The 576,716-nt window shown below is 39.6% G+C and overlaps 3 protein-coding genes across 11 annotated transcripts in view; 2 read left to right on the top strand and 1 right to left on the bottom strand.

Moving 5' to 3' along the window:
- The window catches only part of TAX1BP1 (Tax1 binding protein 1), a 55,528-nt gene extending 6,892 nt beyond the window's left edge, over window positions 1-48,636 (top strand). For 4 of the 6 annotated variants that reach the window (XM_063409845.1, XM_063409837.1, XM_063409856.1 and 1 more), the window contains exons 3-18: window positions 9,604-9,706; window positions 13,307-13,494; window positions 15,088-15,246; window positions 26,046-26,194; window positions 26,332-26,422; window positions 27,601-27,786; window positions 31,024-31,251; window positions 32,571-32,717; window positions 33,926-34,019; window positions 35,319-35,437; window positions 36,576-36,701; window positions 38,517-38,588; window positions 40,827-41,001; window positions 41,339-41,487; window positions 46,780-46,865; window positions 47,490-48,636. In XM_063409845.1, the coding sequence (XP_063265915.1) occupies window positions 9,604-9,706; window positions 13,307-13,494; window positions 15,088-15,246; window positions 26,046-26,194; window positions 26,332-26,422; window positions 27,601-27,786; window positions 31,024-31,251; window positions 32,571-32,717; window positions 33,926-34,019; window positions 35,319-35,437; window positions 36,576-36,701; window positions 38,517-38,588; window positions 40,827-41,001; window positions 41,339-41,487; window positions 46,780-46,865; window positions 47,490-47,691 (2,274 nt within the window). In that variant the 3' untranslated portion in view covers window positions 47,692-48,636. The remainder of the gene's footprint in view (window positions 1-9,603; window positions 9,707-13,306; window positions 13,495-15,087; window positions 15,247-26,045; window positions 26,195-26,331; window positions 26,423-27,600; window positions 27,787-31,023; window positions 31,252-32,570; window positions 32,718-33,925; window positions 34,020-35,318; window positions 35,438-36,575; window positions 36,702-38,516; window positions 38,589-40,826; window positions 41,002-41,338; window positions 41,488-46,779; window positions 46,866-47,489) is intronic. The other 2 variants (XM_063409872.1, XM_063409882.1) reach the window with 2 other exon arrangements.
- On the bottom strand, window positions 47,995-237,379 carry JAZF1 (JAZF zinc finger 1). Its single transcript, XM_063409896.1, has 5 exons — window positions 237,144-237,379; window positions 134,735-134,807; window positions 78,968-79,164; window positions 57,865-58,034; window positions 47,995-51,473 (listed from the first exon to the last, which is right to left on the bottom strand). The coding sequence occupies exons 1-5, from the start codon at window positions 237,256-237,258 to the stop codon at window positions 51,297-51,299; spliced, it is 732 nt and encodes a 243-aa protein (XP_063265966.1). The 5' UTR covers window positions 237,259-237,379; the 3' UTR covers window positions 47,995-51,296.
- Window positions 237,380-307,904: 70,525 nt separating this feature from the next.
- CREB5 (cAMP responsive element binding protein 5) lies at window positions 307,905-564,051 on the top strand. Of its 4 annotated transcripts, none has more exons than XR_010081997.1 (12): window positions 307,906-307,954; window positions 308,885-308,971; window positions 350,821-350,892; window positions 354,025-354,118; window positions 362,590-362,711; window positions 390,928-391,100; window positions 491,841-491,967; window positions 493,997-494,107; window positions 551,784-552,107; window positions 557,224-557,451; window positions 558,401-558,960; window positions 559,640-559,759. XR_010081997.1 is itself a non-coding variant. In XM_063409803.1 (12 exons), the coding sequence occupies exons 2-12, from the start codon at window positions 308,969-308,971 to the stop codon at window positions 559,801-559,803; spliced, it is 1,527 nt and encodes a 508-aa protein (XP_063265873.1). In that variant the 5' UTR covers window positions 307,906-307,954; window positions 308,885-308,968; the 3' UTR covers window positions 559,804-564,051. The 4 variants fall into 4 exon arrangements, 3 of the variants coding, with proteins under 3 accessions (XP_063265883.1, XP_063265873.1, XP_063265894.1); XM_063409803.1 differs by having other exon boundaries at window positions 558,401-558,509; window positions 559,640-564,051; XM_063409813.1 differs by lacking the exon at window positions 308,885-308,971 and having other exon boundaries at window positions 307,905-307,954; window positions 558,401-558,509; window positions 559,640-564,051.
- The last annotated feature ends 12,665 nt before the right edge of the window (window positions 564,052-576,716 follow it).

The following is a 576,716-nucleotide window of genomic DNA, read 5'->3' as shown; positions in this document are numbered from 1 at the left end:
GGAATCAAAGGTGAGAAGACTTAACATCCTTGATTGATTTCACAGGAGGTCTGTATTCCTAGAGTGATCCAAGACCTCTTTATTTGTTTCTGCTCATCTCTGGTTAATCAGAATCTGGAGAGGCCTTTAATGTAACCCAAAGCTAAACCTTTGAAATGAGGAAAAGTAAAGAATGTGTGCACTACATCTGGTTGCAAAACTGGCCTGCCTGTAGGTAGTCCTAATTTCCGGCTAGGGAAGTCTACATCTTATGACTGTGAAATAAAATAATCATATGGCTGAGTGATATTTTTTGCATTATTAATGCATAATGTCCAGATTTGCAGAAGTGTTTGAAAAACCTTCTTGGTTTCTAGGAAGCTGGGCCTACTTCTTTGTCTAGAGCATATGTGTGCAAATACGGATGTCAAATGTTCAGTATGCAAGAGAGGCAGGTTTACTTCACATCTCAAAGGCACAAGGAAGGGCTCTTATGGGTGTTATAAAGATAACGCATCCAGAGAGTAGTGTTAAAGGCGTGGGTGTTTGTGGGGTATATCATAACACTTTGTGTATTTCTGAAGATATAATTTAGCTGAGACAGGCATGCTGGAATGACCTGCAATATCAGCATATAATCAGTCTTACATATGTTAAGCTAGTGACTTTGGTCTTGCTCTGTCATTAATTAACTCTTCCGTCACAACTTTTCTGTTCCTCAGTTCTGGTTGATACATTTTTTCTAAGTAATCTACATTACCATTCTTCTAGGATAATGACAAGTTGTAGATATGCTTTGATACTGACTGTCTCAGGGTACCCTAGAGAAGAAAAGGAAATATTTTCGTTTTTAATTTCCAGGTTTTTAATATCAACACCTTAAAAATGGTGAGCTGATGTTCTGGTAACCTAACATATGGAACAACTGAGTAATCAGAATTGGGAAGATCTTAGTAACTTACATGAACACGAAAAGTGCCTCTTGCTCAGAGAGGGTACTCGGTGTTTACAAGGCCATATCTGAGCTGCTGTTTGTGCATCAGTGCAGTGCGTGTGTTTATGTGCAACTTAATTTCTGTCTTTTAAATGTCCTTATTTATAGAAAATCTCAGAAAATTATCTGTGGTCTTTGTAACACAGTCTAACTCTGTATTTGATAGAGACTTCAGAAGCAACTTCTTTGTGTTTTATCAAGGCAGTATAGCTATAACTTTGTATAGTACTCTGGGTTATTTAGTCTCCTTTGGACTGCAAATAATAGTACAGCTTGTGTGAGTCATTTCAATATCCTGGTTTTGCTGTAGATTGATAACTTAAGCAACAATTACTTCCACATATATGGATTACATTCTGAAGTACAGCAAACATCTGGATGTATTATTTGCCACATGCATATAGAAATACCATTTTTCTGGCATGGTATCACTGCACAGCTGGCCATAATAGATACAGGAATGTGCAGTTCACAGTATGTCCTGTTGTTAAAATAGCTGAGAAAAGAGCTATTGGAATTCAGAATGTTTTTGAGAATTGCTGTATCTGTGAATTAGAGAGATTCTGTTGGTTTCTGGTTTACTTTCTTTGGAAAGACAAGTAAATAGTGCTTGGCTTAAAAAAGAAAGTCCTTGGCAACCTTACTTACTCTTTCTATATGAGACCAAGAGATGGATACTCTGGGTTTATGTGATGTTACCTTTGACAAGAAATTTTAACATTTTTTTCCAAGTGTCATTAATTTTCTAAAACTATTTGGTGCAGTGGGTTGTAGAATTGGCATAACAAAGTAGTCAGTAGCTGGTAACAATTTTGAAATAAGAGATGGTGCTAATTGATAGTTCTCATGAGATATGGTAGTAAGGGAATAGTTCATTTAAACCCCACCTGCTCTTTTTAAATACATTTTCATGCTTATTTTCTAATGTAAACAGTGGCTTTGTTATTCTTTGATCTGTCATACATTTCTTCGGACAGTAATTTATATATGTAACAGGTTTACTTTTAGAGACTTCATAGTTTCCGTATTTATTTTGATTTATACTTAATAGCGGAAGTTGATCCTATGGTCTAGCACACTGTCAGTGTCATTTTGACACGTTTCTCTGAACTACGAGGTAGAAATATAACCAACAAGAGATGATCATAACTTGGGATCCTGATAGTGCCTTGATACTGCAACAAATACCATATGTTCGCAATAGTCCAAATTAATGTATGTGTTTGTAACATTCAGCAGAGATGGACTTCTTCAGGTCTGGGACTGAGAGAACATTTTGAGATTACAGCCTTCCATAAAGAATCTAGAGTACTTTGCAGCCATCTTTTACTCAAGAATGTCTCAACCTTGGGTCTTCTGTTGTATAACTGATTTTAATCCAGTGTGAGCAGCAAGGTCGTGTCTGAAGTGAAGGCTTAAGCATCTTGGCTATGTCAAAGTTGCATGTGCTATAAGGTGATCACAGACAATCTCAAACCCCCAAGGTTTGACTTTGCTTACTTATTTTGAAATGTTTATGCCTGCGTATTACTACAGTGTACTTAAGTAAGAACTTCTCCTTATGTCCATGTTCTGATTTTTTTTGTACAGTTTGATTCTTTCAGAACTGCTGTGTAGATACTATTATTGGCTGATGATGCCTGTGGAGTACATTGCATCAATGGCATATCAGTGTTAACAGTCAGTGTTAAATCTGTGATTTTGGCTGGTATGAACTTCACTGCACCCAGATGTTTTCATTTTTCTATCTGCTAGCTGTTTTAGAAGAACTTGCTGTTTGTAGCTGCCTGTTGTGGAGTGTGTGCTACAGTAGAACTGGCATTGCTGTGACTTTCGAGTTTTGCTACTTTACTCAGAGTTATGGCCCAAACCAATCCTGCTTGGAAAAATCTCTTCGTATGATACTGGTCCAAATAGTGTTTTGCTTAGACACCTGTTTTGTCTGTGATTTGGGGCAAAGTAAGTGTCTCTTACCGTGTGAAACATGGAAATGCTGCTGATTTACTATTGTTAGTGATAATTAAACTGTATAAAATACATCTAGAACCTTATCTACTGTCTGTAATTTTGCTCCTTTCAGGGATAGCACATTGTCTTCTTGCAGTGCTTAGGGTGCTTTGCCAAATTTCTTTCTCAGCTATTTAATTTAGCTTTTCAATCATAAAAGGGTGTAATTTTTACTCTGATAAATTTTGTGGTCAGGTTTTTTTGTGTGTGGGTTTTTTTTAAATTGGATTGTAATTAGGTATCTACAGTAAAGAAGCGCTGATTGTGCCCAAGTTGGTTCAGCTAAGCAAGTGTTTTCCTGGGTTTCTTTCTTTGGCTTGTTGATGTTGTGTAGATGGGTCAGGCACTGTTAATGTAGCAGAATGAACACTGCTGTTCTTTCAGCTGTGTAACAGCTTTCTGAGGCCAGGGAGCAAAATGCCAAGTGAGCCTCCCATGCTGATGGTCTTTCTTTAAGGCACTCTGTCTCCAGATTGAACTGACTGGCTTTACCAAGCAATTATAAAAGGAAAGAAATTCACTAAATTGGAAAATCAGAAAAAAATTATTTTCCATGTTCATCTGAAACTCAAGAAATAAAACAAAGTTGGAAATAACTTTTACACTGAAAACACTGTGGTGTTGTAAGGTAGAGCTTTTGCCTTAGAAAAGCTTAGGTTCTGTGTAAGATAAAACAGATGAGAGTTGAAGGAGATACAGTGAAATAGAGTGGCTATTATTTTCCCTCAGGTAGATATTGGATAACTCATTATTGCTGTATGGACAGGCACTCCCTATGTCTGCTCCCTCCCTCCTCCCCCCATTTATTTTTCTACTTGGCAAATTTTCTTCAAGCTATTCTCTTGAAACATACAGGGTGAAATGTAAATATGGGAAAGCTGATCTCATTGTGTGATGTGACATTGCAGTAAGAAAGGAGCTTGTATCTGTGGGGTAGCACAGAAGAAGAAAAAACTTCTGTGATGACTACATGTCTGTTAGTAGAAGGAAAACCTGTCTAGTGTGAATATTATGGGACAGCTGGGTTGTTGCTACTTGCCCAGCCAAATTGCAAAGTACTTGGTGCTGGACTCTTAACCTTTACCAGACTGCAGCATTTCCACTGTGGCTACTGAGTTGGTTTATATGAATGAAAAGTGTTTATGATGTCCTAAATTGAAATAAGTCTTTTTGCTCAAAAGTAGGAGATAGGAATATCATGAGTGGATTACTCTGTAATGGCCTATTAAAGCTTTCCATTTTAAGAAGGGAAAATGAAATAAAGTGAGTTTTCAGTTATACATTGTACATAATAACCTAATCTGGATATGACATTTTTTTGTGGGATAAATGATGTCATGGCTGAGAAGATGAAAATAGGATTTGGTTTCTGGATTGTTAATTTTTTGGTTAACTTCTGGAAAGGAAAGCAAGAATGTTTGCATTTATGCACAGCTATCTAATTAAAAAATGTATTTCAGAATGGAATTTGAAAGAATTAAATGTAGAGAGTGTAGCAGAATGTGTTGACTGGCAAATGCTTTTATGTCTACCTCAGTTGTAAACTGGACTTTCTGTTGCTTTGGGGAAGTTTTATCATCTAAGCCTTACGTGCTCTTTTGACTGAGAAATAAGAATGTTTCTCATTTTTGAGTTTTGAACTTCGAGCAAAATGTTTGCAGAGTTTTCAGTGAATTCCTTAAAAAGTAATGGTATCAGCACAGTCAGTCAATGGAGATGCCTGCTGTACTCATCAGATGATGAACCTGAGTTCAGGCTTCACAATGAGTGAAGTCTAGTGAGTGTAGTTTGACAGCTCATTATTCATTTTTCTCCTCTGAATTTCACAAGGTTTTGAGTTCTATAATTTGCAGTGTTTGTGTGGTTGAATGTGGATGTTGTAATGGTTGCCATGGCCTGTTCCAGGTTTTTAAGTTGGACAAATAAACTGTGCCTGTTTTGCTCTGCCTGGCTGAGAGAAAGTTTTCTGTGGGTCCTATAGGAATTTCTTATTTATTTAAGATTTCTGATAGTAGGAAAGTACTACTGTGCATCAACTTTAGCACTTTGACTGGAACTTGGTTTCACGTCTTTAGTTGATTTTTTGTTGGTTGTGATTTTTTGGTTTGGTTTGGGTTTGGGTTTTTTTTTAATGGTTGTTTTTTTTTTTTTTTCAACTGATATGTGAAGTTAATTTTAAACTTCGGTTTCACATTTTGGTACATAAGAATGTGTTCTTCATACCAAAATAGAACTGTTAACTTCACATGAGTCTTCAACAGGAATTAAGTGTAGGTTTTCACATCTTTCCCCTAGTTACCATCTTTTAACAGCTGTTAAGTTCTAATTATTAATGTAAATAAATATGCTTGCAGCTTCATAATTTTTCATAATTTTCATAAATTTTTAGAACTTGTTTAGTAAATGAAGGAAATGAAGAAATATTATTGAAGGCATTCTTTTAAATGTATTTTTATAGTGTACGTAATTTCTCTCAGTGGCTTTTTTTCATTGTGTTGAATTTAAAATGCAGAAATCAAAATTTCAAATCTTTCTTACAAGCATTTGTTTGTTTTCTATAATGTTTTCACGAAAAGAGGTGCTCAGTGTTAGTCACATCAGCTGTTTTGGCAGTTTAAATGGCCAGACTCTTGTTCTTATAGGCCTGATGATTTAAATACCTATATTCCTCCTGTCAGTGTGGTACAGGTGAAGTGTTCACATTGAATGGGTTCCTGTGGGGAATCTGGACCTCTCTCCCCTTTCAGAGACTAACCTGGAAGATAGTCTGTGTTATTTGTAATAGATTTTGTTGGTATGATCAGCAGTAAGACAAATAGCCTAGCTTTTCTGATTCCTGTCAATTATAATGAAACTATTTTTTCAAGCTAATATGCCTGATGTTACTAAGGATGCTGTTTGTTTTGCTTCCAAAGCTACAGGGTTTTATTTATTATATAAACTCACTGTAGGGCTGCTGACAAATATTCCCATCTTCTCTTGAAATTTTTCATTTTTTGTTGATTTCCTTTGTAGCTTTTGCCACTAGTTTTAGTTTCTCAATTTTTACTTACTTTCTTTTCATCAGTGTTAAATTTTATTCATATAGTTTTAACGCTGTCTTTAGACAACTATTTGATTTCTCTCTGAGCTGAAAGAAATATCTGTGTGAAAGATCACATTTACATCATCACTGAGCCATCTAGTGTGTGTATAGTCCTATATCTGTGATCGTATAATCTGTTGCCATAGAGAAGCTTATGACTATGTGTATGGTAGTTTGGAACCTACTCCATACTAGGCATATTAAAGAGAATATTGACAAAATATACAAAGTACTAAAGTAAAAGTTTATTAAAACCTCTTGATAAACAGAATTCTTTTTTTTTTTACAGATTTAAATCCTACACCTAAAACATGGATTACTTAAATTTGTTCTTATTTTATTCTCAGCATGTCATTATGTGGCTTTGCTCCTTCTTTGTGCCATCTAAGAAATAACCCTGTGGAATGTATTGATATTTATTGTTATGTAGGAAGAATGTTGAAAAATATTACTAAGTTAACTTGCTTTGCTGCAGAATACTCACCTTCCTCTTTAAAATGCATTAAGTTGTGAGGAAGAAGACATTTGTACATACTTCCTTCTCTGCCTTGTCACATTTTGACATGTGCAATGTGTAGCAGGGAAAACCCTCATTTTCTGAATTTCTGTGCAGTGACAAAGGCTGTTGGGCAATTCACATGTGCTGATGACTTGTGTGTGCCTGTTAAGAAAGAATGGAATTGTCATGATCACAAGAGTGTAAGGCAGGGAGCCTTGCCAGGGGAAAGAGATGATATGACAGGAAATGTGGGGAATTGTTACAGAAAATACTTGTGGGGTAAACTTCCCAGGGCATTGTCTTTTAGCTCTTGATAAGTCACAGTTCTCTTTTACCAGCAGTCCACAGATCACAGTTATACTTACAAAATATGGTACCTGATGAGAAACAGACCAGGAGATGTATTTGTTTTCTACGTAATTATTCTTTTTGTTTGTATTGGTATGGCTAAAGTTTAAATGACCTCAAAAAAAATCCTTTAATTGATTACTGTTAGAGGTAGAGTATTGATAAAAATGACTTTTGGATTCAGGCTAGATCACTAAATTTACAAATCAGTATGTGATATCTAGGGAAAATATAAAAAGATAGAATTCCAGGAATAAACTGCATCAGAATTTGTTTTGATCTCCTATAGGGACCATTTTCATGTTTATGTTCACTGGATTTTGTTTCTTCTCTATGTTTTCCAGTGTTAATAATCAGAAGGAACAATGATGTTTTAGTAAGGAAGATAGCATCAGAAGCAGTGTGTGCATATTTCAGTTTTTAACAGAAATGAGAACTAGAGTAAGATGAAAAGATTAAGTTCTATACTATATTTGTTCTAGTCATGATAATTTAGTTTCTTTTCTGAAATGAAAAAGATGATGTTGCCTATCCACTCACCAGAAACTACATTTGGAAAGCTGTGTGCTTTAGTTTAGGACACCGAATAATGGTATATGCTTCTCTTTTTGGAAGTAAAAAAGTCAGAAAAAAAAAAAAAGGGGTAGTAACATCTGATTTGGATTTGAAGACAATAACTAATGTGAATATTTGCAAAATGTTTTTCTTGTGAACTTTTACCAAGAAAAAATTGATTTTACCAGCTTAAGTTACTGGAAGAGTTTTCCTTGTTATTTATGAGATTTTTAACAGTGTGGGAATAACAACCCAGGAAGTCTCATCTTGACATCTTTAAAAGCTGCATGATAGGACATATAGCAGAAATCTTCTTTGCTAAGAATAGGCCTCAGATATAGTAGGTGATTCCATTCTAGTGGACATGGTTGAGCATCTACACTGCTTCTCTTTAATGAGTTTTGTCTTGCAGAAGTGACTGAAAATTAGAATTTCATCTGGTTTCACTGTTGTTAATCTGTGTTTTTTGAGAATATAAAAATGTCTCCATCATCTTCAACATTAGTTTTTCCATACTTCTTAATATAAAGTGAAGAAGTAAATGGATATCTATGGAATAATCTATTCAGATTTTTTTTATTAATGCAATGCATTAATTTGCATACATGAAATGTATGCCTAAATACATATATAATTGCTGCTTTGCTATTGAATTAGTTTCACCTTTGATATTCTCTTTGCCTTTGCCTATCTAAACGTGTTCTCCCTTTTTTTTTCTTTTTATTGAAAATTCCTTTAAAACCCCAGCTATTAATGCTTTTAAAATACACTACTGCAATGTATTCTTTATAAAGGAAGACTTCTAAATTTGGAGTTTGGAAATGTTGCCTATTGAAGCAATGAAAATCACGATTGATTAACTTAATCTTTTTGTGGTTGTTGTGTGATTTTTGTGTGTGGGTATTTGTTTTTTTGTTCTTCCTCTTGAAACACTGTTTTACTTGATAAAAAAATGGGAAACAATTTATTCCCTTTCCCTGTCTTACTTCTTCCATGATATTATACCCAGTTACGGATAAACTGTATGACACCTACCATTTGACGTTTTGGTTGTTTTTTTTTTTTTCATCGGTGGAATAAATCAAATATATTTATTATTTTCCTTTACCATTATTCTATTACTAATATCCATTCCTTTACAGTGGTTGCTTTGGTTTCTGGTTTAGTTGTATTTCAAGTGTGTATTTCAAGCCTGTTGGGATATATGTCTTCAGAGGGTAGAATCGTAGGCTCATTGAATGGCCTGGGTTGGAAGGGATGTTAAAGAAGATGTAGTTTCAACCCTCCTGCCAACCACTAGACCTGGTTGCTCAGAGCTCCATCCAGCCTGACCTTGAACAGTTCCAGAGATGGGGCATCCACAGCTTCTCTGAGCAGCCTGTGCCAGTGGCTCACCACTGCAGAGAATCACACTCCTAGGGAAACTCTGAGAGCAGAGGTTTATTGAAGTTAGCAGGAAGATTACATTGACTTAGCTGAGTTCCATTTTCATGCAGATCTGTTATTTCTCTCTGCAGACATAGCATGTATGTATGAGAGAATTAGCATTCCAGTCAAATGCTGGTCTTTTGCATTGCAGAAGTTGTCAAAAAAATCCAAGTGTCAATTGTGATCTTTTCAGTACCATAGAAAGCTCTTTTTTCCCCCTCTTTTTTGTTTTCTGATGAACCATTTGGACTGTGGACACCAGAGTCAACATTGGCAGAATGTACACTAAGAAAATTTCACTATAAAATCAAGTATTAATCTTTCTGTATTTTTAATATAGAAATTTGTATCTTTATAGAAAAAAATTAATGTATAAATAGTAGTTTAACCTATAGTGAAAACTGTCTGGTGTTTTACTTTATATAGACCCTTTTATTGCCTTAGACCCATTTACTGCCTTAGGTAACAAGCTTAATAAAATTAATGCTAAATCTTTGACATGCTTGTTAAAATATTCCTGATTTGTGAAAATTGTTAAGTATCTTTTGATTGCATTTTGAAGCAGAAATATGCATATTTACAGTATGTTGTAAAGGCCAGACAATAATATTTTAACTATGTATATCAAATTCTTCTGTTTAATGTTTTCTCTTTCTGGTTTTTAATTTTTTTTTAAATTCTTTTTTGTTGTGATTTATTTAATTTTAGGTTGGTTGGAGTACTGCAAGAGATTATTACACATTTCTTTGGTCACCTATGCCAGAAAATTATGTGGAAGGATCAACTGTTAACTGTGTGCTGACTTTTCAAGGTGAGCATAAGGCAGTATCTATCTGTACTTTCCAGCCTACTCAGCTTTTTAAATACTTTTCTGTTAGTTTAATTCTGAGCATTGTATAACAGTCCTGGAGTTTAAAAAAAGATAAATTGGAGGAGAATTTTCAACATTTCATCGTGGGAAGTTTAGTCTTATTTTAGATGTCAAGGAAAATTATAAGGAAAAGTATGTGACTTAGCATATTTTTACATGGTAATGGCAGATATTCATGACTGATAGAGAAGCTCTGCTAGGAAACTATTAAAATACAATAAGTGGCTTTGTTTAATCATCAGCAGGCTTTTTAAATCTTGGCCTCTCTTAGTGTGTTGTGTCTTTACATAGTCTTTAGTCTCTGGACTTTAAACATTATCAATGCGAAGTGATTCTTCTCAAAGAATAAATAGTAGGGATGATGGTTTCATAAAGGTTTGGAGTAGTCATAGAGTTGCATGGGAGCTTTTGTTGCAAGGAATTGATGGAAATGTCTGATGCTTTTAAGACAAGAATAAGGAACAACTAGAATATGTTACACCGCTGTACAAGTTTGTAGCATAACTACATTTTCAACACTGCGTGCAGGTCATGTCCTCTCCCTCCCCTTTGCAGTCTCGAAACAGGTCTAGTAAAGTGCAACAATGAGATCAAAATTAAGAAATAGTGGGGTTACAAAGATGAGAGCCACGCCTGTTAAATAGAAAAAGGGACAATGGCTTAATAGAAAGGGACAGTGTTAAATAGAAAAAGGGACAAAGTGGGTTATGACGTGGGAGGTTTATGTCTGACATTAGGAATAGCATTTTTACCACATGGGAGAAATGCGGCACTTGAACAGGTATTATCCTGGTTTGGAAGGATAAGAATTCCATACAGCTGTTTAGACACAGCCACAGTAATCTCAGGTGCTGACAACAGTCTCTTTGTCAGGAAAACCTGACAAAGTGACCTCCCAGACTTCATTCTGCCAGGTTTTTCAGGCTGGGAAAGGGAAATAGTGAGAAGTGTCTGATGTCTCTAAAATCAGCTACCCGTGGCATGGGTGGATTAACCATTCTATATATCCAAATAAATTGGAACCATTGGTGTAAGCTACCAAGTGGCAAGCTCAAAATGGAGGTGGAGATGAGACTTTTACAGCACAGTCAACATGCAGAGCTTGTTGCCACAGGACACAACAAATGTAAAAAATCTACATACATTGAAAATCTAACATGAAAAGAGTACCTCCACTAAATTAATGCTTTTCTGCTTACAAACAGAATTTTATGTACAATCTTACCTTTTTTTTTTTTCTTCTTTTTTTTTCTTCTTTTTTTTTTTCTTCTTTTTTTTTTTTCTTTTTTCTTCTTTTTTTTTTTTTTCTTCTTTTTTTTTTTCTTCTTTCTTTCTGGACTTGGCCTTGTTCAGGTGTGTGTTTATTGCTTAAAATGTAATAAAAAGTTTAAATAATTAAAGTCCTGCAATGATGACTGTATTAGCTTGTTGTCTTATTAAAGCTGCAAATAGTGCTAGCTTTGAGTTCAATTCTTTCTCTTGCCCAGGTCTTTTATTATTCTGGTACTTTCAATGATGATCATATCCACATGGTCTGATAACCTGATAACCATTTTATAACCTTGAAGTTGATTAAAAAGTGTGTGTGCTCTGTAGAAACTGGAAGGAAATCATTAGTTTCTTTTACAGTTAGCAAAGTTCACTGAATGAAAGAAATTGGGCTGGACTGAAACAAAAAGTAATCTAGAAGAGTAGAACTCTTCATGCCATTATCAGTCCTTTGTATGTAGAAATTTTACCACACATGAAGAGACCAAGTATCTCTGTCCCATCTGTTACATTCCATCCTGACAGACCTCCAGTTTTGTAGAGCTGCCAGACTGAATCTCTATTCAGTTTCCCAGTTGTGTTTGGCAAGATATTTTAATGCTGCTGAGATGAGATCAGTAGAGCTTACAGGGGCTTAATTATCTGAGCTAAATAGTAAATGTTGTTCAGCATGTTAAATGTGGTTGGGGTTTTTTTAAGATCAAGTAGGTGTGCTGGAAGAAAATAATCAGAAATCTGTTTTTTCCAGTACATGTTAGACACAAGAAAAAAGACTTTCATTTGTTTTTAAATCATGTTGTCTGAACCAATATTAAAACATGCTGAAGCAGCAATGTGGATTGTTCTACATTTATTTCTGCGTAGTTTCATCTTACTTAAGCACTGAATCAGGTAAACTGAACTATAGTGCTATATAGGAAAGTGTAGCCAGGTCCAGAAGCATGAATCCTGATGTTCTGAGGTTCAGATACTATTCCCCGAGTGACTTTTAATAAAGTATAAGACTAATGGAAATGTGAAGTTCTTGATACAAGTGCTGTCTATACAGCAAATATAATGTTTTACTATTTCTAGGAAAGATAGCTAAGACTTGCAGGAATCTGGAATAAAAGTTGATGAAAAGTTTGATAAAGTTAGAAAGGGAGGAGATTGAAATGTGGTGAAATAACTGAAATGGGTGACATCACCTGCTGGACCAAACACTGGGTAAGGGTTTATTATGTTAGTATCACCCTCAGGCTGGCTACAGTATCTGAAAAGAAGTATTCTGAATAAAACTGACTGATTTAATGTTCTTGCCATTAAATTGAATAAGGCATAGGTCTTGAATATACTAATAAAGGTAAAAATGTCAGTAGTTCTCGAAATGATTGTTTAATGTTCATAAATCTTACTGAGAATAATGAATCTGGGTCATTCAAGAGGCTTGAAGCTTTAGTGGGCAACAGTTCTGTGGACAGTGACACAGGAATTCTCAAATAATTTGCTTGCACCATGTACCATTACAAAGCTTCAAGAAAGAGGGCTTATTCTTACCTTGTAAAGTCTAGAAAAGTTTGTTTCAATTTTAAAAAGTAAGCTCTTTGTTAAACTCCAGGCTCTTCCCTTTCAGCTGGTGTCATCCGTTCAGAGCATTTCTGTGCTTTGGCATTGAAAAATAGCAAAAAAAAAAAAAAAAAGATGTTTGTCCCAGAAACCCTTCCCCCCTAAAACAACAACAACAAAACCCTATGTACAAATGGTACCCAGTGAAGTTGCAGATTGCATATTATATGTAATAATTATATATATTATATGCATATAATAATACAATTATATAATTAATACCTGCATATTATTTTACCTTTTCTGTTGTATTTGGTTGTGTAGATATTTCAAGGCCAAAAAGTGACTTACTCTCTGTTCTGTGACTGTACAGCAGTCACACAATAATATGGTCATGATGCAACTTCATGGCATCTGATTGCTAATGATTCTGTTTCATAAATGTATAAACAGCAGCTATTAATGTATGTCAGGTGATGTGTACATATAGCACCTATTGGCTAAGACTGTTTAATCTTTGTCTTAAATGCTGGTAGAAGTTGCTGGGGGATGAAGGTTACTAAATAGGATGACTTTTTCTTTCTGCTGTGTTGATTATATATTTATGCCTTACTGAGGCAATGAGCATGGAATCTGTAAGTGAAATAAGATGTGGTAATCTGTCTGCAGATGGATAATTGTAAGATTATATAGAATATTTCTTCTAATATGAATTTATTTTGATAGGATATTATCTACCAAATGATGATGGAGAATTTTATCAGTTCTGTTACGTGACTTACAAAGGAGAGATCCGTGGAGCAAGCACACCTTTCCAGTTTCGTACCTCTTCTCCTGTTGAAGAATTGCTGACTATGGAAGATGAAGGAAACTCTGATATGTTAGTGGTGACCACAAAAGCTGGACTTCTTGAGGTTTGATACAAAAATTCTTAAAATGCTATTTTTTTAATACTATATACAGACAATCACAGATACTGAATAAAAAAACTAGCAGGAAAAGACCTGCATGTATCTGTGTAATGTATCTATTTCTGGCTCATTCTGTAGTATTTGGTTGAGGTTAGAACACTTGCAGATGAAACAAATCAAGATTTAAAAACGTACAGCACTAAGCATGGATTGGGAAACTTAAGAGTGGATATTACCTGTCTGTCACATCTGTAGTCACCAGCTAACTGGAGGGGGGGAAGATACTCCTTATATGAAATGGTACGACTTGTAAGGAAAAAGAGTTATGGAACCACTGTACTTTTATTTTTGCCCAAGTTAAGAGCCCTGGAGTGTGAGCTGAATAATTGCAGATGCCTAAGAATATTAGAGTAGCTCTTGTTTTATTTTAAGCAGTTTTCTGTGTCGTGTTCTTTGCTAGAGATATGTGTTTAGACTTGTGTGCTTATATCCAGAGTCAAGGTGTTTTATATTTGCTTGTTGTTGTCTGTAGTCTGAACACTATTTAACCAAACAAACAAAAAAGAAACTTAAACTAGCTTTTGTGTTAGTTTCTTCTTGGAAAATTGCTCAGTGCAATTCCCTTACCTTGCCATCAAACATTTTACAAAGTTGTCAGTTGCATCTAGGCACATAGGTGCACGTATTTGATTTATAGTTTTCAAAATTTAGGGATAAGAGTTAGTACAGAGATCCATCTGGGGTATTTTTGCTTTTCAGATACGTACTTGCAGTACTAAAATTAAAGAAGTTCTCAAGTATTTTTTCTGATCTTTGTTTATAGAACTGTAGAATGGTGTGGGTTGGAAGGAACCATATAATGTCATCTGCTCCAACCCCCTGCAGTGAATAGGGACATCTTCAACTAGAGCTGGTTGCTCACAGCCCCGTCCAGCCTGACCTTCAACTTTTTCAAGGATGTTGCATCTACCACCTCTCTGGGCAATCCCTTTTTAGTGTTCCACCACCCTCATCATAAAAGTTTCTTCCTTATATCTAATCTGAGTCTCCTTTAGTTTAAAACCTTCACCCCTTCTTCTGTTACTACAGGCCCTACTTTTTCATAAGTTCCCTTTAAGTTCCCTTAAAGGGCTCAGTTCATGTTCCAGGGCTTACTTTTCAGGTGTCAGTGGGGTGTGGGGTGTGTGTGTGTGTGTTAATTTTTCTCAAGAAATTCCTCAAGTACTCCTTTAGAGAGAATGTGTGTCTCTACAGTCAGCTGTCTGTTTTTTTACCAAGCTGCCATCATGAGAATTAGCTCTTGGCTTCACTTGGGAACAGTAAAGATACTTCATTTAAGGAAGCAAAACTTGAGGATAGATCAGGACAGTGCAAGTATGCTATCTAATGGTAGTCTGGTACTATGCAGTAACAGCAATTAAACTTCAGAAATTTGAGAGTAAGGGGAAAACTGTAATAACCTAAGTAGGGAACACACAATTTGTGCTTCTGCTCAAACACTGGAGTAATTAGTTATCCACTTGTTAGATTAGAATGAAGGGGAGAAAAATTACCACATCCCATTATTTTATTTTTCTTTTTTTTTTTTTTTTACAGTTTAAAATTGAAAAAATAATAAAAGAAAAAGAAGAACTATTAAAGGTAACTTCTGTTCTGGAAAAGGAAACAACACAACTCCGAGATCAAGTTGAACAACTGGAAAAAGAACTTAACCATGAAAAGCAGAGATGTGAACAACTTCAAGCAGAGCAAAAGGTTAGTTGTTTAACTGATTAAAGCTGACTCATAATGTCTGTATTACTGCTTTTTCAAGAACCAGTCAAACTGTGTGAAAATCAGCTATCAAAACCCCTCAGCAGTTAGATAGACTTTTACACTAGAATAGGTCAGTTCCTATTAACCTCCTGCCACTATTCCTTTTATGTCGTAAAATGGCTAAAATATGTAAGCCTTTTGGTACCAGGCTTGGTAAGATAATCAATGACAACTGTTACCAGATGTTTGATATTTAACTGTGGATTTCATAGTGGAAAGTAGTTGATAATTTAAAGTTTGCTTACATTAATTGACAATGGAGGAAAGCTTTTCAAAACAAACTCTCCTTAGGGAGTAACTGCATAGAACACAGTCTGTTGAAAATGGTAAAAGTTTTGATATGAAAAACAAAGATCAAAAGAGAATGCTTCTGCCAAGGTATGTAGAGGGAAAAGTAACTAGTAACTGACTTCTCTTAAAAGGTTTCACAATTCAAAGGGAAAAGAAGCATAAACCTAAAAATCTGTTTAAAGTGTTAATTAGTAGTGAAAATGTAAATGTAGCCTAAACCAAAGCCAGCTTAATTTGGAATTCTGTATGTGGTAAGGAGGAAATCTAATTCTATAAAAAGGACACCAAAAAGTTGAACCTAATCTATTTTTAAGCTGCTGCTTTTTAAAAAAACTCTACTTTTAGGAGAAGATTAAAAACATGTGGGAGGGAGGTGGTGACATGGACAAATTTGAAGTAATGAAACCTATATAATTTAGCTGTGGACAGCAGTTAATAGACTATTTCTAGGTACTAGTGTGTACATGTCAACAGTCCTGTGTCATACACCTTTAATAGGAATTTGTTGAGAGAACTTGAAAATGTTAGTGCTTTTTAATATACTTTTGAAGAGTGAATGAAATGGACGAGTGTGTTGGCTAAGGAAAAGAGAAAGGATAAGATGTTGTTCAGAAAAAGTTTATTTCCATTAAGGTAAGTTTTAATTTAATGTGCATGGGAGAACTAGCTTAAATCAATGAGAGAAGAATAGAAATGCACATTTCATGGATTTGCAGATTATAAGTTTGGTGGATAAATCTGAATGAGCTACATACACTGTTCATTGTCAGTTGAGGCTCTTATTTAAAAAAATATTTGGAAGCAAACTGTCAGTTCCAAAGTTAGCTTTACCATTCCATTTTAGAACAATTTGTGAAACAGGATTTTGGCTGCTGTCGAGCAAGGGTATAGTTAGACTGTATAGGAAGAAAATGTCTCAGTGCTTTCTCACATTTTACAGTGAACGTCTCTAATCCAAATTAGTTTTGCTTCTGAAATACCAGAATTTAGCAAATAGAATTTAGTTTCAGAAATGCTTAGATTTGTGAGTTTTTTCTGTCTTTTTTTTTTCTTTGCTGTTGTTGTTCGGCTTTGGCTTTGTGTTTTCATGAAGAGAGAATGCAGTGTGACAAACTTCTCGCTTGTATTTAGGTACAAATAGATGTCTGATCTGAAGCTCATTGAGCTCTTCACCTGGCTAAAATACCATGGAAATTTTCTAACATAGGCTACATTTTTGTCTCTAATACTTTGATGCTGTCTTATTTTACATCTTCTATGTCCTGTTCTCTTACTCACTTTTTTAAAAAAGAAACATATATACCGAATTGAAAAAGTATTTATTTGTTTATGTATATAAGTAGAATATAAATTGGGTGTTATTCCTGAAAATTAAGCAAGCATGTACTACATCTACTAAATCAGATGCAGTAAGTTAACTTCTTAATCCTCAGAAATTTTAATAAACAATGCTTTATATATGGCTGTCCAGTCTTGAAGATGACTTGCTCTCCTTTCCTCCTCACCCCAGTAAATGAAATAACAGCAGTGGATCACAGGATTATATAATTTATGTTTGCTGGGAATACATACAGTATGTTAATAAATTGATTTAAAGATTCCTGAGCAGCAGTGACACAGCACTCAGTTGGATTTCAGTAGCTGTATTTTATTTTTCTTGTGGCTTGTTTAAAAAATAAAGCATCAACCAAACTCAAAAATCCAAACAAAACCCCACAAAACACCCCCTTCCCCAGCTGACCGCTAACACAGATCTTGCAGATCCTGAACACAGCCCTGAGATAATCCAGTGCACTTTGTGTGATGTCAGTAGTTGTTATTGGCAATAAACCTAAGCAATGCATTAACTTGGATGTTTTTATATGAGCTTACAGAGTATAATCTTTGAAGTGATCAGTAATCAGAATGTATTTCTATTTTTTGTAACAGCAAAATCTTCACAGGTGTATAGTGTGAGCCAGGTTGTTTTGGCTTGGCTTATGGGTTTTTTACCTTTTGAGTGGTTGTTTTAACCACGATTTACGGGGGCTTTTTATTTTCTTGTCTTATTTCTAGTTCTCTTTTTTCTTATGCCTGTGAATTTTCAGTTATGCTCTACAAACTTTTAATACATAAACAGGTAAAAAGTAGAAGTGATTAATTTAAAATTTTTATTTTTAAAAATCTTTAACTTAGGTAAAAGTTTGACTATTTGGAATTCCACTTAAAACATCTTCCAGTATACTTTCATATTAATCTAATGATCAACAATTAATAAAACAAAATAACCCATAGAAGAAAATATAATGTTTGTATATATGAGATGTCATTGCCTTTGTAGTTTAAGGCAGCTACAATTGATAGAAATTTATTTCTGTTAAAAATAAAGCATAAGTTAAGTTGAACTTATGTGCCATCTCTTAAGAACATGCTATTTTTTGTTTGGTTTTGCAAGTACTTCTGTCAGGAAGTGCTCAGTATATTTCTGCTTGTGCAAAAAGCTCTCAAGAAACCCACAGTAGTACAAAGCACTGTGTTTAAAAAGCCATAATTGTATGTGCCAAGGAAGTGGATGTGTCTGTACTGACACAGGTATTTGATTCTAATTGAGTCCAGAGCTCTTTGTGCTGCTAATGTATTGGCGACTACTATTTACTTACTACATTTGTATTGTGATAAGGGAGCCCTGGAGTTATGAACCCCTGGATGTATAATACTTGTCAATTTGCCTAATTTCTAAAAATCTTACTTAGTTTCTTCAGAGAAAATAATATGGTTATCTTAACTCATGTGTTTTGTCTTTTGATCAAATCCATTGTTAAGCTATGTTACATTTTTGTAATGGCATTGAACAGAATGTGGATGATGCAGTTAGAGTTGTAATATGTAAGTTACTTTACTGTGGTGCAGCATAACAGATGGAAGATGGGAAAGCTCCAAGTTCCCAACATGAAAATGTTTCCTTAAAAACCAGTTCTCTTAAAATCCCCTTTTAATTAATACTTATTCATATGCCTCTAGGCTACTTTCTTTTTGGTGTTGATTTCTATCAGTACTTTACTTTCAGAAATAGCTCAGAAGTAGTTTGGATCATTGAGAAATGCTTCTGTAGAAGCATTGCTTTCTTAAAATAGACAGGATGGTTGTAGACATGACAATGCCACAGCTAATCCCAATTAGTGCTTCCCTCCTGCTCCTGATTAAATCACCTCTCTTCATACCTAGTTACTCTTAGAAAATTTTGAGCACTGGAACTGGTATCTTCTCTGTCTACTTTTTGCTGAGTTGGGGCATTTTGTAATTGTGTTTGGGGAAAATATTGAGAAGAGGTAAGCTAAAAGTAGATCAACCTTTTAAGAACATGGTGTACTAAACAATCTATTCAGTGCTCCATGAAGCTTGACTATTGGGCTCTATGCATGTTTTCAGGTACTGAAAAGATTCCCATTTTTTGAGTTTTACTAATAGGAGAGTTCCTGTGTTCGTGGCACTTGAAATTAATGGCTATAGCAGACTACAGACTTTGGTTTGCTTAGGTGCCCTTGCTGTTCAGGAGATAAACAGTTTTGTGTTGCCCTCTTACAAGGTAGCCATGTCATTTCCTACTACAGGTGGAGGGATAAATGCATTTGAGACATAAAGTGGTAATGTGCTGTTAGTGTTCTTGAAACATATCTTCTTGTAACACGTTATTGCACTCTTACTACTTGTCCCTAAAGGCTTTTGGTTTTGTAGGTTTGGTTAATTTTTAAAGTGCTTTATCACATTAATTAAAAAAGACTTGTGATTCTGCAGACCAGATCTTTTTCTTGTTGTAATTGCCACCATCACAGAAAAAAAAATATTTGCAAGGCACACAGCTGGGCATTAGTCAGTGTTTGCACTCTCAGGGAACATGCTCTCCAGCCCCACTTTTGTAGTGTGTACTTATGGTTTATTACCACTAAGTTGTGTTAATAACTCCACCCTGCCAAAGCTTGAGATATTGTGAGGTGAGGGACAAATTTCTTTTAGGTTGATCTTTTTCCTCTTATCCAAAGCCTACTTAGTGCAGTATGTAGTTGTACTGACAAAATCAGTTTAGAGATGGTGTAAGTGGCCTTTCCTTTTCCTGCCCCCAGCATGAAAATTTCCTGCCCCCCTCTTTTAGCCTTTTGAAAAGGGCTTGCCATATTTTCAGTTACAGGAAAACATAGTATTCCTGTGTAGCAGTTTTAATGTCAGTTAAACCATTCCTACTTTTTTTTTCCCCCAGATGACATTAAAATAGTTCTTACTGAGTGTGAAGATTTAACTTAATCTGTTACTACCCTGTGTGGGAATTCAGAGTAAATGTGAAGTTATTGGAAATGTTTCAGAAATGTCACATCTTTTTCTTACAACCTTCTGTTAATGTTTCAGAGTTAATCTGTTTTTACTAGGCTGATGTTCCCTGGTAGCATACTTCTATTTAGGATCATGCTATATATACACCTTGCAACTCTAGCAGTGTAAGACTGTTAAACTAATGATGTGGCTGTGTACTATGATTATTTTGCTTAAGAGGATGGCACATTATGCATAGTTACCACAACTGTCTCAGGTTGCTTTTAATATTTCAGTTTTTCCTATGGTTTACTTTTGTAAACTGATATATAATTAGTGTGTTGAATAACACTATTATGCTGCTTTTAGCTGAATACATTTTGATTTTTTAAAAGTTGAAGGAAACAAACTTAAAAAATGTAACAAAAGCATAATATGTTTTTATTTAGAAAAAATCATACAAATATTTCTAATCTCTCTTAGAAATTATGATTTTAAAATGTATATAGCTTTGTACATAATAAGAATGCTTGCTTTTTGGTCTTTGTGTTCCCAGTTTTGTGTATGCTTAAACTGTGTGTAAGGTCTGGCAGCAGTGCACTTGCCTACTGTTTTAAGATTCAGTTTTACTGTGCTGAAGAAGAGAAGCATGTAGTAGTCATTGTGTGTTTTTCATTGGTCATTTCTTTGATACTCTGCACCCATTCAATTTTATGAATGATGGTTTTGTGCTTTTGTAGAGAGCAGAGCTTGCAAAAGATGCTTTTACAGTCATTGGTCTCCCTCTAGTGGGAAGAGGGCACTTCTGAACAGATTTCTTTAACGTGACAGTGGTGACAAGTCTTACTCCTCTGGCAGTAGTTCCTATGTTTAGCTTCAGTCAAAAGCAGTGGAGTTGGAGACTACCTGTTCTTCCTTTGATCTCGTGAGCATCTGAATAGTGTTTCTGTTACGATGCTGGCATAAATTGAGGCAAAGTTAAATTACTGACTTGATAAATTTGTTCTTTCACGCTTTTTGTAAATTTAGTTCACCATTTTTAAAGGTGGACTTATTCATCTATCTGATGGGGAATTTTAATAAGGCATCCATGTAAATTCACATTCTGCTGACAGGTTCTACCTGCACAGTAGCTTTAGTTATTGGAGAACTTGATTCAAGTATCAGGGATTCATTTAAGCTGGCTCTTGATGCCATTTTATAATGAGTTTTTCTCTGCTTAGATAGTGAAAAAACACTGTTGTGCAGTGTGATATGTCAGCAATATGAGTAAGCAGTACTAGTGCCCAGTTCAGCCTGTGTGCATAGAAGTAACGTAAATCAGTTGTTTTTCCAGTGTCTCTTTAGACTAGGCTCTGTTCATACTGTTCATGTGTACTGCATGTGTGAAAATCTGATGGTCAGGAAAATGCATTGTTTGAGAAAAAAAACCCACCAAAATTAAGCAACAAGAAACTGTGCAGAAGGCAAAAACCCAAACAACAACCAAAAAACTGCCCCCCAGCCCAAAAAGCAAACCTCCCCCCTAGTTTCATTTAATTTTAGACACAAATTAAACACTCTGAATTTGCTCAGGTTAGTACTAGCAATTACAGCACCCTTGGGTACTATAAACATCATATGAAGAGAAAACCCCGCTTCATGGTTTTTTTGACTGTTCTGTGTATGAATGTTTCTTAAACTGGACAGCTGAAAATTATTTCACTGGAAAATTAAATAGTAACTTGAGATACTCTACAATCCAACTTATGTATTCATGAAAATGACTTTGCAAAATCAATTGCTTATAGTGAAATTATAGCATGTTTTAAGAAATTAACATTGTGACATGTAAATACATGCTGCAAAATTACAGTGTATGTAAATGCTTCAGCTGCCTCCTGCAAAAACTTGCATGTATGTAATCTTCATGACAATAATTGAGTGACTGATGTAACTTTGATGAACTCTTACAGACTTACACCTTAGTTTTGTAGTTTTGATCACTTTTACGATGTTAAAGTACTACCACTGTGACATCTTAGATTTTCGAAATTGACTGACTGCAGTGCTTTTAAGGAGAGCATTTCTGTTACAGTTTGTAGTCAGGAGGATAAAAGCTTAATGTCATTGAAGTTATTTGGACTTCCTTTGCCGTTTTACTTTACTGAATGCTTAAATTTGCAACTTGAGGTTTCCTTTCAGAACTTTCATGTTGTGTGTTATGGGCAGACTCAGATTTTGCACTGGCTGCAGCAGTGCTATGTTGTGTCCATCATTTATACTCAGAGGGCCTTTAAACAGAGTATGATGTCAGCCAAGTGTTTCTCATGATTCTGTTGGAGCTGCTGTGATGTCAGTGGGGTAAAGAAAAGGCTTCTGCAGATAATTGATCTAAACTCCCTAAATTCTCTGTAGGATATCAAGTGCAATAGTTCCTCTGACATTAAATTACACCCAGATAAATCAATTCAGCAGAAAGGTGGTGCTGCTTTTTTTATGTTTGTTCGTTTGCTTTTTGGTTTTTTTTCATTTTTGTTTTTAAATAGATTGCCTTGTATTTAGTAATTTGACCTCTTCACTGTGAGCTGCATAGCTCATTTTTAACTTTTCACCCTTCTTCATTACAGTGTATGCATTCTCTAAAAAGTTGTAAAAGGCTGCAGATACTAGCCATTAATTGAAAGTGAATGCTTTAGGTGTGGGATGACTTTGAAAAGCTTGGTAGGGAGTTGTACATGTTGTGGAAAGGGAAGATGAGGCATAAAAAGCCATGTTGACCATTGCCATACTGCAAGGTGTCATGTCTGGAAATAGTCTTAGATTGTATTTTTCAAGTATTTTCTTCTCTCTGTTGCACCTCTACCTCAGTATGTTTGAAAAATGTATGTTGTATGGTCATAGGAAGGGATATCTGTACCATTCCATTAACCAGACTGTGCTCACCAATGTTTTACTTCTGTTGTAAAAATCCATTAGAAGAAAGAAATAAGTAGGAAAAGCATGCTGTTCTTCATTGTTGAATGTGTGGAGTTTTGCCTTGATTTTCTCTTATAAAAATGAGAATTTAGAAACATTATGGCTATTCCATTCTCAAATGAAAGATTGTTAGTCCTCTTGCAGCAGGAATTTATTAATTAAATGGATTTTAAATGTGTTTCAAGGATGATCCCAGGCGTGATCTTTGCATATCCTTTAGGTAGAGCTTATAATAGCTTTATGAGGACAGTGTTGCATGGAATTACAATAAAATTACTTTTAAAATAAGCAGTCTTAAATCTTCTGCCATTTTAGAATAATGGTAAAGATTTTAGAACCCCCATATTTCTTCTTGTTCCCTATCTGAAAGTACATCAAGGTTTTCAAAGTGGAATTTTGGTTCTAGGGGAATTCACTTGACAACTCATTGAATTTTTGTTGTTGTTTCATTTCATTAATGAGACTCCTAGTAGTTACAGGAATTCTTATTTTGATAACTTTTGCAGCAGTAAAGCTGATTTAAGTAATTTCTGGTTGCTTACTCTTGACACTTGTAGTGCAGTTTAATTCCCACTTTCACCCTTATGGCTATTGCAACTCTAGGGAAGGAGATGGGGGAGCTGCATTTGTAACTGGTTTAAAAATAACCTTAAAATTGTTGAGTATTTTTAAACCAGTTCATTAAAGTGATTCATGTTCTTGCTGTGCTTTTTTTACTCCTCTGTTAAGAAGGTGGAAGAAAACAGATAACATTGGTAGTTGTATCGGATAAGATAAATGAATTAAAGCAATGATTACAGAAATTATCTTTTTTGTAAGAGCAGTTGTACATTTAGTTGATGTGTTTATTATATTCTTATTATATTCTTTCCCTTTAGACTTCTTCCAAACACAATTGACTTTACCTGTAAAATAGTCTAAGAGTACTCATTTTAAATTTTACAGGCTCTGAAACCACTGTAGCCAGCGTATGGGACTAGGGATAGCTGCATCTAAATTGAATTACAAAGAATTCTGTAAAATAACAAGTCGTCTCTAAAAATTAAACCTTTTTTTTTTCTTTAAAAACTGTAGACTTTAGTTGTATCTAAACAACTTTATTAGGTGAGAATCTGTTAAGTATGGAACTTTTACATTTTAGTACCATGTCCCTTTAGAATAACTAGCAAAGCAGCATCAATTGTAATGCTGTTTGTGGAGAGAATTTTTTTCAGGCTATTAATTCCTTTTAATATATGTTACCTCTGGCAGCCTGTTTGAACTGTTTGTACAGTTTGTGTATATAATGTATCAGATTAAATTCTTTTGAAGGCACTTGGGTTACAACAGTTACAGTTATACCAAAGTGGTGTTTAGAGAAAACACAGATATGCATTGAAATAGACGTTTTACTATACTGGGCTTTCAAAAACAGGGGCAAGTAATTAGTCTCCACTGCACTAGGGGAGGACAAGCAGTTATAGAGTGTGGTTGCTGCTGGTTATATAGCAAGTTTTACTTGGAATACTGACTTTAATGAAATATCCTGCCCTTGTTATACCAAGTACATACATTTTTGGTTGCAAGAAACTGATAGCTCTTCAAAAATAAGGACGTTTATGAAAGTTGTGGGTTATCTTCTCCAAAGCTGTTTTTTTAAAAAAGATGGCACATTCATGATCCCTTGAAATTCTTTTTTATATTAAGACATAAGAAAGCCATTTAGAGTTTAAATAGTTGTAATATATTAGTCCTTTTCTTTTATATAGCAAAAATAAAAATCTATATGCAGGTTTAGTGTGTAGCAAGTGAGTGAGTCATCAGATACATTTGCCACTCCTCAATTCAATACTGCCTACCCTTCAACAACCCCCTCTGCCAAAAAAAAAAAAATCATAATGCTCAAACTTCTGTTTAGTTGCTTGTAAAAGTGGAGCTTAATTATACTTGCAAACAGTGTATCTTGACAATTAATGACTGAAACCAGTCCTCATTATATTTTATTGTACTTAAAACATTGTTTGTTAGGTTGGAATTTGGCCAGTAGGGGTTCTTCATAAAGTCTGTCTGATGTGTTTCTCTTGATGTAGCACTGCAGTCCTGTTATTTCAGGGCATTGGGCTTTGTTTAAAAATGAATAGATGAAGTAGTGCTTTAATCTTCCAAATCTAGAGCAGAAAGACAACTTGTACCTTAGTATCTACATAAGCACTCCTAAGTCATGCTGTAGTTAGGCATGTTGGTCAGTCTGTCTTGACCTTGTTTTACACTTTGATTCGTATCACTGTTATGGTTGATAATAAGTTGAGATTTATCATACTTGGATATCAGAAAAATGTGGCATATTATGTCATTATATGTGATCTACTTTAGTGTTACTTCTTGTTTTTTTTTCTCAAGAAAATAGTTATGTTGATAAAAAACATTTTCAGGCTTATTTAAGTTAGCATGACTTGAAGTAGCTGTTTTGCTGTGGTGGAGATGGCATTCAGCTGTCCACTTCCTTAGAACAGTATGGACATTACTGTAATTAGATAACCAATGCATACTTAAAGTGATTTCTCATCTTGTATTTGTTAGTTTTCTGAGAAAGGAATTCTTTTGAGTATTGTCATCATCCTCTATCTCAACTTCCAATATCCAAGACATAAATCTCATGGTGGTTGCATGAGCCTGCTTTGAGCTTTGTGTGACCTTTTGTATGTTCTAGCTAGGAGAATGTCATGTAGTAACCAGCTCTAAATCAGAATTTGGTTTTGTTTGTTTCTCCTTTTGCCTGCAGTTGTCTTTACCGTGGCTTGCTTCTGTAGTGTAACTGTCTGGAAGCATGCAAACTCTTCTTCTTTCTTAGTAAAATCAGGTACAAAGAGAAATAAAAGTGCTTTGTTTTCTAAGCTAGACAGTCAGTGGTTTGTTTGTGAAAAAGATATACGCAGAAGATAGGAAATAATGTGTTTATCCTGTACTCTAAAGTCTTTGGTAGGCTCTGAGTAACTGAATGCTTGCACCCAAACAAACTCCTTATTGATCTCTTATTAATACATGAACTGTGCATAGCCAATATTCACTATATATTTATTTATGTATACTTGAAATGGGGTTGCTAAACATTTTAAGGAAGAGAAGAAATAAATCAAATGGCCATATTTTGATATTAATTCAAATAGCATGTCTTAATTCTGAAGCATCACATTCTTAAATGACATCTATTTGGAATTTTTTTAAAGGATAATGTTCAAACATCAGAAGCTATTAAAAGGGAAAATAGTGATTTGAAGAAGAAGCATGATGAGGCTGCTTCAAAAGTTCTTCAGCTTGAAGAAGATATCATGACTGTTACTCAGAAAGCCATTGCAAAAGAAACTGAGTTAGACAGGTACTTATTCTTTAGTTCTTTACCTTCCTTATTTTACTTTTTTCCCCCAAAGGTGTTTTCTTAGACTAACATTTTTTATTATATGCATGGATTTTCTGTATTAATAGTTCTGTACTATTAATTTTTCAATGTTTTAGTCTGAAGGACAAACTGAAGAAAGTAATGCTTGAGAAGGAGCAACTTGAATGTGTGTTAAAGACAGAAAAGGATGAAAAAGAACTTTATAAGGTAATTTTATTACTTCTACCTGTATACACTGGAATTAAGGAGTTTGAAATAAAGGTAATAATGTTTTATGGAGAAATCTAATAAATTGTATTTGTTAAGGAAAAACTGAAATGGGTAACTTCTGTGAACATATCTTTAAGACAGTTATAGATGTTCTCATATAAAAATGAATGAGGAAAACAGCATCTGAATTCAACCATGGTATATAAAAAGGTCTCTCAGAAGGAGAATGAATCACCAATTTGTTAAAGCTCAGACACAGTAACAAAAAATAATGGATTCTAGTGAGAAAATTCTTTAGTTACACAGTGCATCACCCAGTAACTGATCATCTTTAACCCACTTTTTCATAACTGAAATACTTCTTAGTCACTTAAATTCTCTCTCCAGACTTTGTTTTCTAAATCCCTCTTCTTGAGCCTTGTGTGTAACACTGAGAAGCTTTAGTAGGTTCTCAATTGGATTGGTTTTTACTAGCATGGCTGATTTCTTTAGCTGGTATTGAGAGACACCCATATATAGGATAAAATGCACTGCCACCCTCCTTCCCCCAACAGAAAAAACTTTATATGCTAAAATAATTAAATCCATAGGTTGCGTGAAATAAATCAAGTGTATTTAAAAGATTATTTCTGCTCCTAGATTATAAAATCTCAAAGAATCTTTTACAAGCATGGAATCCCTTTGTAAATAACAGGAGCTATTTTGCATTATTGTAGGCAGAGTTGTTAAAAGTAGTTTGCTGTCATTGAAGATGAATTTTCCTGATATAGACCTGTTTGCTTAGATGACTGGGCAGTTACTACTAGAAGTTTAATTTCTCTTTAGTTTTCTTCAAGTCATTTCTCTTTTGGTTGTCCTTAGTTGTCCAGCATTTGTGAAGAGAGGAGTGAGTCCTGAATAACTTATTTTGATGTGGAGAGAAATTAGGGCTTTAACTTTTAGCTGTAGAGTGGAGCTGTTGTTAGGTGACCATACTGAAAGAATTCCAGCCAGAAAGTTTGGGCTAGAGGGCAGTGATAATATCAAATGTTTAACTTTTCTCTTTACCATTTCTATCTAATCTGCCTCAAGTTAGAATAAATTAGAATTCAGTGAGCACATAAATAATAAATAGACAGGTGAACAGTAGTTCTCCTAATGTGGAAGAAGTTTGACATGTTCTAGCATCATTGCAGATACACTTGAAGAATACAGAAATAGAAAACACCAAACTAGTAAAAGAAATCCAGACGATTAAGAATTTGGATGCAAACAAAGAGAACATGATATCGTTTTATAAAGAGGAGGTTGGCAGATTACAGCTATTAATAGCTGAAAAAGAAAATGTGAAGAAAGCTTTTTTGCACTCCTCATCAAACAAGGTAAGCAGTACTGATATAATTGGCCTGATGTGAATAAACATTATCTAATGTTACATGTGCTTGACAAGAGAAAAGAAGAAGTTGAAGAAATCATCAGGGTATAGGCTAAGAGGCATGAGGATTATGATGTTCTCTGTAGATGCAGAAAATGGCGAAAGACTGAGATCTGTTCTAGTTTTGCACCTTTTGAGCTTGTCGAGGTCTCACATGATGAACTGAGAGTAACTGTGTGTGAAAAAGTAATCTTTGAGTTCAGTAAAAGTGGTGTGCTCCTGGATTGCTTTTAGCTTCATGAAAAAGGAAGGGGGTTGAGGAAAAGGTTTGTAATGTAGCTGTGTTGAGACTGTAGAGGGTGATGGAGAGAAGAAGGGACATGGAATGATTGCTGAAGGACTTGTTAGGTGAATGTACTATCAAGCTACAATGCTGGCTGAGAACTCTGTAGTGACAGTAAGGTTTCAAAGGAAGAGGTGCCTTTCCCCTGTGGTAGCACTGTGGTTAGCAAGCAGCGTGGTGTAACAGGAGAGTGAAATTGCTGAAGAACTCATTTTATGCTGTCTGTGGTCCATGTGGGGTTACTTCAGACTTGGTTCTATTTGGGTGCTATGGATACCTGTGTTGGGCTTGTATAGGTTTTGATAGTGGAGTGGCTTCTGTGAGAAGCTGCCAGAAGCTTTCCTAAGAGCCAGTACCAGCCAATGCCTGCCAGAGCCAGTGCCAGCAGGCTCCAAGGGGGACCCACCACTGGCCACGGCTGAGCCTGTGGGGGACAATGGTGGAGCCTCTGGGATAACACATGAAAGAAGGGTATGGGAGAGGGGGAAACTGTGAGAGGAATTGCAGCTGAAGAGAAGAGTGAGAACATGAGGAAAAGAACTCTGCAGACATGAGGGTCAGTGAAGGAGACTGATGCACAAGGTTCCAGGTGCTGGAGCGGGGATTTCTGTGCAGCCCTTGGTGAAGGGCCTCATGTTTGAGAAGGTGAATGTGCCAGAGGGATGCTGTGACTCTGTGGGAGGCCTGCACTGGAGCAGTGTCCCACAGGGGACCTGCACTGGAGCTGTCTGTTCCTGAAGGACTGCTGCACCCCATGGATGGGATCCTACACTGGAGTTCATGCAGCCTGTGGGAAGGATACATGTTGGAGACCTCTGTAGAGGAGTGTCTTCCATGGGAGGGACCCCACACTGGAGCAGAGGAAGAGAGTGAGGAGGCCTCCCCCTGAGGAGGAAGGAGCAGCGAAGACCATGTGTGATGAGCTGACTGCAGCCTCCATTCCCCATCCTGGCTGTGCTACTGGAGGAGAGGAGATAGAGAATTTTGGAGTGAAATTGAACCTCAAAAGAGGGGTTGTGGTCTGGATGTGTTAAGATTTGATTTTATTTCTCATTGTCCTATTCTGATTTGACTGGTAATAAATTAGATTAATTTTCCCCCCAAGTTGAGTCTGTTTTTGCCAATGACAGTAATTGCTAAGTGATCTCTCCCTGTCCTCATCACAACCCACAAGCCTTTGTTATATTCTCCCCCTTGTCCAGTTGAGGAGGGGAATGGTGGAGTAGCTTTGATGGGCACCTGGCACCCAGCCAGAGTAAACCCACAATAGAATAACCATTAGGTGTTTTTCTTGGTGTACATAATCCAATTCCATTTCATCCAAAAGGAATGCAGTGTCTGTGCCCTGAGATTGTTTTCCTATCTACAGTGTGATAGGCAATAATGAAATTCACTGGGAGTTTTGCTTCACAAATGTGCTCTTGATCCAAATTAGAGAGTCAGTTTAGACATAGCCTTTGAGGCCACCACGGAAAAGTCAGATTATGCAGGCATCTTTCCTGTGTATCTTGCCAGTCTTCTCACTGAAAAGCAACTTGGATCTCAAAAGACTAGAAATTATTTTAAAGTAATATGAATTATGACTATAATACTGAAGTGGAGAAGTAGTGCTGTTGAGAATGGACATAGAGTTTTAAAAAGGGCATATTGTCTTCCTTTAAGTTACGTCTTTAGATGTAACTACATATTTAGTCTCTCCTCTGCTGTTTTGTTTCTGAATGTGTTAAATTACTGATGTGTATTATTTTGAAGAGAGGGGGTATGTGTCAGTACTGAAGCAACCAAATGTTTATGTCATTTATTAATCTTAAAATGGTTTTGATGTTTCTGGTGGGATCATTAATAGTTTTATCTCACACTGTGAAACTGCAGGTATTTATTGAATTATGTTACCCAATGTATCTATCATGTACTGTAAAAATAGCTAGGAGACAAGACTTGAGGGCATTTACTTGTCTATCCATCTTCTAAAATGGTTACAAAATGAATTGGTATTTCTTTGGACTTAAGTGATATTAAAAAAATAAACGAATAATGGACTAGAGATAGCTGAATTTATGTCTGGAGTGAAGAATAAGAGATGATCATGCCATCAGGGAGCCCAGAGGTGGTGACTGCTTTATATAGTAGCTTCTTTAAAAAAAAATTAAATTATTATTTGTAGTCCTGACCTTCTCTGAGGAGTGAGACTCTGGTAGTTCAGCTTGGTCAGTTGGCTCTTGGGTTGCCCTGTGTGCTTAGTGCTACATGCTGCAGCTTGCTCTTTTACTCTTTGTTCTCTCTTCCCTCTGGAAAGCTTCTAGAAGATCTTGGGACATAAAGCTGTGAGAAGACCATCCCAAAGCTGCTTTACTGTGTTTTATATCAACAAGTTGTAGGCACTGTAATACCTCTTGCTCTGTTGTTACCTTCAGTGTGTTTCTGTGGGAAGAACTTTGCTTTTGATGCTGGAGTTCTACAGGGATAAGAACAGAGATGTGGAAAACAGACTTTTCTTTTGGTCATATATTTAAAACTGAAGCTGAAATTTCAACAAAAATCCAGAATTGAGACTTCAATTTCATAGTGAAACTATTTGACTGTGAAATAAGGTTTGCCTTTATATAGGCAAATAAAGGTAAACTTTATTTCAAAGTAAAACTATTTGAATATGAAATAAAGTTTGCCTTTATATAGGCAAATAAAGGCAAACTTTTTCATAGTGAAATAAATTTGCACATCATTGCTGGCAGAGCAGTGAGGAAAATAGTACTTGTGTACTGACTTGTAGATTTAGTAGTTTTGCTAAAGCCACCAGGAAAACTTGGTTTTTCTTTCAGATGTTTCTGTTCCCTGTACCAACCTTTGTTTAAACTTTGAATTAAAAAATCATGAATTCTCTCCATCTCTTCTCTTTCGTAGGACGAGGCAAGTATTTTGAAAGAGCAGCTTCGGAAAGCTGAAGATCAGATTCAGGCTAGCAAACAGGAAGCTGTTCTAATGTCAAAAGAGCTGAGTGATGCAGTAAATGTGCGGGATAAGACAATGGCAGATCTTCACAGTGCACGCTTGGAAAATGAGAAATTCAAAAAGCAGCTTGCTGAAGCTTTAGCTGAACTCATAAAAATCACAGCTTTGAAAAATGAACAGGTAAATTGTCAGTATTTAGTATTGAAGTTTATCTGTATTTATAAAATCTTTACTGAAGTTTTACTGAAGATGGGGAATAAAACAGGTTTCTGGATGATTAGTGCAGATAGTTATCAAATTCTCTTTCAGCATTTTATATACTACCTTAAATCAAGTGCATGTTAGCTGATCTGAAAGTTTGTTCAGAAAGGAGGCTTCTGCTGTTACTCACATCTACTTCTCCCCACATTATTTTCACAGAATAATGCAGTATTTATCTATTTTATTTTGAATCTTCTCCCTGTCTTAATTCTGTTAAGTGAGCCATAATAGCATTAAAGAATCATTCAAATAAGAAAATGTGTTGGTAAAAACTTGGGTTATTTTATAATGTTCTTTTCTCATTGATAGATTCTCTCTGAATTCTTTTAAGTCCTTCCAATATTTGTGATGAAAGTTAATTTGCTTTGAGTGCTTATAATTATAAAAATATTAATGTAATGACAACTGTTTTGACCTTAGTCTTGGATAAAAATATAATGAGCTAATACATGTTTCATTATTTTGATTAAAGTGATAAAGTGAGCTTTATCAAGGATCTTCAGGCTGCAACCATATTGCATTTATTTGCTACTAGGATTACTGTAATGGTGTAACTGTTCAAAGAAGATATATTGAGCTGAACACAGTTAAAATAGTAATTGAATATTACAATGCTCAAAAGATCTATTACATTTAAAATGTCAAAGAATTGCATGTTTTTTTCCCTAAGAGTTTCAGTTGTATAGAACGTGTTTTGAAATGTGTCTTGAAAGAAGTAGCAAGTCATTGGAATGCCTCGAGTTACCAGAAAGTATCCAAGCATGGCCTGTGTCCACTTGCCTGATGTGGTTTGTGTAGCTTGTGTATCAGTGTTGTGGCTCAATGGAACCACTCCCAGGGGAAATCTAGGGAGTGTGAGGGAATACTTGTGGACAGCACTTTTTGCTATGTTGCTGTACTTGTCTGTAGGATAGCTGGAGCACCTTGGAAGGTGTTCAGACTTTTCCTATACATTCAGACTTGAAATACACATTAATGAGCCCATAAAATAAGATACTCCTTTACCTGCCTCTGGTATTATACCAATGTTTATGGCCTGCAGTGTGTCCTGCTTGGAATGGACTTCAGCACATATTCTTCCTCTCTCTGTGCTCTACTGCTTGTGCTTTCTTTCCCACAAAGAAAACAGGAGCTTCAGTACTTACATGGAGAATTATGCTATTTTAGTTGAAAAAAGACTTTTTGGGAAATAGTGATATTTGAACAAAAGGGAGAACAATTTCTATTTTTTTTTTAAGGAAGCTTCAAACGCAGCAGAGCAGGAGCTGCGCAGAGAGGTTGAAGATCTGAAGCTTCGTCTACAAATGGCTGCTGACCATTACAAAGAAAAATTCAAAGAATGTCAAAAACTTCAAAAACAAGTAAACAAGTTTACAGAACAGGCAGTAAGTAGAATGGGATAAATTGCACTTGCTTTTTTGGTAACCTTTTAACAACAATTTAATTTATTTCTGTGAAAAGTAATGCTTTTAAAAAGGATTAAAATGTCTAGTAAGCAATGACTCTTTATCATTTTCTTTCCCAAACCTGTTTGTGAAATTACTTCTATGATTCTTTTTACGTAGTTGTCCAAACCAAGCATAGAATTTATAGTAGCTGGTGTATAAGCCTAGTAGAGTTTGGATGAACCTATAAAAGCATTACATTGTTCAAGGAAGAATTTTGAAACTGAAGCTAGGAAAATCGATAATTACTGCTTCTATCCAGTACCACCACAAAAAGCCCAACAAAAAACTCCAAGCCCAAAAGTGGGGGAAATAGAGAACTTGAAGTAGGATTTAAAAGCCAAGTGGGGGAGAAATCTCCACAACACAGTATGGAGTTGTATTCCATACGTATTTTGTAATCTTATCACTCTTCCACGATCTGTTTCATAAATAAGTGAATTTTTTCCAACATGACACACGTCTTAGGCCACCCACTAATTGAACCTATCAGCCAGTTTCTAACAGATTTGAGAGCAGAGTTCTTCGGAATTTTGTAAAAATTAGAGAGGAGCTCAAACAGGGAAAAAGCCTATGCACAGTGGCAAGATGTGCAAATACGAATTCTTAAGAAAACCAGACTTAAGTATTTCTCTTATCCACAGAACATTGCATAAAAAAGTCTCATCCAGAAGGTCAATGGTGAATGAAGTATCATATCAAAACATCTGTGGCTTTTCCTTAAAAATCTTCGTTATCTCTGGCAATGTTGTAAATCTTACAGCAAACACCAGATTTTATTGCTTTCGCTCCAGAAGTCCAGCAGACATTGCTGATACAGACTCTATTTTTCTAATGAAGTATTAGATTTAAATTAATGAATGTAAATGTAACTGATTTCTCTAGAAAATGATTTTTTTCTAATAATTTGCTTAGAAATTACTCTTTCTAGGGAAAAAGACTTTAATCAAGTAACAGGATAAAAATCATAGTCTGAAGCAATTTCAGTCTTAGCAGAATTAAATGTTTTTGTATATTTATTATTACCTACTGTTTAAATGAGTGGTTCTGTCTAATTTTGGAGCAAATGATACATTTTGCAAGATACATTACTTTGTGCTTTGGTTTTCATTTAATGAAGTACCCAAACAAAATTTCTTTTCACAAAGAAAACTGCAGGGCATCAACAGAAACTGACAGATGCATCTAACACTGAAACAGCTACTGCCGTCCTTACAGGCAAAAAGTTGTCTGCATCTCCAGGTATCAACATCTTAAATTTTGTCTGTCTTTATAACCCTGAAAGTGTTGTCTATGTTAAATAGTCACTAATAGTATTTGTAGTATAAAGTAGGTGGACTGGTTCTGTTTAATTAAAGCATTAATTAGAGATGTGAAAATTCAACTAAATACTTTGTCTCTTACCAAGTGGTAACATTCATAAATAAGTTCATGTACTGGTTTAGTTGCTATTTCAGTGGAACTGAACTCATGAATTTCTGCATCATGGTTAACAGAGATGGTTTTGCCAAGCTAAGAAACAGTTTATTAAAAAAAAAAATTACTCAAATTTTCAATTTGGGTATAATAGCACCATAATTTTGCAGTCATGTTATTTTGACTGTCCATTATAACATTCTACTGTAAAATCAATCTGCTGAAAAGAGTGATTCTTCTGATTATGTGATGGCAAAGTCAAGTCTACTGACTATTTTCATGAATTATAGGAGTAGTGGTTTATTAGAACATGTTTATTATGAACTATTAAGTTATTGCAAAAATAATGCTCTGAAACTTCAGTATGTAATAGGTTAAAGCTAAAGAAAAAATCCTTGACTATGAGGCTGGTGAGGCATTGGAACAGGCTTCCCAAAGGAGTTAGGAATGCCCCATCCCCTGGGGTGTTTAAGGTCAGGTTGGATGGGGTTCTGAGAAGCCTTGTGTAGTGGAAGGTGTCCCTGCCCATGGCAGGGGGATTGGAGCTAGAGGTCCCTGGAGCTTTAAGGTCTCTTCCAGGCCAAACCATTCTGTGATTTTATCATTCAGTTTACATTGATAAATGCCCAAAAATGCTGATTAGCTTTTTCTGTCTTATAACTGACAGATTCTTGCTGTCTGTAAAGACCAAAGGTTGTAATTTCTATCAGTTTCCTCCTGTCTAAGGTAAATTCAAGTGTTTCTGTAAACACACAGTCCCAGCAAGCTCAGTGATAGTGTGTGATGAAGTAGTTTGCTGAGGTACATCCATTTTGTTATGTAAGAATAGAGTATTTAGAATGATAGCATACATATTCTGGTGTTTATTTTGTTTTCTCTCTTGGGAGAATACTACCTATGTGTGTATTTATGTTGATCTTCTCTCAGTGTGAGAGAACTGAACATGGACGTGCCAGTACGGTTGATGATCTTACATAGCACATAATGCTGATTGTCTCTGGTTTGGATAATGTATACCACTCTAGTTTTGATGCACTCTCAAATCTGGGCTGTCATCTCTCTTATAAAAACCTTATGGAACAAAAAAAATCAGTGTTCTTGTTTTTTTTTCTTCAATGTTCACAGTTAGCCCCATTTCATCTGACATAGTTTCGGAATCCGTGGTAAAGGAGCAAGTGCGTGAAATGAATAAAGAGATTGCTGAGAAAACAGAGAAATATAAGAAATGCAAGCAAATGTTGGCAGTAAGTAAACAGCAGTAAGAAAGCTGAACAAAGAGTAGCTGGAGGCGCTAAGTCTTAAAAACCACAAGGCCTACCCAGCTGAGTTGCCTTCCTTGTTTGTGTGATACACCATGATTATGGTAAAAATCCTAACATTGAAAACACATTTTGTTCAGTCAGCTCTTGACTATGTATGGTTTTAGAGGGTCCAGACAAGGAAAACCAAGAAACAGTAAAACAAATGTCCACATGCTTAAGGTTTTAAATCCTTTCTGTTCTTACATTAAGTTTAATTGCTTTTATAAATTAAATACAGCAGGTTGCTGTAAGCCCGCTTATGTTTTAACAAGTATGGCAGTGTTGATCTGATATACTGTCCAAAAGTAACAAAAGCAAAGTAACTTTTCCCTATCTGCCTGTCATGGCTTTTACAGTGTTTTCACCCCCAAGTGGGTTCTGGCTTGGGCTCAGTCATACATAAAAGCATTTATGTGGTTGTTTTGACCAAAGTTGACACTTGATTTTCATTTAACCAGTTTGGATGTGTGTATGATGATGGAGTATTGCATCAATGGCACTGGTGAAAATTTGAGAACTGTTTAAGAAATTCTGAGTGTTGTCTACATTTTGTTTCTTTTATTTATCACAATAATATTATTCTATTTTAGTAAAGTTTTCCAGGATGTAATAACTGTCCTGTAATTCTGCTTATGACCCTGTCTGTGGAGAGCCTGAATTGGCTTCTGCTGGCTGTTCATTCCATAGTAATTTTTGAAGAAAGCTTGTCTTTGACCTTCTGGATGAAAGATACTTAGGTTGTAAAAATCACTTGGTAAAGGTTTTGTATTGAAGTGAAGTGAAGCACTTTAAAGAATAATCATGGTTAGTAGTATTAGGGTACAAAGAAACTTGAAACGGTGAAAATAAAGAGGAATATTATCTTGTTGAAAACTCACAGAAAGAAATCCCTATTGAACATCGTTTTTATGCAGTGTTCTGTGGTCCTGACCATTTCAGAGTCTTGAGTCAGGCTTGTAGAAGCCATTTGTAAATGGTCTTGTTTTAAAAGCATGGAGTTAACACAGTGACATTTTTGGGGGTGGGAGGGAAAATCTCTTTAGACTGTAAATATTTCATGCCATGGTATAAACTACTTTAGGATGAGAAGATGAAATGCAGTGTTTATGCTGATGAATTAGCTAAACTGGAGCTGAAGTGGAAAGAACAAGTGAAAATCAACGAGAGTATAAAGTTACAGCTGGCAGCAATGGAGGATCAGTATAAAGTAAGTTACAGGTTTTGTTTATGACAATGAATGGTTACCTTTTCTTAACATGATTACTTATTTCTGATAGTTCAAGTAAAGAAGAGCTTTAATAAGGGAAGCATACTAAATGCATTTTTGCTGTAAGTACAAATCCCGCTGTGAAAGAAACAATTCAGTCCTGTAATGCTTCTTTTAAAGTAAGAGAGGTCTGCTAACATCTACTACCAGCTGGCCATCAGTCTTTTAATACTGTGAATGTGGACAAACCCCTAAATGATGTAGTCTTGTATTATGGGAAAAAAAGGGCAATTTCTAATGTCCTGCTGCTTACTGTAATACTAACAGGAAGATTCATTGGAGTATTTGTCTAAAATCTTCATATTCTGTATTGGGTAACCAGTGCAGAAATGTCTAATGCATTTTATCTGAAGTCAGTAGACAGAGAGGATTGATCCATTGTCTTTAAAATCATGCAAGAATTTAATTTGGAGAACCTCAGCTACAGTCTTGGTAGAGTGATGTAACACATTCACCAGAAAGTCAGGCATAATGGGCAGCTTTAGCTTACAAGGGGCCTTAGTCCTTGAGGTTATGTGATAGTAATGCTTATGCTGAATTAGCTTCTTAGGTCAATAGGGATGAGACAGGAGCAACAAATGTTCCTGAGACCAGCTTTTCTGCTGGTTCTCAGTCTAAATGGTGATAATGCAGTTGACTCTGCTGCCTGTTTTTGCCCATTGTGATGAAAAATGATTGAAATGAACTGTGACTGTATTAGTTCTGCTAGGAACTCCTTTTTATTAGTAATTACAGCACTTTTTCTTTATAAAATGACAAATTACAGTTTATTTCAGTGCTCCATAGGCCATCTTTTTCTGACACTTTCCAAAGCTCTAATTTCAATTTTATAAAATGCATGACTCTTTCCCAGTTTATTTTACTAATTAGCAGTGATTGGTTGCCATGCATGATTTAATGTGAAATAAGTTTAACTTCTCAATAGCAGGTGTAATAAATAATTGGTTCCACATTTGAAAGCATTTTGACTGCAATTAAAAAATTGTTATAATTCAGGAGGGTGCAGGTGGTAGAGAAAAAGTGAGCTTTTCTTCCCAGTCAGGAGATTTTGCTCCCTTGACCTAAACTAGGAGAAGGAATTTCAGAATTGAAAAAAATTGATAAGCAGTTCTGCCAAACATTGAGCTTAGGTATTGGAAAAACAGGGAAAGAAGCAGTCTCTAAAGGAACCAGAATACAAATGAAAGTGTCCTTTGTAGTGAGATATTATTTAAATCATCATTTTGAAGCCAGGAAGAATTGTGTAATGTGTCCTTTGTACCTCCTCCCAGAGCACCCAATAGAGACACAAGGTAGATGTTTGTGAAGCAAATTAAGTGTCTTTGAGGCAGGAGAAGCTTTTGGTTCTCTCAAGTTCTGTGGTGATACATATGAAATGCCAAGAGATTTCTTCAGAAATAGTGAGATGAGGCTTGCAAACCTCCAGCTGTGTCTGGGTAGTGGTGCCTCTCCTGCCATTGATGGCACTGATACTGCTCCTTGTGTTTAACGTAGAATTTTGTCATTCCACAACTGCTCAGTGAAAATTGGCAAGAAGAGGCTGCTAATGAACTGCTGTCATCCAGCACATAAGACTTTGTGAGAATTGTTGGGTTGGATTTACAGTAACACTAAGTGTTGCATGTAAATCTAGTAGACAAAACTGTTTTCATCTGAAAGATTAACTTCATCTGGGAACTTTGTTTTCACGATGTAACATGCAGGGAAATAGTTTCCATCCACTAATACAAGAATCTTAAACTTCTGTTCATGTAGATTCAGCTGGCAGAAAAAGAGAGACGAATAAAGGAACTGGCATCACAGATGGAACTCTTTACCAGTGAGAAGGTATTGTCATACATTCTGAAATATTAATGCTAATGTTGAAGTACTTCTGAGGTGTTATATGGCAATTAATCAAAGACAAATTTTACTGAAAAGTGAAATTAAAATATGCCTTTATGACATTCAGATAGTATTTCATGGTGTTGTGCAAAGTTGGGATTTCTCTTTGAAACTTCATTTGATTACTTCACAATTCCAGTATGAAGAGATACTTAGTAAAAACAGGCATTTTAAGTATAAACTGAAGCAAAACTAAACTTTCAGATTAGGCTAGTTAATTTTTTTGTAAAATTCTAGTTTGTCAAATAGTGGGTATTTATTTTTTCTTCTTTTTAAGCCAAGAATATAATTTTTAATATATCTCTCATATTTTTCTAGTTCAAAAGAAATCAAGTTTGGGTTTTGGTGAGGCAAGTTTAGGTGGAGGGAGTAATTTTAAATACAACACGTAAGAACATCAACTGTTATAATACTAATAATATATGAAGCTTATAAAAGCTTGGAATTTTGTCTACAAGATTTATAGATATTTACATTACAAAGAAGAATCAAAGTGCCTTGCTAGACTGGACCCATGGTTTAAAAGGTTAAGCATGGGGTAGTAGTAAACAGCATTTCAATTTATACTCATTATCAGTGTTTGTTTATAAGTGTCACCAAGCATAGCTTTCTAAAAATATTCATTTGCTGTCTCTTCAAACCTATGAAATTACTTTGTTTCTGTTTATTTACATACTTAGATAGCCTTTGATGATTTTTTTTTTTTAAAGCAGTCTCTTCCCTAGGTATCCAACTTCTGGCTAATACTTTTTTGCACCACTTTTTTACAGTCATGTTGATCTACGTTCTGTTTTAATTGTATGTAATGCTAAAATTAAAGTACTAATGCTACTGCCTCTCATTTTAAACCGCTTCTGTATTGCAGAAGAAACTGGTTTTAAAAAGGAAAATCTTGATTTCATTGCTAATTAATTGTTCCTGCTTTGTCTTGAGTAAAGATGAATTACTTAGATTTTACACACACACTAAAACATGCAGTCCTAGCTTTTTAATCTTACCTGTTTTAATCACATGTTCCTTTTAGCATATAAATCTAAAGAAACATTGGCATAGCTTTATGTGGTATCTAGAGGAGGGATGCCATTCATTACGTGAAGTCTCTGCATTTCAGTAGTGTTTTGTTTTCAGAGGAGTTATTTGTACTTGATTTTTGCATTTTTCTGTTCAAGAGGTTGGTCTGAAGTTCACCTGTTTGCAAGAAAAAAAATTAAATTGTTCATTTTTGAAGCAGATGTTTAATTCCTTTGGAGTTGAACTGGTAATTGAAGCTTTGGTTTTAAGTTTAAATTTAAAGTCTTTTGGGGAAAAAACACACTTCAGTCTTTTGAGAATTTTATTAGCATCACATCAGCAAATATCAAACATGAACCCAGAGAAGTCAGAAGAAAATATTAATCAGAAAGAACATTACTGGAAAGTATGTCTCCCTTAACAGTCCCTATTTTTAAATTATTGTTTTCATATGTATATCTCAGAATTTTTTGCTTGGTTCTGAATTAAAATGGGATATTCCTTTTGATATCCAAGGCATATTGCACTCTACCCACTTCGTTGAATGGAAGGTTGAGAAAGATTTTTATTGGGATAAATTACAGCTGATGCATTGACCACACTGAAGTAATTAATTAGTGTCTGTTAAGTTCTATACTGGCTTAGAGTTTTAATGGTTTCTAAGTTACAAAACCCCTTTATAGTTTGTAAAGTTGACAAGATTCCATGTGGAATTTTGTCAAGTGTGTACAAAGATGTGCTCCACATACAAAAATGCTACATTTTTGAATGTTATGGTATGGTATGACATGAAAAAAAAGTTTTCTTTTTAATTGTAACTTTTAAAAACTTTTCTCACTGCACATTATTTTTAGTTGTTATTGTTAATCTACCCATTTTTACTGATTTAGCTGATTTTTCTTCATTATAAAAAGGGTGCAAACACTTGAAAAACGTGGCAGTTCTGTTTATGTAATTAGAACTAACTGACAACAAACCAAGAAAAAATAGTATCCCTTTGAAATCTCTTCTTTGTATTTTCTTTTCTTCACTGATTGTTCTTGGTATTTATGGTATACTTGGCATAAACCAAAATGAAAACACAGTAGGAAGGTTAGCAGATTTTCATAAACACTTCAAATTTTGCAAAGATTCCATAGGTTAACTACATTTTGAACTTGCATTATTTAGGAGCTTGGCAGGACACCAGGAGATCAAGCTGGAAGGATGATGGAAGGACAGACTTCACAGCAGACATTACATTTTCGCAACCCATATTCAGAGGAAAACGGACCAGTTCCTTCAGTGCCAAGTAGACTACCAGTATTGCAATATGGAAACCCTTATGCAATTCAGGAAAGAAGAGGTAAATAAATTTCACAGCTCCCAATATAATTTCTCCCTCACTGTTTCAAAAGCAGTGCCTCATTTAATGCAGGTTAAGTACCAATATTCTTCAGACTGGTTTACAGAGCCTTTTCTGACTGATGAACATCAGTAAAGGGCCTTTATTTTCTGATGGGAATCAGTACAAAGTTTTAAAGTTTTAAACACCTTTGGAAGAAGCTGATTCTCTCCTGTTGTTTTATATTATCTAAACCAAAAATGTGTCTTAACTCTTGATTTTTAAAGGTAAGGTAGCACGGCCGTCATCCCAAAATACAGTCTACTGAGCAAAAATGTCCTAATTAATTTTTCTTCAGATGGAGCAGATGGCGCATTTAATCCTGATGAGATCCAAAGACCACCTGTTAGAAGTTCCTTTTGGGAGCTAGAAGATGATGTAGTGTGTAGCCAGCCCTCACGCAATCTCAGTCGGCCTGATGGTTTGGAAGATCCTGAGGATAGCAATGCAAGTTACCTTTTTTGTTATTTATTTTCTTTGATATGTTTTCTGATGAATTATCAAGAGTTTCACATAGGTTTTCTGTATCTGATACGCCCAATTTATTGTTATATAAATTTGGAATTAGTTTTTCTTTTCCCTGAAAAATATTTTTGCTTCCTGTGAAGGGGAAAACTATTGATGATAATAGACTTGTTCCCATAATCTCTTGAGTTACTGACAGCTTGTTCTGATATTAGGACAGAAGCTGCTTAATCTTTCTAAGTACTAAAGTAAAAAAAAAGTCAAGTAATCTCAACGCATGATTTTTCTCTCCTGTATGGTAGAATGAGAGCTCAAAATGTAGCCAGATGGCACTCATTTTTTAATAGGAATATGGGAACTAAAGTGGAACAGAACAAATAAAACATAAAGGATTCAGATACCAGTATTTTCAGTTAAGTGTTGACTATAAATTGGTATCCTACTAGATACACAATTCTAATCTGGTAATATTTCGTTCTGTCTTCTGCAAATCTGCATTTATTAATTTCCATTTTGAATTTTTGCCATTGGATATGTGCTTGAAAGAGCTTAATGGACTGTTGCCTCAAACTGAAAGAGATGCATTTGCACGGATTTTCTTTTTTATGGCTTTGTATGCTTCAAGTTTCTGGTTAGCTTTTCTTTTAAGTACAGTTAACATGCACATTCTGGTATAAAAAATGGCTTCTGTAATAAATTGGACTGTATGTCTTCATTTGAACAGGAACAGGCCTTACTCTTATTCCAAGTACTCTTGCAAATACCTTTCTGCAAAGTATTGTGCTCTTTGCAAGTACAGTGGTATCATGACCTGTTTCTCATTTAGTCTAGTTTGCCACATTTAATTGCTATTAACCTTTGCAGAAACTGATCAGTGTTCAGACAGGCATGATTTTAGCCCTGGTGCTCAGCACCTATAATGGAGAAAAATGTATTTCTCCCTCCTACCTTTTGCTCCCAATGTCCATTACTGTGAATAATTAGAGAAACTGTCAGAGCTTTTGCAGCCTGTTCAAGATCTTGAATGTGAGCTTAATGCTGTCCCCACCTTTACTTCACATTTTGCATATTTAATCCGATCATTCTTGACGTAGCTATTACATCTGACAAGCTCTTCTCTTCTTTAGTCATCTGCTGCAGTTTAATTAGCAGGGTGTTCTCTCTGATCTATGTGCTTTGCCCTCTTGCAAACCCAAGAGAAACAGTGCTAGAGCCTTGTGCTCGTTTGCAGACACAGCTTGGATTTTTGTAATGAGGTGGAATATAACAGGCTTAAATAAAGTTCAGCTTGAGAAAAGGTGCCTTTATATCAAATAACTTACATCTTTATTTTTTATTTGCAATTGAGAATCAGTTGCTTGTTCTTCACCCAAACAGACTGTATGTATAGTGTAGAAATTTATATGGAAATGCGAACCTGCAGGAATCATTCTAGAGAGACCTAGTAATATGCCAAAGATAAAACAGTTCTGAGGTAGGATGTAGATAAATAACCAGGAAAAGCTTCCACATATGTAGGTGATCCATTATAAAGAAGAGTCTGTAGTTTGTGTAGAAGAAACAGCAAATATAAAATGATAAATATGAAGGTGTTACCATTTCTTGGACTGTTCTTTAAAATAAGATATTTAAGATGTAGTTCTCTGCATTTTTTCAACCAGCAGGATGTAGAGCCTTTTGCTAGAGGAGGATTCCTTCACAGAAGAAAAGGACTGGTAGACTTGCTGCTTTGTTTAAAATACTACCATTGTGCTGTCCTCCTGTCCACATTCTTATTATTACTCATTATATTAGTTTAAGAAATTAAGGGTGTTGCAGTCACTTCCACCTTGTCATGGCTAAAAGTTCTGTTGTCTTAGATAAATAAAGTAGACATGTTCATCATCACAGGTGAACCACTACCAAAACAGCTATGAAGAGGTGGAAGTGACTACAACACCTTTAATTTCTTAAACTAATATAACACAAGATATTCAAATGCCTCTGAATTTTTGTGCTGTTGTGTTCCAATTTGGTTTCTCCCAAAACTTGGTTCCTTACAAACGGTCAATTCCATGTCTTTGGCTGTCATAAAAACCCTTCAGTTTTGTATGATTGGGAAGACTTTACATGATTCTTTGTAGCTCTGACTTTTGGAACTCGCAGGCCAATTAAACTGTGTTTTCTGAGAGGGATAAACTGATCTGTGTTAATAGTGCCAGCTGAACATGTGCACAGTGGTGATTTTGTGAGGAGTGGCTGACTTGCCCCCAAGTTCCTGCTGTCATCTGCTCAACACTTAACTTTCCATTTGCTCATATTCCTGTAATTGACCAAAATGGAATTGTTGGGAGCAAAGAATTCTTAGTGGTAGAAAGAGAGATCCATAAACAAAGCATGCATATATATATATATATATAAAAAATATACTAAAGTATGAGTTTTAGAAATGTAGTCCTGATTACAGTTGGCAGCAAGCCCAGAATAACTATCCTGAGACTATTAAACAATGTTTTAGTAACAGTAAATTTGTGGGGGATGGAGATTGTAACTCTTGGCAACTGAGCACCAGGTCAGGATATTTTTTTCAGGTACCTCCAAAATGGGCTTTCTTCTACCACAACCCCCCACAACGCATTATTAGCCTGATCTGACCCTGGCAGGCAATTACTCTCTTTTGCATAGGGAGGACATGAAAGGAGCAGTTGGTATCCAGGTGTCTCTTGGGAGAGCAGACTGCTTGCAGGGAGCTTGAGAGGCCTAGAGGAGTGAGTTTGATTTCACTCCCTCAGCAGAGCTGAATCACAGAAATAAAATGTATGTGCCCTTCTTCCCAGTGTACCTGCACTGCATGTCAGCTCTATGTCTGTTCATATGTTGTTTAAGGCCTAGGATGGGCATTGATTGGTTCCTTACTTTTGCATGTCAAAACGATCTGTAGTGCTTGGGGATGGGGTTTTGTACTGTGTCACACAGCTTTCTAATTTCTGTTTAACAATCCTCTAATTTCTGTTTTACTGCTTACAGTTGTAATTATGAAAACATACCATACTTGAGACAGAATTGGTTGGTTATGGTAAAACCAATGGAGTTGCACTTACTTCTGACAGTGTCAGTGGCTTTCCCTTCTTCCCCTAGTGGCAAATCCCACTTTTTTACCATGCTTTAGTGTGTAATACTGTATTTGTCTTCATGATTCACTTAATCTTTGGAACTCGTGGCAGTTTTTTAAAGAGCCAGAGGTGCAGTCCAGTGATAATAGTTAAGTCATGGTATTAAAGACTTCTTTTGTAATTAATTCAGACTTCTGAGTTTAGGGGTCTGGCAGTTGTTCTGCTACAGGACCATGGTGCCAGCCTGTGAGTGAATATCAGTCTCCTTTCCTAAGGACCTGAGTCCGTGCACCCGCTGTGTTACATCACTGCAGGGCACTGTAGAGTTCTCTGACTAAAATGTGCAGCCATGTCCCTGGTCATCAGTCTGGACTGCAAAAAGGGTGGCTTTGGATCTATATAAAGAGCAGATTAAACTGTTTCTTTCTCAAAATATGGAGTGTGGGCTTCCATCAAAACAACTTTGATGACCCAACTGCCTGGTTTTGAAGTAAGCTGATGCCTTTGCTTAACAGAGCATAGGCAGGAACCATTGAGGCCTGCTGTCCCAGCAATGGTCATACTCTCTGTAAAGCAGCTTCAAAAACCACCTCATTTTGTCTCTTGAGCTGTCAGGGATGGTTCTTTTTCCCAGGGGAGAGTGATGGGTGTTTAAATGCAAGGTTGAAAAACATGTGTAACCTTGTTTATAAGAATAAAGAATGGATTGCTGGATGATACTGGGCACTAAGTGGCTGTGAACTAAGATGAGAACCATGTGAACCACGATGATCCGTCCTCCCCCCATAAGGTGCTCCGTTTTACATGGAACACTTAGGAGTTTTGTCCATCAGAAATGACAGAAATAGACATCTGTTGGAGCCCAGTGCACCGGAACCTGGTCTGCTTTCCAGAGGTTCTGAGTTACCCTAGGGCATTGCGTGAGAATTTTTAGGTCTTGGTGACTGTGTAGTGTTTACTGTAACGTGTAATGGCTGGAAGACCTCTCAGACTGAGATAAAGTTCTCATGGTTCCTGTTTGACCATGTGGTTACACAGTAATCTCTGTAACATCTCTGTGAGGTCAGCTCAACACTGACATTTGCATTCTTCTTGTGTGGGTTAGGCATCCCAAAAGGTTAAGACCTGATCCCTGTGACTTGGCTAAGAGCAAAAGTACACTGAAGAGACAGACATTCCCTATCATAAGAGGGTAATATCAGTACAGACTTAGTATTGACATTCTGTACAGGCCCTGGGTCAGAAGCTGCTGGAAGGAACACACAGTATGAATTTCACAATTAAGGGAACTGGGCCACGAGAAAGCTGTAGCCTTAGGACACTCCAAAGGGTCTTACATGTGCTTGCCTTTTGGTGAAGAGAGTTCTTGCAGAGCAGCCGTGTAGGACAGTGCAGGCGTGCCTGTGCAGAGGAAAGCATTGTCCTCTTCTTCAGATGTTTCTCAAAAAGGAACAAGGAGGAATGTTACATTTGTATGTGGTAGGCTACTACACTTGCCAGAAGCTGAGAGAGAGGGCAAAAGCTGTAAACAATTTTATCTTACCAAGTGATCAGCAGTGAGCCAAATGGCTTTAAAGAGAAAGGGGAGGAGGGGGAAAGGGGTTATACTGAAGAAATTAACTCAGACTTAAGTGTTAATTTGGCCAGTGTTTGTAGTGAAACTGTTTTACTTACGGAAGATGCATGTGAATTTTCTTGTTGAAGTCCTGGTGTGCTTCAGTCTGGTATTCAGCAAATTTGTTGTGTTTTTGTACAAGCTACTGTAGCATTGTAGCATGAGAGTACTTTCAACAAAACAGTTTTTCGTTCTTAATGCATCCAACCTGTCTCCTTCATGACAAAAGGAACAACTGAAGTTTTAAAACTCGTATGCCCTTTTCACTGCAGGTGCAAAGCAAACACTGCAAGGTTGGTTGTTGCCAGCATCTTGTCCTAGCAGGCCCCACTGCCTGCTTAATGGAAATGTTAAATGGTTGAAACTAAACAGGTGTTACCAGAAGAATATTGAGGACATTTTCCCATCCTTCCCTCTTTCCATTAACCCTTCATAAGGGAAAAGTACGTTAGCCTAAGACTGAAATATGTTTGCATGTGAGTGACCTGTATGAAACACAGCATGCTGAGGAGGAAAAAAATGCTGTTTGTAGGGGTTATTCTTTAAAATACTTTCTCTTTTCAATAGGATGATGACAACACTGTACCTTCTGCTCCTGATCCTCCAAGTCTTCTCTTGCGTGAGCGGGGCACAGGCTTCTGCTTTGATTCCAGGTAGATGTTATCTTTTATTGGTCTTTAAGGGCATGGAGAGGTTTCTGTAGAACTACTCAAGAGTGGGGGTGGAGGTGAAAAGCTACCGAGCATTTTCAATGAATGTTTGGTGTACAATTAACTGGTGAGACTATGCCGTGAGACTGGGCAGGCTGTTCATGCTATACCTTTGATGGAATTTGGACAATTTTTTTAGTAAATGAATGAATAACTTTTGTTTTTTCCCCTCTCTTGCCAACCTAATTGTGAATCTAAGTTTAGAGCTTTTATAAAGTGTTATGTTTGCTAAGAGCAAGCATTTATGAGCAGAGAGAGTGGTTTCCCATGAAACTGTTTGGCCATTAAGCCATTCAATAGATTAGTATTCAGAGGTAGCTGGAGTAGGGTCAAAATTATGTAGCTTTTAAAATGCCAGGTTATTTTGGAATTTGCGTGTAAAACTACTCTGACTGCATTGAGTGCTTTCGGCAAAAACATTTAAGTGAACTGGATTATATTTGGATACAAAGTCCACTCAAATTTAAGTTGGTAGTAAAGGTGTTGGCAGCAGCAGGATCCTGCTTTTAGTTTGCATTAACAGAATAAATAAACTGTTCCCTTTTTTCTTTCTGCCTCCTCGTGAAGTTTTGATGTGCACAAGAAATGCCCTCTCTGCGATGTGATGTTTCCCCCAAACTACGACCAGAGCAAGTTTGAGGAGCACGTTGAGAGCCACTGGAAGGTTTGTCCCATGTGCAGCGAGCAGTTCCCGCCCGACTACGACCAGCAAGGCTTCGAGAGGCACGTCCAGACGCATTTCGATCAGAATGTATTAAATTTTGATTAAATACTTTGTTTTGCAGTGTAGCTTAAAACCCCACCACTTTGAGTAGTCCACCTCCAAAACAAAAGTAGTGCAGCTTTCTGTAATAGTGCAAACTTCTGATTAAAAGCTCATGTACTCTAACGGGAGCCATGGCTGTAAGCTGCTATGGGGTTATGTTCTCTCTCTGCCTAACACTTTACTAAGGAGACCTACAATCCCCCACCTTGTTGTGTATGTAGCTATTTATTCCCCTACTTAGTGGAATTTCTTTCCCTACTTAGTGGAATGCCTAAGGACCCAGGAATGACTGAGCCTCAGAAAAAATGAGACCAGCTTCATGGTGTTCTTCAGCTACATTTAAATAAGGTCACCAAAACATCTGTGGTTTCTCTTAACCTTGACAACTGGGGCACAATTAAAAATGTAATAAGCAGGTGTTTCTCCTAGCAAATCCACATAGTTTTTCTCTGAGTAACACTTAAATTGGAAAGCTACATTACTTACTCTATGAAAATATAGTTTTCTAGTACATTTCTGAGATGTAGATGCATGTACTGTGAGATTCCAGGCTTGCAACAAGAGGAATGGCAAATACTTTAATTTCACATGTAGAATGTTTGCCTTAAGAGATAATGTTAAATGAGCTACGTTATACTTTAAGGCAGTGGTTTTGAGTTGAAAGAGACAGCTGTGCTTCAATGCCTAAAAGTAATTGTTTAAAAAATCATTGCCATTATGTTGCAGTTTTATTCAGTAGAAAATATTGTTCTGTTTTCACAACAGTGGATTGTGTTCCTTCTGGCTTTTAAAACCTTTTGTGTTTTAACTTTATGTATTTCTTTCCAATAAGTAAAAACACGTGTGTATATCTTAACATTTTATATTTACTTTAACTGTATTAAGTAAATTTGCTTCCCACTTGTTGTACAGTAGTCTTGTTACATTAAAAGCAGAATTATTCATGGAGTCGGTGGTCTATTTTTCTGGTCATTTTGAAATTAAACAGTGTAGATTTTATTAGGAGTAAATGATGACTCAGCATTATATGACAAAGGGTTGCTCCTCACATCTGTTTGTTCTTTCTTTGAGAGGGAGACTCTGGAATTAAGGCTTGGAGTAGCTTCTGTTGACTGCAGTTCCCTCCTGAACATATGCAATATCCAGTTAATGCAGAACTCAACTAACAACTGCATGATGTACATGAATTGCAGTGTCCTGGGCAGCAGCAACTCATCAGTGCTCGTGTGCCATTTGCAGTCTAAAGATTTTTCTAACTGGGAGCTTCATATCAAGAGCTGGCCTGAGGTAAAGCATGGATTTTTTTTCTTACTGTAACTCAACAGCAGATGAAAACAGTTAGAACAGACTCCAAGAGTTTGATGATACCAAAGTAAAATAAACAAATAAAAGACTATGCACAGCCCAAGAACTTAACTCTAGGTTAGGAATGAGAAAAGAACAGTCTTTTTAGGTCAGAGGCAGTTTATTTTAAATGTGATTTGATTTACATTTATAAGCAGCTTTCCTGACAGGAATTCTTTAAGTTGCCTTCAGTTCTAAAACAAACCTCTGTCACTTTCAAACTTAAAGTACTTTGTCCCCAACAAAACATATGAAAATATAATTTAAAGCACACTTTTCACAGACACAGTACAATACATTCACTATACACAGTATAACAAAATAGTCCCATCTTTACCTGTTTAATAATACTGTCACAATGAATAGGTAAATAGAAACTGGAATTTCAGTTTTATAGTTGAAAGGAATTTACATGCAACAATGACGTTTTACAACTGTTTAGCTGTTGAACAAACTCGCCCAGCCTGTAGTTCTTGCACTAGGAGCAGAGCCAAATGTGTTTGTTGGCCAGATCTGTTGCCAAAGCTGCAGAAGGTGGGAAGTGGCCACTTGGGGCCTTGTGTGTACCAGTAACTCTCATGTCTGGATCATCCTTTAAACCCGGCTGTCACGGTCACCTCTCTGGGATCTGAGAGGGGGATGTTTCGCTTCACTTTGGCTGTTCTAAACACTCATTAGGATGATTCTTATGTGTTTTAATGAGACTTTTACTCTGCTGGAGAAAAGGTAATTGTCATCCTGACAAAGTTTTCCTTTAAAGCTTTGGAAAAAAAAATAGGGAAAGCTCATTCCTCCTTTATGGGAGCTTTCTTTTGCACTTAAAAGAACAGGAACCAAGCCAAGGCGATGACTGTGTTAACACTGGGAGTTCCTCCTGCACCCTTGCCAGGCAAAGGAGTGTTCAGGCCAGGGCTGGTGGAGGGTGCCCACCTCTGCTCCCAGCCAGCTGAACTCCAGGAATAGCACTTGTGAGAAGAATGCTCAAGGCAGGATGGCAAGCAACAAATGTTCAGGTATGGTCCAGACACGAAGCGCTCTCATGTTGGCTTTTAAGTCAGTCTCTGACCACCTGCTGCAAGAAGCACTTAATCTTCAGTAAGGCTCAAATGTCATATTCCAGCAAAATTAATTGTAAAGCTAAACAGACACTTCCAAATGGAATGCAGTGACCTACAATGAGAAGCAAAAAAATGCACAAAGAAAATCTCAAAACAATGAATGTGAGGGAGCGGCATCAGAACTCCCTTAGCACAACTATCGGACCTCCTTAAACCATGCGCTGAATTTCTCATTTTTATTTGCAACCGCAGCACATGCTCGTACAGTAGTTGCAAGAATTGGCAACACATAAAACATTAAATCTGTTGGCAATAGAGAACTACAAAGTGCTTCAAAACTTCATCTGAGATGAAGATAATTGTTTCTCACACACACATAAATTTGCACTTAAGTATTTCCAAGTGTCTTTCTAACAGATAGTTCAGGGGTAAATATTTAGTTGGACTGGGTTATTGGTCCTCAAAAGTTTGATGGGCATGAACATAACATGACATCTTGTACAGAGAAAAAAATGTAATTGCTAACACTAAAGTGATTGTTTACTAGTGCGAATGGCAAGGTTTTCAGCATTTCAAGAGGGAGGAAAAAAGAAAGATTTGCAAGATAATATAAAATACAGCAAGCACACCTTTTTATGTATGTTATTTAAGTATGAAAATATTTTTAGCATATTATGTTAAACATTCTTTCTTATTTATATTTCCATTACCTAAAAGACTTGCTACTCCACTGATAACTCCGTTATGTAAGGCATGTTAACTATAGTTTGACGAGGGCGGTACTGTTTTGGTTTTGCACACACATTGACAGATGCATCGAAAGTCTTCATCACGTTACAATCTTGAAAGGATGTCAGTGCCAAGCTCTCCTCCTCGCGCTCCTGTCCCACACATCAGTACAACTAAATACGCAACATCCCCCTAGTTCTTTTTGTTTGTTTGTTTTTTGGAGAAAAATGTTCTGAAGAACCTATAGCTTTTATAGCACCTTATCTCAAAGTAATGAAAATGGGTATGATGATAACATGTGCAAATGTACAAAATCATTAACTCTACAAAGATACATCATTCCAAAATTACAGAAAATTTTAAAGCATGCATTTAATTTTTTTAAAGGGTTGCTGAGTGCTTCCCCTGAAAAAGGTGGCTGTTCTCAAAATCAGCAACTGCTGGTGAGGATTTCTTGGCACATTTGTGACCAGCATGTTATTGCTGCATCTTCCTGATGATCTCAGCAGACACGGGGGGATGGAAATTGATTGTGTGGTGCCGCAGGCCCTGAGCTGTCTTGTAACTCTTTCCACAGCGACATTTGAATGGTTTGCGTACGCGGATTTGTGTTCTGTGGCCGTTCTTGGCGTGGTACTTGATACCGTTCACATTCTGTGAGGGAGAAGGGAAAATGTCAGTGCTCAGGTGGGCTGCCACGGGCTCTGCTTCCAGATAAAACCTGAAAATGGATGAATGTTACGAGCAAAATCCTCTAAACTGCCAGGAGCTCCCGTTGGGTATCACACATGGGCTGCGCTCCCAAGGTACCAGGTGGGACAAGGACAATAATTCGTGTGGTTCCCAAAACTCACCTACTTGGCTAATCCTGATTTTTATCTCCCAATATACGTCACTTCCCAGAGAATACCATTTAATGGACTCACACATGGTTGCTCTTTGCTTCCTGACATCTTTTTCATATAGCAATGACAAATCTTATTCAGAGGTTCATTTACAAGCAAACAAAGAATTGGCATGAAGTCTTGGGTCACACCTCTTTAAAGAGCTGAGACTCCCCCATGGTGGGTCTGTTCTGTTTTGTGTCATTGTTTCTAGATACGTCTTTAAACTCCAGCAAATACTGATCGTTTACACATTGCCTCCAAAGAAATAACTGCAGGGAATGCTTAACTCAAGAAAGTTACACAGGACACTTTAAAAAAAAATCCAGAGAAGCTGTCTTCAAAATACCTATTGTTTGGGAATACTCCACAGCTAAAACTGGAGTGCTGATCCCCACTAGTACAAAACACAGCAACACACACACACCCTGTTACATTGGCAAGGGCAGGAAACAGGGCAAACTTCTGTCACCCAAAAACCTTACCAAACATAAAGTATTTACACATTTAAACATAAATCAAAGACCCTCTATTCCTTTTCACATATTTCTGGCAAAAATGGAAGAAGCTGTTGCAATCTCAGCAGCTGTTGTGATACTGTTCTGTGGAGTATACTGGAGTCTCTCATCTGCTCCCACTAAAAGAACTTGGATTTTGGATGAATAAGCAAAAGCATACCGTCTCTCATTTGAGCTTTTCCAAGGATGAAACCAAAGAAGATAGCATTTGTGACAAAAAGAGACAGTTCCAAGGCTCTCCTGTTTTCTCTCTAAAGATTCCAGATATGTATCACAGTATTTTTTTAAAGATTAAAAAAAAAGAAAAAAAGAAAAAGCTAAAATCAGCTAACAGCCTGGTTATTAACCCACTAAATTACATCTTGGGGATTTTGTCTTTGTTGAACCGCTGCCTGGTTTTACACATACAGCCCCCATCGCTCTTCAAACAACACATTTTATCAAAGTGCACCTTACAGTAAGTGGAAGCTCCAGCTTAGAACTCACAGCAAAACAGTCTCAAATATTCACCCTGGAAAAGAGGTGCAAGACTGCAAGCAACTGCTCTGCCCACAGATTCATGCTCCTCCAGAGCATCTAGGCAGTGAATCCTCATCTGAAGTTGCAAATCCATCCTCTGAATTCTCCTTTACACCATTAAAAATGCTGGAAAACCCCTGCACAGCTGTCTCCTGAGATGTGGGAGCTGAGAATCCCCCATCTCCAACACCTCCCAGGCACAGGAACACGAGCCATCAGGACAGGGTTTGTGTGGGTGCAGAGCACGCAGAGGAGGCAGAAAGCTGTAGCAGCACAACTCCAAGAGCACATCAAAGCTACACATGAGCCTCAAGAGCAGTCAAATGAATTCCCTGCAACTAATCTGAGATCCTGAGGCAGATTTTGGATCATCTCACACATAGGTTCGACCTCTAGCACCCACAGAGCCATTAGGGTGAGGGGGCCCGGATTGTCACTGGGTGGCAGTGACATCTGTCATCATCTGTGTACCTTTAAGGACCTGTTGCCTTCAAAAGAGAAGATCTGGGGATGACTTGCTAAACTTTTGCTGCTGCAGTGAAATTTTTAAAACAAGCTCTATTATCTACAATTATAATATTTTCCTAACAAAAACCTGTTCCTGTTTAAACTTTTAATTTTTTGAAGAAATCCCTTCTAGATACTTTTGAGCTACTATCAATTGCTACAGATACCATAAATCTACAATCACAAATACCCTCACTATTCCATGCCAATGGTACTCTTCTCCTGATCCAGATTTTTTAACGATCCATCAGCCCCAGTACACCCCATTCTTTGGTGAAGGGGGAGAAGGTATTTTCAGGCAGAAAGGTTTAAGGAGATGCTAAAGCAGAAACCTAAAGGAATGAATTGGGGGCTGTGGAAGGTTTGACACAGTAACAATGCAGAGCATGAGGAGCTTGGGTAAAGTGAAATTTGACCTGTACTTCTGTCTAAAAGGAAACTGTTGTTAGAATTACAGTGACTCTTCGGCGCTTTTTCCACTGCAGCAATGTAAACACTTTGTTGTACGTCTGGGCTGAGTTTGCTGAGGTACAGCAAAAGCCACAGCCAAACTCGTACATCACTTTTATTGCTCTGGTTACTTAGGCTGCTCACTATTTACTCTCACAAATGATTGAGGAAGAAGATGGCCATAGAGAAGGGCACTCTAAAAATCTTGAACAGGAGGAAACAATTATTAACCTGGCACCAGATCAGGAGGCGATAGAGAAGTTTAGACTGGCACTACCTGGTTTGCAAGGACACAAAGGCTCTTGTTGGGCAGGGCCCCTTTTGCACAGCAGGACTCACAAAGGTACTACACTGCAGAGAACATGCCAGCGCCACTTCAAGTAAGAAAAAAACATCTCAAAAGGATGATTTGAGAGATTTCTTGTTTCAGCATTGGACATTCATGCATGTTTTTGGCTCTTGGCTCTTCATTCCAAAGTTTTCTTTGTGGGTCCAGTTCCTCTGTTCAACTTGCAAGCTCTGGCTTGCTCCTGTCTTTCAAGTAAATTCCCTTGTTTCCCTCTCACTTCAGTATTCTCCTTCCCTAAGCTCAGCTGAGTTTCACCCCTCGTAGCCTCGTAGGTCAGCCTCCCTGGGGGTTTGTGCCACCTGACAGGACCCTTATCCTTTCACCTGCCACACAGACAGGCCCAATGACTCAGCAGCCTTGGAAGGTACCACTTCTCCTCTTGCCCAAGGCCAAAGAAGAGTCATGAATATAAGCTACATTCTGTATGCACTGAAATCTATTATTCTTTTTATTACTAATTTTGCACAAACAAAATTTAGGACAAATACTCTAGGGTTTTCTCTATACTAGCATATAAGCATTATTTGTGGCGTTTGTTGTTATCTACTATGCCTCAAACTTCATTTGCTCTTCAGATATTGCCTGAGTAAGTTTATCTACACCTTAAACACATTTTCAAAGTCCTTCTCCGGAGCTAGAGACCACTCAGGGGTATTGAATACAAGGAAGATTAATCAACACCTTCATAAATCCCCATTTTAGCTCCTACAAGGTGGTATTTTGAAAAGCACATTAACTATTCAGTATCGATCCACTTCTGGACAGGACATCTAAATTTGGATGTGGATCTAAAGTCTGGTGAGGGTGAACTCCACAGAAACAAGGATTATACTTGGGTTCCTTGGAAACAGATGATCTTCTAAAAATCAAATTTCAGGCATCAAAGGTGAATCACAGGATGAAGAAAATATCCATAAATGGAAAACCATATAAAGTAATTATAACTTCTTCTCTACCTCAATAAGTGTAATTAGAGAAGAAAGCAAGCTTCAGAAATTAGTTCAAAGACGTATGTTTAACATCAAGAAGTCAGTGTACTTCAGGTTTATTTAGATGTTTCTGACTATCCTACATGCAATTTAAAGAAAAATATTTCTCCCAGGATCTGTGTCTTCTCAAGAAAATCTCTGCCATACTATATAGAGTACCAACACATGTGACAAGCAAACAATTTTTAAAAATAAAGTTCCTGAAGAACAAGGAAATGTTTATGACTATTTGCACTGCCTATGGGAAAGCGCCAGGAGACAGCAGCTGGGCAGGAGGCCAGCAGGGGCTTCTGATACACATCTGGGCTGGTGTATAAACATGTTCTCCTTACAGTTTCCATTGTTCGCCCCAGCCCGTTCCTCTGGAGTATTTGTTGTACTCATTCTTGTCTTATTTACCTTTCCATAATGACTTTTCAGTGCAGAGGCCATCTCTTATCCTTGAACATTGTTTGCAAAAAGGTGCCCCATTCCTACTGGGTCCTTTAAGCCGTACTGTAATACAAATAAAATCTCTAAAAATACCATTCTACTTCTCAAACTTACGTCACCTAAGGCCAGACAAAAGAAAACTGTATATCTTCCTTTCCTCCTTGCTCCCTAAAGGAATGCATCCTTTCTCAGCCGTAAAGTGAGCCTGGCAATTACTGTATGTGCATGTCTGTGTTCCTGTTTGGAGCACTATAATTGTTTTACAGTCCTGACTGTGATTATCCAGTACCCACCAGAAAATCCCAGTGCTTTGATCACAGGACTCCCTACCCAGACTCCACAAATAATTTGTCAGACAAGCGGGTTAAGCAGAAGGAAGATAAAGGGGAAACAAGAAACACAGCTGACACAAAGCTAAAAGGAAGGAAACAAAGATAAAAATGCAAAAAGAAAAAATAGGCTGAAAATAAACCAGGGAGGAAACAGAAAAGAGAAATGAGGTGAGGCAGAGTTTAAGGAAACGTGCTTTTCTATCTGGACTAAACAGAGGTGAGTCTCTCAGGAGAATAAGGTACTTTTATTTGCTGCTGTTCCCTGTCAGCCCCTCTAAGGGTCATTAATTTGTTCCCCCGCCCGGCTGCTCTACCATTAATGGTGTACAAGATATCCCTTATAGACAGTCCTCATGCATTTGAGATGAAGTTAGTGAGATAGCAGAAGCAGGCACAAACAGCTTGCTCATTTGGGCAATAAAAAGAGGGCTGGCAGTCAAACAGAGAACAGACAGGATATAGCAAATTACAGGGTTCTCCCTCCAGACTTTGCCATTAAGTGAATGTTTTCTGCAATGCATAGATGCCCTCTGGGCACACGACTTCTAACAATCACCATGGCTTGTTTGCTTCCTGAGCTAAGGATTTAGCTTTTTATACCATACCCTCTGTCTGGCACAGCTCCTATCACACGCAAAGAAAGCACTGATCTTCAATAATGTGAGTTTATCTGCAAAGTAGTACTTACAAGTAGTCCAAAACCATCTTTCCCTTTGCCCTGGCCCTAGAGACGGTGTTCAGTTTTTTCCTGTAACTGGAGAATAAACACTACATAGTTCAGGATAATCTCAGCAAAAAGACTTGGATGCTCTTAAAAAACAAGCACACTGCTTTCTTGTCCATGTTTTATGAAATAGTGTTGTTAGGGTTAAGTGGTCTGTACAGGAACCTGAGTCCTGTGATTTGCTGCTGTGGGAGCTGCTGCAGCATCACTGAAACAAGTTTTCATCCACTACATGGTTTCATGCACAGGTTCTCCATTCTTGCCACAACTGTTTTATCTCAACTGCTATTGACCTTCCTCTATTTCTATTTCATATTTCTGCTTTCTTCTAAGTTCCTACTTATCAGTTATTTAAAGGACAAGCCATAAAATACAACCAACCCAGGCACCATGGGTTTTTTAGGGTGTAGGGTCAGTGGTTGGATTTTCCAGTAGTTCATGCAGAAACTTTAGAAAATGACTTAGAGGAAGTGTTGCCAACAGGCTACTTCTGTTCCCAAATGTCAGTGGTTAGCAAATGCCATACTGAAGTGCAAGATGTTCAACACAATTCATCTGTCTCTGCACTGATGCATGTTACACTCCTGTAACATCCTGGCATCTTCCACATTGGCCAGCTCGAGGGTCCAGTTTAAAAATGCTTCACTCACATAAAAGACAAAACATTTTTCACGATGGAGAGCAATTAAAGAATGCGGTGGGGTGGGGAGTGTCAGGGAATTGTTTCTCAGGGTGTCACACAAAGGGATGCAAGCCCTGCATGTGGGGTCACTGACAGCTGTGCAGATGTGTCATGGGAACTCAGACCCAGGACAGAATGATGCCAGAATTCCTGCAAGACTGTGCTTTCCCAAGGTGAATTCTGACTTGCACAATGTTAACCACTACATTCCACACATCATCTTTAACAGAAAATGCACCCTGGGCGCTGTCTCACTGAAGAGGAGGCAGTATGTCTAGTAGTTAAGCAGAAGGAAATGTTTCTGGCACAAATGGACAGAAGCTTTTTATTTCATGTTTCTGAAAGGGACCCAAGAGATTATTTTGTTTGTAATACCTCCTGCATTCTGCAGTTAATTTGTCTAAATAACAGAAAGGTCGTTAAAATGTGTAAAGCAAGAGAGTTGCTATATGTAATCTCTCTTGACAGACAGACATCCCTTGTAAAACTGATAAACTTGGCTGTGCTTGAGAGAAAACTAGTGAATAAAATATTCTGCTAAAATATCACAAAAATAATGGTGAAAAGTCTATTAAATGAGAAAAATGCAAACTGATTTTAGAGGCTTCCCCCACCACCTACACCAGCAGGAAATGAGGTAGATCTGCACTACTACTTACCTTATATCTTTTTTTACATCCAGGAACAGGACAGGCAAAAGGTTTCTCATCCCCTCCATTCATGCACATTGAACTAAGGATAGCTTCAGAGCTGATAGCACTTTCTGTAGTCCAGGACTCATCACTGTCTGATTCTTCATAGTCTACTTCCTCTTCATCATATTCACTACCTAGAAAAGCAGGGTAGTCAGATAAAACAAGAATAAATAAGAGCACAGTAAGATAACCCATTCTGCCTTTATTACATCAGCTACTATGACTTGTAATTTCCCCACTTTTGTCTTTTCTGGAAGACAGTTTTTAAAAATTTTATAACCCTATCTTTCTGTAGTTATTTATTCCTTCATAAAGACACCAGTGGTTCTTTTTCTAATAACCAGGACAGACATTATTAATACATCTTCATAAACTGTTAACTGCGTGGCACAGAAAGTTCAAAGGACTGATTTTAAAGTGCAGTTTCATTGCTTCTCAAACACCAGGATCCTTCCGTCTTTCCCAGTGCCCTAACAGAAAATGTGCTCCCTCCCCTCCTCCAATTAAAGCTAATTTTAAGGCATTTCTTTATGCAATACAATACTGAAGAGTGTAATTCTACAGATCATAAACAGTGTAAAATAATATGTTGACAAGTCCTAATGCATTTACTAGCCCTTTGGAATTAATAGGAATTATAGCACAACATTAATAAGAATTATATTGTAGCAATTATAGTTGTGAAATTCATTCCCTCAGGTGTGGGTATAAATTGCATTGTGTGGCTGCCCTGAACAGACCGCATTATGTTCCAGATATGCTAAGACAGCCATCTGAGCAGCTGGTGCTGAGTTTATTTATTATTTTTAATTGCAATAACTATTAACGAAATCCTCTGAAGAAGTTAAATGTGAAACAAGAGAAATTAGAAAAGCAGAATTCCAACTGTAAAAATACAGTTGAAAAAAGAAAAGCAGGGGAGGGAAGAGCCGCAGCTGATTAAAAAGAAAATATATGCACTGAGGGAGAGAGAGGGAAAGCTGAGGGAAACTTGTGTGTTGTCAGCAGGAGGTGGTGCTGTGTTTCCCCTCCCCTTTCTTTTTTCCCTTTCCCAGCTCTGCTAAATTTTATCCTTTCTGCTGAAAGACAGTTTGGCTCCAAGTGCTGGAATAGCTCCTGCTGTTAAAGACAGTTATGTGACACTTGCACGGCTCTTCCCTCGTGTGCCCTCTCAGTGCACGGCTCTGAGCAGCTCTACCCGCCGATGAGAAAATGCAGACAGATGCTTCATGGCCCTTTAAAACATTTGGCATTCACAGTGAAAACCCATACTGTAAAGTACAGTGGGGTTTTAGGGGCGTTTCTGCTTCTGCTGAAACTCCACACTTACCGCCTCTTTGGACTCCCCCTTCCCCAGAATTTCCAGGCAGACTCAGCACTGAGTAACAACACGTGGCAACTAGTAGCTGCCAGCAGCCAGGGCTCCTGAGCTTTGGTCAGGACAGATGTCAGGCTGTCCACGTTCCTTCCCCGTGGCTCCCATCTGTCCAGGATGGAGCGCAGATGAGGAAAGAGGGATGGTTTCCCACCAGCCACAACCGTCGGCATGAGCGCACGCACAGGCCCTGCAGCACATCTGGAAAACTCTGCCCTGCTGACTGCAGCTCCTCATCCCACTCCCAATGAGCGAGAGCCAAAGAAAGCATTATTGACCTCTTAAAATATTTCTGAACTCTAGGAACAGTTAACCTAAAATGAAGTTAAGAGTTGTTATAGTTTAATTAACTAATAAAAAAATGGAGGCAAAACCACAACTCTGCTTCTACGATTTCCTGCCCTTGATTGTATCTTGATGGAAAAAATTCCTCAAGCTGTTCCTTTCAAACCTTTTAGCTCAGTGGGGTTTTTTTAAAGCAAATGAAACAGAAAACCCTATTGTAAATACACATATGCACTCCTAGGATGACAAAACATACAATTCTAAACACGGATACCAACAATTTCTGCCTTTATAATCACCCCCTTTGTGAGCCCCCTTAAGAGCGGGTGATTTCCACCCAAATGGGATTTTGTCCTCCTGAAGAAAACATCATTTGAAACTGTACAACATCTCTTACTGTACAACACTCGTTTTAGTCATGATAAGGAATATGCTTTCATAAAGCAACAATCAGTGCTCTTTAAAACTCAGTATGCAATACGATGCATAAAATAAGAGATGCACAGAACAGTGGGGAGAAGCTGCAGTCAGCAGTATTAAGCATTTCCTTAGGTTTTCCTAAAGGCATTAAGGGGCGCTCTTTTAATTTTTCTAGTAATTTTGTATGGTAAGATCCAATTCTGTAAGAATGTTTGCCTGTATTTCAGTCAAAGGTAGACTCAGTGACAGAGAGACAGAAGAGACCAAACTCTGTGTGCAAGCATCCATGAGACAACACCATCCTTATGGTTTTCTTTTCATTGGTTTACCCCCAAAAAAATGCAAGATTTGGTCTAGTACACTCAAACCAGCTCTTTAACCAGTATAAGCAGATGCTCCTTTATCTTAATTTTTAAAATTAAGATGTCACTACAGATTTTACAAACACAATGAGCTTTTTCATATGAATGACCAGATAAATATGTATTTCTTCTTGCACAAAACAGTAATACTAATGGTGCTGTATAACTTCATATGAAGCTAGAACTGCAGTTTATCGCTGCTTTTATCTAACAGTGTCCTACTGAACTCAACTGCTTCTACTCTCTTAAAAAAAATAAAAATTAGAAATCCCAAAATGTATTTAAAAGGATCTTGGTAGAGGGAAAATGCAAAAAAAATTTACTGCCTTGAAAAAAAATCATTAGCAATAAAAATTCAACCTTAAAATAATTATGTTGTTTCAGTTGTTATAGAAAAACAACACTGATTTAGTCATGCTTTTAACCGATTCTGCCTCAGAATTTAATTTCCTCAGCTGTCAGTGTCTAAGAGCAGCAACCCATGTGGTGCCTCGCCGACTGCGTGCAACACATCAGAGGGGGGAAATAAAACAAGAGGAAAAACAAGGAGCACAACGCGCAGGTTGGCGCTGCCATTACAAACAGCCCCTGGACGAGGTGTTTTAATGAAGTGGGGCAGTGAGCGCGGTGGCTCTGCGAGGCCGTTCCCGGGCGGAGCGGAGGCGCTGGGCTCCGGAGGCGCTGGGCTCCGGAGGCGCTGGGCTCCGGAGGCGCTGGGCTCCGGAGGCGCTGGGCTCCGGAGGCGCTGGGCTCCGGAGGCGCTGGGCTCCGGAGGCGCTGGGCTCCGGAGGCGCTGGGCTCCGGAGGCGCTGGGCTCCGGAGGCGCTGGGCTCCGGAGGCGCTGGGCTCCGGAGGCGCTGGGCTCCGGAGGCGCTGGGCTCCGGAGGCGCTGGGCTCCGGAGGCGCTGGGCTCCGGAGGCGCTGGGCTCCGTGTCAGGTGTACAAACTGCAACCCGAGCCGGCGCTCCCGGGGCGGCAGCGCGCCGAGGGGAAGCGCGCAGCAGCGCGCTCTGATCAAGACAAAGTTCGTTAATTGCTCGCTTTTTTTTCTTTTTTTGTAAACTTGGTTGGTGTTTCACAACTATATCTGTAAATATTTACTTTTTTTTAAAGGGAATTAAAAAAAAAAAAGAAATTAAGCGCCTTTGCATCTAACCTGTGGCCTGCTCCAGGGTGTAACAACTGTGTGACTCGGGCACTGTTTGCAGTAATTCTTCAGAGGTCCCAGAGCTCGCTGAGCTCTGCTTGGACACCACCATGCTCATGGAAAACAGGATGCTCTGCTGGGGAGCGTTGCTCTCTGGGCACTGAGCTGAGCCATTCCTCTAGCACGTGTACCGATGGCTTTACCTTCCTCCTCACGCTTGGAAAGCAGAATGAATGTTTTCCCCACAGAAAAAAATCCAGAACTAGGTTTCAGAAGTCTGAAGAGCAAACCCCCCCCCCCCCCCCAACTCCCACCCCCCCCCAGTTCTCCAAGACAAAGCATCTAAGTATCTGGCTGATTGAGAAGCACATGCTTTCAACAAGGCGCTGTACAAATATACAATATTATTACCATAACTAAATACTAGTTCTACCATAGCAAAAAAAGCTGCTCTCTTCTTCTCTCCTCTGGCAATGCTTTTTCTGAGGCTTCTTGCTAGCTCATTGCTCTTTAACGTAATATCCAATTTCATCATCTGGCTTTCATTCAGAGACCCTACACAGTTCTACCTTGGCCTAACCTAAACCACTGCTTTATTATCCAAATAACTCAGTAACATCTTCTTAATACTGCCCCCGCCCTCGCATGCAATATTCCCTCAGTCCTGGCCCACAGAGCCACTTCCCCACTCCCCACTCCAGTGGTCTTGCCAAAAGACTCACTTCATCTGTGCTGCCCCCAGCAGATCAAAAAATGAAACCAAACAAAGGCAAGGAAAGAATGCTAGTTCAGCTTTTTTTTTTTTTTTTTTCCCTGCAATTTTCCATGCTGAGACAATGCCACTACTCCTCAAAGGGGAGGTGGATTCCACTAGGCACAACTCACACAGAATGCCATATTGCAGCCCGATACCACATAAAATTACCTGTTATGAGAAGTCACAAAACATACTGAGTCACAAAGACTTCCAGCAAGTTATTTCTCTTGTAGTTTTCACACTGCATTTAAACAACCCATCACAAAAATAAGGAAGCTGTCTATGTCACAGCCAAAAGCAAAGACATTCAGGAAAAGGGATTATGATTACTGCCTGCAGGTTAAGAAACCTTTGTAGTTTGATAAAAAGAAAAGCTGGCCATAAAGACTTGGTCTGCACCTCTGCTGCCAGTCAGTTTTCCTATCAAAATCAGTGAGAATGTCACTTACTACAGCAAAGATGTCACCTCCTCAATGCCCATCTACTATTTTTTCATTTTCCAGTAGATGAAGTCAGTAATTAAAAGAGATCAGAAATGGTTTGCAGGGAGCTAATTCATCTGACATTCTGGAACAGACAACATCCCAGCTACACTGCTGAAAATCTGGGGCCTTCTCTTTTATATTTCTGGGGTTTATTCTGTATTCACACCACTGTAGCCAAGATAAATTCTGCCTTTTGCATGACTGAATTCATTCTATGGTAAGATTTACAGAGGATTTTCCCCTGAACTTTAAATGAATCTTGGTTCTAGCAGGTGCACAGCATTTGTTGTTACATTGCTTTTCAAATCTAAAGATTTCTCTGCTGTGCCTTTAAGTATAAAAAAGACAAAGCTGATTAAAACCAGCACAAGCTCTGTGTGCCATTTTAATGAGCAGGATCTATCTTGACCTCTGATCAAGAACATTATGAGTTCTTCCTTTCTCCTCCCATGAAGAAAAACAAACCCAAAACATCCTTGCCAATTATTTTTGTGACCAGAAAGCATACATTTAAGTATACAATGAATAACTATGAGCAAATAGCTTACTGCAGTGGGAACCAACATTGCTAGTGTCACTGAAAGTTCATGGTAATTGCAAGGATTTCTCATAAAAATTCAGCTTCACACTTTGTCCCGTGCGGGACTTGCAGTTTGTATTTCATAGAAACAGTTTTATGAGAACACTTCTTATGTTAAGAACTTTGCATTCCCATATACTGCAACAGTTTCCTTGATAAAAAAAAAAGTGAATTATTAATATTATGTGAATTTTGGGTTAACACTAAAGCACATTCATGAATTTGTCAGACTTCTTCCCTCTGTGCCCAAGGATGCATGCAGCTGATACTCACTGCTGATCTAAAGACATATCAAATCATTCAAAATGTAATATTCTTCCTTCATATAAAGAACAGGAAATAAATGATTGGGGCAATGAAATACAAAACAGTCAAATAACAGCAGCCATGCAAGTCCTTAGTCTAGAAGTAGACTAGTAGCAGGACTCTCTCAGCTGAGAGCTGGTACGGGTGGCACAGTGCAGTGGGTCTGCAAATTCCAGCAACAAATGTCAGATACTGGATCATCCAGACACTCTAAGCCAGGGTCTTTGCTTTCTTGCTTGTTTTGGTGGGTAGAGAGAGTGGACTCAGATGACAGAAAGTGGTTTTCAGCCTTCGTAAAAAGTCCATTCAGAGTAATTTCTTATATTTTCAAAAATACTTTTACCATTCATGTCCACAAATATGATGTAGACACAACTGAAGGAAACCCGGAGAGGTTTAACAGAGCACTGTGCAGTGCTACAGACACTGGCATTTGAGACAGCAATTGCCACTCCAGGGTTTGGATTAAGCACCTAAATACCACAAGCACCAGGTTCACCTCAGTGAAGGCTGGAGCCTTTCTCCAGCACATGGGTGTAAGCACGTGCAGTTGAGTTTTTGCTCTTCTCCCAGTCAATATCCCTGATCCTCATTTCTGGGTGAGGAGGGGCAATTCTGTTCTCAAAGCCAACTGCATGCTTGGAACTTTGCTGTCACTGGTGGGAGCTGATTGAGACAGTTATGGTTTGTCAAAAAGGCACTTGCCAGGGCTGGCAGAGGCCTCCACGCCCCCTCATGATCACAACAGAGCCATCAAAATGGCAATTATAAAGGACTGCTGCCTTGGCCCTGCGCCAGGCGAGGCGGGGGCTCGGGGCTGTCCCGCTGGCCGCTGCCAGCGCATCCCGCGGGCTCTGCGGGCTGTGCCTGCTGCTGCCAGCATCCTCCTCTTTCCCAAGACACCAGTCAGAGCAGGATTTGGCCAGAACAATGTCTTCTGGAGAAACCACCCTTCCTTTTCTCTTTTCCAGTCCTCTCCTAGCTCAGATCAAGTACCAAGCGTGAAATAATGAGCTGTTAGGATGTATTACTGCCCAGAAGAACTAATTTTCTATTGTCTCTGGCTGAAGCAAGGCTCAGCTAATGAACAAGCACCAAGAGAATTTCAAAAATGTACCTCATGTAATGATGTGAACATGGATTCAAATACAAAGAACAGTATGTTTTTTATCATTATTTTTATGGACAAAGCACTTGAAAGCACTAGAGAAAATAAGTTAGGCAAAAAAAACCAAAACTCACAAAAAACTTTTTCTGTTTGCATCATCTGAAGAGTGGCTTTCAGACAACACTTTCAGGCCTCCACAGCTATACCAAAGGAGGGAACATTTAAGCATCTAAGGTTATGGGTAGGTGTTTCTGTACATCCCCTCCTCTCTCTCCCAGTCAAATGGCAACTGTAACTTGCAGAGTCACAGAGACAGTCTGAAAAGATCCTTCCCGTAGCTATTTTGGAGGGTGGTACTTCAAACAGGATGAACCCACACACAGTTAAACATCCAGCACCCTGGTGTTTTAAATGACATGGAAGATAGGTCAATTCCAACATTTCACCGCAGCTTTAATTTCATTGCTCTCAGTGTAAGTTCATGCTGAATTTTAAGTGACTGAAAATGTATCCAGTTACAAGGTTTGGATTCACTTTGGAAAGTGTGCAAACACTCCTACAAGTAAAACATAAATCTGAATACATTGTATTTTGGTGTAGAATGATTTTGGCTGAGCTAACCTGTATGGAAATCACCCTAAAATGTTGGAGGTGAAGCTAAAATGATAAAGGCACAAAATAAACATTAAGTTTTATATTTAAAGTGCTATTAGTATGACATTAGTGCTATATATTCTTTTTCACTTTTCAGTTCAGATCTCATGTGTAAACAGTTCTTTTCAGCAAAATGGAGAACTGTTTATACATGAGGTCTGCTCTCCATTTTGGGCTACTAGAGAAACAGAACTAAAACACTCAGGTTAAAAAAAAAATAGTCCTCCAGAGCCAATACTGGGGTTGGTGGAGCAGCTGGATTCTATCTGGCCTTAGGAGCAACTGTGTGCCATTTTCTTTCTTGATATATCTGTATCTTGATACTGGTATAGCAAAGAACAGTCTTTAAAACTAAAGCACTGTAAATCCTAATCCAAAGTTCATAAATCCGCTTGCACACCTATATAAGCAGATATGTTACAACTTACTGAATGTATAAATGCAAATAAAACATGCATGTAATAAGATAAATAAAAAAAAATCCCTCACTTCCAATTACTTGTGGAACAGCAACTAATCACAAAAACATGCATGTAAAGAACTGATTCTGGAAAAAAACAGTCAACTGATACCACGGCATGTGTTTTGTAGAGCAGGGCTTTCTGAGAACGCTGCAGAGGTGCTAAAGCAAATTGTTATAATGTCACTGCACAATGTGCTGTTGAGGTTTTATGGTCACACTGCGCCAATAGTCTCGGGAAGTTACTTTGCATTCTTATATAAACTTTTCCCCCCAATCCTGTTTTCCACAAAAAAGGGCTTTCAATAATGTACAATCCCGTGTTTATACATACTACAGGAAAAACACGATAAACCCAAGAACACAATCTCTACTTTAAACATATTTTAAAACTAGATTTCTGCAACTTCATGTAAACATGAATAAGCTGTTAAACACTCACCAAAAAAGAACATAACCTTCCTGTAATTAAATGGCAGTGTTTTACATGGCACTTTTTAAAAATCATGAAAATAAAAAAAAGTAAATAAATAAATCAGCCCAGCAGACCCCTCCCAATTTGAGGCTTAACCTACAAAGTAATGTAACAGTAATAAAACCTATGCCAGCTGGACTCCTTTCTTTTTCTGGCTTTGGCATGAGAAGCAAGAGCAGGTATACGTTTGAAGAAAAACAAAGTAGGACATTTTCCACCTTTAGTCACAGGATGTTAATTGAACTCTGGCAAATGTTTAAAGATATTCTCAAAATGTTCAAAAATAATTAAAACCAGTTGGGGCTGAGAAAAAGAAACAATCCATCCTTCCTCCCCTCCCTTTTCTCCCCTCAAACATCTGTTCCAAACTTATACTCAAAAAACCACAGCGAAGAACAGTCATAATTAATGTTATTTTGGCTTTTTAGTTGCTAGGCCTGCATTCCAAGGTTAGAAATACAAAAATACAAGTTCAGGGCACTATTACTGTACTTAAGGACTCTCCTGATGCATATAACAAAAGGGCAGTTTTTCTTTTCTCTTCTTTACCCCATTTTATAAAAAAAGAGAAGAAAAAATAGAAACAGTACCAGGAAACAGTTCCATGTTGAAGATAAAGGATTACAATAAAAAGTACCTACATAAATGAAGTACACTTTATGAAGCTATGAAAATACATCTGAGACATGTTTTATACATGCTTTACAGCTGTACAAAAGCGATCCAGCCACTTACAATGCAGGTCATAAAACTGCTAATGCACACAGGTCCCTCCCCACCCCGACCGCCGCGCCTTTGCCTTCAGCAGCGTGCAAATCCTGCACGGCTGCACTCAGCTCCCCCAGGCACTGCTGTCCCTGGGCAGCTACAGCCTGCACTACACAAGCCGAGCTGCTGATTTCAGCAGGATCTGCCTAGCCAGGGATTTCCAAGATGCTCCTGGGCCTCCTCCTGTGTGAATGGGCTGCAGGACGCGCGTCAGCCTCGGCTCAGTGCATGGAGGGCAGGGGCTGTAGAGGTGCAAGACAACTCAGCAGCTTTGGGCTGAGGAGATGTCATGTTCATGAGGCCCAAGAGGGCTGGCTACAAGCCCTGCCCAGCAACAAGGCAGATTCTCCACCTCAATGCACTGAAGGGCACTGAGAATTTAATCTGCATGAATATACACTGACCACTTCTCTCTGCCTGCTTTTGAAGCTCTGACCATCTAGATTTAAGAAACACCATCAGCATGATTTGAGAGCTAGTCCAAAGATTCAGAATTACCTGTAATGGCTATCATGGCTATCAACTACTGAGCAAGAATAGAGGCTTTTGTCATTTTAACTACACAAAAAATCTACAGGAAAGATCTGTTATGTTTTTTATTAATCCTATTTTATGTTTCTAAGAAAGAATTTCACCCAAGCATAAGAACACTTTTAGTGGCGAGTCATGTCTCCTCTCTCATTTTTAAAGACAAAGAGTCTGATAAAATAAAATATGCACTGTGCCTGTTATGCTGTCACAAACCTTCCTTTGAGGCTATCATTGTTTCAATCAGGTCTAAAAAATGTATGGTAGCAGGTGTGAGTTGTTTCAGGTGACATATCACTGGGCTGAAATCAAAGTACTTTTCAAATTGCTAGTTTCCATTGCTCCTTGGCTTCTTGTGTCCCACATTAGAGGCAGAAGTGCTCAGAAGTTGTTGTGAATGGCACTATCTGACTATATATGGAAAAACCTTTCAAGAGGGAGACTATGCTAGCAAGGACAAAGCACCAGCCTTCATCTTCAGCAAGATGTTGTCTTCCTCCTGTCAGGCCACAAGCCCTAAAAAGGCAAGAGGATCTTGTGGTTTTAGGGGTCAGGAAATGTTTCATGGTTTCTCATTGACTTGGAAATACACAAAGGCTAGAAAAACCTGTTTTTCCTAAAATGTTACATAATTTTGAGACTCTTGTACTGGCTAACATCACCTCATGATACACCATTTCCCCTGTGAAATAAACCTCTCTGGGTCATAAGTGTGTGTGAAGTGGCATGTCAGTCCTTGCTCTTTACTACTTCTGATTTGCTTTGGCCATAATGCAAGGAAAACTCAAACATTTGCTTCAGTTTCATCATCTTCAGCACACTGAAGTGCTGCCTAAATAAATCTGTTTCTTTTTTTTTTTTTTTTTCTTTCTTTTTTTTTTTTTTTTTTTTTTTTTTCTGCTAAACTATAACATTGCTGTCAGTGTGCAGACACACAGCACTGCTGGACATGGAGTAATTTTTTCAGTCCTGGAGGTGGTACAGTGGTACAGATAAATCCCATTTAATGTTGCAGTGTAATATAGATGTATCTATAAGTGTATATGTGCATATATATACACACACAATTTAAATAAACACCTAAAAGCTCCATGTGGCCACTACTGTTTCTGACTTGGAGAAAAACACTTGTGCTTTCAGGTAGGAATTTTCAAGATAATTAGCAGATTACTTACAAAGCTAAATAGTAAATAAATAAATAAATAAATAAAAATCCTTCCATCAATTGGCCCTTGCAGTATAAACACACAAACATGAATGCCATCATTGTTACCCAGAACTGCTGAAGTAACTTTTTGAGTGTCACACTATCCCTATGTTAAACCAGTTATGCCACAAGCTGTGAAAGGCAGACACAATGTGCTTTCTGCAAAATGTGTATTTTTTTCACAACTGGAGGAAGATAGGTCTAGGTGTGATGGGTAGGCTTGTACACAAAAATCCCTACCCTATCACAAATTAACACAGAGATAATCTTTACTTTTAAGCCTATTGTACATTTTTTGTTCTTGACCCTGTTAAAAATGGTTTGCCAGGGTAGACTACTACGATGGGGATTATAAAACAGTTCCTGTGCTTGGAAGTACTTTAAATCTACAAGCCATGTTTCTATTGCTGCTTTGTAGCTCAAACCCCAAAACTAGTGATGATTTTATGAGTTGCTGTAGTCTAGACAACTCGGTTATTTTTCAATTAAATTGTTCCTTGGGGAGACTACTGTGAAAATTCCCATACAATTAATTACAGGTATGTGCAATTAAAATACAATTCTACAGCACAGTAGCTTTACAATTGCTGTTGCAATTTATGTCTGTATCAAACAAGAATGCTCTGAAGGGGCTGGGAAGACAAAGTACAACACACAGGAGATTACATGTAAAGCTACCTGTAGTGAATGAGATTAAATAAAAGGTAGTGTTGAATTTTTGTGTACCTTTTCCTCTGGTAAGATTCAGAATTCTACTAGAAAGAACAAAATCTGACAACTGAGCTCATCTTCCAAGAACATATTTTGATAGCAAACTGGACTGAACACATTTTTACTGCCAAGTTAAAGAGCAAATCAGAAATTTAACAGAATTATATGAAAATGCACCCATAAAGCAGGAAAATGAAGAGAAACAGAAAATACGGCAAAAAGCTGAGAACTAATGATTTTAAAAAATCCCCTGACAGCAAAGCCCCATTTTCCCCCATCAGTTATTTTCATATTAGTCTTACTTTCCTCTATATACCCCTAAAAATGTCCTTTCTACTTTAAAAGCAATTTAAATGGTTAGAAGCACCACTTTCAAATAATATCATTTTGTGAATATAGTATAGGCCTTCCTGTACTTAAGTTATAATTAGTTTAGTATGGAGTTAAACAAAGGACTAAGTAGGGGAGGTTATTGTAGCACATATGCAAACCATAGAAAAGATTAGTTCCAGGAGAATCTCCATAATTTTGCTATATCTTCACAAGTTTACACGCCTGGATCAGTGGAAATACCAAACCTCTGAAAAATTAAGACACTCATGGGTCGTGTCAGCTTGTGTCTTGCACAACCTTGCAGACATCCTCCAGGATCTGCACCCCAAAGCTACAGGAACATGAAAGAACTGTTGTCATGGACTTGCAGCCCTAACCAATGCTCCTCATTCAGCTGGTCCAGTGCACTGAAAGAGGTAGATTTTGAGGGGTCCCAAACACTGTAAACCAAACCAGATCACTTCTGTAAGGCAAACAGGGCTGGGGTTTGTGAGTCCTTACGACTCTGGTTTTGCCTAGGAGATAAAAAAAAAGACACCAGGGCCTTCCTTGTAAGAGACACGGCCATCAAAGTGGGCCAACTCCCATCCTCCCTCCTTTTGGGTTCAGCCAAAATGCAGAGCAGGTACCCAGGTAATCGCACAGCTAGAGGCCAAAAAACGTGCTACAAGTTAGTCCAGGAGGTGACAGCACTGTTGCTGTGCCTACAGTATGGAATTACCTCTGCTCTGCAGATCCTCCAAGACTAAGTCTCAGTATGTTCTGGGAATGTAATTCTTTTGGTTTGGTTTAGTCACTGAGTAACCAGGTAAACACACAGTCTTGTCTCTCTAAGGAAGCCAGACAGTCACCTGACAGCTGATGACTGCTAGGAAAGAAAAAACATCCATTTCTGAAGCACTTAGCCAAGCACAGTGATGAACACTTGAACATTTTTCACTTTGGATTACTGAAAAAAGAGCAAAATATGGACGAGTTTACAGCCTGGCTCCCTAAAATTGGAATGTGACATCTAGCTCTGAAAAAACATCTTTTAGCTGTGGGAACAAATCCCACCTGTTCTAAGAAAACCCCTACAGGAAATAATTGGACTTTTACTTACGATTTTGCATTGTTGTTAGAAAACCTTTTATTATAGCTTTATTCCTTAAGGTAGAAACTGGAAACTACTACAGATTTCTCTTATTATTCCTGCTTAGTCATGACCTCAGCCAAAAGCTCATGTTAAAATCCTGTACTATACCTACACACACACATATACTACAGTTAAGTCATACATTGATCAACTGTTTTGCACAATGTCAGTCATTATTTTTTACAAGAACACCCATAAGGCTCTGTTAGAAGAGGTGCCTCAGACTGCTAAATGCTGGGCAATTATACATACAACATTAGTTAGTGTGCAGGATTAATATATGGCCCCAAACCTCCAATTAGATGGAACCATTTTGGCTCCAATAAAGGAAGTTCTCTTCCATTATCTACACAGAAATCTGAAAACCTGGCAACAGTGAAGCACCTTAGAAGGAAATTTTGTCAGGGACCTCAATTCAGTTTCCACAAGATATTTTAACATAGATTTTCTCATACCTTGCAGGTCTGAAATATCAAATGTATTCAAACATTCATTATGCTGGAGAACTGAATTTGGTCTTCATTTTGTGAAGTATGGCTTATTTATTTGCCCATAGTGTTTATCCAAGAGTAAGTCCATATATCTAATTTTTAATAAAAACATAGCATAAAAGTTCTTCAGACTCTGAACAGGCAATTAAACAAGTAGAAAGTTCTGAACAAGTAATGAGATGGTTCCTCAGACATCTGAAAGTCTGTTTTTCCAAGCTGCAACAGAGCTTGGTTGATTCGTGCTGGACACCCCGTAAGTCAAGCACATAAAAATGTAACACTCTCAGCCCACTTCTCAGCAACAATTTAATACAACAGCCCTGGGATTTGATTTAATATTTCTACTTTTCATTATTTTTTTCAATTACATCTGCATGATACTAGGCTACTTTAACATAAAGTGTAATCATTAAATTTAAGCATTTATAGTATGCTAACACAGGTGAAGAATTTTTGAAGTGAATGGCTAAAGCTGGGTTTTTGTGACTACATAAATTTTTGAGCTTGCAACTCTGCAAGTGATGAATACTCCATTCCAGTCTGACAAAGCACTTGTTATGTGCTCCAAGTCAGGCAGCATTACTTCCTTAGTATTAGGTGCTAAACATTAATCATGTGCTTGAAGCTCACCTGACCTGAACTTGCAGCATGATTTTCAAAATGCCATCTATGTGTATTTGTTTCCACTCATTTGTCCTCCCAAGTATAATTTCAAGCTCCTTTAAGATCTAATCTAGGAATATTTTGCAGTGCACTTCGCTTAAAAAAATGAGCCCAGCACAAAAGGGCAGTATCTCTCTAGCTGTAGCAACATTGAGTAAATCTTCATCACCCAGTGAGAAAGCTGTTGCAAATTATCAACTGAATAGCAGATTTAATGGTTCATAGTCTACTCTGATTCAACCTAACATGGAGTTCAGAAATGCCACCTGCTGACAGCAGCCAAACAGATTCTGCTATAAATAGCAGTTCTGCAACTAATTCAGCTTAATTCAGCTACATATTAATAGCATATCCATCAGCATAAAAAGTTTTGAGCATCTAACTCCTCTTCCTGTAAGTCTTCAATTAATTTGTGGGGGTAACACCCCAGTTATTTTACATTTCTGCTGTTCACTCCAAACTCACAAAGTAGTTCAGCTGAGCAGATCTCTTTTTCTTGCTGGATTCTGTTTAATGTGCTGTTCCAGCACTCTGTGCAACAGCTGTCTGTGCCATATGATTACTTCATTGTTGAAAGCCTGACATATGGAAACTCTACTGAAATGTTAGCTGCTTTGATACCTATGAAGAGGAATGAGCTTTTACATTACAACAACGCATTTTTTAAACAACTTGAAGTAAAAAAAATTAAACACACATTTAGAATCTAAACCATATTAGTTTCCAGCATATGCCTGTTACTCTATTTCAATGCCCAATTCCAAGGCTGGTTACTATTGTGGTTTTGGTTGCTATTACTAGCAAACAATGGGTGGTTTTCTTTGAGCTTTTGCATTCTTGGAAGAGAAAAGGGAACAGATTCAAGAGGAGGCCTGTGGGATTCCTTCATGAGTTATCCTTGAAGGCAAATGCTATACAGTAGAAACACAGGAATGATATCTCGTGTCATTGAGATAACAGGACACGAGATGACCAGGCTTATTGGGAAAAGTCACTAACTGCCACATGGTGTTTTGCTTCTCAAAATCAAAGCTTCCACAACAGACAGCTCTCTAATGGATCCGAAGAAAGGCGGATCCTTATGGATGAATTTCTGAGTCCCAACTACCTTTGGTAGACAAAGAAAGGAGCTCCTTTGATGTAATATGCAGACTTTCCTCCCCTGTAAATTAGTCACCTAAAGAGGGAACAATGCTGCTCTGAATTATTTCATCAGCAGCATGAACACTTGTTAACATAGAAGGAAGCTGTAATTTTTTGGTCACTGTTTTGTCAGTAGTAGCATTTGAATCCTGAACAAAATCCATCTGAATCAGAGAAGATACTAATAGTCTGAGTTTTAAGGATCTATTAATTTTACTGAGTAAAAATTTTTATGTACCTTTCAGAAAATACTCAGCCTTAGAAGATATTCCCTGATGATGTAAATGAGACATGATTCTCTTTAATTTAGTAACCTAAACCTGAATCAATCACAAATATATTTACAGTTATTGCAAACATTTAAGAATGCAATCACTCTAGGTATAAAAAGTACTCTTAAATACACTAGGCTCTGAAAATAAGACACTAGGGGAAGACTGATTTTTTTTGTATTCTTTTGATTGAAAATTAATTGAATTTCATTTTTTGTAACAAAATGAAATATTATATTTAGTCATGTTTCACCACTAGTATGATTTATTAGACAAAAATTGGCCAATTTCACATAGTGTGTTCTGACTGAAGTAGTGCAGCTTTAGGACTACTGACAAAGCTACAGAGCAATTTTGATTTCAGTTTTAGAATATGCTCCATATATCTACAAAACTACTCGTTTATTATAAGTCTACTAAAGCATCATTCAGATAGTATCCTCAGATGGTAAACATAGGAATTTCTACATCAACAGTAATAACTTGACAGCCTCAGTAATATTTTTTCAAGTCTCATAACATTACTTTGCAGATTTTTAGGCAAATTCGATTAAAATATCACTGTTTAAATCTTAGATTTCTTAAAGGCTAAGGCAAATCCTACAAAGTTGGTTTTTTTTAATCCTGGTTAAAATGATTTATTACTTTCAAGTTTTACAAGAAAGGGAAAAAAAAAAGAAAAAATCAAAAAGTTAGGTATTTTCTGTGGATAGAAAATGGGGTCACATTCATAAATACTGAGACTGGACTGGTGGAAATTTCAAGGAAGTCTGATATATTTATGAAAGGTAAAAACTTTCAAATGCAATCCATCAAAAATGACTGAACAAATATGACTCCCCAGAAAGGCATTTATCCTAATTAATAAGACAAACCAATAGTTAGTCACCTACTCAAATGACAGCTGTAAATCAAAATGGGATTTGCCAGTTCTCCCATGGGGTCAGCCTATGACCACCCATGAAAACTGCACTCTTTCATCTCCTTCCCAAGTGCAAGGGCTGAGAAATGGCCACAGCTGTTCCAGGCAACCACAGCATCCTCAGCATTTTGTGCCAGGACTGGCTGCCATCCACTGCCCCAAATGATCAGGCAGTAAATAAGTCTATAAACCTATTAAAACTGCATAAATGTTATAATTTGTAATCTATTAAAATAAAAAATAAACAGGAAAGGATGTCAGAGAGCCAGCTTCTTCACAGCAAAATGAAATGCTAAGTTAGAGGTTTTCAAGCACTCCTTTTTTTTCCTGTTTTTTATGGTAGGGGGGAAGGTGGGAGGGCACATGACTTAGGGTTGAACTATTAAAAAGCTGGTTGGTGGTATTAAACTCTTGCTTTGGGATTTATAGGAAGCCCAAAAATTCACTCCAGGCTGAAATTTACTATCCCAGGCCTGGAATAGTTAAACAAAAAAACTCCCACCAAACCCAACAAAACCATAAATATAAAGGAAAATAAGAAATACAAACCAGTGGTTTCAGATGATTTTTGGCATTTCTTCAATGCAGAAGTGGCTTTATTTTTTTATTATTTTTAGTCTGAGATTCATCACTACGAATTACTTTTCTAACTGAAATTTGGAACAGGTTATTTTAATAATTAATTCCCAATAAGTTACTATCACTGGATCTCTTTTAAAGCCTTTCAGTATTAAGAGATATCATAGCTTTCAAAGGTGTATCACTGCTCTGACTTACACTGAAAAGCCAGGAGGTTAGGGGTAGAAATTTCTTCTGTGAGCCACACAGATGTATGAAAACAGTCAAAAAATTAACAACGTATGTTAAGGATTCAATGCCAGCCCCATTTTTATCCATAACTAGACTTCATTAGTTTTGTGGGTTTAAAATTGACATTTAAAAATAAAAGCAACATAAGTTTTTGAGACTTAATCGAGTGCTCCTTAAATAAAGAGATATTTCACTATTTGCAGACTGCTAACGTCTTTCCAAAATAAGCTGTGTGCTGGTGCTACTTTGCTCTATTTCCCTATCACCCTAAGGAGCCTTTATTCCTGATGGAAGCCATTTCTTTTGCTAAATCCTGCCTGTGAACTCTAACAAGACCATTTAAGCCCTACTAAACAAAATCTCCTGGGAGGCACTATTGTTAAAATAAAAACTGGAGCAAATTTTTAAAGTGAACTTTCTGCAACCATTAGAGGATGCAGGTCTTAAGAAGAGAAAACTTGTTATAGGAGAGGGAACAAAAAGCCAAATGTAAGCAGAGAGCATATGCCAGCCACCCCGAGGGAACAGAGGGGAGGTATAGAAACTTAACTACTGCATTTCTGCTTCCCACCAAAACCACAAACGGGCCATTTCAGGGGACTAACACATCCAGAATCTGAATATAAATACATGTCTCCCTCATTACCTGATAAGAGCCTTAAAGAGCACACTTCTTTGCTGAATATTTCTCTGCTCTATGAACAATCTGTACCAAGAAGCAGGAGGTGCCTGCATGTGCACATGCAACACTCGCAGCACGGATGTGTGTCAGTCTGGGGGCTGCTCAGCTCTGTCTGAGAACGACGCCCCAGAGTCTTTTGGCACAGATTTTTACTGTAGAACTTAACAAACACTCTCTGCAGCCAAAACGCCTTGAACCACTCCTTATCAGGTTTCACAAGCTAGGTGGGTTTGAGTCTGGTCAATGCATGGATGAGAGATCATTATATGAAATTGCACTCAATGAAAACTTACATCAGTAGCTTAAAACCATTGGGAAGTGGCGAGACATTGCCATGAGGACATGCACAAACACGTGACTGGGATCCAGGCAGCTCCTGGCTCCACCCAAGTCAAGACTAACACCCCTGGGAAAGCCAAGATGAGCAGCATACCCAAAAGGGAGGACAGTTCATGGAAAGGGGGACTCAAAAGATTAGTGTGGTTTTTGCTTTCTACGTTGAACAAAAATGCCAAGGAGCCATATGTGACAGGAATACACACTCTCTGCAGAGGAACATGTGTATCTGTATGCCACCTCACCAGCCTGTGGGGCATGATTCCTCTCTGGTACCTCAAGTGGCAGCACCATGTGCAGTGACAGTAACGCCAGACACTCTGCTGAGCCCTCATGAACTATCCAGCAACTGAGATAGGAGAAAATAAAAGGGAAACAGCCATTCTCAGAATTTCATGAACAAACTGGGTTCAAGAAATCCCATTTTATTTTTGACAAAGAATAGGTCTAAAGGAGGATGAGGACAAGGATTATATTTGGATTATAACAAATACAGGACATACGGCAACCTAAGGGAAAACAGCCTCTTGGTTTTCTCAACAACATACACGTTTACCTGCATTCAAAGATGAATTAACAAGAGTTTTCTTGGAGTACAAATCAAACAGGACTGCATGGAAGGAGGAATACAGCAATACTCTTCATTCTCACTGGATGCAGTGCAGGGTATGCCTGTAGGGCTTGAAAGCTGTGTAGGCACTGTGAGGCTGAAATGTAGGACAATTTACACACTCCAAATTGTTTCCCTGAAACAGATCTTGCCTAACTACCCTTGGTTACCTCACCTTGCCAGTCAACTGCTATATATACTTGCACTTGAGGGAAAAGATTTGCCTTGGCCAATAAAAGACACGTAAGCTGCATATCTAAAGTTAGTCTGCAACCCCTACTGGGCTGCCTCTCCAGGCACTGCACCACAGAAACTCAGCCATGCACGACTCTGAGCACCTCATCTATCTAAGTCAGAAAAAATCCTACACCGAGTAAACACTGGGAAAAAATCCTGTACTTTATCAGAAAAGGCTCAATGCTTATTTTAGGTCCAGAAAAACTTCTAGGATGAGAAAAATAGAAATTCTGGGCTGAGGCTGTTGAAACGCAATGCAGTTAATAGTAAATTTTTAAAAAAAAATCTTAAAGAAAGAATATATGTTCTTTGCTACTAGGATGTTACAAACCCTAGCTTTGGAACAGGGGTCCAAAAGGCAACTTGGAACAGAGGGTGCAGAAAGTGGAAGCTGGTATTATTTATAACCTGGCAGGCAGAACTGCAGTCATAACAAACTGATTCTCTTAACTGCAGGTAAAACAACATTCTGACTAACATAAAAGTTTGGAAAATATAGAAATAGTAAAAGTATTTTGGTAGACAGATGCTGACTTTTTTTTTTTTAGTATTTGATGGAACATGTTTCAAAGAGTACATCACCAGCCAATATTGCTGACGGATGTGCAATGTTATACTACCTGACCACATTGTGAATTAGCCTTCTCAGGAGGAGCTGTACAAAAAGTAAACAAAAGAAAGAAGAAACTCCTTGTCATCTGTAGGCTGTCAAGGAAATGAATCAGTTTGTTTCAAACAGGAGATAATTAAGAAAATCTAAAATTTTCTGAATTACATTAGGACTTTATCGTTTAGCTTTTCTCAGTGTGCTTGCCTTTTTCATAACCAGGGAAGTACTGAACAACCACTTCATTTAACAACTTGCAGACAGAACATCTTAAGGACTGCTACAACTTTTCCATTTAATCATTAATACTAAGACATGAAATACCCTATATAAAAACATGTGGCGTAACAGTTTTTCAGGGCAGTGATGTTCATGTGATTTCCTGCTAAGGAGAATATATTGAACCTATTTATGAGAGAATAGAATAGCCTTATTATATGCATTTAGCTTTTTAGAAGAAAATACTGGTATTTAGTCTGATGTGTACCAGAATTATTTGACAAGGACTCTACTTAAAGTATATCAGACTGACTTAGGCCAAGAGATCTGGTTCAGGATAGCAAGCGATTTTCAGTTACTCCAATCAGTGAAAAAAAATCCCAGGACTTTTATACCCTGGAAAACCACTGGAATATTAGCTTTTGAAGGAAATATAGATCCCGTTTCTAATTTATTTCTTTTCACGAACATAGTTTCCTAATGAAAGTCATTTCTACACAATGACAGCAGCATAACATTCCTCCCTGACCACTTACTATGAATTCCACTTTCCTCCAACCAAAAAAAAAAAAAAAAAGGGGCGGGGGGGTGTTGGGTGAGGTGGAGAGGAAATGGGGTAGGAGGAAGATACTGACTACTTTTTAAAAATCTTTAACAGACACTGTGCCATAGGCAGAGCTCTCCTACTGATACATAAGAAGTCTTCTGCACATTTAGCATTTCCGGTAAGGTTAGTTTCTTCACATGATAATTTCAGCTGCAACATTTAAAGTCAGTGCCCTTTTCTGCATTAGCAAAGAATTTGGAAACAAATGCCCAAACACATGTTAGGGACTGCAGACCAAATGTAAAATACCACAAAGCTTTTCTGTTCTATTTTTCAGGGCACTTCTTACCAATGCCTCAGTATGTCTCCTCCAAAAGCCACATGGCAAAACTGCTCCCTTTATTTGGGATGAGTTAAAGAGTAGGTGCTTACCTGTAGGAGTACTACTGCGAAACGAAGAGGAGGGAGTGATTGGAGGGGTGACTGGAGGAGTAAGGCTTCCACTGCTGTGGCGAGGTGGAGTAGATACATTCCCACGGGACACTGTGCTTGACAAAGTCAAAGAGAGTTTGGGCTGAATCTTTTTCTTCAAAGACTCCTGCTCACGTCGAGCTGCATCAGTCATAAATCTAGAACAAGGAAATCATGAGGATGAGAGCTTTGAATCATGGTCCACCAGCAAGCCTTAGGTGAAGATAAAGTATTTTTTGCCCTCTGTGACCCAATGGAGTTTCAAACTCAGCCTCTGAAACACACAAATTTACAGAATACAAACTTCTCTATCAACAGCTTTTTGTGTTCAACATCTGGGCCATTTCCTTCTAATTTCAATGAAACTTACATTAGATACTTGCCTCATGTGCAAACACACACGTTTTTTAAACTCCAGCCAGAGCTCAGCATTATAAACAATAATATAATGATTGTATTCAGTCCTTTACAGTAACTACATTCAGTCATTCTGAAAAAGTAGCTGAAAAAAATGTTAGCAGCAAATGACCTTCAGTCGGAAGGTCAAAGGGACAGAATTAATTACTTTGTGTAGATACATAATTTTCAGTAGGATAATCACATCCTTTTACTAAGGGTTTTAGACAACATTGCCTGGAATAAAAGATGTCTAATTAAATTGCAATTCCTCAAACTGGCATTCCCAGTTCTTGAAAACCAAACGAGGTCTCTCTGTAGAGCTCTGACCAGGCTGCTGAAGGGCCTGATGCCACTCAAGGTTCATCTCTGTGGGGTGCTGAGAGGGAGTCCCACCAGCACCATGCAATCTGTGCACCAGTAGTGCTGTCATTCCAGCAGTGCAACGTTTTGCATGGGATATCTCATCTGGAATAAAAAGTGCTTTTTTCACTTTTATTCTGATTCCTTTCAAAGGGGAACACTTGAACTGAAAAAGACCACTTTTATTCCAAGTATACACAGTTACAGCAGAGGAGCTGATACTGCTTCATGTTGCCATTCAAAGCATCGCTGTTGGAACCTGTATTGACTCTCACTTGAAAAGAGTTCCCCCACAAGAGGATCTCTGCAAGTCAGACTTCATGACTTAGCATTCGAGAGACATTCGAATCCTTTGTCCTTCCCCTCCACTACATATGGATATACATTAATAATTATGGATATGTTGAAGGATTCCTAAGACAGGCTAAAGTAAATCACCCTGTCAGAACAGCCCTCTGTCCTTGAGGCTGCAGTACAAACTACACCTGCCAGTGAATAAAAACAACATGCACTAACACATGATACAGAATAAAAAGTTATGTTACACCCAGGCATTTGTTTGACCATAGTCTCAAAACACTGTGGCATAAAATTTTAGATACCATTAGAGCAACAAAGATGCATCCTGTCTGTCCATACAATGAGGCCATTAATAAGTGGATCTTTGCCATGATAAGTAACATACAGGCATTAATAAACAGGTATGTGACATGACAGCTTATCTTCTTTGAACTGAGACAACAATACATCATGTCAAGCCCAGATGTGGCATTTTTATGAAGTTAATATTTTAAATGCAGATATCCATAGTAACAGTTGAGTGTTAAATTTCTCTTCTTCAACTAAGGGTGCAGATGATATTGGCAAAATAGTCCTCAAATGGAAGTCTAAATTTCATTCAAGCAAATATAAGTAAAAGGATCTTAATAAAGTGGTCATTCAGTACACATTTGCTTTCCTCTAACTAGGAAATGTCTACTTCACTATTTTTGCAATTTGTACTATGATGTATGCTTGCTTCTGGATGGGAAGCCTTATTCCTTAAGAAAATGTTATGGTAACATTATAAATCCTTGAAAAATTGGAAGATAGCTTCAACTGTGAAATATTAAAAGCAGCAGCACGGAAGTTGCTCTTTAGTAAGCTCAGCCACAAATAACAATGTTAAAATAATATTGAGTTATAACCACTCTGGTTGAAGTCCATAAAAATCAGGAAAATGTGAAGTTATAACTGAAACTTCTCGCTATCCTCTTAACTCGTTCCCATTTTGGCTAAGCATGCAAAGTATATTCCAAAATGTCATTTGTTGTCTATATTGTGAACCTGGGAGAAACAGAAGGCAGAGCCTGTTGAGAAGTTCAGTTTCCAACATCTCACGTATGGAATTAACATTTTCAGATCCAAATAGTCCCATACATGCTGAAGCACTGGCAGTGCTGTGGGTTTGAAAATGAAACTTGTCTAAATGGATTAAAAGAAAACATTTTTCAGTATTTTAACTGAAATGCAGTACTATACATGTGTCTGACTATGGCAGTATTCTTCAGAGCTTAAAATATCAGCATTGCCATGATGGCTATAGAATGACATTTCCAACTAAGTCTTTAATTTTCATGCTGGAAGTATATTATGGTTGCAATATCAAGTGTTCATGAATGAAAATGCTGGAATTAGGGTTGAATACTGGTCTCTAAATTACATGCCTGCATACAACTTTCTCTGCCTCATTTAAATGCACAAGATGTCTTGGGAAACAGGAAATTAACTGCTGCATTAATCAAAAGGCTGCTGTAAGACCTCTTAGGTTAAATCCCATCTTCTTAATAGTCTGTCTCACCATCTTCAGATCCATCTCTTTGCTGAGCAAAGCTACCTCTGCTATTTTCAAATTATTATTTACATAACCCTGCCCCTCTAGTTCCACCACTGGGCACATTTCAGTCACCTTTTCTGTTGCATACGATTTTGTTTACACCTCATAATCCTCTCTCCCACAAACCAATACATCACAGGGGTGCAGTGAAACAAGGAGGATCATTCAGCTCCCAGCCATTCATTGACCCTGTTTTGAAAAGCATGGGGTTTGTGTGCTTTTTTGCCAACAGTTCGTAATATCAGGCATGAGCAAACTCTTTCTGAAGAAATCTCTTCTACACCCATTTTTTCCTTCCTCACAGCCTTCCTAATTATTCAACTCCCTGCTCCAAAAAACATAGGTGCAGTCATTTCTGAATCAAGTTCTTGCAGCAACTTTAATAAACATGAGCAAAATATAGTTTTCCCCCTCTTCTCATTCCCTGGAATGGTTCAAGTATTTTTATTGAAACTTTCCCAAGAAATTCAGCCTGAAGGAGACACCCAGCATGGAAAATTTCAGCCCAAACAGATGAATGTTGGCAACATAAGCAACTGAAACAGTCTTATAATGGAAAGTGTTGCACAACCCTTCATATAGGTGGCAATATAATACAAACAGTGTTAGCTCTGGTTACCAACACAAAAAGTCACAAAAATGAGAGGTTATGCTCAAATTTAAAAAAAAGCATTTTCAAATAAAACTTTTTCCAGTATTTCTAAGACTTGTCACCCCCAAAAGTTTTGGAGTCAAGAATGAACAGAACATAGTCTTAGAGATTTCCTTGTGCTGTTAGCATGCCCTGCTGCACGATCATGCCCCAGTGTGACTCACAGGGTGCTGTCAGAGTTAGTTTATCATAAAACCTATGCTACATACAATGCTAAGAGTTTAAGAGCTCTGGACTCATACACCCAGACTGAGGGTAAGGCAGGTGTTATAAAAATGAGCTGCAGAACCTAGGTTACTCTTCAGAATGTATATTCCTAATATTCTGATCAGAGCATGAAGTACCCTTTCCTCCTCTTCCTCACCGCTAAATCTTGCTGATGCAGGAACTCAGATGCTTGGGCCAGCTCTGTTTCCATGTCCACAGACATTCACACTGACAGTGAAGAAGGTGCATCACACCTGCCTGGTTGGATTTGAATAATAATTTGCTATATTTAGTTTCTTCATGATCTAGTCTCTAAAACATATACCAACAGAAGATGTGTCACAATCACAAGTCTACTGCTCTCTGGTTACTGCGTGCACAGGCAGGAGAACGGAGGGGGATGATTCTGAGCTTGCATAACAAGCAGATTACACCACAGAGACTCAAGCCCAGGACTGCTCTGCAACACTGTCCAACTGCTCACAAGCTTAAAAAAATGTACAGCACTACCTGACAGTAACAAATACACCCTGTCCTGTGCCACACCACTGCCAAATAGTACTGATGCCTTCAGTTATAGCTTTCATATTTCCCAGATTCTGTACTGCATTAGTATATAAATCTGAACTTCATATAAAGTGTTAGCAAGTTCTCCTCAAGTTTAGTTAGACAAAACAATCCTTTTGCAGCCTGAGAACCAAGGACACCATTGCAGCTTCAGGCCCAAGAAGTACAAACAACAGCAAATTGACAAGAGCAGTCTGGGAGGATGTGATTTCATAACCCGAAGCTGTAATTGGACAATTAACCCCAATGTGTAAATGGACCAAAACTTATACAAGTGTGAAAATGTGTGATCCATCGTCCATCTTGGGTGTAGCCTTGGCCAGGCTCTTGTACTGCCCAAGGTGTATCCATTGAAGGCCTTTTTAATAAATACCTACTTTATTCCTTTAACACTGCCTTGCCTCTGTTCTAGGTAGCCTCTCTAGGCATCAGTAGTAGCCCTCAGTGGGGAAAGATAGGAGAACTATCAGAATTAGTTCTGACCTTTTCTCATTACCAGATAACTATGGAGAAACATTTATAGTAGCACTCAGGTCATGTTCATGTTTGCCTAATTTGGCTAACCTGCCCTGGGAAAGCCTGTCACCTTTACCAGAACATGAGAATTTCCAGCACTTGGATTTCAGCAGATTGCTCCTTAGCCTGACACTTGCTCAACTTCAAGATTGACTGGAAAGAGGAGAAAAAAAATCCATAGTGCTCTAGCTCCAGAACAGATTTGTGCTTCCTTGTGGTAGTATTATATTTAGATAAAAAGTGGTCAGATTTACTTGACAAATGGGGCTCACACTAGCTTGCTACCTACTAAATTACATACATACATACATACATACATGAAAGGCACACATTCATTCTCTTGCTATTCTCTACAGCCCCAAGACCAAGGTCCTTGCTGTATCTGTCTTCTCCCCTCAATCTTCTCCCACTTTTGTCTCAAGATGTTTATGTTATTCCTTGTTTGTGTCATACCAAAAGAAATAATGAGGTGGGGGTGGTAATTTTAGCTTTCAGACTTCCTCATCACATTAGCAGTCTTTAGGAAAAAAAAAGGCTAAGATGGAAAGTACTTCTAGTTGTACAGTATTTTAAAACTTCAGGAGATCTCTACTTTGAAGAGGGATTATGAGAATCCACTCCTTAAGGGATGACCCCATTTCAGTAGGACAGGACTCTGTGGACTCCTCAAGTCAGGAGCTGTCCTCCATACACTTTATCTTTTCTTGTATAGACAGCAAAGCAGTTTAATTTAACCTATGCCAAAAAGAAGAGCCAATTTACAAGTTCAGCTTCTATTGGGTTAATGAAAAATCTGGTGAAATCTAAATGGTGGGAGTTCAGCAGTACTTGTTCACAGACTTAGGCTGCCTTGTGATCTGGAAAGGACGAAAGGCTTTTCTCAGTTGAACCTGAACAACACCAGGCCAAAACAAAGACAATCAGTAATGTCTTGCCACACCATTTACGTGATCATGAAGAAAGAAATATATGAGCAAGTTTTAGAACATCCATTAACTCAAATAATTTGATGCACACCCTTGAGCACTTTCACATATCATTCTTTGTAGTGTGGGGAAAACAGAAGTATTCTGCAGCTTTTATAGACCTTCTGCTTCACAGAAGCTAGCAACAAATTTTTTCCTTTAGAGATCTTTCATTATGGTTTTAGAAAAACCCTAAAAAGAAACATCAGTGTGAAAAAACCCCATTAAAACCATGCATAATCCCCCAGATGTCTTCACGCTGTTTAGATTACAGACTATTTGCATAGTGCTAAACTATATGATTCATACAAAATTCCCTTTGGATGGTCTTGCTTTTTTCCTAATTTCACAAAAAAATGTAACAAGTGGGGAAGAAAATAATAATCCCTTCCCAATTATTCTCTCAAACCTGTATTGGATTTCACAACAGGCACTAACCAGATCAAACAGATCATTAAAGGGCATTTCTAAGTTTCTGGGAAGAACCCTTCCAGCCCAGTATTTATGGCAGAGACACCTCACAACTGCGTAGGACTTCAGCGTGCTCATTCACTGAGATCAGGTCTGAAAAAGGAATTCAGCGCTCATTCTCAGTGCCAGTTGTATTCAGACTCATCTGTTGAAAACTTTTCCTATGTCCTAAATATGGAATATTTATGACAAACTGATGAGTATCTTAGACAGATAGGACAGAATCAGATTTCTTTTTATTATTAGCCTTAGGGATAATTCATTGGCAGTACAATTCTTTCATTCCATTATTCAACCAGTTCTCTCAAGATGTAAAACTGCTACTGCCACAAAGACAAGCTACAGAGTAATACATATTTTTCTGAATATTTGCATCTTAAGCCACTGTAGTAGAGATTATTAGGCTGCACATGCACCTTAAACAATTTAAATTGCATTTCTACCTCTCTACTGAAAGACTCAAACACAACATTTAATCACACTCACTGCTGTCAGTAGATTCAAGGCTGCAACCTTAAAAAATCTGCTAAATATAAGCAAGAGTTCAGTGGGTTTACTTTAGTTGTCTGCTCTTCACACATTCTTAAAAGATAGAATAAGACACAATAAAATATTCACCAAGAAAATATTTTGTGATTCTAGCATGGAAAATTGATTCAGAAGATTGAGTAATTTCATATCTAAATGTGTAAGTGGAGCTAATGGACAGTGATATGCCAAATAATCTATTACCACTCAAACAGAAGGAAAATAAACCATCCCAAATAATACAATTGCCTGCAGTAAAGCATGTGTTTACTCACTGTTAATCAATACAAGGAAGTGTTAAAAGGAATGGAAAGAAATTTAGTATCTCTCTTGATTTTGGGAATACACAAAAATATCAGCGTGAATTACACTTCATACTTCGGTTAAGAGAAATGCCAAACACTGAACATAAGCCCTAGCTTTCCATTTTATAATTTTTTACTCTATTATATGTAATATATTAAATGTTTATGATATTAAATATATGGATTTTAATATTTTCTCTTTGGAAAGGAGTTCTTTTTCCTCTTATTTTTTTTCTTTATTCTGTTTTCTTTTTCTTCTCTTATTCTGCTTACACTTATTTTCCTATATCTTCTTTTTAAGAAGCATCAAAAAATATTTAATTTTAAATTAAAACCAAACAAAAATGAATCAGTGTTGTATGTTCAGCCCACCACAAAAAGATATGTTTACTTAAAATTCAAATGTTGGAATTACTCTTTTGGGTTTTATTTTTTAGATTACGTAGTACTTTAGCCTTTTCTTTCTTGAGTTCAAGTAATACAGCAAATATAAAAATTGAGGGCTGCATTGTATTTTATATTATTTTTAAATTGTCAGAAAAAATACACACTGGATAGATAACATTTGAACAGTAACATAATCAGGGCAGATGCAGTCTTATTTTAGACATTTCATTCATAACAAAAATTCATTACTTAGTCCCTCAACTGATGATGGGGACTCAAGGAGAAGCCCACGCTGTCTTTCTGCTGTTCTTAAAATAAAAAAAATGACATTTCAGTGTTTAAAGGGAACAAAATTAGAGCTCACAAAAATTCAAGAGAACAACAGTAATTTCCAAAACATTAGAGACATACTGCTAGTTCTCTTCTTTTCCCCTCCCACACCTTCCCCAGAGTTTTCCACCCTATCTTGAAGTAAATGAGCGAGTTTCACAAAGGAGCTATAACTCAGCTCCATCTTCAAAATTCTGTAATTTCCATGGAGTGAGAGGCAATAGTTGAGAAAAAGAGATACTTGAAGGAGGTAATTAGCAGGAAGGCAGCAAGCACTTCATACAGTTTGGCATGATATTTTCACCTCCTCTACAAATGCAGAGTTGAAAAAGTCATGATAGCCCTGACATCTGATGGAAATGCTCATTATGCTGTGTTCTGCCTCGACATCAACTTATTTCTTATCAAACCCATCCCAGAGGTTTGCCACTGGTGAAAGGAGCATTCGGATGGTGTAAAACATTTGCAGAGTTTCTTGCAGTTGGGACAGATTTTTGAGATGCCACAGGAACCCCCTGCCTTTAGCGTAACGTAGCGGTTCTCATTTCAGACATCTCCTCCCTGCGCTCACTGAGTGGCTTATTGGGACATACATCAGCCTTGGCTGTGCTTGCAGCCACTAACGAACACACCAGCCCTCGCCTGCTGCTAACAACAGATACTTTATGCATTATTGCCTAATTAATCGTTGACTAGAACGCCGTGAATCCTTAAATCCAGTTCATACCCTTCTTAATATACAGGAATAATGTAACGTCACACAGCCATAAAATGTTACAGAGACCAAAATGAGAATCCCAGCAGACATAAATAATGTGATATGAAAAGCAACTTCTTCATTTAAAGTACTTTTTAAACCCATAATTTAAAAAATGCACCATGACAGTTTTTAAATTTGCATCGTAGAAACAAAATCCCTGAATTATTTTTCTCAGGATGACTAAAGAAAATCTCATATGAATGAATACTGATAGCATTTTTTCAGTAATACTCTAACTTAACCTATCAGTTATTAAATATTTAAATTTAATTTAAATATCATTTATTATTTTAATACAACTTATAAATTAAAATTAATATTATTAAATTTTAATATATAAATTCATTTAATTTTAATATTATTTATTATTATTCATTAATATAAATATTATTTATTTAAATACTGTTATTTCACATTTTATGACTTACTAGACTACTCTAAGCTTTCACATGAAGGAAATGCAAAAATCCTGAAAGCAGAGTAAAAATTTAACTTTTACTTTAGTGAAAGTACAGGGGTAATATACTGTTTGTGCCTTCTTATTTGTAGAAATTATAAACTTTAATAGATTACTAATGTCTTTGGAGAAAATGGAATTAAGCTGCCCGTTGAATAAAAAATAAAGGGTCTGTATGCTCTAAATTTGACTTGATCTCAATATAGTTCTTATGTGGGACTAAGCAGTGTACAAGCCCTGCTCTGGCTCTCTGCACAGGCTCCAGTACTGTCAGATTGCCTAGTTCCAGTAGCATGTTTTATGTTCAGATGTGCTTAACCTAGAATACTGTATTTTTTTCCATTACTGGTCCACCCTCTTTCCTTCTTGAAGAGCTTCTTGTAACTATTTATGTAAAAACAATTTCTTTCAGTCAGCCCTACAGAGAAGTAGATCTGTGTACGCATGACACACACTTTTACTGCTGGACTCGGTTTCATTTTATTGATGCCTCAAGGACTTTTAGTTTTAAGAAGCAGGGAGCTGAAATGTCAGATATTTTATTCTTGTAATGTTCCATTTATGTTGGCTATTCTTGTGTCATTCTGTGCTGAGTTCTCCTGAGAATTCAAGTCAACACCCAAAGACAGATTCATCACGTAAGAATTTAAAAATAGATATTATCACAGAGCATTGCTTATTAACTCTAAGGATGTCTAATATCAATCTGCATAAATAAAACAATCTTCAGTATTTTACACAGTATTAATCAAACATATTAACCAACAAATTTTTCAGTCTTTCAGAAATCCATCACACATACAATGTCTGCATTGGCTCCTCCAGGCAGTAAGCAATCCAGAATACCCATTCAACAAAAATATGGCAAAAAGAAACTGATAAGATGCATAATAAATTAATTCCCATATTAAAAGTAAACTGAAAACAGATGCTGTTTTTTCTTTCAAAAACAGAGACACCGAAGTCACTCACAATGCACTTACAGTTTGATTTTTAAAGAAACTAAATCCATTTGTGAAAACACTGTTACAGAACATGATTCTCCAGTTCAGAAAGGGCATTCAGCTCAAAGATGTTCTCCCAAGCTTAAAACATATGTACAGATTTAGATGGAGAAACATTTTTTGAAACTGATTTATAAATCTGTATTTAGAGGACTGGGTGGGGTAAAGCTTATAATGGAAAATTGCAGCAATCTTAACAGTAGGAATGTGAAATGTCTGGTCTTAATAAAACAAGTTTTCAGGCATCGTGAGTTGTTTGAAAGGATGATAGCAACTTACAAACAATTCAGCCCCACTAAAATGGCAAATTGAACATTTCTAATTCTTCAGGCTCTGCTGCAATGAGTCACATCTATAGCCAACATTAAAGATTGCTCCTTGAAGGTAACAAAGTTTGGGTGAAAACAGACAAGGAAAAGTTGAGAAGGAAGAAGGTAACCATCACATGTGTGCTTGCTCTCTCATACAAACGAAATAAAGAACGCGCATTTCGGTAATTATGTGCCATTTTTAAAAAATGTACTTTAAGCTGCTTTGACTGACAAAGTTAACAGTTTACTACGTAATCATCACTGTTTTAGCAGTTCGGGGAGGGGGAAGTACCTAAGAACTAAGAATAGCTCCTGAGGTCCCATTATTCAGCTGTGAGGTATAAAAGCAGAACACTGATTTGCATTCTGAAATTTTGTCCCCGTTAGTCTCGCAGTGTGCTATTGCACCAGAGCTATGTGCTATTGCACGTATGGCAGTGCAGCAAATCCCCCAGTTTAGCTCAGTCTGACAGGAAACCATTCCCTCGCATCCCTCACCGGCACTTCCACCTCCAGTGATCTGATGAAACCAGCTAAACCCTGCTAGGATGCAGAAGGAAAGGACTGACATCTGAGTAACCAACAATGCACTGCTTCTCAGGCAGACAGCAGGGAAGTTCCTTCAGCCCTGTTTGATCTGCTTCGCTGGCATTAGTGCAGAAAGCTGGTTTTTCATTTGGTAAGAAAAAAAAACAACCCCAAAGTTGTGATGCAGCCCAAGTGAGGTTACAAATGTACCCTAACACAATGAATGAAGAGAAAATAGATGGTGTAATACAGAAAGACCCAAGACTTGCAAGTGGAAAAATGTATAAATTACTATTTTAATTAATTTCCTAATGTAAAACACAGCTGTAGCAATGTTGGCAAATATCACCTGCCTCTTTTAAGTTTGTTAAATTAAATCATGCTCTTTAATTGGGTCTTAACGTACAAAAGTATGTTTTATTTACTTTTTATTACAATATCAGTATTTTAACTTTCCGTTTGCTTGTGCAAAAGCTTTATAAATTACTTGAATCACTTAAATCTGAATACCATAATCTGCAGTTACAATGTACCAGTTTGAGTTTCAACAATTAAATGCCTTTTTTGTGGACTCCCGCTGCTATGTGAACTAGCTGTAGGCTATTAAAATAATGAGTCCGGACTGAGTCATCTGATCTCAGCCTTGGTGCAAAGCCTGAGGAAAAGGACTTAGCCCACAATTCCTAGTCTGTTTACCAGACTAAGACCAGACTGTTAGAAGCATTACCCCAGCACTCCCTTCCTCCCCCCGCGCCTGGCCAGGGGAAACGCGGTGTCACAGAGCCCTCTGCAGGCAGCGGCCGCCGCCCGCACCACCTCGCGTCCCTCCTCCCGTCCCGCTGCCCAGCGTCACTGTCCATCCCATCACTGTCCATCCCATCACTGTCCATCCCATCACTGTCCATCCCATCACTGTCCATCCCCACCACCCCACATCCCTCCTCCCATCCCACTGCCCTATCCCATCACTGTCCATCCCATCACTGTCCATCCCTGTCACTGTCCATCCCATCACTGTCCATCCCCACCACCCCACATCCCTCCTCCCATCCCACTGCCCTATCCCATCACTGTCCATCCCATCACTGTCCATCCCTGTCACTGTCCATCCCTGTTACTGTCCATCCCCACCACCCCACATCCCTCCTCCCATCCCACTGCCCTATCCCATCACTGTCCATCCCATCACTGTCCATCCCTGTCACTGTCCATCCCTGTTACTGTCCATCCCCACCACCCCACATCCCTCCTCCCATCCCACTGCCCTATCCCATCACTGTCCATCCCGTCACAGCTACCCGTCCCACCCCACCACCCCAAAACAAGTTGCCTACATACTCACCTCTTTATGAAGCGTGGCCTCTTCCAGAAAGGCTCAGAAGAGAAGGCCAAGGTAAGGTGGGAAAGTACTCATCACAGGATGGCGGAAAACTCACACCAACAGTATCTGTGAATTTGGGGTGCTGTGAAGAGCTCACTTTTTCAAAGTGTGGGTTTATGTCAGATGAGATAAGGGAAGACTACTCAGTGGACTAGATAGGTCTCCTCAGATTGCATGCCACAAAATTCCGTAAATGTGAAACTCTCTGCCAGCAACAGTAATGAGGAACAAAACCTAAAGTCTTCCCCTACTTCAAAGAACCAGAATCATAGAATGGATGAGGCTGGAAGGGATCATCTGGTCCAATCTCCCTGCTTAAGCAGGGTCATCCTACAGCACACAATAGTGTCCAGACAGTTCTTGGATATCTCCAGTGAAGGAGACCCTGCAACATGGCAACCTCCCTGGCCAATCTGTTCCAGTGCTCAGCCACTCCCACAGTAAAGAAGTTCTTCCTCATATTCAGGTGGCTTTTCCTGTACAACAGTTTCTGCCCATTGCCTCTTGTCCTAAACCCTCCCTCCACCTTCAGAGAAACACCACCAGCAGCACCCAGCACAAAGGGAACAAGAAAACCATTTCTCCCTCTCACACCCACCAGAGGAATCCAAAAGCACCATCAACAACATGAAATGCATCTTCCTGCAATGTCAGTGTATAAAATACAGCAACACACGGCACGTGCACATGATGATGTCTAAAAGCAATACCTATCTCAGGTTAAACTCCAGCTAGTATCCAGGGACTGCTGTAACCTGCACTAGTTTTAAGTTTGTTTATGTGCCAAACTATATAATTTATCTACCTCCTTGATATTTCTGCAGTTTTGATCCTGTGTGAACAGGTAAAGGGAAAATAATTAAATGGAGAATTTTCTCTAACGAATTGTCACAATTTTTTAGTAATTTACCATCATCACTTGCACTTATCACTCTGGAAAAGATCTGACCTCTACCTTTTACACTTTTGTTCTTTACACTCCAATCACATTCACATCTATTACCATAGCAGCATTTCTGCCTTGTTCTCCAACAGCTTTGTTACACCCAAGTGACACACATATTCTCTGCATTACCAGTGTCATTCCACCACTCCTTTTGACTGTGGGTCTTCCTGATCTCAGCCCTCTCTGTTCCATACCTCTCCAGCTTAGGTCTTCTGCCCAGAGTAGGAGTCCATGTCCTGAATTTAAGTAGCACTCTATTACTGCTTGTACATGTGTTCACCTATATCTGTATATATACACACAGAGAGATTTGTGGATACACATATATCTATTACATGCATACGTATGAATTAAATACATGTTTGTATATTAAACATATATGTGTATACTTTTTCATTTTAACAGCCAACTGAAAGCAGTTCTTCTGACAACCAAATTAATTAAATAATGAAGTTTTAAAAAATGTGGGGCCAAGATAATATGACTTTTGGGGAGCTGTTACTCAGGCAGCACATACCTACAGCACATACCTAACAGGATTCAGCACACACGACAGAATTAGCAATTTGTGCAATTCCTGATGGTTCTCTAAGGCAAGCCCTGATGAAAGAATCTGTTTTGAGAAGAGGGCCACAGCACTTATATAAAGACAGAAAATGTTCTAACCTGTTCTGTAATTTTCAATTTTTGAAACATTGTTTAAACTCTAGACAAGTTTGCAAATACACCTTGAGAACATCTTAAAAGCTCAAAACCCAAAGAAAAGATAAATGTACCTATTACCTAAGATTTGAAATAACCATAATCAAGTGTGGTAGTGTCTGACTTTTGAATTTTGAATTTCTGAGGTTGTCAATAACAAGGCACAGTGCCATGCATGCAAAACATTGACCTGCATCCCTTTCTGCTTCTGAATGTTGCCAAACAGAGGGAATCCGGCAGATAAATTTCAGCAACAGACTGAAAACACCATTACCACTTTTCTGTTCTTCAGTCAGTGCTTAAGCCGCAGTACTTGCAACACATTTTCAAATTTCAGTTTTATTTCAACAACCTGCAAAAACCTAGTCTAAGAAAATGCTTTAAATGCAAATTTCTGCTCATCCTATGTAGATCCTAAACCACACCAACAACCTCAGTGCAAATATTAGCCACATTTAATAGTTGGCCTGATCAACTACAGGGACTTGAAACCCCCATCCCTCCCAGCACAGTGGTTCCCACGAGTGTATGCTTAGGTGTTCCTTGATGGTCGACAACATTATATTAAACAGCAGTTCATTAGAAGCCAGAGGGTAAAATGTGGTGCATTACAGCCTAGGAAAATACTAAGTGTTGACTCTGGTCTGCAAAACTGCCATGCTAGAGAACCACTGTCTGGGCTGAAAGGCACATGGCCAAGGCTTGTTCCCACTTCTGCCCCGAGCATCAGACATGAACCTGTATGAGGGCATTTCTCAGCTGTTCGTCTCACCCAAAACCCTGACCTGGGCCAAGTGGCAGTTCTCTCACACCAGCAACATCATGTAGAAAGAGAGAAGTAAAAAGCAGATGTTAAAATAACTTTCTGTGGCTTGCTGGTCACAAAAACTTCACAAACCTTCTTTTACGTATTAACACAGTATTCTCTTTGGAGATGAGGACTTAAAAAAAATCTTTAGCACGTTGATTTCCAGATTTAAGTTTACTCACAAGGGCTAAAAATCTATTAAAACCTTCCCATTCTCCTTTCTGCCCTGTGGACCTTCCAAGTCTGCTTTGGCATATTCCTTCCACATAAACCACCCACCAAATATGAGACTAAAGAGATTCATGTCCTTCTCTATTTTCCCTGAAACCTGTGTCAAGCACCAGAGGACTCATTTTAAAATCCACAGACATGGAAAACAACTTATGGACTGCTGTTAAACTAAGTTAATAGTGGCTACCCTTAACTAGTTAATAGTGGTTACCCTTAAAGTGGCTAACACTTTTCATCCATCAGTCAACATCTGTGGTAAAAAGCTTTAACATTTTCAGTATAATGCACTGACACAAAAAATTTTGCTTCTTGCAAATCTTTAAACAAGAATTTTTAATCTTCAAATAATTACTCCTCAAAAATGTTTCAAAAGCTGTTTCTAAGGCCAGCACCTTAAAATCTATTTTTTCTCTTAATTTCTCTATTTATCAATCAAACAAATTCTAAAGGCTATTTCATTAATAGGATCAAGGAAGACCTTAGATCATGGTTCAGCATGGATTTCCAAAACCTATTTTACATAGAAATTATGAAATACAATGAAAATAAATATTACACAATTTCTTCTGGAGCTGACTTCCTAGAAATGCTGAAAGACAGTTCTAATTAGTCTTTCATGGCAGAGGGGGACAAAGAAACTTTTCAGAAGAAGTTTTCAGAAGAAGGAAGAAGAATTTTTTTTTTAACAGCTGCAAATGCAAAAGTTGTGTAACGATCTGCCTCCCCTTAATCATTATCTTTTTCCTTCAATACAAGTGTCCTTTTCCTATCCAAACTCATTTTATAAAATATTTTTTCATTCACAGAAGCCAACTTTTACTTGAACTGTCAATTCTTTATAATAAACTCTCAGCAGGACTAAGCAATATAGGAACAGTGCTTTGCAACAAATTTTACTCAGTAACTTTTAAGGCCACTACGATTTTTTGGATGCTCAGGTAAGCTTGCCCCTTGCTGCAGGCTGCTTTCTCTGAAGAGAAGAATTCTGAAATAGCCCTTGTATAGCATTTTCCTATGTGAATTGCATGTAAACTCTCACATATACTCAACTGAAATACCTAAAACTCCTCTCCATCCCCCGAGTAACTCATGTCTATTGTGCTGCATTAATTGAGAAGAAAGAACAAGAAAATCCTATATGCAGGGTCCATACCTTTCTTAAAATAGGAGGCTCATAAAGGCCTGAAATTTAAAACACAAAATTTGAATTTTAGAAGAATTTAAATTGAATTTAAATTGAAAATTTTGATTGAATTTAAAATTTTGAATTTGACTAATTTGAGAATTGCTAATTTTAATCACAAATATGAAAATGAGAGTAATGAAGATTCATTTAATGAAAAAAAAATAGTGATTTCGGTATTTGTTCAAAAGTTCTATTTGTCCCCTAAAAACAAATAGATCCAGTCACTTCTCAAAAGCTATCAAGTAATTACTGCAAAGTTGTCAAACAATTGACTCTGGTAAACCTAAATAAGACTTTCAGATTTATCAGAAATTAGGATGGCTATTGATGAATATACTCCTGAGCCAGAGCATTCTTTATCCTAGTGGTGTCAAAAGACTAAACAGATGCAATAATTTTATTTGCTTTTGCTGCAAATTATTGTAAAGCCCTGAAAAGTAAAAACCCACAAAAATGAAAACAACAAACCACCACTTAGAAATAGGTATTTGCAATAAAAACCCTATGACATTTAGCACCAAAAGTTATCTCTCCCTCATCAACAGACAAGGAGCGTAAGTTAAAACCCAGCTACGACAAGGGAAGCTCTCAGTGTTAAGAAATAAATAGATCAAATGACATTCTGATTCCAGAGAGAATTCCCATTATGCCTGTCCCTCAATTAATCAGGATTAGTAAGGCATTGGCCAAATTTCTCCTTAAATCTACAGCAGGTCTGTGTGCACCCATGAGCTCAGTGAGAAAACTTCCTAGATGATGATCCCTTGACTCTCCCAGCACCTTCCCAGCTGGAGGGGAGTATCTCTGACCTGATACTGCCCTGCTGAAGGAACATTCTGGTACACCGTGTGCCTCAGTGTACCACACTGCCAAGGGAATGGCAGCTGCCTAAGAGCTGGCACAGCACGTGGGGCTGCACTCCCAGCACATCCACAGGCTGCTCCCCCAGACTCCCCACAGGCTTACTGCTGCAAATTCTTATGCACCAGAGTGTAATTTCAACAACACCAATGCCTTCCTCATTTAGAGCATGGGAGAGGACAGGTGATAAGGATTAAGCGAAAATAAAGTTTGAGTATTTTCAGCACAGCAAGGAAAGCCACATCACAGTCTCATGATTAATTGCAGGAACATGATCATGAAAAGCATAAAATTTAAAGCAAACTCTATGAGAAAAGAACCAAACCCCCTGAACACTAACCCTCCTGTCCCCCAACCCACACAACTGATGTAAGAGTGGAGGAGGGAAGCTACTCACAGTAATATTGGCAGTGATGAGCAGGCAAGAGCTAATGGAAGAAACAGAACATTTCAATCAGCCATGACATCAGGCTATCAAAAACAATCTGGCTGTTATCACATTAAAAATCCATTCAAGTAAACAAATCAAAAATAAAGATCAGAACAGAAAGCTCAAGACTCAGTTTACCAATGGATTAACGACTATCATTAGCTGGGAACACTCTAAAAAAACAATCTATGCAAGCTAAAACATTATTATCCATAATAATTGGCTCACTACTGAGAACGCTGCCTCTCTGCCAAAATCTAGTGCTAAACCAGATAGACATGTTCTGTTCATTTTCTTTCCAAGAGTTAATGCAGTGGTTGACTTGTCTTCTTAAGCCTTTGGCTATCACAGCAAATTAGAAATTGGAAAATAACTCTTCATAATTTTTACCCATTAAAAAAAGGAGTCTTCTCCAGGGCACACAAACACCACAACAGCCACAAAAGCTCTTAACTTTTCAAAGAGGAAATTAATGATCATTCACTGTGGACTACAAAGATACATAAAGGCCCTTATATTGAAATAAACAGAGGGATAACATTATCTAATGGATGGAAATTGGAAACATACTGGCTTCAAATTAAAAAACCCAACACCTAGTTGACAATAAGGAAGATTTACCAAATGAAATTAAGTCCTTCACTTGGCTACAAACCAATATTGGATGTTTTTCTAGAATAAACTCATTGCACCAAATCACAAGTTACAGAGTTCTGACTTGTGAGAGTTCTCACTCTATAGTTACTTCTATTGCAAAAGAATACAATTCCTTTGCAAATGTGGTGAGGGTCTATGCCTATGTTATGTCTAGGTAACCATAACAATCCATTCTGTACTGCCAAGAACTTTATAAACCTTGATACAGATATAATTGATCAGGGGCCTGTTCACAGCTTTAATTGTGATTATCTCTCATCAACCATTTGAGAGAGCTGATACTCTACGAGATGAGCAGGAAAGAACCACTGCAAGTTTGGGAAGAACTGCCTTCCATTAGCTACTGAGAGTAAGTTAATCTTTCCAAGTACCCACCAAGTCACCTCCTCATCCACCTCTCCAGCCCACTGTACTTTACTCACCTAATCTTGCTGGTTTGCTCCACTGATATTATTGCCCTTGATGTAGAGAGAAGGGATTAAGAAGGGACATTTGGCTAGTCTGAGCTATCTCCTGGAGAAGCACCTCTCTCCTCAGCTGATTAAAGAGGGAGGCACTTCAGTCTCCCCTTGTCAGCCTAATCCCTATTTTCTGCGAATACCTTCTCAATATCAACTACCAGATACTTAACAACAAGATACCACCAACCAGACTAGCAATCCTTCATGTCATGGTTAATTTTACTCTCTACCTTAGCAGTCCCCTCCACATCCCCTCCAATTCTTATTACAAAATTTTGAGCCAGTTTGCCAGGGAAATTACACAGCAGAGATAAGGTAGGATGGGGAAACCTGAAATTCACAAATGAATTTTCAGGTAAAGTATACAGATGACAAGCAGCACGTGTAACCACTCCTAAGAATCTACAGAGTTGGCCTCTGAAGGTACGTATTGCTGGAACACAGCTTCTCCCACAAGACCACAAGTAAAAACTATCTTCCTGCTATCAGATACTTAGGGGAAAAGCATTTACATAATTGTACAATATGTATACATGTCTATGCTTCAGGCAAATTTCAGAGAGCTTCCATTAGCACGGAAGACATACAGTAAGAATTTTTGTTCCAATTTGCAAAATTGAAGACCATAAAAGGTGTATAATATCAATACTACAGTTGTCCTCATATGGTGGTTCTTTGTTGTCATCAGAAGACTGCTGTCATTGTAAAAAACTAAAATTAATAAAGCAATGGAGAAGTTTCTAGGTACAAAACCTAGCCTTTAAGAAATATGAAGAATAGTTGCGTCTGTGGTGGTTTTGTTCCACTCTTTCAATTGAAAACTTGGGGATAATCAAGGCAAACAGCTCAAAGTACCACGAAGTTTTAGCTCTCTATATGTCCTATTTATTACCACTTTGAAATAAAGTGCTTTCAAATATTCTGCCTATTTCACCACGTTGTTCTCAGTTTTGCAATTCTTAGTCAAGGAAATGAACATCACTTAGAAACTAGTAACTACATGTGGGAATAAACAGCTGAATCAGAACATACTTTTCCCACTCCTCTGTCATCGTCATCCAGGAACTGATGAAACAGCCCACAATTGGTTTCTCTGTTGGGATAATCATCACTTCTGGGTCTGTAAGATACGATCTCACTGTATTCTTTAAAAAAATAATTTAAAAAAATTAAAACCAGGACATGCAGAACTCTGATGAGTGCAGGGGAGAGGACTAATTTGAAAGTTGGTATAAAGGTCAGGCTGAATCTGGGAAACTCTGAGTTTCTTCTCACATACACCAGTGAAACAGGAGCACACCTCTTAGAGTGTGAGAGATGTCAGTGAGAAAGAAGTAACTAACTTCATGTTCACTGGAGGAAACCTCTGCTGATATCTCAAACAAAACTAGTTTCTATTTTATTTACCTGCAGGTGAGACTGCATTACAAGAATGTATCTAAATCTCTACTCATTGAACTCAAGTAGGGAATGCTCTCTAACTGTGCTGTAGAAACACGGCAGGGGAAGGCAACACCAAATTAAAATAAGTAATCCCAACCAAACTCAGGGATAACTTGCCCACTGTTGTGTTATTTTTTTTTCAGAAAAAACTCATTCAGCTGAGTTTGTTTGTGTACCTGCTAGGCTGACATATATGCCTCTGCCTATTTGTATTGTGTTCATAAAACCTGATGTGTTTTCCCCATTTACTTATACAGATCTAGGTTTCCTCTGGCTCTTGAGTAAAGCAGTTCTTATGTAGAAACCCACTGCCTGAAAAAGCAAAGACAAAGTCTACACCAAAAAACTCACTACCTTCAATGACAACAAACTTACTGCCCAAATAACAAGTTTTGGGAAATTCCCTGGCCTTCAAGTCACGACTTGCATTGTACTAACAATGTTTCTGCAATGCTTACTATCACGTATTTTATTGCAAAGTCATAACAGAATCTAAAAGAATAACTTGATTTAGCTTTCCAATATTAATGGGATTATTTATATATGTAACAGTTAAATAGATTTTCTTAAGGTATTTTCTAAGTTTAAAGCTCTCTTGTTTTCACTTAAGGAACAGTCACCTGCCAATATTTTTTTGGTACATTTGCAACTGCTGAACAACGATGTAAAAATACAACAGCTAACGTGCCTTAAGACTAGAATAAAGACACGATTAATAACATTTTATTTATGTATAGTCATACTTTTCTTAACCTTTACAGAAATCTTGAATCATGGCATATTAATGAATTTTATTAGATTTCACAAGTTGCAGAAGACGTATCAAACTAAACTCCAAATTTATGGCTGACAAGCCTTTGCAATTTGTGCTCTGATGAGAAATAAAGCAATCCTAATGCAGGCTGCTCTAAGTACATTTTAGCCTAATCCACCACAACAGATTTTATTTGGCTCTCAAGTTTTAAGCCTTTACACTTTCAGGACTTGATTATTCTCATATGTTCTAAATTGCATCTGGCACTATGCAGCGGTATATCCATTTCTGGATCTCAAGTTCCTTCTCTGCTTGTTCACATGGTCCTCTGCTTAGCCAAAAATATTGCAGGGTCCTCGCCATTGCCTAAGTAATTGGGCTGGCTAAAGCAAAACCTATTTGAAAAACCCCAAAACCATTCATCCTTAAGGATTCCCCCAAGTGCTTTTAAGAAAAATAAGAAACAGCTTTACATGGGGAATGCATAACTTGTCTTGTAAACTCTCTCATCCAGTGAACATAAGAAAACAACGCAGAAAATGTAAGAACACAGTCTCAGGCTGTCTTTGACCTCCTCATTTTCATCTCTCAAGAGCATCCTAAAACCATGTAACAACACCTCAACTCTCAAATAAACAGCCTCTGTGCAATTTCAGGTGTAAATCTGAAAGAACAATAACAAATCAAGCTCCTTTTATGTACTAGATTAGTTTTACTGTTTTTATATCCTTCAGCATCTTTATTATCAGCCCCAGCCTTGTGATAACTGGCATTGCAAATTAGACAAGGTGAATGCTAGCAAGAAGTCACTGAAAGAGCTGGAAACAAGCTACAGGTTTCTGAAGCCATTGTAACATTTTTTTCACTTTGCCAGTCCAAAAGAAAACTGCAAAATTTCATGCTCCTATAAACTATTCTTGCACTGTAATTCTGTCTTTCCATAAGGTTGAAGTGTGGCAATTTAAAATTTTAGTCATGCCTCCCACTGCATGGACCTGTTGTTTTTTCATAATGAAGCAGCCAACAGGAATGACGTTTTTTAATGTCAGGTCCCAAACTCAGTCCCTGACAATGCAGAGTCACTACCATGGGGCCGTTCTTTTGAAAGGCATCAGGCTACAAGCTTTCCCCAGGTGTGGGGAGGATCCAGAATGCAGTGATTGTCCTATCAGTACCTTGTGGGTTAGCAGGAGTGGAAGACCTCATACCATGAGCAGGCACCTCATATGGATGTGGAAATACAGAATAAGTAACACTAACCAAAGTGGGTGTATCTGCTAGCATAGCTTTGCTGAAATTCAGTGGTAATATTTACGTGAGTGATATTGAAAAACACAGAAAATTTCTCCATGATCTGTTTGGGATTTCAAATACGATGAAGCTAAGTGTGCTTGCCTGCATTTCAAAGCTAATGCTGAATTTTAATATGTTTATGGTTTCCAAAAAAAATCAGGCTCATCATCAAGTATGCCTTGGATCCAGCTCAGAGATAATACTTGAAGTTAATACTTTTTCCGGACATCACCTTTTTCAAACTAGCTCCATCTCAGTACAAATTAATAGAAGCCTCTGTTCTGCTGGTAGGCCTGTATGGATAATCCAAGTGCCTCTTATCCAGACTCTACTCACCCCTCAGCATTGTGGTTGACACAAGGCGCTCACCTGCGCAGGCAGGAAAATGTCTTTTAATAAAGGCTTGTACCCCCAAGTGCAGTGGTCATGTATCTTGAAAGAGTGCAGTACAGGGATCCAGTAAAAGAAAAAAGAGGCAAGAAAAAAGAGAGAGAGGGAGAAAGAGAGGAAAAAATTCTGGCAGCATTATGTTATCAATAAGAAGTGTCAGAAGTTAACAACACTATTATTGAATAATTATTGATATATAAATACTTTCAGTGTCCCAACATGTATTTTAATGGTTCTACATCCTTAAAAACATTAATGCTGATTATCCCTCTTCAGCAGTTCTCTCTGGATGCAGTCTCTGACTCTCCCTGCCATCCCTGTGGAGGTGATGGTTTTGCAATCCCCTTGCCTGGCCCAATTCCTTGCAAATTGTTCCACCTTTCATTCCACACCAACCTGTCTGTTCTCACCACTGTCTCTTCCCAGGAGAAGTGTTTGTGTGCTTGTGGGCAAGCTGGAACATGGACGTGGTCCAAGTGAAAGCTAACCCAACCAAAACCACGTCAGAACCACAAAGTCAGCACACAAACGAAACAGGCAGCCTGAACAGGGAGAGGCAATCATCCCTTTCTCCAGCAGCACCGAGTTATGCCAAATGAAAGTGATGACAACTTTAGACTGACTTGCCTCATCACAGACACTTTCCACATATTCCTCAAATTAATTTTTTTGCATGACAAGTCTTTCCATTGCCTGTTCCCATTTACTAGTTCAGGCATTGGGCTGGACGTACACCATGGGACCAATTTCTGAGATACATTTGAGAAAAGGAAAGGACTTCAACTGTGCAAAAACCGAAAAGCTATTTGTCATTTCCCAGTTGTGAGTCCACTACCCATCTAGCTTAAATTAAAAAGCTCTGTAAAGAACAGAACTAATGAAGCTGGATTTCCTAAGGACATACAAACCACTTCCTTCAAAACTCCTACTGCAATAAACACCAGCTCCTCCTGTGTCTTCTGTAATTCCATCCTCTCGTCTTCATTTTCCTGTGACCCACTCCTCTCCACATTTAGACCCAGATCTTCTTTCATAGTGTTTATAGTTGTTTCAACCACAACTGTAACCTCAGACAAATGTCTGAATATTCACTGTAGCACGCTGACTTTCAATAGCTACAAAGCTCTCTGAAAATGAGGCCCATGCAAAGGCATATACAGTGGGGTCCTGCAAATCTCTAGTCACTTGGGAATCCTTATATGAACTCACTCATGGTTGGTATTGAACCCAGGATCCCACCCACCTCACCCAGTACCCTTGGGAAAACCTTCTGGGCATAGGCTGGGCTTTCCTCTCCAGCCAGACCTTGGCTGCATGTCTGGAAAAGTTTAAACCTGGGTAGCTTTCAGGTGTGGAACTGGAGTGTGACCACACCTAGGAGAAATTGTCAAGGCATACCATGCCTGAATCCTCCACCAACTGTGGAGGAAGAAATCAAAAGTTTGAGCAGGACAAAAAAGTCCAGCTGGATTTTTTTTTTTGAAGAAGCTGACCCTGTGTGCCTTGCTGCCAAGCAGACAGGTAGGATGGCAGAGCACACACTGTCCCTCTAGCGGGTCACACGTGTCACTCTCAAAACCATGCAGTTTACAGCTGGTGGAATCTGGGACACAGAGAAGACTGTGGCTTAGCCACACTACAACACACACATCTACACATCCTGACAGAGAGCACTGTCCTTTTCTCTGCCTTTCAGGTGCTTCTAAAGTGATATGAAATAACCTAATCCAATAAACAAGTTTAATGGGATATCATTATTCACATGTAGGTGTAGAATTCTTACACTGTGAGATAAAGTAGTAACACCCTCCCCCAAATTTTCTACCAAACTGTTATTTAAAAAGACATTTCCAAGGTTAAAAAAAGAATTAATATACTACTGTTACACTAATACTTATTATCTAACATGCAATTTCAAGGGCAAATTTTTTAACAGAGCATTTAAGATGCTTTCTTAGGAAGTCTGGGTCTTTGATGTTAAATTTATGATCAGTCCTTGCTTGACAATTGTAACTAATATGCTAGGTGATTTTCTGACTTGCTGTTCTAAGAGACATTATTATTTGTAGTCTGTCAGTGTAACACATAAATTATGAGCTATGTTCACCTGTAATAGACTGAAATGAAACTTCAAAAATGACATTTATGAAGAAAAATGAAAAAGTCCTTTCCACCATGAGAATGGATATATCACACAGTCTGAAGTAGACTCAGAACAGAAAAAAGTTTAAGTCATGTATTTTGAAATACCTGCCTGCCAAGAATAATTACATGCTTAAAAATAGATTACTCTTTAGCACGGTCTCATAAACCGGGCAATGTCATGCACGATCAAGGAGGAGTTTTACACACATTGTAATTTTTTTTGCCTGCTGAACACTAGCATACAGTCATTTTTCAAGACAGTGATGCATATTAGTACATCAGGAAAGATCTCCTAAAGGAATGAAAAAAATCACCCTCCTGAAACAAAGCATGAACTATTTGTAAGAAAATCCCCATGCACATAAGAGGTTTCATCTTCTTCTAAAAAATTTTAAAAAATAAACCTAGTCTTGTCTTTTCATTAGAAAACTACACTGAAGTTTTAGATCTTGTATAATATGAACTTTGAAACCAGAATGAATCAAGACAAAACCAGAAGTAATTTACACCAGTCACCTGCCAACCTTGAACCTTGATTATCTAGATAGGAAAAGCATTGTGTGGAAGAACATGCCCAAACCTTTACTAGGTATTAATCTACAAGTCTAAAACAGCCAAACATTCTTCAAAGATGTTGACCATTATGTCAAAAAAAAAAAAAAAAAAAAAAAAAAAAAAGCACTTCAAAATCCTAAATCTTCAAGGGCTATTACTCAATAATGCAAGTAAATGGAGAATAGGCAATGTGTACTTTGCCAGGTAATAAACAAAGAGCCTCCATTAAAACTTTTTTTTAAAAGCCATCAAAACAGAGAACCAAATGAAATGCCTGGAGTAAGTGCCATGAGTCTGTATTACTGGAAATGTCTAGATATGCCAAGTATCCCTACATTCAACTAGCTTCAAGTGAGAATCCAGAGGAAGCAATTGCAGTTTTGAGGTTCCTCTGCAGAGCACTCCTGCTAGTGGAGGGAAATGCTCTGGAGTCTGGGTGTCCCCAGCTCTAACACACACACTGCAAGGGCAGAGGAGAGAAACAGCACCAGCTCTGCTAACCATATACTAGCAGGTCATGAGGAAAGACAGCCTTTAAAGCATAGAGTGAATCCTGGTTTTCACCCCCAGTGTGGGGTCATCCACAGGTGAGCTCTGTGGATCACCAGGAGTTTTGCTCGAGCTGAAGTGTGGATGTACTCAATCACTATGTGTACCTTTAAGTGTAATATAATAGTGTTGTGCTTTAAATTTATGAGAAAAAAATCGTGCATTGGAAAAAACCCACAGTTTTAGGCAGACCTAGGCAATTCAGAACACCTTCAACTTAAACAAGTACTCAAACTGTGACAGCTTAAAAAAGGCCTAAACCACAAACTTAAACTGAAAAGACCAAAGTGAAAACTAAATCAAATTTTGTTCTTCCCGTATTTCAGCCTGAAATAAGTGAAAACACCTAAGTATAGTTAAAGTTTTGTGCCAGTTTTTTTGTTTGCTCCCATGAGCAAATCTAACTTTAGTCCAAGTTTTCAACTAATCAGAACATTTTGATAATTTTAGTTTGGAAAATATGAAGCATACACAGTTCCAGGGAACAATCTTGTAGGGCTTTGTTTGTTTTGTTTACATTATGCAATCAACTTTGCCTCATGCATTTTTATCTGAGTTTGGAGCAAGGCAGTCTATATCTGTCACTGCTATCTCTCCCTGTCTACACATTACTCTTTCCCTTGCTCCTCACATGCAACCCAACAGGGCATAGGTACAAAACAAAAATATCCACCTCGAAAGAAGCTATGGGCAAACTGCAGACAGAATCCACAGCATCTCTCCTGATTCTTGTACTGTTTTTTGCTAGCCCATAATCTTGGGGTTACATTATTTGCCCAGGTTGTGGAGACTAAAATAGGAGCGATAAAACCCCTGAAGTCACAGATGCCAAAAGAATTACTGTAAATACCAGGGCAGTAAAAGTTTAACCAAACAGTCTCAGATTAACAAATACGTCTGCAGCTTTACTACTACTGATAGCATTATTGGTACTGTAACTATATAATTATTTTTTCCTGGTCTTAAAAGGTTTAGACTTTGAATTAGCACAGCCAATGCATTCAGCCTACAAAAACATGTCTGTCCAGATTGGGGATATTTTTTTTGCACACTTGTGGACAAGATGTTGGCTTCATTTTACAACCAACATCTTGTCCACATCAGGGGAGCGTTCTCACACAGACATGCATACCATGTGGGCTACCTGCTGAGTTTTGGCAAGCTTGGCAGGCTGCAGAGCATAAAGGGTAGGCAGTTGTAGTGGAAAAAACCTTCATGGGAATTTTTTTTTTATGTTGTGAAAAAAGAAATAGGAAAAAAAGCAAACTGTTTCCCAATGAACCACACTGTGAGCTGGCATAAGGAAGATAAGGGCAGGAAATTGGATGTAAAACTAGTGCATAGGTCCTTTAACAGAGGAGGCACTCTGCAAGTTGCCAATGTGACATACACATTTCTTTTCTAAAATTCAGCCACTTTTTTTCTTTTTAATTAGCCATATGGAAAGTTGAAAGACTTGTGAACTTACAGCATCAATCCCACATGTTGAACTTAATTTTGGAGAGGTTTTACTCGATCTTGTGTCTTTAATTTAATTTTATACTCACATTTATACACCGTTAGACAAAATAACACACGTAGAGCAAGATATGCCTTATGCTATGAGCATAGTTCGGTATTACTTAGTTCTTATATAAAGGTGCTAAAGTGTTTCAAATTAGGAAATGAAGTGCACCTGACAAGTGGTTATGTTTTAGTGTTCCACCTTGGTAAATTTTACAAATATTGGTGTAGCCAACTATTCTTAGTTTCCTGGTATGATATAGAAAGCAAAGCAGAATAAAAACGATTGAAGCACTAAAAACAGCCACTGCCAAAAGAAAAAATGCAACAGCACCACCTAAGGCTCATCTAAGACAGTGCAAAAAGTCACAGAGGTTTTACAGAACCCTAATTCGTATTTATACAGCTGTAACATGCATTATAAAATTGTAGCATGGCATTTCTGCATGCCTTGAGTGTTGGCTAACCAATTCCTTATACCTATTTATTCACATTTGGATTTCCACAGAGTTCATAGTACTGTGTGAATCAAAGGTTCAACTGTGAAATAGATTTATACTCCTCATTTTTCCACTCTGAAATTAAGCAGTATTGTATTTCAATCATATCATGGGCAGGAAAATTCTTACACCATTTTAAACTATTGTGACAAATCATCTAGCATAGTTGCCAATTGCAGAGTTTTGGTGCACACAAGTGCCCCCTGGTGCAGAATTTTTATTTTCTACAGTGATTGAAGCTTCAGGGTGACTACAGCTTCAAGTAAAGAACTTTCTTCCAGTTTCCAGCCTCAGAAGGTCCATGAACAAATTTACAAACATTTGTTTTGCTAGCTATGTGATTCTTTACTTTGGATAGTTCCCTTCTCTGCCTGTTTACGCTTCATACAACATTTATAAAGCTAAGCTGTTCTCTCTCAGCCTTGGCTGGGCTCAAAGGAGAGCTAACCTTCTCTGAAACAACTTCATTCCCTTCCCTGCCCTACACCCCATCCCAAACGAGTCACAGTGCTCACTGCAACAGCCCAGGACTCACCTCCACTGGAAGCAGCTCTTCCAACACAATCCCATTTGGCCTTTTTTGACTTATCCATTTACATCAGTCTCTATCCTATGGGATGACTGAACAGTGTTCAGTAATATGATTAGTCTGTTCCTAGTAAGGAATACAAGCATGCTCAAGTTGTTTTCTATTTTGCTCTCCTATTATTTTATAAGGAATTAATTCAGCATAACCTATGGTACTATGTAAGTTTAAGACTTCATCAATTAATCAGTGAGATTGCTACAGAAGACAGACAAATGTTCTCTTCATCTGACCTGTTTCTTTCCTTGTGTCTAAATGAACACATTACCAAGCTAAGTGACCTTTCCTACAAGCATGCATGTAAAACCATTTTCAGGGAGTTCTGCTAATGTAAGAGCTGTATTATTAACAGACAATCACGACAAAAAGGGAAGCTGGCACTGCCTTTGTTGCTAGTATTAGTACAGAAAAGATTACATGTGTCACTCAGCTGGTCAGCTGTGGAACCTGATGTGGTCAGAAATGGCACTTCCAGAGGAGATGCCTGTATGCAGAAAGCAAAGTCACTGAGGGCATCCCTCCACACTGCTGAGGTAGGTGCACGTAACACCACCACAGGAGTTACAGGCCACTCATCACAGACCACAGGCCTAGGAGCTGTTACAGGGGGAGAAAGGGTGCCTCAAAAAGATGCCCAGGACACAGGTGCTTAGATCATGCAAGTTTGATTTATTATACTTCATTGCTCAGGCATTCAGCAACCCTCTCTGCCTGCCCTCCTTTATCCTCACCTGACAGATCCGAACCTAGGAAACAGCAGCCCAGAGGTTTTGGAGGGTTCAGAGCTGCCAGGCTTCCAGGGAGAGGCCTCCCTTCTTTTTCCTGTTTTATTCCAGGCACAACTCCAGCTACTGTCCCTTGTAGCTAGACAGTGAAAGGAGCCATTTGAAAGCAAATTCCTAAATAATGCCCTCTGAGCAGATGTGATTCCCAACCTGCCTGCAAACACAGCTCTTTCACTGTGCAGAATTCAGGCTCACACCTCCCCAGGATTTGTTTATGTTATTAACACAAAATTAATAATACATTAACAATGTTAATTGGACAAATCTCCTCCAGACTTAGGCAGGGCAGTCTGCTGGGTCCATAAAAGCTGTATCTTATGTCAGTAGTCCTCAGCACTCGTTGCAGCTGGACAAGAGTAACAAACTATTTACATGCTGCAGTCAAGCCAGTGCTCTGCTCTCCCGGCTGGCCTTCAATTTGATCTTTAATATCCTGTGGCCCCTAAATTACAATTTCTCACACTGTGTTGCTCCCCCCAGCAAGGCTGAATGGTACAGTTATACACACTTCTGACCCCTGCTACTTAAGTGAGGTAGCAGGACAATTCATTACCTAGAAAAAAAAAAGATTATTATGATGATAATAATAATAATGACATTCATACAAGTAACACAAAAAGGTTCCATTTTTCATTGGTTACAATCAGGTATTTCAAAAGATTAAAGACTAAAGCTCTCATTAGGTATACCATAAAAATAGTATCACAGAAATTGCAAGTGCCTGAGAGACCTGATTAATAAAAAGAGTGCTTTGTTCCCCAAAAACAAGATGCTTCATTATCGATGCACCTAACAAAATGAATAATTTTCATTACTTCAACAGGAAACATTTTCTAACTCTGCCTTAGAGCCCATATTGAAGAATTTTGCAATTTCTGAGCATATGATAAAGGCAGAAAATCACTTGAAAAAACACAGTCATGTGTATCGGTTTAGAAAACAATCTATACTCAAAGGTTACTAAAGATCTTTAGTTATTGAAAATTATCTACTTAACTTTCTGGAAATGAAATAATACTTCAAAACATCTTACTTTTTTTTTTTACAGTTACAATTAAAAAAAATATATATATTCCTAAGATTTTGTAACATATTACTTTTTAAGTGTCTTTCATCCACGCTTTATTCTCTCAATTTCAACGGAACAAATTTCACAGTAATTGCTCTCCTCAGACAGATGTACTAGAATCCTATCATTATAAAAAACGACCACAAACTCTATTTCCAGAATCATAATAATGAGTTAACCACAAATGCTGCCAAGAGAAAAGTGGAAACATTACCCACTCTACATGAAATAGTCAACAGCAGAAAGCAAATCAAAAAAAAACAACTCCAAAATGCAAGGTTGCTAATATCTCCAATATCTCATTTTTTCAGCTGAGACTTCACAGTATTCAGATGTAGATATTTCAGTAATAACTAACTACTTATTTAAAGTTCTTACAGGGATAAACAGTAAGTTATGGTCTTGTAGCAGAAAAGGAAAGCAACATAACCAACACACCACCTCAAAATGGCTGCTGAAGGTGCTAAAGAGATATAGAATGCCTTACTAAGAAACTGTACTCTAAAGGTAGCTACTGCAACTCAGCATCTCTTGAAATTTCTTTTCTAATACAACCTACATCTATTAATTATTCATCTTTGCAATAGCTTTTTTTTTTCAAGAAAACATACTATGTGCATAAATGCTAGGTTCTCATTTGATTTTGATTTTGTATCCTTCAAAAACTATAGGTGAATATGGAAGTGCTGGATCCTTAACATACTGTTTTGTAAATGGATTTCAAAAACCGTTTTCCAAGTTTTATTTTAATTTATTTATTAATTTAATTTATTTTATTTTATTTCCAAGCCATATTTTAATAAATAGGCTTCTTTAATTAAATGAAAGTGCCATAAACTGTCCATGTGTGAATCAAAAACAAGAGCTGTGTTAAATTAAAAATGCAGCATCTTACTAATGCTAACAAATTAGGGCTGCCTTCAGAATAGAGTATTTCTTCCTTTAACATGTCAAATTATTACGATGGTGATAGGAATGGAACAGTCATGCTAAATCAGCTTTTCAAAATTAATATTTCTTTGCAATGAATTTGCAATTTAAATTTAAACAGATCCCAAGTACAGACACTCCTGCGCAGCATTACCTCCTTTCATAAAAAAGCTCGTTTTAGAGATATGATCTTTTTGCCAATATTACATGAAATTAGCATGGGAGTATTGGAAGAAAACGTTTCTTAGAGTATAGCTTGGCCTATAATTTTTTTTTTTTTTGGTAAGGCTGCACTTAATCTTTATTCTTCCATAATCAGTATTTATTGTGTGACCCTGACAGCTTGCTACTGCTGTGATAAATTATCTGACTCAAGTCAGATTAAAAATGCAACCCTGAATTCTAATTATCTTGGCAGATCCGCTTAGTAATGGCGTTTCTTGTCAATTCTGGAATCACAGCATGGGTGTCAATTGCAACAAATGCCCCGGCCCCTCTCTGAAGCAGGCTCCCCAGAATGCTTTCGTATCTGCCATATGTAAATCTCAGATGCTCTGTACCCTTGGTGACCTTTTATTAGCAAACTGACAAAATGATAAAGCTAGTCATGGCAAAACTCCCACTACTGCACAATTATCTGCTACAGTTCCAGTCCGTGGGAGATCAACAAGACATTGTTAATTGTGATGCATTTCATTGACTTCCCCTGCTAAGAGACCCCACAGGTCACCCAAACCGATAGGGTTAGGCTTTTATTTCACATCAGAAGGGGATGACAATGTAATTTTGACCCACAGGAGAGTTTCCATCCTTTGTTTTTCCTTTTCAGTAAGGCACCTATCATTTGTTTTTAAAAAGACTCATTATGGGTATTTCTAACACACAGATACACACACGTGCTTATATTATATATATGTATGTATTTTAGAAAAAGCTTTAGAAAAGAATGATCTGCTTCAAGAACTTACAAAACTGAGATACACCCTATAGAGGAGCATCAGTCTGTCTGAAACCACAGAGAATTCCCTCCTATTGCCTCACCATGCTGCAAACCTTCATCAGAACTTAAACCCTTCAGCTAAGGACTGGATTCACACTCCAGGACATCCAGCTTTGGCAACTTACTGAGGCACACAAAAAGAACATAGGTAGATTCCAAACGCATGAAAAACAACCAACCTTTTCATCCACAAAAAATGATCCAATGGAATTAGGTTTCCACAAAATACTTCTGCCTGTATGTGCAGGTGCTTTGTAAATAAAGACAGCTCAATCTCAAGAATCTTTCTGCAAACTTATGACATCTTGCAGTGTCTCCATTAAAATTTTATACACCTATAACGCTAACAAGTAAGGTAGAGAGAGAGAAAGAAGTTGAAAATTATTCAGCATGGTTCAGTCCTTCTGCTTCCTCAGAGCTTTCCAGGGACCCCTATATCAGAATAGCATCCAAGAAGTTTACAACACACCCTCATATGGTGCACTAGAGATTTAAAACTGGAGAAGTCGGCTCTCATTTTGGCAGTAGTTACTCCATTCCAGCTACCTTCTGGCTGGCTCCAGTTGATAAAAGCATCAGGCTCTGCAGGACACAGTATCAGTCAAAACCCTGTCATTTATGGAACTGATGTGTATTTGCTTTGCAGTGCCGTTGATTTCTGAAAGCACAACTTGGCCACTAAAATGACTTAGGATTTTTTCAATTGCACATGAGCTATTTGGAGAGTGCACGCAGAGCTGCAGTCTTGTTACCAAGGATATGGCTGTTTGACCAGTATGAGAAAGAACTGTACTATGATGATGTGGGGCATTTGGGGAAGATAATCTTATGTTACTGACAACTGGTCCTGTGTCATCAGCTCCTGCAAAAGAGGTGCGTTCATCATGGTGAAGAGAAAAACAAGAGGAAAAAATATTCAGTTCAATCAATTCCCATTATGCATTTCCTACTCTAAACTGAATGAAATTCATGTCTTGAAGAAAGGGAAAGACTGATGAATTCTTTAAACTGATTTCTAAGTGAATGATAAAGAGGGAGGCTACGATATCTCTTCTTACCCTTAACAGAAGCAAGTGAGAAAAAAGGCTTACAGGGAAGACAGGAAACCTATAAACCTATTAAACAAATGTGGACAATGAATACTTCAATCAAGATGTGGAATTCAGAAAAGATCCTGACACCAGAAAAGTCCTTTGCTACATGTTTGTCTGCAGCCATATGTGGAGTGGTCACTGTGTCCAAGGTAATTCTCACTTTGCAACCACATTCTCTGCCTGGGTTCTTCTTTCCTTGTTTAATTTTGAGCTCACAAACGGCTTATGGCACCAGCAACTCCAGTATTGAACACCATAATGGACTGACAACCAACACTGACAGCCATGAAGCAAACCTAAAATACCGCCCAGTCTTGCAGATTATTTTATAGTTAAGTTCCTTGGTTAAATGATTCCAAATGCTGTGAAACAAGTCCATCTTACTATATATGAAAGACTTGTGAAGATTGTATCAGTTCATAAATCAAGAAGATGGAACAAATTCAAATGTCTATATCAAGTTGCATAACATTCTTCCAATAACATATTCTCTGAAACAGTCCCACAGCAGAGAGGAATATTTGGTTCAGACACGACAACTCTCTGAAGTGAAGCAAGAAGTTTGCAATTCCAGCTGCAACTGGGATGAAATAACTCCAAAAATATTGGGAAAAAGTACAAAAAGCTTTGAAAGAAGATATTTCAGCATGGCATTATTTCTTCTTTCTTAAGTGGGTTCAGTGTAATGACTTGGTCCCTGTGCCAACAGTTTGTCAAATTAGTACAGCAAATACTGTAATCAAGTTTTTCACAAGTTGCACATGGCCTGATTTTCTTTCAGGCCGCACTTTAACCCTTAGTGATCATCCTTCAAGAGTACTCTTTATTTCCTCACGAAGAAAATGTTCTTGATTGCTCTTTAATGGTTGTCTAATTGCTTCCTTTGCTGAACTGCAAGCTGTTTTCTGTAGCTCTAGAGTCTGAATACCACACCTGGGAGATTCACACCATTTTGCCTTCTGACTTTAACCCAGAATATCTCTTTGTTCTTTGGAAGCTGTTCTAGTTACTGTGGTAATATTACAAAACTTCCATTCGCTCCAGTATAGCTGACCCAAGAGTATTAGATACTAAAAACCATTCAGTATGAAAGAAATACCAAAATCACATAACTAGTCATTGGAATTATATGGATCTGGAAGTTTGGCACCACAGATCTGACTAAACCTACTATCCTTTCCCCATTTCTTTTGTGCTCACACACGTTTCAAAGAAATAATGAAAACGCTTTTGATTCACATCCACATATACTGAAGAGAAAAATTCATGCAGCAAACTAGTTGCATCAATTAAAGTATTTCTACCATCAGGCCACACTCAAATAAGGTTTCAATTTGTATTCCCTTAAATATGAGATTACTGAAACCATGTTTGGCATCCAGAAGTGCAGATCTGTCCAGAAAATACCATGCTGTTCCCATGGCCGCTTGATTTATTTTTCATAAACAATATGCTGTATACATTCAACATGGTTTGTATTCCTCAAAATGCATCTCAGGCAACAAAATCTACAGTGTCGACTCTGAAAGATGAGCTCTTCATTTAAACTTCAACCCCATTAGCACAGCTCCACTGGCTCTCCATTACAGCATCTGTGCTCTTACACCAGAAGCAGAGAAGGGAGTGGGATTCCTCAGCTGCAGAAGTGAAAGCCAAAAGAGCCAGAACTGAAAGAAGGCAGTCCTTTCTGGTTTACTGCTTCCTTTCCCCTCAGTAGCACAGCACATATATAAAAGTTTGCCTTTGACCCAACTCCTCCCATGCTGCTGTAAGACCACACACCCTCGCCTGCAGCTTGTGGATAGAATCCCACTTCTGCCAAGGGATGGGGTGGCTACATACCAAAGTGAAAAAAAAAAGTTTTATAGCAAAATACTGCATTTGTTAAGCTCACATGCCTGGGAGAACATATGGCTCTTAATCCTTCAATGTTTTTTTAAACTATTAGTGATATAGTTATTAAAATACTTAGTGGTCGCATCTGTAATTGAGATGAATTCCACTGAAGGCATAAACTGACCCGGTTACGTGAACTGCTCTTACAGCAAACTCTCAGAGGCACTACCCAAAGAACATTCCTCACACCAACTTGGGTTGATGACCAGCAACTGAATATCTGGTGACTGATACTCCAACTTCTGGTGTTAAACAGTCACACAATGACAGACAACTAGGCATCTAAACCTGTCTGTAGCTCTTTTTTTTCATTTTGTTTTGGGGTTTTTTTATTATTAAGTACAGCACTGCTATTACAGATCACTGCAGTGACCGCAGGCTTAGGAAATGCTATGTGCTAGAAAAGAACTGGTAATGGAAAGAAAGCATTTTAGCCCAGAGCAAGCAACACATCACAGCAGCAACAGGTTAATCACAGAGCCTGTGTTGTGTTTCTAGTTTGATGGCAGGCAGCAGGCTGAGTGAATCCATCAAACCCATCTACACAGCACCCGTGAGGACTGATCGGGAAGAGCGAGTCCACTTCTGCCACCCCAGCAAGGAGGCAAAGCCATAGATGGGCAGCAGGGAAGCACGGCTGAGGCTGCACCATGCAAGACGTGAAGAAGCTGAGCAAGCTGGCTGATTTTGTCTAGCTAGGAGGTTGAACCAGGCTCTCCTCAGAGATGTGTACACATCAAAAGGGCAAGTCAATGGATAAAAGCTTTTTAGCACAGAAAAATCTCATTTTGTATAGACAAAAAAGGTTTCACAAGAGCACCTTGGCACTGGAAAAGGCTGCCTAAAGAGACAAGCTCCTTAATCAACCTCATCTAACTTTGAGGTTAACCCTAGGCCAGGGGCTGAATGACAAAACCTCTTGGGATCCTTTCCAACCTAAATTATGTGGTGTCTACAAGAAGGCAGATATCCATCCTTCCCTAGAGGAAAAAGGGCTTGTCTTTGCATCTCCCTCCCAACAACAACATGTATGTATTCAACACTGGATCTCATCTTAAAACCAACATATTAGAACTCAAGTGCCTGAAATACAGATCAATGAATAGTCCTAGAAAAAAAACATTTTTAAACTTCCACTGCATTCTTCAGCATGTCAAGAGCCCCAGCTTCCTGCTAATGTTTGTGCAATAGGATTATCCAGGCTCTATCAATTACTCTATCAAAACAGAGCTCCTCTTTGATGTTAAGTACTTTAAGATCCCCATATAGAAAGCAAAAGAAGCTCAGCCCACTCTGCTAATGTAAAATGTTACCTAGTGAGAGACCAGTGCACATTATTTTCTTAGCAATGTACTCCTCCTCTGCGGTTTCATTATGTGACATTTTCATTCATTCCAATATAAAGCTAGTTTCAGAGTATTCAGAGTTGTAACACACAGACACATTAATCACCAGCCTAATACATGTCCCATGTAGTAGCTTTATTATCTTTTCGAGGCAGAGCTGTAAAAACAGAAAAACTGTGATCTTTTATGCTATCCTTTAATAAAGTTATTTTAAAATGCTATAAAAATGGTTTCAGAGGGTTTTTTTCCAAGCTACAGCTTAATGCAACTAACTCTTGTACATCCAAAACAGTAAAGTCTGAATAAGTAGTTTTAAAAGTCCCTGCGGACTTGTAATCTAGCAAGAGCGAAGAACTCTAACCACTAGAGACAGAAATGGGAAGGAATCCTGAGTTTCAAGTTACAGAATATGCCTGTTCTTTTGTCATTCTGACCGGGCACCGCCTTGCAAAGTACTCTCACTTCTGTGATAAATTTTAAATGTCAACTCCTGTATGCCAATATTTACACATTTAGAGCAAGGGTGGGCTGCATTTTTTTCCTTTTCTTCTTCAGGCTCAGTATCAGCCTACCTCCTTAAATTAGTGAGTATTTTACACTCACTGAGGTTGTGTCAATGTAACATAACATTACTAGACCTGTGTCCTCTTTCATGCAAGGCATGAAATGGACCAAGCAACTTGTCCTCTGCCAAGACAAATAGGAGGGACTTGAATGGCACAGCACCTTGCCCTTCATGCAGGGAATGTGCTTCCAACAATACAGGCTGACATTATTCCCTTCACTCCCTGCTCGTCCTTCTGTAGATGAATGAGGACACATCCACATGTTTCTGGCTTTCAAAAACACCACTTTTCAAAGACAGACCTGAAACTTCAACTCAGAATGGAATTAAGCCGAAGTGATATAAAAATCTGTGTCTGTAATAAGAACGAATTGATGGCAGGCTTCAACATTGTCTGGTCATTATATGCCACTGTCTCCTCTGTGGTCTCCTCACGTGGTGGCACTGCACACTAAATTGAAGAGAAAATAGTATATTTCAGCTATGTGCAACTTTTACATCTACGCCTCAGGCAAGCCAACGCCTCTGGGCAGAAATCCGCAAGAACCGTGCAATTCCCCTGGTGGGAAACACAGTTGTGATAATTGCATGAACTGAAGTCAGGCTTGAAAAAAAAAGTGTTCCTAAATAAATAAAGATGATTCATTGGCATAAACCCAGCACTATTGCAACAGATTTTTACCAGTCCAGCAGAAAAACCACTTCTCAGCTGTGTGTGAAACAACCACCCACCCACTCCACGTATTGCAGGGTAGGGCTCTGGCCAGCACACTGGTGGGCTTTGTGTGGCTACTAACCCAAAGCAGGAGATGCTTCTGCCATTTTCTGAATGTTCTCAATATTTCTCAGCTTTTAACCCCAGGGAAAATTATAATTAGAATGGTGAATCACAGAATAAAACTTGCACCTCATCAAGTATAATTTTAAATCAATGGGTCTCTCTCTCTCAATATCCCTAGGCTCAAGAAGTTTCCTTAAGAAAATTCAACAGGATACTACAGGTTTTTGTAGTAAGTTTGGGTTTGGGCAAAACCAGGGTCTTCATAAAATCTGATAGAGATAAAAAACATTTATAATCTTTCTCAGGAAGGACAAGGACACACATTACTCTTAAGCAGTACAAGGCTCTTGGCCTGAATTGGCCACTTGGAAGTATTTTAAGACAGATGTGATCAGTACCCTGTGACCAAAGCCATCTCAATGGTGGCCAAGTGGAGATGATGGTTGTTTTCTTATAGTACTGCATTGTAAAAATCAAGTGCTCCTCTGAAATCACCTTGAAGGAGCTGAGGCTGTTAGGCATTCTCTGGAAAGCAGCAGTTTCACGTTATTATCATTCATGAGGCAGATCCCCCAAACCCCTTCGTTCTACTTCCCCCTGGGATTTTTTCTTTTTTTTTTTTTTTTTTTTTTTTTTAAAGATCAGAGCTATACTGAACTTTTGTAAATGAAAACGATTTTTCAAAACAAGGACGGAATTTAACTCATACTTTATGGAACCTTTTAACTGGTGGGAAAAAGATGAATTCGTTCACTTTTATTTTTACATCTGGTAAGAAGTATGGAATTCAGGTATCCTGTGCCAAGTTTTGACGAGAAATGATTTTTTCACATCCAAGTAATAGATGACTAGGGAAATGGAGTGGCTTAAAATGCAAATGTGGGAATATTAATTATTGTTGTTATTGGGACATTGACAAGAATAGTGTGGCACTATTTTAGAACCAGTGATGTCTAATCTTTTAAAGCTACTGTAACAAAAATAGAACTAGAATAAAATCAGGCATTAAAACATGAATTCCCATAATGTTTTAGTTTGTTTTGTCTGAAAATGTATTTGAAGTCTGGAAATGCCTGGTGCACATATTCAATATTTTATAACTTAATTTGTCCAACAAGAACGGCAGTATTTTAACAAGGTGAAACAATTTCACGATTAAAACACTGCCTGCTTCATCAGTAGTAAAGAGCTCATGGAAAAATATCTAATCTTTATAAGGCAGAGATTCATAATTTAACTGCCAAGAACAAATGAAGAGTCTAATTCTTATTTTGCTGCTTTAGTGGTAGCATGTGGTGATAGCAAAGTATTAGCATAAGCCAGAACTTGCTCCCACTTTTCTTTCCAGGCATGTAACAAATATCTGATGGCTATGCAAATTTCACCCAAAGCAAAGTTGTCCCAGCTGGCAAGCCATACATTAAAAGGTAAATTACACAAAGCTGAGGCCATCTGGACTAAAAAATTCTCCTGTCAATAGTATTTTAAGCTCGCCAATTCCACACAATGAAAGACAATATATTACGTATGTATTTGAGGTGTGGGCTTTTTACCAAGCACTATTTTAAAAAACCCAGAAGTTAAAAGATAAGAATGGACTACAAACTCATTTTGGTATTTTCTTGGAATGTAATTTTTAAAGCTTATACAGCTCGATTTTAGTAGGATTATATACATACCATGCATTTAAGTTCATAAATGCCTATTTTCTGACAACTGGCAAGTCCGGGAAGCCAACAGATCCAAACTATTACATAAATGCCAAGCAAAAAGAATTTGAAATTTGAAAGAAGTCTACCAGCCTCTATGCTTTCACAAAGCTGCCAGCATGTTTTCATGCAGATTTTTACTAGAAAGTAGCCTTTGACAGAGCACCTTGATAGTCTGGTTAAACCAGAATTTTAAAGCAGAAGACATGTAAGAAAATGAACAGTTGAGGGCAGAAAAACTAACCAAACCTTTCTAAACCACAGCAGAGTCATCACTTATATTATTTCTGCATTTAATTCACATTAAATTGCCTGTCCTGTCCAGTCTTGAAAAACTAATCTCTATGTTATATATTACGGAATTTAAACTAACATCTGTGTCTTTGAAATTAAATTAACATACTTCTATTTGATTAGCTTATTAACTGTAATTCTCAATATGCTGTAGGAACAGACATCAACTAGAGAGTTGCAGCTGACACCACCACCTGTCTGATATAAAGTACTTTTTATCATAGACATGGAGGGATCTGTCAGCAGTCAGCCAAAGCATCAGACAGATTAGGAAGTGACACAGGGGCAGAGAAATTACTTGCCTCAGATCGCAAAGCAGATAATTGATGGGATGGGGAACAGAACTTGTGCCTTTTGGCTCACAGCTTCATACCTTTGCTAATGGTTTTCCCAAAAATCAAATGATGTAGGGAAAGAGCAATTTGTAACTTGTACTACATTTAACAGAGACGGTATTTGAGGAAAAATACATGTAAGTATTTTACATGCTACTGGGAATATTTATTATTCATTCTCTAATTTCCACAGAAAACATTTGCCATTTCAGCCCCACATAGGATAAGATGATGTGAAAGTATATGTTCATACTTAGTCTCAAGGTTATAATGCATGAACAGAGGTAAAGAATTAATATGGCCTCCTTCTAGACTCCACTCTCACTTTTTTTTCCTACCTGGTGAGATCCTATGCTCCTCTTCATAGCAATGATTCTTTGATACCCTGTCACCAGGATTTTTACCTACATAACACCTCCTGAATCACAAAGCTTCTCACCACATCAAATATAAGTCTTTAGCTCTGTCAGTATTGTTTCAGTACACTGAGAACTCAAAATGCTCTGAATTTACTCAGGGAAAAATAAAACCACCACAGAAGCATTGTCCGAGCTGCATTAATTTCATTTTCACAGGAGACTGGGGGGTGGTGGGAAAGGAAAAAGAGCACAAATGTGCTCAGTCAGGCAGCAGGAGCTACAAGGCATTGGTGGCCAGTTCTTAACTCTGAGCTGCTTTGGCTGAATTGCCCCTCAGGGATTACCTGGTTTTGTTCTCAAAGCTGCATCACAGACATAATAATGAAATGCTACTTTCTGTGAACTGTTGCTCTTATGTAAAAGCCTTGCCAGTATGCTGTCTTTCTCTATGTACAATTTTTAGGAAAGTAAATGCTAATGTAATTATCTAGCCAAGTCTTCAGCATCTGTCACTTGAAAACTGGGGTTATAGTTCAGATACTGTGGACTAATTGTTGAAAGTTAGCAGAAAGCTTTTGGCTACAAAGGAAATTGGCACACAAAGCCAACTTGAAGACCCACTGCTCAATAACAATTAGTCCCTTTAGATCTTGTTCTCTCTCACGGCTCCCATGGACCCCCAGGCCCAATCAGAGCTCCACAGACTTTGCTTGCCTTGCCTGCAACACACAGTATCAGCAGCAAGACAGGTGCCAAGGAGGATTGAATTTGGGAGGTTTCTTAGATATCTGGCTAGTAGTTCTTATTCTAAGTTCCCGCTAAAACGTTTTCTACCTTACACTACTCTTTAAAACTCCCACAGATCCAAAGCCAGTATTACAGCAAGGCACTTAATTTCTCATAGATATTTACTGAATTTCCCAAGGACAAACCCGTAGTTCTGGGAAGTACTGTGAGAAATATTAGAGCACCGCACACAAGGCCATAGTGAATTTTCTATTAGATTATATGGACAGAAAACAAATTGCCTATGAACAGCAAAAGTAATGGAAACCTGCTTCCTCTAAATTCTTATGTGCTAAGGCTACTCCAGAGCTGCACTGCCAGACAGCATGTAGCACCTGAGTCCTTTCCCTCAGTACCCAGAGCATTAATTTGGGTCTTTCTTGCCCAGCCAACAACTTATTAGATGAAGATTAGATTAATTTATCTAACTTTTAAGACCCCTACCCTACTACTAAGCTTAGCAAAAAATGGCCAGGAGGTTCCACAACTCTGACTGGCAGGAAGTATGGTGGAATCCCAGAAACCAGGCTTCCTACATATGTCTTGGGAAATTACTTTTTATTTATCATTAGATTTTTTTTTTTGCCAAATATATTTCCACACTGGAACTTAATCCAAAATTCAGCAACTTCAAGTGCTAGCTAATTTATTTCAGCATTGTTAACAGAGAACTAAAAAGGGATGTTTGTTAGTGGCATTACCTCCAAAGAATGATACCAAATCCTATTCAAACATGCATCCTGAGACAAACTTCAAAGTTCATCAAACTTCTCCTGAGACACGGTGCTGACAAGGGAGAGCTGCAAGCAGCAGTATCAGCAACCATCTTCTGAGGATTAGCACACAAAGCTTTCAAGGGACCCCTAGCAGTGAGATGACTTTATTTACCGGAGACAAGTCAAAGTAGAAAGCTTGCCTTTTACCTCTACTCACCAAGACGCAGAAATAACCCTTCAATAACCCTCCAACTGTTAAAATTAAATACTGGCCCCAACCTACCACACTGAAGAACCCACCCTGGACTCAGTTTGTGTAGTGTATCTTTGAATTCTCCTTTCTTGATGTTTCACTCATCCTATAACTAAGCTGACTCAGGTTTTTACTCCCCTCAAATACTTCTATCCCACAGTTCAATTTTTTCCCTTGTGTTTCCTGACTAAAGACATCCTCCATGAAACTCCCATGTTTGTACCCACAAAGTGAAGTATCCCCACTTTTGCTGATTGGCCCTTCCTTGTCCTGTCTCCCCTGCCAACAAAAGACCCACCCTGCATAGTCTGATCTTTGTCACTTGTACTGTAGCTCAGTCATGACCAGGTGGGAGTTTCTCAAGTGTGATGGGAGATCCTGCCTACAACTGCCTTTCTCCTTTGTGCTTTTGGGAGCACAAACTCTGTTGCTTTCTGTCTCATTCCTACTTACTTGATTGTACTGTCAAACCACTTACTACACTTGATTTTTTACATCACTTGACATGAGCATCAGTTCCTTTTCACTGAAGTCAGAGCAAGCAACCACCAGCTTTTACTGAAGCAGTGTGAAGTGACTGGAGGCTGAAACCATATGAAACCAATATATTTCTTGTGGTTCCTTCAAGGCACAGTAAGTGAGCACAGATTGGCTGCAAAATTCAACCCAGACTTAGAAACCTCAGCAAATGTTCCTGTGAACTTGATCCAGCCTTCAGGTTTGTTTCATCCAGTTTCAGGTTTCATCGTGAACATTTTACTCTGCCCTACACCCTGTCCCAATAAACCATGCCTCAAATGAAATAAGGACATCAGCAAAAATTAAGAACTCGTCAGATAGCCATGTTTTAGTTTTATACCATATGTAAGAACATGCATTGACAAGCAGTATGTATACAATTACTGCTCTTGCAAATCAAGAATTGCTCATGGTAATGGGAGTTCTACTTAAGTACAATTTCTGCCAAGAAAATATTTTCAAGAAATGTGCATGGAATAGTGTCATAGTTCTTCTCTTTCCCCATCACAGTAACATACTAAGAAACTAAGCCTTTTCATCACAACCTGTGCACAAAACCTCCAGCATGCTTTTTAAACATTCAGGATGTGAAATAATGAAGTCCAACTTTACTGAAGCAGTATTTTCTTCCTGCATTTGCCATCACTGAAGCAGCAATAGGAAAAAAAATAATAATGAGGAAACTGAACATCTTTTATGGATCACATGAATGCAAAGCAAAAATACATGTAATTGCCTAGCTCACTGAAAGTACAACATCTTTTCCTATAAAGCTTATACTACTGGCAATGTTTCCTCACTTCTCAATCATATTAAACCAATAATTAAAATTTTAAAAATGCCTAGACTTACAGTACCTTTAGGAGGGCATGCAGATTGTAATTTTATACTTCATTTCATGTAAGCAGAATGTTAAAAAATTCTTAGTCTGAAATAAAAGCAAAATCCATTTTACATTAGGTTTTCGAAATGATTTAATTCCTGCACAAAAATATTGCTAAAGAAAAAAAAGATTCATAATTTTAAATCAGGTAGGAAGATAGTCAGCTCTGATCTCTCACAAGCAACTAAGTCACTCCGCATTTACACACATGTGATTTGTGGAAGTACTCAGTTAGAAACTGTGACAGGGAGTTTCCTATAACAGATTTGGAGCCAATGTAGTCGTCAATGGCTCTTACTGGACTGAACCTAAGCCTAAAGCAAAATCCCTAGTAACTGAAAGGGATGCAGCTTGGTTTCCAGTAGAGCAGTGGTGCTGTCTACAACCCCCAGCCTAGCTGGGCTGAGTTACACTGTTCTAACTGAGCCAGATGGGTGAAATCAAAACTTCCAGCAACATTAAAGTAATATGATGCAAATGAACAATTATGTGCACAGGACCTTAGGTGCCAATAAGAATAAGTGAGATTGCACTTCATGGAGATGAAAGAAATATGAGAAGTTCTTTACCTATTGATTGTATGTTTCTTTTACTAGCACGAGAAGAGGACAATAATTTCATATAATGGCATTACAGGTTTCTACAAACCTTCTTCCAGCTTTCTGCATTAAATGTCACAAAACAACAGCAACAACAAAAGACAACCTCTAAACCATTATGACTAAGTAATGTGCAAGAGAAATCAGTCGAAAAAATTATTTTAAAAAAAAGGGAATGTACTTTACATGAGAAAATTATTTTGAACAGGAAATCTAAGTACTCCCCTGCGTGTTCTTAAAAGCCCCTACAAAATGTCATTTTTCAGTATATTTAGCAGATTATGAGAATTACATTTAGCAAGAGGTATTTTCCTCTTTATTTTAAATGATAACACACTCGGTTTTCTTTTTATTAAAGAGCTGCTATAGAGTGCTGTGTGCCAATTTAGGGAATTTCTACAATCTCAGCATTGGTAATAGATAGAATTTTTGTAGTTGGTCAGATCCCAAAGATCACATTAAAAGCGTAAGCTCCAAGTTTTGAAAATATTAAAACCAGGCTTTTATACCCAGGCTCTGTGGTTAAAAAGTCAGCATCAGTCCTGGTAATCCTCCACATGGAGGACAGGAACTGTTCAGCTACCTCTTGCAAACAGCATTGCCTGACTAATCTGGTTTAAACTGCTTCACTTTTCCTAAACACTAACCTTTTAGAAATGGCAGGTGAGCAAACGAAATAAGAAACAGTAGAGAGGGAAGTCACACATAAATGCCTCAACTCACCTTGAACAGGGATGTTTTGGGCTAGTTTTTTTAACACTTTATTAAGCACATTTCACATTGGAAGCTACTGCAGGGAAGGAAACTGCTTTCAACAAATACTCGAGTTTTGTTGAAATTACTTTACATTGTGTGTAGCAGCAGTGGAACTTTACTACCACCAATTGTTGCCACCACCACAGGAGCTATAGGTGAACTGGATGTTAAGGGGAATGGTCCTGCTATCCACACTATAAAACCAAGTAATAAATCCAGCCTATTCCCAGTTCAGAAGCTCTTGTGAAAGGTTCATTCAAGGCACATGGTTGATCCCCAGCACCGATGGTGGCAGATATGAAATGTTATTTATATGCAACTTTGGAACAAGTCACCTTTTTTGCACCTCCATCCACAACCCACAACTACATCCCTCTTGTTACCAGTCAGACAGGAGACAGACTAGTCTCAAAATGAGTAACAATGATAAATTCTTTTCTTTTCTAGAATTACATTTTTAAAGCACTTAAAACCCCAAACCAACGCAAACCAAACAAAAACCCCCACACAAACAACAAAAACGACCCATCCTGAAAAGAAAACAAAACCAAACCCCTGCTATTTTTAAACAAATGGGGAGAATGAGAGACACATTTGCATTTTCTGTGCTTGCACCAGACCATCTTGCAGATCAGCTCTCAGCTGGACCGTGGTCCCCTAACACCAATTCCTTTAGTTAGGGTAACCAAATTAATGTTATTAATTAATTGTCTTGCTCATACATTACAAAAGATACTCTAATTATAAAATACTAGATATTAAAGTCATGCAAGGCAAACCCACAGCAACTCCTCAGTAATCAAGGACAAATCAGCACTGTCTCACTGTCTACCCCTGCAGCCCACCTACACCTGTAGATGGAATTACTGCTGTAATTATTTCCATCTCTGCCTGTATCCTCATATACCACTTGGGAAAATACTTGTGCCTGATTAAACAAACAAACAAACAAACAAACAAACAAACAAAAAAAAACAAACCACACACACACAAAAAAACCACAAACAAACAAACAAACAACCCAAAAAAAAACAAAACAAAACAAAAAAAACACCAAAAAAACCCCAAAAACAAAAACAAAAACACAAACCCCCCCCCCCCCCCCCCAACAACAACAAAAAAACCCCCACACAACCAAAATTCCACTAACAAACCCCCAACACTAACAATGAAAGAAAATCTTTCTCAGCTCTCTGAAAAATTGGAACAAGAAATCTAGCGCCTGCAAAATTGTACTGCTTCGGGGAAACCAAGACTCAGAAAGTACTAAATCAGCCTGAATAACTGTACTATGACTGAGCCAAATTAATTAAATAAAACCTCCCTTTAATAGCATTTGTTTGCTGAGCCAAGCAAGCCTTTTGAGTGTTTCAGGTCACCATAATCCAATATAAGTTACTTAAACAATGTGTAATATGTAACATACAACTATTGTTAAAATGCATTGAATTAGACTTTAGACTTTCAGGGGTCAAAGACAGGCAACTGTCCACCTCTATTCACAAACACATTCAACAGCTGTACATCAGAAAAATACCCATGTATTTGCACCAGTTTCAGGGGTTTATTTCTACTTCCTCATGCTAATTCTTGATTTTACAGCCCTGTAAATTATCTTCACTGTTTGAGTTGTGGACAAGATGTTTCAGAAAAATCCAAGAGCAAGATCGGAGCAATCTCTTCTCTGTATTTACATTCATAACAAAAATCCAGTAAGCCCTATGATTTTGCCTGTTGTCTCTACACTGTCAAAAATTATTTTCTGATTACATGACACCATACTATCTTGGCAAAATTAGGTAGATTAAACAAAAATCACAGATGATGTGCCAGGGCTTCTGCCTCTCAGCACAACTTTAGGAGAACAGTCCCAAAGGAAAACCAAAAGCCAAAGGAATCTTTTCTTCTTTCCTCTGTTTTCATCATATTAGAAGTTCCTTTACTATATAATAACTGCTCAGAATCAAGGTAGTCAAGCTTCTTGCATTCCTTATAACATATATCCTCACTGCTCTCTTTCCTTCTTATATTTCATATCGACCAGTTGCTTTCCAATGGCTTCAGCTTTGACCTTTATTTGGTTCTAGCATACTGCTATATATTTTTATACTATATATACTATATAATATATTATATATATTTTTATACTAGCAATACTGCTAGTATTTGGTTCTAAATACTGCTATAACCTGTGCTATTCCAGTCATACATCTAGGAGAACCATCTTCCAAAAGCATTTTGCTGGTGGAGTCCAAAATTCCCTTGCCGGCCTGCTAAATGCACCCTTGGCCGCAGTAAGAGAGGAAACCACGCTGTCAAGCTCTCCACCTGGTCTCCATTTCTCAGGACACTGGAGCATTGCGGAGGAAGTGGTGGGATAAGGAATGCATCTTTGCAGGATATAAAATTTTCCCTCTGGCTCAGAATCAAATTGAGAGGTCAACCCAACCGCAAACGTATTTAATGAAAATTAAGGCTGAGACTAACACTTTGGAGCAGGTTTCACGGAGCGGAAGATGACATCAATGTCCTTTCCTCACGAGCCAAGTTCTCCAGCACTAAGAATATTCTCTCATCTGCACTTAATCTCTAGTCTAGGCTACAGGCTGTCCTAAACCATGACTTGGCCAGCCTTGGTATGCAACCTCCAAGCTGCAGTCCTATTTCTGAATGCCTAGGGCAATATACAAACTTTGTGCTGTGACACTATTTGCTACGTGGCCTTTATGTTTATAGGCCCCATCTCTCATTGAATACTAGAAAGACTTTGCAAATGACTTATGCAAAAATGAGAATGAAGGAGAAGAGAGGGAAGCATCGGGCTTCTTTAGACACCTTAGGAATTACGGATATAGTCTGTTGCATTTTAATAAATTAGTGGGATATTCCTTACTGGAATGAATCTAAGAACACACAACTTGCTCACATAATTAAAAGCAAACATAGAGGAAAAAATAATTCAATAAATTGCATTTTGAACTACCAAATTTATTTGAAAATCCAATTTTAAGTATTTCCATAGGTTATTCCTATGTGTGCTTTTCTGCAACAAATCTAAGTAGGCAGCTTTACAATGAAATATTGTTACCTTTTAAAAATCAGTGAAATTAGACAAAGAAGCACAACTACTTTTGTACACAAGGCCAGTGATAAGTAAATTTTAGGCTCATAAAAAAATCAGGCCACAGTCAATGAAAATTACCAGCAGCTGGTCTGGGCTGCCTTGGGATTCTAGGGACGGTGAGTTTGCCAATCTGCAAGTCATCACATGTAGCTAAGATTGTCACCACGAGCTTTTAGCATCACACTGGACAGTATGAACCTTTCCTAAGAAGTTATTTACTCAGTCTCTAATTTTCTCCTGTGCATGTAATATTTTGTTGCTGTTGTTGATGGTGATTTAAAGAAAATAAACTTATGAGGATAGGAGGTAACTAGCTGTATATGTCAGCCATTTTTCTGAACAGCAGAGACAGGAAGAACAGCCACTCCTTTCAGCCATTTTAACTCAGATAGTACTTCAAAAGAAAACTAACCACAACTGTAAAATTTTTGCTCATCCTTCACTCATAAATCAAAGTAATAATAGTTTCTACAAGTTCTTATTTCTGCAGAGGATCTGAAACATTAATATGTTTTCCAAATAGCTCTGCAAATATGTTAAGTAACTGCAATATAAAGCATGAACATATGTTATTACCAGAATCTAGTAAGAATTAGGACCTTATTGTGGTATGACAGAGAAATAGACACTGAGAGCCTTATTAGCCCACATAGCTGACAGCAAAATAGGTGAATATGGTTTTTTTGTGCAGCCAACACACAGTCGTTCTGAGAACATTACTACTGCTTAGGATCCAATTTAAACATCACAGAAATGAAATGCCCTCCTTTTTAAAGCAAGAGACAAAGTATTTCTCCTTCTCCTTCCCTAAATGCAGTGACTTGACCTGTGCAGAAAGCTAGGAATCGAAACAGAACCAGCCAAGACAAAAAACAGTGCCAGGAAGACAAGATGTTTTTTTCATCAATTTTGGCATGCCACGTTGACAAAAGATGAAGAAATACCAATGGAGACAAGAATCCTGAAAGTCTCGAGGACCTATACTGACAACTCTAGTGCTTGGTAATTGAACTACACAGAGGTGTGCACACATTCACTTGCAAGAAATGATGCTAACTTGGCAGTGCTTCTTTCACTTGAGATTCATGGAGTGGAAAAGAAATGGAAAGATTCTGAGTCTTTCACAGAAAAATTGCCATAAGAAAGCTAATTCCCTCTCAATTAAAACAAAAAATCAACCCCACAACTAAGACATGTTCTTCCAAGGTTCTACATTTAAATTTACCACATAATTTTTATTTCAAAGCATGGCATTAAGGCTTTTCCTTAAAGTGCCAATCTGCTTTTTGATCTTTACTGCTGACATGAAATAGAAGAGCTGTACATCATATAAATCTTCAGCTTTGCTTAGCTTGAAACTGGTAAAGAGAGAAAGAGAAAACAAAGCCATCTGCATAAATCCTTCCAAACCAAAAGGCATTCCCCCTACCCTAACTATCATTCATTTCTGCACATCTTGTTTGAATTATCATCTGAAGTTTGTCTTGTTCCATCTCCAGAAAAAGTCAAATAGCAGAGCATAAAGATATGGCTACATGAATAAAACCATATGATCTACTTGGTCACTGTTAACTGAAAAATAGGCTTACACAGAAAAATATTATCTGGCAATTGACATGTTACTTTGATCCCTTTCTTTCTGTATCCTGTCACATGCATTCAATCCAGCAGCTACTGGAAGCATTGGCATGCATCTTCAACGTGATGAGAATCAACAATGCAAGGGAATCACTGCACTTTTACCAAGTTGTGATACTCAATTCAAATGAGACGGTATCCTGTTAGAGGAAGGAAAAGTTAAACTTTAAGACAAAAAGGAAGAATTGTGGTACTAGGCACTATAAAATGTAACAAGACTCAACAGGTGAAAAAGCAATGCTTTAACAGATTCAGAGGCTCATATGTTCCCATGCAGAAAAACTCATCTACAATAGATTTCCCAAAATGGAAAAGTCTCCCTTGTTCCTACCCTTCTCTTTCTAAATCATGGCATGAGATTTAAGATGGTGTATGCTATACCAAAAATACCAAAAAAAGTTGGGATAGCTCTTAGTTATAAATTTTTTTTAAAATTTTTGCTTTCTATTTATTCAAAAAAATCAAATTAACTATTTCAAAATCAAAAACTCTAAAGGAGTTTTATAAATTTATTGGTAGCATGTCTTAATCTGTTACGTACCATCAATGATACAACCTCGAAGGGGAAATATCGTGCCTTAATTAACTAGAAAGACTTGAAGCTTTATTTACTGCTTATCAAGTAAATGATGCAGGGAATAGTTATTTTAGAGAAAGATGTTCACCATTTCAGAATTGTTTCACTTTGCATATGCCTTCTGCAGAAGAATTTATTATGAAGGTGAGCAAGGAGAAACAGTCATACTTCTCTCCAGCCTCATGACTTTTGTTCCAAACTGTGCCCCAGCAGCCATTACAGTGATGGTGCACAGACATCAGAAGGCAAGGAGGAGAAATGCCAGACAGAGAAGCAGTGTCCTACCCCAAACTAATCAACAGTCTTAGGATTAAAGCACTCTTAGATAATCAAAGGGGAGAAAACTGATTTGTCTCCCACAAATTACTCAAACAACTTAATGCTTTGCTCATAGAAAAAAATGGAAGGAACAAGATTTTCACTGCTGCTGAGAAAACATTTGATAGAGGATTTGAAGGCACATCCAGCCATGGGGTCTGACCTCCGAGAGGATAAAGTCCTTCATTGGCTTCTTGTGCAACTACTGCTCATAGCTTACCCCCAGGAAAACCGCTCAGGGCTGAACTACAGGAAAAGTGCAATAGGTTGCAGTAGCACAGTGGTTTGGATGCTCACCTAAGAAACTGATGCCTAATGATTTTCAGTGTTTTCATATATTTGTAGCTTTGTAGATTTTTAATATCTAGTTGTATAGATTTTTAGCACTTTCTCACACTTGAGAACAATAGCTGACTCTTTCTAACACATGCTTGAAATTCCATTCAGTCTTATTCTCAAGAAGAGAATTTCTAACGTGGACATTTTGTTGTACATGAGCACCTGAGAGACAAATAACAATATATAGGGCAAAGAACCCCCTGGAGCAACTCCAAGGGGCAGACCCAAGTATGGGTTGCTGGGGCAACTGGTCCCTTATTGGATGTACCTGCTAGATGTACTAATTAATGAACCTCATAAAAATGATGGAAATCCTCTACCATGTGTGCACATTCCTGTATTTTGTGCACATGAAAGCTTTAATTAAATAACCACTTTTTATATTACCACTTCAATATTGTTTGCAAAAGTTTTTCTTCTGATTCCAGGCAAGAAAACCCCACAGATGTAATCAAAGGACATTGCCTCAAATCCAAAACCATTCTTCTTGTTATTGCATTAGTAACAGTGCATACTAAACATATCATTACCTAAAAATTTGCCACTTTTTGAAATAACTTTCAAATGATAATAAATTCTATGGTGTTGGCTTTTTCTTTTACTCTGGGGAAAAGTAGGTAATAGCAGTAGAACCAGAATTAGAGAGCTGGAAAAGACACAGGGACAGTCTGCAGTGGCCAGAACTTTATAGGCAATTAATTCCTTTCACAAACACATATGCTCACTGAAATGATTGATTTTAGTTCTCGTGGTATAAAGAAAGGAGGCAGAGGAAGGAAATTTTTTTCATGAGAAGTCAATGACAGTTGAAATGGAAGGGAAGTGGGGGGAGATGAGATGGAATTTATAATGGCAACAGTGAGGCAAAATCTTGCTCGTTGAAACTAAAATCTGGAGGGAAAATATTAGATTGGTTCAGAGATGTGCAAGGAGAATCTTGGGCTCTTCATCTAAGAATGCCATCCAATTTTGATCACAGGTTTCATTTGTGCTCCCAGTTGTGCACAAGAATGAACTTCATAGAAATACAACAGCCTCACTCAACAGACTACCCAGAGGCAACACCGAAACCATTCACACCATTGTGCTGTAACTGCTTGCAGGATTGATGCTTAAACTACATTATATAACCCTTCTTCTATGACCGCAATTATGAATAGAAAAAACACTACTAAAAACAACCTGGGGTTAACATAATTAAAAGTATTTTGGTGATTTTAGAAGATTTTAAGATTACAACAGCCTTTATTTTCAAAAATTCCCTAATACAGCCATTATGCAATATGCAGTAGAAACACTATATAATTATGACTGCTTAGTTTCAGTTGTAGGTGCATACTAGTTTCCTTTTTACCCCATCAGGATGAAATTTTTTAAGCAAAGCAATTACTGTATCTAAGAAAAGTGTATTTCATGGAAACTGTGTTAAATACAGAATAATTGTTCTTTTTATGGTATATGCTTCCAATAACACAAGTTACTATGGTACTTCCCATCTTTCATGTTCATGGTGAAAGGAATTGGCTCCAATAACTTATGCTTTTTTTTCTATTTCTGGCACTTACAATCTCAAAGTTGAAATACCCCCATTAAAACATAATTGCAAAAAATTTTTCATTCACTAAGTTGGGAATAAAAGGTTTTTTATTATAAACATTTTAACAGTACCTTTTCAGACAAAGGAATTATTTGTATGCCTCGGTTGTCTTCTCACTTGTTCTAGTAACACTGTATGTTTGTTTTGCTGTTTTTTAAAAAGCCCAAACATTCCCACAACAGCTGCTTTCCTCATTAACAGGTAACCAGCAGTATCCACATTAAACAAACCTTAAAATGTGAGAATACTGACAAGTGTCTCTCCATTAGACTGCACCAGTCTAAAAGCCTTGGCTGCATGCTGCAAGGCCAGGTAACACAGCAACCTCGAGAGCCATCATCTCTGAAGACCCAGACTAACACACCCAGAGGCACAAACAACGCTATGCAGATTCCAATAAACACCAAGCAAAATTCATGGTCATGTTTATTGACTTAAAGCTATAAAACCTACATTTAAGTAGCAGTATTAGCAATATTAATCACTGTGGCTAACTACTGCATTTCAATGCAATACAAAATATAAAGGTGTTTTGACCCATCTACAAAGGAAATACCTCTAGAAAGTACTGGAGGATGTTGGCCCAAGTGCTCATTTGCAACTACTCCTGACAGGTCACAGCCAGTATTCTATTCTTGTAGTAGCACCACTGAACTCCCTGCAGACAAACCTCTCCTGTATTTATAGGACGGAAACAGATTAACTGCATCTGCTTTGCCTGTAGTGTGTCTTTAATTGATTCCAATTCTGACTTCTAAGAAACCAAGAAGCAAGGAATAGCCATCAATACTGGGGACTGCACTAAGGCTACACTAAACTTTGTCTGAGAAAGGGATTTGTGGCAATTCAGTCAGTGTCTGATGGAAGTGTTTGATGTAGCAGTAACAAACCATTATGACCCATAATTTATATTTTGTCCACCAGTTTTAAAAGGAATGTTATCTGTCTACATGAGGATCACACACTATGGAAGCAGCATCTGTGTGTAGTTATTGAAAGCTGTAATGGCAGTAAATCTCCAGCAGAGAAAGAGATGGGGTCTAACAGATTTAGACATCCACAATCTGAGGGCTGTCTCAGAACTTCAGAGCTCAAACAGTATTGCCATAATAATATGCCTGAGAAAATAACCAGGGATAGAAGGGAAGTGGAAACAAGAGTATGTTTCAAGTTGTAAACAGAGACTACAGTACCATTCCCTCTCTGCTATCTGTTTTACTGATACTTTATCCTCCCAGCTATCAAGCCAGACAGCCCAGATTTATGTTTTGTTTTAGCTCATAATAGCCACCATACAACAGGGCAATGGGCAGAGCATAAAAGCACACCCATTTAATCTTTCTACCACAACATATATTTAATGTCCATCTTATCATACAATTTTGGCAGTCCCTGAGAATCAGATGTCCCTATTTTCCCAGGCTCCATGAGACCGTAGGGCCCACACAGAACATATTGAATATACAAAATTGCAGAGGAAGATGGTTTTAAGGTCTGTAACTCACAGCAGGAACTGAGCTAAGTTCAGTTCCACTTGGAAGCCATAAAAGCATGGGTTTAAAAAAAGTGCAGCAGTATCTGGTGTTTGATATCTAACAGTATGCAACATGTTTATGACATGTATTAGGCTACAAAATCTGAGTTCATAGCCTGGGACAACAAAGCAGAACTCAGCTCTGGCATATGTAGTGGGAAATGGAAAGGCATGTCTTGTATTGTAATGGATATTGCTGCTCCCTCAAGAGCTTGAGTTGCACAGAGCAGGCGGTTCAATGAAAGATATAGCACTTTGGAAAAAACTAAAATACAATTAAAAGAGCAACTAAATAGCAGCCAGTTCAAGCACCAGTCAATTCAGATCCAGTTTTACTACACAAATAACTCAGTTCAGTTCTGCAGAATTCTTTTTCAGACATGACAGAGTAAGAAACTTTGGACAAGATATGTAGCAACTAAAACTGTCTCAGTCACACAGAACTCTGTTTAAAGAGTACCAAAACAATGAAATCTAGATGAGGTATCATTCTCAAACTACTTTAAAAGTAGTCTGATTCCAAACTGACAATCAAGTCCCACTGTCTTAAAACAAGTCACCAAGTCCCATGGTCAAGTATGTGTTTTAAAACAGATTTTCCCTAATTTAAAAAAAAACCAACAAAACCTTTCCCTCCCCTCTCTCACATTAAGTAAAATAACCACAGAAGCAAAAATAGAAAACACCCAAGTATATGACGGGAAGAGGGAAACATACCAACATGCACAACAGCATACCAAGCCTACATATTGGAAAGAAAAAGTTTTATACATTAAATGAGATCAGCAGGACTAAGTGTTAAAAAGGGTCATGGCTAATTTCAAAATATGCTTTAAGAATCAGACTGTCTCCAGGAAGAACAAGAGTTACTTGCCAAGTAGGAAATCATGTCAATACTGGCTATACTTAATCATCAAAGTCTCATGTACTGGAGCAAATGTAGTCATTTCACCAAGTGAACACCACTTCTTACTTCCACACCTCAAAGTACTCTTTCCCCACATACCCGCTGACATTTTTTTGCTAGAGCAAACATTACAGAAAGTCAAAACAGTGGATTCTGCATTTTTTAAAGTTTGTTGTTTTTTGCTTTTGTTTTGCTTTTTCCCATTTTTAAAATGGGAAATTCTTACATTTAAAGAATTAAATAAATATAATAGAAGAAAAATTAAAAATAAAAATTATGTGTGACCCATGAGAATTTGAATCAACTCAGTCTATGTCAAACTACATCTTGGGTAATCTTCCAGGCTTACAAGGTTATGAGTCTGTATCTCATCCTCTAGATGGCAAAAATAAAAAAGTAAACTGGTCTTCTATATATAAAAAGCAATAATCCATGCTGGAGTACCCTGGAGATTTCAGTACCACCATCAGTCAATAACTGAAAAGCTGAGGCTCTGTTACTTAGAAAAGTACTTTTAAAATTGTTTGATTTCTTAACTGCTTTCAAGTTTTAGGTTATACAGGGTTGGTAAGCAAGATTTTTAAAGATATATATTGTGGCGAAAAATATTTTGAAGTTCTGTAAAAATCTGCTTATATATTGAACTATTCAATACCTATCAGATAGAACTTTTTTCAATCAAAAGTGAAATCTTTCTCTACTCACCTGTGTGAAGTGCAATAAAACAGAAAACCAAACCAAGAAAAATTATCTTGTTTGGCATGAGATTTAGCTAAAACATAAAAAGTTACAACCTCATTCCTAAGTATTTGAGCAATGCAGGGGAAGGTCTGCTTGTGCCCTATGCAAAAGTGATTAAAATTTTAGTTAAATTTTAATTCAACTGTTTTTCCAAAAAAAGTGTTATGATAGTGTCATATCCCATGATGCAAAACAGAGTGCATCCATAAGCATGACGTTTTGGTAGAATTGTGCAAACCAAGATCAGTTACACCTGAAAAATAACCACACTTACCTGTTAATGTAACTTAGAGCAACATAGGTTGGCTGCTGAAGTTCTTGTTTCTCTAATACACGTGGGTCTGTATCTGGAATAAAAAAAAAAATACATACACAGAATTAAGCTTGCTTTATTTACACTGAAATTAGGGGATTGAATGCTGCAAAGTAACCTAAGTGGACACAAGAGATACAAAATAGCTCAACGGAGTTTATCCATAGGGTACACTCAGCACAGCTCCATCACAGGCTCATTCATTCATAAACACAGTATTGCATTACTTTATGCAAGAATTTCAAACATCAGTAGTGATGTAATTTCCAACTGTCACACAAGCTTTCACAATCCCCCTCATAAAATATTATTTTCTTCGCGTTCCATGATTTATAGTGTTAAATGGCTCAAGCTTGCTGCTTTTTTAATGTAGCTATTTTAACATTCTAAGATGTTCCAAGAGTGATTAGATCTCTTCTGCTGAGCCTTGAGACTTTTCTTCTGAATCTCTGAGTTTTGTTCTCTCCCTTCTCTACAGCTTATTTTCCGAAGCTCTGAATAAGAAAAGTCAGAGAAAAATGCTATTGAAGCAGAATGCTTGCCAAGCAGAGCAGTGCCCACCAAAAGACCTGAAGCAAACACATCCAAATTCCCTCGAGTGCTAACTTTCTCACTCAAATGAAAAAATATGTTTTCCATCACTGTTTCCATTGTCCTTTGGACTTAAGTTGTGCTTTTATCTAACAAAGGAGCTTTGGTTTGAATTTCTGAAACAAAAGCCAAGGGAGTACATCCATAGTTTAGACAGTCTTCTTATACCAAACCCCAGGGTTATACTGAAGTTTCAAATACAAGTTTGCCCTGCATAGTTGATAGGCACCTTGAGGAGCTGGGCAAAAACAGTCTTCAAAAGTTCCCAATGGAAAGTGTGCATCCTGCCTGTGCAGATTATTAGCTATTAACATGTTTTATGCATTACTTGAAAAGCAATTCCGTGAGTAACTTCTGCATTTTAACTATCAGGAATAAAAACTGCCTTTACCAAATGGCTCCCCATAGCACTGCTGCTATCCATCTTTTATTTCTGAGAACCATCTACTTTGTGTTTGGTAAGGGGGGGATGGCGTGGGGCACCCCAAGCAAATCTCATATTTTGGATTGTTCTTGCTTCCTCCTCCTACAGCTTTTAAGCATTGTTAATGTCTAAAACCTCATTATCTTGATAAGCACATTAGTTGGAGTTGATCACTCGCTTTTGGTGGATTTTGTGGGGTTTAAAACATGATACATTTGTTTTGAAATCTGTCTCTGCTGCCGTGCCTTATAGAAGATTTTTAACTGAACTGAATGGGGATGGCGCTTGAGGGCTGGTGCATTTGTCACGACACTGCTGAAGGAGATAATGTCTTTATTTAAGGAGAAGGGAATCCTCTGTCTGCCTCTCAAAGCTCAGAGTGATCCTAATCTTTCTCCTTACACTTGCTCCTGCACAGCTTAGGCTGCAGGATTTGCTAACATGCCTTTATCAATATATCCCTGAAGAGATAAATAACTCTAAGAAAGTTCAGTGAAGAGGGATTGGTGACAAGTGCCAATCCAGTCAGCAAACCCAAGCCTGCTGTTCTTAAGAGGAACAGATCAAGCTGGTGCCTGGGGAAATTCTGCAGTAATTGCCAGCACACCACACTCCTTATGAAGCTAACCAAAGCCAGCAAAGCATCAGTGATCTCCCACGCTGTCTGATCCACTTCTCTGAGCAAGTCAGGTTCACACAACATACAAAGATCTTTTACTTGCCTTTGTTTCTATAAAACCCACCATCATTTAGCAGGCCAAGCATACAACTACTGTCATGGTGAGCTCTCTTAGATTTACACCTCAGTGGTGCATGGCTTGCCATGAAACTGTCTCGATGTAGAATGTCTGCAGGGCATTAAACCCAGCCAGGACTATCTGAGAACTGCTGCAACCCAAGTTCAGGCATCTGTGGTTAAATGACTATGTCTTTGCTAATCCAGTTCTTAAATGGGATTAACCTTCACCTATAAACAACAGTTTCTGTGACTGAAGGAGACAAAATTGGGGCTGGTTTATATCAAAGTGCTGCACATTATCTGTGGGAGAGGACAAGGAAAGACTCTAATGGAGAGTCCACCACTCTTCCCACAGCTTGCCAGCAGCTCCCCATAACACCAGCTGAAGATGAAAATACAAAGACAAAAACCAAACGCCCCATAACTTTTGCAGGAGTGTGTTATCAAAGCAGAGAGCAATTTGCCTGCTGGCACCCGAAGAAAGCAGACTCCTGTCTCTCAGTAGGTGCTGGCTGACACATGAGGAACACAATGCAGATTCTATCTATCCCTTCCCCCTCCACGTATCAGACTTCACATGTTTTTAAAGTATACAATTCCACAAAATAGTCCAAGCCATGGTAAATAAAATCTTGTATGAATTTAGCACTTAGAATGTTTGACACATTTTTATTCCTCTTGCAACCAGGTGCTGGGTTGCCAGTCGTGAGAATGCTGCATTCACTTCTGCATTGCAGCAGGAACTACACATAACATTGCTGGGTATTATTTCTCTTTCTCAGCTATAATGTAAAAAAAAGAACACACAGAAACTTGTTCTGGGGCCACAGCAAGGCCCTCAGAGAAGAGCACAAAAGAAGAGAAACCAGACCAGCTGTGCCACAGGTAGCAGCAGCCATGGGGCCCTGGCACAGTCAGTTCAGGGGCATGAAGACCACACTGGCAGCCCCTCTGCATCCACCTAAAACCTGCATAGCTGTGCTTTCCAGGCACATGCACATTTGGCTCAGCACTACCAGCTTTTTTCTCACTGTCTAAAAATGTCAGCAATTCCTTCCTGCTTCCAATCCCTCTTCCTCTGCCCAGCTTCAGAAAGTACCCTTCCTCTCTCCTGCCCCTTCCTAACTCCAATTCTTCCTATATATGCTGCCCTCCATCACTCTTTACTACTTTCACAGTTATACTCCCCTCTCAAAATGTCACAACATAAGAACAAGCTAAAACTTTCATGGACATAAGTCTATAACCACTTGTTCACTCTTGTACCACAGGACTGCACATAGATGCAATTCATTCCCTGGACTGCCCTCTTCCCTTCTGCCCCTGCCTGATCCCTCCACCTCTTTACTTCCAATTTAGGCAAACTTCCAATTTACATTTCTGATGTTAGCATTCTTTTGAGCAGAGTGAATATATGTTGTTAACAACTACAAAAAGATCACAACCATCTCAGACTCAATACCAAAAAACCCAGTAATTAGCACTTATTTTCTTTGTTTTTTAAGGAATAGCACGTACAGCTACAGTGAGATTAAGCAGCAGTATTCCCTGACGCTGAACCTTCAAGCCTGGACTTCCAGCACTCTGCTTTTCTTATGCCTAAGCACATTCATGCAGACACTAGCAATGTTTTCTAATACCACCCATGCTGCCCAAAGCAAGTCTTTGAACACGTGCTGCCCCACTGACCAGGATGTAATGCATCAGCCAACGCTCTTCACTCAATCCGACTGGGGAACGAGGAGCAAGGGAGACAAAAATCTCACAAAAATGACCCTGTATATAATGTTACATGTCCAGTCAATGTTTCTTCAAACTCACATAGACTGGTCAAAGTCAGCCAAAAGTAGCCTAAATAGTTTCCAAACAGAAACCTATAACACAAGGATTAAACACTCAGAGATGATAAATTCCTTCTTGAAAATATTTAAGCAATATTTAAGCAATATAACTTGGGACTGATCTGAGCTCCCTTTCGTATAAGAAAAATATCTAGCACACACAAAAAAGTTACTCCAGAGCTTGAGGGGACTGGTTGATTAACATTACTTCAACTAGTTCCCCATACTTCTTGAATTAACAAGGGCTATCCAAAACTCACTACTTCATTGGTTTTGCAGTAACACTTTAAATCCAGTAGAACAAATTGCCACCCACTGTACATTTGCTGCCTTCGTTATGTGTCTTTTCTTATAAACATTATGTGCCACTGATTTCATTCCACAGTGGGAAGAATTACTTTCTGTAATGCTGTGTGTGTTTTTGTAGCTATGTCCTCCTCATTTACTATGGTGATAGATTTTATCTCTTTTTTAAAAAATGAAATGTTATTAAAATAAATTTTTTATCTTATATGAACTACTCCAGAATTTTGTGCATCCCAGCACCTCACTCTTTAAAAGACTGAAGTGTGGATGCTAACATCCATAAGAGAGACAGAATCTCTCAGTCATCTGCAGGATGAGACCCTCTGACTTCACACATCCACAACCTGTTTCATACTGGACAACCAGACAAGTAGTATGAGTGTATAATTAAGGCTGAGAGACCATAAATTTCACTGAGCCATCTTTGAACTGTTCACATAAAGCCAGGCATTTTCTGTGGAGTGTGCTCTAACAAAATAAATCACTGACTACTGAAGCATGCTACGATTACTAAATCACCTCAGTATACAGAAAGACCTTACAGCCTGAAAGCACTGAAAAATCCTAACCTGGCAAAGTATTTTAAAGAGAGCAAATAATAAACAAAGGCTTTCACGTCCTGTATGAATACAGTCTTCAATTCTATAACTTGGTTCAACATGAATATTTCTGCACAAAAATATACACCACATCTTCATTGTATATAATGCAGCAGTAAGTTTTCACCCTGCAAGACACAAAAAAGTTATCAGAAGCAACTTCACTTTCATGAGTCCCGGTTTTAAATCACTGTGAAAGATCACTTTTCACCTTATAAAATGATAACAAATTCCCGTGGCATTATTTTATAACCCCAAGCTTTCTTCTTACGAGGACCAGGAAAGGCCACTACCACTGGCAAAGTGGTAAAGACAGACTCAGAAGAAAAATAATGACCTAAAGGAGGTAAAAATTACACTGCTCTTCAACATCCTGAATATCAACTGGGCAGTCCTGGTTTTACCCCACCCTGCCACCATTTAAGAAAAGCAGAGGTTGAGGTCAACACTGACAGAAGTCCAGATGCCTAAAGAAGGAGACATGAATCCCTGCTCACTTACAAATGCAGTGAGTGGATTGTCAAACATTTCTGGGAGATGCAATCCTACAACAGATTTCACAGACCAACAACCTGAGAAGCTTCTTTATGGCTGATAACTATCCTTTTATTCCTCTTTGTCATAGCCGGTACTGCGCTAATTGAGTGTGGGGATGATCATTAGGGAACAAATTTCAGCCTAACAAATAAAGTCTCTCAGTGAGCTCCAGTGAGCCTCTGGTAAGGAGAGAAGTACAAGACAATTCACTGATGTTGCAGATATTACTTTTTGGAAGGAAGGGTTTAGAGCTGTCTATATCTTAATAAGACTTAGGTTTGAAAAATATGTCTTCTGTAAGTCGTATCAATTTTATACCAAATGGTTACAACAAAAGCAGAAAGGCAAAACTCCCTTTGCCAACCCAAGGGTTTTATTTCCATTTCAGTTTAATCTCTAGAAGAGTAACAAAATGCCTTTAATGTAATGAAAATAACAGCCCTGCAAAAAGATTTTAAAAGGATTTATAAAAGCACGTATTTGCAAGCACCACGGACTTACAAGCCTCTCCCAAGTCACTTGGAGATGTTAATGATAATCTCATCTTTTTGTGCAAGATCACACTGGGATAAATTGCCAACACAGAGGTTCCCCAGACTCAAACCTGACTTTGCCAGAACATCCATGCACACATTCCGCTCGCCCACCGGCAGGTTCGCAGAGTGCCTGTCTTGTATTTCACTTGGCCTTGAAACTGGCTGATAGAAGTCAGCTCAGCTAGTTAATTAAAACCTACACTTCCCTTGAAACTAGCTCGCTTCACTAATGATGCCAAGGCAAATATTTCTGTTGGCTTCATCAAAAGTCTGCAATTGTTCCTATGTGGATGTAACTTAAAAAGCCAGAAATAGATAAATTCAATGTTACTGGAAATTGCTCCCCATCTAAAACCTCCATTACAAGGAAACCATTATGTATCACAGTATCAATTCCAAATGCAGTGTTATTCGTGTTTTCTTATAAATAAAAAGAAAAAAAAAAAAATCACAGACAAATTAACACTGTCCCCTAATTACAACTTTAATAGAAAAAAAAAATGTCCTCCTCTTCAAAAAGGAGATTATACTCTTCACTTCAAAGACAGAACACTGGAGGATAAATATGATTCTGCAAGAGTTTTAAATCTAGAATTCAAGAACACCTTTACTAGGATAGCAAACTTTCACATTTCCACAATAATCTTTTATGGATGACTTAGCTCTCTAAAAAGGTGACCAGGAAAGCTACATTCAGGCAATCACAAACAAGAAAACAATTATGCCAACTTTCACAGTTTTGGTGAACACTAGAGGCTCCAGAATATGTTTCAGGACAAAATTCTGCCTATTTGGTCTATCCCAGAGTTGCAAAAATGTCTCAGCTGCAAACAGTTTATTTCCCCCATCAAACTGTACTTAAGTGCATGAAGTCATGAAAAAAAGAAAGCCTTAAAGACACAGGTTACATAGGTATTACAAGAAGGTCATGAAACTGCAGGACTTTTGGTCTATTGGGCTGGCACTCTGCTGCTGCCCTCCAAGCAGGTCTGTGGACTGCCCACACAGCAACAAAGCCATTGCAATTGCTGCATTACAGCAGGAGGATAATGCAGTCCAAAGACAGGGTAAAGCATCAGAAGTCACAGCTCAAAAGCTGAACTACTGTGGACTTCTCCTAAAGCCTTCAAGCACAAAAAGGTTATCATTAATCTTAATAACTGCAAATTACATATTACGCATGTGGACATGCGTAGCATGTGGTTAGCAAAAGGAAATGTCAAACAGAAGGTTTATTTAAATGGAGGCTGCCTCGGTAAAAAAAACCCTACAAGTATAAATTGGGAATGCACACACAGGCAGCTGGAAGGCAAAGCAGCAGCTGCTGACTTAACACCCTGGATTAACTCACACTGGCCCCTTCATGTTGGTGCACCTCCCAAGGAAGTGAGGCAGTCCTCGTGGAGTTCCCAAGGAAAATGGTCATTTGCAAACACTGCCTCTTCATTGGAAAGACACCATGATCCCAGGGACAGCACCCCCAGCATTTCAGCTCCACTGAGCCTTAATGGATGCAGAACCTCTACGATGCAATCAGAGCACATCACTGCAAGAGGGAGCATAAAAAAGGGTCAGGGAAGTTCAAAACCAGAAAATCCTTGAAAACTAAAGCACAAAAACCTCTGAGAACACCACAACCGACAACATCCATTCACTAACTCAGACTAACACAAAAGAAATCCCATTTTGCAACACAACCCCTTCAAGACACAAGAACACGAGGTTTTGTCATATGAGAAAATGGTATCTTGGTGGGTGATAAAATATTACATGGTATTTCAGATGACCCACACAGAAACAAGTCTGTGCTTTGATCTCACACCAGAACAGAACTTTTTATATAACAGTACTTTGGAGCTGTTTTTATCCTTGCAAGCTGCCACTATGTAATCCAGACTGTGAACTTTTAAAAATCATGGCCACCCCTTATCCTGTCGAGACAAACAGGGTTTTGATTACTGCTTCACATGTATTAACTTAATGCACAGTTACTAGAAGTATTTTAGCAACACAACTGAGATGATCACTTGACATTTTCCATTTTTAATTTAAAAACCAAATATCCAAGTAAACAAACAGAAGGACTTGCAAACCTGAAAAACATCTTTCATAAAAAAAAAATTGTGATATAACCATATGCATGAAAAGGTAATTTCAATTATGGACAACAGAAAAGAGAAAGAATGCACAGAGTCCAGTCAAGGATCCTGAATCTTTTAAAAATGTTCTAATTTCTGCAATTAAGTTAATTATTGCACAATAGTAATTGACCACAGTGCTCCACAGTTGCTGAAAGCAACCTTTGGATCTGTCATGCTGCCTTCAAACAGGCAATTAAAGTGAAAAATGAGAGTGTGCATAACTTTCCAGTACCATATATTATGTACAAATAACACATAAATAAGAACTGAAGTTCTCGAATCAAACACTTGATCAACACAGTCATGCTTTTATCTCTATATTTGAACATGTATTACCTTTGCTATTCTTGAAATCCTTATTACAGATAATCTACTACCGTAAGAAGAGTTTTCCCTTACCAGAAATTAAGAGAACTTTCCAATTCTCTGTCCCCAGAATAATTTGCATTAACTGAGGCTGAGTAGTACAAAACATTCCAGCTGTGGCCTTTCCTGGTCCCTTTTGGAGCGTTGCTGACTGGAGACACAGCCCAGCCCGCGAGGCCCTCTCAGACCTCTGGCACACCTGCACAGGCTGGCACCCACAGTCTGCACTGCCTCTGCCAGAAGGAATGGCACCCAATCAACCCACACTGAAGTCATCTCCTGCTATGAACACCCAACAAATCTCCAAGACAGAGAGCTGTGTAGGAAGGTATACCTCTTTCATAACTCTAACTCTTTCAGAAAATATTGTTGTGCACTGTGATTGAAGACGCCCTCAATCTCAGTAGCTCCTGCCTCAGCATAAAAAGAGTAATGCTGAAAATCAGCTACTTAATTTCTGTTCAAACAGAACATAATTGCTGGTAACTGGCTGAAAAGCAACAAATGCCAAAAAGACGTCTTTGTGATTTTTCAGATGTAATGAACTGCAAGCACACTTCATGTGCCATGATGCTTTTCCACTTACTATGCTAATTAGTTTTTATTTGAAACACACAATTATTGCTGCAACCAAATGCAATCATTAATGCATTTATTTCATAGACAAAATATTAATGAATCAAATCAACAAGAAATAAGGAGAGTTGGAAAGGTCCCTAAGAGAAGGAGAAAACCTCCAAGACTGCTGCTATTTAATTTTACTTTTTAAATATTCAATTTTAAGCATTTGAAATGTTAACATCTTGCTTGCAATTTCTAAGTGCAAATACACTTAATGAAGCTTGACATAGAGAAAAATTAGAATGCCATTTTCACAGAACTTAACAACATTTAATTCAAGTCAAATAACCTCACGATATGCCACTGGAGAGTAAATAAAATGTCCATTTGCACTTAACAGTCAAGCACACAGGACATAACATATATCATTAGTAATCTCTAAAATTATCCCATTACAGTAATTAAATGAGAGTTTTTATTCCTCACCACACTATGATGTCTCTTTTGGCTGAGAGATTTAAAAACTCGTGTACTGTGGAACGGCATTCACCCAGATCAGGGAAGGTCCCCAAAATCAATTAAAAGAGAGCTTAACTCACGACCTAAGGATACTATTCTACACTGAAACAATGACCAAACCACTTTCACGACCTGCAGCACTGCCCCAGAAGCCCACACCAGCACAGTGGTCTCTTGGATCACTAAGTTGTTGGCCCTGGCCACACCTGGTGGCTACCGAGGAAGAGTGCCCCAGCCAGGAGCCAGCAGGAGCACAGGGAAAGGAGGAGTCTGATCAGCCTCCCCAGATGAGTCCTGATGCCAGCAAACCCCCTCTGCCTGCATGGCTGTGACTGCCTGCAGGGGACCTGGTGCTGGGCTGCCTGTGGAGGGAAAAGAGTTTGTCATTCCCAAGCTGCCAGACTGGAGAGAGTGGAGGAAAAGGAGAGGACCCAGCCCTGCCTGCAGAATTCCCAGGTACTCAGTCAAACCGCTCCATTTCCAGCGTTCACACATTTCTCCCCTCTCTAAGGTCATACACATCATGACATCTGGAAGTACAAATAAATCACTCAGTACATCTGGAAGTGACAAATAAAAAAGGAGAATGAGGAGCATTCATCCCGTTCCTAGCATTTTGCCAAAATTATATGGAAATAAATTTTTAGAGTTGATAATTGATTGATTGAGGGTTGAATTCTGTGTGGGTTTCTGTGAGAACCCAGGCCTCATTTGGGCAAATCCACTGGGAAGCCTTTTTTGGGCAAAACTTGGTAACTAGTAGTAGAATAGTAATCTTTACATAAACCACAAGGCACTGTTTTTTCAATGTGAGGTGAGTACATGCTTAAGACCATATTTTAGAATAAACAGTTTAGCATAAAGGAAGCAGTTATTTCAAAACAGCTAATTTTCCTACTAAGAAAATTTCAAATTTATAGGTTTGTGTTTGGCCTTCATATTAATATTACTCAAATACTCAAACCCTTGTTCTCATCTAGTTTTAATAATGAAAACCTGGGAAAACACTCAAAAATAAATAAAACCTAGTATTACTTTATATAAAACTTCAAATTATATATCTTGACAGTTCTGGTGCTTGAGAATTTTATTTCCCAAAGTAGCAATGATCTCCAGGAGTTAAAATAATATGATTATATCCCAACTCCATGACCAGCTAAACCACAACTGAACTGCAGAGGCACATATTTCATTTGCAATGTCAGAGGATCTCCATTTCAGACTATCAACACCGTACTAAATTTCCAAGTGTCACTGGAAACAGGCCACCTCCAATTTTGGTTGGAAACACTAATATGAACACCTATAAGCAGCACAGCCAGTATTTTACCGGTTCAACCTCTTCATCTTCACCAGGAATGAGAAAGAACAACTTTTTACTCTCAGTTTTATACTGTGTCTTTGCTCCTCTGCAAACAGTGGTTGAAGGATTTTTTGGTTTATTTTAAGGGAGGATTTTATGAGAAGAAAACAAAACATATTTTTCCTGGGAGTCACTAAAATTACTACAAGTAGCTTATCTTCTGTGCTACCACCCTGCAGCCTTGTAAGAGACAAGATTCCTAATCTTCACCTCCTGCTGATAGGAAGAGGGAGTGCACTAAACTAAGCTATTTCTTTGTAAGGAAGAAGAAAAGAGCATAATTGAGTGTTACTCAAATGAAGCTCCAGAAGACAGCAACCATGCAAGGTGGAGCACGGACAGGAACCAGATGCATTAGAACACCAGATGCTCAGCTAACCTTCCTTTCCTGAAATGTCTTCTTCCAAAATTAGTTGGTACATACCGTGCCTCACACAGTTTTATTATTTTATTTCACTGGGAATAATTTCACCACCACCATGTCTCATCCAAGGCCATGAACAACTCCAGATTTGTCACTAGAGCTACACACAAAACATCCAGCAACAAGCCTACTCTGCAGGGAACAAGAAACGCACAAAAACATGTATCACATTCCCCAAATGGAGTGAGGGTGTGGTGGTCTCCCTCTCTTTACAAGGAAGATATCATCACTGAAAATAGTGCACAAATGTGAACCTAATACCCTGAGATGAAAAATCTATTTTTCTTCAAACAAACTGTCAATAAACTTAAATAAAATAGTTATCCCCAAACAGTACCTTTTGGAAGTCTAAGATTTAATTATTGTGATAACAGGAACTGGCATATGAGAAAATTTTTAACCATCAACCTTGAGCAACAAGAGTATTTTGTTTGCCCTTAAACGTTAAAACTGAAAACTTGGAAGTTTTTTTGCCAATAAAACTTGCACAGCATTCCCCATGACAGAAAGTATCTTCTCTGCAGTATTGTACCTTTGATAGCTGCTTTTGAAAGAGAACTTCAAATTATCTTGAGAACTAAGAAGGTGAAATAGATTATTTCATACACTGCAGTTAGTGAATTGGTTCCAGTATCCCCAGCCACTGGGAAGCCAAGTGTAGCAGGGGGTTTGGTGCCCTCCACTGAATGACATCTGGCCATCTCAGTCCAGCTCTTAGAAAGGACAGGATTTTGCAGAGCAGGGAATAGGTGATGCCCCTCAGCTCCACTGGAACTGGATCCTGCCAGGTGCTCTCTCACTTCAATGGCCTGAACCCATACAGCCCAAAAATAAAGATGAGGTTTTGCTTTCGCACAACCACTCATAAACTGAGGCTTGCAGAAGGAGAATAAAACCAAAAGGTGAATGGTCAGTTTAAAATGGAAAATAAATTTATATAAGCTTAAAAATATTGACATTAAGCAGAGATTTAAGGAAACAGATAAGCTGAATAATCAAAGCTGTTCTAAGACCATGGTATGGTCTTATACATTCTAGTTTTACTTTGTTATCCCATGCAGCAGCCAACAAAACAAACAAACAAACAAACAAACCCCACAATCCCCCCTAAACAAGCAAACCAAAACCAACCAACCCAACCCATCCCCCCATGCCCTTTCGCCTAAAAAATCCCCACCTAAACCAAACCAAAAAAAAATTGCCTGGTATGAACACATAGGAAATACAGGAAGTTACCAATTCTTTAAAAATACTCATACTATCTTTGCCCTCACATAGAATTTGAATATAGAATGAATCAAATAGTGACACCAGTGAATACAAAATTAGCTGACCATAAAAAAAAAAAGTCTTTACAATTATGACAGCAGACTATTCACTATAAAAGCTCACAAAAAATTACACGCCATTCTTTGGCTTCCAGTTTTGCCTGACATTCATGTAAGTGTCTGTACTTCCTTAGTGATTGCTTTAATAGAAAGCAACAGAAGGGCCCTGCACTTTTTGCAGGTGAAAGTGGTACTCCAGGTTCACACAAGTCAAGCTCAGGTAGGCTTCTCACCAGATAAAGCTCATTTTCTGCTCAGGAACGTCTTAGGGGATCAAGGAATCTAATAAATGTACTGCTATGTCAGAAATCAGTTTTAATTAAGTAAAGGTAAGAAAAAAAGATATGAAAGAGAAAATATCCTACAAGCAGTAAAATTTCTCCCTGCATTCAATTATGTACAAAAGAAAAATCCGTTCACTTATTTTTGCATGTGAGTTTAAAATGTTGTTTATATCTGATGCAATAGTGTAGACAAGCAATGCCTCACTCCTAGCTCAGGGTAACTTTGAAAGGTACTACAGCCCTGTTCAAAACAGTGTTAAGTTTATTATATTTAGTCATTTGAAAAATAGATTATTCAGAATTTCCAAAAGACTAGTTATTTTGCTATTCTTATGTGTTATATGTAATTAGAATCAGGAAGAACTTAGAAACAGGTAGGGAGGAAAGGAGGACATTCAGGCAAGGCCTTCTCAGATCATGATACTAAAATATCTACCATATATATGCACACCTTTCAGATTAACTCAAATGAGGATTCCTCTAAACACTCCAGCTGCTAATTTTACAGTTAGTAGCTGACAAAGAAAATTACTTCTGAAAGTGATGGTATAGTACCTTCTAAATTCTATTACTGTTACTACTAAACAGCAATTAATTAACAATTAGGAGTTGATAGCATTACCAATTATTACAGCAATAAATCTTAACATTATTTTTATTCTGTACTGTTCCTCCTCTGATCAACACCCAACTATGAAACAAGAAGTACAAAAAACATTTACCGAGATTATTTAAGGGATAAGATAAGAGGAAGACAGGAATAAAGCTTCTGATGCTAAATTTAGGATCAATTTAAACTCTGATTTATTTGTCCCAATATTTATTCAGCTATGCTGTTACCTACTCTGTTGGAGTTATTTGTAAACACGATTTTGTAATATTCTCTAAAGAATATTAAATAATTTGGCCTCAAAAGACTATCAGTCTATAGAAAAAGACACTTTCAATTTAAAAAACCCCCATATATCAATAATGACCTTACAAATGAAATTGCACATAACATCAGAAAAACAACATCACTTTTCCAAGTATGTTACTACCTGCAACAGCAGGTGCTTCCTATTTTTAGTCTGTTTCACTCTTCTCAAAAAATAGTTTTAGAAGTTTAATAAAATCCTTTAAAACATTTCTATCAAAGGCTTATTTTAAAATGAATGGTCTGTTAAAGGGTATTTGTTCAGAGGAAAAACTTCTTTGGTTTGCTGTTTCTAAAGAAACTAATAGAAGAACCCAAGTGGCAACTACATACTTCTCCAGGTTCAACAGACACCTGCAGACTAGCATCAGGACAATGTAACTGCAGTTCTGCCAGGATTAATTCACAGTATTTAACTAAAATTGCTTTGAACTCTTTTTATATTCAGGACATGGTGTGCAAGTATGGTGGTTGGATTACAAGATATATTAAGACCACCAGCAATAATGGTCCCCCTCCTCCAAAGCACTTTCCCTGTCCCTCCAATAAGCCTTTTCTGTTCCCTCCTCCTGTCTCTAAACCCATCTAGTAAGGCTATGTGAATTATTATCTCCCTCTCCATTCAGTTTGGATTTTAGCAGGTTCTAATATTCATTCCTTAATGCAGTGTCAGCGTGCTCACCCCTTGCTCTACAGAGTGGTGTTGATTTGCAGAGAGAAGCAGAGAAATGCCTTGCAACTCTCCTCTGTAATTTATTCCAGCTCTAAAGTTTTCCACTGCAGTCAGTACACTACCTAATAGCCTAGTCAAAATGAAGACAAACATCTTCTATGACAGAAAACCGTGGGGAAGGTGGCATGAATTAAAGAGCTTGAAAATAAACACCTTAAACAAACCACCTCAGCAGGAGACCAAGATTGTCTGGCAGTGAGCTGCAGACAAGATGCTTAGAAAAGCCCCATAACAAAGAAAAAGCTGCACATTGTTCGAGGGTTCCCATGTCAGCACCACCCCTGACGCCAGAAACATTAGTAACTTCTCTTTTGTCTTTATTCTTTCTGGGGAGGAGAAGGGAGTTGAAATCAAAACAAACAAATGAAAGTATATAAAGATGATTTCTTTTCTTGCTAGCTGAAATTTCCCCGTGCCAAGTACTAATGTATGATCCTGGGGTTGAAGGTTCTTGTTTTTATTTTGAAAGGGGCAACGGAGTCCCACAATTTGGCTGAATCATAAAAAGCTTAAGACACTCCTTACCAGAGGCTGTCCATTGCATAAACTCAGCAGTGAAGCTTATCAGTTTGATGAGGTAATTGCTTACATGTTTTCCTAACTAGATTTCTCCTTCTTCCTTACACACTTGGAAAAAACTTTAATAAATTGATTATCAGTGAAATGCACCAGACTGACAGCTGTCAAAAATGCTCTCTGCATTGCGTTGAAAAGCAGAAATTTACTATGAGCAGTCAGAATGTAAGTTTTTCAGCTGCAATATCACTGGGGTAAAGACCAACTTCCCAATGTGAAAGTACAGGTGTATCATTCCAGCAGAGGATGAGATCCAAGTACTCTGACAACCCTTTGCCATCTGACTTCCATGGAAAGAAATCCGGTGGACTGTGGAAGGAAGGCACAACATGCTCTAACATCCCTCATACAGTATAAATCATCAGGGACTGGGACAGGGACGGATGACAGGAGGCAGACTGTGCTACAGTCATGTTGCAGCCTGAGGAGCCTGAGGTAGTGTCTGCTGGGAATACAATAGGTCATTCTCCATGTCCATGCAATAAACGGCCCTCTCTCTGCAGCTACCAGTTAAGATTATAAATCAGTATGTTTTGCAATATTAAAAGCCACTTCAGCTGCAAAGGAACCAAGACCATAAATTCTCTCCAATGCACTTTTGAACAGCTTCACACAGCAGTGAGGCTTTCCTGGGAACACTAGACAGCAGCTGTAAAATAGCTGCTTCAAATTTAGGTTCTATTAGAGGAGATGGAAAAGATCTGTATGAACTATTTAATTAACAGATCAAGCCACCAAGACCCACAAGGAAAAAATTCAGCTCTTAACAAAAGGTTTTAACTGCTCCTTGAACCCCTATGTGATGTTTTTGAATTAAGTCAAAAATCTGAGTTGAAGGACACCTCCAGACCTCACCTGCCCGTTGCTATTAATGCATGTCAAGTTAACAGTAGGGGTAGAGTTTGAGGTGTTTCTCAGAAGGATGAGCCTGCTAACTAGAGGTCTGAGGAACCCACACACCAGCTCTTCCTCAAACAGGCATGAAAAAGGTCTTTGCTAATCAATTTCTTTTCTCATACAAAATCAATGACTCTTAATCTCCAGTTGATCACTTAATTTACCATAAAGGAAATTAGACTATTTTTTCTATAACTCAACAGCAGCTATAGCTGCCCATGCAAATTACCTCTCTGCTGTTCATCAGACCCGGTTATTTAAGAGCAGGTTTGGAGTGGAATGGGAAAGGAACATTGTAGTATCTGCCATGATCAGTAAAGGAATGTAGTATTGATCATCTGGCAGATGATCAATAGCTGCAATTATTGCTCAGTGGTTTCACTGAGACTTGCTTGGGCTCTGCATGTGAGAGGAATGCCATCAGCAAAAACCTACTGTTCTTTAAATGTTCAATTATGTTCAACATGAACAAAGAAGGGAGCCTACCAGCTGGCACATTGTCTGGAATGGTGGACATGGAGAGAGTAACAAGCTATGTTGTGTTTCTGCAAGAAAGGACCCTTGAGAAGTCAAGCAGAGCTAGGAATTGGACTGGATGATCCTGATGGGTTCCTTCCAACCCAGCATATTCCATGGTTCTATCCTTTTCTGCTTCTCACAGTAAGTCTAGACATGGTCCTAAGTCTCCAGCATAAGCAACGTGTCTCAGGTCTTGTTTTCTGTCCAAGTATAAAAGAACCAGCTTCTTTCCTTCAGGTTTAAAGTCCAATATGAAAAAGAACTGTCACAAAGCACCTTTAAAAAACATTGCATAGAAAGCACTTTTAGCCCACTATCAATAATGACAAAGCTTATCCTAAAGAAATTTGGAGTACCGAAATTACTTTTGGTCCCAGTTTTAAATATGAGAGTGAATATTCTGAGCTGCCTAGGACCAAAGGCCTCAAGGTCAATTTCCAGCTCAGTTACAGACTGCATAACAATCCTGACACTCCTTCCTTTGCTCAATTCCCATTTATTTTTACTTTTTTTGCACTTCAAACCTTCTTCTGCTTGCTGTGCATAAAAGAAGATTCCTGAGGCTACATTGTATTTGACAGTGCAATTAAGTATCTACAGACAATGAGATACAAGTGCAACTGTACTTCAAAACCTTCCCATAAACACATTTTCTTATTCACTGTTCCAACAGAAACCAAGTGCCTTCTCCCTTCATTATTATCATTAGTGGCAGGCTGCAGTGAGGCCTCCCTGGAGCATTCTCCTCTCCAGGCTGAGAGAATGGCTGTGCCATTCAGCTTCATGCCATCTGCAAACTCGCTGAGGGTGTGCTTGATCACACTCTCTGCCACGGACATACTAAAGAGCACCAGTTCCAGGACACAGCCCTGAGGGACATCATCCATCAGCAGCCTCAGCCTGGACACACAGCCATTGGCCACAGCTCTCTGCCTGCATCAGGGTACCAAATAAACAAAGAGCTCAGGCTGTAAGGTGTACAACACTGAGGAGAAAGCAAGAGAATGTGTATAACCCTAGTCACTGTATGCATCCAGATATTCAATCATCTGCAAGTGCTTGGAGCCACTAAAACAGAGTGATCGGGGTGGGTAGGGAGGATGACACCCAATACCACCACTACCACACTGAAAATAAAAGAGAGGCACTCGGTTTGAGATCACTGTCATATTCCTGGCAAAATATCTGCTGAAGCACTGCAGAGAATTTTACAGGCCTGGAGGAGACACTGAAGAAATACAAACATATCAATGAATACCAGCAGTGAGAGATAAACAGTTTCAAATGCTTCGTACAACTAGAATCACTTTGCAGCCAGATTCATTGCCAAGATGAAGACTTGGAAGGCTTCTGTCAGGCTATTTCCAATTTCAGTGTTTTATGAAAACACAGGGCATACAGTATGCCTTGATGAGAAAAGCCAGTGTATATATAGGCTCATCATCCTCAAGCAGAAAGCACTGAGGTAAGTACTAGTTGTTATGGATACGTCTGCATAAGTAATGGGTGTTATTGCATCTAACCTTCTAGTTTCATTTATTTTATATTGGAGGGTGTGGGTGTGTGGAGAGAGATTTATGGCTTATGTTATAAACTTTCATCCGCCACAAAATCCTGGAGTGTTCTTACACTGACTGAAAAAATACCTTCAAGCAATGAGTTTAATGTAAATTCAGAGGAATCAAATATCTTCAGACTACTTTAAAAAATGCAGTGCTGGTTTTTCTTTGAATCAGTTTGTGTATTGCTCAGAAATTCTTTGATAAGCAATGTTTCTCACTGAGGACGCACAATTAAATGTGAACAGAGACCATGACACCACAGGTACACAACTCATTTGTGTGTTCCTTGTGTCAACAGACCTCTCAGTGTAGGAGCTGTTTTTCTGATGACTGATGCCATATTGTGGGACAAAACCCCACTCAACCATCTTTGATGACCTCACAGTTACTACATAAGGCACACACAGGCTAGAAATATCATCATATTCTATACGTTTTTCTTTGTATGCATACAAGACAGGAGGAAGGGTTCTAAGGACCAGAAAATCAACTATCAGGCAAAATTCTAAATCAGTTTTTGTACTGAGACCTAGTGATACAAAGTGAACATCTGAAACCAGGTGTGTGGGTTTAGTGTTTTTTTGGTTGAGTTTTTAAAAAATTTTAATTTCAGGTAGAAAACAGAGTGTTACTAATTAGAGAAAGTCTGTGTTCTAAGCCCTTCTGCTGGGTAAACCTGACAGCTCCAGAAAAAGTTAATGTGTTTTGTATTTTTAAATGAAAAATACAACTTGCTTTGTCCTTATTAAGTAATAATAATAAAAATAAATAATTGCATAATATAAGTAAGTATTGTATGCACTTAGCAAATAAGTGCATACAAATACATGTATACACACACACACACACACACACACACACACACACATATATACTTACATGGCCCAGTTAGACAGATCTGGAAATGAGTTAAATGAAAAATTAGTACTAAATTTTTAAGCCAACTTCAGAAGTTGGATCTATTGAGACTGTGTAGAGTTTGGAAGCTCTGGGCCTACAGTTCTCATAGACCATGACTTAAAAAGCAGTAAACTGAAGTCAAACCTTGGCCTGTTTCCTTGAAACTGTGTTCTTTAAACCCAATCTTGAAAAGCTTTGCCTGCTCTCCTTCTCTCCTCACCTGTCAGCAATCCCTACTGGCAGTTTGTGTTCACTCTCATTTTTTGGTCAGAGAATCAAGAGAGAAAGCTTTCAGGTCTCCCTTCCCAGAGACTCCAGCAGCCTATCAAAAGAGTTGCAAGGAAGTAATCTTTCAAACTCTCCAACAAACAGCCTCTGGCTAACTTAAAGAATTCTTAGAAACTTTTGCTTCTTTACAGTCTCATTACAAACATCTACTATGCTAAACCATATGAACCATTTCCAGAGATTGTAACCTTGCCAAATTTGAACAGTTTTCACTAAAAAGAATCCATTTTCCCCTCTCTTAAGCTCAAAAACTTGCTCCAAGACAGAGATATGGATTATCTGAATGAAATAGGTATAATATCTTTAACACTAGGGAAACACAGTTTTTCTTAATTTTCTTTAAAAACCACATGAAACTTTTTATTAAAACTCACAAACAAAGAATGTGTCCAAAAGCCGACACTGAGCACCAAAAACGCCACCCAAATGGTTTGATGTGGAAAGGATATGATTAAAAATGCTTTTGAAATAGAAAATGGAAGTTCATTGAGAGGTCTTACCTCAATTTCTTGACAGATCTTGGTAGCTTGCTGTTTTAAGTTATCTGCTGAACAGGTATAGAAGGAAAGAACTATCATAAACAAAAAGCCTTACTGACAAAACAAGAGAATCTTGACAACATAAACAGAAATTGATACTATCTAGCACAACCTTTCTTCTGCTCTTCTAAGCATTATTTTAACCCCTTTACTTTGAAACAAGAGTAGATAGGTACAGCCTGCCAGGTAACTTTGCATCTTATCTATTTAATCAATGCCAATCTCTGAAAGGGAAAACTAAATCCTTCCCAGTTCAGAATTTCCCAGCTTAGTGGATGCAATCTGGCACCATCAGCATTTTATTTCCTGTTCCATTTTTCCAAATTTACTTCAACTTCTTGATTGGTCTTTGAGTTTGTTTTTTGTAAGACCCACAAAAAAATGCCAGCTACCTCTATACACACCATTGGACACATTATTTGAAGCACTGAGTTGACAAATAGCATCAGTACAGATCAAAAGGACAGCCAGTTCTTAGAGGCACATATTTTCTGATCTCATCTCGTGATGACTTTTTCATCACAATCAGCTGCACTATTATTTCTGCAATATCAGGATCAGCTGAACTCCTTTTAATATAAGTCCTGCTGTTTTTAAAGCTTTAATGATGTTACCAAGTAATTTGCCACAGAACAGAATTTACCACAATCCACCTATATATGGAAAGGATGACTGAAATAAAATAATGAAAGAAAACACAGGGAAGAAATTAAAATCAACATAATATGGAAGTTATTTGAATGGGATTTTTAGCTGAATAATGAGATTTATATCTGTAATTCCAAAATTATGGAATTATTCAGAAAAGAACTCAGCTTCAATATATCACTTAAGTCAGCCAGTCAAATCTGTAGAAAAAAAGATTTTTGTTTTCCAAAAACCATTGCTTCAGTTAATAAAGAAGGCTTTAAACAGCTAGTTTAGTTGTATCTTTTAACAACTTATATATTTTTAAATTTTGACCTCACACACACAAAACCTGTAAAATCATGTTTTAAATGCATGCAGCTCCTAAAACTAGCTCAAGAGCGTGAAGAAATTCTAAGTTAGAGATGCCAGCCTACTGAAACAAACAGAACTCCTGGAAACACCAGTCTCAAAAGACTTGCATTTTCCAGGTGCAGTAAATTCTTCAACTCTTCTCATGGTGAATAACATGGAGGTTTCCCACATTCTCAGCAATATCAAGCCACACCATAAAGAACCTTTTACTTAATTGGCAAAGCAGCAGCATTTCTTCCCCCTTCCCCCAGCCACATTTCACAACTGCATCTGGGAGAAATCCCAGTTTCAGGAATTGGTACATTCAGCATGACTGCTGCACTCTCACTATGCCTCAGCTTCATGGACCCCGTGAGCTACCAGCATTTGGCTCCAAGTTCAACCAGAAAATACTGCTGTATGTGAGAAGGGCTATAACTCTTATTTATTTCACCCACTCTGGCATGTTCTCTGTCTGTCTCATTCACCCAGCTCCAACCTGCTCGTAACAGCTATGCAGCAATTTAACTTCAGAGGAAATCTGAAGATCACAAAAAAATTTATCTCCAATAACAAAATTCAAGTTGGTATTTGACCTGCCAAACAAACAGGTTCTTTCACCAAAAGACAAACCAGACACTTGAACTCTCAAGCACTGCCAGGAGAGAGAGCAGCTTGCCTGTTCAGATGAGCAGCCAGGCTTTTGAGACCTTAGAGATAAACCAGACAAAATGCTGCACAGGAACAAAACGTACACTAACAGTATACAAAGAACACAAACAGGAGGGAAATAATTTTGCAAAGCCAAATTTAACTCATAAAACTAAATTTGAAGCCTAAGATTTTATCCTGCCTTCTTTGTCACTTCTGGGAATCTCAGAGTACACCATACCAACTCAAGACTACATAAGAAATTATGGAAAAAACTGTTTATACTTTGATACTTTCCCCATCACCTGTTTGGAATGGATTTATTATGCAGACTTCATTTCTAGCATGCTACACATAGGAGTAAATTTCTGCTTGTTAAACTGTCTCCATCTTTGCTGCTGTTTCCTGCCTAGTAAGTGAGAGTAAGCAATACTGCCAAAACCAAAATTAACTCAGAAAATAAGAGATAGAAGAAAGGCACAGGTATTTACACAAAAGCATTTCCAGGTAATTTAGACAGTTATTAAGATTGATTTGTTTTATATGCTGTGGCCTCTGGCATAAGCTTAGAAGAACAAATGGCTTGATCTTGCAACCTTTCTTCACACAGCTTAATCTTATTGCCTTTGAGGAGTAACCTACATAATAAGAGGGCAAACAATGGAGAAACTGAGATCAAACAATTTAGATTAACAGATACCAAAGTGAAAACAGTGTTAGAAGAACTAAGTCTGGTTAAGAACTAGGTGCAAAAAGGACTCACAACATTTATATTTAAAATTCTTGTAATAAATTGCACTCATCTTTTGGGCTGTTGGGCCATGATGATGGCACTGGCAGCAGAACACAGAAGATGAAGTTACAGAACACTCCTATCAGATGCCTCTCTGAAATAATCACAGACATAGGCTGCCCTGGGGAATCAAGCACTGCCTTGCACTACCTGCAAGCCCGCAGCACCGCAGCACACTGCCAACAGTGTAGTAAAAGTTCAACTCTTGGAATAGCTGCCACAGTGGAAAATAGGTGGACTGCAATGGGCCACAGTCATAGAAACAGAGCAGAGATTTTACTTTTCAAAATACTACTGCTGTCATGCAAAATGACTCTGGGGTCAGAACTCTCCAGCAAAGCAGTCAAAAATGAAAGCAATTAATTTGTCATTACTCAGTTTATCAGCCAGAATAAAACGAAGTGTGCAAGAACTGTACCTTATGAAGCCTCAGATAAATGGTAATTTGCTCTGTGAAAAGTTCATGAGGCAAAAACAAGACCTTTGATACACAATAAAGCGTGGCTAAGAGAGGACAAGGGTGGAGGTGCCTCTGAGAACAAGCTTCCTTCTGTGTCAGAATTCAAAGTTTCAGCTAAGATGAAAGTTAAATTTTTAATGTCTGCTTATGTTTGTGCTATGTGAAAGGTGATGCAGATGAAAACTTGCAAGAAAATGGCAGCATGACATTATTAAAGAACAGGAAACTAGCAGCCAAAAAATAACATCAAGAAAATGATCATGAGAGAGAACAGTGGGCTAATGCAAGCCCTGGGAGATCTGAGTATGCCCATATGTCTTGTGAACTTTTCAGCTATCACGACCTTGATTTTTGCACAAGATATTTTGTCTCACTTCCATACTTTCCAGTAATTTTCCACTTCCTATGTATTCAGCAGAACTACTTCTTTGGAAGAGAGTCCATATATTCAAACCCCTCCACGTGGTTCAGGATAGAATGCCACAGCTGCCTAAACTCCTGGCATGGCCTTACACCTTTCATTACAGGATTATGACATCTTTCAGCAAAGCATTCTTGAGTTTAAATGGTTTGTCTCAAGGCTCTCAGTAGGAACTGCAGGGTTTTATGAATCATTGCAAAGATGGAAATACCTGCTGTCAACAAACAATCAGATCGCAACTGTTTCACATAAAACCAGAGGACAGATGTATCCGGAATGGTCCCACTCTGCACTGCTTTACCAGTGGCTCAGAAAGCAAACAGCTGTGGAAGTCACAAGACCACACACCCTTGCATGAATAAAGTGTTTTCACTATGATTGCTTATAGGTTCTTTTCATAAATTTCAATTCCATTTTCACTATTAGGGCCATTGATTTGACTTCCACTAGAAATCTTGCTATCTATGTCCTGCTCCATATCCACATAACACAGGCTTAACTTCCACATAGTCACAATATGCCAAATAAACCATAGCTCACTCCAGCTTGTTTCTTTTCATGATGATGATAGCTGCAAGTGGCACCAGTCTCTGTTTGCATGGGACATTGGCTGAGAGACTGGAGAGCACCAAAGCGGAGGAATTCTGGAAACACCACGAGCAAGGATGTCCCCATGGTGACAGCATGTTTTAGATGTGTTAAACATGATTACTGCATATTATGTTAAAAAAGGATGAAAACAAAGACATAATCGAGACAGAGAGACAGCAATGAGGTATTTCAATAATTTTTAATACCTTTAAAAGTACATACTAATTGGACTGTACTAAGAATCAACAGAAATGCAACTGAAGGAGCACCAGAAAAAAAGGCACTTCCAGTTTTCATGGGAAACTGGTGATGATGTTTTGACAAGATAAGCACTTGGGTGCTTTGTTAATCAGCTTTTGAAACATGAATTTTAACACTTTGGAGTAAAAAAAAAGTTTTAATGAATGCAGCAATGAGAGATGACAACTGTTCACATGATTACCCATTTTTCTTTGTTACAGTTCAGAAAGCATACAGGCCTAGCAATGGCTAGAGTATATCCCAGAGGTAACTTCTTTATGAAAACATCTTTAAGGGAACAAGTGACAACATTTTGTGTTGTATTAGCAGAGAATGGCAAATACTACTCTATGCAGCTGGTGATTTTTTTCCTGGATTTTGTTTCACATTCTTCCTCCTCCTTTCCCCTTTATATTCCTAGATTTATTTTCTTTTATGGTTCATGTGCTAAGGTCCTATGTAAGTCTCAAAACTGTAGCCAAAACTCTGAATTCCAGAGTAATGCAAAAGACTATTGAGAAAAAAAATTCTCTGTAGTTCTTCCACAACTTTGTATATATATATGTTTAGTAAATATTTTTTAAATATGAAAGAACTTCATTAACCCTATTCCAAAGTCCAGCAGAGGTAATATTACATGAAATAGTTTTCCTCCTTTATATGGGGTTTCTTTTAAGATTAATACCTCAAATACCTGAAATGGAGACTTTAGCAAAGAACAAACACAACAAGTTCTACAAAGACCATCTGTTCTCCTTAGGAATGAGAAAACCTTTTAGGGTGCTCAACAGACTTAATTTTCAAGAATCTTGATGAAGAGATAACCCACTGTCTGCACAGAGTATTCTTAGGAGGAGATGAAATCTCTGTTCTACACAGATTACAGAGAAATGCACACTATAAACCACACAGTTGCAATTTAATGGCACTTGAAGCCACATCACAGACACAACATGATGCTTCTCACTATGTGTATAAAGGAACTGGTTTAATCTCTAGGAAATTTCTAGGTACATTATAGGGTACCCAAGATTAAAACAACCTCCATTTCTAAAGTAGGACATTCTCAAACAAAGAGTTGCAACTTTCTTGCCAGCATTTCTTTCAAAAACATTGCTCTACATCAGCACTCAAGGCTCCATATTGAATCAGGGCAGACAGTTGTTCAAAGGACAAAAGGTAAGACAACCAGACATTTGCTGTACAAGCCACAGAAAAAAGCAACAACAAAAACTACTGTCTTTTACTCATAGATCCCTTTGTTCACTTCCCTATCCTCATCCACTAGCATTATAACCTCACATTTTCAGGCTGAGTTGTAATGCACCCAAGACAACTATTATAGTATTAAAGTAAATTTATAGCTTTTATTCTGTGGTATTACATGACACAGGACAAAATAATACAAACTTTTATTTCCTGGAGACGATATTACAGAAGTGAAGCTATGGTAACAGATGAGTAAGGTATTTCTTCCAGTTTAAGTAATCCCATACCTACTACTTCAACACAAAAGAATTTAAGCAAACCTATCACCTAAAAATGAACTCTGCCAGTAGTCTGGTTTGAAACGCAGAAGTCAGCAAATGCTTTTTTATCCACCTGGGATCCTGCCTCAGGAGACTTATATAGCTATTAAGTCTCTCTTCAGGTGCCCAAGGAAGTTAGAAATTTAAATGGTTTTTCAAGAAGAACAAACACATACTCCAAACCTATTAAAACAATTTGGTGAGCACTAAATACAGTAATTCCCTGTTGCAATTATATTAATGATGGTGCAAGGGAACTTCACATCAAGAAGTCTCAGAAAAATCTAATAGTAGTTAATATGGTGGTAGGCTACTAAAGGCAATCTGCATTTATTTTATTTAAACCAGCTGCATAAAGGTTCTGAAGGAATAAGATACAGTTATTACCATTAGTAATACTAGAAGTTGCTCAGATTCAATTTGTAGCCATTTTAAACTGAAACATTTGCACTCAAGAGCCTAAAAGAAGGTGTAATTATCACAGTTTAGTTTTATTTATTTATTTAAAGTAATCCAGATTTCTGGTAAAAGTTAACATTTTTAAAGAGACTATTTTCAAGTAAAACATGAACGCATTTTTCCCTCAGGAGTAGAACAATCAGCACAGCAGGTTTTAATCAAGTAGTTTACATTCCCCTACCCAGACCTCTCCAACTACAAGCATCACAAACAATATCTCTTTTCAGATATCAACAGGCTAAGAAATGCCAGTTGTAATTACAAACTCTATGAAGTTGACAAACACACTCATAGTAACAACCACTCCTTACCCCCATGAACTCTCATAAACCCAGGCTAAACCTAATGGATTCAGCTTTTCTGTAACCATACTCTAGCAGTTGTCAAGAGGCCGTTCTGCAAATTCTTTTTTACAAAACTAATTAAACAGCAGCAATCTAGCAAGTAATTGTAATCTACAGATTCTACAATAACTTGAATGAGGGAAATGTAAATCGAAAAATGAGAGCCCTATTATCAAATTAAGAAATACTTAACAACCAGTAATCTCACTTTGCAGACCTCCAGCAATTATATAGGAAGAGCCATGATTTGTTTTCAAGTTCTGTGTCAAATGTGGGCAGCATAGTTATATCCCTCAACAGCAGAATTTCATAGCCCTTGAAATTCACTAAACACCAAATTTCACATTCATTCATCATCACTTCTCAAAAAAACCTCCTCAGCTACTTAAAGAGTGGTCTTTCCAGAATAAAATTTCTCTGGCCTGAACCCACAGCTTGATCTTCTAAGCTGAGTTTTGGGTTAGACTGTTTTATGTGCACAATGAAAAGCCAAACCAATTTCCATTAAATTTGCTGTATGTCACTTATACCTTCTGTCTCCAGTGTTTCACAGTACTCCCTCTGCTGTCCTCAGACTCCTCCCTGCCAGTGTCAATGCATGTATTGTAAATGCCATGTAAACTACCCTTGGTTTTCACACATATCCCAGGACATCCCATTGCTTTAAATATGCAATTCTATGCTTGTTACTGGCCAGGCCTTGTTTGAGCTCCATCCACATCAACCAACTGCCAACTAAAGGGAAACTCCACAGTTCTCCCTCTCACTTACTCTGCAGAGGCAATAATCCCCTCAAACCCAAAAGCTGCATAAAGTTTCTAGAAACCTATTATCATTGAGATTTTAACTCCGCAGTGGAATTGTTGCATGTATCTGCCAACACATTCAAAAGCTGTTAGAAGGAGATATAGTGGTATTTAAAATTTTGTTCTGAGCAAACCTAAGAAAATAACCAACTTCTGTCATCTTCCAGGAAGAGCTGGGGAAGAGTTATTTTAATCACTTCTGTGCCTATATTAAAAAAACCAAAAAAACAATCATTAAGCATGTTACCACCTCCATGGTGTATTAATTCTTCTCGCCATAAGCTTTGTAGAGAATAAAGAAGCAATGGTGATTTGACCTGATGTGGCTTCTCCTCTTCTACTCCCCCATGACCTATTGCAGCATAATCGTAAAGACAAAAGGAGCAACATTCAAAACTTTAAAGCCAGCAGCAGCCTGCTCTGGCAGCCTCTACCTTCCTAAGCATGTTTGCAGCGGCATGACTGCCATCCTGGGAAGGGTTTTCCATATGTCTGCTGAACTGTGGAAGCCTCCCTACCTGGCAGGGCATACATAGTAGCATTCTATTTATCAGCATGGTACAGATGCAGACCGCTCTTCTGGTTTAAAGCAAACAGGACAGAATGTTCAGACACACTAAAATTGAGAAATTGTTCCAGCTATTATCTGTTTTCAGTAACTTTCACTGTCATCATGTACCTGGCTCACTTCCTGTAACTACAGAACAAATATCTAATGACAAAAATGCTACTTGGTTGCAAATCACTTGTAATAGTTCAGCCTCTTGGTGCTGGGATGAGAAACTGCTGATGGGGGACAAACACTGGACACACATGCCAAAATTACAAAGCTGCATGTGATTCCAACAGCCCTGGCACGCTTCCAGCTGTGTTGGGTTACATAATGACATGGGAAGCCACCAAATCGTTACTGAGACAGAGCAATTTCAAAACAGAACTAGGGAAAGGGTGGAAGCTGAACATCTACACTGTTGAGGGTTATAGGGTATTTATGCTACAAGCCATAGCTGGTTTTTTTCCATTTTCTCTCTCTTGCTTCAGCTATAGAAGCAATACAGTATGAAAAAAATACCAAGCTCTTTTTTATAACCTTAAATAAGTGATGAAAGCTGTGAAACAAGAGGGATTATAACTTAAGTTTTAAAATTCAGGTCTTGTCTATTCTATCAGACCAAAGCGATGAAGAACTAGTGAAACAACAAAATTGCAATATAAAGAAGCAGCAGAGTGAATTACAATTAAACTGATTCACTGCTTTCTTCTTCTTTCTGAATCTAATCCCTAATCAACATTTTGGGTAAGTCATTTGAGTTAACAGTTCAAAAATTAGATCCTAAGGTGAAGAACAAGATCTTGCAGTCAAAATCTGAGTCCCATAACAGGCTCTCCATTAGGATTCTATCTCGTATCATCCTACCAACACTACATGAGGTAGCAAAAGCAATTACATTTAAAATAAGATACCTGGAAGACTAATTATTCCACCTAACACTCAAGGCAAACTCCCTTATGTTCTCAATTAAGAACTTGAGGCAGAGGACACTTAAAACTGTGTTTAATCGTTTCTTTAACATTCAGTGCTTCAAGATCTATGACATGTACTACAGTTTTAAAACTGAAATTGAACCGAATAGTTCATAAAATGAAACATTCAGAACAAAGCAGAGTTTCTTTTATCTTCTGGTGGTTTGCTACATACTGATTCTGGCAATTCAATAGCAAAGTGCTTATAAAAAGGCTGTTACAGAGAATCACTCTACCCTGCAATACACAAGAATGAACCCTCTATTGTCTTCATTTGAAAGCTGATTAAAACACTTAATTTTGATGATTTCTTACATTCCTTCATAGGATTTTTCTGGCCAGAACTACTGATGAGCAGTTGTTTGCCAGTACTGAAGCTTTAAGTTAGTTCAACAGAGATGCTTCAGATCCTTCTAACAAACTAATTTTTATAGTGTAAACCTTTATTGTTTCAGCTACTGTCAAACAAAATTCAGCCTTCTGGTCTTGGGTAAGTTTGTTTAGAACACAGACCAATGGCTATTTTCATGTCTGGTCAATGAAATTGTTCTCCTGAGTCTGCAACAATACCTAGAGAGTTACGTCTCTTAACTGAGGTTTAATGGTCTTTTATAATCTATATGATGGAATCCTCAACATTAACTTCTCAGCAGACTGCAGAACAAAGATGTCAACAAGAAAGAAAGCACAAGGAAGTTAAGAACAAGATCATCCAGTGAGACATGACTCCTGGAAGTTAGAAAACCATGGTACAATCCTAATCTGCCCATTCTGAACTTTTTGCATTTGCCCTGCTTCAAAAAGGTCCCGAATCACTCAAAACACTCTGATTTTATGAGAGGACGGATGGAGAGTATGTGATACAAGAAGCTGCTGTCAGGAGACAAATATGTTGGGTCCACTTTGCTCAACTCTTGCCACTACTGCTATAGCTTCAGAGCATAGTTTTTTCACATATAACATGTTCGCACTTTTCCTCAAAGAGAGGAAGAACAGCGGGACACAGAATAGACGAGATACTGAATAGACAAAATGGGGGGAGTTGAGAGATCAAATGGAATTTCCTCTAACCTGCTCTGTGGCTTGCTTTTTTTCCTTTTGAACACAGATAAATCTGGAGATATTCAACAGGAAATGCAACAATGGTTTGAGCATCAGCAGCACCCAAACCCCAAACTTCCCCTTTAGCACTAAAGGATATCTTTTGATTAAGGTTAAAATACAACAGACAGAGAAGGACAAAGCTCTGTTTATCAATGCAATAAAAATATGCTAACTGTGCATGTCATACTGCAGTAATGGGCACTGAAACAGTGTTTAGCTACTAAAAAAAGAAAAAGGATTCTCTTTTAGCACTACTGACACAAGTACCCCAAGAGAAAACACTGCAGCCTTGTCACCACTTTGCTCACACACCATCAAAGACATCTTTATCAATTTGGATACATTCTTCCAGACAACTGTCAGAAGTTACTCTGTTTAGTACATGAGGAGCAGTGGGATATAATCACTTATAATGTACAGCCTACATAGTCTATTTCTGCTTTTTTTCTGTACTGGACTTCTACTACCAATGGTGCTTACACTGGAAGCCCAGCATCAAAATCACAATATTTACAATCTGATTTATTCTCAGGCAGTGCAGAGAACCTCCTCAAAGAGAGGCTGGCAAGGATTTCATTTGGAGCAGCCACCTAAAAGACTCATTCTAGAGTTCTAACAGCAGCCATGAGGAATATATAAACATAAAGCTCAAGGTTTTTTGTGACTATTTTAAATTATACAATCCTTCTTATTTATATTAATTTAAAATTTAAATTGCAACATAAGAGAACAATATAACTCGGATATTTCTGCTCTGAATTTGGGTTAGTTGAAACCAGCCAATGTATTTACAACTTGGAAGAGGAAGGAGAAAAAGAAAAGGAGAGAGAAAACATGTGATGTGCCTTCCTTCCTAAAAGACAGGAAACAAGAAAAATGAGAGAACATTAAGAGAGAGTTAATGTCATTCTGGCCAAAACAGGGAGAGAAGGTTGGAACAGGCTTTTCAGAAGTACAGAAAAGAATAACTAAGATGAGAAAATTCTGTTCTTGTACAGCCATAAATTAGCTAAACCCAAATTAGTTCATGTTTTTCTAACTTCAGACTCTTGAGCTGCATCTTTCCAAGAGGTGAAGAGGATCATCTTGTTCCCAGAGATGACTTGCTGATGTTATCAACCCTCAGCAAGGAAGGAAAATTTGCACTAGTTACAACACCCTAGACCTAGTGCTGGAGCTTTCACGTGATCCGCCTCAAATGCCCCAAACTCTGGGATTCAAAAACTGCATGAATCGGACAGGGCCAAAAATCCCGATGGGCTGTCACGCTTACCAATCTCACAGCCTTTCAAAAAGGCTAGATCAACTTTACAACAGTGGTCTTTTTGAACCTGCTAGTGGAAATAATTAGAACAAAGCACTGGTTCTGGACTTTCAAATCTATTTTACCCTTAGAGTCAGCACATCAAGGTGGTCATGAAGTACCCTGTGGGTTAAATCTATTTACTTTGTTCTCCATTTCTGCCCCCTGCCATGCTGATTTGGACAGGCTGCTGTACAAGCTGAGCACAACTAAAGCTACCTGAACTTCATTGCACACTACATCCCTGCACTGCAGCAAACTCCATTCCCCTTCCTCCACCACCACTTCCCAGCCCTGATGCCTTTTTAGTTTCAGCAATAGCTTCACTGCAGGGACAGGACGTCTGGGGCTAAAACTTCTTTATCTTCACAGGATGACACACTAACGGGGGACATGAGGTTTCTTTGCACCTCAGTTTGTACACGACACAAACTCTCTGACTAAAAACAGCAATATGAAGGTGCAAAGGGTAGAAATACTGTAACTGACATTACGTGAAGTATTAGTCTGGGACAAAATCCACAGTTGGTTGCTTTTGTCCAGGAGAAAACCACAAAATTTCATTCACTAGGGACTTTACATTTGCCAATCTGCTTGCACAGTTTCAGTGTAGGTTTGCAAAACATTTTGAAATGTTTCTATCTATAGTGTAACCAGATTTTTATAACATTGCTTTAATCAGAAGACCATACTTCTGCGTACTAATTTTTATTGCTAGTTTCACTTACATACATAAAACAAAAATGCCACCAAAGTCCAATGAAAACATGTATGAAATTTCCCTATGAAGGTCACTGTGCAATGAAAAAGGGTTATAAATGACACAGTCCATCAACATTTAAAGCCTGCAAATAAGAACAATTAAGATCAACTACAAAAGGGAAGTTAAACAAAAATAACAAGGAAAGGAATCACACCTTCATTTGATTTAAGAGGGCAGTAGAAACCCTGGCATGTGATTTACTGGCAGAAACTAAACACTCTAGTGTGGGCTAGTTGTAAAGAAAAAATACTGTCATTTTTTTTCCAGTTTGAAGTCTAGTGCACTGAATCTTAAGAAAGTACAGGTTCACCCGAAGTGCAGGCTTCTTTTGATGTTAAAGGGAAAAAAATTAGCCTCCTCCATATCTTCTATATTAAAAGTTCATTAAAGAAAGGCTAAACATTTCATTCACTGGGATGGTTCTGTTTTTTGTCATTTTTGTATAGTTAACAAGATCATAATTCTCATAGGTCACACATTGTAAATATCCTCACTATATTGTTTTCCTTTCCTCTATAATTAGACCACCTTTTGTTACCAAGAATCCTATAAACTGTTTAACTGTGAATGGTTGTAAACTGCTCGTATTAAAAATTAGGCATCTCCTCCTCCCAACTTTGTGCAATGAGAATTGCATCCACCCGCCCCCCCGCCCAACTATGGCATATAAAATCAACATTACATCTCTGACACTTCTTTCTGCAGGGGTTTGACCCACATTACATCATCTGCACACTTTATACAGCTTCTGTCTTTTTCTCCATCCACACAAATTACTCTTGCCTAGGCATCTACCAACAAGGGGAGACATCAGCAGCTATTCCAGTGACTTCTTGGAAGCAAATCCAAAAGGTGCCCAAGTCCTGCCTGCTAAACCAGCACACAGCAGCAGCCAGGGAGTCCAAGAGAAAAGGTTTCCCAAGAGCCAAATGTTGCTCAGTGTTGCTCTTCCTTCTGCTATTTTTTTTTTAATTAAGGTGTTTTCTCTAATTAGAAACAAAGGCAGTCCTTCAGGGAATTATGGCCCCTTTCTGAATGACCTGAGCCACTGCTGCCCCCCACAGGTATTTCCAAGGCTTTATTCAGTGTGTTTGCTTCCTACTTCTGGTCATCCTTGAAATCAAGCAGCAGCAGCACCCACAACAGTCTATATTCTTTTGTATTAGAATTTACAGTGCATATTTACTGGAGTAAGTAGAGTCACAAGATCTAGGCAGAATTATTTGAGCTTATGGGTATTAAAACCCCATAAACTGACAAGGTTCACTGAAGCCATTAGTAGGATTAATAGAGCCTACTAGTGAATTTTCAAGGAGGCTCCTTATGAAGGGTTCTCTGAAGCACACAGATTTTATGCAAAGGATAGTTTGAACTGCTTAAAGCTGTCATAATCTGAATTGTTTTCTACAGTGTCAGTCGTGATCAATGGGCAACAGGCTTGCAAAAATCCTCAGAAAGCTGCTGTGCTGATTCTCAGCCCAAATGGGCAAGAATAGGGAATGTAAGTATACCATTTTAGGAAACACAGCACCTCCAGGTTGTTTTTTTTTCCCTACCTCATCTGAAAAGAGAAAGGGAAAAGAAGAAAAAATTGTGGAAGAAATCTGTGTGGATGACACCATCATTCACCCACCTACTGGAGATTAAATTATTTTCCTGAAGTTAAACATGGGTTTGGTGACATTTTGAAACAGCTGCTGTTTGACATACTCTGCATGAATTCTGATGCTGTGAGTAAATGTTTTCCAACAGCAAACTCTCATCCACTATTTTGCAGCAGTCTTAGAAACCCCATGTTTCTGCCCAAAAGGGTGGATTTTGAATTGACAAAGCATAGTCATTATATTCCAAAAAAAGGTACTTGAAGAAGCAACTTCAGCTCTCTTAGATTTCAGGTCATTTGGTCAGAGAGAGATTATGAATTTCCACAGTTCACCAGGAAGAGCTGCAGGGTTGCAGTCTGCTTTTCTTTTTCCTGGTGGCACTGTTAATGCTCCAACTGAGACAGCTATAAAGGAAAGTGAAGACAGACAAGATTGTGCAATGGAAGATGGATCTGAAGGCCCATAATTAGGCAGGGGGAAACCCAACCAAAACCACCCAAACCTCAAGAATCTTTTTCAGATGAAACAGTAATATTACTCAAAAGTAGAATGTAATAGAACAGAAAACAGTATTAATAGATCAAAAAAGATGTTAAATTCTTGAGGGGATTATAGTCTCAATTAAGCAGTATAGAAACAGCATAAATTTTCAGTAAGTACATCTATGCTCTCTTAATTTGCTCAGGACTTTGCCATAACAGAACACACAGAGGGAAAAGCCAGGGAGATTTGCGTTGCATTTAACTGGCTGCTTCCCAGCACATTTCACTGAAGGAGTCAAACAGCTCCCACCACCACAGTGGGTGCAGACACCAGACAACACATCCCCAGTGCTAACAAAGGTATTTAAAAAGGGTGCCAAGCTGCTGCCCTTCCTGGTGTCACAAAACAACTGTGAAGCTCACTCCAACATTCATTTGTAAACTTCAAAGAATACTTTTAAAGCATTTCATGATCCAACTATCAAAAATTCTGAGATGTTTTCCCACTCCCTCTTTTCTGCCATATTTCAGAGCTGAAGAAAAAAACAAAGGAAAAAAAATCCTATAAAAATAAAACAGTATTTGCTGCACTACCATCATTATAATAACTAAAAGAAAACAATCTCTACTGCAAACTACTTTCCACTTGTAATAAAAACCTTGGTTTTCTCCTTTTAACCCCCATTAAAAGATCAGAGGGAATGCTGACACACAAGATTTGGCAGGCACTCAAGAAAGAGTGGGTATCCCATCAGGCATCTCTTGTTCTTAAACACTAGACATCAAGAAAAAATGAATCTTGGCCTGATATCAGACCTTAATAGTAATCTATGGTAATTTAGCTCTTCATAAATGAAAATGTTCAACCTTTTTACATTTTACCTTCAGCAGAAGTAAAGAGAAAGGGAAGAGGAATTTAATATTGAAAAACAGCTTGCTAAACGGGTAATCTCATTATTAGACTCCTTTAATCTTGCCCTGAGCACCAATATGCTTTATGGATAAGAAACCTGTATTTGGATATAGTGATTTACATCAATGTCTAAATTAACATTATTTCCCTTGAGTCTTGGTTCATATCTCATTTCCAGTTATACTCTTTTGCCAGGTTCTTTTTTTCCTGGTACTCCTCTTTCTTAGTATTTTCTAGTGATAAATATGATTCAGCCTAGTCTGTCACAGAGTATGAAATATTTTTTGTATAATCAGAAGAAACATTCCAACTAGAAGCTGGTAAATCACTTTCCTTTGGTATAGTACAAAGCTTAATACCAATATTGTAAATCATGTCAGCACTGAGAGAAGGCCAGCTTGCTAATGTGATTAATAATGCTCACGTATTACAAGCCTTGGAAATTTCAATTGTCCCAAATTCCCATTCAAGTTAGTTCACTGAAGTTCCTCATGCTATGCTCTTCATTCCTTCTGATATTAAAAAAACCCCAACCCCCCTCAAGCAAACCAGGAACCACGGAGTTAAATAAAAGCACCCACAATCACTTCAGCCCTTGACAACAGTCCTGTGGATGATTCTGCTGGTAGAATACCAACAGTGCATTTCCTAAATGGTTTGGAAATCTAAGGTTTTAATTGATTCAAGAAGAGAATCTGTGACCATTCCTATGGAAGTAGAAAATACAGCCTTGCGCTCTTCCAATCCATGACCATCACATCAGCTGTGAACTTAAAGAATCAAGGTATCTCACATCATATCACCTGCTCCTCACACATGGAGGTAGCTGTGAAGGAAATCAGATCTGACAAAAAAAAAAAAAATCTTTATTTTTTCCCCAGAAGTAACTCTAAAGACAAAACCAAGATGTTATAGTTTGGTTAGACTTAATACTGAACAAACATAGCAGTTGTATTCCTCCCACAGAGAAGTCCCTAACTTATTAAAAATGTATGCAAATACAGACACCTTGAATTTATTATAAATCTGCAATAATAACCTTAAAAACTTTATTTGGCAGGTAATCCCAGAAAAACTTGTTTGTTATCTTGTCTTCAGAAAAATAATACTTTAATATAATGTGGACTTCCCTCTTTCAGTACTGTAAAGACCATTTGCCAATCATTCCAATACTAGTATTAACAAAGGCAAAATAATAATCTCGAATAAGGTCACTAAATTTAACAAGAAATTATTACATTGCTATTCTTGTACATGGGATTACCACACTGGATATAAGTGCCACAATACATTCCTTTGCAAAGCATGTACAAAATGGGAGTGTTTATTATGGACATTTTCAAGAACACAACAGTAATTACATTCCAAAGACTCAATAAAATCAACAGGAATTGACATTTAGCTACCATGTGTATCTCAAAAAATAGTCATTCATCACAATGTAAACTTGGGAAGCTAGTAATTTCCAAGTATTACCACCAATTTAATACAGCATTAATTAGCTACCAATGTTACTTGTCCTAACTCAAATTTTCATTTCATGATGAAAGACAATTTTTTATATTTTGCCCAGCTTTCATAAGAGATTGCTACTACTGCAAATTGTAATGTGCTAGAGATACTTCAGAAGTAGTGGAAACTTAATTTTGAAAGACTGCAAGAACAACTCTTAATTGGGAGTCTCTCAGCAATGCAGTCAATAACCAAATAGTCATGATGCAGTTACTGAAACAACTAAAAAAACCCTGGCAATAATTAGGTTTTCCACACTCTGCCCAAATTTAGGTCACACAGAGGGAATCAGTAAGTGTTACTAAGTTCTACTATGAACAGCAAGAAATTATGTTTTGTTTGCTAAACACATAGAAGCACAACAGTGAAACATACATTATGAAATATTAAGAGATATTTTATCAGATTCCAAGTCTAATTTCCCTTCAAAGCATTCACAGGAGAGATTCCAACCAGCCAGCCCACAGGGTTCAGTTGAAAATAGCATCATACAACTAAAAGAGGTGTTCAACAAAGCGAGAATATGCTGCCTCTTGTGAGCATCAGAACTATTCCAAGACATGCACGCCTTGTTTAGTTTGGGCAAAACTTGCCCTAAATCACAAGTGTAGACATGTTTAATGCTTCCCCTTCTTCCTGCTGTACTACTGCATGCTCAAAAGCTACAAAGGGTACCTAAGAAACTTCTAATTAGGTACTACAGTAACATGTGGTTCCACACCCTGCCCTGCTGCACATGTATTACTATCCACAGACCTAAATTAACTACAGTTGTAAGGTAGATGTTCTCAGGATTCATGTAAGCCCCATTCAGAGAGCCCCCCTTAATCTACCTCTCACAACACAGATCAGCTCTCAAAGAAGGGTGTTAGATATCTTGAAAGAACATCACAGCTCCCACCACTGCAGCCCGTAACAGGGGATGGATTTGCTTGGTATTTCAAATATTGCAGTTATCCATGTACTGACAGCATCCAGGGCAGGAAGGGAGGGAATTTCCTTCTAGGACTAAGTGCAGAAAGCTAGGAGCAGTTGCAAGATATTCACAGACACTGTCAAACTGATGAGAAATTTGAACTATTTGGCAGTCACTGCTTGAGAGAGCCAAACCGAGACAATAAAAGTAGTATCTTGCAGGGCTCAGGTGCAGTTGCAGCACAAAAGAAGAAACCTGCAAGAATTCATTTTGTACTTGCATCGTTAAATGTAAAAGTAATGTTTTAAGTAAATATGTTATAGAGAAATATTAGGAGTACTTAAGATTACAACAAACTACAAGCTTGGACATTACATATCTAATATAGAAAGAAATTATAATTTGTTCAGACATATTACACAAGAAGTTGCTGTAGTATTTTACAAATGTGAGAAATAGCAATAAAAAAATCAGCCTACAAATCGCAGAGAACTTAATAATCATTGCAGCTGTAAATAGTATTAAAATAATGTGATGTATTTACTAAGGTCCCCAAACATGACTCCCTGACCATCACCTCTGGTAATGGGAATGAGAAAAAAATGGAGGTTAATTTAGTAAAAGTCATGTATAAAACGCTGCAAATGCCGCTAAATTTTTGACTTTGAAGCAAACAGAATAAGAAAATCCCTCCTCTAAAAATAGCACAAGTGGAATTACACTACAAGTGGAAAGAGAGTCATACTTTAAATAGTAATAGGATTAAGTTTGGGTGGTGTACAAAATAGCACAAAAGGCACAGAACAAGCATATGCAGAGAATTAAAAATATAAAAAATATCTTCACCAATTACTGCCATGAAAAACTCAAACAATTAATTTTGTGTGGTGTAGATACTTAAAGTACATTTATTTCTGGCTGGAAGGCTAGCTATATAAATAAAAGTATGCCTTTTGCTCATCTATCAGCTAGCAGGAAAACAAAGAACCTCCCTCCCCAGTACAATTCATAACTATTATTTTACACTATCTATCTAAAAATAATAACCAAATTTTAAATAAAGGAAAATACATCTAGAATTTTAGCTATGCAAGCCGTTTCTGAATATTCAGAGAAAAATCAGAGCAACAGATTACTGCTATTATTTGTGCGTGAACAGCCAAAACCAAATTTTACAGCTGCCTAAGTTAGCTCCCTACAAATTCTGATCACAATTTTCTCTCAGTGGCATTTGTTAAATCTGGATTTGATTTATTTTCAGTAAACGAGCACCTTCTTCTACTTGGCTGTTACATCACCCCAGCATTCACATCATCAAGCATTGTTGAGATAAATAACACCAAACATTAAGTAAGAAATACATGTAACACAAGCATGGCCTTGAAATGCTATTTGCATGTTTTTGAAAACATTACTGTTCTCTATGACATAAATAAGTCCACTATCGCTATCAACTAATGCACTCAGTGACCAAAATTCAGTCTTTAATATGGTGACTTTGTCAGGAAAAGAGAAAAAAAAAATCATTAACAGACTTATTTCTCAGTAGTAATTAAAAGTATTATAAAGTAAAATGGAACATAGAAAAATACCAAGATCTCCCATTCATCTTCTACCTTCTTTATGGTTTTTAAGATCTTTTTGAGGCTCTTATGCAGGAAAAAACTCCTCTGCCCCTTCTCTTTAGGAGTAAACTAGACTGTCAAGCATAGCTACCTTGACCTTCTCTTCCTTAATGAAATTGATTTTGGCAGGGGTTTTTGGTTTTTATTTTTGTTTGATTTGGTTTGTGGCTTTTTGTTGGTTTTGTTGTGTTTGTTTTTTTTTAAAAAAAGCAATTATTTTCTTCTGCACAAAATAACTACCACATGGATCCTTTTCTGAATAATTGTGAATCCATATTTTGATTAAATAAAGCTCAATAGGGACTAATAATCATGGTGTGCATTTTGTCAGAGCTGAGTTAAGCCACACGTTACCGACTTTCTCCATGTACAACTTGACCAAAAAGATTTTAAAAAATGTAGCACTGTATATTTATTTATGCCACTAGTCATCTTTCTCCAGTGGGTTCAAATGAACCCCCATTAGGTTTTTCCTTTGTAGGCAGTATACAGTTTAGAGTAAAGCATTAACATTTTTTGCTAACTACTTGTTCATGTGTGTACGTGAAGTTTATGCTCACCTGCATGTGAATATAATCAAACAACACCAGACTCAAAACATAGCAAAGCCTTAATTTTACCTTTATTGAGAAGTCTGTGTAAGTCAAGTTGCATTTTGATTAAAGTGATTCTTCTAGGGAATTCTAGGGAATTTCTAGGGGAATTCAATGGGAACTGCAGGTGCGAATAAGCACACGGGAATAAATAAATTGAAATTAAAAAAAAAAAAACCCAAAACACTCCAAACGTATTCTCAAAATTCCCTCACAAGATCAAGCTAACCTTACCTTTCCAATCCCAAATCCACCACAATAGCATAGATGTTTCTAATTGTTTGGGGGGTGTTGTGCACATGTATCTTGTAGAACTTTGCATATTATTGAGATAAATCCAGCAATTTAAAGCTGCAGAATAGGCTTTCCCTTCAAAGGACGGATTTCTGTTAAGTCCTTATCTGCATATAGATGTTTATTTATGATCCTATTACCCACAAAATTGTGACTAGCACTTTTCAAATATTCCTTAGGGTTTCAATTGTGAGACTTAACAGGCAAGAACAAAAGCAGCATTTTAAACAGCCTGTGTTGAAATTTTATGCCTACTATGAATTGCTCTCTAAGAAGTGCCCCAAAAGTAATCAGGAGAAGAATCCTCATTTGAGGTGCAAAACTGCGTCTAGAGAAAAAGCAGCCCCCCGACCCCGAGTCCTGCATCCCACAGTCCCTGTCAAACAGCATGGCAGCTCACCCTGATAATATATGAACAGGAAACTTCAAAGCAGTGTCACAGCTTTGAAATTGTAGTTTAAGGGTAAAAGGACAAGATTGCTTAAAAGGACAAGAAGTTTTCAGCCGTACCACCAAGCAGAACAATAGAGTTAGGTTGCCACTTAATGGTTTGAGTGCTAACCAGCCATGAAATCCTAAAACCAATTAACATCACACATCCAAAACCAGTTTAACACCAAATTCTAAGCAGTCTTACAATTTCAGCTGAATAAATACACCTTCTTTAAAGAAGAAGAAACCTCCTGTCCACATCCACTGTTCTTTCTTACTAAAGAGGTCAAAGGGAATGGATGAAACCACTCAAGAATCTAGTTATTCCAAAGCAATATACAGCTGGTATACATGTTATTACTTAAATATCAAAACAACAACAACAAAAGGCTACCACAGCTTACTTTCACTTTAAAGAGGCATGAAATAACAATTAAGCAGTTCAGCGGGAGGTTTTGTTTGAGCAGGATGCTGTATTCACTGGATAGAAGAAAACCCAAGCACTTATCAACATATTTATCCTCCCAGAAGTATTTTTCAAATTAATATGTAAATAAATGTTTTTAAAATACAGACGTTGTGACACCAAGGATCCATCTTTTTAGTGAAGGCTTCACCATTAAAAATCACCACAGAACTTTCTCCCCAAGTAACAGCTACCACTAAATACTGCACAAGTTTTGACAGTGTTTTTCCTCTTTAAATTTCTTTTTCTGCTACTATGTTTACCAGAAGTTCTCACAAAGGGTAAATCATATTTCACACCAATATGGAGTATTCACCCATAGCAATGCTCTCCCATGAAAGCACACGTTTACACAGGTTTGTGACAGACTTTATACATATTTATCTCCATACAATCTATTTTTGGAGTTACACCAATGTGCATGCTTTTTATTGCCTTGAAGGTTATCTTTCCTTCTTGAATTTCTTTCAAGTGTCTTTATCTCTTCAATGCATCTTGGCAAGCCTACTATTTCCTGGTATTTTGAAATACCTTTGGAGCTTGAAGACTCAAAAGTTGAGAGATTTTTATAACATCTAACAAAGAAGCATATCTTTAATTAATGTCTATCTATCTTCTGGTGACTGGAGTAAACTTTGTTATGAATAATGTACTTCTCTGCACTCTGGTTTTCAAACTGATTTCACAACAGTTTTCACAAAATGAGTGTACTAAACTTTTTGAGTGACATCTTTCAACACCACAGATCTCCTTAACATAAACACTGCCAATATCTCAGTATCACTTTTTTGAACATTGCCTACCACATACATTTTTCTGGTACTTTCTACTTATCCTAGCTTGAAGTTTACCTTGAAACATTCTGGTCTTTTAAACAGGGTACTGCTAGGCTGACTGATAATGTTTAGGTACCTTCCTGCAGAAACACTATTATTTGACATCATCACCCAATCTCCTCTTGAAACGCTAGAAAGAGACACCAAGAGAAATAAACATTTTCTGGGAAGTCTTTGACCCATCTCAGCTATCAAACATTTTAGAGGCATCCTCTAAACTACCACTTATTACAATTCCATCTGATTCTGCTCTGTTTACTGATAGTAGCGTTAATTCTCCTCTAGCATGGAACATGACAAGAAAGCAAATAAAAACCATCTCTTGTTCTTGCTAACAACTTCCTTACCAATTGGTGAGGCTGGGTAAAAAGGAAAACGTTATACACCCAGGCTTATCCAACTTCAGTCTTCATTATTTTAATTGGTTCATTAACTGGTCCTGCTCAGTGTTACCTTGGTTTGAATCCCTGGCATTTTACACACAAAATAACCAATATGTCTTTAACTTGAATATGGGACTTTGCTTATAGGTATCAGGGTGTCTTTCCCATTTGGATCTCTACTACTATCACCTTCCCTGCTTCTTCTCTCCTGCAACTCTCAAGCTTTGTTGCCTACCCCCTAGTCAGGTTGCTTCTCTTTCAGTTCAAAGAAGAATTTTCAACCAAAAAAGTTCAGCTCTCATCTACTAGAGCCGAGTTCCAAATGCTCATGCAAGACACATGGTAAAGGTACAATACAAAAGCCTTCCCCTGCTCTTTTCAGGGAAGGAAGAAAAGAAGACTGAAACTCTCCAAACGGAAGAGCCTGAGGGACCTTAATGAGCCACACTGAACCACCTATACATTATGCAATAGAAATGTTTCCAACCATAAAATTAGTATTTGCAGTCAGCTACATGCACAAAACATAGACACCCCCCGGTGTTTTGAAGTCCACATTGGTCTTCCAGGATCAATATGACTGGTGGACTGTGTCTTCATAAATACACGTGCATATACCACCCCTGGGCTGGTGATCACAGAAATACTGCATGCAAGAATGCACCATCAATCCTGAATTTGAAAGAGTTCTTTAATATCTTTCCAAAAGTCAAAACTAAAGACACTCACCATAGAGTAGGCCCTGTAAAAGAAAAAAACCCACAAACTTTCAACCTGTAGATTATGAAGCTTAATGACCATATATCCTGATTTTCATAAGATTAACACTAAAGCAGTACTTTCTCATGGGATTGCATTTTCCTATTTTAAATTTTTCTCCACAACTTTCTGGTTTAAGTCTGCTAAAAGTTACTGCTGCTGGATTTAGTTTTATTCCTTAGACTTGTACTAATCTTATTTTTATTATCTATTTATTGTTATTCACCAAATTTAATTTTCTTATTGGATTACCATTGGTAAGAATACATGCCGGATCTTCTGATTTTTACAATTTTATTTTGATAGCTGATAAATTATTTATACAGTTTTATTTTCCTAACTGATAAATTACTTTTGTGGTATTCAGATAGAGTTCACAAAGGCTTATAGTGTGATCTCACATGATCATAATCTTATATCTTAGCCTGCCTGGATTCTGTGTCTCAGTACCCCACATGTACAGGTACATATAAAACACAGAATTTCATACTATCTCTTGAGTAGGTAAAAAATTCTCTGTGGGTGGATATAGATATATATATATATGCACATACACTACATTTGTGTGTATATATATATATACACACATGTACAGACAAGATATGTAGATGCAGACATCTATCTGCACATGCAGGAGCATTCTTTCATAGGCAAATGATGCTTGTAAGCCTGATGTTTTCAGGACAACCTAAGATAATAACAGGATTGCAGAGAGAATTTTAGGCATGGGGACACAGCATTTCTGTGGCACAGGGAGCTCAACAAAGTACATAATGAAAATCTGGAACCTTGGAAAATACAGATAGAGGATTTTGTCTTTAGTGTTTCAATAACTTCCAGCTTTTGTAGCGGTATCCCAAAACTAAACTTACAGTTCAAACATTGCGTAGGCATGCATGTGGAGAAGGCCAATATGTTAGATAACACAGTTTCAGAGATACAGCTCACAGGAGTGCTAAGGAGAAGGGTTTTGCCCTGCAAATGCTAAATCATTCATGCTTGTAACTTCTGCAGATGCTCAAGTCAAGCTCCACAACAGCAGGAGCACAGAATTACTGAGCACTGTTGTGCACAAAGCGTGAGGCACAGTCAGATTTCCTGCTACTGTAGAAAAGGCAATGTTAAACGTAACGTAAAGCTATTCCCCACAGCCTCCATAAAACCTAGCTCCTGCTTAGTCTGTATTAACTGCTGTCAAGCTGAGCACAGGGATTAGAGAGGACAGTCAACCATTTCACATGGGGGCATGCATGTCAGACAGGAGCCATCCCTCGCATGAGAGTAAAGCCCTGTACCAGCATTCATCATCTCCTGACTGATAGCAGGCAAACAGCTACCCTAAGCCACATACCACATTCAGCAAGGAAGAGACTTTGCTTTCCTATCCCGACTTGCTAAAAGGCACAGAGGGCTGTCTCCTCTGACACCCTCCTCACCCTCCTACTTTCTGTCACTCAGGAAATCATACCATCTCTACATCAGACCAGCAGCAGTTTGGCAGCCACCTCTCTGCTGCACAATTCCTGCTGAGAAAGGGTTATGACAGCAAAATCTGAATATATTTCTCTGTAGAGTTCCAATAGTGTATTTGCTTTTTGGTGTGGAAGAACTGATAACTTGGCATGTCAAAGCCATTTTACTACTCTGTAGCTTCCAAATATTTTCCCCCGCAATTCTTTTCCATATTTTTGTGCCCTCCTGCACTGCAAATATTCTAATCTACAGTGACAGGACAGTGATTAGAACAAGTGTTTGCAAGCGATGACAAAAATTTGCTCAAATGGCACACAGGTTGTAAGGAGAGATCTGCAACAGAGAAGGAAAATAATTTATGAGCATAACCAGCATTACCTTCACCATCCTCAATCCATCAGGAAAGCAAATAATTGTAATTTCAGATGGGACATAGCTCTCACATATTTAAAATACTCAGTAATTAATCAAGTGAAGGAAGTCAAATCAAATGCAGTAATTTTTTTTCCTTCCACAGAAATGAAACAGATTTAACATAATCCTTGTCTAAAATTCATCCAAGTCTTTACTATTTGTTTAAATTATATTAGGCTTAAAAGAAAAATCTGACTCCTACACTTCAAAAAAATAGCTGCTTTAGACATATTTAATATACTTTTACTAGGTACTTCTTTTTTACCTTTCTATTTTAATGTGAGATTGATAGCACCTTTTCAGTCTCGGCACTGTGCCTGTGGGCAGCGTGCTGGCTTCAACAATTCACCAGCTACTACAGCCCTCTTCTAGGCACTGTGCCAGACAAAATCTTATCCAGAAGAATTAAAAATGAGCTATTGACTGCACTTTTATTCTTGCCCAAGTATTGGTTTCAAGACAATCCTGTGGTCCTGCCTGACACATAGTTCTTGTAAAGGACAGGCTCTCTGCATGAAAAGCAAACAAGCCATGCTTCACGAGCTCTGGTGAGGCCCAAAAGCTGCCCACAAACTCATGTGTGTTGGCAGAAGAAATTTTGAGATGAAAATATGAATGAACACTAGAGGATCTGTATGGAGAGGAACATTGCTTGAGGAGAAAATTCTTTGATATTTAATACTCCATCACATCTCATCAGATGACAGATCAGATCAGATAAAATAAGGCTACTGCAAGTCACTGTATAACCCTTCCATCATCTGAATCTCTCCAGAAAATTTAATAGGAACATTACCTCTCTGAAAGACCCATCCCTATGGCAAACTTGGTTACAACCGGCCAGAGAGGAGACAAGACCTCAGGTGAATAAAGAGTCCACTCACTGCCAAAAGGATCAGCTTTATCATTGCTCATAGTTGCTTGAATAACCTCCAGGAACAGAGATACTCTCTGTTTTCATCCCACCCAAATACTTCTTACTGCAAGTTCAGCTGGCCACTCTGTCCAAATATGCATTTGGAGGGAACAAAAGGACACAGATTCCTCCCTGATTCTACAAAGCATTACGTCTGACCCACTGGCTGCTCTTTTGGAAGCTGGGACTAAGCTCAGCCGGCCCACTTCTTTTGTAGATTCAAAACTGGACTTAACTATTTGAGGTAATGCCTTCCCAGGACCACTAACTGCAGTGAAACACAGACTCTCCTTTCTACTTCATACTGAAGGGGGAAGAGGCCCGACATCACTGGAAAAATTCAGGAATTAGTCACCAGCAGAAGAAAAAATGGCAGAAGGAACTAATGGTGGAGAGGAGCTTATTGATTTGCCCTTTTACTAACTCACACCTCCTGCCCCATTGAAAACAAAAGCACAAAATGAACGTTTGATCCAGAACCAAGCTCTCCATACCCAGTCTGCCTATCACCATCTGCCTGGAGCCAATTCCAAGAGTAATTTGGCATTACTCTTACAGCACATTTGTCTACACCACCACACTCTCTTAAGAAGCTGTATGAAAAGGCTTTGCACAGGGAAGACAAGGACGAAAGGAGATGCTCCTTCTGAAGAAGCAGCAGACATTAGGCAAGAACAAACAGCCAAATTCATTGTTACTGTCTCTCTTATTTGAGGATTTGTCCAGGATCTCCTAAGAATCTATCTTCTATCTTAGAGCTTTAAGATAGCCAGGGGATGGAATGCTTCAGCTTTTTAAGAGGTAGGCAGTAATTTTGGCTTTTTTTTTTCTAATTTACATACATACACATATATATACATATACAATTGTAAAAATTCCTGAGATGACTGACAGTCACGTAGAAGTCACAAAAAACTTCCCTTTCCAACTCATCATGACAATGAATCAAGCCTTGGAAATGTCTTTATGCAGTAATTTCGGAACACAATTAAAAAGTTTTCATGCTAACAATCATAACTCATAATAAGGCAATCTTATCTTTTTAAGCCACTAATGCTATTGATTTAACCAAAGAAATAGCAAAACACAATTTGGTCTATCAAATCCCACATAAACTACTTTGTAGTAGGTTTTCTGCTACCTTTCCCATCCTCATCTGAAAACTAGGGTGGTTTCAGAGCAGATAACTTACATTTTGTTCTTTTAGGTAGAACTTGAAACTCAGACTATGCAAAAGACCATCTTGTCTGCCCTGCCCCAAAAGCCAATTGATGGGGAAAAAACCCAACCTAATAGAGTTTACCAAAACAAAAGTTTCACTATCTTTGTTTATACTTTTGCTTTATACTTTTGTTTTATACTTTGCAACCCAGTGAGGCTTGAAACAACTGAGCCACTTTACCAACAAAGGAAAAGCAGGGAAATAAATGAAACATCCAGCTGAGGACTATCCCTCAAGAAAGAACTTGTTCCAGTGAAGTCAACTATAACAGAGAACAATGGAAGAAGCAACAAGAGAACTTGAAAATTCTAATTAAACAAAGGAAAAGAAAATAAAATTATGAGCTTGCAAGTTTTCCATCCCTTTGCTTTTGGTATCAATGAATCACACCCAGTACGGAAATTACCTCAAGCTGAGACTTCAGTAAAAACAGTAACTCATTGCAGCACTGCCTGTTTTTTAGGACTCTCTTCTACAGACTTCATGTGTTCTGATCTGTACTGATGTTACCCTTTCTTTAACCAGCCAAATCTGGAAAATCTGAACCACTTATGAATTTACCTAACCTAGGGTTTATGCAAAGACATAGGCACTTTTGACATTTAAAAATGTGCTTTAAGCCTTAATTTGACAATAAATGCTTTGAGCCATGAGTATTAACAATGCCATAAAGACAAAGCTAACAGATAAAACAACAGTGAGCTAGTAAGAAATGGGAGTACTTCTCCTAGTACTAAAAAAACCCAAATAGCCCAACAAAAAGAATCCACCCTCATATAATGTGTGGGAATGACAGCTCCACTCTGACTAAAAAGACAAAGCTGACATGCCTAAAGTACATGTTTAGGATCCTAGACTTGGCTTAACTCAAACAACTCCGACTGGATGGGGTCCCCCAGCAGTATTAAAACCGCTCTAATTGCATTCTTCAAGCCAGCTGAAAGCTGACAGCTTCCGCTCTCCCGCTCGCTATCAGGGCACATCAAGGACTTCTGTTATGAGAGGAGCACCTGGTCCAAATTTATTTCAACGGCCCAGAGCAAAAAGGGAAGGTGCTTAATGTTCAGCTACAATGGTGACATTTTTACGATACGTCCCAAGTTCAGAAACAAACAAATGAAGGATTTGAAAGGCGCACGAACAGAAAGGGTGACAATAAAAATTCAACATTAATATATCAGTTTTAAACCACATACCACCCATATACTTGAGGGCAAGGCCAAAAGTTCGAAGCAGGGAAAAGAAGAAATCTGCATCGTTAGCTTGGAAAAAAAAAATCAATTCTCTGTATCTGTTTGAAAGAAATGTTGACCTTTTACTGAAAATGACACATTTCATTCCATCCTATTTTAGATGACTACAAGTAGCACCAATCATTCCATCCAAAAGTGGTGGCACATTTCAGCTTTAGCAGAATAACAAGTGATACGGCTAGATAATCCCCCTACATTTGATGTTAAATTTTCTGGTTTGTGCCCCTCCCCCTGCCCCATGGTTAAAAACCAAATTAACTGGAGGAGCAGAAGGAGATGTACACAGACTAATACTAGGAAATCTTCAGATCAGCAGAGATGAGTGAATAATTATTGAGAAATTTATCATAGTGTTAAAGAGGCTTTAATAAATGTTTCTCAATTTATTTGAAAAATACCATTGCTATTTTTAATCGAATCTTTATGAAAACGACACTCTTGTTCAACTCAAAATTAGGCCAGCTTTATTTCTGCAGCACAACTAGGCTAAAATTACAGTCATTATGTAAATTTATAGAAGATTTCTCCTGTACAGAATGACTGAAGATTGGACAATTTTAGAACTAGAAATGCTGAAATTGCACCACAGTAATCAATGCATATCCACACAGTAAAGCAAAAATGACAGAAAATCTCACATCTATGCAATGACATAGGAAGCATCAATTAGCTCTTTACAAATAACAACATTTGGGAACAATTTTAAATATGTGTTACAAAAACGGGAAACAGATTATTCCACATTCAGCATTTCTGTAGTATATATAGTAAAGATCCTAGCTCTATGCATTGAAAATGTCTATTTAGGTATAAGAATATACTGAAAGAGAGAAAGTAAATTCTTAAATCAGAATACTGGCTTTTGTTTTGCAGCAGAAACCATATACTCCCTACTTACTTTCTAGTCAGCATGCATGGCCAGATTTGCTGCCACATATGAAGTTATTAGCATGCCCACATGTGGTATTTTTCTTTACTAAATAGACAAAAGTGTAATTTTGTAAGTGACTGAGACAATCTGCAGGAAAATTTAAAGTACGAAAAAAAAGGCATCTTTCAAGAAGGACTGAAATACATAACTACATAGGCAGAGCCACACCATCTTTAAAAATGAATTCAAAGTATCTTATGGAACAGTTAATACTGCAATTTCTTGTAATTTGATGCTGAAGCTCTGCCTTCTCATGCAATTCCCCCTGTATTCTGCATGGCAAATTAGAGAACAATACCCAAGCACAGACTTTTCTTGATGGCAGATACCAATCATTAGTACTGACTAATTGTGACTATTGTGCTTGATCAGGAGCATGCTTCTCAGAAATCTTCTCCTTCTGCTTGCTTCCTGCTAACTGGGACAAAATTCCTTAAGATCTTTCTCAAGAACTGCCTGATTTTAAGAAACACCACATTTCCTTATTTTACTTACTGAGTGCTTATATTGACTTTTTCAGATAGCAATTTTTGGTGCACTAACAGACATTTTCTTTTCACTAAGCAAGCAATGTTTGTTATCAAAAAGGTGTTTGTAACAGGATTTAGTGATTTTTAAAAAAACAAATCCCACCCCCACTTTTCCCAAAATCTGCTAATGAAACAAATGGTTTTTTAAAAAAGAAAACAAAAGGGAAAAAAAGAGGGAAGACATGTAGATGAAATAGATGCATAGTGGAAGAAAGAGTTAACAAAATCTGCAGTGTTCCTCAAAATGAGCTATAAAAGTTCCATAATGAACCTCCTAGTCCTGAACTATCTCTCAGGCGCATTCACTTATATTTCTTTATGCTGCCATCTCTCACTGCAAGTATAACAAGAGAGTTAAAATGTAATTTTACATGTAGGTATATCACCTCAAATTAGCAACATAAAATTACTGACATTTATTCTAAAGAAAGCCCTACCGGCTAGCGGTAAAATGCTGAACTAGCATCTGTCAGTACTGCTAATTGAGGTAAGGTTGGGAACTATGAAGTACTATTAAAGGAGTAAAATAATACCAAATGGAAATGCTGAAAAGGTACACTACCCTTCTGACACTCTAAATTATTATCCCGATTAAAGTAACTAGTATGTTTGACTCCTAAAAGTGCCATGGACAGTAATGTGCTTCAGAATTGCAAGGAACATTTTTACGGGCCACAGTACCTGAAAAAAACCACATTAACAAATTCTTGCAATATAATATCTATATGTTTGATGTATTTTTAATGAAGTATTCCATCTCCTGTATTTTTAAAAAGCATCTGTCTTTTTTAGAAAGTGCCACATTTTCATACTTCCAGCTTCAGCAGTTCCACCCTGTCCTCTTCAGGCTAAGCTTTGAGCAGATCTTTGGACCACAAACTGCTTGCAAGGCTCTTGCCATCATCTTATGAATGGTAAATGATAACACGATAAAATCCAACAATGGACCAAAAGTCAACACAGTTAAATCTAGAGAAGTATTAATAAAACTTATCTAACTTTATATTTTTTTGTTGTTTGCCATGTCTACTTCTGTGACACCATGGTGTAGAGTTCTGTGCACTCATTTAGGAACACACAGCAAATTTTACTAAAGCATCTAGAAGTCTTTAAATAAATTCTGTTTATTAAACAAGCATTATTGCTTTCTCTTTCACGAGGAATAGCCAGGGAATAGAATCCAATTTGTTGCTAGGCACAGCCTTTAGAAAATTCAGAGACTTACAGAACAGCAGTAGCCATGGTACAAAATAAAGGCAATATGGAGAACATTCAAAGATGAGAGTAACTATTTTTCATTTACTTCTGTGTGAATGAGAGTGATAGCTAAATTTGTTAGCAGATACCCGCTATTTGGGAAAAATGCTGAAATCGGATGGTAACACAGTCACAACAGTATGTCTACCCTGCTTGAAAAATATTAAGCTGTATTATGTTAAAAGCAATCATTTATGTTCATATCCTAAGGGGTTTGCTTTTGGCCAGACTGTTCGCATGAGGAACAAAATATAGTATATATTTCTGACTTGCTAAAAACTTTCACAGTAGGACTAGTTATCAAAAGAAAATTCATGCCTGCCCTTTCACTCCCACAGATAAGCTGAAAAAATTCAACCGGTTTAACATTTGGACACACTAAAAGGAAGCCAAATAGAACACACTTCAAGTCATTTCCAGGCTGAGCTGTATTAAACTTACACGTAGGACATGCACAGAATCCTTAACCTCACAAAGTTCAACAATGGGAAGTACAGAGTCCTGCACCTGGGGAAGAACAACCCCATGTACCAGTAATGTGCTGGGGGTCACTCTGCTGGGAAGCACCTTGGCATGTAAGGACCTGGGGGTTCCGGTGGACACCAAGGTGAGCATGAGCCAACCGTGTGCCCTTGTGGCAAAGAAGGCCAGTGGGGTCCTGGGTGGCACTAGACTTGCCAGAAGTGTTGAGCAGAGGTCCTTTTCCTCCATTCAGCACTAGTGAGGACAGCTGGAGTGGTATGTCCAGTTCTGGGCTCCCCAGTACAAGCGAGACATGGACATACAGGGGAGAGTCCTAAAAAAAGTCCACCAAGATGACAAAGAAACCCGAACATCTCTCCTATGAGCAAGGGCTGAGAGGTGGGAGAAATGTCTAAAGGGAGCATGCAAAGAGGACAGAGCCAGCTCTTTTCAGTGGTGCCCACTGACAGGACCAGAGGTAAAAAATGAAGGACACTCTGTCCGAACAGAAACACTTTTTCCTTGTGAGAGATGACTGAGCACTGGCACAGATTGCCAAGACAGGTTGTGGAATCTCCATCTTTGCAGATATAAAGAAGCTATCTGGACAAAGTCCGGGGCAGCCTGCTCTAAGCGACCATCTTTGAGCAGAGGAGTTGTACCAGAAGACCAACCTGCAGAGGTCCCTTCCAACCTCAACCCCTATGTGGTTCTGCAAAAGAAGCTCCACAATTTATATGTGCATTTTACAGTCACCAAGGATTTTTTGTATTCTAAATGATCTGAAAGTCAATTTTTTTGTGGGAGACTGCATGCATGCACAAATGCATGTATATATACACACAGATATCTTTACTCCTTTGAAAGGACAGAGAATCTGTACTTAATGTTTTTATCGCCTCAAGAACTCCACATCGCAAGACCTTGCAAAAAAATACCTGGCTTGAAAAGTCATGGGGAATCTACTACATATGGACAGTTTTTAAGAGGGGAAAAGGACACAGTTCTTCTTGGGTTAAGAATGTCAGAATAGTCCATCAAGCTAATTAAGGTGTTACCTGCTGTAAAAAAAGTCCTTGGCTTCAAAAAAAGAGTAAAGAAAATCCTCAAAAGCTACCGAAGTTCTCCCCGGTATTTTGTCAGCATTCAAGTGACATCCACAGATTTAACTGAAATGCAGCAGTCAACTGGGGCATTAAAGCAACCTCTGCAGAGCTGGACAGTTTGTAAAGTTCATTAGCACTCACATTACTTTCCTGCAGACTCTTTGAGCCCCTCACAATCATCTGAAAGATCATTAGATTCTGACACGCTGTTCTTATATATCTAAATGACCTTTTGGATATGCTTTTCAGGTTCTCACTGTTAACACTGCATGCCAAATGTCACCAAAATTCTTTTGAAGTTAAGTGTCACCAGAAGACATTTTGACAGGCCATTTTGTTGCTAGATACAGCAACAGAATTATGCTACACTGAGGGTGAGGGACTGAAAGGGAGAAAAAGCATCGATCTCTAGCCAAGTACAGCATTACTTCAGAGGCACCCAGAGAAAAGCTTACGAAGGAGGGAGAGGCCCCTACTCCAAGCAGCTCCAGGCTCCTGGAATCCTCCGTCACAGGGGGTCTTTTAAAGAGATTAAGGAGGGTGGAGAGGATAGGCAGCATGGGTTGCACTACAGGGTAGTTCCCAGTCTTAAGCACCCCCTAGGTTCCCAAGCAGGCCCTGCTTTTCTCAGTGACCAGTTTCAACAAAGTGCAGACTTGACAGCCCGTTTCCCCAAATCTCACACGTATTTTGGCATAAGATGATTGAATAATCTCATCTCTTCTGAGAAGCAGGTTCAGCTCACATCTGACCATGTGAGCAAAAATGGGGGCACCCACCACATCATGCACCAAGATAGCTCACAGTGCCATGAATGTACAGAGAATGTATGAGTCCTTCCTGCAAGCCCACTGTACCTCTAAGTGCAAAGCAAGCATGCAAACTAATGCTTTAGGAGAATGAGGGAAGAGAGGAGGGAGGGTCACAGGACACATTTTTATAGGAGAAGTGGGAAAAATGCATTGTTTTGTCTATACCAGATGTGAGTGTCCTTCTTTTGACTTGCCAATCTTTCCCTTCCAAAGAACTCTGCAACAGTAAGATGACCCAGTTCAAACAAACATCAGAACAAGTCTGCCACATTATCTGAGTCAATCAGTACGAGTGAAAAACCATTAGAAACTGCATGTGAATGAGCAAACAAAGCATCAAAAGACAGGAGTTCATGCACCTTCAACTTTACAGGGACAGCCAAGACCAATTTTCAATAAAAGGAATTCCTAGTAACTTCCAGAGAACTGAAAATTTCTATTAATTGCTCAGCAAATGAAAGAGACCAAGGCCTTGGGTCAGATGCACTTTCTAATGCACATCTCCTATCCCTCTGAAACTGTCTTTTTGCCACCATTATCTGCCAGCATTATCTTTCTGCCAGTATTATCTGGTTCACCATGAGCGCTCGGGACCATGCACTCAGATGGCAGGAACAGGAGAAGTTTCCCCATCCCTAGGAGCAGGGCTGCACCTTCCAGCATTCTCCAGTGACACCTGAAGACAGTTCATCTGACTGCCACCAGCGTCACAGGAAGCTCACTCCACTGAAACAGTGCTAGAAATCCGTGGAACTCTGGCGAAGTCTTCTCAGTGCCACAAAATTCACAGTGTTAACTTGTTATTAGACAAAGAGCTTACCAATGGAATTGTAACAAAGAGATAAAGAACAACTGTGACCAACGTGCTGAGGAACAATCTACCTAAAACATGTTGTTGTTGTTGTTGTTTGTGTTTTGTTTTGTTTTTACAAACAAGCAAAACATAACATCACAGGACGTGCATGAAATTTCACATCACACACACTGAGCACATGAACTAGGCAGTGTGGTGTGGGGTGGTGTGAGTCTGCTCTGCGTGCTACTCAAAAAAAAGCAGACCACCTGCAGCTTAGTCAGGAGGAGACTTTAAAAATACAGATGATAAAAGGAACTGAGAGGGTGGTACAAAGTAACTAGCTTCTCCAAATAAATACTCTTCACAGCTGTAAACTAGATTTTGAGTTCCTGGGTAAGCAGGAACAAATCCTCAGATAAAAAAGAATGCCACACTAACTTAATTAATAGATATGTAGGAGCAAAGAAAGGCTGACATTTCTATAGCAACAGAATCAATGGTGCATGGAAGTATTTAATTCCATATTTTCAATTAAATTTTCTGTCTTTCACTGGGGTTTTCTTTGTGGTTTTTGTTTGTTTGTTTGTTTGTTTGTTTTGGGGGTTTTGTTTTTTGTGTTTTTTGTGGTGTTTTGGTTTTTTGGTGGGGTTTGTTTGTTTGTTTGTTTGTTTGTTTGTTTGTTTTGTTTGGTTGGTTTAGGGGTTTTTTTGTTACAATGCAGACTTGGATATTTGTCAGGGTTTGGGAGTACCTAGATTTGAGAATTCAATGTAAGTGTAAAACAGCAAAACCAGCTTGATTTTATTCCATCTCTAAGCTTTGCCCACCCAAACCTTGAAGTTTGCTAGACACTCTTTCCCAGGCCTTTTTAAACAAAAGGCAATAAAACGTTGCAGGCAAAGCATTCTGATCTTAAGACACCATGTACAGTACTTAGAGCAACCACCCTATGGAAGTCTTGTTATTGCTGCCTATTAAAAAAGAAATCTGAAAACCAGAAAGTTAAAGCCTTGCTGCTGTGGAGTAAAAGAATGGTCTTTTTATGGTGTGCTACTGCTGCCTTAAGGGGTAAATCCTGTTTAGAGCAAACCTAGAAACAAAAAAGCCCAGCATCACTGTTGTATTAAACAGATCCCTCTTTTTGCTGATTTTATGGCACACATAGAGCAAAAACCTCCTTATCAGAACAAATGCTCAACTACTTACTTGAAGCCAATTAAAAATGATTGTAAGATGACTTTTAAATTAAGGCTTTCAAGATATTCAACCAGCCAAGTAAACTGTGAGAGCCGGATGCCCACCCTCAAAAGTTTAGTGCTAGCGTCCCACCACCCACTCTCTCTTGTTTCATAAATAAAGTTCTTTAAGATTCCAGATCCCTGCTTTGATATATGCAAGCTGCTTTTTGGGAGGATTGGTCTTTTTATTTGCAGACAGAGTAGGGGTAAGCAGAGGAGGAAGGGAGAGAGAGGAGAGAATCAAAGCTATGGAGCTTCAATTCGTGTTACAAATGGAAAAATTCTAGTCTCCTAAAAATCCCAGCCATTAGAAATTTTATGCCAAAAACCTAAAAGTGAACGAAGTGGAGAGGTAATATCAGTAAATCAAGTGAAGGTATCTATCTGAGGTTAACTTGTACCTTTAAATAAAAAGAAGCTTAGCTCAATTCTTTATTAAAAGCTGTAGTGTTGAAGCAGTGGGACTTCTGGTAATAGCAACAACCCTCATCTTAGGCTCATCTATACTTTTTTAAAGGTACTTAGAGAAAGAAATCAATTCCTCCTCAGCTATTTCTATCTATAATTCATAAAAATTATAGCTAGCCAGACATCTTGGCTAACCAGCAATGGGAAAGAACTGGGGAAAAAAGCAATGAAGTTTTCCTTCCCTTTTTCATCAGTCTTTGAAAAGCAGAAACATGCACAGCAAGAAGAGATTAATGAAACTTAAGACATGTTAACTAATTAAATGATAGTGAGTCAGTTTTACACTACTTGTAAATACAGGGCCATTGGAAGATACATCACATATTAAGGTCCAACCATTATCTGCCATATCACCAGGCTGGAATATGGAAACAAAGGTTACCAGTGTTATAAGTTCCCTTTGATAGCCAAGCACTAACTTTACAATGTGCAAAAGCAAGGAAAAAACTCAAACCTAACCACAATGTGTATTTTTAAAAAAACTCAAAGCACAGAAAAAAAATTAACATTGAATTAAGGACTAAGAAACACGACTTAAGAGAGCTCAAACTCTACTGTAATTTAGGAAAATCCACATTTTATAGTGCTGTTTACCACCAACAGCACAGAAACCTTTGTAGGACTGTTCTTCCACATTAGACAGAAGAAACACAAAACATTACCTGCTAGAAGATTGCTACAGTAATCTCAAAATATTTTTAAAAAGCGTGTTTTAAGATAACACATCAGAGGCTGTTTAAAACAACCTTTAAACAAATCATCCTTTCAAAAAAGATCACACATGGATCACTTGACATTTTGCTCACAGAACTGTATATATATTTACTGAGGTTAACTTAGCCCAGGTGAGGCTTACACCCAAATCCCTGTATTTAGCTGAATATATTTTTAATGCTTTTACCCTTGACCTTCATACTCCATTGCAGCAATTGTACTTTATCTATAAATTGGTGTTTAGTGTTGGTTTATGTTATGGATAAAAACTTCAAGGTATTAATACTACAAGCTTTTTAAAAAAAGTTATTGAACACATATTATGTTTTAAAAATATTTATGACAGAAGTATATTCATGTATGTATACGCGTACCTACAGACACCCACACAGAGCCTGACTTCCACTAGGGAGCAAAAGGCAGCAACCTTTCATCTCAAAAGTGAAGTCATTTCTCAGCTACAGAAATAACACACACACACGAAAAAAATGGGCAAGTCTGGGGCTTTTGCCTTTGTTCAACTGAGTTTTTTTAGTATATCTGCATTTTCAATGACTAGCTTACAGTCTAGAAGTCTATGGTATAAATTTCATCCCAGAGTGAATTTTTATGATGGAGTTATAAACCCCTAAAGAAACAGGGTTTACAATGGAAGTGCTGACATAACTAACTATAGCAGCACTAGCAGTGCTTCTGTAATCAAGGCACATTATATTTATGAGGTAGGTAAAAGTCTGTAACCATCAATCACTGGAATCATATTGACAGATTCTAAGTTTGAGGTCCAACAGAATTAATGTATTCAGTTTCTCACACCATTGATATGAAGAGGAGAACTCACAGGCACTTTTATGGGCTTAGGCTTTGACATCTTTACAGAAATCAGTGAGGGGCTGTCTTGCTGAAACATTTCATTAAACTGCGGCCTCAGCATTTCTAGGTTTTGCACCAACCTTTCACAAAATGCCTGAGAAATAGATCATCCAGAAACCAAACCTTATTCACATACGTGTGCTTCATGAGCTGGTCATTGCAAACATTAATTCTACCTATATCCACCAGACATTTAAAGTTATACCTAAGGATGATTAATCACCCAAAGAATATCCAACTCCTAAATTATAACTCAACATCCCTATATAAAACAATCTAAAATGTCAGCACCTCTGTCTTTATGATATCACACCATTCCAATAATTCTGTTTTACAAGTAAATTCCTATTATACATTAATAAGTGCTGTTGGTGGCTAAACTTCATGCCTTTGAGTAATGACCAGGTTGAAGGCAATTAGGCCGGCCAGGTGCAGCTGGGTTAGGTACTAATAAAAAGTTTTTAAATTTTACTATTTCCGTTTGGATTTTGGGGATGCATTCCAATCTGCCCAAATTAGGGAGGAAATTGTTTCCATGTTTTCAGCTGTTCCATGGTCTGACTATTACTGACCGATAACCTGCACAGACTTTTTTTTTTTACTTGCACACATACACACTCACAGGACCAATGTCTATTTTTCAACTTGTCAGAGCATCACAACTGGAAAACTAAGAAACTATTACATAAGTTTGCAGAAAAAGTTTCCAATTCAGCCAACAGGGTAGCTGGGTTTGAGTGAAACTCATCTGAAATCAGAAAATCTGGGTTGGTTTTCAAAGTCTTTCTATAAAAATGCAGGATAAGAATTAAAATGCACTCATGTTATTTGCCATTCTTCCTAAAGTCTAGACTGTTGTATGTTTTCCATAACAAGTGATTTTTTAAAATTACCTAACCACTTTTATTTGGGTGTTTTTTAATCAAGCTGGCTTAACACCATTTGTACTGATTCTAAAAGCCATGGTTTTATTGAGATGTATGTAGGAAAATGGTGCTAATGCCTGTGGTTTTAGTCAGAGGAGGAAGGCGTTCTGATGTGACTCCACTGCAGGCAGCGTGCAAGACTCTTGTGTGTGTGTGAACACACACACATTGACATGCACTGTCCTGCCCTCTTACATGTTCTCTTGTATAACTCTCCCTCTAAAACTCAGCCTGAAGCTGATCACAGAGACCAACACACAGTCTGCTTCCAGAGGCATCAGGAAGCTTCCACACCTTCTCACCAGGATTTTCTCAGAAGGTAGTGGTATTGCCATGGAACTGAAGAACTTGGGGGGGGCAGAAGAATTATTCTGTTCCCCCCACAAAACTGTCTTGATATTTTGTATGGCCCTGAGTTTCTCACCCACATGATAAACTCATTCTCTCTCATGAGGCTTTACTTTTGGAAAACATGAGCCCAGGACATAGGTTTATTTTGCATTCTTACAGCAGCATTTGTTAATTTTCATTTTCTACTTTTAAACCATATAGAGACAGCACTTGGTTCAGCAAGGTCCTGAGCCACAAATTGCAGGTAACTGTAAGAATATTCTCTAGCAGGATCAACACAAGCTTTCCCCATTCCTACTGTCCAGAAAGGCATCCTCAATGAAGCCTGTACTAAAATGCTGCTTTAACAGGGACCTTGGATCTGACTGACTTTGGCCATTTCTGATGAAAGCTCACAGCAAAGTGACGACACCGAGAGCACACTGCACCAGTGAATGTAGAGACACAACTCTCTGCTTCCCAGTGCCCCCAGTTCAGCATTACAGGCTCTTCAAACAACTGATAATGTATTCTGAACGCTTTTTAAGCCCCAGTCAGAAATTTAACCCCAGCGAGCTATAAAAGTCCAACAGCATTAACAAGAAGGCATCACTGGACAGGATTTCGACACAGCTAAGCTGCAACCTCTGCTCATTCTGAAGCTTTTGCACAGATTTGAGCTTGGGGGAAAATATCATGAATTTTTGAAACCAGAACAAAAGTACAATTCTGAGTGCCAATTAATGCCCCCCGCCCCCCATTAATTTTTATGACTCTAAAAATCTGAAATTAAACATGGCATTCTTTCACTTTTTTGAAGGCATTGATTTGCAGGCAAAATGAAATAGCAGTGCAGCATGCAGATAAAGGGAGCTCAAAGAAAATTACTTGCTTTGCTTCCACAAGTGAGCGGTGACTTGAGGAGGGCAACATGTAGATACGTATTTAAATATGCAGAAAACTCCTCTGAATCACATGCTTTGCTACAACTGCCTGGCCTCTCAAGGGATTAGTGAAGTGCCACACACAGTCAAACTTCATCATAAAATGTAGGTAGAAAGACACAGGATATTAAAACAAAGCTCACTAAAAAATGTCAAAGCCCTTGCTTTCATGAGAATCAATAGAAACAGGTTCTTAGAAGCCGCAATATCTGACAATTTCTTGACTCTAAAGCATTGCCATTTGGTTTAAAATGTTCTTGAATCAAGATGTTCAAGAAACAGATCATCTAATACTGATTACACAGTAAAATGGGAACAAATATCAAAATCCGGGGAAAAAACCCATATCTGTTTTCAAATGGAATCCTATTATGAAATTATTACAGTTGATTTTCCAGTAAGTCAGTTTGACAACACAACTGATTGTGTGACACAAGTGATACATGTGATCCTCAAAATCATCCCCTGTAATCCTGCACATTTTTAAATGCAGTTGCTTAGTAACTTCATGTTAAAAAACATGTTAATAACAATAGTAATAATTACAATAACAATAATAATGGTATTGGCTTGTAGACAGTTTTCTCAATTACATAAATCTCAAAATCTGTCATACTGTCTCTTAAATAGTACAGGAAAGAAGACAGTTTCCAATTTAAAGATTCTGAAAGGTAGTTACAGTACTTAGAGGAAGTAAGACTACAAAGAAACCCACATATATTTGATTAAGTTCATGAACAAACTGGAGGCATTTTAAGGCTTTTCATATGGCACCACCCCTGACTGTCCAGTCTGCCTTCTCCTACCAGTCCTGCTTTTGTCAGTGACCTCAAGATGATTATGTCTGTGGTGAGGAATAAACCCGGACTGTAAATAGAACATTGGGGTATTTTAATGAATAATTACAAATTATCTTTAGAAGCCTCACAGAAAACTGGAATCTGGGTAGCATCAGCACGCGAACAGAATTGCAACTTCCAAAAGAGAGTTAACGTAGTTAAGGAAGCAGAGTAGCTAGCCGCACTTAAAAAGCTAATATATTATACAGTAATACACAATTATCATCAAACACCTATTATGTGAAATTAAAAGCACGTATGATTTGGAATGGAAAGCGGCGGCGGCAGGGAGCGGGAGCCGCGCCGGGCCATCCCCTGCCCTGCAGCGCCCTCTGCTGCCGCGCCCGCGGAAACGCAGCCGCTCTCGGCGGGAGACAGCGGGCCAGCATCTCTCAATCCCGGAGCTCTCCACCCCGGAACTCTCCATCCCGGAGCTCTCCGTTCCGGAGCTCTCCACCCCGGACCCCTTCGTCCCGGACCCCTTCGTCCCGGACCCCACCCCGCCCTGCAAACACACGGGCACACACTTAATTCAGGCAGTGTTAACTGTGGGAAAAGAACTGAACTGCACACGGCGTCGCTCGAACGAATCCCCACCAGGAAATATAAACCTGCAAAACAACTGGTTCCCTGAGAGGGATAATCCGGCCAATTATCCCAGAATATAAAAATATACAACGAAGGAAGGTCAGAATTATATTTCCACCTGTTCACAAGACTCCATGTCCCATATTTCTTTCCATTTCTGGAAATTACAAAGAATGCTAGTACCCCTAGCCTTAACCACAGAAATTTAGGAATGCATTATTTTAATGCCAGTTATGTTGTGATCCCTCCCTCCCCCCCCCCCCCCCAATAAATAAATAAATAAGTGAGCAATACAGACAGATGCTTTTAACAGGATACTCTCACAAGGACAAGAGATGCTTTCAAAACAACACAAAAGGACAATAAAAAATTGCACTTGACTCCAAACTGAAAACACCATCCAAACTCCCCCAGAAAACCCTTAAGAGTAGTTTGAAAGACTTGATTAGGCAGTCCACATGCCGTGTGCTTCCCTCACCCACACGTTTGGGCTATATTTGTTTGCTCTGCTTTGCCCTTTTATTCCACAGGCACATGCCACATCCTGAAGAAAAAATCTGTAAGTGGCTCTGGAGTCCCAGATGTCCATGTCACCACTGGAGCACTGCTGCAGACGTGGCTGCTTACACCCAGCTAAGCACTTCCATGCTGAAACCTAGGAGCAGCCAGCACTGGTGCACCAGCCCCTAAGTTACAGGGCAACACCATAATTCAGCATGAGGATGCAGAGCTGTACAATTCCCAGATTGTACAGGCAACCTGCAGGCAAGATGAAGTCAGCCCCAGTGCTCATGAAAACACATCCAGCCAGATAAAGTTCTGTCTCAGGACTGCTCCCCCTCCACACTCCTCAAAGAACAGGGAATGTCAGGAATGTTTTGGGCCACTAACTACAAGACAGACATTGAGATGCTGGTGGGTTGTCCAGTGAAGGGCAACAAATGTGGTAAAGGGTCTGGAGCACAAGTCTTATGAGGAGGGTCTGAGGGAACTGGAATAGTTTAGCCTAGAGAAAAGGAGGCTCAGGGGGGACAGTCTCACTCTCTACCACTGCCTGAAAGTAAGCTGTAGCCAGGTTGGGGTCAGCTCCTCCCAAGCAACAAGTGACAGGATGACAGAAAGAGACCTCCAGTTACCAAGTTCAGATTGGCTATAAGGAAAAGTTTCTTCACTGAAAGTATTGTCAAGCACAGGAACAGACAGCCTGGGGAAATGGTGGAGTCACCATCCCAGGAAGCATCTAAAAGACATGCAGATGTGGCACTCAGAGACATGGTTTAGAGCTGCACTTGGCAGTGCTGGGTTAAGGACTGGACTCAGTCTTAAGGGTCTTTTCCAATCAAAATGGTTCTAACAACATTTGAACATTTTACAAAACTAAAAGACTACTTTCTTCCTGTGTCTCTTAAGTTTTCTGTAGCTACATGAGAAGGTCATATATTTTTTCAACATTAAGACAACTTTTGCTACCAATGCTTGAGCAGAGATGTTAGACATTAATCTTCAGATTATTACAAATATTACTTTAGATGGCTAAGCTTGTTACAATGAACAAGCACTTAGAGAATAATATCTCCACATTTAGTTACAACAGTCAATTCTCAAATGACAAATTGTATGTGCTTGAAGCTGCAAGCAGGTGCAGGTATTTAAGGTATCAGGAATAATGAAACTGCTCAACCCGAATCAAGATAATTTAAGTATTTTTAACATTAGTTCTCTCCTACACTAAACAAAAGTGTACTTCCTTTCCTAAGCCATGTGCATCTAGTACAACATGAAACATGTTTTTCAACTACTGACAAAAGTGCTTTCATCAAGTGCCCCTTCCACTTCAGTAAAATATGTTCCAGTATTTTCAAGTTATGTTTTTTGCTTTTAGAATTATTATTTTCAATTGTATTATTTTAGTGTTTCTTCAAAGTTCCAGACAGCAAAAACATGACAGAGTCTTTGTAAAGCAGACAAACTGCTGGTGATGCCAAATGAATTTCAGTCACTGTATTTGTATTTTGTAATTGAACATCCAGGCAGTTCAGTAACAGAACAAAAAATTTAATAGAAGGGAAGAAGAAAGAAATGAAGAAAAAGGATCCCTTTCTAAAATGATCATTAAAGAATTATAAATAATGCTGGTAATTTGAGTGAGTTGATGAAAATCAAGAATAAGTAAAATACAAGAATCCGTCATTATGGCATGGCACACTCATTTTGATCAGGCATGAAAAACCATTTTTATGATAACACTTTACAGAATTGTACAAAAGGTTCCCCTTCTGAGCAACAAGGTGCAACATCCAGTGCATTGGTAGGGGCCACAAACCCAGGCTAAGCAGAGCAATAGCCTGGAGAGGAAGGCAATGACTGGAAACACATGGTCATACTTCACTGAAACATGTTATCCTGAAAAGTGCAGGAAGAGATTTTCCTTTGTTTTCCTCAGAGGACAGTAAGTGTGGGAAGGAAGCCCTGTATAATGCCTTCTCTCCTGCAAAGCTGACGCTATCAGCTACATATGAAGATGATCCAACACTGCACATGAAAATCAGTATTTCAAAAGTATGAGTTGCAAGCTGTGTTCTCAAGTTTTAACTTAATAAAACTAATGCTGCGATAGCCACAACCATTAGAGAAGGAATTTAATTAGAATATATTTCAATGACTAATTGCAACTCAAAATACAAAAGCTGAGAACTGACAGATTATTCTCAGGATGACTATCAGACCAGCAAACACTTAGGTCTTCCAGGATGCTCTATTCTTTGGCAGGAGTATCTTCACATCCCACCTTTCACTCTAGTGAAAGACACTACTGTTAAGGTATTTGGGAAGGGGTTTCACTTTATCCACAAAAAACCCCAAACCAAACCCACAGCAAGAAAGATGTTTCTCACTCTTAGTTTAAGCACATCACCTCACACTTCATGGAAGAAGTCAAAGACAGCCAGACGGTTGTGCTGCAAATGCTTTACCACCATGGGTCTTTCCCTCTCTGTCCTCAAAGTTGCAGTAACTTTGCTATGAAGAGAATGAAGTACAATGGAATGAGAGCAAAAATAAGACCAGTATTATGCTTCACTAGAAATAATTTATTAAAAAAAGAATGGAAAGAAAAAGCACTGCATGTTTCACTGGCCCAAGCACTTTCTGTCTGCCACGTGAATGTCTAAGGCAGCCAGAGCCATCACAATTACGTGGGCCATCAGAGATGGGATTACAATGTCTGTGGATATGGCTAAGCAAAATATGACCTTGCTGGCTGAGGTAGCAAGTCATGAAAATCCAGAGGCACCAGCCTCTGTGTGCCTGAGAAGGCCCTAAGAGCATCCAGATGAATTGCTGAACAGAAATGTTTTTCTCCAGCGCACTAGTAGTTTTTATACCAAAGGAAGATGTATTAAAACTGTGTTTGACTACATTATTCACACAATACTATTTACTTCCTGATTCCACTAGATATTGAAAGTGCACTGATTCACACTAAATGGTCCAAAACTCAGGTGCATAGTATTTCAACCCAAAACCCCTAAAGCTGCAGGTGATTCTCCCCATCCCTTTAGAAGTGCAAAGTTTTGCATTTTTGAAAGGAAGCTGTTCAAAAACTAACTGGAAGTCTACAGACTTTAAAGCACTTTAAAGTATGAACATCATGCAGTTTTTTTCTAGGACATTTTTTCCTATGCTCTTTAGGAGGATATTTGAAATCTTCATTTCTATACACTGCATGGAAAATACATTTCCATACACTGCATGTTGTAAAAAACAAACACATAGGGTGAGGAGACAGAGTATTCATTGATTATTCACCTTAGCTATCTGCAAGGCTTCTCTTCCCTGGACAGGGCACCTCTTCTAAAATGACCTATCTGACCTTCATGTCTGAAGCTGTAAGATCAGAGCTTCCTGTGCTCTACAGTTTAAAAATTACACATTTCATTGAGATGAATCTGCAATCCACCATGATCAGACTGCAGTTTAAGCTGATGAGAAAGGCTTTTCATTACATTCAACACCTCAGCTGAAAATCAGGATTTTTTTTCTAGTTCCAAGTGTAAATTCATGAGCTGAATCTACATGTTATTATAAGAGGCCCATTATCAGTTTGTGTGTATCTGCCAGACCTGCTGCAGCTGAGCATCTCCTTTGACAGCACTTTGGAGCACAATATATAAAAATATCCCAAGGAAGTAATAGAAAATGGGGAAAGAGAGATGGGGGAAGAAGTGATGGGGGTAAGGAGGTAATGCAGCAATTCAAGTAAGCTTAAATAATTTTAAAATGTCATGAGCCCTTCACAATACTCCATCATTATCAAAATTATTATCAACTAATAATGTTTTGAAACAAGGAAAAACAGAACTCAAAAAAGGAAAAAAAGAGAAACCCCACCATCTTTTAACTCTCAGAAACTTTCTTTAATTTTGCTGCTCAATTCAGTTAAAGAGCTAAAAGAACATGGCCAATGCCTGTTCACAGGATATTTTTTAATGAGAATTATAAATCATTCAAACAAAAGGTTCAAAAGAAATCAGTAAAATTAAAAAAAATCTTCTAATGGTGATAAGGCAAAACCTGAAACAGAAAAAAATCTTCGCACAAATCCCTTAACAAAACATATGTTGTTCTTCTGGGGCAAAGTTATTTGATATTTGTTTTGGTCCTCTTTCTTACAAATGCATGTGAGTTTCTAAGGCTTAATAATATTTAACAGTGGCATGGAAATTAGTCTTATTAATTCCATTGGGATTGGTATTTTGATGTTTCTTTTTTAAACAATGTCAGGACTAGCCAAGCCATTTCACATGATATCCATTAATAGAAATAAATTAAAAAGACATTCATCCTAATTTAGTTGAAAAATCATCTTCAAGTATTTCCAGAAAGTAATGTGCACATGTCTGTCTGGAGGTTCAGAAGAGAACTGTATCTATGCAAAAAACATTTATTCCCCTGGCAGGTCAATAAGAAAGTTTTTCATCATCTCCTTAATTTTTACAGCTACAATAAGATTTTGGCAATGGGACGTGTGGCTGCTCCTAACTTTAGAATTAATAATATGAACAAATTTTAAAACCACACCATCTTAAAGCAGACAAATACAGTAAGAGTTCTCTTTGGTCTCTTAATGCTGCTCATCAAACAGTCCAAAGCATTCATGTTCTTCGACACTGATATGAAGTGAGGAAGTGGGATTTGATTTGCAGTAGAGAGAAAGCAGGGAGCACAGAGAGGAGCACACAGGCCACCAAGTGACTCCCAATTCCTGTTCAGTCCAGCATGCCACACTGCATTGGGGATTAAACACCGAGACAGAGGCAGTGTGACAAACCACCCCATGTGGCCCATCACAGGTATTGCCAAGAGATGGTGTGGCTGACTGCTGAAAGCTATTTCATTTTAGAAATACTCTCCTCCAAAGCAGTACTCAGGAAATTTCTTTTGATAACTCTCTTGATTGCTATGGATAAAGCAGCTCGATTCTTTGGAGACATGGAAGGAATTGGCCTGCAGCAGCATCTCAGGCTTTTGTTTAAGGTTGGCTAGTAAAACATCTTTCCAACATGTCAGAGAATGTAGAAGTTTTAAAAAAAATCTCATAGAAAGCATTTAAAGACATGTAAAATAGGTAATATTTAATGTATTAACCTGACACTGGCATTGATGAAAGCAGCTTTCTATATGTAAAAATAACAAGAAAGATAATATATCGAATGCTAATCAATACAGATTTAAGGACTACCGAATAGCTTTCAAATTGCTTTGAGAACAAATTTCCTTAGATAAAGTCAGTAACATTTAAGTCACAAATGAAGCTCCACAGTAGCTTCTTCTGCTGATATCCAGGGATGTACAATAGGGTGTACAAAAAGGAAACCAGCAACTCCCAAAAAGTATCCTCCCACAGCAAGCAGCCTTGTCCTAAGGGCTGTATATTGAAAGGTGATCATCTCTCTTGCCTGAGCAAACAGAAGTGAAGATCTGATGGCACAGATATTGTCCTAAGCCAGGCATACTGAACACTGCACACTGCAGTTATCAAAGTAAAACCTTCCATAAGCAGTGCCAAAACAGCCTGTGCAAGTCTGGCACCACCAAAATGCAACTGCCTGTTGGATAAATGCCTAAACATCAAATACCATCTTTTCCACACCCACAATTTGCACATCCCCTTATCTTCCCCAAAGGGTGGGGATGGACTGCAGTTCTGTCTGAACAAGGAGCCCATGAGACCAGACTCACCAATTCTCTTCTAGCACATGAAGCACAGTGGCTGCTCTCCCTGGCAGAAGCCAAGGCAGGGATGGACAGCCTGAGCCAAGGGGGTGGCTGCTCTGGCTGCTTCCTTGTCACAGCCAAGCCAGGCACAGCCAGGAGCTCCTGGCCATCACCAGCACAGGACACAGCCACTGAGCACTCTGCTCCAGCACCGAGGGAAGGGGAACAAAGCTCTTCCTGGGTAAGAGACTAAACCACACTGTTCCTTTATCAAAGACAAGTAAGGTGCCTAAACCCACTTGCTTCACACCTGTGCTGCTGTCAGCCTGCAATTCTTCACTCTCTCTCACACACACACCCCCTTTTCCTGCAAAAAAATAACTGCCCATCATGAAATCTTAAATCTCCTACCCTAACATTTGGCAATGCTAGTTACTTACTAACATCTTACCACAGCATATATACATTTTTAACTAGAGTTTTAAACTTAAATACTCGCTTCACAAACTGAACAAACAGAAGGAGAGTTGAAGTGTGAAATGGTTCTTGTAAGTGAGGAGTCATCCCAAGCAGATGGGCTCCAAGCAGTATTACTGCCACACCAGACCCCAGACATGTATTCTGTGACTTTTAGAGGTTCATGTGATTAAGCAAATTACTGCTGACATATTTGCTGAGGATACAAATCCTGAGATACAGAGAGAAATGGCAGAATGTTGCTGATGGGAATCAGCATGAAAGAAACTAAAACAGGCCAGAAGTCACCTTTGAATGCCTGCAACAGTAACAACATGGTGGACAGGGAATATATATACATATTTGGAAAAACTAAGGAATCGAAGTGGATAAACCACTGGGTGGTGGGTAGGAAGGCTGTAACAGAAAAAAATTTGAATTTTAATTCACAGGAGTCCAAATTCCTAATAAAGTACATGATTTTATAGCAAGAATAAACCACTGAAAAAGCTTATCAAGTATTAAGATGACTGGATACTAGAAATATTAAGCTCAAAAGCAGAAGATACTTGCTTTCATGAAAGTATTAGGGCAAAGAAGTCCTGTAACCAGCGCTGTGCAAGAGGCTCAGAGCAGATCAACATTGTGAGGGTCTTTGGTCTGCAAATCAATTTTTGGTATCAGTATCCTGCTACATTTTTGCGGGTTTTTTGGTTGGTTTTTTTTTGGGGGGGGGCAGTGTTTTGTTTTGTTTTCCTTTAAATAAAAATTTCAAACTTGAAACCGCTGCTATATTCAAGGGAAGAACAGACAGCTAGCTAATACTAGTCTGAAGCCTAAACATCAATCACAGCTGTACACAGTCACTTTTATCTGTGCCTCTGAGTTGGGATTATCTACAGAAGTATGTCAAATAGAGCTGAAACTCCTGCTGCTCAAACACACTGTCAAGCCCAGGAAATTCTTACTCCACAACTCATTTCTCTGGAGCATGGGATCAGTCCTGGAAGAGCTGAGACTTCCCTTATGCAACAGGAACCCAAAACCAGTAAAAAAATGAATCAATAAATAAGGCTTTGCAAAATTTAAAGCAAACCTGACAGATTAGGGAATCCACTAAACAGAGAAATATCACTTACCATCCAGTTGCAACGGGCAATGGTTTCTCTTGATGTGAGGTATCACCACAACAAGAGTCAGAAGAACCCACATCATACAGGCATGAACCTCTTCCTGCCTCACTCTAAGCAGGCAAAACCCACCCAACCTCAGCACACTTGTAAGCCATTCCCATGTCATTGATGACACATGAATGGCTGCACACAAGACAGCAGTACCTAAGTGCAAATGTTTATCTTTCCCCTTGTGCATTCCCACACATACTCTCTGCAGTGTTTATACCTCTCCTTCCCCAGAAGTCATCTCACTCCTACGAATCTGGGAGGGAGTGAAGTTAAAGCTCTAAACAGATGGTACAGATTTTGCTTCTTGACACTCACATAAAGATTTTTCAGTCTATCATTTGCTCAAAATCAGGCAGGGTTTGTTTTTGCTTTTTGTAATATGCTGTAAAGCTCTGCCAATCTTCATTATGGACATGGTTTAATGGTGGACCTGGCAGTGCCAACTTAACGGTTAGACTTGAAGATCTTGCAGGTTTTTTCCAATGTAAATTATTCTGTGTGGGTGAGAAAGACTGTCTAGATTGCTAGCAGCTCAGCTTTGCCACAGTGAAAAACCATAGTGAGGAGAAATCCTCCAGAGATGCACCTTTGTTTGTTCACTTTGACAGCTGTCACTGACATCAGTATTCAACAGTGTGGGTGCTGAGGCTGGGAACCCTTCTGATTTCCATGCCAGGTTACACAGGAAGCACGTCCCAAAGCAGCACCTAACCCCTTGCAGTATTTCAGGAGTAGCTCATACTTCTGTAGTTCGTACAGACCACTTCAAGACAGAACTTGGCAACCCATGGAATCTTAACACACACAACAGCCACTGCCAAGGGTGGGCACTGAGTCTTGCTGTAGTTCTGTGTGGAGCAGAGTTATCACACGCTTCTCCTGCCAACCCAGTAACAAACTTACCAAATATCCTTTGTAGTCTTGCCTATACAAGGCGAGCAAGGAGGAGCAAGCTGCTTGCAAATCTATAGCCAGAGACAGGGTAACAAAAAGCAAGGCATTCATTTGGCCTCTGAAACAAGGCTCTAAGTTAAGAACATCATCATCATTGTCATCATTATTATTATTACTATTATTCCCTGGACCTACTGGATAAACTAAGAATACCACCATAATTGGTTTTACAACGCTTATTTTGGGATTAAAGTCAGGACATGGACTCTTATCAATACTCCTCTAAAAGTTACATTGGTGCCAGCTAAATTTGTCATATCAACCATCAGTTCAGATAACCCAAATGAGTATCAATACCAGCACTTTCTTGAAAACCACGTGTTTTTCAACAATCAAGTTGCCATGGAGTTCTAAGAGCACATATTTAAAACACCATGGCTGGTGTAAAAGAATCATTTAAAGACAAGAGTAACATGCAAAGTGCAACACCAAGAACAATGATCAGTGTTGGTGCCAAATGGAGAAGAAAAAGTGTTTTTCTGTGTACCTATACTGAAAATGTTCCTGGTTCCCAGAGTCACAACACTTCTCACCCTGGGCTTCAATGGAAATGCTCGCTGGCAGCATTCCATCCAATGTACAAGACTTGGATGCCAACCAAACATCCTCAGAGTAACAAACTGAAACCTTTGACAGTTACACTTCAACAGGAGCCGGGTGCATGTCTGAATGGGCACAAAAATGCAGTCTTTGGGTGTACCTGGCCATTCTCAGTTGGTCTCAAAGCAAAGCAAGAAGCCATAGAAGAACTGAGAGACACCACTAACAGAGAATAAGAATGCCTGAAGGACCATGTGGCTTACAGAGTGTCAGCCTGAGAAAAGTCTGCTGCTTCAGCACAAATGGTCATCAACAGTCGCTTGAATATACCAGCTTAGCTTTTGGGTAATGGTGTTGATAAGGAACAAAGCTGAGCATGGCAAAAGCTGAAATATAGGCACGCCCACTCCAGCTCTTGAACTGTGAAGACATCTTCCTCTTAACCCTTACTTAAGAAGGTAAGACTACTGAAAAACAAAGAGATTGTTTTCTACATAGGAAGAAAAACCTCCGAAGACACAGTTCAAATAGGTGAAATACTGTAAAGGGCATAAAAGGAAGCAGAAATAAAGGCAAGTGAAGCCAGGTGTTATTCATGCTTGCCTGAACAGTAGATCACCTCACTGCAATAGAGGGAGCTTTGCAAATGGTACCAAAATCCCAGGTAGCTGCCTCCTCTATAACCAGGCAAGAACAAGAAACAGCAGCTGGCAAGAGGGAAGGGGAGAAGAAAAAAAAGAAAATAAAGAGAAACTTTAAACCTACACCTGGGGGAATCGAGTCTAAGAATCTTAATTGACTCAATTAAATCTGCAGAGAACAGAGATACTGTAAATATTAGACCTAGCTTGGAAAAGGGAAGGAAAAAAACCCTGCAAGGCAAAACATTCTTTTATTCTATCATCTCCATTGTGCCATGCAATTCAGAAGACAGAGATTTGCCCCAGGGCTGTATTAAGGGTTATGCTTTGTGGTTTACAATTTTGATATGCCATTTCTGAGGTTTCCCAAGATACCTCATGGGAGAGCAGGATTACAGAGTATGACAGAAACACTTGTTCTATTACAGGAGTTCAAATCTGAAGAAGAACACATAGTATATTGAACTGTCAATCCATCTACCCATTTTTTCATGTAAAAGGGACAAAGGAAAGCAGAGCCTTTATTTCTTTTTTTAAGCTACATGTTGTGACTTGGTTTAATAAACCCCACGAGGCTTTTCTCTTTAGTATGTTATCAGTGTAACTAAGGGGAGTGCTGTGTCCATTTTTATGGTGGTACCACAGCTACATAAAACCCACCACAACAATGGTACCTTGGCCTTCTGACCAAGGAGAGAAACATCTCATGAAATGGCATCACAGCCACAGGGGACAGAAAGCAGTAAGGGACCCAGCAATCCCATTCTAAAGTGCATCCTCATGCCACGCATTAGCTGGGGAATTTTAACATTTCAGCTCCAGAAACACACACTAAAGCCATGACAGAGCATATGAATACTCAACAAATATTGCAAGTGTCAGCCCACTCAACAACAGAGGGAAAAACCTGAGTTTAAAGAAAGGGATTTAAGACCCATGTGTAGTTTATGAACTGCACAGTGAAAGTTTAGCCTCAAAAAACCTGTTATCTAAAACAGATGTCGCCTTTGCAATGCTCAATTTATGATAAATTGTTTTAATATTTATACCTAGCACAGGCACCGCAATAAATCAGACAAGGGTGAAATATAACGAGCATTCCAAAGCACAGAAATTACACGCTCCCGCTCTGTGAGACCCGTTTGTTCGGAAAGCCGGGGGAATAAATCTCTAGCGGTGTTTTCCTTCGCTGGCCGCCTCACGAACTACGAAGCCAGAAAGAGCAAACCAAATGACTGCGGGCCCAGCGAGAGGCGGGCTGGGCGGCTGGGGCGGCGCTCCCGGCTTCGGGCGCCACGCGGGGGCGCCCCGGGAAAGGGACGCGAAGGGAGCTCGGGCAGGGAAAGGGACATAGGTGAGCACAGGGGTGGGGTGTTCTTCACGGTTAAAATACTTTATTAACAGTCTGGTTTAAGTTAGTTCTTCATTCTGCAGAACAACCCGCCCCCCCCCGAGTCCTCACCAGGTCCTGATGGCGGCAGACCACCCTCCAGTCACCATAACCATCGGGGTGCTCCTTGCCTTCCCACCGGCACCAACGTGGATTGTCCCTCACCCACAACAAAACGTCTGGGTCACCCCAGCAAAAACATGACAAGGTGGTTTATGCACGGCCATGGGCAGTATGCAAAGAAGCTTGTTATAGTCCATGGTGCTGATAACACCGAGGTGGTGGGTTCAATCCTTGTAGGGGCCATGCACTCAAGAACTGGACTTGATGATCCTTGAGGGTCCATTTCAACTCAGAATACTCTATGAGTCTGCATATGTAAAAGATGTAAAACACAAGTTTCTGCCTGAAACATCTTGCTGGTAAAGACAGCAGGTACCCAGGCAGGAAAGCAGAGCCTTCACCTCCCCAGATCAAAGGGGATCTAAACTATTTCACATCGAGGAACAAAGGGTGCCACAGCTGTGCTGAAATGTTGTTTCTGACAGGCTGGACTCTGGGTAAGAAAGTGGTTAGCTTCCCATGCTACCCAATGTGCACAGAGGGTCAGAAAAAAAACAATGGAGAGTAATCAGAATGGAGAAAATTGACTGATACAGCTCCAGAACCCACCAGTAATTTGAAGCAGTTCCTCACTTTTCAGTTGTGTCATCACAACCCTGAAGAAGGCCAAGCCAGCTCTGCTTTTGGGTCACATGCTCTCTTTACCGGGCATTTACAACAGGACCCACAGTCCAGACTGCCACGGAGCCACAGCAAGCAGGGGGAGCTCCTAGCTTTTAAATCTAGGGACTTTTTGTTTTACTTTAACAGTTCCCTTAAACAGATTTCTACTGGCAATATTCCAAAATCAGCTTAAAAAATAATCAAGAAATCCAGCCACAAACCGAACACCACCATTCCCAGCACAAAAAGGCTTACATGCTGTTGGAAGGCACACTGACAGGGACTTTAAGAAGCAGGGACTTTATGTTCTAGGTGCAATTTGCAATGGCCTTTCTCAGTGACAACCTGAAAGAGTGCAGAGAGATCAGAACAAAAGCAGCAATGAAGTCAGAACACTGAAGAATCCTCTACTGTTCAGTTTTCTCCAGCCCACTTGCACAGTTTTGCAACTCCTCTCATCATTCTGCTCTACACAAGTGGCAGCAACAACGACCCAACAGCTGAATGAACCAGAACACTAATTTTGGCTCTATTCATCTAAAAAGATCACCCAAAACTGAAATCTACTTTCTATTTGTTATCTGTGCTATTTAACCACTGAGGATTCTCTACCATAGGGCAGTGTTTCAGTGACAAGCCTGTGCTACAGGTAACATTTGCTGCAGAGCAACTCAGTTTAAAATGCAAGCAGCCTGGCTGAGGAAGCAGAGATACCACAGCTGACATGTCATCTTGATAATCCACTGTCTGCTGGTGCCATGGGGGCTGGAGAGGGGACTGTGCTTCTGGCTGCTTTTGACATTACCACAGGTACAAGCAACACCAACAAAACTGAGATCCACTTGCAAAAATTGAAACAAACACCAGACATGGGAGACATGTTACCAGAATGAAGTAAAAAAAAAAAAAAAAATCTCAGTCTAAAAGTAATACCTGTTCAAGTAAGTGATCTTTATGAAACTGCAGGTGTTGCTGTATTACGTTATTTGCTAGAGCAAGCAGGCATTTTCATTTTGTGCCAGGCCATCACCAGTTTGAACACTTCCATTTAGAACAGCAAGCAAGAGGTAGTGTCAAAGCCTGGCAATTCCTTGAGACTGGTATTTTGCTTTTGCATTCAGAATTAGCAGCAGAAGGCAGCCCCAGGTGCAGACACCGAGAGGTCTGAGGGATATGTTTTAAGGCAAGAGGTACAACACACTAAAAGATCATCTTCATCTTCACAGCTACTTCGGTTTGGTTATTACCATAATAACCTCACCTGAACTCAGTGTTCCCTTTGAGGAAGCTGGACCTACATGAGTTCCTTCCAAAATAATGGACTGAGTGATCTTAATAGTCTGTGATGACGCAGTGGGGACAGCTTGAGGAGAGGCAGCTGACAACCTGTGAGCCAATCCTCACAGGTTCGCAATCTCCTAGGTGCCTTACAGTTCACTGGCTTTTTCCAGGCAGGGCACAGGTCAGGAAGCCCTAAGGCCTAACAGATACTTTTCCTGCCTTCACAAGAACCCCAAACTTGGTTCCCAGAGGCAGCAAGCAGCCTAGGCAGGGAGACGTCATCTCTGCAATTTAGCTCTGCAACTTTGGATACAATCTGCCTTTAAAGGTCTGTAAGTGGCATCTGTGCCAAAGACTCTGATATCAGAGATGTCTGTCTGTGACTGTGTAGACACCAGGAGTCAGGGGAGAGGACACAGAGTAACAAGCTCCACCAACAGCTTCCTGGGACCTAGCACTCCTGGGCTGAAGCATTATTTTTGCAGAGTCAATCCAGAAGTAAAAGGAGTATTGCCATCAAAAGGAGATACTCTGACAGGACTGTCACTCAGTTTAAGGCTTGAGGCCCCAGCTAGCTCTGCTTCACAAGCAGTTCATACACGTGGCACAGCTGGCAGTTTAGCACATACTCTCCTTGAACACCTGAAAACCAGCCCAAAGAGGGAAAAGTTTATGTGGCTAAGGACAGAAAGCGATGGTGCCAACTCAGAAGACTCCCACATGTCTGAGATCGGGGTCTCCTATATATTCTCATACATAAGAACTAGATTCCAGAGTGAGGATTGTTTTCATTTTTCTGCTGGGCTGGAGATGGAAGTGAAACCAAGTAGCTGAAATTTCATTGACACGAGAGTTGTGCCAGCTCCAACGCTAAGTATTTCAATAACCCTCTTTTTTCACGTTCATTTAGGAGGCACCCAAATAGTTGGTTGTAGAGGGAACAAAAAATCTTGACCCATCATAATCCTAACCAAGCATTAGAAAAGTGAGGCATGAGTACAGTCACAAGATGATGTCAGGCATAGTGCTGGGGTCCAGTTCATTTCCAAAGCCAAGATTGGAAGAAAAACATTAAACACTCTTTGTTTGTCCCATAGCAGAGTGGTATGCATCAAAACACAGGGAGCAGCCAGTCCAGAATCCAGGATATACAGGAGACAAGCTGCTGGACTATGCCTGCTCCTGCTTTGCTCCTCAAAGTGACCATCATCACTGACTAGACACTGTACTGGGGCCTCCAGCCACAGAGTCATGGAGCACATGTTCCTCCTCTCAAAGCCTGGGCATTTGCAGTACCTGCTGCATTTGTAGGGACACACATTCTGTGAAGGAGTTGTGGTTTGTCATTCATTCTCACACTTCATGTTTCTGCCATCCTTTCACACATCAGGACCAACTCAAGTCTATCAGAAAGGCAGGAAGTACAGAGAGAACTGTCCCTCTCCACCAACACAGAGGCAGGGCAGGCAGCAGCCCTCCTCATTCAAGAGAGCTCCCAAAAGAGCAAGTAATTGAAAAGGCTGCCTTTTCTGCTACATGGATATGAAAATACAATTCTTACACACATGCTAGGGAGTATTTCACATTTGCAGTACGCTTTCAGACAGTCTCATATACAAAGTCGATATAAAAATACTGTTAAATAATCATTTTCATAGCAGGGTGCTCAAAATGACTCTCTTGGAAATACAGCAAGAGAATGACAAATAATGATTTAGCAATATCACGTTCAGCAGCCAGCTCAGCCTCTTTGTTCCTCTTAGAAAAAAAGTTCAGATTATAATTTGAGCTCCTACAAAGGAACAAATATTATGATGTTGATTTAACATAGCAGTATATCATAAAACACACACACACCCCTAGCATTAAAATGTAAATTGGCAGAATTTACTTTTGAATGAAACTGAAAAAAAAAATTGAGTAATATCTTAGGAAGCCAAAATCAAATACACATTGGTATTGGAATACAGTAAACACCTGGTGAACAGTGTTTTGCAACTTCATGAAGACAGAACAAAAAGTCCTCTTTCTGTCCACTCCCCTTCTTTTTTGAGCCTACTCTCAGTCATCACATACAAATTATCAGCCATTTTCAAAAACTTGTGCTGCCTTCTGAGGAAAGAGCTGCAGTGTCACAAGAAGCCCAAGAAGATTACTAAAACCTATCAGCTAAACATTACTAGAAGTGATATAATTTCCCTTGCCATCTCATCCACACATGGAATTCCATCATTATAATGGAGCCAACATATATATATAGGCCTTGAATAACCAGCCTTCTTTCCCTCCCATTAACTGAAGACCTTGGTGAAGCACAACCTGCCTGCAGTATTAATAGTGTACATGACAGCTTTGGAGAGGTCAGCTCTAGGCTTTACTGAGATTTAAAGTTTTCTCTTTTCTTTCTGCACACCCCAAAGTGGCCATGAAGATGAATTTTACATACATCTATTTCTAGCAGAAATATTGATGTTGTCCCATCAGAGTTTGGGAGGATAAACTGTGTCCTTCATACCCATTAAGCTGCAACATTTTATGAGGATGGAAGATGGAAATCTCTTTGCTTTCATATTAGACTATGTTGCAACCATTCACAAAAAATATGCTGGATCTCCTGAGCTGTACAGAGTTCCACGAATTGCTGTTAACAACTAAACACCAAGTAAAATGAATATCCTCTTCTAGGGCTACACAGTGATGTTTACCTCCAGTAAAGAGGCTTAACATAATGGAATACTCAGATGAAATACAGCAATTGCACACTCAAAAAATATTTTTAAAAAATTGCTTCCCCCACATTTAAAGTCATAGTAAATCAAATACGTCCTTACTCTTAAAAACCTGATGACTGCAGTAAACATCAAGGCTAATTTTTTCCACTGCATTAGGAGTCCCCTTTGGCTGTCCACTGCTGCTGTGCTTTTATTAATTCTGTGACAGGATACCCACACAAGAACTTAGCCTTACTAAAATCATGTAAATTTCTGGCTGCCAGCAGGCAGCAACTGAGCCATCACAGGAAACTCTCATGAAGGAGATGCCTACAAACACTAGGAAATTTAACACAATGAACACAACTACACTCAAGTCCCTGGGAGAAAGTAAATCCCTTAGCATTACTTGACAGTAAGCAACCTCAATAATATACAGAGAGTTCTTTGAAACTAAAACAAAGCAGCAAGTAATAAAATAAATGGCTCTACAAGTATGTAGTAATATACAGTCACAGTAAAACACACGTACCAATTCCTAAGCTTCCTTCCTGAAGATAACCCATGGTGAACATATCAGTGAAAGCACTGCTCTATACTCAGGAAAAGAGCTATAAAGAGGTTCAGATATTGTACTTAGATAAACCTTAAAAAAAATGAAAAGGGAGACTTTACTATTAATACAAAAATTAAGAGGTGAACTAGTAAGCTGACCTTCTTAATGAGACTCTGCTGGGTCAAGTAACCTATATAAAGAAGATTACAACACAATTTGCATTTGTGTATCCATTATTAGGTTATTCTCTTCCTTCTCAGAAAAGCAGTGGGCAACAGACAAACTGAAGTATGACAAAAAACACAGTCCAGGACCCAGAATAAAAGCTTGGCATGTAGAATTAACAGACAAGAACATTTTTTGTGCATTTCCATGACTCCAAAATCAGACAGTGCTTCAGACTCTAGTATAGCACTGTTCAGGGATAAAACAAAACAAATTCTCACATCTGTTAACAGAAGTATAAGAGAGTCATAAGCATCCACTTAGCTAGTAGTAGACTGTGACCTTTCACTACACAACTACATCCTACAGATCACAGATTCAATGGACAACATCCCAAAAGGCAAGTGCATGTGCTTTTTGAGTACTCTACATAAAACATGGGAGCAGTGGAAGGTATTAAAGTTTCCTGGAAAAAAACAGTCACTTAAAGTAATACTTGAACAGAACTACTACACACTTTTGCCAAGTGAGAGGTTCTGCTTTTTGTTATGCATCCCACCTGAGACCCTGGCCACACCTTAAGGCTCTAAGGTTTCCTACACAGACATACCCATTTACAGGAAGTTTCATGCTGACAGCTTTAAGGGCATTCTGTCTCCACCAAAACTTCATATTAAGAAAGATACATGACTGTTATGCACACCATGCTCCACAGCAAAGTCCTCCTTATTCTGTCCAGATTGGCTCAGTTTCCTTCCTAGAGTCAGAGGCCCCAAAAGCTGCTGAAGAAATGCATGTTCAGAGCTACCAAGACATGAAAATTAGGAGTATGCAAATGAGAATTAGCTGCCTGAGCTCTCTTTCCAACCACACTGCACCCCAGAGGCAAATATTTTATTTTTTTAAGACATATTAAACGAGTTGTGAGAAAAAGCTATTTTAATCAGTATTTTCCAGTAAGGAATGCAACAGGTGCCAAGAACTGAAGGAAACCCACATCTGCTCCACTGTGACCGTAGGCCCTGCCTGATCAGATTTTATAATATGTATTTTGCACATGCATGCATTACTTAGAATCTGAGGAATGCAGCCCATACCACTGGGAGACCATAAAAATATAAGGAATCTGCAGTCTTTCCTGCAGCGTGGATCTGGAATGCCTGTGCTGTTTAAGCAATGCTACAATAATAGTAGCCCCAAAACTACTGTCAGTATGACTGATTTCAGTAGTTTTCCCACCCTGGCCAGAAAGCTGCAAGGTTTACAAGCCATGCTGAGACTTTTAGCTCTGCACATAGGGTAGAAGCCCACCTGCCTACTTCACTTGGCCATGAAGGTGGAAAGATAAAAATAGCCACTGCTTTTGGGAGGGATTAAAAGGGGATAATATCAGGCCAGCCCTCTTCCTGGATTTGCAGAAGTTTGGGTGCCCAGGGATGCTTGTGAGCTACTGACAGTGGCTCAGTAACTAACAGTGGCTATCTTTGTCTAGAGAGTTCACCAGCCTCTGACTGGCTGCCCCGAGGAAAGCTTTGGGGTACATGAAGGGAGAAGGACCGCAGAGCTACAGTAAAATTGTATTCTGCCTGGTTCAGTAGGGTGGGGAGGCAAGACAGCCTCCATTAGGCCTTGCAAGGAGCTACATTCCTTCAACTGCCTTGTGGCAAGTTTCTGGGGATCACCACATTTATATGCGCCACACAGATAATGCACTTGAAATGCTTTGGGACTGATATGAATAGGAACTATTCTTCCCTTTAATTAGCATTTTTGCCAGATGAACACTGCTGTGAAGTGCCAAGCTGTGGAGTCCTCCTACAAGTTCTAAAAGATACACAACAGACAGTCAGAGCGTATCCAAAATCAAAAGATTTCCTTTTGCAGCTACAATTCGTTTTGCCCACTTGAATGAAAATAACAGTTAACAAAATGATCACCCAAGATAAGGAAAAACCAGTGTACTACACAAACCCTGAGAGGTCACACATAAAACTGCTGAATTCCTGGGCAGTTGCATGATGTTCTCTGAATGGTAACTAACATTATAAACATTGACCACAAAAAAAGAAATGCATTAGTGTACTTCTGAAGAGACAGCTTATCATAAGAAGGTACAGAATTTATGGGGTTTTTTTAAAGTCAAACAGCTGATCCTACCTCTGATCACACACACAAAAAGTAGTCATGGGTGACTGTTAGACAATTTACAAGAGAATTTCTCCAAAACTTCACCTTAAGTTATGACCAGTAGGAAGACTATAAATCTAAAAATATAGTAAAGATGTAAGTTATATTGTTTGGGTGTCGGTGTTCTTGTATTACCAGATGAATTGCCAATAGAAAGACAGTATGGATTAAGGGAAAAAAAATACAAAAACATTGGCTTGTTTCCTAGCAACAGCTCAGCTAAAATTGCTTAACAGTTCTACTCAATCAAATGTAAATTTGACTATGTTATCCCTTAAATGTTGATTATAACAGGCCTTTTCAAATGCAAATTCAGTGTGTAAAGTGAATGTAAACGTTGACAAAGCTGACACCAAAATCTCCTGATTAACATCATTTGCATGTACACAGCAACATTATTACAAACCTTCTAAAGACCAAAGGAAATGAAAATTGGAGAGAGAATCACCTTCTGCATCATCTCATTCTTTCTCGCTTTAGGAGCGAAACAGACAAAAATGTAAACCCTTTTGGATTGCACACAAAATTCCAACAGTTTAAAAGTGCAACACAATAAGCTGTACCTGAATGCTATTCCTTGTGTTGCTAGCAAGTACAATGGGTGAAAAGCTCTGGTTTATTTCTTAGTTGCAGAACTTGAGAATTACACATATAGCACAAGCAGACTGTAAAGACTGTAATACCATGAAGCCACTGGTAGCTTGCAAGTTTTCTTGCCTCTTCTGCAATTCTTGCATGAGAAAAACAGGAGGAAGGGGGGGAAATTATTATATGTTACTCCCAAAGTTTATAAATTTGTTCTTTGCAACTTAATCAACTCTGGGATTAAAGACCTCAGTTATGTGTGCATTTACGCAAGGCCAGATTATTTTTGCCTAAAACATGTAGAGGAGGCTTCAGAGAGGATGTTAACACGTTTCTTCTTGTTGCAGCATTTCACAATATGGGTATTGAAGTGTATTATTTTACAATAATGGGCACTACATCAGGCTGATTTATCACTAGTTAAACAGAAGTCAACAGGAAGCTGAGAACAGATGCAGTGTTCCTTCAGCACAAAGCAAGTAGCCGGACTTACCCTCTTAAACTGAGAGTATTTTTCAGTAGAAACCACCACCCTTCCTTCTTAATCATCTCAAGAAGGATACCAGGCTGAAACACAAGATTTTACATCTACAGGCACCACACAGACTTATCTTTGGCAATAGAGGTTTTCTTTTCCGTGCTGATACAGCCAGGTACCTTGACAGCTTGCTCTGATACACACATCCTAGTTCAGAGCATTGACATGATGAGAATTTGCACAGCATCAGCTACAGGAATGCAAAATGAAAAATTCAGCATTCACCAGCCATGTCCTAGTCTTTCATGGTGCTGTGTTTTTAAGGAAAAGCAGAAACACTTTCCTCCTTCACTGCACAGCTTCTTAATAGAGTTATTACAGGCCTGTTGAGGATTATCTTTTCTACCCTGGATTAGAGTTGCTACTTAAAGTATTTTAAACAGGACATAATCCACTCCCCCTCTACACCCCCAAGTTGCAAATTTTAGCCATGTCAGATCCTAAAAGTTTCGAAGAAATTTCTAAAAAATTAACAAGGACAACAGCTGAGTATTAGGAAGGCATAATCAGTGAAATGTTTACATCACTATTAAGCACACATCATACTCGTTTCAAAAAGCCAGTCCTATCTCAAAATTGTAGTTCTGGGACAGAGCTGAAAGCAAATTTTGGACTTGGCCTAAGGGGTAGAAAGTGAGAGAAACCCAGGAAGACGCAGGCAAGAATACTTCTTCCTCCCATGCCAACTTCTGCCTGCTACCCCACTGCTTACAAATTTCTACGAGCCAGAAAGGTTCAAACTCGTGTTTGTAACAGAGTCCAGTTTTAAAGGCAGAGCTCACGTCTGGAGTGCATTCTGATGACATATGTGCTGGTTTTCTTCAGTAAAGCCTAAAGAAGGAGCTCTACACCTTACCTCACTGATCCTTCACCCTTATGCTGCACATTAGCTGCTCCATTCAAATCCAGCTTCTGATAGGAGAAATGAGGAGAGGCAGAGTTTTGGGAAAGTCTTGAGAAACTATTTTATTTTTGTTTGGAAACTTTCCAGAGGCACTTTTACTGCCTTTTAGTATATACACATGAAAATTAGTACTGTTCTCTCCTTATTAATACATTCTTTCAAGTGACTTTTACAGTCTGGAAGCAAAGGTCAGTTACACTGAGTTCCAAGAATCCACTACAGTAAAAAAGTAACTTTATTTGACCATGTGTTACTATAATTAAACATACAGGAAAATAGTCTTTGCTCTTATGACTGTCTTGGACTAGATTGATAACAATCCCATTTTTACAAATGATGATTCTAGTTGGAACCCTAAAAAAACCAAACCTTTAATACCTACACCACTGACTTAACAATTTACCATTAAAAATACCACTGGGGTATGTGATATGGCAGTGTGGGTTCAAAGATCATTTCCTAACTGGGCTCTCACCTCAGAACCCTGACATAAGAGGTTGGGTGCTCATACAGTGACTGAAAGAGAGGAAGCAGTAGTTGTTGAACCAGCAAGATGTTTGCAGTTGGGAACTAAAATTAATGACTTGCATGCAGCATACGAGTTCCTGGAGAAAAGACTCATTAACATGAGAAACATTTGCTACAGAACAAAACTATGTAAACAAAACAAAGGCAAGATGTGCACAAAAAGTTGTCTGTTATTCTACACCATATGGGCTATCACAGCCAATAAAGTTCCAGAGACAAAGATTCTAAACAACTGAAACTTAAAAATCAGCTAAAATGAGTTGAATGCAGACAAGGAGCCAACTAGTAGCCTTCACTGCTGTACAGAGACTGCAAGAGAAAGCAACAGTCTCATAGGAATTCTCAAAGGAATTCTCATAGGAATTCTCAAAGGTATTGTTCAGCCTCATGTGAGGTCCTATGGACACTCATAAAAATTAAGAGTACACTTTTTCACACCTTATGATACACTTAGGATCCCCATACTCAGGAAAAATTAAAACACCCTAAATTAACCAATGGCACTACTGTTACAGGAAAAAAAACCCAAAAATTTATTCTGAATAAAACACCTGAAGTCCGTAGTTGTACATATAACTTCCTTTCACATATGCTTAGTGGGATAATTCAATTCAGTATACTTCCAACAATGACAGACATCAAAGTTAAATTAAGAAAGGTTTTATTACTACTCATCACACCCTTAAAAGAACAGAGCAGGTGAAGTTAAATGTTCCTCCTTGAGTTTCATATGTAGCAGAGAAGTGCAAAAACCATGGTAAACTTGATGCTGAAACAGGAAAGTGGAAAACTATAAAAAGAAAGATGAGAAGAAGAACTAGCTCAGATTAAGACAGGGTATTTGAATAGGACTTGGAAATGTCATAGAAAATTAGTTTTTAAATACTTCATATTCTTAACAGGAGATCATATCAGCTTTTTCATCTTGCAAGCTAACCTCTCTAGATTTAAGAGAAGAAAAAAAAATAAATCCCACACACCTCTGACTGTATGTGTTGCTCAGGAACAGAATGGTGACACAGAGGCATTGCCCTGTCTCATGACTGAGACAACCTCAGACAGTCACTGTTCATGCTCTCAACACAAGGTTGGGTATATGTGGTGTTGGGAGGGGCCAAACCTAAACTAAATACTCGTGAGCAGTCCTCAAGACATTTTTAACTCTACCTGGTGGCCTTCAGCCAGACCACAATAAGGTCTGATTTATAGAAAGAGAAACTACAGTGCATTCATGCCTGTGATTTCTGCCATAGTTTCTTTTATGAGCATAAGATCAACTATGATTTAAGACTAAGTAGCTTCTGCAAGCCTCTTTCAATTAACCAAATACTACAAATACACTCCTTTCCAGCTACCCCATCTAAGAAAGGCAAACGTTTATCCGGTATTTATCTTAATGTGCATAAGCATAAGCCCACTACAAGAGTACAAGGATGGGGAAAATGAGAGTAATTAAGGGACAAGCTGCTCACCAGTGCCCACTTTGATCTTTAGCAACTTGACAACTGAACTTGACACAGCTTTCTGGGTGAAAAAGCAATTCATTCAGGAATCATAGAATGGTTTGGAAGGGACCTTAAAGACCATATAGGTGTCCCACCATGAGCAGGAATGCCTTCCACTAGGTTGGTCAAAGCTCCATTCAGCCTGGTCCTGAACAGTTCTAGGGATGGGGCATCCTCAGCTTCTGGGAAACCTGTCCTGGTGCCTCATTACCCTCCCTGCAAAGAATTTCTCCCCAATATCTAATCTAAATCTACCCTCTTTCAGTTTAAAGCCATTACCCCTAACCCTACCACTACACACCCTTGCCAAAAGTCCCTCTCTCCAGCCTTCTTAGGGGCCCTCTGTAGTAATGGAAGGTGCTATAAGGTTTTCTGGAGCCCTCTCTTCTCCAGGCTGAACAACCCCAACGTCTATGAACCTGTCTTCATTAGAGGGGTACTCCAGCCCTCTTGTCATCTTCATGGTTTCCTCTGGACCCAATCTAGCAGGTCCACATCCCCCTTGAGTTGGGCACGTGAGAGCTGAATGCATTTCTCCAGGTGGAGTCTCCACAGAGCAGAGGTCTGCTGCTTTTGTTGCAGCCCAGGACGCATTTGGCTTTCTCTGGGCTGAAGCACTCAGTGCTGGGTCATGTGCTTCTCCTCCACCCACATCCCTAAGTGCTTCTCTGTAGGGTTAGTGTCACTCCATTCTCTGCCCAGACTGTATTTGTGCTCGGGATTGCCCTGACCTATCTGCAGGACATTGCACCTGACCTGAAGCTCACGATGTTTGCACAGGCCTGCCTGTCAAGGTCACTCTGCATGCCATCCCCTCCTTCCAGTGTGTCGACAGAACTAAGATGACTTATTGCTCAGAGTGGCTGCAATTCCTTCGTGCTGCTCTTCAGGAGCTCTCCTGCTGACCTGCAATCCATCTCCAGGCTCTGGGCATCTCTTGCTGGCACTGGCATTCAGCTGGTAGGAGTAGGATGGATGGAAGTTCCCATCCCCCACCAGCCTTAGTTTAAAGCCCTCTTCACATCTTTTAAGACAGCTCTGTTTTAAAAGAACTAGCTAATCTGTTCTTACTAGCTAATGTAATCCTTTACCCCAGCATCAAAGACTCCATTTAGCTCAGTTCTTGAAGTTTATAAAGAACTGAAAGGATACATGAGGCATGGAAATTAAAAACAAAATAGAAGAGAGGAAGCAGGCTTGCTCACTGCAGGAAATAGGACTTTTTCTACAACATCAGCCCCACCACTACTTATGTTTTATTCATCAATTCTACTTGCAGTTTTTCTCTTTAGGCAGAGACAACCTGGCAGCACCACCTCTTTGTTACTCCAAGTCAAATATAATCCCAGATCATTAGAAAAAGAGATGAAGCACTCCTCAGACTCCTATTAGAGACTCAGTAACACTGCCTTGTTACCCATCCATGGTGCCCATCTCTCATTCACACTCCCAGGGTTAATTTTTGCACAGTGTACTGGTCCAAGCACACACAACGGAAGACAAATCCTATCACTTCACAAGACAGACAGAGAGTTTACTTTTGCGGACCTCTAAGCCAGAGCCATTTTTGCACTTCTCTGAGAAGCCATCATCCCTCTTGAAACTGTGAATCCCTGCCTTCAGCACACTCCTGCTACTCTGACAGTCTCAGGAGTTTTACTCACTACATACAATACCCTTCTGGTGTGCTGTTACTTTCCTCTCCTACTCTCCACCTCCTTCAAGACACGACTTTTTAAATTAATTCTTTTCAAGCCAGGTTCAAGTATCACTAATGCTATATTACAGCAGCTTCTGGTTATCAGTGTCATGAAGTCAATGATTTGCTGCCAAATCCATGGAGCTACAAGTAAGAATGTGTAAGAGAGTCAGCAAGTTCTACTGTAATGATGCATAGTAAAGTTGTTCAATGTTTGCTACCTCAAAAGCTCTAACCAGATAAACTTCAGAGTAGGAAAATTTTAAAAGAAAGGAAAAAATCCAAACTGAAGAAATATAAGAAAATGAAATTGAAAAGATACCAAGAAACAAACAGAGCAATTAATAAAAATAATAAAGTCAGAAATGGTCTCACAGATGCTGCTATGAAATTAAAGCTCACAGACACAAGACAAAGCTTAGAAGTTAAAATACATGGCTGCTGGGATAAATATCTACAGCTGTCCTCACCTGTCCTCATATATGGACTGTTTAAGATTTTCTCCTTCAGAACCAAGGTGATAGTTATCAACCTGAAGTAGTTAGCAAAGCCTAAACAGCACGATTTGAATTATAGAAAAAATAATGTCAAGAGTATAGTTATATAGTTATTATATCTGTTAATTAAAAAAAAAAAAAAAAAAAAAGAAAAAGGCCATCAGAAATAGAAGGCATTTAGCTGCTGTCTCTAGAGTAAACCTCATTTTTGAATTCTGTGATCATGCCTCTTTGAACAGAAAATTGCACTTCAGTCTCTTACCCAAACCCAAACCAAAATATTTATTTACAGATCACAGATTTACATGCAGACAAAGGAACCATAAACATCCTTCATACACGTATACGTTTGGGTTTATATATTTATGTATAGACTTATTTATGAGCCTAGATCTTCTGATATCTTCACTGGAATCTTTGCAGAAGAGAAATCATTCATGTTCCATCCAAAGGTGTCATGGATGATACAAAGGTTTTGCTTCTGAGAGCTGCAAATTAAATGCAAAACCCTTTCCTTCCCACACACCTCCCTGGCATCTCGCAACAATTCTTGTAAGGAGAAGATCCAGCCCTGCCACTAGCCCAGGACTGGTTTCACCTCTCTGGTTTGGTTCTCCTCCTCCATGGTTTGCTGAGCCATCTAATCCTCGCATTTCTAAATGGAAATAACACATTGCCAAACACTAATGCTTATTATTACAGTCAACCAATTAAACTGTAATTCTACCATTATTATCCACCAACACTCTTCCTGCTTAAGTGCAAGCTATGTTTACTTTATTACTGAGGAGCTCAAACATTTTCTTTCACAATAATGTATTCTCTTCCTCCTCCCACCTCAGCCAAGGTGAATGCTCATGAATCAGACCAATAACTAGAACAATGTTTTCACTTCTACACTGACATGGACAGATGCAGAAAAACTCAGAATCAGCATTTTCACCAGTTTTAGGATTCGTAGAAAGATTCCGCAAAAAAGGGAAAGGTGGCAGAGATTAAAAAAAAACAACCAAAACCCCCCTTCTTCTACACCCTAAACACAACACCACTACATAGAGTTGATATTTATTATCTTCTCTTTTACAGTGTATCACTGCTGAAGCTAGAAGTTCCAGATCTAATGAACCAAATGAAATAGCAATAATGGAAGAAATTAGAGGGATAACAAGTAACATGGCTCTTATAAAACCTCAGACCCATTAGCACTGTGTAGATAAAAATATTTTGGATTTTATTCCAATCTGCTCTGCAAAAATCCTCTCCCTTACCCCACGAAACAGAATCTGCACCATTAATGCTGGTTCACAGTTACATAGAGACAAAAACATGCAAATTCCACTTCTACACTGTATTTAATAAACAGATTCATTTCCTCTGTGGTCCATATATAGAGTGTTGGCTACCTCTCACAGATAATGCTTTATCTGTTCACTTATAGTCAGCTAAAGCAGTCAGAAAAAGCAAATAAAAATACAGGACTCCTAATCCTTGATCCAACTCAACTATTTTTAAAATTGGATGCAGAGAAGTTATGGAAGTTGGAAACAACACAGCAATCTCTATCTAGTGGTAAGGCACTGGTGATTTTTAGAGCTCATTTCTGGCACCTTTACTTCTTCAGGAACACTGCACATATGATGAAAAGGGAAACTTAATCCCAACACCTTGTATTCACAGCTGAATATGGAGTGCAGTGCTGGTAACCCACACTCAGGAAACACAGAAGACTGTTTTCATTATCCTATACCCAGTTCAAAATAGCGTCATTAAGCTGACACCACAAATGTACATCACCAGGAAAAGACTGTATTTATTTGAAAATCTTTACTCCCCATCAGAGGACCTCTCTGTATACGCTGCTCCCTCAAAACTTGAACTGATAAGAATCAGCCCCAATCACACATGCACACTCAGCATGAGACTATTTGCAGATCACAAAACATGTAGAAACTTGCTGCTTCTCAGGAAATGCCCACAACTGAGTCTCAAATTCAAGACCAAATGTTAAATACCACAAAATACCACTGTGCTGCTTATCTAATTCCTTAAACTGGGACCATCAGTGTGGTTATCTGCGCGCTTGAATGCAATTGACAAACATGCACTTCACAGCATATCTCATTATTACTGCATTTTTGTGGCAGGCAAACATACAGATGCTTCTCTGTTCTCCTCCACAAAAGAGATCTTCTGAACTCTGCACCTGCCCAGGACAGCAAAAGCGTTATTCAAGTGCTATTCTCCTAAAGTCACATCCTTACAACACATTCTAAGCATCAGAAACAAAGTTACATCTAGAGAAGTTCCCACTACATTAACAAGTCCAACAAATCCCTAGGCATGAGTGTTTTAAACACATTTTCCAGCGTAGAAACAGCTCTGTGCTCTCCTCTGTGCCATCTCCAAAACAGCATCCAAGAAGGGAGGATGGAGCTGCCTCCACTCAGATCTACCTCTTGCTACCTCTTCTCTTTCCTCAGGCCATCAGGTGGGAAGAGCTGCCAGGCTCAGTTTAGTCTGCAAAAGTACTAACTTTAGTACCATGGATCAGTTTTGTTTTACTGAACCATATATGTCAATTATAAAAAGCACACAGGACCAACATGAGACACCACAACAGGCCACCAGTTTTCAGAAGGTGAAGAGGTCAGCACCTCCTAAATACCAACCCCCCTACAAAAGTATTTATGATGATTATGCAAAACTAAGGGTACATGTCATCCGCCAAATCACTGATTTTCCCCTCTCAAGGTAAAGAAAACTGTATCTACAGATACATGAGAGTGTTGCAAACAGAGCAATGAAACAGTTGCACTTTGTGCATCCCTAAGCGCTTTGCTTGGGCTTGGACAGCCCTGCAATCATCTACACAAGGGAGGCACCAAACCCTGCTGGTGTCTCAGCATCAGCTGGTCTCTCCTGCCCATACGACCTCTCACTATGAGGTATCACATGGGCAAGCTGTGTTTCATGGAACTTGCAGGGATATATGCTCACCCAGAAGTATGTTCTGTCCACGTAAACTTAGGACACGATTGCTCAGTAGCTCTTTTGTTTGTAGGAATCCTTTCCCTCATCCCGCCACACAATTATGACACCACACCAACTCGTAGAGAGCAATGAGACAGGAGGACTGTGAGACTTCACCTTTATCTTCCTAGTAATCAACAACATATGTTACTCCACTGCACTGCAAGGACACAGAGAGAAAGCAGCTCCTCTGCCACTGTCTAAACCACTTTGGGGCTCAAAATACATAACACAGAACAGTTCAACATGTTTTCAAATGGGGGCTGTCTCACTTTTGTGAAACAAAAGTCTGTCTTAGAAAAGGAATCCAAATCAGGTTTGTATCCACTCAAATTCAAGCATGAAACCTTCTGGTAATGGTCTTAATGCTTATAATCTGCTTGTTCATAAAATGTCAGGGAAAAAAAAAACACCGATCAAACTCAAAACAATAAATTTGCTTTCCTGAGTGCTTATCATCAGCTCTGCCTACTGGACTCTAAAAACCACCATCATGCAAGATGTTTGATTGCTTAATGCCAGAGGTTCAAAAATGGCAAGATTCAATGGAGTCAAAGTGAGGAAATCAGAGTAAGTCCACATAAACAGACTGCCTCCCAAACAAGCTGTCTTTAACAGGTTTGTTCTACTAAGCTACCTACCCACAACAAGGTAGAAAGCAACCAAAGCGTACTCAGAAAGGAAGAATTTTGTGATCTTGACAAGGAAGGTGTTCTACTGTGCAACCACTGGTAAAAGAATTGGAGGGAAAAATAAAAAAAGAAAAAATGGTAAAAAAATAGTTACGCTACAATAGCAACAAAATAATGTTTGTTTAGGAAGGATGGGCTACCAGCCCAACATTTAACAAATCCTAGGACTCCAAAAAGGATGGCTTTGGAATTGACCTTCAGAGAAAGGCTACAGTATTCCTAGAAGAACAAGAAGAGGGTATGTTGTACCTGGGAAGGAGATTGCTTACTTACCAGGAGTGCTTCAGCACCCACATTCAGTAACAGAACCAGTCTTTTGGATTGAGCATTCAGTGCTCAGTACCCTGAGCAGGAAAGCCAAGCAAAAGAATTCAGCTCTCAGATATGTAAAATTCTGCTTCAAAATGAAAATATAGAGGGGAGTTATCCACATCCACATTAATGCAGCTCTTCAGGATCATGACCTACACAAAATGAGTTAAAAATCAGCAGTGTGACAGGCCACCTGCAAGGAGGGAAATTCAAAAGAGGTCATGAGGTAGCTTGAAAAGGCAGCTACAACAACCCATAGAATTGATCTGATATCAGGATGTATTTAGTAGTACAAATAAGAAAGGTTTTCAGGATAAATTAGGTAAGGACTTTTTAGGCAATGAACTAAGGATACTTAAAACATCCATTAAGAGCTCTGAATCTCATCAAGTACATGCCTCAAGCAGACTGCCTGAACAACCCCAAGGATTCAACCTTAAAGTGAGTCAGGAAAAAGAGAGTGGCCTGTATACTTGCTCCAGAATTAGACATGTGTCTGCCTAGCAAGAAAAAACATGGATTCTTTTCAAGCAGGCAACTGTCCAGTTTATGAGATTCAAAAACCAAGACCTCATTTTGGAAAGCAGACTCCTTTGTTTTTCACAAACTCCTTTTCTCCCTTGCTTCAATTTCAGATTTTTTCATCTTTACTCCTTGCTATATTCTGCTTCTTTATTTTCTCATAAAGGCACCTTCTGTATTTATATGGTTAATACATAGGCCTGAACAATGCAAGTACAGTATACCCTATTATGCCTATGTTCAGTGTCCTGTTCCTCAGCTACAGCTGTTCTACAGAGCACCAAAAATAAATAAATAAATTAGAACAATCAGTATTCACAAGAAAAGAAGGCTTTGAGACTTTACAGGACGAAGCAGCTCAGTGGTTCCAGGACAGAAAAGCAGCAGCCGTGAGAAAGGCTCCAATCAACCACTCATCTGTGGAGCAACAGGAGAAGAGAACAGAACGAGCAGTCAGAAGGTGAGCAGCAGGTGAGCACAGACACCGGATGGAGATTTCTAAACTTCTTTTTTTTGAAGCGGTAACAGAACGGTAGGCAATTTCTGGTTTCCCTACAAAGCACCACGGTCTGGGGTCTGTGTGGAGGTGCAGCAGAATGCTCTGCTGAGCATAACTCCTTATTAAAAGCTAAACACTGCTGCAACAGAGTTTCCTCCATGTAGGTATGGGATTCATAATTTCCTTAAACCACCAGTCAGGGCTTGGCAGGTAAGCAGAAGGTGATGAGAGGGGTTGAATAGTAGTATAGAACAGAAGAAAGATGTAAAGATTCAACTTTGCTCCACAGGTCGACACAGATGAGGAAAAAAAAAATTATTTCCAACCCCGGGTTTGTATGATGTTTCTCAGTCATGAAAGGATGAACAACCCCTCACAAGTGTCCTCCCGAAGTACAGATATTGGAAGGTTTGGGTTTTTAATTCCTACCTCTACAATTTACTATCTTGTATCAATTTCCCAAAACAAAACTAGTATGTGGGCTCTTCCCAACCTTCTTGCTTCAGTTCTCTCTTCTCCTAACAACCTGCAGCTTTGCAGGCTTCTGAAAGAAGCATAAACCTGGTCTTCAATTACAATTAATATGTTTAAATTACATGCAGAAAGATCAGCATGAATTATTGTTCCTAATTATCGATATAGCAAGTCTAATGGCACACAATGAGTGCATAATAAATTTTAAATTATTACACCACGCAAGCTGTCAGTACTTTCTAGAGAGCTGTATACTCAATTCTGTGCCATGGTTCTAGCCACACAACACCATAGAGTTTATGAGCAAATACTAACAGGCTTTCAATATGTATGCACACCTGCTACTACAGAAGCAATTGCAAAACTGTGTGTTTGGGCTGAATCTTGAATTCATGAGGTATCAAGTGTTTTTAGTAGCCACTTACACCACTGTGGGCAAAACTCCAATCCTTTCCATTATTAAGGGGTTGTGCTTTGTGGGGCACAGCCAAGGGATTTGGTTTCCAAATGCAGATGTTACAGCTCCCATACAGGCAGGGTCAGAGAAAAGGCATTCCCTCATTTCCAGGATGTTTGGTGGTAGTAAGCAAGCCTGTGGCTGGAACACTGTGCCATTAGCAGGAACAGAAGGGTTCACTAACTGTGCACCTACTGCACTTCTGAGGCCAGTGGGATCAAGGAGAAGGTGACAATGCTACAGGAATTACATTTTCTATTTAAAAAAGAAACAAAGGAAGAAGTCAGGTGACCACTGAGAAAAAAAATGCAGCTATCAATTAACCCAGTGTATCTCCAGAACATTCATTAAGTTTATAAATGCATGTAATTTTTATTACATTTGTTTCAATATCTGAAATGCATTTGAGGCCATATGTACAATTCAGGTAGAGCAAGAGCAGATGTAGACCCTCTTGCCTGTCTCTTTCATAATAATTTCTAACTGAGAGTTATGAAAATTGCTGCAGAAGTAAAATTCTTCAGGTAAAAGCTGCTCAAAGGCAATTTTTTTTATTCCATTAAAATCCAACCACTTAGTATTAAATTACAAGAGAGCAACCAAAAATATCCACAGAAGGCAAAAGCAACAAATACCTTTTCCCCATCCTGTGCATTCATTATTGTTACATACCTGAACAAGCACTTGGTATTTACCCTGCCTCTGGAAGCAGGTTTAGCAAGCCACTAAAACTTCCTGGCATATAACTAGGTCCCAGCTTCCAGTATCCAACACAGACTTTATCTCCCCACTCAATCTGGTCTAAAGAGAGCCCTGGGTGACTGCCCCATGATAACCGACAGCAAAGATGAAGTATTTGCTTTGTTCTGATGGCAGGCTCCTCACAATCACCCCAAAAAAAAAATCTGCCAGGAAGAAAGGGCTTATTCCAGATACATGAAATGAGAACACTAGATACAGGTAGCTAAATCTCTAGACAGCTCTTCTAAGACAGAGACCAAAGTCTGGAGCCCCTGTCAAGTCCAGCTGTTGAAGATAAAACATGAGGACAGATACAGCTACAGTGTCAGCATTTCTCATCTGTAAGAGAGTATTTATCAATTTGTGAGATCTTCTAAGGTAAAAAGAAAATACAGTTATTACCAATGGTATGACTGTGTGCCAAGAGTCCTACAGCATTAGAAAGCCTCTCTTGATCAAGTACAGCAACTGCTCACAATGAGCCCAGGAAAATGAAGACTCTCTAGAGAAGTGCTGTGAAATGAAAGTACATACAAAAAACTCTATGTAGCATTATCTTCCCACTCTCCTCACTCACTACACCACTACCTTGCCTCATTGAGCACAGAGCACTTATAACTACAGTAGGGACCACAGTCTTCCTAGCTCCTCCCTGGAAGATTCTGCAACCATGGATTTCATTTTAAACATATTTAAGCTTTCCTCTTCCTCCAAATACCACAGTAGTTACAAGCAATTTTTATTGAATTTGTTACTGTCAGCTGCCTGGTCCATGCTGCCACATCCATGGCACTCTGCATTGATGAATAACCTCAGCCTGGGCACACAGAGCAGCATACTTCTGAGCCTCTTCCCCTTTCTGTGCTGCCACTGCTGTGGAAATTTTGCACTCCCCTTCCACCTTCCTCACATTCACATACTTACTAAGTGAGCAGAAAGCTCTTGCAATATGTCCCAAACAAATTTATTGCAAAAAAGCAATTATTTGAAGTTTTCCTTAGTGGTTTTTGCACACATCTTTCTCCATAATCTACTCTATGCAAAAGGAAAAATAATCATGTTCAGACAATGAAAACCTGGCTCCTCAGGAGAAAGGCTCTGCAGATACCCCCAGAGCTTAACAGGATAAATAGAAAAGCTCCCTGGTCCCAAACTGAAACAAAGATGAGTATGTGCACGGTTCACTGTTACTTTATGCATCAAAACTGAGATCTTAACAACTCTCCCATCACCCAGTTAATCCAGTATAACAATCAGATAGTAGATTATCCTCAAGAGCAAGTTATAGAAGCTGTAACACTTCTTCATCATATTGCTACAAAACCACCTAAACTTCAAGGGCTTCCTAAAAGTTTGTCATCAAATTTACTTGTATCAATGTCAGTTCTTTGATCTGAAGACAAAGGAAGCAAGGGTAGACTTCAGTAATCTGGTATGCAGCTTTCACCTGCCAGCAGGCAAATATCTGAAGTCTACACAAAGCCTTTAAATGAATTTTGAGGTCACACCCACAGCACTGATACACACACTCTGATGAACATTCACAGCAGGATTACATCACAATAAATGACTGAAATAATTAAATAGTGTTGTTTTCCACACTGAATGCCTCTAAGGGGCTGAGTTAAGGTTTTTGTATCTCACAGCAGTGAAACTGGACCTCTTGCATCTTAAATGTACCACCTCCCTGTTTCTGGGTTATGGCTTCTATCAGGATAATTCCCAGAAAGTAAGACAGTGACTACATTACAAACTGCTGGAGAAACAGGTGATCCTCCTTTCCACTTCACACTGGGGTATTCAGAGGTTCAACTTGTACTCAGAGTATTTACTATCTGTCAAAATAGGATGGGGAAAAAATTAATTTCCATAAGGAACAAAGACATTCGTAGCTTACTCAAGCTTTACAAAGCACTTAAAGCAGGTATCTCAGAAGTGTCCAAATATTCTCTAAAACCATAAAAAGATTTTGTTGGACAAGTTTCAGTAATGACAGTATTTCAAAATGAAAGTGAAAGTATTAAAAAAAATCTTAATAAATAAGATGGCCTTTATTAGCACACACTGAAATCTTTCTCAAAACCAGAAAAAATATTTCAAAATTATCCACAATCAAGTTCTAATCTCTTTGTCCATAAAGAACTGATCAACTTGGCTTCAAAATCCCATTCAATTTTTCCCTTAAGGTGGTGAATGTCTTCTTCTATGTCTACTCCATCCTTCGTAACACAAAATGGAACATTAGAAAGATACAACTAACACCTGTATTTAAGTCAGTTCAGTCTTAAATGAATTACACTGTCTGAAATGAAACTGCACAGTAGTAATACACTCCATCCTATGCACTGATGAGAGACACAAGTGCAGTGTCATCAGCACCTCTGGTGAAAAAATCCATTCCCCTTGTTTATCACCGCACAGAGTTAAGAAGGAGTCTTGTAAGAATTCAGGGAACACAAATATTAATAGCCAAGAAAAAAAAATTAATCCATAAACTGGAATATTTCTTCTATTCTACAGCTCTGAATATTGGTCCCTCATCTGGTAACTAAAGTGTAATAAACCATATGTACTCTCCCAAAGAATTTCTAAAAGTCTCAAGACAGAATCAGACACTGAGTAACAGGAATTGGTTGTTTAATTTTTAATGTGAAGTTATTCACTGAGACAGTCCTTTAAAACCAAGGACTCTTTATTGTTAAACACAGCTGATTTATCAAATCAATTCTCTAACTGTTGCCATTTCAAATTAACACTAAAATCTTTGTCTCTGCCTTTCTCAAAGTGTACAGGGCAGCTATTTTCTTGGATGGTTATCATCCAAATTTTGAATAACTGGTGCTTACTAGAGATAAATAAAATTAATTCTCAGTGAAAAAACCAGCTTATCCATGAAAAATAACTATAAATAAAGAAAAAACAGCACATTCATGGGCAAAATAAAACGTTCACTGCAAGCAGCAGGCCTGTAGTCCTTCCTTCTTCTGCATTAAAGTATTCTGCATCTTGACACAAAATATTTTCTGATTACTTGTTTGCACTTGCATTATATTCTAGAAAGGAAAGAATGGTAGGTAAGGTTGTCTCAGGTTGAACAGATGTTTCTTCATTTTCTGGCATCATCCCTTCCTCAAACTATTTTTTACTACACAATTATTATTTTTCATTACACAATTTCACATTCCTCAAGAAATGAAATGAAAAAATTATTTGACTGGCAGCCACCAGATTATTTTAAAGTTCTCATAAGAACTGGAGATTAACTATGAAAACATCCTCTAAAAGCCTGAAGAGCAGACATGATAATCACTGTAAATTTCACCACAAAGGTAAATATGCCCTACACAAGTGAAGTGTAATGCCACTGCTACAAGTTACCTGATGTTTCTTCAGGTTTTCATTTTCCAGCTCTTTTGTAGATGTGCTGGCATACAAGAGGAATAATCCCTGCCAGTTGTATGGATACAGCACTGCAATGGGCCTCACCCAAGGCCACTCCAGCAAGCAGAGGAAAAAGGAAAGATCCCTATCAGCTTTATGTGAGACCTTCAATCTTAAAACTGAACCTTCAAACTTAAAACTGAAAAATCGGTTTGCAGCATTTTCACAGATGTTTGCTTTCAGTCCTTTCTTCCCAGAAAATATATCACTTGAGCTTTATACCATTAAACACTTTATATCTTATCCTCCATGTACGCAGTAACCTCAGAGCAAGAAAAAACTCATGTCACAGAAGTATGAAAAAGTTATATTTTAGTCAAAATTTAATGACAATTTCATGTTCCTCCACATGATCAATATGTTTGAGATTTTTTTACAAGAGTTGCATTTGCGTTTTATCAAAATTTATATTTAAACCCAAAGCTTAAAAGAAGCCATACTTGTACATGCAAAGTTATCAAAAACCTGCTGTACTCAAGATTACATGTGGGGGGGAAAAACGTGCTGATTAGATCTTTTAGTCAAAAAAAGACTTTATTTGACAGAAATGCATTCCTGAGATAGAAGGGCCTTCCTCACCATACCAACATCCTTGGAAAACAGAACCTTCCACTTCACTGTGAAATGTATTTCAAATAAGAAACAAAAACTACCGTTGCAGAAGTACTGGGTAGAGGATGGACTTCAGCTAAAAGCAGCCATAAATGTAGGAAGTTGCTTTCCATGAACAGTAATTAGTACTCCCCGCTGAGGTAAATGCACATAATTGTTTGTTTATTTTGCAAGGACACACATTCATGCACATTACTGGCATGGCACTAGGTATGGCTCTGTCCTCTGATTTCCAGATGCTGATGAGAGCACTCCGTGCACCCAGCTGCCACATCACTCCTGGTGTAAAAAGCCTTAGGTTAAGATCTACCACCTTTCCAAAACAGCCGATCTCAGCTCCAAATGTTAAATTGCACATTGAGCAAATGCTAAGAGAAAGTTACATGATGGCAGCCACCAAAATGATGTTCACACTCTTGTGAAGAGCTCAGCTTTAAGTGAACACGATCTGTCATACAGACTTAGGTTTTCCAGGCCTTCCATAGATGCTTGTGTGCAGCCCCTCATCCTCATCTTTAGCAACATTCAACAGTTGCATCTCCTTATACTTGTTTTACACAACATGCAGTCGGCTCCAATATAGAAGCTGTCACCTCTGTAAGGCTGCACTTTATCCAAGATGCTGCTGGAAGTCTGGGCAGCACAGCAGTGGGGAGCAAAGCCCACATTTCAGCAACACCAAATGCCATTTCAGCAGGTGCTCACAGCCAGCTCATCGTTCAACACCTCCGACTATCGAAGTGAGGACGTCACACCATTATTAGCATGTCTGAGAAAATATTGAAAGGGACATCTTTAAGAAAGGTATGTGCATTCAGCCAATGGCTTATTCCACAACTTGAGCTCTTTGCTGGGGAATCTGGCCCCTCGACTACATAATATTAAGAATTGAAGTCACTGATGGCAGCAGATGTCAAAGCTACCACCAGACATGGAAATCCACAAGTCTCTTTCTCCCTCCATATGACCTGAACCTTCCAGATGGGCAGTATTTTATATGTGAGGTTTTGTTCTGTCTTCTGCAATTATTCTTTTATGGAGGAAGTTTTATTTTTCCTGCTAATCCTACCACTTACGAAAGCAGCTGCCTCTGCTCCCTCAGCAAGTACTGTGGTGTTGCAGGATCCATCCTAGGATTTGGGAATCACTCAAGCTTGATGAAAAGCTCCCAGTTCCAACAGGAATATTATAAAAATACCCCACTGAAAGCTATCCAACACTGGGACTTCTTGCAAAGCTGTGATGAAATGTCCAGTGACAGTCAATCATCTTTTCGTGCAATTACTGTACAAGCAGATGGTCTTTTCTTTCTCCCTTCAAATTCTAGTATTTCAGTGCAATACAATTATCAAACACTATTTACAGGTAAGAGTGTATTCAGATTTGTTTATCTCTTCCTAGCCACTCTTCTACCTTTTCTAGCCCACCATGTTTGGACACTCATTTCATTTGCATCTATTTCGTCAATGCTTGATGAGCCTCAGGAGAAGCAGGACTGCTCATATCAGCCAAAGAGCTACACAAGTCCATACACATTAGCACTTCTCATGAACCAAGTGAACGCACAGAGCCTCATATAAACAGCAACCTCAGCTGATTTTGAAGTATTTTACTAAAAATACCACACAAAAATTAAAATAAATTGATGGATGTTATCAAAACTTGATGAACAGATTCAGTTTAAATACTGACCCTTCAGCATCAGAGTAAACTTCATCTTAGCAACTTGGAAACTACCTGAATCACCACTCTAAAGGATGCACCATAACTGCAGGTAGATTGAGGAAAAAACAAGTTGAGGGAAGGGGAAGAGGAGAAAAATGAAAAAAAAAAAAAACCACCACCACCCCAAACAAACAGAAACTTTACCAAAGGTGACCCTCTGTACATCCTGGACATCTATGAACAGCCCAAAATGCCCCAGAAGACTTAAGCGTATTTTCAGAAACACTCTGTGGAAGCAGTTGTGCTGGTCCCAACATCATAGCTGAAGACACTATGGGACTGCAGAAATGCAATAAAGCTTGCCATGTTGCCACAGCTGAATATTTGGCAGTTCAAAATTGGTGGGTTTGGGGGTCTTTTTCCTCCTCTCTTGACACTACCAAGGAGAATTGAGTCCATTCCATTTGACAGTCTGAATCTGGCTAATTGTAGTAAATTTGGCCTTCTACTCATGTACTAGAGATGTCAGAAAAGTCAACTAAACTACCTGCAAGGGGCCAGAGCAGACAAAACTGAGATGCAGGAGACAGCCTACAAGCCAGGCCAAAGGCACCCCTCCTAAGCACACTTGCAGAGAAGGTAACAGCACTCCAGGTTGCTTGGACAACGTGCTCGTAGAAAAAGCTGACAGAGAAGCATTTACAAATCAGCAATTTTAAATCAACATTCATTTCCAGCTGTGAGCCACAGAAAATGTGAATACACTGTTTAGTAGTACTGCTATGGACTGCAGAACACAGTCTCATTGCAGAGGACACCAGTAGGGCCTGGCCTGCCTTATAAAGGACCCCAGAGCAGTGCTTCTCAGTGAGCCCAATTCTTCACAAGTCTTTGATCTATAAATGCAAAACCCAAAAAGCAGCTGATGTGTACCCAGCACCACCTCAGAGTTCAATACTTCAACCAATGGTCACAACTCTCACAGATTATATGCACTGATACTTTTTCAAGTAACTGGTAACTTCCTACTTGGTCACTAAGATGTAGGTGGAACAAAAACCTCAAACCACATCACTGTACACTGAATTATTTCATTAGAATATGATTATTCATTAGGATTATAACCAAAGAAAGCAACTGTGGAATTGCTCAGAAATGCCTCCAGAATGCTACAACAGTGTTTCACAGAATCACAGAACAGGTATGCCTGGAAAGGACCACAGTGGGTCATCTGATCCAACCTCCCTGCTTGAGCAGGGAAATCCTAGAGCACATGGCACAGGATTGCATCCAGATGGTTCTTGAATATCTCCAGTGAGGGAGACTCTGCAATCTCTCTGGACAACTTGTTCCACTGAGTAACACTCCACATGACAGAGAAGTACTTCCTCATGTTCAGGTGAAAATTCCTGTGCATCACTTTCTTCCCATTGCCTCTCTTCCTATTTCCTTATGGTGAGTTTTTTTCCAAAGGCTGACCAAAAGAAAAATCCCTTGATTACATGTTTGGTCCCACTTTTCAGATACACAGTAGAGCTCTGAGAACCAACCACATTCCTACCAATGCTCCACTGATGATGTGAACGATTAACCTATCCTGTGAAATGTGGCAGAGCAGCAGCACTGCAGCAGCCAGACCACCTAGAGCCTGTGCCATGTGCATCTCCCCACACACATCTGTGTGCAGCATCAAGTTTCTTATCTGTGCTGTAACACCGTCTGCCCAGCAATCACCCACTTCAGTTTAAACTAATAATGGGATATAATTCAATCAAGTTTTCTTTATTCCTGCAGCACATGCTGAATGTCCAAAGCAATCTATTTTTACGTGGCATGTTACTCTTCACTGCATATGCCAAAAACTCCAGTCAATTTTTACAGCAACACATTTCAGCACACATTTCTAGGCCTGTATGACAGCAAAAGCTGGATGGTGTTTCTTACTGGGAAAGTGATTCCAGCATAAGCTCCTATTCAGAAATTTAGTCCTTTATTTCCCAGTTGCCTTCAGAAAGGTTAATCACCTTTTGGCTGAGTGCTTAGATGATGAGTTTTCACAGATTATCATACTTTAGGCGGTGGCAGGAGTTCCTCACACATGTCAAACCAGAATTGAGCCTTCGCATAAGAACTTTGGTGTCACTGGTTCAACTCCCTACTGATATTCCCAGTGTCTCATACAGGTAACATAACACTTCCACCCCTTGTATTCACAAGCAGGTGAAGTTCAACCTGCTGTCATACAGAGGTGAAACATTAAAAAGGAAGCACAAGCAACCTTATGTCATACCCCAGCAATCTGTACTCAGATCAGCTGCTTGTGTGACACTACGTGCAGAGCCTCAGATGTGTGTCCTGGAAGTCCTGGCAAATGACACACTCTATTAAATGTGTGCGTGCTCAATCTGTAATGCTCTAACTTTGCGGAAAGGAAAAAGGAATGAATAGTGGCTGTAGAATTCAATATATAACTATTAAAAATTGAGAGTATCTCAGCATAAAGTTCTCTTCTCTGTGCAGAAGTCTCAGAACTGTGTATTGGGACTCAAACAGCAATGCACAGACCATGTGGGCAGGACTGTACCTCCTCAGCACCTAAGGGCTGATAATCCACTCAAGGGACGCATAAAATGACTTATGAACTTTCATTTTGGGGAACTATTTCCCATAAGCTTTTCTGGTGTAACGTGATGCACAGTACAGGAAAAGCTAAGAATCTGAGATTAAAAAAACCCTAACAATATCACAATAGTATGCCTGCACCATGTCGACTCATAAATTACACAGTTTTGTGGTATGTGGTTTTGTTACCTCATACTAGGCATCGTGATATTAATGAGAACCACACCTTTCATCCTGCTGACCTATAATGCTACATTAATATAACGTTACACATGCAATTTAAGCTTCAGTGATTTTTTTCAGGTATTCAGGCAGGCTTATTAAAACTTCAATAAACTGAAACGCATGCTAGCTTCATCGTGTTGTAGCAGCACTGTTCCTTCATACTTCTAGCGAAACAGTCCCTAGGTACTTAAAACTTCTGCATTTTTTCCCCTAGTTTTAAAACTCGGTCCGCTTCAAAAAACTAGCTCGGTTTTTGATAGCTTAAGCGCTGTGTTTTATTAGCAAAAAGAGAAAGTCGAGGAGATGCAGATGGGAAGCAAGCAGAGCATCTGCCAAGGCAGCACACCTGCCGAGGCGGGAAGGTGCAGCAGTGCCGTGCCCGGCTGCGGACGAGATGCTTTTGCCGGCAGACCCCGCGCTCCAGCGCGCCTGAGGCCCGGCCGGGGCGGGCAGGCCGGTCCCGCCGGAGGGGGGCGAGGCGAAGTTGGCGCCCGCGGCCGGCCGGGAGCCGCGCCGCCCCCTCCTCCCCTGGGCGCCGCCCGCGCCGCCGAGGGCCGGCCCCGGCGCCCTGCGCACGCTCCCGCCCGCCGCCCATGAGGCGCCCGCGCCGGGAAGGCACTGACGAGTCATCGCCCCGCCGCGTCCCCGCCCCCGCGGCCCTGGCGGGACGGGCGGCGGAGGGGAGCGGCGGTCGCGGGGGGAGCCCGCAGGTGATGCTCCGGCGCGGCCGGGCCTGGCCTCCGCGGCTCAGGGCAGCGGGTCCCGCCCGGCGCGGCCGCCGTCTTGTCCCGCCCGCCCAGCCCCGGGGGCTGCGCCGGCCCCGCCGCCGGGCGCTCCCTCCACGCCCACCGCGCCGCCGGCCCCGGGCTCCGCACGCCGGTGCCTCCGCCAAGAGGCGCCTCCCGCGCTGCGGCGGCCGGAGCGCGACCCGCGCTCCCGCCACACCTAGCAACAGCGCTGACAGGACGCAGCGGCGGCGGCGGGAGGAGGAGGAGGAGAGGAGGAGGAAGCGGAATGGCTGCCGCGGCGGCGGCTCCCTCCCTCCCCGGAGCCCTGACAGCCAGCGCCGGGGCGGAAGCAGCAGGCGGCGTGCTGTGCTCGTCCTCCCTCCGCCTCCTCCGCCGCCGCCTCCTCCTCCGGGCTCCTGCGCTCCCTCCTGCCAATGCAAACTAACTCCCCCTCGCCAGGGCCGGCGGGCTGCACGCCTCCCCCGCACCCACCCATGCCGCCGCGCCGCACGCCGCCGCCTCCCCGAAGAGCGCTCCACGTCGCCCGCAGGACCTGCTCCTGCCGCTCCACGCCCGCCGACCCTCCTCCTCCGGCGGCCGCCGCGCCCCGGCTCCCGCTGCACCTTGTGCCCCCCACCCCGCCCCGCGCCGCCGCCGCCGCACACGCGGCCCCCGCGCCCCCCGCCCCGCCCTGCCCCGGCCACGGCCCCGCGGGCACTCACCGATGTGGTTGTCCTCGATGTGCTCGATGAGCTCTGCCAGGGTTGGGAAGTGGAGCCCGCAGCCCCCGAACCTGCAGGCGTTGGAGAAGAAGGAGGCGGCGGCGATGCCTGTCATGGTGTTACATCGAGATCCCCCTGCGGTGCCTGCTCTGCCAGGGCCGGCGGCGGCAGGGCGGGGAGAGGCGGGGGCAGGGGGGGAACGGGACGGAGAGAGAGAGATGGGGAGCGAGAGAGAGGGTGGGGGTGGGGAGGAGGAGGAGGTGGTGGCGGCGGCGGCGGCAGCAGCGTCGGGAGCGGCGGAGGGGAGGGACGGGCTGGGTGGGGGGAGATGAGGCAGCCGCAGCTGGGAGGAGGGACCAGCGCGGCTCTGTAACAGCTGTGCTGCCCCGGCGGCGGCCGCCGGCGGCGGGAGGAGCAGGGCACCCGCGCCGCCCTCCGCCGCCGGGGGACACCGCGCCGCCTTGTCCGGCCCCGCGCGGGGCCCGGGGGAAGCGGGGAGAACTTTGCCCCTCAGCCTCTCGGAGGCAGCGGCGGGGCTGGGGTCCGCTCCTGCGGCCGGCGGGGCGAGGGGAGATGCTCCGGGGTAGCTGCCGGGGCCGGGAGGGTGGTGCCCGCCCCAGGAGGCTCACCCAGCCGCCGGGAGTTGGCTCCCAACGCGGACGTCACCTCCACCCTCCCGGGGCGGGGAGCAACCAGCCCTCGTCGAGGTCGCTAAACTGAGGGGCGGTCGGTGCTTCCCCAAGGGGGCCGAGGCCGCCAAGCTCAACCTTCACCTGCTCGGCGACGAGCCGCAGGCCCCGGGCACCTGCTGGAGGTCCTGGGGTGCCCCCGCCGCCGGGTGGGCTGCGGTCCCCCTTCCCCTGGGCTGCCGGTCCAGATCCCTGTGCCAGATCCCTCCCGTGTTCGCCTCCCGCTGAGGCGGGTCAGGGGCATGAGACTGCGGCCTTGGGGAGGAAAGTTAAGCAGGAGTCGCACACACATCGCTCCCAAATCCTATTTTGACTTTGTCTCCAGAAAGCTATTCAGCAGAGAGGCTGACTGATTAATTGATTTTAATGAAGGTCTCCCTAGGCTCAAATTCGCAGACAGCTTTATTTAAAATTAAAAGAAAAAAAGAAAAAAAAAACCAAACCAGATCACTTATCAGGAAGGCTCACCTCCCCCCCTCCCTGCTTCTGTTTTATATTAGTCTTTTTTCTATAATTACAAGATTCTACGATATTGTTGATAATTTTGAGCAAAAATGGGGCTAAAGAAAGCCTCAGAATCTGCATGAGACTCTGAATTTTATGGACATGAGTGGTTCCACTGATCCTGCTGACTGATTATAGTCTCAAGCTGTTATCTGTAAAATCAAGTGTGTGCACAAGAATAAGCCTAACTCTTGCATATCTTGTTTCCTATATTGCAGGTAGGGATGTTCGTAACATTGCTGTGGGAGCCAAAGAACAGCAAATCCTGAAAATGCACTAAATGATTAGTGAATGAAAAAATGAGCGTTTGCCCATTTCCTAAAAGGACAAAAACTCTTGGAGCTAATTCCTGGTGTCATGTATATCAAAGAACCCATCACTTGTGTTAAGAAAACAAGCTTTATTTGGCAGTTTATTTTAGTCATTTTCTTACATCTCCAATATTTTTCTGATGTTCTGTCCTCATCCACTTGTATTTTTCTGGATGTATAAACTCACTCCTTTTAGTTTACATCAAAGCAAACAAAGCAAAGACAAAGCCTTTCCAGAAAAATACCATGTGGAGAGAACCCTTCTCTTACTTCAACACTTCACCCAAGCTGGAGTTTGCAAATAGAGTTTGCATAGCCACGAGATGCTGAACCATAGAACTATTACACTTAAAAAAGAATAGTAACATGGACACACGATAGTCCACAGTATGTTTTCAAGGTTCACTGCAGCCCAATGTATAGTTTAGAAGGCTGGAAAACTGCTGCTTTTAGGCATTTCATGGAAACGAATAATTCTCTTGAATAATATAGAGGCACATCTGTCATGTGGTCCACCTGTTTCAAGCATAGCTACTTCACATTTTACTCTTCTAATTTCTCCACTGCCTCTGGTGTTATCAAAGGAATTTGCTCACTGTCAGTTGACTCAGTGAAGGAGTTGTTCTACCTAAGATGATAGTTCTGGAAACTCATGCAACATGCTGACATGAATAATACCACAAAGTCAGGTTTGTGGAAGTGCCCTTGTAACCAAGACATAAACAAACACATAGTGAGTGTGGAAGAGGAGTGGAAAGGGAAGATAAGCATCTTCCCCAATAAATTGCAGTTTTAGAGACTAATTTGTAGAATCAAACACATAGGCCTTTTTAAATGTATGAGTCAAAAATTGTCTTGGTGTCATTCACCAGCATGATTCAAATAGAAATTTTCTAAGGCAGTAAATCAAGATTAATCAGAATGAGTATTAAATATAAAATTTCATGTGGCTAATCTATCAAGGTAAACAGATATGTGATTTAGTCTATTATGAAACAGAACTGTGATGGACATTGTGTTGTTATCAAAAACTTTTAATAGCTATTAACAAAGAGCACTGGTCACCTACAAAGAAATCGAAGTATGTTTGTAGCTGACAAGTAATAAACATTATGGTTAACCACCTGCTAGTAACATACAACATAATGATTGCTTTCTGATGTGTGAACTTGTCCAGTTAGCTGCAGGTCTCTTTTCATTAATTGTTTGCTAAACTCCCAGAGTTTTTGTGACCCTTTGAGGTAGAGAGAGAGCTCAACTCTTGCAGCAATCAAGAAGAGCTGGAATGCCAGGAGTTACTGGTGTCCCATAGGGAATCCATTCAGTATCTTTTGATGAAATCACTCCTATGCCACAGGGCCTATTTTTGTACGTATTCAACTCTGATGGCTTCAGTAGAAGTTAGGATAGTTAAACCACTTCATATGTTGTTTCCTATGATTTAAAAACTTGGAACACTCTCCCTGTTTTTCCATAGAAGAGGGGATTTGTTCCCAACACAATAAAGAAGTTTCTGCCCCAGGTTTTGATGTCCAGGCTCATGACAGTCAGGCATGAACAGACCCAGTGAAGAATGCCCCCAAAATTAACTCTTCCCATCCCTGATTCACTGTTGTTGTCGTTACCATCTGTGTATTACAGACAAAATACATGATGTTCTGATAATACGTGGTGCTTGTAGAAAGAACATCCACACTTCCAAATGTATTTGTTATTCTTTTCTCTAGTACCTGGGAGGTGGAGTAATTTTACCAAACTTCTTGCCAGTAGTTTATCTGATCCAGTATGTTCTGGAGTTCTTTATTATGAATGATCACAATGTGAAGAGAGTTCGTCACGGGTCAGTGTTGGGACTGGCACTAACATCTTTTTTGGCAGCATGGGCAGTAGGATTGAGGACACCTTCAGCCAGTTTGCCAATGACACACTGGAGGGAAGGTTCACCAGCTAGAGGGACCTTGACAGGCTTGAGAGATGGGCCTGTGCATTCCTGAGGGAGTTCAACAAGACCAAGTTCAAGGTTCTGCATATGGATCAGGAAAATGCCAGGCACATTCTGGGCAGAGATTGGATTGTAAACAGCCCTGCAGAGAAGGACTTGAGAGTGTTGGTGGGTGAGAAGTCTGACATGACCTGGCAATGTGCACATCATCCCAGAAAGCCAGACGTGTCCTGGGCTGCATCCTGCATGGCTAGCAGGTCAGGGGAGATGATTCTCCTCCTCTACTCTGCCCTCCTGAGCCCTCACCAGGAGGACTGCATCCCCAACAGCAATGCAATCTCTGCAGTCCCCAACATAAGAAGAATGTGGACCTGTTGAAACAAGTGCAGAAGGCCACAAAGATGGCCAGAGGGCTGGAGCACCTCTCCTATGAAGATAAGCTGGAAGTTGGGGCAGTGCAGCCTGGAGAAGAGAAGGCTTTGGGAACACCTTTCAGTGCCTAAAAGGGGCCTGTAAGAAGGTTGGAAAGGGACGTTTGACAAGGGCATGTAGTAAGTAATAGGACAAGGGATGATGGCTTTAAACTGAAGATGGTAGGTTTAGATTAGATATTAGGAAGGAAGTCTTTACTCTGAGTGTGGTGAGCCACTGGCACAAGTTGCCCAGGGAAGTTGTTGGGGTGCCCCATCCGTGGAAGAGTTCAAGACCATGTTGGATGGGGTTTTGAGCAACCAGGTCTAGTGGAAACTGTCCCTGCCCATTTCAGAGGGAGATCTTTAGGGTCTCTTCCAATTCAAACCATTCTATGATTCTATGAGCATTTTCTTAATCAGGCTTTATTAGGGTAGAGAACTCACGTATCCATACAACAAACTAAGTGCTCAGAAGCTGCCCTCTCATTTTGTTCTTTGGGAGAAATAAATGGAAATTCGGCCCAAGTGATTTGTCAAGCCAGAGCTAATTAGATCCAGAGCTGAGTAGATCCATTTCAGAGGTGTTAATAGCTACTGAAAAGGAGGATACTTCATATAAATGGAGCTGAGAAAATGCTTAAACAGCTGGTAGGACCCTGTTTTGTTTGTTTTTGAAGAAGTTATTTTGAAGACCGCCCAAGACCCTTAGTTTAACAATCATTCCATCTTGGGCAGACTCTTAGGCACAACTGAGAGCCGGACTGCATGTGAGAAGGGTGTGCTGCTACTCAGACCTCCTGTAGAAGGCTGAGGGCTGATTAACTGAGTAGATTTCTAGATGATCTGATTACCTGCTTTAAAATGCTTGTGTTAGGACTGCATCTCTCCTTCACTAACTTTATGTCTTTGTCCCTCGCTTCAGTCCATTTTATAGAGTTAGGAACATGTTTAGAGTAATTTTAAATCAGTTCTATGTTAAACTGATGTTTTATCCTTTTGGATCCCTTATCTCCTTGAATAGTCTGGCTCTTAGACCCTTTCCAGTACCTTTTGACTGCTGCTCTTTCTAACAAACAATTCTAACTAATAACTTAGCAGATTGTGGTAATCAACTGCTGTAACTGCTGGCCCTTATCTGTGGATAGGTTATTGCCAGCCACTCAAACTGTTCTGGATTCCCAAAAGCCAATTATTCTGTGCTAATGCTCTCTGAAGGCTAGAGGTCGGAATCTGAAAAGCTTGGTAGCTGCTATACTTGGTGTTTTGAGGGTGATAAGATTTTTATTGAAGACACCAGCCCCCTGTTAAACAGTAAGGAAAAAGCCAGTACTTTCTTTAGAGTTTCATTTAAGGCATAGTTTAAGTACTTGTTGTCTGCTGTATTTACACTAGTTGACAACACAAATCTGTGAAATTTTTTTAAATTACTCTTTTAAAACTACATGTTCTGACTCTTACACTACTGAAGTCATACTTGAAAATATTTACTTAAAGATAAAATAAACCAATGGTAATAGGATATTGCAAAGAAATAATTGGCCTCACCTTCCCTTAAAAATTACTGATTCATTCTTCAATAACATTTTTAATCATTTTCTTTCTGCTCGCCTCTGCATGCTGGCCATTATCAGAAATGTACACAATTTGTGAAGATTTCATAACAGAGACATATCACTGCTGCAAAATAATTACACAAGTAAACCATATTTATGCAGTTTGTGTCACGAGAATCCTATTTTTAATTTATACTGCTGAATTAGTTTTCTCTTGGCAGTGTACTGTATAGCTTCAGGGTGCAATGGAAAAACAAAATGTTAAGCTGGGAAAACACTGTATTCCCCACTAGTTCCAGATGCCCCAAAACAATAGATAGAAATCCTGTTTAGTTGAACTTTCTGAGAGACTTTCAGAGGACAAAGCTTCAGATAAACAGGAGATCAAACTGCCTCTCTATTTCCAGTTACCTGAAACCTATAAAAAAGGAAATTTTCTTGTTTTGACTACTTCAGAAAATTTGAAGCTAACATGATACTATAGCATAAATTACTATTACAGTGTTAGTCTGCCCTGGAATTATAAAATGCCAGATATTTCAATGGTCTCTTGTAAGAGCCCACAATTACATAGGTATTGAATAACCTACCCTCTTCTTACTATGGATTATAGTGGAATACTTTGCCAAAATCTTATATGTTGTTTCACTTAGACAACTGAGGACAATTACCACGTCCATTTTAAAATAACTGTCTAGAAAAGTAATGCAATTTTGTAAGTTTATCTTAATGAAAGGTAAACTTAATGAAGATTAGTGGTATAGAATGAAGCTTTCATTTTAATAGCTTTTACAGCATCTTAAAACTGCAGAAGTCTGTAATTTTTTAATTTTGCCTTTTTCACTTTTACTTCCTAAATTGAGTCCTCAAGTTATAACCAGATTTCATGGCATCTGCTGACATCATAATTTGCAAAGTCAATTAAAAAAGAAAAGTTCTTTTCAAAGTATATTGAGATTATATTATCATTTTCACAAAAATCTAAATCTTAAATTAGAATGAGCATTTCTAAGTGTTCATTCTTTGAAGTGCCGTCACAAATGACAGAGTGTCAAACTCTTTTTTCCCCTGCCCCAATGATCATTTATGATGCTGTAGTTACAGGGCGATTTAAAGCAGTTTTAAGGCTATAATTTCCCTCAGTGATCTGGGGTCCAAAGACATGGGATACTAATCTCTTGTGATTTTGTGCTATGTCATGTTGTCCTGTTCCTATTCACCACCTCTGCCCCAAATGAAAGTTTACTTAAGAAAACTCAAGTCTTTCATTTCTGGATTTCCCAGTCACAGGGAGCTGTGTATTTTAGAGCCTGCAAATTCAGAACAGACTGTCTTCTGTTTAGCCTGAAAATTCCCTATTTAAAAATTCTTCACTCAGCCAGGAATACTGGTGACAGAGAGAATACTGCACTGAGGCATGGATGGGAGCAAAAATCCTCTTGCTAAATCTCATGTAGGCTCCGAGAATCCCTGGTGTTCAGTCAATTACTCAGGAAATTCTCCCTTTTCTTAAAGGACATACCTCTTCTCATTCTTAAGTTAGGCTGGGGAAAAGAAGGGTTTGGCATAAGGTTAACTTACAGCACTGAGGATGGATGGCAGTTTCTGAAAAAAGAAAATCAGGTAACTTTGTTAACAGGAGGCTTGGCAATTTTTGGCTGTGGAGACTGACAATTGAAAAGGAGATCCAAAGTTCAGAATAAGATTAATTTGCAAATGAAAGAAACGCTCATCTTGGTAAACTTCTCAAATGATCTTCTGGGATGACTGAAGCTGTCAGAAGCTGAGCTGCAAGAATATTGCAAATCAGTTGCTATCACCACCAAGAGTGGTTTGTCAAATAGACATGTACTTCTTGTGACAGCTTAAATCAGAGATACAGACAGCGTGCCTGTTATCATCACAAGGATTGTGAGATGTGAATATGGACACTTCAATTCTGAACAAGAGAACAAAAGGCCATCAACTAGTGGAAGTTTAGACAGTTGTCCAGTAACAGCTGAAGACTTTTTATAAAGATTCTCTGCCCTCCACTGAGCAGATTGTTACCCATAGCTTATGTGGAATTATCTGTTCAAATCCACAAATACATTGTATCATTGGAAGTAAATATGGAACAGGAATAAAGGAAGCAAAATCATTGGAAAATTAAAGTGGAATATTAAAATTTTGCCATTCCAAAAATCCAGAATGAGGAAATCAGGTGAATAGTACAGTGCTAGAAAAAATAAACAGCAATGGGGAAAAATGTGTGAAGAGAAACATGGGAAATACTTTCACAGACAGTATTTTCTGTATGCCGTCCTAGGCAGGGGATACAATTCTATATCATATAATATATGAATACCCACTGAAGAAAAGCGCTGAGTAGACCCAAAGGCTCAATTGTTTCCATCAGAGGAATGCACAGTTGGGAAGTCTTTAAGGACTCTTTTGATACCTTTCAATGTGTATCACATACATCTTATTACAGAAATCTTATGTTAAAAAAAAGAGCAATAAGTTGGCACATTCCTACAATATTTATCCTTTTCCTCATCTTGATAACAATGTATAAGAGTTGGAAGCTGTGAGATACATAATTACTTGAAACCCGCACTCATTTTACCCGCGTTCTGACTTGGGCACTGACTTCAGTGTGATCTTAGGTATTGAGCACTTTGCAGAATTTTGTCTGTAAACAGCTGCAGAAGCTCCTGCTTTACATAAACAAAAAACTACTCATCATAGTTGCAGAAAGTCATGGATTTCTTTCTAAACAAACAAACAAAAATGCCTCTGCATAATGCAGTATTTGCAAAGGAACTTGGACATGATTCACTCTTCTGAACACCTGATTTAGCCATTTCACATGAAACACCACCCCCCCCAAAAAAAAAAAAAAAGTATCAAAAGACATAGTGAAACAAGAATCCTTATTCCTGATTTTCTCTTCTATATGGACCAAACAGAACAGAAATTATTTTCCAAGAGCTCACTCACTTTTTTTCTGCTCGTTTGGAATTCCGATTACTTGTGCTTAATTCACTGCTCATACCAATCCATCTTCCAGTATATAATCTGAACACCCAAACCCAACATTCTACCAGAAAGAAAAAAATTCAGGAGCTTAATAAACAGAAAACTTGATTAGCTCTTTTCTGAAAGAGAATCGCTGATGCATACATGTGATTATTTTTATTCTACAACAATTTTTACTATTTTGTTTTATATAGTTTTGGGGTATACAGGTGTGTGGGGTATACTCTTCTGCAGAAGGGTAGAATTAGAGGCTTCTTTTGTGTTTAACAGATGTGACTCCTTGTGATGATAGTAAAAATGTATTCAAGCACTGTCAATCAAAGTACACACTTCGTCTTCAGCTCATTTGTGTAGCCCATTTCGAGTTTAGCTGGAGCTTGAGACATCGCATTTTCATATTGTACTGTCTTGGAAGTATATATAAATACCACCTCTTAAATTGTAAACCTGAAATGATTCTTTGAAATACAAAAATAGAAAAAAAAATTAATTTGAAACTCTTAGGATGTAACGATTTTTTTCTATCTCCTCATGGACTTATTAATCAGATATTCCTGGTAGGCCATTTGTTTTGATAATTGCTTTGACTTTTGAGCATTGTCACAATAATTTTTATATACATACAAGAATAATTAGATCTTTAAACTTAGTGTATTATGTAGATTAGAAAGACTCCTTCAACCGAAGGAAACTATTACAGAGCCATAAAAGTTGTTGGAGCTTTCATTTAGAGTAGGATTTCAGAGAAAAGACTAGATCAGGCTCTGCGATGTGTAACTCTGGCCATACCCAAACCTCCACACCCCAGTTTTCCACTGGTGATATAGGCCTGGATCACAGAAAGCTTTCCCCCATTGCTTAACTAACCCTGGGTGAAGTCAGAGGGGTTCCACTCCTATGTGCTTTACATGAAGTTCACAACTCATTTGCAGTGCCAGTGTTTTCTGTGTACATCTCTTCTGTCAGATCTGCAGTGTCAGACTTCACAAGATTGCAGTGGGGAATTTATGATTCACTTTGTTTTGGTTTTGTTCTGACTTTCTTTTATTTCTGCTGTCTGGGAAAGCAAAAGCCAAATTCTTTTTCCTCCTTTCTCTAGGATGTTGGTTTGTTTGATAAACATATTCAAAGGACTGTTGGTACTCAGGCAATATCCTCGATTCTGCAGGGGGTGTATTGTACACCTTTGATCTTGCACAATAATGATGATGATGGCTCAACTTGACTCTTGAGAGCAGGATTTCTTGGTGAAATGATGGGGGTGAGCCTTGAGAAGGGTCTGCCTGCCATATTTTCCCACCTCCCAACAATGCATCTGGGACAAAAAAAAAAAAAAGTGAGAGGAAGAGAAAATCCCTGGAGAATGACAGGAGGCTAGTGTAGGTTGTCAGTTTTCTCTTGCTGCTGCAAATGAGTTGCCTCAATTGGTCAGGACAAATCTAGCCCAGAAAGAAGCTAAGTTTATTAGTTACAAGAAATGCAGATAGTTTGGTAAAGAGGGAGAAATTGGCTTTTATGTTATTCACCACTGTTGAAGTTCCAGAGGGAAGCATTTGACACAGTACTGAGTTTTAAGGACCTTAGTGAATCTAAAGACTAGTTATCCCTGAAAACAACTGTTAGTATTGATTGAAGCACCTTACCAGATCCCTTCTTCATTTTACAAAGTAGACTTGTGCAGGCTGTTTTCAGGTGAGAGGTCTATTTCATAGAAAGCTCCAGGCTAAATCTATTTCTGGAGCCATCAGGCCAGACTGATGCTTCTCATGCTTAACTTTCTGCTCTCACCACAGCACCTGCATAATCATAATCAGCAAATTTAATTTGGCTGGACAAGATAAGTAAGTCAAAACCATTTGCTCAAGCAAATTGTTTGAATATTCTTCACTGCAGGGAAGCTGCCTCTACTCCATGAGTGATGCTGCTCAATTCTGTCAGAACTATTCATTTGCAGGAGAGGAGCAGAAATGCAAAGAGGGTCAAATCTTCCTTATACCAGCATTTTTTGCTGGAATAATAGCAGTTTTGAGGGCACTTATAATTCCCTTTAATGTTTGAGACGCCTCTCCTTTTTTACTTCTGGCAGTGTTTGGGAGGTGTTAGGTCCCACACTGGCAGTAGTTGTCAGTGCTTTATTAAGGACCATAAACTGTCCACTTGAAGCACACAATTTCCTTACTGTCTAGTGATAATCCATTTTTAATTATTACCCAATACTCTTCTTATTACCATATGTTACCTGGTGTTTTTTCATTTCAGTTTTGAGGCTGTATGGGGACAGTTAACACACTGTCTTTTGGCCAGGGTGTTCCCTGACCTACATTATTTTGTGTGTGGATAGAACAAAAACACTCTAGCATCTCCTCCTGGAAGTGGATTAAGATCTGTGATGATAGTGTTAAGCCTCTCACTGCCTTGGATCACAAAATGATTTTGTCTATTTTGCTACTAAAATAGTATGAGGTGCCCATTGGAGGGTCGTATTCTTGCCTGGCTGAGCATTTCCAGTAGCCAGGTTATCTCCTTATTGAGATCCATGCAGTACCTGCTGGATTCCCTTTGTTTAATGCATATAAGTAATTATTAGAGAGTAAACATTCAGTGTCATTTTTATCCTTTTTTCCACACTCAGTGACCAAGCTGGCTTCATTAGCAGCAGGAGAAAGTGGTTGTGATGGATAAGGGCCAAGGTTGGATAAGGCAAGAGCAAGACAGTACAACAGCTGGAAGAGATAATGATAGTTTCTGTCTAATTGATTTCAGAACATTTTGGACACCTAGCTGCTCATTCTCTGGTGACTCTCTTGTCACCACGGATAGAAGTTGCCTGTTCAAGGATGGCAAGGCTATGTTTTTGGGGGGTGATCAATCTTCTTCAGTTATGAGACATGAGCCCTTTGGACAGAAATCACAGTGCAAAGGGGAGCAGACAACTAGTACAAAGTGGATTGTGAGGGTGTCATAAATCAGAAGAGCACTGCAGTTCTGTAATTTGTTATACACTCTGGTCATTGTATGTAGGCTGCTCTGTTGGAAAGTTTGATGTCTAACAATTTGGAGCTACTGCAGAAAAAATCAGGGGGTTTTGCTTATTATTTTGCATTTCTTTCCCAGCTATGTTGTAAATCTATCTTATGGTCAGCACTGTCTGCTTTCTGGTTTCTGGAGTAATTTTTAGCTCTTAGTTGTGGTCTGGAAAATCACCAATGACCAGAGTTCTACTTAGTTGAGACACTTACTCCAGCTCCATGATACAGTAAATCACTTGAAGCCAGGTGAGGTACCTGGCTTGAAACCCATCAATTTTTAGTGTTTGCAGATCCCTTAAAGCTTTTTGAGGGACAAAGACCGTGTTTTTCTTTGGACTCACCAGAAGTAGCACAAGAATTCACTGGCATATCTAAATTTAAAGTAAGTTGGGAGTGAATGGTCTAAGGAATGAGTCAGTCTTCTAGAGGGCCCTGGGCTATTGGATCTTCTTTCCCTGGCTTATAGTATATATTTGAGGACTACCTTTTTTTCCCTTGATTGTAGAAACTGAGTGTTGCATGAGCAGGGATTTGAGGTTTGGGATTCTGGAAATTATTCATAAAGTCATGTTTTTAATGTTTCTTTTATACACACACATCCATATGTATATACATACACATATGCACATATATATATGTATAAAAATATGCACATAAACATACACATACACACATACATGTTTACATTATTTGTGATAGGGTTTTGATAGCTGTGCTTGTTTCTTTAGTGGAGTGCCTGGACAACAAGGACAAGAATGAACCTGCCATTTAACCCTACAGGGAAGGGAGATTGTAGTTTGCAATTCTGGACTGCAAAACAATGCCTTGTTCCATCTCATAGTGCTAACTGGAGAGTCAAGAAATAATCCTATTACAAAGCTTCAATAATGTCAGAGGCTAGGAGAATTTAAAAAAATGCATTGTTTCTATACAGCAAAAAGTTGAAGGGTAGAATTTATAAAATAATTATTTACAAATCTGTACAAAACATTACAAATGTATTTTGTTGGTTTAGGTTTTTATATATATGCCTAATACAGAGGAAACATATCTTAGTAATTGTCTTTTTAATATTTTTTTTTCTTTTGTAATAAAAAAAATCCTTATGCATAGTCTCAGACCCTTAAACAAAAAGCAAAAGTAACTGAATATCTGCAAACAGGAATTTAGCTCACCTACAGCTGAAGCTGTTCCTTTTCAATGCCATTCTTTTCAAACAAAAGAAAAGCAATCAGGTTGCATGGTCATGAAGCAATTTGTTACAGCTGCACAACTTTAGGAGTGGGAATGGGTGTTTCCTTCCAAATATGATGCTTCCTTCTCTGAAAATAAAACGGGGGGGCGGGGGGAATTTACTAGGCCTGATTTACTCAGAAATGCAACTTAGTTTCTTAAAATTAACTTCTGTGGTTTTAGGACAAGTTTTTTTGTTGACATTGCTGTTTTCAGTAAACTACTTAAAGTGTATATAGTTAAAGATTTGAGATTATCTAAAAGTTTCCAACCAGGAATTTGTACTGACCTAAATACATTGTGGTTTTTTTTCCCTAAACCCATTTAACTCAAGCCAATGCAACTCCTTTGTACAAAAAATCTTTGTATAATCACTGAACAAGAACAGGCATTAATAAGTACCCAGGCAAGGTGCAATATCCTTTAGAAATCTTTTCCTTCTAAAATGAATGGAGGCTAGATTACTAGTGTGATCAGAAAGAGAAAAAGGCATTAGAGAAGTAAAATAAAGAATACATACAGAAGCCAGGATTCTGCCTATAGAAAGTCCCTATAGTACTATGTCAATCCCAGCTGCAAATATCTGCAGTATTGTTCTGGCCTCATTTAAATCACTGGGAGGGATGCATGAATAATAATCAAAGCAACAAAGAGGTCTCTTCAAATAAAATTTCGAAGTTGTGCCAGGAAAGGTTTAGGTTAGATATTAGAAAAAAGATCTTCATCCACAGGGTGTTTGGGCATTGGAATAGTCCCAGGAAGTGGTCATAGCACCAAGCCTGACAGACTTCCAGAAGCATTTGGAAAATATTTTCAGGCACATGGTGTGACTCTTGAGGATGATCCTGTGCTGGGCCAGGAGATGGACTCAATGATCCTTGTGCATCAATTCCAAATCAGGATATTCTGTGAGTCAACGAAAGTCTCCTGAAGCTTCTAGACTTTTTCAAAAAGGCAGTGTTAAAAGGGTCCTGATTCACTGCTAAGCTGAATGATAATAAATAAAAATAATTAAAAAGAAAGAAGAAAGAAACATGGGAGGAAAGAAGTGATTTCCCCCAAAACGCAACACCCAGCCCCACCAACAACCATTTCTGGTTTTATTCCACTATGTGAAGTTTTACAAACATTAAATCTTATGTATTCTATCCACCCCAAGCTGCTCTCCAGTTGCAAACCTCTACCTACACCTTTATTATAAAAGTGGTTTGGTTTCCATTTGGTTAAAGTAGTTGACATAACACAAACTGAAATAAGCTCAGCTTGGACCAGATTAAGCCTGATCTCACCACTTCTTGCACAAGGTAATTTATATCACTTAACAAAAGGGTTACCCTCACAGGTGGGATAATAACTTTTGGAAAAATAGTAACCACAAAACTGAAAGCAAGCTCTTTAGACAGAACTTCTCTTCAGAGGCAAAAAGCCTTCCTATCTTAGAAGGAAATAAACTTCAGAAAGGGCCTTCTCTCCACAAGGGAATGCTCTGTCCTGTCACTGCCAGCCCACACTACTGAACACTGGTGGTTTTCTGGTTTTGTTTGTTATGTGTGGTGACCATGTGAACATTCACTCTGTGTATTCTGGAATAATGGTGTGGTTAATGCTAATTTCCCAAACACTTAATGGCTTTTTAAATAATTTGAGCATTTTCAGAGTTTAGCACTTAGTTTCTGCCTTCAACACACAAAAGCAGCTACAGTGCACATGATTTTCCCCCAACAATTATGTGTGTTTGCAGTTTAAGAGCCACAAATATCTCCTTCTTTTTTTTGCCCCTCAGATACAATTAATTATTTAAAGGAATAATAAATTTAAAATTGAAGTGAAAATAATGGAATAAAAGTAATGAGGCCCTAAAAATGAAAGTCTAATCAAGACAATACTACTTGGAATGCAAAGTATTTTTGCCTTTCCCCTCTCTCTCTTTCTCTCTCATATACATATATTTGTATGCATATGTAGTACACGTATGGTATAGAAGAACATGTAACAGCCTTTACTTGTTACTTGTGAGTTTTTGACTCTCCAGTATAAGGATGCTGACATACTGTGATGGGTACAGCAGAGGACAGCCAAGATGATCAGGGACTGCTGCACATGATGTGTAGGGAGAGACTTTCTTCAATCAGCAGAGGAGAAAGGTACAGGGGAATCGTCTTACTTTCCTACCCACATCATCAGCCAGACCTCTCTCAGTGGTAAACAGGGACAGGAAAAGTGAGAATAATCAGATAAAATCAGATAATGGGAAATATTGATTAGATATTAGGAAAATCTGTGTCATGAGGTGTCTGGCCATGAGGGTGGTCAAGCTTTGGAATGAGTGCCCAGAGAAGGTGGGCAATCTCCATCCTTCGGAGAGAGCCTGAATTTGGCTGGACAAAGCTCCAAGAAACCTGCTCTTGGTTGGGTACTGGGCTAGGCAGAGACCCCTTCTGAGTTAAATTATTCTGTGATTTTGTGATTTTAATTATACATAACACACTACTCCATGCATATTCTAAGCCAAAGTAATTAGGCAGTTCTAGCCATCTCCTCTCTTCTTGAAAAGTTTTTTAAAATCTCCAAAACTGAAAAAAAGATTTTGTGACTCTTCACTACACAGTAAAGCTGACCCAGGAAAAACTATGAGCAATAGTTGACAACATACAGCATGGGATCATTATATTTAGAAGTATGGTTATTATTTTTAAAAATCCTGTTATGAGTCATGTCTATTAAAGTAACTTTTATCAGTTTGTTGCTGAAACAGGTGATGGCGTCATTCAAGTTATGTGGCCAAGGGTTCTTTCATGAAATACTGTTTTCCTTCAGAAAACCTTTTTTTTCTTTCCAACCAAAAAGATGGCCTATGGAATTTTGAGATGTCTGTTGAACTAGTACATTTAGTGTACTTTGCATTTCCTAGGTGTTGTTCATGCTTTTACCATGAATATATTTCATGCTGGAAACCATGAGAGTTTGGGTTGCACTGTGGCCTAAGGATATCAGTTTGAACATTTTGTAAGCACAGATTCTTGCCTTTTACATTTTCTTTGCAAGTTCCTGTTTAAACTAGAATCCTGACAGGTTTTCTAAAGAAGGTAAGACTGTTTCTTGTGGCATATGTATATTTGAATGGTCTTTTGTAATATAGAAACTGGGCTATAAATGTATTAGGTAAAACCTTATTGACCTTCAGGATTTGCCAACTGGATTTCATAGACTAGTACCTTTAACCTCCTAATATGACAATATGATTGGAGCAAAAACTGTAAATTACTATGAGTAAGTTATATAACTTTTCCAGAGAATTCAAGGCCCATTGGTGCTTTCAGCCTCTATGCTAAAACACATTTTAAATACTTTGGACATTAAATATTTGTTTTGTTTTTTGTTGGGGCTTAAATGTGGGTTCATTTTTGTGTCCGAGGTCTTGCAGATAACAGATGATGCATAAATTTTTCTGTAAACCATTTGTTTTGTTTTGTTGATTTCCATATAGCAAACTCTACCTTCACTTTAAAAAGAATGAAGCTTTACTGTTGAAGAAAATGTTGGTCCATTTTCACTGCAAGATGGGTGAAAAGAATAACCAGAAAAATGTATTGATATCTGCATGTGAGATAACTTAAACATATTCAGTGTTGGAGGGGCAACAGCAGGTAACACAGGAGCAGGAATTATTCAGCCTTGGGTTTCTCAAGGACAGCAGGGGGTACTGCAAACTCAGGTTTGTCTGAGTGGCTCAGAGCAAAAAAAACCCTCCACTGTTACAGAGAACTGCTTTTCTGTGGGTTTAAGTCCATCTTGACAAGTGTTGGTGAAGATATCAATCCCTGAAAAATATTGTCCTCTATTTATTTACAGGACAGCTGTTGCACTAAACTCCTGGCTATACTGGCTGCCTTGACAGCGTGCCTGAAAATCCTATGGGAATAGTTAAATCTCTGCAGAACTTTGGCCTCTCTTGCTGCAGATGTCAGAGAGTTCAAAATTTCATGTGTTAAGGCTCTTTTTTTGGCTCCTTCGACTCTCATATCGCCTAGATGGAACAGAAAGCACCAAATGAACAAAGTAGCCTTGTTGTTCTGGCTTGACTCACATTAGTAAATTATACCTCACTTGCAGTACTTAAAAAATAACACCCACACATAAATGCTAACTTTATTCTCTCTGCATTGCTTTCTTGAAATATGAGTTTATTAAATCAAGCTTTGCCTTTCTATTTACATTTAGAAAATACACCTCATGGATACATAACCAAGAACTTGTAAAGTACATCTGTTTTCTGTAAGTGATTGTACAATCAGGTGTTCCATCTTATTCTGAAAGGGGTGGATTGCATATATGTGGCATGAAATTACTTACAAAATAATAAAATTATAAGCTGAACTGGATACTATTCAGTATTTACTCTATAGTACATTTTTATTTAGTATGTGCCTCACTGTAACTTCAAAAAGGAAGGCTACATAAAAAATAGAAATCTAAACAGGAAGTTTCCTTGGAAAAGTTGCTAACCTAAGTACAATCAAACATTGTAATTACAGAATTTAATTTAATTTAGTTCTGACTCTAGCTCTGCTGGAATCTCCTTTAGGTAGCATGGCATCATCTTATTTTTCCTTTCATTCACAGATCAACAATATAAGCTGTTTGACAAGAGAGATCATGCACTTCAATTCCAATTTTCATTTTGATTCAAATTTCAATGTAGGTAGTAACTAATGAACTTTTAAAGAAACCTGTGTTTTTTAGGATTTCTAAGTTCCTGAATATGTTCTTTATAAATTATGTGATAGAAAAAATATAATTGTTAACACTCTGGCTAAGGTTGTTGTAAGTTGTTGTAAGCTATACTTTCAACCTGAGATAAATAAGTGGTCTGATATTCCCACAATAATTTACCATTGCTTTGTATATTAAATATAAAATTGGATTCCTACAGGCAAAATACTTGACTTAACTCAGAGGGCAATGAGAATTAAAATTCGTAGATGATGAGGCAGAAGGTGGTGAGTTCCATGACCATTACCTGAGGGCTTCTGGTATAAGTTGAGCTCAGGAGATGTGGGTGGATAAGTGATTGCACTGCAAATTGGATAACAATGATTTTCTCAGCAGGGGTGCTTCCTCTGTACTAAGAAAACTCCTCAGAGATGGAAGGATTTTCTGTGATCAGTGGGTCAAGGGATATACTTAACACCCAAACAAGATTTCTTCACCTCATGAAGGAGGGACAAGGAGTCTTGAAGGCAGGGGCAATGCAGAATCACAGTGATTTATTCTTATCTCACCTCTGCCTGGGAGAAAAAAACTAGTTGTATCAGATATGAAAAAAGAAAACAAATGATAGGAATACAGGAAATTATAAGTGGTATTTCTTTTTTTTTCTTCTTTGAAGATACTCTAAGAATAGCTACCGGACCATGCAGAGCTAAACCAATTTTATCTATACCTAGAAGTATATTTCATATATGTAACTCTATAATTCTATATAATTCTATTACCATCCCTAAAAGTGTTCAAGGAACAAGTCAGGATGGCACTTAGAGCTGTGGCTTAGTTGATATGGTGGTGTTGGATCTATAGTTGGACTTGGTGATCTTGGATACTTTCCAACCTTAATGTTTCTGTACATAAGAATTTGGAGGAAATAGCTTGTATGTACTGCAAAGAACCAAAATGGCCAAACTCAACCTTTGTGTTTAGTTATTTATTTAGATAAAATAATAAGAGTGCTACAAAAGGTAGTTCTGGGATTTTTTTTCAAAAAGCTTAGGCGGATCTTTGACTAAAACACAAAAAACCACCTTTATGATGCTATTTCATGTAATATCTTTGTGACACAATTAGGGGGAGGAATAGAACTCCTGGAACAAATCATTAGAAAGAGTAACTTATTGTTTGCCCAATGCAATAAAAGAATTATAGAAAAAATATTATGTGATAGCCTGCTTTCTGCTATACATAGAGGGTCAGAGTTAATTCTGACATTTTTTGTATTTATTACATAGGCAACGTAACTTAATTAACATTGTTTTGACTGAAGCAAAATTATGAACAACTGAGAGCAGAAATTTGAAACAGAGTATTAGAGCTGTGTGTAAACTTGTTTGTCACAGCCCTGTAGGAGAGAAAAGAAAGAAAAGGAAAGAAACAAAAAGAAAACAACAGGTACCTGATGTAGCTGTTCAGCTGGTAGACTACATTTACCACCCAACTGATACTCCATAACTTGTAATGGATTTAAATCTTAATTCATTTCTCAAACTGGATCATGTATGACTGTGGTGGTTTTACGCTGGCTACATACCAGGTGCCCTCTAAAGCCCCTCTGTCACTTCACTCCTCAACTAGACAGGGGAAAGAAAAATAAAATGAAAGGCTCATGCATGAGTTGAGATACAGACAGGGAGAGATCACTCACTGATTAATGAAATGGGCAAAACAAACTTGACTTGGGGAAATTAATTGAATTTGTTACAAATCAAAATCAGGGTAGTCTAATACAAGGAAAGCAAATCTTAAAACCACCTTCTCCCCACCTCTCCTTCCTTCAAATGTCCCATAGGATTAGCTCAGTTGGTTAGAGCATGGTGCTAATAATGCCAAGGTTATGGATTCAATCCCTGTATGGACTGTACACTCAAGAGTCCCTTCCAACTCAGAATATTCAGCAGATGATATCTGTATGCAATTTTACTCCAGATTTTCTCTCTTCTCCTCCCCAGCAGTGCAGGGAGATGAGGAGTGGTGGTTCCAGTCAGTTCATCACATGTTGTTTCTGCTGCTGCTTCCTCATCCTAAGGGAGATGAATCCTTTCTCTGGCCCAGTGTGGGATCCCTTCCACAGCTCTTTCAGGAACTTCTCCAGTGTGAGTCCTTCCCACAGGCCATAGTTCTTCAGGAACTGCCCCAGTGTAGGCCCCTTCCACAGTGTGCTGTCCCTCAGAGATCATGAAATAATGGTGGAGTAAGTGCTGTGGTCATATTGACCTGGGCTAGATTGGAACAAGCAGCTGAGAGTCCAGCCAAAGTGCCCCAGGTCCCATCCCCCATATAACATAAAAAACCTTCATTCCATCTGTTGCTGTGTTTTGGCATGTGACACAAGGAATACATTTTATAAACATCTTTTTCTCAAGGACTAAGATGCATTACATTCTGAAATTTTATGTGTCAAAATTGACTTTTGATTGAGGCGGTATATACCAATGAACTGAAAACTGTTGATTTAGAACAGTACAAGACAGGGAAGAATCCACCCTACTTCTCCTACAGTGTTTCCAATCTGGTTTCTAGATCTGTATGTGTAACAGACAGCACACATTTCTAGTGAGGATACTTCCCATATTTACACCTGTTACAAGCCCTTCCAAATAATTTGTCTGCAGATTTTGATATTAACACAGTTTCTTCTATAAACTGTGCCATGATGAGAATATTTGTATAGTTCAGAGCACACGACCTTCACATTATCTCTGTATCAGTGTGAACTGATGTCAAGAAATGTGGGGTTTAATCTGACTAAACAAGTTGTTTTCTTTCAACGCTGTTTTGTCTTTTGGAATCAGATCACTTCCCTCTTGAGTCAGTGGAAAACTCCTGTGAATTTAAGCAGAACTTGGACTGAAACTTTAAGCATAAGCATGTGCTTCTTTTTATTGTATGCCACAGAGTAAAAGGGGAATAAGTATAAGAATAAAACACACAGTAGAGTGAATATTAAAAAAAAGAACCTTTGAAATCAGACTTTTTACATTTTACTCTAAGGCATTTACAATAATGTACATAGCAGATAGGCAATGGGACTGGGAGTTTTTAAATGTTTTAGTGCAGAAAACAAAGCCATTTTTAAAGGAAGATGAACAGTCTGCATTTGCTAGAAGGGGCAGCTGGTGGTTTGAGGTTTTTCTAGTCAAGGAACCTGGAAATAGCTAAGCAGACACTCTCAGCTAAGCCTTCATCTCTCAGGCTATAAACTGAGCCTGTGCTTTATTCTCCACATCGTAGTACCACCCAGTTTGGCAAAGTTTCTGGCATCCTTTTTAAGCAGGCATCAGAATTGCCAGATTGCCTTAGTAGGAAAGCTGCAGGTCCAGACTATTTCCCCAAGGAATGCACTGGTGGTAACTGGCAGGATCCCAGCTGATGTGCCCCAAAACAGAGTGTCCTCTAGAAAATTCAGTTGTGAAAAGGACTGATCCAGAGCTCAAGCACATTAAGGAAAGAGAAAAGATACTAAAAATCTCTGGGACAGCAGTTGAGTAGCTTGCTAGGAGTAAAGTGAATATAGGTGAATACTACCCCACTAAAGTAAGGGAGTGCTTTACCACGGACTTCAAGAATACTATGGTGATCTCCATAAGTGAAGAAAGTCTCTGCAAGCATGTGATCCCAGCCATGCATACCTTATTCCTGCAAGTAATCCCTTTCCTAACTAGTCTCCTTTCAAGTGTTATGTTCAAATGGTTATGTGATTTCCTCTGTGTATAAAGACTTGGCCTATCATTTGAGCTCTGAATTCACTGCTAGAAAGCATTTAAAAGTCTCTGTCACAAGACCAAGGATTTAATTGTCATTTTGCTTGCCAGTCCCTTCAGAGAGGCTGAAGCATGTAGGAGTAAAGGTGTATATGTCAGTCCTTCCCATGGATAATTGAGGTACCTCCAACTCTCCATGACCATTGATACAACACCGTTCAGCTACTAAAAGTTGCACTATCTTTAAGAGGAAAAAGTAGAATTCCCTTCATGTTCCTAACTTGTCATCTTCTGAATAAAATACTTGTTTCCACAGATGAAGTTTCTCTTAAGAGATAAGACATCTTTCCTTTTTTTCCTTCTGTATTTAATAGTTTCATCATCCATTATGTAGTCCATCTGCCCTCTTGTGGTTTCCTTTTTGATCTTTCCACTTTTACTTTGCATTTCTCAGAGACTTCTTGACTATTTTATATTTCCTGTTCTCTAAGTATGGGATGAGCTCACAAGTCAAGTTTCACCTCACAATGTATTTTTCTAGTCTGAGTAAATCTGAAATCCATTTTTAGTGTTAGATGAGGCTGGGAATTAGTTGCAGCCCTGGAAAGACTCCAGTGTCATGAACAGTACAGTCAGGTCTTTTAGGACTTTTCCCAGTTTCTCTCACAGTCTGAGGGGAAAGTCCTTTCTCCTAACTCTGTATTCTAAATGGATTTTTAAGGTTTTCTCAGCTGACTTGTAACACTTTTTCTTGGAAATAGAGCCCTTACCCCAGAAGTGGCCTGCACTGCCCTTAGCCTGGCGAGCACTATGCATTATGCATTAACATCATTGATGTCAATAGGGCTATTTGTTAAACATTGTTTTTTAAGAGTGGCTTTATATTCACCTTGGCAAGTCAAACTCTGTTGGGCAATAGGAGGAGGTCTCTGTGGTGTGTAGTTGTATCATGTGACACAGGATGCTCACTGATGATAAGGTGGAAAAACTCCATCCCCATTATCCTTTATTCTTCAAATGGAGTAATTGCTAAATCTCAAATCCTTCCATCATCATGAAAGGATGTATTTGAGAAGGAAGATTCTTCACAGTGTATTGTTATCTTGTGCTCAACACAGATCACTGAAAGGAAATCTAGGATTTGATTCCAGTTTGCAGTTTTGACCTTTTAAAAATGCTTTTCAGGTCTGTGATCCCAGACGGGGCAGCGGAGGTGTGTGTGGCAGGTGGCTGGCAGGAGAGAGTCAGGGGTACTCTACAGCTCTTCAGAAGAGACAAGGTCTCTCACTGCTTCTCTTCTAAATACTACACGATGCAAGCTTTTTAAACAAACTTCTGGGCTGCCTAAGGTGTGTACTAGAATTTGCTGAATGTTGTACTAAGATTTACCTTATTTGACATTTATTTGCTTCTTATTTTGGTTTCCAGGAATTTTTTATTGTTATCTACTTCTCAACCTCCTGTTTGACAGAAAAAACACATACAATGCCATGAACTCCTCCCATTCTTTATGGCTCCTTTGAGACTTGCAAAATGACCCTGAACCTCTCTTAATGAGACCTGAGAAGTGTATGTGTGGGGAAAGCTCAGTGTTGAAAACACCAAGTGTTTGTGAAAGATTCCCAGGACAGAGTATAGAAAGAAAAAACAAAAATGGACCACTGCTACACTTTTATACTCCTTAGCTTGGAAAGAGCAACTTAATATTATTCCTAAAAGTACCCCATAGGCATTTCTAAGCCCCTGTGAGCTCTGCAAACTGAGGAAGCTGGAAGCTGCTTCCAGGAAGCCTCAGGGTATATCTATAGAGAGAGTTGCAGACAGATGGAGGGTACTCATCCCACACTAAGTTTACTGGCTGCTAGCCAGCTGTGAGCAAGGGCCAGGTATGGCTATTTTAGCACAGTCCTGAGCTTCAGATCACATGCTGTATGCCTCTAGATGAGCAGGATCTTGTGTGAAGAGAGAATTGTTTCCTTTTAGAAATCCATCCTTTTGAGTTGCTACTCTCACAGCCACTGAAAATCCTCACCATTTGTAACTATATTACTAAGCCAATGCCTTCTTTTTCTTTTTCTTTCTTTCTTTCTTTCTTTCTTTCTTTCTTTCTTTCTTTCTTTCTTTCTTTCTTTCTTTCTTTCTTTCTTTCTTTCTTTCTTTCTTTCTTTCTTTCTTTCTTTCTTTCTTTCTTTCTTTCTTTCTTTCTTTCTTTCTTTCTTTCTTTCTTTCTTTCTTTCTTTCTTTCTTTCTTTCTTTCTTTCTTTCTTTCTTTCTTTCTTTCTTTCTTTCTTTCTTTCTTTCTTTCTTTCTTTCTTTCTTTCTTTCTTTCTTTCTTTCTTTCTTTCTTTCTTTCTTTCTTTCTTTCTTTCTTTCTTTCTTTCTTTCTTCCACTCTGGTTTCACTAAATGTATTTCACACAATATTTAAGGTTGGAGAAGTCCTCTGTGGAACAGAAGAGCAGAATCTTCTTCATCCACATAGAAAGTTTACTAACTGCAGTGTTCCTCTCTCACCAAGATATTTGCGTGTTGATTTGCAATTTTACGTGTAAGGACTTCTAAAACCAAAGAAGTAATAAAGAAATAATTGTATTTATATTTATGCCTTGTTTTATTAATGGACTCAAATTATTTTCAACCAAACAAAACCCACTTCCTCAAAAGGTGCCTGGCCTTACAAGGCCTGAAATGAGCACTAACAGATCTACACTACCATGCCTCAAACTTAGTTTAACTTCAGTAAATCATAGGTATCTGCTATCTCTGATTGTTTATTGCTCAGGATGAGAAATTGTATATTGAGATCCAGAAGGAGACAACACAGTTATTACTCCTGCCCTTTTTCCACAAAGCAAAAATAAACTTCTGTCATCAGGGTTATGCACCTCTCTAAATGGAGGTCCTCTTGTGTGAGCTGTAAAGTTCAGCCAGCTGTGTCTACAGACAGATGCTCCGATTGTGGAGGTGTAGGGGAAAGAAGTGTATTGTCTGTGGAACCAGTAAACCAAACCAAAAAAAAAAAAAAAAATCCTATCCTGCAGACTCTCAGAAGTTACTTGTTTTCATCAGAAATTACGGGGCACAGATGACCAAAAGAAACTAATTTAATTTTTTTCAATTTGTCCTGAAAGTCTGTATAACTTAACTTTAGCCAGAAGTAGAAGATTTTCTGTTCATTTTAGGACAAACTCCAGTTTTGTGTCCCATATCTTGCCTGCAAAATCACTTCAGTTAATATTTTAAGCATTTTCTAATTTACACTTAATCAGAAGAATATAAGCCTGCAAAGGTTTCCATATTCATGAGAATAAATTTGGTCAGGAAGACTTACTCAATGCTACACAAATGTTACTGTATTAACAGAAATTCTCAGCTAAATTCTGTGATGAAGTAACTGGCATGGTTTAGTCAATTTTGTGGAAACTCACTGTGGAGTTACTACCATGCAAACATATCCTGGCTTTATTTTTTTTAAAGCAACAGTTTTCATGTGGCTTCTGTGAAATGTAAGACTTCTTTTTTCCTAGCAAAACTAAATTGTAGTAAAATTTAATTTGTCCTACAATATAACACTTAAATTTAGTTACTAAAAGGTTAGTTTTCCAGGAGTTAACTGGAATTCCAGGTGTAGGCTGTGTTTTTTAAAGAAATATCTGAGGTAAAAAAAGAAGTATTATAAAGCACGGCAATTTATTGTTCTGCATTATTCTTAAGACTGTGTATGAATAATCAAAGACTTTTGAACTGCTGCTATTCTGGCTTTGTTTTTCAACTGCAGCATTTCTGAGTTTAAGTAGAAGTAATATTTACTAAGAAAACACAAGCACCAAATGGGTTCTCTTGTGTTGCTTATTATACTCACATGATGTCACAAATATTATGAGATTGTAATATTATAGTTTAAGACAGATTGAGTTATATTTCTGCTGCTTTTCTGACTGCAGATACAAAGAGTTGGTGTTTGTGGTGTACATGAATATTCAGTTAATGAACACCACTGTCATTACTCTAGTGTCTAGTAATGAATGCTGGTAATGAACATTAGTGTGATCAGTTTTTAAAATACAGAGCAGATTAATAAGAGTACTACAGAATTACTATGATCTACTAGTAGCAAAAGTGTTGCCCTCATCAGACATACGTATAGTGAGATCAGGCTAGGCCATTATACCTGGAATACAGGTGATCTTGAGCTAGTAAAATCACAAACAGCCCAACTAACAGCAGCAGTGACAATTCATTGGTACCCCAACATGCAGCAGAGTGTAATACTGTTAGAACCCAATCTCATTCCTATTATGGATATCAAAGTGAAGTCAGAATGATTTTAGAATAGCCAAATTAAAACCAGGTAACTGTAAGCCAGTTTTTGTCAGCTTGTTCCATAAAGAATATTAAAGGCTCTGTCATCTAACACTTCTAACTGGTATCTCTGATTTTTGCAGGATGGCAATAATATGCATCAGAAGATCTTTAAATTTTGCTAGCATATAATCTATGTCAAGTACTGTTCTTCGAAGTTGCTTACTTGAAGTTGTAAGCCAACTAAATGTTGAACACCCAACTAAATGTTGAAAACTCCTGTTGTTTTTAGGAGGAACTGGATGCCTCAGTGCTCATGTCCAGTTGTGAGAACATATTTTTGTAGTAAGACGTGGAAATTAAAAAAGAAAAAAAGAGCAGATAGTAACAGAAGAGAACATGAGCTGTGTTTTGTGGGTTTTTTTGTTTGTTTGTTTGTTTGTTTGTTTTAAATTGAGATTCAAAAACACCTTGAAAAAAATGATTGAAAGACTTTTCAAGAGTTTTGTGTCATTTCTATTAGTTTCAAAAATAAGTCTGACAGCCTAGAGGAGCCAAGTTCTATCCTAGGGTAACAATCAGTTGAGTCTTCCACTTGTGGTTTGAACCCTGCCCTGAGGCTGGTACAAATTGCTACATATACTGACCCGTAGTAAAAACAAAGTTCCATATATCAAACTTTTCTCTTTCATCTCTTTAAGGCTGTCCCTAACTCCCAGGACTTCATGGAAGTTGGTTCTTTCATCCCACCTCCTTGTAACCTTTCAGTTCTTCTGAATGACTCACTCCTTCCTCAGTCCAAGGGCTAGAGATGAAGGAGGACTTTCTAAACCCATACTAGATGGGCCAATGAAGTTATTTGGAGAGTTAATATTTTCAGCTCAGCTCTGTGTACCTATTCAGATGATCCTGGAACAGTTCCAAAAGATTGGCACTGGAATAGTTAAACTGCACTTAGTCTGTATTCAATAAGCTTTAAAATATGTGTTGTATTGAAACTAATTATTTCCATCAATGCAATTTTTAAATATCACTATCTGAAGATGCACAGGTGTGCAACAGCAAACTTGGTGGAACTGCATTTCTGCTGTAGCTTTTCTTCATTACTGCTGTAGTGTTCTGGTTTCCCCCTTCTGTTCAGAGATTTAAAAGGTTGGCAGTAGGGCTTCTTGGGAGTACATTAAAAATGTAGGTAACCATTAAAATGGTATTATCAAATCTTCTAGTCCAGAAGAATCCATTACACCCTTACTCATAGATTAGGGTGGGTGCAGCCTCTCTGGCCATAGCACTTGTTGTCCTAGTGACTTAAACTAGAGCAGAGCAGATCCTCTCTACAAAACCTTACTCAAATGAGTGGCCAGTGCTCTTGAAAGATTTGTGTCTCATCCACATAGGCAACATAAACTCCACCATATTTCTTTTGCTTTTGAGATCACCTATGTTACAGGTTAATACAGCATTTACTATATCAGGTTAACCTGACCAATTTGAAAAGACACAGGAAATTCTAAAACCACTGAAGGTATTTTAAGAGCAAACTAAAGGATAACAGAGAGCACAAGTCTTGTAAATCCTGGAGCACAGAGGTATCCTTGAAAAAGTCACCCCCAAGGGGAATGTGGTTGCTCACAGTTTCAGCAGAGAAATCAAAAATTGAATGGGCCTCATAAAAACACTGTTCTTTCATCAGTCTGAGGTTGTGTTGTGGCTAAAATATATTGAAAAGGAAGGGACAGTTTTCTTTGTGTCATCCCAAGAGGAGCCACTGGAACAAATGTCTTGCCTACACAGGGAGGAAGAGGAGGAACATACATCTGTCTCATGCAAAGGAGCAACAAGGGCATTTTTTTCCTATAAACAATATTAATTCTTGTGGTAGAACGTGGTCATATTGGCAATGCAGCAAAACAAATGTCCTTATGCAACTTATGTTTTTCTCTTCTGGCAACTGTAGTCTCAAGGACACCAGTCTTTGACTTTCTCCAGCTGTTACATTCACACAAAGGAGCAGTATAAATGAAAATGTTATTGCTGCCAATCATCAGACTCTCTGAAGGATCTTCTGTCCTCTCTGAGTACCGTGGGGCATAGACATTAGTCACTACTCAATATTGTGGTTTTAATGTTTACCACCACTGTAAATGCCACAACTTTGAATAGATAAAGACAAGTAGCACAATAACAACTGAACTAGCTACATCAAAAATGCCCTGATTGTTACAAACATGCACCACTTCAGTATTTCACATTGTGCCACCACCCCCAACAGGGAAGATTGATGCACCTCTTTTAAGCTAACTCCAAATTATTTTGCACACTTCCTAAAAGAAGGTCTGACTGAATTTCCACTCCTGTGGACCTCCCTTGATCAGTCTTCACCTGCTAGTAAAGTCAGCCAGCAAAAGGCAGTCTCAGGACCTTATCAGTGCTAAATAAGAGGAAAAGGCAACCTGATGAAAGAGCCCAATCTTTCACAAATGGTTCACACTACCTGTGTCTGTCTTACAGCCATTAGCTTTGTGCCCTTGTCTTTTCCAAGGAGTCCTGTGATCTCTGAGCAGCCTGATCACTTCAGGCAGGTTGGGCTGGGAGGGGATGTGACTGTGTAGCCATATTGATGTTTCCCCAAGGAACATGTCAAGAAACTCAGTGTTATTTAACTACAGCACCATACTGATTTCTGAATCATGCTCACATATGCTTCAGTGTGGCCAAACAGTAAGCGTGCAGAATGGTGTTGCATACCTCACTGTTCAGCTTTTCTTCCATTGCAAGAGTAATGATTGAACTTTACAGCATCACTCGGGGATGCTGCACAAACAAACAGCATTGTTTCATTACTGAAAGGGTCAGATTTTGACAAATCCACAACACTGCGTAGAGGCCACAGAGGATCATGTCTGGATGAATGTTTTTCTTCAATATGAGTCATTCAAATAGGAGGAGAGGGGACACTGTAATGCCTCTCAGAGCATAAGAGAGCATAAGAGATGCCTCTCAAATCACTGCAACTGCATAGCTAAACATGAATGATTCCCAACTGCTCTTTCCCTTCATTTCACCAGGAACATTAAAGGGCAGTATTCAGATACAATAGCATCATTTCCACCATTTGGAAATAATTGAAGGAAACTCTACTTGAAATATCTTTGGGTTTTATTGATTTTATCTTCTGTTCTACATCAGAGGCAGTTGAGTATCTACTCTGCCCTTTGACACTGGACTTTACAAGAAGTTAAAAAAGTGTACATGGCTCCTTTATGCATTCAAGTGTGATCTAAGGACCGAGCAGCACAATTATTTGAAGTTACTGCTTACTAAATCACTTTACTTTAACAGTATATTTCTAGAAAAAACAGACTGTAGTATGTTTTTAACAGCTTTACAAAATCAACACAGAGGTTTTGGTTACATGTATTTACTGCCACTCATCTGAGTCAAACTGTGCAACATGCCCAAAGGATAATAACCTTCAAAACTAAGCACGTAAATCATCAGTGGCCTGGTCACTGTTTGTCTTATCTCCAGCTGGAACTGGTGCTGCTTCACTAAAGTCAGTCCATGGACGGGTCTTGAATATCAAATAGAAAAATGTGATTTTAAATGACCTTAGTCTGAAACCTGGATTGTTCTCAGTCTAACTAAACTTGACTCTTCTTCACTCCCCATAAAAATATCTGAAAAAAGATATCTGCAACAATTGCCCGGATCCTCTATAAAACAAGCCATTGCTATGATTCATGTTCCTGTGGATGAAGAGAGAGTGCAAGGCAGCCTCTATACCTTCAGGTACATTTGCTGCTCTCCCTGCTGTCCATATGAAATTCCATCCAGAAATATGGACAACATTTTTCCTGTCTGTCACAGGTGTGTCCTAAATTAAATATGCCCCAGTTCCCCTGAAAGGACAATAACAAGAAAATACTCAGCCTTGGTGAGCTTTGGCATTCCTGCTGAACAGGAAAGCCTATGTGAGGTGAAGAAAGAAAAACAAAGAGAGAATTTGAATTTACTAAAATACAAATACAGAAAGACTTGAAAAAGTATTTTCATTCTTTATCAAAATTTAATCTATCCTTTAATCCTTTGGCCACCAGTGCGAAGCACTGTGCAGTCTTCTGAATGTAAAATGTAGAATTCCTTCCCCTCACAAAGTTCTGCAGAACTGCTCACATACCACAAGCTATCAGAATAGTGATGGGACATACTGACCCTCCATACCCTGCTGGGAATAAAAAAGTGTTCCATCTAAATAGCTGTGCTATAAATAGTTAAAGATGGTGATATTTCTTCAGGATAGCTCTTGCTGGCTGTCAGTCAGCCACCTTAGAAAAACACTTCAGAAATTGAATGTTTCCTGCTCCATTGCTGGCAGGAAAGAGGCCAGGGTCCACAAAAGGAGGATTGTCACCAGGTCGCACATCTTGGGGTGTGCAGAAAAATGCCATCCCTGAAGAGACAGAATTTATCACCTGATGTAGCTGAGCAGCTTTTCTGCAGGGAGTTGCCCATGTTGGTGTCAGGAATTTGTGGCTATTTTTTGCTCAGGTGCTCCACAAAGTAAAAGGGTTAATCAGCAAGCTAATATTATATTTAATTTCTTTTAAAGGAACCACATTTTAAAAGCCATACCTTCTTATGGAGTGCATTATCTTAAAAAAACAAACCAACAAAAAACTGGAAGTAACGCTAAACTATAACAAGTACAAGTCCCCAAGCCCAGAACAGTTACTGACCACTTGAGTTAGTCTTTGTTGCCCTTCTCCTCCTCCCATTTCAATGCTATATAAATCCAGAGCTGGGTCTAGTGTAGGACATAAATTACACAGGCATTCAGACCTGTGTTATATGGCAATCTTGGCAGAGAAGTTGTTTCTATCTTGAGGGTTGAGGGAAGTAAAAGAGTTTCTTCTGGTTTTGAGTTCATGCACTTCTACTTCCCATAGTACACAGTCAGAGACAGCAATGTAGTCTGAATATCACAGATACACTAATGAATTTTTGCACTTAAAAAGACCTTAGACAGTAAAAGTAGACTTGTGAGACACTGACTAAAACTGGGTCTCGAGCATCCTTGTTCACATCTTAGCTTTGTTGCAATCTTTATATTTCCTGTGCTGGGCAGGTCACTGAGCATAGGGACATTTCTGTCTGGAGGTGTAATTGCAGCTTGAGCTTACTCATGTGGGCTAACTTTAAATTAGCTCAGTCAGTTGTAACTGTTTGAGAACGGCAGGTTGAACTTCAGTGCGCTGCCATAATCCCCTTGGGTTTGTGAATAGACATTCAGTAGGTAACACTTGTGTTTTAAGTGTTTTGCATTGCAGTATTTACTACTGTGCATAAAACCCAAGGAAGCGACTTTAAAGGTTTGACCTGGTGTAGGTTGCAATGTGAATAGTATTTTAGGACTACAATGGATTTGTTCAGTTTGTTCTGCACTTCTCAACTGTGTTAGGGAAATATAAATATTATTCTTGCCCAGGCTTTTGTCTGTCTTGTCTACTTAAACAGTGACCTCTTCGGGACAGGAAATATCTTTTATTTTATGTTTATACAGCAAATAAGCCTTGGATCTTCGTTGTGATTTGGAACAGTTATTGAAGTTATGGAGCCCCCTCTTGTCTCCATCTGATAGTATGTTGTTTCATGAATCATCTGCATAAAGCTTTTGATGGGATATTTTGCTGAGCTCTCTTCTGCATGGAGGAAACCCATCCAAACAGAAACCATCCTCTGGTTTCTCAGGTTGTGTAGTCTTTCTAATTCTATTTTCTTTTGCATAGTTCTGAAGCAGTGCTTTGGACTGTAGGGAAAAGCATTAAAATATCAATGAATAATGGAAAAAAATACTGCTCTGTTTATAATTGGTGTTCCAAGAAAAATTATTAATTTGCATCACCTTGAAACTCCACTCTGTGTGTGATGCCCACTGGCCTGCATTCTCTACTTCTGTCACAAAGCTCTTGTTTAATCATTAGTGATATCTCTATATAATCAAACAGGACCAATTGCTAACTGTCAGATTTCTATGCTGATTACAACAAAAAGGTTTATGGTCTGGCCCAAAATGCATGCTGTTCCAAATAGCTCCTAGTTATTTACCAGTTAAGATATTAATTGTGTATGTTATTGTTGTTGACCATGGTAGAAAAGAAAAACAATGTGGAAAGTTTCTATTTTCACTATTTATGAGAAGAGGGATTCAAAAGTATTGGTATCATACATCACCAGAGACAAATGAAATGCGTTATTCAGTACATTATAATGTTGTAACTTTGCCATTGGAAACAGTTGCTTAGCAAGGAACAGAAATCTGTGCGGGCCACAGGTTATGGTAGATGGGCAATGACAAAAGGTCTGACTTTATGGCTGATCATTTGTGTTGCAAATGATTTAGAGCAGACTCAGAGCTGGGCAGGCTTGGGTCAAATTGAATGAGCTGGTCTCCACCCACGGCTGCACCTTTTGTTGGAAGGATGGGTGAGCACAAACATTTAACAAAATATTTTGGATGAAACTACTGTCCAAAGCAGTGACAAATTTCCCAGGTATTGTATACTTCAGCTTCAGGAAAAAACTCAAGCCAAGGCATAGATCTAGGATGTGTGCAAGGACATGGATATTTAAAGTCAGCACAGCTGTTGGTATCAGTGTCAGCTATGCTTGCTCACAGTGGTTGCTCTGTGCATGTAATATTCTGGACATTCATTTTACACAGAGATAGTGTTTGGTACTTACAGGGATTTCCTTTTCTCAGGGATTTGTAAGGGATCTATGAGCCAGTGCTTGGATTGCAAAATAGGCCAGGATAATGTATTTCACTTGCAGGAAAGACAAAACTTTTTTTTTTTTTTTTCCCCTTTCTTGATGATTTTAGAAGAGCAAGATAGGTTCAGGACTGGCCATCTCTAGAGTTGTACTGTTTGTGCTGTTACTTTCAACTATTATTAGTTCTGTAAGGTGAGGTACACTGACAAATTCAGTAACACCATCCTTATATTAACCCTTGTTCATAATACTTGCAATGTAATTCTAGAATGAGTAATCTTACTTTATGGCCAGTTCTTGATTCCATCCATTATTGTTTGTTTGTTGTTTCAGGGATTCTAGACATGAGAACATTACACTGTAATATGTTAATGCTGCTGGAAAGGAGCACGAAGATCACTTACCAGGAATATAGGCTGTAACTTTCTTCAGATTATAAAGTCTGACCTTTCTGAGTTCTCTTTACTTTTTCAAGGGGTTCTTATGATATCTTTATTACTCAAGAAACCTTATTAAGCTTGTTATGTTATTTCAAAATAGGCAGAATGAATGTATTTTAGGATAACCCATATTTTGGAATATTCTCAAAACATCTAAATTAAATGTCTTGCTACACAAGGCTGTGGAATTGTTACAAAGGTTGGCTCTGGGCTAAGTCTTTGACTCTCCTCAAAATAATGAAACAAATGATTTGAAAAACTTGATTTATACTGTTGTCCTCTGTGTAAAGCAACATAGCAAATACTTTTTGTTTGTTTTTTCTTATGCTTGCATTTACAAGTCTGAAGCCAGCAGTATTTTTTTTCCCCTGTTTCCTTTTCTCCTTTGTTTATTGCTTAAACTCAACGTGGAATACCAAATTTAAGAAATCTTATAGTAGAAAGAAACATTTCACATCAGGTTTTGCTAAAATGTGATGAATTTCAGAGAAATTTTAACCAAAATGTTACCCAGAAGAATTATTACTTAGCACACTCGTTTATTAAAAATATCTATGCTACATTGATTTAAAACACTGTACTGCTATAAAGTTGCTATTAAAACTGACAGGCTCTGTTAGTGCAGATGAATCTTGTTTGCAAAGCAGAAACAGAACTAGGAACTTCATGGTGTCCCCCACTGATTAGGACCCAAATTAACCTGTTTTACTCTCCTCTGAGAAGACTGAGCTTCCATGCTCTCTGGTCCTGTGTTGTGGGACACAGTAACCTGCTGGAAGATAGTAATGAACAGGTACACGGGGTAACTTCATAAATTGATCCAAGTCCTGCCACAGGCCCCCTACTCTGCCTTGTATTTTGCTGACAGTTACTTGCCAGGGAAAATCATGTTGCCTACATGTAAGCTATGAAGTACTTGAATAATATGAAGCTATGACTGTTACATTTTGGAACATTTTCTAAAAAAAGGGGCTTTGTGTTTGTTTATTTGTTTAAAAATAAATATCTTCTTGTATATTGTGACTATGCCAGTGAGTGTATTGAACAAACAAAATCAAACTCAAAAATCCCAAAAACTGGAAAAAAAGCAAAAATAGTCTTGTAGAGGGAAGTAGGGCTTTTTTTGCACATTATTAATGGGTCTTTATTGCAGCTTATTGAAACAAGTTCAGACAGGAAGAGTTAACACTTGCAATGCAAGCAAATGTCACTTCCCTGTAGAAAATTTCTCATTACTTGATCTGTGCAGATATGACCCTGAAGGACAAAGAAATAGGATTGAAAGTTTTTTTACTAACCCTCACCCTCTTCTGTACATATCTGGCTATTTATTCTCCTCTTGAGAAGTTCTACAATGTATCAAATGTATGACCAAGGTAAGCTGTTGCCAAGCCCAAGCCAAGTTTGTTAGTCCTCATGTCCTGTACTGCAGGACCACAGCAGAGGCAAGGTAACATGCCCATGCAGAACTAAGCTAAACTGCACTATGCCACATCAGCTGTACAGTAGGAGTAAGCACCAATTACTTTCTTTTCTCATCTATTCAGGACAATAAATGCTGCACTTCCAAACTGTATATACATAACTATATAACGCAACTATATCAATTATCTGTCTTTGAAGGATGACCTATCAAAGAAGGTTAACCTATCTTTGAAGGATAAATTTATAGTGCACATATAAAAAAGTGGCATCAGTGTTGCCTACAGATTCTGTAATAATTTTTTAAGACCAACTATGCAAACCTAATTTTTTAATAGAGAAAATAAGTTTCTAATACCTAAACAGCATGGATTAGCCATCTGCTGGAAAGAGGATACAGCAAATATCGGAACTTCCTTCTTGTCTTTACCTATCCTGAGCCATTCACAGAAAGCAATCCTGGGACAGCCTTTGAAAGGTGCTCTTTTCCCATGCAAAGACAGTATTGCTTCTCTGCATAATTGGTCTGCTAAGGCATCTAACTAAGCAGATCACCAAAACATGCTCTTTTAATATGGAACTTAACCAAAGTCTGCATCCTTTTTGGCCATTAACTGTTACCTTTTGATACATGTCTGAAGTATTTACAGTTTTTGCATGACCAAATGTTTTCAGGCTGAACAAAACCTACACTCTTCTCTAGTGTCTATGAATTGTCCAGGTCTAACATTTCAAAGGTTTGCAAGATCCTCTCCTTATGTCTCTGAGGATATAAATAGTATTCAGTTTAATTAGCATCAGCAAAGGGTGTTGAAAATAGATTTGCTCTGTTACTGGCTTTCTCCATTTCTTAATTTCAAGATGTTAAGCTTTCCAAAATATTTTTTTAAGGAGGAGAAATGTCTTCCTGTTTCTCAATAGAGAGGAATTGTTTCAAATGAAATGTTCATTTTATTGGTGAGAAAGCAGTGAGGAGGTGAAGTTATTGCTATGGTGGACTAAGGATATAAGGCAGGTCAGGCCATATATGGAAGCTATAATATATAGCTTATATATACAGACAGATAGATAGATATAATCCAAATACCACATTTCCCTGCAAATCCGTATTTGCTTCTTTTTTAGCATCATTTAGGAGAGAAAAGGGGAAAAAAAAATCCTAATTCTTGAGCCAAATGTGATCAAGCTTGCACTACAACAGTGACAGAGTAGCTCAGGACAGAGGGCTGGGCAATCTCGAGTCTGGCTACAGTAAATGCCAGGCCAAATCTCATCATAATCAAAGCCATTTTGGAAGCTGCTTCCAATTAGGATGGTTGCAGTCTCACCGTGTTCCTCCCTGTCCCCACATCTCCTCCTGGTCACAGAGGAGAAGAGCTGCCACTGGAGCAGCCCCACGAAGCCTTCAGCTGCAGCAGGCAGGGAACTTTGACGGAACCTGCAGTTGTTACCGGGACTTGCAACCCAAAGGTTACTTAGGAGGCAAGTGCTCTGGTTTCCCAAAAGCAGGCTTAAAGGGCTGTAGGGTATGTTTTCAAAAGCAGGGTTTCAGCCATGAGACTCATTAATGTCAATGGGAATCATGTTGTTAAAACTTTGTGCAGTGCTTTGAAAATGTATCCCTATATGTCAGTTTTCTTTTCTAGGCAAAATTATCAAAAACAGACCTTGTGGGCTGTTTTTTCAAACAAAGCTTTTTGGTATTATATGCTAATAAATCAACGGGTTAGCAGGCTTGATCTGCTCTCATTCCCTCCCGCTCCATCTCCACTTTCCATTTTATCATTGACTTTGATTTTATACAGAGTTAGAGTAGCATATAGTTTTTGCAGACATTGCCTGGAGGAAGACAACTGCAACATTTCAGGCACTGGACTGCAAATTGTGTGGAAAGCAACAACAGTGCTACAAAGGGATAATAGTATTTGTTGCATAATTTCTAATATAAAGCAAAATAAGTAAGGAAAAAGACCTATATTTAGATTCTCTAAATTACAGTTTTCATTAGCAAATTGCAACAAATCAACCCTTACTTATCAAAAAATAATTGGTTTGAAGGATTCAGAATTACCTTTTCAGAACAACTCTGGGATCTACTAATAACAAAATATCAGATGGCAAGACTGTGTGCTAGCAAAAAACCAAACTAATGTAATGAGATCTCTGGTTTCTTGGAAAAGAATGATACTTCCTTTTACTCCACTGAATACAGGTAGAATTACCCTGAAATGCTTGTAAGCTTGAACTACAACAGAGGGATGATTTGTGTATTCCTGTTAGCTGCGTTTTGTATTTAGTCACTGATACATTTTACTGGAGCAGCAGGAAGGTGCATCAATGCACCTTTGGAGCACCTATGCACTCCAAAACTTTTCACCTTTAGATCACCAGCTCATGTCTGTTCTGGCAACCACATCTTCATTTGAATAAATCTCTGGAATAGAGTGGTTGCTGTCTATATGGATAGTGTATCCTATGATTGTGTAGTTCTGTTTCTCAGCTGTCAGCTGATCCATGCAGTAATTGCTTTTTTGCAAGTCTTAGCAGAGACACAAGACTAGAATTGCACTCTCTTTTTCTCTCTAAAGTCACTGTTGTGGAACAGTTTGGGGTTAGTATTGTTAAGAAAGGTTACATGCTGCTGCTTTGTGACTGTACATCATGACTGGTAGCCCATCAGCAGGAAAGTCTCCTAATAATGTGAGTTGAAAATAACAGAGATCTCTCTTCATGATTACAAAATAAGGGAATAAGGAACTGCCAGAATTCTCCAGCTACCCAGGCAAAGGTAGATGGAAGCACTCCTAGAGAGCATAAAGAAAGTGTACCCATCTGCTTACCTGCTTACTTTTATCTTCATTCTTCCTTTCCATAAAGAAATCACAGTTTTGTCCAATCCCCTGTGTTCCTTAGCTGTCTGGTAATACTGGATGTTAGCTTATATCTTAGCTTAAAAGAGTAGGATTACTTATTCAATGATAATTCTGTGTAATGATGATCTCCTATGTTCCAAGAACTTAAAATATGCTCTTTTTTATGACTTCACAGAATGTGGCATAGTGCCATTGAAAGGTGGATATCTGCATTATAACACCAAATGTGAGATAACTCACCAGTAGTCACATTTCCTCCTGTTTTACTTATAATTGTTTTTCCCCTGGCATGCAAAAGCCTTTTAATATGCGTGTCTTGAAGTGTTTGGGAAAGTTCAACTTCTGGACTCTCTTGCATTGTAGATCATTTTGGTCTGGGGGAGGGCAGAACTCTGTTCTGTACCTGACAGTCAGTAGTCATCCAAAGTATAATGCTTAGGAAAAAGACTGAGATGCAAAAATTACTTTGATTTGTTGTTTTGTCTGATGGTCAGCAGCAGTTACTTCAATGTAAATCCTAAAAATGAGAGAGAAAGTGGGAGCAGATACCTTTAGATTCAACATAAACAGCAATGTGAAAACTTGAAACTCTGCTTGAGTTCAAAAAAGTAGGGTTTGTTTGAGGCCTTTCTCTCATCACTCTCGTATTATTGGTAGGGAAATAATTTCTCAGTTTCCATGATACTTCTCTAAAGCTCACGGCACTCTAGAAACATGGTTGTGCTCTATGAATTGTGCAGGTGGAAAAACTGGCACATGGAGAGGTCTGTCTTCTGTCATGCTGCCCCACCTATCCCTGGTGCCCTTGTTAGCATTGTGGTTCTTGCCCTTCATCTTCTTGCAAGCCATTAATTTTGTCCTCTGCAGAACACTGAAAGCTCCTACAGAGAGATTTTAGCAGTATTTAGGTTTGGATACCATGGCAATAAATGTAATACAAAACTTCAGTGAGAGAAAGAGTGCTATGTTTCTAGAAGTTAGGATTTGGAGGTGTTTTACAAGGTACCAACAAAAGAAATTGTAATAAATTTCTATGCTCAAGGGTAGTAAAGTAATTTTTTTAAACTAAGTTGGTATACTGTGAATCTCATTACAACCATTTATGTTATAATTAAGTAAATGTAATAAAACGCTTTCCACATTGAGAATGGGAGAATTCTATTTCCATGATGATAATGCTAGATAGTTTTGTATTTTCTTTTCATGAGAACATGAAGAGGGAGCTCTAGAAATGACAAAAATGTGTGTTTTTTGCTGAACCCTGTTACCCAGTACATTTTCATTCTTTCACCAGGTGGACATGCTGCCTTATTGCCTGCTTTTCCAAAGATGTACAGCTTTACTCTCCAGCACTTGAGGTAAAGCAGAATATGTGAATCTGCAGTAAAATACTGGAGAAGCCATGTTCTGTCTAATTGAGCCTAGTTCATAAAATCCACAGTTTCCATAGTCTTTTCAGGGCTTAATGGGCTGCTGCTTCTCATATACTCTTTCTCTTGACAAAGCAAGAATTATGCACTGTCTTATGTATTTATTATCTTTTAAGTAACTTCAGATTATATTTGGAGTTTGTTTTTCATTTTTCTATTTGTTGGAGGTAGAAAAACATCTTTTGTGCTTGTCCTCTGAATTTAAAGACTTTGCTCTTACTAAGATCTGAAAGCATGCTGACAGATTCATTCCCTGATGGTGCTTTCCCTTGAATCTGGGTATGTAATAACCAAATGACTTCTAATAACATATAACTGTGGTGATACAGAAATTGAATAAAAGGGCTGGGGACCATCACAGCTTGGTAACCCAAGTGCTCACCCACACCTGCACCAATTCTTAACCTGCCCCACAGCCCTCTTTAAGAGTGAACACTGGGCCTGTGATCACTGTGTGGACAGAGGAAGGTCTGTGCCCTGGATCCTTTACACGGATTTCTTTGGTTATCTTACAAGAACTGAATTGCTCACATAGCTGCATGAGCAGTTTGAGCTGGAGATGCCAGCTAGACTATGAGCTTGATCAAAAGCATGAGCCAGAGCAGCAGGTGGAAAGACTGACACAAAACTTTTCAGTGATAATCCATTAGTTCTGCATTCTAACCTATTATGGAAAGAATTGTAATAGGTGCTGATTTAAGTCAAGTTGTTTATAGAGAAAATAACCAAATGGGAAAAATAACTCAAGATCAGTCACTCCTTTGGCAAATTCAGTTTAACCTCAATTAATGGAAAACGTGGAAAAGCCTGATGTGCTCCCACACCTTGAAGCTTTGCAACCCACAGACCCATGGCTCTGCCAAGGTCTGGCACTTTGCCTGGACTAATAAACTCTCTGACAAACGCAAGCACTGGGGATCTGTGTGCTGAGATACCCTTGCGGCTCATGTCTGGCAGAGCTTAATGAGTCAGGTTCAGCATCGTGTAAGAGCAGCTGCACTGCTGCTGGACCTGGTCCCAGAGCTGCCTCAAAGTTTCTCAACAGCGTAATGACTCAGACTTGAAGTGGTGGGTGAGAAATTCTGGAGCAGGTAAAGGAGAATGGGGGAGGGAAATAGTATTGGAACAGTTATTAGGGGTTTTCTAGGGCTTTTCATGGAGAAGCTACAACATTTTGCATTATGATTTTGCTGTGGGAATGGACTGAGTGGAGTTAGCCATGCTTTAAGCTGATGAGTCCATTAAAGACCTGACATATTTTGGGAATTGCAAAAAGCTTTCTCTTTCCACCTCTCCTTCTAGAACCCCCTTGTGATTTTGTGTGTATGAAGCCTCCTTGTCCTAGGTCTGCCTTCTGGAAGGACCATGGACCCTCTCTTCTCCCTTCTCATGCAGTCACCTGCTTTGAGCCCACCCTAAAAAGGCAACCGCTTCTCCTCTGATGTGGGAGGAAGTCCAGGAAATATATTAAGGGGAAGAAAGTCTTGAATTTGAAGCCATTGTAGAGATCCTGGAAAAGCCCTGGGAGGTTTGCTGGGTCACAGACCCTGCTGATCCTGCATGAACATCCTGGTCCAGACTCAGCCCATCAGTGTCCCCAGGGAACTGCCTCATGCCCAGGGTTAGGGCTGCCCCCACTGCCCCCCAGCTGCTTTGCCTCTGGCTGGGGTGGTGGGATGGGACTCAGCAAGCTGCAGTAACTTATCACTTGTGCTGCTCATTCTTATTCCTCTGTAACTGCAAGGTAACTCTAGACTGTATGCCTTGCATTGGTTGGAAATATCTTTTAAATGGAAACTAATCCATTTTAAAGTATTTTTCTAAATCAAGGTGGAAAAATAATGGAGTCAAACTCAGGATTATCTCAGATTTTGGTAGCTACAATATTTACGGTATTTCTAGACACTCATGAAATCAGCCATGGTTGCCTTATACTTTTTATTGAGTCAAACTTCCGTTTTCCTTTTAGATTCCATAAAACTTGGTGTCTTTCCCCCCATATTTCGCATCGTAAGCAAGACTTCTTTCCTAACCATAATCTTAAATTATTTCTTTTCACCTAGGTTTCATTGGCTATGTCTATGTGTATTAATTTTTCTGCAAATATTTTTAATGTGTATTTTTTAACAGTTCAATCTGGTTATATATATTTTTTAATCTCAATAGTAAATTAGACAAATAAATAAAGGTGGGGAACAAACCTTGTAGCAAAATTGGTTTCACTTCTTGCTCAAAAATGTTGCAAAGTAATTAATATTGTTGCAAAAATTTGTTGAGTAAGGCTCAGAATCCTTGTAGCTGCAGAGAGCAGAGTAAATGAAACTGAGCCCTTTGGAAAAGGTGAGCACGAGGTCAGCAGGCCGTGGAAACCCCACTCTGACTCCATAAGGAATGGAGTTTAAGATGAAATGTCACTTCACCTGTAGATATTACATTAGTTTGTATTTTAAAATGTTTTTTACTTTTGTTGCTGTCTCCGTTGTTTCTTCTCACTTTCTTCCATTTCCTATTTCTCATTCTGTTTGCTCCTTTGTTGCATCGACTGCCTTTCTCCACCTCGCTCTCCTGGCTGATCATTGCCAGAGATAAAGGCCCACGTGAAGCTTGATACAAGCACAAAGGAGCATTGATTTTGTTATTAGTCACTAAGGTAGGAATATATTCCTGTTCTCATGAAGACACTTTTCACACATCTGACTCACTGGGGGACAATGCTGCAAGCAATTGAAATAATGAAAGTTTTGGTCCAGTTGTGCTGTGTGAATTGAGCTGCATAATTTCACTTATTTTATTTTCTATTCCAGTTTTTCTTTGTTTGTGTGTGTTAATTTTACCAATCTGGTTTTGTTTCAGGTGCCTCATAGTTTTCACTAATGATGTTATTACATTTAAGTTCTTTCCCCATATTTCATGAAAACTACCATCCAAAAGATCAAAAGCTTTTCTGTGGAAAACAGATTGTTTAAACAGCTGAAATACTTGGTACATGTGTCTGCATCTACTGTAGATTTCTATGAAGTACTAAGTATCACACATTTAGGCATCTGCCATCTTCGAAGTGATTTCTGAGTAATGGATGTGAACAAGTCAGCTCTTCAGATGGCAACTTTCCATAACTGTATTCAATTTTGGGAGTGCTGTTATTTAATACTGCTTCTTTTCCTGGTAAATTTTATTCCCAAATTTCATTTTCATTATGTTTCTTTTTATACCATTTCCATTATTTATCCCATGGGAGAAACCAAAACAAGTGCTTCTGAAATAAGAATAACACAGAAACTACATTTGTATTCTTTTAAAGCTGAGTTTTATATCCTCTCTCACAAACCATGGAAATTCATAGCAAAAAGCTCATCTGCGTTCAAGATGAATGGAAAAACGTCACATCAACTTCAGAAAGTTTTGAATCAGGACTTGTGTTATGTTTTTTGGAGTATCAATGAAGCATTTGTGCTTTAAAATATTTCTGTAAATTTTCTTTTCTTGCATTTGTCCTTCTGTTTTCTTTCTGAATTTTTGGTTTCAGAAGGTTCTATTGTATAGGAATTCTATATGAAGAAAGTTCATTTCAACAATTTTACATTTACTACTTTTCAGGTTTTTTTCACTGATTGCCTACCTAGATATGTACAATGTAAACTAGTGTCTACATTTCTTTTTTCCTAGATGTCTGGTATTTTCTAGTTGTGGCTTGTAGTTAGTTTTCTCTTTAAAGCTGACATCTCCAACATTTTCAAGGTCTCTTTCTATGAGATATTTCCCTGGTTTTTTTGCTTCCAGTTTTCAATTCCATCTAATTTTGCAATACCTTCATTGGGATGGCATTCATACTACTGATTTATTTGCAGAAGAGCATGAACTCCTGATATAAATAATGACATTGTTCACATGGCAGTATTTCCCTCACTGTTTTTTTACATTCTCTTACCTTTTGTTTCCTTTTTCAACCTTATCTGTGCATTGAAGTTATTTGCCTATCCAGGGGAATGTCTGCGTCCCTCTATTTAAATAAAACTGTCAATTTAGAACCCATAGTCTATAGAGAATTATTTTTAAATCTGTCTACCCACAGATAATGGGCTGTCCTCCAAAATTCTTTGATTGTTTTTTTATTTACTGCAGAAGAGGCTGTAAAATAGGTTTAAAGTTTCTCACAAAAACTAAGCAATAAACCTCCTGAGCTGGTGGGAAGAACTTACTCCAGAGAGAGGAAGAATGTTTTATTCTCTATAGGTTAAGTTTTCTAACTGTGTTATGTATGAGGGTGGTAGTGCTGTACTCAGTTCTATTTCAGTGTCCTCTTCTCTCAGATGTTAAAATTAACATTGGTTTAGGTCAGCAATAGCTCATTTTTTAAAAAGTTTGCTTGCAGTGGGGTAAAGGAAGAAGTAAAGACACCTGGATGTGAGGGTCTTCATATGTGTACAGATCTCTGATTAAAACAAAACAAACAAAAAATTTAATTTTTCTCTTTCAAGAGTATTTGGGAAAGAAATTCAGTCCAGCTGAAATCGCATTCCTGGAGGGAATTTCTATTCCCAGTGCTTAATATAAGAGTAAACACCAATTCCTTCTCATAAGACAGGACTTTTGTCATTAACACTTCTTTGTTTAAAGAACAAGCATCTTTGTCATGTATGTATTTGCTTACTCAGGTCTTTTAAGGATTAGCAACCCTCCTCAGTGTTAATGGCAAGACTTTTCCTGAAAACATTGGCATTTGGCAATGCTCTTCAAGTTGTTCAGTGTTGTTGGACATTTCAAGGCAAAGGAGGAGTAAATTGCTCAACCTTTCCAACAGTGTAGGATCAAATCGGGATGATGATGAATAGTGCTTCTATGGTTTTGTCTGAAGGTCTGAATTTATCTGATGTGTTGTAATGTAATTAGTTACTGAAATTCTAAAAATAGTAACAGATGCTTTACCACTTCTTTAACCAACAGATGTTGAGACACAGGTTGCTTTAAGAACAAAACAATATGAAAGCTTCTTAGAAGCTTATTTTTTTTCTGGCAGAAAAAATCAGTGGCATTTTATTTTGGATCTGCTATTAGTGACTGGTGGTCAGCTCCGTTTAAAGACTAGGATTGCCTGGGTTCTTATAACTTGGCCATAGGTTTTGGAGGACATCTGCAAGTCATTGAATGAATCAGAAAAGTACAAATTCACAACAGCTCTACTCTCTTGAGTTGTGTTTGATATTTCCTGTTTTTAAGGTTTCCTTGGTATCTAACACATAGCCTGCTAAACATCAGCTGTTCCCAGTGACTCAGATCTGCAGACCTTTGATCAATTTATCTTGCCATGATTAACCAATTTATATGCTGGAAAAAAGATGTTACCTTTTTTTTTCTTTTATTTTTTAGTAAAAATATTACACAAACATCCTCTCTAATTCTGTGCAGGCATCATTTCCTGGTGTCTCCTGTAGTCTAACTGCAAGTCCCTTTCTCCCCATTAACCCAAATCCTACCAATGACATGAAGGTCTTTTGGAACCTAAGATATTCTCAATGATGGAGTGGAGTTGGAGTAGTGACTAAACTGGATTGCTTTTTTTCAGGGTTTTTGGGGTTTTTTTTGGTTGGTGTTTTTTTGGGGTTTTTTTTTGAGTGCCTATTTTCTTTCAATTAACTTTATTTAAATAATTTGATTTCTTCTCTGGAAAGAACAGCAAAGGGAAAACATAGAAATGAAACAGTTATGCCGTGGTGAATTCAACTTGTTACTCTTTACAAAGTAAGACAATTTACTTCTTGTTCCTTGGTCTCCAAGTGGAGGGATTTTAGCTCTTTAGACCTGCAAATGCTGGTAATGAACATGGAGTCCTCTGCACAACTGGTTCTGTTCAGAAGATTTTGAAACTTCAGGGTTCTGTGGATCATAAGCAAGGAACACATCTATGAAGCATCATATGCATGAGAAAGGTAGATCGCTACATATGGCTATGCTAAAAATAATTCCATATGTATATATGCACATTTAGTCTATATGTTAATCTGCTACACCAGGTAAATTCCAAATCCATCCTGAAATGTGAAACAGAAGAAGTAGCAGCATGTGTGTTAAACCTGATCCTCCTTGACACCTACACACATGTTCATTTCAATTGTTGAAATCCTTGATTCAGTTGGAATCATTCCATTCCCTGGTCCCCTAACACCAATACAGACCAGTACATGCTTTCCGGGCTGTGTGCATCTATTTAATGTGTCTCTCTTTGCAAGTGTGCCTATGGACACTTTTATTTTATTCATTTTATTGAGCATGCTTGGTATGTAATAATTCAATAATCAGATTATATAAAAAAAACTATTCTAATCTTCATTCAAACCAACAATGCACTAGTGCCCACGATGCTCTGAATACCAAACTTAAAAATAGTTTCTATAAGTCCCATAATGAAACTTTCGCAGCCATTATGCATTTTTAAAATTACTATTTGAATTAACAATACTACTCCCCAGAATGAGGCATTAGCCCAAAATGCAAAAATTTCATAAAGCTAAGAAAACACTGTATTATTCTGGAAGTCTGGTCTACAGAAGATGGCTAATGAGTGACTAGGCTAGTGATGTGTTAGTTGCTCCAAAGCTTTCCACTGCACAGGTCATGTCAGGGACACTTGCCTGATCCAAAATGCATGCCACCATTACGGACTAAGCCTTTATTCCATTGAGTGCTCAGTTCCCAGGATCCCAGTGTGACAGAGGAACCTCGGTTCCTTCCTCCTCTCCCCCAAGTTAGATGTAGATAATGAGGAGGTCACTAAGCAGCAATCTTCTGCTTTTCAGTTATTACAACCATCCCACATGGGTATGACAGCAGAAATTCTCTTTTCTTAGAAGCCTGCGTTCTAATCTGTTTGCAGCAAAATGTTATTTATCCATCTATAGATATTTTCAGGAAAAGTATCCAGAGTCAGATCTTACTAAATCTTATTTTTTCATTGTAAAGTCAAAGTCTTATCTCATATATGGTCCCTTCAGTCTAGCAAACTTTATTTCAGTAGTTGCTAGATTTTCCTCCACATCCCTTTTTCCTCTAGTCTTTTTTATTTACCTATTTTTTTAATTCATTAGAGTGTTGTCTTAGGACTAAAACAAATGGTAAAAGCAGAAAGTATTTTCAAAAAAGTGGGTTTTTTTCCTGCTGTTCTTAACCACCATTGCATTTCTTCCCGAAAAAATGATCTCTCAGCCATCCATGGCTTTGTCTCCAATTTTCTTCTCCTAGTGACACATTTCTGAGGCAGCTCTCTGTAGGCAAACAGGTGAGTAATAAGGAATCTTTAGAATATTCATAATAAAGAAGCTGATAGATTTCCTTTATCCCTCAGTTCTCCCCTTTTTCTTCTCCCCTTTATCTTTCTATAGAGAAAAGAATTGGGCAGGGTTTGTTCTTTGGGGAATTCCTGGCTCTTTATCTCTACTTAGGGTTTCTGGGGTATTTGGTGCTGTCTTCAAATGACTTTTTCATGGGAAAATGTTTCCCCAGGTTTAATAGGAGCTTTTCCAGAGTGTCTGCAAGGTCTTAGGAAAGCCTTACAACTTAATAGGGTCCCCTCAGTACATCTCAGTTTATTATTCTTGAATGTTTTGTTGCAAAGTGCATGCAGTCAAAGATGTAACACATTAGTAGACATTTTTGCTAATACCTGGACATTTTTTTTTTAATTTCTAGTTTACCATTCCATTATTGGGATAACATACTTCTGTTTTTTTATTGTTCTTCATTCATTTAACCAACACTGCATTCGGACACTTCTTCAGTATTAGGCTTTTCATCTTCCTGTGCTCAGTTAAAATGATCAATTGTATCGGCGTATGCCAAGACAAATCCCCTGTTCCTCTCAAAAGGCCAACAGTAGAGATGTTGAAAAGTAGCTGAAGAAACATAATGCTCTAAGTATCAAACCAGGAAACTGGGAAGACCTACACGTGTTCTGAATGCTGAGCAGTCTGGCTAGAGTGCCCAACAACATTCTGGACTGCCATTTCTGGTCCCTGCCCAACAGCAGCATGTGTTGCACATCACTCAGTCCATGCTAATCTACTCACAGGCTGATAATCCCAGCCACATGGGCACCAGCAGTTTTGGTGATGTGCACTGACTCTTTTATTGTGAATTGATCTGCAAATCCAGCATTGCTCTAATTCTCGTCTAATTAGCAGTAATCTGTCAATTCTTGTTTGGCACATGGGGTCTTGTTTCCAGCCCATGAAAACTGACTCAGCAGAGCTGCTGTGCAGCTCTGATGTTTTTGCTTGCCTTTCCCTTTTATTAATTTTTTAAAAAATTATTTTTAGTTGCTTTTGCATCTTTATATTCTGAGAAAAGGTTTTTGATTCAACTACTTGTGTCTGAAGAGATGTGAAACATCTTTATTTGCTTCCCTCTGCTTGAAAAAGCACTTCTTTGGAAAGATGCCCATGTTTTGTGAAGCCTTTTTCTGCCCTCCGGAATATTTCCCTGACTTCTCAGAGTAAAAGATCCGTCAGTTTTTTCTTCAGTTTTACAAAGAAATGACTGCTATTCAGCTCTTTCAGTTATTGCAAAATACAGAGGCCTATAATAAAACAATTTTCCATGAATCACTGTCTGCTTATCTTGACAGCAATATAGAGGTGGTATTGAACTTAAGTGTATTATTTTTGGTAATATTTGGTACCATGATTACGAATTTTGAAAAAATGATGGGGAATATCTGAAAACTGCCTGTGATTAACTTGCTTTTTTCTGTCATTGGTCTTCTGATTCTGTCAACTCATCATCCTTTGGTATTTATAATCATGTTGTTATGTCTGAGTCAGGTAGCTTCTAGTACAAATTCCCAATGAAACAATATTCCTGGCGGTTTACTTTTGTGGGTGCTACACTAAATTGCATCCTTCATGGGGGAAAAAAAAGGAGTACAACACAAATTTCTCATGGTTGGTAGATATCAAATATACTACTTTGCATGATATCAAACATACAACAAATACAACAAATTTGTATTATATCAAACATTGTTTTCATCTGTTTCTTACGGTCTTTGGCACTAAAAATATAAATCAGACTTGCCCCGGTACTAGGACTTATCAATAGCCAGAGAGCAAAAGTAAGCCAGACTCTCATGAGAGCAGCATTTTCACAGAAATGTAAGGCAGCCATGTGTATGAGTACTTCATCCACATATATTAGGCATCTATTTACTTTTTCGACACATTACAGCTTTGTAAAAGACAAACTAGCTACTTCTAATTTTTGGCTATTTTTCTTAGTAATTTTTAAAGCATTGCAAAAGCTCATGGGAAAGCCAGATCTCTAAAAACAGAGTATCAAGGTTTTTGAATACCAATGCAGGCCTTTTGTACTTCACTTTGCTGGACCATATTCATTCACTTTAGACTTTGTTACATTATAATAGCATTCAGAAATTTTTCTAAAATTAGTCCTACCAGAAATATCTGATGTGAAATTGCTTTGATTTGAATAAGAAAAGTAGCTGCAAATCAGCACGCTTTGGACAATGTTCTGCAAGACCTGTAAAAAAGGCTGTCAAAGCTGGGTATAAATACCATTTTGCATTGTCTGGAAGTCTGGAAGCATTTATTAGTAGATTCTATGGGTGCATTTCACTTGGAATGTTTGTGAAGGGAGTGGACAAGTGAAAAAACCTGCAAGCCTCAAACTATATATATTTCAAATCTAGGCTGCTCTCAGAAATGGTGGCTGCAGATTATTTGGTTTCTTTTCTCTGTGGAAATACTGCCTTGGGTTTTTGTGATCTAATCAACAAAAATAAGAAAAGAAGTGCTTTTTTTTTTTTTCTCCCAAGGTGAGTGGTAGGGACTACAATATTTCTAAGAGTCTTTCAAGTAAGTGCGTAGGATCTATCCATCATGTAGCCATAAGTCATCCTACAGTGGAAGATTCAATAGAGTATTTTTTGCTTTCTACTGTAATATATCACTGAAGCTCAAAAACAGGGAGGAAGGGTGGGGGGGGAGGGAAGGAGGGAGAGAATTGACCTGGTCTAGACACAAATGAGTTAGAACAGATAAACTGAATCTGTTCCTTCATTTGTAGGCATTCAGCATGAGGCATCACTGTTGAGGAGATGGTTAAGAACAAGGAGACCTTGGAGATAAGGTGCAATATTCCAGTCAGAGACTTTGGAGCTGCATATAAATATTTAGATTTTTTTTTCCCCAGGATAATCTTTGGGCTCTTTGGGCTTGTGTCTTACTCATCCACATAGATGAGCATAAGTGAAACTGTTCTGCAAAAAGCTTGACATGTCTTTAAGGCCAAATACTTTTTGCACTGTGAAGAAGTGGGACACACAAGCAACATATCCTGGGATTCGGGACAGAGGAAACTGCAGACAGTGTTTAAAAAAATCTGACTTACGTAAAATCTGCCTTCCCCCCTGCTCCTACTCCCTGGGTCTTCTCAAAGGAGCATATGACTTCTGTGAATGGACAGGTCAGGCAGTGAGTAATGTTTTGGCTCCGTGTTTACAATAGAGGTAATGGATGCTGGCAGGGGAGCACACTGGGCGATCTGTCCCATCTGTTAAGATCTGCTACGGACTCTGCTGGAGATAGCTCAGTGTATTATCTTTCTATGAATCATCACTGCTCCTCTAACAGTGGGCAGAATTCAGTTCAGCATAGCTGGTAATGCCTTGAGTACACCTTAGGTAAGAAAGCTATTTTCTACAGTTCCTGCTCTGTGCTGCTCTCTTATGAATCTTATTTTTTAGATTCACTTTTACATTATTCTTCTCTTTTGAGAACTGCTGCTGTGTTAACCTTCCACAAGAAACTCAGAGCACATTTGTAGCAGTTTAAGGAAAGGACCTGCAATGTAATGTTTTGCTTCTTTTTGTTACAGTTTTACTTGTTTCTGAGCAAACAGAGTAATTTTGAGAGACTTTTCCCCGAGTTTGAACATACCAGGGGTGAATTTGGCCTGAAGACAGAATGTAAAATAATGGACAGAATTATTACCTTGGAGCCTAATGAAATCTGAATGACCAGTGGAGTTTCTCCAAACACACTTTTAAAATATAAAGAGTGAGTTCTTGCTCTCTTTAATCAGATTATTGGCTGAGGTTCAGGAATAGTTTGACAAAATTATGTAGCTTATTCAAGCTAGGTTTACCTAATAGTTCATAATGGAGGAAAACCTTGCATAGGGCTCAACCTTCAAAATCAAAACCAACCTTCAAAATTCCAGACTAAAATATAAAGAACCACAGAAATGGATATAGCAATGCCCAGAGAAATACCTTTATTCCCAAATAGCTCAGCTGTAATAAGCAAAGGTCGTTGTTTTAAATACTAGGTTTAAACCTTCATAATTTAATGAAAGATTTTAATAAATGACATTCATCCTGTATTGCCTTTGTATAATTTAGTTTTCTAATAAAGTTAGAGTTTAGATAGGTAAGTAATAATATATATTGATTACAATTTAAGACTATTTTATGCTTCATCTACTATTTCTTTTTGCTAACCAGCAGAGTGCTTTGCTTCCATGTATCACTGAAAAGAGGACTTGCCTTTTAGACCATGTGGAAAAACCCAAATGTTATTATGGTAAAAAATAGTAAATGATATCTCTTATTTGTTGGAACACTTGTTCTCATTCACTGTTGGGTAGAAATGCCTTTGGACAGAAAGAGATAATCAAATGAGAGTGAAGAAGATCAGCTTTCTGGAAAAAAACTCATCTGATCTGCCAAAGAAAAAGAAAGTATATGGAATATGATGGATGCATAGGGAAAATGTGATTCACTTAAAATTTATTTCTTTTAAAGAAATTTTACCCCTGAATGATTGAATTAATATTTCTGGTCATTCAGCTCTTCAGAACTTTAGAATTAACATGTCCAAGCCCCTCAGACTTTTTATTCATAGCTTGGAAGAAACTCCAGATTTTCCCACTATCCAAATCCAAACAAATTTCTCAGTTTGAATGAACTGATTACTAACTTGACAAAGCTGAATAAACAGAAATGAGGAGGATGTTATCTCTGGAGCTGCAAAAGGACCTGTATTGGTCATGAGTTTATCCCTTAACATATTGTGTTTCTATGGGGTAAGGAAAGCACTCCTCCAACTCAGTTCTTGGTAATGATTAAAAATAACATTCAGCGAATATGTATTTCTTAATTGTTATTATTTAAAAAAAAAAAACAACCTGAATTTAAAATAGATAGCTAGATGACCATAATTTCAAATTAAAAGGAGAGCACTAAATAAAAGATACATTCTTATATGGCAGAAGCATGTTTGTCCAAAAAATTTTGTTGTCTTTGATAATAGACAAGTGCTCAGAAATTGTGCCTGTGGGCACCATTCTCTCAAAAACTTCTAAAGGAGGATACACCCTGATTCAGGATACACTTGTCCACAAGGGTACACCCCGAATCTGCAAATGCAGAGGCAAGTGGCCTGCAGTATTTTCGTGCCAAAGGGAATTACCATCTTGTGCATTAGGTGTCACTGCTGCCTAGTCACTCGGGATGAAGCCTCCTGGTGATGAGCTAAGGCTTGGTGGGATATCCAGAGAGACACTGTGGGTGAGCTGTGGATAGACCCCGTCCCTTTCCTCCTCTTCTCAAAGCTCTTCTCTTCTTCAGCTGAGGTTTATATGTTTTGGACCAGTGAATTCCTTTATTAAACAGCCCTGGGCTAAGAGTATCTAAGGTGTGATGCTCAATAAAGCTTTTGAAGAGACAGAGAGCCTTGTCATCATGGCCCATGAGGTCTGAGCAGAGCTGCACCACTCAGCTGTAGTTTTACTCAAGAGGGAAAACATCCTGACAGGTCAAAGCAGAGGAGACTTCTATTTGGCAAGCAAATAAAATACAAATAACTGATCTGAAGAACACTCAGTTCCAAAGGAAAATGGACATTTAAGGCCAGTGGGTTGGACTGCTGAAAGAAACAGCTACATAAAGGATAGTGTAATACTAAAGGGGAAAAATGTCTGTGTTTGGGGCAGAATGGGAAGATTTTCTGGGTTTTTTAATGAAGTATTAAAGTGTTCTTAGGTATTTTCTTTGTAGTGTGTGGTAGTCTCACAACCCATGGGTTTGAAGCTCTTTGATGTAGTACTCTCTGGCTGGAGAGTAAAACTCAGAATCCAGGCTGCACTTCAGGCTATAACTTTTTTGTGTGATAATGCTGATAAAGCTACTCTCCTTAGTGCCCAAGCATGTCATTACCTCCCCACAGTTCCTCCACAGATGTAGTTTCCTGACCTTGTTCTGTTTCCTTAATTGCATGTATGTCGATTGGGACATGGAGCCTGCAATCACCTGCATTTCTATGCAGCACTTTAGTGGAGAAGACTTTGAGAAATCTTCCTCCCAACATTCTGCTGATTAACCAGTGGCTATTGCCTGGATTCTGGCGGGAAAATGAGAGAAACTGGCTGAAAATTTAGGATATCTTTATAAAGTTAATGGCAGAGGTAGTATAGGTATCAGTTCAGTGCACAGTGAATAAAAGACAACCTATGGAATTTGTGTATGTGTTTAAAACCAAAAGATTTTAATTTTTTTCCTTTATTCCAGATAAGTCAAAGGATATGGAACTCTTTTTTCCCTTGAAAGTATGGTTAAACCATACAAAATAACAAGGACAGTACCTTCCTTACTCTTTCAATACCAAAAATGCAAAATCCTAAAGAAAAAAGAGATTTGTTCAGGTTTTAGATGAGATCTGATCACTTTCCCATGAAAGGAGTTAGGCAATATCTCTCAGAAAGGTTAAAGTCACCAGAGAGCTGTGGGGTTTTACCCCTAAAGCACGTTTCTTATCTGTACAAACCTGGCCCATCAGTGTGGGGTCCTACAACCGAGGTGCAGCTGGATTTCAGTCAGACCAGCCAATGTGGCAGCAGCAGCAGCAGCAATGTGCTACTTTGACACTTTGGAAGGGTTGTCATTGCCTGGCCGTGCCTGGGTTTTGGATCCAAATGTTCCAGGTCTGAAAACAATCAGCCTGGGGGCAGCCTAAGACATCTGAGAGGAACACCTTGAAGAGAGCAACAAAGCTGGGGACAGGGCTGGAAGGTGTTTCCTGTGAGGGGCGACCTCATTGCTCTGTACCGCTCCAAGGGGAGGGATGTGCTGATCCCTTCTCCCTGGGATCAGTGAGAGAACACGTGGGAACGGCTCAAAGATGCACTAGAGGAGGCTCAGACTGGATATAAGGAAACATTTCTTTACCAAGAAGTGGTCAAACACTGGAACAGGTTTCCTAGAGAGCTGGTCTGTGCCCCACACCTGTCAGTGTTTAACAGGCATCTGGACAATGCCCTTATTAACCTGCTTTATCTTTTGGTCAGGTCTGAAGTGCTTGGGCAGTTGGACTGGATGATCACATAGGTCCCTTCTAACTGGACTATTCTATTCTGTAGCTAATCTTCACATTTCATCTAATTTAAAATGTTGACTTCCAAAGAGGAATTGTGCCCTGGAAGTGCCTCTGTATCCCCAGTGAAAGTTAGCACCCTTTAAACGCAGATGTAGATACATATCAGAGTTGATCAGAGGAATCCCACACTTGGTAATTTGAATCACCAGTTTTAACAATGACATAAAGAGTAAGCTTCTATTTTTAAATAGTGATGCTTAAACTTGTTCTGTCTTTTTCTTTTCCTGTAAAAGGCTCATTTTCATTGGTTAGAGAAGCAGTTAAAACAAATAAACACTTCAAACTCAATTTGATACTTGGTTGTGGGTTTGGTTTTTGTTCTCCGCCAAAAAGGGCATAATACACCTAGAAATATTTATATAGCAATTAAATAGTTTAATCTTTATCCAGATTCCCAATATTTATTTATATTTCTTCATATTAAGAGATGGCAAATAAAGGATTTCTTATTTACTGAATTCTAATTTCAACTTTGGATTTTATCAAGCTGCATTGAGATGGAAACTGTTAATGGTCAAAAGCTAACATTAATAATTTTAGTAATTTACTTGTCAGAAGGTACTCAGTAAAGAAGAAAGCTCATGAAATAACGGTTTTGAATGGAAAATTAATAAACCTAATGAGTCTATGAAAGAAACCATGATGGTACCAACAGACTGGATCTGTGCACCACAGGCATGGTATCTAAGAGTCATGTAAAATAAACTTTGTCCTCAGAAGGGTTTCTGAAAATGCACAGCCAGCTCAGTGCTCAGCTGCTTGTACAGCAATTATTGAGGGACAAAGTCAGTGTGGATTGCATCCTCTGAAATCTTCGTATGCTCTCATGCCTTTGGGAAGATCTTCACCAAGATCCCGATTCTCTGATCTGTGTGAAGGTTGTACTCTGTTTAATGATTTAAACAAGGATATAAATTTTCTTGCTTTTTTTTTCCCCAACTGTCTAACACATTTCTTAGCAGTATAAATGGAGGAAAGATTCTTCCCACTACTGTGAGCTAACTTAAATGCTCAGGGGAAATTCAGGCAAACTTTTTTTAATGTGCAATGGAGTCTGAATATGCTTTCAGTCAGGAGAAATGTAAATATCAGAAGTTTCTTAATTGAAAATACTGAAAATAATGTAAATATTTAATGTAGTGCATGACTTTGCAATGTATTTATAGGGTGAGCTGACCTCAATAGTTTCCTTAACTACATGTAAGAGTAGCACCTTTTATCTCATTGGAGTTTAAGGAGATCTCATTGATTCAGAATATTTTTGAAGTGTACATAAGCAGTTTTCAGGTATTAAATCTTGGCCTGAATGTAGGGTGTTATAAAATCAAATGTAATTATAAGCAGGCCTATTTTTTATAATAACAATATGTTTAAATAGGAAAAAATATTAGCTGCTATAAAGTAGCAAATGTTATCCATCCTTCTAGAATTGTTTAAAAATGCATGAGTTTTATAGGTTATTTTGGCTCATGTAAATTAAAATTTATCAGCTGGCTGAGGCAGGTGATGCCAATGGCCTATGTCTTTCTGTCCAGGGTCTAAAGGTCTGGTAGTTAGACAGTGAGTTTGGAGTGGGTATTGCAGCCTTGGATTATGATCATGCTGAAGGCCTTAAAACAGAGAGACTATTCCCTTGGCCAGGAAAATAAGAAGGCATTGTGCAGGCTGACAGACTAGCCATGCAAAGAATTCCTGTGACTCCTGAAGCCCACCTTCTTGGCAGGGAGTGGATGACCAGGTTGGAAACCAAGCCACATCTTCATTTGAAGAAAGAAGATATGCCCTGTGAAAGTCCTGGTGGCTTGTGGAAGCGGGGAGGTGCAGAGCCTACCTGTGTGCCATTCCTGTGACTGTAGCTCATCTCTTCTGCCTGTTCCCTCTGCCTCCCATGCTCATCCTGATCACCTTCTCCTTCAGCTGCCAGGAGCTTCCTCAGCAGTGGGTGACACAGCAGCAGCAGCCAGAGGCTTGCCCAGGTCCTTGTGAAGCACAGAGAAGAGGCACGAAAAGTGAAGAGGATGTGTGGGTCATGGAAGAATCTGCCAGCAGTTCATAGGTCCCTTACATAGCCAAACCAGCACTGGTAACACCTAACACAACTCAGTCACAACTGTCCTTGTGAAGCTTTAATCACAAATCACTTTAATCACTTTTTACACTGCTCATGCAACAGCAGGTAAGTAAATAACCAAAAGGAAGCAATTCAAGCTGAGCAGCTCAACAACCTCCCAGTGTCTCCTTTGAGCAGCATTATCAGTTGGGCCTTTGCCCTGGGGGCCATATTTCCTTGGGAAGAGCCAGGAAGATTATTATGTCTGGACAAAATACTGCTTCTCTTTGCTGACATTTCTCTTTAAGGAAAAGGTGTTTCGAAGAAAAGTTAAGCTTAGACTATTAAGCCTGCTTCAAATGGACGTGTCACTTTTATTGGAATTCTAATTAAACATAGACTCATAAAAAAGAATATCCTCCCAATTTAAATATGGTTAGCTCTCATGTCTGTATGATTCCACAACTTATGATGACAGATTAATGACTAGACTGAAAGTCTGTCATAACCTGGTAGGATAAAGCTAATCCAAATTGACTATATGCCATGATTTAATGACACAAAGTTATTGAAAAGTACAAGAATAATTAAGTGGAAATATAATGGAGGAAGCATTTTTCTGAGCTCTGGCACTGTGGACAGAGCCTGCCACCTGATATTGTTGGTTAGAAGAGCAGGTCTAGAGTAGTAGTGTATTTTTATGCTACTTTTTAAAGAAACAGTGGCTCAAGTAGTCCATCAGTAAAATTAATTCTGAAAAAAATCATGACAGCTTTGGCAGTTATAAAGCAGAAGTGCTTTGTTTAACTGGGTGATACTAATTACAGGTAAGATCTCTATAAACACAGTCCTTTGTTCTCTGGAAGCTGGACAACATACAATAAAACTCTGGCGTAACAGAAATGTCATCTGTAAATAAACAGAAAATTGCATTTTAACTGAACACCGAGAAGAAAATAAGTTAGGGTAATTTAAGCTTAATTTTGAGGTTTTGTTTTTTTCTTCCAACAATGCTATTGAAAAGATCTTTGGAATACCTTCATCTGGGTCTTTCAGTGGTGTTACTTACATGCAGTCTGAGCTGTGCACTGATCCAAGCTAGTCAGCTTCATAAACTTATTATTTTGGCCCAAATCTCTGTGTCTGCTTAAGACTGGCTACAGTCTTAAGGCACAGTGCAGGTGCTTTGTCTAATGATGACCAATGTCAGAGACAGCAGAGTCCTATCAGCATTACATTCTGTCTGAGCCAATGAATGCTAGTGAGAGGCTGAATCCAGCTTACATTTGGATTCAAGACAGAGCTAGGATTCTTGCACAAGTCCTGTACTCCTCCATGCAGACATAACAGCTTCATTAATGTTACCTGGGTTTGCCTGCCTTGTGTTTTCCTTTGTACAGAGGAGATGTGTGCTAAGGGATGTCACTTTCTGAGGCTGAAGGGAAAGTGGCCAAGTATAGGTGTCCATTGATAGAGATCAGACTGTTGGCAACAGATTAATTAATGGCAAGTATTATATAAAACTGTAGGTGAAATTCATCTCCACTGTCCTGTATGCCTGTAACTTACATAAAGCTATGCTATTTATCCAGAATTCTCTGTGGTTGGTGGAGGGAGTAGTGCTATTCCAGAGGATGAATTACCACTGAGTATGCCTGAAGTATGGTAGGTACGACACGCTTTGTCAATCCTTTGCACACTATTTAGGACATCTGGCCTTAACAGATTTCAGACACTTTAGTGCAAACAGTATTTGCAGTATTGCCATACTGAGTATTAGTGCAGAATAAACTCAAATGTACAGATGTTCTAGTTTGCAATTAGAAATATGTATTCTGTACAGCTGAAGTATGTTTGGGATGGGTGAGAGAAATTCATGCAGCACAATTCAGGGTGGTGTTTGTGGCTACTTTGACAGATGCTGAGGCACTACAGTGCTGAGCACAGCACAAGGCCCTGCAGAGCAGGCTGGACAGTGCCTGGCAGGCCAATGTTTCACCACCTGAATGCAGAGTGAAGGAGCAGGTACGAGGTCCCTGTTCATCCTTGAAAGCCTGACTTCAAACCATTTCTTACCATTTCTGCAGAAAGGGCTAACTCCAAGTCACTTTGAAACACTTTCCTTTCTCAGATCCACCTCTCATTTCACTGCATTTTGGAAATCCACCTGCAGACCTCTGTGGTGGTGTAGGTGAAGAAGCAAGCAGTGAACTCTTTGGATGGGATGAATTTTAGAGGTGTGAAGAAAGGTGTCTGTGGGCTCTGTTTATGGGATTTTTGCAGTCTGCCTCAGGGCCCGGTTTATCGAGGGTGCTTTCCACATGCCCTTTTATCCCAAATCCCATCCTATAGGCCAGGCTATATTTTAACAATCTGGGAAAAGTTACTGTAACAGTTCCTTAATATACAGCGCCAGCTCCAGCGATGCGGATCTCCTCACAAGCTGTGCTGGCCATCAGTCAGAAGCTCAGTGACAGCACGATTTGTGTGGCTGACACCAAGGTAAGAACGTGCCTTCCCTCGGCTCCTCCTGCCTGCCCGGCCCTGGAAACCGTCGGGCGCTGTCCTGGGCGCTGCCGGGGAGCGGAGCGGGGCCGCGCCGGGAGCGCGGAGCGGCGGCAGCAGAGGGAGCTCTGCGATGGGGAATGGCCCGGGCTCCGCTCTCCTCCGGCCTGGGGAAACCAGCGAGCCCCGCGGAGAGCCCATCCCTGCCCAGAGGCCGTGGGCAGCGTTGGGATCCTTCATTCACCGCGTCGGGATCCTTTACGCTGCCAGCCATCCCAGCCGTCCCCAAACCGCGGTATCAAGGCGACTTTAGCTCTTTCCCGGAGCTCGGCTGCCCAGCACACGCCGCGGCAAGGCTGCCCGGAGATGGCATTGGTGTGGAAACACTGACTGTGGGACATCAGAGCCAGAGCAGATGGGCCATGGGCAGCGTGGGCATGGGAAAGCACCGGGGTGCGCACGGCAGCCGGTCCGCTCGCACGGCCCGAGCGTGAGACGGAGGGGAAAGGCCGAGGGGCGGCAAGCACGAGTGCGGCTGGAAGCCTGAGCTTTCCTGGGATCAGAAAATGTGCTTGTATTGTCGGGGATGAGGGTTTAGATAAATTGGTTTAAAACCCCAAGTGTACTCCGAGTGGGTTTTCACGCCTTTTTAATTGCTGCGCTTAAATTACCAGGTATACCTCTCATTTCAGCAGACACTTTACTAGCTTTTCAAATAATATTAAATTGATATTTAGTTTCTTTTAAACTACTTGCTGAAGAGCAATAACAAAAATTTAGGACAGCTTCTTTTCAAAACAGAACCAAACTAGGTAGCTTACTCCTAGAAAAACTGAAATAATTGAAGTACTTGGAGCTAAGCAGCTTGCAGAAAGTGTGCTAGCTTTGTAACATGGACGTAAACATGAAGTTTTATGTGTCTTTCTTATATTACCAAGTAATATATTTTAAAACTCTAGTTTGCCCTGGAGTTGTGAAAAACATTAAATATGTTGTCAATTGGAAATATGACTGCTCACTTTAAGTGTCACCTGTAAATTAAAAATTAAACAGAAAATCAAATTGGAAAGAGAAATTCATTAAATTGAAATAAGCTCAAGTGAATAAGTGCAATATCTCACTCAAATGAAAAAGCATAGGGCAAGATCTTGTTTGCTGGAGACTTTTTGTCCTCCCTATGTAGATTTTGTCCGACATTTCTAAATGGTATAAATACTTACAAGTTCTGGGTATTTTCAATTACTATTGTTAGACAGAAAACCAGCTTCAGTTTCTTCAAACCTTATTTCATTGAATGTGTCTGAGTCATAGGAAAAGTCATTCCATCATGTCTAGAAACTGTTTTTACTCAGAGCACTTGTCAGGAAAGAAAATAAACAAGTATTAGTTCCTGCCACCATTCATTTCAGAACAGTTACAACCAATATAATTAGGTCTCAGAGTTGTTGTTTTTTTTTAAAGTCTGAATGAAAAGATATAAGATTATATATGTCAGTTGCTGAACATTTGGCATGAACAGCTTTTCCAACACTTGCTCTGGTTATTATAAGGCTTGAGTTGTAAATGACTGCATTCAGCAGCAAACCTGTCAGGTTGGAGAGCTTTTCATTAAATGTTTGATCTAGAAATTTTTAATCAGTGCACAAATAAAACAAATTATTAAAGCACTACATCAGCTGCAGTATGTGTAATTGGGATGAACGGGGTGATGTAACTGGTGGGGAACAGCACAAGCATTCTTGACAGAAGGCCTGGAGCTACAGAACTTGTTACCACTGGAGAGGAAACAGAGCCTGAGTCTTAACCTGTATCTTGAAAATGGTAAGATGCACCTATTAAAGACATTCTCAAATAACCTGGTGATAAATCATGTACCTTGCAGGGCTTTGTCGGAGAAGCTGGGGGGGATCACCTAGAATACCTTGTGTTCATGGAGTAATGCTGGGATAGAGTGTGTACTGAAAGCACATGAGATTTTACTCATAAAAGGAAAAATAAGCATTTTATATTCTTAAGTTTTTACTTCTGTTCTCTGTCTTAAGTGAAGGATCTTTAGGAAGTTATCAAAAATAAACTATTTAGTGATTTATGTACATTAATCAGGGGTAGTAGTTGTAACTGTGCTGAAATCAATGGACCCACTATGTCTTCAGTAGAGAGATACTGGTACGAGTTATACTAACATTTTAGCTTAAAAACAGGAGGTTTTTTAGCTTGTCTGGTTAGTGAAATTTCTGAAAATATCAGCAATGAGATGCTGTAAGTAGACTAAAAATGAAAAGGACAGCTAATTTAGATTAAAAGCCAATGCCATATAACAATCAGATACAATTTTTAGGGTGGTTTTGTTTAACATTTATATCTAGACTAAGATACTGTTTCTTGTCTCTGAAGAGCTTAAGTGAGGAAAGAATACAAAAGCAGGGAGTGACATTTTGCTCAGAATCTGCAATAAAGCTAATGTTTCACTGTTGAGAAATCTGCCTTTTGTCACTCCATCAAGGGAGTGTTGCTGCAGGTTTGTGAGCTTGAAGTCAGCAGTTGAGGTGAGTATTCCTATAGTCAGATTCAGGGGTGAAGTTTTACCTCCATCCAAATCACCAGAATTTTTACTGCTCTTTCCAGAGGAGCCAGAACTTTGCTTTAAAACATAAAATTTGGCAGCAGCAAGGGATCCCGGAATTCTGTGTATCACAAGCCTTACTGTTGGTTTTGTGCTGGGATGCCCATGCAAACTCTTGAGTGTTTTCATCTTCAACCCCAGGTATGGCAGAGGTAGAAAAACTTGAGCTCTGCTTCTGATCCAGAGCCTCACAAGTCTGAAACAGCAGGAAGAGAAATATGTCTTGAAATTGCAGGATCTGTCATGGTTAAAAACAGTCCTTGTGACAAAAACTCAGTGCAGAAACCAGATCTGGCTCTCAGTCTCTAGACACACACATTGGCTAATGCTCACCACATGGGAAGGCACCAAGGGTAAATGAAAACTATTTTTGGTCAAAAATCTTTCGACTCTCACACTTTAATTCTGTAGGGCTGCCAGTCTTCAGTGGTGTCTCCCTGCAGAATGAGACACCTGGAGGTGTTGGAGCACCAGCAGGAATGGTGCCAAGGGGCTGTTTTTAAGTGTCTTTGGAAAAATACGTCTTTAGTGCTCTGTAGGATAAGCAGGTTAAAAGGTTTTATGGATTGGTTTGGTGGAAGCTGATTTGGCTGTGGCTCCCTAGGCCACAGGCAGCTCCATGTATAGCTGGGCAGCCTCAGCTGGCTCTGCAGCTCCAGCCCTGACAGAAATGCTGTGTTTCCCTCCCATTGTGTCCTTCTGGACCACTGTAGGGGCAGAAAATGTGACTAATAAAATTTGCCATCATCTTTAATCTTTACTCCCACTGTATCTTTAAAATAAAGTGTTTCTTTCATTCTTTTTCCCTTGTAATTTTTTTTATTTATGCCTTGCTTTTTGAACAGCAATTTATATCCTGTGTGCCTTATCTCAGGTAAGATAAAAATAGTGGCTTCACTCCATCAGTGTAATCAGTTGTGTTAATATCTTTGATTGTAGGCTTGGCTCAGAGTTTGCATTACCCCATACAGGCTGTGTCTGTGCAGGTACAGTCTGTAGATACCTTTAAACACTACACATGCTTAAAAAAATTGGAATGATGATACAGTAGTTTTTAAGATATTTGAGAACAAAAAAGTTCAATGTTTTCCTTCAGATTACAAGTCTTTAAAACTTGTCACTTGAAACTGACCAATTTAGTGTATTTTGTCTCATTTCTATGTAACTTGCTAAACATGCTCTGGCAGAGTATAAACCAGTGTTTACATACACTGCAAAAAGTTCCCAATTACAGCGTGAAAATCATTGTGTGTTTCTCTATATGGTAAACAAAATATGATAATTACATGTTAGAATTTGCTGCCTTTGAAGAAGGTTGACTTTGGTACAGCCAAGTATCTAATAGTATCCCCGTTGGCTCTCATCAGTTTATTTCGTCTCTGATTCCCTAAAGTCCTCCCCACATACTACATCTCATACTTTGCCTGGCTTTTTTCTGCTCCACTTGCAAGATGAATGCTTCCAAAAGAAATTAAACTCCTTAGGAAGTGTTTAGCTCCCTGTTTCAAAGTTACTCCTTCTTTTCTAGAAAACACTCAACAGCAGCAGAGTTCTAGACAAACTTTCTCTTTGTTATTTAATTCCTGAGGCACGGACAACCTCGGCATTTTTCTATGCATATATTTTAGTATCTCACCACACTTCACTGTCTCTAATTGTCATACCTGCTGTTCCCTGTCTGTCCTCCCCAGTGGGGAAAAGCTGGAATGTAAACACCAAGTCAGCAATTCATAATAAAACTTGTATGAGAATCGCCACATCTAGGATTTCAGCAGCAGTCTTTTTTCCCCTTTGCAATTCCAGCAGGCTTTTTGCCATCTCTTAGGGCTTTCCACAAAAAAATGATGTCTCAATCAGTTGTAATTGCCTTCTTCTATTCTACTCTCCTGCACACAAATAAGCTGTTACATTTCTTTTTTTTTCCTAGGTATTTTTGTTAAAGAGAACCAGCGCTCTTGCTGCCTGGCCATTTGATTTCCATTCTAGCCCTGTGATCTTTACAGCACTGTTTATTTCACAAATACCTTGTGCTGAGTGTCATCGGATCTTCTGGCAGGGGCTGTGTCGTTTTTCTTTCCTGACATTAGCTATTTATCTTAGCTACTGAAACAATACTTGAAACCCTTTAGGAGTACAGCTTCAGAAAAACAGGTTCTCCCTTCTTCCACGATGCAGCTTTATTTCCTAAAGGCGTTTCTAGTAAACCCTGCTGTAGCTGAATGATTTTTAGTGGTGCTGTTTGCTTAAAGGACCTAGGTAATCCATCCTGGATATGTAAGTCCATTCATCTTTTCTAGCAGCAGAGACTATGAAAAGCTGTTTTATTTCCCATTCTGATTTCTCTTCAAGCTCAGATATGTCCAGCTATACAAGTGGTGACAATGGGTACTCACTGCCCGATTTGTATGGTGGCTATTGAGGTAAAATTGAAGTTAAGTGGGATTTTTCTGAGCTAGAAGGATGATATTTGATTTCTATGCTTCTCTGTTATTTGTTCATATAAACCCCCCACCCAGCCATGCTTCCTTGTAATTTATTGACAGGGCCCTGTGAGGCTTTTGTGCTGACAAATATTCCAGGGATTCACCTTTATTCTTATTCTTACAACTGAAGTATATAACTTTCAACAGAACGAGTTAATTTACTGTCTTGTTTGGCATCAGGTAAGTATAAATTTCAATTCTTGTTTATTTACGTAACATGTTAATTTGGTGGCTAGCACTGCTATTGGCTAAAGTTTAGCTATATCTGAATAAGGGTCTTATTTTTGCCTTTGTGTAATATGCAAGAAAAACCCCTCCTTGAAAACTGCACTGCATTTCACATACCTTGTATTTTAGAAGACTTATAAAATTTGTGCACTTTGAATGTCACATTGCAAATATAACTGTCACATACAGGGTGCTGCTTGATCTGTGAGGGGAGGGGAAGGAGAAGGGGAAATCAGGTTCAAAATATGTACTGTGTCATTTGTCCTACTTCTCAATTTACTGTTGCTTTCATATATCATTTCTTCTTTTTCACGCTATTATGCTGAGGATGGAGACAAACGTTGTAAAATAAAATAAATGACCTGAAAATATTTAATTATTTTTTGCATTATCATCTAAGATTAATGACTATCTCCATTTCAAAAGTGAAGCTATTAGAATGTTTCTCCCTTTTAAACAAGGAAGAAAACATGCAAAAGAAAATTGCACAGTTAAAGGATTAACAATTCAGAAAGAGATTAATTTAAAATAAATGTGTTTTTTAATACCAAGTATCGAACATGCTTCAAAAATCCAATCTGGAACTCACCTACATACAAATACAAGTTATGTAAGTATTTTCTCTAGGAGTAACTAGCAGAGACATTAATCCCCGAGTCTCAAGTCTCCAAAATATTTGCAACTACTCAAAGTATTTTGCTGTAATTTTTTTCCAATGTAGTCATACATTGGACCCTGTTACATTTTAATAATTGATTACAGACATAGGATGAAATGTTGGCCCTACTGAATCCATGGAAGTTTTCCTATTGACTTCAGTGAAGCCAGGATTTTTACCCATGGAGTTACCTCAGTAAAACACAAGACTGATTCTGTACTTCAGCTAAAATAAAACCCAGGGCATATTCTGTGTTACAAGAATGAAAGCAAAGCTGTACCCATTCTAAAAAATCTATGCATCTGTATGATTTTGACTAAATGAATGTTTGTGCACCTGTTGGGTTAAAAGCAATAAAAAGTAAAAGTAAACCTGCTATCATTGTTTTGGAATGTGTATCTAATTTTATAGTACATACCACACTAGTTCATCCTTTAAAATTAAAAAAAAATCAGAAGTTTAATTCTTTTCGTACACAAGTAATATAACCTCTAAGTCACATGTGAAAGTACCATGTAATTTATATAGTCATGATGTCAGCAGTATATTATGTAAGTTCTTAATGGCAGATGACGTTTAGTAGTGCATACTGATTTTTGTTTTACTTAATGTGACTTTTTGTAATTTTCCTCCTGAAAAAAGGGTTTTTTAATCCTTGGGTCACCATGGCTTTTTATTTCTTCCCAAGAGTGCTGCTATTTACATTTGTCTAAACAAAATAATGCTAAAAAAAGTTACTGACTTTCCTGACTGATGTTTGGATGAAATGCTAGCAGTGCTACATGGCAGCAATCACCTCACTTCTCTTGCTGCAAAATCACAGTTACAAATTTTGCAATTACACGGGAAGTGCTGGGATTATCCCTCATCATCGCCTTCTCAGTTTTTCAGCTAGAACATAAGACAAAAGTTTGATTCCCCCTCCAAAGCCATCTAAGCAGACTGTACAGTGAACAGTAAGAGTGGTTATGAATTCACAAACTGTGGGAATCTCCAGTACAACCCCTCTTCAGCTCTCATCTGCAGGCTAGAAAATGAGCCCCTGACAGGGGGCTCACTGTCCCCACTGCTGCCCCAGAGTACCTGCACATTCTCACACAATATATTTGCTCTCATTCTGTTTCCAGAAGAAAAACCCATGAAGTGAGTAATATGAAGGCATGAATGAGCCATCTTTACAGCACATTTAAAGGAGGAGGAACACCTTTGTATCTCTGACATTCATGATATCCCCAAGATGAGAACCAATAGAAGGCTGTCTGTTAAAAAAAAAATTACACTTAAAAAGTGTCTCTAAGATCTTTCTGCCACATGACCCCATGATTTTAATCAGTAAATACAGCTGTAATATTATTTGATCCCATTAATAATCAGAGATTTGACCACGAGACAGATAAGAATTTGTATTTTTTCCTTCTTGTTTAAATATGGTTTCTAAATTAGGCTCTCAGAAACATACAAAGATGGTATATCTTTCAACTCCTTTATTTTTTTTTACCTCATTTTGTTCTAAGACTAAAATAACAACAACCCATCAACTAAAAAACAGCAATCCAACAAATTAAAACCAACTAAAATCCAGTCAGAGGCCAAAAATCTACCTAAACCTCCATATGTGTCTAATTGGAGCTATTGATTATCAAATCAGTCTTCCATATCATGCACTTAACAAATTATTACTAGGAGAATTCCAACAAGCATGGCATTAAAAATGGTAAAATAAATACAAAAGAAGTCACGCAGGATCTCTGTGGAAGAAAAATAATGCGAATAATTTTGTTAGCTCATCCCAAAAAACCACGAAATAATGGTGTCTGAGTATGAAGGAAACAAACTGTTCCTTGGATTGTTGTGAGTGTAGAAGTCTCTCTTTTTGGTCTCCTGGAACAGAACACATAGCACAAAGCTACAATAAAGAGATAATTCAGGTATCTGGGATCTGACCTGCCTGGGAAACGATTGTGTACCTGCTTGTCCACAAGAGGTGAGGAGTTAAATGGCATTGTGTATCACAGCTGAGAAAACATGTATGCCTCAAACAGGCGTCAAGAGCAAATGTACACTGAGATCTGGAGGAGAGGAGGTTGGTCAAAATGTGCTTCCTGACATGCTGGCATCACTCATGAATGGAGAAATTATGAAAAAAGAGGAGACAATCCTCCCTCTTGCAGTTCTGGGCCTAGTGTACATCCTCACTATTGTCACCAGTTTGAGGAGGCCAGCACACACCTTTCTGCATGAATGAGCTTCCATTTGGGTCTTTTCCATGGGAAGGGCTGCGCTACTCCTTTATTCTGCTCATTCTTTTTATGTGGCACAAGCATACCATCAGCTAACCCTAACTTTACCAAGAGAAAGGAGAAACATGGAATAAAACTGATTTTGGGTAACTCAAGAAGAGTGAAAGCCATTGTTTTAAGTGCTGCTTAAAGCTCAGGTGGACCCAACCAACACATCTCAAACAATGGTTAAAAGCCTGCGGGTCTAGAGCAACCCTCCTTCCACCAGCTAGCTCTGTGGCTTCTCAGTAGTTAACACACTTCGATTTTGTTCTACAGACACTCAGCAGTTTAGTTCAGACAGGGCAGTTTGAAGTTAAGTGATTGGATGCTTCACAAGAAGCCCTCCAGGAAGTGCAAAAAAATGGCCAATTTCTGGGCTGTGGCTTCTGCAGTGTAGATCAGGCAAAACACAGAGGGCTCCTGCTTGGCTCATCCAACTCCAAATCACTTTGCAGATAAACTCTATCAAAGGGAACATGAATCCCCTCCTAGATCAATTTTCAATGCTCACATAATCTTGTAAAAAACAGGAGGTTTACTGCTAGGCATCTTTATTTCCAGAAGGCATAGAACTGTGGCAATTAGTACTGTTATGGGACAAAATGTGCTCTCATGTAAATCCATATTACAGATGTATGTAGAAACTTCCCCTTGCAAAACATTTTCCTGCTTTGCCTGTACTCCTGCTCAGACCTGGCTCTCTATTTCTGTCACCTGCTTAAGACACAAATGTCATTAAGAAAAGTGAGACCATCAGCTGAATGAGTGAGGAGATGTACATAGAGCACAGAAATGCAGATGTGACTTGCTTGGCATCCCACAGGGCTGTTTCACATCCCTGCCATGTATCACACTTCCTTTCCTCTCCAGTCCACTCGAGAAATGACACAGTTGAACAGGAACATGGCTTAACATTTATATTTCATACAAGAGAACTTTTTAGAAAAAAAAAAAGTTTGATACTACTTAAGTTCTGGTTAACTCTACTTATTCACCAGTTTCTGTCTCAGCTTTAAGACTAATCTGGTACTTCCTAGTGAGCTCCTGAAACCATAGAGAATACTTGGTTCCCTTCACTGATATCCCATTCAGTCTGTTACTAAAATAAGGGAAGGTGAGGTCTGAACAAAGATGTAATAATAAAGAAATTGAGCATTTCATAAAAACACCAGAATTACATTTGTTCGGAATATCACTAGGATTATTATACATTAAATAGCACAATTTGTAGCTCCTTTTAAAATGTATTTTGCTATCACCATGGATTAAAGTATATTTTAGGATCTAGAAATCAATTTTCCCCCTTACCATTTTATTTCTTAGGCTTCACTTCTGCGTGACTAGAGCTGAATTACTTCTTTTGTGGATAGTTTCACATGATAAATGGGAAGAGCTGAAGTTTTAGTAGCACGTAAGGAGGTGAATAAATTACTGTTCGATTAGACTAAAAGATATTGCTGAAAAGTACTTGTAACAAGATAATTGCAAGTGCCAGAGCTGAGAGCAACGCTCAACACTGGCAGCAGCTTAGTTAAACATGTGGTTAATGATGTTATAGGAAGAATGGGTATGCAAAATGCTCATCTCTACCAGCAGTAAATATTCATTTTATGTGACAGCAATAGTGACTTGCTGAGACTGATATCTGACATACAAAACTCCTATAATTATTTTAATATTTTTACTTCCCAATGATTTTAATGATATGACAAAGATTTTAGGTGTTTGCTGAAACAGCAGTGCTGTCATTTACTATCTGTCAAACAAAATGTCACTCTAACTCGTATCCCTTCAAATCTCTGAGTAGTTTTCATACCCATTAAGCTACCGTTGTAAAGAGTGTGTTCTTTTGAGGTTTTATACTTACAGACTAAAACTGTCAAAGACCGATATGGTGAACATTTGTTAGAACATATGATACAGAAAAGTATTTAAGTCAGGTTTTTGCCATCAGAAGAAAGCAGCTTTATATAAGCAGCCTGAGTATAAAATAGAAAAGCAGCATATGGCTTTGTACCTTTAAATTAATTTATGAAAAAACAGGTAGTGCCTCGTGGACTTGATTGCTCAGTATTTTTCATTATGAGTTTTTTCAGTCTCTTAAAAACATTGCCAAGGAGTTTTCCTGCTCGAGGCAGGAGTATTTTGGAAAGCTGCTTCCAAAATTCAATCACTCCTGAAGCAATATTCCATAAAAAGGAAGTTTCCTTGCCTAACGTTAACTCATATTTCACAAGTTGGTGTTTTTTGTTTGGCAGTTTTTTTTTTTTTTAACATATAGTGCTTTTGGAGCAGGAACCTGAAGTTCTGCAGAATGAGTGTTTTGCTGTTCCAGGAGGTGCCTTTGATTAGTCTCTAAGATTTGTTCAAATTTGTCCCCCGTATAGAGCATGTTCTCAAGTTACGGCTTGTCAGCTGAGCTGTGGTAACTGACTCTGCCTACATTCCTCATTTGCCGAGTGGAATATGCTAATTCAAACCACCTTTAGAGGAGTTCATATTAAAGAGTTGTTCTTTGCAGTGACAGCACACAAACAGACATCAGCTCAACTTGAAAGCAGCAACTCTGCAGGCAGAGGAGCTTCTCTTTTACTATCAACATCCCACAGTTTAAATCAAGAAAGAACTTGGCAATTACATTTTCTCAACGTCCCTTCTCTGCTCAGTGTCCTCAGGCTGAAGGCATCAACAGATTTTCTTCTCTGTGAACGGCTCAACTGCCAGGGATTGAAGTGAGCATAGAACAAAACAAAGCTGCATCTCAGTGCTCCTTTTCACATTCCCACTCAGAGATCAGAGTCGCCACAGGACAGAGAGAAGGTAACAGGTAACAGGCAAAAGAAAAGTGGAAATAGGGAAGTAAAGAGCTGGAAGAGGGAGGAGAGCAACAGAATCTGAGGGTGGCAAGTGAAGCAGAAGATGGGCATGGGGGCAAATAATAATACGTGACATATATTGCAGCAGATTTCAGCCTCAGAGGAACCGTTGACATTATTCTGTACTCATTCTCCCCCCAGGACTACAGCTCATTTCAAGAGTCTTTCCTCAGGCCCAGAGACTCATATCAGGAACCAAAAACCTCTCTGCTCTGCTGTCAGGGGCCCAGAGACTCATACCAGGAACCCACAACCTCTGCTCTGCTGTCAGCGAAAACCGAGGTAACCACATGCCAAAGCATTTGTCACCACTCCCTGTGGGGCAGACACACACAAACTGCTGCCACAAGCTGCCCGTCTCTGAATGGTAGAGATCTGTCCAAATGTGGATGTGGCAGGTAAAGCTATTGGCCCAAATAAAGTGGTGGTTCTGTTCATCTTTTTTTTTGCCCCAACCGTATCTTACTACAGAGGCAGCCGGCAGATTTGGGCCCTGTTGTCTTTGACTGGCACCTGAATTCTCCACTGCCATTTACAGTTTGGTCTCATTGAGAAAACTGGAGAAAAACCCCACTGCAATCCGAGGAAAAGCCAATGATCAGCCACAGTGCCAGCTGCATGTCTGTGAGAAGTGTGAGTACATAAACTGTGCAATGAAATCTCAATGAGAGACTCAGAGCTCTTTCCTGCACTGAAATCTTTGTCATGGCTTTAAAAACTGCTGTGTTTGTGGATGCTAAAACCCTTCTTGTGAGGCAGAAATAACTGCAATTACTAATTTAGTCACCTGTGTAGTTTATCATTCCAAGACATTTAGAGGTAAGGCATTTTGCACTCGATATGCAATTTCCTAAGACAATACCTGAGAAAATGAAGGCATACAGTGACAGCATCATTGAGCTTTATCCTAAGGAGTTAAATGAGTTCAAAACCTATCATCAGTCACTGATAGGATCCGCTTCTATCTGCTTAAATCCCGCATAAAGTGCCAGTGAATTGTTAAAAGCTGAAGATGATAATTAGCCTAATATAAACCTGTGAAAGAATGGTATTATTAGGAGTAAAGTGCTGTATTATTGCCATTTGTAAAGTGGTTCCCAGTTTTGGCAGTACGTGTTGTATTACTCTCTCCTCTCTTAATGGAGTATCAGAGAAAAACCAAACTGAGCAAGCCATTGCATATTCTGAGACCCTCAAAACACTGAGCTTTCCCCATGAGAAATTCGAGGCTTAGGTGCTAAAACACTGCATCAGAATTAAGTCATACCTCCTGGCATGAATCAGCTGCTAAATCCAGTTCAATCATGTGTATCTTTGATACGAATACCTCCTGGATAACTGCAGTGTGGAGTAAAGTGCCAAAGGAACCTCCAGACGCAGGTGCTAGAGGCACTGCTGAGGAGCATTAGGCTGAGAGTAAAAAACCAGAAAAGGAGGCACTGAAGTAGTTACAGGATGGAACAATAACTTTGTCACCGGTAATCGTCCCGAACGACGACACAGAGACACTGCCAGCTAGACGCAGAATGTTTAAATGTTCAAAAAGTAATATATAAAGTAATATAAAAAGTATATAACAAGTATAACTCTTGTTATATCAGTTCAGATTCTTTGAGACTGCGCTGCTCCAGCGCCACTGAGGTTCCGCCGCGGCATCAAACGCTGCCAGGCGGACACCGGGCACACCTGGGCAGGCGGACAGCGGCGCAGGGCTGCAGCTCGGGACGGAGCCTTCCCTCCCTTCTCGGGCACGGCGTTACTTCTTAGACATTTCCTAGATAAAGAAACTCAAGCAAACAAACAAACAAAAAAAGCCGAAAGAGTTCGGCGCTGCAGGACCCGAGTCCCAGCTGAGCGCGGTCCCCCCTAAGGCTGCCGCTCAGCAGCGGCTCCGCGCCCGCCGGAGCTCGGCACGGCCAGGAGTGCGCTTTCCCCTGGACCCCCGCCCGGCCCGGCTGCGCCCCTTCCCGCCGGGGCAGCGGTGCCGGAGCCCGCGGGGGGCGGGACGCGGCTCCGGGCTGACTCACCCCCGCTCCGCCCCGCACCGGCGGGGGCGGCACCGCCCGAGGCCGCGCCCCCGCCCCGCGCTCCGGCCCCCCCGCCCGGCACGGACCGCAATGATTTAGAAGTTCAGGAATCCCACGTGACGTCACGGAGGGTGATGTAATGCTTCTCTAAATAGAACGTATTGTAACCGTCCCTCAGTCCAACGTGGTTCCTCCGGCCGCGCTGCCGGTCCCGTCCCCGCCGCGCCGGGCGGTAAGTTCCTAAAAATACGGGGCTGCCCCGGGAAGGCGCGCGGCGCCCGGCGCGCCCCGCACGGAGCTGAGCGCAGCAGCGCCGGGAGCGCGGCTGGGGAAGGGGCAGCCTGCGGCTGCAGGGACTCTTCCCTCCGCCGCCGCATCTGCTCCGGAGGCGGCGGAGCCGGTCTCGGTCGCGCCGCTGCCGGGCGCGGAGTCCCGCCGCTCCAGCGTCCCAGCAGTACTCGGGGAGAGGGGGCGTGAGAGACCCCGCGTCCCGAGGAGGGTCGGGCAGGCAGGGCAGAGAGGCGGGGGGCGGGAGCGCACGGTGGCGGAGATGCGGGGAAGCCGGACTCTCCGTCCGCACTTCACGGAGTTTGGGAAGTCCGTGCGCTGCTTCCCGGGATGGGATGGGATGAGATGGGGCGGCTGCCGCGGAGCGCAAGCAGCACTCCGCTGGTGCTGCCCCGAGAGGAGCGGACGGGTGGGCAGCTCCCGGCGGAGGCACCGCCGAGTCCCCGCGCCCACCGCGGGCTGGACGGCTCCAGCCTCCCCGTGCCCCGGCGGCACCGGGCAGTGACAGCTCGGCGGCGCGCTGCCCTGCCATCCTCTCTCCCCGCCGCCCCCAAAACTTCTGGATAAGTTTCGCGTGCTTCCCGGCGAGCCGGGAGCAGCCGGCGGTGTCCGCGGAGCGGTGCGCGGCCGCCTTCCCCGTGAGACAGCCCGGGTGCCGGGCGCTGCCGGCCCTTACGTCATGCTGCGGGCCGGTGCGGGGCTGATGCTCCGCTTCTGATGCCCTCGGGTGCGGGGCGGGGGCGAGTGTTGACAGGGTCTCCTCTCTGCAGCCCTTCTCTCCCTTTACAGCCCCTCTACTCCGCTCATCATCCCCCTCCCTAGCTCCGGGTCCCCTCGCTACTGTCCTCTCTTACAGGGGTCTCTCTCTCCCCAGCGAAGTTTTCAGGACGATAAGCGCTGCAGGAGTGTAAGGGGAATACTTGCTAAACTCTGCCTCCTCTATTATTTATGTCCGAGCATGGTGAGTGATCCTTCATCTCCAGGGCTCAGTATAAGCTTTATAATTGGAAAGAGAGAGGTAGTTTCAGAGATGGGGGTAGGAATAAAGGAAAATGAAATGTCCATATGTTGTTTGGTTTTTCTTTTTCTCTTTTCTTTTCTTTTTTTTTTTTTTTTTGAATCCAGACCGATGAGAATTGACTTAAGCATCAAGATTAGAAGATTTCCATATATTATCAGTAAGAAACAGTGCTTAGCTAGATGAAATTGAAGCTTGAACAGAAGAATAATAATTACTGTGAAGCATCTTACTTGGGCTCTTTTTGAGACTGCAGTTTTTAGAGAAAGAAGTGTGCACCAGACTTTCCTTGCCTGGCCATTTGGACAAGCAGCAGTGCGTCAAGGAACAGTGGTGTGGGAAAACTTTCTTTTAAGATATATGCAGGAATAATCCAGAAACTGGACTGAATGAAAATTGAGAGGGGGAAAGTGAGAGCCGAGTGCAAAAACATAGGGTAGTTTGTGGGAATTTTGCTGAGGGAGGTTTGCTTCCTTAAGGGTACAGTTTATTTTCAGTATAAAAGTGTACAGTGGTGAAAGTCCTCGTCAGTGTTTTGTAACTTTCATGTGGCGAATGAAGTTGTCAGTATCAAAAGCTGGAAATTCTTAATAAAAAATGGCTAAACTCCTTATTTGTGACTCCTTAATCCTGAAGGGAGCTGTACAGGTCGCAAAGCACTAGGGAAAAGTGTGATTAATGATCAGTGATTAGTGATAAGTGATTAGTGGTTTTATTCAAACTGTTACCTCTGACCAGAAGCACACATCAGAGGATTAACAGGCTCTTTAGATAAATGCTCATTAGTGGAAGGGGGAAAGCAAAGATAATAGGCGTGAATACAGGGACAACTTTCTAGGAAAATCATTCCTGTCTCTGGCATAATAAGCTCTATTAGCAGAAAGGCTCTTTAATTTAGAAGTTGCTTTTATCTTGTAAATCAATGATAGATGCAGAGGTTTGCTGCGCTATTATAGCCTAAATTTTCCCATATCCACTAGATGTGGATTATCTCGGTAGTGATATTTTATTAAAATAAAACCCTACACCACAATTGAATCTGTAAGAAACTGAACATTCCCAAGGGCTAAAGCCCTGCATCCCGAGGCATCTGCTCCCAAAGCCTGCTGCTGGCAGCTAACTAGATGGCGCAGTCCTGTTGTGTGTGAGTATACGCTCCTGGGTTATGAACTTAGCGAGTAGCAGCTTGCTAGGTGTCCTTCAACACTTACAAAAAAGTTGATTCTATGCTGGGTTGGAGGCTAGACAGTGCTATGAGTTTGTAGTCACATTTTCCACTTCAGTTAATCTGGGGAGTTAAAGGCTGCTGGAAAAATTAGTCTCGTTTACTGAAAGAGATGGTGAGAGAAAGAAGAGAATGAGAGAGGGGCAAATAGCTACAGCCCAGGACATAACTCTCGATTGCACTGTTCTGTACTGCTTAAATGAAGTACAGTTCTGATGGCCCTAATTAATGAAGCCTGAAAGCTCTTGGGAGTTTTTCCCCCAGCTATCACTGGCAAAGTGAGTCTTTTTTTTTTTTTTTTTTTTTTTTAATAAGTCACTAAAAAGAAGGAACAGTTGGTGTGGTGATTGAACAAAACAACTTGAACCTGGCTGTGCGTTACAGATTATGGTAAGGAGCCTGTTTCTATGATAACTAACCAGAGATTTTTCATTACTCTTAATTATACATGGCTTGGGAAGAACTGATATCTACTGCTTTCGATAGACTTGGGGGTTTCCTTTGTCCCATTAGCTTGCATGGGATTTATGTTTGGTTTCAACTGTGGAGATCATCAAAGTTTAAAAACTTTAAAAGAAACACTTGAGTGAAACAGGAAATAGAAATAATGAACTTATGGCATGAAAAAGAAAGGGCTGTAGTCTCCTATTGTTACATCTTTCATTGGAGACTCTGAGGAATAGTTGGGCTAATGCTTAAAATCAAAAAGTTTTGTAATAGCATATAAAAAAGGCAATAAGCGCTGTCTGCCAGTCTTGAATATTGGATGGCACTTTTCCAGGATTTAAAATTGCAATATTTTTAAAAGTTTACACATTTAGAACAAGCGGAAACCTTTTCCCCCTTCCAAAACACCCATTTATAGTTCAGCTTCAATTTATCACACTCCACTTCTGCTAATTTAACCCAGGGAATGTAAAGGGAAAGAAACCATGTAGATACATTTAAAGAAAAGATAGAAGTGAGATTGTACATGTAATTTTATTTATATCACCACTTAGCAGAATGACTTACACAGATAAAGAGTAATAGGTGCTTTTTAAATTTGATGTTCACTTCCTCATCCTGTGAATCTAAAATGTGCTGCAATCACATTTATCCTGTTCACTGCTGAGGAATCTTCTGTAACAGATCGTTGCTGTGAGAGCTGGAGTTCACACTGGAGTTGATAAGAGAGAGGTAATCTCCCAGTGCCGTCAGAAGGCAGCTTTTACATATTAAACCTTTCAACTCCATGTGGGCAGAATCTCTCTGAGCTCAGTAAGTCTTGCAGGATGATTTGAAACTGGGTTATTAACTTGTCTCCTTGTGGCCCCCTCTAAAAACCTCTCTCCGTGCCCCTAATCAGGGTATGAGGATCTTAACTATTAGAAGAATTCTTGCATGGTTGTTGTTGGTTTTAAAACAGTTTCTTTAGTCAAGGACTTTTCCTCTACTCTTTGTCATCCTGTGTCTCTAATTTCTGCCGTTAGTTAACTTTCTGGATTTCCTGTAAACCTGTTGCTTTGACAGTTTATACCTATGTTCATGTATTATTAGCTGTCTTTCAAGCCTTATTTTAATTCCAGTGACCATCTTTCTCATAAACTCTTTATCATGAGAAAACTATTTCAGGACAAGATTTTGTGATAAAAGAAGAGCAGAACTGTTTTTACTTCAAACATTTAAAAATTATTATTAAGGACCATATGATGTATTATTGGAACAAACTGTTTTTTTTCTCAAGGCCAGCGAATGCTGATTTTTCTTGTAACTCATTACAGGAAGATTCTACTCAGTAGATGCAGTTGCTGGAAAAGCAGATGTATAAAGCAACAAGTCTTCCAGTTCTGCTTCACAGGTCTAGGTGATTCTTTTGCTTTGGTTCTGTTTTGGTTATCTCATGCTAATCAAATTAATTGGCAGACATCTATAACTAAGCCAGCCATTCTGGCTAATCTTCCGTATGTAAACTCTCATTGACACAAATACATAGGAGTCCTAGTGGAAATACATAAAATGCTTTGCAATTCTGTCAGTTGTAAGTAATAACTTCAGGCCAGTCAGAGAGCTTGGTAGGTCACTCTGCAATATCTCAAAACAATTTCTGTTGATTTGCCCTCTCTCCATGCTGCAAGCTATTCAACCCGTTTCCCTCCTCCATCCCTACCCCCGTATTTCTTGGTAAATTATCTCAGCAAATTACAATGCTCCAGAGCTTTAAGGGCTCTAGCTTTAAAAAAGAACTTATGTGCCTTTTGCATTTCTCTACCTTGAGAAATGATCAAAGTTGATTACAAATTTCAAGTAATAGTTTGGAATAAGAACTATGAAAACATATTTTTTCCTCTAACCAAACATCATATTACTATGCTAATTTGCAATTCTGAAGGTGCAGTATTCTCTGACACAGACAAAACAGTGATCTCAGACAATATGTTATCATGCTGTATTTTAACTTTAGCTATGTTTTAGCAGTAAGTACAGAAATTAGCTTCTGTAGACTTGACATGTGAAAACAAAATCCTGTTATGGAAATACTTTTTTGTTTTGGTTACACATACAATCAAATAAATTATTGAAATAGTCTCAGGTATACATAACAAGCACAACATTACATACTTAAAATAATTGTTTTGGATATGTCATGAAAGCACTTGTTGAAGCAGATAAGCTCTTGTGTCTTTTTACATGTGTGGAGCTCTTGTGTTGGTTTGTGCACTGATTGTTTTGCTCCTATTATGGCTCAGGTTGATGCGGCAACCCTGAAACTCTAAAATAATACTTAATTTACTATTTTTCACTAAGGTGTTATTTTAGTCTGTAATTAAAATTACCAAGAGTCAGCATTTCTTTACTAGCTGTTGCATGGGAAATGCAGGTGTTATTTGCCCTTAGAGAGTTAAAAAAGGGTTGGTTGCACTGGTTTGTAGGTTTTTAGGCTGTGATATCAAATGCTATTTCATAAACACAAAGAGATTTTCCAAGGATTTTGCTGAAGGCTGTAGGATTTTCGAAGTAAAACACTGAAAGCTTACAACAATTTCCTTAGCTTAAAAGATGTTTTGCTTTTGGTTCTTGTTTCCGTCTTATACTTTTTTGAGAATTTGTTCAAGAACTCAGTCCCACACACTACTCCAGAATAAAGGCCTTGAAACACTGTCACCAGCAGTGTTTGTGTAGGTGTGTGGTTTTAATAATCTCTTCCTTCGAGACAGTTCATGTCCCCGTCATGCCGCCCTGCCACGTAAGGTGATTTTAAGGTGTGGGGTGCAGCCCTGCTTGGCCAGAAGGCTCCACTTTGTGAGTGATAAAAATGGCAAGGTCTTTAGGAGAAGCCAGAAGGAATGAGATTTGATTTTAATTGAGAAAAAATACTACAAATCCCCTCTTACCTTTGCCAGCTGATTCTGCTTTTCTTTAGCTCCGAATGTTTTCATTGCTCTTACTAGGTTACTGAGACCTCTGCCAGCTCAGGAATTGGTCATGGTTTGATCCCACCTGCAGCTTTCTACCCCACATAAATCTACAAATAATTTCTACTGCCTTTTTAACTTTTGCAGTGTTTTCTCAAAAAAAGAGAAACAGCTTGCTTTTCTCTCATCTCAACTTCTTTCCTTCCTAAAGGCCTTGTCTTTGGGTGCCACCAGTCAGTGAACACTTCAGTGCAGTGGAAATGTGTGGTCCCAGTCTCAGTATGTTTGTGTATTTTGAAGTTTTCAGGGATGTACTGAGTTCAAACTAGTCATCCTTAAATATGCTGCCTAAAGTTAATACAGAGATATGTAATTTATTTGGCTGATCTTTTCTCATTTAGAGGAAGCTAAATTCAGATTTTTTCCTGTTTACTTTGTGGGTTTGTGCCTTTAGTTACTCTCTCATTGCATGTAAGGCACCATTGTTCATTGCCACCTTTTTCTGAGCTGTTTGCAAGTACCCAGAAACAAATTTGTCTTTTCTGGGAAATGAACCTGGACCAGTGGCTCCTAGATCTAACATCTGATGGTTTTTTTTCCTGATAGTCTAATGTAAACAATGCTAGTTAATATGCTCAACACAGGGGGCTCTGTAGCACAATAAACAGAATCTGAGATTGGATTTGGGATGTGTTTTATGGAGCAGCTGTAACAGTAAGCAATAAATTGAGATGTTACTGTATTGTACTCCCTCTCATATTTCTCCTTTTTCTGTCCTTTAAGTCTTCCAGTTTCAGAGTGCTGAAAATACCACCTGTAGAGTAATATTCTGCCTAAGTAAATGCTCCCAGATATGGATAATGATATTGGTAGGTCACTTGGTCATGCACTGATGCTGCAAATTAGCTGCCAGTAATTCAGTCATAGCTGAACTGGTTTGCAGTCATTCCCAGTCCAAATACACCTCTCACTTAACTTTTCAAAAAACTTATTCAACAGCAATGCTCTGTTACTAGGTGCAGAGCTTTAAATTATGGATGGCCTCAAGTTGCACCAGATAAGGTTTAGTTTGCATATCAGGAAAAATTTCTTCACCGAAAGGGTTGTCAAGCACTGGAATAGGCTGCCCAGGGAAATGGTTGAGTCACCATCCCTGGAGGTAATTACAAGATGTGTAGATGTGGCAGTTGGGGACAAGGTTTTGTAGCAGGTTTGGCAGTGTTGGGTTAATGGCTCAACCTGATGATCTTAAAGGACTTTTCTAACTTAAACCATTCCACGACTCTGTAATTGTAAATCATACTTCCATAGGTACTACTGTGAATTAACTTGGGACAATTGGATTGGTTACATCTACTTTTGGTTCTGGTCAAGTCAGTGAATGAGTTTATCACGATTTTTTTTTTTTAGGTGCCCAGCAGGAACTCCAAAAGTGACCTAAGTGTGTGATGTCAAAGAGCCTGGAATTGGGCTTGTCCAGAAATGGCACTGTCTGTGTTAGAAATTTGGACTTGCCAGTATCTTACTTACAGAAAACTTCTTTTCTCAGGATGGTTGTAAAATACAACCTGAAAAAACAACAAGTGGAGCAATGGAGTAGAAATAGATCATCAATTGCAGGACTATCTTTTCCTACTTATTGTTTAACTTCATTACCAAATGAATGCTTTAGAAAGAAGAAATTTTGCTTAAGGGTTTGTGATAGTTTCAATCGCAACATCAACTTAATTTGTTATGAATTTAAAAAAAAGCTCTCTTTGCTGGTGATGATTTGGGCAGGGGGCGAATGGCATTTGCATATTTTTTATAGGTTGAAGAGATCAGGATCAACATCTGTTGAGACTTCCATAATTTTCTAGAGTGCACAAAATGAGGCAAGAGATTCTGTAGTTAAAAACAAGTTAAGGACTTTTCCTTCTTTTCTTACTTACATATCTTTAAGTATATCAGTGTAGCACTTAAAAGTTGTTTTATATCTGTTATTAAATAAGGCCGGTGTAAATTTCTTTTACTGGATGTGTGGTGGAGAAGTATTTTAAAAAGGCAGTGGAAGAACAAAATGAATGATGTGAAACTTAAACCACTTTCTACAATTCCTGTACTGCCCTTTCATTCTTCAGTGCTAGTAAAGCAGTACATGGACTCAGGCATGAAAATGGGTTAAATTCAAGCAATTGACAATTTTTCACAACAAAGTGAGAGAAAGCAGTAATTTAACTATTTTTGATGAGAATATTTAAAAGACAAGTTTCTGTAAATAATTTGCTATGAAAGTAGGAAGGATCAAAAGAGCCGTGGGTTTTATGACTGGGTAAGTAGAATTACATTCTTGTGGATTTAAAAAATATCATAGTAGAGCCTAATTCTCCACTCACCCTGATACAAATCTGGAGCAACTCTATTGAAATCTGTGGAGTTACCAACTGCAATAATACTCATTGAGAAGAAAATTAGATTCATGGGGTCTATTCTGAACATAGCCTATCAGTGGTGCGCTGTGCAAATCCCATTATTAAAGTAACAGCCTTACATGTCACGTTGAGGACGGCTGTTTTCCCAAGATGAACATGTTTGCAACTCTCCTCATCTTGTGGCTACTTTTTAAGGGGGCAGGGGGATATTGAGAATAGTTATTTTCTGCTCAATTAATATTCCTTCCGTGCACTCTCCTTCCTCTCACGCGCTTTATGTGTGGGTGCGCAGTCTGCACTCTCCATCATCTATCTGTCTGTGTCTCTTTGGCTGTGACAGCCACCACTCTGGCCTCAGGCTTGCACAACACAGATGAAAAGCCCACCAAGGTTCCCAGTTATACATGGCAGGGTATAATTCTGCTCCTAAATATCATGTGCATTTTCACTCTTAGCGACACCACTGTCAATTGGAAGTAACACCTTAGACTTCTGTTTTGTATGTGGAGGTTTTCTTTTAGTATTTGAGAAAAAAAAGGGCAATAGAGGGTGAAAGAAGTGAGGAGGCAGCGTGGCTCTGCAGTTTTAATAAATCGGAGTATTTGTCTGCAGCCCTGGAAAGCAACACCCAGGCCACTTGGGCATCTTGCATAGCTCCCAAGCTGGCCTGAGAGTGGGAACAAAGTCTTTGAGAAATGGGGGGAAAATATCATCACTGAGCTTCTCTGATTTTGTTTTTTAAACAGCAATAAACAGAGAATTTTGAGAAAAGAAAAACATTGTAAAGAGTGATAAATTGACAGTGTTCAGCATACAACCCACACTTTGCCCCACACTAATCACGTACACTTACTTTTTTTCCAATTTTCTTTATTTGGCCCAGCATATGTGGGCTCACCACAGTTTCTTTTGAAATTGGTATAAATTGATTGACTTATCTGAAGCTGTGTGGAGTGAGGGTATGGCCCATGGTTGATTATTAATGGCACGCAAAGGGCAACTTCTGTGTATATTCTATTGTAAGAAGAACAAATATTTTTAGGCCCTATAACCACTCTGGTGTGCAAAATCTCTGGATCCTTAACAGCGCAGAGGTTAATTTATTAAAAAAATTAAACCCACAAGTATTATTTCATTGCCAAACATTTTTAAAAAGCACTATTTATGTAGGCCCTATATAAGCACACATTGTTTTATGTTCCTTCTGCTGGCTTTGCGTTTGACTAAACCATTATTCTCAGAGCGCTGCTGTGCTGAGATCATCAGTGATGATGGTGTGAAAACAAACAAGTTTTAGCATGAGAAGTCACTATATAATTTGACAGGGAGGTTGTTAGCACCAAAACATCTACATTCGTTTCATTTCTGGTCGAAATAAAAATCAAATGGCTAATGGGAAAAAATACATTTTTAGGAGGAAGGGAAGGGGATGGGATCTAATTTTGCAAGGTGCTGTGTCAGTCAAAAGCAGGACCAATCTCAATTCCCACTGAGGTGAATGGTTGGTGAGAACTCAGGGGACTAGTGGCATTGGGCTCCTTTTCTCCAAAGTTTAGTAAAACTGCTGAGATGAAACTTAATTCTTCATTAATTCAAACTCCTAAGTTCAAATTCTTAGGAATAAATCTCTCATTGTTAAAGATCAAGATATTCTTCAGCTCTTCAACAGAGAGCTATAAAAGTATGTGCTCTAATTCTGTAGCCTTCAAGGAGTCCTTCAACATGAAGAGTTCTGCATATACCTTAATGGTACAAAAATCCTGCTTCAGAGAAGAACATTTCTTCTGGCCTCTGTTACATTACACAAAATAGGGAATTTTATTCTTTTGAAAGTGACCTTTAGTATTATCAAGAATGATTTTGTATTCCCTAGTGTTAAGTTAAAAAGCTTTGGGACTAATGAGTGCAGCTATGTGTAGTAAAATAGGTGCTGTGAAAAATAAGCTATCAGCTATGAGCATGCCCCCCAACATTTTTTCTTTGTTCCTCAGCAAAAATTATAGTGGTCTGTTTTTAACAGAAACAGTTGAAGTCAATGGATCCCAGATGAGTCAACCAACTTAATAATACCCTAAAATTTAGGAGTTCCAGATAGTTTATTTTACTGCTATGCAGTGGCCTTACACTTGAACCTCTTACTGGATTATCTAAATTTAGTGGAGCTTGCAGGATACTCAAGGAAACACTGAAAAACATTGCTCCCTGTGTAGCATTCAGGATGCTACATGTTGTATTTTCTCTCTCGTGCTGTCTGATTCTATTCAAATTTCCTTGCCAAAAAGTTGCTATTCCAAAATATTGAGACAGCCTATTTCTAGGCTGTCATTCTTCCAGTTTTCATTTCAGAGTTTTGAGTCAGTGCACTGTCAGCCAAAAGCTTTTCAGCAGGCTGAAAGCTTTTAGATGCAGAAGGAGCTTAGAAGAAATATTTTCAGCATTGTAATTAATTCTAAATTAATTTATGATGAGGACAATAAGAGGCATGATGATCACTTTTATCAAGCTAGTCATGAAAACAGATTTGATTTTCTTTTAAAATATGAATTTGCTTTGTTGGTGTCAGCTTAAATATACTGAGGATGCTTTACAAGCAAGGCATTGGTTTGTCATACTGGATATGCAGAGCTCCTTTTGTGTCTCTTCTTTCAAGGAAGCAGCCTTCCTTGAACAGGGAAAAATGTGCCACTGGGAGTGCTGCTGAGCCATGTGGCCATGTAGCTGTGGCAGTGGGATCTACCTTGTGCCTCTCCCAACTAATAAAATTGCAGCCACCAGAATTCAGGTGCTTTCATAAAGCCCCAACAAGATTTCAAACAAGCCTCTCACTTGCCTCCAGTGCTTAGAAAATACTGGACAGGTGAATGCCCATGTCTACATTTATAGAGAGGTATGTGCTCAGTAGCACCTGGAATGGGCAGCTGTTGCATGGAGAATGCATTTTGTAAAATATCAAATTTTTTGTAAACATCACAGAATTTTAAGAGAAAAACAAAATCTGCAGTTTGGCAACTGGTTTGTACAGACAGACTGTTGTGTACATAGTAAATGACACACAGCAGTAAATTGTGTAGCTTACTGTTAGGTGAGAAAGAGGTAAAAACAAGTGATCCATGCCATAGAAATAACGTTTTTGATAAAGGTTGGTTGCAAAACAGTTCTATGAAAATTCAAACAGGAGTACTTTTTTCAGCCTTTTATAATTCTGTGGATATCACTTTCCTCATATACCTAGTGCTTTCCTACTAACCATCTTCAGAATATGTGCTAAAAAAGCATCACCCTTTTGGAACCCACATGGAAATGCCAGTTCTATCTCCACCTAATGACCGGCTCTATCTGTGCTCTCAAGTATGGTGCATGTGAGATGGTCTGAGAAGTGGCAAGGTCCTGACAGAGCCTCTTGTCTCTTGCTAAGCCCCATATTTAGCACAGAGGGGATTTCCTTGCTGTTGTGCAGAGAAGACAGTTGGACCACAGGGGTTTTTTTCTGCACCTCATCCAATCCTGAGTTAAATCAAGTAGCAGTTGCCAGGGGTGAAAGTCGGTGCCCTCTGAGCAGCCTCTTTGGAGGGGAGTACATCTGGCCTTTGCAGCCAGGCTAGTGACATTATTCAAGGGAAAAAAAATACGCACCAAAATCTTTCACACAAAGAAATACTGAAAGGAATGGAGGCCTGAAAGTATTCACCATTAAAGATCAATTTTCTGAGTAGCTTCAGCCAAAATAAAAGAGGAGAAAATTATGTGAAAAAGTCAAAATGCTCTATTTCAACATTTTTTCAAAATGAGGTACATCATCTTTGAAAATTTATTTATATTAGGGAAGACATAAGGCACTACATCTTTCAGACTTTTTTTTTGTGATGAATAGTCTTTCAGGTTGATGCAAACACTTTCATATTTATCTGCCTTCATTTGTCTGCTCTTGGCTTGGGAGGCTGGGGTCTCTTTATCTTTCTTGTCTGAACAATAAAGTTCTGTGCATATAAGACAGGGACAAGCTCCTGGAAAGCTGTGTTGTTCGAGGACTTCAAATAGCTGGGTAGAGGCCTTTTGTTGACCACATCTCCCAAATATTTCCTAAGACTAGGTCTGGTCTGATCTGACTGGAACAGGGAAGATGATTGCCTTCCCTGGAGGGTATTGCAAAATCAGTGTAACCAACTGATGGGATCAGAAAAAGATTGGCTGGAACAAATCAAGTTTTTGTACAGCACCTTTGCTGAGAGTAAATTTAGGAGAGGCTGTCCTCTACTAAGAATACTGTCAGAAATATCTTGGACTGTTTTTGAATTAAATCCTTGCATAATTGTTAAAACTCAGATATTGGAGTAAATGGAGAAAGAGTCTTTTTTAGTTATCCTACTGGCTTAGGTTTTTAGGGTCTTTTAAAATGTATTCCTTCTTTACGGGAAATGGAGATGACATAAGTGGATTTCTCTTACTGGGAATTATGTGGTGGAAGTTCTGATTAATTTGAATATTCAAGGATGGATTAGAAGGTTAGAAGAGAGCTGAAGGAACAATTAATATTTCCTAGGTATGGTGTGAGCTTGCTTTTTTTTTTTTTTTTTTTTTTTACCTTTGAGCAGATTAGTTTTTCATTTTTTATCACGACACATACTAGGATTCAATGAGGAAAAAATTCTGGCTTATTTTAGTTGTGTGGAATTGCTTTTCTTAGATCTTGTGTAGTATTTCATCTCCATGTGATAGCTCTTTAACTTGTCTTTTAAAGTGTGTGTTTTGGTGGTTTGATGGTATGTAGAACATTTCCTTCCTGTACTTCAGCATTTCTAACCAAAATCTGAGCATGTTTGAAACCTTAGCTTATTCACACTTCCTAATCATAATCCCCTTGGTTTCTTTGTCAGCACCTTTGTGGTATTTCTCTGGACACCTCTATCTAATATCTCCAGAGGTTATTCTACAGAGTAACCTTTGACAAGATCTATTACTTACTACTTACTGCTTTTAGCAAGGTGAAAAGAGGTCAGTCTCTGTAAAAGGCAGGCATTATTAGAAGATTGCTGCAGAGTCTCTTGGTGGCTTGTCCATCTCTTCTAGCAACACTGCAAATCAGTTCAGGCACCTCCTCTACAGCACAAAGAAAATTACGTTCATGACTGGATACGATCATATGTAGGTAATGCATGTCCTTGGGAAAGTGGCTACTTTGTGCATTACAAAACTCCAGGTGATTTCTTTGTCAAGGTTGTAGCACACTGGAATCTATAAGATTTTTGCTGCCGGCTTCAAGGGTAACAGGATTTCAGCCTGTTAGTTTTTGTGTGATCCATTTAATTGAACTTCATGGCCAATGCTAATGATGTTTCCTGCTGCAGGAGTTGAATTGATAATTTGGTTACCCCTCCTGTCAGAGTTCAGGATCTCTTAAATGAAGGCTGGTGTTGTCTGTTTCTTTACCCAAATTAAGATGCAAAAATCTTTCTGATTTGAAAAACACAGATTGACAAATCTCATTTTGCCGTAAGAGTAACTACAAGATCATTTTGGCTGACAATACAAAATCCCACAAATTAGATAAAACATATTTTGTTCCAGATTAATTAAAAAGATGACAAATTGTTCAAGAGACTTTAGACAGATCCCAGAGGTATTGAAAATACAATTTAAAATGAATGTCTAGTCAGTTTATCTGCATGCATCCTCTAAAAGTGAATGAAAAATCTTCCCAGGGAGGTTTGAAATATCTCACTGTGGGGTTTTGTCAATGAAGGATGATGATGTTTTTAGCCTGGTTCTATCAGTTACTTATCACAACTTGTTTTTTCACGGTCTCTGTACACGTAAATTCTACAAAAACTGCTGGTATACCGTTCATATGCAAATAGGTATAATATAGGGAAAAATGCCCTGTATCTGAGATTTAACAATAAATCATAAGGATTTTTCCTCTCATCCCCAGACACTGAAACCCGGACTACCTTGTTGCTAACAAAGCTTTCACTTTCTGTCCATAGTCTACCAATTAGGCACATGCAAGCAGTGACTGAAATGCTCTGCCTTGGAGTAGAATTTAAATTTGATTTTCCTAATGGGAGCGCTCATTGTGCCCACATGACTACTGTACGTGTATGGCCTGGGCAGCTGAGCCTGAGCTCTTTGCAAAAATTAGGCATGATAACTGTCTGAGAACATTTAAAAATATATAGGAAGGGCAGGGTATAAATGTGAAATATGGGTTACTTCTTTTGTTCATATAAGAAAATGAGTAATGAAAAGAAGCAACGTTTTTTTTCAGTGTGATCATGTAGAGGTTAAAATATAAACTGCCAAGGCAAACAACTTCCTGCAAGATGAAAAAGAGGTTTGCTCAAAGTGTGGTGGTTCCTGATGTTCTGCCTGTTTTCGGTGTCAGCAACCTCCCAAAAATTCATTCACTACGAGTTTACCTGTAGGAATGCTTTGCATATTCATTTTTGACAAGCCCATTCTTTATTTTTGAGCATGCAGAGAAGTATTCCTGTATGTATATGTGTGTAATTTTAGTTTTATTTTTTAATTGCATCTCCCCCTTTTGTTCAAACTCTGTAGCTGGAGATTTAGTAATTAAACAAGCAAATTGGCCTTGCACTCAATTGTTACAACAAAAAGCTGTATCCTGTGGTTACAGTTAAGGGCTCTGTCCTTGCAGAGGTGAGCAAGTGTTTGCAGAACGTTTCTTTGAGACTGAACCCGAGAGAATGAGACCAAGAGGTTGTGAGACAACTGGACGCATCAACACAGCAGAGCAGGAGGAGTATATACGAGTCCTGACTAACAGAGAGGGGAAAGAGCTTGCAGACAATTTTCTGGTCTGTTTTTGGAATGAGAAATGTAAATACTCTCTAGTGGGGTTGTTGGAGGCAGGAGGTGGGGTCGAACCAGGGTAGGACTAGCCAACAGTGGGTGAAATCTTCTTTCTCAAGGCGTTTGGGTTTTGTGGAGACTGAAAAAAGCCATGAAGTCATCCTCCACAGGTGGAACCCTTCCCTGCTAGAAACTGTTGACCTTCTACAGTAAATTAAGTCTCAACACTAATTTAGTATTTCGTGCATTTTAAGTTCCAGCCACCAAAGTAAGGTGCTGTCAGAACAGAAAGTAATTACTGCTCTATTTTCACTATGATATGGTAACTCACAGTTGATGAATAACATCTGACTTATATTCTGTCTGAAAAGCTTGTATATGTGTTTCTTTGTTTATTTCTCCCCCCAGACCAGCCCCCAAACCCCAACTGCTCATCAGTGGAAAACCTTGCACTGATTGAAGGGGGAATTCCATGTACAATTGCCAAAAAAAAAAAAAAAAAAAAAAAAAAAAAAAAAAAAAAAAGAAAAAAAAAAAAAAAAAAAGAAAAAAAAAAAGACGCAAAAGAAGCAGAGCCTATAGCGAGGAAGAAAAAACAGAAAAAGAGTGCAAAAAGGCTTTCTGTTTCTTCTCATCTGCTTCCATGCTTTCTTTCACTCAAGATTTTCAAATATTATCCATGTCAGAAACTCTGTATGTCCCATTTTTGTTGCTCTAATGCTGCAAGGTGGATTTGCATGGAGTTTACAGTTTGCTTCAGATAAGAAAAAAACCTCTGCATGATGGGCAAACTATCACTTAAAATCAAACTCCTGCTGCTCAGTTCCCTGAACCAAGTGGTAGGTGGCACCCAGCTTTGCTACAGGCCCCGAATTTGATGGCTGGGCAGTCTCTCTGCTGAACTACCAACCCCCTTATTAACTGTAAAAGACTGTGAAGCTGTAAATACAGAGAGAGTAAGTAGCTGCAGTGGAAGGTAAAAGTCAAAGAAATTCAGAGTTCAAAGAAAAGAAGAAAAAGACTCAGTGAATTCTTGCGCGTGTGATGACTGAGAAGATTGATTCCTTCAATGCTTAGATTTTGTTTGTGCAGAACTTGGGAAAATTTTGACCAATCTAAGTGCATTTTAGATTTTGTTGAAGGTACTTGTGTGATGGTCAACTTTGGCAAATCAAATTACAGCTACAGATCTGTTACCTCTGGAGAAGCTCACAGGTCTCTACCTCTCCACCACATGTACCTGTGATGATCTCAAAAATAAGGATTTCTTTACAAAATATTTGCTTTCTCTTTAGGTGAAAGTTGGAAATGGGAGGTCTGTTTTGTCTTAGCTGGGTGCCTGCTTGTCCCCATGGGTATGGCTTTTCCAAATGATGGTTGACAATGTGCTCATTCTGATTTAGCTGGAGGGGAAATCTGGGACTTGCAGGGACCTGAGGCTCTCCATCAACAGGCTGTGTTAGCTCTTGCCACTCAGTTGTTTCCTGATTAGGAGGATGCATCTGTCCTCCCTTCACTGGTACCTGTTGGATGGGGGGAAGGCACATCCCTTGCCCTGCTGTAACTTTCTCAGCAGGTGGTCTGCCTGGGACAAGCTGTTCCACATAAATCAGGGAATTCCCCCAACTCTAGGGTCATCAAAATTACATCTAAACATGGTGTCCTGCAGTATTCCTGACAGAAAACACCAGGTTAGCTGAGCAGAAAGTGTGTTTGCAAATTTCTGGAGGTATTCAGAGGTGGCAGGAGTTGTGGTAGGTGGGTGAATATTCTTTCTCCATAAGCTGAACCCAGTTTGGAAGATGGGATGTTGCTTTTTGGCACACCATGCTCAAGAGAAGACCAGCTCAGTGCTCCTCAAGCAGTGTCTTCTGGTGGCCTCCTGTGCTCTGACTCTTTAGGCTGCTGAAAAAATCTTGGAGGAAACAGCCCCAGGTGAATTGGAAGAAGGGTGAAAGTGAGGAAATGTGATATTTCCCAATCATGATGTTCTCAGCCCCTCCCATGTCTCCAGGATAAAGTTCATTTGCCATAAGATAAGGGAGGTTTGCTTATCATAGAAGAATACTTCAGGAAAACTTTGGCTTTAATTTCAAAGCAAAGGGAAAATGTGAATTCAGATCAGTCAGAAAGTCAGTGAAGGTGTTTAGTGTCAAAAAACATGGGGTTTTTTGGGATGTAAACATTGTTACACTATTTACAATATAGTGCTGTTTATACTTTTAACTTTTTGCCTATTAGAACAAATTTACTTTCAAGATAATTAAAAGCTTTTAATTTTAAAACATTCTCTTAACCAGGTTGTGTAGTGATTGTGATTTCTTTGGGAACAAATCTGTGAGCCAGCTGCATGCAAGACCTTGCAGTAAATGGGTAGGGCATTAAATCAGATTGCTGCTGTTTCTGCCGTTGAGCTGGGATTCTGCTCTAAGACGCTTGTAATTCCTGCATTTCCAAAGGCTTGGAAAAATACTCTCATGAGAAACTAAACATAGAGGGTAATGAAGGCTAAAATTGTTTATACTAATCACATCAATTGGAAAATGATCTTCACTCAGCAACTCTTCTACCATCACATTAAGACAGCCAATGAGTACGCTGGTGTTGGGGATCGGCTTTACTTTCCAGAGACTTCTAGGGGGTTCTTGGCCTGTATTCAGCCTCAAAACAATGAGTGCATCTTCTCTTCCTCTGTGAGGGCTTTTCTTCTCATGGTTATATGGTTTGTGTAACAAACCATTAGTATCTATATGCTGCAATTTGAAGTCCGAGTCTGTGGTCTGTGCTGTCTGAGCTTTTGAAGGGTGACTGCAGGCTGTGCACATCTGTACATCTCAGTAATGCCTCTTCACATCCCCAAACATAGTTTTTGGTTACCTTTCACAGGTACCTTTAGATAAAAGTTTGAAAACCTGGAGGAACTTCTCGCGTACTTTTCTAAAGAGCAGGAAGGAAGAAAATCACAGCATCTCCAAGGAAAATGCGAGCGGGCTTTCGCCAGTGTTGAATGCTGTGCGAGTACCCCTCGCACCCGCAGAGATGCTCAGCTGCGGCTGGGGTGGCCGGCTCGGCACTGAACGCCGGTGCCGGATTCCCGGGCCCGCTCCCTGCGCCCGGTCGCCAGCAGAGGCTGCTGCCAGCCCGCGCCTGGCGCCGGGAAGGGGCGGGAGCCCCCGGCCCCGCCCGGGCAGCGGCTCCGGAGCGCCGCGGCAGCGCCCGGGCAGCGGGAGCTCTGGGAGCGGCGGGCGGGGGCGGGACGGACGGACGGACGGATGGACGGATGGATGGGCTGGCTCACCCACGGGGTGAGCCACGGGTAGACACACACAAAAACTGAACCACGCAGTGTCAGAGGCGAATGTTTCCCGCTGTGGAAACACTCTCTTAACAAAGCCCAATGAAATGGGGCTTATTAAGGGAGCTGTTGCCTTCGCGTGAAGGACTCGGGGCATTTTTCCCCTCTGTACATTTTCAATCCATTCAGCCTTTGCTTTCTGCAGCGATGTTTGGTTTAAAGCAGACTCTCGTCTGCCAGTTTGTTTCATGTGTTCAAGCATTCGGTAACCCAAGGGATTCAACATCAGATGCACATAAATCTCTCTAAAGAGCAGGGAAACTATACAGAGAACTGACTTTTTGCGGGATCGAGACTAAAAGGCAATGAATTAGTGTGTTTGTGCTACGGGGCATTAAAAACACCGTTTATGTCAGCAGGGATCCAAATATTTTTGTGATAATATGCTACTCTTTAAAAAAACCCAAGCATGATAGGTGCCAGTGAGTATTTTCTATGGCCAAATGAGAGCTCTGGGTTTTTTCCCCCAGGAGTGCATGGAGTTTAATCAGCAAGATTTAGATCTTGGACTTGTTCTCTCAGCATAGTAGTAAATCATTCCTAAATCTTAAGGAGATGTGCCACAAATTCTACTGACTTTCAATGTAAGCCTTCACATCCAACAGCATTGATTTAGGTATAGGTCTCTTGCCTTTTGAGAATATACCACCTGCTTAAATTGTGTTTACTGTACGGCAGAAGTCAGGATTTTCCTGGTGAATTATAGAAAAATGATAGCCTGACTTAGTCTGCAAGTGACACCTGTTCAGGAATAATTTGTTAATTGCTACTTTGAGGCTGATTCTTATGTTCATCAACTGAATAGGTTTAGTTAATATCACGTACTAATTTACTGAATAGCTACTCAGCCTAATGCACCCCTAATAACATGTAATTACCTGCTGCGGTTACTCCAGCCTCCTTGCAGGGCTCAGCTCTGGGGAGAAAGAATTACGTGGGATAGAGAGGAGGTCATATTCTTCACTGGTGTAAAGTCACATTATTCATTCATGTCAAGAGATAGCAGTTTGTAAATCTGCCACCCACTTACTTGGTTTTGGGAGCCTTTCTCTGGAGGAACTCTGGTGAGGTACAGTCCTGCTTCCTGCAAAGAGCGCTGCCAGACTGCAGTGCTGGTGTTTGCATAGCTACTCCTCTGAAGCATGTAACACCTTCATTTAGTCCACTTGAAGTCGTAAAAGCTAGCCTGTGTTGAAAATGATAGAAATTTTTTCCTAGTGAAACAAGGTGAGTTTAATAGTTTTTGTGAAGTAATTGTGCATCTCTTCTTTCTGTATCTGGTTTGCACATGACATTTATATCTGACATTATAGCATAAAATATATACACATTAATGTACTTTTGGTAATGTTATTTACTTAGGATACACATAAAATTGTTAACTGTGAATGTGGAACTTCAAAGTGAAGCTGGGCACATGAATGAAAATTTAAGATACTCTGTTGGGTGCACACTGCTCTTACTATTGTCAGCTGGAGATGTAAGGGCTCAATTAGTGAGGAAATTTGCTTCAGACATATGCACTGCTGCTGCAGGCTGGATTTTGGTCTATGAAAGTCTTTATGTAATTGTAGTGAGGTCTTTAATTGTCGAATATTTAGTTGCTTCGTCCAGTATTTTTTCACAGCATGTACTATACACACCAGTAACACAGGCACTGTATAGTGATATGATTTAGTGCAGGACTTAAACTGTATTCCAGTAATGCACAAGAAAATATATCAGTCACTTTATTAGAGGAAATATGTGTGCTTACATAAAAAAGTATGTGAGCAAATGTATACCAACAAGTACAGTGTGTGCAGTACATACAGAGGAGTAACAATTGCAGTGATGATTGATTTTGCACTTGCTTTTGGGTCTATGATGGTAATACATTTGGTTACAACAAGGAAAACTATGAGGGAAAACCTTTTGTTTTATAGTTCTTCCCTTCTATACAAAGGATTCTACTAGGAAACTGGAGAGGGACCCCTGCTGAAAAAGAGCAAGTAGGCATTTCATGTACAATATTGTGGGCGTTAGCATGAGTGGACGTCATGTTACAAAGAGAAGTTGCATTTAGTGAGATAACTATTTACAGGGGTACTGCAGCTTTGGCTGTCTCTAAATCCAGGTGCACACAATGCGTATGCATGAGCTGTAGTCACCTGGGTTATCTCACCAGTGAGTTTGGCTTATTTTGTTTATCTGGGGGAGGCTGGGTTGTTGCTCACTCATGACCAGTGAGTGGGTTTGGGAATGCACTACTGAGACTTGTCTAGTCTGTCTTAGCAACCAGATATTTCTCAATTTGACATACTTTATATATTTTTTATGTTTAATTTTAAAATTTTTTAAAATTTTTATTTGTCTACCTTTGCCTGTTTTCACTGTCTGGACTTTGACTTCCAGGCTCCTCACCACCTCCACTCCCTGTGCAAGGCTCAATTTTAACTGAGTACAAGCATCACATTGCTGATGCATATCAAATCTGGAATGATGGTCAAATACTCTGCCCACTTGTGTCTGGGTGTTTCTTAGGGGTCTTGGATTTCTTAGGATTTAGGATTGAGTCCCCATGTCCAAAGCAGGAAGTTGCATTGCTTTTTTATTTCAGCTTATCAGTTTTCAGCCTCCTACTCTGCTGTGTTTAGGAATAACTCAAACTGGTTCTTACAGTCCTGAAATGCCTCATCCTTAACATCTTCTACAGTGACATAAACACTAATACACGAGCCTCTTCTCATGTCTGGTCCAGTTTACAGTAGGCAAGCCCTTGGTGCTTGTATTTGCTAGCCAATAGATGTGGCAGTGTGCCAGACCTACTTTTATAATCTTAAACTAAGATGCCCTGAATATATCTTGATAGTATTACTTCAGCTAGTGCTAATGGATTTTGACCTCTTTGCTCTGCCTTTTTTCTCACCAGTTTTGAACTGGGGTAGAGCAGGTACAGCCTCTGATTTGTGTTTTTCCTTTTATTTTGCTACGGTGGCTGATCTATTTTTTGTTAGTTTGTAGGTACAGTTCTTTTTTGCAGGGTTGCTGGATTCAGTAGCTCTCCCATAGCATAACCCCTCCTGCATTTTAGTTGTTTTTTTTTTTTTTTTTTTTTTTTTTTTTTTTTTTTTTTTTTGGTTGGCTGTACCTTGTTTTCTAGGTGTTCTTGTCTTTGAAACTTAACCTATGTGTTCAGCCAGAGGACTGCATGACCCACAGTGACTGTTCATTCCCAGGGTATTAGATGAAGGAGTCGTGGTGTTGTATTGCATTCAAATCAGTGTCTTGCTCTGCCCCGTTGCCCAGCGGTGGGTGGCACTCCTATGAGTCATCTGCTATAAATGCCAAATGATAGCATCTTTTGCTTCGTGATGTTCTTGTTGGCAGCGTTGTGCATCACCAGCACTTGGTCACATTTTTCCTGTCTAATATTGCTGCTCATCACAGTCATGATCATATTGCATCTGGCTCCACAGCCCAGCTGCCATCAAGCTAGTTTTTTAATCCAGGAGCATGTTTGCAGATAGAGCTGATAGTTTTGTATAGTATTTGTACACAGGAGTCTTTTCTTAAGTTATGTATCTTATATTCTCCTCCTAGAGTGAATTTTTCTGTCCTCAATCACTGCCTATAAAACTACATTAGCTGCCCACTCACCCCTTTCCCCAGGATTACTATGACATTAAAGCAGTTCTGTTTCCCAGAGTTGTCCATAGTTTGTGTATTTTTTTCTTTCAGCCTTTCCTGATGCTTTCCAGATCCTGTGCACAGGAGCAGAGTGCCAGCAATCTCAGTCAGTCTCTGCTCTGCCCCCTAAATTCTTCAGACGTGTCTCTATGTACTTAATCTTCACTAGAACTTCTCATTGTTTTGATCCTCTCCCTGTGTAATTCAGCTGCCTGTGTTTTTTGCAGGTACTTACCCGAGGTTAAATTTGTTTTCTTCTATTGATAGTTCTATAAATGCTTTTGCCCTAAGTAATGGTTTTTATCTGTTTAAATTTGAAGTGGATGGCTGCATTCTCCATTCTCTAATGCAAGCATCTATTACTTCTTCATGTCTCAGGGCATCAGGCTGAATTCTTTTTCTACAGTATCTTTTTATTTGAGGTCACAGAACTCACTGTACCTGATTTTCCCCCCCACAATATTTCCAGCATTTTAAACATAATCTTCTTATTCACTTTTTGTCCATTTGTTCCCTAAGCTGTTCACTGTGAGACTGGGGGAGTGATGATGAAGTAGAGCTTTTAAAAACTGGTATGAATTCAGGTCCTTCTCCTAAGACTGTGGAATGTGTTTTATATGAAAATCTTTACTTTTTTTTTGTAGTCTGAATCCCTTCAGGTTGCCAATGCTTTCTATTTCTAAAAGCTACCTGGGTCTTTGTTTTTGACTTTCTGGCTATCCCACTAGGCTGGTTGCTGTCATGTTTTTGGTGTGTTGGGCACTGATTATCGATGCTGGAGGATTCTGAAAGTGAAACTTTTAAAAACTGAAAGCTAGCCTGCTACTTTTGTCAATGCAAAATGCTACAGAATTCCTCTCCAGCTTTCTGAACTTGTGGACAGTGTTAGTGAAGTCAGTGGGCACCAACTGTTCTTCATGCTCTGGCCTCGAGCTGCAGAGGGGCACCCAACACACTGGGTACACCTGCATGGCCCAGTGCAGGGATGCTGCAGGGATTTAGGGCAGGGCAGGCCAGGTCTGCCTGACCCATGGTGAACCACGCTGATGCAGACCTGTGTGTGACAGAGCTACTCAGGTGTCCCTGGAATATGTTTCCTGGCACCCTAAGTCCTATGTGGGTAAATTTGATACAACACAAACTAGTCTGAATCAGTCTCACAATAATAGATGGAGCAGGAGAGCAGTGCTTGAGCCACCAGCCTGACCCCAGAGCCTCACAGGCTCCACGTAACATCAGGTGCTGCTTTTCTCTGTTGGGAGCACAGTTAATCCACTGAATCTGGAAAACCACCCATAGATAATCGAGAGTTGAGAGTGCTGGTGTGTGCTGAAACCTAAGGACGCAGTTGAGAGCTTTGATAAATCAGGGCACTGATGATTACCCAAGGCGCAAACCAGTGGGGAAGTGGAACCAGGTTTCCTGGGACTTCAGTGGGAACATGGAGGAAACAAAGAAATGGATCAGATTTTAAATCTGAATTACAGAAGCAGGTCTGCAACTGTCTCACTCTAGTGATTAGCTTGGGAGCACCAGACTCTTCTTTCCTGCAGACTTGTTCTTCCTTAAATTTTTAACTTTTAAGCCAGTCTCATTCTTAATCTGTTCTAAACACAATGCTTCATGGCCCATCATCTCTTGTTTTAGTTTGTTCTGATACTGATGTTTTCTCTCCCCTGATGTCCCTTTGCTCATGTACCCTGCCAGCAGAGCAGAGAAAATACCATCTCTGCACCTTCTAATGTTAAAAGTTAGTGGTAATGTTAAAAGGTGGCAGCTGGCCCCATGCAGCCCCTCACAGTTCATCAACAGGGAGGAGTACTGGAAGGGTAGAAGTAAAAAAATGCTCATGAATTGGGATAAAGATAGTTTAATATGAAAAGAAAAAGCTGCACACACAAAGAAAGCAAACCAGGGAATTCAGTCACCACTTCCTATGAGCAGACAGATGTTCAGCCATCTTCAGGAGAGCAGGGCCCCATCAACCATAATGGTGACCTGGGAAGAAACATCATCACTCAAAAATTCCCCTCTTCCTTCTTCTTCCCCCAGCTTTATACACAGAGCATGGCATCATTTGGGATGGAATATCCCTTGGGTCAGTTGGGATCAGCTGTCCTGGTTGTGTCCCCTCCTAACTTCTTGGGCACCCCCAGCCCCCTCCTTGGTGGTGTGGTGTGAGCAGCAGAAAAAGTCTTGACTGTGTCAGCACTGCTCAGCAGTAACTAAAATATTCTTGTCTTATCAACACTTTTTCCAGAGCAAATCCAGAGTTTAGCCTGATACCAGCTAATACGAATAAAATTAACTCTATCCCAGCCAAAAGCAGCACAAAGTTCTAAGTATCCTAAGGTCTTTAAAACTGAAAAGTTGTTGTTGTTATTATTATTACAGCATTTTACTGTGAATCTCCTAAAATGTTTTAACTATTCCAAATTATTTTAAAACTTTCATTTATCCTGCCTTTGCCAAATCTTGAGACTCATCTAGATTCAGAGCCAATAACATCACTGTTAGTCAGAACTTGATTTGGAATGAGGATTTCTTCCATATTGGCCTACTCTTCGTCATGGGTTTGAACTTGAAAGGTCTTAGCCCCTTTTCTGAGCATATTTTCAAACACATTCATACTAAAGGAGAACAAGTAATTGGCTAAAAACAAATGATCAGAGTATTTTTTAAAGAAGTCATTATGTTATTTTTTCTTGAGGGACTTCCCTTTGGATTGATCTGTAACTTATTTTTTAATTAAAAAACAAAAAAAGGTACTGTTGGCTCCCTCACTGGTTATGAAAAGGTGGTATGAAAGGTTATGAAAGGGTTGGTATTGCAGTAACAGTGAATTTAGTTTTTGTTTTGGCTGGTTGGTTTAGTTTTTTTATACATCAGAAGAAAATCAGTGTTTTTTGAAATTAAAGACAAATGAGGAAAATGCAAATATTCCCTTGTGCTGGAGTGATATATTTCCGGGGAGAAACCAGGCCAGGAGTGGCTTTCAGACTTCTAAATCTGTTTTATGTGGTGTATAAGAGATTGCTGTCATCACCCAGATGCAGGAAATACCAGTGCTGGGCTTAAGGGGGACAAAATAAACTCGACAATGGACTGAAAAGAAAAATAAACAAGAGACCAACCGTTTTTATGGCTTGTTTTTTTCTCTTGCTTTAACAGTAACATTCACCTTCATTTACCAGAGTTCTGTGAAACATCTGTATCAAGCCTTAAACTTGCTTGACCTTAGTTTAGGTTCAAGGTTCAATATATTCCATGTGCATGGATGATTGTACAAATCCACAAGAGCTCAGTCTCTATGCAAACCTTTTTCCCTGTCCCAGATTTGGCCTCTTTCTCGCTAAATAAATCCAAGGACAACTTTCTCTCTCTGTCTTTCTTTCTCCAAAGATTGCTGCAGAGGTGCCCTTGGGGCTTGCAGGGTGTTACAGGGCTTAGGAACAGAGAAGGAAAGTTGCCTTAGAGGATGAGGTCAACCTACTGTAACAACTGCCCCGGGTGGAATTTTTTATAACTTGAAGAAGAATTGAATTTAAAGGCTTCATTTTGCTAAATCTCCCAAAACAAATGGTTCAGCATTTGTATAATTTTTAAATCTGTGCTTCTTCTCTCATTTGTAAAATCAGAAAAGATCTCTAAATGGCTCAGAGCAAGTCTCTGAGCTGAAAAATTTCTCTCCTCCTGCTGCCTAGCTATATTTCTTCCCAGGGCTTCTGTGGGCTACTTTAAAACTACTTAACAAATAGCTGCCTGTATAGGATACAAAACTTGGGTCTTAAAGAAGAACTTGGTGGCTGCCAAACCTGGAAACAGAAATTAAGTTTGGAATGTATTACAGTTCCCAGCACAAGCTATATTGATATGATTATAATTTAAATATATTTAAAAGTAACTTCTGTATGCAATAGCATACATGCTCAATTGATATCTCAGAGTGATACCTTGCACTCTTGTTACCTGAACGCAGATGTACTCTGGGGAAAGAAGGATGAGAAGACATGACTTTTTTCAGTGTCTTAGATACTCTTTGTGCTGGATTGGCCCCATAGCATGAGATGCCACCCCTTGCTCAGGGTCCTGCATCCATGCAGGTTTTCCACCTGAGGAAGGTCTGCACGTACTCAGTGGAGGGTTCTGGTGCTGTTAGGGAGGGCACTGCGATAGGGTGAGGCACTCCTTTCACGTGGGATGGTGTAGGGTATTTCTTCTTGCTGATTCCAGCCAGGCCCATGGCCAGGTGGTGCTACTTGAATGGAGGAAGGAAATTGGAGTCAGCCTTCTGCTCTGGTGACAGCAAAACTTGATCCAGTTGCAAAAAAGTGACCTATCTTGAATAATTTCTGAACCTATGACTTCCTCCTTTATCAGTGCTTTATGAATATGAATAGCACTCTTTAGACAGACAGCCAGCATTATTCTAGCTCAGACATCTGTGGCAACACTGGGCGTGGAAGAGTTGGTTTTTCTGACTGGCATCCACATGGTGCCTGAGTTAATCCTACAGTTTTCTTTCAAAGCTAGTAGTGAGAAATTGCCAATTCTAGCTCATGATTATTCTTAATGGAGATGTCTATATCAAGTGGATAGCATTCATGTGCTGATTTCTCTCTGTGGACTGTGGAGGAGGTCTGGAATGACTGACTGAGGTGGGAATGCTGAGGATGCTTAAAGCCAAGATGATTATTTGCTTGTCATGCAAACCAGAAACCTCTCAGATGGGTTTGGTGGGCAGATTTCTGTTTGGAAGGGGCATATCCCCATCAGCTGAATTTTGTGTTTAGCTCCACTGAAAGATGTGGCTGATTAGCTCAAGAGCACTGTTGTGCTGATATTACTTCCATGATGTGAGCTGGTTATCTCTGCCCAGCTCTGCACTGTGCTGTGTAAACAGCCACATTCTGTCAGAATCAACTCTGGGTATTTTGTGTGGCACAGCATTAGCCCAGACACAACCTTTTGAGGCCTCAATAGATTTTACATACCTATAGGCATGTTATTAAGTTGAAGGGTTTGCTCTCCAGAGGGCAGGAGTTTTGTTGAAGAAGCACATAAGGCACTGGTATTTGTTCTTATCCCCAAGTGGAAAATGCCTCTTTGCAGACTGGCAGGAGGCAGCTCTTCTCCACTAAGGACTTTGATGCCGTGAGATGTACACGCCTTATTTATCAACACACCTCTGGGAAACTATAGATCCCTCCTGCCCTTTTATTCCCCCACAGTCAGTTCGATTTTTCCTTGAAGTAAATGAACTTTTAAAAGAACTAGGGTTTATGGAAGAGGGTTCATAGAGCTGTGATAAAGCACTTCAGGCTGTAACTTACACTTGTTTCTGAGGCTTCACTTTTATTGCTTGAAAAAAATTCTCATACGATCTCATTTTAGAATTGGGTACTTCAAAGGTTGTTCAATCCATGTTCCTTCAAGGCTGCCTATGCAGCCCTATAATTTTTTCCCTCCTTTCATCCTTATTAACTGGAAAACACCAAAGGGATTTTCACACACCAAAATGAGTAGCTCGGCAATATTATAGCCATGCTGCTTTAAAAATTACTGTAAAATCAGTCCATGGTGGATGTGTGTTTGCACGTTCATGCCATATTCCTAAGTGCCTGAACTAGTCTTGCTACCCAGACTCTGTTATGGTAGATCTGCAGGCAGAACTGCTCTGGTAAAGCCTTCAAAAGGGATTTGATTTAAATTAGAAATAATTGTTTTACCCAATGTGATTTATCACGTGATTACAGCCTTCCACGAAAAAGCACAAGCTATACAGGCTTTGTGAGAAGGGATGAAGGCAAGATGGGACCTTTCCCAGCATATATGTAGTCTTATTTTCTTTGCTGTCTCCTCCCTGCTTCGCAAATATGGAGTCACATTCAGTAGTGAAATGAACTTGACCTCTCTCGAAATGAGGTTGGGCTGTTTGGGTCCCATGTTCTCTGTTTGGGAGTTTTGATGCCCTCACTAATGTTGTTCTCTCAGCTTCTTCAGAATGGATTTCATTGTCAACCACATCACGTGTGTGAACTGGAGAGCTTGACCTGGAACTATAAAATTCCCTAAAAACAGCACTGAGCACGAGACCCAGAAATTTCCAGAATTCTCCTCTGAACTCTGTGACACAAACACCTTCCCCAAATATATTTTTGCTGTGGTTTCGGTTTCTTTTCACTTTTCCTTCTCAGTAGGAAAATACGAGAATGGGGATGAGATTGCCAGAAAACGACATTAAGAAAAGAAGACAGCAAATACTTTCTTTAAAAAATCAACTACTTTCCTTTAGTTTCTTGTTTGTACTAGGGACTAAAATGACCAAACATTTTTTTTCCTTTGCTCTGATACTTACTTGCCAAAAAGATTCATTTCAGCCCTTGTGCCTAAGATTGAAATCTATAAAAAATGTAGAGTCTACTTAATGAGCTAAGCATTAGTGCTGGAAGCAAGACAACCTGTGGATACATCTCACAAACAATTGAAATGAAAATTTCAATTTATTGATATTTGTTCTTTTATATTTGTTAGAGCTTAGGCAACACTCAGTGGAATTTTTTCAGGTTAACTTCAAGTAGAAGACGCAGCCTGTATCTCCACATATGTTTTTTGTTATTTGTGACATGGTACCAGAAGAGACTCTTGTATTTTAGATTTGTTGGTTAGCCCAGATGTTCTTACATGAGTAGAGATATTTTGCTGCTTTTTTCCTCGCCATTGCCTACATAGAGGAGATAACTTTTTATGTCTACAGCCCAGCCAAGAAAAGAGGAGAGGTATTAGTGTAGTATCAAAGTGCCTTGGAGATGGACCTTATTTTTTTAAAACACTGTAGCAACAAAAAGTTCATAACACACTGTATACTACAGGCAAATGCATGCTGTGATGTAATACAATAAAATAAAGTAAACGCTTATATGCATAAATGCAAAATGAATGATCCAAATCAGAGGGTTCTTCATTTCAGACCAAGGCAGTGCTTGAGAAAGGAGAACATGAGGCAGAAAGAGGCAAGTGTAGCCTACGAGTCTGCTAGAGGAGATGGATGGTAGTGCTTGGAAGGAGACTCATGACAATCCTGTTTGTTCTTGAAGCTCCCCAAATATTTTTTATTCTGCAGAATTATGCAAAGGATTGTATTATTTGGATGATCCAACTAAAATGTGTGTTAAACATTTTTTTGCCTGTTTGACACATGAGAAGATAATAGCACCTATTTATAATTGCCACTTACTGTCTTGAAAGAAAATCTGGCAGCATTAATATTCAAAAAGCTATTTGTGGCATTGATAAATGCAAAAGCATTAGTCAGTATCTGTAGCTGTCCATAAAAATAGCTCTCTCTGTGAAGAAAACTTAGTCTTACCTATAAAAATATTGGATGCTGTGTCACACAAGATTATGACAGCTAGAGTATATAGACTTAATGGCCTTCATATCATTCGCATATACTTGGAAAGGAATATCCTGCTTTCTGAGAAAACTCCTGACTCCTCAGGTGCCTGATTGGAGGCAGATGATGTTCTGAGAAGATCTGTCAAGTGCTTAGGATCAAAGTTTCTTTCAAAAAGTGCACTGACTTTACAGATACTGAAGCCTGCATTTGTAATCCCTTTATTGGAGGCAGTCACTGATATTACTACCTTGTGAAATCTGTCTTTGCTGGGACCCTGCCAGCTCAGTTGTGCCTTTCTTTTCTGGTTATGTTGCCTCTAAAGCATAGGTACTGTGAAGTATACATTGATCCAGGCAGTTGATAGAAGACATCCCTAGCATGTTTGCTTTACAGGCACGTAGATGGCAGTAGGCTTAGTGATCCTCTATGCTCTTTTTTTTTTTTCTTCTTTTTTTCTTCTTCTTTTTTTTTTTTTTTTTTTTTTTTTTTTTTTTTTTTTTTTTTTTTGTGTGTGTGTGTGTGTGTGTGTGTAATGGATTATAGCAGCTATATTATTAGGGAATGTGAATGCTTACATTTGGATTACCTTCAAAATAAGGCTATGTTTTTCACTGTCTTCGTACAAATCTCAGTGATTTTCTGTTCTTGCAAGGAAGGAAAAAGGAGTTATATATTCATATACTTGCTAGACCTTCAAAACAACTTATATATTAAATTCTCTTTTTAGAAAATGAGGCAATTATATGTTGAAATAGCTTTAAAAGTTTTTTTAAAATTCTATTTTAAGTTCTCATACAAAGTATTGGTTAGTCATAACTCTCTGCACCCTAGTTCAAAATGAGATAAATTATATTAATTAAAAATGCAAAAAGCCAGATCAGTCTATGCAGTCCATTCTCAAAATAATGATCGTGTAGTTAATCAGTACATTGTAACTATAAATATATATGTATTTATTTCCTGACTTTGCCACCAACTTTGCATGACTTGGGATAGAACGTGTAAGCTAGAATCTTCCAGATGAAACTACAGATAAAATATATTTAAGGCTTATTGCAGTTCATTGTGATTGTAAACATCTTTCAGCTCTGTTAAAAGAATTAAAATCAGTCTTTAAAAGTGTGTTCTTTGGCCTCTCATCTATAGTTTTGGCATAGTATTACAACTTTGTGTTAGAGAGACTACTGAGAGAAGAACGAACAAAATAATGTGTATGCGTCTGACTTTTCATTATTTACCTACTCTCAAAGACAAATATTCCCTAAAGGGATGTAAGTGGGAGAGGGTGTGTGCAGCAGGAGTTGAAAATGAAGCCTTTTAAAGTGTTTCTGATTGGACACATAAAAATTGGAGGCGCTCGGTATCACCGCTTGCTCTTGAAAATCTTAGCCAAGATTTTTTTCTTTTTTCCCAGAAGAGCTATGGCCAGGACGGCTGAGGCTTGAAAGCTGTGTATTTACATAAGCACAAGTTACCAATCTGTGGTTTTTAGAGATGTTTGAATTTCACTGCGTTACACTTGCAGTATGTTATAAATTGCTCTGAGTAGTTCACAGATTGTGAATGCACAGCCTACAGAGAATTACCCCTCTCGTTGCCTCCTTCTTGTTAGGAAAAGTAGCAATTTTTGTGGTAGTTTTTGAGGTTCTTGTTTGCAGTTGTGGATTGGTCCATGCCAGAAATGTGTGGCTAGTCACTGATTAGGAATTGCTTCATTTTGATGTACTGCCTCCTTCACTGAGGCAATAATCCATGACTTTTACATGTGATACAGCAGTCTTCTGAGAAGAGTTCTGGAGACTTATATTGCTGAGGGGTACTTGCATCCCTGTAGAAGGAAAGGTCCCTTTGCACTCTCACCTACCCTGCAGACTTGCATGTCTGTGCACACAGACAAGCACAGTCACTCCTGGAGGGCAGAACTCTCTCTCTGCTCCTGGGAGGGTCTCCCATAGTTTGCATGGACTTTTGCCTAGTGATGGGTGCTGGTTCAGCTGATTCTGGAAGGCAGACTCACCCCCCTGCCCAGCCACTGGCAGTTCACTTTGCAGTCGCTGTATCAGTTGAGCACAGAGTGGCAGCGCACATCAGATGTCCCTTCCTTGTCAAGCGGCAATGGAGTGATAGCTGCATTTATGTCCCTTCTGAATCCCAAATCTCCCATTCCTTAAGGAAAGGCTTGAGGTCTGACTAGGCAGAAACACACAGGCTGTGTACAACCTGTCTGGGTTTGTTGTAGAGCCCTGGGGTGCTCCCAAGGGACCAACATCCCCAAAAGTGCCTTGGGCTGTGCTTCTGCTCTGCAGTGGAGACCACCAGAAAAGCCCCATGTCAGGCACCATGGGGGTCTCTCTGGGGGTGAGAACCTCAGGGGGCTCATGAGGGCGTAAGGATAGGGTCCATCCCACCTCCCCAGCCAGGGAACAGGAGAGCCCCAGCCATGGGCATTGGCGTGTCTCTGCCTATCCTGGAGCTCCTCTGAGATGCTGATGTTTGAGCTGCTCTTCTGGGTATAGAGAGGGAGGCAGACTTGGCTGTCTCACATGCAGCAAATGTATTTGCAGGGCATTGTTAGTGCTGGGGGCTGGAAGAGCATCTCCAACCCTCAGGAGTACTTCTGGAGCATTCTTGCCTGAGGAGAGGAGAGGGATCACCACTTTTGTGCTCAAAGAAAGCATCTATTTGCAGAAAAGCCTTTGAAGACCTGTATTGGCTTCCCATCAAAGTTAGCCCCTCTCCTGGGTCCAGACCTTTAATGGTTGAGAAGCTTGACCCAAGGGTTGTGGACACATCCAGGGCAGAGCAGGCAGCCAGAGCCCAGCTGGGGGGTCTGCGGGAGGGCAGGGGGATGAGCACAAAATGGTTTGGGCTTTTTGTTTTGTTTTGGATGTCTGCCAAGCAGTTTGTGGGCCATTCTGTTCCCTTTCCAAGTCAGGTACCTGAACTTCTGGGGCAGATGATCCTCAGCCTTCTCTCCAGGTCTGGCTGGAAGGAGGTGTTGTGGGGGACTGCCACCAGCCTGTGCCATGACAGGGGAAGAGGGGCTTCTCTGCTGAGCCTGCCAGCCCAGGGCATTGCTGTTGCTCCTGGTGTTCTTGGTGCTGGGCCTTGGTAGTGGCTGGTTTCAGAGCCCTGGGAGAGCTGTGCCTGCAGCGCAGCACTGCCTGTTGGTGATACCTGCCGGGGACAATGTCCTGTGACTGCTGATGGCCCTTCTGGTACTCCAGAAGGCTGAGTCTAAAATACCTGCCCTGCCTCACCCAAAAGGCTTTCATCAACTATTGTGAATCATTCTTGTAGTTCATAGTTTTAACTCTTTCAATAAGCTGGGAGCCTGCAGTCTCACAAACAACCTCCATAAAGAGGTGGTTGTGAGGTGTAAGTGGGCCATAACTTACAGGGATAACCTTTTTAGCAGGGGCTGTTGAAATAGGGCAAGGGTTAATGGTTTTAAACTGAAGAAGGATCAATCTAGAGTAGGTATAAGGAAGAATATTTTTACAATGAGGATGATTAAATACTGGGATATGTTGCCCAGAGAGATGGTGAATGCCCCATCCCTGGAAATATTCAAGGTCAGGTTGGAGGGGCTCTGATCTCGTAGAAGATGCCCCTACTTTATTGCAGGGGGTTGGACTAGATGACCTTTAGATGTCCTTTTTGACTCAAAATATTCTATGATTCTATGAAAATATAGACTCTTGTTTTAATGTCTGCAGCTTCTTTGAGTGTATATTTTTTTTCCTGGGTTAGTAGTTCAAGCCAATCCTTGCTTACTATGTTATTTATGTACTTCCCTTTCAAAGTCTAAATACATTGTGCTGTATTCAATGCAATGAATGATTTGGGACAGGCTTTTTAACCCAGTCTCAGAACTCAGACCCTCTTATTTATGAAGGTATTTTAACAGCAAGATGTTTCCACCTTTGATTTCCTAAAAACGTATGGATCAGCCTAAATCCAAACAAAACTTACCCAAAATACATTGTTAGACTGCTCTTAGTAAAACTAGTTATATGACTGGTGAGAAACATGTCTGAAGATAAAGTGTGTGTATTTGAGATGTGAGCACCTTCACATGTACAAAGTTTAGTGTTGCAAGATCAGCCTGCCCTTGATTTGTCAGGGCTGAAAAGAATAGTTTTCAGTTTTCAGTGTCTAAAACTCTCTAGTGCTGAGTACTGCCACAGGGGATCTGTGGGCTGCTGGTGTTCTCAGCAGAGATTTGTTATCCCAGAGGATTGTATCTTATAGCTAGAAACAGTGAACAGTAAAGGTTTGATTCTGGATTTTTTTTTGGTCATTTTTACAGAGAAAGAAGTTTCCAAACTAAAAAAAAAAAAAAAAAATCTTTAAAAATGGCAATTAAAAATTGGTGAAAGTTAATAATTAATGGCTTGTAGCTGATTTATTAATAGCCTCATTTTTCTATGTAATGAAAATCTTAAACTGTCTTGTATATTAACTATAAAGAAAAGAAAAGTAAGAAGTGAGATTGGTCTTGATTTAAAATTCTTTTAAACATACAGAATTGCAGAGTTTTATCCATAAAATGTTTAAGTTTGTTTGCAGAGTTCTGTTTTATGGATTATTTTATATAATAAAATATGGAAGGAAAATTTGGGCTGGCAGAATTTTCAAAGCTTGTGTTAAAGCCCCTAACTGCTTCTGGTATGAAAGTCAGCTAAGCAGCCTTGTGTTGTTGTTTCCCCCAGGATATCTTTTATGCTTTCTTTTTTTTTCCCTTCCTTCCCTTTGGAAATCCAAGTGTTTATTTGCATGCAAGTTAGGTGAATTCTTTTATCTATTTGTGTATCGTAAACCAAAGCAATTAGCATACTGCAGTTACAGTACACTTAAAAACCAAAACAACCCTACAAAACCTTCAGTCAATATTATTCCTGGAGGGAAAACTCTTAATTAAATTGTATGCAAACTACAACAATAGGCAAAGTTGTTTGGTGTTTAATAATAACTGTTTGGGGCAGAGGGAAGAGTGAAAAAGTAAGTGTAGCAGAGAGCTTTGCATGCCATTAACCCAAGGATAGAAATGAGGTCAGCCTTTGAAGGGACGGACAACACACTCATCTGCCAGCATTGGAAAGTCCCAAAAGATTAGGTTATTTGCCAGATGTTACTGGGAGTTCATCATTGACACCCTCTGCTTCACGGGCTTCATCTCTCGCCAGTGTTGCAGTTGCCTTTTCTGCCCTTTGCAAGCTTCCTGTAGATCTTCTCCTGTGCATAATGCTGAGTTTTTTTCCTTGAAATAGTTTTTTTGTTTTTGTTTCATAGCAATAGGCATAGTGAACCATCTTAACTTGTGAAGCTGATCTGAAGACTCATTGTTTTTCTTTCCTACACCCACGATAATCCTCTTGGTGTAGGAACTGTGGACATGAAGCACGGTGACTGCCACAGCTCTGGGAATGGGGCTGTGTTTGTGAAGGGATTTGCAGAAGATGGACTACTCACCTCACTTAGTATTGGTAACCTTTTGAAGATGAACCAAAATGGGGGCAGACTTCCTTATAGGCTAAGAACTTTCTGTTCCTTTGCCTGAAAAATAACCGTAAATGCAATTCTAAGCAGACCATTCTTATATTATTAGCAACTTTGTAATTAATCAAATAACACACTGAAGCGTATTTAAGTGTGTAACCCACCAAAAATTGGTAGTGAGGGAGAGTGGGTGCTATCAGATCCCTGTTAGTAATGACTGTGTGAACCTGGAATGGCGTTCTCTGCATGTATCTTCTCCTTTAAATCTTTCAAGAGTTTGGTAGTAAATATTGATTTCAGCTAATGGTGGTTTTAACTTCTTTGTGCACATGCTTTGCCCCAAGGGACTCTGTCACGTAGCGGGAGAAGCCAGGACTTGTTCATAAAGAACAGTGCAAATGTGTTTTCCTTTAAAATGCTAGATGTTAGTGGTAGTCTCTCGAAGCAAGATTCCTGCCACTTGTGTTGCTGCAGTTGTTTTGCAGTTCTGCCACCTTCCTGTGAGCAGAACAGTTTGAGATGGACAGTGACCTAAACAAAGTCACCATGTACATCCAGTATATTATACTATATGCTATATTATCACAATGCCTCTGGTAAAAGAAGCCTCAGTGTTAAAGCTTTTAAAATAGTGGAGAGCCCATTTGTAGCACACCATTTAAAGCATTTGATGCTTTCCATCTTGCTTTAAGCCCATCTTTCCCTCCTTTTCCTCCATCTATTCCCTTTCCTCCCTTATTTCCCTTTCCTCCCTCTATTCCCTTTCCTCCCTTATTTCCCTTTCCTCCTTTTCCTCCCTTTCCTCCCTTATTTCCCTTTCCTCCTTTTCCTCCCTTTCCTCCCTTTCTTCCCATTTCCTCCCTTCCTATTCTCCCTTCTGTCACTTCTTCCACTTCCTTCCTTTCCTTTTTCTGCTTTTCCCCACTCCTGCCCTGCTTTTCCTCCTCTTCCCCTCCCCTTTTTGTCTTTCATCCTTCTTTCCTTTCTTCCCTCCCTTTCAAGACCCTGATGTCTAACTTAGTCTTCTGACCTGAGCACTTCAGTTAAATGTCTGATGAAACAGGACAATGACAATATTTGTTCCTATTGAGATAAACTTGACATTCAGATGCTGTTTGGCTATCTGCAGATATATGATGTTCTCCCTAACATTTGTCAAGTCCACAGACCCAGATACTGGTTTTACTTCAGTAGGTCTGGATTAGCTGTTGAATTTCCAGCACTGGAAAGCAGAAAAATTGCATGTAGGGAAAATGGAGAAGCGCTTCAGGTATTGTTTCTGTGTGTTGGTGTGTGAAATGCTGTTGTTGAACAGTGCCTTTTCCTCAGCGTGGTACAGCTTGTGCTGCTGCTTGTTCTGTTAAGCAAACCTCTGTGCAGTCAGCGAGGTTTCAGTCTGGTCTCTCATGTGGTTTCAGACTTGTAACAGCAGGTATTAGGGTTATTCTGCAAATGCCATCAGTGGGGGACAGTTGCAGAACTACAAGCCTGGGCCATTTCCAGGTTAGGCTGGCCCTGTTTGGCCAATCCCAGAGTGCAAAATAACCACATTATTCCTCAAAGTGTTTTTCCAGAGTCGAAGTAACAGCCATCTTGCCCTATAAAGATCTTATTTCTCCTATAGAATATTTCTATGCTGAGATAACTTTCATGAACTGTTTTCAAAAGGGCTAGGTTTTTTTGGTTTTGTATTTTTTTGGGTTTTTTTGTGTTTTCATTTTAAAGTCACTTTTCACTTCTGTTCTCCTGTTTCCATTTTTGTCTTCTGTGGCCTGTGTTTAGTAATTCCATGGCCATTTCTGTAAAACAGCAAATCCATTTGCACTATAGCGAGTGAATCTGTGATGGGTTTCCTACACTGAAAAGGGGAGTCCAAGAAATGCAATTGTTTAGACTGATGCATTTCCATTAGACTTGAGAGACTGATCTTCCAGTGCAGAGGACAGACTGTGCCCTTTGCCAAATACTTGCATGGGTGATACACAGTGTTGGGCTCTCATGCTGCTGCTACGTGGGAAGGCAGCAGATCATCTGCTTTCTATTTTGAGTTTCTTTTTCAGAGATATCCTTTTACTCTCCTCCTCTTCCTCAGCCCAGTCGTCAGTGGTCTGCAGTCCTTCCAATGCCTTCCTCTTTTCCTTTTCCTTTGTGGTTCTTTCTCCCTGTACTTCCCCCACCCTCCTTAATTCCAGAGTTTTCCAACATTCATTGTCATTCCATTTTGAAATATCCTATATTTGCCCCATATTTTTTTAGTTATCCCCAGTTATTCTTCTTGAGATGAAAGCAGGTCTGCATAAGCAGAAGAAACTCAGGAAGCAGCTATTTGGCTTTCTTTGATAACAGAAACAGTGGGTTTTAGTGGACAAAGGCTGAGTTGGGGAATCAAAAACTTTTCTCCTTTGGCTGATTTGAAGGGGAATGGATATACCTGTAAGAAAGAGCAGGGAACAAAACCTTAGGACTGCTGGGGAGCCTTCCCAGTACTGGATTTTGTTTGGGCAAGCCATAAGTAAACCATGTGGCCATTTAAAAAGAACTAGGGTGTTTGGAAGCATAAAAAAAGAATCTTTTTGATTCTCCTTTTGCAAATAATCCTGAAGCGTGTCAGTGGCTGGTGACTTCAGAGATGCCAGCCATGGGGCAAAGACCGAAGGGAGGCTGCTTGCTGCTGAGGCAATTCACACATCAACTGCTTTTTGAGAGCACTCGGCTCTGCCTGAAGATTTATGGGCCCCTCTTCTTTTAAAATAAATGAGTAAAGGACCAAGCTGAGTGTTTTTCCACACATAAATGTCATAAATGCAATCCCAAAAACATCACTGGAGTACCAGCGAGGGCTCAAGCCCCAGCTCAAATGTGCATTGTGTTAAAGTCCTTCTTGGGAACTCTGGACACAAATTGCTTTCCAACATCCAGAACCATTTGGAAATGCTTTAATCCTGAAACCAGGGGGTTTCTAATGGAAATGCTGACAGACCCTTCCTTGTAGCAGCTGAAGCAGGCAGGGCTGTGATAATGAGCCCTGTATGCCTGCATGTGGAAAGCGTGATGCTAGTTCAGAAAACAAGCACTTCCACTGAAAAGCCCACGCTGAGAAAAACCACCCTGCACTGCTCCAGCACAATGCTGCTTAAAATTGGCTTTGCTCAAGCAAGTATGTATTGGGAACAACCGTAGGCATTAACCCTGCCTGCACTACACTTCCAAAACCAACAAGTCTTAATAGCATTTCTAATAACACTCTAATTACCTATAAATAGCACTGTACTGAATAGCCATGAGTAGCAGTTTAAAACACTGCATACATCGATGGGGTTCTTTGCTATTCACAAGTGCAGTGTAACCATGCCTCGTCTCACTTTTTAAACATTGTGCCCATGACCCTGAAAAATGGGAGATGCTTCACTTATTGCTCATGTCTCTGCATGCTGCTGCTGATGCTCGAGACCGTGTGTTTTGTACCTGTATTTGGAAATCTCGGTGACCTTGGTCACACCAGGCTGAAGAAACCTGTCTTGCAAGCATGAACCCAGGTGATTAATTTCAACAAACAGGTTGCTTATAAGAGTGTAATTACTCACTCGTGGAAATGGCAGGATGGGTGCACTGACCTGCATTAGACACATTGTAGTATACACCTCCCCATCGGTTCTTTTTCCTCTGTTAATCAGAGGCCTGAAAACCCTGCAACATTTAGACAGCTTGAGGTTGAAGGCTGAAATGTCACTTTTAAAAGAGGGTTAAAAAGGTCACACAGCTGCAAATAATAATAGCCCAATGAAAATCAGATTCTTACTGCAGCCCACTTCAAGAATAACACTGAAACAGGAAACAAGCCTGCTTGATGTTTTTACCAGTATGGCAGTAAGATTACTGCTGAGTTTAAAAAGGAGAGAGAGACAGAAAGGAGCATGCTTTCTTGGTCTTAGATTTAAGAACAGCTTTTCTGGTTAAGAAAAGATGATCCTGGAGCTCTGCAAAATCTCCTTGAGGAGCCTGAGAACATGGGGTACTTCCCTCTGGATGCTGCTGAGAGGAGATGTAGTTTGTCGCTGTTTTCTGAGGGTGGTTTTGTTTCTTCTGTTTGCTTTTGTTTCTTTGTTATGTTCTTACATTCCTCACTGTGGATTTCAGTTTTATTAATTATAATAAAAATGTTTTAGAAGACTCTTATGCAAAAAATTGAGGAGTAGAAGAAAATCTTGGCTTGCTGCAGAACTTTCTTGTTTCTCTCTCATGTGACATGGCTTGGAGAAGTCTTTCTTTTGTATTTTTATTTATTTCTTATTATAATTAGAATACCTTAACTTCTCCTGAGCAGAGTGATATTTCAGGAGAATGGCAGGCTACAACAGCACAGCAGATTTCCTCACTTACACATTCTGCCAATAAGGCTCTTTACGTGGTCACAATAGGGCAATAAATGCTGACAGATGTTGTTAACATGTCTATTAAAATTCAGCCCCCTTTTCTGCTGGATTATACACTCATGGCTATTGTTGATAATATCAAAACTAATGCTGACATATCAATAATAGTGTTCACTTTTATTTATAAACCCTGATTTTTTTCTTCAAAAAAGTCACGAAGTTGCAATAAATTAAGCTGTTGATAACAGAAGCAAAAAATTCTGACTGGAACAATTTTTTAACTTTATAGTCATCATAGATTTTTCTGATTTTCTTCATGTGCATTAATTGCAGCAGTTATTGGTAGTACTACAAGAGTTGCACAAGTGTAACTTGAATTTTTAAGATCCCAAAGGCTAATAAGCACCCTAATTTAGATGGAAAGGCTGCTCTGATATGTTTTTATTAGGTGTAGTCGAAATGTTGCCATTGGTTGTGTTATTTCCTTCCTTCACCTGCACACAGTGTGGAAAAAGAAGACGTGGATTGTGTGGCCCAGCAACACACGTGACACATGTGAAGAGAAGTGTGTGCCAGAGGCTGTGTGCAGCTGTCTGAGCTGAAGGACGGGAGATGTGTGCCTGCATCCTGAGAAAGGTGCTATGCAAGCCGTGCTGTGCACAGCCACAGCACCTCTGCTGCTGAGAGCCCCCACCCTGCTGCAAACCTGGGGGGAGGCTGGTGGTGCTGGTGCATCCGCAGCTTTTGTGGGGTTCTGTGGGGTTGAGTTGTGCAGGAGGTTCACACTCACAGCCCAGGCTTTCAGCTGCTTGTTTCTGGTCAACATTCAAGCATAACGCTGGAATTATTGCCGTATGATAACCAAGCACCAGACATTTGCAAAAACTGTAGGCAGCAGGCAGATCCTTTCACTCATTTACTGTTGTAAGAGAGGCAATGGTACCACAGTCTCAGCTGCAGTCGTTGCATCACATGTAAATGCCAATTCTGCACTGTGCAATTTGTCTTGAGGGCACTGTACTACCTGGTAACACATTATATAGGTCAAGTTCTGCTAGACAGCACCTTGGAGTGCAGGTGATACAGCCATTCTGGATTATTACTTATTTTATGTTTAGTGTCTGCAAACAATGATTCTCATGGAAACAAGCAATTGCTTGTATTTGGGGAATACAGTTTGATGTTGAATCTGATGCCTTTCCAGATCCTGAGAGTAAACACCAAATCCATGTTTTCTGATAGTCAATTTTCTGGAGCTGTTCCCTGTACTCAGGATTCTAGTCCTCATCTAGTATGTTATTTCGGTACTCAGTCCATGCTTATCTACCTGGATAACCTTGAGAATCATTTAATTGTTGTCAGAGCATGCACTGATGGATTCAGGGACTAAAGGTCCAGGTCAGGGTGGGGAGGGAAGTCTTATACTTGCAATACTCAATAAGAAATCAAACTCCGAATAATTCCTGGTAATGTTTTGAAATTCACTTGGACACTTGGGACCAGAATTTTAACTATCTTGTTTTCTTTAACTGAGTCTCATCTGTTGTTTTGCTATTGAAAATGCTGTTGTCACTGTCCCCTGAGGAGGGGAAAAAGGGGTAACAGAAATTTTTGGCAGTGCTTCAGTTGCAGGAGCAATTGAGATATTAAATAAAGCCTCTCATTATCCATGTGTAGCTTCTTCTTTTTTTTTCTTTCTGTGTAAAGAAAAAAGTTGTCTTTAGGAAAGACAACATGCCTGGGGTCATATCCCATAAATAGAGGTGGATTTAAAAGTCTAACTTAGCTGGAGGTTTTGTTTTTGTTTTTTTTGGGGGGTTTGTTTTTCTAGTCAGTTATCTCTCTGTTGCTTGTTTCTTTCAGACAGGATAGTGTAATTCAGAGTATTTTTAATGGCTTCATCTCTGAAGAGCTTGTCTATGCACAGTCTGGAACTGAAATAACTGAAATTAGACGTAATTTAACACCTTTAGTTATTTTAGTATGCGAATATACTCTTTCATTTCTGATTATGAGTATCCTATTTCAGTTTAACATAGCTGTAAGTTAAATCAAAACAGGATATGAATAATTTTAAAGGAGTAAATTAGGCACAATTTTAGTTATTTCAGTTCTAGCCCTGTGTGGATACATAAGTTATGCCTGAGTTAGGGTCTTTCTTGACACCTGATTGTATTATAAATCACTTGTCCCAGGCTAGATGTTGGTAGACATACCCATATCAGGAAGACCATGATGCTTATTTTCAACTTTGGGGAGTAGTGTCCTTGTGGATGTTGAAGGGCAAATGAAAGTAGAAATCCTTCACTTTTGGATTCTGCTTCTGCAAGTCAGTGGAGTCAGACAGAGTGGAGTTTTTAATGTCACAATTAGGAAAATATACTGTCAAGCTAATGTTGTCCACCAGAATGAAGTTTAATTAAAAGGAAAATGTTATTATCCAATGAAAATAATTTCTGCAAGTACGGGTCTGGCTGATGTACAGGTTAATGGTGAATTACACTATCAACTGTGAGCATGCTAAAGATACTCCTGATGATAGGAAGCAATGAAATGTAGTTTGAAAAAAATTCAGTGGGTTTGAGCAACTTTACCACCTGTCCTTCTGCAGATTTTTGTAGTTTTAAAATCAAATTCTGTTTCTCCACCAAGGTATTTCTTTTTGGTTCATGAAAAGGTTACCCAAACACAACCCAGGTATTTTTCTGAGAGATTGTGGGGAGGCTGTTTTAAGGGATTTCAGGGAATCTCTAAAAGTAAGTCATCTGCTTTAAGATGGGTCAGCCACTACATTCTAGCTGGTAAAAACAGTTGTTCCAACAGGCTGAAAACATTTTTGAAATAAATGGCTTACTTATTTTACTCCCTAGAATGATACTATTTTTTTTTTTTCTGCTCAGGGACACTGCCCTAGTATTGACTCAAATTGAGCTGCATAACTGCATTCTGAGGGTGAATGTTTCATCCTTTGCCTTTATTTAAGACTTGGGAGCTTTCCCCCAGAGTTTAGTTCAAGGTTGCATGACTGGAACTGCTATGGGGAAGTGCAGTTTTAGACAAAACTTCACTGCTGAAGCTCCTGAGGCTCTGGTTGACCTTTTAAAGGATGGGGATGCACAGTTACCTTGTGTGTAGAGAGCATGTGTGTAATGTATTTAAGTTATTAATATCAGACAGTATGGATGCAGAACTTCAAAAAGTGAGCTCTTTCTCAGAAGTAACCTAGACGTCTGGTTTTAATGTTGTTCAGCAGGAACTGAAGGAGGAAAGGTAAAAACCTTTAATTTAAGATATTTCTGAGAAGACACGGTCTTATCTAATAACAGCACTGAACATATGCTATTTTCTGAGGCAGATTTATGCTGTGAAAGCTGAACTTTTTTTTTTTTTTTCTTTTTTTTTTTTCTTTTTTTTTTTTCTTAAAAGTAAATTGGTGCTCAGGAAGGAACAGTAAGTTCTTAGACTGTAGGGAGCCTGTTGAATATTAGCAAAACTAGTACTCTGAGTATGAAAACTTTGTTCTGATCTGTTTGCGGAGTTTGAAATAAAAGCACAAACTGCGATTTCTGTATGTTGCATGCATGTGTGAAGTTTAGAACGTGTATATTCATAGGTTCCCTTTCTTTCCCCCTCCCCCTTTTAACATGTAGATTTATGAGGAATCAAAGATGAACTTGGAGCAGGAGAGGCCTTTTGTCTGCAGTGCCCCAGGCTGCTCACAGGTGAGTGGAGTCAGCGGTGGTATTAATTGAGTCCTCAGCACTAGCTCTGGCTTGTATAATGCCTCCTGATATATTAACACATGTCGAATAATAATATGTGTGTCAGGGGTTTTTTTTGTGTGTGTTTTTTTTAAGACCTGCTTCCCCTCAGTTCTCTCCTTTCCCACAAGACATTATTACAAAACATTTCAAGCAAATACAACAGCCAGTCAAAAGTGAGTCGGTACAAGTGCTCCTTGAGCTGCTTCTGTGCCTTTTCTCATCCCAAAGCCTAATGTTTCAAACGATGTGTTGCAGATTCCTTTAGGGACTAACAAGAGAGGACACACTAGGCAGGACACATTTATCTGTCTTCTACTGAGATGTATGGTGGGATATATTGTGTTGTTGTTGGAGGTGATAACCCTCCCAGGTTTTTTTTTCTGTTTTATATACTTAAACACAATGATATCTTATTATCTGATCTTTATGTATTTATGTATTGATTGATTTTTAATCTTTAAGACATCTTCCTACTAAATATTTTCTGTGGAAAATGCAACCTGTAGATAAATTTTGCCCCAGGTGTGCATTTGGGATTCCTGTCCTGTTGACTGGTGCTCTGCCATATGTCTCTGAGGGCAAAACCTGACCTGTAACATTAGATGTTTAATGAGCTTAAAAAACCCTGAAGTGACAAGGATTTTACCTGCTGAGATTTGAAACGGGGTTTGTGTGGTTTTTTTCAGTGATTTTGCAGTGATGAGGGAAGTTCCCCAACATGCAATGATGAGGGAAGATCCATGTGTGGCAATCCTGACCGTACCGTGTTTTAGTAACAAGAGTTTCTGAGTAAAATCTTCAGACAAGGGCATCTTTTGGGCTTTTGCCACAGGCTTCCTCTGTGCATCTATGTCAAGTGATACAGCTTTCCCATTTCCCAGAGTCCTCCTCTCTTAATTAGTGACTCTTTCCCCATTTCAACTGTACACTGGGAGCTTTCAGCTGGCTAATATATTTACAACTCTTTAGGTTCTTCTGGCAGAGGGATGGGTGTCTGTTAATGAAGTGTAGGTGTTGATTTTGCCAAGAGCTGAAATAAGGAGAGGCAGAAGCCTTCAGTCCAGTTAACAACTGGCTGAATGGCTTTGCTGTTTCACTAAGTGGGAGTTTTTCTAGGGGAAGCAGCATGCATCTTTTGGATTATCCCTCAGGCTGAGTTAAACTTTCACCATTCTGTCACGGAGGTAGAATAAAAAGTATCTGAGTTTAATTGTCAGGATTTGTTTACCTTTTGGATGAAACTAAATTCCACTGAAATGAGTGGACTTGAGTGTTTTTATGTCAACTCTTAATTAATTTCCTCAGTGGAGGAGAGTCTGATCCAGACAAGCTCATTTAGGTGTTTAGAGAGCAGGTTTGGTTGCATACTGTTACAATTTGGAAAGATGAACAATGTAGGCATGACTTCCATCTTAAAAAACATTTAACTTCCCCTTCCCAAACACGACCTCTGTTTGTTATAAGTGAGGACTTGACATAAGAGCATAATGCAGAGCTGCTGTCCAGCTAGAGCTGGCTGGGGACTGGCTTCTCTCTTGGTCCATGCAGACGTGTGCTGAGGGCTGATGGAGTCGACCTTCTGCACAAAGAAGAAAGTAGACTTGGAAAAAAGGCAGAGAAGTCTGGGCTGGAGGAGCAGTTTCTCCTCTGTTGACCCATGCCCTGTTTAAGCTGGCTGATTTCATCATGGCATCCATGAAGAAAAATCCATTTCCAAGAGAAATAAATGTGGGGTTTTATCCCCCCCTTCATCATTTCATTGAGCAAAGTCTTTCTCAGATATTCCTTTTGTTCTTAACATAAATTCCTAGTGCTGCATTTCTTCCAGATGAGTAAGCAATGAACCAGGATTTCACAGTGAGGAAAAGGTCTTTGGGATTTCTTTCTTTTTCAGTTTTTTTTCCCCCAGAGAATTCAATTTCATTATTTATGCTGCTTTGTCTATGAGCTTACAGAGATTCTCAGAAGGTGTAACACACAGCAATTATTTACACTATAGCCATGAGGAAAGTCACTTAGCCAAGAGTATATTGTGTTGAAAATGTTAAATCCCTTTAACTGTGTTGTAGCCTTTTTTTTTTCTTCTATGTACCTGTTGCTGTAAAAAGCTGCTTTTAATTTTTTTTCCTCAAGCCTTGGTGATACAACTTTTGGCTTTTGATAGTCCTGAAATAACCCAGTTGAAACCTTCTCAATAGCAAAGGTCTGTGTATGCACATTCTGGTGAAGGAAACCTCACAGAACCACTCTGCTGTTTGAGCTCAAATGTGCTAGTGCTTGAGCATTTATTTAAGCTTGTCTCTTCTTTGTTTTGTTCAAAAGAAGCTATTTCTTGTAGAAGTCTGTAATCAGATTGTAAACCAAATTTAGCACACTGGTTAGTTTCTTACAAAAAACATCTCTCCACCTTCGCTGCTTGACAAAGGAGGAGAATTTGATTTAGTATCATAAAGGGTTATAGCTAGTTGCTACAAAGCTGTGCATCATTTCACTGCTGCTTCAAATCAAGTCCAAGTATCAGATATTTCCAAATTAAAGACTTGTTTTGCCTGAATACTTTTGGGTAGAGAAAAGCTGGCTTATTTAGTTATTTTTATAGCTGTTCATCAGATATATGTTGCAGAAAGACACAAAAGCAGAAAAATCCAGTGAAGTGATTTAAGATTTGCCTGATTACTTAGCATTTGCCGTGGGCTAAGAGCACACGGAACAGCAGTCCTGGCAGATGCTCTGGCACGTGGTGACTTGTGAGGCTGTGCTGGCTGGAGTGGGTGTCTGAGACCCTTACAATCTACAACTCAAACAGTAATTTCTTTTCAAGCAGTTGCATGACACCTTACAGTTTGTCATCCCAGAGAGCACAGCAGCAAATGTGTTTCTAAATCAAGTACAGCTATTACTCATACTCGTATTTTCAAATATTCTGTTTCCTGTGCCATTTGGACACATTTCTAGCTGGATAAATTTCTTTCACTCTCTCATTTTTGAAATTCTGTCTAATGCCAAAAGTTTATTAGAGAATTAAATTCTTCTTTTTTTCTTTTTTTTTTTTTCTCTCTTCCTCTCTCTTTCTCTGTGTTTGCCTGACAGCGTTTTCCAACAGAGGATCATCTGATGATTCACAGGCACAAACATGAAATGACTTTGAAGTTTCCTTCAATAAAAACAGATAATATGTTATCAGGTAAGAAGACATGAATTCAAGAGTCAAGATAACTATTCAGATGATGTTGAAAGCATGACTCCTATTGGAATGCTACTGGCAAAATGACTCCAAGATTGGTTTTAAAAAGCCCCAGCTCCAATTAAATAACAAGGAGAGATGAATTAAGCTAGAATGTGTATCTTTGAACAAAACCACAGTTGCCCGTCTTCTGCCTTCATACATGTTTGCCATGAGAAGGAAAGAAATCACTGGCTCTCAGGCCTGCTGGCATCTCTGTCACTTATTCCCAGCGAAATACAGGCACTTAAGTGCATGTCACTGGGCAGCCCAGAGTGTTAATGAAGAGCCTTTGTGCTGCTGCTGTAAGACTTGCTATTTAAGCTGGCCAGACTCACTTCAGCCTCTGGAAGAGGCCACATTGCATGAGCCACCTGTGTGGTGACTCAGGCACTGCCCTCTGTAAATGGCCATAGCCAGAAAGGTGAACCAGTGGGTGACTTCCAGTACTCTTTCCCCATCTCTCTCTGCACTTCCCCCTTCATAAACAGAGTTTATTTGGTATTAGATGCAGTTGCATCTTATAGTTTCTTGAGTAGTATGTTATGCAGTCTTTTTGTGCTCTTGTCTATGTAACCACATTGCTTGCTGGCCTTCGGCCAGTGCTGGGTAAGGTCAAGCTAGCCCTTCATTTTACTTTTTTTCCTCTCCTATTCCCTTTCCTATTGTTTATTCTTTATGCTATAGTAATGGACTATTTAGAATAGTATCTCTAGAATTGTTCAGGTTTCAAAGTAACGGTAGAAAACTCCCCTATGATGCAAATATGTGTGTGGATGTTTAGCAGTGTTTGATATTTGTCTTTTGCAATGGGCTTCTTCAAGGTAAATTGTGCCATTTCAGATGCAAATGTATAGTTGTTTTAGGGACTCCAGCAGACTAACTCATTTATGATTAAACTGTTTCCATTTTAATGAAAGTCATAATGAAGTAACAATGGCTTGCAAATATTTAGGACTGGGCACCAATGAGAATTTAGACAGCCTTTTTCCCAAATAGAATTAATTTCTCTTTTACATTTAAAAATGCCATAGTGGACTAAGTTTAGAAAGAAACAGTACACAACGTTTTGAAGAGTAGGTCTTGTAAAGTGCCTAAATGCCAGCTATGCCCACAGAATCCTGAGTTTGCAAGCAGAAATGAGAAAAAGCTGCTTTTGCATTTGGCTGTGTCCTTTGGCAGTGAAACTGCTCAAAGACATCTGTGCAGTGGGCACATTCACCCTGTGCAAGTGCTGGCTTTTGTTAAAACTTTCTGTTTGGTTAGACTTTTGTTTGAGTGCAGTTTCTAAGGAATCTATTCTGTCATCAGGAGACCTCTGAGCAGAGTAGCTCCATCTGTGTTTGGTAACTTCTATGATTTAGCTTTCCTGCTTCTTCCAATGGGTTTCTTTCCCCAGCAAAAAGAATGACTGTCTTCCAGCACTACCACTGGTACTGGGCCCCTAAACCTGCAGTTAGCCAACTGGACATGCTGATGCAGAACTTTCTGCCCAGAAAGACTCTGAGATTGCTTCTAAGGGATGTATTCTTTGAGGTTTGTCTATGATGATCCTTTTTTGTAGTAGTGAAAGAGTGAAAAGCCACATGTGCTTTCAAACACTGTGGCCAATGTTCCTGACTGTAATGGCCTGGCAACTTGGTTCTGCTGAGTGCTGATTCCTCTTTTTGTGTTTGTTTGCTGGATTTGTTTGGCATTTTGCAGTCCTTACTCAGGAAGCATCATAGATCATGTACTCTCAGCAGGAGGACATTATTAATTACCCACTGAAACCCTGGGGAAATCTAAATACCTTAAAGTTTAAGATGTTTTATTCTTAGATTTCAGAATGAAAAATTAATGATATATGGGGAAAAGAGACAGACTTTTCTCTTAGACATTTGTCTTAATGTCTTCCTTGGTTTTTGCATTTTTGCTTATTTGACTTTTTAAAAAAATTGTTCCTGTCATCAGTAGGTTCAAAGAATTGCAGCAGCAATTGCCCTGTAATAAGCCAGGTGCAGTGTTGGAGTTTTTTTTTCCTTCTTTCTCCTAAGCTGCCTAGAAGACAGACTTTATATTTTTTTTTCCTGGTATGTTGTATACTATCTTTTAATTTGTTATGTATGATCCATTCAGTATTAACAATTAGTCTCATAAAAGAACACACTGTATGCCTTCAGGTAGACATTAGAATGATCTACTCTGTTTATAGAGGTAGCTTAATCCCCAGTCTGGGTTCACGATAATATCAGTAATATTTAACACACATTAAATATGTTTTCTATAAACTGTTCCTAGAAGTAGCACTGAAACTGTTGGTCTTGTACAAGACATCTTAAAAACTAAGCAAAATATGACTTGGGAAGAAGGAACTTGTTTTTTGTGGGAAATTTGTGTTTGGGTCTGAAATATCAGCTTCTAAGGGAGAGGTAAAGTTATGTTATATGTGAAGTTACATGGTGTTATGTAGGTGAGGTCAGTGTCTAATAAACCATGGTGCATGTCCTGGTTGCAACAGTTGGTGCTGTGCTGGTTTATCAGGTATGTCTTTCCAGGAGCTTCCAAGTTATCAGCTAGCTTCACCATGTTTTCTACCATTTTTTTCATGCTGGCTTAAGAAGAAAAAGTTATATTAAATCTGGTGAACCAATCTCTTGAACCAATTAAGAAACTCCAGACACCCATGTACACCAAACAGCTTTCTGTTCTCTGACTGTATAAATGGAAGGAAAATCCACCAGAGGCATTGAACTAAAATGCAAGGGATACTTTTGTTGCACAACTTGACAATACAGTTGTCTTTTAAAATTAATGTTATTTGTTCCTCTTAGCTGTATGTATTTTAATTTTGCTTGTTTGAAAGTCTTGTTAAGAGTAAGGATAGAGAGTCATTGATGTTTTCCATTTCCATCTTTTCAGCCAAAAAAGAGCTCTTTGAGATAACACAGAGTATCTTATGTAAGTTTTGCATGCTAGTCACCATTGCAGGCAACTTAATAATTAAATTGACTGAAATATATATCAACTCTTTGCTGTTGTGCTGAGTGAACAGTGTTTGCATTGCTTTGAAACTCTACAGTTTGTTGTGTGACAAAGCTTTTGTGTTTAAACGCCAAAATAATAATGTCTGTGGAAGAGATTGTTTCCTCCAGGGAAATACTAAAAGTCCTGTGGAACTGAACTTTGGGAGCTAAGGATTATCTACAGAGAAACATTTGCCCTTCCTGGGGAGTTTTGGTGGTAAAGCCCACTGTGGAGATAGAAACAGTTTTCTCGAGATGGAAGAAGTGCCTGTAATAAAGGCAGTGCAAATGTATTCCTTTTCCCAGGTAATGCCTGTGTCAGTGAGGTAATTTACATCAGCCTTGGATGCCTTAATTTTTTCCTCCTATCCAGGAGGAAATATAGAGAAGCCTATCCAGGCATGAATTTTGAGGTGTGCAAAATGATTGGCTATAAGGACTCATACTGTAGTTTTTTTTGCTTGTTTGCTTCTGTGTCCCTTGCTTTATCAAAAATGAAATGAAACATTTTCTTACATTTACCAGTCAGCTTCAGAGTGACCAGAAGACTTTAAAAATTAGTTGTATCCAGTACATGTACCCCTCCAGGAAAGTCCAACCAGTGCTTTAAAGAGTACATATTTAGGCAGTAAAATTCTCGGTAGCCCTCATCTGGGTGGGAGCATTTTCACCACCTATGTTTGGGCACACTTATTCTTCCTCTCCTCTTTCTCCACCCGGCTGATGCTGTTGAGCTCCTCAGTGCACTTGGGTAGAAACCTGTGAAACCAATGAAGAAACCTCTCTGAACTTCTCAGGACATTTCTCTGTCTTTGTGGCTGCTTGATGGGCAGCCCTCCAATTTTCTGTGCTAGCCCCATTACTGTGACTTTGTTATCATTGTATGAAAGTACAACACGGGTAAACGTATAACTTCAACAGAGCCCACAGCTGAACAAGCCAAATGTCTATTATTATTGCACATCAGACTAAACAATTTGGGGGTTTTTTGGAAGAAAAATGAAGAATCAAGTTACATGCTTTGGAGCTGTGCTGTTAGGTATCTTTTACCAAATCAGATTTTTTTTTTTTTTTCTCAAAGTGAAAGCTTGTTTCACATAACTGTCCTTGGTTCTCCAGGGCTTTTTTAAAACTGGCAACATGCTTTAAAGTTTCCTTTTGTGTTTTGAGGGATGAAACTCAGGAATTCAAGGTAATTTTACAAAACACATTCTGGATGAATCAAGTAAGTTTCTCTATAGCAAGCAAATGTTGTGTTTCCTGAGCTGTTGTTTTGAAAACAATGTACTGAGTCTGTGTCTCCTTTCTGAGACTATTATTTCAATTTATTATTTCTATTTCAATCTATTATTTCAATCCCCGCAACCCCAAATGAACAACAACAAATAAATCCCCATGCATTGCCAAACGTTGTGAGTACATAAAGGAATCTTTTGACTTCACTGAAGACTTCAAGTTCCCCACTGTCATACCACATATATATTTTTTTATGAGGTATCACTTCAGACATTCAGGTTTTCAAAGGTCAGCAACCAAAATATATACAGTATGTGAAATTCTGGTCAGAATATGATTGCATCTGAAATCCCTCCCTGTAAGATACAGTAGGTTAACTTGGGATCTGCACAGGTGTGCAGATTGTTTGGGCTTGCTCTGGGTCTTATATGATGTCCATTTACATTTTTGAGTCTTATTTAAACTTTGTGTTTCTTGCAGCCTTTCTAGTCATGACTAGCTTCTCTAGTCATCAGAGAAGCTGATTATCCCCCTGAGTAATAGGCTGAACAATATTTTCATTGCCTAGTCTGAAGTTTGATAAAATCTGTGTTTAAGCTGGTGATAAAGTTGAGATAGAAAAAACTTCCTAAGTAATTATCAGATTACAGGTTTACCTATGAAATGACAGATGGCTAGAGGTAGATGCCTCAAAGGATAGTAGACTAGTTCTAGAGGATGGAACTAGTTGAGGATGGAAAGATTTTTACATGTTGAACAATGGGACTGGGTTGGGATTACCGATCAGTGTAACAGGCAGGTGTCTTGGGTTAACCTAGATAATTCTGTATCCCAAATATATGTGTATACAAAATACAGTTTGTGACATTAGAGTCCTGGGTTGTGTGAGTAGCAGTGTGCCTGCAGAACAGCTTCCTACATAACGTGTGTCCTCAGCAGGAATGCTGAGAGTGGTGCTGGCTCTGTCTGAGTTTTGGTCCAGATGGGTCTGGCTCATCCAGTTGCTGAAGTGCAACAAATCAGAGCCCTGTTCTCAGTGAGTCTGCAATAGTTGTGGGCGCTGGTGATAGCAACAAAAGCTTTGTTTGTACCAACAGGCAACAATGAGGTCAGGCACAAGCTGTTGGAACTACTAATGCATTTTTAAGTGCTGAGAATTAGGAATATTTTATTAATTCTGGGAGACCTGATTTTGTAGCTTATGCTAGGGTCTCCTTTGTGATACTCCTCCCAATTAAAACACAAAGGCTCGCTTAATCTAGGTAAAAGAATTTCTGCGATGTTGAGAGTAATTTCTCCTATTAATTTGCCCACATCCTAAAGGAGAACTGGTGTTTTACAGAGCCAAAATAGTTGGTTGCTCAGGAGGAAATTAAGCTTATTAGACTTGGTAGCCTTGAAATACTGAAACCAGTGAGTGCAGTGTATGTGCAGTGTAACTACCTTACTATACAGAGTCTCGACATTTTAAAGTCTGGATCTTTATCAGTTCTGCTCCCACACACAGAGAGGTTTTGTGACCTTCTGGTTTCTGTGAATGTTGAAGGCTGAAGTTTTAGGACCAGAAAGGCAGGTCCTGTTTTACATCTGACTGAGCTGACTTCCAGGAAGTCTGTGGATGAAGTTTAGGCTGGTTGGTTGGTGGTGCTCCTTTCTCAGTTGGGAGAAATGAGGGGCTGTCTGTTTTAACAAAAATCTTGATGTGGATTCCCGCCAGTCTGATTTTTGGAACATAGGGACATCGGTAGCAATATGGGGAGACTGAGGTAATAAAATTAAATCACCATCTCAGTGTGTAGGTGGTGTAAACAGTGTCATTATTAGTTTTGATCTTTTGAGATATTAAAATACTTAATTGGAAAGTTCAACTGTAGTCAACACCATTGGTTATCTCGTGGTGCAGAAGATAGACTTTCAGCATGAGCAGGGAAAAGAAGCCATTATGCATTTGAAGTCACACTCTTGCTCTGGCTTGCTTTTTTTACTGTTAAAATGGATTTACTTCAATGAGATAACTTTTTTTTTTGTCAATTCTGTGCCCAAGCAACTCTGAAAAAACCCAGGATTTTTATTCTAGTGAAAGTGGTGTCATCAACTTCTTTATGAAACCATAGTTTCTCATCTTGGCCATGAAATTGATACCTTGCTTATTTGATATGGATATACCACTTCTAACAATAAAACATTTCCTCTATTTACCTCACATTCAGATAATAATGTGCCCTTTGTGGCCAGGAAGGCTTAGCAGCAATTGTCTTCGATTTTCTACAAAACAATGGTGTTTTTTATTAAAGTAGCATTTCAATCCTTTTTGGAAATTGCATCTATTTCTCCTGCATTTTAGAGCGCTTCATTTCAAGCACGAGCTCCACTCCAAGGGCCAAAACCAACCCTGGTGTAAATCTACTGAGTTTACTGAGGTTACTCTAGAGGTTTGTTTGACACTGCTTATTTAGGATATGGACCTGTAAAGTGCTGAGTGTCTTCAGCTCCCATCAATGCCAGCACCTTGTCAACTCAACTCCTTATGCTGAGTTCTTGCAGGATTCTTACAAAGTTATGTTAACAGTAGTTAGCTGTGCAGGCTAATAGATAAATAAGTGTGCATTCCCAAACACTTGAAGTTTGTTTCCTTTAAGCTCATAAGTAGGATGCTCAAGCCAAAAGAAATGAAACAAGAATTTTAACATTAAGGACTTGCATTCTGATGTTCCATCAGAAGTATAAATGCAAATGAGTGTCTTTGCCCTTGTATTACCTGAGAAAATCAAACCTGGAGGACCATGCTTGATACGAGTGGAAATTAGCTTCTCCTGGCTTTACAATGGAGGAGGCTGATCCTCTTCCTTAGTTTCTAGGTGAAAACCACGTTTTCTTTTGTATGCCTTGCTTTTGTACTGCTTAATTAAGGGCTGATGTACATTTCTATCCTGATCATGTAAAATTCATTGTGTCAGGTAACTGTTTGCTGTAAGGAGGTAATATTAGAACTTGACCCAGCTTTGCTAGGTGCAAGAAACCAATTTTTTCTTCACTGAAGTGGGAAGCTTTTTTCTGAGGTCAGAATGGATCCAATATGGGCAATAGGGTTTAATATTCTTTAAAGAATGAAATAAAAACAATAGATAGTCATCAAGGATTGTGCTGATGATTATTTTTTAAGAAAGGGAGTCCAATCTTTCTGTAAAATCAGGTACAAAGCATCTCGAGCTGGAATAGAGCCTCAGAAAGAAGGAGCCAGGGTGGAATAATTAAAAACTAGCCTCAGAATGAATAGAGGTGCCTCAGAGCTGTGCTTTGGGGAGTCTTTGGTTCCCAAATTTGGGCTTGATTTTTCATTTCCTGAAGAAAGACCAGCCAAGGTCATCACTGAAACTACAGTCTGCATGGCAATTCAGCTTGTCTGTCTTGCAGGTTTATGAAAAGGTGTCAGAAAACCTTGTAATTTCTTCAGTCCCTCCTGCCTGTGACATTAAAGAGAGTACTGTCCTTCTTGTATTAATTCTGAGAGAGCAGAAAATTCCTAGAGATGAAGGCATTAAAAATTTTTGACTCCAATTTTCATGGTTTTGCATGTATTATCAACACTTTCAGGTATAAAATGCAAAAGGATGCTTCTTCATGGCCAGAATTTCACTTTTCATAGCTTTTCTAAATGTTGTTTAACTCTTCCTTCAGCAACTGTGTTGGAAGCAGCACTTCTTGCCATGGCTACCTTTTTTTGCTCAGTATGTGTATGTTTGAGGTGGTTTTTGAGCTCTTGAGGGCACTAACTAGTGTGTATCCACAGCAGCTAACACGCATGCTGTGGTGTAAATGTGAATTACGAGATGTACTGTGTGTTGTCTGCATGCGCCTGTTTTTGGAGTTTACAGAGAATCCTAATGACCCTTAACACATGTTAAGGATATGCACTTGTGTTATGTGCCCCGGGAAGACCCATGCTGTTGTCTTTCTGCCCAAATGATGACTGCTGCCTGGTTTTGGACATTGATGTCAAGCCCTGGCTGCCTGCAGCATTTATTGTCAAAATTCAGCTCTGTATGGGTTTTTTAATGATAGTGTGATAGGTAGGTGTGGGAAGGCAAAGAGAAGTTTGGTTAGAACTTCTCTTTTCCTGGAAGATTATTTAATTGTCTCCTTCTCCCTTTAATATTAAGCACCAATGATCATTTCTTGTCTTGCTCTCAGATCAGACCCCTACACCAACACGCTTTCTGAAGAACTGTGAGGAAGTTGGCCTCTTCAACGACATCGACTGCTCCCTAGAGCACGAGTTTAGGAAGGCACAAGAAGAAGAGAACAACAAAAGGGTGAGTGAGCACACCAAGCCCTTCCTCCCCCTTTTTGATTTCTGGAAATGTTAAAGGAAGTGTCCTTCAATCTGTGAGAAAGCAGATTGAGCTCTACTACCTAGTAGTAACCTTTTCGTTAGAAACTAGGTGGCACTATAAATTGTGACATGTTTTTTAAAACTATTGAAGCAGTTGACAGGAAAAAAAAATGCCCCAAACCAACAAAAAACCAGTATTAAATAATAATAGTATTTGCCAGGGTTTGATTCCAAGTCTCTGCTTTTAAGTAAACTATAACACAAACCACACACCTCTTGAGAGAGAGACTTGGGAAAATTATATCATCTTTGAAGTGAGAAATGCAAACTGGCTCAAATACATTATAGGGAAATTTGGCTTATGAAGGGACATTTATTTAAGAGTAAAATTTTTTCTTTTTCTTCTTTTTTTTTTTTTTTAATTCCTCCACAACACAGTGGGCCCTTGGATTTATTCATCATCAATACCAGCTTTGTTGTGTTTCTCTATTTCTCATGGAGCATTCAAGTTGAGCTGGGAAACTTTAACTTGAAATACCTAGTAGATAACATGTCCCATTTTCAAATTTCTTCTAGTTCATTCTGAAGTTATTCTGTCAGTATTCTGAAGTTTAGGTTGAATTATATAGACCAGCTTGTATGTAAGTGTACTCCTGTATCCAAAGATAGTTAAGATTGTTTTCAGGGATCTTAAAGTGCTGTTAACATTCTCAAAGAATTGTAAAAGAGCTTAATGCACTAGAGAGGCCAGCAGGGAAAGAGGTAAAGCTGCCTGCTGAGGTGCAGAACAGGAGAGGAGGCTTGTAGAAGGAGAAGAGTGTCCAGGAGCAGATTGGTTTTGGCTTACAAGGAAGGGAGTGTAGGTATGGTTTATTTGTGGTTCATAAGGAAAGAGACTGGGACAGATAGAGGAGGAGAGAGGCTGTGCAATGATATGCTGAGCAAGGAATAAGAGTGTCCAAATGTGAGAGAGTTCAATTTTTGGTCAAGTATTGGGAAAATAGCACAGACTCACCCTCACAGCTTTGTGTGTTGGACAAGTGTAAGGAAACAGCCACGTATTGAGATAAATGTGTCTAATTTTAGGCTTGTTAAAAATTTTGTGGTTTAGGTTCTGCTGTGGGGAGTCTTAGTTAGAATCAGGGAGAACATTTCTGTACACTCCCACTTCTTGGTGCATTAGAGGATTTCTAGGTTGTTCTCTGTTCCTGGTGTTTATTCTGAGGGAGTATGAGAAGAGTAGAAATGTACGGAGGTGGAGGTGAGTGCAGTTAGCCACAGATTGCAGCGCTTGATGTTGCAGGGAGATTTCAGCTAGCGAGGGATATTTGCAAAATCTGATTAAAACCTAGACAAGGGCATCAAATTACCTGATAATTCCAGCTGTTTAGCACTATCTGGCAGTTTTATTCTGCCCTCCTACCAACCCCTGCAGCTGCCATTGGTGACCTCCAGGGAGCAAATAGTTGATCATGGGGGTGGAAAATAAAAATTTAAAAAAACATTTAAAAAGGGGGGTGAAAAAAGGGAAAAAAGGAAAGAGAAAAGAAGGGGGCATAAGTCCAACTAGCTGGCTAACCTGTAACATTTGCTCTGTGTTTCCAATTAGTCTGCTGTATGTTCATTCTTACATTACTGACTGACTGTCAGATAGGAATCTGAAGCGGGTCCCAGTAGGGCTTTGCACAAATGCAGAAGACAAAGGCCAAGACAGAAGGAGACTCCTTGGGCTGCAGCTATCCCTAAGGAAATGCTCCTAACAGCCTGTCCCTGGAATATGAGTGTGATGTAGTGTTGGCCTAATGGACCTACCAACACATGGAGACTAAGGTTAACTGCATGGAAATCTTACTCACTGCACAGGAAAGTCTTCCAAAAATATTTTTGGTCATATTAATTTCTCTGGACTCTGAAAGAAACAGCTTTGTTTATTTTAGTATATCAGTGTGGCTTAGCACGCAGCTTGACACTGAAATCTTGTAACAGAAAAACACTTTCATTTCTCATTGGCTTTTTTTGCTCCTTGAGAGTCATAATTTGAAAAGTCAGAGGATAAGGTTCAAGTAGTGGCATTTTTTTTCTTTCTTTCTTATGTTTTATTTTTTTTTTAATCTTCTATGTGGGACCCCATGGATAATCCTTGAGAATTTGTTGTGATGGAGATGGTTATGCAGACTGATGACTTGACAAAATAGCTGTGAAGCTGTGAGTGCATGGGTTTAGGAACACCGTGTGTACCTTTTTTTGTAAAGGTACTACTGAGTGGAAAGCACTTGCATTAATATCCCAGCTTCTTATCCAGGAATAAATTGCTTGGCATCCTTCTGCCACAGCTGCTCATGTGTAAAGTGGAAGAGGTGACTCTTTATGCCTCCCATACTTGGTGTGCCTTATGGTTGTAAGATCATGTGTCAAGGACCACCTCTGACAATGTGTGTGGATTAGCCTTTGCTCAGGGACTGAGGGGACTCAAGGAACAACAATGATGATGATGACCTCCAGGACCTGAACTGAGAAAAATAAAGCTGTAAATAGTTTGGATTTCTCTGCTGTTTATACCATCCTATATTAACTGGAAGTCTTTCCTAGAGAAGGGCCTGCTCCCTAAATGCAAGGGGTGCTACAGATCAGCAATAAGCATGTGAAAAAGAGGCTTTTCCCATCCTCTCGATGGCACTCCTCCTGACACAAGTGTCCTACCACCCAAATTCACCACCAAAATTAGCACAGGTAAAAGCATACCTATATTATATCTCTATTTAAAAAATGTAGATGTTAAAGCTCTTGGGAGTTTGAAGCAGGCAGCAATTTACAGCTCAGACCCAGACAAAACTTGCAACCCAACTCAACAAGGCAGGTAGTGCTGGCAGATCACAGGACCATCTTAGCCCACTGGCTGCAGGTCTTAGGCTTGCACTGCTTGGAATTGGGTATTCAAAGCATTTTTAGTGGGCTGTAATTGCAAACACATGACCTTTGCTGCTACTGGATAGGCCCTGTTGTCACATCTTGTTTTGAGCATTGGGTTGGGGCTGAGAGAATAATGTCAGAGATGGGAAGTCAGGGTCTGTTTCTGAATTACTTAGTGGACCCACTTCATTAAAATGCATCTAGCCTGACCTGCCTGTATGGAATGAGAAAAAGTGGAAATATGCTGACTGTAGAAAGTAGAGTATTGCATCAAATAGCATTTACAAATAGCAAGCTGAATATTTTCAATATGATGTTTAAAATCACATACTGCATATGCTAGAGTTTGGATGCATCACTTCCTAAGACTTACTCTGAAACTTTGAAATCTTCTAACCAGTGTTGATAATGCTGCTAGATAATGTGTAATTTATGCAAATGAGGCAGGGAAATGGCTATTCTCAATTACAGTTTTGTTTTGATGTGGTTTGTTCAGTGTCTATTCAGGAAGCTCATTATTCCTCTACATGGTCTAATATTCCTATTCTAAGTATACTGTCCTAAGGCAGGCACCTCATTGCTAGAAAAACATCAGCAAATTGAAGCAGTCAGGTAAAGAAGAAGAACAAAACCAAATATAAAGTGGTTAAATCATTTCAATCTGCAGCAGGAACAAAAAGCCTGAGTATCCAGTTCAGTTGTGTTAAACAAGGGTTGATGCTACAGTCTGATGAGTGTTTGAAAGACACATATTTGGTCTGTACCTTCTAGGACCTCCTTCTACCTTGTATATATTTCTGTGTCTCAGCATAAGAAAGTAGATAAAATGCTCTTGTCTAGCTTATAGCACATCACCATTTCATGCTGAACTCAGTGACTCTCTGCCCTCCAGAAGAAATTTCTTGCAAATGTTTGCTGAATGTCATAGTTTGGTACTGTAGCCGATGAGTATAGGGAAGATGATATAATTCAAAGCAAGCTGGAAAGGATAGAATCTGTCTCTAGAGTAGTATAGTTTGGTGAAAAAATTAACTTAATTTCCACACCTTGCTTAAATTTCAAGCAATGTGTATCTAGCCCATAGGTTTTCCCCTCTTCTGAAAAGTAAAACAGAAAAATCATAAGGGATTTTATAGTTAACATTACAGCAGCTGAAACTAGCAGTGTAGAAAAAGGGGCCCTTAGCCAGCAAAGGGTGATATTGTACCCTTATATGAGGAGAAAAAATATTTATATGTTGATAAAGCACATTGTATAAGTGTTTGAGTTTTAGAGACCTGTATTGTAATACTAATAGGCTGTGTGGTAATGCTGGCAATGCACTCCCTTGGTGAAACAACAGGGATTAAGTGTTCATTTTGGTGGTTGGCTTGGCTTATGGGTCACAAATTAGCCCCAGTTTTCACTTGTAAGTACTCTGAAACCCCAGCAGGGTCCTGGAGAAGAGCAGTGTGCTGGTAGATGTTTCAGAAGCTCTGACAGAGCTGAAATTCACTTGTGAAATAATACAAACCAACAAACTCATAAGCCTGTTCCTGGAGCACTTTTGATTCATTGTCTGACAGTCTGTACAATGGAGGGAAAGACCTATGTTTAAATGCTTACTATTTTGATTTTTTAAAAAATTATGCTATCATAAATGCACATATGTACATTCTCCCTGGATTTATCTAAACATGATGTAAGACCATCCATATTGTTTTAAATGAAAGAGCCCTCTGATTTTTTATTTTCCCACTGAGATTAAGTATTTTATATACTCAGTATGTCATAGTAGACACAAAGTAAGACTAGAAATTGTGTTAATACAGTGCTTAAGGTCCAGGGTACCATTGTTGTATGTGTTGTAATAACTTCAAGCTGTTACTTTGTCAGTCAGTTAAGCTGTTGTCAAGGTGATAGCTCAAAACTCTAAATTTCGAAGTCCAAAGTATGGTTATGTATTAGGGACAACAGAAATAATGATATGACTGTAAATCTTCTTGGAGGGCATATAGCAACATTTATTAAAAACACACTCTTTTTATACACTGTTCTGGTACAACTGGACGTGATTGGTTATTCAAACCAACACCTCTTCATAAACATCTTTGCAAGTAAACAAGTTGGAAAAACAGCAGGTGCAAAGATCAGAAATTGTTTGGAATGTTTTCTCCCAGCTCCTCCAGAGCAATGCCTGGGAAGGTCTGTCTGACTTGCTTTTCCCTCAGGCTCTGCTGCAGACTGATACCTAAAAATTCCTCTTTGACCAGGCTGTCAGCATCCACACCAGTGTATCACCCCACATTCAAAGGTTTATAGTATAATAGTTCCTATACTCTAAATAGAACATTTATATCTGTGAAGATGCAAGCATCCTCACACCATAGCATTTTTCTGGGTGACGCAGAGATACGCATTGGAAAGATACACTGTAACTCTCTATCTGAGTTTTTCTGAGGGGTATTTTGGGTTTTCATATGCATTAATTGCACCAAGTTATTGGTCTGCTTTTTGGGTTCATTTTTTGGCTTGCAACACCCCTTTTTTTTATTAATTAAATTTTTTTTTGCAGTATTCCTATGAAGAAGGTAAATGCTCTGTCTCTTAGTTTCTAAGGGAAAAAAACAGATTCCAGGGGACACTGCTTTCCAGAGCTTTGTGGTGTGACACCAAGCTCTCGAAGGAATCTCTTACGTGGAGTGAGAATTGCAGGGCATCTGGGTCCTCTCCACCATTCTGCCAAGAGAGCAGCTCTCTGTCTCTTTTGGTTCCTAAATGTCTTTAGCAGCGTGGCCCCAAAAGATTGACAGACACACTCAAAGACATTTTGGTGCCTTGCTCTCACTGAAACAAAGCAGGACTAAATCAGAGAGCTACCACAAAGGATCTGGACTCAAGTGACATGCTGAAAATTGCACAGGAAGTCTGTGGCAGAGCCTCGGATTGATTCCATATCTCCTTGGTCTCAGCATAGGGCATCCCACAGACCATGTGTGTTAAAGATTTATCAGCTGTTGTTCGGTGTTGCTAAAGACGGGAAGAATGCTCCCCTCCTCTCTCCAGATGGGTAGGCTTGCTGGATTTTAACTTCTTAACCTCCATAGATTTCATGGTAGACATGTGGTGGTGGTTTGTTGTATTTTATACCATGGCAGCTCCACAGTTGGCACTTCAGCCCAGATTTATGAGTCCTGGTTTGAGCACGTATCTATCTCCAGGCACTTAGTTGCCACACTGAACTGTGTTACAAAAGGGACACTTTCTGCATAATGGTGCAGGAAAGCTGTCAAGACAAAACTGTTCATGACCTTGCAGAAATATTCACAAGAATAGGCTTTAATTGAGGCTTGTTGCTGATGGTACAGCATCTTATCTTCTGCTGGCAGGCAGATCTATCTTACCTTGAATGGACTTTTGAGTAGATTTATAGGTTTAGATCCTCATACTCAAAGAGAAGACCTGAATGTTTTTCCAGCAATAAGTGCCTATACCATGCAGAAAGGCAGTTCTTGAGGGTATACGTTTTTGATTCAGCTAAACCTCCCTAACCATCATCCTTCCATGTTCTTCTGAATTCCAGCTGATGAATCATCCTGCAGAACTCAGTCAGGACAGTGCACTTTCCTCCTTCTTTTTATTGTCTCTGTCCCAGAGAAGCAGAGTTACCCTCCTACAATATTTGGAGGTTTGTTATGTTTTGTGTATTTTGGCTACCCTCAAAAAAGGAGGCCTATCTGATTTTATTTTAATGTTTCTTTGATGGCAACATGGCAAAGTTGTGCCTTTTGCCTTGGTCTTCCTTGGAATGTTTTTAATAGTACAGCTTTCTTGTTACCAGTTCAGGTTTCAGCATCATGGACTGGATGGCACATGAAAAAGGGATAAACCTTTCCTGTAGTGGCATTTTTATAAGTCTATCTGTTAGGTAAAGTCCCTAAATCTTGGCAGTCTCTTTAGAGCATATGCTCTGCTATTAAACACGAGCTCTTTTCTCCCCAGAGTGGGCTGCAGTCTGTATGGTTGGGTGGGTAATAAGATACTGCTGATACACTTCAGAGCAAGGTGCACTTTTCCTTTATTTATGAAGATAGACATGCTGGTCAAGGGCTTAATCACAGCTGATAAATCATTTTAGAAAGCCTATTAGAACCATATGCTGATCCTTCATATTAACATGGTGTGTCTGTTTCTAGTCTAATAAGGCAGGGTCTCTTTCCCCTCTCCCTTCCCCCTGCCCGGTGTGCAAATTATTTATCTGTTTAAGTGCTATTGCTTGCTTGGGGGCATTTCTCTCTATAAGAGGTATTGTTAATAAAGCAAGGTGAACAGAGGAAAGAAGGCTTCTTTCTCTCCAGAGAGCAAAGCTGAGTGGTTTTGGTCTCCTTTGCTGGGGGGGGGGATGGCAGAGCAATTGTCTGAAAGCTGAGGCAAGGAAACCTGTTGGTTAAAGACTGGACACCGTGGCATGGCCCTCACGGCAGCATAAGGTTGTCATTTTGGCCCAGGTGTTTACAATCCTGGAGCCCAAGAACAGCAAGGGTTGGGTGTGCTGACATTTTGGTTACCTCACCTTTCCCTCACTCGGAGAGGGCTGCTACAGGAACAGATTCCACAGCCATCTAATGAGATCCACATTGGTGAAGTTATCCAGAGCCAAGTCCTATTTATCATTAATTGGTGGGTTTGCTTGCAGATCTTTCCTATTATTTGCTGATTATACCCCTACACAGTTTATTATCTTGCCAAAATTCAAATGCTAATAATTTCTTGATTTATTGTTTATTTATAACACTGTCTACTGCCTAAATAGATGTAGTTAGAAGATTTCAAAACGGCAACAGCTCTTTTGCTGACTGGGTTTCTTTCACATTTTGCACATGGCAGTCAACTATTTATAAACCTCCATAGGGACTCCTAAACCTTTACAGTTGGGTTCCTCCCACAACTTCAGCCTCTTTTCTCCCTTGCTCCCCCAAGGCAAGTCTTGCTTTTTTGGCATAAAGACAATGATGGTGATTGTTAGGTGGAGAAAATGTCCACAAGCTATGAACTGTGGGTAAGGATTTCTAATTTGTACATAAAGCAGGATAAACTGGAAGTTGGAGACATCCAGTAGAGTAAGGATATCTGCACCATGAAGTGGGAGATCCACATCTGAGTTGATAGTGTTCTTTAGACTTACAAAATATAAACTGAAAAACTGAAAATTCCCTTGTAAAGTGAGTTTGTGTGCAGTTGTGTGCATGCTGTAGCATGTCCCACTTTCAGTAGTGCACAAATTTAACTTTTAAATCTGATTTACTTCAGAGTAAAGAAAGGAATAGTGGAGAGAAGAAACAAGCCAGAATAACTGGTCACATGTGATGGCAGTTAATGAACGCCAGAGTGGGATGTATAGCCTCATACATCTCTGGGGCAGTTTCATTGACTTTAATGGAATTTAGATTTTTAACCTATTACAACTAGGCAAAGATCTGAAGGGAGAAAAGCCTTACTCAGAGACCAGAAAAAAAATGACTGTGGTCATGATGTGATGTGAAGTATCTGTGTAGTTGTTGATGTCCCGCTAACATGTAAAAATAGGGCCTTTAAAAAAAATCATACTAGGGAGGTAAAAATTATACACATTAACTGTTTTCTCATTCTGGTTTCTCTCTCACATGCTTCTCTACAAAAGTTGCCAAGTCCACTACCATCAAATAAATATCAGCTTTTTTTTTTTTCCCCTGAAATGTGAGTAAACTGTGTGTGGCTCGATCTGGTCCCTGGGAAGAGAAAAGACATCAGGTTGCCATGTGAATGTTCATGTCAAAGTGCAGCTCTGCCAGCCAGTCTGGGGCTGGGTGGGGAGAGACACGGGGAGAATGAACTCAGTGTTACAAACCGTCTCTTTTGAATTTCTACAACCTATTAGTCACAGCAAGCTGCCCTTATTGATTTTGGTAAGAGAGGTCACTTTTAATCCTCTAAAGTGGGGAGAGCTACATGCACTCTCCATAGCATGACATTAAAATTGACACAGCTCTGCATCAGTTCTGTGAAAAAGCCCTAAACCTAGATGGATTATTGCCTTGCTTTTCAATGGATACAAGCTGCTAACCAGAGCATGCTAACCTAGATTAGGTGTTAAAGCTTTAAAATTTTTCGTAAGGAAAGCACAACCAAAAGAAGGTAGAAAATATGAGAACACACTAAAGAAGCTGCCCCTGCAGAAATAAGCCATTACTCTTCAGATACTTATTTTCTCCATTTTAAAACATTTAAATGTCAACACAAAAGAGTGGAGATTATCATATAAAAGAACAAACAAAAGCTGACCTTACTCTATGATTATGAAGAAAGCTTTGTTCTGGCTGATATCCCTTGCTAGTTTTGTTTATGTTCTTTAGAGAACACAATCTTTGAATACAATTAGAACTCTCCTACTCGAATCTTAAGTGTGCCTCAAAATAAACAGCAGAGGTGAACTCTCAGCAGTTTTCTTTTCATCTTTGTTATCCTTGCTCTGACCCTTTTTTCCTGCCTCATGACCCTTTGTGGCATACCATTATTAAGAGAAATCTTGATAGAAAAATATGCTTAATGTGGATAGGAAGATCATTGTGAGCCTGGAAAAGTATTTTTTTTTCTTTCTTTGGAAATGAAAATGACTAGTGCCCCTTTTGATTTTATGCTAGTTATTTATTTGGAAATTTGTTCTCTGAAGGTTTTGCCATTTTTCTTTTTTTCTGTGAGTCTCAGTAAATATTTACAGTGTAGTATTTAGGGAAATTTGTTGGCTTGTCATGCAAGCTTGGTGTTCTCCCTTTTCGTTACTTGTAAATTTGCACCAGTATTTCTTACTGAAGGTTAGAATTTCCCTTTCTAAATAAAAGACAGTTGCAAAAGAAACAGCAACAAAAACCATTAAGATACAAGGTTGAAGTCTAATCTGTGGAGCCTGTAAGAGGTGCCACAACAGCTTTCAGTAAAACTTAAAAGTCCTCTATGTGTAGTTGGTTGAGGAGGTCTCTGAGCTCATTCTCAGCAGAGTCTAAAGTGTGTGTGTGTGTCCGTGAGGCCAGCGTGGCTTCCCCTCCTACATTAAGGGATATTTACTCTTCCTCCCCTTCCTCCCTCACCTGAGATGTGTGTGTGTGTGGAGTATTTCCTCCCTCTTTGTGGCCTAGGGAAAATCAAAGCAGGCACAGAAACAGAGCTGGTTTTTGGCTTTGTCACTAACACTTAGACATAACACCTAGAAGAAAAGGTGAAAGATGCCAAATCTGCAGATTGTCTGGGCTTCTGTCTGGCAGCTTTTGTCCTAGCCCTACCCTTTCTTCTCCTATCAAGGAAGAAATAAAATAATGTACCTTGCCAGTCTCTCCTTCTTTTTGTTGGAAGAGTCCTTCCTGCTGTCCTAGAGGAAAGAAGGAAGACAAGAAAGCAGGGGTTGCTAAAGGAGACAAGAAATAAAAGGAAGAAAAAGTACCTTTCTCTTTTACTTATATGAAAGATGTATTCCTACCCCAGATCAGACTTGCTGGGGAAAACGGAAAGGAAAATTCACGCAGAAGAAGAAGGAAAATAATATTACTAAGACATGAAGAAAGCTGAGGGAGACTATCACGAGGTTGTTCAAGTGAGAGAGGGTGAAAAATCAGCACTCATATGAAGCAGACATTAAAAAAATAGCTCTTTGTTTTTTAAGAAGTGGGATATCAAAATATTCCTGTGATGTACATCTTAGCAGAATTGGGAGAGCAAAGATTGAGGAGTATGAAAAGTAAAATTTGCTTTTCCCCCCACTGTGCCCATCCTGTCCCTTCCATCCCCAATCCAAGGAAATGAAATTCGTTTCTCAGCTTAATGTTGAAATGAGATGTCAAGGGATGTGGCTGTACAAGAGAAGAGGAGACATGAACGTGCTACGTTGATGTTGGGTATTGGTATAGCTTTTCCCTGAAAAAGTGGAAAGGAAAGTCAGTCTGGACACTCACGTTTCTTCTTTCTTTACAGTCTTTTCTAAGATATTGTTTGTCTCATCGTACTCCTGTCTTATCTCTGAGATCTCTGTGTATGTCCCTTGGGAAGTATACATCTGTGTAAGTGCTGTTCTGTAATGACAAAGTAACGATGTTTTTTTCCCATTTATGCTATTTTTTTTTCCAGTACAGTAAACTAATGCAAACGTAAATGCCAACATATATGTTTCAGGAAAACCAGGAAAACTATTATGCGTATTACACCTCTGCACATAAGTTCTTATTTTGTGGATTATTGAGTGGCTGGAATCTTTTTCAGGTGCACCTCTTATATCCAAGTCTCTTTTCTTTGCTTCATCCATCTCAGCCAGTTAAATGTGTGTATAACTGATTTTCTGAAATGGGGCCAAAGTCCATGTACTTCAATAGCTCTTAAACATATGGTTAACTCCAAGCATGTGTGCAGGGGTTTGCTGAAGAGAGATAGTTTGCTGAATCAGGACTTCCCAACACCAACATGTTAAATTGCAAACAATCCTCTGTTTTAAGGTGTTTTAACTACTGCCTCCCATGGACTAACAAAAGGTAACTTTGCTGGTTGACTCCAGCAGATGAAGAAAGTTGTACTTGGATAAACAGAAATTTAAGGGTAAGCCAAATTTTTCTGACACCCTTCTCTGAGAATTTTTTTTTTACTTCTTTCTAATGAATAATTATGTAACATGAAAGGGAATAATGATCATTATCTCATATTATAATTAAATACTTTTTTTTGGAGGAGATAGAAAAGGTCCACTACTTAAAAAAAGACATTTGTTACAGCTTTTTTCTTTTATTTCTTTTATTTCTTTTTTATTTTTTTAAATTTTTGTATGTTCTAACTACATGCAGTACTGAGATGATAATATATGTATGCCATCATTGACCAAATAAATATCAGTAGCTATCCAGTCTTCTGCACATGTAAATCTATGTGATTTATGGATAAAATATTTTAAAGAACAAAGTGTGTGCATATGTTAAAAAAGCCCAAACAAACTAAAAAGACCCAAACCAAATAAAAGCAAACAACCCAAAACCCACCAGAAACCAAACCAACTCAACCAAATCCCATCCCCCCAAAAAATCCTGAAGAAAAAGGAAAAAACACAACAAAAAATGCAGTTATCTTTCTCATCCACTTACATTCCTCCATGTGCAGGGATAAATGGGATAGAGCTGCTTGCCCTGTGTTGTTGTGATTTTCTCCATCCTGGATCACAGGTAGGGTAGGGTGGAAAGTAGATTCCACAGAGCAAATGCATCTGTTGGAAAGTGCAGGCAAGGGGAAAGAGTCAGTGAGGGAAATGTTCCTTTCAAAATAGTACTTAATATGCTGTTAGTGATGGAGTGCTCAAATTGCCTTCTTGTTGACAGTTAGGCAAGGAAAAAAACCCCATCTTGTGCTATTGGAGTTGATACACTTAATACATTGGGGTTTTTTTAAAAAAAAAGTCCTTCCCTTGTTTTTGTGTAAGGTGGTAAGACTTAAAAGAAATTGGTCTTCTTCCTTTCTTCCTACTTTTCAATATTAGTTTCCTCACATTCCATCTAATCTGTATCCCCTTCTCCTTGAATAGTGTTATCCTGACAACAGAGCAGTGAAAAAAGCCGAGACTGCAGGACTTCTAACAATGCCAGAGGGCCCCAGGAACAGGAATGCCCTGAAAAAAATGTGCTTCCATCCAGCTGCCCTTCATATTGTTGTCTCCCTATCCAATTTACTAGAGAATTTCCCACTGGCTCTTGGCTCATTCCCAAATGAGAATGTAATCTTTTAAAGATTACACTGCATAATGGAGAGACAAGGAGCTCTTTATTAACTGGGATGGGGAGTCACTTGCTATTAGGCAAGGGAAGGGGATGGGATGTAGCAGTGTTTTGTGAGCTCTGCTTTCTGCCCCTTCTTGTCAGCAACAGGACGGCAGGTTTGGAGTGGGAAACCACTGCAGCTGCAATGTAGAAAAAGAAATAATTGAATGTAGCTTATGATTATGGCAATTACTTTTATAACATGAGGGATTATGACATAACTATTATATTGCCAACAAGATTAAATTACTAACCTAATACCACAACATGTTTTCCAGGAAAATAAAAAAATAATTCTGCTTGTTCCAGAGTTGATGCATTTAAAGACTATTAATGCAGTGTTAAAGAGCTGAGCAACTAAGGAACCTACAGTGCTGTCTGTTTAGGCATTGTCTGGATGGGATCCCTGTGACTTCCATGAACTCTGCCAGCTAGACACCCTCATGCTTTCTGGGATGTTAAGCAATGTGGTACTCTGGCAATTTTAAATGCTCCCTCTCCTGTCAAGCAGATAAGCTTCTGCTAGTAATTGTTAATAAAGAAATGATCAGAAGCTACACCTGCAATGGTGAAATTCTTGAAACTTCACGAAGAGACCAATTTTGCTCATGTAAACCCACTAAAGTGATTGGAAAGCTTAAATTTCAATGTATTTCCATACCAGGCTCTTTTTTTTTTTTACTACATCTTTTGAAAATATTGCTTAATACAATGGATATATGTGTGTAAAATAATTTTAGCTCACCTCTAATGTGAGGTGATTTTTGCTGAAGTTTCTGGAATATGCAGGGTGGTTTTCAATGGTTTTTTAAAAAATATTTTTTCTTCTACATGCATAACAAGGTCATAGATGAGAATTTGTCATATAGCTGGTACAGATAGAGCCTCGTGTAGGCTGTTCATGATAGGAGTACAAGCTAAGTTAATTATGCAGGAAGAGCAGTTTCCTTTTGTTCATCAGCTGGAAAATGAGTAGAAAATTTAATTTTGGAGACTTCAGAGATATATCATGTGTTGATCATTATGAGCAAATTAACTGGCTTCATGGAAAAGCCAGTTCTGATTTTGAGGAGAAATGTAGGTAAACAATATTATTCTATAAATATTTTTATTATTTTTAATTTGGTATGTGATGAATGGCACCTCAAGCAGTTGATTTCATTTTTATTGTATGTGCATTTAAGTGTTTTCACACCACTGTGCTTTATGAAAATACCTGTAGTTACACAAAGCTATTGGATACATTTGGAAAGACTGGACATGCATTTGTAACTCAACCTCTTCTTCTTCTAGTGAAGAAGTGGAGTTGTGGATATCAAATTGAGGTCAAACAGGAGCATGTTATTGTAACTGTATTGTCAGCTACAATAATGTGCTCCTGTTAAAATATTGTCAGTAATTTCTATTGTCAGGCTTAGAAACCCCTGAATGACAGAGGTTGATTTTATTCATTTTTTCCCCTTCCTTTCTTCTGAATATGTGAACAGAAAAAGAAGCAAATATGATTTCATAGTGGATATTTTTGTTCTGTTGCAGATACGACTGGTGCAACACAAAAACTGTTTGTCTCAATGACACAAGCTCTTGGCTTTTTGACCTTCCTATTCATTTGAGCTTTTAAGAATCACCTTAGGTAAAAAATGCTCTCAGTTATGTTCTGCAACTGAGAGCTCTGGGCACTATTAAGAAGGTTTTATTGTGAGTTGGTTTCATAATTTCCTTGTAGTGTCTAACCACATGAGCAAGGTTATAGGTCTATTTGATAACTAAAAAACTTCTTTTAGTGAGGTAAGGGTGTATTTCTATTCCTTTGGCTTGTATAATTTTAAGACCATTGTGTTTCCAGTGAGACTTTTTGTATCAGTTTCCTCTAAGGGGTTTTTATTTTTGTCCCTGGTGCATTAGTTCCTAGCTAGTAGAGACAGTTGCATAAGAAATCAACCTGTTTTCTTACATCTCCTATGCCCAGGGCATATTAATAAGTCTTTGGTTGTTGCTTGCTTTTAGAAAGAAGGTCAGCGTGGGTTTATTGCACATCTGCCGGTAGTTTGCAAAACTCTGGATCCTCATGGTGACCTGTGTGCCCACCAGGCAAGTGTTACCTTTCACAGACTGCGAGGAGGGAATCATAACCCATGGAAGGGGGCCCACCAGAGGCCTGAGGGCCATACCTCAAGCTGTCACAGGAGTTTCACCAGCTCTTGCTGTTCATTTGCTTTCCTGACCTCTTTGCATCGTGTGCTTAAACACCTTCTTAAAAGCCAGCCTGTGGCTCGGGGCTTTAACTGCAGGCGGCACTGCAACATGATCTGCTGGAAATTGTAAAGTCAGTGATAGGGATTTGTGTGGACTTCTGTGTGCCCCCTCACCGTTAATAGATAATAAAACATTAACATTTCAGTGTGATGGGGGATTTTTTGGTGTGACCCTGTGTTTAACCACCATCATGACACAGGTGTAAAATTTTTAAAGTTATGTGAGAGGTACAGGAATACCACCTAGATACTGGTGTGTTCAGAATGCACAGTATTCTGGCAGTAATACTGAATGGTTTTCTTTATTCTGTTGGTGTTACAGCATAAACTAGTTTGAGTATAATTTTTTCTTTCTTTTCTACAAATATTCCAATGGAATTATTTTCAGCGCCAAAGGGAAATTTCTGTAAGACCTTGTCATAAGCCATGTTTTTGCATTTTTCTTGTTTTCCTGCCAATCTGTAACTTCCCCGTCTTTTTAACACTTGGAAAACTTTCTGCATATTTATGTCAGTTTCTGTGTCAGCTGATGTTGAAATAGGTTCCAAAACCACAGGCAGAACTTTTATTTACTCAAATATTTAGCTTTCAGTTTAACCTGACCCTAGACTGAGCACATCTGAGTTGAAGTAGCCCAACAAATCAGCTACTTGCTACCCCCTCTGACAAGTGACTGGCTGTGTGCATACTCTTAGCTTGCCCTAAATATTATGAAGGGAGGGAAGGAAGCATGTAAAGGTCAATACTGTGGTTTACTTGAAGGACAGTAGTTTGTTATAAGCTGCTGTGACTCAATTGTTTTTGCTACTCTGTTTATTATATCTCAACTGGAAGATGCTAGGGAAGCTTCTGAGCTTTCCAGCAGTTAGAAGAGGCATGTCTCACCAGCTTTTGTTTTCATGAAGAAACAGGGACTATAAACTGCTTGCATGAAGCAAGCTATTTGCTATATGTATGCAGAAGACCAGTGTTTAGACCCCATCTTCAAGTAATACTGTAGTGCATATAACTTCTAAATCATGAGCCTTATTTTTCCATTAAATCTTTTCAGCTCTATCATTTTTTTGCTTTAAAACAACAGATTTTTTTACAATATATGAGTATAATATAGAAAGTGTTCAGTTTCTTTCAATGATTTTGCTGCTGCATGTAGAGACACAGCACTAACATCTAGCAAGCAAATACATTCCTGTGGTGTTTTCAAAAGCATATGAGAAACCATATGTTTTCATAGGAAAACAGCTGTTCCCAAGCATATGCTTTCTGAGATAGAGTGACACTTACTCTAAGGGCAAAGTAGGACCACGGCTTGTCTTCTGAGTCCAGTAAAGCTGGCAATAACTGTCTCTTTCAATGTGCAGTGGCACTGCAGGTAGATACTGCCATGTGGAGTTGTAACTGGTAGGAAAGAGAGAGATTAACGTCTACAGTCTGCAGCTTGGAAGAGACAATATAAATCTCTGTCCTGCTTTGAGCTGTGAATGCCTCTGTAGGAGTTATAGTAACAGACAAATTAGCATAATGTAATTGGCTGGCAAGGTCAGCCCCTCTCCAGGAGCATTAGCAATGTTTACTGTAAGAAGAGACAGACCAAGTATTGTAGGGTAGTACATTGTCTGTCCTTTTGAAGAAAGAATAATCATTTTGGACTCTCTACATCACAGACTTTACCATATCTTATTAAAATTCAGACTATCATATTTCTGCCTTAAAGCAAATAATCTAATAGAACAACAAAGTATATTCTCTACTATCACACAAATCTTTATTATTTTTGTTTTTACTTTGAACCTCATTGAGTTTACTTTTCTTTCTTTCTTTCTCTGTTGAACAGCTTTTCTCTGGATGCTAAACTTCCATATGCATCCCTGCCAATAACTAATAAATCTTGTTGCAAGAATTAAAATTTCTGGTCTTATTACATGGGACACAATTAATAAATCCAGATAAGCTTACCAGGTTTCTTTTTTGGCCCTTTGAAAATGAAAATTCTGAGCAAAATTCTGGGCCGGCTCTAGCAATCCAGACTCACTGGATTCAGCTTTGCAAACCCTTTCACAACTGTAGGTGAGAAATGTGAGATGATGTGTTTTGAAGGAGACTTCCATTGAATTACAAATAGCTCTGGCTTTTCAGCCTTTGTTCTTAAAAATGAAAATTGTTAGCAAGCATTTGAAATGAGTTCAAGCATTCAGTTATGAAATGTTTGGGAAATGGCTTTTAGAATATCATACAGGGGTCACATTGCCTCTTCTTATATAATCAACAGGAATGGTGAAGACTGTGATATTTAATACTCTCTGTGTCAGGGAGTTGCCACTGTAATTTTCCTAGACAACTGGCAAAAAGGCTAAAACATACACAGAATCACCTTCTGAGCACTGTCTTACTGGAAAACCTCTTTCCTTTTGCTTAGACAGTGTGATCCAATGGATTTCCAGAGCACAGTTTGTTCTGTTGCCTTCTGGTGATGAAGAAAAACAGGTAGCATTTCCTGGACACTGGAGGTTTTTGAGTCTTGTGTATTAAAACTGTAAGTTAGGTTGGTTTAAAATGAGCAGTATTCATTGTTGAAGGGGAATATTGTTCTTCTTTAATGCTGATACCTAGGAGCTAGCTGCTCCTGAGGACAGGATTGTGGTGCTACTTGTGCCAGGCTGGTACTCCTGAGCTTCTTCTCTGTTCTTCAACCTTCAGGTATCACATTGCTTTCTAGGCAAAAGCTGCTGTGTGGAGGAGAGCACTCAGAATTAACAGTTCTCAGAGTGCTGCTAGGTTGTTGCTCAAGGATGCATGCCTGCCCTGTTTCATTCATGGATTCACTGAAACTCCTGCCTGAATTATGTTTTGCCTCCTTGAATGAAATTAGCTATCTGGCTTGGTCACACCAGGAGGACCAATCATTTTTTACTTAGGAAAAGGAGCATTGTGGCTCCTCAGATGCAGTGAGAACTTCCCCAAGGCATTTCAGAAGCATGTGGTACTCTAAAGGAATGGTATGTGATTTTCCCAGGATGGCTCCACACCACATTTAATTAGAGTGACTGGAAGCGTGTACATCTGGATGATTGTCTGGTAGCATAATCAAATAGAGTGCAGCTTCATTGTTTTTCTCTCCATTTCCTCCAGTCAGAAAAGAAGCCCAGCCAACCATATCCTGCTTTTATAACTGAGAATTCACCCCCCCCATCACCACCACCACCATATAGCCTCAGTAAGATTTTTAGCCTGACTCTTCTGAAATGGCTCACAATTTTTAGTGCCCATATTTGGATGTACAGCCAGGAATTCTTTAACTGGATACAATTTTCTGCAGACAATGAGCTCCCCTTTTCTGAAGAATAGATCGTGCAATGCTGTCTGGACTTTCAGGACTTGAGTATGCAGTCATTATTCTTTTTTACTGATTATATGTCTTTCTCTCATGTTTACAGCTACCAAATAACTGTTCTTTTGTCTCGCAATTCTTCTAATGGTATCCATCATATAACTATTTTCTGTATTGGTTAAAGCAGGTTCATTATGATTCCGTGTGATTTTTGTGAGTTTGAAATGCATGCTATTCTAAAGTCCTGTGGAGTTCTCTTACAAAAAACTCTTCTTCTGCTCTGTCACTGCTGTGTTATATTGCCTTCCTAAGTATACTGTGTTGTCTCTAAAAGCTATTTCCTTCTTGTCATTTCCAAGCACTGTGTAGCTGTTGAAGGTCTTTGTCCTGTTTTACATGTAAGGCAAAAGAATGTGAAGTAATTTGATCAAAACCATGCAGTAAAATTATAGCAGCAGAGGAAAAGGATGGCTGTGCAGTTCCCAGTCTATCTGACCCGCAGAACATGTTTGTTCTGCCCATGGAGATATATGTCTGATCTTTTCTGCTGTCCCTGTCCTGGAAAATTATATGTCCAAGCTCCATAGCAGCTTGCTTACTTGTTGTTTTTCCATTAGCAATAGCTTGTGTTCCAGAGATCTCCATCTGTGTTTAAGACCAAGTCACACACCTTTGTCAGTGGATGGTCAACTCTGTTTCTTGCAGAAGGACCACTAATGGTTTATCTTTCTTCCAAGCATGTTTATTCTCCTAGCCTTGCTTTTTTTTTTTCCCCCCTGCCTGTGAGTCACTTGCTGAAACCAAGGAAGAGATGGACAAGGGCTGCTTCTCCTCAGCAAGAGTGCTTACCAGCTTTGGGGATTCAGAGGGCACTTTCTTTGTCTGTAGCCCTTGCTGTACTCAGTAAAAGTGAACTTCCTTTAGCTAGAAGTGTATTTAACTTTTTTTGCCTTCAGTGTAGACACTCTGTTTGCCTTTCTAAACCGTAACTTTTTAAACTCTTACAGCTACAAAGGTTATTAATTTTTGTCTGATTGCTTCTAAATTATGTACCTAATTTTATTTAAGTTTTTTCAGTTCAAGATCTAAACTAAACTAGCTCTTCTCTCCCAAAGCATCAATCTAAAATCAATTGAAGCGATTGTGGAGCCTGCAAAACTGCATGATTGCCTTTGTGATTACTTCCCAGGAGACCTGGTGAATTAGCTTGACATCTCGGTGTTCCTTTTATGATTTTCACCAATCAAAATGATTTTCCTAGCAGCTCACTTGAAAACCCACCTCACTGGTCAAACCTATGATCTCTCGTTATGTTGCAAATGGTTTGTCTGGGTCTTTTTGGGACCACCCTTAGCCTTCACTCCTGGATCTTTCCCAGCCTTTTGTTGGAGTGCTCATGTAGTACTAGTTTGCCTGGCCCAACACAGCTGGCACAGTGGGTTGGGGGTAACAGAATATTTAGGAGATGCATGTTATTACCAGGGTAGCAGCATTTCCACTTGACTTCTTAGCAGAAAAGTTAAGCCTGCTGGTTTTCTGCTTGAAACTGCCTGAATGGAAAATCACTGGCTGTTTTGTTGCTACCATCCTTGCTCTCTTTACCAACTGCTCTGTCTAAAAAATGTTCTGGTCATTGAGTGCAGTCAACAGCCTGGGCTGTAACTCATACATGATGCCAATAACTTACACCAGTGAAATCAATGATGAGAATTTTAAAGAAGCCTTAAATAAAATACAACAAATTTAGATGTCGAAGTGCTGTCTCTGTGAATTTGCTATTAACAGATTATAAATGGTTTGCATAATGTTGAAAAGCCTAGTGCCCTCAGTTAGCAGTATCAAAGGCTTGTTTAAAGCAATTCCTGGAGGAGTGCCGCCCTCCCCCTCCCAGCTTTCTGTTTCACGATGGATAAAAACAAAACTCCTACAATAAAGAAAGGAAAGCCAGGTTTTCAACTACCCTCTGACTGGCCTCCAGATCTGGCAGCTGCTTTTGGATGTCTAATTGCTTGTCCTGCAGAAGTTGACATGCACCTACTTTGAGAAGGTTCTTTGAGTACCCGCTTAGCATGTGCACTCTGACTGATTTACAGAAATTAAATAATAGTGCTGGAAAAAATCTTAGGCAGAGTTTATAATCCTGTTTCTTTCATTTTTTTATCTATTTATTTCAACTTTTCTGGTCTTCTCAATTCATAGATAAGTACTATATGCAAAGAAACAGTGCAAAGTAAAGGACGAGGCACTGGACTGGGAGAAAAGAGCCCTTGCATTGAGTCCTGATATTTGGCTGAACAAATCACTTTCTCTTTTTCTTCTTTCCTCTTTCCTTGTTTTGTCTCTGGACTCTGGGCAAGTGTTGTCCATCAATGTGTCTATACGGGTTTTAGCACAATAAGGCCTTGATTTCAACTAAAGCTTTAGGAATTATACCTAGTAAGTATCCTGGCAAATTTCTTTTCTTCTTTTCATGTTTCTTACCAGCCCTTCTCCATTTGAAATGCATGGCAAGCTCCCTTGTTTACAGCAACCTAATGTGACCATAATTCTGTCCCCAAGATAACATTACAGATATAAGCCAGTTTTCCTTAGACAAAGTTCTATGGAGAATGTATTTTCTTATAAACATGCTTTTTATAAAAGGGTTTGTTGTTTTGTGTTTATTGGTGTTCCATCTGCTCTAGAGAATACATTTGAGAAAAACTAGCTCCAGCATGGCATATAATGTTTCATTAGCAGGCATAACCTTGTTTATTTGCTTTTTAAAATCGTATTTAGAAAAGGAAATCAGTTTGCACCATTGACATGCTGCCAGGTTCCTGTTTATAAATGTCACAATAGGCAACTTAGAAGAAATGAAATAGTCAGGTTATGGCTTTTGCATAAAGAATAAGAGAACTGGGTAGAGCCAGGCAGCCAGTTGTGCTCCCCCTATTTTTTAGCCTCCCAATTAGCAGGAGTTAATGTGGTGTTAGCAGTGCAAAACACCCTGAGTGACCCAAACTGGGCTTTGCACACTAAGTGTTACTGATGTGTAGTTGAACAGAAGAAGCTCTTTGTGCTATGTTGCTTTAGTGGCTATCTTGGACAAGTAATTGTGCATGAAACAAGCAACCCTGAGGAAAAATGGGAAATATCTGTAGGAAACTTCAAGACATAAGCATGCAATCTGATGTCATCTCTTTCCCATAGAGAAGCTATTTCCTTTCTAACTCTGGTGAGACCAATCTTCCAAAGTTTCCTTCTCCTTTAAAATACATTTCTTGACATCACTTTTATTCCTTTGCTCTAGTAAATTGTTTATCATGGGTACCTCTGGTATATACCATATATTACTGTGTGTGTAAAGAAGGCTTCACGTGTTACAAGCATAGTCTGGACAGACACGCTGCAAAGGGCACGAGAAGGGTAGTGGGGGAAGAGGGGAGGGAATTGTGGAAGACAAGGCTCATCTTTCAGTATTCATTTCTACTGATAATTAGAGAGCACCACTGAATGACTGTAATTAGATCATGTCAAAAAAATTAAGATAAAAGACCAAAAATTCTAAGTATCCTGCATTTTGTTCATGGTATTGGAGGAGTCAGAGGATTTGCTTAAACCAGCAGCCCAAAGTGGAGGACGGGCAGGGAGGCTTCTCTTGCCCATGGCAGAAGTTCGTGGGCATTTGCCTGAGGAAGGGACTGGAGGAGGTGATGGTGCTCCCTGTGTGCCCGAGGGGGCAGCCAGAGGTTGGCCCGCAGCACGAGCAGCATTACGGAGATTTTGTGCAGGGCTGTCACCCTTCAGGCAGCGGCCTTTAGAGGATTAGTAGTGCTTAAATGGGCCCTTTGGACTCTGAGTTACAGTGGTGACTGCTAGAGCCTTGAGATGGCTTACACCTGGCTTAGCACTTCATATGTCTGTCCTGTGTCCCGTGCCACGCTGCTTAGCAGTGCTGTGTAGTTTGCTGGAGATTAGCAGATGAGGTTTGCATCACTCAGCGTATCTCAGAAAGCCTTTCTGATAACATATAAACAGCTATTGAAAGAAAACAGGATAAAAATATTATTTATGGGTTTTTGGTTTGTTTTGGTTTGTTCCATACCTATTGAGGAGTAGCCAGCACGTCTATGTTTAAGAATAATCCATCCTAACTTAAAACAAGGAAGTTTCCCTGCATGTTCCAACACAGACATTTAGGATAAAATTTTGCAAAGCTCCTGACATCCCCAGTACACAATTGTGATCTATTAATTAACAGTAATTGTCTAAGGCTCCAGAAACTTAAGGCATTTTGAAAAAAGGACAGGGGTTAGTGAAGTTCATGGATACCTTTAGAAATGTTATCTTTTTTTGTCAATAAATTTTAGCCACGGTGCTCCAAAGCCATATTTGGGTGGCAGTTAACTCTGGTCTGTGAACTGCTGGTGGTCGCAAAGCTGTGGTCAGTCATCTGCATCTAGTCTGTGGAACCATCTTGCCTTAATTACACAATTTATGATAAGAGCACAGAGTGCTCTGTGTGAAATTCAGAGGGTTGACAGAGGTCTGTGATCCAAAAAATTGGAAACCAGTGGCTGAGACTGATAAGTAGAGATTCAAAGCTTTATGATTTCAGTGAGAGCAATGTTTTCCTTCTTTCCCCATCTGCCTATCATTACTTGTCATTCTTGAGTAAGGAGTTTAATTTTTCTTTACATTTTTACCCCTTTGGAGATCAGGTTGATAACATTTGACTGAGCAGCCGTGCCTGGGGTTCAAGAAGTCAGATATACCCATACTGCTCCTTTCAGTCTCCAGCGTGGGGTGGATAGCTGGCTGGGTTCAGTTTAGGGGGAGACTTCAGATGGGGGCCTTGGGGGCAGGGAAGAGTCTTTCCCCATTCTGGGATATATCATGCCTGCTGTTTCTTGTAATGTGCCATTTTTATCAGGTAGCTGTTAAGTGAGCATTTGCCTTTCTTTGAAATGTTTTGAGGAATAGATCCTTTGGCATCAGTTCTGTATTTTTATGTGTCAGCCTCACTCAGTGACTTCATACCTCTTGCTAAGTAGGGGAGTTAAATGGATTTTAGCCATCTGCAATAAGATCTTCATAGTGCTTTGTCCTTGTGCTTAATGTTACTACACAGCATTTTCCAGCAGTTTCTTTCTGTCCCTTTTTTTTTTTTTGCTTTTAGTGCTTTTCCTCATTCAAAGTTCTACAGATGTTACAGTTTAAAAAAAAGAGGAAAAGGTATTGCATTTCAGTCTCCACCAAGTTTACACTCACCCATTTCTTGCATAATGGAACTTTTTTTAAAATTTAAATCTTGATAGGAGACTTTCTTTTTCCTGTAAACCTTCAACTGCATTAGTAAAATAATTCATTTTGTATCTCTGTTTTTTCTCTAGTTCCTTATCCATGTTTACTGGCCTTGAGTGGGCAGCAAGCTTAGTTCTGTGCTTATAGGAGTTTAGATTTTGCATGCCAGTTACTGATGAAACAGTTGTGATGGGCTGGTGTGAGGGTATTTGGCTTCCACACTGATCTGAATAATGAGAAAATAAATGAATTGGTGCTGCTTTTCGGAAGACTTGCTAACTTTTGTTTTGAGATTATCTTTTTCTTCTGTCAGAAGAGAATTCATAGAGGCTCAGTAATTTGTATGGAAATTATATATTATTAAAATAATTTTGAAGCCTGTCATTATTTGCCACATTTAATGTATAATTTTCTTTACAACAATGTCTTCCAAGTTTTAAGCTGGCAGGTTCTTTGGTTGTGTAAGCAGTATGTGCAATGAGTGAGTGTGTAACTGGAGGCTTCCACTCATGTGTCTTTTATACATTGGGAAGTTAGGATCTCAGTAATCAGGGAAGATATGACTGTACTAGAATTGAAAAATTATAGAGTAGTCTGCAAAAAACCTTTACATACAATTGGTTGTAGCTTACAGCTCTATTGATCTAAAAGCTTATCTAGAACAATTCTGAATAGCATGAAGTTTGTGTAAAAGTGGTGTTTGCAATTTTTGTAAGCCTCACAGTAAAAAATAATAGTAGGAAAATAAAAACAGAAACTAGATCTTACAGTTTAAAACCACAAACCAACTCTGAAACTCAGAATATTCCAGTAGATCGTAAAGGATGCATCAGTTGTCTTCATCCTTTGAGTTCAGTAGATGGTGGTGCTGTGTGAAATGGATGGGTGTTTCTCTGGAAGAACCAGGGTTTAGGGGAATTGGTGACTGCCTGGGTGTATTTTGCCTGTGTCTGTGTAGCCGTCATTTCTCTGCTGTGCTTGCCAACAGGGTGTGTGTTCTTGTGGAGTGATGTGTAATCCTCTCCACCAGAACATGGAAGCATGACTTCAAGAAGTTTTTAGCCTTTAGAAAAAAGAAGTGTGTTGTCTATCTAAACTTAAATGGTTGCACGTGGGAGAGAAATGCTCAAATGTTTTCTTCAAAGTCTGAAACTAAAATGGGCCATGAAGTGTAACTGGGGAGAAGTTAATATGATGATAATGGTTTATATGCTTTACTCTTGCAGCTGGAAAGGTTGAGAATGAGCATGTTGATTTAAAAGCAGTTTGTGGATATAGTTTGTTGCTTTTTGGTTTATTTGTTTGTTAAAAATCAATGGAGAGCACTGCATGAGCACATGGGCAAGGGGAGCATTTCTGTAAAAGCACTTTAGTGTTATAATCCTAGTTTCTGCGTCAGTGGGAGTGACTGGAAACTTTAGTGAGGATGAAACTTAGTCCTAAATGACATAAATTCCTTTTCATATATTGGATCTTAATTAAGATTCACTAAATTGATCTTAAACCGTGTCTTTTGTGTCTCTGCACTTCCTGACCATATGGGTGGCCTGCTCCCTGTGTATACACTTGGGTTCAGTTTAATAAAATAGATAATAATGATAAGCTCATAAGTCCTCTTCTGGTGCTGAAGTACAGTTGAGAAGATACCTGAGAAAATTCTGTGTGTGTGGGTGTCACAGTCTCTCAGAGTATGCATGAGTCTTGGGAATGTTAAAAGCAGAGGGAGAGCTCAGTCTGTCCTTGCTCCCTGAGTCTTCTCTGAGCTGGAATGCTGGGAGTTCCACACTTGGTATCAAATAATCTTTACCATCCGCTTAAGAGCTGGAGGATAATGAAAAGGGGAGCCAAAGGAGATGTTATTCATTGATGTCTGGTAGAGGAACATTAAGAGCTCATTAAAAGTAGAGCTGGAAGCAACCTAACCAAACAACAATTCAATATATAAAGTGGAGGTCTCAGTTTCAGCCAATGTTGCTGAATTTTTCCTCTTTCTATAAGGGCCCGAAGTCAAGTTTGCAAGAAGCTTGTTAATATCACATCCAGATTCATTCAGAACCAGATACAGAGCTCAACAGAGCAAGACCATTTTGGGAGTTCTGAAGACTGGCTGCATCACACGTGCAACGAGCCTAGTCTTGCTGTGCTGGTGATACAGAGGCATTCTGCATGTCATGATGCATACAGCGAGATCAGATAGGCTTAGTGTCAGATCTGCTGCACATTACCTTCCTGCTGCCTTTCAAAGCACACTTATTGTCCTTAAAGTATGAACTTGCTTGAACTTCACTGTAGATTCACAAGCATCTCACTGATGTAAATTGTTCTGAGATTGCCAAATCCTTTTCTTATGAATGTCAGAGTCATGCTGAGTTTGACATTGTGTTGGGAAACCTTAGGCTTTCACTTGGCAGCATGGTGTACGCTTGCCCAACAGCAGTGCTTGCATTACTGAGAAGAATGGACATCTGAAAGCATTGACAGACTTTCACTCTGCTTTTACTTTCTATACATCACATACTCAACCTACTTTTTGAAAAGATGTAGCTTATTGGAAATGGTTAAAATTTTGAAACAGTGTTGGAAATTTATGCATGTAAGATAACAACTACAGTGACTTACAGGCAAACAAAATTTTCCATATCCATCATAATTCATCTGTTTGTACCTTAGAGAGCTCTGTAATTATAGGAGAAAATGGAAAGAGAAGGAGAAGAGAAAGGAAATACTTAATTTAGGAACACAGGGATCTGATATCAAATCTTTAAGGTCTGCCCTGCCATGGTACAACAAAACTGTACAGCAAAACTCTGGGCAAGCGCCGGGGTACCACTTGTCTAAGGCTTGTGATGGATTTCCATACTCTCCATTCCCAGGCCTTGGAGACTCATGGCACCATATATGTTTCCTTTAGAGATCACTTTAGGAATTCACAGCATTAAAATATTGACTGTAAATGGATAGATACTAGATCTGTTTTTGTGAAATCTGGCCATGATCAAAAGGTTTGAATCCTGAGCTAGATTTGACTGTATACTTTTTTTAAACTGAACAGGCTTTTCATCAGAAACCAGAAATCTGTTGAAGAAGTGACATTTTAATAGAAATGTGGTAGGTGAAGGAGGACATCTTTTGAAGAAGTTTTCATATATCTCAAGTTATCGCTTAAGGATCATGACATAATATTATGTTATGAAATATTACAGTTAAGGTCCTTGGTCTGGCTTCCTCTTGCAATTCATGCTCCTTGAGTGAATACTTAAGTGAATAAGGAGCTTCTAGACTTGATTCCATAATGTGTAAATTATTTACTGGAAGAGGAACTCAAAGCTGGGTCCTCTTCATTCCAGGTGAGGCGGTGTAACCATTCAATTGTAGGCAACACCTCTGCCTCTTTATGGGTTAATGAAGACTGGAACAACTCCTGTAAAAGAAACAGAGATCCCCGTGTGCACACTGTTGTGGGAAAACACATGAAATACATGAAATTGGGAGAAAAGGGGATAGCAGCTAATGCCTTCAATTAGTGTCCTCTAATTATTTGCTCTCTGGTGGTTGTGTATGTTTCCTAGGTAAATTGACTCATAAATTGGCATTTTGAATGAAATAGAACTTTGTTTTTTAATCCTGAGAATTGCAGTTGTTAGGAAGGTGCTTTGTGTGAGTCTTAGTGGCAATGTAAGTGTAAGGGGGTTTTTGTCCCTGTTTTCCTCAGCCTAGCACGCAGTGACAATGGAAAGTTTCTTTTCCTCTTGCTGCTAACAATTCACACGTTGATGCCTGATAGGAAAAATAATGCTCTCAAGGTTACCATATTTTTCGTATGTATACATTGTGGCTTATCTCTGGCTCGAGAGTTTTGTTTGTTTTTAAACACAGGCCAAGTCAAACCCTGCGGTTTAGCAGCAGTGTGTGTTGTGTGTACAGGCATAACAGGAGAGATCTGTTATTCCATGGTTCCTTCCTTAGCAGTATCCTGGCCTCTTGCTGGTTGTTTGCTCAGTGGATATGAGTTATCTGTGAACTTCTTTTTTTGTTGTTGTTCTTAAGAACTTTTTAAGAGCTCTGAGTTACCTGAAGCAAAGGTTATATGTGGTGAAATACAGAATTATTCTAAGCCTCTGGGATATTATTGCTCTACAAAATCTATGGAGGCTAATAGAAATGGCTGTTTCATGATGTGCCGTGTACTGTTTGTTACTTTGGGACTGTAAAACTTGATTTGCTTGTCAGTCTAAGCAGACGCAGTACACAGTAAACAGCCTGTGTAATAAATCCAGATATCCTGCACTCGTATCATGTTCAGCTCGGAGAAATATGTGCTAAATGTCCCCATTATAAATCACAAGACAGAATCACAAAAGAGTGGTTAGTCAACCTGTGGATATTTTTTCATTTATGTTGCCCTATGAAAGTAAATATTTATTTTTCATTTCTTTATTGTTGTTGGTTATAATAAGATCTATTGACTTGGGATTTACCAGGAGCCAGTAAATTTTCATGTTGTTGATACTTTCAGATTTCTAATAGAATTCCTGTAGAACAGAAAACCAAGATAAGACGTTTATTTATTTATTTATTTTCATTTTCTTCCACCATCTCCCATTTCCCTTCTTTTCACAGAATATCTCCATGCATAACACAGTTGGAGGAGCAATGGCAGGACCTGGATCCCACCAGCTGACAAACACAAGGATGCCAAACCACGACACCAGTGTTGTGATTCAACAAGCCATGCCCTCTCCACAGTCCAGTTCTGTCATTACACAAGCACCTTCCACAAATCGGCAGATTGGGTGAGTCCATTTCCTCATTTCTCTGGTTCTCTGGCTCCTGCTTGTAGGACCAGATGATGTCCTCATGTCCTCATACTTCTTAAGGTCCAGCTGCATGCAGGACCAGATGTTGTTCTGGTGGTTTTTGCGGTTACAGAGTTTGCTCTTGACCCTGCCAGGATGAGCAAGGACCCCTGCAGCACATGTTGCAGACTGTGGGGAATGGACAGGTTACTCCAGATATGGCACCCTGGTTCAAAAAGGACAGAATGTTGTACTTACTGGAAACTCTTGCTTTCTGCATCCATTTTTTAAAATCCTCTTATGACCACAGTGAATGTAACTACTCTGGGAAGAAGGACAAAGTGTTTGTGAAGCTGAATATTTGACTTCCTTCAATGGCAATTCTGGGTTTTCTATGGAATTGAGTTATTTCCTATGTCCTCTGCTTAAATGAGGAATGCTGGAAGACAAAAAGATTTATTATTCACAAGATAAATAGAGTTTGGCACAGTGTGAACTGCTGCTCAATTTGTGATGGTGGATCCATATTTATACCATAAATTGACAGTATAGATGCTTATTGTATTGGCTTGAGTGCTAATTGAGTGCTAATGTCTGGAGAACTGTGTGAACAAAACCATCCAGGTTTAGTACACCTGGTTACTTCCAGCAAGTATGAGATCCTCGTAAGTCACAACAACTTGTTTTTAATTGTACAGAAATTGCCCTGACGGCTTGAGGGTACAGTTTTTCATCACATAGCTCCTTGAATTTGGGAGCAGGATTATACATGAAAATGTATAACAACATAAATTAAATAGATAAAAAGATATATTAGTGGACTAAGAAAAAAACAGCAGTATAGATTCATTATCTGTCATTTGTAATTTGGTCACATTAATTAGGTGATATGTGCAAAAGCAGTCTCTGTCCCCAGTCATTATCTAAATAATTGATGATCAACTTTCAGTCTTTTCAAAGTAAAACCAAATAGTGAAATCCTGGCAAAAACTGAAAATCTAGTTATTCTTGAGTTTTCTTTCAAGGTTCTTGGTGTGGGCCACAAGATCTGTATCTCTCATGGTAGCTGGGATGGCCCATGGCACCAAGCTCTGGGTTATCCAGCCATGCACACAACATAGATTCCATCTGCTGCCCTAGTTTTGTGCTCCTGGCCAAGCTACTCTATTTTTCTTTTTACTACTATTTTAGGATTTGGTTCTTAATATATAAATCTGGTAGGATGGGTCAGGTAAACTTATCTGATAGATGTGCCCTTTGTATATGTTACATTTTGGCAAAACACAGTGTTCACTGGGATTTCACATGCAATACCATTTGCCTGTGAATCCAGTAGAGTTGTTGTATTATATATGTCACATTCTCTTCAAATACAGGGGGCTGGGAGAGAGAGAGGGAGGAAGAAACAGTTTGTTTATCAGCTTTAGAAAGAAAAACATTGACTAATGCCATTATTTGCATTAACGATGATTAAGCTCCCGTTCAAATTGTGACTTAATAAGTCTAGTGGTAATTATGATCCTAATTAAAAGCATAAAAAAACCCTAACAAACTTTTAATACTCAGTGGTGAGGTGTTTTATGTAAGACTGTGCTTGGCTTCCAAACAATTGTTTCCATATAATGAGAAAAAAACTGCATGTGGTTTTGCAAGACCCTGTCAGTCAGGTTTTAGGTTTGTGTTGGTTTGGGGCCATGGTGATTAGAATCTCCAAAGTTGGAGGGGTTGAGGATAAAAAGGCCTTTTCCTAGTCAGTGATGTGTCTCACTTGGGAAACTTTGTCATGACATATCTTAATTCTTCCCTGTGACTGAATCACACAAATGTTTCCTAAGTCTGAGTCTAAAGCTGCTTTATTGGGAGGCAATTGTCAGCATTTTAGTCTCTGTGTGAGTTGGTGTGTGAATGAGACTTACGGTGTGACCTCCAGCATACTCTGTTCCCCATTCTTCCCTCTTCCTAGGAGGTTTTGTTTTTTGTTCATGGTGTGTCCTAGGAGATAATTGCTGTATTTTCAACTTCCTCTACTTGCCAAACTGTTGAGCATCCTGGTTTGTCTTCCTTCAGTCTTTTCCCTCTGGTGTCTGTTTTACTTATTCAAAGAACATATCTTGTCATTTCCATTTATCTTCATCTTATCCTTCTAAACGTGCTAAGAATTATATCCACGACTCATTCATGAGGAATACAGACTGGACAATGGTTCTGGTATTAAACAACTGAAAAAGAAGTCTTGATGAATGCAAAAAACATTTGAGTTCTTGAAAGTTTGATTGTTTTGATTTAGCCTTGCAAAATTTTTTTTAGCTATTTAACTAACCTGAATTCTGAGGTGCTCAAATCAGTGGGTTTTGGTTGAGTTTCCCTTTTTAAAAAATCATCTGAATCTGCCCCAAAGGGTAGATGAGTCTTTACCATGAAGAATTGTGCCAGGGAAAATGCCTTTTAATGAGCAATAAAACCAGCAGAGAGAAACTGGGTAAAACTCTCACTGAGTTCTGTAAGAGCAGGATCAAGCCCTGAAGGTTATATAGAACCATCTTGTAGCAATATTCTGATTTTTATCACAACCACAAATATTTTAGTGTCAGACTATGGCCAAGCCACCTGCAAATGTTTATGATGGCCTTGCTCCAATGAAAACAGGGAACAGCAATGAAAGTCTTCATTTAGCCCCTGTTTGTAGGCTGTGCTCTAGTAACAGAGAATGGGACCCACCTGTGCCCGCACACAGCTCGTTTCATGGTGAGGAGTGGGCGAGTTTGTAGCAGTTGATATTCCCAAGGGATGTAATTTTTCCCTACTTTCGTTTCTCCTTCTCTTTCTTCTCCCTCTCCCTCTAACCTTTTCCCTCCCTCTCTCCCTCCATGCCTCTCTTTTTTTCCTATCCCCTGCTCTGGGGGCTCACACATAAAATGAGATATTGACACAAGGCATGGGAAAACATGACAGAATGTGCATTGTTGGGCAAGCCTTACTGGCACAGTGTATATCCACACATTGTTTCAGGTATTAAGCTTCAGCTACTACTGAACAGGCACCCAGCCAGATTAATCAGATAAAAGGAAGAGCATGAAGGTTATTAACTTAAAAAATAAGACAGGGTGCAGCCCCACTTTCCTCCCACCATGTTCCTTTTGCTGCGAACAAACAGCAACATTACCATTACAGCAAGCTGGCAGGTTGGTATAAAGGTCCCAGATAGTACTTATATGGTGAGGCAGTCTCTAACCTCCTTGCCATCCCTCCTCCCTCCCTGCCAAACCTTCAGCATGTGGGAGGAATGCTGGAACTAGTAACTACTTGTGCTGATGAAAAATCAGTTGAGGAACACTTAGCAGTGAAGGGTGTCTTTGGCTGATTAATAGCACATCATTTCTAGATAAGATACGTGGAGGAAAAGCAGTATGGCATATGGAGGAAGGCAAGAAAAAATGATATAAGACATGCATTTGTCAAAGGTATAGAAAAGCAGTTAAGCTGAATCAGCTCAAGATATGGGGCTCTGATCTAGGCTGTACAATAGCAGTGCTTGTCTTCTTTTTAAAATAAATCCATTTTTTCTTTGACTGAATATACAGCAGTGTGTAGAGAATTCTGGGCAGACAAATTGGTGACAACACAGCGTGGTGGTTACTCTATCTTAAACACATCTTTTGCTAGGGAAGATGTATTTTTCAGACTATCAAATACTGTAGGTAGCTGCAACCTAACAGCATTCACAGAAAAGGTAACTTGCTTTCAAGCTAGTTTTTCAAGCTAGTAGTGGACATAACTAGTAATTATTCCAGCTTGAAACTCACTGGCACAGCTCTGCAGCTGATAAAGAACATGGGAGGATGGAGGATTGTCACAGATGCAGTAAGTTGTTAACACTGTAGTAAATGGAGAGTGAGTCCTGTTTTAGTGAACTCAGACACCAAAATGGACATAGAACACTAACCATGTGATGTAGATTATCTGTTTTTAAAGTGTTGTAGAGCACTTTAATAGAGATAAGATGGTCTTCTGGCACAGCATCAAACGGGAAAAATTGCAACCATATTTGGCAAAATTCAAGCAGGTAAGAGAAAGCAACAAAAGGGATTTGGAAGATGCCTCTGGTGCCTTCATGTTCTAAAGAATCATGGTACCAGTGGGAGAACAGCCTTTCATTTTAAAACCTATGCGCTGCCTTACTGTTCTTCTCTCTTCCCTCTCGTGATGCCACTTGTGTCTCTCTGGTTCCAGTTTATCATTTTTTCATGGGTTTGAAGGCTTTTCAAACAAAGGGGCATGGAAAATGGAGTAGTCTGAAAAACTGACTTCTCCATGCATGTAGTGAGACTAACATTTGGCCTTGAACATTTGGAAAATGAAAAAAAAAAGACTTCTCAGTCTTAATTGGAGGGTCTCAGATGGCAGAAGGACAGACAGTCTCTGTGGCAAGCACAGGAGTTTCACCATAGCAAAAGCCACCTGAGACTGCAACTGCTGGTTGAGTTCTCAGAGTATCCTGCTATCATCCTTTATAGCTTAAGAAAACAGAAAAGACTCCTGTAAGAGACAATCACAGGCAGAAACCCTTCCATAATAGCTCTGGAAGGCACTTGGAATAGGTGGGTGACTGAGAAGGGGCTTTGTACATCCAAGAGAATGTCTCTCTTTAAGCTCTTAGTAAGTTGGTGGAGTGTGTGGCATCAAAGAGGCCATGGAATGATGTGCTTTTATTAAATTCAAAGACTAGTTCCCTTTCCAGAAAATCTGTGATAAAAGCCTCTGTTCCAACTCATGTATTTGAACCGAAATACCACAGTATGTTGTGAGATAAGAAGAAATGTGCAGTGAGAGATGAAGTATCAAATGACCACTCAGTCTCTTGATCAAGTCTATCCTATAGCCTTGGTTGTGCACCATGTAAGAATGTCAGTGAGATCACTGGAAAGGGAGGAAAAGGGAGAGGTGGGAAGACAGAGCATCTGACAGTGTCATTCTATCCAATTTTTTTTTTTTTTTTTTTTTTTTTTTTTTTTTTTTTTTTGTCTTTGTATCTTTGTATTAAAAGTTGGGCTTTAATTCCTGTTTAATGATTTAAGTCCTAAAGGACTTTACCATTTTTTCCTCTGTTTATGCTAAGACGTGTTTTCTGTAGTCCCTTCTACCACAATGACCTTGACCAACCTTGACCAACCTTGACACGGAATCCCATCACGCCACATGTGAGCAGCAGCCACAAGTCTCTGGGAAGCTCAGGTGAATTACTTAGGAAATTATTACAAGTGAGCCATTCCCAGAAACATGTTGTCTCATGGCTTGGCTTAATAGAGAGGGTGATGATGGAGAAAATGAGCTGGATCTCTCAAGCTGTTCATCCCTTTTAGTAGGCTGCTGCCCATGTCCACACATTGACCTGCAGGCCGAACCATGCTGCTCTGTCTGTGGTGTTTAGGAGCTCTGTCTGCTCTCAAATCTCGTCTGTTGTTGTTTGCATTGCATGTTCAGGAGTTGCTGACTCAATTTTTCCCCATAGTGCTGAGTCAGGAAGAGAAAAAGCAAACAGTGCCAGTCTGTGTGTCAGGCACAGCACAAGCAGGTGGTTTGGTTGTTCACAACACCTCTCTTCTATCCTCTGCCTTCCCAAAAGCTCTTCCTTGCTGTAAGGTCTAGGAAGGGACTGGAAAGTGCTAACATATATCAAGTTGACATTTGCGGGACTGAAAGGAGGACCATTAGCCAGGTAAGAAATAGCCTTTCAACCTGAAATGAAGAGAGTTTAGTGTGTTTCTTATATGACTTGAAATCAATTATTATCTTGAAAGTTATACACTTGGTATACATGCGGTTCATTTATTAATGAACACCGTGTTTTATGCTTCATACTTTCCTACTAGACAGAAGTCCTAAGTTTGTTAGAAATGTTGCTTTCTCACAGCAAGAACACCAAAACCAGAAAGTGTAAGGGATATTGTGTGACTTGCTGCCCGCTGGCTCTTACTAGGATTGTTGTGTTATGAAACCAGCCCTCTCCCTCTCCTGAAGGGTGTTTGAGATAGGCAGTGAAACCATGCTCAAGCCAGTTCTCATGCAAGTGATTTCTAAGAAACAGATCATGATGTTTGTGTTCTGAAAAGCTTGTCCCACCCAGGACCTATAGGTAAACAAGGTCAGAATAGTGTACTGCACCCATTTTATCTGAACAGAAATATTGAGCTTTCATATGCATCGGTTGGCTCTCATTTCAGAGAAAGTCATAAATAAGACTTAAATATGCTATACAGGACTTGGACAATCTAGCATTGATTCCTTAATTTTAGTGGTTGGTATCTCTTACATACCTCCCGTATATATATAATACACACTGTATAAATCTTCTTTAAAGGTGTCATCAAAATTTATGGGCAGAGCTCCTGATTTATATGAGTCTTTGAACTAAAACAGATGTAAAATCATTTTCGGATGGAAGAGGATCTCGGAATTGCAGTGGGTTTGATATGACAGATCAAGCTTCCCCTAGACCAGAAGAAGATCATTAGGGCTCTGCACAGCCAAATCCCACAGCTCTGCTCTTCATCACGGGTTTGTGCTTAACATGGCCCGATGCATGATTCCAGTATGTGTTTTATCCAAGTGTCAGCCTGTTTGACAGGTAACTAAGCTGCAGTAAAACATTAACTCAAACAATACAGACTTTGTTTGGTGTAAGGCTTTTTTTAAAAAATTCATTTAAGAGAATCATTTGCAGGTTCCATAGAAGTAGCAAGTTTTGGGACACTGCTTTACACCATGTCAGTTCAGAGAAGGGCTTAAAGGTTTGCTGGAGGTGGCACAATGGCTATAATGAGTAAAAAGTTAAGACCTTTATGTGCAAAGAAATCTGATAAAAGATTGGTTGCCCACTAAGAAGTTGTGTTTGTATCTGTTTCAATAAAGGAATCAGCACAGATGTCCTTAACTGAGAACGCCTTGATTTTACATTGTGTGTCTTGCCAGTGTCTTTTTTGAACACTTTCAAAGGAATATAATAACGTACTATTAAGTTAATAAAGTGTTAACACTTTGGGTGTTTTTTTTTTTCTTTTTCTTTTTTTTTAAGCTGGTACCTGGCTGCAAACCAATTACAATAGTGCAGAGGAAAGTGCCTGAGGGAAAACACAGGAATTACAGACTTTGTGTAAAGCGTATGGATTCTATTTTACCACCTGTAAAAGTAGGCCTCCTTATTAATTGATGAGTTGAGTTTTCAAAATCAATGGTACAGTATAGTTCCATTTAAGGCATATATATGGTTCTCTTTATACTTATGGACAGATCAAATATGCATTTGAAAAAGAAAAACAACCAAACAAAAAACCAACCAACCAAACCCCCCAAAACATCAACAATTTGAATTAAAGTCATGGATAAATCTAAGATGACAACATCACCAAAATCAGTTCTTTACAAAAATGAAATTATGCTTGATTTAGAAGGAAAGAAAGTAATTTAAATAAATCTGTTCTTTTGGAAACCTTCTAACAAAGTTCCTCATGATAAACTATAAATTTAATTTCTCTTAGCTATGTTTAGTAAAAAACTGCTGAGTTGAACAAGGAACTGATGGCTAGACAGAACCTGCAGGTAGATTGAGAGCGCAGGAATACTGTTCCTTGGAAGAAGGAACAAATTAGAAAGTGTTTTAGAAACATTTGCTGCTATGAGCATCTGTGTTCTGCCAACAGAGACGTTTATTCTGAGCTCACATAAATGAAGTGGAATTCTGCCAGTAAAAGAAGGGGCTGTGTTACTCCAGTCGTAGGATCCAGGTCCTAATTGGTTTATGAAATGAAGGGGGCAATCTTTGAGCTATTACCAGCTTCCTCTGCTGCAAGTGAAGTAAATCGCAGCTGTTCTGATAGGGTCCATAAAACTTGGTGAGGTAATAAAATGTTTGCAGTGAACAATTCTCAAAATGAGTGAAATCCAAATCCCTAGCTTATTTCACAGTATTAAGAGAATTGAATGTACTTCCTGGGCAATTCGGAATATTATGTTACTTTTATCTAGTTCTTTAACTATAAGATCCAGGCTCACTGGTAGTGTAAATGTAAGGGCTCAAAGTAACATTCTTCTTTTTTAACCCTACAGAATGAAATGGAGTATATACATATATGATACAGGAGAAAGCTGTGTTTGTTGCTCATTTCCTAATATTTATGGCTTGTATTTTTACTTCTTTATACTTTTTTGTCTCCCCATCTCTTGCTCTGAGATTTTTAAAAAGCCCCATGGTTAACATCAAATGATCCTATACAGAAATACTTGTAGTGCTTCTAGTCACATGATTTCTTTAATGAAAACTATAGCTGTTGATATTTTAAGTTTTCTTTAAGCAACTTAACATTTTCTAGACCTGGTTAGAAGTCAGATATGTGAACCCTAACTTCTTAGCAGCGTAGTTGTTCTGAACCATTTGTTCAGTTCAATTCATTCAGTTCTTTTTGACCTAAAGATCTTTAATATGAGTTCAAGTCCAAACTGACATTTTTGGTATCATTGTATATATTGAGGAATTCACAATTTTCCCTGAAAGCCATTCAGTGTTTGTCTAGAGTTCTGTTGTTCTTCTCAGCATTGCCAGAATTAAGCATTTTTATGAAGGGCTTGGACATCTTTAAACTTCTTTTGTTCTTCCTTTTTATTCTCTGCTTTATAGAAAAGTCTGTGATTTGCCAGGCAAATACAGGATGATCACACCTTTGATAGTAAAATGACCCAAAAAGAATACAAATAGAGAACATAATGAGAAGTTTCTTAGAGTAATGAATTGGGTTTTCCAGGTTGGTTGTCAGCTGGTTGGGCTTGCTGCTCACACCTGCTGTGAGCATTCCCTGAAGCTGGGCACTTACACAACATAACATTGAAGCTTGCCCCTTTTTATCAGTCCTTGTATGACGGATGTTGCTCATCTTATCTCAGACAGGCTGTTGCCTCAGGTGTCTGGAGAGTGACCAGCCAGCATTTCAGCCACAAGGTGCTGCTTGAAGGGCCTCTGATCCTTTAAGCACTCTGGAAGGAAGTGCTGGCAATGGTGGAGTATCTGTCTTCCTTTTGCTGGCAGGTGATTGCTCACACTGTGTGTCCCTGGCTTGTAACATGCAGTAGGGTTGTCCCAGGTATCGCACAGGAAGATGTGCAAGGGGTGCACAGATCTCAATGGTGGTGGCCTCCTGGAGCTTCATTTCAGAGCTGCATGCAGAAAGCTTCCCTGACATACTCAGGACTAAAGCTTGTGTTCTCAGCAAGTGTTTTTGAGCTGTTATTAGAAAATGTCCCTGGAGAGATGAACTGCTGACTTCATGTGCCTGAAGAATCTCTCTTTGGACATGCTGGACTTCATTAATTCACTATCGCTGTGCGCTGTTGATGTAGTTTTTTTGGGCACCAGATGTACATTAACATAATTAAAGTGGGCAAAAGCAGCAGTAATTTTTAAATATTCAAACACGACGGTCTGTTAAGCTCAACAGGTTGTTATGGACGACTAATTCTGATTGAAATACAACTACAATATTTGAAGATGTTAACTGTAGCTGACAACCAAAGCAGACCAAATTTGAACTGATCTCGTGTTATTTTTCTCAATTTGCACTTCTTTCAAGTGGTTTTGTCTGAGATTATATGTCACAGGTAGTAAACCAAGTTCAGACTGACAATATGTATTCTGTAGATGACAATTAGAGCCTATCAATAGATACACCAAATAGAAGAGTTGTGTGGAAAACTTTATCTCTTTACAATTAATTTCCTTCTTAATCTGTTTTAATTTCTTCTTTCTCTACAGTCTATTCCAGGCCCACAGGGGAAAGAGATCTAGAGTGTTGAATTTTTTCTTATCTGTAGGGAAATAAAATAGGAAGCAAAATAATATTTCTACTCTGAAGTAGCAAAGGAAGTTGAAAGAAAACAGTTAGTGAGTTCCCTTTGTGCCATACTAAATGGATGTGGAGAAAGATAGGGAATCTGGGCTCCATGACAGGGAAGAAAATCCATACTTTCTTCCAGATTTTCCCCTGGCCTCTATATTGTTCTATTGTTCCAATAAGAAATCTGTGAGTCAGAGGATTTATTCAAAATCTATATAAAACATAATAGGCAAAGTTCATTCCAGAAGCCATCAAGTGAAACTATACTTCTCTGTGGGGAAAGCTGGGGTCCCTTCCAGTCTGGTCTTTTTCTGTACACAGCCTGGTAGCATGGAGTTTTTGTTGCACATTAATGCAACATCAAGGGTTGTGGGGCCCTAAGACCTATAAAGCAAATGCTAGAAACAATATTGGACCCAAGCAGAACCCATAAATGCAAAGGGAAGCAAAGCCCCATATATAAAAGAAAACAGAGTTTGAGAACAAAAGCACAAAACCACATTTCAAGCCTCAAGGGGAAAACAGTTTTTGTTTTGGAGGAAGCATCCTTGGAAATGTTCAATTTTCCTTATGATCAAGTTGGGAAACTGTAAGTTGTGTCCTTGAAGACAGTGTAAATGACTCTGAGCCAAAAAACCCACTATTATTCCACGTTGACAAGAAAACCGCACCACTGAGGTATACATTTCCTCCTTACTCCTGCTGCTTGCCCATTAGAGGAACAGGGAAGTAGAGACACCCCTGCCATGTTTACAGGCCTTGCCTTGTTATTTGCATATTTGCATGATGGACAGAGAGCTAAGAGCCGTGCTGCCAACACTGCTTATTGGAAAAACCTGGAAATAACGAAGGGACCTCATTTGTTACTGCTTGGATGTTCACTGGTGGAAATTACTTAAGAGAACAGTTCTACTGGTACAGAACAGTGCTTGGTAATAGAACTGTAGAAAAATTACAAAGACAAAAACAGCTTTGGGCAATGGAATGTAAAATATTATTCTAAAAAAAATTCTACATTAGTTTTTTGTTGTTTTTGGGGTGGGTTTTTTTGTGGTTTTTTTTTTGTGGTTTTTTTTTTTTGTTTTGTGTTTTTTTTTGTTTGTTTGTTTTTTGGTTTTTGTTTTTTTTTTTTTTTGGTACCTGTGTATTTTTCAGTAGAGAAAATAGAATGTAATTTGCCTGAACTAGAGGATGACTTGTAATGGTTTTACTTGTTACAGATTTATTTACTTGAATGAAACCTATGAATTACAGTGGAAGTTTCAGTTGAGTAACATTCAATATTGTGTTATGCTATTTTATTACTGGGTCTGCTGAGTGTTCCTTTCTCTGGTGTCTTCTTCCAAGAGCTATGAGCACTGTGAATCTTTTTCATGTTACTTTTTCAAAATCAAGGCTGTGTATTGCAAAACCAGCTACCCAGGCAAAGGGACTTCTAGTATTTCAGGACACTGCTCCTTTTCTACCTATATTTCTCCTGAGCTGTCTGCTTAATTCCAGATCTGCTCCCACAAGCTGATACAGGTCTTTGTTTACAAGTCTGGTTACAGGATATGAGGTGAGTGTACCTGTTGTGCAGTACCTTTCTTGTTGTTGTTGGGATATGATGTGCTTTTCTGGGTGGGAAGTGGCAGTACTGTTGTTTCACTTGAGCAAGGCATATGGCAGAACACAGTGCAACAGAGACGTGTTGATGAGTGAACAATGAGTCATTAGGGCAAAGCACAATACTGTCAAAAGAAAAAAAAAAAACAACAAATCCAAATCAGCTCAAGATCAGTATCTGAAGATTTCAGGCTTTGTTGGGATTTCTGTTTGCAGTTGCTTCTCTGTGATGTAGTGTGTTTTGGATGCATTCTCTGTTGTGACATTCGCTGTGACAGTGTGAGGCACACAAATGTTTGCATGCTCATGCAGTTTTTTCAGGAGATGTGATCACTTAGAGTGGCACCTATGTGCTTTTGCTCCCTCCGCTTCTCTTGTTTTGCGGAGTTGCAAGGGAACACAATCTTTTACTATAAGTTGTGACACTTCTGCTTCCAGTTCATTGGTGGCTCCAGGGTTCAAACTTGCAGCCTAATAATGAACCAGGCTAAAGGGCTGTTGCTGTCAGGAATAAAGCCGTGTACTGTAACTGAGAGTAATCACCTTAGATTGCATTCGCAGATTCTTTGTATTAGCTTTATCAGGTCAGGCCATCAGAGAGCAGAGAGACAGGTAAGACCAAAAGACCTCTGAACCCAATTAAAGTTGTACCACAAAGAAATCAAATTCATGTGGTTTACATTTCAGAAAGTTACATTTGGTGGGCTGTACTTACTTTTATTCTGTAACCTAATGCAGACCATGTGAACATTTGAAACGCTTTTAACAGTTAACCAGCTCAAATAACACAGAACCAGAGCAGCAATAAAGAATGAATTAAGACTGATTGCAACTACAGCCAATTTTTTTTCCTCATAAAGAAATATAAAAGGCTGATATATTTAAAAACTACTATATAGATAGTAATTTTGTCTTTAGGTTTTAGCATGACAATAGCCATTCTCTTATCTTTTAAAATAACTGTTTGGTTTAAAAAGCAATCCTAAACCCACAGTCTTTTTTCTATTTGCAGTGTTTCAGGATGAGTTTGGATGTGCTGTGGAACCACTGACAGTCCCACTGATGCACATAGTTTGGGAATTGGTCATACAGCTCTGAGATAATCCCGAGGAGCTGACATTTAAAATACTTGGCACAATAAGAGCAAGAGCAAGAGAGGATAAGCAACAAGGTGTTTTATTTGTGTCTACTTTCTTAAAACCTGTAGATGTGTGTGCAGCTTTTCATTCACAAATGATTCTTGCTGACATTAGATAGGCCTTACATGTGGAGCAAATAGAAGTTCAGCTGGTGCAGACTGCTGTGTTCAGTTTTCCTATTCTTGAAACAAAGAGTCTGCTTGAAAGTCTTTTGAAGCCTCCAGGAGACTAGACTAGAGGAGGACAGTGCTAAATGTGCCTGTGTCCTGCATCTAACTTCAGGAAAGTGATGTGGTTTACATACAAATAGAAGAAAAGTGACTGGCTTTCTTAGCAGCAGAATCATTCAGTTGGATCAGTTTCCTCATTTTTGCTCTATAACGATTCTTCAGGACTTTAAGAGATCTTCTTGGTAATGGGAAAAGAGATCAGGCCCACAGCTCTTGCCCAAGAAAAAGATTCCTACAGCCCTGGCTGTTTGCCAGGGTCTCCAAGACACTGCAATGCAAAGCTCGTGCCATTCTGCTCTGGCACAGAGCCACCTGGCTATCAGCAACCCAGCCCAGCGTCCGAGCTCCAGGGCACGATTCCTGTCCTGGGTGGACACAGTTCCTTTCCTTCAGCTGCTGTCCTAATGTGCCTTTGTACAACAGCTTTCCTCCCTGCTCCTTCTGTGGAGCAGGTTGCTTTCCAGTCTTTGTGCCCCCTTTTCCCATAAGCTTTTGGGGCTGATGTGGCAGAGAGGCATGGGGCTCTCAATTTGGCTGGACTGAAAGCTAAGGTTGTATATGATCATCAGATTCTTGTGGCTGCTGTTCTTCCTGTGGGCCACAGAATCTGTCCTTCTCTCCCTGGGCCGAGCATCTTGAAGATCTGTTGTCTTGCCTACTTTTCAGAAGCAGACAAGTAGAGGGGAAAGATCTTTTTTCTTTTTTTGTTTTTCTTTTAAACCTTAGTTAAATATGTAGCAAACCACTTGTTTTCTGTGAAGGAATCACCATTTCCAAGCAGTGAGGGATGCTCATGGAATGCAAGATGTTTCAAAGCGTACGTGTGGGAAACTGGGGCTGCTGCTGCTGATTCATAAAGTGCTGGGACTGGAAGAAAATCTGCACCTCTGCCAATGCACAGAGTTCTACACGCACAGACCAGAGCTGGTGGGGTGAGAGAGAACACACTCCTTACCCTCTCTCACTTTTGGTATATGCTGGGTTTGGCAGCCTAGTTCAAGATGCTTGCATGGAATTAGTAAAAGTGTTATGTCCTGGGAAGGTTAAATGGCTGCTGCTTCTAATGCTGCCCTGTCACTCAAAAAAGAAAGAAAAATAAAAAACCAAAAAAACCACACAAACAAAACAAAACAAAAAAAACCCACACACACAAAAAAAAAACAACAACAACAAAAAAAACAAAACAAAACACCACCCAAAAAAAAAACCCACCCAGAAGACTTCATCAAGTTCTTTACAAAACAGAAACTGTACAGGGGGAAAACATTTGAGTTCCAATTATTAGAACAGAAGATTCATCAAAGAACAGATCAAATCAAGTGGATGTTACAGGGAAGGAGTGGCAGAAGTTATCTAAGTGCTAGTCTGGACCTTGGAAAGTTCATTTTGGTTTCTAGTTCACCATGGATTTTTTTCCATGAGAGCAAATTTCTTGGTCTCTCTCAGATTCAGTTCACCAACTATAAAATCTGAAAAGAAATACTCCCTCACTTTACAGTAATGTTCAAATGAATTTAGGTATTACAGGAGAAGAAGGTAAATAGGTTCTTCTGATACAATGTCTTGAACATTTGATGTAATCAAACGTTAGGAATTTTATTCAGTGTATAGTTCTTTGCCACAGAAATAGAGAGGAATTATGGTATTATGTAATCATGTCTAAAATAATGTGCTAATAATTTCCTGGAAACTAAAATAAACTGCTGAAGAGCAAGACAACAGAGTGAGAAAAATGAAAATGCAAACACTAGACTTTCTCCAGGCATCCTGTTAATCTAGTGCCCATCTATGGCAGAGGGGTTGGACAAGATAATCTTCAAAGAACCCTTCCAATGCAAATTGCTATGATTCTATGTTTTTCAGAAAATAAACTGAAATGAAAGTTAATTATCAGACATATTTATTAAAAGAAACAAATGCTAATACACACAAAAATATAACTAAAAGAAATTTCCTTTAACTTTTCAAAATCAAGATAAGGCAAAACTAATAAACATTAAGATTTACTTCAAAGGTGTCCAGCATATTGAAGTGTAGGAATGCGTTTGTTTTCTCTTTCTTCTTTTTGAATTAAAATTTGAACTTTTTCATGAATTCCATGAAAAAAAATCCTCTTAAATCTGACACTCACAAATCCTGTAAGCACTGACTTTTCTTTTGAAAAGGTATTATCCTTTGGTTATTTTTCCTTTTCTCATTCCAATTAATTAATTCTATTATAGTAGCCCTAAAAGACTCTAAACCAGACTACACTATTTGCAAAATACTCAAAAAAGAGTGTTATGTCAAGAGAAGTACAAGCCTGAAATCCTCTCTCTTGTCTTCCATCTCTCTATTACAGGCTTTCTTCTATCCCTTTAGAAGATATCCATTCATTCATCATCTTTTGTGTTTGTGTTTTCCTTGTTTTCCCTAGACTGGGCTATGCAAACAGTCTTAGTGACAGACAGACCCTGAGGAAGTTTTCCATCCTAATTTCTTTCCAATAATGAAAGTTAAGAAGCACTGCCAGTGTGAATACTGCCTGTAAACAAGAAGTGAGTGAATTCAAAGCACTTCCCTAACCCCTCTCCTCCGTGGGGTGAGTCAGACACCAACAGATAAAAGTGACGCTATGACAACAAATGTCGGAGGCATATCCATGCAGGCTATTTAAATGCGACAAAATATTTTAGAAAAGAGGAGATGTAAGGTTACCCATACATCCAGAGGAGCTCCTTTTGCTTCCAATGGGAAGAGTCTGCTGAATTCCAGGAGTTCTGCATTGCCTTCAATGGACAGTGCAACTGGAAAGGTGATTAGAGACTGTAGAAAAGCAATGCCTGTGCTCTCATGCCAGCGAATGTGAGCTTCTCATTTGGGTATGAGATTAGCAAGCTAAAAGAATAGGAGAGGAAATCCAGTGTGCTGTACCCTGAAAATATCCAGCTTCTATGAGCAGGGGCACACCAAACACTGGACTATCCATCAGCTCTTCAAAGTAAAAACCTTTCTAAAACAACTTCCACCTGCCACACTCCTAGGCTCATAGAACAGATTGTTCCAAGAACAATCAAGTATTCTATTTTTTTTTTCTAGAAAGATATTAAAAGCAGATCGAGAATTATACCTTCCAAACAATTAATGCAGCCTATGGCCTAACCAGAAAAACCATTATTTCCAAAAAGTCCTATTGACAGAGTGCTGCAGCAACCTTTCAAAGCTGCTCCCACATCCGACAACAACAATAAAACACTCTGCTTTTTTTTTCCACCTCATAAAGTTGTCATCTCAGCACAGCTAAACATCTTAGTTGCCACCCAGCCTGTAAACATCCTTATGTGGGGAAGGTTATCAAATAGGTCATGGAGAAGCAGCTCTCCCATTATCTGGAGTATTATCTAGAGCCCTCAGATTTCCTGGAGCCCTTTCAATCTGGTTTAAGACACGGTAATGTTACAAAGACACAGCTCCTTCTTGGCCATTGCTAGTCTCTGATTTACTGGCTTCTACTAATGGATAAAGACTAAGTGCTCAATCTAATCTGACCTTTCGGCGTGCTGGCTGTCAGAGTGTGCTTGCAGCCACCCCTCCTATCTTAACAGTGTCCCTCTAGGAAAGTGCAGCAATCTCAGAAGGAGAATATGCTCCCTTTGAGTTAGCAGCTTTAATTCTGTGCCCTTCACAACACTGTTAAGTGTGGTAGACTTGGCTGCTGCTTCTCAGAACAGGAGCAAGCACTCCACTGTCCTAATCCTCTTCTAGCAGGCCCCCTTTCAAAATGTCCTGTGTTGGATAGGTAGCTTTCTGTGCAGCATTTACACCAGTTTGATAACCTTTAGTATCTATCTGCCATGCCAGCCTCTAGACTGCTGGCTGCAAGGCGCTCCCTCCCCTGCTTTCGTCAATGTTACTAAAACAAGGAGACTGCACTGTCCTCTTCCGCAGATTCACTTTTAGAGGTTCTCTAATCAAGTTTTCTGACGTTAAAATTGAGATTATATGAAATACGGATGCCTTGAAATATAAAAAAATGAAGTGGGCAGGAACATTATCTCTAAACATCAGCTTTAGCCATTTAGAAGCAATGTATTACCAGATCCTGGGTCTCCTTAAAACCTTCTCTCTTTGCACAGCCAAGTGCCTGCACCTCATCAGCAAACAATGGAAAAGATTCAAGTAGCAGGATCCTGACCAGTTCACATTTATTTAACCCTTTGTTGCCACAATATTCTTTTCACCAGCCTTCTCTTTATGCCTAAAACAGATGCTGAGATTGTTGGTGCCAGAGAGTTAATCTCATTAATAGTTTCTGTGTTTATTGTCAGAGAGACTTGGTTACAGTCTCCTCTCTGGGCCAGTAGGTCAGGGGATTCAAGTTCCCCACTGAGGCTTGGAGCAAATCTCAGTGTTGACTGTGCACCTTAGACTGGAATAGGGGGAATGTGCTGCATTGGTACAGATCTTGAATTTCCAGCAAGACATTAAAGCAAGACCTCGCCTGTCTTTTTCAAATATATTCCAGGTAGAAATTACTGAATCACTTCTGCAGCAAGGAATTTGACTGCACTTCACCCATTTTACATGATGGGAAGATGTGAGTTTGTGTACCTCATACCAAGAACCAGATCTGGCTAATCTACTATACTGCCACCCAGCAGGGAAGTGTCCCCTTATATCCCTTAGCAAAGATGGTGGAGAGGCAGAGTTTTAAGTGTGTGGGAGCAGATCCTGTGCACTTGAGGTACAAGAGTCTGACACACTCACTTCAGACCAGCAGTAAGTAGCAGATAAATGTTGGAAGGAGGAAAAAACCTATGAGTCTAAACTCTTTCATAATATGGAGTGATGACTGAATTAAAAAAAGGTGAAAGGAAAGGAAGGGAAAAAAGCTGAGGAAGATCTTTTCTTTGGGCTTTCCTTGGAACTGTCCCTTTGTCTTCACCAAATGGAAACTTCAGGAGTTCATCTCTGCCTTTCACCCACCACTCCTCTGTGCTGGGAGAAAGCAGCAGATGGAGTAAGAACGGAAAAGTGCTTGTGCTCAAGTGTTTCCAAATGTTTCACTGCCATAACCATTTATTGGTTCTCACCCTCCACCCTATCACCACACCCTCTATATAAAATCAGAGATTGAGCTCCAGCATCCAGGAAAGAGGGAAGCCTCCTTCTTTTTAGAAGCCTATATGTTCCGATGCAGTGCTTATAATGCATTCGCACTCAGCTAGGACAACTTGCCAAAAGGCAGTGTCAGAAGGCTGCTGAAAGAAATGTCTTTCAAAGATATCCCAGAGAGTCAGGTCATTTGGTGTGGAAAGCAGGCAATTGTTCTTTCTGGGTTCATGGATATAGGGAACTTCAACTTGACTGGATTGAAGGATTAGCAGAATTATTCTCCCACTGTACCCCCTGCCTTTAATACAAACCCAGCAGTTACTTTCCACTCCACTCTGTGTGTAAAACAAGGCTGAAATATGATATTTAAATTATTCCCAAGGATGCATTTGCTGAAAAGGAAGGCATGAGCCAGATCCTCCCATGTGCTTGTTCTTTGTCAGTCTTCAATTTTGGATCATTATACAGAGGGAGAGAACACACTAATTCCTAACATTGCTAGTGTTTCAATGAGCACTGCTATCAATCATTTTGGTTCTTACTCTCTCAATATTTGGATAAGTAAAATTGCCAATAGTGCAACAAAATCAACCAAAGTCAGCCCACAGGGGAAAAAAAACCAAAAACAACCCACACTGCAAAACAATAGGCTTGAATGTAGTCCATTGTCTATTTCTGTACAGAACAGAAATAGTAAGCCAGCATGAGTGTAGGAGAAGAGCCTGTGCTTAGAAGGAACTGGGGCACGGCAGATGAGGAGCTTATAAATACAGGCTGCCATACTGCAGTTCCACTTCACTGCTGGCAACTTGAGTGGCTGGTTGTGCTGCCTGGTCACTTAAACACCCTGGGTCCAAATCCAGCTTCACTGCAGCTATTCTGTCTGCTTTATACAGACACTGCAAAGAGACTTTGTTGATATATCCAAGAACAGAACAGACTTTAGAAACTTCCACTCATACCATTATTTTCAGAAAGAAAAATAACTGCTGCAAACTGCATTACAAAACATGCATTTTCTTCTTTCCAATTAAGCCTGTTGCTGCTCCTTGTATTACCAATAAAGAGAACAATATTGGAATAGCTAGTACATTTTCACATGCAAGATTTCAAATTAAAAAAAAAAAAAAAAAAAGAAAAAAAAAGAAGGAGAGAATGTAGGGGCTCTCGAAAGACACCAGAGCTATGTGACCAAAGTAGGGTACTCCTTGTCACAGCATTGCCCCTGAGTGATTTCCTCACACATCTTGCAATTTGTGGTTTGTTTAATTTAATGAAGCACCAGCTTCCACATTTCTGCTACTCTAGGAGATGTTTATCTCTCATTTTCAAGACATTTCAAATTCTTACAGCTGGAGATAAATCTTGAAAACATGAGCCAACAAGTCTATGAGAAGGGCAAAAACAATGTTTACTTCTTTTAAATCTTTTTGGCTCTAATCAAGAGTAAGGCACAGACATTAATAAAATTGATCATAAAGTAGGTGTTCCTTTTGCTTGACATCTGGTTTTTCATCCTGTTGGGGGTATGTTGAGACATGCTTTCAAGTCATGCTTTTAAGGTCTTCTCTGTGTCCATGAGGGCTAATAATGTAAGTTTTCTTTTTAAATGGAGCATCAAAGCCTTCCAGAGACAGTATTTGAAGAAAAGAAAGACACACTGATGCTCTCAGTAATAACACTGACATTTGAACTGATGTGATAATAATGGAAGGCCAGAAAGGGTCTCTTATGATCCTGGCAGAACTCAATTACCTCTTTTTCAACATCTGTCCTGGTACTGTGGCTACTTTCCAGCTCTACTTGTGTAGCTTTTCACATCTTTTCCTCAAGTGGCAGAATCAAGTGAACTGTTATATATGAATGACAGAGAAAAATATATTGAGTTGTTTGACCTAACTCTGAGGTTTCATGATTCCACAGATTTGGTGTGGACTTTCCAGTGAGTTTCTTTTCCAGGTTCACTTTCTGGACGGCGGCAGCCATCTCCACTGTGTGAGCTGTGCCAGGCAAATGGCTGCTGCCTGCAGGCCTGTTTTCACCAGAAATTACTTACACATGGAGAAAATAATGGGGATTTTTGCTTGTGCTGCAAATGTGTGTGTGGGTATTTACTTTGTATTTTATAGTGGTAAGCTGCAGTTGTGGGGAGAGAGAAGTGTAAATGATGTTAGCTACTGTCAAAGCCTTTGGCATGTTCCTGGAATCCTGGCTAATGCCTGGATGGTTGTGGAAGGTAGATCATGCTGGAATGGTGTGGTTGCTTTTTGTTGTTGCAATTGCCTACACTAATTAAGGAGCTTTCCATCAAAATGAGATGACTGACTAGAAAGGATGTGGACCCTGCTTTAACATCTATTCTTTTAAATAAAAAGGAAAAACAAACAAAAAAGAGAGCTGGTGTATAGTCCTTGCCCCGGTGCAGGGATGGCTGGAGCACAGCTGCAGCTGAGCACAGGCTGTCCCTCTGGGCAGGGAGGGATGGGTCTAGCTGACATGCTGGCACTGGCAGACTGTGGGGGGACATATGTCCAGCCTCCTTGGCTGACAGGGAGTTGACTGGGAGAATCATTAGGCTTTGGGGAGGAAGGGAAGCAGGAATAACCTACTAACTTCCACCTTTCAGCTCTGGAAGTTGTAAAAAGCAAAGTCCCATGTGTGTGGCATTCACACAGCAATGAACTAATAAAGTTTAAAAAGAGTGGCTGGGACAGAAATGAATACTTATTGTACTGGTTTGAAAGCAAAACCAGTGAGACTTCAAGTCAGAAATACAATTTCATAGAGAGAGAAGAAAACAAACAACAACAAAAAGGGTAAAATAAAATAAATGCAATAGTACAAAGGACCACTGACAGTCAGAATGCAAACCTGACACCCTGTTGGTCAGGGTGTTGGAGGCAGCCCAAAGTCCTCTTGGAGTGACAGATGTGGCTCCGTTGGAGTAGAGATGATCCTCAAGAAAAGGGTCCAGTCTTCCTCTAGGAATCGAGAGGAAACAGGTTCCCTTGCTGTTTGGGATTGCTAGTTTTATCTCAGTGGGATGGCTTTGGCTCCTCCCACTGAGTGGAGCAGCTCCAATGGAATGAGGTGATGTTATCAGTCATGTGAGAGGCCTTAAATGGCCCATTCACAGGTGATGTTCCTCAGAGGAGGATGGGTGGAGGAAGAGATAAGAAGGCACTGCCTTATCTGGTGTTATCAGTTGTCCCATTAACAGAAGGCATCTGCCCTCTTTCCACCCCTAGAGTTACGAGATAAAGAACAATATCTCCCAACCTACTTCAATAGATGAAAATAGAATACACATTTTTGGTTACATTTCTCAACCCAAGACACTTATTTATAAATGAATGTGTCAAAACACATATGGAGAGTTTGGAGAATAACTAATGTAGATCTAATAAATAGCTCACTGTTTTGAAACAATTTGGAAGTCAGCTTCTTCTGCTGGTACTTAGTCCCAGTGAAGCTATGGTATTTGTTTTAGTGTAGTTAAAACTTCTCTGTTACACACAACATCCTTTTTGGGGAGCAACCCGGCATAATCAAATTACCAAGACTATCCATTTTTGTGAAAACTGAGCACTGGCATCTGCATTTAAAAGGAAGGCCACTTAAAATGATCATTTTGTGCTGAAAAAATGAACTTTTTCTATGTCATGTTGGTTTAGTAGAATTACCACAATATTTTTTTTCAAACCTGTCTCCTTCTGGTCTATTCTACAGACAGTACTCTGTGAAAGACAAAATAACACTGGACACTGGGCTTCTGGGCTATTCACTGGTCAAGACGATTGTTTATCACTTCTGATACAGGGGCATAGACATTTTCTTATATTTCTTCATTTAGTCCTAACAGATTTCCCCAAACCCCTCTGCTTTTCATCTCTATTCATGTTTGCCCTTCCTCTCTATCTGAAATCAGGATGTGGATTTCTTTCAAGTGCTTTTAATTTCACTTTTGTCTTTTGTTTTGTTAGTGTTGCTTCTTAAATGGTTGATAAGTCCAAAAGTTAGTAGAGATGAAAATACGGGAATTAAGCCGTGTTATCCCAAGCAGAATGAAGCTCAATTTATTAGTTTAAATTCTGGAAAATGGAAGATGAATTCTAGAAAATTAATTAAATAATGACTTTGATCAATGCTGACAGACTTGGGAAAAAATTAAAAATGTGTTTTAAAGAACCATATTTCCTCTAAAGAACTGCTTTTTAACTGTGGTTGAGTTTGCCACAGCTGACTTCTTCCTCTCAAATCATATTTCAAATGTACTTACTCTTTCCCTTCCATGAAGCCCAAGCCAAGGAGACGCATGTAGACACATGTGGTGCTTGTTGTATTATCAGGACCTCTGTCTGAAGATTGACGCAAAGCCAGTATAGCACTTTGTTCCCCATGTTCACCACCATTTCTCATGTACCACCTTTCTCTAACCATGGCCATGACCACTATTTTGCCTTGGAATACCTAAATGGACACATTGGTTTTGTTTTGTGTCTGGCTTGTCAAAATCTTTGTGAAAGAATTTTGTCGTGGGCTGAAATTTGTTAGGAAAAGGGGAACAAGAGTAAAATGGTGCAAGATCTAAGTCAAAACTATTTTGAGGCTGTTGCAAATTTGTTTCACATGGTTTTTTTCTCTTCAGACATTCCCAGAGCTAGGGCCATGTCCAAATCTGATGCAGCTGAAATTGGCTGATTTCAGCTTCAGGACATCAAGCCAGGACACTGTAAATACTTAGGGATGTGCAAACTTCACAGATTCTGCTGATTTTGCAGCACTACTTACCTGTTTGCAGTGCAGCTCAAGCTGAAATAACTTACTGGCTCAAAGCTGTATCATACTGTTTTGCAAGAACTTACACTGTACAAACTCACTTGTCAGTACTCTCACCACCTGGAGTCATCCAAAATATGGAATTAAAATACAATCTTCAGGTGTTTTAAAGAAGTTTTTTAATTTTACTGAAAATTAATTGACTATTTTCCTAAATAATTTCTGAAAATGAATTTACTTAGGTTTACTCAGCCATAACACTGATCCTCCATTTACCTGATTTGACGTTCATGTAGTCACATCTACTTCCACATGAACAAACTTAATGCAGCTGAAATCACTTTGACTGTAGAACTGAATTTAAATCAGTCATCTGCTTACCTGCTGTCCTTTAAGCAGGGTATCTGCAGTAAAGATGAAGAAAGAAAAATTTTCTGCCTCCTGATGCAAGGGACCTCCCCCTGCCATGTCAGTGGGACTGGTACCAAAGTGCCCGTGATGCCAGCCAGCTGCTGCAGAGCACAGTGCCTGGTGCTGGCAGTGCTTGGTCCCTCTGAGGTGCCCTTGCTTTGGTGATAGCTCAGGCAGGCTATCACTGTGCAGCATGCCTTATCTCGCTCTATCAGTGCCAGCTCCGCAGTGCTCTCTGACCTTTTCCAGTCCTGATGTGTGTGAGCTGATAGCATCTTGGGACAAGCTTGTGCCAAGATTTTTTTCTTTTTTTCTGTGATGATGGGTGAAACATGATGTAGCTCAGCCTTGTGCTTGCTCTTCTGATGTGCACAGTGAATGACACTGAACTTGTCAGCGTTCTAAGAGTGTTGAATTGACTTGTAAACAATGGGGACTGTTATTAATAGCCATGAAATACATACTTTTCTGCAGTTCTGTCATTTTTGTTTATTCCCTTTTTTTTTTCTCTGCTCAAAGCCAGAAACTGGTAAACAAGTGAACCGACAGGTTTTTGCATCATCACTTTAGTCAATTTAAAATGCAGTACTTGAATTTAACTATCTGTAAGGGCTTGGATGCCATATTTCAATTTATGGTGCCTACTGAATTTTTTTTAACCTTAATCTGTCTTAAAGTGAGACTTTTCTCCACTTGCCGTGCCTCTGTCAGGAGCCCAGTGGTGGTTTGGTCTTCCACACCTGCTACATCTGTTCACACCGTATTCCATCATACCCGCCAGCCCCAAGCCAACTTCTCTGTGTGCCCCACCTGCTCTTGGGAGTTGAAGCTCTTGGGGTGGAGCAGGGGTGCCAGGGTGGGTGCCAGTGAGTGGTGGTCGTGGGCAGAGGGGGCAGACTGTTGGGAGGACGCCGCTGCCAGTTGCAGAAGAGCTCCGTCATACAGCAGGAATCTCTGCCCTGGGTGATGGGCAATGCTGATTAGAAAAAGGCTAAATGTCAACATTGTTCTGAACTGGTAATTGGCAAATTTCCAAGAGCATTGTAGACATGAGACTTTGGAGGGTTTCTCCTCCCAGACTGCTCTCCTTTCTCCTCCTCCTCCTTCCCCCTCTAACCACTGTAACTCATTCTGTCAAGAACTGAGTGCTGTCCCTTCAGACCTTCAGATAAATCCTTTACAGCAACAATTTTAAAAGCTGCTGTGGTGTCTCTTTCTGTCTGTCTGTCTTTTCTTCTTGTCTTCCTTCTTACTAATTTATTTTGTGACAAGGGGAAGGTGGCCCTGTGAGCAAGGTGAGGGTGGGGCAGAGCAGAGAGGTGAAAGCCATGTTTTGACACATGTGGCTTTCCATTTTTGCAGAGGTCGTTAGCACTCTGCATAGTGACCAGAAGTTGATTACAAAAACCATGTAGCACTGATGCTTTGCCAAAACGTTTGGAGAGGAGATCTGTGCTTATGCTCCCCTTGTCCAATTTGTCTTAAAATATATTATTACCAAAAAGATTTAAAGAAAAATTTATTGCTTGCAAAGAGGGACCCGAATCCCCAGGGCAGAATAAATAAAATAAAAACATGAGAAGTGCATTTATAGTCCTCCTGAAAACAAGAGTGCAGTCTTAAAAAGGTTTCCTTAAAATGAAAAATGAATGACTGAGTTGCCAACTGCTACTAATCTAAAAGTTAGTGCTTTTGATAGTGATGACTGTGCTGCTAACTCTTCGTTAGCAAGGGTATTTAGTTGTAGAATAAGAGTGCTTTATAGAACATTTGCTCCCCTGTGGTTTAGAAATTAGCCTGTATATGGAATAAGTGAGCAAAGACGGAATGTATTTTCCATTGCCCTGGTTGTTCCTATGCATGTGTGTGTGTGTGTGTGTTGGTGTGCTTTTGCATGTGTGTCTGTGCACTAATAGCTTTGTGGTGATGATGGAGATCATCAAGATGATACAGAATGGAAATACTGTGTCATTTTCTGGAGTCAGCCTTTTAGGACTCACTTTGGATGGGAAAGGCAGTGATTTCTGGAAAGCAGGTTTGCCAACCGGCTGCACTTAAGACCCTTAGATGGTATTTACTGCAGAAATGTGCATTACTGTGATGTTTTTGAATCTGGAAATAATTTTTCCCACAAGGGAGAAAACACCTTGTCATAAAATATAGTGTATTTTACTTGTTTATTCAGTGTTATGTTTTTTCTAATAAATTGTGGACTTAGCCTTGTTTTCATTTATGTTAGCGGAGGATTTTCACATGCATTCAGTCTAGTAATATTGACTGTATCTAGCTCTGATGCTCAGTGTGAGATTTGCTTTCCAAAGCTTATATTGGCATTTCTGAGGGTCAGAAGCTGCAGCTGTTCCTCAAGCCATCAACAGCAATGTGAGCCTCAGCAGAAAACCTGTCAAACCTTTTTCTCCTACACATAGTTTATGTGTTTTCAGCCCCTATCATACTTTGGCTGAGGACTCTATCCTCCACCCTCCAGTGGTCTCTGGGCAGAAGAAGCAGAGACATTCAGGAAGAAGTATACTGGTATTTTCCTCCAAGTGTGACAGAAAAGCAACATGTGCTGGTGGGGAAAGAGGCAGGGAACTGCATGGGCAGAACTTTCAGTTCAGCTGCCAGATCTGCTTTTTAAGAGCAGCTGGTAATGGGGAAATGAGTCGTTCAAACTGACTACAGTCTTGCTTGTACTCTAGAAAATGGGTCTACTTTCTTCTAACTAGGATCTACTGAAGGGAGTACTGTTTTCTGCTCTTTCTTGGAAAAAGAGCTAGGAGAAATCCCATTTTTCCATATTATTTGTTGAGCTTTTGTCTCTGCAGGTGAAGCCAAGTCTTTCCCTGTACCACTGTACGCTTAACCTCATCACCTTTTTGTCAGTTGGTTGCAATGTTGAAGTGATAAATGACTTGTGCTGTGGGCCAATGAATTAATGCAATTAATAACAATCCTTTAAGCAAAATTTATATTTCTTTAAATTCAAAGTGCTGGTAGCAGTAGGCAAAGCTCCCCTTAGGACCCATGGTGGTGAAAAACCTTGGAGGCAAGAGAAGAAAGTCTCTTGGAGAGACTGTACGTACAGTATGGTGTCATCAGTGTGAGCTGATTCCAGTTACTCCGTCTCAGCTCAGCGCTGGATGTCCTTGGCAGAGTGACAGCCAGGCCTTATTCGCTGAAACCCTTCCTGGCACTGAGGCTGCGAGAACACCCCAAGTATTTTAAGTTAGCTACGTAGGTCCTATTCTTAACTTTTCATCTCATCAGATACTTTTCTTATTAGGACTTGAGCGCCTTCCCTCTAAGGTAATGATGATGTACATTAAACATCCGTGATCAAGTCCTAGCTTGTGTGTTTCTAATGTGTTATGACTGTGCTCCGTGCAATAGCTGTGCCCCAGCCCTGCTGGGCCATGTGACATAATGGCGTTTTTAATTTCCTCCTTCCAGCACGATTGTCTGTTCGCATGTAGGAAATTACTTTGTTTTTCGTGTTAATTGGTAGCATGACCTGTTTCAGCAATTCACCATCTCAGAGGTATGTCTGAGATCTCCAAATGACTCACTGACATAAACGCAGATGAGCTAAAGCCACTTGTGTTACAGAAGGGCCGACAGCCAAAGCAGAGTATCTTGATATCCGAGATAGCCTTTTAGCCTGCAGGACCGTGAGCCCGTGGCCCACTTTGTTAATGACTGCATTGAAGTCCAGTGGCAAATGGTAGGTTGTACGAGGCAGCCCGCAGAAGTAGTCATGTTAAATTCATGGCCTCTAGCTCACTTGATCAATTGCAAGCCGGTAGACATTTATTTAAAATTTATACCACATGAATGTCTGAGGTAATAGGTGAATACTGTAAAGGGTTTATTTAAAAGAATATTTGACCAGTAGGGTCTTTAGAGATCAAATATTTCATTTTCAAGGCTGTCCTGCGTATTTGTAGAGGAGGAGGGGGAAGTAAAGAGGGATTTGGATAATGCGAAATACCACAGAAAGCAAGATTTTCCAAGGAAAACACCAGGAAGCTTGGTATGAGCATTTAATGTATGCTGAAGTTTTTAAAAGGAAACATTAATGGTGAAACATGCCCTCAAAGGACAAGCCAGCAATAAATTTTGTGTCACAAAATTACCTGTCAGTGAGATTATGTTTAAATAACGTAGAATTGTTCCTGCTTCTTGAGAGGTTGGGAGAAACTTCACGGGAGATTGTTCAAAGTATTCAGAATTATGTGCACAAATCCCATTAACAATAATGGGATTTGTGTGTTCAACCCTGCTCAAGTGGCATTGAAAAATGCGGCTGTTGGTTGTTCTTCCCCAAAGCACAGACACGGCAAGGGAGCAATGAAATCCAAAATATTTTCTCTCAAGATTTTTTTTTTTATTACCTTCCAGACACAAAGTATGTGAGTAGCAGCCTGTGTGTACTGCATTATGATTAAAGCCTACAGGCAATTCTCCTTTTCTCTGGGTCAGGGGTGGAGTGAGATATAACAGCAACAGGAAGAAATCCCACCGAACAGATTTGACATGTCAGCGTTCCCATTATCTGTGTCAATGGGGAACATTATTACATAAAATTTCAGCAGGACTATGAGCATTTTGAATGAGTGGACTCCAGTAAAAGGGGTTTGGTGTCGGCTTTTTTTCCCTCTGATGTCCTTACTTGAAAAAAATCATGGTCTTTGTTTTGATATATTGTAGATGAGACTGAGTTCTTACGAATTAAAGTATAAGGCAAAGAATGCTCCAAAGGTGGAAGGCAGAGGAAGAAAGGAGAAAAATATACAATTAAGTCAACTATGACTGAACATGTTGCCATGGGATTTGATCTTATCCTATTTACAAGAGAAAACTTATGACTCATGGGTTCTAAATGATCGAGTCATTACTCATTTATGGAGTAAAAAAAATTGATACCTTTTATGGGATTTTTATAAATAATGATTACTTCCCCATATTTGTGAATACTGAGCAAAGACATGGTGCAGTCATAAAACTCTCTGCATGCGTGGCTTCTGTGCAGACTTTTTGAGAAGTATTTAGTGTTAAGTGATTGTTTCTGTTTTCAAGCTTTACTCTCCATGGGGTTCTGCTCATTGCCTCTGCTGAGTTGTAACCCTTATTTCGCAAAATCACAAAGGGAAAGTAGGATAGATTTTGCCAAAATCCAGAGATGATGCCTAAAGTGTAGTTCAGGATGGACATGTAAAAGATCTTTTTTAAACTATTTTCTTTCCATCTAACCCCGGGAGGGCTCTGAAGGATTCCAGCAGTTCTAGTTGCCAGCTATCTGTTGTGATGGTCATGATGTTACTTACCATGTACTTTTGCCTAGTCAAGATTTTTCAGCTGTTCCTGAGGAGCTTAAAAGCCTTTAGCCTGACCCTGCACCCTTTCTGGACACTGCTGAATTGTGGGTTATCACCCTGTGGCTCTCTGGTCCAGCTTTAGTACTGTTTTCTTCTGCTGGTCTTTGTTATGTGCAGTTAATGCTTGCTTTTATCTTTACCACTGCCCTCACTCACAGGATTATTAAAACAGTAACCATTATGATCTGTTTTTGGACTCTGTCTTTTTGGCCCAGGAGAGATCCATGCTGCATGTTAAGTGTTAACCTCTTGTGCTGCTAACCTTCCAATGTGGGTTTAAAGGAGAGCATTTAACCATTAATAGGAAAGAGATATCTGCATATCAGATTAGAATCTGATTTGGTGAGAGGGAAATCCATTCAAGAGCTTGTGTAATGGAGTCAGTCACAGAAAAATTAATCCTTTTTTGAAATTTTGATGTATGACAGCTGGGTAGAAACATCAGAAAAATGGATTTTTCAAGGGGACCAATTGTAGTTTTAAATTTTATTGTTTGATGCACAGCCTTTGCAGTAATGTTTCTCCTTGGGTGGGCAGTAATTTTATGATGGCCACAACTGGCTTCTGACTGAGTTCAAATCTGGAGTGTTCCGGATCCTAGAGATCAAGCCCAGTTATAAATTTTGCATTTGAAGTTATGCATGTTTTCCTGAGGGAGAGTATGTGAAGAGGGGAGGATGTGGGAGCAGTGAATGCTATATTCAATTCTTGGGTTACACTCTACCTATAATATCTTTCCAGTTGTGTTTGTGTATCCATTTTTTTTCATATCCTCGAAAGTATCTCTCTCTGAAAATCAGACAGACTTCTACAGAGGATTCATAGATGTGGATTCTTAAAGCAGCTGGCCATGGTATTGAGATAAGCTTCCAAGGCATTACTTGATTCTCTGGAGAAAAGAAACAATTGGAAGAGAAGCATAAAATGAGAATGCTTGTACAACAAAGACATCCCATTGATGTAGAGATAGGAAACCTCTAGTTGAAATTGATTCCTAACACCTGTCTATTTGTGTGGACATGCAATTTTTAGCAATATATTTTTTAGGTAGATTAACTCTGCATACCAGAAGAAAGTAGAATCCACTTTCTTATTAATTCTGTTTCCGTGCCAAACCCTGTGATTGCAGGAGATTATGGCTTTTAATGTACTGGGCAGTAAAATCTAGTATTTGTCTTAATGGGATTCTAGCTGCCTTATGATGTCCTAAGTGTTACAATACATTCACACATTTTAGTGGTTGCTCCAACTCCTGCAACTAGTCAAAGAGAGCTACAGGCTGCCCTTGACATGGTGACACTGTCTCAGAAACAATGAGAATTAGAGTTTATATTTTCCCCTTTTCTCTATATATATACCTGTACCATTGAATTGCAATCTGTAGGGAATCCTTTGAAGAAAATGGAAATTACTACTTATGGGAAACTATGTACAAAAGGCAATACATTTGTAGAGAAAAAGACAGAGGATATTTGCAGCCTGTCTGGAATAGCAAAAGCTTTTTAGTTCCAGTATTCTTTTATTTGCACTACCTAGTGCTCAGAGACCCTTTTTCTAAGTTAAAAGAAGCATTAAAGCTTCACACATGCTTTAACTTGAGGATGTGGAGAGAATTCTGGATAGTACTATTGTTCCTGTGAGCAAAGCCAATAAACTATTATCCAAATCCTCTTTCTGCTTTGGTGTCAGACAAGGAGATCAGCCAAGATGCTGGACTCATCTGGCACGTATTGGCTGTCAGCTATGAGCAAAACCTTGGTTCCAGCTACCAGAGTCATATCTCAGAGCTGCTCTCAACAAGTTAGATCAAGAAGGCTGTTGGGTTTTTTAAAACATTCTGCTCTGTGCGAGTGAACTAATGTCAGTTGTGTTCTGGATGGCTGTCGGACGTCACAGCTGTAACAACAAAAAGTAAGGTTTTTCTTTTTAACGTCACGCTTCAAAAGTTAAATTAAAAATCCTCTTGCAAAAATAACTCTAATAAATAGAGTATGCATCAATAAATGTACCAAGGAAGGGCAGTCTGCACCTGATATAATAAAAATATTTCTCATGAAACTTATGTTCAAAGAAGTGGAGCATTTAGTTGTGATGGGTAACTTCTCTACAGAATTTTAGAATTCAGTTATGGGGTGAAATTTCTGTTATGTTAACATCCCATTTACACCATTTTGGCTTCATAAAAGGTACTCAAATATATAGGAAAATATCTGGTCTATAGAACATTTTGTGCTCTGAGAAGAATTCTTTATTGAATTTTACAGGTTGCCACAGTTTTCAGGTCCTTTTCTATGGAACTTAAAAATTTTAATCATTGTTAGTATAAATATGGTAGGCACGTGTGGCTTTAATTTGAAGCAAAGCATTCAACACCTCCTGTTTTAGAATTGCACTTAAGCTCAGGCTAAATTCGTGCTTACAACAGCACAGAACGATGCTGAATTATCCTGAAAACACTTGGCAGCATTCAAACTATATAAAACCAAAATCCTGCTCTGGCCTGCTGGACAGAGGTGATTCTTCTGGCAAACTCTTTTTGGCTTGTAAATACTTAGCATGTGGTAAAATCACTGCCTGATTGAGAACTGCACTTGGGAGGAAGGTGTCTGACCTTGCACCAAGTTGGTGTTTTAAGCTGGTTTTTATTTTCTCTCTCTTTTTTGGTCCTCCACTGTTGTTTTCAAAATGCTTGTATACAGCTCTTCAACTACAGCCAATAATATTATAGTAACATTACAGTATCTGGAAAACCTAGATTTAAACCTACGCATCCATATATGTGAACAACTGGTGATATTGCATGAAGCTTCCAATAACCTTATTTATTGAGAAATTAGATTTTTTTCTTATAAGTGAATACACTGTTATATTATTTTTAGGATAATAGTATATTAACTACTGTGACACAGTCTGCTGTGAACTAACTTCAGATGTTCACGTTGTGTGATCTGAAAAATATCTGTGGAGTTGGATTTTGAAAGTACTCAATTCTGCAAACTGAACCCAATGATCTAGCACACTTTAATCAAGAGCCATTTCCATAATCATCCTTTTGTGGTGTATTGTAGTGTCTCCTGTTACAGAAATAAATATCATATCATAATGAACAGAGATAGGCTTTTCATTTGTTATAGAAACAAGATGTGCCTTGATAACAGAAATGATTTACCAAGTGCCAGAAGATTTAGTTTCCATCCATTAAACTAAAAAGCTGAAGAACTTAATACTGGTATATTAATATCTCTTAATACTGGTATGAGTGGAAAAATGGAAGGGCCTGATTTCCACTCCTTGTACTGAAACGATGCCCCAGGAAGGGTGGAAAAAGGTGTGAGGTTCTGCAAGCATGAACCAGGATATACACGTGCTGCTAATCTCTTCATGGGCTTGAAATCCTGCTTATACAAATTACTACCCGCTTCAAACAGGGATCATTTAGGGAGAGGGAAATCTTTCACAGTCTAACACCAAGAAATAAAATGAAAGTTGAGGAGCTGTAGGTTGGTGTCAAAATTGGAGAGAATGCCCCCACTGTTTCCCATGAATCTTACCTCATATATGGACCTCTATGGTTGTTATGTCACAGCTCCTGACACTGCACCACATCTGTTCATCACTTTCTCTTCAGTTCTAACTAAATTTAAAGAACTTTGGATTTGTTAGATATTATTCTTACTTATCATAATTGTTATATTTTTCTATTATTGCTGCATTTTCATGACAGAAGAGCAAGATATTGCTCAGAGGTGCTGGTTTTCCCCCCTTCATTAGGATTTCTCTGTCATTTTCCTGTCTCCTTCATGTCCCCAGGTCTTCTGTCTACCAGTGACAGCCTTTACATAGGGGTATTGTTGACTTCATAGCTTAAAAATGGCTCTTACTCCTTGATCTGACTCACTGTTTTACAGTACAGTCACAGATCATTTTGGTTTCAGATTCTCAGAGAAACGGATTCTATGGAAATCTATATATCTGATCAAGAGATGGTACAAAACTAAAATACGCTGCTGGAGGGAATATAATTTCAGCTTTTCATAATTCATTTGTATGTCTGTTTCACCCTTTTGCAAACTATTTGGGATCAGTTTAAGGGAAAAAATGCAGAAATACAGACAATCCCATGTCCTGTGAGGCATGTGAGTTATTGTTTACTGCCTTTTTTTTTTTTTTCTTTCTTTCTTTTTTTTTTTTCCCCTCTAGATACATAGGTAATTTCTTTGTGGATAGAAGATTTTGCTCCAATCTGCTCTACGAATTTTCTTTTCCTAAGACTGGAGATGGGTGAGGGGGGAAAGAATCCAACTCCACATTGTCATACAATTGTCACTGAGGGTTTGAAGTAACTGTTTTGCAGTTTTGGTTTTCTTTGTATTTTTTAGCTCAAAAGTGGAAGGGTTGGGAGCACTGTGGTACACTCTGTGCTCAATCAATCCCACCTGACAGAAGTAGTTAATTAATGTTTCTTTATTTATTACCTGACATTTCTTGGTTTTTTTGAAGAATGGTAAATACTGCAGAGAGTTTATATTGGTGTATCATAGCTACTACCTGACATATTCCTCTAAATTTTAGATTTTTCTTTTAAATGTTTTTTTTTTGTCTTTTGCATTTTAAAAGAAACTGTTAATGAAATGAAATTAGCCTGCTTGGCAAAGTAACAGTATGCTGTCTGTAGGAAAGGAGGGAGCCCCTGGACCTACACACTGCAGATCTCTAACATTCAGCCAAGCCCCATCCAGATGCTGATACGTGATTGAATGTTTCTGTCTGCTGAATCCCAGACAAGCAATGAAAATTTCACGCTGTGCAGTAGATCCACTAGGGAGAAAACACATGTACACATCTAATTAAAAAAACAAATCCACTCCAAGCGTGAGTACAGCCCTGTGATGTCCTCTCTGTTTTAGCTGAGGGTGTCATACTGTTGAAGGATGTGAGGAATGCTGTAACAGTACTTAGTAGTACTGTTCTTCTGCAAGGTACCTGCCTGCTTCAGATGAAGTGGCTCTTATCCTAGACTGTGTTACTTACAAGTAAAATGTAAAGATAACTTCCTGTATCCCTGCAGTGTTTTAATTATTATTCTCACAAGTTAATGTTAGAGTTAAAATGTTATTAGTACATTAATAGGGTAACAGCAAGACAATCTAATTTTACCTCTTCTTGTGAAAACCAGTGCTTCAGCTCTAACGTGTGAACACTTTTTTATTACCAGTGACACACTCAAGGATAAACAGCTTAAACTTGCTGTAACTGGTAAATAATTTTTTTTACAGGAATGGCAGAAGGCAGCAGTTTGCCTTTTCTTTTTTGAAGAAAGAAAGGGAAGGAAAATAAGGAAACAAAACCAGCCATGCCTTCTCCTCATGAACAGAAGTGCAGAACACAGTTTGATAAGGATGACTTTCTAAAGCAATTGTTTTCCTTACCAGAGAAAGGGAATAAAACATGTACAAGTTTGCTTACAGATTTTCGTTATAAGTGTGTGAAGGAGAGAACATATGGATTTGCATTCTTGTATACCAGCCTTCTGCAATCCCTCTGGCTCTTGCAGAGACAATTCCCTTCTATTTGACTGTATTAAGCACCTGAATTTCCAGACTGAGGACCATGCTGGGGTCTGCCATATGCTGACAAGCGGTTGGGGAGGTGGGAATGAAGCGCTTGGGCATCACGCAACACGTGCTCCACAGATAACCCAGAAGGAATTTTGGCTGAGTTAGGGTTGTCCTCAGGCTATCCCTATAGCTTACTCCCTGTGCTCTTTTCAGCTAATTGTAAGAGATAATGCTCTCTCCAGGCTTTTAGTCTTTTTCTGTATCCCCACAAGAGAATCTAATTAATGCCTATTATAACATTGACTCTGTGAGAAATCATTTAAATGGGGCTATCAATCTGCTGTCCAGCTGTTACAGATCCAAGTGGAATTTGAATTGACAGAGCCTGAGAGGAGCTGTTTTATCTCTTTACCATTTTCTGATGCATCACTTTAAAAGCATGCAGGCAATAGATAGGGTTACCAAATCTATATTTTGGGACCTAACTTCCAAAGGAGGTGAACACCTGCATCTTTCATTGAGTTTTGCTGAAATTGCAGATGATTCCTCTCCTGATCAGGCTCACTGGAATTCTTGAAACAGAATTTCAGGTGTGTGGTCTGTGGGCAGCTACATCCAGGGATCCTTCTTGATCACCATTGCTTCTCACACATACCAGCAGGGCTACCGCAACCACCTCCTTCCTGACGTGACTAAAAATGGGAACTGAGATCCCTCAACAAGCAATTCATCTTCCCCTTCAGATGACTAAAGTTTCCTTGATGCAGTGGCTGCCAGTCACAGAGGAGAGTGACCACTGTCCTTCCTGCCCCCACTTCATCCAGGCCTCGTGTTGCATACTGTGCTAATTTTTGAGTTACAGGGAAAATCACAGAGGTTTAGTGGAGGTCAAGGCAATAAGCCAGCAACTTAAGTAAATTTAAATCTAAACAAGGGCAGTGGAAAGGAGATGCCCTAGGGTGTGAGAAGTAACCAAGCAAAGGAAAGCCCTTTAAAGTTTGAAAGAAGTTAATGCCTTTACATGGTTGCCTGTATCTTGGGCTCTAGGTGGCGGGAGATGGGGATGAAGGACTGAGAAGGGAGGAAGTTCATGAATTCTTTAAAGATTTTGTTCTTTCCCTAAAAGGTGGTATTTTTCAAAGGCCAAAGTTCTGTTACTACACATGTGCTACCACTTCAAGCATATGACATTTGTCTTTTACAGTGAACCATTTAAAAAAATTGTGGTCCTTTTCTGTTAGTGATGTACTTCTAGAGTACTGCTAATAAGCTTTGGGACTTGCTTAGAAAAAAAAGACCTTTAACATCTTCAAACTGTGGTTTGTGGTTTTGAGGTGGTGTCGGTGGTGGTGAAGTTCTGTTACTCTGGCTGTGACCTAAAGCCTATTTAAGTGGATGGGAGTCTTTCCATTTACTTCAAAAGGCTTTAGATCTGTATCCCTTCCTACAAGCAGAGCTAAGTCTAAACCATTTAATATTTGGAAGAAGAGAGCAACACAGATTACATTTCCTGGCTCTGGAGTTTCCTTTGTGTTGTCCTCAGGTCAAAACTTGTCTTCAAATTCTATCTCTGCAATGTTTATTCTCACAAAAGGAGATAAAGGCCTTTGTTCCTCCAGAAGTCCCTAGATGACTAGATTGAACAAACAGAGCAGTAGTGTTCTCACTGTTTTCCATCACCTACTAAAAAGCAGAACCTTCTCCCTCCCCCAGCGTTTCCATTTCCTCTATTTCCTGTCTTTGCAGATTGGGTAACAAATGCTGAATATTTCCTGAAGTTGACTAATGACAGGACATTGGTGTCTGCAGCTGAGCAGTCTGGTTAGTGCTGGGTTGGATTCTTGACTGAAAGGAGGTGCTACAGCTGTGTTTATGGAGTCCTGGTGTCACCCCTCTGCCCCCACATGCTTCTGTCCTTTTAACACCCTTAGGGTATGGTATCAGCCTAGTCTAAGCATCCTGTGGGAAACAGACTTCAAATTACTTCTAATTTTTTTGCACTATTCTTATTCCCTCAAAACAATTATTACAGGCCAATATGAGATACAGTGTTTATAGGGGGTTTTTCCACATTTTTCTCAACAAAGGCCATTAATGATCGGGGAAATTCATTATCTGAAATGAATGGTTGTGTTTGGTTTGTGCAGGTTTTGGAAGCAGGGCTGGCTACAGTGGTGGCTTCTCTGAGAAGCTACCAGAAGGCTCCCCTGTGCCAGAGCCAGTGCCAGCTGGCCCCAAGATGGGCCCACTGCAGGCCAGTCTGAGACCATCAGTGATAGTGATAGTGCCTCTGGAATAACAGATATAAGATGGAAAAAAAGAGTTATTGCTCACAAATTATTTCATCCAGAGAAGAGAGGAGTGAGAATATGTGAGAGGAGCAACTCAGCAGACACCAAGGTCAGTGCAGGAGGAGGGAGAGGAGGTGCTCCAGGCACCGGAGCTGGGAGTCCTTTGCAGTCCCTGGGAAGACCCTGGTGAGACAGGCTGGCCCTTGGCAGCCCATGGAGGATCATGGTGGGAGGAGAGGTTCGCCTGCAGCCCACAGAGGAGACCCATGCTGGCACAGGTGGATGCTGGAAGAAGGCTGTGATCCCATGAGAAGGCCGTGCTGCAGCAGGCTCGTGGCGGGACCTGTGGATCCCTGGAGAGGGAAGCCCACACTGGAGCAGATTTGCTAGCAAGACTTGTGACCCCATGGAGGACCCACGCTGGAACGGTTTGTTCCTGAGGACAGAATCCTATGGATGAGATCCTTCACTGGAACAATCTGTGAGGATCTGCAGCCTGTGGGGAGGACTCACATGGGAGAATTCAATGGAGGAGTGTCTCCCACAGGAAGGACCCTGCACTGGAGCAGGGGAAGAGTGTGAGAAGTCCTTCCCATGAGGAAGAAGTGGCAGAGACAATGTGTGATGAACTGATTGCAGACCCCATTTCCCAAACCACTGCTAAAGGAGGGGAGATAAATCAGGAGTAAAGTTGAGCCCAGGAAGAAGAGAGGGGTGGGGCGGTTTTAAGATTTGATTTGTCATTATCCTACTCTGATTTGATTGACAATATGTCAAATTATTTTTTCCTCGAGTCTGTTTTGCCTGTGATGGCAACTGATGAGCAATATTTCCCTGTCCTTATTTTGACCTGCATGCCTTTTGTTATATTTTCTCTCCCCTATCCAGCTGAAGAGGGGAGGGACAGAGGGGCTTTGGTGGGCACTTGGCATTCAGCCATGGTCAATGCAGCACAATGGCCTTTAAAATTAGGAGGAGGATAAGATAAGATCTTCCACAGGTGGAAATCACATTGGGTTTGGTTTACACAAAGTTTGGTTATGCACCCCCGAAATTGAGAATGTTTAGAACTGGGTTTCTAGATATCCTTTATACTGGGAGTGTAACTGCTGAGAGGGAAAGGAATTTTATTTTATAGCTTAGGCTTTTCTTCTGAAATGGCTAGACTGTCTCTCCTTTTGTCTAGGGGATTTCTTTCTCATTATGTCATTAAAACTTCAGTTGCTCCATTTCTTTTGTACTGACAGAAATGCATAGATCTGTGTTTCTGTGTGTATCAAATTATATGGTCTTCTATGAGAAAAAAAGTGAAATATCCATGTGTCCCATGGCCTGATTAGTAATGGCATTCATGTGAGCAGAGAAAGTCCAGTGGCAAAGAAAAACAGATTATTTCCTTAGCTGATATGCAATGGCTGTTGATTCCAGTGTCCTAAAGTGCTACCAGATATGCTTGCCTGGGAGTTGGAAGCACCTCTTCAAAGACAGGCAAAGATCAGAAACCAAAACAGTGGGCAACACAAAAATTTAAGCTCCTAAACAAAGAAGGTGAAAAGATGGGATAGAAATGGGTTATGCAGTGATATGAGGGTTAAGACAAATAAGGAATTACAAGGAATCTTTCCCATGTGGCAGCATCTTTGATCTAAAATCAGATTGTTTCTTTGTATGTGAATCTAATGAATGAAATTAACATCCTGATACCCGCTGGCAAATATACCTATGAAAAAAAAATCTTAAAATGAGTGGGCTAATCTCCTGGCATACTACAAAATCTATTTCTTTAATATAAATGCTTACTTTGGCACCATTGGCTTATTCTTGACTTAAATAGGATTTTAGCTTTGTTTAGTAAATGGAAGTAGAAGATATATTTGGGTTTTCACATAAGTTGAGAAAGATAAAGTAATCTAAATTTAGCATACACATAGAACACTTGTGACTAGTTCTGGGGCATGTTTTTACTTGCTATAACCGTTTGTCCTTTTTCAAATTGAATAATATCTTTGCTTTTATATAAATGTTTGTATGCTAGCTATAACAAATGTAGGAAAAATGTGCAGTTAAGTAAAAAGCCCACACACCATCAAATCCACAACACTTCTCTTCCTTTTCTCCATCTTCTCCATAACTGTTATTAATTTTTTCCTTTGCTATGTTCTGATTCTCCAGTGTAGAGGCTTTCAAATGAAAGTTAACAGATGCTCTTGCACACAATCTGACTGCTCCTGGGGGGAGCTTGTTCCCACCAGACGTTTTACAACATCTGTTTGAAGCTAACTTCACGTTCCCTCTGTTCCATCTCAAACTGGAAGCCCTGACGAAAAGAGATGAGAAGGTACATGAACAGAGGAAGGGCTTTGATCCGTGATGCCACACACTGACTGACACTTCCACTTACATTGAAACATGCTGCTCTCAGATACATGGTAATAAACAGGACTCTTCAGCTGGCTAACAGAGATGGTATTGAGACAGCAGGAAAAAATTCACCTTTGTTAGCAGAAAAGTTTCTTTATATCTAAACCTTGGAAATATATTGCATTGCTTATATAGTCTGGTTTGTTTTTTTTTTAACATACAGCATGAGATTTTGTGAATTTATTGGTATGCTAGCACACTATTTTTAGTGGATTTGCAGGAGTTTGTAGGTGGAACTTCAGGATTTTTCCCTATACCAAATTTTATCACTTCAAACTTATGCTGCTCTAGTGTGTAAATACAAGTTTTTTTCTCCATAAGAACAATGCAAACTTCATTGCTCATATTAAACTTTTGTCATTCCAACTGTTTTGTCTTTCTGTTCTTAATTAAAATTAGTTGCTTTGAAATTATAGCATTCAATGCTGTCTCTTTGAAAAAATAGGGAAATGAACATACACAATTTTCAGAGGGGGAAGGATATTGCAAAATTGTTTTCACAATTCTTCAATACATCTAAAAATGTACCACGGCAGAAACAAAGAAATTATTTCATTGCAATGCCATAATACAAGCACTTCTGAAGTCAACTGAAAACTTTTCCACTAATACTGATTAACAGAGTTTTCTAGAGCTCTTTTTTTTAGCATGTTATCTTTTGAATACTGACTTGTGAGAATAAAGAAATTTTTTGCAGTATTTAAAGAACTTTGATAAGATAGATCTTCTTTTCCTTTTTTGAAACCTGCATGTTTTGTTATTGTAATCAATAGTCTGAATGCCATTGAAAAATGGTGAAAACTTTAAGTTATTCTGGGCATTTTAAGTAAAGATTCTGGAGTGACCTAAAAGCTTATATATTTTGAAAATTAATAGTAATTTTACCAAAAATTCTCCCTGCCCAGTGATCATGTCATCTCTCATCCTGTTCTGGCTCCTCAACCTTTCACAAGCTGTTTAATTCAAGTCCTCTGAGACAGGAATTTAGGAATAAATTGGGCCATCTTTCGAAGTAGTAGTATTTACCAAGTAATAATTTTAATGATATTTCATTCATCCTTCATGTGTGGCTATGGTCTGTTCCAGTCCTTTTCCTAATAAGTCATCCTCCTGACATACCTACTTCACCCTGTTGTGTCAATGGCTGCTAGAAACACGGATGGCCAGTGATGCAGCAACCCTGCCATGCCTGTGAGAGTCACAGTACTCACATTCAGTATTTGAACTGCTTTTAGTTGAAAAATCTCTTTTAAATTGTCTCAACAAAGTTCTGGACTGATCTTCAAGGGTTCCCAGTTGCTTATGTATTTTGCATACATCACGTAACAGTGATGGATTGACTGAGTATCTGCCTGAAGGTCATCACTTGGTCTCACTATGATGGACTCTGAGAGACAAAGGAAATTCAGGGAACTCTCTTACTTTGTTCTTCTGCAAACTAAACAGCTTGGACCAGTGGTATCTGCCAAGATCAGCAATGCCAAATCAGTAAGCCAGGCAGCAGAAGTTGCTCCAAGATGTCAGAACACAATACAAGAGTTTGTAATATTTTAGGCTATTTGGATTTGATTGAAGCTGGTTTTTGAAAGTACTGAGAATCTTAGATGAAGTATCTGACAGGAGGCCAAATTGAATTTCCTAGTCTTCCAGATCTTTTGTGACTTACTGTGTTATGGCAGAGAGAAAGTATGGTATTATCTTGAGATTCAATCTCCAAATCCACAGCTCCTTCCCTTCCTAAGATAGTTGACTCCAAGAAAGACTGGAAGTTTAGAGAGTCTGGTCATGTCACTTCAGGTTAGTGGTGGTAGATCTAGCAGCAGTGACATGAATGAATGACTTCAGTAAAGAAGTACAGTGGAATAGCATCTTCCACAAACTTATTTGTACCCTATGTCTTGCTCCCAAATGCTGCTTTAGTAGAACCCACAACCTTGAGGCCTTCTGCTTGTTGTTAAACATTTGATATGAGTTCCTCACCATTTTTGGTGGTGGTGGTGTGGTGTGGTGTGGTGTAGTGTGTGTGGAGAACATGGAATATCTGAAAACAGTAACTCTCACTCTGTTCATTGACATAAACCGGCTGCCAGATCCTTGTGGGACCCAGGCTGATAAAAAACAGGGAGAAACTATTTTATTTGCAATGTAAGGAATTTTAGCCTGTGGAGATTTTTAGTTCAACAGCAGTAAAGGTAGGGACAGCAACCAGTGAGGCTGTTAAAGGTTACATTCTCTCCCACCCTCTCTTTTTTCCCAGTCCCCTGAGTCATAATTAAAACTCCAGAAAGTGAGAAGCTGTTACTAATGCTAACATACAGTTTGGCACAACAGAATCATGTATTTACTGACTTGTGGTTTTTATTTAATTTCATTTTTTATAGGCCAGGCTGAAATTTTATTTTACTGTTTGGTTTACAAAGGGCTTTTTTCTGAATCTGGAACTTTTAATTTGATTTAAGAGTTTCCCAGGTATAACAATTATGAAAACAAACACCTTGTTCAGCAGCCTGACAATAATTATCTCCTAATGGAACAATTAGGCACTTTAATCAGATGTGACTTTAGTCCTCTAAAGTTGAAAATGCTGGAGATGGTCTTCTGTGCTTTATACTGTTTAGAATTTCTCCCAAGAAATTAGCTGGACACAGGGATGAATTAGTTACCCTCTGTACCTTTTTGAAAGCTGTTCAGATTTGAAGGAGTGGTTTCATAATAATGATGTTTATGTACTATCTTTCCCAGGACTGAAACAGTATACAGGGTTACTTAGAAGGTCCCTACTCAGACAAGACTTTGTTAATTTGGTGGGTAAAGTCTGAGAAAGAATTTAGGAATTTTTAATGCTGCTTTCAGCCATTTTCTTAATGCTCTAAAATGTTTTCTGACTCATTTATAAGAAAGGCTCTCTGTCAACACAGGATTCCTTTGAGTACCTGCTGGAGAGGTTTATTTACAAGTCTTTATGACTATTCATGTCTGAAGTTAACTACTGACAGGTCTTAGAAAGCTGTTCCTCAATAGAAGGTGACTATTTTTCTAAAACAAACTGAGGTGGAAGGCTATTGCTCAACCTTGAGACTCATATATGAGCTTATACTTCCCATGTACAGATATCACAGAGGCAATTTAAACTGCTCAGTGAGATTCTTGGAAAATCTCACATTGAAGGAGAAAGAATTATTGGCACCTGTTGGATCACCGTTGCCATTTCTTAAAATACATAGTCCCTTTTAAGGTCATCTGTTAAACTACTGGCCACCCTGACCTTGCAGTCTGGTGTGAATTCACCCCAAGGTAATATGAACCAGTAGATTTAAAAAAAAAAAAAAAGTCTCCCTCCTGCTGCAGATGTTCAGTACTTAGCACCCATTTGTGTTTTTTTTTTTATTCCCTTTCTTGTCTATGGGACAAGATACCTTTGGTCTCAGAAAGCCTGGAAAGCCTTGGGCTGCTGGCACACTGTTCAAAATAGATCCCAGTTTTTCTCATGTACTGAGACCACCAAGTTTAGATCAGCCGTTCCCTGTTTCCTGACTTGGTGTTGCTGTGCAGGATATGGCAAACTGTGGGGCACGAGTCTTCATGGATTTACTGCAAGAGCCCAGACATGCAGATGCAATAAACAACAGTATCTCTGGAAATGCAGTTACAATCCTTGAAGAGCACTCCAGCTGCCATCCTCATTCTCATATTATTTCTCGATGCTGCCATCTCTCCAGTATGACACAAGAAACGTGAATTGTGGGAAAAGTTTGCCTTGTTTTCTTTCAAAGGATAGTACATGAGGATTAAGTCTTCTCCATAGACTGCCAGTTACCAAAGTCTGTTAGATCAAGCTGCTTGCAGAGAGCAAGATGTTGCAAATTGTGAAATCAGAGTACTTCCCCTCTAGTTGTCTAGATAGCATATGAAAGTGTATTTGTTGCCATATTTAATAAGGCAGAATTGAAATTCTGCATTCAGTTATGAAACTGAAGCCTAAATATAAGTGTTTTTTACCCACTAAGATAGGAAAAGAGAGTAGAACTGCTTGATAAGCTTACCTGTGCTGCTACTTGGAGTACTGAAAAAGCACTACTAATTTTGTAGTGCTTTTTTTCTGCTTGAAAATATCCATTCATCCATTTTTAATAAGAGTGAATCTCAGCCCAGGATACCAATTTCCAGATGCATTTTTGCTATCCTGGAGAGTGTTTATTTTCATTCTGAAACAAAATGAATTCTACTATCATAGAATATTTTAAATTAAAACAAAAAATCTCAAATTATGTATTGACACAGTGCACTTGTTTCTAAAAACCTCAGAAGAAGCCAAATAACTATCCATACTGAGTAAACAGATTATTTGCTTTTTAAATATTTTTGGCTTCTGGTACTGCTCCTAGTCTGATCTCTGGCTTCTTGATTATTGAACCCTGAGGGCAGGGTCATAGAGTCCGATGTTCTCTGCCTTGTTTTATGTCAGGAGTTGAGAATTCTTTAATGTCTTCATGGTTTGTGACCTGTAGACACCACCATAATATAAGTAATAATAAACACACTGATGTGGCCTGATGGAACTCCTCTGAAGCCAATGGGGTTATGTTAGTATAAGGTAAAAATTAGGCTGATTATTTGCCTTAGAGGCATCCTACACCTTATGTATCTGTAAAAACTATTAACAATAACTCCCTGGGTAGCATTTACAGATGTGGCACAGCTGTATGAAGTTTTTCTGAAGGTTTTGATCTTTTTCTGTGTCAACAATATTTAAGTAAGTGCTGTCATGGAGGATTATTAGTGCATCCCTAATACTGCTGAGCACCTTCTTATCCCATAGTGGAGCAGCATTATTAGTGGCAGTCTGTAGTGCCCTTCACAGGAGTGTATCCCAAGCTCCCAGGACTATTCGTCTTCATGCCAGGACAGGAGATGGCACTTGGATTGACATTCCAACACCTTTCTTGCCCACACAGCGAAGCTCCAGCACTGCCAGCTGCCACTTTCTCTTCACACTGGAATTCAGTGGTTATAACTCAGTCTGCTTGCATGTCTCAACTTCTATTTTTAAGCACGGCTAATCCCCAGCTAGGGGCCAGCCTTCATCTGGCCTTACAAGGGTGTTTGGTGGCCAGGGAGGTGGTGAGGTGGGACTCTCCCAGACCTTGTGCGGGTGTCCTTGAGAGCAAGGCACAACTGCTACCTTAAAAGCACGGACAGACAAGATGCTCTTGCCTTGCCTCCCCACTGAATGCAGGAATGCCAGCACCTGGAGGAGCTGTGCCCCACCACATCCCAAATGCCCCAGAGGAAGAATGTTCCCTCTCTGGAGGACGCTCTGCAAATGGCACTGTGAACCTACTGCTCTCTTCCATTGTGAATGTTGTCTGCAGAGGACAGCTGAGCTTCCAGGTGGTTGGATATGTATTTTTTTAAACTGTGAAGGTCCTCATTTTGTGTGCTTTCCCTCAGGTTCACAGAATTGTAGAATGCTTTGAGTTGGAAGAGATCTTACAGATCATCGTGTTCCAATCCCCCTGCCATGGGCCAGGGACACCTTCTGCTGGAGCAGGTTGCTCAAAGCCCTATGCAATATGGCCTTGAACACTTCCAGGGATGGGGCACACACAGCTTCTCTGGACAACCTATCCCAGTGCCTCATCACCCTTACAGAAAATAACTTCTTCCCAATAGCTAATCTAAACATATTCTCAGTTTAAGCCATCAGCCCTTGTCTTATCAAGGTTAACAGTTGTCAGTTCACTCAAGGAAATTAGGTCTGCAGACTGTGCAGACCTATCCTTGCGTTTGTTGCATGTTTTCCTAAACAACAGGAAAGTAGAGATAACAGAGTGGAAGTCATGCTGCAAACTGAGCAAGCAGCCTGTGTGCTGCTAAAATGGGTAAGGAAATTCTTCTGTCTGTCAGGGAGATATTGTTTCTGCTGGAAAACTCTGTTGTAAAGGAGTAGGGCACCAAAAGGGCAGCACTTAAACAAACAAATAATTGTTTCCTTGACAGAATCCTACTCTTGTTTTTTGTTGTGTGGTTTTGCTATCCATCTCCTCCAGCAGCGCAGTGAGGATGATGTGGAAGGTGACTTTCCTGCCACAGGCTCTTCCAGCTACCCAGCTGCTGTTGCATCCAAATAGACCATGGAGACTGGAGATTTTATAGTCTTTTGAAACAGGTGGCTTATTGAAGCAAGGAAGGATCAAGCCTGCTCCTTTTTTCTCTTGCGAATGTTGAAGACCCTACAGATAGGGAATTATGTTACATTTTCCAAAAAAAAAGAGGGTTAGTGCATGCTATGGCTTCCTGGCAAAGGCTCTTGTTCATTGAGTGACCAGCAAGAATGTAACTGCTAAGGCTTGAAGAAGAGGTGGTTTCAGTGTGCTTTTGCAATCAAAGTAGCTGAGAATGGCATGGTCCCTTGGAACTTTTATTCACATTCTGTTTACTTGATATCCTTTTTAGTCAGATATTGAAATCTGTTCCCTGCAATGTCTTAAGAAGGCCATCTAAGTCTGGAGCAGTTGTTTTTTTAGCCGGGCAAGGTCTTTGGCTGATCAGTTGGAAAAAAGGATGGTGATTTGGAGGACATGCATAAAGAAGATCTCATCAGTAGTGATATCAAAGGATGTCAGCCAAACCAGTGTTTGCAAGAGGTGTACATAGAGTCTCAATGCCTCTGGGTTTAAAAGCATCTATCCATTAACATTAACCTCTTGTGACTAAGTAAAACACATTCAGTTAACTTTTTCCTTCATGTCAGAGTTTGCAGTTACAGGTTTGTTCATCCAGGCACAAGATGGGCCTTTCCATCTTGTGCCTGGATCCCTGACACTGAGGGATATATTGCCTCATCTGCTGTGTGTTATATTCAAAGCCTAAGAAAGAGGGGCATGCATCCTGTGCAATTAAGTAAGTTTAATTTCCAATAGTTATCTTTCTGCCCGTGCCAAACAAGTATCTTGAGACTCACCAATTTTTCTATTACTCATTTGCACTGATGTTCTGCAGGATGGTAACGGCTGTGGAATTTGTTGTACACTTTTATTGATACTGTTCTGCTTTATTTACTAACTTCAGCTATGGTATTTTCTAGAGTGATGGCAAACTAGTATGAAATTGTCTGAGTCTGGACCTGAATAAAACGTACTCATTGGTATCTGCCTCAAATCTCATTCAGTAGTGAGTAGCACACAATGTTCTGAAAGCACCAACTATTGAAACTTTATCTTTTAATTTTTAACAGTAGAAATAAGTAAAGGAAATAATTGGCACTCTGTGTATAGTGAAGCTACTAACAATAATTTTCTGTTTATTATTTAACCTTTTTATTAGGGAAACAAAATATACTACACATTTTGTTTTGCCTGAAATTATATAGGCAGTAAAAGTTTGTGAACAAAGGAACACATTTTGCACTAATACCACAGCACTTCTATTTCATTTTATGATTTTTTTATTTCACTTCTGAGAGTACTTCTTCTGAATTCAGGGAACAGTAGGAAACCCACCCACTGGCTAATTTAACCTTTAAAATTTGTCTTTCTTCAAGTAAAAGACAAGTAGCCTGCTGACTATTTTATGTATCTAATTTCTGTTTCCAAAACTGTTAATTCATATCCTGCTGAACTTTGATTTAGATGGTGGTTTTTGTTGTTGTTGTTGTTGTTGTTGTTGTTTTGGTTTGTTGCTTTTCTTGGTTTTTGTTTGTTTGGTTTATTGTTTGTTTGGTTTAATTTGTTATTGTTTGTTCAGATGGGGGTTTTTCCCCCATTCATTTCATAATGTATTTCTGATATTAATCTAAACTAGGAAAAAAAGCCAAATTAGGTATGTGCTTTGAAATTCAATCAACAAATGTGCAAAAATTATTAGCTATAGATGCAAAATCTATTTTTAAAAAACCCCCAAATAAGGAAAAAAGGCCAGTTTTTTTCCTGATTCCTGGTCAAATAAAATGAGACAAAAACCAGACTGAAGGTGGGATTCTATGGAGAAAAGCATTCTAAAAGGAAGACATGCAAATATTTAACCCTATTTTTGTATGGTTAGTCTCAATATAGTTTATATAGTGAGCCTTTATTGACATGCCAGCTTGTCTAGGTAGGACAACTTTATATGGGTTATTTGCCCTCTTACCAGTTGTCTTTGAAACTCTCATGTGGAATATTTTTGATCATCTGTTATAATCCTGTTTGATGCTTATCTGAAAGTATTTCTTCTCGTTTAAAAAGTCTGACTGGAATGTGTCTGCAATCTTTTATTTTACTTCATAATGGTTTTACTAAAATATTTGGGTTACTTTTTCAGAGCAGAGTTTTCTTTTAGCTATTTTCTTCATACAGTCACTGTAGATTCTGCTAATCAGATAATCACAGCTATAGAGTTATAAACTTTGAATACAGAAGAGAATAAGGATATGAGTTTCACATTTAGTAGACATCTTTACACATCCCTTTTCCCTTTTCTATTACTGTGCTTTAGTCCATGATTCCAACTCATTTAATTTATCATAAGAAAAAAAATTTCCTTGTTTTGCTCCTCTTACAGACACATGCATTCAAAAGACTTTGAGCCCTCATGTTCCTTACCATTATTTATGACCCGCAGAAAACATTCTTATGTAGAAAGTTATGTGACTTAGCCAACAATGCTGTTCAGTATCCAGAAAACAAGCTGTGGAAACAAAAGAACTTTTATTTAAGAAAGAACTTATTTGATGGGATATTGTACTGAATTCCTGGAAAATTCTGATTTTGGGGTTGAATTAAAATTTAAAAAAAGTTTGCAACTGCATGTGGAATAAATGTGTGTGAAAATGCACAAGTAATCTACACAAGCAGTCTCCTCAACCCTGCCTACTGGGCTCCATCTGTAGTTGAAATTAAACGAGGAATCAGTGAGCCTGTGTGTAGCTCTGCATGTGCAATGCGTGGGGTTTGACCCAGTCAGTTACATGTGATGTACTCCTTACAGGAGTAGGAGCTTTATACTTCTGACAAAGATGCATTTTAGGGTGGATTATGGCATAGTTCCTGCCGAGGTTTTGCTCTTTGCTTTTATTGTGTGTCAGACTGCTGCCTTTTGCACTCCAGGACAGCCTGGCGTGTGTAGCTGGTGCTGCTTCCTTTTCCAACCACATGGGTAAAAGTTGGTGTTTTGTTGTTGGTTGAGCATCTGGCCTGGGTCATGAGGCTGAAAAGAATGGTTATCTCCTTTTTCCCAGCTCTCTGCCCTCAGTTTGGGTCAAGGTAAGCTTAGCCTAATAGCAAAGCAGCCTTGCAGGAAAGCAGTCTGAAGGCTGCTGTGGACAGCAAAGAAAGACACTCTGGTATTCAAACACCACAGAGCAATGGGTGGATTCATGTGTAAATTTTTGCTGTCCACTCCATCTGATGTGCAAAGCTTCTCATGTTGCCCACCCTTCTTTTTCAGTCCTTTCAATTCTTTAGTATTTTATCAAGCAAGCCTTGTGTGACTACTCTGTGGTGCAGCAGATAGTGGCCAGCCAGAATTAACAGTTCAATATCTGTGATTAAGGGGACTACTCTACCTAACTTACCTACACAGAGGCTCTGTGAAGAGAAAAAAATTATTTGAATTGGTACTTAAGATTGGGAATAAAGTGCTAAGCATAAGTCTTACGAAAAATTATGGTGGATGAGCATAATTGCTTCTCTAAGTGGTGTGGACTTCGAATGTAATCTTGCACAGCCCTGCCAAAAAGCTCCTAATGCCAATACAAGGATTTGACTTGTAGTCAATTGACATTCAGCCAATTTTGACTCAGAGGGTAGAGTGCTACTGACTGAATTGTTAACACTGAGAGGTTCCTAGGAGGCCACTAAGCTAAAAATAAAATCTTGCAGAGCAATGCAGTACTTAATGAAACATGATGAAATAATAATTTCATTTGCTGTGATCTCCTTGAGGCTGATAACTGTTAGGACTTAGGTGGCCATCAGATCTGGGCTGATGTACTAGCTTTCTAGGATATGAACTGTAATGACTGCAAGGTTTGCTTTTGCACAGTTTGCAGCTGTGGTCCAGCTATGCCTGTCACCTGTGAGCTGGGAACATCCATTCTGTGGCTTGTGTAACTTTAAACAGGCTGGCTGAGCTCCTGCCATCCCTTCTGGCTGTGCCACATGGAGGGTGAGCGAGTTGTGCACATTGACCTCTTTGCTGTGGACCTCAGGACTGTGCTGCTAACAGAGCTTGACCTACATAGCATCAAACTGACTCTGCATACTCTGTGAGTTACAGTCAGCACAGCAGAGACTTAATCCAAGACTGTGGTGAGAACTACTTGGATCAGTCCCAAACCCAAAGGAATACAAGTTTGGCATCAGCGTAGCTTTTTACCTTGAAATATTTAGTTTTAAACCCAAGTTATTTGTCACATCTAAGGTATTCCCTTACTGTAATTTTATGACATGGCTTTTCAGCCAGCAGTGCATGTGAAGTTCATGTTTGTGTTTTCTGTATTGACACATATTCAATATCTCTTTCTTTATAATGATTCCTTGTCATTGCCATGAGACCTGTTTGGCAGCCTAAGCTTTTTTCCATACCCTGTAGAATAAATGACTAGTATGATCAGTGGAACACTAATCTTTAAATACAGTTTGCCAGATTTATATGTGAATGGTCTCAAATAGAGCCTCAGTTCATACCTCCTACTCTTTGACCCTCTGCATCTGGAGGTGTGGTTCAGGCTGTGTGTCTGTCTCAAGTTATGCTGATGGTGGGATTGTTTGTTGTTATTTGAGGCTCTGAGTTTTTCCTTGAATAATTCATTTTGCAAAATTCTAACTGATCAGTCTCTTGTGTAATATAGTAGAACCTATCAGCCATCTTAAACTGGCTGGTTAGATATATGGTATAGCTGTTAGTGCAGTCACATCCTCATTCACTGAAAAATTCTGAAATGTTTTCAGTGCTTTATTATGTTTGTAAACCTCTTTGTGCACAGTGAACACTGATTGAGCAGACTGATCAAACACTAGTTATAACTCCCAGGCCATTTACTGAGCAGGTATAATGGCCCAGCTTATGACTCTCTCTTTTCAATCAGCTGCTGCTGAGACTGTTCACTCTGCACCTATCACCTCTTTAATGAATTGGCACAAAATAGCATATGTGGACAGGACCATGTCATATGCTGCTTGAGCACTGCTGGTAGTTACTGCCAGTGAAATAATAAAATGTGATGCCAATCTTCTGACTTGCCTCCATCCATCCATCCATGTAGTTTTCCAACTGCATGCTTTCTTGTACTGAGCTATATTGATTATCTCATGTTCTAGGAGTCCAAAAGTAAGCCCCATTTCAGACTTCACCAGAGCATTTTACAGCCATGGATAACAGTAGCTGCTAATTTCTATACTTTTGGAAATACTTTCAAATGTGCCCCCTTGAAATGCCTGGCCCTGATCATTTTTTTGCTCTGCACCTAGCCCTTGTCTTTAATGTATCTTTAGATTTTCACTCTGTTATCTTCTTCCTGCAAGATCACTCAGATGTCACAGCTGTGCTGGAGGGCTCTGGCACGCACCAAAAGGAGCACGGCTGCACTGATTCACACAGAAATGGAGAAGACAGTATCAGATAGACAGCTCAATGAGGTCTAGCCCAGTGGCCCTGGCAGCTCATAGTGCTCCCAGGAGGACTTAGGCTGTGTTTCTCAGGCTCCAAGCTGATTAAAACAAGAGGTAATATAAAGGCCATATCGAGTCTCAGTTCTGGGGCTGGGGAAGAAGCTGACAGATGTCTTGCAACTGGAGGTAAAAGGGCCACAGATAGCAGCCACAAGTATGGGAAAATCAACTGTAGGAACTGATAGTCAAGAGCAACTCAAATTCTGGTATGCATATGTTTTTTTTCAGGATATACATATATTCACAAAAGAGTCATTACTTTTCTGTGTAGACTTTGAGGGTCAAAATTATGCACCGAATTCTGTGCTTACTGTCTCTTAAAGCAGAGCAGTTCTGGTTAACAAATTTTAAGTACAAATATTGCTAATTTACTAAACACTAAATGAGTGTTTAGTGTTGTGGAAAACACATGATGTAGACAGCCCCCATAATAAAGACCCTGTAACATATGCTGTGTCTGACACAAAAACAACAGAACTCACTGGGAATAATTAGCATACATTCTTAACATATGGTGGTGTTTATGTATCTTACAGTTGTGATAAGCATTTTCACAGGAGATGCTTTTGAAAAAAGTAATCTGTCCTTGGGCATCACGTGAAAGCATCACTTCTTTCTGAGGTATGGATAAAAAGAGGCAATATGTTAGGGAGGCAAAAGCAGATACTGGTTTGGGGACCTACAGAGATGCTTATAGGGAATGCTGTTGGTATATCATTAAACTAGAGATAATTATCACTGTAGAAACACAGGCATGTTGTTAAAATAACATGTTTAGGTCTTTTTGCCTTATAAACATACAAGTTGTACGAAACTCAAATCTGAAAATTTACTGAGTATGGCATGAAGGGTTTGTAATTGCATTTCTTACCTACAACTTTTCTCCTAAAATATCACTGCTACATTGTAAAGTGTCTGAGAAAGTTACCAAAGCTCTAGTCAGATTTTTAAAGCAGGTACCAAGGCCTATTGAAAATGTATGATTGAGATTTTATGCTTAGTTTATCTCATGTTACGTCCTGTAAGGTGAGAAACTTTTTGAGAATTTGTAATGCTGAGTCTGAGAAATGCATGAAGTTCAGAGGACCTGCAGAAAGGATTTTGATTCTATTATGCCTGGGGTGTGAAGCTATCAAATCTTATCATCAAACTTGTGATTCTGTCTAGAAGTCTCATCAGTGACTTCAGCCAATAGCACTTACACAGAAAGTTAAACATCTCTGAATTTGACCTCTTAGATTTTTTCATATCTGAAAAAGCTGGTGCCTAACTTACATTCTTATGACCCCTCCAAGAAGTACAATTAAGTGTAGTGATAAATAGCCACTTACCCATTTGCTCAAAGTATTCTTTCCTAACTGACTTGCCACTGTCCTTTAAATTTTCTGCTGTGAAGATTGTATTTATGGGTAAATTCAAGATCGTGTGGCTTCAGTGAGACTCTCGTACAGTTTGAAGTTAAGGATGGGCTGAAGATGCTTTTGCTGTAGTGCTGGGTTTAACTCATCACCTGTACAGTCCAGGCTTAATTGCCAGAATATTGAGCAATGCACTGCATACTGTGTCACCTCCTTAACCATTTTACCTGGTCCTTTAGCTGCCTAAATAATGGAGAAGAGGAAGAATATTGACTGCCACCTCTTTCCACTAACCTCTCGCTCCTTGGCCACCTATTCTTTATAATATAAAGTGTCTCAAGCTGCTGAAAATGACCACCATAGCTTGAATGTCTTTTGTAGCAGGCAGATTAGTAGTTGCTCTGTCAGGTTGCAGGGACTTAGAAAGGCCTATAAAACACTTTTTTTCTCCATTCTGCAGTTCACTAAAATCACAGTGAACTCTAGAATCATTCCACCAGTAATTAAGCAAGCTTTATGTCAGCCCTTTTAAAAATAAATGTATTTTAAAAAACCTCACCATAATCAAACCATCAGATGTAAAGATTACTTGCTACTGTAATGTATTCCTGGTATTAAAAGCAAAAAAGTTATTGTGGCTGATTTGAGTGCAAATTTCTACTCTACTTTCCATGTACTTGTATTACATACTTCAGGTATTTAAATACTTTTCAAAATGCAGCTTAGCTTTGCATGGTTAATGTAAGATCTCTTTGACACTGAAATATGAGCAATTTTTTGCTGCAAGCCCTGTAACAGTATCACTATTAGCATCACAAATGCTCCAAAGTAGCATACATGACAGGTAATAGTGTAGTCATGTAATAGCTAATTGAAATTTTAGGAGAACTTATTCCAGAGAGCATAGTTTCCTGAGCTAGATCTGAGATGTGGTATTAGCCAGGCTGTCTCAGGAGGGTGGTGTAACCATGGGATTTATTTTTAATAAAAAAAATACATTTTGCTCAGGAATAAAATCAAGCCAAAAATTTCAATGGGGAATATCTGACTGCTCATTCAACACCCAACAGTTTTGCAGTATCAATTTCCTGTTGGGCTGGGGAAATAAATCAGGACGTTCTTGCAGAAAGCAAACGTCTTATTTGAAAATGAGAAAAGTTCTAGTTTTTCAAAGGTTCTTTCCTCTCCCCAAATTTAGTAACATGTTTTTAACCATCCCTTACCCACACTGTAGCTAATGTTGGCACGGGTTCTTTAGAGATCAGAGACAGACTCCGTGGTGTCTAGTGGACAGTGAGGATGAAATGCTTGGTTTTCTAGCTTAATATCTTTTTGTGATAACTTAGTATCTTTCCTGATACAATGCTCAGAAAGCACAACAAATGTCTTTGCCTAGTCTATGCATGTATGAGGCTGATTGATGTGGCTGGGATTTCTTTCAGAAGCAGATGTGAGGAATGGGAAATGCTGCTGATTAGAAATGTTGCCTGAAGGGATGGGATGTACATATTATGAGGATAAAGGAGTGGCTAAGCGGCTTCCTTAAAAGGGAAATTTACCCTTAAGAGATTTTTACAAGCTGTCATCCTGAAAGAAGTCATGCCTTATTTAGGAAATTGAACTTTAGGAGCAAAGAACATGTAAAGTATACACCTTGGACTTTACAAAGTATTAAAGAAGCTGAAACAGAGCAGAGAGACTGAATTCTGCTTTGAAGAGCCTAGGAGTTGTTGTCACTGGTAGAGCTTTTGTAGAGGCTGAAATAAATCTGTCTTCTGTGAAAATGTGGTACTACAAATATGTTACTACAAATGTGGTTTTACAAATGTTAGTTATTTAGTTAGCCAGACTTCGAGTATAAGGAAGACCTTTCTCTTTTCCAAGCTGCACATTGACATGGCACATGTTTGGGAGTAAGGAATGGCAGTCACGTCATGCTCTGGGTGTAACTTCACTGCAGAGTGCAGTGGGAAAGGGTGGTACCTAGTTCTCAAAAAACTAGCGAGTACAAGAATATTTGAGCTGAAAAAAAGTATATATATATATTTTTTAACAGAGACATCATATATTGAAGTATGGAAACATATTGGAGCTAAATATATATATATATATATATATATTTAACAGAGACATCATATATTGAAGTATGGAAACACAGTTATTGTTTTTTCAGTATACAGTTGGTCTTGTACATCTGCCTTAGACATTTCTTCCATGTGCAAGCAATTTAGGCCTGTGCCCCGTTTGCATTTGGAGAAGGAGCAGGCAGTGTTGTTCCTGTGCGTGGACTCCATCAGTGCTTGCACAAGGGACTGTTCACACAACCACAGGAGCACCAGGGGTGTGCACGCCTGCCTGGCTGCTTTGGAGTCTTTAAAAATATGTCCACAGGAGATTTAGTCTGAATTTCTACAAAGCAGTTCCCAAAGTGCATGTTCTGGTGTTCTTTCAGCTTATTTTGAGCATTTTTTTTTACCCCCCCATCACTAGGAGGGTAAAGATATTCTGCAGGACAAATTGCATGCATGTTGGGAGGGAGAAAATTAGTTCAAGAGCACATAAACAGCAGAATATTACTGAGGTGACTTTGTGTTTATAAAAATACCAAGAATTTGCCTTGCACCCTTCTGATTATTTTCTTATATTAAAATCCAACCAATCTATTTATTTTTCTGATCACAGAAAAATGACTGGACTTTATTCTTTTCTCTAGCATGGCAGCACAGGTCATGTATTTCTGTTGTTATTTCTGAATTGCTACCCATTTTATGTTATGATCTTTCAACAACGCATTGTAAGATAAGCCATTTTGATTAAACCACAGCAAGATTCCCACATGCCTATACATGCATATAAAATACGGTGAAAAAAAGGAAAGTTATGAGCAAATGATAGTTGTCCCTGAAACAGGCAAACCAGCCAGCTGTGAAGGAAACTAACGTGATGTACTAAAGCAGAAACACAATATAATGGGGAAATGCGGTTCTTTGTTCAGATCCGTTTCCTATTAACACTTATAATGTTGTGCTTGTGCATGCCATCCCCTGAGGACCACTTGGTCAGCCTTAAATGAATAACAGTGGAATATGTAAAAACTGCTAGATGCATAAAACTTCTGTGCACCCCTAGTCTGTTGTGTGTATGTGTTCCTTTTAAAGGAAATCTGAGCTATTTATTGCGTGGAAGTTTGAGTTAAAACGCTGCTGTGTTGCCAGGGGCCAGCCACTAGCAGTAATTTTAAAGGGTGAGAGCAGAGGAGATTAGGGCAATTTGAGCATGATACTTAAGGCCTGTCTGGCCATTAGTGAAGGAGAAAATGTTTTAGCATTGAAAAAGAGGAAGTGGACTTTGTAATGCCACTCAGCTGGGCTGAGAGCAGTGAGGGAGGCTTCAGTGAGGGGCTGTAAGTCTGATGCCCTATCAAAGTCATCTGTTTCTTTGCTCTGTAGGGTACTGAGGCAGATGCTAGTCAGGTGTGTGATGTAGATTCGTGGGGAAGGTTGCTGTGAAACACTCTTTCCTGCTGATTTGAAGCTGAAGTGGAAGATTTAAAATAACTGTCCATATGTGTGATCTTACATCCTCTGCCTTATTTGGGGGTAGGTGTTGAAGCCAAAGGAGTAAACATTTCTCATTTATAGAAGTGTGTTCATTTGAGCAGGAAAAAAAAGATACACACAAAAAAGATAATGTGGATAAATGTAGGAATACCTGTTTTATTGGCTGCTTTAGTTGCAGAACTTCCCCCTGGTATAAAGAGCTCACCATTTCAGGTATTTAAGCATCCATTAGAAGTTTAACACTGTATACAGTCTCAGTGAAAACAATTCTGAAACAAGCTGAATGTAACAGCCTGAACTGTCATTGACACAGGAGCTAACATTTATATTCTGAAAAATAAGTGAGTTTGTTAACAAATACATGGGCCTAAGAAGATGTTCCTTTGGAGGTGGACTATCTCCTAAGGCTGTTTGATGTTTTAAGGACTGTCCCACCCAGGGCTTCATCAATGATGCTTGACCCAGAGCTGTGGTCTTCCCTGAAGAGCTTTGTGATCAGCACAAGAGGATATGGTACCTGTGGTTTGAATGTAAACTCTTATTAAAAGGAGAGTATTTTTCTGTGTTAGCTGTCTGGCTTACTTAAAAGAATAATCAATGGCCTTCCTTCTAGGGAAAAAGTGAATTTATAATACATTGAAATTATAAAATAACATTTTGCTGTTTAGTCTTATTCTAATGAGGAGAGAAATCTAGGTGTTAAAAAATAAAACATGCCCTTTAGAGTGTAACAAAATTGGGATCTCAGCGTCTACAATGGAAAAAGAAGTGCATTTTGTGCTTCAGACTGTTAACTACCTTAGTGATATCACTTCCAAAAGCACAGCTTCAATATGTCTGTAATTAAGCCGAATTACTCTCCTAAAACTCTCTTACCACAAGACATTCTCTCAGTGTCTCCCTGTGCAATACTTCTGAACACTCATCATGTCCATTTCTCCACCCTGAGGTATGACTAGTTGAGACTGATGAAGTCTGAACACAGACTTTGAGGGATTTCTAATGGTATAATCAGGAGGTGGCTGTTGAGCATCAGAACATGTCATTTTTGAGCTTCAGATTGTTTTAAAGCTTAAAGGGCACTTTAGGATTCCTGAAAAATTAGTGAACAGGGTCTCCCAAATTGTCGTCTTTTTTTTTTTTTTTTCTTTTTTCTTTTTTTCCAAAATTGACAGCATAGTCGAGAATCTTTTGGATAAAGGGGATAAATATAATGGAAGAGCAAATAGTGGGAGAAGAGAGGACTTGTGTGTTAACATATTCTTCCTGGATGTCATAGACCATGTGCAAATAATGAGCACACTCAAAGAAAGGCAGAACCTGTTTAAGTATTGTGTCAGGAGAGCCTGTGATCTCAGGCTATTAAATACTACAGCACTCCTTCAGAGCATCATAAATTCAAAAGGAAGGTGACAGTGTGGTACCCCTGAGCTGCTGCCTGGCATCAAGCTAGAAGGGAGGGGGGAGCAAGATCAGAGCAGGCTTTGGGATGAAAGGTTATCTCATTTTCATAAGGAAGATTGCTCGAATACCTGCTTTGACCTCCTGTGTTAGAGCATGAATTTCAATGAAGGGATAAATGGTGACATCTCACCCCTTTGCCAGTTTTTGAGGGTTGAGCTGTGTTATATTAAATCGTGCTTGGAAATCTCTGGTTAATACATTTAGAGAAACAGCTCTCAGAAACATCTACCTCCCTTCCTTCCTCCTTAAAACAGTAATGAATCCAAATTGCTAATAAAATATAAGAGCTCAGAGATGTTGTAGACAGGCCATGTATCTGGGCTGAGTATTTTTTTAATGTCAGTTTTCCCACAGCTGTTAAAATGTTACAATCATTAAGGTATCAAAACTGTCTAGCCAAGAAGAGAGACTTTTCATTCTTTATGTTCTTGAATTGTTTGACTATTTTGTTTAGAAGGGCTCCATTCTTTGTTTCATTCTGTGGAGAAAGTAAACTTGTAATCTGTCTGTACTGTAAATCTTAGTTAAGAGCCATTTATTGAAGAATAAACTATGCTTTCTCCTGTGAGGCTATTTTTCTAACAAGATTACGTGCCTGCAAATGAACAAAGGAGATTAACAGATACATGTTGTCCCATATGCATTTTGAAACTGTTTTCTTAAATCATAGGAAAAACTCATTTAAAGGTTATATTATTAAAAAAAATGTACTGACATTCAGGATTTATTTCTGCTTTGCCATGAGTTGCCAAGCAAAACCAGGGAGGCTGTGCTGTAGTTCAGAATTAGAAAAAGACTTGTTGAAGGGATCAGGAATATTTTGAAGTGTATGTATTTATTGCAGGAAATTAGGTCCTTTTTGCATGAGCATGGGGAGCAATCAAAGGACCAAGGATGTCTTCCCTTCTGCAGCCCCAGACCCCTGTACTCAGCATCCCAACCCAAGAGCATGTTTTTTCTCAGGGCCACATGCCAGTTCTGCTCAGGCTGTGTTTTAAACCTTTCTTCTTATTACATTTACATGCTGCCTCTTCATCTCCCTCCAGTGTGACAGCAATCAACCCACACGGCTTTCCCTGCAAAATAACTTGGCAAAAACTTTTCCCAATCATCCTTATTACTGAGTAACTTTATATTTTTTTTGTCTTTGTTCAAAAGAGAACAAAAACGCATCAACAGATAAAGGAAGGATAGTTTCAAGGTACTTTAACCTGGACTTCAGCAATGTATTTTCTGGGAGTATGTTCATCCTTAGGGTTTTTTTTAATGCAGGGTGCAAGAGGCCCTGTCAGCTGAGAGGTTATCAGCTAATACCAGCACCATAATTTATGCTCTGGGGGATGATCCAAACTGCCCTGAAGTCAGCAGCCAAACAGGTACCCAGCTGATGAGAAAACCCCCAGGAAAAGTTGGTGTGTTTCTTGAGGTCATACATAAACATTGAGGAATGTCTTCCTTTTCCCCTTTACCCCTACTTTCCCCTTTTTCTTCTTCAAATAAAAAAGGACCTGACACTTCCATTTTGTTGTTTGTGGCATTGTTTGTTGACTTAGATGTGAATCTCAGATCTTCTCTGTGACTTTTTGAGGACAGAATGGTGGAAAACTCTGGTTACATCTATGTAAGCAAGGAGCCAAGTGAGCCAGACTGCAAAACAAATTTTGCTTAGAAATCTTAAGAATGGGTAATTTTTGCAGTCATGCCCCTAAAATCATGGCACAGTTTTTCAAGCCTATTTAATGTCATGTCTTTTAGGTTTATTTGGTAGGGTGGACTTATTGTTTTAAAGTTAATATAAATAGGAAGAAATCTGTAATCCCAAAGCTATAAAAACTTTGCTTTCATAAAACTTATGGAATCATTGAGCTATATGGCTGGAGGGGACTTCAAGTGTTCATCCAGTGCTCTGCCCAAAGTAGGATTAAGTTACATCTACATCATTTCTGACAGAAATATCTTTAATGTGTTTTTGACAACCTCCAGAAATACAGGGCACACCTCCTATTGCTGTGCTTAACTCTATTCACTTTGAGACAAGTTTTTCTTTCAGGCTAACCCAGACCCTCCCTGATGCAAAAGCAAAAGCTCCTTTTATCTTTGATTCTACCAAATATAGAAATGGGGAGAGATATTATTTCCTCTTTCTGTCCGCAGCAGCCTCTTGTGTATTTGAAAACACATTCTGTCCACCTCTGCCTTGTCTTCAATAGAACAACCAGGTTGCTCAGTGCACCCTTCATCATCTTCTAGACTAGAGAGTATTTCTCCAGCTGTCCAAAGGTTTCTCCTCTGCCTGACGTCCCCTTTAGCTAGGAACAGTTCCTGGAAGTTGATGTGGTACTTCCAATGGGACCCACTGAAGCAAAAGAAAGGATTCATACATCTGTGGTCAAAAATTTGGGTAGGAAACACAAAATTCACTTCCTATTGGTGCACACCAAGAATTCTAACAACACTTACAGAAGGTTCCCATTTGAAACGCAATGTTTGCCACGGAAAAAGGTAGAAATAAATTCTTTGAGCTTATCCAAATGAAGGGATCTCTGCAGAGAGGAGTGCTCAGCAGAAACGACTCCTTTGTTTTTAATTGCAGAATCCATAGCATCACTAATAAATTATGACAGTGTGACAAATGACACAGCTGAGGATCCTGCCTGAAACCCCACTCGGTTAATGGTGTTGCACCTACCAAGGTTTCCGCTGGAGTGGTTGGTTCCGAGCTGACTCCAGGGGAAGTGTGCCACCTACTGAATCACCAGCTCTGCTTCCTGAAGCACCCTGGGATTTCCTTGGAGGCCTCCCAAATGCATTTGGCCAAGACCAACCCTGTTTAGCTTATGAGAGCAGACCAGATCACAGCCTGAGGCTGTTATGGCTGCTGGCCATATTACTCATTGGGGATGTTTAGTCATGTATCTCTATGAAGGGAGACCATATTGCATTAAATGTCTCAGGTTAGTTCTGCATATATTGTTTGTGAATCGCTTTGTGAGCTTTTCTGAGTGGAAAGAGCTGCATATGTATAAAATATTAAGACTTAATGGAGTGTATATAACATGTATGTATACTTTAAAGTAATTTTTATAATAACCATTCATGTATAGCTGTGTCATTGAAAATGTAATAAAACAGAGCAGGAAGGCAGCCTCTCTTAAGTCCTGCTGTTTCAATTCTGAATTATTCTGATTTAACTGTTGAAAGTCTGGCTTTGATACTTAAATGTTGCTAAATTTCAGCAACATGGTTGTTTAAATCTAATAGAAGTGAGTACTGGGATAAACACTCTACAGCTTACATTAACTGGAATGCAATTTCACTTGACTGCAGTAAGTCCTTATTGATCTTTTATTATTAACACATTCACAAATGGTAGAAGTCTTTGCATTAACATGCCTCGTTTTCTCATTATAGGCGACACGCCCCCCCGCTCCAGCAGGTAACTTACAGCAGTATTGTACAAGTCTCCCAATATTAGGAAGAGTTATAATCTTAAGAGAGTCGATGCTGCTATATTGTATGAGATGTTTGCTCCCTCTCTCTAATTTTTGCAGCAGATAAAAGTTAGGCAAAACAGACACTGGTAGCTGAGTATCCTCATTATGAGGTGCACTTTTACAGTTGTTTGGGTTTCAAAAGTACAGATAAACCCCAACAACTATGAACTAGCATGCTGTAGACTTCTGTCCAAATTACTAAACTTGACATTAATTTTTTTGGTCTCTTTTAGAGGCACTAGTACCAACCACTAGTACCTATGTACTAGCCCTAAAATATGTCTTGTCTTCTGTGAACAGTCTCTGATCCTGGCATTAATACTCCTTATGACTTTCCTGTCTGCAGTCTTTGCCTCATTGTACCCCTGCTTTGAGTGTGTACAGCAGGAATTGAAAATAAAAAAGCATTAAAGAACTGCTGGCACCTTGTGGTAAATGTTTGAAAAACATTTTCAGCAACAGTTTATACTGTAAAACATATGGATTTTATCAGTCATTAAGACTATTCTGATGAAAAAGAGATCCATATTATTTTATTCTATTTACCTCCCTTCAGTCCATTTTCTGCCTGCTGCCTACAATACTACTTGGCAGATGCTAAAAATAGTTTTTTTAAAAAGCAGTTTGCAAAGTTACAGTGGGCCCGGCTGCTTCCAAATGTTATAATTTTGTTTGCAAGGCTACTGAGTGAGAGGCAAGGCTACTGAGCCAGAGCAGATTTGTATGCAGGAAAGAAAGCTTAGCTCAATGGAAATATGTTTAGGCAGAGAAGATAACTCAGATGTTTCCTTGTGCTGGTTTTGCTTCTTATTAACTCAATGCAGAGAGGCAATGTGAGGGACGTGACTTGGGTGGGATTTGAAAAACGCAGAGCAGTGGTTTGGTGAACTAAGTTGGGAGGTTTTGCTCAGGAAAAAGAAGAGTGAGACTTCAAGGAGCCTTGTTTCAAGGGAAGAGTTCGGGTGGAAGGGAGCAGAACTACAAAGGTCACAAATGTAGCCTAGAGTAGGCTGAGTAAATGAGAACAGGAAGAATAAAATTGGTATCATAGACCAGGAGAGCCAACAGGTTAGATCAAATATATGTGTGAAGAAGACAAAACAGAAAGCTCTTAAATGAAAACATGTATTGGGAATGAGCTGAGCTGTGTTTCAGACAGTATATCAGCCCGTCTCTCATCTGTGCTTGTTTCTAAATTCACTAGCACTCTGCACTTTACAGACCTTTTTCTTTCTATAAATTTTTATAGAAGCAAGGTTAGCTGAAATGAAAAATGGAGTTGTTTTTCTTATGTGCACGATTTTAGTGAGAAAACTTGGGGAAAATATAATTGGCCTGAACAAAACAAAACTTTGAAGGGCTTCACCAAATAAAGTCTAATTTTTATCAACGCCCTTTTAAACATTTTTTAGTGGACTGCTTTCATGGCAAAGTTCAACTTTGTTCTCAGGGATTCTGACTGAAAAATTTTTTACACTTTTTGTTATCCTTATAAAAGACAGACAAAATGGTTTAAGGAAATATTTTTTTAAAATATTCATTATCTGGCAAAGACCAGGCCTGCTGTATTTCAGCCTAAAAAGGGAAAGTTTTGGAAGTTTTTAAAATTAGCTAAAAATGGGAGATAGAATGAAAACAAAGATACAGCTGTCAATGTAAGTTTTCATGTCATTCATCCTGCATATTTTTTAAAAGTCAGCTTTATCTTTTTACTTAATCACTTTTATTATATATGCATAATGCTTTCCGTATGATAATATCTGCTATCTAGGTGCGTGTTTGTGAGAGATATGCCCCTACATATGGGTATTATGAGCACAGCAGCGAGGCAGGTGAAATCAAAGCAGTCACAACCTAGAATGAATCCTGGTTTTGCTTTGTTTTACCCAACTGGCTCTCAGTTGACTAAATCCTTGGAGCTGCTTTTGGGTAGCTGCAGCTTGCATTTCTTTTACAGTATTTGCAAGCACTTAATATGTTTTTTTTTGAGCACTATGGAAATGCTGAGCAGCTAAGGAGTGAGATGCAACTGAACACAGATTTTCTGACTTGACTCCAAAATATAGAGGACCAAGAATCTTATAAGCTGTCCTGGGTAAAAGTTAGGTGATGGCTGTGAGGGCTGCCCATCTTTATGTCTCTTCAGGCTGGAGACACAGAATAGCTGACACAGATAATCAAAGCAAAATAAAAACACGAGAAAGTGGAGACATATTAACTGACCAATAAAAATAATAACATCCATGATAATCAAGCAACCAGACTGTAGCTTGTGCTCTGAACCTTGCCAAATTTGGGGCTGCTGGCAAGCCACCAAGAGTAGCACATCCAACAGACAAGGGCCCCTCATCTGAGAGAGCCTGGCTGCAGTCTCCAGAGAGCTTTGCCCTCTGAACTGACAGCAAGAGCATCCCAGCTGCTCTGAGCAAACGGCAGGAGACCGCTGGGAAGGGAGACTCAGCTCAGCTTGTGTGCTGTGTGAATTGAGATTAAATGAAGGGACTCAGTTGTTATTTAGTAAAAACAGTTTCCTAGGTTACCTTGGAGCAATTTTTACTGTGTTGGTATGATGTAATCAGCTGGTTTAACATTTAAAGCTAGTAAAATATGTGCATGTAATTTTTTTAAAAAAAGATGTGCCTAATCACTTTCATTTTGCACCCACTTAGCTCAGTATTAATTGTTTGCATTGGCTGAGGATTTACAAACAGGCTTAGGAGTGTAATAATTTAGATTTCTACATCTGATGGCCTAAAAGTTAGAGGGAGTGAAGAGTTTTGTCAGACTCCTAGATCTTTCCTCCCACACATGCTGGCCACCAGATAAATCATGTGTATGAGTTTATAGTAGAGTCAGTGCTGGATGTTAAGCAACACCCAGAAGTGAAGTTCTTGAAATAATTTCCTGTGAAAGCAACAGTAGACAGATTTGTAATCACAGATCACGACATTAATCAAGTAAACAAACCATCCATTTTTTCCTGTGACATTACTGAAATCCCTTTTAGGAACACTGAAAATTGTACATAATGACACTGCCTAATAACAAGCATAACTGGAGCAAAATGGGACGCAGTGCAGGCAGCTTCTCAGGTCTGTGGAGCACAGATGTAAAATTCCTCTCTACAACGTGATGAGTGCCAGCAGACATCTGAAATACTGCTTAAATATTCTAGTAGTATTAATGCAACTACTTATCTCCATTGTAATTAAAACATTTTTCGTCTTTAAATTTTTACAAAGAATTGCTTATTGTGCTCTGTCAGCCAAGAGAAATTTCAGGCAGGGCTGAGAGTGAACCTGTAAATAAAGGTAGAGTTTGTCCCACACTGTTCCTCACTCTGATGAATTCCCACTCACTAAAAGCTGCTGACAGCTGCAGCTAATGTGGAAGAGTCTGTCCTAGGAAATAGGACAGGTAGGTTTCACTCAATGTGCTTTAAACTGAGGTTTGCTGGAGGGGATAGAATTGTGTGGTGTTGAAAGGAAAAGGGCCAGGTGAGGGGAGGGTGCTTGTGGAGCTACACAGTGTCCAGAATAGTCCTGATTTGATTTAGTGTTACGTTATCATTAATGATGGTAGTGAAAGTATATCAAGTCCTGCTGGTGACGCAGGCTTTGGAGACATTGGCAATACCGAGACAGACCTGGATATCATACAAAAGAAAACAAAAAAGAAAAACCAACCCAAGAAACATGGATGAGCTTTGAGTACTGAAGTAATGGCAATGGAATGAAATTCAGTATTAAAAAATGCATGGCTGTGCCTGGGGGGACCAATAAAAATTTCTAGAAGCAGAAGAAGAAGCTGGGAGCTCATCATCTGGAAATGCCTGTGTAGGAGGAGGGCTCATGGATCGGGGTAAGTGGTCATGGAGTGGCAGCAAGCTTCTGTGATGATCTGCTCATTTCCTAGGAACTAGTACTTGTAAACAATGCTGCATCAGGAAGATGGCTTTCCAGAGGGGATGGGAAGTATTAGATGGCATGGTGGATTGATCTGCAGCTAACTTTTAATACTGATGAAAACATGCTAGCAAAGGTTGCAGGAAGAAAACTTAGGTGATTAAGGGATATACAGAGAGGGTTGACATGTTCAGCAGAAAGGGCTGGGAAAAAGGTCCTTGCAGCAGGAGTCTGGGCAGATATGAAAGAGGTACAATTATATTGGTAAAAGCCAGAGAAAATGATGTTGCAACTACTGACGTGCAGGGTGGTGAGACATATGTTCCGGTTATGAAGCAATTGCAAGAATATATAAGCCCTGAAGTGTTTTCAAGCAAAATTCAGGTTGGCATTCCATGCAGAATAATTAATACACAAAAGCTTGAACATAAAGAATGAAGACAGCAGAAAAAATTCTAAATCCTAAGAAATTAAATTCATGCTACTCGAAAGGAGGAAAGAAAGAGAAAATTTTGGGCAGATAAGAGAGGAAGAATAAAGGCTAAGGGTTTGGAAGGTTAAAAACTGATGGGACAGATCCCAGCTAAGAGGAGAAACCAACTGAAGGACTGCTTCTCGTGCATCAAAACTATTCAGTTATAATCACAAAAATGTTCACTTACAGTAAGTCTTGGGCTGTGAGTGAACTCTGCAGGTTCTCAGATGAGTTAGTCATTATTGTTTTTATCTGTTTATCCTGTTTCCATAATAAATATATTTTTTCCTTTAAACAAGTTTAAAGTTTAGTTTGTTTGTTGTTTTTCTTTAAATTGAGCTGTGGATTATTTTTCAACCTGGTGCAATTTTTCCTATGCAGAATTTACAGAAGTGCCTCATTTGTATGGGCTGCAGTCACTAAGGACATGCAGAACCATTTTGGTTTGTAAAGCAGCAGGAACAAGCTAGTCTAGAGGGTATCCAAGCAGAAGACTGTGTAAATCTAATAGAAACGGTTTGTGTGGAATGTGTAGGTACTCACTGTGTACTTCAGAGTATACATGCACGATACATTTTTATTTTGGAGTTTGTTTGGGTTTTTTTAAGAATGGGAAAGCTGTATGTTTTGATTTGTAGAAACTGATGCTGAAATTAAAGCAGCATCCTGCACCACAGAACATGAAAGTGAAGTTGGAAATTTTTTCTCTTTCATTTATCATCACAGTAAAACTAGTGGTGTAACTCTGACTGATGCTTTCCAGTCAGTCCTGAAAAGATTTATCTGAGTGTCTGCAAGAGGTCTGTTTGGTTTTAATGTGTTTGGAGTTAATAGATAGCCATACTTTTTCAGAAGAAAAGCATTGGAAGACTAAACAAGTATGTAAATCCTAAAACCATAAGTGGGTACAGCTGGACCTCATTTGATTTCAGAAAGAATCTATCAGATAATGATTCTATGGCTAGAGAAGTTCCTATGAAGGATACTGAAATAGGATTTCCTGGTTGAATCCTATTAAAAAAAAAAAAGGGAGGGGAAAAAAGGAAAATACATTAATTATTCCCTTTTAAAATATCTAGTTATGTAATAGCTTTATATAATCAACTACAGAGTTTTAATTCTTATGGTTGACTTGTGACACTGGAAATTTACATCACATTATGTTTCAACAAGAGTCACTGCAAACAGGGAATTGCAGGCTGGCCCTTGGTTGTGGCTGCATCTCAGTTTCTGTGCTGCAGAGCTGTGTGATTTTTAAGAAACATTAAAAATTCTAATTTGCACAAAAAGAGGCTGGAGTTTAGGTGTCAAGATTCTTGATATACATTAATTTCAGATTCTTGGATAAAGCCAAGTTAAAGATGGTACCTCCTGGATCGTTAATTTTCATTATCCTGATAGTGACTGAATGCTGTAAAGCCTGTGTGTGAGGATGAACCAGGATCAACAGAATTACTTGGCTACTTATAATTCATGGAACTCCAAAGCTTAAGTCAGTTTTTTCAGCAAGAATCCAGAAAATTTTCCAAGTGTACTGTTATAGCTGTTCATTTTCAAGAAGGAAATATTGTTCTGTCAGCTGGATTGCAAACAAAAGAGGGCGTATCTTTAAAAACAAGTTATCTTGTGTATGTTTTTATCAAATAGCACTATGAATTTGTCCTGCTGTAATGAGGTTGATCCGAGTCCAAGCACTCTCCTTTTCCAGTTGGAACTGAGCTCCAGATACTTGCCTATTCTAAAAAAAAAGTTTCATTAGAACAATAATTATTGCTATCATGCTGAAAAATGAAGATGAGAGATTACAAAAATGTATGCAGATGACAGTTTAGGGGAAGAATAAAATTTGGTTCAGTGCTAAAATCTGGTTTAGAGCAGTATTATTTATTTTTCAGTGCTAACCATACAGAGCCCATATTTTTAATTACGGCATATAAATATTTTTAATTACAGCATATAAATTTGTTCTTTTAATCCAAATTTTTATATTTCAGCTTACTTTTCTCTCTGCTGTAAAATGAGGAAAGAGCATCAAAACCAGATCCTTTTTCCTGTTACATCCTTTGAGATGTAGCTATATGTAATAAAGTTTTCACTGTGTCCAAGACAAACCTGAAGAGTTTTGACTAAAGATTAAGATATTTGAGATCTAGGGTCAAGATATTTAGTGTAGATGTATGGCAAAGGTTCTTTGAGCAATTCTAAAAAGAGCAGTGGCTCCACGTTTTGACCAGCACATACTAATTATCTGTTAATTAGAACTGCAGTGGGGGAAGGGAATCTCCTATTCATTATTCATAAGTATTAAAGATTACATGATTTTTTTACCTAATTGCAGCTGTTTGCTTCTTGCCTTAGTCAACACCTCCCCTCTGCACTGGCGTGCCATCGGCTGGCTGGCTGTGATCTCCCGTGTTAGGGGTAATTGCACCACATGACTTTCAATGCAAGATGCTTTGGGATCATCCAGGGTAGAAGGTTCTACTGAAATGCAAAACGCTATTAATTATTTTCCATAAATTGCTACATTATTTGTCTTGGGTATTTGCGGTTTACAGCTCCAGTAAAAGAGGAGGCTGCTCATGCCACATAGCTCAGTGATTTGTAACTGGATACAAAGCTCTTCTCTTCCAGGTCAGCCCCTCACCACTGGCCCATGGCTATTTGGCAAGTATAAAGTAAGTAAGTAGCCTACTCTATTTCTTAGCAGTTGAATGTTCCCAACACAAACCCCCCATGATCCCAACTGGCTTTAACGTGCTTAGAACAGTTAGTGAGAAAGTTCTTCTTGAGATCGTTCTTGAAGATTCATTGCCAAAATGTTTTGGGGATGTCTACTGGCCATCATGTCCTTTGCACATGTCTGTCTTCAGAGAAGTTGGACCCAAACTTTGGCAGTTCTTCCTTAAATATTTTCAGTGAAGGTTTTTTAATGTAGCAGCACATTTGAGCATGTGTGTGAGAGTGGGAGAGCTTCGTTCCAGGTTTCATTTAGACTTTGTCCAATCCAGTGTCTTAGAGGGCTTATGTTCAATAAATCTGGGGCAGTTCTCACAAAGAATATTTCCAGATATTTTATTTCATTACAATTTGGAGAGTTCATAGGAAAACCTTTGATACAGCTCAATGCTGAGCACTTTGATCTGAGTCTTCTTCGACAAAGAATGTCTTTTTCTGAAGAACCAAAGGGACTTGAGAAAACATACCCCATTTTCTTATGAGTATTTTGAAGAGTCCAGTCTTAGCACTGCTTTCCTTTAGTTTCTTCTGAAAATGTGAATATTTACATTTTTATGTCTTTGCTAGTCACAGCTAGCCTGCCCAGACAGCCTCCCTTGTGCAGATATTTGTGCAGACTGTCCCTCTGTCCACTACAAAAACATGGGACACCCAAGTTGAACTAAACGCTGAATACCACCACATGGGTTTGCAGTGGTCTGTAACTGAAAAGGTTCACTGGAAGCAATTTGCAAAGAAATCCTTAGGAAACCACCTGGATGGTTATTTTAAATTAAAAAAGGAAGAGATGCCACTTTAAAAAAATAATTTTTAGTACTGGGTTTAAGGTTCCATACATGTGATAGTCATTAAAGCTTATTTAACCCTGAAATTATCTGGCCTCTTTTATTCCACAGGGACTGTAAAGCTCTTGGGTTAGAAATGAAAAATAATGTCACAACGAAAATGAGACTTTCCTGTTGAGTGCAGGACCATTATTACAGAATATTTTCTTAATCAAGCCTTTTTAAGTGCCAAGCAGTGGAGGAAAAAAATAATCAGATTATGCTGCTTTTATCCACAGGGTCTTTGCTGATGCTTTGGGCCACTGATTGACATAGGCAAAAGTCAGTCCCAAGGGCTGGATGAGACACTCACCTCAAATGCGTGTAGGACCTGTGATTTGTCCATCCACAGTCTCAACTGCAGTACACCCAGTTCCTTTTTACAATACACATTTGGGATAATCCCAGTGCACTCTGACGTTTGGGCTCTTCAAAGTCAGAACTTTCTGGTTGTTGAGACTGGAAACTTTCAGCAGAAGCAGTGATTTTTGTCAAGTTTCAGTTACACCAAACATCTGTGGTGTGCCCCACCACCCTTTCCCCAAGGATGAAACATTCTGCAGGGAGGGTGTTGCAAGAATTCCTGAGCTAGACAGCTAAGTTGGAGTCATAACTGTCCTGGCCAGGGCCCTAGTTTGAGAAAGGCTCCCACTAGAATTAAAACATCCCATAACTCCCATCACAACAGGCCTATTCTTGATGAACATGGAAATTTAGGGCTGGGGTTGGAATGGGGGAAGAATGAAAAGACAGACAAGTAAACAGATAAAGAGGGAGCTCTTGCATGCAAGTGGAATTTCCTCTGAGCACAGGACATTCTTTATCATTAACTGGTCTGTCACAGGAAGAAAAAGGGGAAAACAGTGTTTCCTGTTAGGAGGAAGAAAAAATCAATAGGTTTTGGAAATACCTGCCTGGAAAGAACTTTTTGTTTTCCCATCAGCAAGAACAAATAAGTTTTTAACTCCTATCGAGCATGACGTCTGTTTTAAAACAGTTTATTTCTTGAAATAGGACTTCAGTGTAAACATGTAATTTAGAAATGCAGTTCAGACTGCTTTGATCTTTCTTGTTCATTTCAGAAAATGCTCTTACTCCTGGAAATATCTTGTATAAGACACTGTTTCGAAAGCAAATTCTTCTGAGTTTGTGTCTATGAAAGTAATAATAATTAGAAGGGTCATTTGCCATACACACACGGTAACTCCTGTGATATTAAGGTTAAGATGCTCATAGATGGGCAATAGATCTGCTGTTGCTTCTGGTGAACAAAATTTTCTTTTGGAAAGAGAAGACTTGCCAAGCAAGTGCTCAAAGCCTCAAGAGGACAATGAACTACCCTGAAGCTCCTGCATCATTTCTTTGGTTGCATTTTGCTTTGAATATCTACGGTGGTAGAAGTGTGGGTTTTTCAGAAGAGGGAGAAGAAGCCCAAAGACTGCAGGAATGGATGTATATGCACAAGCAGCCCCATGGTAACCTGAGTTGCTCAGGGTAATGCTTTTACTCTTTAGGTGGCAGCTTCCTTCTTTGCAAAGCTGGACCTGGGGATTTAAAGTTGTGCCTCAGTCATAGCCACGTTCCTGTGTTCGGAGCCAGAGATCTGTCCTGGGCCCATGACAAAGTTTACAGCAATGTCAGTGGATAGCTGAATGAGCAGAAGTTATGTAATCCAGCAGTGTAAATGTAAGAAGACAGAATAAAAAGAAGGAAGGGGGGAAGGCGACCTCTTAGACATGCACAGAAAAATGGGTGGAAGTTTCATTTTTTTAAATGGAGAGGGGGAAGTGGGATAAGCTTAAAATGAAACTATCAGCAAAGCTGGAATTAACAGGGCTTTAGGAATGATCTAACTTTTATTTTATTACATGACAGAAGACAAAAAATCAATAGCTGGTAATTCAGACATAAATGAGTTATACAGGCCATTGACACTATGGACCAAACTTTATAACAACCACATCTGATGCTGTCAAGTCACAGGCTTCAGTGGCGCCAGTAATAATTATGGCTGATCACCTCTAATTCAGAGCTGCCTTGCTTGATAAAGGTGTCACTCTGAGTGGCTGCAGCATCAGTATCAATTGAGGATGTCATCCAGCAGGTCAGGTTGCTGTGGAGAACTGTGCTTTTTTTAATTGAATAAGGCAAACCCTTAGTTTTCTCCTCCTCTCATTCTATCTGTAAAAATCATATATATCTTAAAAAATCTTTTGAATTCATGACTGAATCTACTTGAATTCAAGATCAAACTACAACTGTGTTGATCGACAGAAATATATTCTTAAGATAATTTAAAACCATAGGAGTATTCTCAGGGGGAGATTTTCATACTTTACAATAATCTCTGTTGCACTGCTGCTGTGGTCAATTAAAGAACTCACCCCCAAAAAAACCCCAGTGTGGTAGAATGCTGCTAGGCAATAGAAATTGATTTTCCATAAACTCACATCATCATAAGGAAGAAAAGGAAGCACACTGACTTTGCTGTTTTCCTACTGTTTTCTAAATTTGGGGGGCATAAGTGCCTCCACTGAGTGTTGGAAAAGCGAGTTTCACTCAGAGATGTGAGGTATGAAGTGGCTTTGTGAAAAAAATCTTGATCTATAAAGGAGACACTTTTAAATACTGTTACGGTGTTTCACGAGCCTTTAATAATTACATCTGCAGTTTGATGTTGGAACTATGAGTCTTTGAATTGCACAGGGCCCCTGTGTGTGCTTAGATATTTTTATGATGATGATTATGATTATTATTACATAGGTTTTGCATTTTTTTGTGGACCAACTGCTTGGTACTGCATTGACTACAGTCAATTGGGAGTGATGAAGAGAGAAAGCCCTCTGTGGGGGAGGACATGAGAGGTATTTCAGCCACAGCCGCTGTAGCATTTAACATCAGGAGCACTTTGATGAGGCAGAGCATTTTGCCCCACAACAGCTTATCCTTGTGTGTGTGAAAGTTTATTATAAGTTCCATTCAGAAACATTCTCTAAGAATGTTAAAGAAACCAGACTTGTGAGAGAAACGCTGCAAAGGCAGTAAGAGCAGCACAGCGGTGAGTTAGTTGTAAGCTTGCTGTGCTGTATGGCTTTTCTGGTACTTTTTTTCTGTTGTGGGGAAAGAAGGTGCCTTGCACCTGTGTCTGCGTACGGAGGAATACGGTGCAAGAAACAGCTCCGTCGTTTTCCTCCAAAAGCCCGGAGCTCAATTCCAGCTGTGCTCCGCTGGGGCAGAGAAATCCCGGGCTAAGGCAGAACCTGCGGAGCAGCGCTCTCCATCTCCAGACCCCCACACTCATCCCCGCTGCCCGGCTGCCCCGCCGCCCTCCCCAGCTCGGGCTCCATCTCCTTCCTCTTCCCGAGGCCGGATCTTCCCGCAGCGCGGCCCCTGCGGGGCTGGGAGCGGGGCAGGACCCGCAGTGATCCCCGGTCAGTCCTGTCAGCCCCGTCCCTGGTCCCGGGGTTTTCCTGCGCTCCGGCGGGCAGCTGCGCAGGCCCTTCACAGGCAGCACTGTTTCTCTCTCTGTTTACTCGTTTCCAATGGCAATTGCACCACCGAGTCTCAGTACGTCTGGAACTTGGCCTGGGGCTGTTTTGGTTACATTGAAGTTTTTGCTTCAGCGCTGCCAGATTTAAATGGTGACTTCACCAGCACTGAGCTAAAAAGGAGAAAAGGGGAGGAGGGAGGTAGTGCAGCGAGCGGGAGCGAGGGAGAGGGCCAGGGCATTACATCATCGCTTGGACGGGAATCAAATGGGAAGGATATGACTCACTCGGGCTAGTTAAGCTTTGGCTCAAGTTCTACATACACTCATTCCAGGGCTCTCATGTTCTGCACCTCAGCAGGGAATTCAGGCTCAGTGATGTCCATGAGGTTTGTTTTTAATTTTCTTTTCCTTTTCTGATTTCTATATAGTTTCCCCCCTCCTCGCCTTCCTCCTCCTCCTCTCCTCCTCCCCTCCCGAGTCCCCCTTTCCCACTCTTGCACTTCTACAGAGTTTGTTTTCTGGTGCGTGTAACCTCAGCTCTTAGGAGCAGAAGCTGTTTTTTCGACCAAACCAAACCCAAACAAGGAGCACGGCAAACTTGAGAGAAGTTTGGTAGTTTGTTGTGGTTTGGTGTCCCCCCCCCTCCATCATTATGTTGTTCCTAATCGGAGGAGACAGGGAGAGAGTTAAAATGCGGGAACCAATGGCTTGGACGGTGATGTAATGCTGGAACTGCAGGGTTGTTAAGTAATGTGAGAGGAAGGGGGTCAGGGTTGCAAAGCATTTACCTGCTGTCAAGGGGCTTTAAGTTTATTATCAATTGCAGTGACTGTAACTGGCTTCAGACTGCACTCTCTAATTATTCACAGACTCCCCTTTTTTATCTTTTATTATTAAAAGTAAAACTATATTACGGTATTTTAAAAAATGTGATATTATCACAGCTGCGAATTATTTTCCACCGGGGTTTTTTGATATTTTTTAAATGGCTTGAAACTGGATGTCTCTTTCATGAAAAGCCCGGAGAGAGCAAAAAGAAAAGAGAAAGGCAAAAAGGGGTGGTTCTTCGAGAGTGGCTGGTGAATTTGAAACTGTTTGAAGAAAGCAGTTCAGCCTCAGCCTAGCAGAGCGAGTAAAAGCTTCTACTGTTGGAAATCTGCTGTAGAAAATAAAGCGTTTAAGGGAGCCGGTTTGTAGAGCTCATCTCGACGAGCCTCAGCTTTTCATCCCCAACACTTGTCAGCAGTGTTCTGATCCTCAGCTTACTCCGGGCTCGTGGCTGCCTTGCCTTTACTGGGACCCCGGAGGTCCCGACCCTGCACAGCAGATCCCCTCCTGTCAGGGGTCTGCTCTCTAGGGCTGCCAGGATCTTGGGGCACCTGCCTGGATGGATTTCCTTTGCAGGACAGCACTGTGCTTGTCCTGTTAAGTCAGTCTCCCCACAGACCTTTTAGTCTTTTTCTCACATAGCTAACATTCTCTAGGTCTGGTGTGGAGGGAGGAAAGGTACCTCTTCCACGAGTTCACTGTGAGTACTTTGTCCTTAGGGTGGGCCACAGAGTTTAACACGATGCCCATGCTCGGGCACTGGTTGTGTTTAGATGTGGGATGGATGTGAGCTATCAGGTGTGTGTTGGTGTCCTGAGGATACCCGTCCTGCTCGGAGGAGCTCTGCATCAGGTTTCTGTGTCAAGAGCTGTCTGCTGTTAAGGTATGACTCTCAGAAGTGCCTCTTTCAAAGGGAATTTTTGTCTCCTAGGAAAGCACTGTACTGGTACCCACTGGAATTGCAGTGGACTACAGATTTGCTTGGTTAACTAAAGATAGCCTTAAACATGCTTCTGAGGGTTTAGCGATTTATTTTTTTTAACAACCTGTATTGGGGACTGACTGAGCAAAACAACAAACAGTGTTGTTCTGCAGTTGGTGGCAAAGCCTCCCCTTCTCTTTCTGAACAAGACAAGAGCCCATGGCCAGCTTCTGCCTCCCCTTGCCTCTGGTAGCCCTCTACAAAGCCATCTTATGTCGCCCTGTTATGTTCCTGCACTTTATTCACAGGTTTTTCCTGAGTGCCCTGATTTTCAAGCTCCTCAATCTGAAGCTCAAGCACAAACCATTGCTCACAGGCCAGACCTTTATCCTTTGAGAGCCCAGCTCAGGCCGCACCCGGCCCGTGTTGCAGTGCAGATACACCATATGGACTGGATTGCGCAGTGCTCTGTTGAGGAGGTGTGGGTTGAGGAGGGAGCTGTGCTGCTGCAGGAGTTCCCGTAGGATTTCTGACTCATACTTTCTCCTAGAAATGTTGGGAAGTGTAGCTCCACTTTATTCCATCAGAATAAAGCATAGTAGATTCTTCCCTTTGCCTGCCCGCTTTAGATGCTGGGATGTAGTTGTCTTCACTCTTTCCCTTCCTGCCTTTGCTGGCTGGAGACTTTGTTCAGCAAAAGTCCATCAGTGTTGTCCTAGGATAGTGTCTAGCCATGCTGGCAAGGTGCTGGGCAGAGGATAACAGACTGTCACACTTAATCTTTCCTCTGCAGAAATGCATCCTTGCTATTTCTTTTATAAAAACACACGCTGTGCAGCGCGGCCTGAAAGTCTTTGGGTATCAGACTGCATTCCACAGGGGATCAGAGTCTCACTTGTCTGGTACCAGCTATTAACATGTCACCTGTCTGGATGGGCAGCAAAAGAGAACTTGGTGCTCTGGACAGTGTGGACTGATCGAAGACCCTGCTCTCTATTGAAACTGTCACAAATTACCCACCCTGCTGGTTCATGCTCGGTGAAGTTAGGTAGAAGGCGTGAAGATGTAAATCCTTCTTGCCTTTCAGAAGTGCACTGCAACTCTAAGTTACAATTTACTGCTGCTACTTCACTGATTTCAACACAACACCACAGGAAAAACAGTCGTAAAAGCTTCTTGCAAAAAGCTGCAGTTGTGAATTCCACACAGGTGTGTGTGTGTGTATGTATATTGGTTGTTGAAGCAACAAAACATATAATTAATGAAGTATAACTGTCCAAATGAGAGTCAGACATCTCTGGTTGTGCTTGACAGATGCTTTTGAAATACATATTCTTTTTGGACAACAACAGAAAAAGGAAAGTAGCTGCCCATTTGGATTCCTCTGCTGCTAGTTGCTGGCACCCAATGCACAGGTTTGCCAGAGGACTTGCAGCTTCATGGTCAGAGGTCAACAGCCATGACAGTCAAGTGCCACATTTTGAAGCTGGGTCTTTTGGCAAGAGAATATTCTTATTGAAGGATGATATCTCGAGGGACCTAATTTTTAAACAGCAGCCAAGAGAAATGTTAACAGTGTTCTGAAAATGAGCATCAGAAGATATATTCAGAAGCGCATGTAACCTGTCAAACAAACCAGAGGCCAAACACACCAGAGCTTGGGAGTGATGTTTGCACTGGAGAGCCAACTGTGCGTGGTCGGCCTGTGAAGAAAGGCAATCTGCTCCTCGCAGAGCCCGGCTGGACGAGTCCCAGTAAATTTTCCCCACCAAGATCCCAAGAAACATTTCCGCCTTCATTGCTGAATGTGTGCATTGGCAGAATACCTGCTCTGTAAGCTGTGTGATTTTAAGCTATAATTTGGTGCTCCTTAGCTGGTCTCTGCATGCACAAAAGAATTGGCTCTGTTGTTGCAGTACAAAAGAAAGAGGTAAATATCAGACAGCGTGTTTTTATTGCACTGAATGTGATCCCTCTGCTCCTGAATTCCTCAGGTTTTGTAGCTCTAATTTGAGACCTTTCCCTTGAAACTTTTTGGAAGACTTGGTTGATGTTTGTGAAGCCCTGTGAAGCTTTCAGAGCTGATGTCCTGCGTGCTGGGATCAGAGCAGGTCAGGTGTTGGACAGAGGTTGTGGCAGGGTTGGCCGCTCGTAAAGTTTTGGACACAGCAGGCAGGAAGACCAAGTTGTTTCCTGCCCTTGTGTGGGGGTGCCGGGGCAAAGCAACCTCCTGTGCCCTTCCCCACCTCGCTGTACTCTCACCTTCCCACCCTTCTTTTGTTCGTCCTGCACATGCCTGGGCCATGTTCAGCCCAAACTGTTGAGATCAGCTTTGCTGAAAATTACTCTTCAGATCAAAATGTGAGTTAGGTTCCTCCAGTGTGAAGTGAATGCTGGGTCTTTCTCTGCAGCTACAGATAAACCAGATAGGAAGGTAATTACATCTCATTCCTATCTGACTCTCTTATTTACCATAATCTCTTTTAATCCCTTTGATACTCATCATAATAATGTTAATCTTAATGAACTCATTTGGTATTAATGCGGATGTGATTTGTAAGTTCAGAGCAGGCTTGCCATCCTTGTTTAGCGTTCATTAATATCCACTTAACTCTGTTTATGCTCTCTTTCTCCTGCAAATGGACTTGCATATCTTTGCCTTCCACCTAGATGATGTGGCAATTTCCATAGTGGAACTCCCTTTCCACACTCAGGTTTGTATTTCCTTTCTGTTCTTCTTCCTACTTACAAGATCCCAGAGCAAAGAACTGTTGGAAATGCTGCATCCATCTACTAGTGGCTCTCTGTACCCTGTTTCTTAGTCATTTCTTCCACTTTTTACTTCAAAATTGAAGTAACCCTTATCCTCTTATTTCTCATTCATGTGGCATTCCTTCCTAGATTGCTTCAGAGATTTTACCTTAGTAACCCTCGTTTTATTGTCTCCGAGGGTGAACAAGCAAGAGACAAAACCCCTAGTCTTGGCAAAGGGACAAATTATTTGTTGCTTACTACCATACTCTCCCCAAACGCTCTGTTTATGGGTGGGGTACCTTGCCCAAACAGTTTCCAGTGTGACCAGCCAATTTTAATGAGTGAGGACTACATTTGGATGTTGAGCCTGATCCAAAGCTTATTGCAGTGAATAGGAGAGCTGAGTTGATAAAATCTGTGGAATTATCCTCTTTTCAGTCCTTTGAGCACCCACATATTTTTCAACATCTCTAGGTTTGGAATGTGCCCTCTTGAAAAACTACTTGTTCAGCCACAGTGATCCCAGAGACTGATGAACCTTGGATCTCTATTAATGTGTGATTTCTTCTCTACATGGGTGCTTGTGTTTGTTTTTAAACGGGGCATGGAATTTTTGTGTTGTGGTGCTTGCTCCCTCTCTACTTCCTCCAAACACATTTCTAAAGCCTGTATTGTCAAACAGCATGAATTATTTTTCAGTCCCAGTGACACACATTTTGCTTTTTAGGTCTTTTGAATCCTGACAGAGCCAGGAAAGTATCATTTACTTAACACAACACTGTTTATTCCATCCGCACTTCCATTCTTTATTTTATGGCCTGATGTTTCCTTGTAGCATCAACTTCCAGTGTTAAAATAAGTGTCTCCATTGAAAACATACAACTTTTAATTTACTGAAAGATTTCTGCACATTGTAATAAAACTAGCCATTCTTTTGGTAAAAACTGCTAATTGAGAATGAGAAATGTAGTCTCTCAGATCAGCACAAGCTGTATTTCTTTCGTGGTCTTTATTTTTACATCATATTTTTAATTTCAGAGCATTGCAGGATATTTTGAAAATTGCAGCCACTAGTCAAACTTATTAAAGTTTTGTAATAGTATGAGTACGAGGTGTATTAGTGTAAGTAACAAGATGGAGAGTTTTACCACAGATATCTGCAACTCTTGTGCTGCTCTATGACCACAAAGAATATGGGCAATATGCTTCAGATGGGCACTATTTTCTACAGATCAATAAATCTGTGCCCATTAGCAGAAGAAAAAAAAATAATAATAAAAGTTCATTTTCACAAGCTCTGTCAAAACTAATGTCAGTTGAATGTTTTACCACACTGGAAAAGCCCATCAGCACCAGTAATTTTATATGTCAGATTTAACATGAGCTAGTTTTTTCCAAATGAAGTCTTACAAACCAGAACAGAAAAAATGTGCTACACCAGATCCTTCCTTGACCTCAGTTTAAGGCAACTCAGTATCATGTCAGAAAAGTTCCAGTACTGTGTTCTTTGTTATCATTTGGTTTCCAGGTCAAAATGAACTTTTCTTTCACTGCAGCTAAGGACATGAGCTCTATTTCTCTTGTATCACAGAACTGCAGGAATTCCCATTGCTCTGAATACTTTTCAGTTTTCTGATCTACTTTGAATAAATGAGTTACTTTAGAAAACTCATGTAGAAATAATATTGGCTGAAAATCCAATATAAACACTAAATTAAGGTTTATTTTACAGTTTGTTTGAATGACCAGATTCCTTGCCATTGCAATCCAATGTTGACAAGTATCTCCTATGGCTATTAGTAGGAGAGAGAGATGTGTTGCACAAAGTGCAGATTGGTACACGGCTCTGTATGTGTGGATCTGTTTGTGTATGTGGGGAGGGTATGTGTGTGAGTGTGTGTGTGTTTTTCCTCATCTTTGAGACTGCAAGGCAGAAGTAACTTCTGCTGTTCCTAAGCAATCATACCAGAAAGAATTTATCACCTGAATAAGATTTCAAGCTGCACGCCTTAAGGTGGTGATATGGGTATATAAATTTGATTGATGGTTTCTTTCTTTTTGACACTCTATTAGCACCCCTCAGCTCTCCCTCACATTTCAAGTTTTTCTTCAAGGATGAGAATCAAATTTAGGACATTGCTGTGCATCACTAAGTGTTTGTTTTGGCTTTTTACTTGTTAATGTTGTGCAGCATGGAACTTTTCCCAGCTACTGCAATTCAGTAGATATTCTAATATTTAGTAATTAATTAAGCCATTTTTTCATTTAGTTTATACTATTTTGAGAAGACTTTGTACTGCCCTATAAAAAAACCTGCAGTACATACTTCAGCAAAAGTAAAAAACCTTACCAAAAATATTTGTAAAAATTTGCAAATGTAAGTGAATGTTAGAGGAAAAAAAAAAAAGAGTATAGAGATACTTGGAAAAGCATGATTTTATAACGTCTTCTTAGAAAGGCAAAATGCAGCTGATTGAAAAGTTTCCAATGAGGGTCAGTAATTATTAAAATTTGAGCTTTTGACAACAATTTTTTCAAGAGAAACTGGGATTTGTTTTCCTGCAAATACTTTTTTTTGTTATTTAAGAAAGGTCTTGAAAAAGAATATTTTTTACTTGCTATGCACTGAAAGATGATTAAGTTTTGTACGTATCATTTTCTGTTTGATATTCAGTGTCACTTCTAACTGGTTCTGTTAATTCTGATCTGTTTCTGTGGGCAAATGCCCATAAAGTGTGACAAGTAGAAAATGATAAAACAGACAATAATGCCCTGGCATCTGCATGTGTTACATTCCAGAGTTTTAAACTTTGGTCTCACCTGGTCTCACCCAGGACAAGTTCTTGATTGAAAGCACAATCAGCTGCAACTTTTAATACCTCTTTCTTTTTTCCCTCTTCATAGACAGTTCTTTATCTCAGGGAGACTTGTTTTAAAGATGCAATGCTCCAATTACAACAGGATGTTTTGGAGTGTAGATTGGATTGAGCTGGATGAGGGAAGGGTCTGTGGCTTCCCTGTGTAGCACTGAGCACAGGAGCACTGAATTTCAGCAGCACATCTGTACTGGCATGTTTCTTGTGCAGAGTAATTATCAAATAGGACAAACATTACATAGAAAAATTAACTGATTTGCATAGGGTCAGATATTAGGGTTCACCCATACAATCCCCAGAGGGCTTAGAAAGATCCCTGTTGTGAGGGGAATACAAAATTTTTGCACCTAATTTTTGTCTGAGGCAGTTTCTGGTGAAATCTGCTTGGACTATTGAATAAATGCAAACAAATGGGCACCCATGTTCTTGTATGAGTCTGCAGTGACTTACTGTAGGTGGGTCAGTTGCACAGAGGACAGATGGCATTATGGACATCTTCCCTAGGCTGAAGGGAGAATGTAGCCACAGAATCAGAGATCGGGGGAACTTGCTTTATTTACCCTGAGGAGGTGGCTACCAGGGGGTCTAATTTCAGCCTTTAGCTATTTACAGGGTAGTAAGGGTCTGCCGCACTTTGCAGCATGAAGACAGAGGACTGCAGGCTCAAGTTTCAGTGAGACAAAATTCCATGAGACCTAAAGGAAGTAAGGTTCCAGCAGGAGAACTGTGCAAGGCACAGCAACTGGCTGGAGTCAGCCTCTGCTACTGCAGATTTTCACACTTTGTCTAGAAAAAGGCCCCAGCAGCCTGCTCTGATAGTGCATTTAGTCCTGGCTGGAGCAGGAGGCTGGACAAGGTGACCCTCTTGGGGTGCCCTCTGCCTGAAACTATTCTCTGGACCTGCACTGGGCAATGATGGCAGCACGGGCTGTCTGGGCAGGGCGTGGAAGCAGGAAGAATTTTGATGAGCAAAAAGCAGTAAGAAAAGCAAAAGGTGAGATAAGAACATAATGTCATCTAAAGCATATCCTGTGCCTGCTTGTGTCCACCTTGACTTGGGAAATAAAGAATGCATGCGCTTGACGTAACACTCGAAACGTGGACTCTGAATTGCTCTGTGCTTCAAGGTGCTTCATTTCCAAACTTTCGCAGCACACTGTAAGTGAAAGGCACTCGAGTTTTAGTAGATAAACATATAAAGATAAACATACAAAGATAAAGCAGCAATAATGAAAACCAGCCATTTTTTGGCTGAAATGTTAGTTAAAATACAGCCAAATAAGTTTTCAGTTTATAAACGGATAAAGAGATCTTTTTTCCTCCTCAACTAAGCATCTGAAGTTTTTGCTCACAGTGAAGGATTACAAGAGAATTCTAAAATTCTATGAGAAAAATCCATCTCTGATGTATTTCCGAATTAGTCATCTCTTTACAAGTACCCTTCCCCCCTCCTTTTTTTTTTATTTTTAAAAATGTGATGGAATTAAACCACAACAAACAAAACTTTTGAATGCCCTTGGTAATTTTCAGCATGTTTTGCAAAACTAGGAGACAAGCTTTGTCCATAACCTTGTGAGGGATCCAATTGCTAATATGTCTGTAAGCTCAAATGTATGTTTTACAGGAAGTTAGCTAGCAAAAGGTGTTCCCTCTATAAAAGTAATTGCACATTAATGTCTTTTTGCAGTGAACTCCCTGTATACCTTATCCTGAATTCCTATTTGTCCATTAATAATGACTATCCAATATGTTGTCACTACTATCACATGCTCAGTTATTTTATTATTGCAAAATTAATAATTTATTATTAAATAGAACATGAAGACTGAGGATCTGTATGTGACTCTTCACTGAGAAAATTTTCTGGAGTGACACCAACTCATTCTTGTATTTGTCTTGAGCTAAAAGGCTCAGAGAAGGATGTTCAAATTTATGAAAACTGCAGTCTTAGAGTGTACAGCCTTGTTCTCACTACGCCCCTGGCACCTTCTTTTTTGTCACGCATTCACCTTGTTTGCAAACTCCTTTCTTGTAATCGAGACAAGTTTGTCCTCTTAAAGTGCTGTGCCTGACGCTTTGGTAAATGTCAAAGATGATTTTGCACCGCTGTTGGATGCAGAGCAAATCACGGAATCTGGACATGTGGTAAAAACTTCCTGGCTGGAAGAGCTAATCTCCTTGGAAAACAAAACAAAAAGTCCCATACTTTCCTGTAGAATACTGAATTTTCCCTTGAAAACAGCATTCCTACCCAGTTAATTTATTACTGAATCTAATCAGTCTTTAAGATAGCTTTGAAATACCAGTGTTAGTTCTGTTTTTCATTAATACATTGATATTGTTGTTCAAGTTTCTAATTAGCTGTGAAAATCAGTTAGGAAAAATCTAGGAAAGGAGACGTAAAAGAGGAATGAGTTGGAATACTGGGTTGTTTTTAATAGAGCAGGAAATGAATAAAAACTGACAGATTTAAGGTTTCTTTTGTGTTATTGGTGTGCTTCACGCAGGTGAGCTATAACAGTAACCAGTTTTATGTGAATAACAAGCTTGTTGACTTAGTGGCTGAAATTAAAAATAGTAATTTAATTTAAGTCAATATGATTTAATTTCTTAATTATTCTGTCCAAATAAACAACAAAGACATTCTTGGGTTTTCAAGACAATTACATTTTTAAAATAACTAGTTTAATTTACAGATTAATACGGCATTTCAAGCTGGAATGTTTAGAAATGCTAAAAATTTCTGCTTTACCAAATATTCTATTCTTCTCCACTTCCAAGATTTATGAAATAGAATTTGTTAGTGAATTTAATATTTTTGGTCAACCTGAAAGTGCTGCTCTAGCTTTTGAGCTTGGCTGCAATTTTCTGCATAAATCACAGCAGTTACAATGCAAGTGGATTCACTGTGATAGAGTATATTTAATTTGCACATACTCTGTAGATAATTGAAGTCTCTATCCTCATGTAACATCAGGGGTTTGAGTTGATATCAAGAGCCTCTATAAAAAGCTTTTAAAATTTTTAAAACAAACATGGCACCATTCTCACGATGAAAAGTAAGGGGGTTGGTGCAGGAAAGGCTTTTACAACTTAATTTTTTCTGGTATATCTTTGTCCTCACCCAGTGTGGGTTTCAGGGCCAGCACTGCATTGTGCTATACTTTCGTCATCTCTTCCCCCAGTAAAACTAACTACAAGTTACTGTGGCTGAAGAAATCCTGCATGGTTTGTAAAACTGAGGAATATTAAAGGAGGGCATGTAAATTCATGTAGCTGGATGATTGCAGGATTGGAGACTAGATGTCCTTATAAGACAATTGAAAAAGATTTGTTTTTTCACCAGTGGCAGATGCCCAATAACTCTTCACTTTTAACAGCATTTCCAATCTTTCAAGACCTCTGGGGAAGAGCTTCTTTTTGTGGAAACCTAGTGACCTAGAGAGTAAAATAGAGAGTTAAATCTTCTCTCTAGTGCCTTTATTCCCTGGAGTTTCAGTGACTTGCTATTTTGTCTGTCTGGGATTTTGATGATTTGAAATACCAAAGGGACCTGTGAGGGTTTTCACTTTCACCAGCCCCAGGGACTGGTGGTCAGTAGGGCAGGTGTGACTGGATGCCCACAATGTTCACTGCATTGGAAAGTCATGTTTTTGTTCCAATGGGGTATTCCTCAGTTATGTTTTCTTCTTCAGGTAAGAGTTGGAAGCTAATGAGGAAGCCCGTAAAACTCCATTTTAAGATTACATTCTTTAAGTCATAAAATGAAAGTCCTTTGGGTGAGACAAAATGTACTAAATATTAAACACATCATTCAGAATGACTGTTTTTGTTGAATGGTCTTTTTTCTCAGAGAAGAGAGCAAATGAAAAATATGTAATCCTCTGTCTAAGAGGAAATCTATCAAAACCTGACCAGTTTTCAGCTTTTTTGTTTTTGGTGAATAGCAAGGTTTGGCTATGATATACTTTCAGTTGGTAAACTTTTTATCCCACAATGTGGAGTTCTCATTTTGTTATTTCTCTTTCCACTGATCCTTGATATGTTGCTTTAAAAAAGGTCTGAGCAGTTAAACCATATGTTTATATCATAGCTCCTAATGTCAAATTTTTTAAATTGATTTTCCTGTATCCAGGGTTAGGAGGGGGTTGTATCATGTTCCACTACGTCATAAAAACAAAAATATTTAAAATATGTTTCAAATAAAATGAAGGGGGAGAAGAAAAAATGCTTAACTTAGAAAAGATGTGGGATTCATTAACAAAGGAAAATACTGGCCACGGACCAATGGCAAGCCAAATGTTTTGCCAGCAGTTTGCAGTTCACAGTCATCATTGCATGTCACTCCTCCTGCTGCACCAGCCCCTCCAAACATATAGGCCTTCCTTTTAAAGAGAAACCTGTCTGGTTTGAGTTGAATAAATTAATCTGGGTTTACTTAGTTTAAAAACAAAAATATAGAGGGCCCAATTTTATTTCATTATGCCCGTGGGTAAAGCAGTCCAAGGTAATTACAACCACAGAGCTGGTTGCTCTATCTTAATTAAAGAGGGTTTTTTTTGCACAGAGGTTTTTGCACAACATAATAAAATAGTTTGTGGTCTGGCTAGCCTCAGTATCACAAGAGTATACTCACTTGAGAAATTGTCCAGCTTTTCCAAAAGCTGAGGCCCTTCCACTGGAGGGGAAGCATGGAGCTGCTCAGCAGCTCAGCAGAGCACAGGTAGTTTACAGTATGGCACTATCGTAAATCATGCAGCAAACAGCCTTTCATATGGTCTTGTGCACTAAGTGCTAGGCTTGTCAGCAGCAATGAATCTGGACTTCAGTAGGTCTTTAGGCAATAATGTGCTCTGCAATGTGAAACACTGGTTACACACCTGTAACTAAACCTCTTTCTTTCCAAACTTTCCTGGTAGTGTTTGAGGGGGGATTTCTCTCTCTCTCTTTCTTTCCTTTTTTTTTTTTTTTTGGTAGGGGTGTGTCTCCTTTGCAAATAAATATGACTTACTGCTTAGCAAATAATTTTAAAGAAAAGTCATCAAAGACATTTAAATAATGTACTTGGCATGCTAATTAAAAAAATCTCTGAACTCAAATCTCAACAAGCACGGGTGAGATGACCTGTTATTAGAAAAGTCAAAGGAGGCATGTTTGCTACTTGAATAAATCAAATAGCGTTGTAAAAACCCTGTCTCAGGGATGATTAAAGGTAAGTGATTTTCATTACTACGTTAAGTTCTCCTTTCTCTTGTGGTGCTTTTCATATCACATCAAGCTTAGCTATTTACTTATGCTGCTTTAAAAAGCCCCTCACTTAAATCATGACCCAGTGCATCAATTCAGAAAGACAGCAACCCAAGCTAACTTACTTAATGCTCAGGAACCTGACACGGGTCTGTCCTTTGTGAGCTGTCTCTCTACAATTGGTAAAACTGACTTAAGTTTTGCAAATATACCTGTGGACCTGACCCCAGGGTGACTCAAGTCAGTAAAACTTCGCTGCTTTCAACAAGTTCTTTTCCCTCCCTGATAGTAGCGGTTTCCTTCAAGTTGCACAATTTTCCTTTTTCATAGACTCAAATACTCCACTATTTAGAGCCACCACTTGTGCTGAGCCAGATCATAGTTGGGCTTATGGGCAAGGGCATGTTTCACAAATATTTATGAAACTAGCAGGAAGAGTCTCAAGGGTGGCATAAGGAACATCAAAAGGGCCCTAGATGCCTTACTCAGTGAGTGACCAGCAGTGGGTTTTGTTTCTTTCTGTTGGGGACATGGATTCTTCTATGGAGTGACAAGTGAGTTTAACTTCAACTGCTTGAACTGGCACAGTTTCACCTGAGCTTGGAAAAGGAAATGCCAACAGGATGTGCATTGTACCCTGAGACAGAACTCCAACCAAGGAGAGGGCAGCCCTCAGCTGCATTTGGGCTGCTCTGAAGCACCACGAGCAGTGGCTGCCTGCAGGACAAGGGGAGCTGGAACATGTGGTGTTTTACAAAGCTGAAGCATCTTCCAGCCTCCTTAGGCATGGCTCCAGTCCTTGGCAGCACTGACTACATGAGTCTGGGGGTGTGATTATAGACAGCTGAGCTTCCTAGAGGTCTTCAAGGCTAGAATTAGCCATGTGTAAATGGGGAGAATTAGCCTAGAGGTGGACCAAAGAGACTTCTATCCTCCACTCTTAAGTTCAGAACATGAAAACACTGGCTTACTTTCCACTCTGTGTGGCAAGGTTGAAGCAGCAACATCCAAATATGCTTCCAAGGATGCAGCTGCCAAAGAAACGTTTCACAATGAACACAGAGGGGCATCCCTGTGGCAGCCTCAGCTGAGGTGCTAATGATTTCATAACCTGTTCCTTTATTACACAAACTGTAATACCTGCTGAGACTGTTCAGCACAGCAGTGTCTGCTGCCAGGGCAGGAGCCAGGGTGCAATGGTAGATTGATAGTGGATTTGCATGTGGAACAGATCTGTACTGTGTGTTTTACATACATGGCTTTGAAACGACAAGAAAACAGCCACTTTCTATTTCCATTTGCATTAGAGGCTTCTTACAAATACATGAAATAGACATTTATTGTGACCGTAACCCTACTACAAATTAAAATCAGATCCCAAGTCCCCTGTGAAAAAGAAGCTCATTATAACATGTGGAGATGTCAAAAATGATACTAAATGACACTTAACTTTAAATCCCAAGCGCTGCTTATCCATACCTTAGGGTTAAATCTACACTGGAAATAAGACCAGGAGCTAGGCAAGGTTTACAGGGGTGGGGGATGTCCCAGTAGATGTACAGCCACAAACTGAAGAATAAACAGCTGGTTGTATGTGTCTGCCAAATACAAAGTCTCTTGCATGCACAGTGCTGCATTTTCTTTTCTCAAGTCACAGATTACCTTTGTTACATATCCTATGTGGACTGGGTCAGATTTATATGAGGTGTAATGTTGTTGATTCACATGGTTTGTTGCTATAGAGAGAGATAAAGGCAGATTTCTGGTCTAAAGGTATGCATATTCCTAAATGCTTAATTTCTCATCAAATTTTATGTATGAGCTATTTTAAGGACTTGTTATCTGCTAGGCTAATACGAGGTGTAAACCCATGCTTCACAAAATACAGACACCAGGGGAAAATAAAATACAAACATGCTGACCTGCAATCTGACTTTGCTGCTATTCTTTATGCTCATCATATTTGCCTTTCCCAATTAAAAAAAAAACCCAACGAAATAGAACAACAGCAGAAAATGTGGAGTGGAATGAGTAAGCCATGGCTTCCGACCCCTGGAAATAAGCCATACTCACTGCTGTGCAAATTCCTGCTGCTCTCTGAGCTGAGATCATACTGTTGGAGATGGCAAGTGTATAGAGCACAGATCTGTATCTTTCTTCCATTGCTAAATATTAACAGTAAAAAATAAACGCAGGTGATGCAACAGGCTTTGACTGGATCTATTTATGTGACTGTTGAGATATTTTAACCAGATCACTAAAATGTCTGGCTCCCTCTCACCAAATCGAATGGATATGATGTTAGTGTAAACTGAGGGGAGCTGCCACTTTGCTGTTTAGGAAAAGTTTTTTACATGTTCACCTGCAGTGTATTGATGTGTCTCAGGGTGCATGGGACAAACACTTATTTTATAGGAGACATCTGGAAAAGGACACATTCCCCTTATTCATCTTCTGCTTCGTCCCCTCTGTAAGCTGAGTGTCGTTTTCCTCTGTGCTTCCAACTGCTCTAAGCAGTTAAAAAAGAGAAAAACCTCACAAAACGAACTAATGTTTCTTGAATGTCAGCATGCACTGACTGTCAGGCCAGCAGGACAAAAAATTATATTGTCAGAGGCCTTCCACTGACAGCTCCAGTCTACCCGTTCCCACAGTTTAAATCTGGAAACTCTTGATGCAAATGCTGCAGTTGATTCCGATGGCTATAGTGGCACTTCACTGAAAAGTGGTACTTCAGAGTTGGATTTTGCAGCATTGAGAGTTGATGGGCGTTTAAATGATTCTTGTTTCTGGGAGAGCATTTTCAGTACTGCGTGTCTACAGGGGACTCAGACCATGTTTAGATCCATGGCATTACTTCAAATGTGCAAATGCAGCAAGAGAGCTCCTTCTAGCCTGGGTGAGCCTGGCCTTTTTGAAGTATTTAATGCAAAGATTATTTCCTGCTTGCTGAATTGTTGTGTTGGGAACCATGGGGTTCAATATCTTAAAGTTACCCAGTACCAACAGAGTTTCAAAATTCACTTGACTCAATTTTTGTCTCTGCTGATCATAATGCTTCTCTTTTACTTCCTCTGGCATGGCAGTTTTCTAGTTAAAGCACTGTTTCAGTGGCAGTTATCTATGTGAAAAAAGTGGAGGAAAAAAGAAGTGGTTCAAACCATGACTATTCATGGAGTATGCCTGAACACTTATGGTGCATGTAAAGACATTAAATAAATAATTAGCAGGATGTTAGTTCATGCTGCAAACTCTTGGAAGCTGGCAGGATGACCTGAGCTTTTTTTACATGACTCTCTACTGACCATTAAGCCCTTTACTATAAACTGGTGTAGAAGATTAAAATAATCTTCAGTGCAAAGTTCTGGTTTAGGAGAATGTTCCCTCTTTAAGACAGCACTCCTTTCAAGACAAAGATAAAATAACTCCAAACAACAAACAAACATAAAAACTCCATCTGTGAAACAGTAAACCAATCACATCAGTACAAAGTGGAAGGTAAAATAACCATTTTTTTCTTAGTATGTTGTAGCATGTCATTAGCAGGCATTAAGTCAGTATACAGGGTATAATTTAGGAAAATGTCTTCATAGGGGTCATACCTTTTTATGGGTCTCATTCTGTTCTAAATGAATGTATGAGCAGCACTCCTGTGAACTTCAATGGCAAGAGCATCATGCCCAAAAGAGCATCTACTTACTCTCCTTGTCTTTCTCAGCTCAGCAGTATGTGCTGCACAGACAAGGCAAATAGACTGAACAGAATAGTGGAAAGAAGGTTTGCAGATCAGCATAGGCTTCAGGGATGGTAGCAAGAAGAGCAAGGACAGAGTTTGGCCAGTGCTCTCAGGAGAAATTTTGTGAATATTATGGTGATCCCTCTGCTTCACTCCATAAGGTAATCACCACCAGGGATCAAGAGAATTTACTTGGTAGCAGTCCACAGATGTCAAAGTGGAGGGGATTTTTGTTTTCTTTTGAAGCATAAGACACAGATCAGTGTCAAAGCTTGTTTTACAACTGGATGTAGTGCATGTTATATACCGTCTGTTTATGGAGTGTGTGTGCATGTGTGTGTTTATGAGTGAGATTCCCAGTTGGTTTAAATCCATTGTCTTTGGCAAAGCTGTGTGCTGTACACTATTGAGAATTGGCTCTCCTGCTGTTGATGCATTCATTCTATTCTTGTTTTCTCAAATGATTGTGTTAACAGGGCCACAGCTCATGAGGTCTCTTTTTTTTCAGGTTTATAGTTCCTCAGCAATAATTTGGTCATAAATAAGCACATTTTGAAAATCACCAGGTAGACTAATGTGAAAAGATTTTTAGAAGAAAAGTTTTGAATATGATTTTTGAATATTGATTGTTTCATTTTAAAGAATAGTTCAAAAGAGAACTTGGTTAAAAATTTTTGGTAAAAAAAAACCCCAAAACTTAGAGATACTTACCTTTTCATAATTTATTCCATTTCCACTTGCTTCTATTTAGAACATTTCATAACAGTAAGTATCCTTTCTGCTTTAAGCTAGAGAGTAAAAAGAAAGTGTGCTTTGGTATTTGTATTACTGGTCACTTAGACTTGCTGCTTTTTGTCATGTATATTGGCTGGTTTGTATGCATATTTCTTAAATCAAGATTTAAGATTTACATGTTATCTGGAATTTGATCAATAACTTGAAAGGCTACTGTAGCCACAATAAGAATGAAAATAACCCCAAACTGTTGAAAATTCAGCTTGGAGCACCCAAAGTGGTAATGACTGCAATAGTAGTTTTGTCGATATTTATAAACCAATGCAAACCAGAAACTGGATGTTTTAATTTACTACAGTTTCAGTGTAACTGATACCCTCAAGTTTAGAGCTTTAAGCTTTCTGAAGTGCAATGTTATTGCAGGGCATGCATCCAATTTTTAAAACATTATATAGATTGGAGACAGATGAGCTTTTCAGAATTATTTTAGGCCTATTTTGATTGAATGGCTGAGATGCATTTTCCAGTGGAAATTAATTGCATTGATGTGAAAACAAATGAACCCCAACCTCAAAATTAGCTGCAGGTTCCTGCTTGAACCAGTACTTAAAAGAGAGGGAGTGGGCATGGATAGTGACTGGGGATTATGATGACAATGTACACTTTGTTGGTAGAATAAAATAGCATTTCTTCAATGCCTGCTCTTTTTTGCTGTCTCTCTTAGCATGCATGCATGCGTAGAGAGAGACATTTTCCCATGAATCTGTGGCTGGACATGAGTGGACAATGGCTTTTATTTGCTATCACTGCTTCCCTTTTTGTGCTGCTGGAAACCTTTGCTGGACTGTTATCAGCAAAATCTCCCACAGCCACCACCTTTAGCACTTCTGTTGTCATGAGGCATTTCTGGAGCACACATTTCTTGGGGATTGGGCTATGTGAATTTATTAGTAAATACAGCTACTAGGATTTCCCTAGGATTACCCTTCAGTGTAATTTGCCTTGGCTGTGTAAAAACTGCACTTTGATTCCTGTTTCTTTGACTGATGCTTGCAATCAGTGGATATCTCCCAGTGAGAGTTAAGCAGAGAAGGCAATGTGAATCCTTTAAATTATGAGAGCAAACAACACTGCTTTGGAGCTGATCTCTGTTGAAGTACAGCTGCAGCAGTTCTCCATGACTTTGTTCTGTGTGCCTTGAGATTCACCTCTTCCCTGTGCTTCTCATCATTTGTAATAATATAGCTGTCAGCTGGGATTTTTAGCATGTTTAAGAGATGAAGCATGAGCAAAGGTTCCTCCTAAGAAATGGCATATATTCATTTTGATCTTCATGAAAGTTTGAAGGGAATCAGTGAAGTGGGTTGGGGGTGGGAAGAGGGTCACTGAAGATACATAGCTATTTGGCAGCATTAAAATATTTTTACACCTAGAGATGACTTGCTGAACATATAATTAAAAGTACACCCTCGTGTATGCGCTCCTCTGCCTCCACCTCCACTGCCACCCATTGAAACAATCACCAGCTTTGAGACACTGAGCATATTTGGGGCTGTGACCGTGGTGAGCTGTGCTAACTTTTCCTCTGCGCTGTGGAGAGAGGTTGGCACTGCAGGAACAATGTGCTGATGGCAGAAGTGCTTGGAAAGCAATGAGCATTTAAAAGCACAGAGTTTCTCCATGGTGTTCTTGTTAAAGGATAGGATTAAGAGCTGGATTTTGGTCTGCCACTGATGTCATATATAATCTGAGAGTTTTTCAGACTTCTAATTTTCAATTTTGCTTATTTCCTATTTTATTTAGGAAATCATGTAGAATTACTTTATATAATGCCTTTCTTAAAGATTTCTAGAGTATGTGTTACTTTTATAGCATTTTTAGTGTTGAGTGTAGAATTTAAATTTCAGTAAATAAACAATCTCACATGTATATGCATCTACATGCTGTCTTCATTAGTGACTGTGCTTTGCTACTCAGAGCAAACTTTGCTTTCCATAGTGGATACAGAAGACTTGTGTCTTGTCAGCAGGAGACAGACTGAATCTGCCAGTGGCAGATGATGGACTGGTTTTCTCTCATTTAGGCTGTCTTCTTTAGTCAATCTGTTTTTTAGCAAAATTGTAATCAAATCTCTGCTCCATGCCCAACCATAGCATTGCAGCCGCATGTGCTGTGAGTTGTGTTGCCACATGGTCTTGAGACTCAGCAGCACTGCCTTTGTGCAAGCTCTAGACTGATCAGCATCAATGAGAAACTGATGGTTACAGTTTTGTTAATTAATATGGAGCTGAAGAAATGCAAAGATTCTGATTAATCACCTTTTAATTAATATTATTTTATATTTAAATTGGTGGAAGCTTCTTTTGTGGTCTACTTTGTCTTTTTGTTGACTACCCACAGTGGCTGTTTTTCTGTGGGGACCTGAACTGAATTAGCCATGACCAGAAGCTGGCCTGCAATTTAAAGCCTTTACTTGAGTAGCAGTCTTAATTTGATTAATTAATGCAGGACCCTTTTCCCAAACTCTTTGTGCAGAGCAACCTTTCCGCTCTAACTTTCACAACGTGCGGTGTGGGGGCCCACAGGGGCAATGTTGAGGAAGAAAAAGTCAAGAGAGGTAAAGCCACCCAAAATATTAGTATAGCAGTCCTGTCTGCCTGCAGGCACATGAAGACATCAGCAAGTACATCTTTCTTAGACACCCAGGCAGGCAAACATCTCTGAAACACGGGGGCATGAAACTGCTGCCGCAGCATCCATCATCCTGTGAAGGACAGTGAAAACATGTGCTGTCATCTTTGACGTTTTAATTGAAAAGAAAGCTTACACAGATTTCGACCTTAAGCAGTATGTTTATACAAGTGTATACAGAGAAATAATCTGTCAGTTCAGTGCAGGCTCATTGCTATAGGAGTTGGTTTAGTAGCTGAACAATCCAACATTAGCTCACACACCTTGCCTTGTTCCATGCCTCAATAATTTTTAGTAGAAATACTTTGCCTAGAGGCATGCAGTTATTAAAAAAGAGGCTCAGCTTGCTGAAAGTCTGGAATTATTAGCTCATGGTAACAAGCCTGCACTGGAGAAACTGTTGGTTCTTTGTTTTCATAACTTTGCTGTAATTCACCATCTTATTTCCAGAGACAAACTTCTGCATTGTTTGGGAGGTTAAAAAATAAAAGGAAAAAAGAAAAAGAAAAATAAATCACTTCAAAAAGATTTTTTTTTAAATTTTTATTATAAAGAGGGTTTCTAAAGCTCTTTTATCTTAGTATTTCTATTAAATTGCAGTGGTCCAAATAATAAGGGTGAATAGAAAGACAATTTTGAGACTTTTTTTAAATCTCACATCTAGTATAGCATCAGTTGGTAGTGAGTAATCAGTGAGAGCTATCTGAAGACCCTCTCAGCCCTTTAAGAGTAAAACATGCTTTTTCTCCATCCGTTTTGCAACCTACTGTCCCTTTCAGATGCAAAGTTTTGAAGGTCAAATAAAATCCATTTGCACTGGTACAACATGTGTGTGAAAGGAGTCACTTGAGCGAATGAGGGCTCCAGCACCTTTAGACAGGCCAGACCTGGCAGAAGAATTTCTTGGTGTTCAGTTGTCACTTTGTCTGGATGCTGCAGTTAGGTTTCTTTCCAGCTGTTTAACATGTTGATATTTCTCCTCAATAGCCTCAGATTTTCAAATTTTCTTGATTTTGCTTGTCAGGCTGGAATCTTAAGCCCATATTTTAGAAAGAATGGTCATGTTAAAAAGTGTTTGTGTAAGCTGTATTGCCATTGTTATTCCTGGTTTTAGGTCAGCTGCCATTTGATGTATTTGTGTGTTATAGCTACCTATTTTTTAAATAAAAAATGATATATCTTTATTTGTGGGGCTGCAAAATCATTTGTTTTCCTGAAGAACTAAACTTGGTTCTGTCTGAGCTGAGAGATTGCAGTGGCAGTGGAATCAGTTTGATATTGTTGCTTGCTTTTATGATCAAATCATATTTATGTTGCAATTCTTTGGGTTTATCCCACTTCTTTTATCCTTACTTTAATGCAAGAATGCATTTTTATATGGGCTAGTTCTTTATAATCTTTGAATCTGCCTTTTGCAGCTTTTCCCTGTTTTGCTTTAACTATGCCATTATCCTTCACATATCATTTGTGACTTCCAGCTGTGTGCATAACACTGTGCAGAACATAAACTTCTCCAAGGAGGTTATAGTCTAAGAAACCATTCTAGCTTTTCTTATTTTTCTTGTAATGGGTCAGGCAGTAAGACCCAGTGAAATATTTAGAGGGAAAGAAAGATTGAAACCAGCAGTTTCTAAGACCTGTAAGAGCCAAAAGGCAAATGTTAATGGGTTTTGTGAGGCTTCCAAGGACCTGCTGGTCCTTGTACTTGTGCTGAATTTGCAGAGGTTCCTTAAACATGTGTTCAGGAAATATAGGTGGCATTAGCACAACTGGAGTTTCTAAAGGCAAGATTTATCTTTGACTAAACCTTTAAATATACTTTGGCCCACTAAATGCATGATGGGCCGGCTGATTTGTAGGGCTTTTCTCCTCAGGTGAAAAGTACAGAATTTTAAACAAATTTTGAAGGCATTTTTCCTGGTATAGTATTTTTCTATATCTATCTATATCTATATCTATATCTATATCTATATCTATATCTATATCTATATCTATATCTATATCTATATCTATATCTATATCTATATCTATATCTATATCTATCTATATCTATATCTATATCTATATCTATATCTATATCTATATCTATATCTATATCTATATATCTCCATTCTCTGGTGTTTGTTTGACTTATTTCTTCCCTTCATTTGGGTGTTCTGTCCTTGTGTGTAAGAACAAGTGATCAAGAATGCACTTCTGATGGAGTTGCATTGTTTCCAATGAACAGCTTCTCCTCACGTGACATTGAGGGATATTTGAATTGAGAAATAACATCTCTTTAGTTGCTTTTGAATTCTGTTCTGTAACATTTTGTATCTGTATGCACTCCCTTGCTCCTTTTGTAATGCTTCTTGCTGAATTCCTTCTTCCTCTGTCCCAATATATAGCTTATTACCTTAATTGTGCAAGCTCTTCTGAGACACTTACAAGGGCTTTCCCTTCACTTCTGAATCAAACTTTTTGTCTTTAAGACTTTTCCAAGCTTAGCATTATCTTATCTCAGTCTTCCAGTTTCTCATTACAGTGTCAAGCACCACTTTCACTTTGCTAGTGTTTGTACCATCAGCTGGTTTCTTCTTCCCAGGCAGAAATCTCATTTTCCAACACTAGGAAAATACCTACATGTAAAGAATATGGGAAGATACATGCACACCCCATTTAAAAATCTCTGCAGAGAGCGTAGCTTTGTCTGGATGCTTCCCAAATCCTCTAAGTTATGAGCCACAATTTTCCCTCTCTAGAGTGTTGCCCTTCCTGTGTCTCAGTCTTAGTTACTCCCTTCCTCTTGCAAACTTCCTCGGTCCTGTCATTTCTGAGCATACCAGTTAAATAAAAAACATACGAAGAAACAAAAAGGCAACCAGAGTTCTGCCTCTAAATTGTCTCCAATTCTTCAGCATATTTATTTGCTTGTGTGTTCTATCTCCCTCTTCTACTTTTCATCTGGCTTGTGTCCCTAGAATGTAAACACGCTGTGTATGAATTGTCTGTTATCAGTGTTTGTACAGTGCCAGGCTCAATGGGGTCCCGGGCCCGACTGGGACCTTTGGGCACCACCACAGTATAAATGTCTGCTACTGATAATAATAATCTGCCCACATCATGCAGATGTCTGAATTATCTGAGAAATACAAACAAGGATCTTTACTAGGTTGGCAGGGAGCCATGAATTCTAGGTGCCAGTTTTCTTTTCCCCTGAATATGGTTTGGCTCCCTGAAAAATCCTGGTGACACAAACCTCCCACTTCTTGGAAAGTTTGGCTCTCAGGTGGTGATGTGATTAAAACATCGTTAAACATGGGATACAGCAGGTCAGGTGAAGTCCCTTGCAACTATGTGAGGTACTCCAAGTACTGGCCTGATGCTTTGTTGTCCCTTTCCCTTGTGTTTATTTTTTCTTTTCTTCTCTGAACAACAAATGGATAATTGAAACTAGACAGAACTGCCCTACTTTGAGGGTGGGAAATAATGCATCTCAAATGAGAAAACCTCTGGTTAGACTGATAGGTTTAAATAATAGTAGTGTGGATCAAAAAACAGCAGACAAGCAGTAAATGAGGCAGCCCCTCCAGTCAGAACACATTTCTCAGATTAAAACATCCCCTCTATGTCTTTGCCTTTGACTGAATTATTCAAATGTTGAAGGCCCAGGACAGCACTTGGGCCAGGTACTCTGGCTGCAGTAGCTGCTGTAAAAGCAGCTTGCAGCTGGTCTGTGGGAGCACATGCTCCAGGAAACTTACTCTCAACAATGACACATTTAACTGTGACAGTACCTGGCTGTCAATGAGGTTTTCAGAGGGTAGACTGCAGCCAGCTGTGCTTATTCTCAGTATGGTAGGCTGTTTGGGGGCTTCAGCCTGAAAACTACCAAATCACATGCACATACTGACAACCCTTAAAAAAACCAAGGCTTGCTGTGATTTCTCCTCATTACATTGATCATACCGATATCATTGCTGCCTCATTCACCTCTGTCTCCCTATCACTTCTACTCACTCTCCCTCATATTTTCCTTAATCTCCAAGCTTTTGGGGGCAGAACCTCACCTCACCCACATGTTTTAAACCAAGGCTTCTAGGAATTTTTGTAATAAAGGTGTAGATAGATACATATATATAAAAATGATGCAAGTCTTGTCAAGTGTGTTGTGCAATGGCAGTGTGGTACAGAAATCCCTCAGCCAGTGCTGACCCGAAATGGCAAATTTCCACAGCACAACCAGCTACCTGTGGGCTGCTCTGGTGTGAGCTGGCTGGGTCTGAAGTCTATGCAAAGTCAAGAGACAAGTTCCTTCAGTGCAACTCAGTATACATCTGGCAAAACTTTTTTGCACACCAGAGCTAGCTGAAGTGGAACAAACAGGGCTGTGATGTCGGTATTCTTGATGACCTTGCACCAATGTTATGTGCAGGGGAGTAAGGAGCAGGAGAGAGGCCACGGTAAGACCCACTGACCCAGAGTGCATTACCATAATAGAAAACATTCTGCAGTTGTTCTTTAAATAGCATCTGCTCAAATTGTCCTTGAAGACTTCAAGTTAAGGGAAGCCTAGTCTTTTAATAGACAAATGCAGTGTTTAGTCATCAGGCAATCAATTGCATCATATCAGACAGAGTCTTTGGACTCTTCAGAATTGGAGTTAATCAAGGAGGCACAGACTGAAGTTTGTATCCTGGATATTTGATTGCATTTGAGGAGTTATCTTTAATCATTGGGTAGAGTCATATGATGGAACATGATCGAGTCACCATGGCTTAGCAGGGTACCACCCATCTGTTTAAATGTTAATAAGGGTGACTCATGGTGTTAGCACGACCATGCTGAGGAAGAAGAGCCAGCGTGGTCAGTTACAGCTTGGCTAAAGTGGTGTTTTACTAAGGCACCCTAATGCTGCCTATCCAGGCCGTGTACGCCCAAAGAGACAGCATACAAATGTATGAGAGACCCCGTCGTGTTCAACAGCAGGCTTCTGCTGGAATACAATAAAAATTCTTAGATTTTGGAAAAATTCCACAGATAGCCAGATTTTCAGTGAGGCTGAGCATCTGCCAGTTCTCTATCTTGTATGTCCTTTGTCTGTGAGCTGTTTGCCCAACAGCCCTATTTATTTAGCTACGCAGGTGCCAAGGAATGAAAATCTCCCAGTCAGCAATATTGATTGACAGGCTGCAGGCAGTACTTCCTCAGCATTTGAAAGACAGGAGCAGATTCAATATGCCCACCGTTAAAAATGACAGTTATAAACTCTCACTGACTTTCTTTGCTGCCAGATAGAAAGCAACAACAAAAGAGATTGTGCTGTCCTTGGAAGAGGTGTCTTAGAGAAATTGAGGATCTCAGCCTGCATGGTTCTGTGCCATACACATTCGCTGAGCTCTGTGAGAGTGAGTGTGTAGGAGCACGGGCTAAATCCACGACCTGTGTTCAGTGCAGGAGCAATGGAAGTATCCAGGAGTACTGGCTAGTGTCAGCTTCCCTGACATGGGAGAGGGGAATGAGGAGTGTGTTATGTAGCACTTTTATCAACACCAGGAGCACTGCAGGCTTTTCAACAGAGGCTCAACCTTGAAGTGCAAGGCTTCTCTGACTGCTCTGCACCTCTTTTGAAAAACAGACTTAGGAACAGACTAGCAGGAGTGTAGTAAGAAAAAATACCTGAAGAACTGAAGATTTTTTTTTGCCCTCTAGCTAAGTGTAAAATATGTGCTTTCCCCTAAAATGAAACAGTGTTAAAGGTAAAACTGGGGACAGCAAGGAAGCTTCTTTGCCATTTTAATAAATACCAATAATTCCCTTTTGCCCATGCCCCATATTCCCAAACTCATTAAAGCAACTTTGGAGATTTTTTTTGGCTCTGGAACATATAAGCAAAATCCAAACCATGCAGTCCCTTGAGAATCACTTGCACAAATTGTATAGGTCAGGCCAAAATAAGTTTCTGTCAAACAGCCTAACACCTAAGCTTATTATGAAACTGGTGAATTGTACAAAGGGTCTGTATGTGGGGCACTCTCAGACTGAATAAAGGTGTGTGGGGCTCTTTTTACAGTACTTGTTTTACTCTGACCCCACGGAAAACTCAAGTGGTATTTTTAGTGAGTGCGTGGCTCTGACCAGTGCAGTTCCCATAGGTTCTGTTCCATAGATCTAGGTTCTCACACATCTGAGCTGGTGAACTCAGAGGGCTGCAGGGTGGGCAGGTGGGTGCAGACCTCAGTCTCATTCCAGGCCAGGCAGGAGAGTGCACCAGTGCTTTCTCCTTTCCTCCCCAGTCCTCCTGCCCACTGTCCAGGAGGAAACCCCACGTGCATCCCCAGCTGGGGCTGCAGCACACGCTGTTCTGCCCCTCAAAGGCCCCAGCACGGGACTCCAGCCCTTCTGTCTGGCACATGCACTTCAAAGCATGAGGTGGGGAAGACCTGGGAGAGTTTGTTGCTGGCTGCTCTGCAGGGCAGTAGTTCTGGTGAGTATGGGCCAGTGGGAAGTGGACCCTACTTGTGGAGTCACCAGGGCCTCTAAAAACCAAACCGAGATCTCCTCCTCACATTCAACCTGATATCTCCTCACTTTTTCTTTTCAAAAGAGCACTGAATCTGCTTTTCATGCTATTTTGACCCTGTCCTATTGATTTGCCAAGTCCTCATGTGTGAATGAGTGCCGGTACACACAGCAGCTGAGTTTAAGTGGACAGTAGAATGGGGCAGGGTCTGTGTACTTGAAGTACATTTTCTGAGCTCATTTTTCCTGCATTGCATCCATTCTAGAATGGGTCAGAGTCTGTGTACTTGGAGTACATTTTCTGAGCTCATTTTTCCTGCACTGCATCCATTCTAGAATGGGTCAGAGTCTTTGTACTTGGAGTACATTTTCTGAGCTCATTTTTCCTGCACTGCATCCGTTCTAGAATGGGTCAGGGTCTGTGTACTTTGAGTACATTTTCTGAGCTCATTTTTCCTGCACTGCATCCATTCCTCTCATGCCAGCTCTGCAGCTTCCCAGGCGTAGCCGTGTACTGAGCTGAGTGTAGAGCCGCATATCCCAGAAATTCATTCATGCTCCCTCAGAACTTACTGCACTCCCTCACAGGATTACACCACACATTTAGAAAATGTTGTCTTGACTTTTTTAAGGTGACATGAAGATGTAAGTACATCATATTCCTCCATCAGCAGATAACCAGGGAGGAATAGGAAGAACTCCTTGTCTGTATCTGAGATACATTTGTTGTTATTTTTGGGTTTCTTTCTTCCCTTTCTGAATAAGTACTGTATGTGTCTGGGAGAATTTTTAAAACATCCTTCAAAACACAGGCTTTTTCTCTCCACGGAGAGCCAAGACAAAAGGATGGGTTCAGTCGTGTGCAGCTGCTAAAAGAGGGCAGCTGAGGGCAGAAGGGTGGGAGGAGCAGCGTGTCTGAGTATGAGGGAATTGTCAGGGCAAGGATTTTGAGGTGGCATTTGTTGGGATAGAAATGTTTCTAGGGAAACAGGGTTGAAAAGACTAGTGTTGAAGGACTGCAAGTCCAAGGATGGGAAATACTGGGGAGTTTTAAAGAAAAGGGGATTAGGTGGCCTGAAGTCTTGGCAAAAAAGGAGACTTGTATGTCAGAAGAAGGTGGTTTTCCCATCAGACAGGCACCTACACTTTGGGACCCTGGTGTCCTCCATATTGGACAGCTGTCAATCCCATTGCTCACAGCCTTTGGGCTTTTTGCACATTGTTAGATAACTGGAAGTGACAGCTAAAGTTAGAGGAGGGTTGTATGTATTCATGGTTGCCAGTACCACCTGCAATTGGGGGGGCAAAATGTAAAGCCCCATCATTTGGTGTGACACAGTTCAGGCCAAGCAGGATAGTCTCACTCCCTGCTCCTCTAGGGTTATGACTCTGCTTCCCCTGACCAGGTCAGCCCAATTTTGAGGCTTTCATGGGTAGCTGTGGATTCATCACTGAAGCAAAGGATGCTTCTGCCAAGGCTTTAAAGCAACCATAATGGTTAGAAGCTCCAAACATCTTAGACTTTTTTCCATGATAGAGGCCCTGCAGATGTGCTTCAGACTCCCAGATTAGGCACCCTCTTCTCCAGTCCATCTCCAACCTTTAGGGGCAACTCTCCTTCCCAATAAACAGTCTAAACCATGTGCTATACAGAAGAGCATCCTGTTCTCTGAAAATTTAACACACCTACTTGTACTGTCAATGTTTGTTGAGGCACTGTATGTGAAAACTTTATTTTCAAGCTTTTTGAAAGCTTGAAAAGGTAGTAAATTACACTCACCCAAAACTTCAAGCAACTACACTTTCTTAAAAACTAAAAAACAAGAAAAAACTGATAACACAATTTCCAATACCACATTCTTAAAGGCTTTTTTTTCAAAGTGTAGTCCCAGAATTGTTTTAATTTTATGATTCTTCTTTGTAAGTGGGCCTGCTTTCTCACATGCAGTTTTCCCTGTGTTGTACTTAATAAAGAAATCCTTCCAAATCTTTTGAACCCCTTTTGCCAAAATAACTCACTTTGCTTTTCTGTAGTCCATATGTTTTACTTTCATAAACTGCTTAATCTGAAGGTAGTTTCCCTAATTTTATTTCTGCTTTGTTTCCCATTTTTTTGTGTCCTGGTGGCATGCTAAGTGATAAAATTAGTAATCCTGCCCTGGAAGAAAGGCTTGGTAGATTTTCACAGGAGATAATATCAAGAATGATTTGAAATCCTCATTTTAGAATAGCTTATTTACAGGTGATACAATTTCAAAATTAATTTAGGAGTGGTTAATTTTCTGTCCTAGTCTGCAAAACTATCAACCATATATTTTTGTTCCTGAGGGCTAAACTTACATCAGTGCACTAATGCCAGCAGATTTTTCTGATTTGTCTGTAGAGAATCTTTTTTGTGCCATCTTTTGGTAGCCACTGTACTATGCAGAGGTGCTCAGACTGAGACCATCTGATACATTTACATTCATATCAGATAAGCTATACTGGTGTTTTAACTGATAAAGAGAAGAAGGAAGGTGATTCATCTTCTTCTTGAAAACTTTATGTTCCACTGATTTATGCAGGAAAGGACAAATCCTGGTTTGGTTTATCTGTGCCTGCTTGTCTGGAGCTGCCTGTGCCTACCAATGGCTGGCAGGGTAAGGCTTTTTTTGGTCTTCACAGCCCATGACAACCTTCTTTTCTTTTGCTTTCTTCTAGGCCTGTCCCAGGTTCTCTGTCTTCACTACTGCACCTACACAACCGACAAAGACAGCCTATGCCTGCCTCTATGCCCGGCACCCTGCCCAACCCCACCATGCCAGGATCTTCTGCTGTACTCATGCCTGTAAGTTTTCTGATTTGGCTTTTTTGCAGGGTGGAAAGTTGTGTTGTGTTTGATTCAATCTAAGCAGAGGTGAAAGTCTGCTGGATTTTGTAAAAACCCAGTACAATAAGTTAACGAAGCTGGATCCCCTTTGGTGCTTCACCTTAGACTGGAGTATTTCTGATTAAGTTAATGGCATGCTAATTAGTGTGAGAGTGATTTGAAGCAGTTTACATGAGACTACAATTTGTGATTCTCATACTCATTCGTGTAGGTGAGATCGGTATGTCTGTGCTGGAACAAAAAGATTTTTCTGAATTCATAAAAAAACTGGAAAAGCAGTGTAGATAAGTTACATCAGAGAGCTAGGTAACAATTGCTGCTCATCTTCCAACATTTCTGGAGGGATTGGAATATTTCACATCTTATGGAAGCCAAAGGGCTGCTTTACAATTGCAACTTCAAATTTTAAATGATTTTAACTTCTTCAATAGAAGACATTTGGGCAGGTTAGGGGTGGAGAAAAGCAAGGATGACATGGGGAAGAAGGGATAGAGAAAGGAGAAGGTTTTGCTTCATTTCACAGTGTTCAGTTTGCAAGACAAACCTGAGAGCAATTCACCATGGGTGGGAGAAAAGCCCTTCTTTTTCTGGCTTTGCTGGATCAAGGGAAACACTCCACAGGGATACAAAGATTCATGTTTGGCTGCTATTTGAGCAGTCATGAATAAGTTATTAATTATTAACTTGTCAATAAAGCTCTCCTGGAATATCGATCAGGAAGTTTAACAAAAAAAACCCGTAAGACATGTCATGGTGGGAAGTTTTTTTCTGGCATGATTCCCAAGGAACCTGAAATACAACAAACATCCAGCAGCAGTGTAAGTTCAGTGGCTTCAGTCTGCAGCTGGGGAGCCCTTTGGGCAGCTTTGCTTGCAGAGGAGCAGGTGTGCTCTGGCTGTGAGCCCTGGAGATATGAGCATGGAGGTGAGACAGACCCTGTCAGCACTGGCTGCTCCTCCTGCCCTACAGAACTCCTGAAAGGCTGCAGGGGAGATGGCAGTGGGAGCTGCTCCTACCCCATGGAGAAAGGGAAAGGGGGCCTTGGCAGCCTTTTCCTGCCAGTGGGCAGCAGGATATTCACATTTTCCCAAAGCCCAGCACCCACTCTTGCAGGCATCATGGAGGGTGGGAGACAACACATCACCACAGGGGACAAAAAAAATAGCTCCCCTGCTTGGATTGCTCAGAAGGACCCAAAAATGTCTTTTTTGTAAGAGCCAAAGATTCAGCAGACTGGCTCAAAGTAAGGTGGGATGCTCAGTTCTGTCTGGAAGCAGCACCAAAACCCTGTTTTACCATCCCTGACAAGACCTAGTAGTGTGAGGGGTTTATCTCTTTTTGGGGAATACCCTCCAGGAAATTATTTTATAGAGGATTTACTACCATTAGGTTTTGTTTGCATCACTCTCTCCCAGCCTAGTGAAACTAGCTTGCAGGAAGGGCTCTGAACAGCCAGGAGAAGTTTTGCTTTGTTTTTTGCTATCTCAGCAGTGCATGAAAACTCCACTTACAAGACACGTGGAGAACTCTTCCCAGCTGAGCAGTCCAAGTGAAGGAAAAACAGCCAACTTGTTTTCCATATGCTCGAGATTGTACATTTTTATTTATGCTTTTAACAAGCTAAGTTGGGCTGCACTGGGAGGGGAAGCTACAATTTTATACAGTGATGCTTTTAAAACCACTTAACTCTGAGTGTTGTTATACTGAAAGGGAGAAAATCATTACAAAAAAGCGCAAACCTGGGTGGCTGCTACATTTGTTTATTAAAGAACCCCTTTCTTTATAATTGGCTGTGAGCTTTCAGGGCCGATTCTGATGAAACACACGCCTACGTATACACATATGCAATTCATGACACAGATTGTTATTTCCCCAGTCATGACTTGAAGAAATATAGCTGAGTCCATTTAAATAGAAACCGAGAGTAAATTCTTGCAAATGTCTGCAGATGTTTTCAAACCTTTTTTTTATTTATTTCTTTTAAAAGATGGAGCGACAAATGTCGATGAACTCCAACATCATGGGGATGCAAGGGCCGAACCTCAATAATCCATGTGCTTCACCTCAAGTTCCCCCAATGCATTCAGAAGCCAAAATGGTAAAAAGAGAATTTTTTGAAATTACTGTATTTTCTCCTATTGCTGTTGCATACCAGTTACCCAGACAGTGGGGGGGATGTAGCCAGACACTGCTTACTTCATTCTTAGTCATACATAATACTCTTTTTTAATATGCTGCAGTAAATTGCCTTTGTGTCTATGAACTTTCAAGATGTTCTTAGTCCTAACTGATCTCTCAGTGAGAGGGAACTGAAGGGTGAACTGTGTGATCTATACTGTGCTAAATAGGATTTTTGGTGCAGGTCAGTAGAATTTAAGCAAATGATCTGGTTATTTCTCTGATGGTGTCTGTGCTGCACAACTTGATCTAAAGAAAAGTGTCAGTTAATAAAGAGTGCAGTCTAAAGTAGGTACTGCAGAAGGAGCGTACATAGTCCTTGTTTTTTCCAGATAGGAAAAACACTGATGTGTCAGAGAAGTGTACTGAAATATATATATATATATATATGTATAACTGGGATTTTTTTTTTCTGGAATGCAACAAAGGTGTTTCCATCAAAAAGAAGTGTTGGAATTTGGACAAATGTAATTTATTTATACAAGTCAAATGTCGTAACAAAAAAAAAAAAAGTTTTTTAAAGTTGTTCTGCATTTCAAAAGGTCAAGGCTTCTCAGGCATATGTACTGATATAGGATTAATGTAGGTAAACTAAGCTACAGGTGGACATTTGTAAGTTTTCCACAGCTTTATATGCACTGTTGTGGGGGTATTTGGGACTTAAATCCTTGGAATCAAGTTACCAGTGTAGAAACGCTTCGGCTTTTCAAGTTTCAGAACTGCTATTTGCTGCTGTCTAATGGAAATATGAAGACAGAAGTTATTTAGTTCTAACTTTGTAGGGTTTTATCCATTCAGGATATCTTGTCATAGTGAAAAACAGGAGTAACTTCACTGAACTTCTTTCAGTGGCATTTTGCCAAGGTAAAATTGCCATGAGTGAGAGAATGAAATCAAGCTGACAAAGTTTAGGCAACCACATATTTTTATGTATTTCTGCTTTGCATGACTGGTACAGCTTTTGTTGTCATCTATCCTGAGGCAAAGAAAAATATCTACTTGTCTAATAGGTATGGTGCATACAGGAGACTCTGGGTTAAGAGCAACAACATATAGGAGTTTATTCTACCTCTGTTTTCTTAGGTTGGCTAGGTCATGCCTTCGCCTCCCTGTTGGTCTGGGTTAGGCTGTTAACCCAACCTCTGTTAACACTCTCTCTAAAACCACATTCCGTAAACATGCAGCCATTTGGCCAGAGGAAGAACGATAGCCAAAAATGCTGGCTCCCCCAGCCAAGGAAAACCTGTGGTTGAGAGTTCTCTCTGCTGTACCACACAGTGACGGGAACATGCCAAATGGCAACAGCATCTGCAGCAGAGCTCGTTAAAAACTTTTTGGAATAGGCAAGTGTTTTTTCAATGCAAGTGTAGCTGAGCCAAGCTAAATACTCCTTGGCTGAATAAATCCAAAACTGGCATCTATTTTGGGGACTAAAGGTTCTGTAGTTTACTCTCCCCACACCCCCTGCCTCTTTTTTACTGGTAATGTGAGGCTACTTAAGAACAAGATTAAATTATTGGTGCATATGGTGAGAATTCTGTGCTTTAATAACTGAAACTATACATTAATACAAATTACCTTTTAATAAGGTAAGCAGATATTGTCCCTAAATCTAATGTATGAAGACATTATAATGCATGAAGAAATTACTATCAGTTCCAAAACATGGAGTAGAGAACAAGCAGAGCTGTTACTTCTCAGTACCCTTCTACTTCAAGGGTAGAAAAAGTTCTGCACACATTAACTCTTAAGAGGTATAATTCAGAGTTCCAGGACTTTTCCTCTTTTCAAATGCAGGTTTGGGGGTTTAAAATATTTTATATATTATTTATATTTATATTTATATTTATATTTATATTTTATAGAATATATTTCTATATTCTAATTTTATACTTTGTTTCTGTATGAGCACCCATGCAATGTAAAATGCCTCTTCATTTAGCCACTGTTTTGAGGAATATGGTCAGTTAACAATACTCCGCATGAATACAAAGTAGAAAAGGGATGTTTGTTCTTATTGTTAAGTATTTAACTCTTCCTCGTGCATAAAACATGTATGATACTTCACATACTCTGGTGACTTAGTTAAAAGTTAAAAGTAAGTGTGCTTAGTACCTTATCAGACTGTGTCCTGCATTAGGAAAGAATTTCAGATTTCCCTGGGTTCTGCTAATGCTATTACTGCTGGTGCATTCAGCACTGCTTATGTTCTCTTTGGCTGGCCCCACCCTGAGAAGAATGAACGCGTTGAACACCAGACAGAGTCATCCAAGATGCTTGGAGCTAGTGACTGAAGTAACTGGAGAAGTCCAGGGGACTTTGGGCCTGATTCATCAGATGCCCAAATCCATGGGAGTATCAGCACTTTCAGGAGGCCTACGTGAGAGAATGCGGGACAGGCTCCTCTAAATGTGAGACCCAGATGTGAGACCAGATCCTTCTGGCCCCGTGGCAGTACATACCTGAGCAGTGCAAGCACAGTTTGGCATGCAGCAGTCACTGTTAGGTGACACATGTGACTTAATTTACCTCTGTAAAATGCATGTGAGTAAATAATATTAGTAGGGATGCTGTGTGACACCAGGTTTTTTAAAGAAAGATGATAGATGGCAGAAGATTCACACCCTTGACTGGTTCATAATTTGTTTATAGGGGGAAATGGAAGCCAGTCTGATAAATATATAAATTATCGCATCTGCACGAAATATAGAATATGTGTGGCATTAGTGTAATATTTCTATAATAAGCAATACGTATTTTAATCACCTTGTATCACCTGGCATTTATGGAAAGCCACACTCTGCCACCCAAGATGCTTGCTTCCTGGTTTAATTTTTTTTCAGGAGAACATTCCATCAAGTATTAAGGTATTGTAGATGATATCCCAGAACTGATTTAATTTATCACAGCAATCTCAGTTTCCCTCGCAGTATGCCTCTCAATTAGGTTATCACCTAATGCTTTAAAACTGTCCTAGTAAATGAATGAGTGAAGATCTAAATCAATACAGCTTTCTTCTTAGATTCACAGCTGAGTGGATAAAACTCTTATGCTGCCCACCAAAAACACACATTGATTTTATATTAAAATATATTGCACTGGAAAGGGCAGGAAACATGCAGCTCTTAAGTGTATGTGGTAAAAATATGCAGAGTTGCACGTGTGGCGTATTAACATGTGGTTCAGGAGGCTGAAAGTATTATGAAGTTGGAACTGTTGGTGGTGCCTTTGCCTTAATGTACTGCCTACCTACAGCCTGGTTTTGCAGTGCTCAGAGTGCTGGAGGTTTTAGAACTTGGAAGTGCAATACTGCGTGGATTACCGGAGTGAAAAATAAATAGCGTGCACTGAACCACTGGAAGCCTGTGTGACAGCAGGTCTTTTCGATGGAGCTGATGCCTTTCTATCTGAATATTGCAAGGCATTGATCCATCCCTTACCTGCAGAAATTTATGGCCTCTGAAAGGAGGTATAAAAAGCAGGCTGGCAATGAAGGAATTGAATTTAAAAATACAGTTCTCAATTTAATCTATTAATTTTTTCTTTTACAATTTCTGTCTGCCACTCGCTGGATATGTAGGTTTATGAAATTTAAATTATATGTGTAGCTTGGCTGTGCCTGTAATTCTAACAGAACCTGTATGGAAGAAAAGAAAAGAAAAAAGAAAAAAGAAAAAAGAAAAAAGAAAAAAGAAAGAAAAAAGAAAAAAGAAAAAAGAAAAAAGAAAAAAGGAAAGGAAAGGAAAGGAAAGGAAAGGAAAGGAAAGGAAAGGAAAGGAAAGGAAAGGAAAGGAAAGGAAAGGAAAGGAAAGGAAAGGAAAGGAAAGGAAAGGAAAGGAAAGGAAAGGAAAGGAAAGGAAAGGAAAGGAAAGGAAAGGAAAGGAAAGGAAAGGAAAGGAAAGGAAAGGAAAGGAAAGGAAAGGAAAGGAAAGGAAAGGAAAGGAAAGGAAAGGAAAGGAAAGGAAAGGAAAGGAAAGGAAAGGAAGGAGAAAATAATTATTTCTGTATCAGAAGTGCATAGGACTGTGGGCTGTTGTTTACTAGCATTACTAAGTTGAACAGCAAAAAAAAAAAATTAATTGGAAAGTGTCTGTCACATGAAACAGTGAAAACTGAACCAGAAAAGCAAAGTAATAAATGGGTAGATTGCATGTTCCTGATTGTAATAGAAAAATAACCGAACCTCCTAATATACCTAAGAGTGCCAGACAGCTTTGGCAGAGAAGTGAAAGAAATCACAGCAAGCCAGTTGTCATCAGCACTTTTATTCAACTTAATTAGAGGTAAGGGTCCAGGTCCTGCTAGTGGCTGTGTAAGTCCCAGTGCAAGCATCACTCAGCTCTCCACCCCAGAGGGAAGGCCAGGCTTTCTGCAGAGACCTGGCTGCACTTTGTATGGCTCTAAGACAAGCTCATCTCGCTATCTGCAGGAGCACAACATGCCAGCCAAACGGGAAAGGCTTGGCTACAAAGGTTGAGGGCTTCCATCAGATGCAGATTATGGTCTGAGTCTGGATGGAGTCTTCTGCTGCTCCTTGTTTCACAAATACCAGCTGTTTCTGTGCCTGTGAGCTGTGACGGTGCAGCCAGTGCCAGGCGAGAGGCAGCTGGAGTAAGCTCTCACCCTGGCGCTGCTTTGGTGCTCAGCTCAGCCGGTGCAGCAGCCCTTGGATGTGGCAGCAGAGTGCTGCCCAAACAGCAGTGCCTGGGACAGCTGGCTGCCTTAGGAAGGACATCTCTCTGGGTTCCTGCTCTGGGCCCAGGTTTGCAACCTGTCCAGGCTGATTTCAGGCAAGGATCTGGGCAGGATCAGAGCCACTGAAACTCCAGGTTTAGATACTTCACACTTTGGGACTGAAGGTACTTTGTTGAACAAAATAAAGGGTTTGAAGTCTGTGTTTGCCTATCAAGCTGGCTGGGAATGATGTGCTACTTCAGTAGAACAGCACATACTGCTTCAGGGCCAGAAGGCTTCTCTTTGCATGGATTCTGGACTGCTAAGCAGAAAGAAAAAATGTTGCATCTCTGCAGATCTTCCAAAAGCAATTGCTCATCTTGTACTTCACAATGAAGCAATGAAAGCAGCATAAGAGAAAAAAAATGTGCAAAGCAATGTCTTCCAAATAAAAACTACAGCTATGATGAAATTTCCTGTATCACTAACTGAGAAGTGTTTTTGCAGAAGGGATGTTGTGTAGTTAAAGCCCACGGTGCTTCTGCAACTGTTGACAAAACTCACTATTCTGAAATCATACCTGCTGTTACATTTGTGCTTGTGTTTTAAAGTCCTGAGAGCCAAACTTTCAGTGTGCTCTTGATCTGTGCTTTAAAACCTTTCCTGTGCAGTAGCTTTGCCTGCAGACAGTGCGCCTTGGTGTGGATTAAGGTATAATCGTGATGGGTGAAGATAATCATATTCTGGTTTGTTTACTGAAACAGGATCTTGTACCCGTCAAGTCTAAATTCTGGATTATGTACTAGACTGGGTAGGAACTAATTCTTTTTAAGCTGTCAGTGGCTCAGTAAATTCACTAGAGAAGCAACTCTTCTTCAGTTACTCATAGCTGCTGCGAATATGTGCCGAATATCTGATCTTGCTTCTCCCGAGTGCATATGAATTGCATTGCTTCTAGCAGGCACAAGTTGTAACAATTCCTTGCATTTTTCTTTCTTTGTGTCACTTTATCCCGTGGTGATCTTATCAGCACTATTTCCCTAGAAGAACTTGGATTTTTATTATTTTGTTTGCCTTGATTCAGCTGAGTGTTAGACTGACCTCGCTTTCTCCCCCACCCACCAGCCCTCACCCTGTCTCTTTCTCCCTGTTTCTCCACCACCCTCTTTCCTTAGGGGATTTACCGTCTTTGTAGATTTGTTTCTCTTTCTCCTTTTGTCCCCAGTGTCCACCCTGATTTTGTAACCATAGCAATAACTGAAATACAATCCTAATATTTGCTTGCTGTAGCTATCATCTAGCCCAACAGATGAACTATTGGCTTTTGTGTGTCATAAGGTTTTGAAACTTAAGTCTGATACATTCGTATATGTAGGGGTAATTTATTTGGTGCCCAACTGTCCCTTACAGAAAAGGTTTTGTTTGTGTAAAGTTGTGTGTCGATGGGCACTGGTGCAACTAAAAGCAAGCCCTTATGGTAGTTAAGTCAGGGAAAGAAGCTGTAAAAATAAAAACATGGTTGCGTTACAGGGAAATTCTGCTTCACACAGATATATTTCAGTCTCTCGCTTGGAGTATGTACAGCTTTCATTTTCCAAGATTTTTGCAAGATCCATGAATAATAGAAATTGTTTTAAGCCTCAGGCTGTTGCACATTAAGCCCAGCATTTGATTAGGATATGCTAGTGCATCTCATGACAAGTGATGGGCTTTGGGTGGAGGAGATGGTTTTACACACTTTACCAGCCCCATATTTTAACCACCGAGGACACAAGAGCTGGAAGAAAAATTCTCATGGCAATAAATCTCTTCTTTATGGGCAGACTTAAAAATTATTTTCTAAAGACTATGCAGTAGCTAATGAACCAGTTTATTAATTATGGTAGTATTCCTGTGAAATAAATAATTTCAGACTGTTGAACTGAGAGAGAAAATTGAAGTGACTCACTAGAGGCCACACAATTTGTCAGTGGAAGAGCTGAAACAAGCGCAGAAGAATTTCTGGCTGCCAGTTCCAGAAAACACAATTTCTGTCTGAGAAAAATGTATGTATATTTTTTTTCAAGTTAATATTAACTTTGGTAATATCAATATAATTGTTGAAATACACTGCTTTTCATGACTAGTGTAAGAGCGGGAAGACTGAACTCCTCAAGCTTATAGGGGGTGCAGGCTCAAATTTAGGATTCAAATCTAAACGAAGGTGGCGCTTTGTGTTTGGATTTAATGCCCCTGAAATCTCCTGAACTTTACTGATGAGATTTTGATTCAGAATGACAAAAATTAACTGATCTTCCGAGACTTCTGTCATCTGAGATGATGGAAGCCTTGTGAGATCAGCTTCCCTGGCATCGTGGCTTTCACTGAAATCTCAGGAGAGCACTTACTTTCACATAATGTCAACCATATCCAAACCAGGACTAACGAATACCCCTGCAGAGCTCCTTCTAAGATCACAGGCATATTTGAAACCCTGCCACAAGCTGTGTGCAGTCCGAGGGAATGTTCACAGCATTTGTTTTTTCTTCTGTCAGATATGGCCGGTGACAGTTCTCAGTGCCGGGAAGGATATATACTGTCTTCCAGATGTTCATTAGTGCAACTTCTCATTTATGTTCAGAGGAGGTAATTTAAAATCTGAGACAGGCTGGGTCTCCCACCCTGGAAACACTTACGCAGCAAACCATGCTCAGCTCTGGTTTTTACTAGCAAGTTGCTGGCCAGTAAAGTTTATCTGAGATTTTAGTGTATAAAATGCTATGAATAATCTTCCCAAATGTGCTCTGCAGTCAGACTGCATGGGATGTTGCATCGTTGGTTGTGTCCTCTGCACTCTGTGTCCCCTTTATGCTGACTGATGCACAGCCCACGTTATGGGCTGCCCCCCCAGGGGCCCTGAGCTGCCTTTACTCCGTTTGTGGCTCATGTCGCTCTGAGGACTGACTCTGGAAATGTGGGCACATCCAAGTTAACTCTGCTTTAGATAGTTTCCTTCATTTCAAAGAACTTACCTTATGAAGAAGACAGTGAAATACTGGACATAGCTGGAATATTCCAGGGGCAGGGGAACATGGACTTTGACCAGCTGAAGGTTAAATAGCATGAAGATTTGACTAAAAAACTGCCAAGTTTTTAAGGAATGGAAGTCAATTTAGGCAAAACCTTCCTCTTTTAGTCATGGATGTGCACTTTTTTCTCCCATTTTTATATAAAGTCACACTGAAACCTACTCTTTTTCATATTGAAAAAATGTTCCCCAAATCTTACTTTAAGATAATATCAGATTCTTCATTTAGTAACAATATCAGTGGGGAAGTATTTTAATTTAGGATTTTTACCTTCATGTACACATTTTCATTCATGAAAGCTTGGTCTTAAAATTATGTTGGAAGAAAAAAAAAAAAAGAAAACTTTTGTAAAATAGAAAACAACAGACAGGATTCCTCAAGTTTTTTTGTTCATTCTATTGGAAATTATTTAAAACCAAATATTCACCTTTTCACTGTAAATCCTCTCCTGTCCATTTTAGTATTCCAGAATGAGTATTCAGAAAGGAGACAAGCCCCATAAGCAACTTAAAATAAAATTTTATAATCCTCTACCTTTAAAATATCAGTCACAGTTTTTGGTATAGTCAAAGATTACTTTTCAACTTTAGCCCTGATCCTCAGCTGTAAACTTGGGTAAATGAAATTGTATGTATCATACATACAAATCATACTTCAAATGAATTGTATGGTTTTTTGCATCAGCTGAGGATGTAGTTTTTGCTTCTGAATCTCAAAATTTCCTTTAGGCTAGATTTGGCCCTTCCAAAATTTGATACTGCCAGGAAAGCATTTTGTTTGTTTTGGCTTTAACATTTTTTCATTTAGAATTTATGTTCAGTATTTTACAGAATGTTGTACAGACTACACGTATTCTGACTACAGAGCATATGTGGGAAGGTTATTCACAGCATTTTATACACTAAATATTTAGTACATATTTGCCTCTTATTCTTGAACACTGGTGTTTTGACAACTGCTCCAGAATCTCGTATGAACTTTATCTGACTTTATTTTTCAACTCATCTTCCTGTAGGTGTTCATTACATAATATTTAAGGATACATTATTTTCTCTAATCCTCAGAATAATATCAGAAGATTTTTATAATTGATTCATCATACCAAACAACCACCAGCAATTTTGTGACAGGTATTGGTATCTGTCCCTAGTGATTCATAATGAAAAATTGCCAGATATTTCTTTGAAAGTGATGGATGATTCAAGTTATTATATTTAGGTCACATTATTCTGGAATGTTTAAATTAGACTACAAGCCACCTCTGAATACATGTGCAAACATAGAGTACATTTTAAGTTTTCCATCTGGAAATGCATATAAAGTCCAGGACTGTTTGCAAGTTGCAAGAAATATTGTTATATTTTTATTTTGGTATTTCAGTTAACACTCATACTAATATGAAAAGTTTAGTAATGGCATATCCTCAATATTGCCCTTAAATGCCAAGGTTACACATGAAGTCTAATGGGATCTAGCAAATGTTTAAACTTTTATTAAGGCCCAAAGCCTAAAATAGACTTTACTAGACCTGTACAAATTATTTTAAATTATGTAAATATTTTTAATATGTCTGGCTTCTGACAGAACACCACTATACACTGAAGTATGACATTTGCCTTACTCTGCCAACTCTTTGCTTTTTTTTTTCTTCCCAAAATACCTAGCATCATTACTGGATTTGACTAGAGACTGCTTTATGTGCTGCTTGTGGTTTAGGAGAAATATATGTGAAGGGGATGGACTGTGTTCCCTGACTGTTAACAGAGGCTCTTTAGCATGAGGTTAAGCATGAACTTTGTTTTGGCTGCCAACAAAGCAGCCAGGAGATAGCCAGGGTGAGGATGGGGGGAGTCCTGATCTGCTTTCCGTCTAATGGACGTGTGCAGCTGCTCTGCAGGCTGTGTTGGTGTGACTGTGTGCAGAGAGAAAATTATTTATTTGGAGGTTTGTAACAGATACTGATCTAACTTCATCTTCCAGGAATTTTATTCAGTTAAAAAATATGGCCAAAACATTGATATATGGATGTGTACAGAATCTGGGGTTGGGAGTACTTCATTCAAACCAAAGGCAGTGGTAGGTGATAGTAAGAGCTAACAGTCTGAAGAGCCCTAGGTTTATTGGTCAGATGTTTGAATGTGTGCATGTTCGTACACATGTCCATTTTTCTTTCCTATGGTTATGGTGGGTTTTTTCTCCTCCTCCATTCCACACAATTTTGCTATGCAAGCATAGTCTTATCTATGCCTATTTGGCTAACTTTGTCCATCTATTTATTTGTGTATTGCCTTATCTTCTGTTTAGAAACCATTTTTCCTGAAATGCTTTAGAATGCCAAAGAAAAATAAATGTCTGAAAACCCATGTGTGTTATCCAAAGAACACTTATTAACACTTAAGGTGACTACCATTTGCACAAAGAAAAATCAATTTGTTCAGCTACGTGAATTTGCTGAGGCTTGTCAGTTGTCTAAATCATGTTAGTGGTGGATTTAGTTTGATTGGAAATTTGATCCAAGCAATGCTTGAATTAGTTGCACACAGAGTTCCCCAGAGGTAATCTGGAGTTTATGTGAAAAAAGATATATAACCACATCAGTATTGAGAATTAAAATAGGAATAAATTGCCCTTGGTGAATTTTGTGGTTACTGAGATTATTCAAGGATTCTGAAATCCTTCATTTAAATAAGAAATAAGAAAATAAAGTAGCTTAATCTGATTTTAGAAAGTAAAACTTCCTTTCATACTACACTTGAAATTCAAGATGTGTTTATGCTAGTCTTAGTAAAACCAGTATATGTGACTCATGGTGCTAGTGTAATACTGCCCACAAAAATCCAAATAACATAGCTATGACTTGTAGTACCCATCCACTATGTTCTTTCCTCCTATAGGAGTGAAAGGGCTCCTGGTCACCACAGCCTGGATGATGACCAGCTGGATGAAGTAGCACTAAACTTCATACTTTTTTTTTTTTTTTTTTTTTTCTCTCTCCATAGTCAAAAAACACATGAACATGTGTTTCTCTAGAGCATGTAAGATCTCCCTGCAGGGACTTTTCAGGTCTGAAGCAAAAGTGAAGCTTTCCTGAGTTACAGGTGTGAAGGAGATGATAAGGAACCAGGATTAAGTCCTGGATGTCTTTGAACAAATTTTAAATTTCGTTTTAAAAAAAATCTGCTGTAGATTCAGTTGAGCCTCCTGCCAGTTACAGGACAGGACAAATCATGATGCTCATGTAGTTGGGAAATGGCACTTTCCTGAGGTGCCTCCTGTCACTCTCCAACCTCTGTTTCTCAGTGGGATGTTCCCATCACAAGTGTTGGACCATATCCACACTGATGGTGACAGCACTGTGCCAGGAGCCTCCCTGCAGAGGCTGAGGCAAAAGGGAAGGAGAGGACCCCAGCAGGCTCTGTTGAGGCTCCAGGTGCTTCCAGTGCTGATACTGGGCCACCACACCCAGTGAAGAGAGTCCTGGTGCTCCTGAGATGAAGGAGCATATGTGTCATCTCACCAGGCAGTAAAGCAGTGCTCTTCCCCACAGTGTTTGTAAAAGACTGTGAGAGCCCAGTTCTCACCAGCAGACATCTGTTGACTCTTCCCAAGCCTTGGTGTAGGGTAGGCAGGGGCTGGTGTTGGGCTTTGCTTTGCAGGACAGCCAGCAGTGCATCCGTGTCTCTGTGGCTGCTCCTCTTCTTTGATGGAGAAAGCCACTCAGGACACACCCCCAAGCCCCTCTTCTCGGGTTTTACACACCCAGCAGGTAATGTTAGCATGGTATCAGTGAAAACCCTACCTGTCCACTTGAATCTCCGTGTAGCATTTGATGTATCTCCCATAATAAATTATGCACTTTGAGGAGCAATAACAATAGCTGAGATTCTTGAGACAAGAAGAGTCACATTACCAGAAGGACCAAAAAGGCTGATTAAAATTAAATCGTAGCAGACAACAGTTGTGTTACAAAAGAGGGCTCGATTACAGCCAAATCACTTTCTTTGCTAACCTCTGACTTATTTATTTCTCCTGCATACTGCAGTCTGCATACTCTTTCTGATTGTAATGAGCATTAATTGATTAGCTGGATCTATGAAGAGCTTGAGCACTCGTAAGTACTATCCCAGTGGGTACACAACTAAATAGTTTATGAGGTAATTAGTATTTTAATGCCTTTTCTAATGAGCCTTTTCAGTAATGAAATCTCATGAGAACATTATTGGTTCATATATATTTCTTCAGACAAAACAAAAGGTAAGCTAATGCTATTAAGAGATTTTAAAGCTAGTTTATAAAATGGTTTTCACTAACTTATTTTTGAATGCTTCCCTTGGTTCATTTTGCTTTATTATTAAAAAAAAGCCATCTTAGTTTTTCCCACTACTCTGCCTCTTGCACTCCTCTCTTTTGACAGAATTCTTACACTATACTGCAATTTCAAATAATTGGGATAATTTCTGAGGCTGCTACCCGATCTCCTAAGCTCAGCTGTAAGTAAATAATACCATACTGTCTGAGCGTGTTGTTTCAGATGTGTTCTCATCCTGGAAAAAAAAACAACTCTGTGCCTGGCTGCACAGTGCCTTGGATTTATGACTCTGTCAAGTTTGAGAGAATGACCAACCTCTACAAAGCTTTTCAATGTCAAGCTGAGCTCTGTTCTGGAGGCTTGAAAGCAGCACAGAACTTGTAACCATACAGGCAGTTCTTCAGCTTTGTTGTATATACTCCCTTTTACCTATGTTTAATCCATAGTGGAAAGGACAAATCCTTTGCCTTGAATTTTATGTTTCTGGTACCTAAAAGAAGACATCTGGATATGAAGGAGTTTTTTCAGTGTGTGAATGGCTCATTTTATCATTGGCCACAGAGATTTTTTTTTTCTCTGGAGATCACAAGGTCTCAGTAGCTTTTATGTTCTCATATCTTAGGGTGCACTTCTAGATGGAGAGTGCAGTCTTGTCCTGTGTGGGACTTCAACTGCAGTTTAACAGCAGATAGAAATGTGGGGAAACAGCCTGAGCCAAACAATGAAGCATCTGTGTTTTGGAAACCCGTTTCATAAATTTGTTTTATATCAGTGAAGCATCTGTGTTTTGGAAACCTGTTTAATAAATTAGTTTTACATAATCTAGGTGATGTATGCCTTGAAATGCTTTAGAAACTTCATTTAAAATTAGGCGTGTACAAATCCTATTTAATATTAGAAGCTGCAGGAATAAAACTGTAAGAAATTCCCCTATACAGCTCTCATTATGTAATGTAAGATGTAATGAGTAATTCATCCTTAGGGTATCTTTAATGGTGTCAGCACAGTTTTTGCAAAGGATGGATTTGGCCTAGGGACATCATCACCATAAAACCTGTCTTCCACTGGCATTTCTCTCTCTGTCTCCAAAACTTTACTGAAACATGTCACTATGATATATTAGTAGCCTAATACTTTTTGATGACTCTTAAGTTAGTAGTAGTATGGGTGTTGTTTTCTTCAAATGAATATAAAAAGCCCCATTTTCAGTTAGGGCAACCCTAAAACCCCCTCCAGAACATAGAGAAATGGTGTCTTTGGCTTCATGTGTGTGACATTGCTTGCAGTACCATGCATAAGCAACATTTATGAGATGAACGCCCAACACTGACCACTGCTTTCCACGTTGCCTGCCATGTCCACACCCTTTTGCAACTCAAAACCCAACAGTGCAGGAGGTTACGCCTCCTGTGTCAGCTCCTACCGGCGCCCACAGATTGCCAGGCTCTCAGTGCTCACCCACGGTGTCCTGGAGCCCTCTTGTCAAGGCACAGCGTGCTTTTAGGATGGAAGCTGAGCAGCCTAATCTGCTCCCTTGGCTCAGATGAGGTAGCTCCTTGTGTCCAAGTTAAGGTTTGTTCAAGATGCAGAGTGGATCAGATCTGCCTGCCTGTGCCCTCCCAGGTGAGCCAGCTCCCTGGCTGCCCTGGGACCCTCTGCATCGTCTGCAACCCGACAGGCTGCAACCACGAGGCAGCTCCTTGTGTCCATGTCAATGGTTTGTTCAAAATGCAGAGTGGATCAGATCTGCCTGCCTTTGCCTCCCAGGTGAGCCAGCTCCCTGGCTGCTCTGGGACCCTCTGCATCGTCTGCAACCCGACAGGCTGCAACCACACCAGTGCCTGGAGAAGTGAGTTCAGGAGAGAAGGTGCACATCAGGTTACCAGCCCAAGAGCAGAGGAAAAATATCCTCAGAGAAATATTTTGGTTTCCATTCTGGAAACTTCACAGAGGGTGTTTCTGCTCTGTATTCAGAAGCTTTCTTAGGGGACAAATGATCCCTCGTCTGTCTGAGGGATAGGTGCTCCTAACTGCCTGTCTTTCATGGCCTTTGGACTTTGCTGAACACTAATGGAGCACAGTAAGGATTAAACTGGGGTGGTGTGAATACCAGTTGCCAGATGTTGCTTTTGATTTGGTAATACTTCTTTTAAACTTGAAACGGGCTGCTTGTTTTCCTTACTTTTTCAGAGACTCTCTCTATTTGTTTGTGCTTCCTGAGTCATCACCTGTCTTTGCCAAGACTTTATTATATCTAACAAAAGGTATATTATTGATGCCCTGTGGCATGCACAAAGCCTTTCTATGAACTCCACTAGACATGTGCTCCTTCCAGATTCATTTTGCTTCCTGTCTCTGCTCCTGAGCAAGTCCCTGCTTCAGGCTCTGCTCTGACAGTGTGTAAATGCTCAGCAGGCTTGGACACCTCATCCGCGTGAAAGCATAGCTCTCAGCTTTTGATGCATTCAGATCAGTCCTCTTACCTTTCTATAATAACACATGTGTATATAGATGTAGGCACTGAAGAAATGTCTCTATCAGAAGTACTTGGGAAGAGCAAAAGGAACCTAAAAGAGAAGTTTGCCAGTCTCTTTTTTTCTCCTCGTCGTGTGTACCATGAGGTCATGATTAATGGCCTTGGTGATGTTGGGAGGGCAGCAATCACTTGTATGTTCAATTCAGGAAGACCTCTGAATTGGCAGGGCCAGGGGAACCGGCAGCTCTGGGGCTGGAAGGACCCGTGATGTCATCTCATGGCCACAGGGGACACAGCTATTGCTTCTTTAGGCATTACTCTTGGATGGTACTAAGGTGCGTGGGGTTTTTTGGCCTTGCAAATGCATTAGTTCTGCCCTGGGCAATGGAAAGATTCCCCACCCTCTAGGGAGTCTTAATGAGCAGAACAGGGGACTGTTGAGGATGTGTATGCAGGAAAATCAGAGGACTCTAGACTCTAGATACACTTCTAGTCATGCAAACTGAGTTCAAAGGAATGAGAACCTCTAAATGAAGTGAAACAAAGCTACTATGTGATGGAGAAGTATATACAGTAGAGAAATAGGATATCTTGACACTTATTCATGGCTTTCCTGGGATGTCTTGAACTGTACAAACTCACTGCCATTGTGTGAGTGAAACCCTAGATTCCCTGAGGCCATAATTGTTACTGAAATTTAACTTCTTTTGCTTTGAATAAAGAAAAGAAAAAGTAAATTTATTACAGTAGTGTAACTCCTGTCAATCCCACACATAAAGGAATTATGAAAAATATATAATTTAAGAAATTATGGACAAACTCATAATTTTGTGACAATTTCCTTCCTTCCATTTTGAGAATATATATTTTTTATATAAAAGGAGGAGTGGAACATCTTTTTTTCAACCTATTGTTTCAGTAAAAGAAAATGCTATTCAAAACATGTTGGGTAGTCTGTCTAGTGTCATTGAGAAGCTCTGCAAGATATATGCCATCTCTGTTTTACTTTTAAGCTAAATTAATACATTCAGAAGGCATGGATAGTGTAAGCATGGTATTCTCAGGAAATCTTATTTCCTTACAATCTACTAAACTTTAATTCAGAATAATTGTGTGTTGTATTTACAGTTCAATTTAGATAATGTTTACTACTGTTTACGTATTGTGCTTGGCTAATAGATGGCAGATCTAGAATGAAATTAAAATACAGCAAATCCAGACAACAGACATCCCAGTTCACAGTTAGACTGTAGGCCTTTGTGCTTCTTCATAGGGTGATTTCAGAATCTAATTAAGCAGATGCTCAAGTAGCTCGGAGATCCAAGCCTTAAATTGCTCTATTAAATTACTTTTTCCTATCAGCATGAGCTTAAGTGTCAAGGATAAATTTACAATAAGGAACAAATATTTAGGATTAAAAGAATGACATCAACTAAACCACCTCAAAAAGCCAGAAATAAACTATTAGCTAACAACATAAAATGCAAACCGGAAATGTGAGAAAGTACAGTACATTATACAACAGGATTGCTTATTGGGGAATAGATAGAGCAAAAGATATGCCTAAATGCCTGAATTGTTTTCTGGGAATGTGGTACTATTTTGCATGCAGGTGTTATTTACATTACTAAGTAGGTTCATTTCCTTTCCCATCTGTCAGTCACATCCAAATAAAAAAATTGTCCCGGTGCATTTGGGAGGACAGGAAAGAGCTAGGGGCATATAATTTAAACTAAGTAGGAGGAATATCCTAGTTTATGTGTAAACAAAGTAAAAATCAGGGACGTCTTACATTGTAATTACTCTTTATGAGTGCCACTGCTTTATTTCATTAACGGTGTTATTCCTCAGCAAAGAAAGAAAGATTTCTGGATTTGTAAATGAAGCTGAAACCATGGGGTTCGCAGTATGAGGGTCACCCTGAGTACAATGTCTGCATTAATCCTTGCTCCTTGCACAGAAGGCTGGAGCTGCCTGCCAGGGCTAATGAATGGATTCTGACTCTGCCACGTTAGGCTATTACCAAATACAAAGGCTGGTCACACATTATAGTTTGATGGCTTCAGATATAAGCATTAGAAAAACATTTGTTCAACAGTAATAGTTAGTCAGCGATAGAGGCAAGTTTTACAGATTGCTTTGAAGCACTGAGGCAAATGCGACTTTCCGCGGGAAAAAGTGTGTTGCTTGTCTAGTGATTAATAAAAAGCATAAAAAGGCACTTCAGTTGCATCTCTTCTAAAGGTGAGACCAAACCACAGCATTTCTGCAAAACCCTAATAACCTTAGTCTTTACTGCAAACACTGTAGTATTTTAAGAGCACTACTTTTCCCTGGTTTAACAACAAAAAATCATATTGGGGAATTGTTCCTAGCTTGGATTAGGGTCATGCTTGCACAGATACAGTGCTTCACTGAGTGGATTCTTTTTAGCTTAAACCTTAACAGTTAAATTAGAAGAAAACTCACAACTGGCTCAGAGGAGCTCAGCAAATCACCAGGCAGCCTGGGCTGCTGAGATGCTTTCGTTCTTTAGCAGTGAACTCATACCTTGGGCTTTTATTATTCTCGGGGAGAAGAAGCCATAGTTCAGAGAACTGCTAGAAACAGGATGGTTAAATGAAGCCCAACAGTAAGCAATTCGTGTTACTGAAGCATGTCATTGAAACTTGGCACAAGCACTAGGTCGGAGCTTGTGCTGTGGAATGGCTTTAAGTGCTTGTCATCCCACAGATACTGCTGCAAATGTTCTGTATTGTCTCTCCTTTCCTGCGCTGTCTGGGAGAGTGAGTACAAGAATAAGTCTTTGCGTTTTCATTTGTTTGACTTTTGAGTTTTCTGTGCTTCGGTTTCAGTAGCGTGGCTATCAGATGAATGAGGTTGAATCCGTGCCAGGAGGGATGCAAAACAGCCCATTACTTCATTGTGTGGTTGATTTGCTTGTTTGTTTTAAAAGTTTGCATGTACTGGTGAATGCGAGGGGATGATAGCATCTAATAATTGTAGTGCTGGCAGGAGCAATGCAAGTTTACCCACACAGTCTGCCAAGGTACCTCTAGTCTGGCTTGCAGCACCTTTTTTTTTTCCAAATGGTTGTCCTGCTGCTGTAGCACAGACCCAGAGAGCAGCTTTAAAGTACTCACAACTGGCGTATGCAGGGAGACCACCAAATTAATTTTCCTTTTTCGTGTGATTAGTTTTTGACTGCTATGTTGCCATATCTTGTGCCAAGGTATTTAACAGGGGGCTCCTGCTGTGAGAGTCCTCATTTCCACTTTTGCGCTGATGCAACTAAAGGGAAATTATTCCCTTCCCAAGATGATCATTCTGCAAAAGATTTTCAGAGGGATCTGCCAAGAGCAGAAAGTATGAATAGATTAACAAATGCTGGTAATCCTTGCATTGCAGAAAGATGGACTTGATCTCTGTATATTTGCAGGCTTGTGTCGATAGTCCAGAGAAATATAAGACTGTCCTAAAGAGCTGGTAATAATTTCAGTGCATATAGTTTTCTTCAGTTGTATCATTCTAGAGTTCTGAGGATGAATTACAGGTGTCACAACGAGGGCTTCCTCTGCTGCCCATATTCCCTTGGCATGGAATCAGGGACTTCACTTGTAACAGTGACATCTGTGATATAGAGCAACAGAGCATGACTGGTCAATCCATTGTTTTTAAGGATATCCTTACCAATGGTAATTAAAATACTTGTAATTACTAAATTATTTCATTAGTTAAGATAGATCTCCAGATTATTTTCTGTTTACTGGGTTGCTAGGGGGTACCTAACACATCAGTATGTGTAGAAGTGTTCAATGAGGCTGCCAGGTTTTTTGAAAGAGTTTTACATGCTTCAGAAGTAGACTCCAATTGGCTAAGGAATTGGCCAAAGACTAAAAATGTGACATCATTCTTGGCAAGTCATAGAGATATTTTTGTTAACAGACACTATATAAAAAGTGTACTATACTACTTCTAAGCAAAAATCTGGGTGTAAGAAAAATGAAATATCTTCTCGTTAGAAATAATTTTTCAAAGAAATGCAATTTATTGACCAGTCCTATGTATGAGTCTGTTAATGCAACGTATTTGTTCTTCTCTATCCTTTTCTCTTTAAATACAATTAATGTGTATGACCTGAATACTTTTAAATCAATAGCATTATTTAGCAGATAAATGCAATTATTCCCTATTAATTCTTCCATCAATTTCATGTTTGTGTAATGGACATACTGCAACTGTCTTCTTGAGTCCAATCACAAATTTCGACTTCCAACAATTATGTTTTAACTCAGTTTCAATGACTGATTAAAACCATATGTGTATTCAGGTTTAGATAGATGTGCTTACTACGGGATTGTTAGACCTACAGAAAATATGTTTTTAATAATCCATTAGTATTTAATTAGCATGCAATAACTGTCTTATTAAATCTAAATTAAAACCTTATTTGAAGCATGTAATTGAGAGTGCCACTGGGTAAAACCTAATCTGTCAGGGATGAATTTACATTGAATAACAATGCTAAAATTTTCTTTTCTGCAGCTTTTAGGGTCTTCCAAACATTTGCTTAGTCATCACAATGGAATTTTGCAACAGTTTTCTGCAAATGCAGCATTTAAAATGTGTTTTGGGTCAGGGTTGTCATCTTTTGAGAGTTCGTCTTGATTTGAAAGATGATTCTTTGGGTGGAAGATGAGGAATTCTTAAACCATTACCAGATGCCAGAATGTGTGCGAATGTTACCCACTAGCCAGTGAAGAAGGAGAGATGGTTTGCAACACAGACCATGTGCTTAGGTGTCCCCCAGCATACTCTGCAAATATGAAAGGAAAAGAGGGGTTTGTGACTCTACCTCTTTATAATAGAGAAGTTACTACCATGCATTGCTGTTTAGGAGAGGGTCACACAACACAGCTGGTGAGAGCAAATTACAGCAAAATTAGACTATTGCGACACTGTTCTGGGATAAGGGGGAGCCATAATTCATCCAGAAATGTGAATTCATAAATGCTACTGGTGGACTTGCTCCAGCAGGACAGCTGGAGGAGTCTATGTAAATCAACCCAAATTGCTTGTAAAATTCTAAGCATCATCAGTTTGAGATTAATAGCTAATAGAATCCCTGTAAAGATGTGTTTAATTAACTGGCTAACAAATTTATAGCAAAAGTCGCCTATGAGATCTGCTTTGCAGGGTCTAAGTTTGTTGTTTCCTTTCCTCATGACCTCCTTGATGGTAAGTGGGAAAACTGCAAATGCAGGAAAGGCAAGACAGAATAGCAGTGATTTATCAGGTGAATCATGGGAGATAATCTTCCCAAGGTGCTTTGTATTGGTGCTTACCCTTTGTCAGCCTCAGTCTTCACTGGGTGCTAAGGGAGGAATCCATGGGCATCAAGGTCCCATTTGGGAACTAACCATTATCTTGTTTGTATCATTATTATTACCTTGATCTGAATAATGTCTTCATGAACCTGAGACAGATTTGGATTTGGCAGTGCTGGATGGGGTAATTCCAGATGTTGATGGGGCAATCTAAGGATCCAAGACTGTGGTTAGGGAGGGAATAAAAGATTACTGAGGATGGAGAGCATGGGGAAGCAGCAAAATATTTTGCTGATTCTGTAGATGGTGTTGGCCAGCAATGCCTAGAGTGTTGACAGACCTCAGTTCCTGAGTTGTGGTGGACAGTTCTGTCCCTTCTCAAACTGCTCACAGGACAGAAATTCATCTCCTCTGTTTTTTATTAACAAGCTGGGGAGGATGAAGACCAAAAAAAACTATCAAAGAAGGATGTAAACCAAGGAAACTTTCAAAGGACAAGGAAGAAACTTGAGAACAATCTCATCCATGGACAGAAACTTGGCCTTTGCAGGAGGACAGGAATTTTCAAAGACATGTACAGTACAACAAGTGAGCTGAACAGAAAGGCATCAGGGCTCTTTTGAAGAGGGCCAAAGAAAATTATGTATCCAGTGATGGGAACAACCCCTAGAATTACCCAAGTCAAATTAAATGGTTCCTTTTACTTGAAATATGTTTATGCTTAGGCCACACATGAATAGCTGTCATGGTCAATGCACTACGCGTGTAAATTGTGATCTGTTTATTTGAACTTAGACTCTAAGTGTTACTTAGATACCCATGAAAAACTGGAGTCCTCTTATTCTGGAGCTGTGAAAAGTGTCACAATTTCTGTAACTAGCTCCATTTTGCTGCAATTTACTTCTGCCATCTGTGTTGTGTGATTGCTTATACATAGCAGCATGTGATAGCAACTCTTGTCATGAAGAGATACAGCCCATGAAAAGCTCATGAAAACCCATGGACAGCAGAATTCTGTCAGACCACCTAAGCCATGTGGTAGTAACCATCCAAGCACACAAAATAGTCAACACAAATGACATACCTCGTGGAGCTGTTCAGAATCAACACTGCAAGGCTGGCATACTGGGGGGGTAGCTGAGGCTGAGAACCACTGAGCTGAGAAAATAGGGTGCAAAATGACTTAATTGCTCATCTTCATTAGAAATTGGTGGAATTTCAGGTCTAGGTACAGAAACTATCTGGGGTTTGTTTACATAGTCCAATTTGAGGCACCTGTCTAAATCGGGAGCCAAAGCTGCTAACAGGGTTAATAGATCACTCAGGTTGAGAGCTAGTTACAGCCTAATGAGAAGTTCTCTGAATGGCTCTCAAGTGGCACCAGTGGACTGCCCAGCCAGGTGGCCAATTCAGGTGGTGTAAGCACTCAGACCCTGAGCTTCAAAAAGTTCAGCAGTGGAGTAATTCTAAATTAATTCTAAATTAATTCTGTAGATTTCATGACTATCTGAATGGTTAAAAACTGTGCAAGTGAAAGAGAGAAAGACATTAACAACTTTGTGAAAAACATTAATGAATGAAAAATGGGATATATGTTGCTAGCAGCTTTGGGTTAGGGGTTAGGGTTTCAGCAAGGAGTAAGTAGTATCTATAGATCTGGGTTTACTTCACCAACACCAGTTTACACCTGCTGAGAATCAGACTCGGTTGTTTTTTAAGAATTAGTCTTCTATCCACTCTTGGTGTTTGCATGTGTTCTATTTCCCTCTCTTGCTAATATTTTTAAGCAAGAGAAGCTGCTGTGGCATCACTTAGGACAAGGATATTAACATGGTTATTAGAGAAATTTTTACATGTAGTTCATGGTCTTGTTTTTCAATGTTTGCCTGTAAAATCAGGATTATTAAAAAATAAAAAAATCTCTTGCAGATTTCAAAAAGTAGAAGCATTTGACTTTCATTTCTAATCAAACAGGCTAAATATTCATGTTTATGTGCCTAAATGAAACTTTTGTATGCAGTCTTCCACCCCATCTGCATGAATAGTGGCATTGTAACAGGGTGAGGTCACTGCAGAAGGGAAAGTGAGGTAAGAACACAGCTGAATCTACAGCCTCTCTGCTACATGGTGCACCAGCTTGTGCTTAAAGGAATACAGAGCTTTTGCCCAAGTCAGAGTCGCTGTGGGCACTGCCTGCAGAGCTGAATGCGTCTTGCAGGTCTCTAGATGCGTTCCTGGCTCTGCTGTATGGTTTGATGCACAGTATAAGTTTCCTCTGCTTTTACAAACTGCTCTTCAGAGACCTCTCTACACTTTTAATATAAGTGAAAATCCGGTTTTTTTTTTTCTAAACCTTCATTAAAAAAAAAATAAACCATTCTCGGGCCTCATTCTGCTTTGACTTATGCGGCATAAATCCTGAGCAGTCCCTTGTAATATTAACTGATGTTCAGGATTGATGCCAGCATCAGGGGGAGCAGCATTTGGCCCATCAAAGAGCTTTTCCCCGCTCATTCTTTTCAAAAGAAATGACTCAACTTTATAAAGACTGATGGCTTCCTATTGGCATCACCTCTGTCCCTAGTGGGAATTCTCATATATAGAGAGTATGGCATAACGCAGTGTGTGTATCTGAGAACTGGGCAGTGGAAGGGTGACATAGTAGAGGAGTGTTTGAAGGAGTGTGAGATTTGCTACATCTGTGTGTCAGTTCGTATTTTACCTATTCCTTGCATTAACTTTAAAGGCCATATAAACAGGTTGCCAAGGGTACACTGGCAAATCGCCGTCCTTCGCCCACCATCGTAATTAGAATTCTGAGAACTTGGAAAATCCTGCCTAGTGAGCAAGCCCTTCTCGCCCTTTTTCCACAAGATTCTCCAAGCTCACAAACCTGGGTAGACTTGGAGGAGCTGCTGCTTCAAATGAGACTGTCCATCCTAGTCTCACCACCTAGCACAGGAGCCAACGGGGCTCTCCTTTCATCCCACGCTGGCTCTTTCTGCTTCAGCTTCCCAGTGTAGCTCACTGAATTTCCAACAAATTCATCTGAAATAGAAATACCCTCTTGATTGTCTTTGCCACATGATGCAGCAAGGGACCCACTACTCTTCCCAACCCAGATTTACTGGAGCAGCCAGTTTCTATCTCACCTATCCAACTCTTCCCTCAGTCAGCAGCTGATAACCTTGGGATCAGACCAGTATGCTGTCAGATGTTTCAGAAGCAGGACACTCAGTACAGTGTTCCTGCTGCAGCAGGCTCAGTTCTGATCAACACCAGGGCTTATTAACCAATTCTGGATCTTTTTTTACTTTTCCCCCCCCCTCACATCATGGGCAGCGGGTTGAGTGATGAGTGTTAACAAGGTAAAAATTGTAAAAGTTTTAGAAAGGTTTTTTCAGCTCATTTGGTATCCTCATCTTTGCACAGCACAGGAGAAATGGGTAGGAGCTGGTGAGGCAGTATGCAAAGCATGGGAATTCTTTTTTCTGTGGAAACTAGCCATTTTTTGGTTACCTGCACCAAAACCTTCTTGACCCTAGTTGCCAAGCAGGACAGTGTGTGTGTGTGTTCTTTCTGTAGAAAAAGTAGCTCAGAGGCTCTTTTATCTTTGCTCCATGAATTCCTCAAACACCAAAATAATTTCTGGTTTCTTGACCCCACAATGTCCAACTTACTCATGAGCACTGGAGATGAAAATGACATTTTTTCCCTGGTCAATCCTGGTCTAAAATCTTCTCTTTCCTTCAGCCTCTCTGACCCATCTGGGAGTTCGGGATTGTGGCAGCACAACGAGAGAGAGAGAGAGAGAGAGGGAGAGAGAGAGAGGGAGAGAGGTACAAGCCTGGGTGATGGGGAGAGTGATAGTGGGATGTAAAATGGCATAAAAGTAGGGGAATAAATGAAGCAGAAACTTCAAAAAACATAATTGTATAGAGACCCTGTAAAAGGAAAAGGGTATTCAGAGAACTGTGGGCAAAACCCAAGTATCTGGGTAACATTTCAAATAGCCACATTCATTCTATGGAAGCTAGATATGCACCAGAAGCTGCTTTTAATTAGGAAAGCACAGTAAATGCGACACAAAAGAGTAAATGCTTGTGCTTCTTTCCAGTTCTGTCTTTTGGTGTAACTTGCATCTGACTCTATTGTAGCAAAGGAAACATTATGGGGCGGAAGCGGGAGAAACTTGCAGGGCTGCCGGAAAGAGCAGGCTGTCTGCTTCCCTTCCCTCTCTTTCCTCCTCCTCCTCCCCTTGGCCACCTGTTAGCATCCCCCAGCCCCCTCCCCCATCATCCTCACTCCTGCCAAAACCTCCCTTTATCTTAATGTGCATTTTGAAGCCCTTGGTCTTGTTATGCTTTAATTATATTTTCTAGTGGCTGTTGCTTCTTTCCCAAATGTGGCCTGTTTTTGTCAGGACAGAAAAGGCTGAGAATCAGAAAGTGGAGAGGGAGGAATTCAGGCTTGCGTATCCCAAGCATAAATGAGCCTTTTGCTTCCAGGTCAGTAGTTCAAATCCAGCCTACAAAAGTCAAGTTGGAAAGTGATAGCTGCTTTGGAGCCTGCATGTAAAGCATTAGCTGGTGGTCTCATTTGGGTTCAGAGCAGACAGGTGTCCAAATCCCTTCTGGCTCTAATCAGCATCTTTGCTGGCAGCTTCAGAGGCAGGGCCAAAGAGTGTGCGGGCACCGAGCCCGCCATGCCCTCGCCTGGGTGGTCCTAAGCCAGCATCCAAGCAAGCTGGCAAGGTAGCCAGGGGGGCTCAGACTGCTGTTGTCTGTGTTGTACCTCCTGTGTAAATAAACAGGGGTATTCAGCTCTGAGTGCTGTTCCTGCAGCATTGATTCCACAAGAAGGGAATATTCCTTGTCTTTGCACGAATTTTGTTCTTTTCTGTATTTTACCTTTGAAACAATTACACTGTGAGGAAACTAATGGATTAGACATGTAGAACTAAATTTATAGAGAGGCAGCTCAGGCAGGGACCCCATTTTGGGGTGGCTGGTGGAGATGGATTAACTGGAGTTACTGGAACAGCCTCGGTCCAGGACATTTTAAATTACTTTTGTCTGCCAAAGCAGCCCAGCCCTGATACCTTCGTGTTCCTTGTGTTATCACCCTTGTGTAAGTCCAGGATCAATGAATGTAATTTGGAGGACAATTATGTCTTTATGGTCTGTGTTGTTTCTACACCATCTACCTATTTCACTTTTAAATAGCAGCTTCCAAAAAGATAAGGCTCCCGTAGGGTTTTTATATGCATTTCTGAAAGCCTCTGGGAATCTTACTTTAAATATGTGCACTTGCATCCTTCAGCTTCCTCCTTTTTATTTTCTTTGCATTTATGCAGACCTGTCAAGTCCTGGAAATCGGGTGCATGAGGCTGTGTGATGCTGGTCTGTGATGAGGGCAGGCATGTGGGTGCAGATTTTTGTGCTGGTGTCCTCCAAACACAGTGATGACCGGGTGGTAAAGGCTATCAGTCTCTCTTGCTGAGGATTATGATGTCTTTCAGATCTGCCTTGGTTGCTGCATAACCTTCCTGTCCCTCTCCTGCTCCAACATCTTACATGGTCAGGTAGCTACTGCAGGTAGGATTTCAGACCATGAAAGATGCAGTGGTGTCCAGATGAAATTCCCTGAGACTCTGGTGGCCCCAAATGGAAGAGGAGATAAGACCAAAAGTTTTGAGTTACTTGGGAACTAGCAAGTCTTTTGCTCACTGAGCACAGCATCAGGGTCAGTTCCCCTGGCCCTGATGTACAGGTCTCTTAGCCCATGTCCAGGCAGTCAGGATAAACAAAATAATCCCAGTGGCTTCCTGGTGCTGCGCTCATCTCAGGGGTGCTTGGAGAGCTCTCACCTTGTTCTGCCTGTGTGCTCTACAGTTTTGTCTGCCACAGCTTCCAGAACCCTGCTAGGGACAGGGTGAGCAGCCTGTGGGCAGAGCCATGTAGGAGTGTTACAGAAACGGGGAGCACAAGGAAACTTCACATGTGATACACTCAATTTTGTCTTCTGTTGCAAATCACATTCCCAAAGTGAATGTAAATTGTCACTGTTCAATTGACTTCAGCATTCTTTCATCCACTCCCTCCAGGTGTCGTTCTGCTCCATAATCTTCAAAACGGTAAAAACAAATACAAAAATTGTTCCCCACCTTTGCTATGCTTTTGTGAAGCTCTTAAGCCAAATTCTGCCTGAGCCTCAATGAGCAGGGCTGCTGCTTGTAGATTGCTTAACTCTTGCAGTGGTGCTGTCATTGCAGGATGCTGTAAAATTTGCTTTTCGTCTTAGTCTAGCTTATTGTTGCTAATTGTACATTTTCATCTACAAGTGCCAAACTCCTGCTTTAAAAAAAGAAAAAAAACCATCCAACCATATGCTAAATTCCTTGCTGTGTAGTAAAGATTGATTACATGTGTTTATGTGTAATTTAAAAATGGTTCATTCAGGAAGTGTACGGTCTTTTAAAGGCAAGTTTAAAATCTTCAATTTACCTAAGTTTATTTATATTAGGGAAATGGGCCTGGAGTACTAAGCAAACCCCCATGATATATAGGGTTCAGCCTGAGAATTCTCTGAACTGTTTTATATATTTTTATTCTATCAATATGCTCTTTCATGGCTACTAATTAGTTTTGTTAGTTGACTTACAGAAAAGCACATAGAAAATAAGGAGTATGTAATTCCATAGCAACAATAGTATTAATGAAAAGCACAAAATCTGGAGGCAGTTGTAAAAGCATTTCTTCAACCAAAAAATAATTCTTATTTGAATTATCATGATTAATTGCATAGATTTTCCTTCTCACAGTACACTGAAATTGAGTATGTATGAGTGAGGATGTTCTAAAGCTTTCAGTGTATAATTCTAGTATATGTTAGAAAAAAATGTGTATACACAGTGTTCACATGCATAAAATAAAGCTGTAAAGAAACAGGAGAGACTAAACTTCAGATCTACTTTTAGCTGATTGTTTTAACTTGGAACTGTATTAGATTTAATTGCAGAGGAAAGTTAATGTGACTGTAAGCTGGCGTTGGTTGCTCCTGTGTCATGCAGAGGGGTATTTGGATCCCCCAGCTTTTGCACTACTGCCTGATTGGTTTACATGCTGGATGCAGTCATGCAGGCTGCAGCTATTTTGCCTGGAGGGGTGAAAGAGGAATCACCCTGTTTGCTCCTTCTGCATACTGTCTGTAGCATTTGCTTACTGTGTGTGTTGACCCTATAAATGTGGCACTGCTGTTCCTGAGTGCTGGCTGGGGCAGACCAAGGGTGGCAGCGGGTGTCATCACGGCAGCACCGCGTGTCCTCGCAGTGCTCCTGACGTGCCCAGGTTCCCCCTGGCCTGCGGTGTGCCCTGGGTGTTTAATATGTGGAAAAAAAAAGGAAATCCTGCCAATCCACATCACTAATGCAAGTTTGTCAAATGACATCAGCAGCAGAGGAGAATTTAGTTTCTAACCACATGGAAATAGGTCCCAGACTGCTGGTTATGCCATGATGTCAGCTCTGATTTCTCATCCATTATTTGCTGGGCTTCAAGATATGTTCAGATAGCTGTCTTTTTTTTCTCTCTTCCTATGCAGATCTTCTGGGTTTGTTTTGGCATTATTTGTGAAAAATGTGTTTTGAACAACAAACATACTTCCTGAGGAGAAGTTTATTTCAAGGATGATTTCCTACTCAAGCCTTCCTTGTCTTTAGTATCATTTTGCATTATGGTGAGCTGTTAATTACCAGAACTGTTCAGATATTTTCCCAAGGGATTCAACTAAGTATTGGTAATAATTCCAATGCCCTTTGTCAGGAATTGGCATTAACTTTGTTAATAAAAGCTACTGCATTATTTTGGTCATGTGAAGCAAGTCAGCCTGCCTGCAGCTATGCCAAGACACAGCAGCAAAGCAGATCATGTCAGGCAGGTTAAAATCAGGTTAGATTTTGTGGCAACAGGGCAGCTTGAAACACCACGGGCCTCCAGACTGTGTAATTTGGGGTACTGGGACATGGAACTTGTCACTGCTGGGTCTAAGGATTGAAGCCAGCTGAGCTATGAAATGTATGTCTCCTGTCACCAGGCGTTAGCTGTCTTTTCCAGCCCAGACAGAACTCCTCCTGTAAGCGGCAATCACTTCCTGGGGGTAATTCAGCCCTGAGACAGAGGATGGTTTGTCCTCTGCAGAAATAATTTAGATATGTATTCTAGACTATTGAGCCCTTGCTGAGCTCTCCCTAAGAGGCAGTTCACTGCCATTTAAAAAACAGTTCCTTTTTTTCTGTATTCGTTCCCAAAGAGACAAACAGGGTGTTGGCACTTCTGAGCATGGGCTACATCCCTCTGCCTGCCACTCCCTAAGACCTCTGCCCTAAGAGGATACTGGATTAGCTCTTTCAGTGAAGAACGATGAAGGACTTGGAAATACTTCATGACTTTTGGATTTAGCTTGGATCCATAATTTTCAGAAGAGAGTTTAGCAGAAGTGGGAAGCAGGGAAACTTACGCAGATGTCACAAGCAGTCTAATTTGGTTTTCAACCAGAGGTCTTTGGGTCACTTAACTTCACACAGTTCTGCACTCATCAGTTCAAACTGTTCCCTTATAAGGTGTTCTGTAAATAGTAATTCCAACACAAGGGAGCTTAAGTCTATTTGCAAAGCTGCTGAATAAACACACAATAACAGAATAGAAATAAAATTACAGGGGCTGATGTTTTTCTAACGATGCTTAGTTCAAGTAATGGAGGTACAGGCAAGTGAGAGAACACCCCCCAATCACAGATGTAATTAATTGTCTACATTGCCAAAAAAAGGAAAGTATTTTGACAACAGTTATTCAGAGCAATTATGAATTGCTCTTTCTTACAGCCTCAAAAGGCAAAACCAGGAATGTAACTACAATACATTGCCCTTTATTCCCTACTTTTTCTGTTCAATCAAGTCTTAGAGCTCACTTATTGTGTAACTGGGAGAGATGCCAAAAACATTCCCTTTACAAGTTTTTTTAAACTATGCATGAGGTGTGTTTTTTCCTTTTGTTTCATGGAAACATCTCTGGTTTTGGCAAAAGTTTTAAGTTAGGAAATTTGGTCTATGATTCTGCATTGCCAGGGTTTCAAGACCAGGCCTAGATGGTCCATAAAACTATTTCCTCTTAAGCAAGAGTTCCACCTCATTAAAAACAGAAACCGTGGCCATCCCATGCCTTTCCCTGATCACCAACTCTCCCTTCTGGGGATGCACAGATGGTGGGAGGTTCAGCAGCCCTGCATCTGCCCCTTCCTTTTGCTGGAGCTCCGGGATCTCTATGAGGTTAGTGCTGAGCACTGTTTTTAGGGCAGTGGTGGGGTGGTGCAGAGGTAGAGATGGGCGTTCCTGCCCTTGGGACCCCGCTGGTGTTTTTGGGGATACTTAGGGAGGTCCTGCAGCAGTGGGCGTCTCCTGTATCTGCTGTCATGCGGTCATGATGGGGACCGTGCCAAGAGCCGCGTGCTTTCGGAGAGGGAGCTGCTAAAAGAGCTGACGGGGGACAAATCCATCATGGCCCTGCCCTTCAAATCTGCTCAGGCAGCAGCATTCATACCTCAGGCTTCCCCTAGGGGAGGAGATTCAAGGGAGAATCAAACAAGGGAGGCAGAAGTCTGCAAGTAACAGGGCATCAACCGAGCGGGACTTGGCCTCTGGCTCCCGTTGGCAGGTCTCTGAAATCATATTCTGAGAACTGACTGCAAGCCCTGGCTGGACCATGGCTTGCTCCTCACACCTGACAGACAGACAGACAGACAGTAGTGCCCTGACTCACAAGCAGCTCACAGAGCTCACAGGCAGCTAGCACCCGCCTCGCTGTCCCCACACAGCTCGATGGAGGTGCAGGTTTATGGAACTTAGTAAAGCTGCTTGGGTTGAGCTATCCCTCATCAGGGCAGTCAGTGCTGTATGACCTGAGTTGCTGCTGGGGGTTGGATTTCTGCTATTCTCAATCCCAAATTCCCTATCTGTTTACATATTCATCCATCTTTCTTTTCCCCAAACATTTTTGCAAATTTATAAGTAATTACAGAGCTGAATAGACCTCTGCAGATTATTGCTTTAACTAATTCAACATAAACAATATGCATGAGTAAATGAAAAGGGCTTGGCTTGTATAAGAGCCAGAGTGGTTAATGAGACATTTGGATGTTTGTTTCACAAACTGCTTATGGTAGAGATACAGATAGAGGCTAATAGAGGAGAATGCAGTTAAGCCAGGAAGAGAAATCAAGAATTGCTCTTGTGTCTGTTTCAGAACTACCTGTGAGAGCTTGTTGGGTGTTTTAATTGAAAACCACTTTGTTATGGGTATTTATCCTGATCTTGACAGATAGACCCGGTAGTACGTGGGATACAGGCTGAGGTTGCTGAGTGCATTTGTGTCTTGTATTTGAACTTCTCAGGTACATAGTAGTCAATTACACCCCTGTTAGCATAGGAAGAGACAAAATTTGGTCTCATCCTCTTTTTTCATGCTTGCAGCCTTGCTGCAGTTCTTCTGGGTTTGTTCTATCCTACATAAAATTCAGATCATATTTGTGATATGGACTGAGGTGAAAATATCACTGCTTGCTTTATTTTGAGGACGACGGGAGAGGTCTGAACTTGATACAGACTGCAACACAGTGATGTTTTTCCTCTCTTATTTATATAAAAGAATTTTTTTTTAAAATGCCTGTTATCATTTTTTTAATTATTAAAAAGTGGTGTTTCCCTTTTCTTTTAATTTGTCAGCTGCTGGAAAAATGTCGATACTTACAAGAGTAGACAAAATTAATCAGACTAGACAATGATGCAGGAGGACTGTACAGATCTATGTGCTTGTGAATGTGGGCAAGTTACAGCTGACCAAAGAGGTTGCCAGGTCCTCTTCTTAAGACCTCTCACTGCTTTAGACCTGGACACACCTTCTGAATTGCTGCTTTTCAAGTGCAAACGTCCCAAGCTTGATGGCTTGAAAGAAGTGTCAGAAATTCAGTGGGATTAGTCACTGCCTGGAAGTGCTTATCCCTTGCATAGGCTATAAAGGATGTTTAGGTGACAGCGTTGAACGAATTTTCTTCTTGTGGATGCAGAGTAAGATAAATACTTTTATAAATGGGTTTACTGCTGAATTAAAAGGGCCAAACTGGTACGTTTTATGTCTGTGTAACCTGATTTGTAATACTGAAGTGTCTGTGCAGGTGATGCTTCCGGCTGGAGCCTTTTTTACATTGCATGTTCATTTTCATTGAAGTTCTAGGTATTTCATATATCCCTGAATTCAGAGAGAGAGCGGATGCTGTACATTCATATAAAAACCCGTATCAGTTTTTTTTTTCATGTGAATACAGGCGAGTATACATCCTTAAGAGTCACTGTTGTTGTTAAAAGTCTTAGCTGTTATTAATTCTCAGCACCTCAGAAGGGCCATGTAAAAAAAGAAAAAAAAAAGGTAAATACATTTTTAAAGTAATATGTTTCACATGTTATTTCATGTCATCCATTCCCATGAAGGTTGGAAGCAAAACTGAGGCTGATGTCAGTGGGAACAAAGTTAAGTTTACAATGTGGAGTTCAGACCCAGATTTCACTTCCTGTTAATATGGAAAGCAGTTTGCAGTAGTAGATTATAAAGTCTTTACCTACCATATTACCTGCTATTTTCTCTGCTACTTCTGTTGTTCATAAAAAAATCTTTCATACTTTACCTTAGAGTAACTGGGGACTGGAGATCTATATTGCTCCTGCTATTTCCACATTTCAGTTGTCACCTAGGAATTTATATCTATACTTAGGATAATGAGATTTAGTAGAGTCATTTACACTCTGTGAGCATTCTATAAATCACCATTACCCACTTGTGTATCATGTGGCTTTTACCTTTTCTATCATAGATAAATATTTTCTACAGTCTGTTACTATTCATATTCTCTTTATAAAATTCAGCATATACTATTCATTTAGACAATGACAACAACAGGAGATAATGTGAGGTCCAGTATTAGTCATTGGAGTGCTGTTTGGGATTGTTAAATAAAAAAATAACTGAAATCATAGGTTGTCTTTCAGTCCTCTGTTTATTGTTTTCAGATGTTTAAAAGACTTTTTCTGTACTTCAAGCAATGGTTGTAATAATTTGCTCTCACTAGAGACAATTAAAGCAATTGTGTTGTCAAATTACATTTTAAAAATCAAAACAATATAGTAAATTGCAGTATATGTGATCATTCCCAGGATATCTTTGATAAATACCCATTGCAACACTTCATTATGTTACTCCTTTAAAATTCCTTTCTTCCTTTAAATACAAATAATGAAAATCTCTCTTTTCCTATCTAAATTAATTCAGAAAGTCCCTTTTAGGGTCTTTACCGTATCTTCTCTGACTCGAGTAAAGCAAGTGAGTAAGCACACTGATTTCATTTTATGTTTTTGTTCTCCTTGGCCTGGGCTCTAATTTCTAGCTGAGCTGTTCTTTACTATCATTTGCCCAGACTGTGCCACAAAGGAGTGCTATTTTTACTGGGGCAATGTAGACTCACACAGGCAAACACATTTGCTAGCAGAGGAGATGAGAAAGCATTGCCTCTCCAGGCCTGTTCTGCAAGCTTCCCTGGTTTGAGCAAACTTTATCATTTCCTTCACATTCGCAACTCTAGACAAAAGGATGGACTCGGGAGAACCAGACTGCTCCAGGGGCAGTGGGGGCAGCACAATTCACCAGATAAACTGACCACAGCCATTTGGTCTGACCGAGTGTCCTGGACCTGTTCAACGTCCCTGCATTGCCCTAACACACCCCCAGAATCTGCAAAACCCATTTGGGCTGAGGAAGGAGCGCCACCCTTCTCTCTTTGTGTTGAGTTGCTTGTTGGTGATCAGTGGTGGTTTAAGCCAGCTCTTACTTTGCCATCTAGATTGCAAAGAAGTAAAGAGAATCGAGAGAAAAGGCATGCACTGACAGACACTGCAGGAATCCAGCACTCCTGATTGCATTGCTTTTTGACAATAGCCCTATTAAATGTGAATCATTCTGTGTATTATTCTTATTACTCATTCACCTCATATAACAGGCTTCATCCAAGCACTGCTGAAGTCTTTCCACTGACTTTACTGGGAATGGGATCAGGTCCTCAGTGCCACATTAGCTGAGTGCTCCCATGTCCAGTTGTAAAGCTTTTGTTTCACACAGCCTGGAACAAAAATACAGAAAACACATTCTTAATGTTAGCTGAGTCCTTTTTGCCTTCTTTAGCTTTGCTTTTTTTTCTACCAATGGAGTAGATTGATTTACTGATAACAAATAAATGTATCCACATAATGATCCGATTGTTTAGGTACAAATTGTGGCAGGGGAGGTTTAGATGAGAAATTAGGAAAATTTTATAACAGGTTGATAAAATTCGAAAGGGTTTTAAAGCATTGGAACAGACTGGTGGAGTCACCATCCCTGGAAGTGTTCAAAAGAAAGACCTGTGAATATGGCCCTTGGGCACATGGTTTAATGGTGAACATGGTGGTGCCGCTACGCTGATGATTAGACTTAACGATATTAAAGGTCTTTTCCAACCTTGAGGCTTCTATGATTTTATTATGAAGCACAGAAGTTACTCTGATTCAGAAAGGCATTCAGAAAGGAAATGGGTACTTTGGGTCTTTACCATGTCCTGTTTGCTTTGACCTTTGCAGTCAAATGTCAAAAAAGGCTCTGGGTGAACCCTCTCTGACTTTGAAACTGGCATATCGGAGTAAGTGTACTGGACTTATCTATTTGGAAATACTCAAAAATAGTTGCTAGGTTGAAATGGTGCAAGTCTCTTCATAATAAAGTTTTCACATCCAAGAATTAAATTATATAAATGAAAATTGAGGTACACTTTAGCAATATCTCGCTGAGACATCTCTGCATGCAATACCTTTCCCTGAATATGTCTCTTTTTACAAAATTGGGCCAATGAATTGTGCCCATTAAATGCTAAATTTACTAGCTGGTGTTTGCTGAATCTGGCCCTTATTAAATATCCAGACAACCTTGTTGTAGTTTATTTTGTAGGACGTCTGGTTAGAACATTAAATACAACAAGGAAAAATAAACTTAAAAGTAAAATGGTTCAACCGCTGCCCTACTGGGATTTTTTTTCCCTTGACTGGATAGAAGCAGAAACAGGTCACTGATTCCAAGTGGATTATCCCAAGTTTAAGAATTGGATCAAATAATTTTTGCAAGGGTAAATCTTACCAAGAAACACTAATTTTGTTTTTAAAATTGGGGTTTTGTGGTGATTTTTTTGTTTTGTTTTGTGGGGCTTTTTGTTTGTTTGTTTTTTGGTTTGGGGTTTTTTTTGTGGTTCTGCTTCATGTGATTAGATTAGTTTCTACTAAAATGGGAAGATTTTGCTAGAATGACATTTGCCAGTAAAAAGATTTTTTAAATAACCTTGCAGTATCACTCAGTCAAAGTTCTGTTTCTGGGGTTTTTTTGCTTGTTATGATTACAGTTTTTCTTCTAACCAAATTCCAGCTGTAATTCTTTTTAAAAGATAAATGAAAATTGCGACCACTAAAAAATATTACATGTGAGTATACCAGCCCATGACACGCTGTGCATCTGCCACTGAAAAAAAAAAAAAAGAAAAAGAAAAAAGCTGTGCCTTTTCTCATGGTCTGATGTCCTCAGCAAATTTTTAACTTATCATCAGAGTAAGCAGTGTTAGCAATGAGCTTCTGTATTTCTTAAGCAGTCTAGCAGAAATTTCCACATTAATTTTAATTACTCAAAGATTTTTAACAGTCTGAGATCTGTAAAAGTCAGTATTTCCCCCTGTCACTACACAGCAACAGTGATAATATCATTATAATTCCCAAATTTAGCATTTCTCTTTATTAGACTGAAGGAGAATGGACTGTCTAAGACACATTAATTAGGAAGTTTATTGATAGTAGGCCTGTAAACCCTGCAGTACATTTTTTTTGAGAATTCCTCAGTAATGTGTAGGTACTATAAACATCACATGCACTAGTACACTCAGCAAGCTGGGATGTTCACAATAATGAGGCTTTGGTATCCTGTGTGTTAAGATTTGCAATATTCCAACTCAAAAGCTGTCCGAGCAGTTGCGGGAAAAGGTTGCCTGCTCTGTCACCCTCCTTCCTTCCCAGTTTGAATTCTGAGCCTTGGGAAATGTTTGGTTTTCGGTTGTTTTGATGTGGCCGGTTTTGTTAACCTACTAGTCCATCCAGCCTGATTAAACATCTGTCAGGCCCCAATCCTGCCAGGTGGTTCATGTCTTCTTCCTGATCTTCCTGATACTTTTAATGCTTTGCTTACAGTTGCAAATATTTTCACATGATGTTGAGCAAATTGGGTGAAACGTAGCTGACCTGTGGTTTTGGAAATTAACGACTCATTTCTATCAAAATGTGGGCTCCTGAGTCATGCTTTGCTGAAAATAAAATGTTTCCCACTTAGATGGAAATAAAAATGGGTGCAGTGATAACAGTGCAGCCACACATCCCCTCTGCAGCACCAGGACCAAAGTAGCATCCTTAGTTGGTCACCATGTGGTTCTCTTGGTAAAGCTCTAATTTGTTAGTGCCTCACCTCAGAAGTTGCTGGAGAAGGTAGGATGGGTGTGCAAATGTATAATAATGTAGTTATTATGTATCAGTATTGTCATAGTGCCTGAAGAGCCCCATATATTGTTCAGAGGATCTGTGGGCGGATGCTGAAGTAATAGGAAATTACAGTGACTGTGGGTGGTAGAACAGAAACCCAGAGGTAAAAATACCATAAAATGGGAGATATTAATACTGAAAGTATGAACCAGGAACGTAAACCTTTCCTAAAGCATCCCCTGAATGTTTCTCTAAAGCAGTGTTCCTTCACATCTTTAAAACTGGCAGGGCATTTCGGTGTTACAAACAAACTCCACGTTGCATCCCACTGTTGTTTAGACATAGGGCAGGGAAGGCAGGGGTGGCACTGGTGTGATAGATGAGCTATGCAGCACCTATTGTAAACTGAATATTTGTGAAGTCATAATTTTGTTGCTGTAATTACAAACATGTTAATTAGACACTAACACAAATAGGGCACTCACTCCCAGCCAGAACCCTGCCTTTAGACAGTGGCGTCCCAGCTGCACAATAACTTGTGCATGAATTTCGACACATTTCATGGCCCCCCTTCTGATCTAGAGACCACCAACTGAGTAACACTGCTCCAGGACATACTGGGTTTTACCCCACAGGCATTTGGCATTTACTTTTTACACTTAGGTAAGACACCATCTTTGTTGCTCAGGTGGAGGGATGTTGCATTTTACGTGGGTCCAAATCACTGTGTGAGAGTGAGAGGCAAAGAGAGTTAGATGTGTTATATTCCATGTCAAAGCCTTTAGTAAGCTTGAATGACTTTTTGTACTAAAACGGTTTGAAGTACAAAGTTGTAGCTTCTTAGAGAATCCAATCCTCTTGATAACTTCAAACAGAAAAGGGGGATGCGTGTTTTAGATTTGCAGTCATAATTTTAAGGAGGTAGAATACGTATGTGCTGGATATCCCTTTTCATGTGACCATTCTAGGTAAATTCTTACATCCCTTCAGTTATTATAAGTGACCCAGGCTTCTGTTTGAAAGAAGAGAGGAAAAAGTGCTTTCCACCAGTGAATTTCTGCCACCCCTCACCTACTGCGCAATGCTGGGTGACTGTTTTTTGCTAAAAAAGAAAGCTGTGTGCCAGCTGGATGTCTTCCTGCGGTAGCTAGGTTTTCCTTGGAGGTTTCCCATCTCTATACTAACCAGGCTTGACTATGCTTGGCTTATTAGCTTTTGCAAACATACTTGCCAAGGTGGGATGACTGTAGGCAAAATGAGTGCAGCGGGGAGACAGAGGCAAATAAGTAGGAGTGATCAAAGCCCCGAGATTTGCTGGCAGACGCGCCTCCTTCCTACGCGCTCCAGCCAGTAGGTCCAGTGCTTTCCCCTTCTCCTGTGGATGAATCAACACATCCCAGCAAGCTGTGCCAAAGCAGGGGGCGGGTGGAAGACAGCCTTAGCACTGTGCGACAGCTCTTGTTTTGCCAATATATTCAGGAGGAAATTCAGAGCAAAACTTGCCTTTTGGACCACGAGTCTCATTAAAGTTCACCAACAACTGGGAAAGAGCGGACTTAAAAGGGTTTTGCTGGTTTTATGCTGTTACAATAGAGGACACTATGTAGATGTTATAAAAGGCTTTCTTGAAAGTTTGGTGAAAGTGTCGGCTGCCAGTCCTAGTGAGATGCTAGAAGTGGTAAAAAATTGAATTTGCAAGCAAGAAACATTTATTACTGCATGGCAGAAAGTGCTTCCTGTTGAAATGACAAATTTGGCAGAGATGCTGAAGTCAATTCCCTTTAGTTTCTTCACCAAGGCTTTACAAGAAATCAGTGGTGGGAACCAATAGATGTAGAGTAGCATTGATACTCTCTCAAAGTTTCTTTATTCTTGGTCTCTGTTTCCAAACTCAGTAAAAATATGTACATGTATTTTTAAATGAAAGTATGTAATAAGTATTTTACATGTATGTTAAAATGCATACATGTATTTTTCATTATTTTCTTTTGTGGCAAAGACCTTAAAAAACAAAGTAACCCAAAACATAGAAGGAAACCTTTAGCTGGCACTGCATGTAATGTTATGGTGCCAACTGCCAGTTTGCTGGGCAGTTAGCTTTTGATTTATACTTTCACATATGGGTTTGAGTGGGTGGTTCACAGCTTTTTGGTGCCTTATTTTCCATATTTTGTAACTTTGGTTAATGATTTCATTCATTGCAATCCCTGTGTCCAACAGCAGAGTCCTACCCTTGATGGGCGGCGTGTTTGTAAGTCTTCAAGCACTGAGGTCCTCCACAGTGTTAGATCCCCGCCCTCTCACCCCAGTTCCAGTAATGTCTTTTCCTTGCTATGCTGGAGGAGAAGGAGATCCTGTGCCAACTCTTTGAGCTCTCACTCAGCTGCTGCCTTCCCAACTACAAACGTTACCAAGCGCCCCCGTTGTTTTCATTCTCCATCCGTATACTCTGTACTCACTTGGAAGTGAACCTTATGGAAATTCTGGGTTTGTGAAGAACCTCACAGATATTTCCACTTGAAATGCCATGGTAGCAATAACACACTGTGCTTGCAGTTTGCTGTCTACCTAGTGACCTTGCACTGCTTTGCAGCAGCTGCAGAGTGAGATGCTGAGGTGGTGGCGGCCGTGTCCAAGGACCTGTGAGGGCCTGAACAGGGGTGCGCAGGAGGGTTTTACAAGGGGGCAAATGAAAGAGGGTCCAACGAAAAAGGTGCACACACACACACATGGGTGTGTGCACAAATGCACAATCTTGAGTCCAGCATGAAGGGAAAGACTCTTTTCAACTACTGTCAGACACATATGCAGCAATTCACCCCTACAATCTGTGTGTGCAATGACTGACAACACAAATTCAACAAAACATTCTCCTTCACCATCCTAAATGCCACTAAGATAATTTGTGATCTCATACCCTATCTGTTGTTTAGACAACGCTGTCCTTCTAATGCTAATGCAAAACCACATCAGAGCTATGTGCAAGGTGACCTGCAAAATGTGTATAAACTCTGTGTCACACCACTTGTACGAACAGTGGAATTTCTGGGACACTTGCTGGCACTTTGTACTGGGCTTGTGTTGATCATCTGTATTGAAGAACCATAACCTAGCTGGAAAAGTTGCCTTTGGTGGCAGTGACGCACCAAGGGACATGCATAATTCTGTTCAGTTTGCTGCACCTCTTGCATATAGTCTGTAGAATTCAGAGTAATGCACACAGGCATAGCTTTTGTGAAGTAAGCACAATCATGCCCAAACTTTGTGTACTTTGTAAAGCCTCTTACCCAGATTGCTTATGTTATCTAGTTCATTCCTGGGGGGGTGTTAGGTTTGGGTTGGTTTTTTTTTTCAGGATACTGTTTTAGCACAGGATTTTGAGGAAGAAATTGAAACAGATGAAGATAAAAGGTGTTCTGTGGTTTCTTTTTAATTGGAGACTGGAGGCAAAGTGCCTCCAGATAATTTCTCGGAAAAAAGTCATTGTCTTCTCCCACTCTTGCCATTAATCTCTAAAATTATTGCACAATTTCTGTTTAATGTGCTAAGATTTCTTTATATGTTAAGACAATGTGGAAAGAAAAATTTGAACAGGAGGGAGCATGTTTCTTTGAATGCATAATTTTAAAATCTTTTTCTGAAGTCTTCATCTGTCTTGCCAGGCCTTCTGCAGTTAAAAACTTCCATCAAACCCAGTACGATTAAACATACATATTTTTATAATGGCAATTCATCAAAAGAACTGAAATTGCTACAAATATTGAGACTGATGGTCATTCAGATTTTGTGGAGGCACAGATTTCTTGTCCTGTTGCTGTGTTAACTATCACTGAAAACGGGGATTCCCAACATAAGGCTTATGTGATATTTTCAGTTCCAGAGTTTTTTAGGTGTTACAAAGGACAGCAGTGAATGTCAATGTATTCTAATGAAACATGGGCTTAAATGTAATAACGTGCTTAAAAATATTGCAGTACATGTATGTTTTGCTGTCTTGCACAGTAGCCACCATACTGTTTCCACAAACAAAAATTTGGGTTCCCTCAGTCTAAATTTCTGTTTCTATAATTTAGTGTGATGTTGTATTAGTGAAGCCTTTTTAAATCAAACAGAATCAACAGGCCTAAATTTGAAGTATGCTGTGAATCCATGTAGTCCTCATACACGCTTTTTTGGATGGTTTGACCCTCACATTGGTGTGCAATAACGCACTTGGATAGATAGTCTCAGTGAGGACTCACAGATTTCCAGAAAAAGGGCCACCAGCAAGCTGTTATTTTCCACTCCAATTCTGCTGTCAGCCCAAGCAGTCTTAGGTTTTTTGTCAGCACATCACGATGAAGTTTAGTAAGTCAGTGCAGCTGTCTTTGTTAACATTGCGATGTTGAGCATCAGTCAGGAGCACCGGCTATTTGAACATGACCATGGCATTATTTGCAAAAACAGTTACTCTGGATTTTCCCCTCCCCCCAGATCACTCTCACTCCCTGGATTGTTCTATAGCCAGCTTAGAAGGACATATTTATAAGACTTGTTATTCTGACTCACTGAGTTGAACAGTATTACACAACTATTTTTCTGTCGGTCATAATATTGCCAAAACCTCTCTGTGGCTTTTCCTATGCATTTGCTGGGCTTGGTGGATGTTCTACTACTCAGCAAGGTGGGAAGTATTGGATGGGTATCAAAACACAGCCCCTGCTGCTGCAGAGGGTTACTCAAGCAATGCTGTATAATTTAGATGCTCAGTAATCAACTCAGCGCATTGCGACAGTTTGAGTTGTTTTTGTTAATAGAGATCAAATTATGGGTGTAACTAGCTGGCAGTCTTCAAACAGACTTTTGCAAGATGTTTACTCAGCTGTCCCACAGCAACAACTGCATACGTGAAGTGAATTCTTCCAGTATCTCCGCTGTGGTATATTTAATTTATCCAATTTTGCCACAGTGTGAGAGAAACAAATCTTGGAGAAAGTGCGATTCGTGTCAGATGCTGCACTGCAGACAGGCTGTGAAACTGGCTGCACAGTTTGAGATCGTGGGTGAAGATTTTGTTACTCAGAGTATGCTCTTATTTATTTTCCAGTCATTTAAACCCCCAGAATCAAAAGGAGGAAGAGACCAAAGGAAAACAAATCATAGTATATCTAGTATAGATGAGTTTTATTTTTAAATCAACATGGCAAATAGTAATAATAGTAATACCTTCTGGAAGCAGCTGCTGAGATTTGTCTAATTCTAGTTTAAATTAGTATCTATCTATTTTAAGTGGACATTATTTGGTCCACCCAAGCATTTACCAGTTTATGAAACACATGTAAAATAAATCATTATTTCCTTTTTTGGGGAAAATGCTACTAAATACATGTTGCTCTCAATTATATCACTTCTTACTTAAAACATAGTGATTTTAAGATCAGAAAAACACATTCATCTATGCCTCCATGGTTTTCAATCAGAAGAAGATAATGGAAAAAATATCCTTTTACAGTATGGACTTGGAATACTGGTGAAATTTAAAAAAAATGAAAATACTAAATGAGTGAGGTTGTCCCTTAATCTTACTAAAGTATTTCTGAATGCTGTTTTAATGGGAAAAAATGCTGATAAAATTGATGGGAAAGTATTGGGGAAAATTTTAAAACAACTTGCAGGCAATTTTAACTGCTACTATATCACATTACATTTTCTCTTCCATCTCAAATGTAATGAGAAATAAAATAGCAACAGTTCTTCAAGCAGCTGCAACAGAAAAGGGCTTGTGATAAGAAATAACACTGAGTCAGAACTGTGCAGGGCCAAACTGTCTGTAATACTGAAATACAGAGCAAACATGAAGCCCTGCCTGCTGTCCTGTGAAGCTCTGTGCAAAACAGAGTATGTGACTTGATGGATGTTGTGGTCTGAGGCATTTCTGGAGCAGGGAGGGAGGAGAGCGGAGGGAGAAGAGAGAAGGTGAGGCATTTGTAAGGAGTGGGGCAAATCGATCACTTCTGTCAGCTGCACAGAAAATTAACTACTATACAATTCACTGGTGTATATAGTATGTCATATTCCTCAGCTCCAGATTAAAAAGGTGTAGCAGTGCCACAGCTAGGGCCGAGACTAGCTCACTGTCTTGGGCTGGTGGTCAAGCATGTGGAGCTAGTTTTGAAATATTTTTTAAAAATAATTCAGAAAAAATTTAGTGGGCTGCTTTTGACATTGTTTTTTAAAACTTGGTAATGTCTAGACTGATTTCTTACATTGCAAAACACACTGAGTGTCCTTTTCCCTGAAAAACCTTCCTTATGATTCATAGGTTCTGGACGCCCGGGTCCCTTTGGACCTGGAGTACTCAAGCTATAGATTTGCATTGTCATAAACGTGATAAAATGTATAAACCTAAACAAAAATACCCCTGGCTGCTTTCTGAGCACTCAGACACAACCAGATGCGGTGTTAGCCGGCAGCGCTGGCGCGGGCTCGGGTGGACTGACGTGTTCAGGTTCTCAGATGACACGGAGCACTGCAGCTGCCCTGCAGCCACCACCCAGCTGGCAGGGGAGGGCAGGGCAAGGGGGCTGCCCACCTGCCTGCCTGTCTGCTGCATTTGGGCTGGCAGACCTGGCCACGCAGAAAAAAAATCAAATAGGCAGCAAAAATATGGCCTCCTTGCTCGGCTTTACTTTTTATGGTGAGCAATTCATGAACTGCTTTTTGACCACTGAATGGTTGCTTATAAGCTAGGGAGAGATGAGAGACAAACAGAATGAGACTAGAAAAATAAATAAATAATAATAATAAAAAAATAATTTAAAAAATCTAATAGCCAGCCACTCAAATTCAGAATCACTGTCCTGCCAGGTGGTGACAGAGTTGCTTCAGACATTCTCTTTGGAGGTGCATCACTTTGCTGTACTGGCCAGTGAAGGAGTGAATTTATTAGCTGCTGAGTGAGCAGGGTACCTCATGCAGAAAAGATGAGCTGTGAATCAGAGGGAAACATTGTGAGAATGAACTTTTCTGTCAAAAAAAGAAGTCTCCTTATCGAGTCCATCTTGGTCAGAGCTTTGGGGAAGCACAAGTGCTGAGCTAAAAAGGAAAGGATGTCAGAGAAGAGAAATAACTTATTAAATTGTAGAGCAAAGTACATCCCTATGTACACCCCTGTCCTCATACCTACAACCTTACGTACATGATCTGTTTATCTGAATAATTATGTTTTTGACACATTACATGAGAAGAGTTATACATTCACTGATTTGTTATATGAGTTGTATCACTGGATTTTTGTTTGCATGATACTGACTGCCCAAAGTAGCCACCTAGTTAAAGCTAAAATGCATATATATCTACAGTTTTTCAATTGTCTGTTCCTAGATTGAAGTTACTGCCTCTAGCAAGGCACAAGAAGATTGATGTTTTTGGCATCCTGGAGACTTGCAATACCATTGGCAGGAGAGAGTTAAAAGGAGCAGCACTGTTGCCTGTTTGTAAGAAAGTCTGCTCTTGGACTGTGGTTCTGGCTCTGCCACTAAGGGTTTCTCTGATATTGAGGCAATCTCAGAGATTTTTAGTTCAGTCATCTGTAAAGTGGGTGTCCCACCACATCTAGTGACACTGCCTTCATCCAAAGCAGAGTGAGGTGAGGCAGCATGGACCTGTGCAAAGAGGCCTGGCAACTTCCACAGTTGAGTCTGATGTTTACAAAATGCTTTAGGATTCCTGGAAAGCACAAAGGCTTGTTGTTCACTCACAGCAGATTGTGTCACCAATTCCCAGGCCAGTTGCCTCATAGACCTGAATTAATCAACCCAGCACTTGGATATATAAAATATTTTAAGTAGTGTAAAATTGTGCCTGCTGTCGGGGAGCACTGATACATCTTCCAGCAGAGCCAGACTCCTTGAGTGCTGGCAGGTTCCCTTCTGCCTGCTCCTATCTGAAGATGGACACCACCTAAGCGGTGGCAATCCTCTCCTAAATTAGGTCTTTGCTAGATGGGTCTTCATTTTCCTTTGGTCTGCCTGATGTATGAGTGAGCAATATGATTATTACATGTGTGTTTATTGAAAACCTAGGCTGCTGCTGTACTAAATTAAACCAATGAAAGCTAAGAATTATGTAGGACAGCTTTGTATTTAAATTTAATAATTTAATTTTGCATTATATTGCTACACATATCAGATTTTCTGAAATACAGCAGCAAATGCTTGTTTCTCTTCTTTTTCTACTGTTGGCAATGCAATACCTGTAAACTTTCGGTTTTGTCTTTGGGGTAATTGGTTATATTTATGATGGCAAGGAGTAAAACATACTGAAACAGTCACGGTTAGAATATTTATAGATTCTGAATGCATATTAAATTAGAAGCAAAGGAGAAGCAGAATTACATTTGTTTTCTAACACTGTGCAGTTAAAGGCCAGAGCCACTCCTGCCAACGCATCTGCAAATGCTTTAGCTCGTAGCTGAGAGTCAGAGCTACATTGCTAAACATGGGTGGATGGTGCAGCACAGCACAAGTGTCACCCATTGAGTGAGGAACCCCTCAGAGAATCTGGCGAGAGTAATTAATGAATCCATTTGGAAAAGTCAGTGCCCTTCAATTAGCCTGAATGTAGCAAAGCAGATGGGATCCTGTCCTCCAGGGGGAAAATTGAGAAAGATCCTAAGAAATACTGCTTTGGACTGATTTATCTGGGTAATTATAAGCCTCATTTGCACGAAACTGTTCAATATGGCTGCAGTGAGAAAATTAAGAATTTATAAAATGTTGATAGGTGGTCCAAACTATCAGTGGTAGTGGAATCATCTGTCAAGCAGGATCTTGGTTCAGAATATTAAACTAATCATCAGCCAGGAGAAGTAAAAGGCAAACTTGGCTGTGAAACTGAGGGGCAGAGGAGATGTATTTATAGACCTTTTTTTTAGAGGCTCCTTTGAGCTTATGTGCAGTGGAAACATTAACTGCTATCCTAATTAGATATGGTGCCCTGCAATTGAAATATCCTGCAAGGGTTCAGAAGGTAGAAGAATAAGTCTAAAGAAACTTAAAGAAAAACAATTAAAAATGCCGATTTTATTTAAACATCTGTTGGTGCAGGAACAAAATGAGAAGAGCCATGAGAGAGCATTTGAGAGCATGTGTGTTCTGGCCTTATCTCGTGGAGACCCTTGTCAGCAGTCTTGTTTTTAAGTCAAAACATTGCAGAACTTGTATGAACAGGAATCCTTTTATGTAGACACATAAAAACTGGAAGCCAGTACATTTATATTGCAACTGTGTTTATGTGTGACAGAAGAAGAAGTGGGATGGCTTACAGAAGTGAGAGAAAAATAAACACTGTTTATGACAGCATTGGAATCACATAGAAATGATGGTCTGCAGGTTCTAGGGCTGGAGGATGTTTTTGGCTACAAGGAAATTGCACTCCAGCATCATGGACTTTCCACATATCTTGTGTTTTTAGAAATACTTCAGGTCAGATAGCTCTAAGCAGCATGTTGCACAACATTTTCTGAATTTGGAGCTTCAACGGTCAGAAGTTTGAGACTTCTTAACAAGTGGCAAAGAAAACTTGTAGTCCTAGATAGGGAGAAGGAAGTGGCCTCACCACTCTTTCAGCCCTCCCAGCTCAGGCCATTTCTCTGCCATTCCAAAGCCAGCCTTTTTCCACCTCACATTTTCTTCCTCCTCCACAAATGTCCCTTTCTCAAAGATGATAAATGTTGGTGTGTACCTGGGCAGCACACTCCTTGCCCTTTCCTATTCCTTCCAGCCACCCTGTGCTGTATGAATGTGTTGGTTTGAACACTATTCCCACTGAATTCAAAACTCAAAGTGTATTCAACTGTTTTAATTAACTAAAGAATTCAGTTCTGGCCAGAATGTCAGACATAACCAATACTTTTCAGGCATGGAACTGATGCATCAAAGCTGTGAGGTTTTGATTGTTAGCCTGCTTTGGCCATTCACTGGTGTGCGTAATGTGTGCTGTTAGATTTTTCATTTTATTTTTTGCTCTCCTTGCCTCAGAAGGCCTGAGATAATGGGGTGATGAGCACAGCAGCCGGAGTGGCAGGGGCAGGATGTTCCCACTCCGAGTCATCCTCTCAGCCCGACAGCAGGCGGTCTGAGACTGGCACAGTTTGGCCTGTGACTGCACCTTCCCGCCCTCCGCTGATAAATAAGCAGGCTAATTGAATTAATAAACAGATAGCTCTTTTCCCTGCCAGCTGGAGCACCATCAAAATGTGTGATAAATTATCTGTCAATGCTTTAACTGCAGGGAAAAAATGAAAAAAAAAAATAGCTGCCTCAACATTTCCTTTCTGATTCTTCTCCCACTTTTCCCCTTCCCCTGTCCACCCAAGCACCCAATTTGGTTTTCCTCAGCCCTCCTTGCCCCTGGTCTTTTGTCCTTTGGCAGAACTCCAAGGAGAAACAGCAGTGAGAGGTTCACTCATTTGGCCAGGCCGCTAATGGGTTAAGACTGTAGGCAGAGCAGATGTTCCTGCGCCTCACTGGGAAGGAGGAACAGAGGCACATTTTTGGGGCAAGACTGCCGGTGTCTCAGCTGCCAGTGCACATCTCTCAGTTGTGACCCCCCTGTGTCTGAGCCGCAGACAAGGGGCAGTGAGGATTGGAGTGAAGCAGGAAGGGCTGTTGTTCCATTTCTTCATCACTGCCACAGACTGAGGGGCCACGAGCACTTTGGGTTTGCAGATGGCTGCAGGCTGAGTGGTGCAGCTGAAGCACCTGAGGGATGGGAAGCCACCCAGAGGGACTCTGGGCTCGCTCGAGAAGGGGGCTCACGGGCACCTCGTGAGGTTCAACAAGGCCAAGTGCAAGGTCATGTAACTGGGCTGGGGCCACTCTCAGTATCAGTACAGGCTGGGGTGAAGAGATTGAGAGCAGCCCTGCCAAGAAGGACCTGGGGATATTGGTGCATGAAAAACTGGATGTGACCTGGCAATGTAAACTTGCCACAACTGTATCCTGGGCTGCATCCAAAGCAGCATGGCCAGCAGGTCGAGGGACAGGATTCTGTCTCTCTGCTCTACTCTCATGAGACCCCACCTGCATGCACCTCTGAGTTCCTCAGCACAAGGAAAGACTTGGGCCCGTTGGAGTTGGTCCAGACAAAGGCCACAAAGATGGGAAGGGGGCTGGAGCTCCTCACCTATGAAGATAGGCTGAGAGAATTGCAGCTGTCCAGCCTAGAGAAGAGAAGGCTCTGGTCAGACTTTATTGTGGCCTTCCTGTACCTAAAGGGAGCCTACAAGATCAGGGCAAACTTTTTAGCAGAGCCTGTTGTGACAGCATAACTAGTAATGATTTTAAACTAAAAAAAGGGTAGATTTAGACCAGATGGGAGGAAGAAGATGCGAAGAGAATTCTTTATGACGAGAACGGTGAAATACCCAGAGAAGTGGTAGATTGGTAGTGCTAGTTTATTGCAGGGGCTGGACTAGACAATCTTTGAAGGTCCCTTCCAACACATACGGTTCTACAGTTCTATGATTTATGACACAAGGCATCAGGAAGCTTTACATCGACTTGTTGGTGTGCCAGACAAAAGGGGGAACTTCATCATAACCTTTGATGTCACAGATGTGGATAACACCTGAGACTTTTTTGTTTCAAAAGGGAGGAAAATGATGAGACAGAAGGGGTCAGTGATTTTCATCATACAGTCAGAATGTCCCTGCCATCAGCTCTCAAAGTGGTGTTCCCTTTTGGAAATACCTGTGTTCCTCAATATTCCTAAGTAATAGGATATGAGAAAGATTTTACTGCTTCAGACTCTTAAGTGGGATGTAAAAAGCTGAACTTCTTCTGGCATTACCTGGATTTCCAACATGCTCGTGTAAGTGCTTGTGTGCTGGTCTGGTTTCCCATTTCCTCTGTAAGCTTCCTATAAGCAAGCTGGAAAGGCTTCCTGGTCCTTCTTTTTCTAAAATAGCAAGAAATGGGAGGTGCTGTGGAGTCTGAGATGGGAATGAGATCACAGTGTTATGTTCTTGTTCAGAACATGACATTTTTTTTTCTGCTGCATATGTCAAATGAATCAGACAATGGTGGTGTCAGGAAGATGTATAATGCTGTCTGCAAGGCACAGAGGGGACACAGGAAGATGTGTTAAACAAGATGGTATTTATGCCTTTCTCTCTCACTCAGTAGAAGTACACAAGAAATATTTTGAAACGGAAGGTAGGGTAAGAGCAGGAGCAGCTAGACCCCTGTCATGCCTTTTGGAGGACTCATTTGTGCTGTGAAGGACAGTGAGCACAGACAGATAACTGGTGTGCAGGAATTGTCTCTTCCCCGGATGCTGGCAGCTGCTTTGGGTAGGTGAGGAGGTGTCTGGTTCTAGTATCACCCCATTCCCAGGTTGGTGTTCATCCAGCACATGCTGTTCTACCTCTGTCAGGGTGCAGGTTGCTGCATGGACCGTCCCCCTCTCTGTCCCCAGCCAGGCCACCTCTTCCAGGCATTTGGCCTTAGATGGTTATTTATGCCCTCTTTCCACTGGCAGGAGGAACTGGGAAGGGTTCACAATGAAGCGAGGCAGGATACGCTGTACCTGTCGCTTGGTGCTGGAAAGGAAATCCTGCCTGTGTGACAGCCACTGCAACTGTGGGTGCAGCCAGGCCCCTGACCTGTGCAAATTTGTTCTGTATCCTGTGGTACAAGCCAAGGGAAAGCCAAATCCAGCTGTCCAGAAATGACAGGTTGAGTCAATGGCTTACCAAGCAGGCAGCATCCTTCCCTTTGCTGGGGAAGGTGTTGTTTTGGTTTGCTCTGACACATTTCTCTGAAAAGCAGTATTGCCTAAGAGTAAACATGCCATGTGCAAGAGAGTGAGCTGCTAATATATTGCATTTTCCTAAGTCATTGCTTGTCAACTGAACCATGGGGAGTGTGTGAGGATGCATTGCTATCCCTTTCAAATACAAAGTAAAACCCATTAGTGTAAATCACCAACTCCAATAAAAAAGAATGGTTGAAGGCTTCATTCTTTTTCTGTCTTGTTTCACACTGTAACTATCCTAAAGTGTATTAAAAAACCTTGTGGCACTGATAGAGTAGGCAGCTGGTATCTGGTAGAGGGTTGAGATGTTGCTGTTCCCAGAGCCTCGAGTGGCTTTGAAATTCAATGCTTCTGACCCAAGACACCACTGTTTGAAAGCAGCTGATACATGTGAGGTGGTGAAAAACAAGGCAGCAACTTGAGCTGTCTATGAACAAAGGGGGATGGTGTTGCAGGTGGAGAACAAAAGGGGCACGGTGGAGGGCAGCAGCTTGAGGGATATGGAGTCAGGGGGACAACATGGGGAAACTTGGAAGGGCGTAAGTGACCTTACATGTGGGTGTAATAGGACAGTATTTATCAACACTGCTGTGTTCTGTGCTGAATATTCATTATATCCATTCATATAACTCTCATCACAAATTATATTTGTAACAGTGGACACTATATTAACGTGTTCACACTTTCTGTGGTTTGTATCTACCTACTACATGCTATACCCGAGTGCATGTATTTAAAAAGCCACTGGACATTATGCTTTCACAGCTAGATAATTGAAAGTTGTCTGCTGAATTAAAATGCTGTTTTCATTCTTTTGGGTTAGACGAAGAAATAAAGCTTAAAAAAATGTGAAATAGTCCATGAGAACCCTCTAATTTTATATGTCCTTGTATTGTATTTTATATTCTAGTCATTTCTTCAGAAAAAAAAAAGAAATCCATGAATGCTTTAAAAATGTTTCAGGAATCATTTACCTTTAGAAATGAAGAAGAAAAGCAACTTCACCTGAAACTGCGTGGTAATGAGACAATGTCTAATTACCTGCAGTGAATTCTCCAGTCAGGCCAAGGGGCTAATGAGCATCAATACTCTTTCACAGAGAGCCCTGGGATCTCTAATGGCTGTAAGTGGTCAGGGCTTCAGTTTTACATTTCAGAGTCTGGTTGGTATAATCTTGAAACAAAATCTACAGACCAGATCATGTCTTCTGTGCTCTGTGCTCTGTGTGTGTGTGTGTGTGTGTACGCCCTAGAGCACTGCACATCTGGGATGAAATCAAAGGACTTTTAAGTGCACATGTATCCGATTTCTGGCTTGCTAGTAGTCCTTTAAATGTCCTGGGTTTAATCCAGGAAAAACGAGTATTCAAAAATCACACCAGTGCAGGAGGAAAAAAAATAAAACCCCAAGTTTTATGTACTTGGATGGCATTTTTCTTTGAATATGAATGACTTAATCATAATCAGCCTTAGTGAGAGGTGGGTGATGAAAGTTCAGAAATCTTCTGACAGAAAAGACTTTGAACCTGTCATTCTTGTGTTCTTGGTGTGTGTTTTATGCTCCTGAGAGGGAAAAGGAAAGTAAGCAATTTGCATTGTCATCAAAAAGCTGAAGTACACATTAAGGGGTCTCAAGGCTTCAGAGCAGTATTCTGTAGGGAGAAATTTTCGCAGTGCTAATCCCGTCTGATCTCTGAGTACAGATTAAAATACACAAACCTAGTGTTCTTTGCAGTGTTAGAATGCCCTAATTTGAGGATTTGCTCTATATCTGGCTTTTATAGGAAATTCCCCAACTTCCTCTGAAATGAGTTCCCACTTTTCTCGTTAAATACAATCATAAATGTTTGTTGTGTTCTCAGGCAATATATATATACAGATACAGCAATGCAAGCACTCTACAAATACTTTCCACTTGCATTGTCCTGGAACATGGAAACATGATTTTAGAAACTTAGAGCATTTGCTTGAAGGAGTGAGGAAGACCCGAGTGTCAACCTCTCTGCCAGGTACTTTGCAAAAAGTGCTTTATGTCCAATGGGAAGAAAGAATCTATGGTCCCTCACTTTGGGAATTAGCTTTAAAATGGATCTAAGAGAATAGATCATGAAGATAAGCAGTACAGACTTAAGGTTCCCTTAAGCCAAATTTTCACAGTGTCTTACAGGAGGCGATTATCACTAAGTGATTTTATTGCCACCTCTTTTTCTGTGTTTTCCACTGGTGACAGTATAGCATGCATGGGAATAGCCCATAGATTAATCTGGAGGACTAAGTAAGCAAAAGACTGACTATTTGGAGAACTAGAATGCAGATTTGATATGTGCCTGCCTACTGATAGCTTGCAACTCAGCCCCACAAAGCCGCTAGCTCAGTGTCATCACTCTGAGCATCCCCCTCTTCCTTCTGCTTCCCCTCACTCTGTATCCTGAGCCAGACATCAGATGGTACAGAACATCCCTTTGGTCAGTTGGGATCAGCTGTCCTGGCTGTGTCCCCCCCCAGCTTCCTGTGCACCCCCATCCTGCTGGCTGGTGGGGCAGGACAAAAGGCAAAGAAGGCCTTGACCCTGTGCAAACCCTGCCCAGAAATAACAGAAATGTTGCAGTGTGTTATCAACACTGTTTTCGGCACAAATCCAAAAAACAGCCCCATACTGGCTACTATGAGGAAAATGACGTCTGTCCCAGACAAAACCAACAAGCAGGTAATTAATCCCCAAGTGTCAGGCATTTTGCTGTCAGAAACTGGCCTCTCCAGGGGTAGGTAGCAGCTAAGTAGCTGCTTTTCTTTTGGACTCTGGCACACAGTGGGGAAATCAGTCAGAGGTTGGTTGTATTTTTTGGATCCTTCCATTGGTATTGTATGTTGAAATTATATGACACCATGTGCCAGTAATAAATCACTTTGCTATCTTTTGTGCGATTACATAATTAAATATCCCTTGTCATGGATAAGCATGGAGGGATTGACTTAGACTTGGTGGGAATTAGGGGTTTGATTTTTTGAACTTTACATTTCCTGACTCTTGTGCAAATCAAATCCAGTCGTTTAATACTGATTTGAGAAATAGTATATGGTGAGAAATATAAACCATACTTTCAGCATATTTTCTGCCTTGATTAGAATTTACTTGTTCATTAAAAATGCCTGTAGAATAGGAGCAGAGAATTTAGTCTTTTTCTTATCTTTAAAAAGGTGGCGCATTGCACAAGGATACTGGTACTTATCTCTTTTGTAAGGTGTTCTGAGATGAGCAGAAGGAAATTGCTGGGTGGAGCTGGGATGTAAACTCTCTTAAGTTTTCTGCTGTCCCTGGAGCTGTGGCTGTTCTCAATGAAATGCCATCACCAGAAGATGGCAGTTCCGACAGAATACCCCTGGGCCACCCTGGCTTTGACCTGCACTGGATCACTTAAACCTGGCAGTCCTGCGGAGCGCCATCCGTCACTGGGGCTGATGTCAGCGGCAGCGTGGCTGCTCTGAGCTCCCCTGTGCCCCGAGCTCAGGGACACTCGTGCAGCTGACCTGTCCTTGAACAGCGGGTGTCCATTGGTTTTATTGCTGCTTTGATTGTCTGCCGTTGATTCTTGCTGCCCTCCACTGAAGTTTAATTCAGTTTGCATTTGAAAATACAAGGGAGAAAATTTGTTGTTTTTATTAGAGGCTGAGCTGCACTGAAGGTTGGATGACGATCCATTGTTCATGTTGTTACCAAATCCGACTAAGTAGAGAAGAAAGCACAAAAGGAGGGGAAAATATAATTCAGTTTTGCCAAACAGCCTGAGAATAATTCAAAGATTAGCAGTTTGGCACTGTTTACTGGCGGGTTGTGAATTAAATGTATCCCACTTTTCTCTTTATATTAGTGTAATGTGTCACTTCAGTTCTGGATTTCATGTCCTTCTCACACATCTTACTCCTCCTTCCATCAATAGGCAGGACAGTATTTTACTGCACAAGAAATGCAGGAGAAAGCATTTAATGTGGCATCAGAGACTTTCTAATTGCCAGTCTCTGAAATGTGTTCCTAAGTATCTGCAGTTCACTTAATGAGTGGAGATGAATCGCTTCCAATTTACTTTTATGAATGTGAGTGGAACATTTGCGAAGAGCGGTTTCTGTTATTTACACTGTGAAATGCTTGTCAGCAGCCAACTGTAAAAGACCTGGGTGACATTTATGCTAAGTTCTCTTGTCGCAGTCATAGTTAAGGGAAAGGATAAAATTTGGTGTGATGCTCTGAAATGTGATGGGTGAAGTTCTGTTCACAGCTTTAGCTGTCACTGGCTTAACTCTGTATATTAGTTTTGGGAATGATGCTTAGAGTTAAAAGGAAAGCTTGACGATTGCAGATGAGAAAACAATATTAGTGACAGTGAAGTCAATGGTATGCTTGCCATGAAGTTTGGCTAATCAAGATCATTATCCTGAGGTTGCTACTTAATTGAAGATGTATGGCGATGCTTGATGTCTGTAATGCTTTCTGATTTCCCACCCCTCTCTAGACTCTTCTGTCCCCTGTGGGGAACTTATTGAACCCTTGTATAACAGGGACTAGAATCACAGTGACTAGTGCAAAAAAAATCTTAGAGATCTTATTTCATGTGCCTTCCGGGGTCTGATATAATCTCCTGATAAGAATATACCAGGCATTAACTAGATATTGCAGCTGGTCTTGTCTCTTTCTAATTTAATGGGATTTGGGCATTCAGACCAGAGGGGAAGAGAGCTTTTTTTCTGAGTGCAGCAATGCATACTTATTTGGAAAAATTCAAATCTATTCAAAAGCAGCATTCCGTGTCTGTCCTAACCTAAAATTCACCTGGGTGTAATAATAGCTTATTGTTTGATGCAAGCACAGAGCACCTGTAAAATTGAAGATTGTTGTCATTTCTCTCTCATTCTCTCATTTCTCAGTTTTATTTTATAGTCATATACAGACTATGGCATATATTATGTGTAGCCTTTTTAAAATAAAACACAAGTATTATAAATATTGATTAAATATTATAAGTATTAATATGCATATGAAACCCACAAAATTATTTGCATTTTTAAATGTGGGCAAAGCAACCTCCAAATTTACAGTTTTTTGGGGTTTTTTTCTTCTTTTTACAAACTGAAGAAAATGCTGTCTGTTTTTCACTCACAATTTTTGAAAAAGAAAGGTGGGGCAAAAACCAAGCCAACTTTGAAATACATGTCACAGTTGAGGAAAATTGGAATGCAGCAAGATCCAAAATAACAGAAGTGTTAGAGAAGCTGATACTGTTTTTCATTCAGGATCTCAAATGCTTGAAGGCTATTTTTGGCAGATTTGGGGTTTATCCAAAAATGTTCAGTGTATAAGTTAGGATCTATGTTGATAAAAGAAAGAATCAAGCAATTAACTGCACCATGTCAGTCTTTAGATGGAGGAAGCACCATGAAAACTCTCTTGTTTCCAAAAACCCCCAATACTCCAGGTACAAGGATAACTACTTTGAGGTGTTACCTTCATATGGCATTCAGTGGGGTAGCTTCAGAGTAAATGTGTCAGTTAGGGGCAATGCCAGAAGGAACAGTTCCCTGTTCTGTACAGGGAACACAACGCTCTTACCTGTGAAGCACCAGTGTCCACTGTTTCTATTTCCTCCTGAGCATCAAAGACAACAGTATATGTGCTTCTGACTTCCTGCAGGGTCAGAGAAGAATTTTATTTATTCACTTGATCAGAGGCAAAGCAGGCTGTTCTCAGTGAAAGATTTCTCTTGTTGTCTGTGTCACTCACAGTCATTTATTGAAATGCCATGACTGAGTGGAAATCAGCTATAACTGACATTGGCCACTATGTTACTTTGATAAAATAATAATCAGCACGGGCCAAAAGTCAGGAAAGCTGAGGATCTCCATTTCCTCTTGGCTTGGTGGGGATTTTTTTTAATTGCTTTATAAAAGGGAGAAAAAAAGGATTGTGCCCTAAAAATCACTGGTATGAGGTGAGCAGATATTTCAGGTTTAGGTGAAAGCAGGTAGCAAGTCTTTTGTTTCAGTCCCAATCTGCAAACTCCCAGGTGCCTGCAGGCTCTGGGTGAAGTCAGTCACACAGTTCCTGAAAAAACTGAACGGCCATAGAATTGGCTCTTGGGTTGCCATTCCGTTCTAGAGGGAATTTGGTGGTGTCGTCAGTCCAGTAAGCTCAACTTTTATGCCATCACATTTTATTTGACACTAAACTAAAACAGCTGCTTGCAATTAGCACACATAAAAGAAACAATAACAAAACTGCAGCCTGCCCTTCGAGCACTAACACACTCAGGGCAAAGAGTTTACCAAGTTCTGGTGATTTTCCCTCCCTCTGCTCTAACTAAAACAGCGAAAACAATTGATCTCACTGAAGACCAGATGAAAAAACCCGTTTATCGTTCCCTGAATGTTTCTGATGGGCAGCAGTGACTGGTTATTGGAAGCTTTAGGCTGCTCCAGATGTGGGCATGGACAGAAGTCTCACTGCTGCAGAGCTGATCTAAGCATGAAGTTAAAGGGAGGCGATGGCTGTTGGTGCCCTGGGACAGGATGATGTAGAGAGCTGATTTCTTACCAGAACTGGGATCCAGGGCAGCTGGCCCACCCTCCCATTGGGAACAGTGAACAAGGAGCTTGTAAAATACACAGACCAAATGGAAATGACCCCTATTGACTGAAACCAGCTGCATGTCAGACCTCTCACTGTCTCTCTTGATTTGCTATCTCAAATAAATGGATATGGTAGAAAGGCTACAGAAAGAAAACAAAGTCATTTATTCTCCTTGAAGTTGCACCACACTAGTAAGCCTCAGTTTTTACAGCTGAAAAAAAAATGTGTATTCACAGATTAAGTTTTTCCCTCTTTTTTTTTGCTTTGAAAGTCTGCCGTTTAGATGACATACTGTAGTTCAGTTTCAGAGGTCTTTGACAAATAGACACGGTAGATTTTGTAAGGTATTCATCATATAAAACTGCTGGCTAATGAGAGCTTGGTTATTTTGCGTTTAGTTTCAAAAAGCAAAGTTACAACAGCTTTGGTTGGTGCTTTGTCTTAGATGTGCATGGTGGCTCAACTTCATAACATCTTAGTGAGTTTTGAAGAAGCATGATACAGAGAAAGACTTGACTTATTAATGCATTTTTCCCTGTATTTTTCCTAATACACTCCTGGGTAACTCCAGTTATTCTGAGCATTGTGAGGAGCTGCTTTCAGTAGCCATGGTAGCACTGGAATTCAGGAACGTTCAGGACAACAGCTGCTCCACTCCTCCATTTGATGCTGGAATGGGTTACTACTATTGATTGCCCTCTGTTCTGACTTTAGGGGTAGAGAAGGAGGTACTTAACCTCATTGGCACAGTCACCTTTGATCTCTATTTTTGAGAAGATCATCAGGATGGGACACATGCCATATAGTTATGGTTTGATAGACTTTTTTAAGGAACCTTCTTAAAAGACATCAGTCTAGATTTCATTCTTGCAGACTGAAATACTGATGTGTTTTGCAAATATATATATATACATATATATATGTATTTAAGTCTTGGTCAGCCAATTGATCATTAGTGAAAGAAGTGACCAAATTTAGATTAATAGATCTATTAGAGTCTCAGTAGAATCGTCTTCATGAAGTCTGAAACAGCACACAGATATAAAAACTTGGGGATGACACTTTGAATTGATTGTTACTTCTTTTTCCCTTCCACAACCTTCTTTTCTTTCCTCTATTTTTCTTTCTTTTTTTTCCCTTAAGAATTGGTTTCTTTCTCACTCATAGTTGTACAAACACAGCTTTGAGCATAGAAGCCTTCACCTGTGGGCTTGCAGTATTGCAACAGACATGTTATTTCAATACAAAATAGACTGAAATCCCCATCTATAGGTTCTGAGTGTCCTGGCAGTCACTCTTTTTGTTTTAAAGACAGAACCAAAATGCAGTTCAGCCTGGCCATTCCTCTGCTGGCATTTTTGGTCACATTGGCTTATAGGATCTTCTAACACACAGACAGATATTGCTATGTGGAAAGGCATTTTTTTACTGACTGTCCTATGGTGGCATCTCCTACAGATGAGCTCTCTGCTATTCATTCTATCCTCTGGCTGGATAACACATTATGAGGTAGATGATGGGTTATTCAAACTGTGCTGGTCTGGCATCAAGTGATACCATGCACCTCCTTCCTTTTTTTTTTTTTTTTAATCTTAACATTTTCTGCTAATTACTTGAATTAGTGACAGCAAATCAACTGACTTCCTTGAAAATATAAAGCGTTAAAGAGTTCTTTGGTAGCTGCCTGTAGATAATGTTCTATGTTGAGCAAGAAGCAGAACCATGGATTGAAGGAGGTTTCTCTGGGTTTGGAAGAAACTCTTAGGCAGCATCTGTGAGTCCCTACCTTTGGCATACTCATGGAGGATGCCAGCAGTTTCAGTAGTCTCAGGCTCAGATGACACCAGCAAAGTGTCTGTATGCTGGTGCAGCTCACAGCTTTGGGATGACCTTGTAATGGTGCTGAAAGGGAACTTTTTTACTCTGTATTTCCACAATATCCTTTGTACTCAAAGGCCCTATGCTGCAGTCCAAAATGTTTCACCTTTTCCCACTGGCCTTTACTTGTGTTCAGTTAAAAGTACAAAACAAATCCCATTGATACTAAGGAAAGTTTTGCCCTAGTCAGATTGTACGCCCAGTGACCTGTGGCGTACAAAACAGAGAGAACTAAGCATGTGACAACAGGACAACACACACTTGAACTTTTCAGCAAAGGAGGATCAGGTTGAGGCCACCGTCATTATTTTCCCATCTTTATGATGAAAGAACAGGCTGGGTACTAGTACGCCTGATTCTGAAAAACATATCAATGCCATGTATTTTCCAATGATTCTTTTAAAAAATATCTGAAGTAAAAACAAGACAGGCACTTTGTTGCATCTTTATTTTAATCAGACCTTAATTTTTAAAAATTGGGAGAATACAAGCTTGTTGAAGGTAACCCTACTGAGCTGGCCAAAGGGAAAGACAGTTATTTTTTCTCAGAAGCACAGAGAGAAATGTGTAACTGTTATATTTCAATTCAGATGATTGTATCTTTAAATACTTGCAGTAGAAAATGAGATTAGAGCCCAATAATATGTTCTTTTTTAAACTGAAATAAGATGCCTCTTATCAAGGGAACAGCAAGAGAAAAACTAAATAAATCTCAAAACACAAGACAGGGCACCATTTCTGCAAGACCATTTTTGATTGTCAGATCACCATGTACGAATGTTGAATTTTCTGCCTTGTTCTGTTCCAGAGATTGAAGGCAGCACTGAGTCATCATCCTGCCGCCATGTCAAATGGGAATATGAACACCATGGGCCACATGATGGAGATGATGAGCTCGCGACAGGACCAGACGCCGCACCACCATATGCACTCACATCCTCATCAGCACCAGACACTGCCACCTCATCACTCGTACCCTCATCAGCACCAGCATCCGGCACACCACCCTCACCCTCAGCCTCATCACCAGCAGAACCATCCCCACCACCACTCCCACTCGCACCTTCACGCACACCCAGCGCACCACCAGACCTCGCCGCACCCCCCGCTGCACTCGGGCGGACAAGCACAGGTAGACCCTCATGTCCTGCTGCATCGCTCAGTTTTGCTGTTGGGTGGAGTTAAAGCCTGATCTCAGGGTTGTTTCTTCTTGCATGCATGTCTTGTTAGATACAAGCCCCTCAGGCTGCTTGTAAATGTCTGCTAATGGTGATGGGGATGCTGAAACTTTATTTAGAAAATGGAGTGAAGCAACAACTTGTTTTGCTGCCTAATTTACTTGACACTTGTAATTTCTTACTTTATAAGGAGCTCCAAGGCTTTTCAGTGCTCTGAGCTCTGCAGATTGCCACATATCCTTATATGGATGAGGTTTATTACAGAGACTGGCATATTATATATGTTGCTTAATGTGCTTGAACCTTCCTGTGCTTCTCAGGCCAAGATTTAACAAGCTGTATGAGTTGTACCTGCAGATATACATAACAAATTCTTTAGTGAAATGAAATGCCACTGGTGTGTGTGTGTGTGTGTGGCTGGGGGTATCCCAGACTAGAGATATCAGAGGTAATTCTAAGCTAGAATATGCTGTCTTAGAAAAGTTTAAATGATCCAGACCCTGTGAAGAGGACAGACATCTGCATAGAATGAGAGAAAGACTGTCTGCAATTAGTGCAGACAACTGTTGGTGCATATTGTGGCAGGAGAAAAAAGAGGGTGAAGCCAGACTTCTGGCTGAAGCTGAAGGAGAGAGATTTAAACAAAAAAGGCAAATCAAACTTGCATTCATGTGACAAGTCAGTGAAGGTCTCCACTGAATGAGGTGAAGAACTCAATTTTTTGGACCAGGTATATCGGCTTCAGCAATTTGGATAATTTGATATCTGAACTGAATGTTTCTTGAACTAATGAGCTAGTGAGCACAAAGTTTAGAAGAGTCATTTTTAAGAGGAATTCTATTAATGTCTTAAGATTATAGGCCTCTGCATCAGGGTCGCACAAGAAAAACAAAGCTCTGAGGGCAGTTACTGAAACAGGTCGGGTCTGGAGAGCAAAGTTAAGGAAGACAAACAGGCAGTGCATGGAATGTGAGGACAAAGAGGAATGCCAGCCATAAGAAGTTCAATCTGTGAAGTATTGTGTTGCTTGCAAATACCTTTCAGACAAGCTCTTAGAAAACATTAAAGAAAATGAGAGTATTTGGCTGACATCCCAGTGTCCCACAACATTAACTATTTACTAACATCTTGCTTTATTACTGCAGAGTCTGCAAGCACATGGGATTTCCCTAAAGTATTTGCTAATGTAAAATGAATTGTCAGCTTTAGAGAAACAGTCTAAGTAAGAGCAGCAGACTCCCCTGTGGGAGGATGTCCAGAGCTTTCCTAAGTTTACTTCGGTTTTTACTTTGTGAATTCAATTATTTTCCTATCTGTTAATGAGCTATTTTCCTTGGAGTTGTTTAAAAACTCCAATAAAAAAGACATCATCTCATATCAGAGAAACCAAAAGTAACCTGATTGCTGCATGGGAGATCCCTGAAAGAGTAAGGATAAAGTTGTGCTTAGCCAGCTGAGGACTCCATGGATGACACGGAGGATGTCACTGAACCTTCATTGAGGGGTTGCGAGGATAAACATGTTAATGCAGTTGAGGGCATCAGATCCCATGGTATGGAGCACTGCTGGAAAATATCCACAGCAACACTTTAAATGGGTGAGGAGAAAACTACTGGGGATAACAGCTACCAGGGGAAAACAAACCTCACAGTTTTAAGGAAAATATTAGTAAGCCAATGGCCTTCCTCTAAACCCTCTTGAACAGGGACCTTGACTTTCTTACCCAGAGAGGACAGCTTCTTGTGCTTTGTATTCCCTGCCAGCTAGGCACCCCAAAAGACCCTCAGGCAGGCTAGAAGAGGTACAGGCACATGGGTAGATGGGCTGACCGGCAGCCACAACGCTGTGTCAGGGTCACCCTGTGTCCAGCACCACACAGTCTCTGGAGCTAGGTCTGTGCAGTCTAATAAGCTTTGCCATGCACAGTATGTTGCTGGAGGCAACAGACTCCATGGTTGTAAGTGTCACCAAGGGGATCAGACAGAGGATGATGGAGTAGGAATCCCAGAGTCAGTGGCTTTTCCGGGCAGCAGAGCTCTTGCTGTGCATCTGCTTCTCTGGTGCAAAGGCAATAGTGATTTCTGAACAGATGCATTAGAGGGGAGAAAAGAAGGGCTTGCTGAGTAATAACCACATAGTTATTACTTTCAAAGCTCATCCGTAGTCCCCATGGTAATGGCTTCTTTGAGGATCAGATTGCTCCAACAGACATTAATTTTATGGTGCGATTTTCCAATTATTAACCTCCTTATTCTTCTGAGCCAGTTTCTTCCATTCCAAACCACCTGCCAAATGACAGCATGGTCCATGCTGCTGTAAGCTGCATACTCCCATGCTGAGACTGTTGTTATTCTGCACCATGCCCTTCTGTAATGTTAGAATTCATTTCATGCTTTTCAGCTACCATTTTGATACACAGGAGCCCAAGGCATTATGTTTTCATAGAATAAGTGAATGGGTATTAGTTTTGTGGTAAATTGCAAAGAACAGAAATAATTATTGGATAAAAGTAGAAATCAGCTTCTGATAGGTATCATTCTGAGAAAGAGAGATATTTTACCAAGTTCTAGCTATGCTGCCTCAACTACTACAAAAATTATACTACTTTTCAGCATTGGTCTTCTAAATATTTCTTTATATCAAACTTGCCAGAGTGATAGCTCAAGTGGAGTTTGAGTTTAGATGCCATTTCATTCTTAGCTGTCCTATGTTTGTCTTCATCATGGATATGTGATTAGCATCCTCTAAGGACACCAAAATTAACATGTATTTTTATATTCAGTTCATTTTCTTTCCTAAGTCCTAGGCAGGGCAATGAAATCCTGCTAGAGAATGATGCTTAGATGATTACTAAGATATAGTCTAACATACTTCATTGTTAAGAGCTATCAAGTCAGAGTCAGTTAATTATCCCACGTGACATTATTAGTGGAATAATGGCTGCCCTTATAATTAATATCTTTCTGAGATGGAGAGCAGATTTTGTTGTTCTGAAAATGCACTCTGACTACCCAGAGACTGCCTGGTATATTCTGAGAACAAAATTGCTCACTAGTTATTCAGGAGAAAATGACCATATGAGAGGAATTTTTAAAAAATAAATTTGTATAGTTACCTTTTTCTCTTTGTACCAGACTTCAGTGAGAGAGTTAAGAAACAAAAAATTTTTAAGCTGAATGGAAAAGGAGCAACAGATCTCTGAAGTCTGGAAAGGTGCTATGTGTGAGAAAATGAAATGTCTATGGTGAGATGTTGACATTAAAAGTTATTTGTGAGACCTCTGCACTCAGACATATTGCTAAAGAGGCAGCATGAGCAGCCCTGGTGGACAGGGTGCAGCTGGAATCCCTTGGCAGTGGTGTCCTGGCAGAAGCCACGGGATGCTGGTGAGAATGGGGGCCGTGCCCACTGCAGCTGCCATGGACCTGGCACTCCAACCCTCAGTGTGGATAGCATGTTGAAGATTTTATCAGCAAACATATGGAGTTTATGCAAGCTGAAATTTTAAAAATCGGTCAGAAAATGTGGGGTGGCTTATTTATTTTTAGAAAGTTATTCCTAAAAAATTTTTTTCTGCTCCTGTGAGAGAGATTCCCTGACAATGCAACATAAAGCTGGGAATAAATTTGGCCTTATTCAAAAAGCGTTATCAGATGTTACAGAATAATTACACATAAAATTGCCACTGTAATTGCCACAAGTCAGCTGAGGGAGGGAGCAAACTAGATTCTAGACAGAAAAGACACCTCAACTTCTCAAGACTCAAAACGATAGTATCATTTTAATTGAGACAGACGGAGGTGTTAGGCAAACACATTAATTGCAGCAATTGAAATTCAGGGCTCAGTCTGACAAAGCACTGAGTACGTCCACTCCCTGGAGTCAAAAGGAAGCACCTTGGAGGTTTGGGCCTTTGCCAGAACAAGAGGGCTAATTTTGAGTCAACAATTCAAGTTTCCAGACCGTTCCAGACTGTGCAGGAGTGGCAGCAGCAATGTGTGAGCAATACCATCCATGGACTGGGTTCCCAGACCCCAGGGAGAGGGAGAGAAAGAGTGTCTCTGGAGCCCTGTAGCCTGGGTGTCACAGAGAGGCAGGAAATTAGTCCAAAATCCTATTCCCAGGCAATCAAACATTTAATCTGGCTCTGGTTCCTGACAGGAATGTGGGAATGTTCCATCTGCCCAGGAGTCAACTGGAGAATAGTTTACATGGCGCTGTCCTCATCATGCACCTTTTCTGTAATATTGTGGGCCAGTTACTTTCAGGAGCAGGATCAATATTCCCCTGCACTTGAAAAAGCATAAATACATGTTTTTTTCCATTGTTTTGTAGCAGTGGACTGGATGTGGTGTTCGTCTACTCTCAAAGCCAGGGATAAATTGAATAAAAAAAAGTATAGTGTCCACAGCACAGAGGTCAAATGGAAACTGGTAAGAGGAATATCCCTCATCCACACAGTGCGGGGACATCAAAACACAGGTTCAAGCTCAATTCATCAAGACACAGGTTCAACCTAAACTCTTTCTTTGCCCCTGAGGGACAGTGAGGTCTGCTGCCCTTGTGCAACCCCAGCCCACAGCTTCCCAGCTCCATGCAGGTGCAAAGAGTTCTGCAGCTCCTGTCTACAGAGATGGCAAAGATCGAGGTGGTGATGGTGAAGCTTGGAAAATAGAAATGGCCTAAAATTCTGGAGGCAACTGGGGGCCAAGGGGAGAGACACAGAAATTAGACCATTACGGTCCTCTGCTTTGATTAAAACAGATTCTGAGAGAAACTGGACATGGTTTGAAATAGGTGGTGGCAGAGAGTCTAAGTGAATGTTTTTAAGAACCAACTCAAGGGAGAAAAAATGTTTAGAGGATCATTTCAAAAAAATCTCTCCTTTGACCATGGCAAGGATTTGCCAGCAGCTACTTTCAGTGGCACTTGCTGCAGCTTTTGACTTGAGCCTGTTGCAGACCTTGCTTGGGAGCAGGCAGAGTGTGTGAGATTTCCCTTCCCATTCCAGCATCCCCCTCTGTAAGTTCCCCCTCACCACCCCCTGCAAAACGTCTTGCTGCCGTGCAGGTCTCGCCGGCGGCGCAGCAGATGCAGCCCACGCAGACGGTACAGCCACCACAGCCGACTGGAGGTCGCCGGAGGAGAGTGGTGGACGAAGACCCAGATGAGAGGAGGAGGAAATTTCTGGAAAGGAACCGAGCCGCTGCCACGCGTTGCAGACAGAAGAGGAAGGTCTGGGTGATGTCACTGGAAAAGAAAGCAGAAGAGCTCACCCAGACAAACATGCAGCTTCAGGTGCGAGCCACTGTCTGCGCCCCTGAAGACACAGAGGGGCTCTTTGTGCTTGACTGACGGTGCCTTTGGGGCTGCCCCTGCACAGTCAGCTCCTAGTGGGAGCTCAGGCATAATCAGTCTGTTAATCAAGATGTGTGTGCTTCAATTAAAGAAATAATTACATTTTAGCGGGATAAGCCAGGAAAAAGCTGTCTTGGGATTTAGAAACCTTCACTAGATGGAGTTGTATTTATTTTCTTTCCTTGTCACTGCTTTTTGTGGGGATTGTTTTTTTAAGTGCCATTAACATGTCCGTAATGCATTTCTTCAGAGCAGAGCATGTAGTTAACCCTCTTTCAAAGCCAGCAAGATAGAAGCACAGATAGTCTATCAGTGAGGAAAATGAACTGGATAGATAAAAATACCACAAATATTATAATAAAAGCCCTTCTTACACTGCTGTCCTTCTTATGGTAGGCACAGTACTTCTGCTTCATGCAGAGGTGTGCCTGCATGCTGCCAAGGGCAGAAAACCATTTGTAGAATGGCAGTCCTCCAGAACATTTTCCCACAAAACTCAGAGGTGTGAGCAGCACCCAGGCACTGGCTGCAGCTGAGCTGTAGGTGACAGCAGTCCTGCCACCATGCCCCTGAGCACGGCAACATGGCCTTTGCCCCATGGGTCTGCCCCCTGGCCTCATGCAGAGAACCCGGGATTTCCCAAGTAGACTGGAACATTGCCTTAAGCATCTCTGGTGCTGTGAACTTAGTTCATTTGTCATACCGTCTTCAGAGGTTACGAAATAATGTCACTGACAAATGTTAACATAAGCCCGGCATACAAGCACCTGAATGCCTGTTTAGCTCAGTTCTTTCAAAGTTATGGAGCAGGGTTTATGTTCTTGGTTTAAGCTTTGTGGAATAGCGTGGTTTAAGCTTTGTTGCTAACCAGTCTCTCTTTCTTCTCTAGAACGAGGTTTCCATGCTGAAAAATGAGGTAGCACAGCTGAAACAGTTATTGTTAACACATAAAGACTGTCCGATAACAGCCATGCAGAAAGAATCACAAGGATATCTAAGTAAGTAGCTGGTATGTTTGCGCTGTCTCCACACTCCTCACAGGAAAGCAAACCTTCCAATTCTTCCCTCCAGAACCCCTTCTTGGTCATATTATCACTTGAACCTGTCTTCTCAAACATCATCCGAGCCATCCAGTCTCCTGCCCTTATTTATCCAGCCCCGCTCAAAACCAAAAAAGCCCCGGTTTGCGTCCCACTCAGCAGAGCTAGCCTTCCCCACCCCTCCTTTCGGCAAGGAGATGCACACGGATGGACGCTCACTCCCCTGTGGAGGATCCTGCTTGAACTCACAGCTCCAAACCTGCAAGAGTCCTCCTGGGCACGGCGCTGCCGGAACCTTAAAATAACTCTCAAAAGGAAAGTTAAAAAGGAAAACATTACAGTCCCCTCCAGCGAAAATGGTACTGTGCTCTGACAGTGGCACAGACCAGGCCTGGCGCAGGTTTTCAAGGTTTGTTAACTCTTTTTTAACTCTCATCTTCCTTTCTTTTTTTTTTCCCCCAAAAAATTCTCAGCTAACAGAGACAATTCTTTCTAGTTGATGCATTTTATGAGTGTAGTAATTTAGAGATAAATTCTCTGTTTCATTCTAGAACAGAAGAGCCTCAGGGCTTGCTTGATTGTGACACTGTCTAAAATAGAGCCAATTTCTGTCTCCTCTGCATCACTATGCATCTGTCTCTTTAACGGTACTCAAAGAAAAAATACATAATTGCATTACGTACCTATCAGCTGTTGCTGGAATTAGATTTTCTGTGCTGCAGCGCACTGCACTCTAATTTTGATTCCTGCTGGAACAAATAAAGCATTTAAGCATCCCAACTGATTTTAAGGACCTTAAGATATCAGACTTTTTATCCCAACATTAGTTTCAGTTATTAAGGTCTTGGACTTTTTTCAAGGTCTCAGCTCCTGAAGTCAGGTTGGTATCAGAGAAGCTGGCTTGAAAAAAAGAACGAAAACTAAATCCTAAGACTGAGAGTGTTGGATAACTGTAATTATATTTTGAAATGCTGGGACTTGTGCATGCTTCAGGTTTTCAGTATTTCCAAGAGTGTCACCCAGCCTAGGTTTTTTACTTGGATGGAAAAATGAATGTGTGTTGTCTCTGTGCCCTCATTCCCTTCTAGGTCCTGAGAGCAGCCCTCCTGCAAGCCCGGTCCCAGCTTGCTCCCAGCAGCAAGTCATCCAGCACAACACCATAACAACCTCCTCCTCCGTCAGTGACGTCGTGGGAAGCTCCACTCTCACCCAGCTCGCCAGCCACAGAACAGACATCAACCCCATCCTTTAAAAGTGGTTGATATGAAACTGCTGGGGGAGTGTGGTACTGTATCAAAGCGTCCTCTCTGCTAAGGACATTTGCAACTATAACTCAAGCCTGGAAGATTCCTCAGTTCTTGAAAGACTCTGGCTATTCATTTTTATAGTTATTAAAATGTCTTTTATACTTAGTTACATAAAAGGGAGTTACGCAATTAATATGCTATCAGCTTGAGAAGTGCTTTGGTGCTTTCTCCATTTTTTTGGTACCAGTTACTTGTTTATAAACCTAACTGTTTCTGTACATAGTCATGTTTCCTTCTCACCAGTCTAGCCTGCAGCCTCAGAAATACAAAGTTGTGTTAAACTGCAGCTTGTTAGCCAATGTGAGGCATGAAAAGTATTAAACAGAGTCAAACACAGGTAACTAGGAGTAATTAGGCTATAAATATAGAGTAAGGGCATCTGCTGACAGCACAATAAAAAAGAGTTAGCATTGTGCTATCAGCAGACCGCGTCTCGCATTCAGAGCCTCTTTCAGAGCAGTTATATAGGATGTGGCTTCAGGACAAAATCAAGCCCAAATAGTGTGCTCTTTTGTCCAGCCCTCCCCCTTCTCTCTCCGCTACCCTGGCCTTTTTCTCCTCCAGTTATTCTCACACCTTCCTTTTCCCTTCCCTTTTAATTCCCCAGCTTTTTTTTTCCTTGCTGCTTTTTTTTTCCATTCCAAGGCTTTCTCGCTTCTGTCTTTTTCTCAAAGAATGGTAATGAACAAGCAAAAACTTCAAGCCCACCTAAAATCTGTCGGCACGGCCGCTGCTTTCACTAGCTCTTCACCAACAGTTGGGCTGTGCCAAGCATTTGGCTTTTAAAAAATACAAATGCTCCTGATTTAGTGTTTTTAATAAATACGGAAAGGCGAAAACAGCGCAGCCGCAGGTGAAGCAGGATGGTGAGCCAGCTGTGTTGATGCTAGCGGCCCTATAAGCTTCTGTGGTGCAGCAGAGGCATAGCAAGCAACACCTGAGAGTCACAGCAGTATTTTGCACTGCCAGTCATTAACGTAGGAAAATACATGTGTATATAATAATTCAGAAAAGTTCTATTCCCTAACCTGGTTGCGTTGTTCTAGCAACGAAAGCTAACAGCCTCAGGCTTCATGGGCTATAAATGAGAAATAAATCACTGTAATGGTTCTGACCAGTTGGAAAAATGCCATTTTCAATTCCCAGGGAAAGACCTGCTCTCTGCAGGCATTCCTTTAAATGTTCATGGACTGATCCCAGGCTGGCAGACAGCAGTGTAGCTTCACTGACTTTAATGGCACTTAACACCCGCTTACCGCGGGTAAGGAATTGTTCTTTAGGATGCTAAATAATTTTTAGAAGGCACGCAGCGGCTAAAAAATGCTGCAAGAATGCCAAGTCCCACACTTGGGATAAAATACAGTCCTGCAGAGAGGGTCTGGAAAAGAGCCTTATGCCACAATTAAGGTTTTTGTTTGGACTTAGAGCCTGCCCCTCAGCACAACTGATTTGCATCCCCGAGTGGTCCCAGTGATTGATGGGAAAATCAGACAGAGATGATGCCAGTTAATTATGCTGCCTTGCTGTATATTGGGACCTGATTTTGCTCTCAAATCTGTCAGTGGCAAAACCTCCTGCTGCTCGCCCAGGGAGCAGGCTTCGAGCTGGTGAAAAAGGTTCAAATATTTTGAGCTGCATCTTTAAAAGAAATATTCACATTATTCCCAGCAAGTCCTCTAGCCCCAAACACACTTTGTTCTGAAGCAAAGACCTCTTCCTTAAAGACTGTCTTTGGTCTTTGGAGGAGCCATGGGTTTTAAAAGGGTGAGTCTTCTTCATGCGGGAGGAAAAGTGAAACAACTGAAGTGTGAGGAGGCACTATAAGGAGCAGGGCCTGTCTGGAAGGGAAAGCAAATTTCTAAGCATCCTTCATTGCCGAATTAGTTCTTATCTTGGTGACTAACTTTTTATCAGTATTCTTTTCTTTAACAGCTCACTTTCCATTTATGCAAATACATTCAAAAGAAGAAGATTTTTAATGTACAGTGTAAATCTTGACTTGATTATATAGTCTAAGAACCAAAAAAAAAATTATGAAAAAATACAAATGTAAAGGATTTTCTATTATATTTTAGACAAACATATACTTTTAAAGTGTTTTAAATACTGAATCTATAATTTTTTTTTAATCTCCAGTTGTAATAGCTAAATGGTTTTGCTTCATCATGGCTCCCAAGAGAACTTTTTTCAAATAATGCAGTCGAGAAAAATGTTCCAGCTGAGTATCCACTATGTAAAAAACCCAAATAAGCATTTCCCCTACATCTGAATTTCATCATTCACCATCAAAAAGGAAATGCCATTGCAGGGTTAATTTAAAAAACTTTCCCTCTATATGGGTAGCACTTAAATACATTAAAAAATAAAAATCAAAGGTTTTGGTAATATTAAAATACCCAGTTGAGCTACACTGCACTAGAATTACGGTTTAGCTTCATTTTATTCAGTCTTCTCAATTAAAATATTTAGCTGTTAAAATGAAAGCCTCTACATTAGAAAGAAAAAAAAAAAAAAAAGGAAAAATACAAAAACCTTGCCTAAGTTTTGTTAAATTCAGCAACCTGACAGTTTGACTGATGTGTATTATATATAGCTCAATTATTTCTTTTTTTAATGCTAACTAGGCAAGCCAACCACACATGTTGGCCTAAATGTGTAATTACAATGAAATGTCTCCTCTCTATACTATTGGCCTTTAGGTATAATCCTTGCTAGTGATGTGGAAATAAGTAAAGGATGAAAAGCTATTTGCTATTGCTTCTTGTAATTCTGTCACAGGTTCACAGGCCAAGATAACATGCAGCATATTTATATCGGCTGTATCATCAGGAAAAGGACCAACCGTACCAGGCACCTTATATTATTCATCAGATTTGCTTCCACATTAAAATGCTCTTGTTTTCCAGGGGAGTGATCCTGCAGCCTTTCCTCCAGCTGCTGGTCCAACCGGGCACTGGAGGCTGCTTGATCAAGGGCTGCGGGAGAAGCCCCAGCCTTCTGTCTCCAGGATGTCCCTCTGCCATGTGGTCAGTGGCAGCAGCCTCTTCCTAAGCACGTCACTCTAAATGCACTTCCTGGGCCCTTTCCATCAAGGAGGAATCCTGCTTTTCCACGAGCTGCTTCTGGAGACTGCTCCACTTTCCTCTTGCCCTGCCAATCCAGCCTGTTGCCCGGCTCACCAGGCTCTGTGCCCTATCCCACTGCCAGCAAAGGACAACTCCGATCACTTCCATCATCCACTCTCTGGGGCACCGGCAGGGTGGTGAGCCTTGGCCAGTGCCTTGTTCAGGAGGAGGTGTTCCCATACCATAGACAGCGTCTCGTGGGTGTGATGTTGGAAGCAGGATGGAAATCTCAGCCACGGAGAACTGCAATACTTTGATCAGAAAGAAATGATGCTGCGATGCAGCTCTGGCACCCCCAGCCCCCCTTCCCCAAGTCAGTTTATGCAAGCCATATTCATAACGCTGCCTGTGGGAGACAAGTAGTTTGTGTGCTATCATGGTGTGTTTTATAAGGACAACGACGACGATGATGATGATTTACGGAGAATTTCTTGCTGTTGGGAGTTAATTCCTGCTATGAAGCTAAATGTCTGCTGCCCATATTCTGAATAGTGGAAAGTCAATGGTTCAGTGCCTCGGTGCTTGTGGATTTAGTGTTAATGAACTCAGTCCTGTTAACTAACAAGCCAGCTATAACTGTTGTTAAATGCCCAACTTTTGAGGATTCATATTTTTTTAAGCAACAATATTTAGTGTTGAAAACTAGCCTTTTAGTTTAGGCAAAATGTGCTTTTTAGCAGCTGATACCTTTTTTTTAAAAAAAGCGTATAGAGTGAATTTATGAAAATTCATGAGGACCAAAGCAATTTTAAAACAGGAATCTATTAATTTAGTATTCACATAGAATTTTATAAAGTATTTATTAATAAATGTTATTTTAACACATTCCATTTGAACAGTATTCTTGTACAGAATCTGTTTGTTTTTTGTTTTAAAGTTACAATATTAGTTTTGCAATAAACTACTCTAGGTGTGTGTGCATCTTAATCTTTCAGGGTCTCAAGCAGAAGTCATCCATCTAAGATGGAAAAGTCTGCTGAGGTCAGTTGTACAGAAATTCCTAGAATTAAAAGTTTTCCTTAAAGCAGCATCTGCTTTTTTTCTTTTTTTTTTTTTTTTTTTTTTTTTTTGTAACAATGAAACAAGTTACAAACTTTCAGTTGTTTCCTTGTATTGCAAAATGTGCTTTCTCGTTTTAGAAAGCATGAGTCAATGTATAACTGGAAAGCCTGTAATTTTTTTTCTGTGTTTTTTTTTTAAGGCTGATTTTATACATCACCACAGAAGATCTAACCCCATCCTCATTTCTTGCCTAATATCACATAGTGAGTTGCACTATACTGCCTTATCATTGCCTCTTCAGTCCTCTTACTAAGCAGTGTTCCTTAGATTTAGACCATTGAAGCTCCATTATACATCAGAGAAATTTACTGGACGGGGAAGAAGAGAAAAAAATTGATCTGTAGACATAAAACCTAAACTGTGCCTATAAAACAAAACCAGTTACAACTAATTAGTATCCTATTTCTACATTTCAATTATTTATATTCTTTTAAAATTGCACTTTAGCTCTTGCTCTCTTTCTTGCTCTCCCTTGTTGAATCATTTATAAATGCTCTTGTAAAAGTTTTGCACCAGATACATTTATATGCTTTCACTGGTGGCATATCTACAACTTGTCTCTCACACCTGCCCGAGCAGAGAAGCTGAGACCAGCCAGTCTGCAGTGTGACTTAGACTTCACACCCTCTTCATGACAGCATATAAATGTTTTATTATGCAATGTGTGTGACGTGAGGCAGCATCTAAGCTACATTTATAATCCCTCATCCCAAGAACCAAAGTGTCCTGTATGTTGTAAGGTCAGGAGACTGGCTCTGTTGTGCATTGTCATGCACTTTGACTCTTGTCCAACTCACAGTAGCTGCAAAGCTGCAGTGGTAACAGTGGCCATACTATGTATTAGAGTTCTGAATCAATAAAATATGTTGCCTTATAACTTGACTAGGGACAGCACCTTTAAAAACAAAAAGGAGACAAAAAACTTCTAAGGACAAATAAAAGCAATAAAATCTCAAGCGATTTGAACACCAAAAAAAAAAAAAAAGGTTCCATTTTTCAACATCTGAAACGATCACCTTACTGCATAGACAAAAAAGGCTGTTTACATCCATAACCTTTTTTTTTTTCCCCAGAGCTTACCTTTATCTCAGTTTTATCAGTGGCTTTACATTTAAGAGCTAAATTGCTCACTATTATTGGTTTTCCATAGCTTTCAAAATTACTTTATAGCAAATCCTAAACTGCACGAGGCCAAAAATGTCAGTGTTCACACACACTCAGAGACAAGATTGATTCTCTAAGTGGAAATCTGATCCTTTCCCAGGCTCTCCTTGGACTGGAATCAATAACTGCAACTCATTATATTTAGATCAATGTGTAATACCTGGGATTCAGGATCTCCAGTTCTACATTTATGCAAGTTAAATGTTAGTATTGCTAAGGTGCACCTGGTGGAACTGTTCACAAAGCCCGTGGTCAGAGCCTGCCATCTGAAGCTGTGAGAGTCTTAGACCCAAATATCTTTCTTGACTAAAAATCTGTGTGACAGCCTTCTGAACAAAGACTGAAAGCTTCCAGCTTTGCAGAAACTGCAGCAGTGTCCTGGGGCAAGGGAGGTGGGAGAATTGATTGGGCATTTCAAGAGAAATGTTTTCCTTGCTGGAATCTAGGAAATTTCAGAGAATTATTTTCCCCACCCCACAGAGCTGAGATTGCAAGGAGTTCCCTGACAGAGATCACCTTTAGCATGCTTCCACAAGAAAAACTACTTTGCACGAAAGGTGTATTCACTCTTCTGACTAAGAACAATAGCCACTGAGAGTTTTGCCAAGGACTTTATCATTGGGACCCAAGTGTTTCCCAGCCCATGGCCGTGAGCTCTGTATCCCTCTCTCTGTAGCAGCTCTCTTCAAACACTGGGTAGCACTCAGTGAACATTGCTTCTTTGGACTATTCCCATTGTCCTCGTTTTAAGGAACTTTTAGCACTGCTTGGAGTAAGCCTAAACTATCGAAGTTTATATAAAATATATATATATATTATATTAAAAAGGTGCTGTCACAGTAAGTTTTGGGCTTGAGGTTGTTTGTATTGTATGCAAAGGTTTTGTGTTTGTATGTCTGTTTGTTTTATTCTGTAAAGCAACCACCTTCCTTACTGGAGGGAGATACTTTTTTTTTTTTTTTTTTGGTACATAAATGTAAATACTTGCTGCAGCATTTAATATGTTTAATTTTATGTTAAGCTTTTTGTTGCATTGTGAACCCATTATTGTTACAAATGGACAATGAGTTCATTGAGACTGTTCAACTAGGTCAGATTTTTACATCTCTTTCTAGCTAGAAGAGAAAGGATTTTTGTGCATTTGTACAAATGTTAATAATATCACTGCAATTCCAATATAATAAAGCACTCAAATACAAATAATTCCAACAGTTTGTCTATTCTCCAGACATTTTACCATACGTATACCATACTGCAATTCAACCAAGCTACTCTTCAGTGATTTCTATTATGACCTACAACCCTTCATCTCCCTCCAAACGGGAGGAGGACCAAGATCTTGGATATCCAAGACCTCCTGTCTGGTGGCAGGAGTGAGGTGCTGTGCAAACCTTGCAGCTCACCATTGTCCCCTGGCAGCTGAGGTGACTTTGTAAGAACTGGTTCTCTGAACTTCTTCCAAGCAGGGAGGCTGCAAAGCCTCAAACAAAAAGACTTACGTGGTGGAGCCTGACATGAGGCCTCTGCATAAGGATGAGACAAGCTGTTACTTTACTTTTCCTTGCAGCTGGAGTGTGCTTGTATCAAAATACACTCCATGCTTGTTATCCCGCCAACCTCTCCTTTTGCCAAAAGCTGCCTGGAAATGGATTTCCTGCTGGGCTAATTAGCTCTAATTGTGATGCCCTTGTTATCTTGCCAACCTCATTTCTCACTATAAATTGGTCCAATACAGACCTTGGCACAATAATGAGTAAACTGTAATCTAAAGTTAGTCGGGATGAACCCATCTCTCCAGTGGGAATTAGATTAGCTGTAGATAAATGCGGCTTGATGTCTTGCTGGCAGTCCCAGGGCGAGGGCCTGACCCAAGTGGTGCAGCCTCAGTGACAAGGACCAGCCTGCCTGCAAGCACTCTGTGCTGGTGTCACACTGCGGGATACCAGCCCCATGCTGTGTGACCCTGCTGCTCCCTTGGGGGCCCTGGCACAGGCACAGCTTCTGCTGCACTCCCCCCTGGTTTTAAAAGGCTAAATCCGGCCAAGAGCATTCACCCTCCTAAAATGGGTAGGAAAAAGGCAGAGCCATGCCCCTGTTCTCATCCTCCCCTTGTAAAAACTGGAAGATGGGGCAGTGGGTGCACATGGCCCCCTTTTTAAGGGGGTACAGCAGACATTTTCCCCAAAAATCAAAGCATGGCATTAGCTGGATCCTTTTCTGAGGTCATATACTCCTGCATTGCCTTTAAAGCAGGGATGTCATGCCACTGCTTAACATGTATTTGTACAGCAGGGCTCTTGCTCTGGGGCCAAATACTGAAAGAGGATCATCATATCTGTAAAAATAGGTGCCTCTCATAAAGACATATCACAGGATAACTTAATTGTCCACACAGTTATATTTACACCTGATGGTATGAGCTAAGCAAGATGTATTCAGGCTGAGGTAACACTGCCCTTTACAACTGATTCATGGTTTCCCAAACATGATCGTAGAATTTGTTCCTCTTCCAAGCAGTCCACTGTTACTATTGCTCTCTCCAGGCTGCTTTGGACATCATAACAAAGTTATTATTAGCAAGAAAATGAATCAGTGTGAGCATACACTCTTTTTCTTCTCCTTTGCAGGGATGCAGCCAGAACTAGACTAAGCTGAGGACTCTCTGCATCAGCAAGAAGGTTGCCCCAGCTTATACTGATCAGAGCAATGGTACAGAGACTCCTTCCCTCTGCCACACCAGCCTCTTGTGCTTTGGCTGGACCCACTTAGCTCCTCAATGTGTCTCAGCTTTTTCCTGAACCCAGGCTCCAGCCTATTTGCTATTCAAAACCAATGGTAATGTAGCACAGAGTTCGAGTAGGGATGATAAGCAAGCACAGAAGATACCATAGGTACCCAAGGACATTGGCAAAAATCAAGGCAGCATAACAGAGCAACAACAGCAACGTGGAGAAAGCAAACACCTCCCCCCAAAAGGCATATGGAGCTAGGGGAGGGTGGTGAACCCCCATGAGCCCAGATGTAAACAGACACAAGAGCTGAGAAATTGGAATTGAACCAGTGCCAGAGAAACCCTTCAGCAGGAGCATGGAAAAACATGGCAGACATAATGCTTTTTTGTTAAAAAAAAGTTTAAAAATACTGGGATAGAGGGAACACTGGACATGCAAGGATGCAAGGCTCTTCACTATCACACTCAGCATAAAAGAGACAAAGCAGGTCTGAAATTGTCATTTTGGAAAATCTCCCCACATGCAGCCCTTGGGGACAGGCTCAGAAATGTTGTGGTTGGTTAGGTCCCCTCATTAGCAACACTTTCTACCCACAGCTCTAGTAAAGGCTTGCAGGACAGACCTACCTCTCAGCTTTCCCTGCCCTCCTGGAGTTATTGTCTAGCTGGAGGCAGGCAATAGAGGTTTTCTTTTCCACAATTGCTATTGGATGCTGAGGGCCCACTACAGGAGACTCCCACTCTGGGACTAACCCCAGAATTAACCTGTTACACCCACTTTCTTTACTTTACTCACAGGCATCTGTGAGCTTACCCACAGGGAATAGGCACAAGATAAATCACAAAAATTTATTAAGAACATTTTTCTAAGGAGTCAAAAAATTCATCAAGCATCAGAAAGGAGGGATCAAAGTTCAATCAGGACCACCACTACCATTTAGGTCAGAGCCAACAACTGATGGTCTGAGACTATTGGCTCAATTCTTTGGTCTGCTTTGTTATTGCAACTGCCCTTTTATTTTTTTTTTTTTTTTTTTGCCTCCAAGCTGCTGTACTGCAACAGGGACTTTGTTTTTGTGGCTCTAAGAAGGGCATTAGTGCTGCCATGTGCTTAAAACTCTTTCTGCAGCATTCTTGAGCACTATTTTTCCTCCAGCCTGCTCTATTCTCCAGCAGTACAATGCCACAGTATGAGAGTGACCCAGCGAAGCTGATAAAATATTTAAGACGTGTGTTCTGATTGTGTTAGGTAAGCAAATACCACGAGAGCCCGACCATTAGTGAACCTGATCAGTCCATTCCCTCAGGACCTGCCAGCAGAGCAAGCCAGAGCAGTCTGAACTAGAAGCAATGAGGCAGCTGCCTTTCCCAAAAGAGAGGGAAGCTTGAAGATGTCTTTTACAGAGATGAGGAATTTGCAGCCTGTGGGTCCTGTTCTAAAAGCAAGAAAAAGAGACATACAGGTATACAGATAGGCAGACATAGATTCTGTAGATACAAATAGACAATGTAGATATATAGATGCAGGCTGCAGAGATGTGTGCCTGTGTATGTGTGTATACAGCAGGTCAGCAGGTGTTTTCACAGGGCATTGCATTCAGCTGACAGCAAGCCAACTTAAAAGAAAGAAAAATATTTGACATAACTAGCTAGTTCATGTAGGAAATTGAGTCGAGAAAAAATAAATAAAGGCAGAAAAGGATTAGTTTAAATTTAGGGCCCTCTGGATTATAATGGATCCCATAGGAAGACAGGAGGCTTTGTATGGAAGGACTCTATATCCTCCTTGCACTTTCCCTTTTGTTTCGCTAATCATTTTCATTCTGTGTTATATGGTGGTTGAGCCAATTCCAGCTTAGTAGAAGTTTTTCTTAGCTTCAAGAAGCCGTGCTACAAAGACAACATGTAGCCAGGGATAAGAAAAAGGAACTGTCCACAGTGGGACATGGCTGTGGACTCCGGTTACGCTGGGTTGGGTAGGGTATCACAACACCAGCTGTTGTTTTGACTTGGGTTTCTGTTGTTGCTATTTTGCTGTGGCTGCTCCCTGTACTTTGATCTAGATGTTAAATTATGAGGATTAAAGTCAGGCAGTTTTCACAAGCTGGATGGGGAGGATGAAGAAGTGGTAGTTTTGTTACATGTCCTGCAATGGTGGCTGCCTTTAGAGGCAAGGTTTTATCATTCAGATGAAGGGCAACCTGCACTGACTGACATCCCCTTGGGTGCCTAACTCCTGCAATCCTAAACTCATTCCCTAGAACAGCCAAGGCACTATCAACCCTCTGTGAAGGTGTTTCTGCTACCTCTTTGTGGTAGTACTGTGTGGGATGAGGTGAAGGGCCTGGGGGGACACCCACAGCCCCACCATTCCACAGCAGTACAATGTGGCCATGCTGGCAGTGAGGCTTGAAGGGCTCCCACTGTATTGACACACTTGGCACTGGCACTGCAGGTGACTCCTGCCACTGCACTGCAAAAGCTGAGCTAAACCAATGCCCTTAGTCTGACTGTGCCTCAAGCCAACATGACTGACTAAAACTAGGGAAAATTGCAGTGGAAAAGTATTTATCATATTGCCAGTGTAGCTAACTGATGTGGCAAACCACGCAGCTCACTGTGTGCAGAGAGTGGTGAGGGCAGCAAGGACAGTAGGCAGGTGAGTGGGCAGGGAGTGAGCAGAGGATGGAAAGATGGCCAAAGTGTTTGTGAGTTGCTGCATGGTGAGGGTGTACTCCTAGCCTGTGCCCAGGCACCAGACAGAAACTCAAGTGAGAGGGTGTCTGCATCTCGTGCCATTAGTGGCAGTGGTTCTGCCCCGTTGTTCCTGAGAGGTTTCCATACTGACCCATCACCAAGGCTTTAGCCAGAGTTGGTCTCCCCCTCCAAAGCCCATGAAGCCAAAAGTTGCTTTAAAACATGACCTGCTCTCTGCCTTCAAAGAGTCAGCAGTCCTCACTCTGCAGGGACAGGGAAACCCAAGCTACTGATTACAAGCTGCTTTTAAATTCTTTTTACAGTGGATTTCCAGAGCAGAACTCAGATTTTTAACTGATTTGACCTTCACACATACCTCCATGAGGGCGATTTCCTCTGTCATGTTAAGCCTCATGTGACGCCAGAAGAATTGTACAAAGATCCTTTTAAGCAGCAGCAAAAAGAGGTACAATCTTGATCTGCTCACAAAAACATTTCTGCTTTCCTTGCAAGCCCATGCTGAGCAAGGGGAGCATGCAGGGCTGAGCCCTGTCAAGGGACACTGGCACAGAAGGAAGCATGACATCCACACCCCTGGCACCCACGGCTTGTTTCTGGGACAGGATGAGAAAGGTCTGTTTTTCCCAATCGGAAATTAAGACCCTTTGGCTTGCTGAAGCCATAGAAGAAGTCAGGAACAAGGCAGTCCCTTTTCCAGGAAAACTCTACTTCTAATGTGGTATGAGAGCAGTAGGAACCCATCAGAGCTGCAAAGCAGAGCTCCATCACTGCTGCTGGGCTAATCGGAGCCAGCAGCTGGGAGGGAAAGCCAAGGAACAGCTTTTAAATGTACACAGTGGAGGGAGGAATGAAAAATATTAATTTTAAATGGATCGACACTGGCCTTGGAACTAGGCAGGCAAACATCCAAACCTGTCAGAAGGGAGTAATGAGGGCTTTTAAATTAGATGTGATCACCTATCTGTGGCTGTACAGAATGTTTGCTGTGTATCCCCCATACCTTAGGGAGAACCCTAGACATGTGAGGTTACAAGTGGGCTGTCTGTCTATGGGCTCTTTCATCTGAAAGTTTCAAGTGCTTCTCGGGCTTTAATTTAGTGCCTTAATTACCCAGGGATTTAGGTAAATATAATTGTCTTCATTTTTCCCAGCAGTGCACAGAGAGGAATAGACTGACAGAGAAACCAGAAAGCGTGAGCATGCCTCCCCCCTTTCCTGCTCTTGCCAACAGCCCGTACATCAGGGCCCTGCCAGGAGACTGCGGGCAGGCAAAGCTTTACCTGCTGAAGGCATATCCATGCAGTCCTCCCTAAGAACTGTAATCCTTGCCCTCAAGGAGAAATGAGCTGTTTTGCTTTCTATTTGTCTTCTTCAAAGCTCTGGCCAAGCTCATCCTCATTAGGAGGCCATTAAAACACTGATGTTCTTCACATTACGATTTCCTCTTGGATTAGATGGGAAGATTTTTATGTGCTGTAAAAAGATTCTCCGGTTCTGACATCTCCTTTTTATTTGCCCAGACCAAAAGCTTGCAAGGAACAGGAATGGGAAACCATACCAGCATTCAAATAAAATGCCACAATCATCCACAGAGGCGAGGGGAAAGCCCTACAGTCTCGTTAGCCAAACTTGCACATGGTTCTAATCAAATGGGTGGGAGGGAGACATTCCCTTGGCCACGGATACCAACGATTTTTTCCTTAGGTTCCAATTCTGTAACTCTTATTCATCCGAAGATAAACGGGCTTTTCAGGCAGGGAAAGAGGGCTTTGGGACTGGGCTCTAAGGCTTTTCATGTATTCATGAAGTTGTCACTTGCCTTTTACATTCAAATTCTGATGGGTCAGACTTCCTAGACAGTGTCTTTCAACACCTAATAACTCACCCAGCAAGCTCCAGTGCTAATACAGACGTCTTCTTATCAAGCTTGAGACTGAGAGGTTTGAGGATTATTTTAAAGACACTTTTTGGATTTATACCGAATCCTTCACAGGGATTATTTATGTGGCATTTCTTTCCCATTACACAGTTGAAAACATCACCTGCTTTAGCAGGAGATTTCTGGGGTGAGTGCAGAAATATTTTGAGGAATTTGGTCATTGCCATTTGCTAATGGAAAATGTAGTAACCGAAGCAGTTTCTTTAAAACCACAATAAATTTTATATTTGTGACTGCTGGATTCCTATTAAATGCATTAATTACAGGAATGTTTAACGAAACAAGTAAAAAAACCCCCCTCCATTATGCACAGAGCACTGTGAAAAACAAGGTATTCAGCAGCGTCTGCTCTTATATGCTCTTAATAAAAGACCTTACCATAAGGTAAAAACCTAATAAAATATGCTATAATGTGGTACGGGACCCACCATTGATTTACAATACATTTACTCCTTTAGCACTAAGCAAGTTTTGCACAATACACAGCCAGCTTTTATATATTTATATATAGGACCCGTTTTCTTCTCACAAAGATTTACTGAATTTCCCCAGACCATATTCATTTTCTAAAAAGTTCTTTGTTTTGCTCTATATTCATTGTAATAAAGGCAACAATCTTCTTTGTGATTGACACCCGCGATATTAAAATTACAAAAGAAATGAGAGCTGATATTGTAATACTTTATATGGAAATATTACTCTGTAGGCTCTGTGAGACTAAATGCAAACTGAGTTTTGCTAATATTTGGCATTTTGCTGCAGCATGTTGGGCGAGGTCTAGAAATACATGGTAAAATTATTGTGAAGTTCCAGTTTCTAATTCCTCCAAGGAACTATAAATGAGTAATTTAAAAAATAAGTTCATACACCTTCTGTTCCCCCAAATTTAAATGACGAACATGTAAAACCCATAGCAGCAAGTTCAATATAACCGCTGAGAAAGTTAAATTATGCATAACATAACTAACACGGGTTGAAATCCTTGAAGAAATTAAGGAGGATTCTCCGAAATGCACTTGCCGGTCCTTTGCATGTCATCAAAGACTATTTTTTCAAGCACGATGTAATGTCTCATGATATAATGGAACAGTTCTCGGTGTTCCCTATTAGTCACTCAGATTATTATGGTTGGCAGAGGGTCCTCTCTGCGCTCCCTCCTCAGAGGTACATTTGCTCTCCGATGCCCATTCAGTCCATATAAAACTCACCCCCTGGTTTCCAGGGGCCCGTCTGCCCCAGCCTCACCTGTGCTCACGGCAGGGGAACGTGCCGGAGCCTCGTCCTGCCGCGCTCCGCGGGGCTCGCCCCGGGCACGGAGCAGCGGCCTACGGCACACCGAGTGCAGGGCCTTCGAGAGGACAATGCCCCTCTGCTTGCCTTGCCAGCTGGGGAAGGTCAGCTTTGCTGAGCGCAAGTGTCGCCCTGTTTACGCACACCTTTGGGGCAGAGGAGCTGGCCCGAGTGCTTCTCTGCCTCCCACAGGCCTTCCACTGCCGCACGGCCGCTGCCGAGGCCGCTGCCCCGCGCTCCCGAGCCCCGGGTGGGAGCACTGCACAGCCCCGCTCTCTCACCCCCTCCCCTGCGGCCATCCCAGCCCGGCGGGCACCAGCCCCGCTCCCACACGCTCCAGGCGGGCCGGTGGCCGAGGGCGAGCCCGGACAGACCGCAAGCTGTGCACCATTTCGGGCAGGTGCGTTTGCCCGGCCCCGCCGCACGGGCCCTGCACAGACGGGGCATCCCCCCGAGCCCAAACCCGCGCTACCCGGGACCGGCAGCGGGCAGCTGCGGCACGGCGGGGCCAGCGACGCCGGGCGCCCCGGGACACGGAGCTGGTGCGGCTCGCCTCGCCTCGGCTCGGCTCGGCCCGTGCCGGCGCGTTCCCGGTGCGGCCGCGCCCCCCCGTGGCCCGGCCGGGAAGCTCAGGCGGCCGCCGCGCCGCTCCCCGCTCAGCCCGGCCGCGGGGCCGGCTCCGCAGAGCGGGCCCGGCCGGATTGGCCGGGATGCACGGCTTTTTCTTTCCTCGGTTGTTTCTTTCCCCGGTTTTTCCTTTCCCCCGGTAGCTTCGGGGCAAACTGTCCCGCGAACTGACCCCACCGACAACTAATGGATCAAACCCCAGCAAAGGTAAAAGTTACTACCAAACGGCCTGGGATTGTTTCCTCCCCGCGTCGGCCAGCGCCGTGGCTGCGGGGTCACTGGGTTTCACGGGAGGAAGGGACAGTGCAAAGCGCTTTTTGCCCGAGCAGGGAACGGTTCATCGCTTCAGTGCGAGACCCACCAGACACCAGGGTGGCAGCAACAGCGAAATGCTGCCCTCGCAATGGCTCTTCTTTCTCACAGCTGCTCTTTCGTGTGGGGCAGGGCACTGAGCGTCTCCGTGGGTTCAAAGGGCTGGCTTCTCACTCTGCCTGCAAATCTCCCCAAAGAGAAAGGAACGGGGATTGCTCTGGTGATTTCTTAATTTTCCTATTTCAGAGCTGACCGTTTTCAGCAAGAAACCAAATATGAGGCTGCAACTGTAGGAATGTGAATGAAGACTTTCAGCCAAAGAGTGAAAGCAAGGAAATGAAGAGTTATTATAAGTAGCATCCTTACTACTATGTAATCTTCAAGGTCCCTTCCAACCCTAACCATGATTCTATGAAATATATATCTCAACTGCTTTCTCTGTGGACTATGCAGACTATTTCTGTTCTTGGCTTCAACCATTTTAGAAATGACAAATTTAAAATTTAACAGGAAAATTGTCAGTTGGAGTAAGGCCCTGGAGCTTATTAAAGAGTACACACAGCCACGTGCTGTGAATAATGCATCTCTCTATTCAGCACAGCAAGGGGAGTCTTCAGCTTTCTGAAGCTTTTCCTGTAAAAATGCTAACCCTGGAAGAACTTAAATGAACAGCACAGAGTGAGGTCTCTGGAGGGGGCAGCACAGCCTGCAGAGGGGCCCTGTGCACTGGGGATAAATGGCATGGTTTTGGTAGCAGGCAATGACCAGTGTGGAAGGAGGACATGAATTACAGAATCGTTAAGGTTGGAAAAGACCTCCAAAATCATCAAGTCCAGCCATTCACCCAGCACTGGTGTGTGACCACTAAACCAGGTCCCAAAGTGCCACATCTACAATTCTGCTAAATACCTCCAAGTATTTAAGTGGTGATTCCCTAGGCACCCTGTTCCAGTATTTGACCACTCTTTCCAAGAAGAAATTTTCCTAATATCCAATCTAAACATCACCTGTTACAACTTGGGAGAAGAGACCAACCCCCACCTCATTACAATCTCCTTGCAGGTCAAGAGGAGCAATAAAGGTCTCCCCTGGCCCTCATTTTCTCCGGGCTAAACAACCCCAGATTGCTCAGACACTCCTCATAAAACTTGTGCTCCAAAGCATTCACCAGCTCCAATGCCCTCCTCTGGACACTCTCTGGCACTCCCATGGCTTTCTTACAGTGAGGCCCAAAACTGACCACAGGACTCGAGGTGTGGCCTCACCAGTGCCTGGAACAGAGGGACAGTTGCTGCCCTGGTCCTGCTGGCCACACTATTTCTGTTACACTGGATCCCATACATCCAGGATGCCATTGACCTTCTGGCTGGCCCACATTCACCTGCCATCAGCCAGCACCTTTTCCTTTGGACAGCTTTCCAGCCACTCTGCCCTAGCCTGAAGCACTGCCTGGCCTTGATGTAACCCAAATGCAGGACCCAACATTTTGCCTTGTTGAACCTCAGACCACTGGCCTTGGCCATGAACCCAACCTGTCCAAATCCCCCTGCAGAGCCCCCCTACTCTCCTGCAGATAAACAGTCCCGCCCAACTTTTCTAAGTACTCTCTAATTAGTAATCAGAGATTTATGTTAATTGGCAGTAAGTAATAAGGTAAAAATTCCACAAATGGAGCCCATTTTGCCCATAAACCCTGAGCACATTATGCCGGCTGACATGAATAAAGGGGCCATAACCCCTTGTAACCCATTTGCACTGTAAATCTACCCTAGTACAACATGCCCTGCACTTGCCATCTTGGAAACTACATTATTCATCACAGAAGTTTCTCGTGAATTTCCAGTGATTTAATTTGTCTTTGGACCCGTATCTTATGGGAATCTGGTAAAT

Source organism: Prinia subflava, chromosome 1 (assembly GCF_021018805.1).
Source record: "Prinia subflava isolate CZ2003 ecotype Zambia chromosome 1, Cam_Psub_1.2, whole genome shotgun sequence".
NCBI lineage: Eukaryota > Metazoa > Chordata > Aves > Passeriformes > Cisticolidae > Prinia > Prinia subflava.
This window is presented reverse-complemented; position numbering and strand designations above follow the sequence as displayed.

Excerpts from the sequence above, each read along its gene's own strand:
- JAZF1 (XM_063409896.1), bottom strand. The coding sequence starts at position 237,258 with ATGACAGGCATCGCCGCCGCCTCCTTCTTCTCCAACGCCTGCAGGTTC. Across the intron at positions 134,808-237,143 it reads CATCGAGGACAACCACATCG|ATACAGACCCACGTGTATTA; the intron begins GTGAGTGCCCGC and ends TTTTTATTCCAG. Across the intron at positions 79,165-134,734 it reads GCTCTAAGTTACATTAACAG|ATTTATGACTGATGCAGCTC; the intron begins GTAAGTGTGGTT and ends TCCTTGTTCTAG.
- CREB5 (XM_063409803.1), top strand. Across the intron at positions 552,108-557,223 it reads ACTCGGGCGGACAAGCACAG|GTCTCGCCGGCGGCGCAGCA; the intron begins GTAGACCCTCAT and ends GCTGCCGTGCAG. Across the intron at positions 558,510-559,639 it reads AGAATCACAAGGATATCTAA|GTCCTGAGAGCAGCCCTCCT; the intron begins GTAAGTAGCTGG and ends ATTCCCTTCTAG.